Source organism: Ptiloglossa arizonensis, chromosome 3, assembly GCF_051014685.1.
Source record: "Ptiloglossa arizonensis isolate GNS036 chromosome 3, iyPtiAriz1_principal, whole genome shotgun sequence".
Classification (NCBI taxonomy): domain Eukaryota; kingdom Metazoa; phylum Arthropoda; class Insecta; order Hymenoptera; family Colletidae; genus Ptiloglossa; species Ptiloglossa arizonensis.
In genome coordinates this window covers 5,440,599-5,928,185 of record NC_135050.1, presented here as the reverse complement: position 1 = coordinate 5,928,185, position 487,587 = coordinate 5,440,599, and the positions used below count along the sequence as shown (strand labels likewise).

General features: G+C 31.8%; 3 protein-coding genes and 3 long non-coding RNA genes across 6 annotated transcripts; 4 read left to right on the top strand and 2 right to left on the bottom strand.

Annotated features, from left to right (window-relative positions):
• Positions 1-3,213: 3,213 nt before the first annotated feature.
• On the bottom strand, positions 3,214-295,164 carry LOC143144270 (neurotrimin). The gene is made up of 10 exons (XM_076306522.1): positions 295,039-295,164; positions 110,668-110,763; positions 43,439-43,646; positions 38,033-38,191; positions 25,233-25,361; positions 24,960-25,097; positions 12,126-12,275; positions 8,933-8,998; positions 8,143-8,244; positions 3,214-3,942 (listed from the first exon to the last, which is right to left on the bottom strand). The coding sequence occupies exons 1-10, from the start codon at positions 295,162-295,164 to the stop codon at positions 3,731-3,733; spliced, it is 1,386 nt and encodes a 461-aa protein (XP_076162637.1). The 3' UTR covers positions 3,214-3,730.
• On the top strand, positions 35,246-36,623 carry LOC143144271 (uncharacterized). The gene is made up of 3 exons (XR_012991387.1): positions 35,246-35,388; positions 35,792-36,147; positions 36,217-36,623. It is a non-coding gene; the product is annotated as an uncharacterized LOC143144271 (long non-coding RNA).
• On the top strand, positions 53,584-54,663 carry LOC143144526 (uncharacterized). The gene has a single exon (XM_076307031.1). It carries the CDS (start codon positions 53,584-53,586, stop codon positions 54,661-54,663), a length of 1,080 nt encoding a protein of 359 aa, XP_076163146.1.
• A 61,239-nt stretch (positions 295,165-356,403) lies between the features above and the next one.
• LOC143144808 (uncharacterized) lies at positions 356,404-359,939 on the top strand. Its single transcript, XR_012991523.1, has 4 exons — positions 356,404-356,471; positions 356,843-356,962; positions 359,625-359,681; positions 359,772-359,939. It is a non-coding gene; the product is annotated as an uncharacterized LOC143144808 (long non-coding RNA).
• A 6,680-nt stretch (positions 359,940-366,619) lies between these two features.
• Positions 366,620-370,073, bottom strand: LOC143144901 (uncharacterized). The gene is made up of 5 exons (XM_076307783.1): positions 369,984-370,073; positions 369,803-369,923; positions 368,582-368,733; positions 368,363-368,512; positions 366,620-367,693 (listed from the first exon to the last, which is right to left on the bottom strand). Exons 1-5 carry the CDS (start codon positions 370,071-370,073, stop codon positions 366,620-366,622), a joined length of 1,587 nt encoding a protein of 528 aa, XP_076163898.1.
• Positions 370,074-382,055: 11,982 nt separating this feature from the next.
• Positions 382,056-384,220, top strand: LOC143144032 (uncharacterized). Its single transcript, XR_012991326.1, has 3 exons — positions 382,056-382,186; positions 382,271-382,442; positions 384,174-384,220. It is a non-coding gene; the product is annotated as an uncharacterized LOC143144032 (long non-coding RNA).
• The last annotated feature ends 103,367 nt before the right edge of the window (positions 384,221-487,587 follow it).

Here is a 487,587-nt window from a genome sequence, read left to right as displayed (position 1 = left end):
CCAATGTGTGTAAAAAAGAATACAAATATAACCATTGTTTATTCTATGCACGAACGTAAGTCAGCATAATATATATGTACAAGTTTATTCTTATTAATTTAAATAATAGATAGATATTTCAATACCTTCGTGTTATCATATTGTTGTCATATTTACAGATATATGCAAATCTTTACTTTGGAAGAAAATTTACACGTAACGTTGTTTCTTCGATTTTATACATTATTTCCTACTCTTATGCTTTCACAGATTTCACTACTCGACGCATTTAAATCATTCGAACATTCAACATAAGTTATGTAAACATATATTTACTAACATAACGCATACACATCTGTATACATACACATGTACATCTTAATTATACAAAATCTTGTCAATAAAAACGCTTTACCGCGTTTCTACAGATAACAATATGTAAAGAATGCGTCATCGGTTTACATTATTCCTTTTCATTAGTCTAAATAATATGTTTCGTGTGATACATACACATATAGCACTCGCATATGGCGCTACAATAGTTCAATTACACATCGATTAGGCCGAATATGCATTAACTCGTCAAACTGTTCGCATAACCAGTAAGTGTATCAAGTATACGAGTCAGCATATATACACGTTTACTAGAGGTACAAAATGATATTTATTAATTAACGTGGGAGAGTTAAGGGTACCTATTAGCTAAAAACGAATTTGTATAATCTAAGTCGTTTTCGATTCACTTTTTTTTGTTAGATAAACGATATTACTGGAGAAGTAGGAATATGAAAAGATAAAACATAAAATGACGGGCGATCTTCAACTTTGATAAGAAACGTTCCATAAAACAATCGAACGAAAGTGTACCGGTAAAGAGTTCTATCATTTCCGCTTGTAGAACCGACGGAAATGAAAGGATCTCATTTGGATAACGACGCGTATGATTTCAGAGCTTTTCACCTGACGAACAAAGAAAGAAAAGAGAAAAATCGATAATATCGGGCAAAACGGATAAAAGGAACAACCGTTAAACTTCAATACTGAATGATATTGTAACATGAAATAATTAGGTGAGAAATGTTTGAAGCTGTCTTCGTCTAAAGCGGTGTTAATTATATTTCTTCTTTGTTAATTCATTCCCTTGAGTATCTTTAATGTCGATGCTATAACAAAGTAATGTATTGAGATCTTACTCTCAATAGCATTAAATTTTCTTGTGTTAAGGAATGAATATACATAATCAACAAGGTACAAGGAAATTGTTAATATAATTTACTAAGAAATTGATTTTAGTTTGTAGTTTCTCTTTCGTATTTTGTTGTTATGTACCGTGATATTAGTAAACACTAGGAAGACAAAACTTGGAATGTCATTTTTTATAAAAAATACGAACTTTAACTAAATGTTTACTGGTTAAAAATTTACATAATGTTGCATTATGAGTTTCAATTCAAATACACATAGAACTGAAAATTGTTGGAACAGAAAGTACGAAGTTTACATTGCAAATAATTTAAATATCTCCTGTATAATCTTATAATTGTCACTATCACAGTTGCAATTGAATAAACAAAATGAAAGGCAGATTGGAAAGAAATATTACCGAATACTGATCAAGAGTGATCAAAATTAGTTACATCAATGACATTTTACTGAAAATGATCTTGAATATTAATATTTCACATAAATAATAAACACTCAATAAATATTTCTATAATAAGTTAAGTTTGTGAAATAAATTATTGAATGCTACGTGCAAATTCAACGTCTATGTACACTTTGTAATACTAATTAATTATTGAATGCAAATGACTGTAAAATTAATTGCAGTTTTAATAATTGAGCGTTTTCATAAGAGAAATAAAATTTTCAAATAAATTATTTCGATAAATTATTTCGCCACTTAATTATGGTATATGAGTATACACAAATTGATTCTGCTATGTGCTTAATTTATATCCTCAAGTTTTCATAAACTTATGTATCGTACTAGAGGACTTTATAAACGATTCCAAATGTAGTACTTTCTACAGCTTAATTTAGCATAAATTTTGTTTATACTAAATTCGAACGAAACATCCATTAATAATAGGCGTAGAACTATGTGTTTATTCCATCGAGTGTATGCAACATATAGCATTCTATCGTTGAAAATACATTGTTATTACGATTTAAAGATACACGTTTTAAAATAATAAAATATCTGACACGAGGAAATACAAAAATATGTATCTCTGTTTAGTAATGGTTGTTTGGCCATTGAGAAGTCATACTTATGAATTTTATATTCTATGGCCAGAAAATATATTATTTCCGGCGATGTTTTGTGAAATATCCGTTTCCTTAACGCGTTTAACCCCGAATAAGAATTATCTAACATGTTAAATTTGTCTATGATACATAATTTTTCATACTATAAAACACTTCTCACAATTTATACAGGGTAATCCATACAAAGTGTTTCAGAAACTATTACAAAATTGTCGTTAAAATTCATCTTCTTATACTTTAGAGTTTATGTTGTGTACATTTGTTAAAATGATTTCTAACTTATAACATGTTTGTGTTGATTTGCATTATCCTATTTTGAAATTTGCTTAACAGCGTACAATACAACAACAAATGTTTATATATATTAAATTAAATGCAAAGCTAAATAGAATAATTAGGGCTCGTTCTCGAAGAAAATAATAAAACTGTCATAAAATAAACCATCCTTTGTAGGACTTCCCCGATAGTGGTATTTTATACTATATATTACGCAGAGATCCTCACAGAGCTCTAAAATATGTAAAAGAAAAGTTTTTCCTTTACCTTTGATAGTAATTTCTAAAAAAGCTTGTAACGCTTTAGATTGACCAATTTGTATAGTATGCTTTCCAATAAATTACAAAAACGTCGAAATGTGATCTCTAAAGAAGCGAAAAGAAACACACTCCAAAACATGGGATTACACGCATTAGTGACTTAAACAATTTATAAAAACGTTTATAAATAACCACTTTGAAACAATTAATTATTAATTATAATATTTAAATATAGTTCATAAATAATATGAACAATTGATAAATTTATGTCGAGAATATCGGTCGCCCATCAAACTGTAATAATTAAGGATAAGTATATAAATGTAAAATTATATTCTTTTGTTTAAATTTTTGTTCATCACACTTGAAGAATGAATTGTCATCTCCTTTAATATGAAATATGCACTGAAAGTGACTGTCTTTTATCTTTACCAGTTATATTATACACTTTAAAGAAAAGTTATTTTCATTGGCATATATAATTACACTTCGAAAATAGACCAAATTCTTAAAATACAAATAACATTACATAACAATATAAACTTCAGTTCAAATTGAATCGAGTGTTACTTGATTACAAAAAAAAAGTTAATAATTTAAAAGGAAGCACGATCGAGTAAATACACGTGTGACATTTTTCTCTAATTAAAAGGTATAATTACATCCTTGAATAAACGCCGAAACGTTTGATTCTGCCAATAAAGTTTGGCAAACCATTTAATTCGCCAACTGAAATAGAAAGTTCGTTAAAAGAAATTCAGCTTTGGTGATTTCAGGCACAACAGTCACAACGATAATGGTGTCAATAAATTTGCGCTGTCGATGCACACCTACTAATTGATCCCTTTCGTGGATGAGATAAATGATGATGAACAGGACGAATCTTGATACCCGAAGGATTTTTCTCGAATAATCATTCTTTTCGTTAGGAGAGACTGACGTGACTACGACAGGGTAAATAGCAGGATTATGTAAAAAGCTGCTCTGGATTGCACCAGAAAATTCGAGCTAGTACCCCTGGATGACATGGATTGCGCCGTGTTGTCGATTCTTCGTGGTCGGACTTCGTTGTCGATACTTTTTCGTCCCTTTATTGCTACATCGTTCCCAGCGTCGTTGTAGCCGTCGCTGCTTGCTCTGTCATGAAGTCGTACATCTAAGAACATGTAATTTATGTATTAGATACGATAATTCCAGATGTGAATAATTGTTTCACACCGAGAAAAAATTTGATCATTTGCACGAAATAATTTATCTAAAGTGTCATTTTGTCTAATATCAGCCTAGGTACACTCATTGTTTATTTAATTTAAGTATAACTACGTTACCAGAATATAAATTATTTTCTTCGGTCATTGTTTGTTTAATTTAAGTATAACTATGTTAACAGTATATAAATTATTTTCTTCAATCATTGTTGGTTTAATTTAAGTATAACTAGGTTATTAGTATATAAATTATTTCTGTGCCACTATCTAAGGAATTAGTATTTTTTTGTAGTCTGAAAAAATATTACACCGAAGCAATTTTCAGATTAATTTGATTGTTTCTGGCATGCCTTCCCTTTCTCTTGACGCACGATTGATTATATAAAATAGTTTATTATTTTTATTACGTGATCATTCGTGTGTTGTCTATGTCTCCTATATTGTTACATATCGTAAACAGAAATATTTCGTAGAAACGTATTATTTTTCTTTCATTAATTTTCTTTCTACATCTTGAATTTTAACTTAGGTGCATGGCCGCGGCCGGTTGTGATCTGGTTCTAAATCCCTCCCTATTATATTCATTGAATAAATAGAAAGATTACTAAAAGTAAACAGAATATTTTTTAAATACTTTTTGCTAACAGTTTTTTATTGAATAGTGAGAGAAAGCTAGAATCTGTAGGAGATTACTCAAGAAAGTGTTCTTAATAACATATGTCAAGGTCAAGGTCATCAAATAATTACCTCATTATTTATTACAATGTATAACACCGAAAATAATACTAGCGATAGAAGGAAAATAATTTAATTTTTGTTATCAGAAATATGAAAAAGATTAATATATTTCATAGAAGAACTATAAGACACGTATTCTAATTAGAATCATATCTAAAAACATCGATAACCTTGTAAACACCAAAAAGAAATTATCTTAGAAAGAAAATATTTTTTGCAATATGACTTTTTCAAATTTCATTATTTGTTTTTAAACGAGTATTACAACATAACTAATAATTTTTAAAGAAATCGCTTTTAACACCTTATGTAAACCACGCAATACATATAGACTTAACATATGCGAATGAGGGGGCTATGTTTTTGCTACAGTATTTTATTTTACATCAAATTAAATTTTATACTTTCATAACAAAAAAATTTGATAAAAAAGAAATGGTGTTTTCAAAACATCTATTTTAATATATTATAAGCTGAACTTGTATTTTCAATTTTAGTAACTAGAAAATTTTACTTCTACACACTTCTTTCTCGCAGGTAATACTGAACATGAAGAAAATGAGCTCAGCTATAAATGGCTTTCTTTCTGCTAAAATTAATCAAAGTTGTCACTGATAATTTACAAAGAACGTGACGTTTTCATTATTTTTGAGACGAAGAACTTCTGTGTACAATTACTGCGTCATGTTCGTTTATGTTGTTTGTTTACTGAAGAACACTCCAACCTTTAATTAGGATCTGGAAACATTGGAATTCTTTCTTGGTTATAGATAATAGTATTACAAATCCAGGTTAAAGCTTATGTATATACACAATTCTGTTATTACGTCTATTGGAAAAAAAACATAGATACCAACGCGAATTGCTTGACAAAGTTGACAAAAACTTTTCAATTTCATTCTGTATTATTTTACATTATTTAAGTGTGAAATTCTTGAAGAGAGTCGCACATCCTAGTGGTCGAAACGTCGATTAAACAAACAATTTATTTCCAATCCAATGTTATCTATTATTTCTAAAATAAGTTACACGAGAATAAAGATTTTTATTTTTTTAGAATAGCCTAATAACCCAATATTTTAAATAGAATAATGGGCAAAAATCTGTAACAGAAATTATGGCAGGACTAAATAAATGAAACATCCGATGTTAGGTATTGACTGTAATAATAATACGTTACTACAAAAATTAATCAAGTGTGTAATATACACATCTAATATTAGCTGTCACCCTGGATTTTACAAATTTACTCCAAACAATGATTGACAACTGAAAGGAATGTACAATGTCCAAAAAAAAGACAACTTAGCAAACGAAGGATTAAATTATTTTCCATAGTCGAAACGTTGAAGAAGTTCATAAACCGTATGGGATTTCATCAAAGTCCCGTTAAGAACATAGCATTTGTCAACTCAAAGAAGATCTATGTCGTAGTGCTACGTTGCTGAAAGTTCGCGGGTAAATTTCACGCCTTCTCTTAAACTTTCCCTTCAAAAAGTTTCTCACCCTGCTGTGCGTAAGTTCTCGCATTACGGCAGGGCGATGATTTAAAAGGAAGATCTTCAGAATTTCTGAGCGGGATAACGTATTTATGTTAAAATACGCCCCTCCGTTTCCACTTTTCATTCTCTGTAAAGTTTTTGATGAAATTCTATAATTAAATCCGATAAGTAGAACAGTTCGAATAGAAAGCGGTAATAGATTTTGTTGCCCGATTTATTTCGAATTTACCAACAATTTGGTATGCTCGAAGTGATTAAACAATACGAATGTAAAAAATTACAATGGCTGACACGCAATCTGAAAAAAGCGTTTGGTGAAACGGGATTGTCACTGCACCATCGTAACACTGCAAGTTTAATTCAATTTTTGTTTGGAAGGATCCATGACATGTAAGCCCGCGTACGCGCGTTTGAATATTCAAACTTGTTTCGACAACACTGCAACTGTTCCTAGAATACACAATTGCAGCGATGAAACAAAAACCGGAATTGTTGAAAATTATATCTGGAAACATTTAACGTGGAAATGAAACACAAGGCAGAAACCTAGCTCGTTTACCGGAACAGAGAATTTAAAACTTGTTGTACGAATGATAATTGCAATAAAACGTTTATTGTTTACTTCAACGGCTATTGTGGATTTGCTCAGATAACGTAGCATCACCAATTAAAATTTAGAAATCATGAAATTTTATATTGTAACTGTACAAATCGTATAGACGTATATTAGTTTAAAGATTTAATAAAATATCTACAATTGTTATTATTCAGTAATGTAATTTACTTTTAAATATTTTTATAAACATAATATTTCGGAAAGAGTAATGTGTATTATACAGTAGAACATCGATTATCTAAATATCGATTATCCAATGTATTAATTATTCCAATTTCGATTATTTTAACGACGGATTAGCCGACGTGGAATAAACAACGTATTTGAATAATGTATGTAAATATATAACAATGTTTGCATTTTGGGTTTAAAAACTGCAGTGTAATGTAGATTTAGAAATAGACGTAGATAAAAGTAATCTAGAATATATCATTATAAATAATGATGATATTATTTTAACCATTCTTAGCAAAAATGATATATACGAAACCATGGTAATATGTACTATACAAATACATTGTGAAGCTTAAGGTGCATTAGATATTGTATTACAATGAGCAAATAAACAAAAAGAAATAAGCGCTCTACAGATGTTCAGTTTAAGGAGTGTTCGAAATTTGGCGTTATCTAAATACGAATAATTATTATTTTTGTAATACAGCTCTTTTACCAGGCATGTACCCTTTTATGTGATAGTATTCATGTTTGAAAATTGTTATATTACCGGTCATTTTATGACATTTGCAAATTTGATTCTTCCAAACCTATTATCCAAATAGTTGTTCGATATGTTTTCCAATTAATTCGGATAATCCACGTTCGACGATAAACAAATTCTTTTATAATTTATAATAGCACCAAGTTGCAAACATTCAAGCACATTGCAACCGTTCTACAAGAAAAAAACAATACATATTACGTCTACTGATGTACAATTAATAGAATGTATATTAATCATCTACAGTGAAGAAATTAAAAGTATATTATCATTTACAGTAAAGAAAATGTTAAACACAAATGTAAAGATATTAGAAGTTTCTTTGGTCTCTTATAACATCTAGATACACAACACTTCTTCGCATTTACTAATGTCAAATGAGGTGATATTTTTCTTTATAAGAGTACTTATTAATTGCAACGAATCTAATTATCTAATTTCAGTTCTCCTGTTTAAAGAGTGTTATTATGTTATATATTGCATATTAGTTGTAACTTATTAAATTAGAAACATTGTTAATATTTTGCAACAATAACATTTAAGACAATATTTAATGATAAAAAAAGTTACGTACCATCGTTTCTAACAACATTGGGTAACGACGAATCCTTCAACCGATTGGGACTCGGTTCTGCACTAGGTAACGGTCTTTGTCGCGAGTTTTGAATATTTTCAACTAAAAATTAAATACAGATATCAACAATGTATTATACTAATTGTGTGTTATATTATAATTCGTTGTAATATAATAGATCGTGGTTTAACACGTTCACAGTCTGCGCTTATATACTTGAGTACCACTCAAATTTGCAAAAATATTCTAGTTTCCTTTTCTAAATGACACACATTATTTCTATGATATATCTACATTTTGTATTTTTAAAAAAGCTTGGAGTTTAAACTGACGGGTGATATTGGTTCGTGCTCTAACTTACATATTAGTCGGTGAATTGTGAACGTGTCATTTATGTTAATAAATTTATGTTATGCTTCCACGTCTTCAAACAACGGTCTTATTAATTTTATGATATTTTCTTCATAGTATGTATTATTCAAATTGAAATATAGTTGTGAATTCTTTTGCTTCGATAATCGTTACTCTTAACAAAAATGATTTAAGGAATATTTGTTCTCGTTAGTTCTATCAAAGACTATTAAAACAGACGAAATTTTAGTTTGTTGAAGAATCACCCGAACGTTGTTAAAAATCTAACAAATAGCATTGGCATTTATTTGGAAGAAAGTAAATAAAAAAAGTGTCGTTCAATGTATCAATATTTTAATTTTTATCGGTCTCGTTACTTTTCTGTCGCATTGGTAGTTACAAAAGCAACTTATTAAAATGTTTTTGTGCATAAATTTACCTTCTTGAATTGTAGGAATTGGAGTAGTGGTTGAGGTTCTCGATTCCGTTGTTGGGGTTGGAATATCTGCAAAACATGTAATTTTAGGTGAAAGCTTGCTTACTTTGTAAATCGTATTCATATAAAGGATATAATTACTGGAGAAATATTTTTTAAAGATCAACTATACAGACATATACATTTGATGAATTTTCTAACTTAAATTTGTGCAAAATGGACCCCCACGCGATAGAAACTTGTTTTTGTATACTTCTATCTTGCATATTCCAATTTATATCGTGTTTACATTTTACCTCATGCAAGAATTACCTACAAGAGGAGTACGCGAACTTGAAAATTCAAACAAATTTGAAACTTTCCAGAAATGTAATTCAAGTGATGCTAATAACATAACTAGTTTTTGTTTTAATAGTAAAACTATCCCAAGAATGAAAACACTTCCTCAAAGAAGTTGTGAATTTTCACATTATCGTGATCATCTTCGAAACTGTACAAAATATCGAAATTGTTTTGAATTAAACTGTTTCCAATATCTTTTATGGTTTCACAAATATTCATGATGAATATACTATATATATATTATAATATTCATGATCTCTTTGAGGGAGTCAAATTTCCCTCGTCAGTAATAACGACACAAAATCTTTAGCTTCCAGATTAAATTCTCACGACCATTGAAGTTGTTCTTATTTAATTCGCGAAATCCTCTTGCGTTCTAGTTACTTTTGACATATTATTTAGTAAAAGGTTTAAAATGCAAATGTGCGTTAAATCGCGCCCGTAGATGAACGACTGTTTAAGTGGTTTTCCAATAATCCATCGAATTGGAAACTGATTAAAGCACAAAGCCAAAGAGTTTTATCTACAAGCAAGTTAACACGAAACTAACAATTATACTCGGATAGATAGCCAGTGGCATCTTTTTATTGATGAACAGATGAACAGTCACGGTTATCGGCGATTCATGGCTAGTCTCCAGGAAATACGATTTTCAAGAAAATAGAAAGGTCCACTTTATCCGAACAATAAACTGCCTTTTAATATTTACCTTGGAATAATTGGCAAACATCCTTAAGGCTATCGAGTCTGTTAATAAACTTTCCATTGTACGTCACATGTACTGACTTAATTTTATGCGAGTAGTCATTTGTACATTATCGAGAAAAGTTCGTACGAGGTCATATTTGTTGGTAAAAGTGTAAAATACCGTTTTACGGAGACGTACTAACAATAAGACTAAGAAAAGGATAATCTTGGTGTCCGTAATTTTGCAAAATACTTTTGATACACTTTCGAAAACAAGAAAACACTTTGTTAATATACGAAAAACTATTTAAAATTTTGCAATAAATAGAAAATGGTTCTCTGAACTTATCATTTGACAGTTTAAAATTTCAAGTTAAATCAATGTTAGAATCTTTCACTTCTAATCTTTTCTTATTTCACTTTTAAAATATTTAAAGGCAATTAGGATTATGTTTCTATTTTACCTTTCATTATTTTGTGCATAAAGTTAATTGTCTTTTCAAACATTAACAATTTTCCTAAGAAAATAAACTCGATACGTAGTTTGCAGTTCAACAAACAATATTTCAAACTGCTATTCATGAATGGTAAGCAGGCAACACGTATGATGAATTCCAGGAATTTACCATCTTTATATTTCTAAGATTTTGCAACTTGTTAGCCTTAGAAAATACATTTACTTCAACCATTAAAGACAGTAGAAGAAATTCATAGCTACTAAAAGCATTTAAGGTTTTATATTTTGTTCAAAACACCGATAATTACACTTTAAATTTAAAGCAGTTGTTTTTACATCATGTTAACAATAGTTACATCCCACTTTTATACTTTAATAAAACCTATAAATAGGGTATTCTTCGAATTTTGATACAGTCCACCAAAATCTATATCTGCCATAAATTTAGTTACAAGTATTTAGACTATGGAATAAAAAATAAGAACCATTATCACTTTCAACTAATCAGAATTTGTTTATACAGTTAATAAGAAGACAAAATTATGATAATTATAAAACAAGCATTATAGTTACTTTTAGCAAAAGCATAAACTTGAACTATCTAGTTTCATATGTTTTTACACTGGAGAATTTTTAATCTATATCTTATGAAAAAATGATCTGCTCACTCGGTAATGTCTTTTTTTTTGGAATTGTAATAAACGTTGATATTGTAACAACTCCTTTTAATATATCTTTGTAAAAAGTTCGTAAAGACAACTGTGTTAATTAATTCCATTTTGTCGCAAAATTCGACAACAGACGACTATTTAATTAAAGTTGTATCTTAAGCATGAAAAGAACAGAAGAGAAAAATATTTTTCGTTTAATCTCAATTCTGAAACGTATATGTTGTACCTGTAGCGTTGTTGCAGGCACCAGGTGGCTCTGCATCAATTCTTTTATTAAAAACATGCCGTACACTTCGTACAATTCTTGGTCCTTTTATCGAAAGAATGGTATCGATTTCAATGATCATTTTGAACCTCCTAACTTGTACCTTTATTTCGATATTGTCACGTAGTTTTCTTTCTATCTAGTAATCCTATTAACATTTTTCGGGGAAGAATAATGTCTTTCCACTTTTTTAAAACAAATAGTAGCTATTTACAATTTTGATACGATAATATCGCTTTATTCTTTCAATAATATTGTTTTATTCATACTTCGAATCTTCGAAAGTAGTAATGTTTCAACGTGTTATGCGGAATTTAGTTTATTAAAAAATTTAGATCGATTATTTCTACTGGATGTAGTCATGTAAGATATTTTGTAAGGAAAAAGAGGTTTGGGTTTATCGATTTGCAATTTTAGATGGATTTTTTTTCGATTACTGTAGACTCAAGAGTCTTGCTTAGATATCGTAAAAACGTACAAAATTATAGTGATTAAGTATTTACTTCGTGTATAGTTTAATTTGAGGTCCTACCTTCCTAGATCAAATGACTTGAGAAAACTGTCAGTAATCGATATGCTCTAGAAAGCTTTCTGATCTTACAAATATTGTTTACAATTTTATCACAATATTGATATGAAAATGGTTCTAAATGCATACACTGCTTAATTTTGCTATAACTATATTTGAATTCCACTAATCAATGTACATAAGTAATAAGACGTGTATGTTATTTTATACTTTTTATAATTAATTATGGAGAAAAGCATACTTACGATACAGTTTAATGCTGCCATCCGTGTCTCCGAGAGAATTATTTGATATGCATTTGTAGATTCCGTAATCGGACATTTCCACCGAAAATATTGTAAGTTTCATATGTACTTTGTACGGACTCTCCGATTGTGACTGTTCATATTTCCCTCCTAAAAAAAAAAATCAAATCAATCAAGAACAGCTTCCATTCAACAGGTTCAATATAACAATAATAATTAGAAGTATTAATATCGTATCCGATAATTAAATGGAGAATTAATATTACAAATACATCTACATTTAATAGCGGTAATTTAATTAATACTTGAATGTACGATTTGTACGATTACGTGTAATTACATGACATTTAGATTATTAGTTACCAGAAGTGTAATAAAAGTAAAACACAATTGATTGAAAAACTTGTAAGCTGTAAAAATCTATTTTTTAATATAATTTAAGAAATGCTACTGAATTTACATATTAAATATACATTTATACATTACACAAATATTACATTTAGTACACATGAAGTGAACATTTTTTGTATTCTAACTGGAATAAATGTCTAAAGCATAGAAAAAATATTAGATGCGTAGTTTTTGTTTTATGACACTGGAAGTTGAGAAAGTGAAAGAGAAATAGGTAAGAAAAACGGAAGGAATACGATTTTGTCTTGGACCTGCTAAAGTCGCAGTCAAGTAGATTGTTCAGTTAAGGACACTTTCTTGCTGTTGAAGACTGTGCTTTTTTACTTCCTTTCTTTCGGTGTCTTATCGAGCTTCTTCGTCTATATTCTGCTGGTTTGTGCTCCCTTCTTAAGGAAACAAACTAACGAAGCGATTTAACAAAGAGAGGTCGCACCTATAGGATTGCGGATTTCATTCAAATTTGTTCAAGTAATTCTGGAGGTAAAAGTAAGCGGACACATATCCAACATTGTTTATCATTGCTTATTCTTTACAAAGATAAAAGACATTTAATTTTTGGAATTTCTTGATACATTTGATTTCATCGAAGAACTAGAATGACTATTCAGTGAAGGTAAATAGGTAGTAGATTCATGTCCTGAGGATATCTCGAGTTTGAATCCCTCAACGATAACATTTCTCCTATCTTTTCTTTCCGTTTCCTTTATTTTGATACATGTTTTTTCCTATATTTATTTGTTTCTTTATTTACTTCTAATTTTTTGTATTTTAAGTTGTCTAGCAATGCCTTAGATAGTATGCATCGTAAAAACATGTAGAGCATAAACATTTTCGCAATCTGCACACTTTATAAAAGCTAATGCATTACATAGACATTTAACTTTTTATATTATTTTTGGAACACAAACTTGATTAACATTAGACAAAAATGACTTCTCACATATTAATTTTATAGCGTACCACGGATCACGTATCATATCCTTAAAAATCGGTGCCAATAATTGATAATGAACTATGGAATGTATTTTTATAAGAAAAAAAGAAAAGAATTGATCGTTAAAAAATTTGTTCGTTACGAAATTTAAAACTTCAAATATCCTAAGGATATGAATCTTCTATCTATTCATCTTCACCGAACAGCCATTGCAATTCTTTGATAAAATTAAATATATCAAAAAATTCCCAAAACTAAGTGTCCACTTATTTTTATTTTTAGAATCACCGGAAAAAAATTTGAATGAATTCTGCGGTTCCATAAGTATGATGTCTCCTTCCTAGAGAATACTCTATCTAATAAAACACTCAAGTCATTTTTAACACGAAACGAACAGTGAATATTTCGGAATGTACTTTTGCACGTCATTCAATTTTTATCCGTTCAAACTGTATGGTCTACCTTACGCTCGATCAACTATAAAAGCAGGCATTAAGGTCGCTCGCATGAATACATATCCATCACGGAATCTGGTCTCTCTCCATTGGGTCGACAAATTGCTCTGTCTCGTTACTTTTTATTCCTCTATATATTTGTTGCCGATTAATTTAGCTAAAATGTATGTGTAATATTTCGCGCACATACACGTATGTAAGTAAATAAGGTTTTCATGATGTATAAACTTGATAATAATTATTATCGTAATTTGTTAATATTTCAATACATAGAAGTTACATTAAAAGACATTTATCAGTTAATTTGTCAATAAATCGGGAATGTAATGCTGGCAATTATAAATTTATTAGAAAGAATGTGAACTATTGTTCATCACTATGTTAAGAAATTGTACGATTTTTATTCATACTCTTAGGTGACAATGCTGAGTCACCAAAGACCCATTCTTCCGCACTGATTTATCTCAGAGTTGTGTCACTTACGTTGTATAGTTTAAAGCGCAGCACTCCCCTCTCCCATTGTCTCGTTATAAGTTCGTTTCTGCATCGAATGAATGTACATACGTTTATTCTATTAACATTTTATAAAACAGTATAAAAAGTCTCTAAATTAATGTTATAAAATTCGAATACCGGAATCATTAGTTTCCACACATCTTGAAAATGTAATTGAATCCACAAGACAAAAATAACTTTAGAATTTCGAAAACACATCAGATATTACACATGCATTGGGAATGATAAGAACTATCATTATTTACTCAATTTGGAGAAAAATATAATTTTAAATTTTTAACTATTTGAAGAAATAGTTCAGAAATTTAATATGAAAATCGTTTGCTCTCTGTGTATGATTTTTGAATGTTAAACGTGATTTAAAATTATATGAAAAATTTCCAAACGCAAATTTATCAACATCGAGAATCTCTCACAAGCACTGTAAATTTTGACCCGTTATTGACACGGTAATTTAACGATGGCTACGAATAGAAACAATCGTACATTTTCCCAGTAACTGCACGAGTCGTACGTTGCTTTCATTCCTTCACACGTGCTTGTGTGTTTCTGTAACCGTCACACCACCTTCCCTCTAACCACCTTCAACACACCCTACTCACACACTTTCTCACACCTTGAGTGGATTATGAAAATTATAACGGGCTCCTAGTTCAGCCCGGGTAGTCTGTGCTAATCGTTCAAAGTTTACACTCGTTAGGCTCGTTACGTTTGATATGCCTGATTCGCTTAATACGTTTGATGCACTGATAAGGAAATACATAGATTCCTTTTGTAACAAAAATATTTTCTCTGTAAACGTTGTTATTGAGGGAGTACAGGGTAGAAATTCTAAAAACCACTAACGTTGTTTACAGAATCAAATGTTTTAATTACAATTTCGTCTATGTGAATTAACCTAAATGGAGATTTACAACCAGAATAAATGAACACAAAATTAGTTCAAGTAAGTTACAAAACCCTGTCATTAAAAACCAATGTAAAAAGTACAACCATGTCATTAATTGCAACGAGACAACCATTTTTATTACAAAAGTTTTAAAAAAGCTTAATTTAAAAAATTCTCCATATCAAAGAATACGAAAATGTTGCTTTCAATTTATAAACTAACAGAAGTAACTTAAATTTTAACTATACAGAATTGTTCTCCCATAATTAAAATACAAATATTCAAAAAGGTAAGACTAATCTGGCAACTATAATTTGATCGAGTTGTTTCATTTTCTATTTTATTACATTGACTGCTGTTATTATAAAAAAGTAATGTTTGTCTAAATTCATTGTAATTGTTAATTATCGTAGTTTTCTAGTTAGGTCCTATAGATTAGTGCCTTTGTTATCGAATACACGATACTCACAAGAAGAAAACTTTATACCTCATGCTACTTGCAACAGAAGAAAAGGAGTTGTAGAACCATTACAGAATTTGATCACGCTATGTGCTCATTATTTCACCACTGGATGTCGAAACAAGATCCGTATATTACGCAAAATTATGGAACTATTATGAGATGATGAGCTTATAATCAGCAACATTGTCATAAATGTGGTAACATTAAAACAAGTATATTCTTGAACGATGGTGTTCCGTTTTGAACAAAAATTTGTACAAAATATTTTACCTCGTTTGGAATACGACTCGATAAAATATACTATTTTAAAAAAGTCCCCGCCTCTCTGTTTTCCATTTATGTATCAAGTTCGCCTAATTGTCGTTATTTTATCGAGCGTCGCATAGCGGCAAATTTAGCCGAAATTGTGGGCAAAAACAAAAACAATCTTTTTATTCCAAAAGTCTCTTTAATATATTTCATTTATGAATGGTGCGAGTATGACTTTTTATTAAAATTAATTTTTTTCTCTCAAAGATATACGAGTTAAAAGTTGTTAATTCTATAACATGAACTTCCTCATTCATATTATCTAATGTGTTTTAAATTGAATTGTATTTTAATTTCAATGTTTTATTTAATTTATCATTGAAGTTATCAGTTAACTTAGTTACTCTTTCGGTAACATCAGTTGGATGCGTTTTATGCAATCTCCACGGTATGGTTGTCTTTGTTAAAGTCATTTGTTAAAATATTTGGATGATAACCTAGTCTAATTTTGTATTTTCCTGAGTATTAGGAACAAATTGTAGCGGAAGATGGCATTAATTGAACGATAAAAGGACAAAAAATAACGGAATAAGAAAAAATAGTTTTCCGATTAACGATATGAAGACGCGGAAGAATCGTATCTGTGTGTGAAATCTGTAGGTATAATGACACACGATAAAGCAAAGAAGTGTTTTCTCAGTTGGTGGAAACTTTTTGGTAGATAGAGAAAGAGAATTAGGTAAGAGAAACAAAAAGCGACACGACCGTAGTACTATAGAATCCATTTATGTAGTCATTTCATCGACTATTCCAAACGAAAGAAAAACTACTCGTATTACTAGCTTTAAGTTTCGAAGAAAATTAAAAAGTTTAACGACGTTGAACTCAACGTCGAGTATTGCTGCACTAAACATTCGACGAATTTTATTTTTAGGAATAAAACTCTCTTTAACCGAAAAGTTATAATTACGGATATTTTCGTTTTTTGTTCCATTACACATTTCGATTGTATCTGACACGCGGCTATGAATTGTAAAATATATACATAAAAAATAAATCAAACAATATTAAATACAACATATAGCATTTAACTTCTTTTTAATATCCCTGTATTTTCAGTTTGAATCAGGTATTTCAAATAATATCGTTCCGTATTTTTAAACACAGCGCTAACAAATTCAGCATTTAAAATATGTTTATTTATCAACGTATACAAATAAAATTTATAACGAACTTGTATATTATTTTTAGCTGTCTTATCATTGTTTACAATGAACCGGTCCAAATTACGTAACAGGTTGAGGATCAAACTGGGAAGTTTTACAAAATAATTAATCACAGTAGCTCAATCTTACATATAGACTAGAATTTTAAAACAATGACATATTTTAACAAACGAGGCAAATTTTTCCTAAATCTCAAATTATAGTACTGGCTCACCTAAGTGACAGTGCAATTAAGGCAACTCTTCGTTACTAAGGTGGAACTCATAAAATTGATCGAGGTATTAAGGTTTGAATGTTTAGTAGCTGTAGAGTTTACAGAGGTTTATTACCACCTTTGTTTCTCTTTTCTCAGCTATCAGTACGTTTCTTGTTTGCAAAAAATATGAAAAGGACATTCATTTGAATAAAACATTTTCCCATAGATTGGGTACAGTAGATTAAGGGTAATTGCTACACTTGGGTCGATACATACATCATAACCGTAGGAGGAACTTTAAATGCCTTTTTCTCAAAACTTTATTCTTCAAATTGTAGGTACTGCTCTGTCATATAAGTACTGGATTGATCGATTGAACTTTTACTTACATAAACAATAAATGTCTCGCTCTAGACTGAATCAGGTTTATGTCGATATTTGTAATTTTCTTTTCACGTCTGGGTGAATTAGCAGAATTAATGCTGGTAATGAATTTTATAGTTTCAAAGGCCATAGATTCGTTCGGAAATGGTGTGTTACCGGACATAAAAAGACAATTTATTCTGAGCCGTTAACGATAGTGGAAAATATGGGTAAATCAATTGTTACAATGTGTGCTGCATTTACATTTGGAGCTATTCAACGTGCTTTATCTTCAACGAACAAATTGATTGCTGTATTCATGATTCTAAATATCATTCTAAGCATCAAGGTTAGATCGAATAAGTAATGAACGAAGAATGATTTTGTATTCGTGAATTATGAGGATTGGGACAGGAATTTAATCTTTATACTTCTTTCAAATTCTAGCATAAAAGGTTGCGTATGATCAAACGATAGAATATATTTCTTTTTCAACGTTCGATGTAATCCCGAATCTAGAAAAAGTAATTAGTATAATGTATGTCTCCTCAGAAGTATGAATCTTTTGTGTAAATTATTTTTTTATGCAACATATAGTGTTATTAAGTACTTCGTCTATAATATTATATCATGTGTGTAGTTGGCTATACAGTTTGAGAGAATTTTTTCATTGGTAAAATTTACCATATAAATTTATCCTAAGCAGAATATAGTATCCCTTAAATCTCTAAAATAATTATAAATTTGATTTCATTTAAAGAGAATTTTTACATAAAAAGATGTGAAAAAATATTAACTTTTCATTCAAAGTCATCTTCTCTACATATCATGTTACTAATTATAAGTTGATTCTGTACTAGTAAACAATGTTTCAAATTTCCTATTAAGCAAATCCTCGCTGTTTGTAGTTACTATATTATTATTTGAAAATTCATTTAAGAAACTCGATACATAAAATTGGAGTAACTTATCTTACTGTAGTTTTAAGATAGCACAATTCTTTGTACATTTCGAAGAGAAGCTAAATTGACAACTTCACAACTTCAATATGTTCAACTCGTTATTAATGCTAAGAAGATACCGATTTAAAAAGGTCTGGAACGTTCCATTGACGTAACAAGTATAAATCGTGTATATGAGGAGAAAGGTTAACACTTGGAATAGTAGGTCGACGAAAATGTTAAACGAGAGCAAGCTACGTTTAATTCAAACGTCGAGTGTGCCGATATTGAAATTATAAGAAAGACTCGATGTATGGGAAATCCAGATAAATTTGAGCGCACGCATCCTGGAAAAATTCGTTACCTTAAAGTTTCGTCCACGAATTAATAACAGAGTAGACATCGTTTTCCCTCGGTGAACCGCACGTTACGAATGAAAAGAACGGCGCAAAGAGCAGAAGTCATGACAATCACGAGTCATTAAAGTTGTACACATGGCCCGACGAACCCAGAAAACGTCTGGTTTGAAATGGTCGAGGAGGGTGCAAGTCGTTGTAATGCAGAGAGGACGGGTTAGAATAGTGCAATGGAAGAGAGGGGTGAAAGGACAGTAATGGCATTGGTAAGTAGCTTCAGGCACGCCACTCTTATACAGAGGTTGCTTGAGCACTGCGTTGCTTTCTTTTAATATTGTTGGCGCGATACTCTACGCTTTCCAATAACAATGAACTAAATCGTTCCTCGACAAAACGAAACTGCAACAAATAACGAGAAACAGTAGAAACGACGAACGATAATCCCCTTTTTTTTTACGAAACAATTACTACTACGTCTTTGTAAACTTTTTCTTCTTTCAATCGTTTAGTGTAGAGATGACATTTTTATCAGAATTGACAGTAAGTTAAAAGTACATAGGAAAGAGTGATCAAAATCTTTGTCTAAACATTTCTTCAATTTCTAATGTAGACAATCAATTAGGCACCTGAATAAAAATAAAATTTGACATAATATATTGGAAATAGTTTTTTATAGGTACAGGTGTGGAAAAGATTCTAAAAGATTTTCTTAAATAAAGTGTTAGTTTACTATGATAGAGTTCGGTAGAATAATGAAATTTGGGAGCAAACTATTTAACAAGTTCTTTAGAGGAAACTTTAAAGAATTTAGCATAACTGCTATATTCTTGTAATTGAATATTGTAATTTAATTTTTTAATCAGTTTTTGAAATCTTACAGAAAATCTCATTGTTTTGAACATACGGAATATGATAACCTCTTTAAAGATCCGCAACACCTTTTCATCTCGTGATATTATTGCTATGTTACATCATTTAGTCAGTCAATCTGAAATTAATAATTTCTGAAATATTTAACTTCTAGAACAACATTCAAACACTATTCACTCTTTATTTACATTCAAAATAATGAGATATCTTGAAGGGAAGAAAAAGATCAATTCTGGATTAAGGGGAATGTGGTAGCATGAATAAGTCGAATGTCGACAGACTCGAGTAGCTTTTGCTTAATCGCCAGCCTTTCAAAGGCTGACTAAAACGTTCGACCCAATAGGAACCGCAATTCATTCTAGATTGCATCTCTCTTTTTCTTTAAAATGCGTGTGATATAACACAATCTAATACTTAAGATTCTGTGTATTTTCATGAAGTTAAAAAACAACACGAGTGAAGTGACCTCTCGAGAAAAAAATGGGATTTACAAATGAATCTTACAATTTAATTTGGATTTTTGTTACTATTGCTAAAACGTGGTCTGAGGGTCGATTAACGGATGTCGCGATAAACATTTTCACTACCTTCGTTAGTTTTACCATTCTTGCATCTACGAAATTTTTACTAATAATGTTACACTTTTAAATCATTCTAATTCTCGAATCAGATTATTCAAACAAAATTCAATAGAAACAGGGATAGAGAACAATGTTTCCAAATGTAATTTTTGGGGGAACATCGAGGTCATCGATATTATTTAATATAGAATAATACTTTTCTTTCCAGCGACTTATGAAAAAGAAAGTGACAATTTGAATGACATTCACAATAAACCATTCAAGCTGCATAATCTTCGAATACAATAATACTCGTATTGAAGGAACAACTTTTACATCGGATTAAAGTAACGGAATCACCTTCTCGGCTTGTTTATGTTTATATAATGCGAGCAACAACTGAACAATTGACTGTGACAATCACCAATTGACACAACCATATGTGAGAGTGTCATGGTTTTACATATGGAGAGTGAATGAATTTTATTCCACTGTTATTACAATAAAAAGACTTATAATACTTCTGTATAAAATGACGATTTAATTCTGCTTGAAAATAAAATAAAAGTATTATTTATGATAATATTCGTTTCGATAATATTTATTTGGATAACATTCTTAATTAAGCGTTTGCCACATTAATGTAGCGATATTTAAATCGTTACCCTAGTGTGTTGCATAAAATGGTATACATTATTACAAACATAAATACGACGCTAAAATATTCTATAAATAATCTTTGTCCGCGATGAGTTTAGTAGCAAAGTCTCATTATTCGAAGTAATTATGGCTCCATGCATTTCCGTGTATCCGACTGCAACGCTGTTAGACCGTTCCAGTAATGTACGATACATATGTGTCGTATACTGTGTGTACACTCGTTAATAAAACAGCGTTAACTATGTTGGCCAGTACGGTTCAATCGCTCTTCACTGAATTAGCAGGCCGGGAACACATCCATTACAAACATGTAAATGTGCAAGTATGTTTGTGTCTATGTGTAAATTTCGTAATATGAGAACAACCTTTTACTAAATTTTATTAAATCAACACCACTTATGTAGAATGCAACACATTAGATTAACATAATCATAGTCACTGTAGTCACTGTAGAGTATGAATCAAGAGGATATAAAACTAAGAGATATATTTATTCGATAAATGTGGGGTCGGTTTATCAATAAATGCTATCAAGCTTAAAGATAAATCCTTTGACATTGAAAATTGAACGAACAAAGCTATATACGGTTTGAATACAATCTGAACGAAGAGATATTGTAACTGAAGTTTATTGCAGTTGACATGTAAATTATTACTAATTTGTCGAAAAAATAATATTTTGTGATTCTAACGATATCAAAGTTGTAGTAAACAATTAGTATCTATCTATAGTAAGTTTTTTTTATATCATACACTACAGGGCAAAAGCACAAATGCAACTTTTCTCATATTTATAATGTAAAGTAATTCTAATAATGATTTTTGTTACTTATGAAGAAACATCAATTTCTTGTTATCTTTGTTATATAAATACTGTATTTAGATCTCTTTCTCTGATAGAACAAAGCCAATTTACGAATGTTAATGGTAACGTAGGATCTTTTTCAAGATCAACTGTACATTTGAAAAGAAATTAAAAAATCCTTTGCTATTTTGTAATTGGAATCTTTTGTTTTTAAATATAAATAGCCAAAATGTATGAACTCGATATCCGAGGCGTAACTTAGTAACACATTTTTGCACTAGTCTTAATAATTCTTTACACACTCTAACCATTTTCTGTTTGGACTTGATGATTTAAAACGTATTTATTATGCAATCACATACAATACTCTAAATTTCAATCGTAATAGACCAAATCTTTTGTCATTTATATTTAAATAAAAAGATATACAGTCCCTGGCACATCGATCTAACGTAATATAAGTACACGGTACATGCAATATGAATCTGTAGTGAAAACAAGAGGAACTGTCTTGTAGAATTATTTCTATATCATGGTACTATTATCTCGAGTCTGAGGTATTTATATTGACTCGAATGAAGAGTTAGTAAAACAATTACATTAAATTACAAGCTCAATAAGAGTAACAAACTTCTAACATACAAATGTATAATAAAACCAATTTGGACTTATGGAATCCAGCTGTGGGGAATGGCAGAAAAAAATTAACATAATAAGAGTTGCATCAATAAAGTTATTGTAAACCGACCAAGATCTGGATTTATCTCTGAATTGTATATGTTGGATAGCATTTGATTATATTATATTAAGACGCGGTATTAAAATGGTTTTCTCTTTATATACTAAAAGTATATTAATTATTACAAAATTAAACTAATCGTCTTAGTGCCCTCGGCACGCGTCGTTACCGTCTTCGTCGCCTGCGTCTTTACAACTCTCTTCTACTGCCTCAAACACGTTTCTTTCGCACCCTATATTCTTACGCGCATTCATTCCCTTTCATTCTAATCCTCAACCTCTTTCACAGGCATCTGGTCACGTTCACCCATCTCAATTGCTCGTCTTTTTCAAACACTCTACATTTTCCTCGGACCACATGCATTTCCTTTCGCTCTCACGCATTTCTATGCTTGGTCGTCTTGCACGATTCTCGTAAAGGGTTGCTCGTGTCCTCGGAAAACCTGGCGACAGCTTGACGCCAAAGTGTTTATCCAAACGCAGGTCCGTTCGCACGCAATGCATCTTATTCTAGGCCTGCATTCGAAGCAGGCTCGAGTGGGAACGGAAAATTCCGATACCACATATATGAATTATATTTGAATAATGTGTAAGTCTAAATAAAATTCCATCAAAGTAATGTTTGACCGTATAATATTAGAAATACCAACAAAAATCAAGTCTGAAGGTTCTTTCAGATTTTCATTGTTTTTAAATACAGTTTGTTAGCAATTTTTTAAATGAAATATTACAACAAAATTGTTAAATTAATGACGAGTTTTGATCTAGTAAAATGATCGATCGCACGAACTACGTAGTCATTATAAATACAATTTAGTGCCACTGAATTTTATTTTATATTATCAAATTTGAACAAGCGTACACGGGTTAATTACAAATGACTATTTAGTACTAGTATTCCCTTGTCATAATATCGGTACATATTCAAAATCTTAAAATAACAATCAAGCTTCATGATAATTGTATCTATCAAATCAATTTTTGATCAATCTTTCTCCCCATTCCTTCTTATAATGTCTTCAATCGTTTATGTTATTAGATAAATCCAAAAATTTCAAGCATTAATTACTAAAAATGATAAATTGATGATAAATTAATTGGCAAAAAAGAAATAACTTTTAAGTGCGAAATTAACAAGCATGCATATAGAAAACATACACATTAATACTTGACCTTAATTAAACAAGCAACATTTTTTATGACATTTTCCAGTACGCTAATTTTGTTTTTGGATATTATTGTTGTTTATAAACATCAACCATTCTAGTTTACTATTTTTTAAGGGATCGTAATTCTTTGTTTAAGATGAAAATATTTGTGCATGCTTTACGAGATTTGGAAAATTTCCGGGTGTAAATTTCATCCGGGTGTATTACGATTTCCAATCCACCTTGTATAGATTTATTTCATAGAACAAAATTTTAATAATAAGAGTATGGAATACAAAATTAGTAAACATTGGTGCCTACTAATATCATAAATTGTACTATAGAACATACAGTCTACAAAATAAATGTTAATTGATTAATGATCATTTAACGTGTATAGTAAATTTTATTCGCGTTTGTAATTTCCACAGATATTTATTCATGTGTATGATATAAGACAAATAATGAATTACAGAACTAATGGTAGAAGTGAAACTAATATGCTAAATATATTGTTTTAAAAATAAAAAGTATTATTATATCATTTTTATTACTTTACACCAGCTGGCAACTCAGTTGTAAAGAGTGATGACATAGCTTTCATTACTTCACCTCTAGTATAGTAGTCTGCCACTCTTTAAAACTAAGTTTCAGCGACTTTTTCTAGCTACGTTGATCATGACAAGGAAAAATGTAAGTTTGCAAAAAAATTGGAGAAATACCAGTATTGTATAGTACTAAATCAATGAAAAGTCTCTTAAATAATCTACAAAAAATGTTTAGAACGAAAAAAAATATTTGTATGTAGCAATGTATCAGTTAATTTTGCTTTTATGTAAAATGTTTTAATTTGAGCTCAATAAACTCGTATATATTTCTCGATAACTACAAATATGTTCTTCTTACGGTTTCGAATTTTGCTTATTGTTATTAACTTGATAATATGTTCTTCTTAAACATTTTATTAAATTTGTACTACTTGTTTAAATAAGTCTTTGACTTTAAAAAATGAGTTCATTCTAACAAGAATTGCACGATATTTAATTTTAAATACCAGTTTGGATCACTTCGTTGTTTTCTTTTGTCCAATAATTAATTGATTTCGGGAACGCTTCTGAATTGCACTCCAGAGTCATATTCTGTCCTTCCCGTGTTCCTACTAACTGATTCTCTATAGAAATCGTTGGAGAAACTGCAAAGTCGCAGTAAACAAAACAAATTAAATTTAGCTTAGATTTAATTTATTTTAAATTAAATTGAATCGCATAAATGCTTACAAGTACCACATGAACAGTAGTACAGAACACTATAGAAAAGGGATACTTACAATGTACTATGAGCATTATTCTTTTACTGACAGTAGGCGGAACGCCATTAGAAGCGATGCACAGATATGCTCCCATCTGCAATCGATTTACTTTCATAATATGGAAGACCGATCCATTTACACTTCGCACTGTAACAGAATTGGATATTCATTAAAACCGCGATAAACAAAATTGATAAAAAGTGGCTTTAAAAATGATTGATCATCTAGATGAATTAAAATGATCGATTTATTCCATACAATATATCATATTCATTTTTTACACTTCTCAACGGGATAAACCCAAACGAAAGGTATTTAGAATATATGAAACTTATGTTTCTCGTACTAATGTTTGAAAAAGTATTAGAATAAAATATACGTTTTCTTTTTACTGAAGTATTATAGTAAAATTTTCTGATTTTTTATCGTATACTTAGAATCAGATATAAAACAAAAGAAACATATTTTACTTGAAAAAAATTAAAATTAAATACTTCATCAATCTTACTATGTCCTTTCTACTTTAATAATTCTTTATATATTATGCTAACATTGCTATGCATTATCATTTATGTAGAATATTGCACTTTTTCATACATCAATTGTTATCTTACGTTGCACATGTATAATAATATCATATCATACATAATTTCAAATTATTTATAGTATTTGACTTCAAATTACAGTATATGTATAGTATATCTCACAAAACTGAGTCATATTGTGTCAAACAGATTTTAAATATGACAAAAATAAAGTGCAAAATCAAGTAGATGGAAGTGTATAAAATATGCGAAGGTTAATTTTATTCATTTAAATAGAACCATACATTCTGTAATATATATCAACCAATGTAGCTCTTCATCTAGTATAAAAGAATACTGAATACTTACATACGTTAAGAAACTATGTTAGTTTAAATGATACTTCAATTTTTATTTAAACTAAGAACACGTTTTCCGAATATGTTATCAAGAGTTCTTGAAATATACTAAATTCAAAACTTCAAATGTTTACCGGTATAAAAAACTTAAAACGAAAGTATCTAATATTTTTTGTTAATGTTCTATTCTTTGTTTCATATTTCGAAGAATTCATTGTCAATACGTATAGCAATAAATTAAAATTATTATACGCAACTGGGACAATAACAAATCTTTTTCTTCATACGAATTCCAAGTGCAATATATATTTATATAAATGTATATGTATAGATAAATATAATGTATGTGTACAATTACATCGTGAGCAAATATATACTACGTATTTAAATATAAAGTAATCCTATAATAGTCCTAGTTGTAGACAAATTTAAAAATATGGACTGAAACTATATTGATTATTTATCAATTAAATTATCAATTAAAGTAAATTCATCAATCACATCAAACCTTCATAATTCTTTTAAATATCTGTAGCTATTATTAAGCAAGACTTTAATGAGAAATATTCTTTTCCATTTCTCAACATTCATGTATTTTATGTTTATAATGTTATTATTTATCAATAACAAAGAAATCCGTAAGGTCCAATTTAAGAGATCGATAGTTTCGGCAATTTCTTCTACCAATTGATTTATGTTTTCGTTACAATATTTATAAAATATCAATTACAAATAATTCGCATAAGGTCTTGTTGGGACCCATTTTATGAAGAAAAGCTTACCTATCCATTGGTAATTGTCTTATACAGAATCGATAAGAGGTACAAGCATTTTGGTTTCGATTATTTAGCGAATAAGATTCGACTTAGTGGGCATAGCGACACTTTTGGTTATCAATCACAGATAGTACGCGCACAAAGGTTACTTAGTAGCGAGTAAAAATGAGAAAGAAGTTGTGAGGATGAAAGGGAAAGGTAACTAGGTTTCATTAGTAATGAAAGAAACCATAAAGCTTAGACTAGACTCCTATAAGTCCAGATGCAACCGCTCGTCACAAATAAAGTCGTCGTGATACCGCAAAAGAGGAAATGAAGCAGGACGGTGTTAGACGATGGAAAGTTTCCTGACCAGCTACTATTCTTCACACCGAGTATAGTGAGTTTCGATGTTAATCAGGCGCGAGTTCGTCCACGCATTCTAATTTCACGCCCCTAGCAAGACCTCGAAAATTCTGACAACAATCTCTGGCTTTGCTGACGTTCAATCTTGGCTCGTAACAACCAGTTCCGCATTTCTTCTAATTACATTAAGTTGAGTTATTAAATATAATTTACAGCGAGCCTTAAGTGTTATTAAGTATAATTTAAGGTACCTATGTTATTAGAGTAAACAATTATGGGATCAAATGAGGCGGGCGGTAATTACAATTCTTCACGTGTTCTGCAACAATTAACGAAGTATTTTTAATACTGATATATGACGTGTGACATATGACTGAAATATGACTGACTGCGCGATGAAAATTCTTTTACAACAATTTTCAGTTGTATAAAAACTTTACTTTATTTTATTGAGAACAAATATTATAGTTAATAAAGTTATGGATATCATACTATATTATAACTCCTACTTTCTAAAGTTTAATGCTGCTTCAGTTTTATATAAAGAGTAGAAAATAATATATTTACCTATGTATTAGTGAATTATCAATAGTGTACTCATTAAAGTAGACAATTTTTGACAATTTTTTAAATTATTTGAAGCATATTTAAAATAAGTAAAATAAAATACTAAAAGAATATATGAATGAAAACGTTTTGGAACAATAAATTACTTGTTAGGACTGTTTCTACGTTAATAAAATTAATAGTCATTTGTAAAACAGTGGCGTTGATTTTAGATCATACAAAGTTTATTAATGCAAGTTTGAAAGTAACACACACAAACATATCAAACCGCTTGTTTGTATCTACGTCGTCGATACTGTAAACGTCCCTTGCTTCTTGTTACTCTGTTTAATCTGAGCAAGCACTTGATACTATGCACGCATTCCTAGAGAATTATATCGTGGACACTTGTCGTGGACTTCTTGTTCACGGTAGTTTACTAGGAGAACCTATAATTGTATTCTCTTATAGCGAATGTAGTCTGATTATATGTATTTCCAGGTAAAATTACACTGCGAAACACAAATATAAAGTGGAAGATGAATGAAAGGTATCAGGTTCCCTACACTTTTATTTCACTTTATTATAGTTATTGAATGAATTCTGTACACTTCGTTAAATAATGTACACTACCTGTAATCAGATTATTACGGGACTATATAGTTGGTCAAACCTCAAAATTAAAGCGTGCAGAAAATACTCATACTAGACAGGAAAAGTTCTCAGTGTACAAGAAGTATACAGTGTACATTTATTAAGCTGTTTCTGTGAGTATTTGTTTCTCATTATTTGAGGATCATTAAATATACTGTTTTTATTAACTTTATTTTAACTTTATTTCATCATAGGTTTTATTGCATATCTATGAAATGAAAAATTTAATATAAATATTGGAAGTTGATGAAACGAATTCATTTATCAGATATTTTTGTTTTCGTACACTTTTCAGAAACACAGAGAATAATCTACAAAGGGTAACGTATAAAAATTTTTATAAATTCAATTTGTACTTAGATTTAAACTCACTAATATATCAAATATGCGACTATATTTCAATTTTAAACAAAAGTTTAACGTTTCATTGACTGCACAATAAATCGCTTTATCGGTACATTTAAAAGATTAAAATATCAAATGGAATACACGAGATGTTCCAATAATCAAAGTACTACCGAGAAATATTTAATATACAATAATATGTTTTTGTTTTACTTTTTATCGTATCACGAAAAACAATTTTGAAAATCTATTGGACATGCGTACACATAACAATTTGTGTCTATACATAATTAGGATGGTTTCGCAAAAAAGCTTAAGATGTCACCTTTTAATGTAAGACTAATCAAATTAGAGAAATTATAAAAAATTCTGCCACTTTGCTGCATACACAGTTATTGATCACAATAAATGAAGATAAAAAGAATTGCATTTTATATTTTTATTTTTTTTTTTGTATCAAGAACCATCCCTTTCGTGTGTGTACTATGATTATTGAAACCCGTTGTATAATGCGCTGGAAATATTATATATGTTACAATATTATTACTTTAATTTGCACAACGCTTTTTATCTGTATTATTTAAATTATTCGAATATTATTTGATCTTACTTGAAAGTATAATTATTCGTCAATAAACGTAGTGACAAAATATTAAAAAGTGACATAGATTGAGGTAAAATAAAAGATAAAAATTAACTATACTAATGGTAAATTAAAATAGTCGTGTCTTTATTCTGAAATAATAAAATTGTACTATTCACTAGAAGATTTCACGTATTCCTAAATCAATTATACCAAGATTACAGTAATAATCACTCATAAAGCCAAACCACTCGGTAAATTTTGTAGTAGAAAACTAAAAGGAGGTTAGGGTGATTGTTCCTGGTTGAATGGTTAAATTTTCGATTCGTTGAGCATTGACATTGTCTACGTAAGCGCTTAATCTCTGCAGAAAGCAATTTATGTTATTGAAACGCCTGTCGACTCTACCCGTAATCACTTGCACACGAGATAGACTCTAAATCACTGACCAAATCACTCAATACAATCCATGTCCCCACTTTAATTAATTACTTTTAACCACCCCTACTTTGCGTCTCAATTCTTGATGGCCACGTTGCATCACACAGTCGGTAACCTTTCAACATGTAAATATATTTAAACAGCATGAATCTGGACTAATAACTTTTTTGATCGTAGATCAACTTTAACTAAACTAAAACAAAAATTTCTTCACAATATCCAATGAATAGGGCACTAGTACACCACCAGTGTTCTCTTTTAAAAATTTTGAAGATTAAATATCACGTGTTTCCAATTTAGTACATTTTAATTAAATCTGTTTTTAATGCAAGGAAGAGTAAAGTCGTTTATATTACATCATACTCTTAATGAATGAAACTATTGTAACACATTTTAGAGAAAGTTAAGCAAAATATTCTACTCGAGCATATAAACAAGCAGGCACAGGAATGTGCCAATTATTTATGCAACGCATATTATAATATTTTTATTCAAATATTTTGATAAATCTTTGCTTTTTTTCTGAATTCATTAATAAATCTGTAACGAAACGTTAATGAACAGTTTTGTACATGCTCCACGAAATAAAATTATTTTCCAAATTACATACAAAATATATTTTAAGAGGAACTCATTTCTAAGAATTTCATATTCCAGTCATTATGATAGTTATTGTTGAATTGTAAATAATATATTTAGATTTTCACGTATTTATCAAGGTCTATGTTATTGCTTTTGCTTCGATACATTTTTATCAAACGGTGTTCTCTAAGATCAGTTTTTTCAATTACAGATACACACGTTTAAGAACATTCATTAATATGCATGGGAATAATATAGAAATTGTTCGTGATAATATTTAATTATCGTAACAAAGTTTAGGAGTTGTTTAAAATCTATAAAACTGCGAACAAAGATAAGTGTGATAAATAAATTCTTTAATTCACAAGGAATATGAGATAAGAAAATTATATAATTAAAATTAATTAATTCGATTGCCCATTGAAAAAGTTACTACATATCACGTTTACTATTCACGTATAGTAGTGCTCGATTACAAGCGAAGTATTCAACGCTAACTTTTCTCTCTGAAAAGCCACAAATAAAATAAAAAGATCAACAAAAGCAACTCCTGCAATCAGGAAACTGTCGAAACATAGGTTACATGGACAAGGAGCGATTACAAGCAGGCACAGGAATGTGCCAACTATTTATACAACGCATTCTCTCTAGACTGGATCAACGATGGTAACTCAGGCAACCAAGCAAATGCAACTGAAGAAAATTACATAAATACGGACTTACAGGGTGAAAATTAATATATATTATACTTAACATAACTAGCAATGAAATTCTTCACATTATCGAAAACGTTAAAAATAGTAAATCATCCTATATTGATTTTATCGGTGGGATTCTTCGCGTGATTATACATAGAAATATACAGGTACTATGTTGAAGAAATTAATACTTTTCAAGATATTTAACCTATGCTTAACATTTACAATAAACATTCAAATGTTCTGCAATTATATTCTAAGTATTTCTTCATTCGATTTTTACAATTTTAATTCATTTTTCAGTTGGCGAGAACTCATCTTTAAATGGTTGTTTTCAATTTCCCTTTTATGTAAATGTGAAAATGTCATGTTACGTCACTATCGTGTTTATTATTACAGTTCAACATAATTCTCGTCTCGTTGCGTGTTGTTTATTTACACTTACGTATTTAATAGTTTTTTTACTACAATCGTATCGTAGTAAAAATTTACAGAAAACGAGAAAGTTGATATGTTTAGAATGTTGGAACATTTGAACATTTATTGTAGAAGTTAATAAAAAGTTAAATATCTCGTGAAGTATTCATTTCTTTGACATAGTACTTTAACATTTCTTTATGCAAAATCACATGAAAAGGTGAAATTATAAGGTTCCACATAAGCAATAAGTGGAATTACAACTGCACCCATGCACCTTTGAAAAAAGTCGCATTACACAATAATAGAACTTGATAAAAAATATGAAAATTTTTCTAAAACTTTTTTCTATCAATAAGAGCAAAGATACCAATTACTACATTCATCCCATACACACACATACACGCACACACTACAATAACTGTAGTCGGAATTTTACGTAAATTTATTTGTATCAGCTTTGGTTTTTTTCTAGGAACAATCATGGAAGTCTAACCGCAAAGCTTACGATGGTTGCATTCAAAATAATTTATACTGCAATCCTGTTACATAAAAAATAGATACATTTCGTTATTTTAAAAAAGAAAAATTATCCTCAAATCTCTGGAAACCTTTCCCTAAAAAGGTTTCGTTTGATCGAACTTATATTCTCTTTGAAACCATGTAACTTTATTTTAGTCCATTTTTCTTTCGAGATAAGAATATGAATGCAAATCACGGTGATATTTTCAAGTGTCTTTTCTTGTATGATAAGACATACGTCTCTGAATTTTAGAAAATTGAAGAAAATCTTTCAATTGCTCGTGTTTTAGTTCTATACATTCTATGGGCATCTTATCACACGATCTAACATTTATAAACAATCTTGCTGTATACAAACTCATTTTTCAAGTATTCTACCTTTGAGTAAAAAAGATTTCGTTTCAACCATTGCACATTTTCTTTGAAAGCATGCAACATCCATTTGATTTATTTTTTCCATAGAAATAACAATATCAATGTATATCGATGTGGTAATTTCGAATGTCTCGCGTTTTATGTGCAGAGATGTTCGATTTGCAAGATATATTTCTCTCGCCTGAGGCAAAGCAGTTTCCTATGGAAGAACACGGCACGAGTAACAATTGGACGCGCGTAGAAGACAAAAGAGTGATTAATCTTTATCGCGCCTTGGTGTATACGAATCAGGCCGTTGTCATTACTTGGTATTTCTATACAAAACGTGAAGCGTGTATTTCATTCTGACATCATCGGCATACCAACGATGTAGGTGCAACGACAGGTTCGCATGCTGTTACTGCAACACGTCTCGCACTCTTTAAGTAAGTTTGAAAGCCGCCGGTGATAAATTCTCTTTGCGCATCCATCGTGCATCATATATTTCTTAACTCTTTATTGAATTCGTGTAAACGTAAGTCGGAAACATTTTTTCAAACGTCCACGCGCCATAGACAACACCATTCGCAAAAAAATGATACATCGACCATGGAATTCAAGTTTCAGAATAACCAGCATTGATTTAAACCAATTGAGAACGTACAGGAACATTCTCGGTTTGGTCACAGTTTGTCTAAGGCTAAAAATTCAATGGAGAGGAAAGTTACAGCGCAAGAAGCCAAACATCAATAAATCCTATTATACAGGGTACATATTTCAGAGTTGAATAGCCAGACTTGGGATATGAATTTAAAATCATGAAACAATCAACTTTTCCTCTAGAAGTGTGCTTGCAAATGCACACGAGAGACATTGACTTTTACACTTATAAGACTTAGGAACGAGTAACATTGGAATAATGTAGGTTTATTGCATTCATTGCTAAAGAAAATGTTATTATTACATATTTTTTTTAAAAACACTGTCTCCAACTCGAAGAGAATGAACGTTTACTTAACGTACGTCTGCAATTTCTTTGCACGTGTATTATTCTCCGTTTTTATGTTTGAAAGTCATTAACAAACTATTTATACATATTTTCCTTCAGTGCTCCCCATAGAAAAGTTTCCAATGGAGTTGGTCCGGAGATGGCAGAGGCAAAGCTGTACTTAGTACGAATGAAAGGAGCTTTCGATAGAACTTACTAATAGAAACATACTAATAATTTTCGATCTTCAAAACAGAGATATTTCAATACTATTAATTCCTAAGTCTTATAACCTTAAAAGTCAATATCTCTTGAACGAAGCGTTTGCAAGTAAATTTTTAAAGAAAAAGTTTATTTTATGGTTCTAACTTCATATCTTACCCTATATACATATTCCTTTCACAATAGTATACAAATACTTTGAAACATCATCTTTTAATTACGCGGATTAAACTACTATTTGAGAATATGCAAATTGTAGACATATATTTATCGATGCCTCTAAAACCAAGAATCTTAAAGTTTAGAATTACCAATGTTTATAGAACACGAAAAACACAAAAATGTATTATTATTCAATCACTTCTTAAATACGTAACTGATAATTCAAAATATAAACAGAACAAAAAACTTAAAAATTCATTCAGAAATTATATATTAAATTGGAACATTTTTTGGTATCGGTATGATTGGGATATTTCATATTTCAATATAATAAAATGAGCAATCTTGTAACTTAAGCGTTTGCGATTAATATTTAAATTACTTTTGAATGAAAATTTTAGTACTTTTCAATAATTTTGTATAATTTATTTAAGTGAGACGATTTTGTTTCAATTAAGCTTTTACTTGCCGGTATTTTTAAATTTCAGTAAGATTCGAATGCATAAATTAAAAAATGTAACCCTGTAGTCTTCCTAAAGATAGTTAATCATCTGTTAATAAAAAGAAAATAAATATATGTAGAATTAAAAAGTTCAAGTTGAATACATTAAATTTGATGTATGCGATAAATTAAAGATTGGAAACAGCTATTCTTATTGAATCTACAGAGTGTTCCACAAAATATATACAATTGTATTGAGAGTACCAGGTTATTACTCTTCATGAAATAATACACTAAAAATGGAAAATAAAATTAATTTTTACATGGTTCGATTACAAGAAAATCAATTTTGAAATTTCCTCAGGTACATGTAAATATCTTGAATTAAGCCAGACTTGTACCATTTTTGCTCGTTCTAGTGTTTCTCCCTCTTTTTATCATTAGTAAAATTATGGTTAGCTAACGTCCTCAAGAAGAACGAGTCCTAAAGTAAACTATTTATAGTGAATTTGCTGTGACGCAAAATTAATTTAAAAAGAAACTTGAATACAAATTCCTCTTTCCCGATAGATTAAGTTAACTGAAATAACTCGATTACAGTATAATAAATATATAACAATGAATTTTAGAAGATGAAATGATAGTAGATCTAGTAAATTATAATAAAACTAGTAAAACGTTAATTTATATTTTGATAACGGTAATGTTAATAGATTGTAGATAAAATTAATTGTAGTTGGAAAATAGTAAACATGTGTTAATGAATGGAAAATTAAGAATGGATAAGGGAAATACGAGACTGGTTGGAGCTACTTCAAAGAGGTATGCCAAGGAGATGGTTTCAAGCACCTTACAGGTTCAGAAACTCGTCACTAGCGCAAGCTCCACTGAACACACAAGTTCCCTGCGCCTTCTCTTGATGGCTCTCTATTAATGTGGATTCGTGACTTCATGTTAGTGGTGGGGGAACCCTCGCGCTGTCGGTTCCAGTGGTGAGAGGTGGTTCGAGTTCCCTATAAATGTCTAAGTTTGCGCTTGGTAAGAATTTTTTTTTATTCGCAGGTACAGTAGTAGCTCGTTCTAAGATCGAAAATCGTGAGCTCCAATTTTCTTTAATCTGGGGTCGATAAAGTATATCTTCTCACAATTACTCGAACTCAATCGGAACGCTTAAAGAGAACAACGAATGGGATACGATATCGAGAATGAGAGAGGTACAGTAATAGTACAGTAAAGAGTAATCGAAATCGTATCGGTGTATCAACACTAATGCGACTTACAATTGTTTACATCCCTCATTCTACCTTCATAAGAGTAATATTAATCGATTCACGAGTTCTCTTCGATAAAAATCAATTTAAACAGGACCTTGCCCGGATTATTTTTAACTGTAACTTATTCGAAACATTTCTGTAAAATATTCAACTACGTGTAATTAAAAATAATGTGTTAAAGTTGTGCTCGGACTTATTGTCAACGAGAAAAGCTCACTATTGATAATATTGTGATCGACATACTATGGAAACTAGAACAGGTTCAGGTTGCATTGGTAGTTGCCACATTGATACACACGTAGCACCGCTTTGATGCTTGTATCACCGGTTTTTAAATTTACAGCTACCAGCCTTTCAAGTCGATGATCATTCTAGGTGCAGAAACATAGGTTTGGGGTGATTCCAAATCTTGAATCCCTAACGTAGACTTGATACAAAAGCGAGATATTACTATAGGGAGGTGGATAAGTATATAAATTTATAATGTCTAAAATACATCGAATAGTACGAAAGAATAGATAACAATAATTGTGATAATTATAGTAATACATATTATTAACAAACAGTTGAATAAAGTTGATCACAATATTACTTGACACACATTTGATCGTAAACTATTTCGAATAATTCGCTCAAAGCGATTAAAACGGTAACAGTCAAGTAAAAAGTAGGAAATTTCATCCCTGAAACATCTTCTAGGCAAGTCGATTCTTTCATTGATCTAAGCTTAATTATATATTTTCCTACTAAAAACTTCTTTTTGTAAAGTTAAAGGTGACAAATTGAACACGGTAGATTGGATTGTAACATCTGCCACAGAATGTAAACGAAGGAAGTACTTTCGTGTAACAAAGTATCGGTGTTCTTGAAAACTCTATAAAAATATATCTTGTTGAAAAATGTTTTCCACCGTGTCCCTACTGCAAAAACATTCAAATTATATTTAAACCATTTTCTCGTGATAAATAGAAATAATGAAGATCATTAGATGTTTCGATTCTAGCGGTATACCCTACACTGGGTAACACAATTGCAACCATATGATACTCAATCATTTTCACGTAGGCTAATAATTGAAATGTTGTAGCGTAGCGCAGTGTAGTGCTGCGTGACTAATTTCAAGGTGGAAAATTTGCGGTGTAAGCATCAATAAATTGTATCAGTTATCTACTTGACATCGTCGATTAAATACATGCTAATCCTCCATAAGTATCACTCCACAGTAGTTAGAAGGGAAGTGGTAGAGTAAGTATGTTAATTCGCATAATTTATCATGAATGTCTATTTGGACAAGCTATATGTAAATGAAATAGTTTCAAAGTATAATATTACAATATCACGAATCATACTTCAGCGTAAGTAACGTTCATATAACGAATTTATTCAATTTGAATTTTTGTATAAAAAAAACTCTAAAAATTCGTTGAAAAATGATATTCATATCCGTGCAGGATTTCTTTCTGCATGAATGATTCAGTTACGTTTTGATAGAAAAAGTCAAACTGGCACATATACATGTAAAAAAATAGCAGATATTTCTGTTTCGTTTGATTGATACTTGTAAATAAAAAATAATACTCTTTAGTCGAAAGTTTTGTACATTCTAATTAATTCAGTCACATAATTAGAAATTATAAAGTTGCTTTTTTTTATTCAAGTAAAAAATTACAAAAAGCTTGACACGTTACAAAATATATTTTGAAAAGTAAATATGGTAATGTTATATGGGCCAAATAACAAACATACTACTTATTTTAATTACTACTAAATATTACACAAAAGTAACAAAATTAATTAAGATTGACTTTCAAATTCTCCACACGACCTTTATATTATATTTAATTTCGTACGAAAGGTTAGTTAAGTGTATAGACCAAAAATCTAATATCTGATAATAATGTCAGAGATTAATATATTAACATTTGTATAGATTTAAAATCAATGACTGAAAAGCATATTGTAACAGTAGAACATATTCTTCTTATATTGATCATGATACTCTAGCAGCTGATTCGTCAGATAGAGTCATTAGCTTTGCAACATGTAAAAAGTGTAATATATTTTTAGACAAATTTTCTAGTAATTAATTCTGCATCTTTCTTATTCGTTTAACGCATTCTATCTTTCAATTAATGTAAATATATTACTTTCATGAAGAGATCCAAAGTTGCATCACGAAGTCTAAGGATGCACACTGTAATTTCTATAAGTCATTCAGTGTTTGTATCGTGAATATAATTTTTTAAAGACAAAAATAAATAATAATCTGGTGAAATAATACAGGAAAAGTAAGATCATGTATAATTACTCTGTTTTTATCAACTAAATGTGTACATTTAATGTAAAATAAGATTAGTGTCTCAATGCAATTGACAATTTATTTTGAGAAGTATCAAAAATAATATCCAACGATATAATACATTCACACTGATTTCACGAATCTAACAATATCAAAAATATTCAATATCAATATTACATCTATAATAAGAAAGTTTATTTTGTAAGCGTTAATTAAATTTGTAGTTGTACCTTTGGCAATTCTTTTTATCTTTATTAGATATAAATTTTAATCTGTATTCCTTACCTTCTTGTCCGTCTCCAAGAAGTATAGATTCTCCATCTTCTCGTCTCCATGTGATATTTGGTGTCGGCAATCCTGCAGCAGCGCAGCGTAATGTAACGTTACTACCTTCTCTAACCACCTTATCCGTGCTTGTGGAATAATCTAAAATATCGGGTGGAACTGGAAACAGTAAATCTACGAATTACTAATTGTTCAATCACGACGTTAACAGAAGGCATTGAAATACGGTAATTCCCGCTTTTTAGTGACAACTTTTACACTGGATTCAAGTAACAAGATCATCCATCACTGTTTACGTTTATACAGTATAAACAAACCAATAACTCACACTGCAAGTGACTGCAGGAAAGAAAGGTTCTTATTGACTACTTACTCTGCTTTGAAGTGAATTGACAATCTCAATTTTTACATTCGAAAACGAGATTACTGTATTATATACTAGGAATTTTTCAAACGAATCTGGACTGTATTATTTTTAATTTTCCTTAAGCATGACGATTCATCAACTTCAGTGATCTATGAGCAATGGTTTGATTAATTTAAAATGCGTAGGCAAACAAAATTTTTAACTTCGATGCATGAGTCCATACATTTTACATTATAATATTCTGATTATCTATCGACTGTATGAATTTTACTTCTCTAAGAAATGTTTTAAAAGTATAATGAGGTTTCAAATATAAAATAGCATGGCATCAACAGATTAATGTATTGTATAAATAAATATAGCACACTACATGTGTTTATACTGTGTGTATCGTAACATATGGAATTCACTTTAGCGATAGATTGAGGATGCAAAAATAATGAAAGAAGTTCATTTAAATATGTGCCCCATTTGACTTTGTCCTTAAGTTACAACTATTTTTGTACTGCGGTTATACTTAGTCACAAACTGAGTTAGAATAACTGATTCTACTAAACTGTTGATATATTTCCAATACTCGATAAGTCCTTGATATCTCTCAAATCTGATTGAGTATTCTATTTTATAAGACAAATTATTAATATTCAAATTCCATTTCGAGTATTTTCTGTAGAGGTAAGCAGCTGCACAACACTCGAGTGCAAAAATGGCTATACTGAACTTGTAAACGGTTAAGTAGGGTTTGCATGAACTTTTTTCATTTTCTTTTTGTTTCCCAGATTCATTGTTTATGTGGGTTCCATGTAAGGTAGTTCTACAAGTTAGGATACATCCTGCATATGGAAAGAGCACTTATACTTGTATAAAGTAAACCATAAAAATGAATTTACCGTTATATAAATGTATAAAGATTGAAGTAAAGGATTTTCCATCGTAGCTGTCCTTTAACGACCTTAAATGATTTTTAACCATAGATTACTTTACACGTTTTAAGACACTTTATTAGAAGGTAAGTGAGAGAAAAGAACATATTTCATTTTATAAAACAAAATGTACTAGCACAATTGCTCATATTTATTTAATGATATAGATGGAAAAGACCTGATTAAAAAACGTAACTCGATTCTACAAACTAGAGATAAATATTCTGCATTTGAGTATTTGCTCGTGTTTTACATCTACCTGTCACCTTACTGCACCCTTTCCTTTCTTGATTTTACTTGTTTTGTATAAACATTTCCTCTAACAGTTCCTAATAACGTCACGTTATATTATATACAGTCACGTTATATTACAAGTGAAAATAATTGCAGGCATGGTACTGCGCATGATCATGAGTCTACTTCATTTCTTATCCAATAGTGTGGACTTCTATCAAATTTCCAAAAATCAACTTACACTATTGCGATAGGTAATTCGAACGCCATTAGGCGATTGAAAACACCTAATAGCTTTCATTCAGTAGCAAATTTACATCGATGATCAATATCCAAGACCTTGGAAACCGACGCTGATTAATTCAGCAAAGAGAAGATTGGAGAAACTTCATGGGGAATATTAACCTTCTTTAACTTTCTGTGGATAGCGAATCCGTTACAGATTTGAAGACAAATCACATATTTACTGTTCCATAATGCCCATAACTCTTCAATAGTATTGTGAGATATACTCCATACTTGAATTCTGCTGTTCAATCAAAATTAATGAGAACAGAATTCAAGCAAATATTTAATTACCAAACATAGACATTCCATAATTCTAGTATTTGATTCTTCTATTGAATTCGATGTATCTATGTTGAACACAAGGATAGATCCACAGACAGATCGGCCACAATATTCAGGGCAGTCACAGAGGTCGCAGAGGATGCCACAAAGGTTGTCAAAACCGCTACAAAAGTCACAGACGTCGAAGTACGTGGAAGTCTTTTCCATAACCACACCACAGATAGCAAGGTTTTCTGAAACCACATTCTGTTAACCGCTTCAGAGCATAACAATCGGCTCTTGAGGTACATTACGTAAGGCAAATTGATGATCATATGACCATGGCAAAGCTTCAGATACGCAACTCATCTAAACTGCTAATTTGTGCAGAGTGCTATTGGGCACATGCAATAGCAAACTTCGTAACAGAGGCTAGACAAAGTTTCATCCCCATTGGAGTTTTCAACTAACTTTCAACATAACAGAGTCCCAATATCAATTCGATCGAAGTATAACGAAGTAGAAAAAGTATTTGAATTTTTAGTCATAATTAATTCTTAATCTTACGCAGATCGCGGTCTTCACAATTTCTTAAAAAATCGCGGCATGCAGTGGCATGTTTTGAGGCGGATATTTCGAATATTGTCTTTAATTCTTTATAAGTTGAAAAGTAACGTACGTAGGACATATATTCATATGACGTTTTTTGCCTATTTTAGTGTGTGGATTCACTTTCTAAAGTATCGACATGCATTTATGAATCAACCTGTATGTTTAGTAGTTTGTATATTTAATCAAGGATTTAATTCTATTTCTAGATATTTATAAATAATTGATATAATGTTTGACACAAATAAAATGCTAAAAGTGATCGTGTAAGTAAACAATTTGTTCAACAAGAGTTTTTCAAGAAAGAAGAGGGATCCACATATGGCTGTAACATTACTGATTGGTTAGTATAACAAAGTTTTATAAATGTTTTTGTGAAAACTCTATAGCAAACTTTAAACGCGTTTTTCTCGAAACTATGTTTCAGAAAGTAGCCTTCATTATATCTGCAAAAATAGTTGATCAATTATCAATATTTTCAGTTAAAATTTAAACGAATACCCACTTAAAAAAATGTATCTGCATTATAATTTTAAAACATTTATAGTAGTAACACGTATGTAAACATCAAGATTATACAAACTAAGCTTAAAAAAGTCGAAAGAATATAAAAAAAAGTTTCAAAACATAGATAACATAAGCACTCTAAAAGTATTCAAACAACTAAATAATAAGATATTTATTAAATAATTGAGGTTTAATTTTCTGTTAATCTATCATAAACACTTATCGTATCTTACAAATACTGCGTTGCTACATGATGTGTATCAATTTTTCAGTAACAGTTTCCTTCACAGTATTCAAAAAATCTATAATTTTTCCTTCTAGAGTTTCCTTCGAGTCAATAGGAAGTTATTCAATTTCCTGTCAATTTCTGCCCTTTAACGTTCAATTGGGTTAGATATCTGGACTTAGTGCTGGAGTTTCCAAAACTTGGGACGTGTTACGTAACATCCATTCTATCATATTACGTGTAATATGCTTCAGATTATCAGTTTGTTGAAAATGAAATTCGCATCGATAATCATGAAACTCCTAACGCCTCTTCAAGGTTGCGACTGTTTATTATAAATTATTAGCGACTTCTTCTGTTTATTATAAATAATAATTCATTAATATTTCCTTTTATTAATAATTAATAATTTAATTAATAATTTCTTTTCGAATAATCTGCTACTAACTTTTTCCGATAAATCATGATTGTTGAACTATCAATTAAATGAGAATCTTATGAATAATTTGTAACACAACTATTTCTTCGTAATCACATGATTTTCTATTGTCAAGATAGTTTGTGTGTCTACTCGAAATTGATCTTTGGTTCTTTGGTCTTGGGTGTTTGTGATAAATATGCAAGAATACTGAATGAAAAAGATTTTAGTTTAAAAAATATTTTCTTTAACCACTTCTTTTTTTACAATTGTTTTAAAAAACGATATTTTAATAGTAAAAATGTATCGAAAACATTTAAGAAAAAAGAGTTCAAGCTTACGTGTCTTCTTTACGGATAAATTAAAAAATGTAATGATAACGTAAAATTAGCCGTATAAAAATTACTTGAAATTAAAATCAACAATTTTCAAAATTGTCTAAAATCCTTTAAAATGAGTTTGAAGACATTAGATATTCAAATCGTAGTAAAATCCGAAATGTTGTTCCAAAAAATATTCGATTACGTGTTGACTAACTCGATAATATAAGAAATCATTAAAAAACAAGATCTATCATAATTAAAAAGAAACATGTGCACGCATGTAAATTGTTCTTGAAAGAATCAGTTTTCTCTACCATTGATCTTTATTTCATCAGTGTTGCTAATGATGCACCATTGGAAACAAGTTAATAACGTATTGCATGAACGTTTCCTTGCAAAATATGTGGTACAGAAAATTAGAGTGACAGAAATTCACAGAATACGAATTCCATTCTACGCGGCGTAATCTCGTAAGTTTCCTTTTACTTTTGCAGATAATCCCGAATAAAAGTTACGAGCTTGAAAAGAATAATGATTGTGGCATCAGATTTTATACGAACTGACGTAGAATAGTTTCTAGGAAGTTTTATTGCGATTTATAACTGCCGAGTTCCAAGGTGCATCACTTTCTGGTTTTATAATGTTATTCCTCATTCAAGAAGGAACATTGTACGCTACATTGTTCCCTTCAGTATGAAATACGTTTTCTTCTCTTACACGAAGAGCTTTTATTAACATCAGCCACTAATAAGATTCATCAGACGGTTCGTTATTTACAAACTGGATTATTTCAATTTCATAATTATAATGTTCATTATAATTATAAAAGTAAAAGACAAATCGAAGGAAAAATTAACGATATTACCAAAATTTCCAAATTTGCATCTCTCCCATCCTCGAGAGTTTTATGTGTACGTCTATAATGATGAGAAAATTTATCCACAATGAGAATATACGAATAAATAAAAATCTCTTGCTTTTCAATATTCGTAAACTGTACTCTCATGCGAAAACATTATGTTGGAATTATTAACTCCTCAATGACGGTGGCATTTTACGATTTTCTCTATGCTGTCTAATGTCACTGTTGATATTGTGTATTATAATGATTATATTTGTAAGCGCAAACAGATAAGTTTTCCGGTTCGGTACTTTAACGATGCGTTGTGTAACATGTAGAACTACCCGATTGGTCAGCAATGTGTTAATACATGATCGTTTTTTGCTTACACAGAATTTAGTGAACCAACCTACAACTTCCAAGTAACCAGTTTGACTCTTCATTGGGTCGGTGTTTATCTGGCACATATAAGCACCTCGATCGGTTTCGCGCACTTCGCGTATGTGCAGGTACCACGTTTTGTGCTCCGTATGTGTTACTCCAATTCTGTGATTCTTCGTAATCACATGATTTTCTATTGTCAAGATAGTTTGTGTGTCCACTCGCAGCCATGCTACCTGTAAGAAAGAGACACGACAACATTCAGTTTACTTTCAACAGTTTAGTAGTAATTGAATATCAGTTATGATTAATAATTTCCTCGTATAAATGTATATTAATTTTAATCATTCTTTTTATCATCTTGAAAAAGGAAATGACTTGTTTTATTGTCTGCACTCCTTAAGATATAAATCGTAATTTTTATAGAACTTTGGAGAACGTATTATTGAATATTAATTACTAGTACCTGCTACAAGCATGATTTATTTTTTTTATTTATAATACATACTTTACAAATGCACGTAGTTTTTATTACTTTCTTGCTGAAGATATCAGAAAACGTGTATAATAAAAGCAAATCAGTTGGTAAAATAAATTGTTCATCATATTCACTCTTCCAATAGGTTGTTCAATAAGTTTTATCGAACGATAAAACTTATCGAACAATCTAATATGTACATACGTTATATGTAAATAAAGAGTCTTCTACTCTGGAAGATCAAGGATGTCTTTTATTTACATTTTCTTTAAATTCCAGATATTGGCACAGGTAAACTTGGCAAAGCTACTCATAAACTTGGCAGAACGTTAATCAAATGTGCAGCTCAAACGTAACTGAGTTCATTTTTTAATACTTTTATTCTCATTTACAGCAGGATATAATATGATGAAAGTAATCACGAAGTTGAGTAACGAACTGTATTATAGTATACATAATTCCATGTGTGGATAGAACAGTCTCGTGTTGCGATGTTTAACTGTAATCCAGTTTTTCTTAGAACTATCTTTTCCCTAGTTACCGTTCTCACAAACTCCGACATTAACGAATCATCTTTATGATATATGACATATATAATATATGAAATAAATTTGTCTTAATCGTTGGGCCTAAGACTACAACATATTTCACTCATCTCTAATGCATTTAAATGTCCCTCCTTGAGTTAACAAAGTTTTTAAGCCACCTAAAGTGTAGTATCGAATTTTCCGCGTCCGCTTAGGCCTGCTTCGAGCGTAGGCCTAAACAAGATAGCGCGTGCGGTCGGACTTGAGTTAAGCTAAACATTTGGCGCCGATCGGTCCGCTAGCTTTCCTGGAAGGCACGAGTATCCTTTACAGGGGGTCTTGCGCGACGACCGAGCGTGAGAATGCATGGGGATGAAAGGGAATACATGTGGTTCGGAGAAAGTGAAGAGTGTTTGGAAAAGACGAACGATTGGGATGGCCGATCGTGACCGAATGTCTGAAGTGAGAGAGACTGAGGATTGAAATGAAAGAGAATGAATGGGCATGACTATATAGAGCGCGAGAAGAACGTTAAGGGACACACACAGTATGACACAGTATGACACAGTATGACACAGTATGTCCGGAGAGTGTGTCGTGGACAGTATGACTGAAAAGACAATAAGACAAGACAATTAAAAGACGCACCAAGCGAAACTAACCACCGACACTACGTCTAGGACTATTATCACTGTAACGTATAATATAAATATATATATATATATCCATAAACCACGCACGAGTACAACAGTTATTTGGGGGCTCGCACGGGGATCAATCACTCAAAGATCTCTTCTCAAGTGATTTGAAGAGAGAAAAACAACGAAAGGAATACTGCAAAGAGATACTACGTATCGTGTACAAGTGGAGATCAAATTAATTTTTCTAATTCTTGCTTATTAAATCAATATTTTAGAAATATGTACAAAGTCACGCGAAGGTAATTAACATAATTAAAAATCAGTATCGATTGGAATCCAGTGATTATCTGAATATATAGACAACATGCGTTTTGTCTGAGCAATGCTACTGTGCAGGCAATACCCAGAGAAATCAACTCGTACACTGACGCATATTGTACACTGTTGCCTATTCAAATTGTACCGTGAAGAGCAAGTTATTGTTCAGCATGCACAATTGGTAAATGCTTCTTTGTCTCATTGTATTCTGGTAGTGGAGTAGGCATAAGAGAAAGCTGTTTCTTGATGACATAATAACTTTAGTGACGAACATATGTCGGAATTTCGTTACTCCCTATAAAGTTTTGGATAAATATACATTTATTGAAAACATTTTCTATTTGAATAACTGGATATATAATTTCAAAATTTATTCAGTATTGAAACATCGGTAGGCTGAGAATCACAAATACTACAACGATGTGAAAATAACACGTTTGCCGAATTGACGCAATATTTTACCGTCAGTGAATTATGTAACCTTATTTTTATAATACGTGCTATGTGTATAATAAAATGAAACTAGCAACGAAAAAATTCAAGAAGAGAAAATAATATAGAAATATGTATGATTTCAGAATTCATATCTTGACAGTTTAACAGAGAGGAGTTTCTAGATTAATAAAATGTATAAATAACTCGATTCATTGAACATTATTCGTATAAATGCAGTATAATTTGAAACTGTTAACGAACTTGAATGAAATTGTTATTCAACTTACCATTACGTCACGAATTCGATTAATTCGAGAAACTCTATCAAAACTTTTGTAAACAATTTATACAACAATTAGTACTTCCTCTAGCTATTATTGTAGTATGTTTGTTTATAAATGGACAGCAAATTTTTAGAAGAGAATATTTTAAGTACTTTAAGTTCCCAGTAAGAAATATTTTGATAGCCTAGATCTTGCAATTATGTTTTAAAACGAAGCTTTAGGAATCCTCGTTTTTTAAATAACAGTTGGTAGGAAACTTGCATTCATATTCAAAGTCTTATTTCTCTGACCATGTCTATATATGTATATACGGAACATGTTCACAATAGTACACATACAAACACGTTTATAGCTTAAATTCTTCTTTGATGTGTTCCTGTTACTAGGCGTTATCATTAAACGTGTTATAGTTTCTGAATAGGTCTGTTACCAGTTGGGAAGCAAAGAGCAAGTTAAATGTACAGGAAGGGCCAGAAGCTCGTTTACAAGTATAACAGCAGTTACTATGAGGGATATTTACTTAATGATCATACATGTTGGAATAAATGTTTATGTAATGTATTTCATAATTTATGGGTAATATTACATCTCTTTTGTAGAAAATCATATAAACACGAAAATATTTAGAAATACAGCGTAATTTTATATTTCGTAACATCTTTCAAACTCCTTCATCCTTTTTACTTCACCCTGGCAACAGACGAATTCGTACAGCAAACACAAAGAAAGGACTACTGATAATACACTTTTCATCTTTCAAATTCCTTATATTACGTAATATCTTTTTGAGATAAGATATACACTCGAAAGATTTTGAAATGTAATATAAAAGTTTCTAGAATCAAGTTATTCAGGAAAACTGTTATACACGATACATCGCGAGGTAGAATTATTATATGTACATACGCATAACAGAACTTCAAAATCTGTGTAAAATAGGTACTATAACATATCAAATGATTCTAAAGTATAATTGTTATATGTTTAGAGAAAATTTGTATTTTTCAGAACAATATCGTTTTAGTGACCAAGATATGCAAATGGCAACATACAATATTTTTTATCGAATTGTCACATTTTCTGTCCAGTAGGTTGTCATTGCGTTATCCTCCTCACTTTCAGGAATCATTCTTACGCGAGTTTCTGTATTATCTACGTTCTACAATCGATGGTGACTCGCAAGAAAAATTAGAGAACTCTGAAATTCAGAAATTTGTAAAAATTTGTGTGCAAATAGAATATTTCGTCCATAATAGAGATTCAGTTTTCGTTGATACATTTTATTGTAAATGTTCACAATAGTACACATACAAACACGTTTATAGCTTAAATTATTTATAGCTTTAATTGATTGGTGATATTGTAACAAAATTTTATTCACTGTAGCAACAAAAGAAATTTGGAGATATGTATAGAAATCTTATATTCCCCTTCGATTACTTAATGTTTGCAACTTTTGGAACGACAATTCATAATTAAAAATGTTATGCCAAGTATAGTTGGTAATACAATACTGTATCAACCAATCTTATTTATTGATTGTCGTTATTCTCTAGTCAGAGTAATTACACTGCTACAAGAATTCATCTAACAAAACCTTTCCTTGCCAATTGAGGTGAATTCCCGCGTTTTTCTAGAAATCCGAGCTTTAATCATTCTTCCACGTAATCCTTTTCCCCTTCGACTTCTGTTCTTTTCTGTTTATTTGCCCATTATTTGTTCTCGCTTTCCCCGTTACTCATGCCTTCTATCGACTTAATTCGTCACAATTTATTTTCTAGGTCGCCATTAGTATACATATATACCATGTGTTCCAATTATTTACTATTGCTATTAAATTGAGTATACGAAGCAATATCACTTAACAATTGAGTACTCTGAACAGTTGTATCGCTCTGAATATATATGTATAATAATTACTAATCAAAGGAATACTTATTTAATGAGTTTATCGTTAATGATGTATTCGACACATATAATATTATTTTTAACAGGTTATACAAATTATATGTAGAATTAGATACAAATATTAATATATGAAAATGAATATTATTACATTAAATTGAACAGTATGTGTTCAATTTATTTGATCAAACGAAATAAATGACAATGTTGTTTGATCAAACATAAGAAAGAAAATATTCGTTTTTTATTTTATGATCGTTTTTTCTTAACGATTCGTCCCCTGTCCTGCAACTACTAAAGCAAATAAAAGACTTTTCATATTCATACTTGAAAGTTCTTAAAATATTATTCGAATAAATTGTAATTAAAAATTGTCCAGAAAAGGTTCTATTACTCTTAAAACGATACACTGAAAAATATAATAAATTTTAATTCGCATTATTGACAACTCCACATATGTTTGACGTCACTTTGAAGCTTCTATCAACGCGACACATTGTAACTCGTCGCCATGCATGTATCTACATATGTAATACCTATTTACATGCCGAACTCGGTTATTGTTGCTGTAGCTCGCTCATTCTCGGTGTTCTATCCCATTGACTGTCCTTTCCAAGGGGCGGTTTAAGTTCGACCAATTCTGAGAATAAATTTTTGACCATGCTTCGATTAAATTATCTACTGATCCCAGTTTTTAAATAATATATTACTCTCTCTTTGAGCATATAAATATGAATCCAAAAAACTCTACTGGCAAGTTCAAATTTAACGAACGATTGATTATCATCATCTCACGTCGTGTTGTTTCTCGATTATTTGCTTTAAAATTCTGGTTACGTATCGGATTATATTTAGAAAATTCCGTTCAAATATTATATATCATAACGTTAAGAAATCAACATTACATAATAGTTTCGAATTTCTTGTCAAGATTCTGACACCTTTATAAAAATCAGCGCGTTGCAAAAACTTACCGAGAACTAAGATTATATAATAGTTTCGAATTTCTGGTCAAGATTCTGACACCTTTATAAAAATCAGCGCGTTGCAAAAACTTACCGAGAACTAAGATTATATAATAGTTTCGAATTTCTGGTCAAGATTCTGACACCTTTATAAAAATCAGCGCGTTGCAAAAACTTACCGAGAACTAAGATTATATAATAGTTTCGAATTTCTGGTCAAGATTCTGACACCTTTATAAAAATCAGCGCGTAGCAAAAACTTACCGAGAACCAAGAAAAGATTGCTACAGTGATGGCAGAACAAAATATAAAACGTTTCGCTCCAATGTTCCGAAAGTAGATTGTGCCCGTTACAGCGCAGGATTGCTAGAAGGAGATCGTTTAACGGACGGTCTCCGGACTTTTATTATGGTCAACTCGTATCTTACGCGGATTATGACGGGTACGTGGAATGCAGCCCACATTACCAACGCGTAGAAATGTACTAAGAATACCGGTGAGCTACGATTATTCGGCAACCTATTACGATCTTATTCCATTTTCCTTCTTCCCCTTCCGTTTCTTTTTTGCTAGTGAAGTTTCTCTTACCGAGTATTAGATCATTTCATAAGCCAATGCATATTTAACTGTGCGAACTTTTTACTCGATGTGAACGCACATAAACAATAATCCTATTAGATCGAACCATAAGAAATTAATCAGTGTTTTATACATATTTGGTGTTCTAGCAGTCGTTAGAATAAGTTTCAGAAAAGCGTTTAACGTTACGATCCCTTCAAGACCAGTTTTTATAAATGAAACTTTTCCTACTATTTTAAAAAGAGAATATATTAAAGTACTTGGTCACTATGGAAACACACTTTATAACATATTATAGATTAATACTATGAAAATAGAAATCTTTCAGATGTTGGAATGTATGAATATGCTTCTCCTCTTTTCTTTTTCGATGGTTATTCATAATTTAACTGAAGATGGTTTAAATATATTGCAAAATTATATAAATTCGATATATTTTGATCACTTTTCAATATATTGAAATAATACACTACTGAAGAAATATATAATTTCACTTTGTATTTGATTAATTTGTAATATTATTCATAGTTAAATCTATTGCTTCTTTTTGTGAAATTATATAAAAAAAAAACGTGAAAAATAATGCTATAAAATCGGAATTTTTATTATAGTATTGAGTTCAATTTTGTGAAGATTCAAACTAAAAACTAACGGTTGAAAATTAAACAATCGAAAAAATAAAAAACTAAAAAAAATTGTTCCGTTATTCATTCATTATGTTCCTTTCTTAAAATTCATATCTCTTGTATTTTGCAATCACAAATACGAGAGTAGAGAACAAGAAAGTAGTTGGAAGTATTGACGTAATAAACAGACAGGTGTAAACCGTAACGCAGTTAGGTGTAAGAAATACAACTAAGCTCGAATTACGTAATGCTTCATAGCACACGAGTTCAGTCGGCACGATGTACTACGTTACATTTCGTAAATTCTCGTTCTCGTTTAATTAGAAGCATTTGTTCTTCGTAAAGTCCTTTTAACTGCACCGCTGTACCACTTTTTTCTCAACCATCTGACTCATTGGTCGGCACATTTGGTTCTTTTGAACGTTGCACGAAAATGTGCATAACACGAGGAAATTCAATTCTTCTCGAATATCTAAGACGAACTTTATTGGGATTTAGTTATTCATTCACTTACAGTAATACGGTCATTCATTTATGTGCTTATTCTCTGCCGTTCATTCATACCGTAAGATTTTCCAGAGATTACACGATTTCTATTATGCGATTTCTGCTTCGTATGCTTATTCTCCTTTGTAGTCAGAAACAAGAGAGCTTAATACTTTAAGCTTTGTTTCCCATTTTCATGTTTATAAGTGATTTCTAGATTTTTTATTAGAAATCAGAATAAATTGCTGATACGTAATGTTACTCTTTCGCGTGTTTAACTGTTATTGATTTCGAGTGTGTCGAACAAAGTCTCAGAACTTTCAAAATAAATTATGTAGAGGAAAATATATATGTATAGGAAAATATGTCTATTCCTCTGTTATAATAATATATTCCCTCTGCAAGGTTACGATGCATACAAAAGGAAAAGTCAAACCCGCTCGCACCATAGAACACACACACACACACACACACACACACACGTTTTCTCGAAAACTCTTTTTAACTTTTTCTCGATACCGGTCGACTCACGTCCGTATCGCTAGTTACATTACAAGTCATCTTTTGTCTATCGCAGCTGGGCTTCAATGAGCTATCGATTTACCGAAACAGTCACTCGCTCAATCGAAACTTCACGCGATTCGCTCGCGCAAAACTCGTCCCTACAATTATGAATGTAGAAAATTATAAATGTGAATGAATGACTTTTGTAACGTCCATTTTTCTACCTGGAATTACAAATCTTAGTTTATTGTTAAAAAAGAAAGTAACGAAAGAATCTCTAATTAGAATATGCCTAATTTAGAAAATCACTTAGCAAACAATAATCCATAACAAAGGACAATGTTTGTAAATGGTAATTTTGTTACTCGTCTGAAGAAAAAGTATTGTATATGACATTTTCGAGTTAATTGTCTAGGAAATCGTTCACTAAACCTGAAGGAATTTTAATAAAACTGTAAAGTCATAAAACTATTGTAGGATGTTACCGAATAGTATGTGTATGTCTGTGTGTGTGTATGAGAGAAAGAAAGCATGAGGGCCAGCGAACGGTCCGAGGTGCGATAATGTCAGGCACGTTTTTCGTAATGCGTGGGAATGAAAGGAAGTGCGTGTGGTCCGGAGCAAATGTGAAGTGTTTAGGATAAACGAGCAAGGGAAGTGTTTCTGAGGCGTGAAAGAAGAGCGTTTGAACTGAACGGTGGACTGTCCGAACTGAAGTGCGAAAGACGAGCAATTGAAATGATGCCAGACTGAGAAATTATGGGTGAACGTGACCAGATGCACGAAGTGAGAAATGTTAAGGATTAGAATGAATGCATGTAAGAATATAGGGTGCCAGAGAAGCGTTTTGAGATCACTTGTTATTGGAAATTAGGCGAAGCGTGTCCAGTCGAATCGAGAAAAGACTTGCGTAGTCAGCCTCGAACGTAGTCAGCGTAGTTATAGTTTGTGTGTTTTGTTATTGTTCTATTTCTATTATTTCATTCAATATATGTATATCCTAAAACTGAATTCACCTTTTGATAATTCCTCCAATAAATTCCTACAAAATTAGGGGCTCGTTCGGGATATAATTCCGCTACTATTGCTAGAGAGGAACAACAAGGGAAGCAATTGTAGTATCTGTTTACCAAACATGCATTCACGCACAATGACGGTAAACAATTAATCTCCTTCTGAAAACCTTTTCCGAAAACAATAGAATTGTTACTGCTCTGTTGTAGCAACAGTTTTACGATTTATCCGATTTGAGAGAATTTTCATGGACTTTCTAAACGATTTCTCTAATAATTACTTAAAAAGTAGACTGTCTACAGAAGTTGTTGGAACCTTTGGGTATTCCTTTGTGTGAGCGAGGACAGCGTTGTAGCCATTAAGGACTGTCGACCTACCTTCGAGACTCACTCATTTGGCGCCCATTCAGCTAGAAGGCTGCACTGCAAGGGACTTCTAGACTCAAGAGGATCAGCATGGTTTCATAACAGAGGAAGAAGTTATAAAGAAGTGAACGACTGCCAGGATCTTTCGCCAGGCCCTTGCTGGCCAAACAATGGGACGTGGCGGTCAAGTGCTGTGCAGATGACCAGCCAGGACTTTGGACAGGACAACAGCTGGTCGCACGCAGGCAACGCAACACAGCTGCAACCCACGCGGATTTGTTGCCTTTGTGGTGAGTAGCGACGCCAAGTACGCACGAAGGGGAAGGACGACTACTTTACCTCGGAGTCGCAACCAGACACAAGCTCCAGTCTTCAGATTCGACGCCAAGGAGCAAAGTCGACTGAGAAGAACACGAGCGAACTCCCGACTCAATCGAACACCGTCACATCTGTACAGATAACCTTTGCTTTCTTATATATCCATCATCTTATTTATAAATATTAATTTACTTAGTGTTTAAATACAGTAACTACACTTCAGTGTCTCGATCGACCAGTACAAAAGTCGTCGAGGCAAACATTGGTCCTTCGAGCTGGATACAAAATAAGAAAGCGATTGAAGTGAGCTTGAACTGTGAGTGAAACTGAACTGTGATAATCACGGACTCTGAATTATCAAAACAAGTGACTTAAACAGTGAACAGGAACTTTGGTGATCGGTGCAACATTGAAGCACATCATTGAACAGCATCATCTGTAATTGGACTTGGAAATTGATTTTGCGAAATTCAACTCCATACCACTTGGGCTTCGTAAGCAGGCTGCGAGGCACATCAAACGGACAACCTATTGAACAGTGTAGTCGCACGTTGTCACGGTCGACAGCAACTCAATTGCAGCAGTTCATACTTCTCTTTCAGTAGAAACGGTGAGTTCCCATTCACTCCTCTCCTATATTCAATCTGTACTGAACACTGTGTAAAATGGACAACTTAAGGAAAAGGAGAACAGTAATTAAAAGGGCTGTTATACGTTTCTCAAACTCAATGAAAGCATGCAACGCGGATTCCAATACCGAGGTAATTCGCATCCAGTTAGAAAAGGCAGAGCCTTTGTATAATAAATTCAACGAAATACAAATGGAAATTGAAATGTTGACATATGACGACCAAGAAGAGATCGCGAAAGAGAAACTTGAATATGAAGAATTTAACGAAACCTATTATCGCGCGGTTTCTACGGCAAGGCGACTGATAGCTCAGGCTTCGCGTACCTCTGCTGGTAATGCAAGTAGGCTTCCGTCGTTCAATGGAGCCTTCAGAGAATGGTTAAAATTCCGCGACAGTTTCTGTTCTTTAATACACGAGAACGCAGCGTTAACTAACATTCAAAAATTTCATTATCTGCAAGCGGCACTAATTGGTGACGCAGCACGTGTCATAGGACCACTCGGTTTTTCAGAGGTCAATTACGCGTCGGTATGGAAGAAGTTACAAGAGCGATACGAGGACGAATCAATCCATTATCATGTACAGGGACTGTTCGAATTACCTGTGCTTACTCGGGACTCCCATTCAGAATTTAGACAGCTAATTGACACCGTAAGCATTCATCTCTTATCCCTCCAAAGCTTAGGAGAAAATATCGATAGTTGGGACACAATGATAATCTATTTATTAGAATCAAAATTAAATGCAACTGCGAAACGTGAATGGGAAAGGGCCCTGACTCATTTGACTTCTAAGCCAACGTTAAAGGGCATGATCAAATTATTGGAAGAACACTCCAAGTATTTATTTGCAATGGACGTTAATAAGGCATCCAGCAATGAAATTAAGGAAATTAAGCCTACAGAAAAGTATAATTCAGCATCAGGGGGCCGCGTAAGATTATACACGGCAACGACCAAAAATTGTGATCTGTGCAAGGAAGGGCACGCATTGCATGCGTGCGAAGAGCTTAGGCGATTACCTGTTCCAGCCCGGGTACAGAAAGTGCGAGAATTGGGGATTTATTTCAATTGTCTGTTTAGCGGTCATCGTAACAAGGATTGCACCTTTGGCTCGTGTCGAAAATGCAGTAAGAAGCACAATACCCTTCTGCACTTGGACCCAACCATGCCGTGACCACAGACCTCAATACCGTGGGACTCCATAAAGATTGAAGGCGACTCCGCATTAAGGAAAAATGGGCCCGTTCCCGCACAAATTACGCAGGGTAATTACCTGGTCCCTCGCGCCTCCCGGTTTAACTCGGTTTACGTGCTACTGGGCACGGTCACTGTATACCTGCTCGACAGAAAGGGCAGGTAGCATGAATGCAGAGCACTCTTAAACTCATGCTCACAACCGCATCTAATGATGTACGATTTATGAAGACGTTTGGGCTTGGTACGTACAAAATCAAAAGTCACACTCACAGGCATTGAACAAGGATTGCAACCCGTTCTTTATTAAGCCAGAACACGGACGAACTCCCGATTCAACCTATCAACATTACAGTCTACAGATTGGACGCCAAGGAGCAAGGTCGACTAAAGAGAACGCGGGAGAACTCTCGATTCAACGAGCAACGTTATACAGTCTTCAGATTCGACGCCAAGGGGCAATGTCGACTGAGGAGAACACGAGCGAAGTCCTGACTCAACTGAACACCGTCACATCAGTACACTTAACCTTCGCTTTCTTATATATCCATCATCTTATTTATAAATATTAATTTGCTTAGTGTTTAAATTCAGTAATTACCATTCAGTGTCTTGACCGACCAGTACAAAAGTCATCGAGGCACAAACAGAAGTAAACGAGGAGAAAACACATTAATTGGGCAAGTTCCACTCGGTATGATATTCAAACTTTGAAATATGTTTCTTATTGTACGTTGATTAAATATTTATCATTCTCTCATCCCTTGGGATATATAGATGTATGTGAACATTTTTCTTTCGTCGAGCTTCAAAACTATCATTGCTATTTCGAATATAGTCTTTCAGGATTCATTTGGTAATGAACATTGTCCGAGCGTTTACAAGACATTAGTACTAATTTAACAAACGCTCGAAATATTGTCAATAAATACATTTCATTTCAGAGCCCGATTAATTACATAGGAATTCTTAGTTTGTACATTTGTAGTTCTAAATTACAGAAGAAGGTAAAGTGTAAATTGTCGGAACTCCAAGAAAGTTTAGCTCGTACTATTTAACTAGTAATTGAAACGTGAAGTCTTTGCATACATATGTTACAATTACAGACTGAAGAATTATGAAAAGCGACCGTCAACCTTTTAGTCCATTCCGAGTTTAACAGTGTCGTGAATTCAGGATACGTCAATCGTTACTTACAATTAGAAGCAGGACACCTCTTGGGAGTGCTTCAAGTTTTAATTATAATTGTGAGAGTTTCTGCGCATATATAATTAAATTGAAATCGTCCAGGCACAAGACTGTAAGAATCCGAAATCTCAAATATAGCGAAGAAGTCACGTTCGTATCGTAAACCCAGTCTATACTTTAAAACTTAACAAATACGAATCAAACAGGTTATGAATACCAAATACATTCAGCAAGACCTGCTGAAAAAGTAATAAAATTAACATTTAAAAATTTGTATGAACATATATACCGACATGTATTAATATTACCAAAATATCTTACGCTACTGTTGCTTCGTATTTTTAATAAATCGAAAAACATTTTGTAGATCAAGTGTAGACAAAAAAAATGATCCGAAATATTATTAAAAAATGTGGAGAAGAGAAACGATTTCGCAAAGCTGAAACAAAGTTTCATTGCTATGAAAAGGATAAGTTCATCCACGATTTGTGCAAAAACAAATTATGGAGACGTGGGTGTCAACAATACAGTGTCTTTTAATAAATATTAGCAAAGCGAGGAATTATTAAAATGCTGGAATATTAAAAAGTATTGAGTTCTTCGCATAGAATATGCATATGTATTATATATTGCTGGTGGAAAAAATGGATTTGTCCAAAATGTTGCATTAGTTAATTGCAATATTCATTTAATTTTGAAAAATGAATTACAAAGAAATTTTTATTCAACATTTCACCTAATAGCATAATTGTTATAAATAATTCTCTGTACCACATGACACAATTACATTAATTATCTTCTAAGTACCCAAAAAAAATGATTGGTTGGTTAATGGAAAATAAAAATTTATATCTGGACAATATGAATCAATATAAATTATTTTAGTTGGTAGAAAAATGCAAGAAAACAGAAAAAATGTTTAATAAAATTACTTGCAAATACTGTACTGCGATTGCCACCCTATACGTATGAATTTAATCCATCGAATTAGCTTGGGCTAAAATCAAACACTATCGAGCGAATCAACCCTCTCGGACGAGGAATTGGAGAAATCAATGTACGAAGCAATCTATGCAGTTACACAAGGTGATTGGAAAAAATTTGTTGAACACATAAAAAAACCGGAGCAAGATTTTTGAGAGAAAGACGATTTGTTACAAGATACTACGGAAAATATAGACAATTAAATCACTGATACAAATGATGTATCAATTGACAGCAGCAGTAATAATTTAGAAGATTTGTAATTGTTAAATTTCAAACGTAAATTAACAAAATAAGAAGAGCTAATTAAAAGCTATTAAAATTATGTTAGTCCCTTTGAGCATCAAGTAACATTCGTGAAAATGTTGCGGCAAATAAAATATGTAAAAATACACAAAATTCTCAAAATAAAATGCACATTACAATATTCAGAAGGCGATACAGATCTGTAAATAGATTCTATTTACTGTAGTTAACTTGCAGAAATTATGAACTGTAACTGTTTCAACAAGTGTATTGCAAGCAGTCAAGTTTGATGCAAATACCACAATGGTCTGCTGTAATGCGAGTATATAGATGCATAAGCGGCCGACAAACGAAATGGAATTTTTGTATTATTTGTTGAAGTAACTATGTATGTTTATACAACGTGCCATTACATCATGGTTTTTGGAAATAAAAATCCAATCTTCTTATTATATAAAAAATTGCTGTATTTGTTCAAATAAATATAACCGACTTATTTTTCTTAAACATTGTTGTTAACTCTGGTATTTTATTCTAATTCGCTAAAAACTATATAATTTTTGTCAAAAATAATACAAATTTAAACAAAAATTTATTAACTTAAAAAATTAGTTTTAAATTTATATTACCTCGAACCGTTTCCGAATTAGCTCTTTAAGTATTAAATTTAGGAATATGATTATATCTTTTGAACTTGAGTTACCGTAGATAAACAAAAAATACGTAGTTAGTACTTTTTTTTTCGTTTTTCAAGCTTATAAAATTTCATTGAAATCGTAACTGAGTCGTCGGCAATCCTTTCTTGTTAGACAGGGAATACTGTATTTATAGAATACAAACGAATCGATCACACTATAAATGCGCGGTTGTAGCCAGATACCTGATTTCATAAAAATTAATGGAAGAAGGCACCGTGCAAAGTCTCCCTTGCGGCGTAGTGTAGTAATGCATATTAAGTCTCGCCAATTCGAAGAATATTGAATTGTGTTTGGATAAAATCTCTCGGTGAACGTGTTTACTAAGACGACACACACACGCGCGCGCATACTACTGTATTTGATAAATTCGCGCGTCTCAACAGTCAGTTTCTTTCAGTATATATCCATTTCACATTTATGAGATCTCATAGTTCAAGCTTAGAAACAAAATGGATGAATATATGCACATATTGTTTTTCCTGTGATTTAGTAGAAAACATTTTTGTTATTCCTGTGACGAACTATTATACACACGTGCTAGATAATGGTATTGGAGTAGCATAGTTTTTAGGAGGCAAATATTTCTAAACGTTTTCCAGATTAATAAAGTGATTGACGCCAGAACAGAATACAGTAATTTCGTCGTTTCTTATGACAATCAAATGAGTTTCTTATGACAATCAATTCTAGATAAGAATTTTGTCTATTGCTGAATAAGGATACTATCGATAGTTACTTTTTATATTTTTCAATCATTTAAATAATGAATCAAGTATATTAACAGTAACAAAATGAGGCAATACCCGGAAATCCTTTTCACAGTACAGAGTGTTGTAGAACGATTTTAAAATTAATCGAATGTCAGGAATTCGATCTGAAACGGTCACCCTTGTAATTTATCAGTTAGTGAACACAGAAAAGTAAAAAATATAGGTAAGTAAAACTCAACATTAAATTTAACAAAGAGACAAAGAAATTAGTTCGAAAACACTATCATCCACATTCATTAAGAGTATTGCGAGGTGGCAGATAATCTTTTAAAAAATGAGAAAGTTCGCAGAACATTTTATAGCAAAATATGTTGAATTTCGAAAAAGGTATTATTTCTTTTTACGAACAAAAATTTAATACATTCAAATTATATGATAGGATTCTGGTCTGGAGAAAATTTACCTTGAACTGGATATACCATGTAATAACGTAACAACCTATAATAAAACACAGAGGTGATGGAGTAATGATACTGCATTCGTACAGTTTCTCCCGGATTCGGAAAATTCATATTTATTGGTTACATAACCGATAACATATATATTTGAATAAATTGTAACCGCACGACGCGGCGCGCGTTATTTCGACTACGCCGTGACATTATCGGATATATAAATTAGTGGACAAAGAATAAAAGGTCGTATCTCTTTAAAATCTCGAAAGCATCTCCATTTATTTACATACTCAGTAGAACATAATAAATCATTAACGTTACTTCCTTTCTTCTGAAAAACGGTCGTTACGACATGCTGATAACATTGGACTCGAAAGAACTCGAGATAAATAGACGCTGCTACCTAAAACAAAAATCTTTATAAACATATTCCCTCGTACATCCGCTCCATATATTTTACGCCTTGATGTTAATCCAATTGGACTTGAATCTTGGGATTTGAACACTTTTCTTTTAAAGCTTCCGCTTTGATATTCATTCACAGTGTTACGAGAAAACCAGGTAATAATTCTGAGCAAAGCTGCGATGTCTCGTATCTACCGATTTCGTGATTTCATTTTAAATCATCTTCTCTCGATTCTTCGTTGTCCATCTTATATACTTGTGTCTTCTGTACCATCCTGTTCTCACTCTGATCTCTCCTTATTCGACTTTGCACCATTCTTTAAACAATCTTTCCAAGATTTGTCTGTTTCAATATTCTCAATTATTGGCCTTGCCAGTCACTTCAAACTCACTGTATGACTAATAAGGATAGTCCCAAAAGTATCCAACCTGACGTATAGATGGCGGCAGTTTTTTGAAAAGAATGACTAAGGGAGAAAGTACCGAATTTATAAAGCTTAAGTTTGAAGGTTGATGACACTGCATTGTCTAGTGTTTGTTTGGCAGCTGTTAATAGTGAACGCTCTTAATAAAACGTGAAAAAAATTGGTTATCATTGTGTGATACAATACTTTCATTTGAAATGGGATCAAACCCATATGTGCTCTTATAAAATAGCATCCATTGACACATGCGAAGAACGAACTTTTGAAAGAATTGAAAAATATATTGAACCTGACTTTACTAAAATATTAGCTTACTTACAGCATAAAAGGTTAAAAGTAATTCTTATGAAAAAGGTACAGCGAATAAAATATTCAAAATAGAATTATGTAAAGGTATTTTAGTCGAATGTATAACTATTTTTGTTTGTCTACGTAATATTTAGAAAATGTATTCTTTTCATTACTTTTGTAAAAATTTATTTGTGTTACCCATCTTTATTTTATAATGACCTAGAATATGTAAAACAAAGGTTTATGGAAAAGTGTACGTTGAAGTTCGATTCTTTTCGTAGTTATAAGCATTTATTCGTATTCTAGGAACTATAATCTGTTAATATTTTCGTCCTAGTATCCCATTCACCTAGTATCCCCTAGTATCTCATTCATGAAACCCACGTAATTTATATCAAACGAACTTTCAAGTATTCATTCACTTCGAATCAATTCATTCCTACTTTTTTTTATTCATTTCTACCGCATTTCCGTTTCTCGTTTTATAAAGGTACACACACATAACAAATTTTGTAGAAGTTTCGACTTAAGTTAAGCCATAAACTAAGGATTCCACAAAGATAAATCTGTTTCGGTTCTAACGTTTATTTCCCCCCATAAAACCAACCTCGTCTGAAAAAAAAAGAGAACGAAACACGCGTAAACCTGTTGATATCGTACATTCATCTTTTTGACTTTTCATTTTCGAGACTTACACTTCTATATGGAATGAAGGCACAATGCGGTGGATGCGTTACTGTAAGTAAGAATGAATTGCCACGACGTAAAAGCACATCGTTGTACCATGGCGAGCAATGCGAAGAAAAAATTACCCCAGGACAAAAGTGGATGGTTTCGCCTCATAATGCGAAGCGAAAAAGAATTGTGCTTCGTCATGTTAGCGATTAATAAACGGAAAGAAGATTCCTCTTCTGATGTCCTCTCGCCGTTAATATTTTTAATTCTCTCGAGAAAAAACGGTCGGAAACACTGTACGATAACACTGTAAATATAATATATAATAATGATTTTATTGGTCTCGTAGCGATCGAAATGTTTATAATTCTTATTTACTCTACGGAAACAATTGTATAACACTTATATTCGATACATCAGAGTACAGTTGATGTTTTGGAACATTTAGCTTTGGAACAAAAAGCTTCGGTCGTTGAGTATTCGTGTATTCTATCTTTAAAGAGGAATAGTTTATTAAAACGGATATACACAATGTGGTGGCATCCCTCACACTTGTCACTAGAGGGAAACTCGACCACTGTCCGTTTCTCATAAATTCCCGTACCATCTCTGATCGGTATACACACGATCCTTAACTATTCAATGTCTCAGCCTATAAGGCAAAACTTGCTATGATACCTGCTCTTCCTTTTCCTATTTTCGCTCGCTCCCCCACTCCATCACACCCACACAAAATTACCACAATAATATTTACTCTATTTCGCTTGTATTTAATAACACGAAACGTGTCTTAGGACGATATTATTTATTTCGAAGATGAATGATACTATGGTAAGTAAAATATTTTCCTTTAACGTAAGTCACATTTATCGAGAGTTTAAGATCAATGGAATTTTTTAAAACGGGATGTCAAGTTTTCATTGCTGCAGTTATATTGCTGCAGAATTCTAGGTAACAAAGCAAATAATTCAACCATGTATCATAAGTTGATCTTTGGATAATCTTCATCGCAAAAACTTTTGTTTGAATCAATTTTGATATATTTTTCTAGCTGATGAAATTGTAACATTAAGAACCATGTATTTCCTCTATTATTTCAATTCATAAATGATGCTTAAATTGGCCATCAACCATTTCGATACATTTCTCGGGGCAAAAGCCTTACCTGATACCATCAAACGTACATTGAGAAGAGCAATTTCTTCCAGAATATCTTCCTGCGTATAATGCACATGCTCTTACTGCACTTCCCCATGGAATCATATTTCGTCTTTTTTGTATGGAGAATATTTTAAGTTTAACTGTATTGCCTATAAAGTCTGAACTAAATTTACACTTTGTCGTTAAATACGAATAACTACTCTGAATTATGCTTACAAATGAGAGACAATCTCAGGAACGTATAATTAATTGATGATATTGTAATGATTAATCGTCACTTTGAATTTTGCTGACGAAGATTACTTAAGGGTGTAAAACTGTTTGAAATTTAAAAAACGATAATTTCTTTTTATCTTAAATAGTAGTTTGAAGTCTTAAGAATAAAATGTGAAAACTCTGTCATTAAAAGAATTTATTTTTAGTGGTATGAAGAGCGTAACAGATTCGTATATATGCATATTGCAACGTTTTGGCTCATGCATAACTGACTATTTGGAAACTCTGAATTCGTTTTTCTGGAAACTATGTTTGCAAAAATGGGGTGTAAGATATCCGAAAATCCAGCTAACTGATTATTTTGAAATTTTACAGATATCTTTACTATAAAAGCATGCAGATATTTATTTTCATCGGTGAATAAACTTAGGTCTAAGTAGAAATTTCGAGCATATCCTGTAAATAAAGTATGAGTAACAGACAACACTATTCTTTCCCGGTTCAATCATTTCTTTTCCATTATTTTTTACTTCTTTGAGCAGACTTCTATTTTCAATTTGTATTTTTCTGTTCTGTTATAGCATCGAAACAAAAGTATAATGCTTCACTAAAAATTTTCTATCGTACTCTCAGATTCTGCGCGAAAAATGACAAAGGAAACCTTATTATACTTCTTTTGGTATTCCCTACCATTTAATATTTATTTCGAACGACACATTCTTGTAGATTCTCTGCATAACCGTTGTAGAACCGGTATTGGATCGTTACATAACCGTTATAGAATAATTATAGAACCGATACTAGAAACATAACTAGAAATGCTGTGTTCCCCCTTTTTGGTTCTTTATATCAGCTATTTCGAATAACGGTTCTTCATAACTATTTCTCCAAGAACTTTTACGATACGGTCTGAAACAGTTATTTCCATAAGAGTTTCAAATCCTGATAATAATATTCGATGTAAAAGTTCGACCATCACGTTTTGAGTTTCCTGTTACCCTACTTTACCTTTTACGCGAAAAGCATCCAAAAAGTAAAAACCGACCGTGCATAGCAGGTGCACAAATGACACTTGCTGTTTTTTGTGTTGGTGCATGCCGTTGGCAGGATTTATAGCACGAGCCCAAGACATTTGCTATTTTCGAGTTTAAAGGCTCTTTAGTTTATTCAGCGTTCGAGTAATTAACGCGTAGAATATTTTAACTGGGTCGGGTGAAAAGTTCCGGTCTCTTATTTAGAGTTCAGAATTCTTGTTTTTCGCTTTTTCTATAACAGACTGACGTGTCAAAAGCCTTTATATTATCGAATGACATAATTGAAATTAGTTTTTCGTGTCTCGAAGACCAACGTACGAACGTCAAGAAAATTTTACCGTGTTATCAATAAACACTGAAAGGAGAGTATGAAGCTACCGAGAGACTATTCTTTTTTAACTAGAAGACTCAAATAATACAAAATTCAGAAAATGTTAGTTATACTGGTATATTATAGACAATCTATTACCAAGTATTATACAAGGGTTGCATGGTTTAGTTGTTATGGTTAAATTGATATATTTTTAAATATACTTAAAATGTATACATTTGTTATAAAAATATACATTTTATCATCTTTGAAAAGTATAACATATCAAATGTGCTTTAAATTCTAGAAACTGAGACAAAATAAAGGAACCCTATGTAAGTTCTTTTATAGACCTGTTTTTTAAATGGAACTAAACATTTTCTCATATAAATATAAATTTGTTTCATTTCTCTGTTTATAAAAGTATTAGGTATAACCACTGAAAACGTAACACTTTATAAGATACTTCGTATGTTATGTTTGGAAACTATTTCATTTCAGCAGGTGTTCAAACATTCTACCATTAGAGTCATACATTTTCTTACTCGTTTCTTCAGACATTTCATTACATGGTTAAGCTATATATAAGTTATACTCGAGCAATTGGTTTTAGATTTAAGTTACTCGCCATGAATTGCATCCAAGGCTTTGGAAAACATTTCAAAGTTATTTGAAAGTCATTACAAAATAAAAGAAAATGGTAATATGTTGCTCCATTTAAAAAGTACAAAATAATTTTCAGAACTTTGAAAATGTTAACCTTGAACAATAAATTCTTTGTGCATCATATTTGCCTTTTAAAGTTATGCAAACTACGTTTGTAGGAGCTTCTCGTGTCTACAAAATTTAAAAAATTACTGAGGTAAACTTAGGTGAATCTAGTATAATTCAATAAATAAAAAATACTGAACGAATTACTTTTTGCAGAACTAGAATATCAAGAATAGAAATAAGTTTTCATCCCTAAGTTTTTGTCTGTTTCAATAGAAGATAGTGAAATCAATGAGTAAGAGATAATGGAATCAATGAACAACAATAAGAATATAAATGCAGTAGATCTTTTCGAGCAAACAGTACTGATAAAAAGAAATGCAAGGAAAAGGTTTATCTCAAAATGAAACTTTGAAGGACAAATTTTCATTACTTCCACAAGATTCGCGTTTGGCTGGCAAAACTCCAGAAAAATAATAACGTAACATTTCACTTCGAAACGATCGACTTTCCGATTTGTACGAGGATTCTTTGAAAGTTATCGCAACTGATATCGCAATAAACATTGAATCTTTTCAGGAAAGGCGTAAGTTTGAAATTCATTCGAATACAGTGAATAAGCAGATATAGGGTATTGAATAGAAAGGAACAATGTTGTGAAATGACTAGAACGTAAAAAAGGGATTTTATTTAATTAATCACGCGAAATATTTAATTAAAGTTTCGAAATGATCAAAAGAATTATATTATTAATTTCCATTTCTGGGTAAATAATATAATATATTGCATCATAATATACTGCATTATTATATATTGCTTTATAATATATTGCATTATAATATATTGCATTATAATATATTGCATTATAATATATTGCATTATAATATATTGCATTATAATGTATTGCCTTATAATATATTGCATTATAATATATTGCAGATAGTTTCTTTTCAACTAGCTGATATGTTCTCCCAGATGTTCAACATTAACGCAAAGGTTAACAGCGTTAAATTTATTACAGTTCACTGCACCTGCTCGATGCATTTATGTAAATGTCATGTCGATTACGCGTTACCACGCTCGAAGCACCGCAATATACAATACATATCAAAATAGTTTTAACGAAAAATTAAATTCTACTTGATATATCATACACGCATGGAAATTTAGGCAATAGAAAAAATAAAATCTGCAATAATTACGTATGATGTATTTAATGTAATGTATTATCTAATTATAACGTATTAATTAAAATCTAAATACTTAACCGTTTCTTTAATTGGTCAGTATTTAAGTTTCTAAACACCTTTCTCATATATGTCTTTTTGTTATATTTCTAAGTTATAGAATATTGCAAAGTATGTTTACATGTTACAATTTCGTTTCACTGCATTTGATTAACCGAAAGTGAATTGTTTTGTTAAACATTTCTTCGATCAAAGTTAAAGCATTCTTTATTGCTTTGTTGCATACAAACTATAAATAATATAAATGAATAGTGATAAACTAAATATACAATGATCAACGACAAACTAAAGGACTAAAATTCTACCGAAATAATTAAAGGATATATCTATGTAGGTTATTTCGTTGAAGTTTGTACGGTGGCTCTCGAAAGGAGTCTCTTACCGACGACTGCTATGATACTGGACATATCGGAAAGTCGGTACTGAAGCGTAACATCATTGCCATCTTGAACTCGAGCCAACGAGTACATTATGCTCTGCTCGGTTCACTGAATTATTTCGATCCATTATTTGCGCAAGTAGCAAAAATAATACGAATAATTAAGAAGTCAACGATAACGCGTCGAAACGGAACATCGAGGAAGATAAATTATTCCAATTTTAAATGTAATTGTTAAATGACGTATATATATATATATATATATATATATTTACAGACAGCGCGTTGTGCAAAAACAATCAGCAAAATGGACAAGCCGAAAGCAGTCTTCTCCATTATCGCAAATATACATACACATATTAGTTGTCGAGTTTGATGCACCGCATTGCATTTCATGTTCGCGCTGGCGTTATTTAATTTGTGAGAAGCGCTGTTGGGCATCGAGTTTTTGGGAAATTAATTCTCCTTGACTTTACACGACAATAACGACTGGACATCTCAAAATGATTTTTGTTGCCATCCTCCGTAACTGTTATAAACCACCAGGCCCTCTTTTCTCCTTTGAATAGATTCAGACGCTCTATTTTGTACAAGGCATTCGCAAAATGCGATTCATTTAATGATTAGAAAAAATTTATGGAACTGTTTCCCTGCTGCTGTTATTTTTTTGTTACTGTAAATTTCTGGTTTCTACCATTTGTAACAATAGAAAGCGAAAGAGATTAAAATACTATATGTACTATTCAAAAATAATCGTTATAACGATTTAACAGAGAAAATGCAAAACATGCAATTATATTTATTTTTGAAATTCATTTTAATTTCGAGTCAAGCTTTGTTACTAATATACTGATATAAATTTAAAAAAAAAACATGAATACTATTTAACATTGAGCAAATAATTACGTTTCGTTTAAAGTTCCTACATGTAATTGTGAAATCACTCTTTTTGTATCTAATTTTTATGTTAAATACAACCAGGCGATAAAATATTTTGTGCAGAAAATCTCTCGATTATTTTTCCACTTACAATTGGCTACAACTAACTGCTCTTGCTTTGTTTTCGTAGCATAATACTTTAATTACCGGAATGGATCTAAATTCACTTCAGGAGGGTGCATTTAAAGTATGACAATGGGCAGCACAGTATCGTAAACAAGTAGTACCGCCACCAATCTACTAATGGCGCAATGATACGTGGTTGTGTCTTCTTTCAGTTAAACGAAAAAGGAAACACGGTATTGCAACCGGTAACGTGGCAATGTAACTGCGGATGTACCAGCTAAATCCTAGTAGTGAGACAGTACACGACTATGGCTTGGAAATTTAACTACCCGTACACGCTGAAAGCGGAAACTAACAGCTTTGCTAGCAACATTTCTGGAACACAATATGTTCCATAATCTTTATACTAATATAATTGAAAAAATTTATACGTTCTATTACAAAAGTATATACACGCTTCGATTTATGAGTAAATAGTAGACTGGAGACGCAAATTCATTGACGATTATTCCTGTGCATTTATATAGCACCAATAACATTTCGAGACAGTGTACCTGTCTATAGGAATATAGACACCTGGAATATTAACTGTCTGGCTAATTACTAGTTTATAGCTAATAAAACTATAACGTCGATTGTGTTAAAATAGCCAAGAACTCACTGAAAAAGAGTTTTAGATCTAGCACAGCTCCATATACATCACTACTTTAATATTCTGATACTAATATTCTTAACTCTAAATATTCTGAAAGCAGATTTTCTAGCATACTGTCAGCTATTAATGTGTAGAAATCTATGGATGGATATACCGATCATTGGTAAAAAATTAAGGTCGAAAGTGATCGAATTTTCGGAATACAGAAATGGTTTTGAGAAAAATTAGAATTAAAATAGTCATTATTACAATAGTAACAAAAAAAGTAGTAGTGAAGATTATACAAATTTTTTAAAAATTCTTACATCGAAATGGTTAGCATTATTAGCAATTATAAAAGAAAAACTAAAGTACAATAGATGATATACAATAGAGAATAGTAATGATGTAAGATATAGAAGAAATAGGGTCCATCTTATATTTAGGAGTAGAGTAATTTGCATAAATATGATACTAACACGCGATGCAGTAATCGACACCAACGAACACCGAATCAGTAAACAAGAAACAGGTTGATGGACAGAAGAAAGGCGGACTATTGAATAATAAATATAGAATTGAGAGTGTCAATACAAAACCGGATTAGAAAAAGAAATTAGGCTTCCTAGAAAATTAATACATTAAATTCAAACTTAATTAATTGTCAAACTGAAAAATATGCAACTATATAATTAAATTTAATTTTACTCAGATATCAAAGCCTTGTATTCTGTTTTAATTAAATTTTCTTATTTTTGCTTGTTTTATTGTTATTAGTGTATTTTAAATATCATATTTTGTTACTTTATATTTGAAAAAGGAGATGTATCATCTACGTCTAAATGTATCACATGATATCAACGGTCTCCACCCGTCGAACGTCATGGAGACGAGTGACGACGGAAGTCGCAAACACGCAAGTCAAGTCATGCGAATAAAATCACATTATCAACGCCAATCTAGTATCTTCTAATTATAACACTATCCTACATAATCGAAGCATAAAACATTTACTCCTATGAAGGTAATCGGATACGAAATGACAGAACACAAAATTCCCTAAAACATACATTGATACATTGATACTGGGTTTTGGTCAAAGTGGGATTTTTTGAGTCTAGGGATTGATCTGGATTCGCAAAAAGAGGCCACAATAAGAAGGCGCGAGCAAGGGACGTGAGCGTGAGCGTAAGCGATGGGCGTGAGCATAAGCGATGGGCGTGAGCGCGAGCGATGAGCGTGAGCGCGAGCAATGGGCGTGAGCGCGAGTGATGGGCGTGAGCGCGAGCGATGGGCGTGAGCGCGAGCGATGGGCGTGAGCGTGAGTGAGGGGCGTGAGTGTGAGCGAGGGAGTGGGGGTAAAAATGAGGATGGTCAAGAATTTCGTACTCCTCAATCTCTCATCTCTTGTCCCCTGGTATAGCGAGGAAAAGTTGCTGGCAGCTCCCACCCCTCCCTCATGAGTGGGTGTGGCTGCACTGGTTGGCCAAGGGATGGCTTAAAATTGTCAAAATACATTTTCTCGAAATAACGCGTATAAGTTTCCTGAATTGTAATATCATTAGATAATAGATTATAATATAAGGAACGGCAAGCTCGGTCACAACTCTCATTATTCTCGTGAACGGTGAATTTCCTTTTTGAAGATATTATATAAGAATTTCTTTCTAATATTTCTAAGAAAATATATTTAAATGTACGAATGTGGGCAATATTCATCGCTGGTTCTTATGTTTTACCCAATTTCCTAACCACAAGTCTCATACGATTGTATGCGAAGGGGTTAAAATATTATTGGGATCGATTCTCACAGCCACTGGCATTTTGAAGGGTATTTTGACCGTCTTGTTCCCCGGTTTAAAATGACAGCCCCAGGCCAACTCCTTCCCAATTTTAGAATCTGAGCGATTGGATTCGCTGCTTTTATAAGTGTGTGGTCTATTCGGTCCCAAAAAGGAATAGGCCTCCTTCTGTATGGGACCCACGTTTGAGCGAGCAACCTAGCCGCCTTCCAGTGCAGCAGTATCATGATACGCCGGGTCCATAGGCAGACTTTAAGGATCGCCTGCGGTTATACGGTCGTGTTCTCTGGGGCAGAAACTGTTCTGTCAGGCTTTCCCCGGTGTATTTTCTCGCGGGCTCGCATGTGACTCATTACAACAGCCGTTGTGAGTCCCACGAGTGGGTGGAGGTCCTGGCAGGATGCGCGGTTGAAGCTCTCAAGCGTTAGTGGTAAATATGTAATGTCACAGAAGAAAACTGAGGATTAGGGATATGAACTCGCTGGTAGAGATCGCGTGAGGTTTCTCTAGTCAGTCTCCACATGCTCATGCCTTTTCCTTCTAAGATAGAAAAACTCAATAATAAGTCGTCTCTCTCCTTAAAAAAAGAAATGCGCCGATTATTTCAGGGTTGTTCTTTGACGCTGCGGGCTACTGTAAGATTGGAGCTCACAGCCATCCTTTCGACCCTCTGGAAAAAAGAGCGGTGAGGCAGTGTGACTCGACGGCCGTGATATGTTGAGAGGGAGTTACAAACATCCCTTTTCAACGAAGACACGGCACGTATAGGAACATCGGCTCCAGGGGGAGGGGGCACAGCGTTATGGTATTGCCAGTTCCAGGTGCCCCCAAAAATCGCATGAATATGGTCACCGTGAGGTTTTTAGTAGGTAGGTACTCAGCATTTCCGGGTGCGAGGAATTTCACACTACTCTTGACCCTATCTCAAGGGGTCGGGAGAGTCTTTCGAAGATTTCCTCACGTAAAAGGAAAGAAGACAGGAAGTTTCCAACCTTTAGTTTTTTTAGTGAATTTGCCTATAAATTTTTGTATTCCTGGATAGCTCTTATGAAAGTGAATCACATTTATTTGCAACATCTTGATTATACGAAGTGCCTGCAATCGTGGTACAACCGAACAAATGATTGTTCTCTGTGAAAGAATAAGTCGAAAGTGTAGAATAAAGTTTTTGCGTGCAGAATAAAATCTTCTCTTGTCAAGAAAAATGACATTGAAAATATATCACGTATACATATACTAATTCTAAGTTTCGAGTTGAAGGACCTCTGTTTCTAATCGTACTTGTATTTATAAACACGGACAGTGGCAGTCTCAACTTCCAGTAATTACTGAACTAGCAAGTTACTACTTTCATATCGTTGATCTGTAGATAGCAATAGTCTCTTTTATTTTGTATTTGATACTTCTACCATCTTTGCGCTAATCTGCTACTGTTATAATAGAATATCATGTTTTCTATAGATTCACCATTTTGATGCATACATATATATATACTTAACATGTTTATGATTCTCTGAGTCACGAATCAATTTATGGCGTTTTTGAATACATTGCATGTGTGGCGAATATACAATTAGTTGGTTAATATTATTCAATATTCTTCACAGATATGTGATACACCCAAAATAGGTGTTAGAAACGTGAGTGACAACGCGTGTAATAGGCAAAGTGTGGACCCCTTCCAGTGCGAATCTGTTCTGCAAGTATGACTTTCGGCACATTGCCAACATCCTAATTATTCTTGGTCCGTTAAGCTCGGTTAATATATCGATTTGGTAATTTCCGTTATTTTATGATCCATATAATTTATGTATATATATCGCAATACGTTTGCAATTACTTCTAGAAAACTACAAATTCGTACAAATATATACATTTTACGTGTTGCGTATACTAATTTACAACACATAAAATTAATGCAATTACAATTTACGATAAAGCTTTTATGTAGGATATATCTATTACTTCATCTAAAATTTGTAATATTCAAATTTCTATTCACAACTACAGTTATCTAATTGATGTCACTATACTAATTCATTAAAATGTGTCATTCAGAAGTGAAGCAATGTTTGAATTGAAATCAAAATGATCCTAATCTTCAGTTTCATCTGAAGTATAATCACAATTGTTATAAAATAAAAAGGTATTTCAGTGTATATCACTTTTGAAATTAACGCCATGAAATATAATACTTATGTGTATTATACAAAGTGGCCCGTTAAAAATTAGTGACGAAAGTTACAATAAAATTCTATAGAAAGAATTTATATCATAGGAAGATAAAGTCATAATATTTTCTAAATGTTACTAATCTTGGAAAAAATTTATCCGAACGTTTTATCAAATGAAATCACATATGCTTTTCTCTATATAGAATTATGTATTTCTGAAGATAAATTTACGAACCAATTTTATATACACGATTTAATGTTAAATTATATATACTCATTAATTACTTAGATTATAATATTGAAATAGAAATCCCTTTGTAGACATTTTGTATCTTCTGTTTTATGGGGTACCCATATATTTTAGGTCTGCCAGAGAGGCTGTAATGGTTACTGCGTGGGCTTGTCACCGGCAATTAGAAAATGTAATTTTGTCCAGTCCGAAGCACATGGTAGATACCGTCTTCTGCTGACTTGAAGTTTTGCGGAACGGAACAGAGGCAAAGAGGGGTTGGACCGCTCATCCCCACCTGAACCGCACGTTCCGAAACTTAACCACACCCTCTGTATATAAATATAAAGCTTGGAGACAATAAACTACTGAAATTTCGATTATGCTTATGTTTAATGCATAAAACGTCTGTTTCATCTTATGAGTTATTTAATACGAAAAAGAATATTATGTAATATTAATAGTTTTTCTATAGGTGGAGTAATGAAGATGATTTTGATATATCATTAAGTTTCCTTAGTGGAATCAAATATTTTGTATGACACGATTCGACTTAACTCTACTAATTTTCCACAGAAAAGTATTAAGCCATGATTTCCAAGAGAACAACGTTCCAAAGGTATTTAAATTTAACATTGCTATTACCGAACATAAGAAATACAGGACAAACAGAATAATGAAAATCAGAAAATTAAATTTTTCTCATAGCAGAAATTAAATAGAATTTGAATGTATTTAAGTAAAAGTCAAAATAAAAAATGTTATCTGCGACAATGTAATGAAATAAACTAAAGGTTACGAGTTTCTCTATTTTCAGAAAAAGAATGTTGTTTAGAGGCTTCTTTTTTTTTCAATGGAAAAATATATTATTGTACATATTTGTTATCTCTTCGATTAACTGCTTATAATGTATCGCATGAATACCTCTGTAAGTCAAGCTGATTCTTATTGAATTTCACTTGGAAAGTGATAGCTGAACATTACATTTATTATTAATGTTATTATTACTGTAATAGTTCGTAGATGATAACTACTAGGTTGTTCAATAAGTTTCGTTGTTTTTTCCATTGTAAAAAAATATTATGACATTTCAACTTTGAATAACTGTAAATATACGAATGAGTTGACAGATCTACATGAAACTTCACACATGTTCATCAAACAGTAGTACCATCCTTAGAAAAATAAAACGACGAACCTAATAGCGCCATTTCTTATCGAACGACAAAACTTATTGAGCAACCTATTACATATTACTTAGTTTGAATCGGTCCGAAATCCATAATGAAACGAATAAAGGACGTACGAGGAAAATATAGTTTCATCTAAAATTAATGACAATGAATTTTAAATTTAAGGAAAAATCTAATTTCACTAACAGATTTGTCTTTCCAAGGTAGATCATTTTAGTATAAAGTGTGTTCTAAATATATTGTGTTTTTAAATATTCCAAAATAATTAAAACATCTACTAAAATCTTAATTAAATTAAACTTCTGTGTGAAGTGTAGTAAAATTTCTATTACTACAGGTGCTATTACAACTTTATCATTGCAATTTTTTGCTAATATTTTGAAATAACGAATGTTCAATGTATAACTCATGGTCGATTCTGTTACACTTTCTTATTTGGTTAGTATGTAATAGGTCTGCAAGAACGATAAGTTGCCGAACGAATCACCGGGAATACAGCAAAAACTGTTCCTATTTCCACAGCTGAGGGTGGCAGGGATAACTTCCGCTCTAACTCCCAACCGCAGTGGAAAGGAGACGTATATTTCTTCGGGGGTGGAGAAGAGAGGGGGAGATAGATCAACCTACTATCAGATAATTAAATTCCTTGTGCACTGACACATTTTGAATATTTAATTCATCTGCGTCCGGTTATTTTTTATGAGTCATCAAGATAAATGCACCGTTTAATTAAAATACCGTAAAAATCGATAATTCGTTTTTAGTTAATGTCTTTTCATGTTTATGAAGTTTTCTAACTCGTTTTAAAGCTTTAAATAGAAACGTAGGTTCTATTTAATCAATTTTTAATCATTTTAAATCTGTTTAAAAGTGGTAGACTTCATTTAAGAAATTTAAACGATCTTAAAATTTCGAGAAGAATGACTTTGAGAAAAAAGTAACGTTTATATTGATATTTGCACTTTAATAAGTTTCCTTTTTCTGAAACATTGCTTCATATTACTAAAAAATCAAAAGTATTTTAAATTTCAGTGTTAAATAACTCTGACTGTACATGTGTATACTTGGTCGAAAAAAATTTGATCATACTACTATAAATGCAGAGTTGCCGCAAATTATGCGTATCTTTCCTCGTGCACAATGTACGTTTAAGAATTAAACCTTTTTTCATTAACCGCGACCATACATCTGATATAGTACGTCCAATTTTATTTTAACCAAGTGAATCTCCTTAATACCTACTACCTATCTAAGGATGTGGATCCCACATTAAACCCTTTATGTGGATAGTTATAGTACATTGTTGAAACATCGAAATAATTTTCTAGCAAGGCACATATTACATGCCGGAACTGTAGACCATACAAATTGCAAGAACTTAGGTTGTGAAAGTTTAATTTTATTTCTGCTTAATGCAATAAATACTTTAAAAGTTCATTATTTAATGTATGTATAATGAACGTTAGACTCAAGTGCTGCTAAAGGAAAGTTTCTTGGTAAGTAACAAACATTGAAGCGAAAATGTTCGCTAAACTCACAACTTCGTTTTGGCTATTAACATAATATTAACCAGTTCAATTTTTGAAAAGTCTCAAAATTTGTACGTTATCTTATAAGAACTCATTGTACTTTAGGGTTACTTTAACGAAACTAACGTGTAATAAACAAAGAACAGTTTATTTTTACGATGAGACAAAGTGTACGTTTTTAGTAAAGAGGTACAGAAGGGAAAGTTTTCTACAACTATACTCATAGCAAATGCGTTAAATCTAGGTTGAGTTTAAACGATCATTATAAAAGAAGGGTATTGAAGTATGCCTATTTTTGACATCGCCTGAAAATGAAAAATTCATACCGCATCTTTCACAGTGTCTCCCAAGGGACAAAAACATATCCTTATCACTTTCCTGAGAAACGATAGTAAACTTGTGAAAAATGCATTCAAATTATGAATATGAAGGTAATCGAACTTACGTATAGTTTACGTTTCGTCGTCTTCTTTGAATATCGAATAGTCTACAAAATAATTAACAAGAAACTCAGCGGACGGATGAAGCGAAACTTGAAATTAAGCAAATTCAAAGTACCATAAAATTCCTGCTACATTTAACTTGTTCGTCTTTATTAAATTATATCATATAAGTATCTAGCTTTGAGTATTCAATGTACGACCAATTTGTGAAAAGTAAATGTTATTCTTGTGGAATAATTTATTAATTATAAATAATTAATATTTCGACGGTAGCTACATAACAGTAAATAACGCGACTATGATGCAGCTCTATATAGTGCTTCACGATTCTCGACTCAACACTGCTTTTCCCACCGAAAAAGGAAAGGCCCTTATCCGCTTCCGCTCACTCTCGTCACACACTCTCTTGCACCCTCACTCGTGGCTCACCAAATTTCGCCAACGCATCGACGGGCCGCCCATCATCAACCGCCTTTTCGTTGGGTCTGGCTCCGACTTTTGCCGACTCCTGCTTTCCTTTTTATTGCCCTCTTCCGGACACGATCCTTAGAACTATGTTCTCTTTTCCTAAACCTACCATATCCTAAAATTACGATACTACACTGTTCTTAAAAGAACTACCCGAAAGTAATAAATGTACACATTATATAATTATGTAATATAATATAATATAAAAGGTTCCATTAATTACCTTTAAAAAAATAAGCAATAGTATTATATTAAGAGAACATTGGTAATATTTAAATGTTAATCTCACTTATCAACTTAAATTACCGGTGACATTAATTTAAATTATACCGGTCATGAACATTGAAGCTTAATAAATTGATGTAATTGTACATTTGATATTAATAAAATGAGATAATATCATAGTTGAGGTAAGTACTTCTGTCGAAACTGAATAGGCAGAGATTAATTCGTTCCCTACGATGTTATCTTGGAATATCTGAATCTGTGCACGCATTCACTAAGGGAATCTCATTAATTATTCACGAGCAAATAACCGTGACGTGAAAGCAATCACCTTGTCGTTCCTGTCGTTTAATGTGTAGCTACTAGTCTGTACAGGAAATCGACGGTAAATATTAGGTACTATTGATCACTTGTACCATGGTTTAATTATGTACGCTGTATTTTACAGTTCAACGATACACAAAACAGATTTTGCATTTATTATGAAAGGAGATTCACTCTTTACTTATGTAAACTACCGTTGGTTATTAATTCGGAGAAATAGCAGATCATAAGATTCAAGTTTGTGTTATCTTGAACTTTTTATTTCCTTAATTTATCTAACATTCTTTGCATAGATATTTGTCTCATACTCCGTAAACGTTATCATTATAATATTGATCGATTTCTTGTTTTCATAGCTGTTTATCATTATAAATAATTTAATATGTGAATAGTATACCGAAATTAACTACTACTTTTTAAATACACGAATTTTATATTTATTTACTGTATAAGTCTTTACGTTTCTATTATGATTACTTCGTTCAAATAAATTTGAGTTTCATCTGTTTTAAGTTTTCGATCAAGTTTCAACTCAACCATAATTCAGGGGCGGTGATCAAAAATGATTATGAAACTATATGAAATAATGCTTTGAAATTTTGAAAGTATTAAATATGGTTTCCTAGATTCTAATCAGGAAATTAACATTTTAAAGGTTTACCCAGATTAAACAGATTTGTATACTAAATAACAAAAATTTATGCCAACCTAGAGAAACATAGCTAGTGGACGCTCCTCTTCTCAGCACATGTCTTGATCTTGCATACGGAGGCATCTAGCGAATACGTGACGTACGTGTGCAGAATCATTATGCTACCGACCGCACAACAGAGTCATGTCATAACCCCACAGAGAGGTTAAAACGTTTTGAAACATTTAATAGCAATTAGTCCTACATTTATTTCCTAGATTTACTCGTAAGTTTGGTCGATCGTCTTTCTTATTGGTCTTTTACATGTAAAAGATGGTCAACCAAACCTGCAGGCACATCAACAGTATGCTAACATCATGTTTGGGATGCTTAACGCAAACAAAATTTATGGAAGGGACTACATTTTTCTCTTTTATCTTTTAATGTCTTCAGGGATACTGGCACATCCATGTATGTTTACTTTTATTTTATTCTAAATATTGTAAGATGGAGTTAAACACTAACATTGTAAAGAAAAATTCATAATTAATTTCCCCAATAATATAATATGACACTTTAGTGAGTCAAATATAATTCAAACAAAACAACTTATTTTTAAAGAGATGAACTTTATAGCAATACCGACGAGTTATCTAAATTAATGAAATAGACACTTGTTTAATTTTACTTAATGAACAAAGTATGTAGTGGTAATATTTGAATACGTATAAATTGTTGAATTAAACAATTTAAGATCAGAAAACAGTTTGAAGGCTTCTATGAGGTACATTGAAACTGTCGTTGAAGTTGCCAGCGGCAATTTAAAGTCTGTGTGAAATGTGCGACCGTGAAAGTGTTAACTCTCTTAATACCTAGTTACAGTTCACAAAGAACGACAGGAATATCCAAGTAATTTAAACACTTGTCGAGAGGAACAGGAACCCCTTTATACCTTTACAAATATATAAGATTTATGAATATTTGTTGTTGCATTCTTGTGAATACCTTTCAAACATAAATTTCGTATATAAGTTATGTAAACTTTGTTTTGATGAATACTTAGTTCAAAATTATTGGTTTATATTTGTAGTTTCCAAACTTTTTAGAAGGTGCCACCTTAAAAGAAAAGAAACTTTCTACACCCAATATAGATATATAGGTAAAAAGTTATTGCCATGTTTATTTTAAATAATTTGAAATTAAGTTGTTTTTATAGATCGTAATAATAAATTTTATTTATTGAATATAAAGAATTATCTAAAAAACTCTCGCATTAATGAATAAATAATATTCATTAAATGTGAATTATTACTATAAAATTCATGGTTCTAATTTGTAACTGCACTTTATGAATGATTTTAAAAGTACATCTGTTAAAAATAAATCACAGCGTAATATCCAAGTTTACTAACTATAATTATTGCTATACTTTTGGCACGGTTGTACTCTGTTAAAATAGCTGTATTATGAGTGAAATTGGTTTAATTTTCCAAAGTCGGTTCACGGTGAAGGAAAGACAGTCGGATATCGGCCAATGGTAGCTAACAGACTCTTGATTTCTATCTTTACGTTTCGTGCCAGAAACAATTATTTTTAACGAGTAAAATCCGGTACATATAGAAAATTTATTCCTTATTCGCCATCAGAGTACAGGTACATGTCTATCCTGTATCTATTTTCTTAATTTCTTCTGACTTTGTAATAGTACTTTGAAAATTGTATCTGTTCAGCTATTAGCATTCAAAGTAAGCGATGAAGTTGAAATGAGTCTATGATATTCAATCATGCAGAGTATACTCCTTATAACTGTTTAAAGAAGCATTCACTCAACATGTAAAATCATTAAATCACGTGTAATTTTGTAACGGATATATCTTTAATGTTATTTATGAGCACGTGGAAGAATATTGGTAGCATGACGTGATAATCTACTTTTGCACATTGAAAACAATTGTTCTTAAATTTGACTGTCTGCAATAAGAAATCTTTCTTATACTTTAACATTAGTACAAATGTACAAATTTCAATGTGAAACGGGGAATTCATTTTAAATAAAAAAAAGAAAATAAATGGTTTGCTTCTAAACGAAACGTCATTATCATATTATCCATTTCGCGGAAAATTAACTTTAAACGTGGTTGGTACAATCCTCACCTTCGTGGAAGGACTGGACGAGTCAGGAACACTGGAATTCGATCTCGTTTTACCGCCTTTTCGATTCCTATTATCTTAACGACCGAGAAAAAATAGAAGGACGAAAAAATTGCTCCGAGCTGCAGTAGCAATGAATTTCGATGGAGGTTAAACGTCAATCTACAAAACGGTTCAACGTAACGAAAAAGACATTCTCAGACATCATTGATGTTCATAACACAGCGGTTGTTTATAAAGATATAGTTAAAAGATAGTTTCTCATTGAAACTCTGATCTAATATGAAAAGGATTCACTATTTTGTATCCAAACAAAATACTTTTATCTTTCAAAAAAAATATAAAATTTACAATGTATCACACTATACTAAATGCGTTTTTAGTAAATAAAAACGAATTTGTGAATAATTTTTGTATGCAATACGTTTCTTGTAAGAATACGAAATACACTCTACGAGTGGGGTATAAAATAAAAATATAAGTAACTTTTATCAGAACACCAATGATTATCCATATATAGACTGTTAAAAAAGGCATACAGACTTTAAATGTATATTGTATGTATAGTATCACTAAACTAAGTGAAAGTCGTTTCGATTTTTTGGTTACCCAATAAGATTTGGTTTGATTCTTTAGCAGTAAAATAATATTCCAATATTATAAAATACAATTAATAATAATTATTGTAACAATTTTATAACATTAACATCTCTTCAATAGATAATTTCTTTCAGAACACCTGTTTCCCATTGTCTTATTTCATTGCAATTTGGGTACCGTAAATTAAAAAATTTCAATTATACCAATATTGAAAAAACAATACTTACTAATTAATCGGTCAAAATAATTTAAAGCTAACGTTCTTTTCGGTTCTAACAAAATTCTGACGATTTAAATTTACTTAAAATGTGTTAACAACACAGTGGGTGGTGGTGGTTGGATATATATATTATGTTATAATAATATTATTAATATTATAGATTGAACGTGGTATTAGTAATAGGTTTCTCTTTTCACTGAAGATAGATCGACTGTGTATAAAACTAAGCTAACCGTCTTAATGTCCTCGGCACGTGTCGTTATCGTCTTCGTCGCCTGCGTCTTTACAAGTCTCTCGTCTTACTGTGTCTTTCCAACTCTTCTCTTTTACTACGTCTTTACCAGTCTCTTTTCGTACTTTTATTTATACTACCCTTACCAGTCTCTTCTCGTACCCTTACTGTCCCAAACACACTCCTTTCGCACCCTATATCCTGACGCGTATTCATTCTCTTTCATTCTAATCCTCAATCCCTCCCACTTCAGACATCTGGTCACGTTCGCTCATCTCAATCGTTCGTCTTTTCCAAACACTCTTCATTTTCTCCAGACCACACGCATTTCCTTTCACTCTCACACATTCCCACGCTCGGTCGTCTTGCACGCCCCCCTGTAAAGGGTCGCTCGTGCCCTTTAAGAAACCTAGCGACAAATCGGCACCAAGTGTTTACCCTAACGCAGGTTCATTTGCACGCAATGTATCTTCTAGGTCTGCACACGAAGCAAGCCCAAGTGGGAATGGAAAATTCCGATACCACAAATGTAAAACATTCAAAAAATCGTAATAATTACAAGAAATAAATAAAGTAACATAAGTCAGTAACAGAAATAATACATGTTGAACGCAGTGCATCATCAATATGAAATATATTTTTTTCTTAAGAAGGTTACAGAAAATTGAACATTCGAATAATTGTGAATCTGTATATATGTGAACAGAGTACATCGGAGAAATGAAGTTTTATTACATTTGAGCGAAGGCAGACAGAAAGAAGATGGATGTTGCCATTGATTTATAAAGTGTAGACCTAACTGTTGAGATGTACATATGCATATTTGTGTGACGTGAATACACATACACACACACACATATTACAGAAGATGTGGAATGATAGATTAAGAATGATGTTTCCATCGACACCTTGATCGATTTGTGAATATAACCGTACGGACATGAAAATGCACTTTTGTCTCAGCACAATTATTACGGTTGTCAGTCATGGTAGCCATTAATTGTAGGTATGATTATCACGGTGTTGCATATGAAAAAAAGCATTTAAAATAAGTCACCCGAAGAACTTATTTATTTTTGACGGTAGAAGAAAAGTTTATCAGACCAATTTTGTTTATTTTCGAAAGGGATATAATCTTATGTAAATCATTTCAATTGTATGTGTATATACAGAGGAGATGGAAACTTTATCTTCGTTCTCTAAATGATATATTATCACTCTTTCTTTACTTATCTTCTAATCAAGCGTTTTAGGATGCACATAATGATCTACGTATTTGATTAAAGATCAATTAAGATTGTTGAGAGTCAACTATTGTGAGAAATAATTTATTTCAAAGAATGCGTTTGTACCGTGAATTTTTCCTCCTGGAGAAATATTCAACGCATTTGTACCACAAATTTGTCCTTCTCTAGAAACACTTTTCTTTATCTTAAAATGTAAACATTGACGAAAAGAACGTTCTGTAATATTCCATGCTTCCTTCGTGTCAGTCTTACTCTGTTTTATTTTATTGTATAATAAATTGTTCTTCGCAATAATTTTTTTAAACCGATCCTAAATTAAATTCATTCATCCTTTTGTTTAAAATTGTTTTCACCATCAATATCCTTTTATCGGCACTAAATTTAATCCAAATTCTCTCCAAATAGAAGACCGTTCAGACGATTAATTACGTCTAAGGTAGGATTTGCTACACAAGCCTTACTGAAGAATCCACTAGCAGATCTAGGATGAAACGCAGTAATCTGCTGTCAGATACCAAGAAAATGACATCTTATCTACTAATCTTTAGGATTAATAAAAGCAAATAAATTAAAATCAAAAATAGAATACATTTGTATTGCATTAGGTAGTGATACTTGGATTCGAATTATGATTGACAAACAGAGTATTGACAAACTTTCGAAAAATTTTCTAAACATTTCAATCGTTTCAAACTGTTAAGTGCTACCATGGGTTTGAATTTGTTGCATTTTAGGAGTGAAATCCAATTAATGATTCAAATTTATACTTGCGAAGCATAATGAAAGAATTTATATACAGCAGTTCCCACGAACTTGTTAGATTCGTGGAATCGTTTGCATTCTAGTTAAATTAGTGTAGCCATTCCATTACGCGCGATCAATGTTTTCATAGCCTCGTTCTTCTACGTGTAATTTTTTAAACTGCCAGTTACCAAGTCCTTGTCCATCATAATATTCTGGTAACAAGCTTCTACGATCTATGTCCGACATATATAAACTTATCCCAAAGTGATGGCTGGTAAGAAACTCAGAAGTAAGGGCGTTTGATTTTAAGAACACCATGAAAATGTTCCCCATTTGCAATGCTTTCTACCAGCACTTAAACTACTCTTCTCCTAAAGTCTGAAGGATTCAACTCTCCTTAATCATAAATACTATTAACAATAGTAAAAAGGAAATTTGTTCAAACCTCTTGTTACTTACGTTATTATTCATTAAGAAAATTTTAACGCGATTGATTCATACGATTTAAACTAAAGTTTGCTTATTATAATATTTTTCAATGATTTCTAATTTTTCGACCGAGTTGGTGTCTAAAAACAAACTCCCGACTCAACCGATCACCGTTATACTAGTACATCTAACCTTCGCTTTCTTATATCCATCATCTTATTTATAAATATTAATTTACTTAATCCTTAAATCAGTAACTACAATTCAGTGTCTCGATCGATCACTCCAAACGTCGTCGAGGCACAAACGAAATTAATTTCCCAATTCGTGAAAGAAAATAAAGGAATTTTGAAAAATATATGCCTGAGAACTATTTGTTTCGAATATACTGAATTTTCAATATGTAAATTTAAAGGATTGGTTACCTTCTGCGCACCCATTGACATTAGTTTGTGCCGCGTGAGGGGTTAATGGCTCAGATCATGCTACCTCTTCTCCTTCTCGGCACGCTTCGATATAGTTCTCACGTAGCTGAAATGTGTGCACAGAATCATTATGCCACCAATTACACTACAGAATAATTCAAATAACCTTATTTAAAATTGATGAACCTCTCCTTTGCATATTCGTATGTAATTCATATATTGTCAGTGTTCCCTTTAGTTTATATAAGGACTTCAGAATAAATATATTTTTCTGGATTAATTTTCTTTTCATTTTCGTTCGTTTGAATAAATTTTATAAATCGGAGTTACTTTCACGAAATATTATTCTTTGAGAAGAAAATATTTCACATGTGTGGAACTTTCTGTTACATAATATCTGTACTTTCTGTTACATAATATTATTTATATTTTCCTAAAAAATTAATCATTCCTTTCATAATTCTTCAGGCAGTTATAAAGTCAAAGCGTACAGTTATTATTTTTATTTCAAACTATAATACATTCATTTCGAAAAATTGTCATCATTATCTAGCATTGTTTGTTAATATTACGTTTATTAATATATACTGATAGCGTCGATAGCTGCCTAGGGACACCGAACAAAATGAGGAAATTAAAGTTCCATAAATCACATAAATTATTTAATTTTCTTATCATACGTTATATATTTCTATTCGCTACTAATAATTTTAATATTTAATTTTCTTTTTACGAGGGGAAGAAGCAATATATATTCCGCCGAAAATAAATACGACTGTGACAGTAAATGTAATAAAAAAAATAAAGAGAACGAACAAAATGATCGGTATGAAACAACTATAATGAGAGATAAAACTTTGCAACTAAAATGCAAAATTATGCAGTTCTGGAAAGTAAGCAACATTTTAACAAGTCACATTCTTTGAGAGGCCATTGGAAAGGAGCCAATTGTACATAAACTTAATGATATTTTCTAAAAACAGTAAATAAGTATCAATACTTTTACGAAGTATCAACTATCAACTGATAGTTTCTAAGAAATATCAAGTGTATCAATATGTTCGCAGAAGTACAGGCTGGTGTCGACAGTATTGATTTAATATGATTCCCATCACTAGTTCACAGCCTCTAATAGCGACCTTCATATAGTTTATACTCTTCAGTAAAGCAATCAATGAAAATTCAAGGCTTATTCTATTATACAAGTAACATATATGTATCTGAACATGGCTTTATTACACTATTTAACAAGTTTTGTAAGTTATTTAACAAGTTCAAGTAGTTACAATAATACGTTCAACAGAAATATTTTTTGCTGAAAATTAATGGAGATGTACCTACTGGAGCGACCCTGTTGTTTAATAAAGTACCTAACATTTTAAAAATCTCGACATGCTGTTAAGAATCTAATAAAATGTCAAGATCATACAGAATCTAAAAGCGCGACATCGGGTGTAATTTGTTTAAAAAAATTTCTACTTTTAATGTCAATGGTGTATTAATTCAGTGAATTTATTATTATGCCGCATCGGCATAAAACATAATTATCGTGTATCTTTTCATCTATCCATGGTAGGAAATAGCATTTCAAATAATGTTGTTTCTTTCTAAATGATCTGTTTTATACAAAAAAGAAAAATAACTGAAAATATACCGTTCCATTTAAAAAATGAAAGGAGACATTCCCCTGTCATTTTTTTTAGACTCATGTGTGCAGTTATAGTGCATTGTATGCCACCTAGAAAGTCTTCGAAAATTGTATAAAGCCAAAAGAGAATTTTGGAGCAATCCTTAATATTTCAAGAAGAAACAATTAGTAATGCTTGATGTATATCACCCTGTATATATGCTTTTGTATTCTTAATATTTTTACCAATATCATATACTATTCTTGTATTAGTTGTTCTAAAGTTTAAATTTGTTTTAACGAACTTAAATTATATTTATCACAATTTTTCGTGAAGCAGCGCTTCAACAGATATTGGTTTTTACTTTAATTGGTTTGGAGAGCTGTGAAGACAAGTCGTTCTCTCAATTCCTCCCATGTGTGTAAAACTTTCTCCTGTATCCTAGTTTCGACGAAAAGTTTGCGTATCAAGACGCGTTGTCGGGAATTCCCCAAGATTGCACGAAATAGTTTAACGACAGAAACAGAAGTCGAATCCAAGGCAGTGTAGTTTGATGCCAGGAATGACTGGAATGAAAGATTATCTTAATATCGCCAGTGATTATAAGAAATGAGAGAAAATTGAGTGCTTCTAAATTTATATATTAGATACTAACTGAATTACCGACATTGATCGGAATATGAAATATTTGAAAATGATAATATTATTTTATAACTTCTCATATGTTATAATATCTATTCTATTTAATAAATTCGAATTGGTTAAAATTGGAACTCTTTTTAGCTTTATATTGAAGCAAAAAAATTTGGCTAATATTGATCAATTTGATCGAAAATAGGTGAAAAATATAAATGTTTCTAAATTTAATTTGCAGCAAGTTTAATTATACGCTTTTTGTTGTATAAGTAATTTTATACAAGTTATACACGCGACTGTATATCGTACACAATCTTCACTCTCGACACGAATTTTGTGATATTATGAGATTTGTATTCTAAATTGAAATACCCTATGGTTTACACAAATTTTTAAGCAAGTTTAATCGCAGTTGCTCAGCTGTTATCTTGTAAAGCGGTAACAACATTTAGACAAAACAACGTTTTGCTTTCATCTTAATTATTATTGATTCTACTGAAAATTACTATAAAACAAAAATGTTTCTAAATTTAATTTTTTATAACTTTTGTTACGTACGGTTTTGTTGTAAAATCAGGGGTAAGAAAGATAGCGTATATAGTTGATCTTTTAACGCATTCATTGGCTATCTTTCTCTTAGTAAGAAATTTGTGAAATTACGTAACTCATATTTTAAGTTGGGTTTACATTAGGTTGAAATGTTGTCGCCATTTTTTTAAACCATTTTCTCGTAACGCGATAATACAAGTGAGCTTCTGCACATACATAGTTATTGCGTATTTGTGTTGCTAATCAGAATTTTGGCTAAATGTACGGTGTATTGAATGTTGACAATGCATTAACATCAATTTGACATTAACGTATGGGCAGGACTAATCATGTACTCGGTTGTTTATAGGCATATATGACGCCTCAAGTGATTCCATCAAACATTTCTTTACAAGAAAAGGTATTTGCGTGAACTACACAAACTCTATTTGTAACGAGAACGTTTACATGAATTTTTTCATTACTTTCTTGTGTAAAAATTACCTTTGCAAGTATACTAACATATTTTAATATAGGCTGTATATGTAACGGACGCATCGTAAATCAAAAGAGTATAATCAATTTTAGCGATTCGGACGTGGTTTTGTAATACCATTACGGTTTTTCTTTAGATACTTATAAATTATGTATACGAGAGAGCTACTCAAGCAAGATATTGTACTTTAATTATATTTTTCGGTACATTTCGAAATACATATATGTATAATGTTACGAATAAAACCAAAGTCTTGTTAAAAGAAAGATTTTTTGCTGTTAAAACAAGTGAAAAGTAAGATTCGTATGTTTAATGATTGTGAAGATAAAAATTCTTTTGTGGAAATAATTTTTGGAAAAATCGATGAAGGCTGTTAACTTTGAAGGTGTGTATTTTTTAAATAATTTAAGAAACAACAAAATAGTAACTCTAGCTTCTCTTGTCTTCATGCGCACTGCAAAGTATTTTAATTTGAACAAAATCGATTTGACGTGGAATGATCCACATAGTTTGTAACGTGTTGAAGTATTGAATTGAAAGTTAGAAAGTTTCATTCTAACTTTGAAATAACACACGATGTGACAGATGTCGAACGTTACTAAAAAAAATGATGCAAAATAAGTACAAACAGTCTACTAAGAGAATTTAAAAACAATTTAAATTGCAGCCGTACTAAGACCAACATGATAAAAAGTTTTGTTCCTTGTCTAACTCTAAAACAGTAAATTTTACGATCCACAATTTGAAAAAAACGTCGATGTCAATCCGTCAAGTTTGAAATTTTTACGTTTTAATACCATGTATTATAAAAGCAGTTAACTATTAGCCTTTACTATGCCAGAATATTGCTTTACATATAGTCGTACTCAAAAAATGCTTACCCCGATCGTAACTCCCCTTCGTAAGTATTGATTTTCCATAAAGTACCGGAACTGTAAAATTTGATTAAAATGAGACTTTCCAGAAAGGAGACTACTAGCTAAGACGGTATAATTTCCAAGAAAATGAGTAATTATATACTACCAGCTGATACATGTCAGTAAAATGATCAATTAATCTTTCCGCGAGTTCTGAAAATGATATCACACCCATGTTACCAATTTCTACAGAGTTGTAGTTTACGTAATGGCGATCTATGCGTTACAAACTCTAGACATGAACGGAGCACGCATGATGAAATACAAGTACAAAGTTAGTGATTAATATAAGCTGCATACTTATTAATAATCCGGTCGTGTACCGTAAAGCTGTGAGACAGTAACCGGTTTCAGTACGTTGTTACAATTACGCCGTTGTTGAATCGATATTTGCTGTAGGCTGAAGTGCAAATGGGGCAATAATCCCGGAAACAATATATAATTATGCCTTACGTGGCACGTTATTACAGATATAGGCTTGCACGCGACTCTTGCGCTCACGCCGGCGCAACCTGGCCATTCTCTCCAGAGGCTGTTATCTTCTCCTCTCGGTGCATGTGCTCGGCTACCGAGTAATGCGAACCTCATATGTAAATCCCATTCTGATTAACATCCACGCGTACCAACACAGAAAGCCCTTACATCACCATCGGTATCCTTCTTCGACCCTGCTTGCCCCTAAACCCTCTTAACTGACGCATTACATGAATGGCCCTTCCATGTATTATATAAGCTTGTTGCTGTCGCGTCTGCCAATATTAACTTCGCTGGCTTGATGATATTCGTACTTGTGTCGTGATACGCGAAAGTTTCTCAATGAAAAAGTACCAGATGGCATCCAGAACGTTTAAAGTTACGCGAATCGATGATATGACTAAACATTGCTGCTAATTCAATCGTTACATATGTAACAAAATATTTGTTAAAATTGAAAGACGTAGCGAAATTGAACATATGGTTTACAATATAAATTTCAGAACATTATCTACTTTGATGGTAAAATATTAATATTTTTGAACATTTACCGAAAGGAACCATAAATATGTAAAACTACTACTAATATATTACAATTGTTTGAAATAATTGCAAATAAAATAGTGCGAGAAAATTGTTTGAACTGAGAAAATTTAGTACAATTCTTCAAATAGCTGTAAAATTATCAATTTAAAAAATTTTGGAACATTCTTCGAAATACGTTTAAATATCATTAAAAAATATAGCATATTTAAATTTCAGTCACGTTTAAAATACTACTCCAAAAAGTATTCAATTTGTTATGAAATGACCCGTATGATAATTCATATTTACAAAAATTTTAATATTACAAATAGGATGCAAAACGATGCTATTTTGTTTATAACTGTATTCTAATAGTGTTAAAACCATATATTATTACAAACACATTTATCTACCTCTCACAAATTTATGCTTATTTGGCTTTTCTTGTACAACTGCCTTAAAACATGAAATAGTAGGACGTGTACATATTTATTTCAATAACAAAAAACAACAGTTATTATTCTAGAATTAAGAGATTTAGCATCGACAGGTATATAGAAAAATAAAGTCAATAATACTTTAAGTGCAAATTTTTTTAGGTGTACTAGTTACCGATTAACGCCCCTTAAAGTTTGTTATCATTTTAACGTTCCTTAGAAAGACTGTAGCAATCCCCATGATAAGAAAGGCTATTCTAGAGGAAAAACCTAAAGAACAAAATCATCTTCAAATTAGACGGGCAATTTATGTTTATTAGAATGATTAACGACAGTTTTCCTGTTTGTTTAAGAAATAATGTTTCGTATCATGTACAGTGTATCGCGTTGTACCTACTATACTATGTGATAATCCTTTAGTGATTATACCTACACGGTAATAAAGCGGAAAATGTCTGCATTAGAAAATTACTTCTAATCCAATTTCTGGCGCATATTTGATGTATATCTAGCTTCTGACGTGAATAGAATATCTAATACACAATTTGGGCAATGATAGACATGACTTCCCAATACTGTAATATGAGAAATTACTGATCCTTCTTCCTTCATAGAGCTTCATTTATAAATAAACATAAAATCTACATTGCAATGATATAATACATTATAGATTTTTATACAATAAACTGAATATTCTTTATAATGCAATTGTTTAGTATTTTGTGCTTCATACTTTAATAAAAGTATGTGAAGAACAATGAAAAAGGAGTTTTACGAAGCACAAAGGTGTCCATATTACATGTGCTACACATCGTAAGTTTCAGACCATCTTCTTCGACGTTATATATTTTGGAACGTAAAATTTAATAAACGTGCAGCTGCATATATAAGTAAGTGATTGATGCTTATCGTGTAACATAAAGTTTTAATTATCATTTTGTATATTTTGAACATTTTGATATTATTAAATTTATCATTTTACACAATTCACTTTGATTAAACGATGAAACAAAGAAATCGAAATAAGTATCAAATTTCATGGATATTCATAAACTGGTAGACTTTGAAACGTAACTAGACATTGCAATTTTAAGAAAGAAATTTAATAACAGTTCTCTAAAAGATGCGAATAAATACAAATAGAAATGATTATGGATATCATGGTGTTTTTTTTCTTCGAATTGTACGTGTTCAACTTGTGCTAAAACCGACTTTCGAGAAAGAAAAAGCATTGAAGCGAGCCATAGAAGAACACTTCGAAGTAATTGCATACGTGTCTGATAGACGATAGTTATCACTCTGATGTGTGAATAATTAAATTCTTATCATTTGTATTTCATTTCAATGAGATTAGATTTTTATTGGACAGACAAGATTTTGCTGGTCAATATGAGTATAAATACGAACTGAATCAGACTATAATGATACTCCTGAAGTTGTCAGTAGTTTGGGACCAAATAAAGAGAACCTGTAGTACAGTGTTACTTTTTCCCGATTCGTTCATTTTTGTATACATCGGAATGAGAAACAGATGACTACGTGACAACTTGAAGGACATTACTGTAAAGATTGTTATGTATACAGGGTAATACATTTTAAATCTATTCATGCAAATGAATGTATTAGTGACATTAAAGAATGTTGCGAGTAGAAATTTAATAGTTTCTAAGGATACATAATGTGTTAGAACCATCCAAATCTGGATTTATGATGTGGTCACCTAGCACATATCATTTTTGACGATCAACTGCCAAATGTATTGACGTTTCAGTCGCCAGTTATGCGAGAGATGAAAGCTTCAGAAGTTGCTTTATTGTCACATAGCGTCATAATATCTCGTTCTCTATAACGATTAACGCTGTATCGTAAACTAATTGCCCCACCAACTGTCTAACTCTGAGATGAAGTTGTAACGCCCTTTATATCTTGGCCTGACTACCCCTCCCATGCGAGAAGGTTCGTCTTGAGAGATTAACAAATCACTCGTACATACCTCAAATATATCGCTATATTTATTTAATGCGCTATATTTATTTAATGCGATCGATACATCGACATTTAACAATTGTTATTGATGCAAGAGATATTGCAATAGAATATTAATATGATAGAATGTTATTTTACGTCGACAAAATTACATTATTCACCGGCTTGTAAAGGGTCTGAAAATGAAAGTGTACTTTAAATATGCTTTTGTCTTTCTTTTTCAACAAATTTCACTTTCACACTATCAAAAATTCATATTAGCAAAAGAAATATATTAAAAAATGTAACTGAAGAGTTGTATATTAAAAAAATTAGAAAAATATTTGTTTAGCTACGTAAAAACACATTTCAGCAATTAAAAGAAACTTCTTTTTTAACGCGTATATGTACGCAAAAAGCGTTTGAATTATTGAATGAATATCAATAAAAATTTATATTTTTTTATATTCTAATTTTAAAACCAGATTCGATTTTATGCAAAATTGGTTTATGGATAATGATGGTTACCTCTCCTAATTTTTTTTTTTTTTAATATATATTGTTTATTTTCAAAATGTTTAAATAATGTTCCTAATAAAATTCAAGGAGAGTTAAATTTTACATAAAAAAGAGTACATAACGGTTAAATAACGTTTAACAATTATCGTGGCATTGCAGATGTTAAATCTCAAGAATCAAGAAGAGCCTAAACGGTGTATTCTACCATGCCCGAGAATCCTTTTGGGAATGTAGCTCATATTTTTCCAAATGAATTTCGCTTGTCACGGAAGAAATACGTTTCCTATTTCAAGCGGTTCGTGAACGAGGTTACCTTAGTTCGGCCGAGTGGAGAGCGGAATGGTGAGAAAATGTGCGAACATTCGGAGGACCGAAGAGGAAACGCGTTCACCGCGGACAGTAAAGTTTCGGCGTATGCTGTTCTTTAAAGCGTCGCAAATCTTCAGCAGATTTTCTCGCGTACTCCCGACCGTTTCTGAATACTTGTCGGAAATGAACTTATTGTATTGATACAGCCGCGCGATATTTAAACAATACGACGGGTGTTGATGAATCTACAGAAATTGTATACTTCAGAGAGTGAATAAAAATGTATTGTTGTACGATCAAAATTTATCGCGATACCGCTCCATAAAATTGAAATGCGCCCAAATTACAATTAATTCGTTATTCTTCAGTACGTAAGTATAAAATCTTTTGCACGCCATTTGTATTTCTAAATTAACTGTTCAAAGATTAAAAGATAAATCTATAATCAATACAATTGTTGTAAAATATTCGTTTAATTAAATTTTTAAAATTGTAACTCATTTCTTTATTATTTAGTACTTAATACAATTATTACAGATATTGTATAAAATTTACTAAGCCAATGGAAAAATTTGTTCATGTATTGTTTTTTTTATTATAATCTTCAGCTACTGAAGATGTTATAATTGATATGAAATTATGTGATTTTGTTCCATAATTGTTAAGCGATAAAAACGTTCAAAGAAAACCATTCTGCTTTAATGAAGAGCATTTAACGAGCACAATTTACAAAAACATGCTTATAATTTTCACACTAGATACCTACAGTTATTTAGCTAGAACCAAAGTAGATATTTTACTCATTTCCAAAACACATTTTACAGACTACAGCTTCTGCAAAATTCGAGGTTACAACATATATTCGACAAACCATGTCAATATGAATGGCCACGCAAGCTCTGCTTATTATTGTAAAGAATTCAATTACATATTACGAATTGCAATCCTTTAAGGAAGACTACATTCAAGTCACAAGCATTGTTATAGAGGATAGCTTCAGTTGGTTAACAGTTAACTACAACAGTGTACAAGCTCCTACGACTCTAAGAATCAGCAGAAACCTACAAAACCTTCTTTGAAACGCTCAGAAATAGATCATTTCATCGTAGGCAGCGACTACAACGCCAAACTCTCTTACTGACAATGAGTTTTAAAAACGACATATCCTCAGGACAAGTTTATATGAAATGAAATCAATACTTTATCAACAGCACTAGAATATTAAAAGCTTGTAATAAATTACTTATTTAATTATACTTTAATTTACTACTTCTTACTAAATACGTGTCATTATGTTGTAAGAAATAAAGTCCAAGTAGCAATTTTATAAAATGGTGTTCATAAATGCAGCATATTTAGGACAAAACTGTATTTAGATATTCAACCAAGCGTCTTAGCATGCGATACCATGACGTGGGCTGAAAAGGAAAAAATAATAACAAGTTGATCATATTTCTCTGATCTGGCATAAATTTTTGTAACCAGGTGTACTATTATCAAACTAGCATTAGAACCAATGGTTGCAGATAATACTATGCCATTGGCAATGTTTACAAACATCATAATATGCAGAAATAATGTGTAATTGGCATACAGTATTACTGGTTATAGTAGTCAGACATTGGTAAAATTATACTCAATAGCACACGTTCCAGTGTGCTAAATCGATGAATTTTCAATGTTAATTTTTTCGAATACGAAGTGTCGTGCTAAAAAATTCTATTTCACATTTTCAATTTATTTTTAAACATAGAATCATTACCAGATTGTACCACTTTACATGTTTTTCAAAATGACGTTTAAATACTTGAAAAATTACAGTAGTAAAAATTTATCCATGTTATGGATGTTCCTATAATATTTTATTCTACTTGTCTTTTTCGTAATAGATATCTTGTGTATGATGCATACCTACATAAACTCAATTAGGTGTTGATGAAACGCAAAATGGAACTAAATTAAAAAGAAAAGTTATCTATAAAAAGTACTTTTTATAAATATAACTCGTGAAAATGGAACACTAGAAAATAACTGTATTAGGAAGCCTAATTATATTTATAATCTAATTTTCAACTCACGAGTACCATGATTCCCCTTTACAATCTAAAGATAATATTAATAACAAATTACAGATGTATTTCATCTTTGAACGTACCTATACTTATTTTTACTTCTTCATATTATTTTCTTACTCAATATTTCATACCTTTTCGTAAACAATCCTGGTGCAATAAAGACGTATTTTGATTAATTCGTAAAGTGGATATTCAATTTTCCACAATTCCATCTTTGAAGAAAACGATGCAAATGTTATTTAAAATTTGACCGTGCTAGTAATAAATGAGCAAATAAAGTTAGTTCAAATATTGTTTCCAGTATTATCACGAAGCTGTAATGAATATTAAATTAAGAATTTTGATCTTATGATTGTTGCAAATAGAGAAGTTTTCGTATTGCATTTGGGACTTATGCAAATCAAATGCGATAATTGAGTAAGTGATTTATGTTTGGTGATGATAACGCTTTTTGTGAAGATTTAATCATACCAGGTGCATTCGTGTCGTTAAATATTTTATTCATAAATCAACGTTGTACGATACCTCTTATCATTCTTATAAATGCATTTAAAGTCAAACGTTGACTCGTTTATACGTGTTGGAGCTTAGCGGTTGAACTAAGCTTATTTGCGAGAACATTGATAAATCGTTCAGAATAGCTTCACAATGGTCGATTTTTTTCTCCCATTAACTGTGAATCTAATTTGCAAGTCTGTCATTTGATCTAATATTAACGAAAAACTAAACCGAGTACCTTTAAGTAGAATGTGTATGACTATTCTTAATAATAATATAAACAACGTTATGTAAAGCTTAAATTATTAGCTTCTTAACTTTTCAATCAAACGACAGTATAATTTCCAATGACAATAAATTGTAATCAATTTTAATGCTATCTTGAATTCAGAATTTTTATATAAATAGTGGCAACACTAGACTAATATATTATAATGGATAAAGTAGTTCCACTGCATAGAAGTAGTAATGACTTATGTGTATATTTAATTTCGGTGATATATCATTATTTTATAATTATTTCAAAAATAAATTTAAATTTCAATATTTCTAATGTTGATAAATGTTTGACAAATGACAGTTCTTCTAACTGTAAGTATTCTCGTCTTATTAATTTAATGCATACATACTCGTTGTATTTTAAACTAAAATTAAACATATTTATTAATAATAAAATAAGGAACTTTATATTTCATATACACATATAATAATTTGCTTAAATAACACTGATTTTTTACCATTTAGTACCTGATTTACTATACAATTAGTCTGTGTGAAATTGTACTTAAAGTAACAGACTGCAAACATCATATAATATACACCATTAGTCAATATATCATCATATAATATACAACAATCAGGTTGCTTAAACTTCGATCGACCTTAAAGCCTGAAATATTTGCACGCAAATGTGAATAATTTCCAGTCTATAATTTCCTACTAATATTATTTCTTCACAAAATTTTCACCATGCAAGGAACTATGCCCCAAGGCAGTCATTTTTAATTGAGCGTATTAGATTGTAATGTACAGTGTAAGAGACAAATAATTAAAAAGTTCAATATCAATTATATTATTTATTTATAAAACTCCACGCATATTGCTTACAACTTTAAGTTTGCTTTGCATAATTTTGAAACTTTAGAAATCCATCCACGAGTTATAAAGGCGTAGAATTGAAGTAGGAACGTTCGTGCTTAACAAGTAATACTTTTGTGAATGGTTTGATTAATCTCTTGGTTATGACGTAGTAGGAAACGAGAGCAATAGGATTCCAATTTAAGTGGAAAATGATGGAAATGTTCGTGTCAACAATATTCATAATATCGCTACAAAAGGCAGTAATAGGAATGATTGAATTGAAATGAAGAGAATTGCTGAAATTTATTTTCTCTGTCTTGTGCAGATAATAGAAAACCTGCTCATCAGTAATAATTAAAAATAAATAAGTTAAAAAAAGAGTGCGGAAAGAAAACGAGTCCCCTAGAAAATGTTAATTTCTTTGCTTTGGATGACCTTACTACTATTTTTTATTTCTAATGCTGCATTTATTCGAGTAATGTATTCTCCGACTGATTAAAGCAGTAGTCTTGGCATTCTAGTATTAGGTGGAGTGGGAAGGTGGAAACGCGATAGGAACAGTTTCCGTCCGCCAGGAGTCGTAATTGCGCAATATCCTTCCTTAATCTGACATAGTTAAGCTAAGTCCGCTTTAAGTCTGTCAAACAAACGAGTATTCAGATATGTGAATTTCATCCATGATTATTTTCGTTCCTTCTAGATTCGTTTTAAACTCTTAACAAGGTTGTACTGTTATCGAATTTTATACATGTATGAACTCTTACATATTGTAAAATTAATAAAACATAGAAATATCGCATTACAGAATATTCCACAAAGGGTGCAAATTGTTAGACTCAACACAGTGACCGTGGTTTTGCTAGTTTTCTCCAAAATTATGAGGAAATTGTGGTTAAAGATACCGTTCTCGCTTTTTAATTCATAATTTCGTGACGTGGAAGATAACTAATTGTGAAAAAATTTGTTTACTACTATTCAATGGAATTATTTGATATTCAATTATCGTCAAGTGATATTCCGATATTCAATTTCAACAACCGTGTAATTTTTCTAATCAATACGTTATTAACGAATTGTTACTTGCCTTTAGACAACTTGAATCTAATATTTCGCACACCTCTGTAGATATCCTTTCAATTTTTTGATAAAATTAAGTGAAAATCGTTTTCTAGTGAATACCTCAACTTCCGTTTCTTTATTTTTATACTATTTTAACCAGCTCTAAAGTACTAGATTGTTAATAAGTTCCTTTCAAATTGTTAGCAGAGTGTCAACTTATCTACACATACTTCATTTACATAAGAAAAATGTTTAATAAATAGTGTACATACAGTTTAGTTTCGTAATTGTTATTCACATATAGCATTGGCATAAAATTTTCTATGTTTGATAAATGATCAATAATGCGACTCATTGTATAATACGATAGCTAATATAAAAGATATGAAGTTCTGTTTGAAAATTGAGTACAATAAAGTCGTTTGACGATACCTCGAAAACTTCCTTGTTCACCTCTAATATTTCTTAATGATAATAATAATTTTAGCAAATGTCGTTGAGAAATTTATCCGGCAACAATTCACTCTTGAATGCAACGAGATATTTAAATAGAAAAGCAGATGAGGCAACATTTTCCTATTTTGTGTAAAATACCCTTGAATCACAAGAATATTTGAGGGTAGTATAAACCGGAGAGGAAATGTACAACGGTGACAGGAAGCGTCTTCGCTCGCTGCGAACCGTGACTTCGCTATACTCATGCTTAAACTGACGCATTTAAGTTAAGTCGACATTTGCTACTGGGCACATTTCAGGACAGCCCACATTCATTTTAACCCTTTACAACTTGACCCTCTGTCTTCCTCTTTTCTCACCACCGACTCGACACTCCTTTATTTACAACTAGTTTTTAAACTTACAATAATTAAACATACTTCTATATCTTCGATGTTTGCCTTGTATCCAATTATCCGTGAAATGCACAACTCGAAACAGTTTGGGACTCTCTCGTTTAAATAAATTTGAATTTATTTAAATAGAAATTATACCACACCACTGGCTGCTTTGGTAGATCGATTTTTTGTCTTTTTAGTTCCAGTTTTTATTTAAATTTTATACCAACCGTGTGTGTTTCAAGCGAATACGTGAATACTGTTAGATAAAAGTTCGTCCAATAAAATTGTTTAAAGAGTATTCGCATTGTAGCGAAGTTTTAGTAAAACATTATTTAAACTGAATTTATCTTGAAACCGGTGATGTTGCAACACACGTATACATATGCAAGATGAGTCTAGAAATTGGTTCTATGCTCTTTTCTAACTAAAGATACTCAAAATTGATGAAGAAAAAGTTATATACTGTAATGGAGACTGTTTATAGTATAATATCTTAGTATATACTACTATGTTTAGTTGAATATTTTGTGTAATGGTGACAGTAATATATTAGTAAAGAAAGAAAAAAATATTAATAACGAATAGTTGTTAAGATGAATAAAAGTCACTGTCATTGTCAATGTCAATGTCAATGTCAACGTCAACGTCAACGTCAATGTCAATATCAATGTTAATATCAAGATTAATATTATTCAATGTTAAGACTAATCTACAATATAAAGTCATTCAATAACTGGTGCGACTAAGATTATTTTATATCAACGACCCAATAAAGAGACAGCTAAATAATGTGCTACAACATCGTAATCTTCTAACTGTTCATTTTGTTCATTTATATAATAAAATGCTTGACACATGATCTACCTTTGTCAACCTGTGCTTCCTACATATACAATTGGTTGAGTGTTTTTAAATTCCTATACCTGCATTTTACAGTATCAAAAGATAACTTTCTCTTTCTTCCACTTTTCCAAAAATTAATTACGTCTTCCTTATATCGAAGACTAATGTTTTCATGATCCCCCTCTTGTGAGCCTTCTTCAAGTGGTGTGCTTGAAGATGAGTTTTTTGTAGTTGGAAACGATGATGAACGACTTGATTCCACTAACTCTTTATCTTCTATAGGAGAATCGATAAAACATGTTGATTCATCTATATCGTCAAGTACCAATCTTTGCTCTACTTTTATGCCTGCAAATCCAGCTAGTTTATAATTATCTATTAAATTACTAATATTTTATGCCAACTCAATTTCTTTAGCATTACTACTACTTTCGGCGCCAGTTTCATAATTATATGCTTCCATTTAAGTTTTAATTACATTAATTGTGTTAACTTCATTTTTCTATTAAACATACACCACTATATCACAGGACATGGACAATTTGCCACATAAACAACTTCAGCTTATACTCCCACAGTAATACAAAAGTATCGATAATCTCGTTCTGATGACGATTACTTGAAAATAGCTTAAAATTTCGAAAGATACGAAACAGTGAATTGTATAAAAAAAGGATAAAAATAGAAAATTTGTTAACATATTGTTTAAACAAATTGATATTTTGTAAAATTGTTTGGAAACTTAAATTCATTCTTTAAAAGTACGCAATTTTTGTTTAAGCAACTTTTCTCTAGGTCTTATCATTTTCGAAATATCAAGGAATGTGTTTTCTCTCCCAATTATGAGGGCTGATTTCACCCTCTAGATATGGAGGATGAAAAAAAGATATTTTTCAAAGAACTATATCATATGTAAATTTCATTAACATCGACAATTAACATATAAATGATATCCCTTATAAGTATGTATAGAACATTCCATCTAGTAAATTATATTATTATAAATTAAATACATTAAAAGAAGTATCTATGCAATACAGTATTATTTTTGAAAAATCTCTTTAATTTTTCCGCTATTTAAACCTATCCATTGCACAAGTATTATACGAGAATAAAACTAATCAACATATAGTAATGTAATAAGTCTCTAAATTTTCCATGAGTACTAATACAGAGTTGCGCGTGAATTCTCCGAGCAAAAATTTAGCGATACTTCTAATTTGTTTTGCACAAACGATTTTCCGCAGCAACAATTCGTGATTACTCAATCGTGAATTCACGAAATTTGCTTACGCTCCAGTTTTTCGTGCACAACATTCGTTGATTACTCATGCGAGAACCGTAGCGTTTTGTTCTTCAGACGTTGCTTCACAAGCTGAAGGTTATTAAATTGAATCAACTCTTACAAGAAAATTGATCAATATTCGGGTCACTTTTGGATAAATGTTATACACACTATATTCGTTGTTACTATTATTTATTAACAGTAGTTAATAAGTTGCATAAAATCCATTAATGTGATTATCAAAAGCAGCAACAACTATTGTGTTATTATTTCAATTAATTCTTTTAAAAATTTGAAACAAAAAGAATTTGGTAGATGTCTGATTTATACTAGTTATTGATATTTGAAAATATATTCAATGTTCAAAATTGAACGAACATAATCTCTTAAATGTGTTAATTCGTTAATTCTGACTTAACAATTGAAAATCATAAATTTGTCATGAAAATTAAAAAATTGTTTTCTGCCCCCAAAAATACCTATATTACCTATATTACCTGATTGATTTCCTACTTTAAGTAACTTGGGGAAGAAAGATTAATAATATTCAGCTAGAAAGCTCAAAGTGCCCCTTATTTATTTGAAGTACGTAATAATTCTGTATTATTACTATTTATTCAGTACAAAGTCGAACTCGTGTACCTAAATAAAATTACGTGACTACGACAGGGGCGTATTGGCCAGAGCAATTCCTTAAATAGATACAAATGGAATCGATTTTATTTAAATTCTTATTTCTCTTTACAAATGGTAATATTATTTAGTAATAATTATAAATAATTTGTAAATGTTATTTATTAATTCTTTCTTTTTTAATACCACGGATCAGTTTTTAATAAAATCATTTATTGCAAGTATCATTTATTATCGATTACAATTTTTCTTATGTGAAATGTAATTTTTTTAATGATTGTGAATTCTTGGAAATTATATAGGGAGAGGAAAGGCGTAAATTTGGCACAAATTTAATTACAGAAACAATTTGTCTCCATTGTGTTCTATCCTCTTAACTATTAACCTCGTAACATTAATTCTTTTGTTGTTGACAAAGTAAGTTTACGAAATTTATAATTGCTCGAATATTTCGGTAAAACATGGAGTTATTTATCATAGAAAAAGTGGTATCTCTAATAGACCACAAACAAGACAACATTTTTCTAGTATTTAACACGTTCACGCGATACGATAGGTTATACAACGTCCTTAGATACTTCGTAATTTTAGTTCAAATAATCCTATCGACCAAAATTGTATAACTTATTATACTGTAAATCGTTACGTCCGTAGTCTCTATGAACTACTATGAAACTCGTCGCTTTCCTTCGCCCAGTGACTTTACTAACAAGGGTAAACCAGAAATTCTGACCACTTGAAATTCTACTGTGTGAAGATGTAAACTTGCATCCTTCCAAATCTACCTCTATAAATGAGTAATTATCCGATTTACATAAATTGTTCGTCCCTTACCACATGCAGTTACATCACTATATGGAGGTTTTGCATTAGCCCTACTGTTACACCACACTGCTCTTCCATTTCATAATCTTTAATTCCATTTACTATTTCTTCAGCTACCTACTGCTTTCTATTCTTGTTTACCTTTATCGCTCACCATATTCTAACATTACATTATTTACAGTTACAGAATTGATACGTTCACGTCTGAAACACTTCTGTCATTATCATTTGTTTTACTTCTCATCTCATTATCAGTTCAATGTTCTTATACATAACGAAACTCCAGTGCGTCCAAATAGTGTGTGATAGTTTATTGTTCACAGACTTGGAACTAGGTCGACCCAGACCACAAGACTTGTATTCCTCGGCCTCAGTTTCACCGCACTTTCCAACGCAAACGCGCAAATTAGTTTATAGAGCTTGTACACCAGATGTGAAAAGAATGCAACCAATAGTTACAACAGCTGTATAATATATTAAGCATTCTGGTAATCAGATTTAAAAAATTTCCCACCACACATACTTGGAACGTAACCAAGAACTGTTCAAGTAGCCCCCCTCCCCCCCATTGAAGGTAAGATAAACACTTCTTCTTTCAACAGTAAACCAATCATCGTTACATTTATCTCTGATAAAACTATATTTCTTAGCACTTAATATTTATACTTTCCTAGTACGGTTTGTACTGGAACACGTTTTGTGTCTAGCACATTTCGTGTAGAGCAGTGTTCCTCGTTCTTAAAGTTAACCGAAAGCTTTAGAATTGCATTAACAAAACTAATGATAATCATTGGTAATATCTAATATTGATATATATATTTTAATATGCTTCATAATAAGTGCCTTACATATATAAGAATGTACATGAATAAGTTGATAATCAATACAATACTTCAAACAGCGGATAATCGGACATTGCCGGGTTTTTTAGATTTAATTGAATTTATCTGAATATCTCCCTATGATTCAGCTTAGCATAACTAAATCTTGTTGAAGTTTATTAATTGATGTGTCAATTGAACTAAAAATATAATATATTTCCAATACAACTGTAAAGTTGCGATTGGGATAAAATATATCTATGATCGAGGTACTTGCCTTAACTCTTTCCTCAGGATGCATAATATACCTTAAGATTATGAACATGGATTTATACTTCCGATATATTTAAAAAAAGATAAAAAACTAAAAGTTATACTCACGTGAAGCTTTACCAGTTTCGTAACTCTAAAAACGATCTGTTCGAAGAACTCACACATACAAAAGAATCGAATTCCGCATTTGAATCTCTTGTTATCCGATCAGTTGTACATAGTTGTTGACGTCAAATACATTTAGTTTTTTGTTACAAGTACACCGTGCGCAACAATTTATCACGCGCCTTTTTCCCGTTACCATTCAAATCTATTTCAATTCATTCTGTCGATATTGATTTATCGAACGAACAGCAGCAAAAATCTTGGAACAGTTTATTAATCAATCGTAAATTTCTTGTTACATCATGTACACTCTTTTTCTTCGATGATTTAGGTCATTTACTTCTAAAAGTAAATCACTTTAGCCATTTACTAGCCTAAAAAGGCCACTTGCGTTAAATCGGACATTTATTTTATTAAAATATTAAAAGTTTTTCTTGATAAAACTGTTTCCCTTTCCTCCCAACTGATTTCCGAACTTACTCGAATTGCTCATCCTCATACTCGATATACAATATTTAAATTAAAAAAACATAGACTTGCGAGTAGAACTGTGTACATTAAAACCTTGTCACAAACGAAACTCTACGTTTTTATTAGATTCACATTTTTTAAACTAGTGATCGCGATATCTCATGAAATAATTAATCGATTGATTTAAAATTTCGGTTACATATAAAATTAACATTCAATTTTCGTCTAAAATATAATTAATTCAATATGTTACAAACTTAGTTCGTAATGCAAAATTAAGGTAATACAAAAAATGGCTATATTTTTTTCAAAGAGCCACCATTTTGTCAATATTGAAGTTTTATTTAGGTTTATATTTCTCGTTTGTAGGTATTGGGTTAGACACAATAATAGTTACCGTTTGTAACGACACTTTAATAATTAACAACGCATGCCATTACCGATAGAAATTACATTAAAAATTGATATAATATCTTCATAAGTATATAAATTAGCATAACAATTTCAATAGTATCATTATTTCAATCGACAGTAATTTGGCTATTCACACATACATATTTAATGTCTGTAATATTAGTAATCATTTGTTAAACTATTCTCCAAATATCCTCAAATCACGATCATTATCATATTTTATTTTCTACTGTGAAAAAAGAAACATATCTATAATAGTTAAGAATTTAGTATTGCTGTTGCACGAAATGATTGGGAATCTACTTAATTGATCTATTCCAAATTTGCTGCTATAATTCTCTAATCGCATCCCTGTTCGATCAATTTGCATCAATTTGACTAATCGGTTATCAAAGTAAGCCACAACTTTGATTACAATTATTAAAGAAATATTATCGATGTTTCGTAATTAGGTTCCGTTCAGATTTAAAACATCCGATTCAATATTTGTATGGAGGTATTACAAGCAGGTTAGAAATCTGCTTCTACCAGCTGTGCTAAGAAATAGACATTTTTCAAAGGTTTCCCTTTGCATTATTCCTCCAAACAGTTTTGAAACTTCCTTGCTATTACTGACTTTCGTCGCTCGTGAATTATTCTCCGGTCTTTCTTCCATTAAGAACTACTTTATTGATTCTTTCCCACTTACTCCTTTTTGAACTTATCCATGCAAACATTCCTACATTGTCCGTTGTCTCTGATTTCACAGCTTTTACTTTTAAACACAAATCTAACCTTGTTCTGCTTTTCCTGAACTTATTCATATATACACTTTTACAATATTTATTATTTCCAATTTTACAGGTTTTAATTTTAAATCGGTTTTTCCTAGAAACCTTCCTCATATTTTTAAAAACGTCAAACTTAGTTCCTGATGTATTCATGATATCTTTAGTTTTACGGTTCTTTGGTACGTTTCTTATTATCTTGAGACTTTTGTTGAGAGTTGTGCAAATTTATGAAAACTGTATTCATATCTGTAATTTCTTGATGAATCGCGATCGTGTTGAGACTTTATACAATCGACGTTGCTGTAATGTTTGATTTTCGAATTTTACGAATGGTCATGTGAAATAATAGGCAGACTCTCCAAATCTTTACCTATTTTTTATATATTTATCAGGGGAAATAATTACTTTTAAGAAATGATTTGCAATGTTTAAGTATATTATGCACTGAAAAATATATAAAAATATTTCTCATTGAGTTTTGTTATTTATAAATAGCTGAATAATAAATTATATTAGTAAATACAATAAGCAGAATAAACTGTTACTACATAAGACTATAATTCTGTATCTGATTTGTCTGACATCAGACACGATTGGCAAAGTATTATGTTGGTTGAATACTTTTTACAGATATGGATTTTACATTTATAATAACAACTACAATTAAATGAAAACATCTAAATTACAAAGTAACATATAACATATAAAATGGTTAACCTCTATTTCCATACAAGTGATACTTAACGAAAATATCGAAACAGATATACTTACTTTTGATCTAGTTAGCGACATATATTGTTTTTTATGAATGTTCAGTTCAATTACGAATTATTTAAGAAATGACGAAACAAAAGTTTAAGTGTCATTTTGCAATACTTATTCATAGGCACATTTTTCAATTTTTTTTACTTATATTGATTGCGTATTTTTGTGTAAAAGAGCAAAATTTTTGGCACCTCCAAATCTTGATCCTTGCTTCATCCTTTTAAAACACTCATGGATTAATATAAAAAAATACGTCATTTTTATTTATCATGCTAATCCTTTTTTTCCACAATTAGATTCCTCTTTCGTAGTGTTTTTCAAGAATTCGTTCTTGGTTCTTTTTTAATAAAAATTTATCTATTCAATTTTCCACACAAATACAGCAACTAACATATCTTTCCCCTCGTTGGTGGCCGCTGGGTGATTGTGGTTCTCTTCTCAGTCGACGAACAAGGCATTATGGCTTTTCGGTTTGGAATCCGAATGGGACAGAGTGGAATCTACATTTTCCAGGATGACAGCCTGAGAGAAAAATCCTTAGAATGCAAAGGACTAGAGCGGCGATGCATAGTCTTTCGACCATTCTCAATGATTCGTAAGGATGAGAGGTTGATAAATAGCATATTCTGAACAAATTGTCTTTGTTCACGAGGGAGTTGAAGAATGGAGCCCGACCATTTGGTAAAGGTAGAAAAGCTGGTATAAGATTTAAATCTGAGGTACAGCATGTATTATAAATACCTCGTGTACCGTCCCTTCTTCTGAACTGACATAAAAATGCATCTATAAACTACACGTCTGACCCAACGAACACGACTTGAACTTCTTTCTAGGATCGATTCTACTTTTCTCTTGCAATACATACGGTATACAACGTGAGGTTACAAAATTAATTAAAGTTAAATAAATTCATGTGTATTGTGTTTTGGAAAGAAAGATTTGACAAGAGGAAACTTTATTTAATATTTACATGCATTGTTTGTTTCTATCTAGTGCTGTTTTTATAGCTCGACAATGTACCGAAGGGAGAAAGGAAGATAAATATATATTCATAATAATAAAATTTGCTTTCCATAAAGCTCTGTTGCAGTTGGAATTACTTCTAGACCGATTTCCAAGAGGAAACATTTGTTTTGTCGTTTACTTTTATAGTAATGTTACTACAACTGTGCTTCTATCTATTACTTTCATTTCTTGAACTCATCTCGTATAATATCACATCACATCACGTATAATATGTCACGTAGCAGCTGGGAAAAAATTATTATTCCGTGACGAATGAACTTTAATTTACTAAAGTTTGCAGCGTCACGGGAAGGATGTTCGTTATACCACAAAATCCATTTGGAAACGTTCAGAGTATGCAGCGTGCCAGCGAATGCATTCTGGACGATGGAGTTCACATTTACTTCAATCACTTCAAATTGTAAATGCGGATAAATCCTCGAACATATTAAGTTATGAAACGTGAATTTCATATCATTTGTTTTAACAGATTGTTGAGATAACAACTTGCAGAGATTTTTTCTTACTAATCTACCTGTTTACTTAATTTTACAAGACATTCTTAGAATTGTTATATATAATGTAGGAACTTTCGGGTTGATGTTAAACATATTTTAAGTCGGTTTACAATTCCTGTAATACGATCTGTAATTGCTAATAAATGAAAATAATGTTAATGGAATGTAGAAATTGTGTAGGATTTTTCAGATAATACGCCTAGTTGGCGCCAATGTGACTTTGAAATTGTTTTTAATAAAAAAATACAATAAAGTGGAAATTTGATGTATAACAATTTGTCTAAATGTAATACTTTGCTGCAATGTATTCGCAGTAATTGGAACATTACAACAGTACTCATTAAAATACAAAGTAATTAGGCATACATGGTGTCTCATTTGAAAGAGATTGGCATAATACTTTCTCTACTATAAATAATAGGGAGAAGTGTTGCTTAGAATAATTATGTGGGTTTTAGGAAGAATAATTGCTTACAATAATTGTCAGTAGTTTCCTTGTCAAAAGAGACAGAGGAAATTTGAAGATCCACTTCATTTTTGAATCTTACAATGGAACGTCGATGAAATTTTTACGACAGCATTCGATAGATCTGCTCTAAAGTTAAAAGTTTCCGAGACATTTAGCTTCCAATACAATAATAAATCGTTACTGTTTTTTCTTATTCAAGACAGTGAGACTGATATTTTAATACTAGTATTTTAATAAATATCTTTAATCCCAAAGTTCATTACTCTATTGATTCTTGTCATAAAGAAATGGAATCTTTTCTGCACTCTTGCCCACATTGAAACTATTGTCCTAGTATTACATACACCTCTAAACTAAACAACTTTTAATAAACAATATTTCTTTTATTTTTAAGTGGCGAAAATGCTACGGAGGTCCCTCTAGTGGAATACTTAGCATATAGAAAGAAAAATAAATGATATATAAATACTCTTGATAAAATTAAATTAGTTACACAACTTCGAAAGGTTGTTTAAACGATAAGAATGTGTAGCTAGAATTATATCTTACCTAGAAAGGACGTAAATATTATACTTGACAAATTACAGTAACAAAATTTACGTATTAAAATCAAACGAACTCGAAGAACCGTAACAAAAATTGGACATCATTATAAATAAAATTGAGTGTAAGTAGGTAATTATACATATATAACTGTATATTTAATTTAATAAGATTTTCAAAAATGTATTTTAGATTTCTCATTAAGGGTTTCTAAGCTGGTGGGATACCAGGGTAAGGAATTAGGTAGGAAATGATATTAAACGATACATATATAAAAAACACATACATGGACACACACACTTATTTTAAATTAAAATGGAACTGATAGGTCGATAATTGAGAATAAACATTCTGATGATTGTTTGAATATATTACAAACCATGGTATACATTTAATCGATTAAATATACCTAATAACAATTGCTCTTTCGATATAGAAAACAATTTTTAATTAACTAATCTACCCTGACGTATATCCCAGATCACCAGAACGTTTATTCTCAATTATCTGCCTGTCAGTTGCATTTTAATTTAAAATAAAAATAACGAGATATTTAAAATTCCCAAATATTATATAAAAATTCTTTGTCATTAGATCAGTAATTCACGTTTATTTTGTCAAAACTATAATGTACGGTTAATTTGTGTTTCGTTTCTCGCTATCAAGATTTTATACAAATTAGTTGAAGATATGTGAATTCAACATTCTGTGGAAACAGACAATCAAGAATGAGCCGTACACTCTGACTAATAAACAACAGGGCTGAATTTTTGTTAGGTACTAACAATATAAGTGCCACCTCTTGGTCATTACATTTTGTCAATAGTTTTATGTGTGAATAATCAATGTTTCACATTTCAGTGAAAATAGACGACTCGTACAAAAGTTAGTGACATTTTAATGGCAGTACTTTGGTGGAAAGAAAAACGGCTACCCAAAAGTTTAAAATGTTAAGGAACTTTAGGAAGCTAATTACGTTCCCGGTACGGTTCATTCTACATCAGATCGATCACTTTTATACTGAATATCAGAGGTCCAAATTGAAATATATTACAAACCATGAGAAAATAGAGGATGTTTAAGTTATCATTTTACTATTTTCGAAATTGTTTAAAAAATACACACTCTTAGAGATAGCAGTTTTCATAGATTTTTATGAAAATTGCCTTCGCAAAGGAATTTTTATCTCCACAACTATTAAATACACGAGTAGCTATTTCCTTTTGTTTTAATATTAAAGGATTATTCCCTTTATTTAACTTTTGTTTCATACGTTATGCGATAGACAAATATTGAAAGTATTTTTATTTCGAAAACTTGACTCTAAAAGTCAGGCCAGACAATCAGATAAATTGTAGAAAATACTTCCATAGTCTGCATTTTTTTCTGTTTTCATTGAGCTTTCTTTAATTTGCAGTAGCTCCATAATTTTGATCAGGCAGACTGATAATGGACAGTGTCAGCTGGTTGACCGCTAAGATGCAAAATACGTTCGTAAATTGTACAAAACAGTCTTTGATCAATGGTCAATATAAAACTAAGAACAATTTTATTAATTTCGTGCATCGTCATTCTTTTGCAACACGGTAATATAAGAGTCGTCGATTCGGTTCGTAAAAATTTGTGAAAACTGGTAACATTGAGGATCTGTATTGTTTAAATAATTTCGAAAACAGTAAAATGATGATTGAAATGATCGATTTGGCTTGGAATAACCTGTATCTAAGTATTTGAATGGTACGACCGAAATTGATGAACTTTTGTAGAAAATACACATGATGGCACAGGAATTTGTTAATGGTGTAAATTCACAGTTTTAATTGTGAATTTCACAGTATATCTCCGTATTTGATTTGTATCGCATTCATTAATCAATGACTATGAAAGAATTTGCGTGCAATTCTGGAAGAATAATGGTTAGTAAGAATAATTGGGTTATTTTCAGTTTCTGAAACTGAAAACAGCGACAAAAGGAACCCCTTCAAACGATGATATTGAAGCAATCAAAGTTGCAATATTAAGGATATTCTCAGAGATTTCGAAATTAAAGCTCCAAAAGTCGTACCATTGTTTGGTCCCCAAACACGTTAGATGTTCCATCAAGAACATCGTCACAGAGAGAATCTTTGAAGTTTTAAACTGGAACTGTTTACACAATTCGCGCTAAGTGAGTGAATTTCTATTGTACAATTAGGTCTTACATATACTACGAGTTTTTGCATTATCAGTGATTTAATAGAATATTTAATCAATACGAATAACATTGAAAAATGAAAAGAATATTGCCTTGACGTGCGGTGCGAAAATAATTCTTGCTTGTTTGCAGCTCGGTGATGGATACTTTCAGGTATCGCTCCGCTTCACAGATTCAAATTTTGCTGACAAGCAAAGTGAATGGAAATCATTGAAAGTGGGCGAAAGTACGCAATTACAGGTTAGACTTAATAGCAGTGTAGCTGAACCTTGCCTTCTATACTGCTCTGTTTATGTTTATGATATCTATCTTCATCCATAATGTAATAATGAATTTTTTATTAGCTCTATTATAAAGTACTAATAAATGAATGAGTGAATAGAAATTTTAATATTTCCTAGTATATTTTCCCACGAATATTATTAATTAATCGTTGAGATACTTCCAATGAAATTGATTCCAAACACGATCCTTTTTGGATTATAGTAAATCTTCTCCGAGAGTTACGAGTATAATAATTCCCCCAGTAAGGTTCGCGTGCTTATCCCTACCACCTCTCGGAACTGCTAGTTTGAGAAGAGCCTCGGTATTTTCTCCGACACGCTACCGACTACGTGTCAGATTAATTATGAGTTATCAGAATAGAAAACAAAACTTTTACATATTTTTTCATCATTAGAAAACTGCTTGAATTGGATCTATGAGGTTCTTACGATGAAAATGACACCAATGTCAATATATTTGAATAATTGTGAAGTAGATGAGAAATATGTATATAATAGCTTGTTCAGTGAGTTTCATCGAACAACAAAACTTATTGAGCAACCTAGTACTATACTGTTCAATAAGTTTTATCGAACGACAAAACTTATTGAACAACCTAGTATAATATGTAATTGGTGAAGTATCTATAAGGAAGGTGTCCGATAGTCAAATGTAATGTATTTCATTTACTTTAACTCTTTTCCACTCGCTCTGATCGTTTTTCATTGGCTCTTACTGTTTCAATGTAATGCTACTTTTTCTTACAGTTTTTCAGCCGTTATTTAATATTGCATACAAATATGTTATTTTTTATGTTTGATATAAGTTTCTATGAACTACTTGCCCTGGTATGATAATGTTCATTAGTATTTTTATTGTATTGTTTTTAAATTGTTGAATTGCAAGTAGAGATATAATCTCTAAAATGATCGAGTATCTACATTTAACGTTCTTGGACATTCCAACAGAGGACTTTACTATCTTGCGAAAGCTCGTTTAAATCGGAGAGGTAGAATATTAATAATAAATATTTTATTAATTAATTATATGTTATATGAATTATTTCTTCATAAATTTCGATTACCTTGCAAATCCAGTGATTATCAATAGAGATATGACAAAATACAGAATAGTAAGTATGAAAATTATAATTTTTAGTACTGAATGAAATTCGATTCCCTCGTGTATACATTTTAATCTTATCGCGCATGATTTTTCAGGTTTTAAAATAAAAATTAAATTCTTGGTATATAAGCATTAAATTATTTCGAATATTTTAACGTTCGGTCCAACTTCGTGCAATAACTTGTTTAGTAGCTTTGAATTGCTCTAACCTTTGTCGCATATTGTGAACAAACCATTGAAATGCCACTACATTGATATTCCTGAAATATGTATATTCGTTTTTCCAAACAAATATTAAATACTAAGGCATAAATAAAAGATATGTAATTCATAGGTAAGAAACAATTATTGATGTGGCTTATAGTTTAGAAGAAAACAATGTCTTCTTTGGTAAGCATAAATACACTTTTTACTATATAGAACAAATTTAGTCTTTGGCTTCACAATCTAATAATTCGCATGAATATAAATCTGCCTTTTTACAAATAATTTTCCCTCAATTTTTCGAAGTAATTCAATTACATCTCCAAAGATGGACATCTTCATACTTTTCATTTTATTTTACTTTCGACTATGCCACCATTTACTCCCGCACATTTGACAAGTTGTAGAACTCATTCTCTCAACATTCGTACTTCTAACTGAATTCTATATGTATAAAAATCATGCTTCTTTAATTGCACTGTAAATTCAATTACGCATCGACTCTGTATTTGCATTAAACATTTTCCAATTCAATCATAATCAATCTTGCGAAAGTCAATTAATATAATTTCATCGTGAAAAGGAAGTCGAGTACAAAGTGTAAGAGTAAAAGACATTATTAATGCAAAAATTACCTTGTAGGTAGAAAGATTCGCGACGACGCAAGCGAGCACGGCTTCTCTGCCCATTGGGATCGTCACATTTGTTATTGGCACAATGAAGCTCGGTCCCTCTGAAACACGAGGGTATTATCATCTTAATGGTTCAGTCCATTTCTTTGTAAAAACTGTGCGGAAATAGTATGCACCGATTAATATTATTTCCTGTTTTAAAATAATGTATAATATTTCTCGCATTACATGGAATGTGAACTTTTGATTATCTCCTCAGAAACGTTTGAGAAGTTTCGTTCTCAATCAAAATAACCGCTTTCTAATCTTACATCTTGAGTACAAAACATTGTTTGTTTGTCACGATAGCTTACTATTGTTTTGAACAGGAATAACACTTTAACGATTGAATTAATTAAATTTATACGAATGTTTTCAAGTTTTTTGCATTTGCAAAACAGTACTAGTTATATATATATTTGGGTATATTAAAACATTGAGAATAATGTAAGCCTAAGGAAGGTAGGCAAGCTATCCCATAAATTGAAAATACTTTCATATTTCGCGGGATAAAATAATCCGCTGTAAAAGTTTAAAAATTACACTACTATTAAACTACTAAAAAAATTGGAACGAACCCACCTGTCTTATAAATTTATACGTATATCATCTCCATCGTCAACCCTTCTATTTATGTATACAGCATGATATTTGTATTGCAATCGAATAAAATCTATCTCGTTCAATATGCATAATATTATAATCGTCGTTCATTTTAAAAAGTAAAATCACCTTCTGCGCGATTCTAACATACACATAAAAATTATCTCTTATATTAAAATTATAACGGGGAAAAAAACTAGTACGCATCGATTGATCTTATTTATAACTCTTCAATTATAATTTCGATGCTTGCTAATGTATTTTAGCTAGCCAAAGAAAAGGAAATTGAAACGCATTTCCAATTCTATCCATACTTATTCAAAAGTAACAGTTTTTAATTAAATTTCTCATCTTTTTATCTCCCAGTTTTTCAGCTCCAATTCCTTTCGCATATCGTTTTAATGAAAGAAGGAGTAAAAAGTTTCGAGTTTGACATATTTATTAGAACGATTGTATCGGTCGAGAATATTCAATAAAAGAACGCGTCTAACTGAATTACTGAACAAAGTTTCTACGGAACGTATCGTTTCCACTGCAAACGTGTGACACTTCACATTCCCCAAGTAATTCATTCTGTGCATACTGCTGCATCGATACAGTGTTGAGAATTTACTGACATGGAACAGTTTGGTTTTATACGACACATCGTACGCGACAGATGCCACACGCGTGCAATATAAGCACGTGCAACTTGAAATATGTATGTGTATACGTATGTTTGACTAAACGCAGTCCACGTGTATAGTAAATTATGTTACGTTTTCAGAATAGATTTTCATTCTTCTTAAGGCTATCACAAAATACTTTACTAACTTATTTATTATAATATTTTCATTAAGATGACTAAGAATTAGTAATTCTATTTATTATATTTGTTAATTTGTTTTCTATCGATGTTTACGTTCATGTGGAGACATGTTAGATTAATGCATACGAAATGGTTTTTCAAACAAATGTCGAAAATATGTACTCACGAAAGTGTTTGTATAAGAAATAAGAATACCAAAGAGTATATTTTTAATATAGCTTTAAGAACTTTAATTGCAATTACAAAGCGAACATACACTGCAATTACAATTTATTGTACGATTTGATTGTATATGTTTCTTTTTATAAAACAGGATAAGTTTGTAATTAAAAAGGCTGGTTAAGTACAATAATTTGTTAAATGTTTGTTTACATAAAGAATCACTAGATTTTGGTCATTAATATTATGTATCCCTTCAGATTATAATAAATGTTACTTTCATATTATAGTTCGAAACAATGAATTGAGATCCACACACAACCAATTATGTAAATTTATGTAATTTATTCCTCTATTTCACTGAATTGCAATTTGTAATTTATTTCTCTATTGAATTATTAGTGTAAACATAACGTAAAGTTTTTGTTCCGTAGGTGAAGACCACAAATATAAAAAACTGATTGGAGAAACAGACATGGCTGAAATTAAAATTACCTAAGAACAAGTAAACATCTGTCTTTTCCTTTCACTCTTTCTCCTTTCTTTCTAAGAATATATTTTGTTTAAAACAAACAAAAACTGAAACTGATATGTTGTTAATATTTATTTATTTAACATTATATCAATTTAGGAGTTATTAGCGATCACTGTGAATTGCATTTTTAATATTCGATATAAGTCATCTACAATCACATACAATTATATGTTTATATCACAGGTTATGTATAATGATATTTCAATTTTACATTTTCGAAATCGAAAGGTGTTCGTGTTGTTCTTTTATTGATATTACATCGAATATTTTTGCCCCTTTTAGATAAATCATTGGAAAATCTCATTTCAAATATTTATTCATAGTTTTAATGATCTGTATTAGAATATTTAAGATAATGTAAAAGTTAAAAGTAACCGTACGTGGCAATCCTTAGAGAGACTGAAATATGTCAAACATATGTTTCTTAAAATGAAGTTACTCTTTTAGTTGGATACCGACAGATTTAAAACGTTTCTTTAATAATATAGGTTGCTCAAGCAATTGAAATAAAATCACAGATGATTCATTTTAAAATGCAGAGGTTATATTTAATTCAACGCATTGTAGCTAATTAACAAGTCGCGGTTAAAATGTTTTGGAGTAGTTAAGTAGGTATGTACGAATTGCGTAAAGGCGATGAGAAAGCAAAATGGGAATGTTGGCAAGGGAGTTCAAACCCGGTGTGCGCCAACAGATAAGCACTGAGCCCAATTACACGTTGGGTAGACCGATGCTCAGGCTGAACGGATCATGGATTATTGACTTCATCTTGATTACTTGGCTCCCATCAATACAATTGAGAGATCGATACACCTTAAATTTCCTGTACTTGACCCATACACGTACTACGTTCGTTTATATTTATAACATGTTTACTATTTTCGTCCAAATTTTTTATACATAATTGGAATTCAAAAATAGTCTAAAATTTCACGTAAGTTATATTTTAAACCTTTTTTTCTTAAAGTCTCTGTTTCTTACCCTGTATATGTCAATATTGGGTTGTTCGGAAAGTCATTTCGTTTTCCAAAATGAAGAATATACAATTTAATCAAATGTTTACACACTCTAAAAAAATCATGTTTCATTTTCACCAAAAAAAAAAACGAAATGACTTTCCGAACAACCTAATATTTTATTGTTTTCTGTTTCTCTTCTATGAATAGCTTTAAATATATTTCATACGTGTCTTGTTTTTTGTTCGGAGTTTAAGGTCACGTCAATATACTAGGTTATTAGTGACCACATTTATTTGTCATTTCTTCGTGTGCAGTAGATATTATATTAGATTGTACAGTGACAGTAGTTGTGTCTGACAGTACTGTGTATATTACGTTGTACTTCAAATGAATTGCTACTCCTCCACTCACACTTGCAACAAGTATTCTATTTTTAGAAACAACATTAAGTCCTTTTACATTAATGGTTTTATTTTCTTTAAAGTTTGTCTCTTACAGACATACTGTGTTTGGCTGTTGATCGTGGAAAACTGTGAACAGAAATTCTAAGTGTGATTTGAAACTATTTATGTTCCATTGTAGAATTTTACGTGTCATTATGATGGCAAAAAATAAATATTGTAAAACGATAGGTTAGTAGTAAATCTCGTCGGAGGTAGACGTTGGGGAGCTTGTTATCGATTAATCTTCTTTTATTTGTTTTAAAAGTTTTTTCAACAATGAATATGTACATAATTTAACTACATACTTGAACTCTAAAAAATTATTTTTTCATCCATAATTTCTTTCATTTATTATTTGACTGTACCGGACATTTAAAGCGTTTAAGCACATACATATATATTAGCTATTATACACATCAATGACACAAGCACGATTCGAATGGGTAATCTGCGAATATTTGCGGAAGATTGCTGCTATTTATATCACCAACGCTCCGTTCAAAACGTGTATTAACCAATTAGAACTTTTAAGGAAAATTTGGTTAAAAAGTTACATTACTCGTTACACAGAGTTACGAATTTGAATTACATTTTACGATTCGGATATCCAGATACGATATTGTAGACCTATCAAGCCGTACATTGGAATCTACCGATTAAGGTTCTGAATTAATTCCACTATGCTTCAAGTTTTAAGTGAACGGGTCTCATGTTTGATGAAATCCAATTAGAGCAACGAGTTGAATTCTGAATTAGGATTTAATACAATTACATCATTCATAACATCGGAATAGAGTTAGTTTCAATGAATTAAAGCTCCTTGTTTGAGCTAATTCTAACTTCTGAACTGCATCGTAACATAAAAGCTGCATGTTAACTTTGAATTGATTACAGTATTTCATGCACAAACCAAATATTTAGTTCAGAAAGACAAGACTATGTAGTCTCCGTGTAACACTACAGAATAAACCACATAAAAAATTACAATTAAATATATCCAAAAATATTAATGATATTGAAAATAAGCTACTAGATAAGTAGTTACTAGATAGTCTCAATTGTGACTAATGGAAATTTTCCAAAAAAGGACCAAGTAATAATAATTGATTCAATAGGTATTGACACTTCGATTAATTATTACGCAAATGTATTTGGAAAAATTATCAATTTCGCTTCTATACGCTTTATTCCAAGAACACTAAAAGATTTCTCATTTTCATCTATTTTCAAAAGAACCCACCTCAATATGTAAACATTGCAATACAGCAATTACAACGCACCACCTAATTCTTGACTGCCCACTATCCTTCATCGTAAATACAAACTGAAACCTTAACTTAAAGAAAACCTCGCAGATAAGAAATTATAAGATTCATCAAAGAAACAAAGAATTAACAAAACATAACTAGAAATCACCCCACCAACCTCTCTAAGAATACAATTCAATAAATCACACCTTTTTTCTGTTTTGCAACATCCATTGGATGATTCTTATACTACTTATGGTCCTAAACACGAATCGGGAAGCAGAATTGCTCTATCACCTTCAGTTTTCGAAAAACACACATTTTGGTAAAAACCCAGAATTTTTCATAATAAATAAAATATATAACTGCTTTCTAAATACAAGTTGCCTGGTATAATGAACCAAATACTTGATAAAAGTAAATGGAAAATATTAATAAGAAACATATTTTTATTCATTTACATTAAACGTTCGCAGTAATTGTTTCTATATCGTTACATATTTGTCGAAGTGATTACATATAATACTTTATTCGTGTCTCTATCAAAAGAGAATCTGGAAAGATGGTAAAAATAATAATAGATCTAACTATTTCTTCTATTCGCTTCTATCTAAAAGACAAATCGTTACTTAATATCACGGTGATTATAAACAAATAACATTTACAAAAAATTAAAAAGCATATTTAACTGAAGAATTTATTGCGGTGAAAGTAAATTAAATTTTAACGAAGTTAAAACGAATAAATAAAAATGCTACATGTTAAGAAGGAAACTGTAATAAATTTGTATTTGATGTCAGGGGTAATGGTTTGGAAAATGAAGTGTTTTGGTCACAGAAAATGTCGTTACAAAGGAGCAGTTAGAATTTCTTTTAATTCACTAATTAATTTGTTTTCGATGTTTCAATTTGTAGATGAAATTTTATCGACTACTTTGATCTCTTTGTATAAAAAAAGGTGATAATTATATAATATTAAATTTGAAACGTACATTAAGTAATTTACTCATAAAAAGATGAGCTGCTACACTCAAATATTAACATGTTAGCTCTTTTAAACCGAAATATCCTCGCATAGAACAAATTTTAATTGGTAACAATATCAAAATAAATTCCAAACTAACGTTTTTAAGAACTGCGAGCCTAGATCTTCAGCCACATCATGAGTTGTAGGAAACAGGTGTATTGAAAACCGGAAGACGCATCAAGCATTTTGAAATCTTTTACAATATAACATATTAAAACACATAGTACCGGATATTCACGTCAACAACAAAAATTAACCATTCCCAAGGTGAAACAAAAACTGTGAAATCGATATCAAAGGATCTAAACAAGTATGTAACGACTATAAATAACATTAAACGACTTAAAATCTAATTAAATTTAAGAAACGTTGAGCAATAGCGAGGAAACTAATAAAACAAAACACAAGCTCGATAACATTCTTATTTAACGTACTAAACAGATCCACACCCACAAAAGTAGTTTAGAGAAAACTGCAAGCAATTCAAAGTAGTCACCATTAACATAACATCCCTGTCTTATTACAATATGGCAGGTCGGTTACCACAAACTGAATAAACAAAACCTTGACTTAAACTATAATAAGTTTCTTTTCTTCTCCAGAACAAGTTAGACCAAATAGATAATAATATATCTCGACACAAATACACATTGTGACCACGCATCGAGGACAATTTCGAAGATAAAAAGAGCCACGATTTGTTAAAGTTCATAAAAGAAACTTTACTGTTTACTAAAATATTATAAAAGAATACACGGAACGTATCTATCAAGACGTTGTTAATAACTCAACAGAACTCAGGGCTCAGATTACTTCTAACTAACTTTAAAAGATCAAAGACTTCTTTTAACTTTTTGGTTAAGAATTTACTTAACAATCCGTGGTCAACTATAAAAGGACTGGACACTCGTCGAGTCTGTATAAAAAAAAATAGGAGTCGACATGCGCGTTACTTCTACCAGTCTACAAACCATATGAATACCTACATGTACCTACATCGTGTCTGCCACAATATATGCTCGTGGAATGTATGTCACAACGAACAGGCAACACACGCAGTGGAACTGATGACAAATATAATTCCTTGTTATACTGTCAAGATAATGTTAGATATGGATACGCTAGCGATACCTGATACAGGCGGTGCCCTATTTTCTTTTACTAAGTGCATGTGTGATTTAATAAAAAAGTTCGGATAAGTGTACCAACACCACAAAAAAGATCATTCTATAGCCAGAAAATTCAAAAATTTCACGAACTTTTTAATCAAACCTCGTATAAACTTTTATACACAAAATGTACAATTTAAAGGTGTGTGTAAATATAAAATTATTAAATTCAGTGGACGATTAACTTTGTATTAAAAATATAAATACCATGCCAGACAATAAACTTCTCTCGATCTAGCGACACTGGATATTGTTAAACGTATCTTCAAATACAGTTCCAGGTGTTTTAATTCATTCTGAAATATTTCAGATTATTATTGAAATACGATATTAGGCATTGCATCTCTTAAAAACAAAAACTTTTATTTAGTTTAGACAATTCACTAATCCAATACTTTTCTTATTTAGTACAATATATCTGACAATAAGCAATCATTATAACGTACATACATAGTTTCAAAACTTCGATCACAGTTAAAATTACGATACGGGCGCCATTTCTTTTTTTAGTACTTTTTAGCGTAGGGGATTTACATAGTTATTAAAAAACTTGCATTTTATTTATTATATGCCAAGAGAATCGAAAATTTTAATTAAGACTTGGAAACTGAGTAATATAAAAGAAAAAGGAAGAGCTGAAAGGATTGTTGGATAGTAATTTAAACTCAAATCTTTTGCTCAACGGACAACTACTTAAATTAACAATAAGTACAGTATCCACTCTGTCAACGAATCCTTCTCTTCTAAAGTCATATAACTATAATTGCTATCATTTATAGGAATTTCTGTTAGTATTTCAATAGAAGTGCACATTTACATGTCTAATGATGCAAAGTGGATGGAGTAGATTATTATAATATTCAGGGAAATGCCTTAAACCTCACCTTAGAAATTAATTATTTCGTTTCGGTGTAGTACATATTTTATTTCATTAGGTCTAGAAACAAATAATTCAAAATTATTTACTCCATTAAAAATTAAATGGTTAAAAGTTTAAACAGATTTAATTCAATATCTAAATACATTAACACGTAGAAAATGTATATAATGCACACACTTAATACTTCAAAGTGAGTCGAATATATTACAACGTACAGAATAAAAGTTGAAAAATAAAAATAAATCGAAGTGTATGGAATAGACATTAAATGTAAAATTTCGCATTCAAATATATGTATATATTGAGATTTGACTTCATAGACATTGTGGAACTTGCTGTGCATAGTAAGTTAAGTACGTGTTATGAAAAATGACAATCATTTCGTTATTAGATGTATAATATGATATTCTATAATATGGATTCTGCGCTATATCGCTCAACCGTCTAATGCCTTGGTGCATCTCAATAGATATATGGAGAGAAGAAAAAGGGGCAGCTTGAACTAAACCATTTATCCTTTAGCTGACAAGATTATCCATATAACCGAGTATGTCAGTAGGAGTCACATGCACGGAAGAATATTAATAACATTTAACCAGATCCGTATCAGAAAGGAGCAGAATGTCCAAGTTCATGTTCATTGTGCAGATGTGAAAATGGTAACAAAAACCATTGTTGTCTCAAAAACTAGTGTACCGACATGCAGCAATCGGTGCATCATTTCTAACACTTTACATTGCTTTCGCGAAACCAATAAAGCCCAAAGTTTTCCTCAATCAATACAAGCAATATTTCGAACGTGTTCTGTATCGCGAAGATTACGTGTGTGTATCGATTTAAAACTCAGGTAAACCTAAGTGAAACCTAGATGACAACGTGTAAGATTTTACGAATAGGATAATCCGTAAAAGGAATGTTCTGAATGAAGTAAGTTTTTCGTTGAATCAATGAGCAATACGTATGGAAAAGATTGTTCACCAGAGTACTATCAAACTGTATTTACACGCATAAATGTAACATGAATATTCTTCTAAGAAAAATTAAGTGTAAAATGAAATCATGTATCATTTTTCGCGTACAGTCTTGTAGTTACTTTTGGGTATTATTAAGCAAATATAAAAACGAAATTTAAAACAACATTAACATCAAATTTATATGCTGAATATTATTTGAAGCTTAACTTCGTTATTGTTGTCACAATGCACGCTAAATGGTAAAAAAAAAACTACAGGATTGTATACATAAAAAGATGACCTTAAAAATTTACGAAAAAGATTAACGCACGAAAGAATTTCAATATTGTCACTCCGAAGAGTTACTTAAACCTTGCCAAATGCAATATAAAATTTTAACCGGTTCAGTAACATAAAAAGTAATATTATTATTATGTAACATAATAAGTTACATAGTTTCTCCTGTGTAGTTAAAATTATCATAAGATCACAACGGAGTAGAAGCACTAAGTCTACAAGAATACACGAGAACCAACAGCTGGTAGTGTTAAGACACATGCTCTGTTACACGCAACTTTCATTCAACTAAGCACACACAACACGGAGTTGTTCATATGAACAAGATCCACATTTACGAGTTTACAAACTCCCACAAACACTTTAACTTCCTTATTGCATGTAAAACTTAGGAAACACACGATGCCAAATATCGGAATTCTATAACCATGCGAATTGAATCTAATTGCTCACTAAACTGATTAAACCCTAAGTGCTTTAGATAACAACTGATCAAGAACGGCTAATCGTGACGGATAGAGTATACTCTGGATTATTAATTTAGAATTGAAGACTGACGAGCTATATATTGAATATGGAAGCCTGAGTGCTTCCTACGATACTGATTGAGAATCGAGTTCTTATAATCTACAAACTGACTTATGGAAGCCCGAATGCTTCCAAGACGTTTCGTGCTAGCTCACTGATGACTAACTAGAGGCTTGAATATGTTTACCGACTATTATTACGTTTATCGAATGATTGACTGCCACAGAAAAGAGTAGTGGTACTTGATCCATATTCGATACTGGATTGACCTTTGACAGCGATACTGAATTCATACCAAGTGTCATCATTTGTCTAGATTCCAAGCACCGTTGAAATCAGGAATCGAAAAAGCAGTTAATTTTTATTTTTTAATAATTCTATTTGGCTTTGTACATTTTTTCTTTTAAATATCTATTCTTGTATTACATTTCATGGGAAAACACTCTTTTCTTACAAACTTCTTTGAAAATTGTTTTTGTAGGACAGGTATTTCAGAATTCTTATAATAAAAGTTCAAGCAAACCTTATTTCAGAATTTCTATTAGATACAATTTTGTAAAATAAATAATATTCCAAATTTATGGTATATTTTAGATAAGAATTTTCTTCCACAATATGGTAAGTAACGCACCGTGTAATAACATTGCATCATATTTATATCAAATAAAAATATACATAATAAGAAACTAATAGCTCTGTTAAGAAATATGAACACAAAAGTGAACTTGTTAAAAATAATACCTAAATAACATTTTAAGTAATTAAGAGTTCGTTTATTACGGTTCCTATTAGAAACAATTTTTATTAGAACTTTATATACAGTTTATTCGAACCAGAACTTTCATTTTTAAGAACTTTTATTTATTATTTCTTATTGGGACCTATAATATGAAAACTTTTATTGTATAAATTCCATTTCAATTCTTCCAACACAACTTATTAAAAAAGTTCCATAACTCTTGATCCTTTGTTAAAATTAATTTCTCTCTTACTAGAAATACATGGATTTATAACGTACCTGTTTCCTGTAGAAAACAGAAATATAAAAAGGTATTTAATACAAAGGACAAATTCTACTTGTTTTTACTAAGACGATTTGAATTACTGATGAATAGATTTAGATTCTACTTATTAGAGAATTGCAGAAAATATTGAGCATTTGTCACTTTGCTTTCTATTATTATAACATCGTCTGTCGTCTGTGATGCTGATTTGATATTTTACATATATCTCCTTTGACTTATTGTAACATAATGGTAACAGATCTAACTAATAATCCTCCTCGCACAGGGTTCTTATGTAATAGATCAAGAAACTCTCAAACTTACCTTTCAGAGGCTTTTGGTAAAGTAAAAAGTACTCTTTTTTGTATTTGTATTATATAATAAATAATGTTTTGATACAAAGTGCAATATTACTGTGCTTCTTCCTGGATCTGTCAGTTGAACTCATCGGTAAGTCCAATTTAAAAAATTCTGCTTTATGCGTAACGGTGTTAGTCATTTGAATTTTTTCCAATTATTCGGTAATTTATTAATATATAATTTATTTAAACATAGTAAAACTGTGATTAATAGTGTTGCGTTTAAGATAGGGTTTTCTAAATATACCTTATAAGTTTAGAAACGCAGAATTATTATTCCCTGTAAATATTACTTACTATTTCTAAATCCTAAATTGATTTTAAAAAACAAATTTTCCAAATATCATTATTGTGTAAATCTGAAACCCCCATAGGTGTAAGAGCCAAGGTAAACGAATTTGAGCAAGATATCGACAATAATGCGCATGCTGTTTTTCTAGATTCTTAGACAAAATAAGAACTGTACTTTTATTTTGCGAAATAAAGTTGAAATTTTTTGGAAATGCAGGTTTGATTCCATATAGGTTTTACATCTATGTAATTATAGGGTCACTAGATCTGGGAAGAAATTTGGATATTTTGATGACACTTCAATTAGTTCAGTACCGAAGTTTCAACCAGCTGGTTCTGCGTTTCTCTTGAAGGTCGCCGGAAGCCCATATTACAAAGCTATTATTGAAGGAAATCTAGAAGTTGTTGAATCGTAGGGAGGAACTGATTAAAACTTGTAAGTCTACTAATTATTCGACAGATTGCAGAGACAGAAAACCGAACTTCAAGTGATAACGTAACTCGCGCACCGTGACAAAGTTTTCAAGTATTAGAGACATTAATCTAATTAAATTTCTACCAAAATAATATTTTGCTGAAACCTTTATTATAAAAGATTAAAATTCCAGCCTTCGTTGAATTTTAACTAGTTTAAATATTTTATATGAATTTAGATGAATTGGATTTACTTTTCATAAAAGATTTAAAAAATTAACAGCATTTAGAAATTTTTTGAGTTTCCATTTAAAATATTCTTCTTTTCAATTTAGTCACTTTCCGTTTTGCATTCGTAAAGTGAAGTTTATTCTTTCACACTCCGAGGAAAAAATAAAATTGATAAAATAATCCTTGAGGATTTGCACGATTTTAATAAAGTAATGTTGAAATGTTTAACAATAAGAAATAGTGCCATCGTTGCAATTATGTAATCATTTTTAAGGGTAGAATTGAAATAAAATTCAATTAAAAATTAGCCAAGTAATCTGAACAATAATTTACGATATTGTGATAACGTTCCGTGTAAAAATTATTTTTATTTACGCAATATTTAAAATTTCCGTCGTAATAGAACTTAAATCGACATATCTTTCAAATACTGAGGTTGAAAAAGGAAGGAAAAACATTGTAGGTTTCGTTTAAAAGTGATTGAGCCATACACGGTAATTCAATTGTCCATAAACAACGAATTCAATCACTCAGTTAGTTATACACAGTGAGAAAAGTTTTGCTGGTAAATCCGTAGGCATGTATGTTTTAATTAACGTTGGCAATTCTCAGTTGGATTAGTTTTATAAACCCGATAATACATGATAAATCAATTATTGAATTATCGGATTATTGCTCAGTGTCGGATATCGACGCTTTCCTCGTTTACATGAATGTTAATATCGCCAATGTTTGCGGACGCATAAATCGTTAATATCGTCAGAGAAATATTTGTCGCGAAACTTCTTCGGTATAGGTGTGTAATAACGAACCAATCACTTGCAACAATTTAGTGTTGTTAACTAACATTCGACAGAAATTTTTCCGCTTGCCGAGATAAATATTTTTGATACTGAAACGGAATAAATTAAAAGAAATGTTTAGACTTTTAACAATTTTGATACTGCAACGAAGAATTTGCTTCATATCAATTTTTTCATTTTATTTGTCTTTTTTCGCTTCCACTTAAAATGATTAAAATTTTGAATGTATTTTAGGTTTACATTAACTTCGTTTATAGCGAAGACGACCTAAATAGAGATTCAAATTTTAATAAAAATATGTTTGCTTGACTTACATCAAGAAAAAATTGTTACTGTTATGCTTTACAGTTATTAAGCTGATAGTTTGTAATTCTTTATGTTGGATTTTTAGTTTCATAAATTTGTACAATTTTTCGAGATTGGTATACAGTTTACATTTGACGCAATGAAGAATAAAAATGATTAAGGAAATATATATTTTAGTAAAACTCGAGTTATATTGAAGTTACTTAAATGACTGTCATTTTACTTCGGCGTGGAATTTATGAAAAGGAATAAGGCCTGTCAGCGACACGTGAGACAAAAGAATGGAATTATGCAAGTCATAATGTAGCACATTTGCAAGTACAAGTATGGCAGAAAATTCTAGTTACATCAAACTCTCCATATAATATTTCATTATATATATATATTATTTTATATAATTCCGTGATATAGTAGTCGTAGCTGTTACATCACCACGTGTATAATTATGTTCATTAAAATCTGTTAACTTGAAAGTAATCCAAACATCAATAATATAAATAATTGAACTTCAAGATATACTGATCTTTAATTCAAGTTTGAATACAGGATTTCAACTTGGTCAAGCCTTAATTACCTTAGTAATAAAACCTAGTAATTTAATTAAAATTAAATGAAAACGTGAAGAACGTATTAATGCTTATCAATGTTGTTATTTATATTCACGTACATTTAATTTGATTTGTTCATTCGGTCTAAAGAACGAATTGTGTTCTACTCACAAATTACATTTAATTATTATTACGTTAAATAAAGATGATTATACAACTGTATTAATGTATTAAATGGATGTATACTCAGGGTATTTGTTATATGTCAACGAATCTGAGAGGGCATAGAGTCCTCATATGTATCATACTGTCATCTACGTACATATATATACACATACTATCACTAAAGTCAGAATTACTGGTAGACACGCATGAGAAGATTGGGTTACGGTATACAACTGAATTAGGGTTAGAGACGAAGCATCCTGTATTATTTACACGGTATAATGTTAAAAGTGTTGCATGAAAATAAAGAGTAATCGATACTGTATTTTATTTAGAGATAGGCAAAACTTTATATCGAATAAAAGATGACTTACAGAACCAATGTACATATATGTATTTACCGCATTTACTTAATTACATAATTAAATTTTGATTTAATTATTGTGACATATTTCATACTATGATTCAGATTCTAATTTTTATTCAATGAATTTTGGTAATAAATTCAAATAATTTCTACTTGTTGCTAAACTGTGTTTCATTCCATACAAATTTATGTTCCATATAAATTTACAAAATTTAACATTACAAAAGACCACTTTCTGCGAAAAGGTCCGTAAGGTAGAGTAGGAACACCAATGTTTTATGTCAGAGATATGTAATCGCATCTTGTTTTCAGTTGAACTCTGTCGTGATATAATTCGTGAAATTATTATTTACGTATGTACGTGTACGTTTGTTTTCGTGTATACATTGCCTGTGGTTTACTTTATGCTACGATGCACATGGCACGTAAAATATTTTTGTGCGATGAGTATGATTGCTTTGGTAATATGTATAATAAGTAATTGTCTGTTGAATATGAGAAACTTAGTTGAAAAATTTTGTTGAATACGATGATTCACTTTCTATTCATTTAAAATGTAATAATAAAATAATATACATATTTATGTACGAATAAATAGAAAGTAAATAATGACAGTAAAGATTATTCTACATTATGTTCTCACTGAAATGTAATTAAATCCGTACTGTCTACATTTCCCTCATAATTGCTCATGTTAACTCACTACGTAGAACTGTCACTCTTTTTTTTATTTTGGAGAATAAATCTAATTGTGCCCATTTTACCTATTTTTCTTATATAATATATTTTATTAATGATCATATTGTATCCATACAAGACGTGTTCATGCACATTATGCGCAAACACAATGACCGTTAGCCTTTGTCAGTCGACTTCTGGTACACTGGTACGTAACAGTTAGAGCGTGCAAATTGTATGACACGCTCGGGAGACGGAGGTGTCCTGGGACGTCCTCTCTAGGTTGCGCTTATTATACCCAGGTGATATGCGTAAGATCCATGGCGAATGTTTTTTTTTTATTAACTTACGTTACTACCTTGTCACTATATTCGCATTTAAATATGTAAGAATTACTTTGTCTATTGATCAGTCATATACATTTACATGCAAATACTAGACGTATCCGCCTCACAGTCAATGATGTACAATTCGTGATTTAAGTTACTGTTACGAATAAATACCCATCGCGGTTTAAATTAGTGTTGCGAATGAGAACTGATCGTGATTGAAATTAGTTTTACAAATGGTAGGTGATTGCACTTTAAATCAGTTTTGAGAATAAAATCCTGGTTAAAATTAATATTATGAATTATGAGTACTAATCGCGTTTAGTTACAGGATAACGTTGTAAAAGACAAGTAAGTACAGTTCGTGATTGTTTTTAGTTAGCGTTGCGAAATTGATCTATTGCGTTATTTGGAATTAATGTCGTAACGTTAACTGATCGCGTCATTTTTAATATGCAAGTAATATAATGTAAACGTTACACATCGATTTTTACGAAATGTTCCTTCTTAATGAACATTCACCATTTTTTCAAATTACTAGAAAACGAGAAGAAGGAGATTTTTGTTAAAGGCGAGCGCAGCATACTATTACTGTTTCTTAATTGTTTCACACTTAGGAAGTAGGTTGCGCTTGATAAAATCTAAAGAAGTGAAACTAAAATGGCATTCTTTTCCTAGTTGTTTGAATTGTAACATAAAGTAAATATAATGGTCCATTGCCATTGTATAGTGTCATTGTCATTGCCTGTGCGGTTGCAATTACCCTTCATACTTTGCGTTTTGCCATTATGCAAGTTATGTTGCATTAGTTTAATGCATATAATTAATATATATATACACACATATATATATATGAGCCTTGAGAGGCACCTAAATACATTTATAAATTAGTAATAACAGAATACGTACGTCGTGAGTAAGATATAAATATTTTTGGAGGATTAAAGGTGTAGCAGATATTCGAGGAGTCCTACATTGAATAGAACCAAGCTCGAACACAAGTAGGTTTTGATCCAATCTGTGTCATTTACTTGATGTTGCCATTCCACAATGCTATATAAGCATTGTTCTTGTTAAATGAAGTTTTGAAGAGAGTTGAAATGAAGTTTCAACTCGGTTTACTTTGCCTTGTCCTTGTACTTTGCCACTATGCAATGTACGTTCCCCTGAGCCATTGTCCATCATTTCATTATTCATGGTAACATTAACTATGTGCAGTGTTGTGGACCAATACCATTGATAATAGGGATCGTTCCTATAAATATGAACCTATTATAATACACTGTTCTCTCACTAAAGAGGAGTTTACTTTTCTTTATGTCTCAGTAATTTACGAAAATTGGGAAGAATGTATGTTTGTGAGTTTCAGTTCGATGTTTTCTTCGACGAATTATCTACGTGAAAAACTACGTTGTACAGGAAATATTAATTAAAAAAGTGTAGTCAGTTTGTAAACTGCAGTTGGCATACAAGAAGATTGGTGTTACGAAATAGTGTGTATATTTTTTATAAATGCTTGGAATTCTTTGTGTCTATCTAAAGTTTGTTTCCGGTTGTTGTATAATTTAGTGAAAAATAAAAACTTGCACTGAAAAAGTACAAAAACTTTAATTCGATATTTTATATTAACAGTAAATTTGTAAATAGAGTCAACATTACCATGTAGTCGTTATTGTTTTCGAATGAAAATAATTTAGATTTTAACGCGGCAAAGTATCATTATTTCAATATTAATAATTGTAAGAACATTTTTAAATAACATTAATATGTAAAATGGAACTTATAAATTGCTCAATTTTGAAAATATTGTTTGTTATGTATAAGAACCTAAAATAAAGTAATTAAAATAATGAAAGTAAAATATATTAGTTATGCAACTGCATAAACCTTTTTAATTTATTCCTGTTTCACTTTTGCTTGTAACGACATTAATTTCTTGTTCTTGTAAATCTCTTGATAATTTCTTGTTCATAAAATGTAGATGAATCGATTAAAAGTACAATTTTATATTTTGTATCTCAGTGTTACTGTGTTTAATAAAAAGTAACCATCTAAATGTATAAACTACTTATGCATAATGTTTTATTCATAACTAGTAACACATCTTTACAACTTTGAAATATTTTTCCATATATTTATTAATGTATTGAGCAAGTTTTTAGTACAAAGTATATCTATATACATATTTCTGCTGAAGCCATAGGTTTATAGGAGTAATAATTTAAAAATTCAAAAGAATTGTAAACAGGTCTCAAAATACAGTCAAAACGAATCAGGTAAAATTTAAATAAATACTACAAAATTTAACTTTTACCAATGTGGTAATGCGAGAGAATGAAAGAGATTGCGTGTTCGGAGAGAATCCGAAGTGTTTGGAATAGACGAGCGATTGAGATAGCGCTATACTAGGAAATTTTCGGCGTACGTGACCAGACGCATTGAGTGAGAGAGATTGAGAATTAGAATGAAAGGGAATGAATGCATGTGAGGACATAAGGTGCAAAAGAAGAGCTTTTGGACAGTCTTCAGTGGTCACTGGCAATTATTGGCAATCAAGAGCAGTCGTTGGAAAATCATCGAAGTGCGTCGTGTAGTGAAAAAACAGCATAGTCAGCGTAGTTAGCGTTGTTATTAATTGTGTGTTTAGTTAATATTTTGTTATTACTACTACATCATTCAATACACGTATATCCTAGAATTTTATACACCCTTATTCTATAACCACCGCTACTTACTTAAATAAAATTCCTACATTGATACAAAATAAGATGGCATTCTTACAGAATGATAAATAAAATAAAATATAATGTACTGAAAAATTTGAAGGGAAAAGTATCTATTCATGTATGTTTATATTAGTTAAAATGCTTGGAAATGAATAAAATATAAAACATAAGGCGAATGATAAAACGAGTAAATGTGATGAGATCATCTGTTAATTAACAATAGTCTACCTCAGACACTTAAAATGAAAAGTGTTTCACTTTTGTCTAAAGGAGAAACTGTTGTAATATTGTGGAAAGATAGCAAACCTGAAAGAGAAATATTAAATAAAATGCAAAGGCCTCAAACTATTATACAATACAATCTGTAATATATTGAAAATGTTTGAAAAAGATAAAAGAATTATAAATAAGCCGCAACAAGAAGACCAAAACTACTGACAAATGGTCATGAAACTCCCATACTGAGAGCTGTCAAGCAAGGTTCTCATATTTCCATACCTGAAATAGAAGAAAAGGTACTACCTTTGTTAAAAAGACAGTAAATTTTGATACAATGCGATGTGTACTTCATACAGCCAATTTAAAAAATCAAGTTACCCGTAAGAAACCGTTGATTAATGGAGTAAATCAGAAGAAGAGATTGGAGTTTGCACGAAAGTATGTTTCTCAGTACCCGATTATAGTGGAGTGGCGAGGAGAGAGGTGAGTGGAAAGGAGAGCTATGAGGTTAGCAGAACAATGCGATACGTGTTTATAACGAAGTGAAGAAAAGCGGGAAACAAAATGTTACACGAAATTTTCTCAGTACTATATGTCCCAAAATGTTTTCGAGGGAGCAACGAAAACTCGTGCTTGTAGAAAATATTGCAATTTATCGTAATATCGCACATTTAACGTCATATCTCTCAAAAAACAAGATCAGAAAACGATTAATCCATCCCATTGATACAAATAGACAAAGAAAAGAAGAATTACCATCATTTATACCAAAAATCTAGAGAATATTCTGACACTTCGATCTTCAATTGAATGCTATTGAATGCGATCGAATGTTATTGAATGCATTCGAATGTTACCGAAAGCTTTGGTCTTCGATAGTAAGAACAAACAGTTTTGTTTCTAGCTGCACCGCTGTTATACGCCATTTTCCCTACAGCTCTCCTTGCCACTTGACTATAAACACTTCTATTACATTGTATTGATTTGATTTTGTCGCTCACCTCGGTGCTGTTCTCGTCCCTTGCGACTCTACTGTAATCGTACTTTAAGTCAGAGGATTTTTGGAAACGTTAAGTGGAAACTTTTTACAGATATGTTTCGATTATTCCACGTCTGGATTATTTTAAATTATATATTTTCCATTCATATTATTAACTATAGGATTTTGAGGTATTTATTAGGTAATGTCTCGCAAACTCAAAGGGATGCTTCGAGATGTAGCAAAATAAAATTAAATCGAAGAAATAAAACAATACTGTAGGTATATTTACCTCTCCTTTTATATGTTTGTAATTTCCGCAAATCTACCATATCATATTTTACTCTGTTATATTATACATATGTTACTCTATTAAATACGAATTTGATATTTAAAGCAATCCTGTACATATTATATAATCTGCTCGGGAAAGGATGATTGTAATGTAATCAGAAACACTATCAGCAATTATTACACTATTAGAAATTGCGATGCAAATTTCAATAATTAATATCAATTCTCACAAAGGACAATAAATCAGTGCCAAAATTAGTGAATAATTAACATTTAATTATATATTGATTGAACTTACACGAAGCGTTCGCAAACGCAGGAATTTTTTCAGTTCTCAGCTTACTTAATTTCAATTTTCTAAATTAAGAACAAGATGGAAATTTCCACTAAAAATATTTTCTGTTACTTTCTCAAATTATTTATTTTTGTTAATCTTACAGTATTTTCCGATTTTTCAAAATGATTTTCGAATTTAATTTTTTATTATAAAAAGTGAACGTTTGTTACTTTTCCTCGTATACTAGTTTCCTTGGATGTATAAAAAGTAAAGGACTAGATTCAGTTTTGTATAAGTGTGAATTATTATGATATCAAACTATTTCAGTATTATGAGAATACAAACTTTGATATAATGTCTTTCGATGGAAACGAATACTACACGCACATATACAAAGTCAATTGTAATCTGGTAGATTGATCAAGAATCTGTAAAATTGATTAAAAACATTGAATTAATATCAATATTAAGAGCAAAAATAGCAACGCTCGTAAATAACTTTAGTTATTATTGCCGGGTGTATCTAGAATAAATTTCTCTATCATTTAATATCGAATATTCATAAACAGATGCGCTATTCAAAGTAGTGAGTGCTACGCGTTCAATTCGATGCGTGGTATACAGTGTGAAACATCGGAGAATGAAGTAGGTATGCAAAGGAAAGTGCTCCCGTAAGGACATTGACATACAACAAATCGTCTGGCATTTCGACAGAAATCTAAAGGTAGATTTATTGCTTGGTGGTGTGAAGGCATTCGCAAAAGACGTTTATACATGCGTCACCAGATATTTCAGAATATTTAGCATTGCGTCGATTGCATTCGTTTCAGTATTCGAAGACGTTTGATCGTTGCTATAGAAGAAAATGTTATCGAAGTACATTCTATTACACGTAAGTTCTCATTTTCGATCGTTGCTATAGAAGAAAATGTTATCGAAGTACATTCTATTACACGTAAGTTCTCATAGTATAATAATCATTTATAGAATAAATAATACAGAACTACTATTATACAGATATTCTATACTGAACGATCCTTTATTTTATCTGTTACAACTCGATACAATTTTAATGTAAATTAGTTACAATTGTGGAAACATTTTCAATCAGTTTTATAACGTTACCTTTACAACTGTGTTGGTTAAGTAACACAATTTAATCTTCAGATTGATATCTCATATAAGTGCTACTAAAAGTTTAGTATTATTTGACAACTTTAATAAGATGCTCGAGGGAGTGGCCCGAGCAAGAAGACGGAGTTGAGATTATGCTCTAGACTCTAGGCGTATAGTCTAGCTATTGCATATCATCTGATACTGTTTAAAAGCAGTAAGATTATGAATAATGACAATGAAGCGTGATCATCTATTAGGAGTAGGGATTGAACCGGCGTTTTTCCAAGTTTTAATAGAAATGGAGTAGGAGAAGAGTAATTCCGACCATTGTTATTCTTCAAAACAGAAAACGCGTTACTTGATTTCTATGGTGTTGCTGCAATTAGCGATGGGATTTATTTATCTCATGTGTATATAAAACTTAGGTTTAAATTACGCTATAAGTGTTTATTTTCAAATATAACCTTCTAACAGTGGCTGATTTTTAAGTAAGGTAAGTTAGTACCTGGAACTTACACAAATTAAGTTCTGTTAAATACAGAAATATTTCTACTTTCAAATTCACATTTTATTGTTGGTGATATTAAAATTCAACTCAATGTATTACTTCAGAATGTTACAACTCATAATTATTATGTTACATTGATCAGGCTACCAAAAGGATATGGAACTCTTAAATATAAAAATAAATTTTCATTTCAGAAATATGATTGTTCTCTGATTTGAAAATTTCATTATCGAATATTTATGTTCCTATATTTGTTCAAATGTGGTGATTTTCTTTAATTGCCAAATAAAGTTTGGATACTAACTGTTGTGTTGAATACTGAGTTGGTATATTGATCGCATAATACTTCTTATAAGTTCAAGTATTTCTTTCTTCTTAGGGGCAGTTTTGATTAAAAAAATATTGCCTGTCCATATTTTTTGAAATCAGAAGCAAACAAGTCGTTGAAAATTCTTGGAAAAATAGATCATTCTTCTATGAATTTCAAAATACCCCAGCATAAATTTCGTTAGTGGAATACAAGTTGCATTCGACTTGCATTCTTACAATATTTTACGTTATATGTTAATTAAAGGAAGTTTCATATCGACATGAAAATAAAGTATTCGAATTTCGAAGAACTTAACTGACCACCGGGAAAAATCAGCATGCTTCTCAGCGACGGTCATTTCAATATTCTTCCCTAACTGATCTTCCTTCAGATCGTGTTCCAGATCTTCAGAATCGTTCTAGGAATGTTATTACTGCTCGTAATCCGCAACGCATGGAATATCAAGCTGAGTCAACGGCCCACTAAAGCCCCTGTAACCATCGTTCCTTCGGGACAACTGCTACTTTTCTATCCCTATGCGGTATCCATGGCGCACATAGTTCCTTGCACATCATTTCCTTTTTCGATTCACGTTTGAACGGCATATTTTCTTCCTCCGACAGAATCGCACTTAGCCTATGTAAATATTCAAAAATATCATAGACGTATTATAATTACAGTCATTCCCACTTTCGTGTGATAATTCTCAGATCGGATTCGTCTCTCTCACTGTATCTGTTTATGCAGGGGAGGGTGAGAAAATGTCAGTGATTTAAAAATTAAGAATTTTACTTTGTTTTGAACCATTTTGTTCGGTGCTTTACTTTACTTATAATTAAAAGAACAAGCGTGGGACAATTCACTATTGCACGTTGTCGCATTTAGTCGTTTCGAAAATATGAATTTACCTTGTTAATGTTAATAAAGTAAGATTGTTAGTAATAACAATTCCGTTATCATAATATTAAAAGAAATACAATTTTTTTTTTCCATTTTAAAAATACGTTAGGAAAATTGATCGCAATTCCCTAAAAGAAAAGGAAATACCAGATAAAGTGCAATTTTCACTTTTTCTAATATTGCTTTCAAATGGTTAGCTGTATAATATAATAACGTTGCATCTTTTTCCACGATAAAAAAATAGTTTACTTTCTATAGAAAAAGGAAAAAAAGTGGAAATATGTAACAACACAGACTTGGTTTGCGCAATTTTTCTGAAGTGATTGCAATGCCACCTTTTCCCCTTCTTCTTTAATGCGAGGGACCCACAGATTAACATAGTTGACGAAATTGTAATTTATCATTGAAAAAAAGAGAATGTATTCAAAAGTGACACAATGGGAATTGAAGATAGTTTTATATTTCATTATATATGTATATTCTAATTGTCCTAAAGTATCTCAATTCAAACATTCTTTCAAATATGTCTCATTGTTCATAAAATGTTATTAAAAAGGAAAATTACCTACCAAAATATTGGTAAATATAAATTTTTGTTTGGTTTGATGTAGTTAATAAACAAAAATATTTGGATGTTAAATTTTTATAACGTGATCAAATATTTTGTAATGCAAATATTAAACACCATTTCGCTTAGAATTTATTGTATGATAAAATATTTTGATTACAAAATAATTTTTCATGTTTATATCATAGATAATAAGTAATATGTAACGTAATTGTTTTGACAATTCGTGCAGACAAAGTTATAAGTACTGTAGTATTCGAATATTAAAGCGAATGATTATATTTATATACGAAGTACAAATACAAAAAAGAAAATATGAAGCAGAACATGATAAAACGAAGCAAAAAACAAAAAGGAATATATTATATATTACTATACCACAGTACAATACAAAATTGTGATGGTTGTTAATGAAAGCACGAAGCGAAACTCGTCTGAATTCACGCATCCAGTTTCAACAAAAATCGATAGGTGTAATCATATGTTTGACACAATTTAATTTATTGTACAATGTACGATGCGATTTCACAGTTTTACTCCAACCACAATACATTTTCATATTTTATCTCCACATCCTTCACAGCATTATATCGGTTTATTTTCCATAATTAAAGTACCTTGGTATAAGAGAAACACTTTGTTTTCGATGCAATCTTTTAATGCGGAAAAAGTATTGAAAAATTTGTTTTGAAATATACACATTTTTAAGGAATTTATTAAAATTTTTTTTAATATTTTAGGTATGTCAGGTTTATTTTTTTGGGTACATTTTTATTGTAACACAAAATTTTATTTTGTTCTTTTTCATTAATTTTCTATATATATCCAAATATACATAGTTTAAAGATATGATCGTGTGTTACTTGTATATATGTCTTTTTTAATGCTTCAAGATTAAAGTTTGTATCGTAATACATGGTTTGTTCGGAAATCTTTGTTCAATTTATTTGTATAAATTTTATTTCTATTTTATTTCTTACTGACCTACCTTTTACTTTTCTTTAATATCTCTTGATAGGTGCCACAATCCACTACGGAAATATCGAGATTATTGAACCATTAATAATTACTAATATCATTACTGTCCACTATTAATTATATTTCATTGGACAACAGAGTAATAATACTCAGATTTATTGAAATTATTAGAACTTCGATTGCAATAATATTCTTAAGACATTGACTGCTTTGCGATCTACCGGAAGGAAAGTTCTGTTAATAAAAATAATATTCTTTTTGAAATGTGTGTCCACGTATTGTATACTTGAAGAAATACGAAAGAACTAAAAAAAGACGTGAGAATAACATTTCGTTTCGCTTATGCTGCAATAATTCAAGCGATACTACAAGAGTTTCAAAATAACGTCGGTAAAAAATTAATGAATGTTTCCAGGTATGTGAATATCATTCTGAATACTTAATAAATGGTTTGCCACTCTTTTAAAATATTGATCGTAATGTGTTGTATTCCTATCTTAACGGTTAGATAGCACAATAAATTTTTAATAAAAATTCCTGAACTAAACAAAATAAAAGAGACTGTTTCAAATACAAGAAATGCATTTATTAAAATATCTAGAGGAGAAAATATTATTTACCATAAAATCGTAAATTATAATCACATTTTATGGTATATTTATGTAAACACACATTAGCGACTGATTAAGTGTACTATCATACAGATTATTTAATATATTTGTGAAAACACCAATTTTATTTACTTTCCATATATTCTGTAATAGGGCCATTGCGTGACAAATCGTACACTTTTTGAAGTAAAGTGTTATAGATTTTACAATATTTAAACATTAAGAAATTGTCGAAAAATATGAAAATTATTAACGTTACATCTGCTCGGTGAATAGTGTTAAACTTTCTTATAGAAATATTAACTGTTTAACTAGCTATCGAATGATAATAAGTTTTCGAATGCTTATACCGAAGATATAGGACTACCAAGTAGAAATTATTTCAATTTAAACAAAACTCTTAAATATTCTTACAATTGCTTACAAACGTAACAAAGAAGAATTTAAAAATATAAAAGAGTGGAGAATGCAGTTTTACTTAACCACGTTACGGACTAGTTTCAATAAATAATGGCACTTAAAAAAATTCCTATTCAAATTAAACGAAGTTGAACTTTTCGTCGAAGATTACTAATTCGCTTGTGCAGTACACATGTATATTATTCTCGGTATACAGAAAGAAGAATATTGCCTAGTCAAGTTATTGAGGGGTATAACTTGACCAAGCGAAGATGAAGTCTGAGAATAAACGCGCTTGGTTGGGTAGGTGGACATAGAAACTTTCATATAAAACTTGAAGATGGGCAACTGATGTCTTCGCAAACTAGAGCGTTCGTTTCAGCTTACGGGCAATTGACGGGCCAGAACTACATATGTGTCAATTGACGTCACAGTGAGAGTTGACTGGTGGGGAGCAACCGCAAGATTGTTATCTTGGGCACGCGAAAAGTTGGCCAGAATTCTTTAAGTTAAACAGAAATCAGAGAAAGGGGAATCGTTCACTCGCATCACTCTGCGCAGGCACATTGTCACTATTGGCTAAATTGGGCAAGCGTAGAACATGACAAAGTAAGATGCAAAACGTATCTGATTGTGAGATGTGTTTGCGTTTCATTTCACTTTGTCGCGTTTTGTTTCTTTTACACGTGTCCAACTTATGTAACCACTGGTAATAATGTATCTACGTAAGGGCATAACAGTCACGTCACAAGTGGTGCAAGTAGACGATTCTCCTTTCCCTTGGGAAAGAACTTACAAAACTCTGGTAATCAAGTAGATGGGCCGGTTAAAAATTTTAAGAGTTAAACCTTCCGTTTCTTTCTCTGCCGTTGAGAGTTCTCTGCTAGTCGAAAATTCGGCGGCCCATTGTCATACCTAAATCTAAATGCGCTCGACCGCGTCACAAAAGATACACACCACGACACTGGAAAGAAGGAGGTGAAACTTTACACATCATGGTTACGATTTTATATGGTTTACTGATTAATTGATTATAAATTTACTATTACCCGTCTTTTATTCATTATTATATATTTGTTATCGTTTACTGTGGAACAAGTTCGTTCGTTATGTCTGCTGTGAATAAGTTGGTTTTTTATGTACTTTAATATTTGAACGAAGATGGATCACCTAGTAGCGAGTTGCAACTCTTTGACCAAGTACGTAGTTTTTTTTCCTTGGAGCTTGCTGGAGAAGAGAAGTGGCCCTTGAAAGACATGTCGTTCGAACAGCACACACTCAATGAATGCCACTTTCCAGCTGGATACCAAAGGAAACTGTACTTTCAGTCTCAGCATTAGGTTTTTGATGCATCTAGCAAGCTCAAGATCTTTCAAAACTTCGACATTCGTGACGCTTTTAATACCGCAGTAACATCACGCTATCCTGCACAATTTGTTCCTTTCACAATGAATTTTACTTGTTCTGTAGTAGAATATATGTTTAGTATTTTTATACATAAAACGTTATATTACTCTTTATTAATAGATATGTATTTTTTCATTTATGGTAAACAGCTTTAATAAGAAACCAATATAATATTATTTAACATCTATATATTTTTCCATTAATTTGTTATTACTCTTTGTTGATTGCTGGATGTTAATATTTTATTTGTTTTAATTATTAAGATAAATGTAGAGTTTTGTAATAAAAAAAAACCTTCAGTATTGACAAAATGTAAAGATTAATATAACTAATCTGAATTTAACCAAATATTTTTTGATCGTATCATCCTAGAATGATTAATTAATATTTAAAAAAGTTGACAGTACAACAATTTTGTAATTTACCTCAAGAAACAACACAGCTAAATATTCACACATTAAATTACTGATTGTTCAAAGTAGTTTAATAATTCATAAATTGAAAGGTGAAACATACGATACTTGCTATTTCTTGTAGTATAGATAAGACTTTTAAAACTAGTACAAAGTGCATATAATTAATTATTTTTGTTTTATTACAGTATGAATTTTTAGAGTATATTTTTTTAAAAACGAGTCGATAACTGCATATATTTTTCTTACAGGTTGTATCCGATATTTACGATATATTCAAACTTATATTTACTATAGTGACTACAAACCACTAATGTCCATTTAGTGGTATAAGTCCACTATCAGAGGTATAAGACAATATAACTGAGAATTAAGAACTTTTGTTTTAACAAAAAGTAAATTTCAATTAAAGAGCGATGGAAATAAATTGCCTTTCTTGGATAGTAGAATTCAATTTCTTGTTTCTTCGCTAGTTAACTAATCGCAAATAACACGAATAAAATGTTTCCATCTTTGATGTGTATTTACATTCACCTTTAGCACCTACTGCTCCCGTTTTACGTCTTTAATTAACAACTCAAACCAGCTAATAGTCTGTGTGGAGGAAGTAACTTTACTTCGGGATTAAATTCTCTTACTTACACACTAGACGTATTTATATTAATTTCTTCGCCATTCCGAAAACTAAAAGTTGATTATTACATCAATTATAAATACAAATTAATTAATTTGAAATATTCTTAGAATATTGTGTATAAATAATAATTAATAATAGAATCGTTATCGTTTGACCATGAATTTTTAAAAGTGGCCACTATACCATTAAATGAACTTATACCATTAAATGAACATTAGTGGTTTGTAGACGCTATAATAAATATAAGTTTGAATATTTCGTACATATCAGATACGACCTGCAAGAAAAATATATGCAGTTATCGACTCGTTTTATAATTTCTGGTTCTTTTATCACTTAAAATGAAAATCAATGAAAACATGATGAAAAATCACAATTAGGCGATAAACAATGTATATGTACCTGAGAAGGTACTCTAAAATTTTAAAGTTAATAAATTTGTTACATTTCGAGAAATCTTGATAATTAATTTGGAAAGTATAGTTTTGTAGTAAATGCTTTATCTAACACACATACGAAAATGTCCTATAATTTCCTATATATTTTTAAATAATAAATCTTCTCTAAAATTTAAAGAGTTTTCGATCTTTTATATTCTACATTATATCTCTCCAACCCCCGGCCCCATTATATTTTCCTGCATATGTATTATACAACATATGCATAGCAAAATATAAACATTCTAATTAATATTATTATTTAACTTTTCAATCAAAGTTAACTTTTAATTCAATTCAGGATCTATTTTCCAAAGCACAAAAAACGTTTTTATCACTTTCCCAAAAAATAATAAAAAGGTTGTTAAAAATGAGTCGAAAATAGAAGTATAATGTGATCGAACTCACATGGTTGGATTGGAGCGGTTTGATTTTCTTCTTCGATTGTCATTCTTTTGTAACACAATAGTCCCTATAATCGAAAACCATTGTAGATTGTCTATCTTGCTTGCTCATACAGTATAAGAACAGAGGCTCACAAAAAAGAAAATCTGTTATGTATTTGAATAATACTTACTGATTTGTCTATCGCTATGGAACTCGCATCCGACAGACGAAAAGCTTCTTATCAGTACACTAGCTCAAAGTAGACTGAAACTTGCTGTTATGTAATGTAATTTCAAAATTTTGTCGCAATTTACCAATAATTGTAGAAAATTTTTATTCATTTCGTTATAGTAAATTTAATCGATGAATGGCGTGTATTGTGATTTAATTTGATTCAATGCCTTCGAAAATAAGTTTTGAATCTCTTGTGTTCGATATTTATATTTTCAACATAAGAATAGGAATTTAATGGAATATTATATGCGTCAAACAGTATGTTGGTAAAGTTAGACAGAAAGAATCTGCAGGTGAAATGGGTAGCTCAGTGGAATAAGTAGGTAGACTTTAAAAGAGTTTTAGGGATTTGAATTCCATTCCAGTAAACCGCATAGCTAATTATTTTTCTTCTTGCAAAGAAAACAGTAGTATAAATGCACGAATTTTAAAAATTTAAAATTTACCCGCGATGAATAAACAGTTTTATTAAAAAGTGCAATAAATCAGGTAGATAGACAGTAGTTGTAATTGTTCGAAAGCTAATTCACTTACTCTTGTTCAGTGCATATAAAATGTCAATTTTGTGAACACTTTTTGACATTTAAATAACATAAATATACAATAGATATTAGCATTGCTTAATAACATAATTGGAGAAAAATTACTTCAATTTTTTATCGAAAGAGTTTATCTTACTACTTACAATTCATTTATCTTACTATTTAATCGAAAGAGTTTCTGTTAGACTTTTTACACATTTTTTAACGATTTTTTTTATGTTTGAAAATTTGCTAGTCCTACTATACTAGTTTAATGAAAACTAAAAGTTTAGAATCTATCCTTCTTTTTATTAGAATTTTAAGCAATATATCTACAGGACTATATTATACAAAACGAACGTTAAAGACGTTTCACGTGACAAACCAATGCTGGAAGTATTCTTTCTATTGCTTTTGCAGTACCGAAGCATTTCTTAATCCGAACATCTTCAGATTCTTTGTTTTATTGGAATGATAAATTAGTTAATTGTAACGAATTGAAAATTTGTGTAAAAGTAAATGCACACACAAAACTTACACTTTAGAAAAGTAATATTTCACATGCAGCAGATATTCTAATATGAAAATCAATGAAAATTTCTAGTCTAAACACATGACCTAAAATATTCTTCATTTTCGTCCTCATAATTTACAATTATTCTTTAGATTGAAAAAGTTACAAATTCCTTTTAATTCCTAATCTTCCTTTAATTATAGAAAACAATTAGAATGCCTTGGAATTATCTTGCCATCGATATGTAAGTAATTCGTGATAGAGTTACTAGCGAAAAGTTCGTACAAAATCGTTCAGAGACTTCAGTGAGTTTGAAAGATGCAGCAGATGGACGGACATGGTCTCTTGTAATGCGTTCTACTTGTTTGACCCGTAAAGTACAATAAAACTAAGAGAATATACCAGTTACAGTGACTGACCAGTGCCACTACATATTCTGAGTTATGACTTCAAATACAAACTGAATTATTACTAATAAACATTATCACCAATAGACATTCCTAGTAAAACATAATTACTACTAATAAACACCAGTTCCGATAAAAATTCTATATCTATGCTTTGCATATTGATAATAATTGGAAATTTTGATTTTTTTTTGCAACAGAATTGATGAACTTCGCCAACATATTCAGAATATTATTCTAAATGAAAACATGTTATACACCATGAGTCAAGTTGCCTTCGTTTTCGATATTTAGAAGATGCAATGATATAAATCGTAAATAATTAGACGCATTCAAGATCCTTAATTTTTTTTAACAATTTATTTAAACCTGTATTAAAATACCATTTGATATTTTACTTACACTCGTATTTATACATACTGTTAAAAATAAGGACCTCGTGCTTCCATACATGAAATCAGATGTGCTTTCATGGACCATATAGCTCATCCATTCAATATCGACAAGGTTGTTGCTAATTACATCAATAGCATTTTGTATCTTGCATTATTCTTACGAGTCCTTGTCAGTTTCTGCATTTCCTAAACATTCAATCGTGTAACAGTTTTAATTTTGTTCTTGTGACTCTGATTTCTTCACTAATTAAAAGCGACAAAAGTTTAGTTCATAAGACTTCCGAACAGAATTTTGCTTGCCGAATATAGGACTTCGTTAAATTTTGGAACATGTTTCGGAGTATGACTATCTGTTATTTCTGGGTATTAGAACTTATAGTCGTTTGTGTAGGTGTAAGTCGTTTGGGTGGGATCTTCCCGTGAGTTGATGGAGATGGAGCAAAATTTCTGTAATAGTTGAAAGTCTCATCTGCTGAAAAGTGGTACTATGATAGTAATATTTGACTTGGTGTCAGGAAGCGGTAACGCGACAAGTTAGCGTCTAGTTGGGCAGTTGTGGAAACGAGGCACTTATTGTTAGTCATAAAACGTAGGGCACCAGCGTGAAGCGACCAGTACGCAAAGTTTACAAGAGTACAGAGTCGACTGACCTTTTAATCGCCTGCCCGAAACTGTTTCAGAACCCTATATTTAAGTGTTTGTTTAGACGATTAACTGTTGGATTCTAAATAACGATGGAACGTCGATATTCTTTCTTAAAAATTTTCAAGACCAAGAAGCAATATTCCGAGGTACATTGAGATTATTTTCAGACTAAACTATGTCTTGGTCTTAAATATTTAAAAACTTTGAAACATTTTAAGAGTCTTGAACACTTTGACAGCATTGAATGTTTTCAAAGTCTTAACAGACTTGAAAACATTTAAACTTTTGATGATCTATATAGTTCTAGTTGGTATTGTTATGATATTGAAGAATTTTTTCGTATTTCTCTTAATACAATTAGATTAAAAAAAACATTGATGCTAAAATTATGTTTTTACACGTTTTGTATATATTTCTTTTGTTGTCTGCTTTTTCGAGGGTTTCAATATATTATTTAATAAATTCCTGACCAAAACCTTTAAAACATTCAAAAAATTGAAAATATTCGAGACTTTCAAGCCTCCTAAGAAATTGTAAAGCTTTCAATTACCACAGTCTTGTACAAAAAAATGTGTTATGTAACTACAAAACAATTTGACGTAAAAAGTATTCAAAATAGTATTGATTTGCAATTGCGAAGTGCACTTGGAACAATATTAACTAAAGAGTGTAATCTATAGAGAATGGATATGATATACGAGTGGAAGTAATCGCTTCGAGTAATCGATATTGGTATAACGACCATTGTTCAAAGTTCGGTTAGGTTTTATTCCATATAGACGAAATGCATATGTGCGATCAATATACCTTTTTCTCAGTTTCTGTGTGCTTGACCAAAAGACGTGTGCAAAAATCCTCAGTCAGTATGTCAAATTTACTATCCATGGAACTTTATATCAAGAATTCTTCGAGTATTATACCATAGCTAGAACCCTTAAAGAAGCTTACAACAATATCCTTAGATCGGTGAATGGAGAGTTCTAGGATCATGTTAGAGACTTGTGCACCTACATACTAAAATGTTGAGACGGTTATTGGCAATTTAAGATGCATTAAGGGTCGCTATGGATTATTTTAATCCCCGAACCAACTTTTTCGAGAAAGAAAAGACCAAGCTGATATAATGTAAATGTAAGGGTTGGGTCAGTGAATAACCAGACAAGTGATCTTATCCAGCCAATGCATTTATTGTGTCCCTAATTTTAATACAGTTTATTGCTCTAACTGGGTTGTCTTTTGTATGCATAAAGTTACATAATATCTTAATTATGGTACTTGAGAACTATACCTGCACCGAATTAGAGACATTTAACCTCTCTGTCACGTATTCTCTGCCGAAACATTGGTCGACACATATTACTCTAATGTAACAAAGAATGAGAACAATCGAAGTTCATGTACTCTACAATTGTCTTCCCTCCGGTATTCGTAACATGTCCAATCCTTCTCTCAAACATGTAATCAGATCCTTTATCCTTCAATACTTTTTCTAAAGTCTGCTAATTATTTCACTTAACTTATATATATATATATAAATTAAATAACAGATTCTTTAAAAAGATAGCTGTATCGTCCATTTAGAAAAGATTAAGGACTTTCTGCTGAACTTAATAAAAAGCACTCTTGAATTTGAAAACCAATATATTACGTAATAAAATATCTATTCCTTATGACATAATAATTATGTTGGACTTATAGATTGAAATCGTTATCGAGTAAAATAATTTTTCTGGACAAATAAAAAAGAATTTCAAAAACATTCAGAAGTGCTTAATCATTGTATCCCGACATGTATATAATAGAACTTTAATTATTACAAAAAAATGGGGCTCAAATTTCTAGTGATGATCGAAATTCATGCGATATTCAACTTATTGCAATAATCGAAACAAGTCAATAAGAACTCTCTAACCTCGTTTATTTTTAACTGACTATGCATTCCAGTTATTAACAATGCAATGAACAGAAACTTTCATGAAATAATCAAGGTTCTACTATAATATGATTCTTCTAAAATTTCACGTGTGTGATAAATACTAGAAATATTTACTATCAGTAGCTAACTTAAACCCATCTATTTCATAATAAAAATTTCTATAGTCATGAACAAGCAATTTTCTTTATTTGTTGATACATAGTTTCCATGAAAATGTTTTCATGCCTACTGCAGGTCTTTTTCGGTGATGAAACTTAACAATTATCACAAAAATAATACATTCTGTCATAGCAATGTCAGTTATTGAGAAAGAAGTCAGATGAAAACACTGTTTAAAAGAATTGTTGACTAAATCTATAAACATATAAAGGTATGGTCACGCGTCCCTAGTGGTCAATGTGTAAAATGCCAAAGAATTTAACGCTTCAGAATTATTTCTCTTTAAACGATTCTTAAAATTGACGACAGTGTGTGTAGTGACACTTTTACAACAGGATATTTATAGCTCGGTTATATTTATGAATTTTAATAAAATTCATGATAAACATACGTTCTAAACCTTAAACTATTATATAAGAATATAGAAAAGAAGAATCGATTCTTCCAAAGTGTTAAGTTAAACATCCCCTTTAACGAATTATGCCAGCAAGCGTCACCTCAATGCAGAACATTACGAGCAGTACTTTTTAATCTACGTAAGTGCATCAATTCGAATCGCACTGATCAACGTGATACGACCAATAGAACACCTCCATGGAAAGAATACCCACGCTAATAGAAAACATCTGAACTGTATGGAATGGAAGGCGAGGTCATCGATGTAAAGCAGCGAAATTGAGATCCCGCGATGAAAAAACGTTAAAATGGACCGAAAGTGCTAGAAAATATCACAAGAAAATCAGAGGAGAAGAAAAAGTACGAGATGGATGGTTAAGAAAAAGACAGAGATTCGGAACTATTATTTCTCCGTAAAGTTTCAACGTGTCAAAAACAGCAGCATCGTATTGACTGCAGCAACATATTGGATGTACGATAGGGCTGGCGATATCAACAGTGAAGCCTGGAATAGGGTGCGCAGAATGGTCAAGCAAGGCTACAGAGAGAATAGAGAAGCAACGTCAGAAAACAGGTGTCATAAAGTGAGAACGTGTGTCCAGTCGAGGAAGGGTAACCGGGGTCAAAACCAAGACGTGACGACTTTAACGTTTCGTACGAGAAGTTTCTACGTTCAGTTGGCGACATGACCTGTGTGTTGTCATTGCTCAGGTTACAACCCTCTCATGTAGGAAAACTTCATCTGGACAATCTGTTCCGACATCGATTAAAAATTCGTTTCGTGTTTGGTGGTCATCGTATTTAAATTCTGCGATAAGAATTGGACCTTATTGGAAATTCTGTAAGAATTCTAACTTGATGAATGAAATCGAATAACTTCACTTACATTTTACAACCGAATATTCAGTATGAAATAATAGAAAAGGTAAATACGAGAACAGATGCCCGTGAATATTTCTTTTAATAATAACAAACAAATGCTACACGCGTGGTATTCTCTTTAAAATGTTGCGGATTATATTTTTAAGAACGTTTTGTTTAATTACTTTTAATTGTTTTTTTTATTTACTTTTTTAATTATCGCGATAAGAAATAGTGTATTGCTGTTTGGACAAAAATAAGTCATTATTATACAATAAGTGGAATATTTTAGGTTAAATTTTTATAAATGAAAAATTACAGTGAAAATTAATTCATACGTGTTTTGCGACATCTTTCGTACGTGAGAGAGTGAGTTTAAATGGGAAATATAATAATACGATGAAAATAAATTCTTTGCGGATGAAAACGTACAGAAGACTTGTAGGTTAACTTTGTTTTGTTTAAATGTAACGTATAACGGAATTTTAAGAATTGAAATATTAATTACACGTGTCTTTATAAACAATAGTTTTCAAAATATTCAATTACTAAGGTATCAGAACTTTAATATTTGAACTGCTATGCTAGACAATATTTTAACACTGCTTTTATTTTTCAATCTTGTAGTAGTTTTCCACACAATTTTTCTAAATTTAATCTATGAAACTGAAGCAATTCGAACATTTTTAGCGCAAATATAAAACAGACTTAAATATCCGAATTCATGTTTCACGCGCTTATCGTACGCAGTGACAAATGTATAGCTCGTGAATTACAAACGTTACACTTCTATGCTAATTCGCAGCGATAAACGTCAATAGAGATCTCTAGAATTCGTAGCCTCTGATTCCTAATGTTACCGGTGAATTATCCATCACCTACAATACCATCCAGCATCGAGTATAAGTCAAATACGATCTATCTGAACCGAAATATCGATCAGTCACCAAAAGTGATAACGAACGTCGCTTAACTACAGTGTAATTAAACCATAGTTGCGCTGTGTGAACGACGATAATTGTTTTAGACTGCACATTCATTTAATATGCATAATACACGTCTCGACGGTGAATTTCATTTATGAAACGTGCATAGTATCCAAGAAAGGGAAAAAAACTGAATATTCATTCAAACTTCTGATAAATTAATAGAAGAAATTTTTATTATGCAAAATCAATAATTATGTATGTAGTAGAACAGGCCAGGTTTCAATTAATTTACTTTTACTTGATGTCTTATTTAACGAACATAAAATAATATTGTAGGTTTTCTATTTAAAGATTTGAATGTATCAGAAATATTTATCCAACAAACACACGAGTAATAAATGACGGAAACTATATCCCGAGTAGACAAAATTTATACAAAAAGCAGACGAGTAATAAATAATAAAAACGATATCCCAAGTAGACAAAACTTCTCAAGGTACTTCGCAATTGACCCTACGATACGCTAGACTCAACATCCTGTCTCTAGAAACACACTATTCCAACAACAACCCTTCTTCAGGGCTACGATCTTTTTTGTACCCCAAAATTTGGAGCCTACGTGACTTATGTCACACGTCTTAGAGATGCCGAAGGCGTAGATTGGCCCTACTAGCTCGCTCAGGTGATTGTCAGACGACAATCAGACGATGGGCCTCTATTGTGTCCATGTAGCTGGAAATTTCACGGTCCCATCGGTTTACGACCAATTACGACCTTCGTTTACCGACCCCAGTTTATCTGTATCAATTGCTGTTTGCTTAGTTTAGAGAAGAGATTTCCCCCATTTCCTTGAATCACCCTTCTTACATTTTTTCATATATATAATTTATACGTATTTTGTTTATATATAAATAACTGTTCAATTTTGGAGTGTACTTATTTAGTGTGTGTGTATATTATATATATACATATCTTTTCTAATTTCTTTTCTAAGATCTGTGTGTGTGTGTGTGTGCGTAAAATAAATTTCAGTCATGTTTATATGTATTTACGAGTTTTTTTTCTACATATTATGTTAGTATTCCGTTTATATTAGAAATCGACACAGTTATTGAACTTTTTTAATAGGTTCCGTTGAAATGAGATTTATGCAATAAAAGTTCTTACATTATAAGTTCCAATGAGAAGAGATAAATGAAAGTTCTTGAAAACAAAAATTCTAACTGGAATAAAATTTATAAGAAATTATAATTAAATTTCTTGAATAATGGGAACAAATACTTCTCAATCACTTACACAATTATTTAGGTATTATTTTTAATAAATTTACTGTCCTATTCGATACTTCTTATGAAACTATTATTTCTTTCTTTGTTTCTTATTATTTCACATTTTCGATTTGAAAAAAAAATATAATAAAAGCATATGACATTATTAAAAAGTACCATTACCAAAATGTAATGTCAATTTGAAGTTTTATTTGTTTTATGAAACATTTTCTAATAAAAGGTCCTTAATGTACAGCAACTGTAATTATCGATGTGTTTATATAATTCGTTAACTATTTCTGTACATAACTCAGTGATTGTTTGACCTCGGTTCAATAGTTTGTAATGCATTTTACTTAGTTATTGATATATTTTATGAGATAAATAGCAATATTGTTTACATTCCGATTCTCGATAAAATATTTTCCTGCCAATTCATTTTGTCATTGATCTATGTATATATTTATTTCAATTAGTGAAATTGGACATTTTTTACAAATTGATATATCAAATTCTTAAAATTCCAGTATAATAGCAAACATAAGATTAAAGTAGGCTAACTGTATTAAGTAAAAGATACATTATATGTTCATGAATAAATCTTTCTTTGAAAGAAATATTTGAAAGCTTTGTATTCGAAGAAAAGCATATTTCAACAAACAATTTTATACAGAATAAATATATTTATTAAGTCAGGTCAAAATATCTAACAAAACAAGAATAGTATTTGTATCTATTAATTAATTGCCAAATAAAATGAAAGTAGTAAGTTTGTTGGATCAACCTCAGTGATTGTGAGAAGGTTGCCAGCATTTCCGAAGAAACGCCAAAATTATTGATAGAACACCTATTAAATTAATGGTTACTCAATATGTAACAAAAAAATCAATACTATATCTTACATTGATTAAAATCACGACTAGATAATTCGTTACTTTCCTCTAATTTAGGTGTCAAGACACTGCTTTCTTACTATAACGTATGAGTATTACATATTAAAAGAAACGATCTTATCGCTGGCATGTGTTGAATAGAAATGAGTAAATGCATCCGTAAATCCAGTGTGACTCGTCAATAATGTTAGTGAAACTTTCTCGACATTATACGCGGTATAACGTGTATTTCCTGCTTTTGGAACCGATAGGACGGTTTGTATGTATGTTCGGATGGCTTGGTCCTTGAGGAGGCGGATCAGACGACGTGCTATGTACTTTGCGCTTTCGATATTACACTCGTAGGTGGATGGTATGCTGGGAATGCGAATCGAGAAGGAATGGAACGTACGCATAGTATCCAGGTATTAGTTGCTTGCTATCGCCCAGAACCAATCCATCGTTATTTGCCACAAGGATTTGTGAGAGCGCGAAATATTGACTTCTCCGCTTCAACAGGCTCTATGGGACTTTATCGAGCGAATTCTGGATCTGGATTAGAGTGCTGTGATAGATAAGACAACAAATATATGTTCGTACTTGACAATCACACGAATTTTTCTGTTTTCATCATGCTTTTGCACATAGATTATTTTTCATTTTACATAAATTTGAATTTATGACGATGCCATAAATGGTTAAATTTACACGAAGTAAACAATTGTTTATTACGGATTTCACCCAAGAAGCAGACTTTCTTTATTTTAGCGTATCCTTATCAATTATGGGATTAATAGTTAAAAATGTATTGTGTACTTGCAGATAAACTCTATTTGGAATAAGATTTCTAACAGTTTCGGGTTAGTAGGTCGTATAGAATTGCTCTTATATACAAAACTTTCCTCTCATTTTTTTTTATAGTTTTTATGTACATCAAGAAGTACGGATTCATTCCCTTTGCGGAGAATATAGTATGTTAAAAGCAAAAACAAATCTAACCCCTTTTCCTTCACGGTATACATCTATCACAGTTAACTCGTGGTTGAAATCCTAAATCGTGATACTGTAGCAGTGCAACGTAAGTGCGCAGGATTACTATGTTACCAATTGAATGGAAGAACAGCGTAAACACTCTGAAACGCATAATTTAAACACGACTAATATATACGAGACTCTGCTAATAATTGATACCACTAATTCTGTTAGTGCATATATAACAGATAGAAATTAAAACCGATTATTAGTTCAATGGAGAAACATTATTCACTGAAAAAATATGTTATTGCATATTGAGATTGGATTCCGATACATGTAATCGACATTTTGTATTATTGTTAAGTTATACAATTGTATACGCAAATATATTACACGTATCTAGTATACCAAAATATATAGAATCTTGCATATATATAATGCGTATTTTTTCACATTTTGATGTGTTCCAACAATTATATTTTACATACTTTAATATATATGTATTAAATATGTGTAATATAATTGTGTATAAGTTATGTAAATCAAATTTGCAAATTATTGGTTACACACATTGTTATTCATTCTCGAAATACATACGTATTTGATAAATAACGTTATCTTCGTTAGATTAATAATCAATTTTAAGTAATTAATAGAACATTTTTACTGTGTAACGATTCATGCAACGCATACATAAATTAGTTGAATTTAAGTTAAATGCTTCGAAATATTTGCGACGCTCTGTTATGCAATCAGCAGTTTGCTAATTCTGGGCATAATTCAAATTAAAATTAATGAAAAATTTTTTGTGCTCAACTATAGAACCATAACAAATTCAATTAAATACGAATTTGAAAGGAAGATAAATTTTACTTTATTATTTAAATTTATTGATCGTTTTGCAAAAGTTAAAATTTAAATGTAGAGATTAAACATGTAAATACTCTTGATCTTCTGAGAATAAATCAATCGTCATGATGAAATTTCGTAAGTTTTATTTACTGATCAAAAAAACTGCAAAATTATCCGTTCGTTGAATTTCCCTTATTTTAAATTTGCTGAAGGCAGTAAAGTACTGTTAAAACATTTAATTCCAAATTGAATATATTTTTTGTATGTTTAAATTTGAAAATAGATACCAAAGGAAGAATGTACCCTGCGGATCAAATACTTTAAATATATCTCTGGCATTCATTTTTTTCTTTTTCTACATATACATTTTGTTTTTTAAGAACATGTAAATATGTTTAATTGAATGAGTTAGATAAGCGATGCGCATTTATTCCTGTCTCGTTCAACAATTGTTGGGACAGAATTAATTATCTCGCACAATTAAAAGCTAACAGTTAGCAAGTGACAATTGTTCTTTCATTACATTTGCGATCTGATGTTTCAATCATAATTGAAGTTAATTGGTATTAAAATCCAACTAACTTTTTAATCAATTCGTCAGTTGATTAAAGCGCACTTCCCATGCAAACTTAACAATATCATCAGATACCTGTATACCTTCAACAACATTTATTCTATCATACAAAGACACCTATATGAATCTGATTAAACAATTAACATAGTAATACAAATATTAACATCACGAAGACCACAGTTAGAAATTACAGAATTGTATCGAACGCTAACTGCATGAAATCGGATTCAAAATATGGAGGAAGATTGGTATAAACTAACCTTGAAATATTAATCGCAAACCCCTAACTATTTTTATGAAAAAAAAAATTAAACTTTACAATTTAGAAGTCGACAAAACGACTATTTCTTTTTTTCAAATAATGTAACTCAACAAAAAGAATGATAGAATTTTACATATTTTGCTCCAAAAGTTACTATCGGGCAAGTATAGCAATTGCCTCAGAATATTATAGAATTCTTGTTCTGTATCTTTACTTCTGTACCCGATAAACGTTAAATGAAAGACAATTATAGTATTTTATGCTAAGAAACTGAAGATAACATTAAAAATGTTTAAAACATCTAAGGGGACAGGGTGGGTTCATTTCTTGTCAGTTGAATAAAAATTGAATTGTTATTACCCCCGACAGTCGGCATAATAGTGCCTCCTGTTATTAAAATAAATTTATACAGAATTATCTGAACGATCTATTTCCAAATCGGTGAATCGGACATGAAAGTAACAGACTTTTGTTAACTAAAGTATCAAATTGATCAGTAGTCATGTCTAGCAGATGAAGATTGCGAATATGTAAAACTCAAGGAAACAAATAAAACCATAGACAACGTAACCTTAGAAACGTTCCACGATTCGTTTATAAATGCTACGGAGCATTTTTAACCGAACAGGTGTATTTATAGGTGAATTCTACTTTTAATTATTCAATAAAAGCCACCGCTTTATAATTTAATAAATGCTTTTAGTATAATTTCCCCGTTACTCATCAGAAGAGACGGGAACTTTATGAACTGTATTTTGTAAAACTTTCGTAGTAAAACACACGCCAATATTTCTATAAATCATCCGTTATGAGACACACTGATCGCGACACAAGCCGTAAAATAAGTCGTTACAGTTCATCATCAGATCCAATGCCTCACTCTGTGCCACATACGAGCATTAATGATAAGACACGAAGGGTTCCTTCTCTGCACGCCTTATTAAGGGAAACAAATGTACCCATGTGCAGTGAATTTGTAGAATCCGATGAAAGCGCAGATTCAGTGGTCCCACGAGTATAAATCATTTCCGGTCAAACCGGGGTCATCCCAGTAGATAGCTTTTCTCGATTTCTCCTCCTCTATCTTCTACGAACCAACCTATCTCACTCGCACCCTGACAGTGCTGTGTGGGAGTAATTTTCGCGCTCAAGTTTTAACGAGGAAAACACAAATTTGCTTCCACGAATGTATGGGTTGTTATATACTATCCTTTCACTGTCACTTCCTGAAAATGTTTAATCTATTAGTGTTTGCATATCACAAATTTTACTGTTGCAGGTGAAGGACGTTTTACCGTTACCACGGTAGAAACGTTATTTTAGAATTCAAGTTTGCTTAACAGATGTACGAATTCTTTAACTACTGTTATCGTTAAACTTGGTAACAACATATTTTTTAAAATTGTAAACTGAATGTTATACTACATTTTTCAACGAAGAGTGTAACATCTTTTTGAAGATAATCGAAGAAATTGCGATTGTGATTACCATCGTTGTGTATCAGGTATTAAATACAGTTCTAAATATATCGTGATGATCAAATTTATTCGATCATATGATACTGTATCGCTTATATTGTATCTGGTATTAAAAGTTTTTAAAAGTAGAGTTTCTGAATCGAATTCAAAAGTATGATTATAATATATTTGCTGGATTTCATTTGGATAAAAGATTTTACAAATTGATTGATTTCATATGTTAACAAGAGTTAATGCATTACAAGTACTAGATACGGCGTATACAATCAGTAACTGCAACGAATTCATATATTTTAAATTTAATTTTTTTCATCTTCGATGACTGCAAATGCAGGTCTAACATAGAAGATTCGCAAAACTATATGCGAATAATCTAAGTGTAAACACGTAGAATATTAAGCATGTTTCACGATTTTCAAGATTATGTGAATAAACAAAGAGATATGTCTTAAATTTAAACGAGGACCATTTTTATACATCTACATAATACAGTAATTTTAGTTATAAACAAGCTTAAAATTTTTCTTCCAAATAGAATATGTTGCATTTATTAATATATAGTGAAGTATTTGAATCAGGAAATATTTTAAAAGAAAGTTACAATCGCACTTATTTATATAAGAATGGGTAGTACTTTAACAAGGTGTTGAATCTTTCGTTCAGAATCTATATAAGTAACATGTAATGGTTTTGGTAAGTATTTTGTTATTAAATTCAACGATAACTACAGTTAGAAATTTCATATAGCCATGTTGGGCAATTTTAAATCCTGAAATACCATCGAAAGAAACGAGCTCATCGAGTTTTCTAAGAAATCAAACGAAATCGTTACGTACAGAATACACGTCGGAGCCGATCAATCTAGCTTGGACGAAATTCCGTGCCATTCGTATCAAAGTTTCAAGATGTAAGCAGCTGGAACCACTGGAACCATTTGAACGAAGGCAGAAGAAACTTGCATTGGGCACAAAGTACGAATCGATCAAGGAGAACGGGGGATCATTTGAGCCGTCTACCAAGACGACACGTCTCATCCAAGGCTATTAAATTCGAACAACGAGACCGAAAGGAAAGTATCTCCAACTCCCGTTGCTCTTCAACTCTTCTCACCTTTGGAAAAATAATTCAAATAGTTCCGTGGAGAACAGCAAACATTTGAATAGAGAACACAAGCCTCCTCGATCATAGCAAAATAACGATTCAACGTGTAAAAGTGATCAGCGAGTAGAGGCACGATTGTCCTCGTATCCATTCGGACTCCCTACGTTGGATGACTTTCCAATGGTTGGCTAGCAGCTCTGCCTTCGTAAATCTTCGTGAACTCGGAGAAATACGGTGGATCATTACAATTTGTTTTTATAGGGAATCGGGAGCTGTTGGAACTCACGAGGCGAGCCAGGAAGTACCTTGGGATATCTATGCGGAAATGCTGAAATTTTAGCGGCAGCGGATAGGAGCTACCATGCCAGGGGGTAGAGGTCAGTCTCACGTGATGGCTAACGAGCACGGTGATCGTTGAAAGAGAAGTGGAGTAAAAGGAAGAAACCTGGCTGGAAACCCCAACATTGCGGCTTCAACCCGCTAGGCATTTCACCTGAAACAATTTTACACGGGGCACTCCGTATGGTACATTACTGGACTGTCTGTTTGATGAACAGGTTTTATCTTCATTTTGTTTATGTAGATAGACTAGGCAAGTACCATTTGCCGTTTCTCAGCCTCGTACCTAAAAACACTTTCGCGTGAGATTTCGACAGAGAGAATATTAAAATACTAAGTGCTGATTGAAGTGTTGACACAGAAGAAACTGAATTTATCGGGACGAAAAATTGACTAATGAGTTTTACTAGCTGGAAATATTGCAGTGATGCGAGAGCATTGCAGAAACAGGTGTTAAACCTTTAATTATTAATTTAATGAAGCTCATTACATTAGTTTTAATTTAATGCACAGAATATTATTATATTTGTATGTACACTATGTTTCGTTTAATTTGAATAATTAATGGTGGAATATCTCACGAGAAATTGAGAAATTGAACTACTTAAGAATAGTTCTTACCAAAATTGTTTCATATAAAGAGAGATATTGTGTGATATAAATAAAATTTTATTTTTCTTCAGGTGGGGTAAATATTAACGGGTGAAATATCAGTCATATTGATTTTTTTAAATGGAACGTCATATTTTTTTTCTTCAAAATATGGTAGCATTTGTTGAGACGAATTAAATGATATCAAATGATATCATTCCGTGTACTAGAATATCATAAATTAAATCCGAGAGTCAGGTTAACGCAGATCGTGTTGCCGGTTAATTGAATCCTATTATATTTGACTTGCTATCTATTACCGGATCAATTTTTCCATGTTTGATTAAATGTCGCTAGTATGGAAGCGATGCTAGTATTGTAGTAGATATGCAGGAAATATCGATTATCGGAAATAGTAGGAAGGTAAGACATTTTTAATAAATGAAAAAACATTCAAAACGCAGATATAATTTACACTACCAAATACAATTACAATATCATATTAATGCACGTAGCTGTATCTATTAAAAAAAAAAAAATAAAATTTCTCAAAACTCAACATTTAAAAAGTAGGGGAGAAGGCTTTAGGTACTTTGTTTCTTTCGAGAATTTGCGTTAATCGACTTTCTATTATAATCAATTTCTAAACACTGTTACATATTTTCAAGCTTAAAGATTGAAAGAAGTTTTTTTGTATATAGTATATGAAAATTGATTACTTAGAACTAATTGAATTAAAATATTCTATGCTATAAATGTCCAAATCAAGAATTAAAGTAAATATTTATGACCACATATGAATGATAAAATATGTAAATATTATTTTATCAAATTTTCATGTTTTCAATACAGTGTGTTATATACTGAATTTATTTGTACCAATGAAGAAGAATTTTGCTTTTAAAGTTATAGACTATCTAGCAAATTTTGTAACTGATATACGTTACACTCATTTGCATTAAAATATAAATATCAAATTTCGGAGACATACGAATAATTAATATTGGCTAGTTATAGATTATAAATTTTGATTTCACGCAAAATCTTAATTAAAGGAAGACTAAATAAGGTAATTGGTAGAAAGAAAAAGGAAGGAATGTACAGAGTAAAGAATTTGTTAACGGAATGGTTGGATAATATTTCTAGGAAAAATAAAAATCTCAACTAATATTGCCAATTGAACAGATAGTATTTTCAAACACGGTTTCCTTGGTGATCTGTATCTCGTGTAATATTCGAAGTAATTATTTGAAACGTTGTTTACAATTAGTTGAAATACGAATAAATATCTGCACAAATTCTGAATAGGTTATATTAATTAACTTTTTATATTAAATTGGAAACGTCACATCGAAAATGACCGTTTTCGTCTGAATTTTCTAGACTAGTATACTCCTTTAAGTTTATTTTAAATTTTATACTGGTACATTAAGGAATATTGGATTCTATTCAATGAAGGAAAGAGGTTGAATAAAAGTTAGAATGAAATGACCGGCTAGAGATGCCTCGGAAAAGACGAATAACCGTAATTTTCACGGTAATAATGGGTGCTATTTTACGTGCTGCACGTGCATTGAATCTGGTTATAAAGTAAAAGTACATACATATGCAATAGTACCGGATTCATATAACAATTATTGCAACTATACCTCAAAACTACCTTCTTAAAAATGATTCAATATATTCTGGGCGCTTTACTTTTCTCTTCTTCTTTGTAAATTAAATTTACAAACAGTGTGCTTAAGTAATTTCTTATATGATCGACATTTTCCATAATACGTAATTAAAACTATTTCACTTATATTTTATATTCTACTTTGATTTCATTTAGTTTTACTTTCTTCTTTAAACTTTCATGAATCAATAAACATCCTTGTAACTGAACATCCTCCTCTCTGTTAATCTCCTTAAAAATTTGTTAAAAACAATAACAGTATAACCATTTGATGCATGTATAAGTTTCAAAAAATTGTATTCATATTTTTGTAGTTAAACGTCACACACAAAAGAAATCGAGGTTTCGATATTAGGAAAACGTAGATCATTTTTCGAATCGTATACAATTTATTTCAGCCTAGATATCAGAACGAATGTATACAGGTTTTGTCACCTATGAATAGCACAGAGGTTAAGTTAGGTTGTCAAAAACAAGCAAAAGAACGCTCAAAGCTTCGTAACAATCCCAAGAGACCACGGAGTAATTTTGATTTCTTATCGTACGTATGGCCAGCTTCGACTTCTACTTTCACGAGGACGAATTCTAGAAAGCACATGGAATCTGAGGCACGCAATACGAACAAACTGGGCAGTTCGACCTAGTGAAACTGGTTGGTTCCCGCAAGCAGTATCCCCTTTTATTCCCCGAGAGATTTTTGCGGGACCTCACTTCACCAACTGCACTCCATTCGGAAGACTCCTTTCTCATCCTCAAGATAAGGCATCTCAATTTCGACGATTCTCTCTCTCTCTCTCTCTCTCTTTCCTTCTTTCTTTCTTCCTTCTTCCTTCTGAGTCTCATCCCTTTCTCAGGATAAGACAAGAACCTCCTTACCTTCTTATATAACCGAACCGCGAAATATCGATTACTATGAATGTTTTTGTTTTCAGTGAAATGCATTTGTTGGTATATCGAGTAATTAGTCGGTTATTACAAATAAGATACTACTAGAAACGTGTTTGTGCGTGTTATATTTGTAAGAAGATTAATAATGGAAGTGTATGTAGTAAAAATTTCTGCCGTGAAGAACAATTTTCAGGTTATGTAATTGTTCCTAAGAATATAGTATTATAGATCTAAACATACCAAAGGTATCTATAAGTAAGATTATTTTTTCAAATTCCCAGTACTTCAATACGAATGAAGCTATTATAACCACTCATTGTCAGATCTTGCACACACATACTCAACATATCGTAATGACCTAATCTAACAGATTTTTAAAAACGATTTTTATGAAAAGTTTCAATCTGATATAAATATACTACTAAAACTAACTATATAATATTTGATCTAATTTTAGTAATCTAATTAAATCCTTTGGTGTGTACTTTTTATTATATGTAATAAATTGTATACATTCACAATAGTTTTAAGAGATGGGGACCAAAGGAGAGATGAAAAAGCAGTATGTTCAATGTTATTACATCTTCTGCGTGAAACATACATCGTTGAACCTTCGTTATTATACTAAGTGAATTTCTTTGCTACTTTTGTCAAAACTTTTACAGTGTAATTGGAAAGAGTCTGCTGCTATTTTCCTCGTATTGTCCGATATGAAGATTTAGTACGAAGTATGAATAATTAACTCATTCCGTTAAATATGAGAGTCTACGAAAAAATTCATCGTATAAAAGTTTTGCAATTCATGTATCTGAATATTTTGTTTTCATCATATTAACTTTAAAAATTGTAAAACGCACTTTTTCAAATATTTAATTTTGCATCCGGTCTTATAGATCCCTTTTAAGATTACGGCTGGTCGTAGCAGTTTGGAGCGTGCACTTATATACGCTCTTCGCATTTCCGGATTCCACAAACAAAAGAAGCTTGCTTCACGAAGTTATGACTCATGGACAGAGAAAACTGTGCACCAGTACGTTGGAAACTACCCGATCGGGTAACGAGTTAACCATTCCTGCATTAAACAGTTCACCGCTGGTACACGTCAGATCAAATATCATCCACTAATGAAATTTAATGTCTATAAACAATTCATATTTATAAACGTTTGATAAAAGTCTATATTTATAAATTCTTATTTTAGGAATTAATATTATTCATTTATGAGTTCCTGAAATACGAATTTTTAAATACAGAATTGTTATAATACGAATTGTTTATAAAAATTAAATGTCTAACCCTTAGACCTAATTAAATACATTCATTGCTCATTCATACGAATCTTTTAATTCAAGAAGGATAAATTTCAATGTTAGATTTTGGCAAAATCGACTGTACATAAAATACATTGCCTTATGAGGAATTCATGAAGAGTTACGCAAAGTTTGAATGCCCAAAGGTGCTTCGTATCTGTTTTAATAAATATTCTTCAAGGACGGTGCAAACTATGTACTTTATATCTTTACACTACAAGCAACTACAGAAATGCAAAAGATTTATAAATATATTTTCTTTACCCTTCTTCGATATATCTTATAATAAGCAAGCAATACTAAACATTTCATACTACTGTACTAAATTAACTGAATGTAGAAATCAACTTCCATGTAGTAGGAGTTTTCAAGCAGTTTTGAAAATCATACTGTTTCCTGAACAACAACATGCTCATTAAAGAAGTAAATTCCAATAACAAGAGACGATTGTAGAGGTAGGAGTGCACTTGATGGCGGCTGCCAAGTTTTGAGGGGTTCAAAAGAGTTTCGGGTAGAATAAGTTAGATTTTCTGTTAATTGCTAGTAAAGAGACAAGTTCGTTTCCCTCTTCAGAGCTCTTCATCAGATCAAAATAGAGAAATATGATCGAGAGAAAAATTTAAGAATAAAACAGTTCACCCGTGAAAGTAACGACTTTTTTGAGGAAATAAAATAGCTCAACTTTTCCACTTTTATAGAAAGCGAAAAGTATAATACTTCTCAAAACTTTTTTCCAATCGAGTCTAGTAAGGAGTAATTCTCACTCTCTTTACTGCTGTTCTCTCGATTTCTTTATCTCGTGATACCGTTGTTTGACGTTCGATTTGACCGTTGTTTTTTTTAAACGGTCAATACACGCAAATAATTATTGGAGGTTTACCCGTATTTCTCGTGAGAAAAACATTCGAATAAATCTGTGGGGAAATCTCTTGCAAATCTAGATCGTGAATAAGCCACCTTCAGAAGAAAGAGCACAATAGGGCGTCGCCCTTTTTCTATATATTAAAGCTGTAGTCGAAAGTGTATTCGTCATACTAATAGAATGTCTCAGAAAATATTACACGGTTTTAGTCATTCAATTTCTTATCTTAAGACCATTTAACGAGATGGAATTTATGTATTAACATATAGTTGGAAAACTTTCCTTGTTCTGATTTTGAAAATATCTTGCATTTATTTTTATTTTCATTATTCGTTTTGTTCATTTTTAATTTATTTTGAGGCTTTTGCATGATTGTTACAAATAAAACTATATTTCCGTAATTAAAACGGCAATTCATCCTGTGTATAGTTTAAACTTTATTTCTTCCAAAGTTTGCTAGGTTCAGAACAATGACGCAATTTCTAATTAAGAAGTGATTTAACAATCACAAAGAGGTCGAATGTGGATGCATATCATCGTTTTACATCGAAAGAACAAGCATAGTATTGTAAAGAAATACAATTATTCTCAAAATTATAGATTATATTGTTTGAAATAGTTTTCTGTCTTAGTTATTACTTAATAAATTAAACTTTTAATAATAAAATGTTATTATTACTGATCATAAACGTTAAAGTATTTGATTGTATTTTGAATTAATATGTTTTATATTTGAAATTATTTTAATAAAATTAGTTGTCCCTGTATTGATAAAATTCCAGGAATGTCTAGGGATATCACACATGTGTGGTGATTTTAAGATATATAACCTTTATAGATATATAACCAGCCGACATTTTTTCATCGATAACATTATAAGTGGTCAACGATGTTGGAAATTATTTAAATTTACGTTGACCTCTTTATTGGATGATGCTTCGCTTTAACTACAATGCAATTTAAATTACTTCCAAGGTAAGGCACCAGTTTATAACGCCCAGATAATGACACAATACATAATAGAAAGGTATTGAGGAAAGTGGTTTAACATTTATTAGTATAACATTCCACATCTTGGCCACCTTGTTCGCCCAACTTAAACTCAAACTTCCCGTGGAGTTTTTCAAACAATATAAGTCACAATCTTTGTTTCAATCGATAGCATGGAAACTAATTGTTCGAGTATAACTGTTACATTACTTAAAAATGTGACAAAAGATGTAAACAAACGAGTAAGAAAATGTTTAAAATTTTTAACGAACACACATTAATACTTTTCTATGCATAAGAACGAGAAAAATTGATATATCTAAAGAAATACACTTTTCTTAAAAAAAATATATTATAAAAAGGTAGAATACTTTCGTTTGTAGTTAACCTTTGATGACGTTGAATATCCTTCAATCATAGATCTTACATCTTAAACACTCTAATAAAAGGTAAATAAAAAAACGTGCTGATTCATTTAGAGAAACAAAGTTTATCACTGCACCTTCTTCTCAGATCCATTAACAAAAAAACTACCAAAATTCGATTATGTCTCTCTTGAAACCAAGGAAGATTTGTCGGAACCATTTTCTTTTAGTATCATTAATAAACATTTAAGTGACGAGTTTCAATTTTAAATAGCTTGTTCTAAATATTGCTAGGTCCGTAATTTAAATCACTTATAATTAATAATAATGTGTTGTTATTAGTCGCTTTCTATATTTACTATATTTTACTCTATATTTACCATAATTGTTATTATATTTACTACAACTGTATGTAGCTCATCGCTAAAAAAACTTGTAGGTATTTTTATTATACATTCTCATATATAGAAGAGAACGAAAATATAACATGATGATCGAAAAGTGTGAGATACACAAAGCTATGCTAATGTTGCCTAATTATAATACGTTTAATCATATTTTTGAACAAACCAGCGTTTTCACAATTCATTTTGAATTATGTATATTTCTAAAATCATCAAGTGCTCAAACGTTATGTATTGCACATAATCTATCGCCTGCTTGCCTGAATAGCAAGTCAAAATTGAGAGACTATTATTCGCAGCTTTCTTTTGTCAGGGACGATTCTCGCGTGCGTTAAACCGATAAGTCGAGGCATATGCCAATCTACAGTAGTGTCGTCCCAGGCACAATAGATACCTAGATTTTGCCTTCGTTTATCACGGGCACATTTTAAAAGCAAATATGGAATCACCTGCTTAAGTCCATAACCATCAAAAATGAGTTAACTCTTCACTTAAAAATCTCTCATAACTAAAGAAGATAACGTGACGAAAATTTTTAAATTTTGTCCGTCTTGAAAAATACTGTTGCAAGCTATAGTTACCAGAGTTTTGCTTATAAGCGGAAAGGAGTCGTTATTTTCCTTTTTACTTTTCTATCACCCCACATGTGTATTTTATTTGTAACTGTATTATGTAATCCTATATATCATTAAAAATAAATATAAAATAAATTTATTTCATTGTCAAATCCACAACAACTTCGACGAAATACATATATTTATTTACTCTTCATTCCTTTATAGATGCACTACATCTTCAAATGTATTTTTCTTTTCTATTGTTATCAAATTACAATTTCCTTACTAAATTTATATTTATTTATGTTTCCAGTTTGTTTTCTAATTACTGATTTTTATATTAATTCCAAAGATGATCCCAAATTGAGAATCAAAACGTTTAAATGGATGTTTGTTTAAGACGATAATAGTTGTCTTTCTTCATTCACACACGAACGTATCTATCAATAATTTTATATGAATATTTATGACTAATTTTTATTTAGATCCTATTTATATAATCTTATTTATCATCATTTTCTTATAAAAAATTCTTCGCTGTCATCCCCTATGAAAAATGAGTGGAATCGCAAAACTTCATTTATTTAATCGTAATATTCTTTGAACAAATTATTTATTTATTTATCGGTGAATCACTGTACTTTTAATGGTATCATCATATCTTTATTAGAAGTAACATTAAGACGCAACTATATTAACGTCACATGTGTAATGAAATTAAAGAAAAAGTATTCCTTTACATAAAATGATAGTTCGATACTTTTAAAGCTTTTTATAAGTTTTATTCGTAGCTAAAAAACTCTCTTTATCACTTTCTCTTGCGAGGTAAAATAATGTATAGCCAAGTAAGGCCTTTGATTGAATTCGTTAGGTATGTAGCGAAATCACTCTCAAAATTTTCGCTTATTTTAACAATACAAGTGTTGTGTTCTACCTGACATCGAGACGAATGTAACAGCGAATAAAAGCATCTTCTTTGTAAAACCTCGAATCTCAAAATTTGTATTGCCAAAACTGATGCTGGGTGAGAGATCTTGGATTTATTACAGGTAACAACGACCAATAAAACCCGGAAGGATATACAAAAACGATGATGACTAAAAATTTTTTTAAAAGCGTACAAGAATTTATAACATGTTTATAAAATTAATACAGTAATCCCTCGATAAAACGTGTGCTTTTAAAAATGCACAAACCTGTACAACGGGGAAAGTTTTACCTTCGAGATAAATGAAAATATACTAAAATTCTGATCAGGTGTCACGAAAATTTCGAGGCTAAGCGCAATTGAATTTCAGATTTCCAAAAAATTTAATTAAAAAAAGATACGAAAACCTTTTAGCGTCAATCGTGTTCGAAAAATAATATCAACGAGCATTTCTTAAAGGAAAGACGAAAGAAACTGGAATATTCCACTGACAGTGAACAAAGTTTCTAACGAGGAAGCATTCTCGTTTCCTTTCCAAGCTCCAGCTTCTATATGGTATGTTGGAAATATTTTGCTGACTTAGCGATTTCACAACCCAGGATGACATAATGCTTGTTTCATAGCTTGTTTCATATTCAATAGTACCTTACGTGGTTCACGACTTAAGCGAACACTGATCTAAGAAGCAACTGCAGCTCCATTTTTCGTTTACAAACAATGCTATTTAACATAGATTTTTTAATCATCAAATTGGGTATGTAACAGAAACTACTTAAAATTATTATGCATATGAAACTATTACGAATAATGCACCTTTCCATGTCAGTGGTATTCTTTGAAAAATTAGTTAACGCGAATGAATTTTGTCCATAAAAAAAAAATGTGCCACTCTTTATCTCGCCACACATGCGACACGTTATTGCTGGTGATATGAATGATTTCATGAATAACTCTCCAAATGTCGATAGTTTTTATTCCCTTCACAGCACAAATTAAACGCGTTCCACTTTTTTTCGCAGTATTTTTTTTTATTATGACACGATGTGGACTATAAACGCTCAAATACAAGTATGGACTGGATATACAGGCAACCTCCTGTATTTAACTAGAAACATGCGTTCCCGTCTAAAAAAATCAAACGTCACCATATAGAAAAAAATAATTTAATTGTGTAATACGCTTTCGACACAAACAAATTTTTAAAAACCAAAAATTGTATACCTCGTTTTAGAAACGTACACTAACATTTGAGGTAATAAAAACAAACGTGGACTAATCTACAAATTTTGTATATACAATTTAATGAAACGAAATTAATTTGAAGTTTAACATATTCTCAATTCTTTTATACTTTTATAATTAATATAAAATATTACTATATGAACCTAATTTTTAATGTAAATCTTTCAATTGATTAGTACAAAGAGTGAAGCTCTTCAAAAATCATAGTATTACTGAAAACAATGATTTGTGAAATTAGTCAACTGTAGCTCATGTTAGTTTTATATATTATATAAAGTATTACTTGAGCTCGAGAAACATTAGAAAAAGAAATAATAATTCAAACCTTATATTAATTTTTTTAATTGTTTCAGCGATTTAAAAGAAAGCTTTTAATAATGATTATATTAATTATTGAAGCAACAACTTAAATTGTTCGAGCTTTTATCTAGTACTTATTGTTCGTTAACATAACGTTTGAGACAAGTTAGGTGAAGAGAATGATTCCAAAAATGGAAAAGGAAAGTAATATAAACTATTTTGTTGGTATACCTGTAATATGTATTATACATTACAGAAAAGATTGTTCACGTACTGATTATGATTGTAGGTAGGTGAGTTTCTAATTCTTACAATTAGAAATTGTCACATCATTATTTTATTTCTCAATTATCATCTGTATATTAAAATAGTTAAAGTATTTATATTTTAGATTAAAAATTATGCTTACAATGGGTAATGTTTACATATTTACAAGTGGACATAAGTGCCAAGTTACATATCTAACAAATATATGTCTAAATTTGATTTAAGTGAAATTTAAAAAAAATCGTACATGCCATATTGATAAAGTCACATTTTCTGTGTCGGAGACCTTTCTCTTGTCTTCTCATTACCAAATGCAATAATTTGCATTAACACGTTGTAGACTAGATATAACTTATACAATGTGAACAGCGTGGGGTGGTTACTGACAGATGAATATTTCTCTCAGTGTGGTCGGAAGGCGCGGTCTGGCGTGAAACTTTCTCACTAAATAAAAACTCAAAATTCTGCCTCATAAGTTCAGGTCGGGAAACTCTGTTTACGGAAATTCTAACGCGGAAAATGCAAAGGGTGCTTTGTATGTCTACGTATAACGCGTTCTTCTCCAAGTCTAGCATTAAAATTAATGGCCCACCGCGTTATTTCAGCAGTGTGATTTTTAAGCACGTCGCCAGTATTTTCCGCCTGCTCCATTTTTCTTTAATGCCTAATTAATGTCACGATTAAAACGTGTATTTAGGTGATTCTTTGTCACGGTTTAAACGATATGCGTTCTCAGTACATTTTATATTTGATTAAAGCTGTATATTTTGATAAACATTTATACGTATTGTATACTAATTTCGAAACAATTTTATTGTTTACGAATATCAATATTGTATTACATATAAAATTTGTTCGAGCTATTTCTAAAGGAATACAAGAAATTATTAAATAAAATTAATTAAAATTATTAAATAAATTTCTTGCCTGTGGTAGAAATTATTTTCTTTCTTCTAAGCGCTGTATACTCCACCTGACAGGAATAAGTTCCAAGAAGGTCACATCACTTTATTTTCATGAAACTCTTTCTACTTCTAAAAAAGATTATAATTTATGGTACTTGAACGGTATATATTCCATTAATTTCAAGATTTATATTAATCTAAAATTATTTAAGAATTAATTGTTTTATTTTTCTTGAGGCTACAGTATCTTTAACATAATTTTGCGTTTTCCAATTAAAATTTCAACAGTAATTTATGATAATTTATGACATCTATAAACCTTGCGATGATACTGCCATGTCATATAATTGGAAAATTACATATTATGAATATTTATTCATAATTATAGTGATTAACTCCACAGTATTTACAGTAATTACGAAAATAAATAAAAGGACAAAGCATTTTCAAAAACACAAATTCTAAAAATAAGCGTTTATAAAAAATCCAGTATTCTATTTGAAAGACATTAAAGTAAAACACGTTAATTCTTGGTATGAATACATATATGATATTACTGAAAAATCATTTCGACGAATATAATTTTGCAGAAGGTGCTCTATATTATCATCGAAAGTTTTGTTAATTTATCAACAATACCAAGGCAACTGTAAGTCTACTCGATAGAATATTATATTTTGATTCAAAATTGCATTTTGGACAAACAAGTACAACAAAAGATATACTTTATTGAATTTTAAAATATTACATTTTATCTTTTCTACAATACATAGTATATTTCAGTACTTATACATTTTCAATTTTTTAACATTTATTTTGCCCGAAATGAGTTAAAAAAATAGGGCTGTAACATTGTACTAAATACATAATTTTTTAAATATTGTAAAATTTATTTTTACTCTAACATACCAGCAATAAAAGAACAACTTTCCACTATCTCATTTCATTTATTGAAACAAGAACAAAGAAGATCTTACTACTTCACATGTTTAAACAATTACGATAGTGAACTGCAGTTGCGATCAACCCATACGCACATAAACTAAAAAAGTTCCTACGTTGAAAGTTGAAGCTCATTTTTCAGTTTGTATCTATTTGTTGCTTAAAAGAAAGATATTTAAAGCGTCTTTGAGATTAAAGAAAGGACAAAATAAACTGGACTACTTTTGAATTTGATTGATGAAGAAACACAAGCAAATATTGATTAATGATACAAAAGTATATTATAATAAGAAACGTAATGTTGAAAAATTGATAAATGATGTAGCGCTGCAGTACTTTAAATACAAGTAATTCCTTTATATTACCCGACGTTATAATATATATTACTCTGTAAAATCTACATGAATGTACACTGTAAACAAATATATTTTAGTCGTAAATACTATACACCTGTCACTCATAAAGTGAGTACGTTTTGTAGAAAAATATTTTGCGACAATACTGAAAATTGTATATGTAATAAAAAGTTCGTAAATAACAAGCGACGTGCAACACAGTTACGTATCAAATGTTAATATTAAATACGTTTTGTAAGGGGAGAAATTTTACACTCGAAACTTTATTTTAAATATAATTTCTAACATATGTATTTCGGTTAAAATTATTGAGCAATCTTTTATCTGAAGTAATACATATGAAAGCACCGTGGAAAGTTTTTTATGCAAGAATATAAAGTTTAACCCACGTTACTTACATGGGACGTCGATATTGTATTTAAATATGTATTGGTAAAAACGTATTCTGAAAGAATGTTAAAAGTTGTTAAATATTACAAAATATTAAATCGTAGATGAAAATTATGAAATTGTAATATATATTTCAGAACAAAAAAATACAAAAAAAAGTATTGTTGATAGATTATAATACGTATGTAATGCAATGAACAATGTGTACTATAAATTAATGTAGCGAAGCTATATAAATCGTCTAAAGTTCTACCAAAAATAAAACGTATTTAAATTCAGAAAGAGTTACATTCAAATATTTTAATTACAAACATATTAAATGTTATGTTTGCAATTTGCTATTCCGATTTTCTCGAAAATTTGTTAATTCCAATTTATTGTTAGGCTGCCATAAACGTTCTGTATTATTGACGTTTCCATATAGAAAACCACTCAGCATTTCTCGATTTCTCTTTCGCCTTTCAAACGTATGCAGCTGCTTTCAATAACCGTGGAGAATGACTGCCATCTATTTTGTATACGCCATTCCGTGCACATGTATAAGATTTGCACGATTGTTATCCAATATCGTTTCATTTTAAATACGATCATTCGTTCCTTTCATACGTTCAAAACACATTTCATCCAATACTATTGAAATAGGAAAATCATTTTGGTCTTAAACTTTATATTAATTACATTCGTACGAAATTGTTTCTAATCTTACAGTGGACGTAAAGAATATTCGTGCAACAATTAATTTGAACAAACTCTATATATGAATCCATATAATTATAAATTCCCATAAAATGTACAATTTGTGCGTACTTCCATGATTATTTAGAATACATTTCATGGAAGGTCCTTCAAAATATTAATATGCCCTTAATTAAAATTTTTAAATTTGATTTTCATTCAAATTAAACGCACTTTATTTCTGAGAGGATCTGAATAGAGTTTTAAAAATCTATAACGGATCAAATTCATATTACTTTAGTATATTATACTAAATTTAGTGCTTATATTATAATCTTGTGCGTAATAAATTAAGAGCGTTGAAGAGTTTTTGAAAGAGTGAATTATGAATGAAGATGGACAGGATTGAAATATAAGTTTAACTGTATTTTGCATATTGTACGTACAAGGTCTTGTGATCACGATAGTATCAACTTGTTTCAGGATCTCTTGTGGGAGTCTAATGATAAAAAGTTACATTAGATTCTCTTGTGCGATAGTGATGTTACAAAGTTGTATAAGGCTCTGATCTCGCTCGAGCGGATACGCTTAGAGTGGAATCACGATTTGGTTTTTGTAAATTGGGCTATTATTGGACTCGACTTCACCCTGTTCTTTTCCGAAGACGTTACCTTTGTCACCAAGGAAAGAACAAATGAAGTCGATAGTCTGGGAAAACTCAACGCGGTGGGTGTCCGGCGCCAATTTGGGAACTCATAAATTAAGCTGCAGTCCCAGTCGCGGCGTTTGGATATTGGCGCACCTAAACGTGTGCAAGAAAACTATAAAGTGATGCAATTTGACACCGATCTATGGTCCCTAAGATCCGCTTGCATATTTCACGAGAATGGAATATTTAGTAAATACTATTTTTTAAATTTAATGTCTCTATTTCGGTATGTATTTGTAATGGAGTTATGTACATTTTCATCGATGTGATATTCAAATTTTATTATTTTAAATATTTTATTGTAATTTTGAGTTCTTCACAAGTTTCTAATTATTCTTAGACAATTCGTATGGCTTCAATACGTAATTTATAGTAGATACAGTTTATCGCATTACATACGTATTACAATCTTTCGACGATACTTTTCTTTTATTTTTTGGTTCTGAAGAAAACTCTAGATGAGAGTTACTAAAATACCTTCAAATCAAAATGTACCCTTAATCATTTGTCCAATAACCTGAGTTAATTTCATTTGTCACATAAATAACTGAGGTTATTTGAAATTTCAAATAACAAATGAAGTTAAAATAACACTATTTCATTTATATACCGTCTTTATTTACTAAAGAAAAAAAATATAAAAATATTCAAGTGTTGCAAATAACTGGTATCTTCAATTTGTTGTCTTATCTATAACTGTCTCGAAAGGCAGATATAATTATAGAGTTCAACAAAGTGCTGTGTGCCTAAAGTTAAAGATTCTTCGATAAAAGTCACAACATTAGCTACACCTGCAAACTTTTAATGGGTACGGCAAACGATTTTTTTTCGGAAATCGACATTTCTTATCTTGATTACATCTAACTTTAAAACGAGATGTCGATGTATTAACTTCTAGTGCATAATACAAATTTTTATATTTCTCCTTGCATCTTCATGGGACTATTGTCAAATGATTAATGAGGTGCTATTGGTAAAACTGAGTCAAAACAATATCTTATTCAAACTATTTTTAATTACGTGTTTCTCGAAACGTTTCTTAAAAATTTTCAGTTATGTATCCTTAAAAATAGTTTAAATAAAATCTTACTCAAACTTATTCTTATCAAGTAAACTTCACAAGTTTATTAATAATATTTGTATAAACCTAAGAATGAATGATTTTCGTATGAAATTTTTAACTGCAAGAGGCAACAAATCGCTTGCATTAAATAAAGATAAATAATTTTAGAAATAATTCCGAAACTTTTGTAGAAATTTAAATCTAAACTTTTCAAAAGCAACATTTATAATCAGTAATAATCGTTACAAGTTCTATTGAGTATTACTAATAATTTAGGAACAATTACCACGGTAATCCGTTAAAAAATCGGATCAATTTTGTGATTTAGTTTTGAGCTCGCTTACACAATTAAATTACATTATATTACTACATAAGCATCTCTCATTTATTCTTTTTTTTATGCTTATTACCGTTTAGTGCTTCTTGTTTGTCCCTGTAAAACTTGTTATTGCTTCTTTATTTCATACCAGATAAACTTTGTTATAACTCAGAAATAATAAAGGTAAAAGCAGCCTTGAACAAGCATATTTTATTACGTTTCAGTCCTGTGTATTAAAACCATCTTCAGGTTTTTAAAAACAAATCATATTGCATAGGTTAAATTTTGTACTTTACATTTGGCTTCGTTTTGAGTTTAAATTTGTATCATTCTTAACACTATTAGTATTTTTTACCTAAATCCATTTATATGATTGCTCTATAATTTTTATTCTCTTAATTCGTTTTTAAAAATATGAAGATGGCCCCAAAATAGAGGACTGAAACACTTTTAGCATTTATACAATTTATTTTTCATAAACTCTTATTTTTAAAAATACTTATAATTTTTTTAATAGGACTTACAATAAGGCCAAAACGATGAATGATTCACAAAATTTACATCTTTGCTTTAATATTTTCGTACTAATAAAAATTCAAGGTGTCAACGAAAGCACTGGCGCAAATGTATGTAATATAACAGACTTTAACAGTGTAACTGTCTGTTAACCGAAAAATAGGAATCTAGAGTATGGGTTTATAAGATGCTGATGCTATCTAGAACCAGAATTTATTCAAACAACGTAGGAAGCGCTGGGTCTTTGAATTTCCATAATCTTTGTCTAGGTTGTTGAAGGAGTTACTCTCGCAGGTGGTAAAAGTTAAAATATGACGTATGCGACGCACTAAAATATTGTAAATCGTATTTCTATTAAAATTTCCATTTTATGTACTTATCAAAGCTATAGCTTTAGATCCAAGAAATATAATTTATCGTTGTTGATTAATTTTCGAGAAAAAAGAGTAATTGTTCAAAATAACGTCCTTACGATCAAATCTAAAGTCATAGATGTCTTTTTTGTGAATTGCTACTGTTTAGCTTATATGAATATGTGGATATATATTCAAAATATCTAATACTAATAATTAAATACAACCATGTAATACTCTAACAAAAGTGTAACTAAAGTAAATGAAGTAATTTTATATTGTACGTAAAACTTATAAGCATAATTTGAAATTATTGTTTATTTTAATATTCATAATGGTACGATAGCCTCTGAAGTTTTTCAAGTATTTTAACAAAATTTTCCACAACAAATTTGATCCATCACTTTATATTTCATTATACAACGAATTAAAAATATATGATTTTGTAGGAAAGAGGAATTGTAGTTACCATTATAATATCAATATACGCATCTTAATCACGTTTAGAGTTTTGTATTTCATAATTTATATGAATTGTTTTGTTTATATTGATTAACTTTTGCACATAGCATATTCTTATTTTCCCACTACATAAAATGATTTCTCACAAATTATTTTTATTTCAAATTATTTATCACAAGTATTTGACGTAACCAAAATATTTAATTTTACTCGTATTATATATTTATTATAAAACAAAATTTCGAGTTTAAAATGAATTTGCAATGAAGCGTGACTAATCAAATTATTGATAATATATAACGTCTGTTGAAAAATCAATAGAAATAAAATATGAAATAAAGTTACAAAGAATATTATACAAAATGAAATTTATTATGCCTATATATGATATATTTCTAACTAAGTTTACAGTACTTTTTTCTACGATAATAATATGCAGTTTAATATAACTGTAAATATGTAACAATATGTAACAATAAATACAAAATTGAACATACATATATGTAGCCTTGTATCCTTACTTAGATGTATAAATTTCAGCAATTTTAATACTTATCGCGGTCAAAGAAGTCATGTCTGCCCCCTAGACTATTCAAGTTTAAACATACAGTCATGCGTACGAAATTAGTGAAAATGTATAAATTGGTATTCATACAACGTTTAACTAGAAAGTGTTTTCCGATACTTGAGGAACACAATGCATACGCGATTCGCGATTCACAGAAGCGCTGCTGCATATTGCAACGCGCATCGTCGTGTCATTCATTGTCGATGCATAACTCCGTGATAAGAAGTGAACCATATATCAATAAATCCATAGGAAACATAGAGAACTATTCTTTAGAACGGAGACAGATTGGTATACAGGTAATCATGATTCATTCATTTTCGTGTTTCTTCTCCAACCTTTTCTCTCATCGCCCTATTTCCTCCTTATTTTCGATAGGACTTTATTTAACAAGGTAAATGCAAATACCATTCACTCGACATAAATCTGAAATTTTTCGGTAGCCATGCAATCCGACGCATTTGTGTCATGTTTCCTGTTTATGTAAATATAGACGATAAATCCTATTCTCACATGAATTCGTTACTTCCGGCCGGTTGCCTTTGGTCTGTCGCGCTTTTCCTTCGCAGGAGCCAAATGTTGGAGGAAAAGTCACGCATCTTTTACAGATACGCTATTTCACGTTCTTACGTTCTTCATTTCTTCACGAATATGAAATTGGAAAGCTGCTGCTACGATTCAAATATCCACAATCCTCGAGCATTCTTTTGTTATGTAAATATGGCCATATATAATCCTAGATGGAACGATCAACGCGATTCAGAGATTTATTTTAAGCAAAGTGTCATAAGTATAACTTATGTATATAATAATTTATTTTCATATAGTTACATATTGTCCGCCTAATTTGAAAATTAAAAAAATTGATTTGTTTTTGTATTTTCGTAAGGGTTCCAGTCTTAACAATTTTAGAACAAGTACGATGAATTATAAAAAGTTGGTAATGTTAAAGGATGATGAATTCACTCCAAATCGAATTCTCTCTATTCCTCAAACCTCACACTCTTGCAGATTTATATAGTGAAATTAAATAATGGTTTTTGTAATATATTTTGAGACTATGTAAAAAACATGTTTTAACAATTTGAAGTCTATTTTAAATGGTTCCATATTTTTGAATTTAACTTGTTATGTATTGTATAATAAACTAATGCATAAAAATAAATATGAAAAAGATTAGTAGAATCCTATTGGTCTTCTTGAAAATTATTCAATTTTGTTCAATAATAAATTTGTTTTCCGATCAATAATATTACAAAATCCTTATCACCGGGTTTTCAAGTGAAATTATATCATTACAAACAAAAAATTCAATAAAATTTGTTATCCCCTGTTCCTTTTAACAGAACATAATAGTATTCATAAACCTGTATAAAAAATTGGATGAAACTAAATTTAATGAGATGAGTGTCGTTACTGTCCAGAAATTAAACGAGGTAGGTTTTTTTATGTTTTTAGTATGGGCAATGGACAAATTTCTAACGAGTGATTTTAATAAGAATAAAATTTGAGTACTACCTCTTCTAAGGGATTCGATTCTTTCAAACGTAGAAGTACAGTTTTCAATTCTGTAAATACTCATTTCGACTGATCATACACGCATTATTTGACGTTGAAAAAGTAAGGGTGTTTTGGGGGGAACTGTTTTCAATACTTTTTTACCAATACAAGAGTACAGAATTCGTTCATATTACCCACGACAAAACATTTCTTTCCATTTTGTGCATGTCCTGTGAACGTTGTTGTCGCTTAAGCATCGCGTTTCTTGAATGCTTGTGGAAATCAAGCTTCAGAATGTGCATGGAGCTTTTAATACGAGTACAATCAATCTTACTCTGAAAACCGAATACGTGCTTTCGGAGTCTTCGCGGGTTACAGTTCCATAACCGAACGTGTAATATCTTCAGGCAGCTACGACACTGCACGTTGAAGATTAATATTTTACTATAAAAATATGGAATACTGTGAATAAACTATGCATAAAGTTGGTAGAAATCATTGCTAGAAAAGTCTTAGTTAGCTTTGTATTATTATTTACTCTGAGACACTGACCCAAAATCACATGAACTCTTACTCACTGATTTTTCTGTCTTTATAGATATATAGAACATTGAAAAATATTGACCACGATTTAACAATCTACTTAGTTATTCCATTTACGAAACATTAAACAACAGAAATTATAATACGCCGACCGATTCGTTAAGTAGATAATTCTAATATTAAACCTATTTCAAGTGCAACAGTGGACATTTTCTTTAAACTTTTACAGAAAATAATTTTACACAGTCATTTCTTTGGAATTTAAACTGATCTCCCGAAAGAAAAACATGCAGCAAAATAATTATCGTACTGATTATATTTTTTTAAATTATCAATGCTCCACTACTTATCACATATACGAGTATGATTTGTAATACATTATTTTCTGCGATTCTTCATTATTAAATATAGAAACATTCCATCGACCACGAACATTTGACGTATACTGTATATATCAATTTATTTTTTCTTATAAAATTACCACTGAAATGATATCAGGAATTCTGCATTTATTAATTAGTAAGGATCTCGAAAGAAATATTTCTGCACGGAAAAGCAACAGCAAGTATTATAGTTTGCTCGATAACAAAACGTATATTTAAAATGATATCCTCTCTTCTTTGCCTTTTGTGTTCCTGAAGTCGTATTTTGCATGAACTCCGAAAAAGGTGAGTTCTAATTAGTCTTTTGCAAGCAGTTAAAGATGAAAGGGTAGATATAAAGCGTACGATATAAAGTGCGCAATGATAACAATGAAGCGCAAATAGCTGTCAACTGCTTCACACACTGATAATAAAGTTTGTTTGTTTTGGAGTTATATCTAGAGACTACCGTTAAAATATGCCACATAGTTAATAAAATGTCGTTCTACTAGTTTCTTGTCCACGTTTGAACAACGTACACTTGCTGGAAAAAGTATGTCAATAAGTCTGAGAAACGCATTTTTCTTTGCTAATAATTAGACTCTAATAAGAATAGGATTAGTGAATGGTGTTTATTAAATAATTAACAATATATAGTAACTTCGTAATCCCTATTCCAAACAGTTGAATCTCTACCATATTTTAATGTTTGCTTTATATTTTAGGTTTGAGACGTGTGCCTATCCTGTTTTTCAGTATCAGACTTATACAATTAATGATATTGAATTGATTTTTATTTTATTCGAAGATATTAGACGTTTACATTGGTCAACAATCTAAATCTTGCACTTTTTTGCACAATATAATGGACTTTCGCTGTTTTTCACCACATACATATATATTTTGAATATATTTTTAGGTCTTTAATTCTCTCATTAATGTCCATTCATTTATTGATTTTCCCCTGCATTGTTTAATATAATATATTTAGACGTAGGCATATTAGAAGTTTCTTCAATTTGAATAAATCGATCTGAAAGTTTTCTCCCTTATGCAGTCAATAATTTTGAACATCCAAACGATGTGGACTCGTTGAAACAATAGTTTGGGAAATTGTTTAAAAGTTTGCTTTCTTCACTGATTTCTATGGTCTTGAAATATGCTTCCAACGTGCTTATTTTAAACATTTTTTCTACATATGTTACAACCGCTTGACATTAGTTCCCAAGATATTTGCGAAAATCTATTGATAGTGTGATGTTAAAGGTAAATTTATAGAAAAGGTATTTTCAAAAGGTATTTCCTCGTCGATTTGGAGATACCGCATAATAGTTTATGTTAGAAACGTTTAAAACTTCAGCTCTACCCAACTTAATCTAATCTAACGTAATCTGTTCTTGAGTTAGAGGAATGTAGAACGATTAGGTTAGGTTGGATTCGATTTTATCAGGGAGGAGGCGCAGATAAGGGGCGTTGAGATTCTAAATTCCTCTCCGGTTAATTTAGTACTTAGAAATTTATTTTCTAAGTCTGTTAGTAGTTCGAAGAGAGCACGATAATGAAGGTACAGAAGTGTCCCGATTATCCGGCATACTCGGTACTCGTGACCATTGTAATAAGCATAATATGTTATGCACTACCCAACGTATTTCCGTATGTTACTTTGAAACTAAAACCAAATGGTGGTAACGTGTATAGAAAACAGTTATTCGGAACGAATACTTTGGCAACTTACTTCAAGGTCATCGGAATCGATGAAAAGAGCGAGTTTTTAAATAATTGTCACGTTTTGTTCAAACCTTTTGAACTACAAATTGACTAACAGTGTACTTATTTGCAATTTTCTTTGTATTCAATTCTGAATTAAGCTTCGAAATTATTCGGTTTTTCCCCTTTCTCGATGCCAATTGAATTTCCAAAGATATATATTTTATCTAAATAAACAATACTTTTCAAGAATGAATGGTAGATTAAAGATTCAGTACCTGGTTCGTAAACAACTACCTTAGACAGTGACGCAGAACCAATTAGAAGTATAAATAAACATTAATTGGCATTCGTAAATAGCCTATGAAATTGATATTCATATACAATCTAACTGCTTGTGATGTACACTTTTATGTTCATTGTCAAGGGAGCAATGTTCTGTTTTATGTTACGTAGTGTAAGTAATAATCCCATAGAGACTGGCTCACTAGAAATTGAATGTCTTTGAAGCAATTAACTTTGGATATATATTTTTTAAGACTCTATTCCACTTTTAATTCTGACTGTTGGGTTTTGGGGGAGTTCTCCTGAAAGAGTTCAGGGGTTTGTTAAGGAACGCTATCTGCTCCTGAAGGAAGCCGTTTGTCTCTTTGCACAGATCTCAGATAGGGTAGAAACTCAAAGCATGTATTCGGAAGAGCAAAGGTTGCTTATAAAGCCACTAATTTCCAGCAAAGTTATGACTTCCCGTCAAACCTTTTCAAAGTACTGTTTGCTTTTTCGGCAAGAAATATAAGGCACAGTAACGATCGCTGTTATACTATATCCAGAGTATGACATGTGTTGTGCGTGTAATACTTTAACAACTTTCTTTTTTATTTGACTTTTCTAGATGTACAACTGATCAGTATTCATCTAACAAATTTCTGGTAATACAGTAAAGCATGCTTGAAAGTAACAGTCGTTAATAGTCCTTTAGAGTTATGACTTGATTAGGTAATTGTTACATATATAAATTTGAAGACTTCGTTCCTTTTGCTAACTTCTCTTACATTATTGCTGGAAGTGCAAACTTTCGATGAATTCACGTACATACCTGATTTGAAGATCTTTGTGTATGTTTCCATTTCTAACATAACATGGAGCTACTAGTATTATTCTTAGAGCTTTGTTCTGAAATCGTTAGATAATGTCCGCATTAGATTTTTTGCTACAATCCAATAATTGGATTCTATAAGTCTAGATTAGTATAAATGCCATTTTATATAATAACAATTTTTTGTCTAGCAAAAGCTTTAGTCTTTGTCTAGAAAAAAATTTAGTCCAAGAATCCAATATAATTTCTTTACTTTGATGTGTTATTGTTTTTTTTATCTTTTAGGGAAGTTTTCTATGTGAGATCTTTATACATATAGGTACATGCGCAAATATTAGACTTTAACTTTGAAACCGATCTATGTAATTGATCAAGTATTAGTTCTTATTGTTAGTAAAGATAAGTAACGAATACAAAACATGTTTTATAAACACGTGCAAAAATTATTCCATAGAATAAATTAAAATATTGAAAGAAACAACTAATACCGATAAAATGCATTTTTATGTTATTTTAATGTTGTCGATATGTATCATTGAGAAATGTAACTATGTATTACGTGTATTGAAAAACGTGTGTTGAATGCGATGGTGCAAACAATTTTTTGTAACGAAAGTTACTCGTTTAGCAATGGTCCTTTTTTAAAATTATTTTACGTCGTGTTCTAATTACAAAAAGTTTGATATTATAGTATGATTTTAATCGAATACAACAACGCCCACGTCACCATGTTTAAGTTAAGTTGAAACCTAAATGTATATTTGTATACCAGTATATACATATGTATACCCTCTCTTATAGGAAAGAAAGTGTCGGCGCGTAACTGACATTATCTCGACGTTCAGGACACGGTGCAGCAGACACTGGTAGTGTGCCCCTTTTAGATGAGTGAGTGGTGTGTCCTAGTGGGGATAATTGAGGAGTACCTCCCGCTGCAGGGCGTAGTGAGAGCCATGAGAGAAAGTGCTTGGCGGTGGCCTCCTTTCGCGACATTACATGTTCGCAGGAGGCAGTGAAGCGGAGGTGCTAGCTCGCCGGAGGCATGGAGGTGCGAGAGGCCCCTCCAGGAGGGCGGTCGTCACACCCCCGCCCCCCTCTGGAGAACGAGAGCGGCCAAGAATAAGCCAACCGTCTCGCGTTGCAAACGCCACTCATTTCGAGAGGAAAGGCCCCCTTCCCCTAAGAATTTAAGATAAAGGTCACGCCTCACGTCGGAGGTATTGGATATTACGCTGTTTGCAGTTCCCAGTGTCCCTCTGAAAACGTATAAATATGGTCATCGTGCGGGGAATCCCACACTACCCTTGACCTCAACCCAAATGTTCAAGGGTGTCTCTGAAAGATTTCCCCCATGTAAAAATAAAAAAGATGTATGCCAGTATCCCTGAATAGTTTAAAAGCATGATATCTTCAGCAACCACTATGCATTAAATTAGAAATTTATATCTTCAATTTATAAAATTCATGAGTGTGTATACTCTTTGGAGTCACATATACCTATTTAGAAATATCGTTTGTTAGGAACTTTTAGAGTTACGTAGCCACTTATAACCAATTTCTTATTACACACGTTTGGTGTTTGTTTGCATATAAGTACTGCTGACATTCTTTTCAACTTTAGATGTTCACTATAAAAGACAATTAATGTTTACTTTGAATTACATGTATATTTTACCAGTTTACTTATTGCTATGTGTGCGATCAAATTTATACGCATTGTTATTTATATTTTATTTATATTGTATCTATGACTTTTATTTTTTAAATAAATTACAAGTTAGAGTATATCCATAAAAATTAGTATTGAGTTAATATAAATAAAGATTTCTTACTAAAATATAATATTGCTAAATTTTACATGTTTTTGAATGTGTACCCGATTTTGCCCTTAATCTTGGTGTAACAACAGATAACGTAATATTAAAATTTTTCAAAAAAATATATAAATACTTATAAATGTAATAGTTTAAAATATGGAAACATAACACAATGAGGTAATAACTTAATATAAGAAAAAATAACAATGTTCATTTCTGTAACACATACACACACACACAATAGTTACCAACTAAGTGAATTTGAATTAAATAATCTTATTGACAAATTACCGAAACCCTTTGTTGTCACCGGAGACTTATTGAAGGCTATTGAGCCATAATACATATCTTTATGACTACTGAGCCATAATACACTTTTGGGCTCAAAGAAAAATGACCCAAGAGCGAAAATTATTGAGGAGGTCTTATTAAACCACAGATGATTTAACCATTTTATACAAAGGAAAATATGCCAAAAGTACACAATATACAGTGCAAAACATACTAAAAAATGTACAGAGTAAGGCAACTAAAAATGGCTTTCGTTTCTCTGAAACAAAAACAAAATACATAATCTTCTCCAAACAACACACATCTACTAAAATAAAGATAACACTAGTAACACAAAGGATAACAATGGAAAAGAAACAAGTTATTACTATCAAAATCTTAGGGATGACATTCCACAACAAATTGACTTGGAAAACCCATATCCCTAACTTAAAAGATGAGTGCAGCAACCGCTTGAACATTCTAAAAATACTATCATCCAATACTTGAGAAGCCGAAATGAAAATTCTAATGAACACATATAAGACTATTATTAGAACCAAGTCAGATTATGGTGTTATCGCTTATGGTTCAACAAATAACTCCATCCTCAAAAAGCTAGACTCCATACACTGAAGCTTTCAAGACAAGCCCCATACTAAGTACCTTAAAAGAAGTAAAGGAACCCCGTTTAAAATTCAGGAGAAAACTTCTTAATAGGAGGCAAACGTTAAAAATTTCCATCACTCCAACCAAACCTATACTAATACCTTCTCAGATCGTTTTATACAAAATATAACAAACATAGCCGGATACCTAAACTCTTTTATTATAGAACATATAAGCTTGAACAAGAATTAAACACTAAATTCACCACCACCATTCCGCGGAAACAATCTGCGTTATTACCATGGATTATACACCCTATAGAAGTAGACACGGATCTAACTATATATATAGCAAGACTGATACCAACCTAGAGTTTTTCTGCAACTCAGTTGCAGAAGTTCTCGACCACCATAAAAATTATACTCATATTCATAGCGATGGATCCGAAACCGAAATGGAAACCGGATACGAGATCGTCACACCTAACTCTACCATCTCAATCAAACTAGCAGTTAACAAATGGATTTTTACAACAGACGCAATGGTCATTAACGATACTTTCAAAATCGCATATGGAAATTTATACACACACACACACCATTATGTTATCAGACTTTAAAAGTGTTATATCAATTTTAAGAAATATCCCATCGAACAAAAAAATCTTTCTCCAAATCTAGGTAATCCACCAACAAATTTTCAAAAAATAAAACGAAGTGAAACTTATATGGATTTCAGGAGGAAATGAAAAACCGACTAAACTGCAAAGAAGTCGTAAATTCACCAGCAAACTATCATAACAACTCTAGTAAAGATGATTTAATCAACATAATAAAAAAACAAATTAATGTCTCAATGGGAATTAGAGTGGAGAACAATAGCTCTTGTTCACATTAAAGAGTTAGACAATTCCTTTTTCCAAAAATACAATACAACATCTCAAACTAGGAAAGAAGAGGTTGCCATTACGCGTGTAAGAACAGGCCATTCCAAAATCTCTCACTCTTATCTCTTATCAAAGGAGCCTGCATCGATATGCGAAGACTGCAACACACCAACGACGACTGATCATTTAGTTTTGCACTACACAAGATACAACGCTCATCACCGCAAACACAATCTAAAATCTCAACTTAAGGACAATCTCAACTCCAACAAGATGCACAACTTACTTCGATACATGAAGGAAATAAAAATAATAGACAAAATGTAATAAAGAAATAATAGAACAACGTCGCTAATAACCATAGTAGTTGATGCGACATTAAGCCGGAATTAAAGAAGAAAGAAAACATTCATTTACATTTTCCATGTCGGACAATCAAATATTCATTGATTTATAGACCATAATATAAAAGTAAGGAAAACAATTTGGTAAAAAAAAACCACCTAGTTGCAGGAATTTGTTAATACCTCTAATTAAGCATTCGTTTAACTTTAAATTTTGGGATTACAAAAAATTTTTTGCACCAAATTGACCTGCACGTTCTGTAACTGACCCCTAACCGAATACTGGGTTATTAGGGTTTCGTGCAGTTTCAGCAAAATTTTCGTCCAAGTTTGAAATCGTGTAAGAGAGTCATACGAAAATTCCTTCATTTTTACTTAAAAATGGAAAAAAGTAAAATGTAAAATCTAAAAAAGTAAAATATTGTCAGTACATACTTAAAGTCTCAGGCTTTAAAATAATATTTAATATTCACTATTGTACAAACAATGATTTACTCCATATCAAGTTTTGCAATTTCATTATGAAAGAACCAAAATTTCTTTGGGGGCAATCTAATATATCAGGGATTGACAGTGTGGAAAATAAAATTTCTCTCTGTCACGAACTCATACATTTATTTCAAAGTCTGCCAATACAGTAGCATACAGTGATACGATGCACATCATGTTACATCAATTTCGTCAGAGACAGTTCAAAGGTATGACATCCAATATTGCGCTTCGACGAACTTATCGAAAAATGTGTTTACAAACGATTCATAAAAAATATTGAAATTTATCAATCGTGAACAAAAAGTGATTACTTTATGGTTCATGCAGATCATATCGATGAACTTCCTTTTTGACTGATGAATTTATTGAACAAAAAATTGAAGGGTTTATAATTCCAACGTTTCATTCCATCTCTATGCACTTCGTCAAAACTTCTTGTATAGTTTATTTATTCCTGAATTCAGGACTGGATATTTAATTCTATATTTCTCCCTTTTTTGCAGGAAATATATAATTTCCACAATAATGATGAAAAAACAAAATTTTTGTAGGTTCAAAATGATATTATATAATATAAATAGATAGTTACAAACAATATTATTAAAGATATGCTTCAAACAGAAATAACTAATTTTATATCTGGCAAAGAGACTATCACTACTTCTTTTGAAAAGTTTAGTAGCCATATTTTTTGTAGTAAAAAGAAAAACCATGGAATACGAACAGGAAACGTTGATTACAGTGTTCTTGAAAAATTATTTTATACAATATACCATCCATAATATTTTCCTATTCTCAAATCTAAAGGAAATATTCGAGTATTATATTTTTCGTGACGCATTGTATAGACTGTTTCATTCAGTGAACGAGATAAGTGTAGCTCGTATAAAATGTTACAAGCTGTTTTTTTCGAAATTGTTAAACACAGCGATAAAATTCTTTTTTTAATACTTAAAAACTTACGGGGATTCTTTATTTTGAGATTCCTCACTATCAGAGGGCGGGATGACGTACACTTCTTTATTATAATCAGTTTTTCCACGTTTAGATAGTTTTAGAATTTTTAAGAGTTAAGTAATTAACCTTAAGTATTCATACAAATTAGATTTAATCAAACACTAACAGATACATACTTCTCCGGTATTTCTAAGCTGAAGTTTTAAATAAAATTATTTGTTTGTACATATTTCTGTTTCATATCATTACACTTACTTAACATGGCAGTAAAGTAAATCGCCAAAGTAAAACCAACTGAACAACATTTTGTCGAATTCTCATTAAAATTCTTATGCAAATATGTTGTTTAGAATGAAAGTGATATGAAAATCAGGATTATGAACAGCTACTTAAGAACAATTGCCCGAATACAACGTTTTCAAAAATACATTCTCAAATTTAACAGGTTAAAAATATTAATATTCGATTTTATATTAATTTTTTCTTTATTATAATTGTGAAAATAGTATTGCTTTTTCTTTGTTGAATTATTTTAAATAGGTAATAGTGACAAAATGGTTGATGTGGAAATATTTATGTCTAAAATTAATTTCTTAATTTAATATTCAAACTGAAAACGATATAAATTATCCGTAGATTTATTAAACTTTCAGAAAAATTTTTATCTTTGTTTTTATCACTGAGAAATAGTAGTTTAAATGATATACTTTATACAATATACCTTCATCTTTTAACAAATATTACGCACTATGCAATTTACTTCTCAAAAGTAAATAAAATTTACTCACACTACACTTATTCATTAATAAAATATTCTTTTACTTACTGTGTTTAAAGAATTTCTGTATATTGTATACATTTCATTTAAAGTATGTCAGAACTAGTGGTACAACTAAATAATAATTAATTTATATTAATATCATTTTATTCGTAATAGTAATACATAACGATAGTTTTTAAACTTATTTAATATTACGAGTTGTGAATTTGAATTCAATTTGTCGGAGGGCGAAATTCTTTTACAGATCTGATATTTTTGCTACGGTAAGGGGGACTTCTGTATGAATAGCATCCAGAATCGTATACAGAATTGTATTCGAAAATTCAATCTCCTTTGAAATAAACGTTGAAATTGAATTCAAGTGATGTCGCAACATGTTACAAATTCATAAATGTGACTACTTCATCGTTCCATCACGACTACTTTTTTATTTATTTCTCGTTCAGTCAATAAAACGTAATTTCTGAATACATGTCCAGGAGACTCTCGTTTGATCCGCTATAAAATATCTGCCTGCTGGAAAAATATTAATGCAACAAAAAATGTGTATTGTATTTTTGATTACTTTTTCCATTTTCGCTTAAAATTATTTATCCCAGGGAATAAAGAGTTATCAGTATGGAGTAAGCTTATAGTATGTGATAATCGGTATCAATTTAAACAACAAATCTTGGTTTATTCCGCGAAACGTTTATAAAATCTCTGTGTAATTTCAGAATATTCATGTGACTGTGTCTCCACTATGGAAGTAATTTTTAAGCAAATTTAATTTGGTTCTCATAATCTTAAAAGTAATGTTGTAACTTAGAAAATAATATCCAATACTATGCACAAAGAATTATGAAACCTTATAAAGAACATAAATAATGAATACACATAAATAAAGAATTAGTGAACGTGTAGGAAATAAAAATTGTAACGGTATAAAATTACGAAATAATATGTGAATTGCATAACTCAGATTTTATTCGCCTGATTACTATCGAAAATAATTTGGTCGAAAGTCGTAAAAAATGTTTTACGATTAATCATGAAATTCTAAAAAATTTTCCTAACACATTATCTACGATACAAGGAATTACGAATATTTTCTAAAATTGTATTATTTAAATTTGCATGCACAAATCTATTTGATACATTTGAAAATATATGACGTAATACAAAGCATGCCGCTACAAATTCTATATTATTGGACTATTCAACGAATCTTTCGTTGGTTTTTGGTTTCTTACACAATACCTAATTTTTGGTATGTTAATTTAAACGGTGCAAATAACAAAGTATAAGACATCTGCAATAAAGCATGATTCCTTTAGATTAGACATACATAGTGCACGTAAAAGATGCATGGATACTTAAAAAATTTGGAATTTAGAAGTATTGTAGTTTAACTTTAGTAAAAATGTATAGAATTATGATGTTTTATATAGTATTCTTTTATTATTATTATCTGTTAAAGTAAACTAACATTTGATCCAAATATTGTAAAAGATATACATATTAATTCTTTCATGATAAGGTGCCTTCTAAAGAAAAAAACATACATTTCTTCAAATTGTTGACATCTAAGAAGGAGCAAAGAATCACAAATATATTAGTGAATATTGCACGTTTTGAATACTTTGATAGTCTCGGAAATCTGTGTTGACCATTGTCACGATATAATTTCCATTCACCTACTTGTATAACAATATGTATTGTGTACATTTTTTCATGCATGTACTTCTTTATAAATGTAATTACTATATTCGAAAGTTAATTGATAAATAAAGTCTTCTACAGCAGTGTTCAACGAAGAGAGAATAGAAACACGCCACATCCACTATTCGGTGGTCATAAACATTTGGTCTGTCTGTGAAATTTTATTTCATTATGTTGCAATACTGTGAAACAGTCAAGGTTAAACATAAACTCCGTATTTCGTACAGAGCAGTGTTCAATTAGTGAATTTCTACAGTTTGTCAGTTGCACGGCTCTCAAAATTTATGAATGTTGGCGAATCGTTTATGACAGTAGTTGATGAACGTAAAGAAAGTTCGGAATTGAGTTCGAACTGCAAACAGTCACGATAAAGATAAGATAAATATTTTTGATGACAATGACGAAGGCGGACAATTTTAGTAATAGAACGCATACACATTTCAATAAATTGTACGATTTATTCGATAAGAATGTTTGAACGAAAATTGTACCACGATTGGTAATTGTGTAATTATTTATCGTACACCAAATCATACCGAAAAGTAGTGACTCAATCGTCAAAAATAATAGTAGTGTAGTTGATTGCATGACCCAAATGGAGTCGGTGAGTCGGAATTAATTTTGTGTATTCCGACATAGGGTTTTGCGAACAATGACATTCGAGAGTCGTAATCACGGCGCCAAGTTTGGTTCTTACAACTAGAGCTCATCTGGGAATCTCAAGATGTTAAGGAAGGGAAAGTTAGCGTACTCTCCCTCTTTGTACATTTCACCAAAAACACGATACAATTCCGTGAAACTAAACCTCAATAATTTACAACCGTCTTCACATCATAGTACAATAGTGATGATTAAAGTTTATGTAAAACACAAATTTATATTGGTTAAAGCAGATACCAATTCCAGAAGAACACATCAGAACTCGGGCATTAAATAATGCGACTATTAATTATGGAGCGAGCTATTAATTTTTTGTATGATATATTACACGTTTTATGAATATTTTACTTTAATATACGAATTTTATGAGAATTATTTAATCAGTTGTTCAAAATTTAGTTGGCGTGTGACAAAAAGAAATGTGAGCCAATTTATATGTAAACGTACAATTTTGTTGCTAGATAAGCAACATAAAACTTTGTTTTCTCTTCTGTAACATTTTGAGTTATGATTTCAAACTCAGTTTTATTTAAAGACATTGAGAAAAGATAATTTAATACATATTACTATTTTCATACATACAAAAAGAAGAAATTTAAACATGTGCATCTAAAATATCAGTTAGCTCACAGTGAATTATTCCTCTGATATCATAATTTAATCTTTTGTTTAGTAAAAGTTACGTAATTCTAGTACAGAATTAATAGAGAATCCTCTTCCATGAATTTCAGTCACCGATTTCAAATTCACCTTCAAGTTTATAGATGGTTGAACAAGAAGAAGTGAAAGTGCTGTCCTGTGAAAATCAAAATTCAGTATATTTCAATACGTTTCCACGATATTAGTCCAATTGATAAAAAAATGCCAATTTCAATGCGAAAGAAATAATTATGAAATATTGTTTTCTGCACATATTTATCGTAAAGTATTTACCTGATGGGTAACATCCATCAGGTTGTAGTAATTTCGGTTCAACAGGTTGTCAAAAAGCATCTCCACCACATCCCCCACAGTCATTGTATCGAGTTAACGAGGAGTGAATGTTATGTTGTCAATTATCGAACCACCAAAGCAACAATAATATAATTTCTATATTACTTCATTACCATAATTTTACTTTAATTAAATCAACAAGGTTTTTAAAATATAAAATGATTCCAAACATGATTATACTTTAATGTCTTTGAGTTAGATGAGCAATATAAAACTAATGAATGATGGGTGGGGGTTGGGGGGAGGAAATGTAATAACGATGTAAACATTAGAGTTACACTTGGCCTTAGTAATTAATTTCAGGAAAAAAGGGGGGGGGGGTGGAGGAGATGTAATATCGATGAAAACATTAGAGTTACACTTAGCCTTAGTAATTAATTTCAGGAAAAAAGGATGAGAAGAATAATTGGACATGAGTCTTTATAAGAATTTTGTACCCACATTTCATGTTTCATAAAATGAAATTTCCAACATCAGCATTAAAGTCAAATGGTCAATCACAAATAATGAAGCCAGGCATTGTTGAGGTTGGAAGAATATTGTACACTATGAGTTGTTGCACCCTAAGGAAACAATTAAGACGCAGGTATTGTACTTAGGTGCATATTTTCTAGGTGTAAGGGAGTCATTTTTTATTATGACAACGCTTAATCTTACATTGCAATGACAATATGGAAAAAATTTTTAAAAATGTAATGGGAAATTCTACTATACCCACTTTTATTTAAAAAATTTTTTATTTAAGAATTTTAAAGTAGTATACAGGAACATACGTGTACTATTTTCACATCAATATATGTAGATGAAGACATTTTCTGATACATTTTTGTACAAAATGGAATTATAATAATTAAAAAATGACTGAAAATTTTAATTTAATTTATTCTGCAATCTTCTATTGCCTGTACGTGTTTAAAAACTTTGCAAATATAGATTATGGTTACCATATGAACTATCACTAGTCAGCTGTGAACAAAGGATATGTATGTGTAACTGGACCGTTTGTCTAAGCTGAAAAATGGACTGCTTTTGAACTAAAATGTTATAGAAGATGAAAAATGGATGTTATATAGTGTAGCAGAGAAAAAATTGATGGATCGGATTGCTGGTCCGGGATTCGAACAAAAATTTATCAATTACCGAACAACTGCTTTAAGTAATTACGTCATCCAATCTCTCGACGAATCCTTCTCTCCTAGGTCTCATAACCCAAAACTGTTACTACTTATAGTTCGGTCAGCCTGATACATATTGTTATCTTCGATCACGTACAACTCTTAATATTCCAAATTTTAAGCAAACCAAACACCAATCGAATAGTTTTATATATTTCAATTTGGATTATCTTTACACGGGTTCCAGTAAAGATTGCACCGTGTGTGTATGTAGCTAATAACTGATGCGAACAATAAATTAATAGCATTGGAGAGGATAATTTAATACGTATATGAAATATCGTAGTTTAGTAGGTGAATGGATATATCTTTTCGTTTTTCTATGTTTTTTCTGCCAATGGAAATTATTCAGTTATTACTGTGTAAAAATAACATTCACTATTTCAGTAAATAACATACGTTTATTTAGTTCAATATTTTGTATGAATATAGTAATTTCAGGAGTACAACAATTTCTAGAAAATAAGAAAATACAAAAGAACCTGCTTCTAGTTATCTTTTTGTAATCGAAGACATATCGATAATTTTCGCGAATGAATATCACTCCGTTATTTATGGACTGAAACAATACAGAGATACATTAAATAAAATACAAAGAAAACGCTGTAAAACAAAAATAAAAATCGAAATGAGAAAGTAGGATGTCACAAGCGTGAGTCGGGAGTTCACCCATGTTCTTCCTCAGTCGATCTTGCATTCTCGGATCAAATCTGAAGGCTGGTTGCTGACTGCTTGCACCTTGAAGGGAAAGTGTCGTCCTTTTTTTCCATTCTGAGTTTTTCTTTATAACCAACAGCAGTGATAAACCCACGTGGGTCGCAGCTGTGTTACGTTACTTAAGTGTGGCTGGCCAACGTCCTGCGATCATCTACGATTCATTTGGCCACTTCATCTCATTGCTCATCTTGGCAGACGACACTATAAATTTCCTATCTATTGGAGAATTTCAGCCGATATTGAAATTCTCGAAAATGGAAATTTTATATGCTTGGTAATATAACTTTCTAAACAGAGTGAATGACAAATGAGTAATTTTTGGAAGCAGCTGCATAGTCCTTAATGTTCACAGTTTCTGCTTCCCTCATTCCCACGAATGAATACCGCGTCAACAGACACAAGAGTTCCCAACAGTTAGGTTAAATATCCATATGGTATTGCGGGGCTAGTTTTTATCAGTATAATTTGACGCGTGATGGAATAGGTTAGTTCTGCCACGTGGAGAAATAGGTAAACTTTTTCACATAGTGTTGAATATTTTATTACCGCTACCCGTAAACACGTACGAGGAAAATAATTATACAGCGAACGCCGTACATTTCGCTAGAATTTTTCAAATAAAGCGTTTAATATATTTTTTGGTGTACAATTTAAAAACGCCACCGTTGCTTGCTCGTTACACATTCTCGTCTCTAATCACTCTTTAACGCGTCTGGTTCAATTCTTTTGTCACCTCTCGCTGATTACATCATAAAACAAAAAAATGTGCTTAATCTCTACTCGAACCTAGTTACCAGCACGATTTCGGTAACTAAATTATTACCGTTACAATGGTTTCAACTTGCAGACTTTATGGTCAAATCGCCAAAATTAATTTGAATAATTAACTGTGTTTTAGATGGAAAGATAAGAGTTTACATATTACGCAAAATAAACTTAAAATATGAGTGGGACACATTTAAAATCCATATTCTAAAAATAAATTCAAATTTTGAAAATTAAGTCTTATTGAGTTCTTCGATAATTTTCCAAATCTGATTGTAGAGACTTTTCTTTCGAAAGTCAGTTAATTATTATTATTAATTTTAACGATTTACAACATAAAGGATGGATATTTAACCCAATTTTTTTGTACCTTTATTTTTTTCCGGAAAAATAACTGAATAAACGTATCTTATTGTTCTCAAATAAAGAACGTTCTTTTGAACATTTATTATTTTTAAGTGCAAACAAATCTACATTTCTTAATACCCTACAAATCTCGTAACGGAATTCTTGAACATCTGTGCACCTTGTATGTACGATAAGTGCTCTAACCAATGGAATGTTTCAATAATTACTCTATAAGTCAACTTTCAAGAATCTCAGATCAATATAGGTGGATACATGAATGTTTCGAAGGGTACTACGATCTAAGGGTTCTTGATTTCGCCCGTATTTTGACTTAATCCAGTGACGTGTCTGTTTGAAATTGTGTTTCGCAGAGGAGTGAAAATAGGTGAGGGAAAATGGTACATTAACCAATCCGTGACGCTTTGTATAGATCTCATCCACTCGTATACGTTACAAAAGCGCGATAGCATCAAATATTCTGGTGAATAGGATCTGCTGAATAAAGTCCGCTTAAATAGAATAGATTTGTTGAAATTTCATTTTTATTTACTCATTGGAAAAAAGTAAAATATCTTCCCTTCTCTTCAAAATGCATAATTTATTCCGTTTAATCTAACACATATTTTCGACTGTTTCAGATTAAAAAATCTATCAATAGGGATTTACTAATATCATCAAAATCTTCAAGGAACAGACGGCACCTTTTGTGGAAAAATTAAAATTACTAGAAAATGACGCAAAGGCTGTTGTGAGCCATTGAATCTAGTCGAAGGATTCGAATTGCTAGTGAAAAATGCGAATAAATTTAAATATTGCTCGGACTGTAACACTCAATTGTGTATCATTATGCATACCAGATTTTGAAAAATGTTTCACTTAAATTACTCTTTTATTGTTAGCTTTGTCACAACAAAAATAATAAATCAGACCATTGATAAAAATGATCTTCAAAACTATTGGTTTTGTTTTTTTTATTCGTTAAAAGAATTAAGAATAATATACTTTATAAGGAATAAAGCACGCTTTATTGTTTTTATTTGTTTATAAATCCTTCATATTGAACTCATAACATCAATATACAAATTTACAAATGTTTTATTTAACGCAGTTGCAACTTGCTATTAATAATAATAGATTATTAGGAAAGCGTGAATATGTATATACTCTGCAAGCTGTAGATTGACACACCAGTAGATCATGTCGTCCCATGCGGGATTCATGCCAGCATAAACATGTTATGCATATTACATCTATGAACGTACCAATTATTCACAGATGTATCCACCATCTTTATGAAAAAACAACAATAGGAAAATACAAATGTTAACGTTAAGATTGCATGCAACACATTTCGAAAGTACATATTTAAATCCGGACCCAATCACATCGAATACACACTTTATATGTTACCAAAGTTCACAGTGCACCACTTGAGGAAGGGAACCCGTTTCGGGGTCAGTTTTTGAGGAATGTTGCATATATAATTACGATTTGTTTTATCCATAACAACATTCATTATTTACAAAAAATATGAATCAATGTATTTAGATTGTAAGAGATCCATAAGGAGTTCGAACGTATGCAATGGCTGCATTTAGCATTTAGTAACTTATCTATAATTCACAGTGGAAAGATGTCTATCTTCAATTTTAATTTAAATTCATTACTCACTTAAACAAGAGTTTAAAGCAATTTAATCTTCTTACTACTAAATTAATCACTAGGAGAAAAAGTCTCTGGTCTGATTTAATTTCACAATTTACTTTTCTATTAATTATAATTACAAATACATCTAATGATAAAATAGCAGAGTAATTAATTTTTCAAAATAATCTACAAAAGTTTAAAAGTTTATCTACTTAGTGTCTTCTTTAACTTAAGTATTTATTGCTTTGAACTTTGAAGTTCTTTCTCTGCCCACAGAATTGGTTCTTTAGTTCAAAGTGATGAGCCACTTGAAAACTTAAAAGTCACGAAAGGAAAGGCGACGTATTTGACGTGTCACATTCCCCTATACCACTTCATACTGATAACCTGCATATTATAACTTAGACAGCCAAACATTCCTTAATACGTAATATTTTATATAGCCTACGGTATATTTCGAATATAATCTGATATGTGATAATTCTTTATGAAAAAGTGAAATAATATTATCAGTTTTAAAAATTCATCGCGTACGCGGGCAATTGAATCGCGATAACGATCACGTTTATTCATTATTCATTATTTATTATTTTCACTTCTATCGATGCTTGCAAACATTGACTGTGAGTTATTATTTTCTGTTTTATTTGGATCTGATTAGGTAGAAGTTATTAATATCATTGTAAAACAGAGAATACTGTACCACCATTAATAGTTACGACTATCAATACCAGTGAAAATAATACGTTAACCACATTCCTTTCAATCGAGCGGGTATCTAAACTTTCACGATCGATTTTCTCGAAAATAAAAACTCATAAAAAAATTGACACCACCTTTTCTTTAAGAGTTAGGCACCTCTTATACTCGTCACCAGAGGGACATAGACCGCTGACCGTTTCCCGCATGTTCCCGTACCAGCTCTGATCGATATATACACGATCTCTTACCGATCTATCAATATCCCGGCGTGGTAGGATCTTTTACCGATGAGTCCACTAACAGGCTCTCAGAATAAAACGCGCGCCGCTCACCTTTGATTTTTCTTCATTCATCACATTTACCTAGCGCTAAAGAATCAAGAAAGTTTAACAAGAAAAGTAAAGTGTCTTCTTTAACAGTAAAAATATGATCAACAAGATTTGAAAGTAATCTTTCCGTGAGCAAAAAATATCTTAAAAATACTTATCAGTTTACAATAAACCTTCCTTCCTCGATAAATTGAAATTTACAAATATAATGTGAACCTGTTGAATATTGTAAACCTTTAAAATTATGGTCTAAATACATTTAAATGAAACATTTAACACTATCAATGTATCAATCGGCAATGGAAGATAATAGTTGAAACTAAAATTGAACCGGATACACCGACGATCAAATTTATTCTTGTTAGTGGTAGTAGCTCTGGTAACAATTTTTGCACGAATTTTATTAGCAAAATTGTAAACAAAAAATATCTATTCGAAAATAGCGCTGTGGTATCTTGTTTCTCGTGGCAGAGGAAAGTATTAACGAGCAACCTCTCGATTTTGCTTCACGGTTTACCTATGTGACATGGAAAAGCGACACGGTCCAATGCCGCATGTAAATCAAACTCCTAACTCGATGGTTGTACATATCGCGGGGCATTTCACGTGCTCACACACAAACCGACCTACCGATCGTGAACACTAGTGCGGTCAGCGCACTTGTTTAATGTGCAAAAGGTAGAATGCACCCGAGAGAAGTATTCCCATTATATCGGTTTGGTTGAACTGGCTCAGTTCTATCGCGGTTTTACTATACAATGCGGTCTAAATCGACAGGAAAAGCATGATATGTGTAAAGCATGGTCACGTGTACCGAGGACTTGAATACATACGATCAGGCGGACTACACGCAACAGCGATACGCCTCTTGTTTGTAGAGAGGTTAGTACTGGTGGAACAGAGCTGGCACAGGGTGGTTCGAGGATGCTGTTGAAGGGCTTGCTATATAAGCAAAGATGCGAGTCGGACGAAAATGAGAGGTTGAGGAGTCTGTAGACGATACAAGTAACACTGTGGCTTAGTTTAAAAGGCAGTTTCACCTCTGTTTATACATGTGCGGTGGCTAACAGTTACAGAAGTGGATCCTCACCGCGCGGTTCCTTTGTGCCGCTTCACCGTGCTATAAGCTGAGAACTCTGAAGTTTATCTCGACGCTCATACACATATTATTGCAAGAAAGCATAAAGATGATGGATATTGTGTAAAGTGTACTGAAGTACCAAAGCAGATTACTCTTTGGCTAAGAGAGCTGCGCAAGAAGTGTCGGAGAGTGTAGAATAACACAAATTTTAATCCAATATCAGGTGCTACAGCTCATATTTTATCTTCGTGTGAGAATAAACATGTAATATTATTAACCCAATATGTGTCAGTACCCTATTTGGAGGATACTCGGAAAAACATTTTTTTTTACTAAGATTTACAAAATTGAATTTCGTACGATTATTGAGACGTGAAACTGAGATCTGAATAGAGTGCACAGTAATTGTTTGGGAACCGTTTTTTATATTATGACCACAAAAACTTTATGTTTGGCAATAATGTATTTGATTTCTTCGATTTAGAATATTCCCAAATTCTTGTCGATACAATTGATTTTGTTTTACACTATTTTGATTTTATATTACAAAGAAAGGTTTCGTAGGTGTTTTCAGTTTCTTTGTTTATTTCTTTTTTCCACTGTATGTTGTGCAGATGTCTCAATTTATGAGTTACCTCGTAACTGTAAGTCTTTAGTGCTTTAAAGAATGAAATAACGAAATACCCTTGGAAATAATTAATATGTTGTGAACATGCAATATTTCGAAATTATTCAATGAATGATATTACAAGTCTACTTACACAATTAAAACAATGAGATGATAATGATTCAAAGAAAAAAAGAAATTAACGTAACAAATATACTTCATTGATATTCTGCATATCCATTGTACAACAAGTAAGGTTCATTGCTAAGTGTCGATCAATAATGAAACTGTTTATACAGTGAAATAAATGATAAACAATATTATAACTCAAGTTATTTCATTAAACATAAGTTATCTCTATATCATATGACTACAAAAAATTATTGTTTATTATGAAGACTATTCCCTGTCTGAAAATTCATTTGAAGCCAGTCAGTGATGTTACACGAATAATAGCAATAATATCTATAACAACAATACGTTAGTAATAATTCTGTATAATTGTTAAATTGCGAAAGTAATTATCCAAATTAGAATTTACGTGATAAAGGACAATTAGTCGTATAATCTGATTTAATTGTCGACATTAGCTTATCAAGTTAACCGAAAAAAATATTCATAACGCTGTTCCACGGTAAAGCGACAAAAAATAATCGAGTACTACGATCGATACCCTGTAGTAAAGAATCACAAGGGATGATGCTTGGAAGTTCAAGAGGTTTGTCCCACTGAGAATACGAACGAGAAAGCACTGCGACCAGGAAACGAGCCGTAACTTAAATAAACAAAATTTTGCACAAAAGGGGGAACAATTAAGAGGAGATTCTATGGAGCAAATTTCACAAGCAGATTGTGCAGCATTTTCGTTTTGAGTAGTTTGCTCGGAGATGTATAAGTTTCTACGACGAAATAATGAAACTTTCGCTGAATTAAACTTATTTCATTGAATATTATTATTCTCAAATTTTGATTTGACATACATTGAAGTGCACTCATACATTGATGTCCATGGTATAGCTTATTTTAATTATATTAAGTAATTTCGTCAAAGTCTCTGATGAAATCTTGATGAAAATACAAAGTGAGGAAATAAAAACTATTAATTATGCTTTCCGAATTTGAAACAGAAGATACAATACTACATAAGTTATTGTATCGTTTTAAATTGAATAAACTTTCCTTATTGTATATATAGTAATATTATTATTTCTATAATTTAGAATCTTGAAGAAGTTCAAAAAATATGGAGTTTATACATTTAATTAATCGTATAATTATGTTTGTGTAACCGATCAAGTTCTAACTGTTTTACGAAATCTCGTCGATGATCAAGGTATTCTAAACTTGTTAAGTTTCGTAGTTGCCCTTGTTTCGAAATTGTTTAGTAAATTGTTCCATAGAAATCGGAATATTTGATAGGTAAAGTGTGAATCTCTTTTTGAAATTATTTCCTAAAAATTTAATCGTTTCGAGGGACAAAGATACTTTCCATTCTGAAGCGTTTCCTAATAACGAATCTACACGTAACATTCGTAACTTTTACAAGAATCGTACACGTTATGATTTATCGTACGATTAGTCGTACGATGAATTGTAACAACAATCATATCGACTTGTCGTACGATTTAATCGTTGGATACGACCGCATCGTACGACTTATCATACAATCCCACGCACATTACGATTATCGTTCAAACAGTCGTATCAAACAAATCGTATGATTTATCGTGTATAGCCCCTACAATGCATCGCGAACAGTGTTGACAGAGAAATGATGATACGCGTAACAAACTGCAAATAACTCCTATCGAACCTAACCTTGTCCCGTCCCGTATATTTCGAACTAGAAAGTAAAGACACAAAAGTGATGGAAATTAATTAATTAGAATTAGCTATTATTTCGTCCGTGGACTATTCTAAAATACCAAATACACTATATGATACTCAATTTCCTGAACATTGGACTGGACGAAGGATTTGGAGTGGTCAGCTCGTTCTTCACATCTCATTCCACTGGATTTATATCTATGGAGAAAATTGAAAAATATTGTTTACCTTAACAAATCTACTACATCGAGGGATATGAGACAAAATATTATTACAGCATATACTTTAATTACGTTACAGAAGTTAGAAAATGTATCATTTATAACGAATTTAATTAAAGCATTAAAATTAATAGCTATCATTTCGAACACAACATCTAACTACGGATCATGTAAATAATCATGTACGATCGAGTGATTGGAACAGTATGGTTTATGTAATCTTTGGATTTGTTCTATTGTTGGATTTGTTCTATGCAATATTGTTGGATTTGTTGACTATTCTTTTCAGAATACTTATTATTTCCAACAAATGGAATTTCCAACAAGACGGCAGTCTTGTAAGAACTGAATCTAGTTTAAGTTATAGCTCTAGACCCTAGACCAAACCAGCAGGATTGTATGTAAACAACACATAACAACCTTTTATGTGATGACAAAATGATGACAAACAACTACGAATCTTGTGAACACTTTGATGTTTGCGATATGTTTGAAGTATAACACACACGAACGTTTTTATGCACAAGAAAGTTATGCAATGAGGTTACATTATACGCGTTTAGATTCTGCATAAAAATAGAAGTGTTTCGGTGCTTAAAATATATTTTACTTGTCGATAAGTGTGACCACGGTAAATAAAAATTGAAACGAGGAACAAGTTAGAAATCAGTTTACAAACTCTATCATAGCAGAACTTTTATTCTTCTTTGGAATAAGTCGAAAAGGATGACAGATACCACTCGTTATGAGAGAAGTCAGTGTTTCTCAAGTTCATGGACCCTTGGGAGTCTGCAATCGTTTTAGTTCGACTTTGGAGACTCTCAGAAGAAGAAGAGAAACATGTAGTACAATAAAAAAATGTTTTCCATGGTATTTCATTCTTATTAAAGACACCCATTATTTTCAGTCTTCATCACGGAAGTAAGTGGAAGCTAAAAAGTTTGAAAGTTAGGCACAACGGACATTTTTTATATAGTTTTATGAACATTAATTTGTACTTATAACATATTCATCACTTTTCATTCTGCTTTTGAAAGTAATATAAAGTAGTACATTTTATTTAATTCGTTTATGCACGGTAATTTTACCCACAATCCATATAATAATGACTTATAATATTCTTCGATAACAATACTTGTCGTTATTCGTAAACATTATTAAATAAATTTGAAATATTTTTTTGTTATTCTGCTATTTCTTTCATAATAATTTTGTGTATTATTTTGATAAACGTTATAAAGATTAAATAAAAATATAAAACTATTTAAATTACGATAAATTGAAATTTTTTCGAAATAAATACTTTTTGTAATAAAAAGGTTTCAAAATACATGTATTTGAAATATAATAATTTTATTCTACTCTGGGTGGTTCTTCAAAAGATTTTCTTATTTGAGAAGATTCGTAGGAAGCTTAAGTTTGAGAAACGCTGAGATAAGCCATGGTCTTCCTTCATCATTTTGCTCATCGGTCTTCTTTAAAGAAAACATTTAAACTTAAGAATAGATCAAGCCTTTGGTATACTGGATGAGCTTTTTCGACACGTTTCTATGTATCATAACAAAGATAGAATAATTCTAACTAATAGTCTGAGGTAAATGATTATCATGTTAATTGAGATGGATTACTCAGAAATCATTCTTAAGTACAATTTAATATAGTGGAGTACATTTTATTAGCGAATAGTTGTTTGTATTACGTATAATGCAGAATTATAATTACGATAGTCCAAAAAAGATAAGAAGTATTTATCACTCAAAATATAAAATGTTTCGCATTTATATAATTTACAAAATACCTTGCATTACATGATTTAGATTATTAGAAACAGATTAATCAATATTGCCAGTACGACATAAATTTCGAAACGAAATGTGTTTAATTGTTTATATCGTATAGAAAATTTGTTTGCTTGATTTTTATTCAAAATGCTTTTTATAGTTAGTTGAAGTATGAATACATATCTATACAAAACTTCAATGGTTTATTCAATAGTTTTATTCTTCTTGTTAACTTTTGAAAGATCGTCTCAAAACGTTCATTTAAACCAGAATAGAACATTAAATCAATTAACATAGATACATAAACATACTCGAATTAAAATATAATACCAGCACATATTTATTTAGCAGTGGGAGATTTTGTTCTGACGACGAAGTAACGAACTCCTGTATCTTTTTTACATTAGTTTTTATTTATGCACACACTATACGCGATCGTCGATCATTTTCAAAGCATTTTAGTCTCTATAATGTGCCCCTGGTTTAATGCATTTAATTACATCTCTTGCATTGATAAACACTTCGCTAAAGTATATACACGGATTATATAATGGACTGCTGATAGCTTCGAGCTACCTAGAGGGTGGACTATTCACTAAATTATAACAACTATTAATTTATGCCAACGATAGTAATACGTGGTAATCAAATGATCATTTCGATAATTATAATATATTAGATTACATGTGTACTCTATTTTCGACATTCTTGGGGTACAGTATATTGTTACTAACACAAATTGAGTGACTCGAAAATATAAAGTAATTTATTTAAGGAAGAGAGAATGTTCTTACGTTTAATGTATTCGATTGAATAATTTGTTCATTTGAATTTAAAAAAATGCACAGATTTTATCAATTTAAAATGTTACTAACGAGTTGCAACGAGAAGTACTTTACTGATACATTTTACAATGAAATTATGCAGTACAATATTTTTCGAATAACTGATCATTTCCAGGACCTCAGCATTTTAGATATTAGGAGTTGATCACGCTATAATTCCAAGAATTGACCTACGTGTTCAACTGAGATCCAACCAAGCGTGAAATTTTTAAAAAGAAAAATGAACCAAATACACTAAAAGTGAGCGCACTTCATATTAAGTGCCTGCATTTGGTAATGGAACTTCAAAACGATGCTACCAAACCACCAAACAAAGGCTTTTCTGATAAAAACTTTAAAAGAAATAAATACGAGTTTGTTGCAAAGACGAACATAAGATATGCAGATACACTAGTCCATACATATATAAGAACATAAAAATTCAAACATTCTCACAATTCAACTTTCCACTGGAAGTTGAACCGAACATAAGTCTTAATATATGTCTTGTTTTCAAAAATCTTGTCTGTTAATTACTCTAGATATTATAATTTATATTTTAATTCAGCGTTTCCCAACGGGGGCGTCAACGCACCTGGGGGCGGTATATTCTTTCACAGAGGCGTTAACTGGTACTTAAACCTAGAAAAACTTACACTTAAAGTACACCTGGCTCCACGGGATCCTGTTACAATTTTTATTTTTCATTTTTTCCTTTGGTGAATTACTCCACACGCAAGTTGGAAATAAAAATACATAGTTTTCATTTCATTCTTTAAGGAAGTTATACTATAAAGACCAAATCAGTACAATAAAGTTCACGATAAACGCAAAACCGTGTATAATAAATACCATCATTCGCTATTAATAATTCCATTTCTATGGTACGTTTTTCTGTAATTTAGCACAAAGTGAAAAGAAATGTAAATATAGGAAGGAGCAAGATATGAAGGAAAATATACTGCCAAGATTAAAAATCAAGAAGTTCGTTACTCTTCCGGCAAGGTTGACAATTATTTCGAAAAACGCGCGTTTAGAAAAATACACTTTAACTTCGTCATTTTTTAGAATTCTTGAATAAAACTTTAAAAATACTATTTCAAATAATACAAATTTTCAAGTAACACGGGAAAGAAATTTTCGATTTTTGTGTCCAGATACTGTGATTGTTCTTAATCTACACATGTATCTTCTACCGCAGGCCTGACCCTTTCCCCTCCTTACCTTCGCTAAGAAATTCTCATTGTTTAACACCATTATTATAACAAGGTCCATGGAGTAATACTATGCAGTGTTGGAAAGATAATTAGCAAGACCAGGCACAAAGACCAGAGGTATACCATAGATCATAACCCCCACTATCGCACCGCTTGCTTTGCACTATTTTGCATTGTTTCTACGCGTCCTATTCCTTCTCTTTGTCAAGTGACGCGATTGGTAGTAAATGAGAACCGTTTCAGCCAATAATACATTACAACTTGTAAGACCGTATGCCTGTACAAGTGTGGTTAATCTACTGCGACCAATCGTATTCGCATTCCATCCGGTTATCATTTTTTGAGCAACGCATAGTAGTTAGTGAACTTCAGTAGCAGGAGAATGGAATGATTAATGATGAGGGTATATGACTTGCGACGAAGTTAACTACATCTGTTCTACACACATAACGTCGATGGTTTTATAAATGTACGAGTATTCTTTATTTTGAACATGGTTCTATTTATTTACGATGAATGTTATAATCGTTTCATAAATTCCTCAACCGAGGATTCCGATTAATTTATGATAAATATTATTTAAATTGTTCATTTTTTTATTTTTTTTTTAAAGCGTAAACTTACTTCACTTTCTCACGCCACTTTGTCTAATATTTATGAATTAAAGGTAATAATTACAAATTGTATTCGTTTTAATAAAATGTAATACTTTTCTAATTTACTTATTTTAGTATTTATATAGTTCTTTGGTAACAATTAACAGTGCACAGATTTTGAACTAGTGTATTTTTGATAAACATTGCGACCGCATAAGCAATTCTTAGAACCGAATTCTAAAACCTGAGAGAAAAACGTTGGCTTAGAAAAGATTGAGGAACGCTTCTCGAAATTTATACACTTTTAATTTTTCATAAATGCTTTTCTCTTTTCACCGATAATTGAACCTCTGTAACTTTTGAACGAAACAGTTCGATATGTAACGTACAGTGGATATTATCTCTGCGCTCTGAATCGCAGAAGTTTTCGTACAGTAATTTTCGTAAAAATTGCAGTATAATCCTATTACCGGACAGATCACAAAAACATGATGTATTTTATATACACTTACCGACACACTCAATTATAATAGTGAAAATCTACCCAGAGGAACTATTCCTTCCGGTTTGAAAACCGCTGAACTTGCTCCTGGATATTACCAAAGTTTTGCTGCCCAACCCCTTTCGTGAGACAATAAAAATGGGTCCACCGAATAAATGCATTCTCCATTGTGAGAACCGCCCGAAATGGTGTGCAATGTTCTCCTCCCCACGACCACCAATGCCTCATCCCATGAAAATCCATTCTGATCCTATCTATCTCTCGCTATTTCTTCCATCCGCATAGAAATCTCGACGATTTCACTAGTTTATAAAACGACGCAAAGTAATGAATGCCGTCTATCCTGCAGTTCTTTCTTTAAGTTAAAAGAAAGTCAAAGAAAAAGAAATCTTCGATAATACAAGTTTGTTGCCTATAAAATATTGTTTCTATGAAACTCAATATTTACGGTATTTTGTTGCTAACTAGAACAAGGATATTAAATAAAAATAAGTTCGTTACAACATGTATATGTTAGCTTTTGAACAAGATTTACTGTTTCTTATTTAATATCTTACTGTCTGTATAGATAAGTAGGAAATGGAAGTAAAAAGGTTGAAGGGTCGTAACAAGTGCTTTTCTAATAGTTATGGCAAATCCGAAATATTTATCCCAACACATTAGAGCAAAATACGGTTACAGTACAATAAAATAACTAACATTTTCTTCATTATTATTAAAAAGAAAAGTCCTGTTTTAGTCTGAAACACTAAAGTTACTGGAAAAGTATAATTTACTCTTGGTTTTGATGGACTCTTATAGTTTTCGAAATTTGAAATTGATTATATACAATTGAAAGTTGAACAAGACGAAGAGCGAAGGATATTGTGAACAATAAAACTCTGACAAAAATTGTTGAATAATGTGTGAAAAAATGCACGAGTAACAGCCTTACAAATGAATACTATACATTTCACCATCGTTTGTCACTTGGTAAAGATTGGCAAAGTAAAGAAAATGAATAAGTGAGTTCCGCATCAGAAACTCGGGAACTTACGAAGCTTCTACCACTCGAGTTCCTTCTTACTATACAGGGTGTAACTGAAATAAGTGGCCAAACTTTAGAAGTATATTCTGCTCATCTTAAGGATGATAAAAGATCACATAAACGAGGGTCCAGAAATTCGTCCCTTACGAGACACATTTGGTTTACATTGTAGTTTAGTAAGTAGGTTCGTCAAGTATAGATAGTATAGTATAGATAGTATAGATATGTTCGTTTAGGGTCAGAAGCACTGTCCTATTGAAAGATAACAATAATAATACCTATGATTAATTAGATAAACTTTACATCAGAATCAAGGAACAGCAATAAATCAGAAAAGGCAATAAATGAAAATTGCTTACCTTTCGTATAAAATTGCAATATTTTAAAATCAAACGACTTCATTTATACGTATATACCTAGTACAAAAAGTGAGAATAATTTATCAATAAATGTAAATATTGTATATAAGATTTAATATTCTGTCGTATTTTGATATTCTCTTATAGTTAATAGTCTTAAACAGTACTTATAAAAAACCATGTTCATTAATTTTTCATACAAAGCACATAGATCATGTTCCATTTTTCTTTGATAATTTCAATATTATTTTTCCAGAAGTTAATAATTTAAGATACTTTTTACTTCGAAATTGGTTTGCTTTAATATAACATACTTTCCACCATTTTTAATTCATCGTAAATAACTTCTGACTTCTGTCTTACAACGTTTTTCTTTACTTCGGAAAACAAAATCATGAATAATTGTTTCTGATACAGCTAGTAAAAGATATTAACAATATTATGAGGTACTTACATTGATATTAGATATAAGATTCATATTGGACCCTGGTTATTTTGTAGGGTTAAGCACCACGAAACAGTGTAAATCAAATGCAGTAGGAATTCAGATACCGAGCTAAATGATATCATATTTCACTGGCGTTGCATAGCAAGAACTGGGTAAGTAATAATCGTAAACACACCTCGAAAGCTTCTAATATCATGGTAGTAATAAAAAGTTCTATCTACAGAGTGTAACACATTCAAAGTGTAGGCTGTAATATGATTTCATTTTACAAAGACATTGTCGTGTTCATAGTTCCGCTTAAAAAATCTCATAAAAAGTCATGTTTTGAAGACTTTTGAAGAATGTTCATAAGAAATTCAACTGATGAGAATGTTAATTTCGAGCTTAGAAATCAACAAGTTCAAATGTATATACAAAATTTAACGTTTTTGTGGCTCGTCTTTAACATACGATTTTATAACATTTTTCTTAATGTTTCGTGTATCTGAATTCCTTTGCCAAATTTTGACGCCATAGTATTTTTACATAGTTAGATTGTACTGTGAATTTTTCCTTAGATCCTTGACCTAAATTTTTCACTCTGTTCTTACCTGCACAAGAAAATTTGTAGAAGAAATTTTCCATTACATTGTATAAAAACCGAATACGAATATCTTAATTTATTGATTTTCATTATGTAACTTTTGTGGTTCTTCTTCCCTTAAAAGTTAATCTTTCAATACCAATAATGTGATATTCACATTTAATTCGACCTATCTTAATAACAGACTACTGATCAAATAATAAAAGAATATAATATTTGTCGAAGTTTGCTATTGCAACGATTCTACATGCTTTTTTGTATTCCTTAAGATATGTGCATAGAATAAAATTATATTTCTTAAAATGTAAAAAATAACTAATAAATAAATTGTTGAAAGTTAAATATTTCTTCAATACACTGAATAGTATTTTCTAATCTAATACGTTGCATGACGACGCCCATAGATAAGAGATATTCATTTAAGTATAGTGATCAACAGATTTTAATTTTATTGCGTCTCACATATTTTAAATAGATTGTTTTTTAAATAATTTCCATTGAAGAATTATTAACATGATAATATATATTTTGTGCGTTGTTCAATTGACTTTAGAAGTATCTGCTATTGCTTATATAAATAAAAGTTGATTCAAATCAGCAAATTACTTTTTCTTATAATCGTTAAAGAAGACGAAGCAAGTTTTACTATCAAACTGACAAAATATAACACTTGAAAAGTAAAATGTTATTTGCCTTCTTCAAAAGTGAAATGATGTCAACCAAAGAAAACCACTTTTAAAATTCTTTTTAATTATTGAAAGTCTACCAACATCGCTATAACGATAGACTTTCTTGAAGTTCACCTCGACGTATATTTACATAGAAGTTTAATTCACTTCTTTCAGTTTCTCAAAATATTTATGACGACCCACAGCTTAGAAAACGTCAGTTATTATTCAATTTGGTGTAAGTAGAAATAAAGTCCGATTTAAAATCCAAAGCTTGAGCGCTACTATTTATTATGAGCAATAGATGATTGAGTTATAAATCATATGAGATTTATAAACTTTAACAAAATTATTTTCAGCTTTAAATAATTGACTAGATGATTCTAGTTACCACATGTACATGAATGTTTTCTTCGAAATTTGCTGGAAATAGTAAGTTGAAGATAGAAAGTTTATTTTATTAAACAAAATATTTCTTAAAAATTATCTATCAGACATTAAAATAATGACTTGCAAAATATACGCGACATTTCAAAACTGTTATAGTAATTTACGGAATTACTAATTAAGGAAAAGAGATTTTGTAGATTATAAACTTTTTGTATTGCTGTTACTTACTACAAAGCTTAGAACAATTTTTAAAAAATTCTGAATCCAAAAATTGTCAAAAACCAGTTCCAAGTAACGTAACCAGATAATCTCATTGTTAATCCAAAGATGAACTCATGCACAGCCAATGATGCTGGAGAAATAAGACTGTAGGGCGTATACAATGTATACGATAGACCGAAAGCAGACAGTAGTATAGATACTTTACACCAAACAAATGGTCCCGTTCACCAATGTTCCAACTTTAAGCATCAATCTGTTAGTCAGAAAATGGCCAGGAAATGGCTGCGAACTTCGTTAGTCCCAGCACCAAACTTCATTTGTCTGCGACGTAACCTTCTGAATAATGTTAGTAAGAATCCATTTTTCTTTTTTCCTCATCAGAACTGCAGTCGAGACTATTTCGAATCTATCATCTTTTTAACCTTTTAGGATCATTCAACGCAAAATCGAACACTTTTTTGAGAAATATTTTCAATTTTTCTCAAATATTCGATGTGTTGTACTTTTTAATTAAATAATTCTCGAAAGATTTTTACAAATTTTAAGAGTATATGATTGTACAGATGTCTGAAAGATAGTACTAACTTTTTTCAATATATTATAACTGTTGAACTAGCAATCGTATAAGAACAAGTATCTAAATTATTTAAGACTGGAGAAATATATGATAGATATTGTAAAGTTTTATACCACGGTATAAACATGAGAATATTGTCTGGCGTGTAAAAGTATATGGAACAAATTTTTATCCTCGTGTATCACTTTCTGACAAATCTTTAGTATAAAGTCATCCAAATTGATGACTTTGACTTGTCTTAGAGTATTTCACCAGATTATCAACATTAAAAGGTATTGTAAAAACAACCTGTCAAGAAATCTACAGAGTATCCTCTTTATAAAAAAGAAATTGAAATATAATTAAATTCAAATTATTGATCACTTATATGAAAAAAAAAAACAAATCTTCCGAATCTGATTTATGTTAGAAAGCACGTCATACTGAAAAAAAAAACAAGGAAATTCTGGTGCTTTATTTTTCAATAAATAATACTATATAAATAAATATTTTTTGTCCCCATGATTTGGAACAATGTTGATTACAATAGAATCGCTTACGGTGATTCAAGTAACACCGACATTTTCAAAACATCGAGTATGTATAAAGTTTGTTAATTTTACCATGAATATTAATTTCTTTTTATTTAAACGGATGAATTCGAAAACCTTCAGACCTGTTAGGGCATGCCGTACACACTTATGCCAACGTGAGCCAAGATTCGAGCACGTGTGCCTTTGGTTGCCTTGGATCTTGAGTCCCTTTACACGAAGCGTGTTTTCATGCATGATTTCTAACAAGCCATCTATATAGCATTGTGTTCGTCGCGTTGTCCGCTGATAGGAGCTGGACTTGATCACTATTCATGTGAGACGCGCTGTTCAACCTGATTGGGGTAAGTACCGAGTCCTTCGCGTTCGGTATGCACGCTAACTTCGCAAAGAGGTTAACCGCATCACGTGATTATTTTGAGCATTCTGAGTGGTTCACGGATCTCAATATGCTCGAAAATATGCAGGAAATGTTACACAGGACCAATTACGAAAACTATGCAGGAGACAAGTATGTAGCTTTGTCCACTAGCTAGCTCTAAGCAGGCCGATAAGCATGCTCAGTATCGAGCTTACCAATCTTCTAGAATTGATCAAATGTATTCTGACCATTTAAGGAGGTTTCTGTTTTTGGGTCAAAAGAATCGATTTTAATGGAATCATTTTCTAATGAAATCATATATTTTTGAGTAAAGTAATCGGTGTAGATGATCATTCTCCATAAGAGGGTATTACGTCACATATGACTTAACCCAGACCACAGATGATAAAAAATCGTTAGTTCAAGAGATATTTTAAATTCAGTATTGTGAATCACGGTATTGCCGGTGTGTATCTAAGTAGAGTGTTAAGTAGTGTCTTAATCCCACAATCCTATATAGCTGTCATTAAATGTCGATTTTTTGTCGTATGTGCTCTAATACCTTTTTATAAGGAATGACCATTTGCATCGATTAACGCATTGAAAAAAACATCGGTAATTCTCGTATGTTCTTCATGCACCCATTGCTTTTGTAAGATTATGGAAAAGTGAATGGTTTACGAGATATTTTATATTTTGTAAACATTTTATCTAGTACATTTATACAAAGTATTATTCCATGTTATACGAAGAAAGATGCCATATTATTTATCCCGGTAAACTAAAACTGAAATAAAACATATAGAAATGTATAAAATATAATTACAAAATATAAAAACGCAATTAATTTATCTCTATCTTTACTTTATTCGAATCTCATTGAAAATTGTGGACACGATCAAATATGGATAAATTATTTTCATATTTTTCATTTCTTTGTTATCCTGGTGGAAGTTATCCTCTTGTATCGTCACAATAGTACTTTCCTTAATATGAGCATTGTATACTAGATGCCATTTGTTTCTAATGTCTAATTCCTGCAAGGAATTCTATTTCGGTTCAAAAATCTTCTAGGTATCTTCTAGGTATACTACCATGAAGATAATTTATTAAAGACCGCAGTATTATTGACATATAAATTTATCCGCGTTACTTGGGCCTTAATTACAGTCCGCTGCATCTTTTAGGCCTTCATTTGGCTAGAATTCTGGCCGGTTGCCATAATGAATGTTCTTAAGCGATAGCGTAAGAAAGAAAATTACGACAGGAAACTGATTCATTATGTACTTTACTAAAGCTGATCGAAGGTGGGACTACTGCCGCTTCGTTCGGAGTTGTAGGGTGATTTAAAGAATGGCTTCCACTCGTGTAACGTCGTAATGCAGGTATCGTCACTGTCTGTCGGTTACTGCGTCCGCTCGACTGCTTCGTAGCCCTGCTGTTCTTCCTAAATGATCCCACTGTTCCGTAGAACACTCCAACAATGAGTTCCTAGATGGCAGCTTGGTGGTCTTGAGGTTGTTTGTCCGAAGTCACTTCCTTGATCGTTCTGCCAGAAGAGCAACGAACAATTTTGACGGATCGTTGAATGTATCCGTGCGACCGTGCAAATTTGAAAAATTTCGGGAGATCCACGAAGTTGGATCTTATTTCAAAGCGCCAAAATGTTGCTTCCGAAACGTTGATTGATCTACAAAGCTGAATCCGGCTCGAAGGATCAAAGTGTTGCGACGCGTAGTCTTTGAAGTGATGTCTTAGCGTTCTCACACGCCTAATTGAATTTGCGTGAGTGTATTACTAAGATGGACTCGTATGTAACTGGTGTTTAGGGGAAGAGATTGGACTAATTGATTAGACGGTTACGGTTGAAGGTATCTTTGAATCTTTGCTGTTGGAAAACTCGGCACGGAATCTCTCTTCTTGTCTTGTTAATTAGTATTTTAAAACATTAACAGAGCTTAGCGATTCACGCATATAATTTCAAACGTAAATATTAGCTGCTTTTGCAAGCAATAATTTAGTGAATGATCGCGTAGCCTTTCAATGTCAAAAAAATTCTTTTTTCTTGTTTATAGTAAAAGCCGTGAATGTTTACAAGAAAGAGTGCGTTTATTTGCAGAGAGATTTCTGAATTACATTAGTTCCTCGTATCACACTGTTTCAAATATTATAAAACAATTTCAACATACTGGTAATGTACATGCCAAGAAACTCGATAGACAAAAAATTGTTACAAATGATAAAAATAATGTTGCTAAATTAGCAGCAGTTTCTCAAGATCTCCACGTGAACTGTCGGCAATTAGAGCGCATAACTGGCATTAGTCGAGTCAATATACTTAATGTGATTAAATTTCATCCGTATCGCTTAAGTTTACATCAATAACTACACAGGATGAAATTTGCACGTTTGAAAACGAACGTGTGAATCAGTGTGCTGTGCAAATGTTCAGAAAATTTTAATTATCTTTAGATGAAAATATCTAGACGTAAAATGATGAAACAGTATGATTATTAAGCAGGGTAAGTTTATTTTTTAATGTTTTACACGGATATAAAAAAAAAACGGGATTTCGTTTAAAAAAGAAATACTAAATAACTTTGACATCTCGTTAAAAAAATTACCTCAAGAAAAAGTTCTTTCAACTGTTATATATGCCCTTAAAAAATAACATACGTCTTGGATAGTTCTTTCATACAACAATAAATGAGACAAACGTTTAAATATGACACTGGATATATAAAAAGATGTATAAATGAATAAAATGGTAAGCAGTGTGTCCTGTCTGTACACAGTAGCACCTAAAAATATGTGGACGTATTTGAAGAAATAAATAAAGTTACGCATAGATATACACGCATTCGTGTTCATTCATGAGCGCACGGATATTACACATCAGAACAATAAATGAGCACGTACATTATCAAGCATTTCTCGAGGATTACTCGAGTTTCACTTCCAGTCCAAGATGCTCTGGAAGCTCACCAGCTAACTATTAACTGCATCTAATTACAAGGGTTGGTGCCACATAGATGTCTAATTAATGGCTCCTGGAATTACGTGTGGATGCACGTGAGAGTTAAGTCCGTTGTGCATAAGACGTCTCGATGATGAATGCCTTTCATATCGTTTCTGACTCTAGTCGACGTTGACTGAGTTTAAGTAAAGACCAACAAATCCTGGTTATTATCGCGGAACATTGTGCAATATTAGGGCAGACAACGTTATCTCGTAACATGTCTCAAAACTGCAAAACTGGCTTGAATGAACAAACTGCAACCGATTAAATAACCATCAAATTATTTAAATAGCGTTTCAATAGTTTAAATAATTATATGCCCTTATTGAAAAATACCAGTCGAATTCGCCAAATTTTATCAGTATGTACAAATTTAGTATAGTTAAATACCCTTGTCGTGGTTTTATTATCGCGATATATTATTCTTTGTTCAATTTTCGCACGTATACAATATTTATTTCTTTGTTAGAGGTATGCGCAAGTACAGTGGTATTCGAAATATTTTTCCTTATAGAAATCATTTTTTAAGAACTTATAATTACGTGTAATTAAAAATAGTCCAGATGAGGTCTCGTTTATCTATCTGTCTCATTTATTGTTGTGTGAAGAAGCTTTTTGGGGCATGTTATTTCTTAAGAGCATATGTAATAATTGAAAGAATCTTTTCTTGAGGTAATTTTTGGATTTACTTTTGATGGGGCAATATCTATTATTCATCAATAATGATCTCATGAAGATACGATGACTTACTTTGTATTAGTTACTGCTACGTCGATACGCCTGTTGTTTAATTCTGCAGGTACTAGTCATTTGACCGACGGTCGCTCGATTTGAAAAATATAAACAGTGGTGAGAATGATTCAATATGTTTTATAGAAAAAACATACAGTTTTAACAAATATTTACTGTACTGATTAAATTGAACAAATTCTAAAAGAACAAAAAGAAATGTCCGAGCCATATGTATTGTGTCCAAATATTACATTTTATCGATGTTTGAGAAAAATATATTCATTTACGTGAAATTTAACAATATTATAGATTTGTTCTGCTTTGATTGAAAATTCAAATGTTTTATACGATTGTATCCCTCGGTCAAAATGTAGTTATTGATGAACGGTTACCAACTTTTCACGATTGCTGTGAATTTTGACAATAGAATAACCGTTAAAAGCGAGTAAATGCGGTATAAAAATGTTTCGCATGGTCAATGCCAAATTATGTTACACTTTAAACATGAAGATATATGATGGGGAACTGACAGAGGGACCTTATGGCCAGAGTTGGCAAACTGTTATATTGAATAGGACTTGCCTTAATTTTATTTTCATTCTGTACAGCCAATACAGATTTTCCGAAATAATAGTTTGATTTTCAGACCACCAAAGTATCTACGCATCTGTACGTAAAATATACATAACGAAAATCATTTGGTTTTCATCAATTTAATTTTCCATAGATTTATTTATTCATTGTTAATTAATCATATCGTATAAAAGAATATTGTTAATTTCTTCCAAAACAATTTTACCCGAGTGTTGTTTAATAACTACTTCACGAAACAGGGTAAAATAAATAAATAATGGAGTCCATTAAGGGTTTCTGGTTAGTGGTACATCTTCTATACTGTTCATAAACGAGGTAACTGACATTGATAATCCACCGGTAAAAGAAATCACCATTTCATATCGGATAGAAATTTAATAACGTCGCAACACATTCGGAGAAAAACATTAAATTAAACATTTAGACATTTTGTTCTAATGTAAATTAGTTATGAAACTTTTAAAACTGTTCATTAGACACTGATCTCAAATTCCTAGAAATGAAAACGTCATTTATAATTCTATCAGAACCAATAAGAAGAAGAACTTAACACCTAGATCTCTTACCAATTCATTTACTATCAACAGTAGAATGGGTTAGAATTTTCGAACTTATCTTCAACAGCAAATCACAAGAATAACATGTCTAAAATTTGAAGACCAGCTTTTCAGGTTCCGATTAAAATGTATACAGCTCAAATTCGATCTAAAGTCGATCATGAGTCAGGGTTGTACAATTCTGTAAAACTCAACTTCTTAAGGATGCAACAACAAGATTGCATCAAGTCTTTTATACAAGTCCCATTTCAAGCTTACTTGGCAAAGCAAACTTATTCCTTGCTTGACTACCGAAGGAAGCAGCTTACATCCAACTGAATGAAATAGCTTACATACATACATCTCCATTAGAGCATCGCATACAAGTAGATAGAATTCTATCTAGCTTTCGAAGTTAGTCGATCATAGTTTACCTCACAAGCTAGATTTTACATTTTTCACACATAATTTTAAATTAGTTCTATTTGCGGCTATGGGATGTAAATAATTTATGTAAACAGAGAAATAGGAAACAATTGAATGTTTTCGTTCCACTTCTTATAATATTCCATCAATTGTAATATTCTTAAAGAGTTTTTCTTAATACAATTGACAAAGCGAATTATTGTATCGTTCATGGTAAATTTCTAAAAAACATTTAGAACATTTTCATTTTCTTTTCGTGTAAAATTATCATCAATTTGAAATTTTATCATTGTTAAATAATAATCGTAATTTGAAATTTTGTCAATGGTGAATAATAATCGTAAAAGTGATATACTATAATACAAAAATAATTCAGTTTTTCACAAAAACTTTGGAATAACAACTTTGTGAACATTTTTCATTTTCGAATATGCGAAACTATTTCCTTTCGAGTAATGTACTAAAATCTTCATGTTATTGGTACATCCACATACCTCGAAATACTTTATGTTATAAAATCCTGTTACTAAACAAAAGTCTATTTTATGACTAGAATCAAGCAATAACATCCTCAAATAGAATGTCAGTGTTTAAATTTTCAGCACATTTTTCAATCAGTAAGAATACCCAGTCTTTGAAACACTTTTAAAACACTAAAATTATAAAAGCATTTTATACAATTCTATGAAACTCGAGAAGGTAATAGAAACTGTATAATGGTAGAACTAATAATGGGCGCTTGTGCTCGTTTTCATTCTTGATTGTTTTGTAAAATATGTCGGAATGTTTGCATTAAAGAAAATGAGACTCATATTCCCGTTTCAACAATTCAATTACCTTTTTCTACATTTAGAGATATACCGCCAATATAATTTTCCTGGCCTTAAATACAACAACGGTGTCGTTCGCCTGAAATGAGATTTCACGTATAAGGGTATTTAAAGGAAACTTGGAGCATAAGAGCATTTCAGACAATGCTTTGAACGAAACAAAATTTTTATTTTTACACACTTTTCTATAGAAATATGAAACATTGATTGGCGGACACGATTTGCTGTGAATATATTCTTAAATTTTTGTTTTACAGATTTATGAAAGGAGTTTAGTATAAAAGAGTAGTAAAAACAAATTGAAATAAATATTCGTTGCAGATTACAATCAAAATATAATATTTTTAATAACGAAGAACTTAATTGTAATATATAAAATTTTGATAGTTTTAATTGGACAATTACGATTGTTAATATGTTACTATAGTGCGAATATAAAAAATATCCTCAGGTTTTCAAATATTGCTAGCGTGTTCTGTGACTACAAATAAATATAGGCTGATAACAGTATAATAAATATTCAGGAAACAAAAAGTATTTAACTTTTGATGTGATAAAAAGGAATAAGAATAAATAAATCATGTTTATGGTATCTATTTAATAAAATATCATGAGTGAATAAAATATATCCACACTCTGTGTTTTCCGAATAAAAATGAATACAAAAATGACTTACGTTACGACTCATTCAAAGATGTTAACTTTAATTAAAGCTTAATTTATTCTGAAAATCGAAGTTTCTTGGTGAAGAAAGGGCGAACTTAATGAAAATCATGGTTTCAGATGTAAAAATCCAATTATACAATTTTCTTTTGTAAAAATAGGTAAAAGCCAATGTCCAGCATCTTTTAATTCAATCCGAAACCGGCAAATTGATGACTTAAAGCCAATACAATTTCACGTAGACTACATCATATTTCAATTTTATCTGAATCTCTGACATCGGGTGCAAAAGGTGATTGATTTGACGTTCAATAACCTAGGTATGATCCACTTGAGAACAACAGCATACCATCTGCCGGCTAACGAGATAGTAGCACGATTTCATCGGTAATTGGAAACGGTTAATCGTTGCCTCTAAGCTAACTTATTGGACATATATTTGGTTTTATGCTATAACTTTGAAACAATAATAGTAAGAATAGTATACGGTAAAATACTACGCTTGCCTAACAAATTTTTGGTGCCTTTACCAAATGAGAATAATAACAATGTCATCTATTATGTAAAGAAATCATACCAATGTTCAGTTCATAGATCGTATCATGATGTAAGGTGAACTCTGTTGTTGAAGGATGACGTGAAGAGAAATTGTGTTTATTAAGGGCAACCATGTGACAGGTATCATTGACAGGCTAGAATTAATCTATACTATCATTGGCGACAATCAAACTCTCCGTTTGGTTCATTGGAAACAGAGAACTTGTTCAAAATATAAAATCTGCTTCTACTTCAGCACATAGGAATACGTCAACACGATATAATTCCTTTTTCGACAGACAAGATCGATTCCTCGACCAATTGCAAGGCTTTTCGCGACTGAATCAATCACTGTCGCAAGGGTGATGTGGCAGTTGCGGCACCAGTACCGCGTCCTAGCTTTTATCGGTTCTTCCTTCCCTTTCACTATATACCTAAACTTTTACTTTTCTAAACTTTCTTACCAGTCTATTTTTTGGAACTTGTTTAATGTTCGTGCATATTTAGCGGTCATTATCATCCATTAAACATCTTTCTTTGTATCATCTTCTTACTTTTCTACAACTCATTAAGAAGTAGTTGCAAACAGTTATAACCTCGAGCAGGTACATTATGTTCATGACATTTGCAATAGAAAAAAGAGGGTTCATGTTTAGAAAGTTCATAGCCTTATTTGTCACATTGGATTCAAGTATGTTTATGTAACGTAAACTATCTATTGACTTGGCCGTGGAAGGTGAAGAGACGCTTATTAACCTCAGTTTGTGATAAAAGTCGATATCTATACCTCATTTCAGTGAATTAATGTTCCTGATTTTGTCACTTGAAAGCGTGATTTACTACATTATGGGGTAGGTTTTTTTTTCAGATCAAGAAAAATCAATTCTTTCTCACATTTTCTATAAGTGGAAAATATAAACAATGTCTGTAAACACTGTCTTGGACAGAGACAACTGCGGCAGAAAAGTAGACGACAACTAAATCGTTCACAAAAATGAACAAACTTTAAAGCCGATTTCCTCGGAAACGGAGCCTTGGACAAACAAAAATGTGATGCTACATTTTTTCTTATTTTTCTACATAGAATCACTCTGCTTGTTAAAATTATGAATTCCGACCCGTCTTGTACAGAAATATTTTTTGAAATAGAATAAATAGAATCGGAGTTGAAATATATTAATATGTACACCGATACGTTGTACAGTAAGTTAAAGAAGAAACTAGTATATTTCAAAAAATTTGATTATAATTAATACGTTTCAACGTACTTCATTCGCTTAAATTCACCTTGTAGATATTTTAACAATATTGAGATATCGATAATGTTTCGATATTATCTATTAATAGTTACACCTCTGTGCTCTTCAAACCTTATTGATCCAATTATTATTAACACCCATTTTACCGACTTCCTTCCATCCACACATATATTTCTTAACATTGTTAGTAAATATTTACCTAAATCTAGTAATTAATATCACACATTTTCGTTCGTTCCTTTCAATGTATCTTACTCTTATGCTGAAGTTAACATATTAAGCCCACAACAGAATGTACAAAATATACAAAACTGATCTATTATCCATGATCAAAGCTTCAACATATTATTAGTTATGCATCCTGTTATTTCTATTTCTAACAATTCTACCATTATCTGTCCTATGAAAGTCCTGAGAAACTCTGGTTTTCGTCTCGATTGGACTTAGAACTTACAACACCATGTTGCTGAACTCCGATGTCCTTATACTTTGCTCGTTTCGTCACCTTTCATCCATTCCCCAGAGATTCCCCTGCTACACTTCCTCCGAATTTCCTTATTTGATCATTGTGTCGTAATATATATATACTTCCATGTCATCTCTCTCGTTTTTCCTCCTATATACCGCGTAACTACCCCAATCTCGTGTCTTTTATACCTTTAAAGTGTTTGTAAACATGATTATTATCTTTCTAAATTTCAAGTCTCGTTTTTTCACACATTCCCTCGTTACGTTATCCCTTCCTTTGGAAATTCGTAACATTCTAATTTACATTGCTTTTAAACCAACCATCGAAATATATCACGAAAGTATAACTCTTTCTAAATTTGTTTATAATATATATTTCATTTTGATATTTTAATTTTTATCTGCATTTAATTGTCCTTGTACTATCTTTAAAGGTAGGTTTAAACACAGACTACGTTCTATACATTGAATCTAAACTTTATTTATTTTCATGTTAAGTAGAACTTTCAAACGGAAAGGTAGAAGTACAACTGCAGGTAATGGAACATAACAATGTTTTATTGTGTAGACTTCGTTTATCTCCCTTAGTATTCCAGTCGAATCTCTACAACTAGGAAACATGTATATGACTACAATTTTATTTATTCCCTTTCGCTCCGCAGAGAAAACCTCTGTAAGTCGAAATAAAACTTACTTTATCTTGAATTCTTTCCCACATATTCCAATGCATTATTTTATTTCTGTATCGCGTGTTACCTCTTATCGTTGCTATCTCTACATTATAGCTACATATGGTGTCTCAAAAGGTTAGAAACCTATCATTCGACATTATTTCCGCATAACAAAAAATGGAAAACATAAGACGACACTGATTATACACCTATTTCCTTGTTTTTAATCATCTGCATATCCATAGAAGCTAATCGTCTTCTGTCAGTTGAAAAAACTTAAAATATTAATACTTTCTGAAAAATTGAACCTAATTGAAGCAGTGAAAAGTGGATACAAAATGAAAGAGAATATCGTTAAAAAATATAAAATTTATATGATCAGTCGATATTTTTAAAAAATGTAGTAAATTATGTAAAAAAGTATTTTGTTTGACAATTTTAATCATAAAAGTCATGTTGCTTTACAAGTTTAGATATAGTAAGAAAAAACGATACGTTAAAACATTTTGTAATACTTCGCCAAACCTGAAGCAAAAATCCTAAACTATGTCATAAATCGACATCGCAAGATATTCGAAATGCCAGATATATTCAATTTTTGGAAATTCCCAATTCCTGACAATTGACACTCCACTTTTAACAACTTTTCCTCATTCCGTACGTGAAATTAAAAAATGTATATATTTATACAATAAATAATTTAGGTTCAAAAATTAAATTGTTTCTTCTTTAAACCGTTACATTTGAAAAATTAATAACCTTAGTATTAACTCTCTATATATCGAATTTTTATTGGTTGAACTTCTTCTATTTGAAGCTTTGATAAGTCAAAACCTTTATGAAACAAAAATTTTGCAATAGCTCCCTTAAGTTTCGACTATACTATAGTTATTATGGGTTTAATAATGTTTCGACAAGTACAAAAATGAGGCAACAACATTGAAATGTGCGAAGTATTCGATTCATATTTAAAGTTTATTTTGTCTAAAACCAAAATTTCATACTGAATGAAAGTTTAACGTTATAATTATAGTTTCTGTAGAAGAATCGGGTTCCTTTTCATCGTATTGTCATTCTCCTAGTATTTTAAATAAATTGTAAAATCGCAGCCAATCGTCGTATTTGTCTTCTGCTCAATTAACCATTTGGCTATGGTCGCGTTAGTTTCACAGCTTTATCACTATGTGGGCTTAGTGGGTTCTGTGCAATACATAATTCATCGCACCTACCTCGATATAAAGCGACAAGTACTAAATCTATCGTATTTTCATTTACTGAAAATTTAAAATACAGTAAATTGAAAACAAATTGATACAATTGAATACAAGAACATCTCAATCGGTTCGTGGGAATCCATTACTGTGACGTTTCATTTTCAGCGATTATTTAACGAGAAGTCAATATAGCAGAACATATGCACGCTATTGTGCACGAGCTTGTAAAATGCTTCAGTTTCTAAAGTGATCGATTTACTTCGTTGACAAATATAAATTAATACAGACAACATTGTTTCACTACCGATCATTAATTGCATGCTACGAGTTTTCATATCAATTAAAAAATAAATTTCAATTTACAACTTTCACGGAGAAACACAAAGTCGCCGAATCATTGAATTAGGTTGTGTACAATTTGAAATATTTAAAATGATTTAGAATCCGTAATTTATGGTGGAAAATCCTTCAGACAGATGGCGAAAAGTGGCGAATTTATTGACAATTTTTTCAAGTGAATGAATCATGGAACTAGATGATTATTTTTTACATATTCGTGAAAATAAAGAAATTTAAGAAATTTCCTTTAAAATAATTCCTTTAAAATAATTTATATCCTGCAATGCGATAAAGGAAATGATCGAAATGTTTGTTTCTAGATTGCCATTTTATAGATTAATAAAATTTATGTCATTTTGTATGTAAGTAAAAATAAAAATTTGTTTGGAAATTACAATCTGTTTTTTACTATACGAGTGTCATTCCTGTAGTTATTTATGAATTTTTCATAGTATAGGCAAACTTTATATTAAAATGTAAAAGTTTAAGCAATACATATATTATATCATAAATGTTATAATTAGTATGGTCTTGCGTGGAGAAAATATGAAGTGTTTGTATTTATTAAAAATGTAGACTATTTTGTGTTGCGTAGTTCAGTTTCGTATATTACGAAAAGTTAAATTTGTGTATTTTGCATATACATCTATTAATATATTACTATGTAAGGAGAATCAATCGACTAGTTGATTACACGACAGCTTCGTTTTGTATATTATTCTTCGAAAAATCTATTAGTATATTAAACAGTTACAAAAATAAATGACATAAGTAAAAATTAAATTGCCAAAATGACTTTACTCTTCGATCCACCACTATATTACTGTCCTGAATTTGGTTTCCTACTATGTTTATTAGATCTTCTCCAAGTAAATGGACAGTTTCACACATTCACTATGACAAATTTCCTCCTCGATACAACCATACGACTTATTCATGGTAGTGTGTATCTCGCTGGCGACTCGTCAACTCGTTTGGTTAGCGTTTGAGTAAACAAACGCAAATCGATTGCCAAGCGACGAAAAATGAAATAAAAAATTGTTATACATCTTAATATGTATGAATTGTAGGAAGTTTCGAGTGAAAATAAGTGCATATACGACTTTATTCGAACTATTTTTTATTATACGCTATTCAAGGACATATAATTAAAGATAGTTGAATCGAGGTCGTGTGTAGCTTCATTTCCACTAGAACATTCTTACAAATCTACTGATGGTATTCTCAGGATAATATTATAAACTTGTACAAATTTTTACTTTCATTAATGTATAACTCACAATCAGTCGAAAATTCATATAAAAAATGTCAATTGCTAGAATAAAATTACTATCCTCTCTCGGTATACAAATGCATTTTGATTTTTCAACAGAATGTCAATTCATATAATGCTTACCTTACGAGAGCAAGATATTAATAATAAATGTTGTGTTTATTATGCAAACAACTATTTCATTTATCTTCCTTACCATTTGCATAACTTGTAAAAGAGTATTTGTTGACTATCGGGGGTCAATTTATACATTTAAATTGTTAGAGATTTATAAACAAACCTGCTGCAAGATCAATGCAAAGCATCGATTCATGATTGAGAGCAACCATTATTAACCCCTGCTCGAGATAAACATAGCTATCTACTTCGTGTTTATGTCAAATAGAGGTCCCGATTCTGTATCTTAAAAGCAAAAAGTATACATATTGTTATACATGTTAATGATTTATTGTGATCTACTAATGTTTCACTGAACATGCGAATAAATAGAGATGAGCAGCTGTTAGTTGTCAAAAAGACAACTTGTAGTTGCTCTCAAAATTTCGAAAGATACGATATTTTATTCCTTCTTCATTCATTTACGTATACGATAATATTGCACCGTATTCAAAAGAACACGAAATGCAGTTACAATATTTATAAAAACGTAAGTATATTCAGATTGAAATATGTTGCAGTTCATGTAAAAATATGAAGAGTTTAAGTTATTATTTTGTTGTTTTCAAAATTGTTTACAAAATATAGATCAGTTTAAAAAATTATCATCTTCGAAATATTTTTCTTTTTAACTAATTTATTGTGTTATTCATAAAACTATTCAGGTATTGTAAATATATTGTTACCTATAAAGCTAAATAGGCAGTATTAGTAGTAATATACATCATTAACAGCAGTTAATTAATGGATAGAATTTGGGTTAAGTGCAAATGTTAGTAATGCTTCTGCCGCAGTTAATTGTTACAAAGAACGATATTTCAATAGTCGACATTTCAAAGGGTATACTGTTCAAAGAGCAGAAGAATGAACGCGAAATATGACTTTAATCACCTCTTTGATATCGTCACTTTAGTTGAATCAATCGGAATCTGGAGGAAATAATTTCACAGGACGTGCACAACATTTCTGAAATAAGTTCAAGGAATCTTTTCTCGTAACACACTGTTAAATAGTGTACAAGAATAGTGTACCAGAATAGGCTACACCCTGCGACACCTGCATGTTAAATACATTTTAATCTGAGAAACAATTTGCACTTTACTACCATATCGCGGTCCACGGATGTACAATTACTTTACAACAGTTAAAAATATTGAAAAGACTATTTTCCAGTCACCAATATTCGTGACACTGTTAAACTACAAGCAAACATATGCAGAATTGAAAAGAACACAATAATTTCTACGCACCGAATGAGGCAGTTCCACTCGAGAGATTGAAGAGTATTGCGGTTATACGTATAGGGTGTCCCGCAAAGAGTGCAGCCGACGAGGAGGTGATTCTGTGTTCAAAAATAAATAAAAAATATAGAATAAAATTTCTTCATGCGGGGCTGCATTTTCGAGAAAATCGACTTAGAAACTGTTCAAATCGTGTGCACGATTTACTAAAATTACATTTTTGCAATCTGGTTAGAGATGTAAATAATGTTTGGAAAAGAATTTACAACCAGAAATACCATTTTTCCATCGTATATGCTTCATGTATAAATATAATAAGAAAGCACGCGCTTAGCTTCATACATTGTATATTCAAAATCGATTTTCACGAAAAGAAAGCTCGGTATAAAAAAATTTTATCCAACGTTTTCAATTTATTTTTGGATGTAGAAGCACTTTCCTTTCGATTATACCATTTACTCCGGAACATCTTATATTTTAAATAAACACATGTTTTGTTCATCTGTCAATCAGAAATTTAAACGACATTTAACAATAATGTAAATGGCACGATGCACCTCTGTAATTGTTCAAGTTTATAATTTGTTTTATATGTATGACCCTACATCATCGAAATCGTTTGATCCAAGATGAAACACTGCAATGCATTTTATTTTTTTTCTACTGTTAACTTTCATGAGATTTTTTTTCTCAATGTCATATTTAGCCAATATTCTATCCAAGCTAGCTTAAGCACTACTTTGTGGATAATATCCATTCCATTACGTGTAACAGAACCCTCTCTCGCTCACGAATCAGTGTTTCAAATGAGATTCGACTCGCTGTTCCACTTCAAGTGTGGATCCGACTTAAGCAGAGTATTCCCTAAAGCCAATACGTTTTCCTTCGCCTTCTGCGAATACTTGTCTACACGTTCTCTTTATTTGATTACACGAACTATGGTTGCCGTTCAGTTCCCTGTGCTTTATTCTCACCCTTTTGCCATTTACCGTGATTGCTCGATTTATTGTATTGCATCTGCATGAAACATATTGAGAACGAACAACTACAACTATCATTGAAGTTCCATTCGGCGAATTCTTTCATCAATCTATCAAGGAAGTCAACTCTCAATAGATTCACAGTAATGAAATAGGGACAATACAGATTGAAGTGTTAATAGAGTTAGTGATTAAAAATATGCTGTTCTATCTTCTTTTTTTAATCCGCATTGACGCTCTATCGCATGGCTTCTATTTCTTCATTCAAAAAAGAAATTACTTTTTGCTTATTTATACGTTCATTTTGAAGCGTTTCTTTTAAATTAATGCTCAAAGCAAATAATTAATGACTCAACCTTTCTCCATCAAGAAACATCATGCACAAGTCTCGAAAGGTATCTTCGACGAATTGAATTGCCTTTATTGAATTTCCAATCGAGCATCTAATACAGTGATTCGCAAACTTATATAGGCTGAGACTCACTTTCAAAAGCAGCAATTTTTCTGACCCACTGGCTTGTAAAGCATATTGTAAGAAGAAGGCGAAGTTTAATACAAAATATCATATTCCTACTTTTCAACAATTCTTATATTCCAATATTTAACGCAAACCACCACTGCATTGTGATCCATACTTTGGAAATCTATGCGTAAAAGGGTTCAATTAATAATTTTTTTAATAGGATCGAAATAAAAATATTTTAAACAAGAAAACAATTCAATTAACACATTTTGTTACTCTATATTTCTAATATACAAGATACAGAAAATTTATTTCTCAGGAAAGTGTACTTAGCAACGTTTGCTGAATTATTTAAAAAAGTTTCTCGCCCACCCCCCTCTAGCATTCCTACTAGGCAGAGATTTTAAGTTGCTAACGAATCAGATCAATTATCCCACCTCGAATTATAGGCATTTCCATTAGTAACTAAGAGTAATATTGTTGTATTATGTTCGTCACATACACAGGTCTATTGCATGACGAACGTTGTGAAGGAGAGGTATCGAAACAAAGTGAGATGAACCAATAACTGGTAAATTATACGTAATAACAATTATTATCAAGAACAAATATTACAATTAAATACAATTTTTTTGTTTGCACACCCTACACATTAATGAACTATGTTGGCTCACTTATCGTTCCATCTGCTTTTTTAATAACTTTTCCACCATATTTGTGGTAAATAATTGTTAGTTTACAAATTCTTGGAATCCGTAGAATGATGTCTTATTAATAGTTTTAGTGCTGGAACCACTTAAATTTTGATTATTTTAAAATATGCTTTTTTCTGTTTAGATCTGCACTAAGGATACCCTTAATTTTATAAATATCTATGTGAGGAACTTTGTTATGCAATAAGCTATTCGTATTCGGAGCTTCTGTATATATGGACATTCTACTTCTATGGGATGTAACTGTTTAGCTTCTAACTTTAAGGACATCTAGTGGGGATTGTGTGGAGCAAGGGCCTACTATCCTTATCTCTATACCGTTCAGTTTGTTGAGACTTGACAACTTGTGATATTTGTATAGCACCTACTTACGTTGTCAAAGAAACCATACGACACTCGAAAGATAACTATGAAAAGACAGGATCTTCGTCATAAGAAACTTCACAGACGCTATGCATAGAATGTGTATAGTATCGCATATTTATACCCCTCTACTTGGAATGATGTACCCTTCACAGGAACATATCTATTGCAAGGCATCACGTTTCAGCTGAAAATCACTTCAAGTGTTATAAAATGATAAAGCAACATAATTTTCATTTACTCGTGAAGTTCAATCATTGGTGGTGCGTCTCAAGATACAAATCTTGCCCCAAATAATTAAAACAGTTTATATATAAAGTTATAAGAACTTACAATAAAGATTCTTATACTGTGTATTACTTTTACGATGCAAGAAAGTCTGACTCTCATAAATGTTATAAACTTTGAAAGAAATGGACTCACATTTGTTCTATTATTAGGAATAATATTTTACAGGTATCTTTTCTCTGTTCGATACATTGCCTCAATAATCTTATCCTCAGAGGTTGCTCTAATCGATATATTATATTTAATGTTTGCTACAAGTAGCACATTTTTCAATCCTCTGTCAGACACCATTGATAATGATTAACAGTCAACGATAATCATTCGGTGAATGGTGTTTACCAACTCTTAAGCTCGGAATGAATCCTTTTTCAGCATTATTGTCTTTCTGACACGTTCTTCTTCTGTTGCATTTAATAAAGCGTTTTTATTTGACTCTAAACTACTGTTTACCACTTTCTTGCGCTACAGTTAATTATGTCTTCTTAAGTCTCTAATGGATCAACTTCTTGCTTTATTCTAGTATCATATATCATGCAGACGTTTTCTTCGTAGTTCGATGTTCCAAACTATCTTCAGACGACCCTAACATTTTTTCGGGTTCGATTATCCGTGTCTATAAGAGTTGAATTTTACAAATCCATATCGACACTAAATTTACTTTCCACTTTACTGTTTGAAGAATATTTGCTATGATCAAATGATTTTCAATAACTTACGAATAACGTTGTTAAAAATATGCTAACGAACATTAGACAAATTTAGCTGTTAAAAAAATTCCTTAAAAGATGCTACTGGCTATTCTGGAAGTTGAAAACATGAAACGGTGTCTCTAATTGGCTGACGGATTCTGCCGAAGTGGAAGTGGAACGTATTCGTCGACAAGGTTTCCTGAACATTGCATGACAAGGAGTTTATGACAGTACGCTTACTTTGCTGCTTAGTAGATGTACTTCTAAAATTTCCCTGTTATAATCTTACGCCGTAGATTGTCTGAACCCTAAGTTTGAAGGAAGAGAATATTGTTAATGAAAGATTAATAGAGAGGGCATATGCGACCAATAATCTCGTACCCAAGAGTTTTGTTTTTATAAACATTCATGTATTTTAGTATATTTTTAAAATTAAACATTTATTTGTTGAGATTATTTTATAATCTCCTTATACTTACTCAAAAATCATTGTCGCACCTCAGACTTCAATGGAAAAGATATTTGCTACTTTTATGGATAAAAGAAAATAAAAAACAAATTCTATCTACCAAGAGATAGAAATGAAAATTTACTTGAACATAAGGGAAAGAGACATGTCGAAACAAGTCCGACATTTTCATCTACTGTTTGTTTGTACAGTGAAACGTTTCAATGTTTAAATAAGTTTTCATAGTGCTACAAACAATCGTAAAATATAACTTATACGGTTAAATACTATACACTACACATACATTGTTACTTTGAATTATATTGTATATTTTTTTCTATAATTAATTATTTTTCCGTATTTCTCTCACACACACTTCGCATTTGCACGTTCTTTATGAACTATGCATCTATATTCTTTTTCATCCATTCTCTTTCTGAAATTAATTATTTGAACAATTTCTGAATTTACAATCTTGCTATTAATTGTTGTAACCTTTGATTTTAGACATAAATACTCATATATACAAGAAGGAAAAATGTTGACATACGAGAAAAAAGAAAGTATTTATATTCCGTAGAGTTTATTACAATTCTTTCACGTTACATTTCACAAACAGCGAAAATAATAGCTGCTTGTTTGCAAATCGATAAAAGATGCTTTCAAGTATCGTTCCATTTCACGTTGTGAAATTAATCGCAAGTGAATATTGAATCAAATCAGTTGAGTGTAAATACGAATCACTTTAATGTGAATATATTGACAAGTGAGGTTGAAAGGTTATATACAATAGATTGAACAGCCATTCTGGTCGATACGGTGGTTGATGGTCAAGTCTCCTGGTCTAAATTTACTTCCTCTTCATTTACAACAGTCTCTATCTCTATTTGTGTATCCTAAAATGATATAGAAAGTTCGTCTAATCTATCCTTGCGCGACCCTATATCGTTTATCACCCTATAGCTGATCCAAATCAGCAAAACTGTTAATAATTCGTGTTATGTTACCCATTACGGCAACACGAATTCGTAGTAGTGTTATGAAATCTCCTAACCTCGACATTTTGTCTTTTGTTTACTAGGCTTGATTTGGCAACTTCTTAGATAGAGGCAGAGGACTTGATTTTTAGGATAAAAGGAAGTTGGAGCTTAACTCACTCTTCACCGATCTGATGACCTTGTTTATTGATTGTGAAGCTGCTTGACGATTTCTTGTTTTGGCTACTGTTCAGATGGCTACTACATCCATTCGACAGCTTTGTGAATCCGCGTTGTAGATACGCTGTCAGTTTCCCGACAGTTGCTGTCTGCTACCGCATTGTCTGCTTCTTGAACTCTTATTGATTGACAGACTGTTACTCTATCGATGGCTATCACGTCCGTTCGGTTGCTGTTTGATATTTCGTTGCTAGACTGCTTTGTGAGCCCTTGTTGATTGACACACTGTCAATCTATCGATGGCTACTACGTCCTTTCGGTTACTATTCGAACTTACGTTGTATGAAGCAATTAAGATCCACGCTCGACGCGAACCCTTGTTGTAATGCTTGGTTGCCAGTGTTTCGACAACTGTTGTGTCCGTTTGGCTGTTTCGTGATCCATGTATCCAAACAAGATGTCATCTTGGATGCCACATGAATACACACCAATGATGCTATTAGTCAAATTACTAATGTCACGTACAAATAATGTATATAAACTCAACTGATTGAATGACTAGTCTACGTTGCTTAATCATCTAGCTCGAAGGACCACGTGTGTTTTTTCAAGGGAATGATCTCACGCTCTACGTGTATTTTTATCTAATTTATTTAATATCAAATAGACTAATATCACATCCCAATTATCCACAGGTTGGTGGTCTAGTGTCTTTAATTCCTTAACATTCACGAGTGCTTGTCTTCAAATTTAGTACGTTAGTTGGCGATTCCTTAATTAATTCGGAAAGATCCACTATTGCCTTAATGTGTTTTTATACTTGTCGTGGTTCATCATAACGTTGCTTCAATAAATCCCATGGTACCGTATAATATTCTTTCGATACGTACAATGACTCGTTTACTATGGTTACATTTCCACAAAGAGTCGATGTTCTTTTAGTACTTTGTTCACGCAATGTATCGCACATTGTGTAATGCAATCTTTAATATCATGAGCAACATTGTCCACGTGTTTGTTATCATTGGCCATTTCTATTCTGCACGTATCGACTATCACGAAAGTGCTCGTCGACATTTTCCAAGCTTTATGATGCCACGGACTTCAGTTTTATGGAGACCTTTCAATAGCAATGACATTACCGATTCAAATTGTGTTTTGCATTTACGGGCCATTTTCACGGGACGTTGTTTTACTGGTTTCCTATCATGTCCTCCCTGTTGTACCATACGAACTTGTTATATGGAAGAAACTACCATTCAGATGACGAGGAAACGATCTTAACCGTTTTTTCTGGTTAGGGTGGTCCTTTCTTTTCCAACGATCAACTTCTTTCGTGATTACAAAGCCTAAATTGTTTTTGTTCCCTGCGAAATAGGTCTCTAAACATGATCGCACTTCTTTTTAAACGCATACTATGTTGCTGTCGATCTTTCTGTCGACGATGTATAGGAAAGGTTTTGTACACCTCTTTCAAAAATCAAGTTTCATTGGAACAGTTTTACTGTTCAGAAATTTTCTTTTAATCGAGTAGAAATGCTATCTCACTATTTCGTATGTATAAGATTTTTCACGTAAGATGAAACAAATTTAAAAAGTCAAATTTCAAAATTTTGTTTTAATATAACAACAGTTTAAAGGAATAAATGATACTTATCCAAATGTAGTTTCGAACTGAAGAATATAGCACTGTAATATATAAAATTATGTGCAAGCGTGTAATGAATTAAATAAATATCTCTAAACTGATTAAACAACTGAAAATAGTTATTATAAAATGTTGTTTTCTAAATCACTTCATATAAGTAAGAATAACTCAGTTATTGACAAGGTTAAATACGGTAACATAATATACTTCACTATATCCTTCGTCACAATTTTTACTAATTTCAATAGTTCAAATATTATACGTAGCTGAAACATCAATGAACTCATTTTTAAACAGGTGGTTCAAATTTATACATATTTTTGGTTTCTTATCGCTTTATCTGAAGTCACGTAACTGACACAGATGAACAAAATGTTTATCTAAATAAAAGTTTCGAATAAAGAAGAAAAGATAAACAATTTTTTACCCGTTAATTGTTGAATAAAAATTAGAATCTGAGTTATAGAATGAAATATGTCACGATGAACAAATAAATATTTAAATATCCATTTGAAAAAATCTCTATTTGTTACTTTTATTCATTATCTTTCATTCGAATAAAATTTTACCTACTTCTTGTGATTAGACAGCAAGGGAATATATAAGATTGCCATTAGAATTTTTATGGCAGTGTTTGTATTGTTGCTGCCTCGCAAATCTATATCATAAATACTTCATTAGAATATTAATATCTATGATCTAAATCTCAAACTGTTAACATCTGATAGATTACATTGACATGACTATCACAAGTATGTAAAGTTTCTACCAACATCAGGAGTTTATTCGTATTGTGTGTTTGATAACTACAATACTATAGCTTCTGTACTCGAACATCAACTTTCAGATAGTGCAATTCAAATTTAAGCACACCTGTTAACACTTATACTATGTATAAACTGGAAATTGTATTTCCGGGCGTCGAGCAATAGCGAACCAATCTACTACACGCAGGAATATTCAGAATCAGCCGAAACTATCCAATGCATTATCTATATATAGTCTTAATAATCTTCTGCTTAAAGGTTTGGCTTCTAAGTCAACTTTGTGTACAAACATCCTGCAAAATAATAGAATTACATCTGATTGAACTTCATCTAATAATTTGGTACTGTTTGCAACCAATAAAGGTAATCAGTACTAATAACGAACATGAAATTAGACCAACGGGTTTGACTATTGTTTCGCGATTATAATATAAACATTATATAGTTCAAAATGGATCTGGAACCCACTGTACAAGCATTAACTGTTATAGCTTTTATACACAATTTGCTTTAAATTATCTTTAAGTATCGGTGTAATATACTGAGTATAAATTTTTCTTCAAACTATCATAAACCAGGCAAATTAGTTTATAGCTTCCGTATGTCAGATGTGAAGAGAATGCTGCCATCGTTGAGAATTCTTAGTTGCATCACCAGTACCTTGAACATTCTGGTAATAAGCATAAAGACATTTCTTCCCTAATGCCAAAAATCACTCAAAGATCCTTATCGAAGGTACTTTGTTCTGAGAATGGAAGATATCCTAAAACCCGAGCCTTGATGATAATTCTCCAACCAACAATATATTCAAAAAGAACGTGGAAGCTCAACTCCCATGAAGCTTCGTTAATTTTATTATTTTAAAAACAACGAACTCGTAGGTCAGAAGAACATCCAAACGAGTCTTTTATAATTCGGTTACAGTTACACAGCTGTTGATATCAATGATATATTTGATCATAAGTACACTTCTCATGACTTCGGCATATTGGACATTATTATTATTAATATCAACCTTGTGCCTATTGCTTTACTCTTCTGTTCAGAGCCAAACAAACTAATTATTATAAAGTCTAGACGTTTTATTTTTGTATGAGGTCCCTCATTAGGCATTTAGTTGAATGTATACTGTCTATATTCTCCAATACACTCTTGAGTTACTTAAAATACATCTATATTGTTTGACTTAATCTTAAGCAGTGATTTGGACAGTATTCTCTGGAACGTATTTTAACGTATTAACTTACTCTCTTTTGTTATATAAAGAACACATTTAATCAACAGTTTATTGTTTCCACACTAACTATAGTTAATTCTCTAATCATGCTTTTCATCGTTTCGCATTGTTTCAGTTAGTACGAATAACAAAGTCGTTGTTAAATTATGAATATCTTGTTGCTGTATCTCGTTTCTGTACCGAAAGTGTACTTAATTTTGTTTTTCTCAATGTATACTACAATATTATTTTTGTTTACTTTTTTTAATCTATACAATCTTGATACAATGAAGAAGTATTATTATTTTTACGACGAATACAGAAAATCAATTGACATAATTAATATAAATTGGATTAGAAATCTTATCACATTTACTAACTGTGATGAGAAACGAGCGTTCTTCCAGAATCTTTGTTTACGTTATTTCTCTGGACAGTTTTGCAACTTTCTTTCTATTGATGACTTTCATCACTTCTCGCAAGATTTCCCCATTCCTAAATTACTCCCTACTTTTTTCTTTAAGAACTACTTCAACGATTCTTTCTCACTTACGGCTGTTTTTTCCAAACTGATTCATACCTTCACTTCTGCATCGTCCATCTCTCTCGACTTCGCAACTTTTACTTTCAAACTGTTTTCTACCGGCAATGTTTTGTATTCTTTAAGAACGGTAAATTTACTTTCTCTAATTCTCGCGATATCTCTGGTTATACGAATCTTCCTCTCGTATTTTTCTCTCAGCGTAAAAATACACTACAGTTCAACTCATCCCCCAAACACCTAATGTTTCTTCCTTAAACTCCGTTCGTTTTATCGCCCACACTCTTTACCTTTGAAAAGTTCTGAAAATTCCGTTTATCGCATCTGCGAAGGTTTCTAAACCTAGGATAGTTTGGTGGGATTTGACACACCCTAGTCGACAAATATTGGACTAACATGCTAATTATTGTCCATCTTTCAACTATTACTCTATCTTATATATTCAATTTTTTATTTGTTACGAAACGTTTTGGTTTAAAGGGAACTTTATTCTGAAAAATCAATTTTTTAAAATGAAAACAAAAAACTGTAAACAATATTGTTATGTACAATTAATAGTTTTAGATAAAAACATTTATTTTTACAATTTGTTTTCGTGAAAAAAGAAGACAATTTTAACATTCTACATTTTTAAACATATTTGTAACTAGCACGATAATGATTTAATTCTTGGAGAATTTTGAGTTGACTACATTGCATTTCTACTTTAACAAAATTCTTGGCATCGAGTGAAAAGTGTTCGATTTGACGTGAAATGGCTTCTTTAATAATAAGAGAGATAATAAAAATTATCGATAAATTATATTCCTCGAGTAATGGTTATGGTGTCATTATAGGATATCAATTTCATTCCATTAGATGACTTTATCCAATATTCGACAAAGAAATGTTTTATACATTGTCAAAAATATTGAAAAATAAAAGTCTTTCACAAGTCGAATTTCGCAACAGAAAATACCCTTTGGTCTGCAGCTATATAGATAGTAGGGGATTGTAAGACACTCATGTAGCCTTCTGCGTTCACTTCAACTTACGTCATAAGAATCGACATAAACGTGGAAATCGATTCTGTATTATGGGAACTCACAATACCTTAGTAAATTGATATCGATGTTACAGGATAAGGATAAGTTGACACTGACATACTGAAACAAACGTTCTTTACAATTTTTGTCATGAATTCTTCTTGAAAATTTTCTTACTAAATTATAATTGCCGTCAAAGAAGGTGACTGGCAACTTTTTAAATAAAAATTTGTATCTTCTATACTACCGATCGTGTTGAACATTGGATCAGTGATACTGATCATAAAATATTTCTTATAAACAATCACCTAAGCATCAACTGAGATGACGACTACGTTCAGTCTCGTCAAAATAATTGTGATTATCAAACTTCTAAGGTTGCTTGGAAAATTTTAATGCGTGAAAACTTTCAGTCGTTAAGAGTTTTTCGTTAAAAGGTATGTTTATTTGATGTTACTCGATACAAGTATGTTAACTCATTAGTGCATCGGTTTATGCGTACGTTTTTGTTTATGTTCGTTTAACGAGAATTACATCGATTGCATTCGTTTTACGATATAAATACTATGTTCGATATAATTAAACATTCATAAGAGTTTATGACGAGTTGTTGATTTTCCAGAGGAACAGAAAAAAGGAACAACAGAGCGATGAAAAATCGAGAAGAAACGATTATATTTAACGGTTGTATTATATGACAATATAATGCAAATGTGTATTGCACATACACAAGAAAATAATTTCCAAATTCAAATTTGTTATATTATTACACATTTCACTTTCTTTGTAAATCCCATCAATTGTTTGGATGATAAATATGAATAGCCATTGAATTTGTCAGGTCTTCTACTTAATCCCCTGAAGAAAAGAATTAGAAAAAATACCATTGTAACACGTTTTCTTTTATGGTTACTAAACTGCGGCTCTTCATTGTACTATCAGAAATTTCTTTTTATTGTATTATTTGAAATGTACTATTTGGTTTTTCTTTGTGCTCTTTATCTTTAATTCAATGAACGTAGTATTTTTTTTCTATCTAAATGACTTTATTAATCTCTAAACCACCTAACTTCAACAATATTGATTGTGATAGACTGAATTTTGAATTGGTGAAATATAAAAAATTATTTAAAGAAAGCCTCTAGAAAAATTAAATACTTGCAAAACGCTTCCGCAACTAAAAACAATTTCTAGATTATATATTGAAAATAATGTATACAAAATAAAAAATAACGACATTCCAAATAATATATTTATAAAATTCTCCTCAACTAAAAGTTAGAAATGGGACTAATTATTAAAATATATTAATGGTACGTACAACCTCGTAAAGGTTACTATCACATATGTATATATTCAATTTTTAAATTATATTAAATAGTATAACATGGAGGCAATTAGTAAAATTGTGAGTAAATATTCATAATTAAATTTTCCAATGACGTAACATCGTAACATCGTCAAAAGATAGCTGTATTTCATGGATCAATATCAATTAAAAATAAATTATAGTTTACTTTATACGAAGCGTTTCCTCTCCGAAGAGATTAAAATAATACAAGAAAAATATATTCCTGCAGCTATTAAACTGTATTAACCGATGTGTCGATACAAATCAATGTTGAAATTGTTAGAATCACGGGGCTGAGTTTAAAATCTACCAATGAGAGCTGTGTCATTTTTCAGACCATCATTTGAATATTCACAGTCTACATTTTCACGGACCAGGTATGGTTGGAAAACATCAGCTAATTTTCTCTGGAAAAGAAGAGTCGTACCACTCTCAACATCACTTGACGCATCATAAATCAACATGCAGCGAACCAACTTATGGCAATATCATAGGACGGTTTTCACGATTTAAAGGCTTTCTATGCAATATCCATTCACAACCTTCTTACAGGACAATTGCATTATGTCTCGTAGACATTACATAAGGAATAAACCAATCCAAATGTCATTGATTTTAATATACTCCCACATGAAGACCTTTCATATTGTTCCTTTGTGAAAAGTGAGAGAAAGCTTGATCAGATTAAACTAAGTTTAATAGGAAAAAAACGTCCTAAGAGTTCAACTACGACACATTTGAATACTTTTAGACACTTAGAAATACTTCGTGAATACAATAAACTTTTAAATAGCGCGAACCACCAAACACTTCTATTACATACAGCAAACACAAGTAATTATATCAGTCACATTGCATTCCTAATTACGTAACATTTTCCTCTTGTTATTGAATAAATATTGTTCGTTTGCAAATGAAGTTTTATTTGTTCAGTAATCGTCTTCACAAACTTTATGGGAGCCAATATAAATTGTTCAAATTTTGTTATATTAAAAATTTCGTCTTGCACCCTCTGCTTTAGAAAATACTGTTCTAAATAGTAATTATGTGGATAAAGAAAAGCATATCCTTGAAGAACATGTTCAGATAACGGAGGTTACATTGTACCTTGACGTCTGTTCTAAAAATCAACCATTCGAGACGGAAATGTATCTACGAGAGAATAAATACCAAAAAATTCATCGTGAGACACAGAGTACAAGTCAGGAAGGGAATAAAATACGAGTGCTGGCAAGGGTGCGATGAACTGTGCGAGGATTTGCCCGTTGGAAGACCAAATTTACTGTGGCATACGTGAAAAGTGGTTTCAAGAGAGATGCAGGCGTTACCATAATCGTGAATCATTCGTGTATAATCCATAGACCTACTGTATTAGGTCAATGGAATATTTAAAATTTTACAGGTTACGGGGTATAATGCCATAAAAAAGATTGGTTAATGACAGTTTATATTTTACAACAGACGTTGTCGATAAAATGGTACCTTGTGAGTATATATTATACATGTTTAGCAAACTAAAATGTAATTTCTACCGAATTAAACTAAAATAAGAAAAGTCTTTTCCAAGTATTGATGTTAAAAAATAAATTTTCCATTACCAATAATGGGCATACCAATGTGTAATTTGATTTTTTAGATTTCATACATTTAATATCTGGTTTCTATTAGAGTGAAATATCTTACTAAGATATTTAGAGAAAAACATTTAATAGGCGATGCTAATGTTTTATTCAAATTGGATGTACATATATTCAAAACTTTCTATCTTTGTGTAGGTTGATATTTATGTAATAACAATTTAAAGTTGAACATGTAGAGACTTGCATTTACGAAACAATAATTCTGTGACTTCAAATGTTTTCTGCATAATTCGTTAAATGTTTCGAATTGTAATTGTAAATAGTATGGTATTTATTTAATTTTTAGCCTTAAGCAAACTATGCATATTGTATTATGTACACATTTTAACGAATATGAAACAGTTACCACCCAAGAAATAACAGTTAGCAAAAGCTTCTTAATTTTTTTTTCAAAGTATGCTGCTATTTTTCCAAAAGAAGAAATTTCTAATCTCTCAACAAATTTCGATTCCTTGGCAACATCGTCGTCTTTTTTCGAAAAGTTTCTATCCTGTATAGTTTTTAGATAAGCGTGTAATCCACAACCACCTATTTTAATACGACCTGCTTTCCACTCTCGACAAATTAACACATTCCTGTACCTTTATCACGTTCAAAGTATTTGCATAGAGACTGGTATTTGGAAATTTTTTCCTTCGTCCCACTCATTTTCACTGTGGTGTTGCAAACTAATTATCTTATATTTCAAAGAAGTTTCTTTTTTATTTTCAAACTTTATTTATTGTGAATCGATAGGAAATTACCCTCCTCATTTTGATATTTTCTTATAAAAACATTCATATTTTTAATAAAAGTGAAAATTTTCGTACTGTAAATAGAAATTCTTAACTTGCATTTTACAATCAATTTGAAAAATAGATTTATGCGATATTTACAAAACGGTCCGTTTATAATACAGAGATAAATCAGTGTGAAATCTACTTTGGGTATTACCAGTAATTAATCTTTGCATTACCGGTAATACGAATAATAGATTCTCTTCGATTTACCAATATTACCCATACTTAATGGAATTTCTAATTTCATCCTATTTGAATAAAATTAAGTATCACAATTTAATTTTCTTTTGCTCGATCAATTTTAAATTAATAATTATAAGAATATTAATAAATACTAAACAGAAAGATTAAAAAAAACTGTATCTAATCTCAAAATGTAAATGCGTCTGCTCGCTCTCAACTCTCATTACTGACCATAGTCTCGTTATACACGGTGTGACAGTACAGGTGGTACAGCCAATCAAAAGCTAATTCTAAAGGCAAAAACGAATAAAAAATGTACGATAAAATTATTTCCTATGAAGTTTGGTTTTCGGGAAAATTGATTTTGAAAATTCATCTGATGCGCATGTGTTACGAATGAATTGATAAATAAATAATGAATAAGCAGAATAGAAATCGAGGGACAAACACAATAAAATAAACGAAGCAAAGAAGACTAAATAAATAACCAACAACTCGATTAAATTGAACACAACCACCTCGGAATATTTAATACATATATATCAGAATAATGTCATATATATGACATAATTCATATCATAAATATATACATATTTACGCTTCTTTTGACAATGTGGAATTTTTAATATAAATGTTTCGTATAATGAAAATACATACTTTGAAGTTCCAAGTTTGAATAATATTTTTACAAATTTCCATACAAAAATGTTAATATATTTAAAAAATTTTAAGTTCTTATCTCACACTATTCGATATTTCCAGGGACATGGTGGAATTTTTACAAATTATACTGTTTCTATGAGTTTTTTAAACTATTTATGGCGACACCTCTCATACTCGCCACTAGAGGGAAACTCGATCGCTGACTCTTTCCTGCAAATCCCCGTACCAGTTCCGATCAGTATATAATAGCTTGTTGTATATAATAGTTTGGTCGTTCGATAAAACTTATTGAACAACCTTGTATACGATCCTTACCGATTTTCTGATATTCCGACGTATAAGGCAAGACCTAGTAGGATGTTTTACTGATAAGTTCACTCCGAATTGAAACACCCTTCTCACTTCCTTTCTCTAATTTTCACTCATTTATTAACTCTTCCTAACATGAAGAACCATGACTTGACTAACACGTCTGTATATTATTTATTATTTCTACTTGTTTCAACTTTGTAAACATAAGTAGTAAAAGTATGATGCTGTTTATTCTTCGGTATACTAGTTACAATTAATAATAACAGATTTTATTTTGCCACTGTCAGAGTTTACAAACAGTTATATAAGACACATTAGTAAATTCATATTCAATGGCATAAGTACCAGATAAATTTTGCAAATTGATTGTATTTAAAACGAAGTTTCGTACGAAAGCGTTTTACTTCGCAGTTTCGATTTATTTTTACACAATCGTTACTCATCTTTATTTTCTTCACTCACTCAAAGTCCACTTGCTTAATGTTTTAATACACAGTTTACTTGGATCCTAAATGTATTTTCATAATTTTCACGGGACTTTAATAATGGCGCATTTAGTGGGTAACAGTTATAAAATTCTACGTGTTGTATTTGTATCTTCTACTATGAGTAAACAGAAGGAAATTTTATTAGAATTGATAACTTGAACCCTGGAGCAGTCCTTCGAATATTATTGTACACAAGCAGAAGCACGTAGCACAATAACGTTATCTGCAACAGTAACTCTGAGAGAAATTCGATTTGCCAATGGCAAGACGATACCGAATCGTAACAGTGACGTAATTTAAATACTCCAGACTTATAGTATACTAACTATTACGTAATGTACACTCTGATGATGTTTAATGTTTAGTTATGTAAAACTAATGAACTCCAACATGTTACTTTATTAATGATCAAAATTCATTCTGTATAGCAGTACCGAGGAAAGAGATAAAATATTGAAATGAATATTTTTGTGTCAATTTTATAAAATAAATATTTTTTTATTTCTCAATCTTTGCAATCGATTCATTATATGAATTCATAATGACTCGTTTTCAACTCGAAAATAATTAAAAATATATTTCTCGTAGATACATGTATTCAGTAAATTACATTATTTCGGTAATAAGTGCGAAAAATTTGTAATATAAAAATGAATAATTATTATATTTGGTCATCCAAGTGCAATAATTGAGTCACAATTATCTTTTCTTAACTTCGCACTTATAACAAGCAAAGATGAACAGTTTAAAAGAAATCTCTTTAAAAAGAAATATTCCCTTCTACAGCAACCCTTAATAGCGATTATCATTTTTGATTGATAATTGGGATATTATCATTCTTCCATCGTATGATTGTGTACTTGATCATCTTAGTTGCGTATCTAGATTTTCAATGGGCCACTTTAAAGGCCCAATACGAATCCGATTGAAAATCTATAAGCTATTTGCCAGACACAACGTCAGTGAAATATAATACAAAACAGATTCATTAATCAGTCTTGAATTTTGTATCTGGAAACAGTACGATCGACACACTATTGAACTAAAAATTGTCAAGAACATAATATTTTATAAATCATTATTCCCAAAATTTCTCAGTAAATATTTATGTGTGATACTTCTCGGAAAATACATTACCTGTTAATTATGACGTTACTAAACGATAATGGTGAAACAATACAAAGTATAAATGTGTATACATAAAAGTAATGTAACGCAACAATATAAATATAATTATTCGTTATAGTAACCTAACTAGGCAGTTTGTTAAAACGATCCAATATTTTGAATCCTCTTTAATAAATAACAAAACGGTCAATCTAAATGAAATTTTAGAAATAAAGAAGAAAAACAGTTACAGAAAAACGTATTATTCTGAACTGCAACAAATATTCTGAATCTCGAACACCAATTGGAGTCTGAAGAAATGCTTGAACAATAATCAGAAAATTGATCAGAAAATATTACTTTTAAATGACGTAATGCTTTTCAATAGCATTTTATTCTTGTTAGCCTCGTTAAAAGTATTAATTCATCGCTAATAATCACCTAGATTAGACACCAAACGTATACACAAATAATAATTGCACTTTAAATACACTATAAGGTACGAGAATTACAAACTTTACATTTTCAAATAAACAGAACTAATCGTCGGTACATTATTAAATATTTGAATATTAAACTCTAGCATGTCGCTGTTTATATAGGAACAATATTTGTAATCGAGAAACTCATCGAATATTTCCCGTTCAGTCCAATAATTTTTTAACGATGTATTACCTCAGTTTTTACACGCGCCTAGTTTTTAACTGAATCGTCTATTGATTCAGGTACATGGCGAGAGAAGCAAAGTGTGACAGTGATTAATCGATGTTTCGCAACCTAACAGATTATATCTTGAATACACAGAACATTGTAGGTTTAATTTAATTACCTCTTCCAGGGTGATCGGAATTTGCCTCACGTAGCATCGGGTGCCAGCCAATAGCAGATGCTCATAGATCCCAACACACACGTGTGCACGCAATTCCCTCGATTTTACTTTTATTTTTACAGTCGAGCTGTTGCTGAAATATTCTCTCCCTGGCCAGCGACAAACCGACGGGAAAAAAAAATAAATCAAACGAATTCGGGCCACCGGATGAAAAGTTTCCAAATAACGAAGAGTGGGCACTTTAATTCTTCCATTACAATGACTGTCAATCCTGTAGACACGTTTTGATGTTACCGAATTTTTTATAGCGACGAGTAAGTCTCGTGCAATTTTTTGTGACACGCGTTTTTATCAACGTGTTACATCAGCGTCTGAAAATAAAAATGTATAACTGTACCGTCATGGATTAATAGATCTGCAGTGCGAACATTCCTCTGTGAAATTTCGCTTCCGCTCACTTAGTGAAAAGTTATAATGTTCGTTTTGCACACGTTTCCCTTGATACTCTGTACCCGTCGCGTTCAAATTCTCAATTAACACGCTTTTCGCGTATAAATTTTATCATCCGATCAACAATTTGAAAACGTTGCAAGCACTTCATTATGTTATATCATATTTGAAAAATAGATCAATATTGCGTTAATAAGTAACCAACTTTAAAAATTTATACAGTACTGTTGAAGAACTCTTTTTATTTTCTTAATTAATATGAGTCAACGATTGTTTGCTCTACTTAATATTACTATTTATTTCAGAAAATATTAAGATCTTCTCCATTTGATTATTACAAATTTAATGCTTCTTTAATACTTCAGATTTAAGACATTTTACACTGATGTAATGACTTTTTAAGGATGTTGTTGGACATTGTTCATAGTATGGCGACATAAAAGTTTATTTAGAGAAGAGATATACGGAATATGGAAAAAAATACACTTTTCAAGAAATGAAGCTGTCAGCAATGCTTGGTGTACGCAAATGCTTTATCAGGCATCTCTTTGCGTTAAAAATGGTTTTTATTACAGCTTAAAGCGTGACCCATAATACTGACTTTAAAGAGCTTTAATAAAATTGTTCGATTACCATACATAAACCATTAAAAAATTTACGTTACTGTACGTATCAAATGCACACAGATAAACTATTATCACTTATTATAAATAAAGTTTAATAATCAATTAAATTTTCTTTTTAAATACAATAAAGTTAAATCACATACAATGTATATGAATAGCAACCAGATTAAGAATTTACGAAGAACACCGTAATAGTAATTATGGCTTTACTCGTAGCCTAACAATGGTTTCACTAAATTTGTGTCATTTTATTGTACTATCCAATATAAGTGCTTTACAATGCAAAACAGTACAGTGCTCAAAGTACAGTTTCAGAATATACATACTAGACAAAGAATTCGAAAATTTGAATGCATTTTTCAATAGAGAAGATTATTAAATTGGGATATTACTGTTTTTCCAGATATTATCATTTACGTTTCATTGCAAGATTTCACATTTTAGTCTTCCACTTCGTATCACTGCTTATGTGTATTCAGTTTCAATAATAGTGTACAAATCATAGAAACGTTTGAATAAAAGTACGTAAATATTAAAAAGAGACTTACTTAAGTTCCAAATAATAATTCAGATATAAATTACTTGAACATTGCGTAAAAAATTAACAAATTACATTAGTTAAGGAAACGGAGCTAATTTAGCTTGTAGCTAACAGTTGAGTGAAGTTTCCTTATTTAACTGAATTTAGAAATCATTATTAACCATTACGATTACGAACTAAATTTTACACAGTTCATACACTTTCGTTTAAATGTGTCTTCTTTTATTTCTAACATACCAATAATGACAGCTCATGCGCTAGGTTCTAATAAATCTGGTTTTACACTTTCGTTCGTCTATTTCTTTCTATATGTACCTACATAAACTATTTATATTTATTATTATTTATAAATAAATGCTGATTATATCTCCTCCATTTCTAAAAATGCAGTTACTCCTGCCACACGAAGATTGAAAAAGTATAGAAAATACATTTGAAGAGATTTGATCTTAACTTAGTTTTCTTAATCATTATAGAAACTGCGTTTCTCAACATTCTCGAAGAATCCTCAGATGCGACTTACCATAAAGTTGAGGATTATCGTTGGCAAAATCTCTAAAATCGTAGAGCTTCAGATCTGATCCGTTCTCACTGTACGTAAGCCTGTTCTATCTCGATCCATTTTCCTGGTCTTTACCTATCTATCTCTAACTCTTGCTCGAACAAAGTCAGTTCGCTTCTATCCCGATCCATTTCCCCAATCTGCACATATCTAGAGTTAACTGTTACCTTAATGTCTCCATGGGATTCGTACAACTCAGAAAATCTAACGTAATGTTCAAAGTTCCTTTTTCATCAAACAGTATCGGTATGTGAAACATTTATTGATTCACGAAATCTGCAACACGATAATAAGAGCAAACGACTCGATAACGTTCTATGTATAATGATACCACACTTTCCACGAGCATTATCAGCTTCAAAGGTTATTCAACTACAATTTACCCTTACCTGTAGCTACCTGACACACCCTCCAGATTACTATTAAGGAGTTATCGATTTTTTTTCTGGTGAAAAAACCAATACCTTCTTAATAGGTTTTTATATTTTCTATAGGCATAAAGTGTCTAGCTTATGAATGTTAAATATTGAAATTTGTAATATGAACGAAATTGCAATTCTCGCGTAAAAAGAACAAGAAGGAGATAATGAAACTATATCGATCAAAAAATATGCTAAGTGTATAGAAAGAATGTCATTAGTATAAATCAATGTCATAGACGGTTTAAATAATACTTATCAGAGAAGTACGATCATAAAGATGAGTTCGCGTCATTGTACGAAATATTCTTAAGCAAAATCCAAGTTTAATCGTCGAAAAACTTCCTTCAAACTCCAGTACATTACGTGTAAGTCCATTTTAACAATTCATACACACAAATTCAATTTGGCGTGTGAGAACGCGCAGCGCTACTAAATTATTTTAAGAACTATGCGTTGCAACATTCTGTGTAACGAATTATTCCATTTAGTAAAAGAATTGTTCCGTCATTGAATTAAATGATTTACCAACATTTTCTAAGAAAGCTTACGTTCTGAAACATCCATTTACCACACTATTATTTCACTCATAGAAACAATCGATCGTCTAGATTTATAAGCCTGTTATTCTTATTGCCAGAAGGATATAGATTTCAGTCGCTTGCTACCCTCTGGTCCTGTCTCAGGGCCTGGCCAACGCCCTGAATGGAGATAATTTAAAAAATCATTCAATGAAACAAAAAGAAACAAATTCCCAAACTTCGTAACACCTCCAAAGAGTATACAAAAAGATGAGATTTTTAATCAGAACCTCCAACTTGATAATTTTCACCTTCAATCTTGCAATAAAACTCCCGGTTTACATTGTAAACAGAGAAATGGAAAATTGCGCAAAGTATATTCATAATTTGAGATTTTTAATCAGAACCTCCAACTTGATAATTTTCACCTTCAATCTCGCAATAAAACTCCCGGTTTACATTGTATATAAAGAAATGGAAAATTGCGCAAAGTATATTCATAATTTCATTTCTTATCAATACTGATATAGTACAAGAGTAGAAATTGTATTCACAGGTTGCGTCAATAATTCAGGATATCGTCCACACAAACAAAATATTCGTTAAACATTGTTATCAAGAACAATTCAGAGTATTAAGGGTAGTCATTTATTTCTTTCTTTCGACAAGCTTGGTTTCGGTACGATATCGTACTTATATCTATCTCAATGTATTATTTATTTATACTAGTATCTACAAGCAGCAATGTGTATGGCTTGGGACAACTTATCTTCTTGTTGCGTGGATACCTCCTTTTGCACATTTACGATGACTCCATTCCTTACGAACGATTACATCCCCATATTTTCTCTATAGCATACAGAAAAGCAGGAAACAGGAAAGGAATCGAATACCCGTGGTTTTTGTTCGAGTTATGTGAGCTGCAGTATACAGACTGTTTCGCATTGTATGCGCTATTATGTTCAATATTAAAAGATCGATGGTTTTGTAAAGTATGTGTAACGTTATATTTATTAGATATTATTTAACCTTGATTAATGGGAGTATTGTAACTTGCAACATCAGATGAACATCTTTCTGATGACCCTTTACTATTGTTGTCTAGTAACGAACTGCTTCCGAATAGTCGACAGAGTCTCTAGGGAATGGAGCGCACTCTACAGACAGATTGCGCTGACGACGGAAGTCTATAATTGGGACGAATGGTTTTTGGATGGAACCAAATGCAACATCTAGAGAACGGCAAATATAAACAAATTCTAGAATAATAACTGTCATGTTGAATCATTTGTATAATATGTAGATTTATAACCACTGTTTAAAATTTGAAAACTTACATGTATTAAAATAAAAGTGATTTTCAATGGCAGTCGAAAATAGTGGTGATCTAAACTGCAACCTAGACGCCGGTATTATTTGAATCTTGTCGGGAAGGTTACATTCTTCTTTTCATAACTTTGTTGTTTTTGCAGTATCCTGTCATTTTGCGTACTATACTTCATCAAATTTCATCATTTCCAATTTAATAAACACAATAAAAAATTATACATTATTACCAATGTTACGTTAGTTACAATATGTAAAATAAATAATAGTTAATATATTTAAAATTTTCGGTATACAATGAATGTATACGTTCACCGCACAGAACACTTTCAGCAAAACGTTACACCACATTTCCTATAGTCACAAGAACATGGATAACGATACATATTTTTATGATTTTAAATTTACATCGGTAACTCTATAGACGATGTTTCATGTAATTGGTTTTTCACAAATTACTTACATACAACATACCACGTAAATGCTCAATGTTACATACAAAGTAATGTTTGTTTAAAATCAAAATAATTAAAAAATTAAGAATAACTTTTCTCACAACTTATCCTATAATTTTAAAAATTGTATATTGCTAGATATCCTTAAGTTTTCTTACATTTTATCCTATTTCATTATGGAATAAAAACGAATGAAAAAGTTATCGATTTCTTGCTTTGACACGGTTTGATTTAAACGACAGACTTGTTTGCTCTTATTTGACCGCTCTACTATTTATCTTCGTGCAACTGCATGTAGTCTTTATTCTTCCATAATTGAAAATAGTATCCAATAAGAGTAGTTATTAATTAAATCGATAACTTTTATTTTAAATCACTATCGTATCGTAAATAATTAATAACTAAACATATCTGTTACATTAATAACTAATCTTGTATAATATATTCTACATATATTAATGTATAGCTTCCTGTGACAATGTTTAATACGCAAAATATGAAATATTCATGAATTTTACACTCTTCGTTAATGTGGCATGGCGATGTGTAATAGTAAATAAAAGCTAACTTTAATTCACAGTTTACAATCGATATTGTGTGTTAAAAATATTTGACGTGCTGGTAAATTTATATAATATTCTTCCTAATAAACTGTACTAAACTTTTCATGTCGCATGATTTATGTCCTTTTATTTGTTTTTTCGATGCATCTCTTATCATTGTTTTCTGTCTAAAGAAAGATACATGCTCGCAGGAAATGGTTCGCAGCTGCCAATCAGGGCTTTCACGTAGCACTGTGCCAAGAAAAACAATGAACAAATCGCGCCATTGTCAGTTTCCTAATTTCTTCTCTCTAACAGATTTTGTATAAGGAATCGCGCTTATTTTTCTTATTCCAGATATCTCTACTGATCAAGAAAAAGTTTGATTAGTACAGAACTACAATATTTAAAGATTTATATAATTAATAAAAATTATTTTAATTTTTCAAACTCCTTTACATATGAATCTTTGTCACCCTTACGATAAGTAATACACATACCTAAAGATAAGCTTATCATTGTTGTTGTTATCACAATACATTTCGTCAGTATCGTATAAATCGTGTAATATTATATTCATATAATAATAATGTGTATATAAATGTTTCAAGTCTCGATTTGGATCTTCTTCATCATATCAATTTACAGTAAGAAAAAACAAATTCATCTATATATTTTCATGCTCGGAAACAAGAAATATTTTTTTTTTACAGAAAAGAACCTTGTTTTTGACTTATCGTGTTGAAATCATTATGTACATATAAAAGTAAGAATTTTCTTAATTTTAAACTGCCATTGTTATACACAAACTATAAAACCTTTCTTACAATTTATTGTTATACCATTTAACTGTACATACATACTAATGTATAATATATACTTTATTCTTTGACCTTTTATTGTAACTTTTCATTTATTACATGAATATAATATACTTGTATTAACTCTTTGTATCCTTATTTTATTAAAGTACGTCTTTGATTTTATTAAAATATACGTTTGTATATTTATATTTACAAAGTTATCCCATATTTTGTTCAAAAATATTGCTTAAACTAACGTATTTTGGTAGGAAAAATTATGGCAATTGTTAAAAAAAAATGATATCCGAACACAAGTTGTAGGTAAAATCTAAAAACAAATGCTATCGTGTGTAATATATACATAAGTATACCTATATTCATGTAGTTTCAACTGTGAACAGTTTCATAAGAATTTATTATAATGCTATAACAGTAACCTTTATAATAGGAATCGCTACAAAATTTAAATGGCCGGACAAGTGATAACAGAAACAGTTATGGTATTTAAAGTAAGTTCTGTACATGTTGAATACAACAATTACCTACATTTTAATAATATTTCACTTTTAGGAAACACGACTGTTTGTAAACAGGATTCTCCCAAGTTTCCGCATAAACTTTATCAGCGTGTTCTGCGGCTAAAATTAAAACAGAAAATGTTGTATAAACGTAAACGTTTTATTAAGAAGTTATAACAGAAACAAAATATATAATTAAACGATAACGGTTTTTCTGTTAATGTGATAAAAATATGGTGTAAATAGGTACTGGTATATATGTTATATGTAGATAAAAGCTAAATATGTTTAATAATTTAAAAGAATTTTATACGGTTGCAAATTTGTTATTCAAAGTGATCACATGACAAATTGATCATATTTTGCGCTCGATGTCAAGAATTTGGATAAAATTCAAATATCATGTAGATGACGTACAATTAAGGGTTGGATGAAGGGGAGTTGAGTGCTGCCGAAGTTATTATTTCGCTAGTTTCTATATTAGATAAAAAATTGAGGATTTTAAATTTTGAATTTTTTCCTATTTGAAAGAAAAAAGACTACATAGTACAAATGAATTTTTATCTCTGAATTTATTAACTTTCCTGGTTATTTGTCTTTTTTTTTCTATAGATTAAGAATAAAGACATCTAGAACTTTCATTTAGCAAAGTTTTTTTCTATTTTGCAAATTTTTGCCCGAAGAAAAGCTTTGAAAAATACGAAATACAGTAATATATTAAACTGGTTTTATATTTTTGTGAATTTCGATAGTACATCATTCAATTTTTCTTTTACCCTCTGTTACATAGTATTCTTTTGAAAGGAAATAAAAAGGAAATAAAATATGAGATGCATTATAGTGGTCGGAATGGTAAGTTATTTTGCTAATTTTATCATATTCTTATTGTCACTCTTTTTCTTGCTTAGTGTTATTTAATTTATATAAATATTTACAAACAGTTATGCATTGATACTTTCGACCGACGCGAAGGTTAGACTTCATAATTAGTCAAAAGTTACAGATACATATGTTGTATGCCTTACAGTATATTTTGTCGCAACAGAGTTTGAAATTTTGCATTACATGCTTTGAACTATTTATCATGTACAAATACTAGTTGAATTACATAACATTGTCAAGGGTATAAAGTATTGTTTGTAAATATTAATTTAGAATTTCTGATATATAATGAGTTTTGTTTTATTTTGTAGATTTAAATCGATAAAATATATAATTTGTTATTCTATCCGGGTTACTAAACATAGGCAATAAATTTTGATTCCTTTTAAAGTCATATTAGAAGCGGAAAGGTTTGGGCTGATATTTCAATTACGTAGATTCAGTTTATCAGAGTTTGTACTAATCTAGAATAAATAGTCAAGCAAACAAAAATTTTGAACACCATTAGTTTAGTTTAAATACCCTATAAATTATTAGTACGTGTCCAAGTTAAAATTGTTAGAAATTTAAAATTATAAACAAAGTTACAACTTTATATACATAGAAGATTGAATAACCGTATAGGATTTAAACGTATAAGAATTATATTTTTTAATGAAGCACAATGGGCTTAATATCGTAAAAGCCCCGAGGCAGAGAAACTGGATATGTATTCCATCCTTAAAGCATTGTATACAATTAGTAGTAAAGTCTACTGTGGAAACATGTATAGAGTAATGTATACTTAGTCGGATTATTCTCACAGTTTTTATTTCAGAGAAAAAATTCGCAACAAATACAGTTACACATTAATAATATAAATGTAACGGGTATCTTTAAATATTACATTTTGCGAACAAAATATACAACAAACGTTCGACAGTGAGGAATGCAATTTTATAGACGACAAGGTGAATGTTTTAGATACTCTAAAAAAGATAACTGATATAAACAATAGAGAAAAGTATCCAAAAATCTATCAATATCTATTAATCTATTATTAGATTAATTTGACAAACGTTCTTGCAACAGAACGTGCGCAAAAGGTTATGTAATCATTGACATATCGAATTCTGGCGATTACATATCCTTTATATGGATTGCATTATGCCATGCATTAAAAGTAATTTTAATTATGGACCAATAATTAAATGAACTAGAACAATTACGAGTACGTACGTACGAGACCGTCTTTCATATTAAATAAATTCTTATAGACGTCGAGTTTATTTTCGGGAAAAATGTACCTATCCAAGGAAGACATAAAGAATAAATTTAATAGCATAATAAGGAAATCAGTCCTGACCCATAACGAAAAATTAGTTACCATAGTAGTGATCTATTAACAAATAAAATCTACCTTATTTGAGGATTTCTAAATCATTTTTATTGTATTAAATACCACAGCCCATTGAGTAGTTACGTCTACAAATGAACAATTTATTACTGATAAGATATTTTAAATATCTAACAAGAGTAGTCATCCATTCAATTTTACGATTATATTTTGAACGTATCAAAATTACTCCATTAAAACTTTTCCCTCGAAAGTGCTCATGACCTGTGTTTATGTAAATGCAGGACACATTAACTCGAACAAACTGCTGAATATTATACTCATCGGAAAATCGTTATTTTGAATTTCAAACTGCAACAACATTTTACCAATTATAGAAATCACCAAATTGAAGTTGATTCTCTGAACGCCCTATGAAACAATCCTTTTAAGAAACTTTGTCACATTATCAAAATCAACGAAAGTACTAAGGGTTAACGCAATAAATAGCATACCTTATAAATGTTGTCAAACAGCCCTATACCACAGTTTTCAACAACAGTTTCATTGTAAAATATCAAATTTGGATTTAATCAGATACATTATACTACAGTGTTCACATAATTCATGATTTTCGTGAAATACTCAAAATACTGATAAAATTAAATATATGCTCATCGGATTCATGAGTTTGATTGGTTCAGAATTCGAAAATTTAATGGAGTTCGAATAATTTGATTGGTTCCATTACAAAGTTTAAAGGTACGATAGTCGTAATTGAAACCATATCTGTTTGAAAGGCTGTTATTAGACGTTACAAAATTTTAGTTTCAATGTCTTTTTCCAAAATGGTTTAAGAAATTTGCAGTAAAAAAGGCACGAGAAAATGCTAGTGAGAATTTATTGGGTGATTTCCTACATTTTGCATACGCACTGTACAAGTTAACATATATGTACAATTATACAATACAGGCACATTATAAATGCCTTTAACACGTTGCTAACTTCGCATAAGCATGTGTGAGTTCGCCACAGTCGGATTAAACTAATTGGCTGCTCAAGGCCTCTGTCTGTGAAGCATGCCAAATATGACCCCTACTTTTTCATTTTGTCAGCTTAACATTATGATTATGAAACGGAACACATGTTTCCGAAAATGTCAAAGGGAAGTAATGAAGTAGTTGCATAGTACGGTTGTGTATAGTTTTTGGGGGCTTAGATGATTTCAATTCAATAGCAATTCGAATTTAATTTACTATCGCGTGCAAGTCTAACAATCAATCATATTTCACATTTACATAGATCTACATAACAGATCAGTATTTTTCAAACTGTTAACGTAGATTTTATCATTTTAAGAAATATATTTTTTTAAAGCATGTTTTTCAAAAGTTTTAGAAACCACAGTGTCAAATTATATATTCCAGTACAAGATTGCTTTCTGGACTTATCGTTTTTGCGATATCATATAATCCACTCTTCAAAATTATACTGTCTTGATTTGGTCAGTCTTTAATAACGAATCAATTTGATAAATTAAAATTTTCGAATCATCTGTATATTGTAACTGATGCTCTTATTTGTTTCCTTTACGTTCCACTACCTGGTGCTCATTCGTTTTTCCATATAATGTAAGCACTCATTTTTTTGAACAGTAATTTCTTCACCATATGGATGAATATCCAAAATGCCTTTGTATGTTTTACTATTTCCGTTTCCAATATAACTAATGTACTTGACATCATATAGTTCGTCTGATCTAATGAACATTTCCTTTACGGCATCAATCTCCATTTTGCCCGGACTACCAGCATGGTTTATAGTGCAGGTATCCTTGTGCTTTTCGTACCAGCTGTCATACTCGTTAACTGCTTCGTCTTTCCTTTCTGGATCTTTCTCTCTTCAAGTTAGATTTCACTACACTATTGATTACTTTTTTGCTGTAAAGACTAAGAAAATATCCTTTAAGAAAGTGCAAAAAAAAGAATTAAATTCTTTAGAGGTTTACAGGGAAAGACCCTGTTGAGGACTCTTGTGTATGTTGGTGCGGTATTCGTTCGTGTGAGCGATGGAAGCAGAAACTGTAAATATTAAAGACTGTGCAGCTGCTTCCAAAAATTATTCATTTGTCGCTCACTCCGTATAGAAAGTTATATTACTGAGGACATAAAACTGTCAATTTCAAGAAATTCAGCCGATGCTGGAATTCTCCAATAGACGGGAAGTTTATGGGCAAAAGGATCATCTGCCAGGATCCCTCGTCAGAGAAATCGGACACGCAGACCGAACAATAAGATGAAGGGACCAATTGGATCGCAGATGATCGACCAGGTGACGGCTAGGACGTCGGCGGCCATACGCAGGTAACGTAACACACCTGTGTCGTTACTGGTGGTTATAAGCACGCCAAGAAAAACTCAAGCGCAAAAGGACAACAGTTTTTCTGGTAGGTGCGAGCAATCAGTAACCAGTTTTCAAACTTGATACGAGAACGCAAAGTCGACTGAAAAAGAACTCATCGTTATATTAGTGTACCGTAAAGCTCGCTTTCTTGTATACCTTAACTTATTTCTAAATATTCATTCACTTTATTTAATAAAACAGTAACTACAATTCAGTGTCTCGATCAAATACATAAACAGGCATAAACAGAACCTCTTAAGACAGTATTTAACGTGCAGTTCAATATTGCCAGGGAACAGAAATTTGTGCTAAACAGACAATTGATTTTACTGACAAGCAATAAAAGTATACCTTAACTTAATTATAAATATTCATTCACGTGGACTGAAAAATAGAATTAATTATCTGACATTTCATTGTATCATTCATCAGGAAGTATTATGTGGAAAGATTTTGCTTCTTAGTTCAACTTCGAATGTTGTAAGAAATTTATCAATTTGACTAGAGAGAAAAACAGAAATCAGAAGATTCTTAAAAGAAATTAATACTATATGTGAAAATTTGCTGTCGCATAACGATGTAAATACGTTAGCTAAGCAGTGGAAAAAGTTTACAACGATTTTTGCTCTAAAGAACGCAATTCAAGAATTAAAAAACAATGAAGTTAAAGCAATTGTTTTTATGCAAACATAAAATTTTTAACAGATATCAGTTAACACCTTAACACTTTAAACTTGAAATTGCAAGAACTAAATCAAATAGTATCTGATTTAATTTGGTCAGATCAACAGTTTCCAAAATGAAGTAAAATTGTTTATCATAGAAGTAGGAGAAGATGAATTACACCACTTTCCATCATACAACGAAATTACGCAACAATATTGTAATATGTATCGGCACAAGTGCAAATTCAGGAAAAATTTGAAATAAGATTTAAGAATTTCGATATATTGAAAAAGTATATGGTCATTTTCAATAACGCTATGAGATGAAAAATTGAGGGACAGAATATTTTATACGAATAACAGTTGTGCAACATATAAGCAGATTTTTTTCTACTCAGAAATGAATATGACTTCGAATTTGTTTAATTATTATCTCAGAAAAGGATATTTCGAAATAGTGGATTTAGATTTGAGAATTTCTTCAACGTACAAATGTAAAAGTAGTTTTTCCGTTTGGAAAATGATTAAATCTAAATACCGTTCTTCATTAATTGACGGTTCACTGATTTCTTTGCTAAGAATATCAACTAACAAGATTTCAGTTAATATTTCGTCTTTCATCGGAAAAATGGCACAGCCACAATATTCGCTTTAAATATGTTTGAGTATATTCTTTTTTTTTTGTTAAGACAGAAACTTTAATTTAGCTACAGCAAATTCGTAGTAAAAGTCGGAGATCCAAAGTCCCCGATCTTAAGAGAGTATATGTAAACGCGTATGCAGCGTTACCAGAAAAAGTCGCTGAGACTCAGTTTTCAAGAATGGGGGAAGACAGTTGTGACGTAGCTTCTATTACTCCGCCTTTCGTGGAGCAGTCCGCTACACAAAAAGTGCTACGTTACCTTCCCCAATTCTTTAAAACTGAGTCTCAGCGACTTTTTCTGGCAACGTTGTATGTATTTAAAGTAGTGGTTAACATACTAATGGTGAGGGAAACCGTAGTCTAATAATGGGGGAACTACCAAAATAATGGTAGGTGTAATGCAGCGACAGTGGGGAAAAATGTTTCTCAGTCTTGATTTAAATCAAGTAAACGTGTGATGTATGCTTAGTTATTCAAACCAATCGAGCAAGAATATGCGTACGTAGATCTATTTCTTTTTCCTTGCACCGTAACTCTATCAAATTCACCTAACCCAACTTCAAAAGACCTTGCAGTACAAGTATTAAAGTTTTCTACCTTGTTGATTTTTACCCATGTTACCTATGTATGAGACGGTGTTACTTTAGAAGTACGACAAAAAATATAAGTATAGCTCATGAATGGTGGAGTACCAGCTAACTTTCAGTAGAAGTTGTAGTGAATATTTAAATTAAAATTACACGATTAACTGAATGGGCCAATAAGGACCAATACAAGAACCTACTCTTTGGATTTTAATTCCTTAACGGGAGACTATCTTTCAGGCCGAGAAAAGCGGATATTTGGGAATTTTTCGTACATACTTGGAAAAATATTTCTGTTAATTTTCATGAAAAAGTATTCACGTATATAGAAAGTGTAAACTCTTGAAATTTCCTAGTTTCACCGCGAGACAGATTCTTCTGATCTTAATAGTCACAATTGAATAAAATTAGAATTGTTAGAAACCCGATGAACGCTACTAACGTAAGAAAATACAAAAGCGAATTCTTTTCTCTAAATTGGAAAGGTGGTGTTTTCCTTTAAAATTTTCGATGCGGAGTTAATTAGTTTTCGCGATACAGAACGATCGATCCACACAACAAACTCACCGAAGTACATGGGTTTTTAATTGGTCAATGCGTTCACTATGGGCTCGGACGTTGATCGGCCACTAGGAGTAATTTCTGAATATCGACTTTGTACCTAAAAGTTAAATGGATGATACCTCGTGTGAATTTCTTCCACGGGAAGTAGATATTTTGAACATTTGTTATAAGCGATACAGTCATATTTTTGATAGTACGTGAAAACTTTTTAATAGTCGTAACGAAGCAAGTGCTATGAGTGAAACTGACTCTGCATATTCTACATTCGCCGAGTGCTGAGTGTTCCCCTACTTGTCAAACTGCTTGCAGAAAGCCAGGCACATGTGTACCCACGTGCGCCTATTCGTCGACCCTCGGTGTCGAGAAGTTAGTTGTCGGAAACCTTGAATGTTTGTGCAAACATGGATTCCGGAGTAACAAATATTTGGGATCCACAAATTGCTGCAGCTGCGTATACATACATACATACATTTATATATATATATATATATATATATATATATATATATATATAATACATACATACATACATACATACACATGTAGTATATGTATATAAATAGTTTTATAGTTATTTATCAATATGTTTCCAACCTCATTCCAGTTTTATGTAAATTATGAGACGCGTTTCAAATTGCAGATTTTTTCTTATATAAATTAAATCCTTCAAAAATTAAATTATTAAACAGCTTTGTTTGTTAAATATTTTTGATTGAATTTCTCAACAATTGATATTTAATTAAATGAGTGTTTTAAAAAGTTAAGTAAAGTCGAAACATGCTAATTCCTCATACAAAAAGAAATTAAAAAGACTTCGTATTTGAACATATAAGGGGTTATGTTCTAGGGACCAGGGTCCTCTTATTGTAAATCGAAGAATATTAGCAACTACCCTTGAAATATATTAATACGCCAATTCTTAACAAATTTCTTTTCCGGTTTGGGACACATTTGAAGTAAATTTTCTTGAATAATTGATCTTCGACAATTTTTCACATCTTCAATTATACACTAAATTATCGTGCACAGATACACCAATGGTATTGGGAAATACAAAATACAGTAATTTTCACATTTTCCTTTGCACCTCTACCAAGAAAACAACTACTGGAATGATATGTCCTACTTGTAACCGAGCAAAAGTAATTGCTAGCACTTTTTCTATCATCAAAGTCTGCCACCCTGTATATCACGATCTAATTTTTTGTTGCCGTTCGAGAAACATGATTATCGAACATCAACAGACGCAAAAAAAATTTACATTTAGTTTCTTTGTGCATATCGATTTTTACGATATTTATAATAATATTGAAATTCAGGTATAGATTAATCGAACTTTTTTATACGACAAAATCCTGTACAAGTCTATTATACAGAAAACATTGATTATCAGAAATAATATGCAGTTAAAACATTTCCGATAAACGTGTTTTCGTATAATATAATCAATGGATGGAGCTAAATGATGAAAAGTAAATTAACAAAGACGAGAGTTTACCTCACGTGTCCTGTCGAAAATGTATACTTCATTCTATTTTGTCTTTATCAGAGAAGATAGAGAAAAGGTTTATATAAAAATTGATCCTCCTTTTAAGCTGTATTAAAACTATTTTTTTCCAATTTTTACAAATAACGAATAGACATAAAAATAATTAAGCACATCATTATCCGTAAATCGACTTACTCAAAATTAAAACAGGTCTTGAATAGAGGATATATTAATAAATATATGCACGTACAGATGTATGTACGTATGTACATACAAAAAACGCTTTCTTTTACTAATAAATAACGTTGCTTATTGTTATTTCATAATAAATTGCAAACATACTTGTATTATAATAAGGAACAAGAGCCTCTAGTTGGCACTGTCGATCTATCAACCAAAAATGGATAGAAATTAAGATTAGAAATATTCAACACATCGAAAGGTAAAACACTTCCAACAGTCACCTAGGATTTTCTTAATCTTACTAATTATAATTCTTATGTTATAATTATTTAATTTACAAGTTTGCAAGAGACAGTTTATTCAACACACCTCAATCCTACGGCAAATTAGAGATGGGACAAAAACGGGCACTTCTAAAAAATTCCTTGTGACTGCAGATGTCTGCGTTCCTTTAGCTGGATGGGATTTAAATAGCGCACCCGAAAAGGTAAATACACCCGTAAACTCGAGTTGCTTATACATAGAGAATAATGACTTAGTTTGCAAAATGTTAAGCGACTTTTTAATTTATATTAACATAAAGAATTCGACAAAAGGAAATGGTATTGAAAAAATCCTATATTTTGGTTAACATTCTGTAGTTCAACTTCAGTAGTTACAGGAAAATAAACCTGAAGATTTCAATGAATGTTCAAATTTACTCGATTATCAAGAATAGTCAATTTAATCTCTCTTGTAGTCCTCAGTCTTTTAACAACGATCTGCTTTTGTTTTGAAATGTATACCATTTTCAGAACTTCCCAATTTTCAATTTTGTAGAAATTTAATCAATGAAATATCCTATATCCACCATTACGAAGTGGAAGTAATGCAAAATGCTTTTGGAACGATGCTTTACACTATTTCAGTGAATTTGAGCACTTTTCATGTTTTGGAACTTCAACAGTGATTACTGCTCTATTTATTAATGATGTTTTTTATATACCTTTTTGTGTTGTTTTATTTAAAAATGTATTTTGAATTGTTTTGTCTTCGTACTGAGTTTACAAAACGTGATTATCTGTAACTGATGTACCTTTTATCTTGTGTTTAAAACATACACAAAGTTCAGACTATTTTAAAAACTAGAAGCAAGAAGTACATTAATATTTATACTTGTTGCACTTGGTAACATTTTTTAAAATAATTACTTTATCCAGATACACAGTATACTGATTTTATAACCTGAAAGAGAAGTATAAATATGTATAACTGTAATATGAATGGTAAATTTATAAGATCGTATTGAATAAAATGTAACTCTTGCTTATAAATAAAGTAATAGTGAAATATCATGAACATTTATTTTTGTGTTATTTAAGTAATATCGACGTGTTTGAAATGCATATCAAATTAGAGGAAGTGATGTGAAGACAAAAAGTATGTACAATAGAATATAGATATGTTTTCTTCTTGTATCTATTGCAGTACACTAAAGTTATTCATTTTGATTTCCATTTACTTGAATTTATCACCTAGACCATCAAAGAATTGTCTTGAAAATATAGGATTATTTCCGAACTGCTATTCGACGGTAACGTTCATGAACAAATAAACTGAAGGAATTGGACCACGTGTGCCGGTTTCTTTGTCCAAGACCTTTCTTACGTAAGAGTCTCTTTCTATTTAAATTCGATGAAGTGTGCTGTATGATATGTTTTCTATCGATCTTAATAGAAAAACTAAATTGACCGATTTAACCAAAAATGTACAATCTCAAAGAAACAAACGTTTCTGCATATCCTTTACAATAAATCGTGAGTGAAATATATTTATTCTACACCTGAACTTCAATGCTATTACAAATATTATAAATAAAGAAATAATCATTTCTTTCGTACAATATCGTTAGCAGTTTAGAATATTTTATAAAGTCAGAATACATTGTATACAATGTGTAAAATTTTATTTATGTCACGAGATTAAAATAAATGTAATACGAGTATACAGCTTATATTACACGAAATATTAACTGGAATCTCTATGTAACTCTTAAACTTAACGAAATATATATATATATATATATACATATATATTTTAAGAGTCACTGTCCCTCAAAATCTCGGCAAACGCATCGACTTATACAAATAAAACTATTTTATACATTTTCATGTGTTACTGTATGAACACATTTTCAAAATTGGCTCTATGAAAGTCCTCTTTCATGCTCTTCAGCACAGTCTTCGCCTTTTCCTACACCTCCTCCATTGCGTTAAATCAACACTTCAAGCTTTGGCTTCATTTTAGAAATAATTAAAAGCCTACCTATTCTCTTGGTATGGTCATCTGTAACTTCTTCATTTTCTATAGAATGAAACATTTTAACATTGACAAAAGTGCTGGGATCGTTGCATCAACTCCTAAAGGGATTATTTGACGTAGAATGGTGGTTACTAAAACCTTAGGTTAGCCTGCCACTTCTTGTAGAGTCAGAACATAATGTACGAAAATTTTTGTAGAAAAATACAAAAAGTTTATAAACTACTATTTCTCGATGAAACACAAAGTATTAAGTTTCCTCTATTACAATGGGGAAAAGTTGTTTTGAACAAATCCAAAAGATTTTATTAATTAATCCGGATATGCGTTATTGAATGGTAATACTTTGAATTTCCGGCACCAACTGATAATGGGATATTCATGTCGGAAGTTTACTGGTAATGGCATATTCATGCCGGAAGGCAACGTATAATAAATATAAGATTAAAGTAGTAGGATGTTCGATAGCGCACGTGTATTGAAAAAGTATATTATATTTAATCTAAGTTAATATGTATAATTATAAATCTATATTTACAATTATTGAATATAAGATGTTACATTTATTTTTATAGTTAACCAACAATTATTAACACGATATGGCATGTATATAAAAAAGAATAGTTTAATCCTAGGATTTATAACTTATTGCAAATTTTAAATAGTGAATCGACACACAAAGAGCATTCTTCATCTTGCATATAGCACCCCATGAGATCCCTCGTATGTGGACTACTATTAAAAATCATTCTCAAACATAATACAATACAAATAATAGAAATTAAGAAACTTGTTTAACTGGTAATCCATTATAAACTTTCAATATTTCAATACTGTGGACAGAGCATCATTTTTGTACAGCGATTTATGCGTCAAACAAAAATAGATACCTTTTAGAAGATTTGACCCTTCGCCAGATGATTAAGTGCATAATTGTGCGTACCTATATCGTGCATTCACCAAGTACCTTAGCATGTAACACCGAAACGCGAGCAAAGAAGGACTAACTTGGTACAAACTTCTATAATTGTTTATACCACACAACAAACAGAGTGAGCAAAATATATGAAAAATGATCGATGATAATATAACAGCGATGAAGTTTTGGATTACTTGTGGTTAATGAACCACAATGGAAAGTGATAAACCAAGATTCTGGAGTAAGTTGTCAAGTATGGAAAACCTAAGTTTCTATACTTCTTATTATATCTTCACAAAATTATTACCAATGGATCGGTAAAGATTTTCTGGTAAAAATGTGTCCAAACCACATTCAGACTATTTTTAATACATAATACGTTACTTGAAGAATTTCTGAAAATTACGTATAATTAAAAATGTATGAAATGTATAAAAATGTTAGTTTCAATTAGTGACTAAAATCGATCTTATCTGCGTGTTTTATCAGTATCTTGCGATTGTCAACCGCATGATTCTGCGGGTAGTTTGCGCTGGGAAAACATAAACAGTGGCGAGGATAATTTCGTTCCAGTTATCCGAAGATTAATGTACTATTAGTTTCCAAACATTGTTTTTACCAGAAGTTTGATTGTTCAAACTAACTTGCTGTTGCGCTCATACCTGGTATACCTCTTTCACTCTCTTCGTTAGGTGGTTCATACGTAGCTGAGCCTTAGCTCGAGATAAGAAAAGTCGATTGCTGGAATAAATTCTCGACAAAACTCGACTATATGTGAATTTTTAGTCCCTATTCTATACATACAATTGAGCACTATTGTACTAGCATTTTTATAAAATCCTACTCAACCCATTCGTACTAATACGTCACATTCAGGAATCAACGTATTGCTATGATGTATTGTTCAAAGTTTGATTGACCATTATTAGAAAGTATCGATGCGCATATGCAAATTTAGTAATCTGTTTTCGCTTAATCAAAAAACATTTTTCTGTCCAACCAAATTTTTTAATAAAAACGTATCTGTTTTTAGGTCAACAATTAAGTAATCAAAGCTGTAATTATTCTATAATAGTAATCAAAATATATATCATAAAAAATGTACTGTATTGTGTCGTCCAACATTTCTGAAATCACAATGCAAACAAACAATCGCCATTTCATTGAGACTGCGTGTCTTCGAATTCTCGTTGTCTATAACTTATTCTTTCATTAAAACATAATAATTTTGCCTTCACGTTGTTCTAAAGTAATGAGAGCACATCTACTACTCTCAACAATTTTAGTGTAACTAGTGCGAGGAAAATGATGGAAAATATAGGGTCTATCGACGAGATCGATATGATAGCTTTGACACTTAAAGATACGATCTTCTGAATTGCATTTATAGCTCTCTTTAAAGCGTTTGATATACATTTATTACGTCTTCAAACGGAAGAACATTCACGAACTCTGCTTCCTGTTTATTCCAATGCAAGTTTACCCAGGAATACAGAAGAAAGAATTTCAGTATACAGTGTGTCAATAGAACCGAGTCATATACTTCTTATATTTGACAACAGAAAAGGTAATAATAAAAGTACGTAATATCTAACTTCTTTTGATATTAATTCTTCGTAAATACTGTTTCTAAAAATGGAATGAATGTTTTTTTTTTTTTGTAAATAAATTTATTTTCCGCGCTATATTATTATGCATATAAAAAGTATAGGATAAGAACTTTGGAAGATTGATAATTCACGAGGGATTTCAAATAAAATATTTATACAAACAAATAGCTCAGAAAATTATTACGGGGGCATTTATATGAGAGTGTTTAACATCGTTTTCAATAAATGGTATACATAATTGAATAATTTGAAATAACTTCTAATGTATTTTATATATTTTCCACCAAACCATTATTAAATATAAATTCCCTTCTTCTTATCAAATAATTCTTCTTTATCATAAAGATTATTATGTAATTAACATTAATGTTGTATTCATTCCCCAAATATTGGTTGTTTTTCGTTTAAATTCTCAATTATAATTCAACAATCTGACATATCTACCAGATTATCACATTGCACCCATTTCCCTTTTCTTCTTATATCTTTTTCATTTATTTCATCGTTTGGTTATCGCACACAAATGCTTCCTTGTTTATGCATTTCTGTTTATAATAATATTGTAACAATAAGTCTAGATATAGTAAAGTTTACACATATACATATATTTCTTTCAATTATTCCAACAATCAGAAAAACTACAAACGACTTTCCATACCTATTGCATACAGTTGCTTTAAATGAGCCATATTCGATTTTGTAGAGAAATGTGGAAAACGAACTGATGTACTCAAATTTATGAAACTTGAGCTACAATACTATTGCGTATATCTGTAACCTCCATCTCCAATAAATACATACATACATACTCAGAAGTGAAGCAATTTTAAACCAATTAAGCTCGAACAAATAATAAATAGTGTGACGTAACAAATTTATTCTATCTCGTACTTGAATCTACATAATTTCTACTTGCTGTGTGGATGTTTTAACGATGCAATCGATAAGTTTGTTACTATTTATAAATTGTGAATAATTGTTAGTAATATCTCTTAAACCGCAGACTAACGTTGTCTCTTACAAAATCTTTCAATACTTTACTACAAGTTTAACATTTTTAGTTTAGATTTCTCAAGTATCATTGATAGCCATTGTGTTTTCCTATTTCAGTCTGTTGTGCTTCTTTTTTAGTTGATTTTCCTTAAAGTTTCTGGCGCGTGTTTTCGCCTACTTATATTAAAACGTACCGTGAACCCTCGATACGATCCGTTCGAGTTTTCCCCTTCGAAACTTCTTTATACGTTTTCTTGCCCGAAAGTTCTTAACTGTGCCGATCTCAGTCCTTTCTGGTATACCGTAAGTTGCAATGTTACGACGTTTTTCCGCTGTACCTTCTTCCGGTATCGATCTCTGTCACGTATCTCTTCAAGTATTCTGAGAGACAATCAAGTGTTTCCTTAATATTTCACGTGAAATTGATGTTTGTCGTCTCCTGAAACATTGATATTTCTTCCTACCCATTTAGACAACTCTTCTCACTTTGTCGTGATGATTTGAAATTTTGTTGTCATTAATCATTACTAAATGCATTGTTATCTTTTTATTGAGCAAGAAACGAACATATATACTATAATACTATAATAATTTTGTAATTTATTTCGATGAGAGAGCTCTCTTTTTTTATACAAAATATGTGTCCGTATGCAATATCTTCTACGTGCAGTTCAATGTATTTACATATATATCCTGGTTTATTTGTAAGGCCAAATTTCTAATTAACAAATAATTCATTTCAAAGTTATGAATCAGTAGACCATGAATACAGACGAAAGCGAGGTAGAATTCAAAAAATTTCTATGTAGAAAACTGGCCATTTCATTATATCTTTTAACATAAAAGTATATTCCTAAAAGAGTCATACATGATTTTTAACGCTGCTATTGTTAAATATAAAATAGAAAGACTGTTTTCTTTGAAAAACATAAAAGTTCTAATTTCTACACTTGGGCTTTCTTCCAACCTGTATATTTAAAATATAAATAAATATGAAAGCTAATCTTTATTCGTCAATAATGAAAATCAATATAGAAACGAAAGATTAAAGAATTTTCCTAAAGTACAATTCGTTTTTACACTCATAATTTTTAAATAAACTAAGAGCATATCGAAATAACAATGAAACTGATTTCTTGTTATTACGTAGAAACTTTGTGCAAATATGTTTTTCATATTGTTTGTGTTTTGTCACAATGTTTGTGAATAATAGTCATAAGACACAATATTTCATATAAAATATCATACTTCTATATTTTGTAACTTTACTTCACTAGCAATTTAAAACTCCTTTATTCGGTGAATAACGTTAGAAGTGTAGTGAAACTTTTGACGTGACAATTTATTTATTTCGTACTTTTTGAGCAAGCATTTTCCACGCTACGAATCGTAAATAGATGTCCATTAAGGTAAAAATCTAAGCGAGTATGACGAAAAAAAGCAAACAGACTTAAAAAGAACAAATGAACACCGTGAAGTTTATTAGGAAAGAAATGAAATTTTCTGAGTTTAATGCCTGCTCTCAACGTTTACACCGCATAATTCTGCCTGAAGAACTTAAAGTTCACATGCACCTACAACCAGCGTACATTTCTTCTTACCGGAGGAGATTTTTTCTAGTTCTGGATTCAAGAACCTGTGCCGTTGTTTTTTCTCCTTTCTGCATCGTTAAAATTGAATTTTTTTTCTGGCTAAAGTAATTACAACTTTCTTCATAAACTACAATTAGAATTTATGAGTAGCATAATTAAAATCGTTATGAATGCTAAGTGAAATTGAATAAAATACTTGAAATTTATGGTTTCATTTCATTACGTATTAATTATTCAAATTTTCCTTGTTTATCTTAAAACCTTAGAAGAAAATCTATACAAATCAAGACAATTAATCAAGGCAATTAATTTTAAAATTATTTGATATTGTACAAATTTTTTCGTAAATTGTTTAGATATAATATAAAATTTCTTGATCGAGAGTTTGATTTCAATCGGTTATCTGTATACATATGAATATTATATAGGATATAGAATTATTAACAATAATTATCGACAACGTGCAGAACATCGCACGAACAGCATAGAGTATTTTGATTCCACAGAAATGTGTCCACTTGTTTCAAAAATCAATTTCATTTAATGGCCTTCGCTTGAATGACATTTTAAAATTTTTACCAAAAAAATTCAACTATGAACAGTTATGTTTCAGCACAGTACATAGAATTTCAATTAAGTTCTACCACTGATTGACGCACATGTCAGGATGTGTAAATATACAAAGATGCAATTAAACCGTTTATAGCGTATACTGCAAGTTCTTTACTTACACGGTTAATTTATTCCAAAGCTTTCTGCGCAATTCGAATACGGTGTAAGTTAAATTGTATAAATTCAATGTATTGTACGGAGAATTGATTAATTAATTGCTTAATATTTGTTTATTCAAAGGCCTTACAAAAGCCAACCAAACCGCCTAATCAAATGCGACTCACAATTTTTTCCAGAACTGATCTTTTCCTTTCTATAGAACATTTGATATACAATCTGAGCTTCAAAACTGTTTGTGAAAGTCGAACAGATCCACATATACTACTTTATAAGAAGAAAAATGAAACCATGGAAAATATCAAAATACTTATTTATACATAATTCTGCATTACTTTTTTCACAGTAATATCTTATGTCGTCTTTTTACTCTTTCTGGTGAACAATATTGCGAAGAATAGAATAATAACCAAAATAGTCGATACAATCACACTGTATCATGTATTATAAAAGGAACGTTATGACCCTGATTTTGAGTTGTCTTCCTCAGTGTATAAATTTAATCTAAAACGCAATACGAGGATTTTTTTCCTTTGAAAATAATTTTCCGGATGAAATGTATATCGTCTAACACTATTTTCGAAGACATTACATTTTGAAAAGACTTGTTCCAGCTATAATGGTATGTGTCATCGCTAGAAAAGATTGGAAAGGTACCAAGAGTTCGAGAATGGGTTGCACATAAACAGTCAGTGGCAATATGTACCTGACGCATAAACATACATACTACGTACACCCATTTCTGAACTGGTTTACTGCCAGTGATGAAATATGTGTTATATACAATAACCTTAAACCCAAAACAGCAGATAACACGAAGTAAAAGAGTTTCACAATGCCCAAGATCAGAACTTGGAACGAGAGAGGTATGATTCATTTTAAACTCTCTAAATCTCTTCTTGAGTCTCTTCCATAATGAAAACTTCAGACCATACATTACTGCCAAATATTGAAAGGTACAATTGGGAACTAACACTAAAACCAACACAATCTTCCAATCTCGCGTCTACTAATTATTCGTTACAATTGTTCCAACTTTGTTTGATTCATGAAAAGTTGAAAAATACCAATCGCTTAGAATTAACACTGAGTAAGCTATCGGACTCGGAAGGGCAGAACTTTCTTAACAAAGGATTCAAAAATTACCCGAGAGTTGGAACGTGACCATAAAAAGTACTCATTCGTGTATTAACAATTAAAAGTAAAGTATTAATTTTTGTACACTTAATATCAACTTTGAAAACGAGATTACTTACGGGCTGACCTGATACTAACTAATACGCTGCCCGGGTATAACGCTTTTATTTGCCTATTAAAAAGTTTTAACATAGCTGTATTATGCGTTTTCGATGAAGTAAAGAGCAGCGTGAAAGAGAAATAGCGTTTTCCGGCCACCGGCGACGGAAGTTTCGTCGCTAACCGCATAAAATTCTGCTTCGTGTCGCAATTCATAAATCTCTCCTTTTACAGCATTTATTATGTTACGCGCCTGTAACCTCTGTATTGTTTTACTACGCGCACACGTTGCCGTGTTTATTACCGTCTGCTTATGATTTCGTGAGACAACGAACGACTAAATATTCCAAGTTTAGAATTCGAGCGCTATACCGGAAATAGATGCTTGATTCTGTGCGAAAGATCAAACGTATCGGTAGCATTGATGTCTTAATTTTGTAGTACATTGCCTGATCAATTCGTTAAAATTTTCATATATTTTTCATTATAGAAGTACTTGTATTCGCATTGGTAATCAAACCAAGCCCTTGAATTTCACCAACTAGGAGATAAACATTAAATCGAGAAAGTCTTCGTAGAAGCATTTGCACGATTCATTCCGAATTTGGAACATCAAATGATATAAGTTGGAAAAATAAATTAGTGTTTCGTTCAGGTTGAGCTCTTAGATTCATCAATTTAATTCACTCATTTAACCTATTTCTTTTGATGTTTCAAATTCGGAAGGAATCAAGCGAATGCTCTTATAAAGCTTTTACCCACTTTAATTTTTAATGCATTAAGAGGTTGTTAATGGGTTATTATTTAGTAATGGATACATCAATTACCTAAAAATGTTGGGAAGGAGACAGAGCGTAATTTCTTTTCTTATAAATTTATATACTAGTTCTTCATAATGACGGTAAAATAAATAGTTGAATTATGCTGCTTGTTGGTAACAAAATTTGTAAGCATATCAAGATTTAATATGCTTACATTGAAAATTAAGTTAGCGCTGTCTAATATTTACGAACAACACGATATAAAAGCAAAACTAAGGTGAGTGCTTTCTTACAATTTTAAGAAGTGCACCGATTTTAACAACTTTGAGGTACGTTAAAGGGAAATGTTTCACTCAACGAAATGAAAAACCATGAGAATCTGAAATAACGAGTAAGGAAAAGCCTTCCAAGTTCTGAAAACGCTGCCAACAAGTGAATCAATCCTTCGTCGTGCAAAAATAGAAAATAATCAACAAATGTTCAAACGTTTAACCGTCAGAACCTGTACATATCTAATCAAATATAATTGTGGATTTTTTTCTTGATTAACATACCGTGACATAAAAAAAAAATCGTAGAACTTGAACTTAAATGCACAAGATTGCTGTCGTATGAATGGCATTACTTATACAGGTAAAAGCTTTAAAGGGTTATAAAACATTTTGAGCAGTGCAACAACGTCAAAGGACACCCCGTGGTTATACAATGGTAAACAGCATCCTAAAGTGGTGTAAGCGGTATATTGAAATAGAAGAAACGTAATCAATTTTGCTCGGTATACTACGGTAAACTCACTGGTAGATATTATAAAATGTTATGGAACTGAATAGACAGCGCGTGGAATACACAAGCGATACTATTAACTCGGATTGCAGCGCGTCATCCATAGCTACGTTATGTTATGCATAGTCTGCCAGCCTTACAAGATAACAACGATGGACTCCAGTAATTGTGCTAATCACAGTTAATCGCTGAGTCAACCTGTATGTATTACACCAAGTGATGACCGAGACCAATGTATACACTCTCCTGCATGAAGTATTTCTACGATTTGATCGCATATTTAAAAAAAAGTACAGCAGTTGTGTATTCATTTGCTTCGTGATAAAAAAGGTCGATGCAGTTATTTACGTTGTAACACGAACGTTTAACGCCATTGGTAGAAAAGATTATAAGTTAGTTTTCATTCTGAAATATGGAAAATTATGACTCGATACTGTGGTAATGCGAGAGGATGAAAGGAATTGCGTGTGATCCGGAGAGAATTCAAAGTGTTTGGAATAGACGAGCGAGTGAAGTGTGAAAGAAGAACAATTCAGATAACGCCGTACTGGGACATTTTGGACGTACGTGACCAGACGCATTGAGCGAAAGAGATTAAGAATTAGAATGAAAGGGAATGAATGTATGTGAGGATATAAGGTGCGAAAGAAGAGCGTTTAGAGCAGTTATTGGCAGTCAAGAGCACTCATTGTTGGAAAATCGTCGAAGTGTGTCGTAAATAGAACAGTTGCGAAAGAACAGTTAGTTATTGAGTAATTTTTTAATGTTTTGTTCCTACTACTACATTATTCGATACACGTGTATCCTAGAACTTTATTCACCCTTATTCTATAACAATCAACACTAACTAAATAAATTCCTACAATACGAAATCCATTTGGTGCAGTTAATACATCAACTGTAAATTTCCGTTGCAGAAAGAACAATTCATTACTTTGTCTACACATAGTATTTTAAAAATGAAATTTTCTGAAATAACGTTTCAGGAATTCCAGACTTGGACCAAACAGAATACTCAACTCTTTTCACAAGAGCATTAAACATATTGTTATAAATTTTAATAGCATATTATACAACAAGTAAATATAAAAATAAACGATTTGTCTTTTTCACGTTCGATACTTTTTGATACTGTTAATATTAAATATTATAACAATATTAAATATAGTACAGAATACAAAAATTACAATATAGTTCGCCATCTACTAATTTGTTCACAGGCGAATATTAAATAACGTCGCGACATAATATAATATTTATTATATTATTGCTATAAGCGAAAGTAAATAAGATCTAACTGAAATAAAACATTACAATGTACTGTATTAATATATTTGAATTAAATTACAGTTTCATAAAAGTTACTTAAAATTGGACGTACATCGCCTAGATTTTTACGAGTATATTAACTAATGTCAATTCAAAGAAGCATTGATTTATTTCATTTTGTGTATTGTTCCACACAGTATTTCCCTAATTTAACTATATCCTGCTAATTAAATCGGTTCTATCGGATTTCATTACTAATAAATTGTAACCATACTTGATTTGACACACTTCGGAATTTCACTCAAGCATAGTAAAGGTGATCCATTGTACAATCTCTATATACTGACCACCGCTTATTGTACCTGTTGCAAACTTCACAACCGATACCAAGAAGGGTATGCAATGAACGTTGCTTTAGCTCTACTGATCTGCTTAATGGATGTCTTCAATCAATTTCGAATTAACGGCTCCGACATTCACGATTTTGATATAAAAAAGGATGTCAGTATTCAGATATCATTTGTATAACATAAGCAGGAAAAAGTAACGTTTACGTTTGATATGATAATTCTCTTTTTAACATGTGTGCTGTCACAATACTTCAATCGCTTCAGAAAGTTTTCTCACTTCGTAGTAATTTTCAAGGACATTAAAAGAAGCAACGTGGAATTCGATGTATTTCGAATGTACAATCAAACGCTGATAATATTGTTAAATTTGAACTGTTTCAACTTATTAAGATAAACCGTTAAAATAAAGCAAATATTCAATATTGTTGTCTATTTGTTGGCGATGGTGGATTAGATTAGTATTATTACTGTTATTTTAGTATTATAGATTAGACGTGGTGTTAGTAATAGGTTTCTCTTTTCACTATAGATCGACTATGTATAAAACTAAGCTAATCGCTTAGTGCCCTCGGCACGCGTCGTTATCGTCTTCGTCGCCTGCGTCTTTACAAGTCCCATCTTACTGCGTCTTTCCAACTATCCTCTCTTACTGCGCCTTTACCAGTCTCTTCTCGTGCCCTTACCGTGTCTTTACAAGTCCTTTCTCGTGCCCTTACTGTCCCGAACACGCTCCTTTCGCACCCTATATCTTACGCGCATTCGTTCCCTTTCATTTTAATCCTCAATCCCTCTCACTTCAAACATCTGGTCACGTGCGCCCATCTCAATCGTTCGTCTTTTCCAAATACTCTTCATTTTCTCCAGACCACACGCATTTCCTTTCGCTCAAGCATTCTCAGGTTCGATCGTCTTGCACGACCCCCTGTAAAGGGTCGCTCGTGCCCTTCAAGAAACCTGGCGACAGATCGGCGCCAATGTGTTTACCCTAACGCGGGTCTATTCGCACGCAATTCATTCTTCTAGGCCTGCACTCGAAATAGGCCTAAGTGGGAACGGAAAATTCCGATACCACAATATATTTTGTAATTATTATAAGTATATCAGCAACGTTATTTAGTGTAAATAAAACCAGTTTAACGAAATATGTATCATATATTTGGCGTATATTTTATTAAGATTTATATTTTACATTTTACTGTATTTTATTTATATTTTGTTATATTATATTTAATTTTACAAATTAATTAGCAATATTGGAATAAATATCTTTGCTCGCGTTATTGTACTGATACACATTTATTTTACGTCGTTCAATGAAAATACACGTGCTTTATTTTACGCCGTTCAATAATAATCTAAAATTACTCAATAACTGATAATGCATCGTTTGAAATACAACGGTTAAAATATTCCATTATCCAATATATATTTTTGGATATAATAAAATATTTTAAAGTAATTTTAAAGTAATGATGCAACATTTTTTTATTTAAGCAGTGTTTAATAATACATTGAAAAAGTGTTTTTACCTGGAAGAATTGTAGTCAATAAAAATAAATTGCCCAATACTTCAGTAATCCCTTGTCAAATTATTAGACTGTCGCAGTACAACAAAAATTACATACTAATGAAAAATAAACTGAAAATTGAGTTCAATACTAAACTAATCCCACTTTTTAATTAACAGAATTCCGAAAATGTGACTGACTAAACTAACCAACAAAAAAAATACACGGACACAGTTTAATAAAACGATCTTCGTCTACTCATTTCACTGTAGATATTCTGAGTAACCCATATATCCATCTACTATGGTGGAACTATCTTTTCTTCAAACTGGAGAAAAAAGTCCGGATAGAATTCAAAATTAACATTGATCAGAATTTTTAAAAAAGATTATTTTACTTTTGGTTTAGTTTCTATATCTCATAAAGTAACGACCAATAGTATTGCAATCAGCCAATAGCAATTTTTGGGCGATTTCTCTCGTATTGTCAACATCACTTACGAGCATTTCTTATAGCTTTTCGCAATACTTCTACTTAGATAACTGTGACCGCGTTATCTGTATACATAGGTACTTGGATACACCAGGTAATATTCAATTACGGCGTTTGAGAAAAATACAATATGCTAAACGTAATCTTTCGGATACGTCGAAAGCTTCAATTCGCCTTCCCATACTATAACTCCACGATTTCTTGTATTATTTCGCGAGATACTATTTTGAAAACATTTTCCTACAATATTGTGTACGAATTCGATGAAATAATAAATCTGCCTAAATTGAAAGAAAACAGTGTTTGTGGTTTTTTAATTTGACAACTCAACTTCCTGAGGAAGAGTCGGTCCCGGTAAAAATAACCACTTAATTCGTTATCACGAATTACCTGTTTCAAATAGTACCTAAATCTGTACAATTTAATCTCAGGCTCGTCTGTCCTTGATCACTTGATAGATTGGGAAGGTACACTTGCTAGTTTCCATAAATAGAAGACACGCAATCTGACAGAGAATATGAATGTAGCCGACATTGCTCTGACACATTGAGCGTAATTTAGTATCAGATATTGTAGTTCAATATACGGCGGATGGAATTGACCTCACTAAGGGGATGAATTCTAATTAAATTGGATACTTCGATGATTCGTACAATAACTCGTATGGTAACTCTCAGACAAGCGATATTTCAATCGATTGGTTTCTTAATTATGTGTTCTGATTTACAAATGTTAAGAAATCAATTTTTTAATTTTTTTTTTTTTACATTTTCGTACGAGCTTCAAATCTTTCAAAATCATACTTCCAAAATATCAGATTGAATTTCAAAAGATTGTCATAGTTATGGGAATCGAACGGTAATCGGACGTACATACAAATGAGAGAGCTGGACATCCACGAAGCGCTTACTTCGATATCAATTCAGATAATATCTACTATTTATTCTAACAAATAATACTCTCTCTCGGTAAAACATGTTTCAAACATTTCTCTCGGTAATTTATATAATTATCATGAATCAAGCTACTAAATGGAAATAATAAGAAAAAAACAATAAAAATACGAGGACGCTCGGCTTCGAAAATGCAATTGTATTTCCAAAGACATTTTTACTGCAGAATTTTACCATTTACTTATTAATAATGTCCTCATAAATGTATGTAAAAAGTAAATAAAGAAATAAAAAGTTTTATATAATTGCCTATATAAACAAAAAAATGTACACCTAGCGTTTCTTTTGACTCGAGCATTTGGAATTTATTTGAAAGTTAAAAAGTTAAGAAAAGGCCAATTACAAAGAAGCCTTTGTTAGACGAAATTTCCTTCATACATATTGAAACAATTTTCCGCGAAGAAGTTTCTTTGTATCGAATGTAAATGTTATTCATCCTTATCGTAACGATTGCTTTTTATTATTTATAATAAATATCTTTAATTAATTGCGTTAGTGTTTATCATTTGTTCGCAAAATTAATATATTGCAGCAGTTTCTATAAATAGAGTTGCCTTTCAATTATTCGCTTACAATTTGTTACTCATTGCTGCCGAGCAATCGACTCAGGAACCACAACTCAACGTTAAACAATTTGCAATATGCTCGTACGTGAAAAATAAACCTTTTATCTCAAAGACTGAAAAAATTCCGAATAAAAGACTAATAGTAGCTAGATTAGAAGTCAAGCCTAATCAAAATCCCAGATGAAACCTGAAGTTCCTGAAACGTTTCAGGTACCCGAAACGATTCGAGAGCTTGAAACGTTTGGGATCCTGGGCAGTCAAATGCAGCAGAGACACTTCCGGGACCCGACCCAATCTCTCCAGACTCTCTGTGACCCTACCGAATCCCCAGATTTCGAACAACCGCGCACTTCTACTGCTATGCCAATTGCGCTACCCGCATTATCAATGAATTCTTTTTCCTCAAGTTTCATATGTAAAAATCGCTATAATTTTCACAACTGTTCTTCCAACGCATTAAAAAAAATTATAGGCAACTCCCATGTAACAGGATACTTCTAGAACACTGTTTTTCTTTAAAGAGTTTCTCACTTTTCCATCTGGAGAAACTGTTGCGAAGTGAAAAAATAAGAGTTATTCGATAAAAATATTAGATATTTCACTTAAATGTCGAATATTATTATTAATTTTATTAATTAATAGTATTGTCTCAAAATAACACGTAAGCATCGAGAGAGAATCGATGGTGTGTTCGGCCATTAAAATTTTGCATGAATCAATTTTTTCAGACTGATACTCAAGAGTTTTGAATTTTTTTAAATCGAAGACACTAAAGGTTGAGTCTTGTGCGATTTTATATAAGTAGAATGATCATAGCTATGGAATTTAACGTCGAAGGTATGCGTAAATAAAATTGCAAATAAGGTAAAATACGATACGTGACGACAAGCAGAAATTAATCATCACTAACAAAGAAGGTATATACAATTAGATTTATGAAACATACTCACTGTCACTTTGGTTTTTATCTCCAACCTGTTATCCACCCTTTTCCGCTCGGTTCATATGCAATACAATTTTCCCTGAGGGTCTGTAGTAACAGCAAACCGTCACGCTTCTTTCATGCGCCACACTTGAAAATTTCCACCATTTTAATACGAAAATACGAAGACCAATATGTAAATGTATCTGTACGGGATAATATTAGACTTCGTTTCATAAGTATATGTATAATACCAACTAATCGCTTTAAATGAAATATTGTAATAAAATTAATTTGTGTTCAGATTTCCTACGAATATTAAATATAAACGAATATTACGATACATTCAATATAATAAGCCTTATGTCCAGTGAAACCTTTTGAATTTGATTTTAAATTATCGAATAAGCACGTAACTGTATTAAAATATCCGCGGCGTCGCGTAAAGTGTTATAAGCTTTTTTCTCTCGAACTGTTGGAAATAGCGTCAAAATTCTTATCTACTTACATTCTAAATCTCATTGGGGTCCTTTGGGTGATGTACATAGGTGATATAATTGCCGGATAACCTCTCGGGATTAAGGTAACACCGCTTTCATTCCTTTTAAATGGAACAGCTTGTACACACATTTCTGCATTTTTAGATGTATCGTTTAAAAAATGAGTCATATTTACATTGAATTTATTATTCAGTGTTCTATATAGTTGAACTGTATGATGAAAAATATCTCTTATAATAAAAAATTTACAACGAAAATGTGATATCATGTGTATGAAATTGATAAACATATGTATCGAATTCTTTTTACACACATTACTTTGTACATACGATGAAATTGTTGCCACGTGTATAATTAGTTCTTGCATCTATGCGGTATTTATTCAGCAAATTACACAATTAAAAACGAGACTTTAACAAATTTAAATTACATAAAATTTGAATTAAGAATGTATGGGATACAAGTGAAATATTTTCGTTTTCCTGAGCATAACTTACACTAGAACATAGCGATTCGTACGAACAAGAAATTCTGGGGTTATTATGAATAACACCTCAAGCCTCATTTTCAGTCTGTGCCTAATGATACACCAAAAGAAGATTAATAGGAACAATTGAACATCTTGTACGCATAGTATAAGTCTTTGGTATCCTAAGAATTATTTGTCCAATATCTTGACAGATAAGTAACAAATTTTACCTACAACAATCTAAATTAATTCCGTATAGACATAGGGCAGCCATACTAACTTTCGAGCTTCAATAAAAACATTCTGAAAAACGAGTCAAACAATTGAGTCTTTTAATGAATGTAAGTTTCATTGTATAAATTTTCAATTGTTGAAAAATAGCTTGCTATTAAATTTATTTCCCTTTTGATACAATTATTGTTTCCTGTCGAAACACGTGGCTACATATTATCGAACATATACATTCCATATTAATATTTATTTGTTCTGTATGAGAAACCATTCTTTTGAATTGTCGATTGTAATCGTTTTTGCTATTTGGTATCGTAATTTCAAAACATTTAAACTTTATATATTGTACTATTTACATGTGAGTATACTACGCACCTTACCATGTATGTGTGTGCGTGTATGTGCATAATTTATAGAATTTTGACGTTAATTTAATCTAAAAAGAAACATTTTGGTATGTTCAGCAAGCTTTTAAAGTCTTTTAAATTAACATATCCATATTTTATGAATATTCAGAATAAATGTAAAACGAAGTATCTATGGACTTCGTGGAATTCATAGTAGCTTTGCTCGCAAAAATTAGCTTGCTTCTACTGGAACTCTTGGATATTATACATTAATTCATTTAACACGGTAGGTGAACATTGCACTTTAAGCAAACATTAATGACGAACACTGCTATTACGAATCCGCGATAATTTTGGCACAGGCAGGAATGTTTGCAAGAAAAAGCTTTGTAGCCAACAGAATCTCAGAAATCCAGCTATCTATCAACAGCAAATAGAGATAAGTTTCCTCCGAAAGCAATCCAGCGGACATTATATTTCACGGAATCAACCCATCGGCCTTACCTGCGGCTGAATTATAGTAGAACCATCATGGCTGGAAACGTTTCATTTTGTCCAATATCGGAAATCGCCACTGTAAAAGTTCTTACAGAATATTCACATGTTTATCATAACAATGTCAACGTACGACATATTTTGAAGGTATTCAATCTTTAAGAGACTACGAAAGCACACTGTTAGTTTCCACAAAGATCATTTAGCAACTAATGTAATATTCGAAAGGAATGGAAAAGTAATTGATCGATTGATATGAAATTTTTTATAGGTTCATCTTTTGAATTGATCCCATTATATTCGGTACATCGAATTGTCGGCTGTATCTACAGGTGGCGATAAAGAAAATTTAGAAAGAAACTTTAGGAAATTGAAAGAATAATAACCCGTATTTGTAGAAAAATATTTCTAGAAAAAGAAATGCAAGGTTGTACAATGCATTTATGTAATTCAATCGAGCATAAACATTCACTGGTGTTCGTAGGAAGCCAATAAGTTACACAGAAATTGACTTATATTATGTACAAGGAGTCAAGGCACGGAAGAAAAAATATTTTAGACAACCATATAATATCTATGGTGTTAGTCCAGTCCACCTACTTTCCAGCCCTAAAAATAGAGCGACGTTTGAGCTTTTGCTTTAAGACAGCTATTAACCATGTCAATTTCAAACTTTGTACGCAAATTCCTTTGTATTTTACCAAGCTATGCGAATTTATGGATTTTGAAATTAAATAATGGATTTTTAAATCAGTGGAATAAATCATTTTTTCTATTGCTCTTATTATTGTTGTTGGTACCGTGACACGAGAGTGTAATCACTTTTTTTGGTAATTATAGTAACAAGGTATCTTATTCTTTCCATCATGATCCACCACAATTATCTTTGATTACCGAATAAAAGTGATTACATTCTCATATAATAATAATAATCGATTTTGTTGAAATAATACATCGTTGTGCACGTATATAATTTAAGAAATTATACACACGGTTGAACAGCTCTTGCTCCAGTCGAATAAAGATACTATATGGAAGATGCATCAAGTTGATTATAGTTCGGACGATAGAGGAGCATTTACTTTATATGCGTATCAAATTTCAAGTTGAATCAGTCCATTAATTACCAAGATATGACGCCGAGCTTGAATAATGTCGTTTTAGGGTAAACAACTTTAGGGAGTGAAGTACAGTGTTAAATCGTTCGAAAAGTATCATTATAAAACCAACACATGTTTATGTAGATAATGTATATAGATAATGTTTCATTATTTTCGATTTATACACGGTGTACCTACTGTACAACGACACGAAAGATTTTTATGGTAGGAAACTCACATAGTGCTATAGCATCTCACCTTAATATGGGAAATTCGTAAAGCATTATAGTATTTCCATATTACTCTGCAAGAACACTTGGTATTTGCATTTGATGTGTTTCAACTTAATCTAGGTTCGACTAAGAGGATTATCGTGAAAACGTTTCAATTGCAGTTTTGGTCGACATTCCAAGACTGTCAAAATTAACTTTACTTGTAACATATCAACGATTAGAATTACAATTACATTAAGATCCTCTATATTCTGTTGGTCAGTTCCAAAAAGTAAATTAGGTATGTAATCTGTAAAACGATACATTAACGCAATAAAAATACTTGATGTTACAGGATTGACTTACCTCATTACCATGTATCTGTTTTTGTTCGAAAAGAATTATCTGAACACTTTCACCCAAAATTAAAGTGTTCGCACCTTATTATATCCAGCAATGCAACTTGTGCAAGAATTACTATCTTATATTTTAACAGAAAAGATATTTGTGGTAATAAATGGATTTAAACTATTATCTCTACGAATAAAGCGATGAAGCTCTTTTAAAGATATGAAGAATGAAAATTCAAGGGAGCAATAAAAGGAGTCTGTTACATTGTCAGCTATCGCAACCTTCATGAACGCTTTTCCAGTTCACTGACGCAAATACCTTCTCAATAGAAGCTTCTTACAACCAATACATTTACTTAAAGTAAGGAGTTCGAAGTAGATACTTTTATTTTTGTTTCACTCAGTAGTTAATGACACATTTTATCATTCTTAGGTCTCATTTATGATTAAATTGTATTTGTTTGCACATTAATCTTCGTAACAGATTTCTTTCCTTATTTCATTTTGATTTTTAAGTATTCTGTACATAATTTGTGTCTGTCTTTGGAAAACTGACACGAGTCTTTAAGTTTAGAAAAAGAATGTACCTAAATACAGTGACATGGTCCTAAATTCCCTTTTGTAATTATACAAATTTCTTTTGTATATTATTTTACTCCCTATCAATTACACTTCAAGACGCGTTGAGGAGGTATTCATTTTGGCCAGAGATATCTTTTCTAGTTAGCTAATATTGCTGTCGGAAAAGAAAAAATTGACCAATTGTATGTTGCAATTTATCTTCATGATATGACGTTAATCCAAGTCCGTATAAATATACGAGTTAAATAAGATCCCTAGGGTAGGAAAGATTGATTCGATTCCTTCTCTAACCTGATGTCCACATGGACTTAGTTTGATATAATAAGGACTTATCATACTTGTATAGTGGTATTTCTTTTAAATGGTATTAGATGTCACCTGATAGCTAGGCTACAGTTCTAGACGATAGTCTCATCGCCCAATCTCATTTCCACCACATACTCATACATGCTTAGGTTCGTCCATCAGGGATTTCATTAAACTGATGCTCTCATAATACCACAATACATATGTTCTCATTATTCAAGACTACAGCTTACAATATAGTACATGATTTAAAAATCTTAAGAATGTGTTGAACTAGCTCTTGGAAATCTTCACCTATGCCTGCTGATTTTATACATCATCATTTCAATCTTTTAAAAGTATTGTGCATCAGATAAACCTTGTAGACAATTCTCATAGTCAGTTGTTGATTTTACATTTTACCAACGTCAATACACTCATAGCTGAAAATGCTCTTGCATACGGAAAGTATCGTCCTGCATCGTATTTTTATATAAAATGCTGATATTGCATGTAGATTGTCAAGCCATGATTTTATTAACGCTAACTTCGCGTGCCCAAACAACTTTGAATTTGCCGATTATTCGATTACCACAAGCTACTTGAACGCTTGAAGATAATTGGAACTCTACAGTGAAGGACTTACATGTGAACGAGGTATTTGAAATTATGCTCAAGTATTGGATTCGCAAATCTTCCAATCGCAATGCACAGATTGACAACGTTCGTCGTACAAACGGAGAAATCTATACTAATTGTAAGTAAGCTATCCTTATTGTAAGTGTTGAATAGAGATACAAGTTCTTAATTAAATTTTATTGATTAGTTTACTTGCATATGATCAGAATGTGTTTTCTTCTTTTCACTTTTTCTCCGTGCTTATATATACGTATTTTATATATTTATTCTCTATTTTGAATCATCAGAATTCTAGAAACAAATAATTAAAGAAGTACAGATACACAAATTTACATTATATACTGTCTTTTATTTATCTGGTAATTAATTGTTCTTAGATTCTAGAGAATGTCTCAAAGGGAATGAAAATGTTAAAAAAACAAACGTTTGTTTGAGACTGTAATTTAATCTTGTTTTGTAAACAGTTTTGAAATTATCTTTGTTAACGGTTACGATTTTTGCATTACCATAGTTTCAGAAAGGTTAAAAACTGCGAAAGTATTATTCAACGAGACCAAATTTTATACGAGAAAATTTATCATACAATGATATATAACAATATAGTAGTAATATTGAAAGCATTTCACCATGTCATTCTACGTCAAATCGATCACTTTTACATTCAATGTCAAAGATTTCGATAACATTGAAATACGATGTAATTTACTTGAAATTATTGGAAATTTAAGTCATCAATTTACTGATATGGATTGTTTCAACCGTTAAACACCAAATGATCCAAAAACGTGTAATACGAATGCCAGCCCATTTTGACTCGTAATAAAAGTTCAGATACATTTATATATTTTAAAGGAATATGTATATGGTGGACTATTTAGATGAGCAACGACCTTATGAATCATACTGTTCTAATCATTCAATCTTGACAAATATAATATTCGTATACACATTTACATAATATATCATATACAATCTTTCCTGTACTTCTGCACACTCTGTACACGTAATATTGTTCTTTACTGTATAGGTTTCACAAATTATTCTAGGATATATAGTACTTCATATTTCGTATACGTCGATTCGTTATAGATTACTATATGTTAAAGTAATCGCACAACAGTCTGCAGTGTTAGATAATGAATGTACATTGAACCGCAGCCAAAATCGTACACTATAATACAGGTATATTGTAAACGTGTATTATATATTTATTGTATAGTAATATCAAAAGAAGTAAATCTTTCTAAATATAAAACAAATGAAGTTACTATAATTGAGTCTGGAGAACATTTCACAGCTAAAATCGTTAGTACATCGCCGGTAGAAAATTGTTTTGAAATTTATTTAACTTAAAAATTACTATTTTGTTTGGGAGCCTCGACTATATTCTACCGTATTTAACCTTTTTGTCATCGATTTTACTCGCTAGACAACTCAGTCAAGTGAGATTGAAGCCCGAGGGCAGACACGCTTGGTGGCGTAAGAGGAGACAGAAACTTTCACAAGCAATGGACGGGCCACAGCTATGGGCCTATTGACGTCACAGTGAGAGGTGACAGGTGGGGAGCAACCGCAGAAATTGTACTTACTTACACTCTAGCGCCTAACAATAAGTACAAAATAAAAAGTGGGGGAAGATGTATGTGACTACGCGCAGATCTTTTGTATTGGTTCACGCATACGTATTTAGAACCTTGCTCTCCCTTGGGCGAATGTTGGTTTACTGTAACAATGTTTTGAATGACATTTCCAAATTCTAGAAACATTGTAACGAAATAATTGATTTACAGGGAAAATAGTCATTACTATGACTCTTATTTCAAATTTTGAATTGTTGTTCATGAAATATAAATGCGTGCTCATTACTTCCTATCAATTTAACTGTATGCTTGTCCATTAATAAAATGAGGTACAAAAAGAAACAATCGATCTACAAGTAACAATTCTAAATTTTCGAATAAAATCCTCGCTCCTGAGAGTAGTAACATTCATTATTTTCCATAGAAATCAAACACTTCTTCACAACCTTCAAAAACTACATATTTCATACCAAAACATTGCACGGTAAAATGGTAGAATCTTTCATATATCGACATTTGACTCATTATTTACTGATTATGTTCGTATATAGCTGTAAGGTTTGCTCATTTACTAGCTTTTATTCCCTGTTGTTATTGCCCGTTGAGAATTTCACAACACGATCTGCATAACGGTCCGTAATGCATAGAATATTACAAGTAATTGCTTTCAATTTCTTTCACAATTAACATAAATATGAATAAATATTTGTATATACAAGAGCTTTATGGCCTGTGTTTAATAGTTTCCTTTATAATTAGCAAGTATCATCTTGAAAATGATCATTTAGAGTGGAATATCTTTCCGGGTCAATTTTGACCCATGAAATATTTGTGTCGTTAATCCGTTTTACCCTGAGAATGTATAAATCTAATAATGTAAAACTTCGATTAAAATCAACAGATTCAGATGTGAACCAATACAATGTAGGTTCAGCTCAGAATGGATCCAAAGCCTGACGTTCGGTTGTTTGAAGGTTGTAATTACTGAACGTTTAACAATCCTTTGTGAAGAAACGATTTCTTTGCGACCCATAGTTCCCTTTGAACGTTTTATCCTCTTATCAAGTAAAATACACAAGAATAGCAGCCAGTACCATAGTCAATGTCAGTTAGAGTAAAATATACAAATTTTACAATCCTTTTAAGTTTCCATGGTTACACATTTGGGCACAGCAATAAGAAAATATTTACATGTACAGAAAATCTTGCCATTGAATTTCTTATCAAATCCTAAAATTCTTCGACATCATTAAAATGATCGACGAAGGAGTGACGATTGTGCAGAAGTACAAATTACCCATTTGTTAAAACAATTCAAGCATCGTACGTTTAAAATACATACGACTGATAGATTATAAACATGATAATAAAATAATTATTTGCATGGAAATTTATATAAGTAACTATTCAATGAAATAGATTCTTGTTCGAATGATATTTGATTTATTAGTGACAAATAAATATAAATAATATAATTACAAATTTATTTATCTATATGTTCAACTAATTACAATTACAATATCATTTACATATTATTAGTATTCGATACCAGTATGTCAAGAGTTTCCATGACACTGTCAATTTGAACTCTCGTTAAATCAATATCATGTAATAGCAACGAGACGCTTGTTATTTCGCTATTGCTATTAGGTATACGTTGTATCTAACAATATGTATATATATTTTTTCTAACTAACCGTAAGTAGATGGTTTTTCATATAAAATTTGTTTTGATGAAATCGAAGATGTAAAATAAAATTTTTTCATACCAAGTTTCCTCAAAAATTCCTAAAATATGCATATATGTATTTAGCTACACCGAATGATTCTTTAGTCGGTTATTATATATTTACATGTATATTATCATGTTTATTTATACGTATACGACTTAACATGTGGTAAATGTCCGTAAAATACGACATAAATACTGTGAAAAATATCAGAGAAATTAAACGAAGAGTCTATGAAGCATTTCAAGAATTAAAGTTTAAAAGATATTAGCAATATGCAATTTATGCTTCAATAAAATGATGTGAATAGCAGTAGGTAGGTACATATGATAAAGGAATATTAATTTCAGATATTTCTCATTTAATAAATTAATTAGTTTTTAAGTATATTTCATGTTTAATTTAACTTCATCAATCGAAAAGTCCGGTAAACGTAAAAAACGCAATCGTATACATGCAAACAAATATAACAACTGTTTAAAATAGAGTTTTTCAAATTTTACCTTCCCGTAAAATCCACAATAGAACAAAACATTTGCAAAGCCCTTAAAATAGAATTAAATCATTTTTTTAATAGATTTAAATATTGTTTGTTAGAAATGGAGTTTATTTTTACAATTTTAATGTAACATAGGGGGGCAATAATTTTCAATTTAAACTTTTCCTACGGAGTTTAATAAAGTAATACACAAAAATATATATTAAACATAAATTATCTGATTCACCTAGATCTTTCTATAATAGATTTAGTGTTATTTAATAATAAAATAATTCTGTTATTTAGCGTACTATTAGAAAATCCTTATTACTTACATTTCTGCTAATCTTATCTTATTGTAAATCGAAATTTTCATAAAATTTATTATCTTTTATTATTTTTAATAGAAGCAGAATGAAGAATAATGAATATATTACAAGTGTAAAGCAATTTTAATAAAACTAGATAAACGATTTCAGTTGTTTTAAACTTTCAAAATGTAGAAGACTTTTTAATCGTTGTTTTTAATACAATTAACATACTATGGGAAGCATTTTTTTACTCCATCATATAATATACTTGTATATGTGTTTTCTTTTCTTCCATGGAACTCCTTCAACAGAACCTTTTCAGGAGACCGTGGTTCACAGTTTAAGAAACACGAATCTAAAGTGTCATTCAACAAATTGTGCATTGTGTACAATACTTTTTAAGTCTTGTATGAAAAAATTGTATTTTAAACTATTCATTTACATTTATACGAATAATCATTGTTTTTCAATTGCACCAACCATGGGTACAATTTTCATCAGAATAAAAGTTTTGAATAACGAAATATAAGTAACTTTTTATCCCCTATTCATTAAATACAAATTCGAATGTGAACTATAGAATTAAATACTTCACAATGAATAAATAAAAATTCAATTATCCAATGGAATAATCGTCATAAGTCAATTGCTATACATTTGTTTTATTCGAAAGAAAATTTGCCTGTTCCCGAGTTGCACTACAATTTCACTTGTTTTATATTATTTGCACCTCTTAAGTAGATATTTTTTCGAATTGCAGGAAGAATAGAAAGGAAACGAAAATTTGTAATGTTATGAGGTTACATATACGTGTCCATAATTGTACATATATGGCCAAGGCACAAATAAATTTCAATTTAGAGGTCATGAACGAGACACATTTCGCTCATCGGTAAATAGATGAATAATAGCACATGAACGTGTTAATATCGCGTAACCTTACTCTTCAAACAAACAGTTTCGCTCTGTTTGTTTAAATCAATTCTCGGTACTGAGCAAATTCGATAAACGTAGAACGCATATACGTTAGTATAAATTAGATTCCGATTGATAATACTCTATACCAACTTGAATTTGTGAAATTGTCGATAGCTGAATCAAACTGATGGGTTCTCTCATTTTGCATGCACGCTTCTGCTATACAGTGTGCACCGTTGCGCCGCAAATGGGTTTGTAGCATGCGAGGAATAACTACCAACCAAATAATTTCATTGTCATCCATTTAATAGTATCGCACAGCTCATATAGCCATTATAAAGTATTCCATAATAGTCACGCTGGTTAGGGTACATTAAGCTCGATTTTCTTTCACAAATTACGATTTATCTGGCACACGAAATTATATATGCAATAATGAAATGCTAAAATATCCGCGGGATCACGACATTATGATATTTATAACGATATTTATGCAATTTTATTATTTAAAATTTCGCTGAAACTTTTAATGTCTGACATTTGCAAACAAAGTCACAGATTGTGACATCGTGAAAGATTTCAGATGTTCTTTTTACATAATAAATTAAGAACTTAAAATTACAAAAAATTTTAATATTAGCTGCAACATTGACGGCATAAAGAGAAACGAAACAGATAAAACATTGTTACTAAAATCTAGGTATATGATTAGATTCTCCATTTATGAGTATCTAAAGTATTTTTGTTTTTTATTTGTAATTTGAACGATTTCTTCCTACACTTAATTCAGATCAATGAGATTTCACTATACATTAAGTTATTTCTAAATCTCCTTTCGTTTCAGTTGTTACATATGCATTACCTATAATAATCACTTTAAACTAGATTAAATTAATTTCTCTCTAAAAGTTTTTCAATTTCTGTTTCCATATTTTTGAAAGATTCTTAAGTACTAATTGTATGTAACTAACGTACTTAAACTATATGTTAAAAGTTTTAGTGGTACATGTTTGTGATTCGAGCAACTAATTTGTGAAGAACATTCGACGAAAATATACTTCGACTATTAATTTATAAAACTAAGTTCAAAGTCTTGACTGCTTTGCCTGAATAATACTCGTATAAGGCGTATGTATTCAAATTGAATAAATTAAATATTTGGTAAAATGGAAAAGGATTAAAGAATAGTACATTTTTAAACCTAGTAATATAACTGATAAAATATATGTGATACGGTAAACAAGAATTTCGTTAATTGAAGAAAAATGGTAACAAATTAATAACTGTAAATTCCTGCACACGCAGTGAAACTTCGATTACTGTAGACAAATGAAACTGAAAATTCCTGTAACAATCGATATTCATGTAACAATCAAGGTAACTAATCCAACAAAGAAAATCTTTAGTTACACAATATATCTCTACTATTTATAACAAAAAACGAGACTTTCATGCAATAATCTAGTTCCTTTCGTATCAAGATTTATGCAACGAATTATATACCATATACCTTCGTTATCTTCTATCTGTTCATTCTACCCTCAACGTTGTTTGGTGCTAAATGACTGAAAATGAATATAAAAATGTAAACAGGTAGGTCAATAAAAACCTATATCATACGTGCACGGAACAATGCATCGTGCAGTGCAACCTTCGGTTGAATAATTGAAGCCAGGGAAATCACGTGATCAGGGAAATAAATCTTAAATATGATGGAGTCAGAGCGATTTTTATGTGTACAAAGAAATTTAACACTAGAGGAAATAGAACAGTTATTGACTGAGGAAGAGACAGAGCTACTAAAGAGAGGGTTTGGAATATTATATAAATCAACTAGCGAGCAGTAAGACAAAAAGACCTACAAAACGACCACCAGTCACATAAAGAGGAATAATAGTAATAGCGGATGTTTCGTATGCGGGAGAAGCAAACATCAGACTAGACAACTTTATTTTAGACAAGATGGAAATCAGAATAACAGCAATACCGACAAGCGGAACGGGAAAAAGCATGAATATCCAGGAAAAGTAAACAAGTTTAAAAGAGAACAAACAAATGTAGCTTTGACAACAGAGCTGGAATATTCTTTTTCATCAATGGAAAAGAAAATAATACGAGACATAATAGGTTGTTCGATAAGTTTTATCGAACGATAAAACTTCTTGAACATTATTATGTGATTTTGTTAACGATAAAACTTATTGAGCAACCTAGAACTATACTGTTTAATAAGTTTTATCGAACGACAAAACTTATTGAACAACCTGGTATATGATCATTAAACTCAGGCTGTATGTTACACGTGACAGTGGATCTGGGATTGTTTTCTGATGAGGAACCATTGTGCATTGAGATACACCGAGCAGAAGAAATATTAGAATCGATAAAATACTAGACGTGCCGTTCTTACGCGGAAATTTGCTGTTGGTAAGCAAATTAATAAACTCAGGCAATAAAGTTATCTTCGACAGCAGGGGAGCTAAAACAATAGAAAAAGGAGACACTCTACTGGCTGATGCTGAGAAGAGAGATGGAATCTACACACTGCACGTCATGACATAATATGACGAGAAACTATTAAAGACTTAAATTTTTATATAAAAAAACTTAAGATATGCAAGATAAACGCTGTAGATAAGCTGCCACAACACTCGCATAAACGAGTGAAACTCGATAACTCGTCTGAATATAATACATATAGACAAATGGGAACGACTATCTACTAAATCCTTGAACAGTAGATACGTTCTTATAGATGTTTACAGTGTCTGCATACAGGTTTATTTGTATTTATTTATACATGAAAGATAAAAGAGAGATACACTAGTATGTAGTTGAACACTTAAAAAAATGTGAAAACACCTCTAGCAGGAAAGTACGAGTTATTTGGAGTGATAATGACGCCAAATTAGTTAATAGAGCGTATAGCTCACCAAAGGACAGAAGCCTACAACCCCCAGAGTAATGGGATCGTAGAAAGAGAAAACCGAAAGATTTTTACGAACGTAGAACATTGCTGATAAAGGCTCAACTACTACCCAAGTTCTGAGCTGAAACAGTTACTACAAAAGTTTATTTAAAAAATCTATGTATAAGCAAAGGGAGAGACAATAGAACGCCGCAGGAGTTTTGGACAGGACGAGTATCGACAGTATCACACCTTAAAATATTCAAACGTTTAATATCTTACTATGTCCCTAAACAAGAAATTACAGTCACCGGCGAAGAAAAGTATATTTCTCAGATACTCATTAGAGACGAGAGATTTTGTTAAGTGAAAATGTTTATTCGTTTTTTAAAGATGAGAATCAAGAAATCGAGAACAGCCACACCAAGGTGAAGGAAAAAGGAAAAGTTACCGACAGATCAAACCATCGAGTACGAATAGACTCAGAGGAAGAAAGGACAAAGCAAAAAATTAGAAAAAAACAGTGACTGAAAAGGATCTTAAGAGGGACACGGCGAGCAAACGAGAGAGGAAACTGGAGATAACCAAACGACAAAATACGAAATATGCGAGAAATCAACTAAATAAAAATGAGAAGAACAGCTATATGAATAAGGGGTGAGAAAATCGGAAAATAAAAATCAAGTGATCTTCACTCTGATATTTCACTCCTATGAGTTATGCAGCGGTCATGAAATCAAAACATACAAAGGAATGGGACACTATAAGTAATAAAGGCCATACGTAATAAATGGGCCTTCAGTTTAAAGAAAAAGCTAATAAATAATGCAGAGAGATTCAAAGCGTGACTAGTTATTGCAGGGAGCTCTCAAGTTAAGAGTGTAGACTATACTGATTTATTTTCACTTTTAATCAAAATGGAGACTTTCAGAACAATAATCGTATTAGCAAGCATGAAGAAACTACCCATTGGGCAGCATGATGTTAAGGCAATATATCTGCATGGAAATTTAGAAAAGTTCGTATACTTAGAATAGCCCGAAAGGTTTGTATCAAAGGAGAGTGAAAAGCTAGTATTCCGATAAGAAAGAATTTGTATGGGCTCTCGCAGTCTGGTAAATTTTGGTACGAGAAAATTCGATACGAGAATCTTTGACAAAATTCCTCGTGCATATTTATAAAATTCAAGGTATTTTTAACACAGGTCTAAAAAGAAATACAGCACACTAAAATATTAATAAGACAATTAATAAGCTGTATCATTCCACAGATTATAAGGAATTAGAAACCCAGAATTATTTACCGTAAATATGATAAGAAAGTTATTTAAAAAGAAACAGATAAAACGTCGATAAATGCACGATTGATTTCTACTTTATTAAAAATGCAGTATCGTTAAACACTGAATGCACAAGAGCGGTTCATCAGCGATGTGCAGATGAAGTTTAACTTTTCACGTGGTAAATTTAAGTAACATGAAATGTAAACCTTGAAAGCATGAAAGAAGAGAATCGAAAAGTAAATATAGTATTACATTGTTACCGATTTACCTTTAGTAATAAGAGAATAAAATAAATATTTGCTGTAAATCAGCTTATATTTTCTTTGATCATATTTAATGAAGACGGGCTTGTAATGGATGAATAAATTATGTGTACATATGACACTTCGACTAATGTTATATTCAACAAAGTGAATATATCATACATATTATGCGAAGAACTAGATACAGGTTAACGGACAACTTGACGAATAGTTAACACAAAGTAAAACAAAAAATGTACGATTAATATTAATAACGAAACCGGATACGTCTAAAACCTATCACCTAGATCCATACATTCGATGTCCGTCGAATGGCGAATATCCGTCTCTTCCCAAACTATTTGTCAAACTGTTTGCCGAATGATGAATAGATATCTGTGGTATTGAGTTAGGTTAGGTTACCGGGTAAATATACACATATCCTTTTCGTGCTTGAGGTTATGGCCCCTGACGAACAGAACCTACCATAACTCCAGACACAATCTCTTCACGCGCATACTACCCACGCATATGCTTACTCGTCGAAACAAACTTAACTGCCAAGAATGCAAATGTTTGTGAAAACATGAATCCCATAACGAATAATTAGGGTCCACAAATCGCTGCAACTGCATTTATAATTACGAGTAGTGCACACATGTTAAAAAAGAAAAAGTATTTCTTTTATTAAAAAAAAATAGTGGATGGTATCACTTAACCCCACAATGCATGAATTTGTATACTTTATCGAAGAAAAAAGTTTTGCGAAGGAGAATTATCTTCTAAAATCAGAAAAATAATAAAGAAAAGAAAGAATCAAAAATATAGAAGAAACAATAAAGCGTATGTAAGAGAATATTTAGCAGTTATTATTATAACAAGAGAATTATGTATCACCAATGATACACTATGAAGTGTAGGGTTAAGTGAATAAGAGAATGGTAAGCCATATCTCAGTGTTTGATAACAGACAGTGTCAGTGGCCATTTCGAAAAGATACTCCAAGTGACGTATCCTTGAGCGCAAACCTTAACATTGTTTTAAAACAACAGAATACATCATCCATTCAGAAATGTGTGTATCCGTCGAATGTTTTTGTGCTTTGATGTGTCATAGTTTACCAACAATGAACAGGAAATAACCGAAGCTGGGGAAATGCCGAGCATTTATCGTCAATCATCCATACATGCCACAGCCGGTGCAACCGGTTTTCTACATTATCGTAAAAATTGTTATCAGACACTGTTTCGTAAATATTAGTGAAGAAAATATTTTAAATAACAATATGCGATGGATTAAGATCAATATAGTGATAGTATGGTAACTAATACGTGGTAATAGAAATATAGAGCACAAATTATTATGTACCACAACAATAAAAGGAAAAAAGAGAAAGTAGTAATCAGTTGAAATTATTAAAGTAAACTGACTAAAGAAAGGCCCCAAGTGTACCACATCTATTTCAATGATCGTTTGTAAGACGATGAAGTACATATTGCTAAGTATGTCTACTAAATATTAGTCGTAGTTAACTGGTAGTTTTACCCCCCTGGATATACAATAATTATAGAGTCATGTATATCCATTGGAAAGCAACAATGGCGAAGCAATACTCGTATGTTGTATGAATTGTGAATCGGAAATTCCGCGATTTTCATTCTTTTTTCAACTTTCTTTTTTTACTACTATTTCACTACGGTGACATGGTGCACGATAGGTTCTTTAAAATTGTTATTTTGGTTAATCTACTCGACAAATTTCAGTAGATCTACTCGTCCCTTTTCCAGCGCTGTAAGTGATGAAAACCCGTAATGACTCCCACTATTCACTCCGTATGCCAGAGTCGAAAGAGCAATTAACATAATTTCTATTTATGGTGGGTAGAACTGTTCTTCTCGATTTATTGCTCATTAATTTGCAGAAGAAATGTAACAGATTGACACAACCTATTTACTAGTGAGTAACAACTTCTTAATTTAACTTCGATTGGCCCACTTTTTCTTTATTAGAACGTTTATTAACTCTGTGTTATGACTACCTCCGATAACTTATTTTGATAGAAAAGTCTGCGAAGAACGAACAAGCCACAGAAGTTTATAACTCAAGTTGTTAAGCTTGAATTTAACACTGAGAAAAATGGTAATTTATATCTTACAGTCTGACGAAATGAATTTAGACGTGTGTTCTTATGAACGAATCATGAGGTAAAGTGAGATTAAGTAAATCTTCGTAAAGACACACGTTTATACTCATATTGTTAGACTGTAACATAGAAGATACCACATATTTTCCGCATATATAATTCAAACTTAACCACAATCATGAAATTCTGTGACTCGTTTCTTCTTTTCATTCAATTACCTCCAAATATATTCTCACTTTGTATCGTTTTTGTAGCTATTTCTATCAGACTAGATTTCTAAAGATGATTTCAACATACAATCGAAAACGTTGTACTAAAGAAACATACGAGAATCGATGGTACCGAAGTTTTATTTTTCAAACACAAGAACGAACCGTCGTGATTTGTAATTAACCATGACGTTGATTTTCCTACAGCATACAACATTATTTGAAAGTTAATCCGATCAACCGATAACAAACCGCTGCTTTAATCAATTGTTTAGAGTTTCGTCAAGTTCCTACATCCCACTATTGGAATGCTAATGATCGTCTGTATTCAATTGCATTAGATAAATCAGCTTCGGATTGGTTGAATCAACAGGGTAGGGGCTCAGCAATGTGCCGGCACAGAAGTCGTTTATGGGGATGTATATTGCAGAGATATATGTAAATAGTATGTAAAATTCTCATCTGTGTATCTCATCGGTTCAAGAAGTTGATACTTGATACAACCCTCAGAATAATTTTGAAAACAGAGTATTTCCATTCTAGAATAATATCTCGCATATAATTTTCCTTAGAGAGCGTGGTTGGATTAGGAGGCTTTTGTCAGCTTTGAGAATTCGTGTGGTGTAAGATAAAAACATTCCATATTACTTCTTCCATGTCACTCCTCGTATGTATGATTTCTCACAGGTAGCTTTCGCTCGTATACACGGTAATTTATCAGAGTCTAAAGGAATGTGTACCTAGGTGGTTTAGGACTAGCATAACAGGGGATAAGGATATCTGAATTCAATCTGTAAAAGGATAGAAATATTGTGATGTTAGATAAAAATAGAACCGTAAAGTACAGAAATACGATTTTTAATCAAATGGAGCTTTATAAAAAAGACAACAGTTTTTTGCATAGTATAAATTCGTATTCTGAAAATATTATATTTACAATTCTTATATTGCTTCAAATAAAAAGAATCTATCACTATCGCTATTTTCTCCTAAATTTCCTTCTTTCTTTCCATTAACAATAACGTCGTTTTCTCCCTCTCTTAAGAGTCCTTAAGCGAATTTCAAATTTCTGTTTTTGAAATACATTCAACAGACGAATTACAATTTATACCGAAGTGTCTGTCTCATATATTTTTCGATCATTTGTTGGAAATATATTATTAATAAATTTTGATGTAAATAATGTAATATGTTTTAAAGTACTTACTTTACAAGTCATTTTGCAGTATGAACGGCACAAGATATGAGTATCTGTATTCGCATATCTTTACTTTTAAATACCCATTCTGTGTTAATCTAGCGCGAAATTGACTCCTCATTAAAGTCTTAAAAATTTATAAAAGAAATGGGGTAGCATATTACAGCAGCTAATTTTTCTATAGTATATACTAAGAACACTTGAGTTCTCACAATTTTTCTAGATAAAAACCAAATCTCGTAAAGCATCCTTAATTACTCAATTTCAATGCAAATTATATTATGAAAGTGAATTTTATATTTCAATTTATACCGATGTGTCGATTTTTCAAAACATTTTTAAATTTTCATCCTTTTTTCAAAAAAATTCTTGTATCTACCATTAAGTATGTTTCTGAAACATGTGTACAAAATTTTCAGTCAATGGATCATTTTTCAATTGTTTCGAAAAACATAAACGTAATCAACAATGAAGACCTCGATTGGAGGTCTTTAGGATCAAGAACACATCTCATACACACATAGGAACATAAAATATTATTTGTAGGTCAAAATTACTGCGTCGTAATTCCTATAATTACTGTAATTTCATTTATATTTTGAATTATCATATAATATCTAACACACCCATTTTAGACATTATATAAATATAGAAATTATATAAGTATATAAATATATTATCGTAAGATCGATTTTATATGCAAATAAAGTAAGAAACAACCTCGTGTTTAATTACTCAGATTTGATTAGTACAGTTAACACGTTAAACGCCACAGTGGTTCCTGGAGACCCACGCTCCAAAATTACGATTCTCTAAAGCGCTTGCAAGACACGAACTCTAATACCTGTAAACTTTTATGTAACATTACTCTCATTAGTAATACTATAAAATAATAAGTATATCGACAAATTATTGAATATTTCAATTTTTTACACTAAGCTTTGAACAAATATCAGGGACATTCTTAAATATAGAAAACTGACGTGGCGTTTAATGTGTAAATAACGAAAAAAAAATCCAAATTTCTACGAAGCATTTTACAGGTCATATTCTCTATCTCTGACTACAGTTTATAACCGTTCAAAAGTGCATTCAAATGTGCCTATCCCAGGACCGGTAATTGTTTGATGTGACGTGTTTGTTTCTTCATTTCTTAGGAAAAAAAAATTAACACGAGAGTCAAAGTATACCTAGAAGATGTACTAGAAAAAGTGGTAAGACCCTCGAATGCAGCTCTCCTCCAAATGCAAAAGTGAATTTTCCAACAAGATTCCGCTCCGGCGCACAAAGCAAAGTAACTCAAGAGTAGCTACGAAACAGCATGCCAGAATTCCTTTCGAGTTGTATACTGACTTCTATAGTAGTACAGATATGAATCTGCTTGATTATAAATTATTTTATATCCAAAGGTGAAGAACATGGCCTAAAGATGCCTCGTTAAAAATTTGAACAAGCTAATGAATATTCTAACAAAAGTAACTGTCCTTGGTAACTCTAAATTAAAACTAGAGGCGGTCATTTTAAATCAAACCACTACGGTAGTGTCTCGCATAATGTTCGAAATTCGGAATCACCAATTATATTGTCAATATGTGAAGTATAGGTAAAAAATTTTATACCGGAACTAGTCAAGCTCGAACAGGTTTCTAAAAGAGAATCATAAACGGGATAAAATGGGACAAAGTTCGATTAGAAGGGTTTTAGTTTTGTACATAGATATATAGATTCTTGGAAATAGAAGTTGCTCGAGGTTTACCTTGAGCCATAGTATATTCGAGTGCAGAAAGGAATATAACTCAAAATGCTCAAGTTAAAGGAAATATCAGATATATATATTTCTTGATTTGTGGACAACTTCGTAAGAATTTTTATTCTTTTATTTAATTTTTATATGTATTAATATTAAACAATAGTATATAATAGAGTACACGATAAAGTATACAATAAAGTATACAATAAAGTATACAATAAAGTATAAACTAAAGTACACAATAAAGTATATAGTAAAGTGTAATTATTCAAGAATAATTATTAAAAAATAAATTATGCAATTAATTCAGCAGAAAGACTTTTCCTTCCACTAATTAATTCAACTGTAAAGAAATTTATGTAACATAGACAATGGTGAGAATAACTCCTGATCGTGTATCCAAGCAACAAATTTTATTAATATACTAAATATTACTATATTATGCTCTTATTATTACATGTTCGAATTAAATCTCACTGTTAATTGGGGTAATACTTCCTGTTTCTCTTTACCATGACTGTATTTACGAGAGAATTTCTAACACGATTATCTTTATTGTTGAAACAGATAACAACAAATATTTGTTTGTGAAATGCGTCTGCAGTAACCTGACTTAGTATTGAGTTCAGAGTGGCAATGTCATAGAATGGCACATGCCTTTACATATTGGTTTAAGGAAGAAGAAAATCGTCGCTAGGAGACAACTCTGCAGGTCAGATAAAGGACGCTAGTAACGTTACACTTATGGAACACAAGCGTCCCTCTATCTCGTTTGCAAAATGTTCATACCCTCGTTAAAAAAATAAAAACGATAAAGCAGGAATGTGGCTTTAGATGTCTCAGCTAGTCGCTTGACTCGAGTCTGAAAACATCATAAAATGTTTCCCTGAAGAAGTCGATAAACACGGTAACGATGGCACATATTTAGTTAACGACAATATTGTTATGAAATAGCCAAGTAGTTGTATGAAAATGTCGAGAAAATACCTTTAAACTTTAAAGTAGTCATTGAAAAAATGCTTAGGTGGTTTGAGGCATTCAAAAAATCGAATACCACACGAATTTGCAACGTCAAAGAAAGAAGCAATTTGGCAGTTCGAAAAATATGGTAACTGCACATTTTTTAAAAAATTTTGTCATTATGTATAGAATATTATTCGTACATACTTCTTTATATGTATTATAGTGTTATGTTTATTATTTAAATTAATATTACTTTTCTTAAACATGGAATGATCAACATCAAAGAAATAGAAGTTCTATTATTCGAATATTCTTTTATCCGAATCATTATGTCTCATCCTTGCATGGTTAAAATAGTGGAAATTGCACTGTATTGTTCTATCATAATCAACGGCATAAAGAAAGTTGTAAGGTAAAAATGAAATTCTTCAATGATAAATACTTTGCAACAATATTACTATTTTCACAGATACAACAACGCACTTACAAACGGTGATTACAATTCTTCTTAAGAAGTCGAATTCTCCGTAATATTCTACGAACGAAAATATTGAAGTAAAGTGTTTGTAAAGTAGAGAGTTGGAAAAATCTGTCCCGAGTTATGGAGAATGTGGTATTATGAATGAGGGAAGTGTGGGAAGTATCGTGTAACTGAACGTCTATCGCGTATTTGAACGTCTGATTTACTATGATTCGCAATTCTTTCCTGGACTAATCTTTTTTTCTTTTTACATAATTCATTTCACTCGCAATATGGATTTCAAAAGATAACGAAAGTCAAAGAGATTCATACGTACTTCTTTATGGAGAGAACAATTGAAGAAAATAGAATCTATTATTTAATATCTAAATACATACACATGTATAAAATATGAATGTATAAAGATATAAGAAGGAACACAACCGCATGCTGCGAATCCACTACATACAATTGTGTTTGTATGTAACTGTTATAAATTTGGAAATTGGTACGACAGATATGCATACGAAATAGAGAAAAGTTTCTTCGTATCAGACGCTTCTATAAGTTGTTTGCACAGCTTTGAAAAAATCTAAATCCTAAAGTTAATTTTTATCATGAAATTTTGCAATTCATATTATGTATCAAATGTATTATAAAAAAAAAACAGGATTAGTCCTGAAAGGAATTACGTGTCATAATAGGCTAGATGTTTTAGTTAGCTTTCATAAGGCTTTCCAATACACGAGAATTACTCGATACTATCCACATTTCTCTCACTCGTGCTATCAGAATGTGATACAACATTCTTCTTAATCCACGACTGATTTTTGTTGCTCCCTACAATACAGCATATCCGTACAATTAGTATTTACTACGGAATACTGACTGAAACGTAGAATTCGTTAAAGTAACCGATAAGCGTTTTATAGTACTGTGATGTAATTACTGTTATATTTGTATTAAATATTGTAACAATTTATTTTCACCGCAACAGAAGAACGTTTTAATAAAAAAACGATTAGATTATAAGCTCATACTCTGCTCGGATAATAGAATATTTGAATAGGGCAACTGGCCATTCCGAGAACAGACATTCAATAAAGATTCTACTGTACTTATGGAAATCTCACTCGGGACAAGTTACCAGAAAAGTGCACGTATCTAAAATAACGAAGACTTAACCAAAGCTTTAACACAAGTTTATAAATTTCCATAACAATAGGATTGAAAGTTGAACTAGAATTAAAAAATTAGTAGAGGGGTGATCATTCGACAAATTGAAGAAGACCTCTGTAATAGTCAGAAAAGGAATCATTTGAAAATACAACAATATATTATGGCTATTCAATATGTTATAGCTATTCAAAACTTTAAACGTGTCCTTTTCAAAACTTACGCTGTTGCACATATCTAATGTAAATACTTTGCCACCGTTTCAATCGAGATTATGTCGATACTTGCAGTTTTCCTGTACGTTTGGCAAAAGTTACACAACTAGCACTAAAAATCGAATTTTACACTTTGTCATTCCGTTAGAAGTTCTCGTATACTATGTATTTAGACAATAATTACATTCGAATAAATCAAAAGAAATCCTGGATCAATTGATTCAGATAACTAGTAAGGGCCCAATCAATGTCGCTGGGTGAACGCAAATCTCGAAATATGATCCGCGGAGGGGTCTCTAATTTGTTGAATATTCAAGATAATTATTACAACTTTTGATTACAGTTATTTGAAATAAGAATAAACATCAATATAAAGTCTCAATGGTATGCGTTTAATAGTGTATTTTTAATACATAGAAAAAATGATCATCAATTTCAAAAGAAATTTCAAAATTAAGTTTTTGTCACATTATAATGTTATTTTTATAATGGCTCAAAAGTCATTTAATTATTAAGGAATGAATGATTAAATTAATTATCTATTAAAACATCACATCTTAAATTTATTATTATTCTCATTATGCTCATAATTCATTTCTATATACAATGTAAATTAAATTGCCAAGAGGAAACATCAGACGATAAAATTAAACAAAGTGCTAAAGTGCTACGAGCAAGTAAGACAATTGAAAAGAACAGCAATATCTAATATCAAATTTATAGAAAAAAGTTGTGTATGCAACAGTAAGTTTGCAGAAACTTGCAATAAAAAGTCTTATAAACACAACGCATTAAATAATGTTGAAAACATGGCATAAATATTTTGAGTGGGATTTAAATTGTTCTTGATCAAAATATATTACAAAACATATGATATATATAAACTTTATTTATTCCAAGCTGTATCTAAGTCACGTTAAAAATTGAAACATTGAATTTGGAACAATGGCTTAGATATATAAACGATAGATGAACGAATCTATAAATGATACAAAATGAAAACATAAATAATCATAAAGGACTGAATACCAAACAACCATTTATGAAGTAAATGACACAATCTGTTGTACAAAAAAAGGATATTTGCGGAAACAGATTCTAGCGTACTATACGCGATTTCTACTATACATATTGGCACACACAATCCTAACCGATGATTGAAAACGCACGTGATTGCATTTATCGATAACAACGTGAAACTGTATTTCTACCTACACATCATATCACGAAATAGATACACGAAACAATTTTGGGCAGTAATGATGACGGCTACAGAATTGAAATTGAATATTGATACCTAGTATGCGTCATTAATAAAAATTTAGTCTTGCTTTTCGGTAAATAAAACTCTGCGAACGTTTTTAACGAAAATTCATCCCTGTTAAGGAACGAATAATATACTACAAAAATACGACTATTCTGTTACAAATGCTTACACTCATTAATAGAATTATTATTTGTTTAAGATGTTAGTTCATCAACCGTGAAAGAGTTCTAAAAACGTTTGATTATAATCGTATACTCCTTTTTTCATTTAACACTTGTTCACGATTTGATAAATTCGTTAATTTATCATTAATTTATGGTGAAAATAATGGAAGCGAATGTAAATTCATTCTTTCGAATAATACTAAAGTTATTGACATTCGTTTTTATAAACTATTTCAATCTTGAAATTAAGCATAACGTGTATTAAATATTTCCTTTTCTTTGCCGAAATGTTATTTTGTGTGAAAATAAAAAGATTAGCAAACAGTTTCCGAATACGTTATTAGTTTCTCATAAATGTAAATTCTTTTCCAGAATATCTGGTAACTACATTTTATGGAAACAACAAATAGTTTCTAAAGTGCACACTCTAATATCACACCATATTCTTTAAAAGCATAAAATCACTTTAGATTTTAAACATCCGTTACGCATTAAGAATTCAAAGTTCAAACTTCCTTTCGTATTTAGCAACTACAGAAGCCGTCCCGAAGAGTTTTATTATTCACAATACCGTAACTTCATAAGCATAAAATATTGTTGCCCCGCGATGTTCCCCGTCATAATTTTTTAATATTTCACCCATAGAGATACTTCTCGATAAACGAGAACAGTATTCGAACTTGAACATAGACGATAAACACTCGTAAGAATGACATATCCTTACGACACTTTCTTTAGCAATGTAAACACACAGTCCACAGTCCTCGACGCACCAACAAGGAACATCGAACGATCCATTGGAACGATAAATTAAGAAATATGGAAATATGAAACATACAAGTCACATTTTAATAGATGTCACTGAAAGTCCATTCGGCTGGGTTTACATTTGCTTTTACCTCGTACCGACGCAATCACCGTAAAACGCAATCCCCTTTTAAAAAGCGACGGCGCGTCGATGCATTGGCACGTAAAATGGCAAATCTGACATTTCTATATCGGAATGCCAGAACACCGTACGAAACAGCTCCAGTATGTCATCGTGGGTGGTGACAGGCATTGAAATTCGTTAAACTTTGACGCGTGTCTAGCACATGTGTACACGTTGTAATACAGCTGGAGAATTCCGTTCAAGGTGGACATTGTTTCCGTGTTTGCCGCCACCAGGACGGTAGTCGAACGCGCCCAGCCGTAATTAATAAATACGCACTCACCGGTGGAGTTGTCGGTCCAAGCACTTGCTGCAACCGTCGAGAGTAGGAAAACCGTCATCAGGAACCGCGAACGGTCCTCGATGGTCCCTAGAACACACTTCACAGGTTCACTAATCATCACGGTACCAAATGGACGAGAGGATACGCGACCGGCATCCCGACTGAGGGATCGCGCTTCGCGAACCCCAAGAGCGTGTTTCTCTTTCCCTTCTCCCCTCCATGCTTGCTTTCTCATCACACCGTTCTCCCTACCACATTTCCTTTCCCGCCACGCGCAGACGCTTCAACATTCAGGGGTTCCTAACTCTTGAGCTTACCAGTTTCCCCACTCAGCCACCCTTTTAATCCCACTCACTTATCTCTTATCAATAGGTGACGATTAATTATCGCTATACCTTCCTGAGTCTGAACCAACACTTTGCTTGCTTGTTAACCGATGGAAGCACCTGTAGAACGTTCTTTAGAGTATCTTTGCTATCGTGTCTCGAATTTCAAAACATCGAAGGTATACGATGCCGCGATGAATACGTGTCCATCCCCAACGTCGAAAATTTGGACGAAGAATTTATCGATTTACTCAATTTCGATGTAAAAGGTATCACTCTATTTTATAAAAGAGTAGAAAGTATTTACTTTTTCTTTAACGAAGCGTCATAAATGTTTCAACTTTTTCAAATCTAATGCATTTGGTCGTGGTGATTCTAAATTTTTTACAATTTATCAAATAATCAACTAGTTCCTTAAGTTTGCTACAGTGTCATAGATATCTATTTTTGTATGAATAATGGTTTGAATGTATAATGAAATGAAAATTCGTCGGAAGACGATCAGGGACACAGAAAGAACTATATATTATAAAATTTATTAGTTCGAGTGACCAATGTTTTCTATAATGATCGCTCATGAATTAGGTTTGAGTTATCTTAAAATCTTTTCCGTTTTTTGGGTTCAAAAAATCAGTAGGACATCGATATTTGAAGATCAAGAATTTAGAAACATGTTTCGATATTTTTCAATTTAAATTTGATAAATGAACATAGTTATGGAACTTACGTACGCATGCTGCATTTGGTGGTTCAGGACGCGTAAACTTTCTACTTAACTTACTACTAATATTTATAATTGATTATAATTTGATTTATTATTGGAATTATTATTCTTAAATAAAAACTGGATAGTAGACAACAGAACTGAATAGCAGATTTGATTTAACTAACGGTTAGTACCCAACATTCTTTTTTTAATACACCAAATACTTTAAAGAAGTATTTCTCAAAATCAAGTGTTTTAAAGTTGTTTGACAAAATGTCTTAGACGTTATTTGTCCATTCACATTTTACTTTTATGTAATTGAAAAACTACTTTTTATTGCAAAATTCAGTGTCAGAGAACGCGGACATTTCTAATTTCATTCATTTTCTCTCAAATATTATATTTCTAATTCAAATATTACTATTTAGTCAGATCCTAGTTTTAAAGTAAGTAATATATGTATAATAAAAATATTGGACGTTTTTTCTATTCAAACGCGTACGAGTTTTCGTGTGGTGCTATGACACAGCGAAAAATAACTAAAGTGTACATAATTATTACCATTGACTTACAAATTTCTTATTTCATGCTGAAACTCTACAATAAAGCTGTTCCGAATATTTATATGACGTGACTTTATTTGTGTGTCGTATAACAAAGATCAGTCTTTGCTTATTGATGAATACACTTTATTTTGTTTTTCGCTAACTTTAAATGTATTTGTAATGTGATGCATATTTAGGGTTTTAAAAGATTATAACAAATGAGTCTAGCGTATCTTCATCAAACAGTAACTAGTATATTTTTCAAATTTGCCATTTTTTTTTATCCAGCTGCAGTCCTTATCATTTCCAATTATTACATGAAATCGAATTTTCATCAAAAGTGACCACTTGTTTCGAACTGGATTTTGTTTACTTCTTACAATATATATATTTGAGTCACAATGAGTGTAATTAATCAATTATTAATTGTATTTACGTCATTGCATGAAAATTTACTCAATGTAAATCAAATTTAATTTGCCTATACTGCAAGAATACCTTACATTATCATGCTGACACACAGTTCAGAAAGTAACACAAATTTATCAATAGTCTGCTGATTACTATAATTTAATTAAAAGTGCATGTATGAATGTACATTTTGACTAACTGCAATTAATTTTAGACGCTCCAATTAAAATATAAATTTATATAACATATGTGTGCATGCACACGTATTTATAGAGGATGTAAATAAAAATTGTTTACAAACTTTGAGGACAAATAGCGCCTAACTAAATCGAGTAAAAAACAAACAAAACTTTCCTTAAGTACCAGAATAAAAGAACATATTTATAAATATAATAACATTGTCTTTCTTAATTATTATCATATATTCGATTTCGAGAATCACAAAATTCTAAATCAGAAAAATTCTTTTAAAAGGCCTGTAAGTGAAACATAACTAAAATTATAGTTTCAATATGATCGTGAACAATATGAAAAAGCATTTTGTTAATAAGATAAATAAACTGAAAGATGAAAATAACAAAATCAAGTAAGCATATTCCATCATTTTTTTTTTTATTAGATTATGTATATATATATATATCTGCATTTATGCATATTTATGTAAGCTATTCATACATTCAAATTTAAATATTACACTTACATTGTAACACATATAATTTATTACGTTTCTTCCATTTAATATGATATATATGTTCCTATATATATACTGTGCGTCTTCCCAGTATCATAGTCAATCTTTTGACCAAGGTCTACGTTTACGTTATCACTCAAAAGTATTTGACCACTTATCATGCGTTGGTTTGATAGAACAAAGAATACAGTAGAATACAATAATGTAAATATATTGAATATATTTAATTTTTTCTTGTTTATATCGAATTAGCACATTTTTCTTTACTATATTACCATATTCTTACAGTATTATAATATTAGTAATATTGCATTTTATGGTTGTCTGTATCACTGATAATTATTTTATCATTATGGTTGCGTTTCAAATATCGAGTATTTGTATTGTTGAAAGACAGATGCTACATGTGTAAATATAAATTTTATCTGCGAAGTTCAATGAAATAAATGATCGAAGAAAACATAAAATTATTTATACGACAAATGTATAAATAAGGAGGGATTCTCAAATTGCAGCAAAGTTAAATGTTAACTTTCCTTCTAATATGAAACTTGCTTGAATTCGAGAATAGATGTATCTAAACATAGTCGAATCCGAATAACAGTGAGGATAGGATAGTATTGATTTGTACACATTGTCGATAGTACAGCACAGCTGTCGTAATTCATTCCGAACGTTTTCTCTAACGTAATACTTTAAAAAGTTAAAGCTTGGAAGAAATCAATTGAAGAATCAAAGAAAAAAACGGTAATGTCTATTTTTAGTAATTTTACAGTGTAAATAGCATTAAATCTTTAATGTATTAGTTGAAAATTGATTAAAAACGGAAAATTAAAATAATATAATAATTCTTTCTTTTCTCATTCATTTTTCTGATACACAATTAGAGTTTATTTCTTCAGTGATGGATTAATGTGTCTAAATTGATTTTTCAATGAAATTGTTCTGTAACATTACTTATTTCTTTCGTTTACTCTACATTTGAGGATCTACGTTTGTTATCATTTAATGCGCTGAAAATGATTGATCAAAACGGTATATGGTTATAAAAGATATTTTCATATTTATATCATCTTTTTCATTAGTCTGAAAGTACTTACAACTAGTCATCACATTAATTATTGTACGATTATTGAAGAATAAATATGAAATAATTTTTTCGAAATGCCTTACAAAATACAATCGTTCTGTGCAGAAATAATGCACAGAATATGACATATGTATAAAGCGTTACTAGCTGTTTTCCCATGAACAAAATAATAGGGAGAGCGATAAAATTATTTTTTTGTGTACAATGCAGCCTTTAACGTAACGTGTGCTATACTGTCAGACCGTCCTGAGGGAATACAGGTGACAACCACCTCACTTTTTAAATGGAATGGCATATAACATTTTATATTTTTGTATAGTTCTTTTGAAAATAAATAACTTTTATTGACAATATTCCTTCGCATTTTACAAAATATTTATTGTGTACTATTTAAAATACACTATTGTGCATTTTACGTAATGATAAGAATGTTATTATTTCTTACAAAATACGACAAAATGTTTAAAATTTGAGAAATTTATTTTCAAGATACCTAGTCAGAAATGTAAAAATGAAAGTCTTTTGTCAAAGCAGTATAAATATAGACTCTCAAATGATTTATTATGAAATGATAATGGATTGGTGTTGTGTTCACACAGCGTACGAAAACATTATCCGCATCTAAACTAACTAGAACTAAATTAAACAATATCTATTCGTGTTTTCATAAGCACATTCTACAAACAAAGTTAGAAAATACAAAATAACAATGAACTGCTTTCTCGATGGATTGATAATTTATACAGCATCTACAACAAATAGAATCTATTGTATTTTCAATTTCTTCTTCATCTTGTTTAATTTTAGTAGGTACTTTGTTCTTCATAAACTTTTGCTTTCACATTTTCACAACATTTTGATACGAAATCGTGCAGTATGCTAAATATTATCAATTTCTGCAAAAATCAACGATAAAATCAATGATTTCATTAAGTGAACATCAGACATAACACATAAACACAAATAGATATCAATGTTACTTATGCTGCGTCGATAAAACACCAGTTCGTTATCGTTTCGTAATTTTGTTATAACTTCTCAATAAGTTGTTTATTACTTTAGTTTGTAGAGCGTGTGTACAAAATTTTTCGGAAAGAAACTAGGACACTCTGTGTTTAATATATGTATATACATACTGTGTGTTGTGTGTATATAAACCCAATTATATTTCTTATCGCATAAAGTGTTTATTTTATCCACAAAATATGATTTTAATCATTTTTCCTCTGGCCTCGATAATGTGGTGGGCCTTAATTTATCAGGCCTGCTTTATTTCATATTACGCTGGGAAGGCCTACTATATTTTTAATTAAACGTTAATCGAATTATGAATAAAAATCCTCAAATTGTCTACAATTAATCTTTTATGTGGCTTCTGTTTCATGTCAAAACTATCAACTGAGACTATTGTGCTTCATTCTTTCGTTTAACTATTGATCGCATTACGTTGTACCAAAGAATAACTCTTGTAAAACAGTCAAATAGTTTAATTTATTCAAAACAAAAGCCTACGCATATTTTTACAAAATATAACGCATTAAAAATGAATCTATCGTGGCACTCGATAAATATGATTAATATTGCATCGATTGATAATGTTCGAACACGCGTATAATGAAAAATGTAAAGACTTAAATTTTCATTGGTGTGACGTATCTCGCGTACGTTCCCTATAGCTCTCAGCTGTCGGCTACCAAAAACAAGTAATCCGAGGCTTGCTCCTAGTTGGTCTGTCTCGTTCACTCTCTCGATTTCACCCGTTCATTCTCTTTGTCAGACGGTGCATGCAAACCTCGGTCGAATCCAGGTGTAACAAAGATCGATACCTATAAAAACAGTGTCCTTTCTTCGAATGTGTGTAAAGGAGCAGACACGTTCAATGACATAATAGCGAGGATTATAATATTGACCAAAATGATATTGTAGCTACAATAGACCGGAAGTACTATTGTAGTGAAATACTATTAACTCTTGTCATCCCAATATATGTTTTTTCAATGACACGCTGTAACTGTTGGAAATATGAATCTTGCAATCTTTTTGTATATTTTATTACTGATCTCGATTGGTAAGGCCCCAAGAAAAGGAAGACATCGACCAAAATGATGTTTGCAAGAAAATTAAAAACCTACAGAAAAATCTGTACGATCTTTGTATATTATGTTTTAGCATGTCAATTTCTTTTCTTTTACTTTTCTCAGCAGTTACTGAGTTGCATCAGTAATGAGTTGAAGGAAATTAGATAGGAGAATTAAATACGTTCTGGTTACCGCGTGTTGTACCACTTATGCACTACATAATGCTGCCTATGTTTGTCGAAGATAGCGTTTAGTGTTTATCAAAGAAGAAGCATACAAAGAGTACATTCCATACATTACACGTTTGAAACAAAATATTATTGAAAAATTCAAAAGATTAAAAAGCGACAACACATTTTTAGTAATACTTGTAAATTATCGATAAATAAAAGGCGAATAATAAGTAGAAATATTTTGTATTACTTCAACCACGTTATCATCGATCGACACTTTTTTGAACAGACACAACGGGTAGTAGAATACACGATAATCAGATCGTATTTAATCGTTCGCGTGGTTGAACAAACTTCAAAATCGATTTTCTCGATAACAAAACACCGGATGAGAAAATGATATACCAAATTTGTTTCTTATTTTATTTTGTAGAATCATCCCCCGCCCGGATGTACTAAAATTTCCGATACACGCTGTATATTTGTGTGTGAATAGCATGTGCGTATTTTTCCAATGCTTCATGCTGTTCGTTCCACACGTTAAATCAATAGGATGTTTTTCATTAATCTTCTCAGGATAGATTGATTGTAAAGATTGTTAGCCAGGATGGTAAAATGATTAACCGAACTTTGTTGTTATTTTTTAACGTACTATAGGTTTAGTACAATCATGATTTAAATTACTTTGAGACACTTAAATACCCACTAACTCGTTAACATACATTTTATTTGTACGATTGCTCAGAAGCAACTGAGTCTCTATTTAGACTATAAAATTCATTATCGTATTGACTTTGACAAAGTGAAATGTGGAAGAGCTGAAATTCGTACGAAAAAATTAATTTTAAAACGCTTCGTCAACAAATACAATCCTCTCATTTGAACTGTCATATTTATACTGTTGTGTTGCATTTTCTTCATTAATTACCTCCTCCCGTCGTACTCGTTTTATATTTTCTCTAGGCTTCTACACTTTTACAAAGTTTTAATTCTATTTGAACTTTACGACACTCACCATAAATGGTCAGCTTCTCCATTGTCTTCTTTTTTGAAGAAAGCATAGTATAAATTTTAGTAACTTCACGAAGAAAGAACAGCTGTGTTGGCATCGACTATTTCATACTACTTCTAAGAAATAACTGAATGTTTCTTTACATTTTACTATAGATTTTCGGTATATCATTCTATTTAGGAGTGTTTCAATCGTATTAATTTTTGTAGTCTCTTTAAAACCTTTTGTTAGAAAATAAATAAAAAATATAGTATCTTAATTTAAAAAATGGCGATATTAGTTTCCCCATTATTCCGCATAGAATTCAAAAAATGGCAGCATTCTCTTTTTCGAGTACAAAAAATTAGGACCTGAAACACTTTTGACCATCTATAAAAACAAAGAAGTCAGATAGATAGCCTTCCTTGTCCTGTATGTGAAAGTAAAATTAACGTGAAAACCTTGGCAAGTTACTGTAAATTAATATTCTTCAGGCCATAAGTATTAATTACAGTTCTAAATTGAACACCTTTATTGTTGCTTCATTCCTCTCCTTCGCTTACTCTGATTCTCTCTTTATTCAGATTTTCTCTTAACTCTTTAAGTTTAAAGCAGATGGTAAATAAATTGAGAAAGCATTTCAGGATAACAATTAAATTTATTGCTGCTGTAGCTTAAATTTTACCAAAGGACACTCAGTATTGAACTATTTCCTCATTGTTAAATAATTTTATTCTAGATGATCTTTACGTTGATATCTTCCATTAGCGATTATTTATTTTGTTGTTAATAATTCTCTTTATTATTTGTACTTATTTACAATAATAATTGCAAATAATCATATTATGGCTAACAACATTCCATAAAATGAAACGATAAGCACTACAGAACAATCACTTACGAGAAAAATTTTAATTTGGTTGTTTTTCTACTCATAATTTTAAATTAAAATTTAAATACGCAATGCAATTGAATTTTATTAAATCAAGGTTCATTAATAATTTTCATTGTTCTCTTTTCGTATTCATAATAATGAGTCAAAATTTAAGTATATAATGCAACAAAATTGATAAACCGAAACTGATTAAATTTGCGTTTAAAATACTTCATGCATTGTTCCGAATATGCATTACTCGACAAGGAATGTTGATTATTCAATCAACGGGAACCACGGTACACTTAATAACTAAGATTAGGGATCATCGAAGCTTCGTCTATTGTGATTACGCTGGGCCGTTAAGCGATATCAATCATCTACCAGCTGAACTGAATAGACCTATAAACATAAAGCAATTGAAATTATGTACAGGGTGTTCCAGAAATAGGTCGCCAAAGTTTAAAAGCATTTCCTACTCACTAAACATGAGAAAAAATCATATGAGCACGAGTGTGGAAACACCTCTTCTTCCATTAAAAAAACTTTTTATTTATAATAAAGTTTATTTTTATTTGATCTCACATATTAAATGAATTGATGTCCAACACGTACAACAATTCCTGAAATATTTTAAATTTTGTTAAACGATGCAAAAATGCAATCCAGAGTACTTCCATGGTAGCAACAGGAGTGTCATAAACGATATTTGAGGTATTTCCATAAACAAAAATCTATTTATTTCAATTCTAAAAATAAGTTTTACAAGTATTTCTCAAGTTCTATCGCAAAAGAAATGTGCTTGTGAATGCATGTGAATGTTAATTACAATTCCAAAACGACGACTCTTTAGGTGATTTTCTATTTTCGAAAAAAGAAGAAGTCACATGGGCTTCACCTAGGGAATATGGACATTGCAAGGCCACAGGAATGCCCTTTTTCGCTGAAGATTCATTTACGAACAATATAATATGAGAAAACATTCTAAACCAAAATATCGTAAACAATTTGATTTAATTCACTCCAAACCATTCTATCAAGTCACGATCAGATCCAATAAGTTTTTACTTTCTCAACACTTTCTTCAGTTTCTGAGGTACATAGTCCTCCAGAACAAGCTTTGTTTTTAACAATTGCACGGTCATTCAAAAGTTCTTTGTACTATCCAAAAACTTGTGCTCTGGATAAAACTTGATCATCGTAAGTCAATTTTAATTTATTAAATATTTCTGTTGCGCTGCCTTTAAGTTCAGCATAAAATTGAATCGCATAACACTGCTCGATATGCTGCTGTTACATTTTTGCAATGCACTATAACGTAATTTCATTACCTTAATCGACTTGAAACTTATACTATAATTAGAATAAGGCTACACGTTTGAAGTAGCAAAGTGGCATTCATACAGTATTGCCAGATATTGAGAAGAAACATCAGTCTCGTTAGTTTTTAAACAAACATTGCATATTCAAATTTATCATCTATTTAGATGGCTACTGGATTGTTTCTTATTTTAATGTTTCCAGCATTGACTGGTACGTAGCAAATTTTTTATTATTAATGTAAATTTATTTTGCGAATTTTTTACAACACGCGAGTTAAAATTCTAAGACTACCATCTCAGCTTATATTCTCAAATAGGCTGAAAAGCATCCAGGTAAGGGTGGATGGTGGATTGAAGTACTTTAAATATAATGCAACTTCTAGCGTACTCGCTGACTCAAAGTGGAACTTATTTCTGTTTCTTCCTCTTTTGGGTTGTGATGAGGCCAATCTCTACCCATGCATAGCTCGATCAACCTACTCTAGCGAAGCTCGAAAACACCTAAATTTAGCATTCACGACCTATCCACAGAGTGACCCATTTTAATGTATAAATGCATATATTTCGAAAAATACATTAAATTGAAAGAAACTTATGCCGGACTAATTACAAAAGCAACTATCAATGAAATAAATTTATCATTCAGAGACAGAGTAAACCAATCCATTAATGCCGAAGATCACTCTGTCAAATATAAAACATAAAGAATATTTTCTTGGCCTTCAGTAAAGGAAAACTTTAAATGATCATAAATGACCATATATCATACGTCAATAAATGCATCTGAAAATCAGTTAGATATATAGACCAACGAAAATATATAGTTACACTTTGAAGGAAATTTCAGACATTCTGCAAACAAAGTAAATAAAAGTTCTGAAAAGGATGAAAAATGTAGCAACTCGTTTAAAAAGATACAGAAACCATCAAATGATCAAAAATTTAGTAAAAATTGTTTACTTCGTATTAGTATAGTCTAGGTAAAACACTATAAAAAATATGTTTAACACTTTTTTCATAGAATCCATCGTTTAGCAGATATTTCAAACGATACTTATCGATGGACAGCCAACAGTATTTTTCATAAATGAAGAGTTTTTAATTTTCAAATTTTTTATCACACAACTTTTACAATTGAAAATGCAACTAAGTTTATAGAAGATGGAGAAGTCTTTATGCTTCGAATCCCTTTTGGTACAATTATTAATGCGTGACATTAAACTTTCTTCTAACGGCAATTTTAAGGAACTCCATTAGTAATGAAATAACTTTATTTACTAGTCTTCTTTTTCAATATTGGTAGCTTTTTAACCAATGAAGAAATAAAAACCAGTAAATCACCGATCGGTATTAATTGAAAATTTTACTGAATTACCGGTTACACTGAAAGCGGTTGGAAAGTCTATTGACTTACCATTGACTCGAGCCTATTGACTCAAGTCTATTGACTCGAATGCATTCATCTTCCGAAGAGATACTAAAAGATCGGCTATATAGCAGTAAATAAGGAAAGAACTGAAACAGGTGGCTGAATAACCATTCTCGAAACTTGTGAAACACATCCTCCCTAATCAAACTCATATTGCACAAAATTTTTGTACGTATTAGAAACTTTCCGTGTAATAAGACTAAAATAATTCGCAAAAACATATCGACCATTCCTATAGCTAAGAATCACTCAAATGTATGTAATTTATCTTCCTCCAAACACTATTTAACTATAATCGAAACACGCAGAAACGTTAATGTGTATGCAGTTAAGAAACTTATTAATCGTCTAGTGTATACAATACTTGAAAGTAACGTGTAAATACACTTGTAATCTCTGTTTTCACGTCTACGCACGAGAAAATCTTCGAGAATGAATAATGATCCTTCAGAGGTGCGGATTACAGAATCGTGGCATATGGAAGAACGTCGTGTGGAGGATAAGTTCTTGCAGATGCTCGTGCTAGAAGGCGTGTCTGGAAGACTCTAAGGCGCCAGAAGACACACTGCCATTGTAGCTTCCAACTTCTGAAGATGCCGGTCCTCTTTTCTTCTTCCCTTTCACTTCCTCCTCTTCGTACCTCCTGCAGCCAACACGACTTCAGCTTTCCTCTCCTCTTTCGCTCTCGCGCACCCCTTGCTGCACGACTATCGTCTGCCAGTATCACGCTAGCCCTTGAATTCTCGAGTACGAGCGAAAATTCCCCTCCCTTTTTCCTTTCGTCGATTCTGAAGCCAATCGACCGTACCCAGCTACGGCTTATTCTTCCTCCCTCAATATTTTGTATTCCCTCATGAAACTTTCAATCGACCCTCCTTCTTTAACTATTACGAATGTAGAATGTGTTTACGTTTCCTTTCAAGCTAAATGTTCATAGAAAAGGAATTAAATAACTAGAACGATAAGTAAGAATTATCGATAACAATAATAAATTTATTAATGAGACAATCCAATTAGAAATATTGTTTTTGTAATATTTCACCGTATCGTTTACATCGATTAAATATTTTGAAATGTTATCAGAGTTTAATTTTAGTTGCATTGCCGAGGGAATAACAAAAATAATTATGAATAACATTGCATGTATTATTTACAAAATGAAAGGAAGAAACGATTGTAAATTGGTAAAACGTTTAATAAAGCTTAGGAAAAGGTAACATAGTAATCTTCGACTGTCTGTACCCTACTTAGGCAGTGGCGATTTAGATTATTTTAGTGAATCGATGAAAATAGGGAGATAAAATGGTATAGAAACAAACTAATAACGATGTGGACATTAATTGTCCTATAAAAATCTAATTTTCTTGACAAAAAGAAGTTTTAAAACATATAGTTGAAAAATTTCGTTTTCCTCTAATTTTCGTTCATAAACGAGTACATATGGATCGTTTTGACTTGAATTAACCTTTGAAGTTTAAATTATATGTCAAACGTATTAAATGAAGAAAATTTTGAATCGTAATCAATCTTCTTAAGGCCTGCAAGTGAAGAAAAATTAACCGCGTAAGTCGAGAGTTTACTGCATTCAATAAAATGTATGAAAGAAAAAAAACAAAAATAACTTCATAAATGCAATTGCGTAGAAAAAATAGAGCAACGCGATAATGTCACTATCAGATAAATAATTAATAATATCGTTTCCATAGTAGCTAAAACACTTTTGAAAACTATAAGCACGCATCTTTGTGTTAATAAACAGGGATGGAAAGGACATGTCGCTTGGCTACTTCGAAAGCAGGAGCCGATGCTACTGAGGATGTACCGGCAGATGCACTACCAATGTATTTAGGAACACGGCACAAGGCACCCTTGCTTCTATGTGCCTGCATGACCACAAAGTTACATCTCGTAAATTGCCTTTGTCAACAACGGCTAATTGCCTCTGGAAATGTTACTCAACTATGAAGAGCCTCATAATTAGAGCGATGGGACATCAGAGAATTCAATTATTTGCTGTGCATAAACACAAAAAACCGGAATGGAATTATTATTGATTTAGAAAGTAACAGCTTTACGAACATGCTTCTTTTGCTTGATTGAAATATTTTAAGCATTGTGCTCAGATTTAAGTGAATTGTAACAGAAGACACGGTTCAACACGCCATTCCTTGCAGCGCCAACTAATTCAGCTATCCGTAGAACGTACATAAGTGCACTGAAACTGAGAAACATTTTGGATATTGCCTTTAGTATAAGTAATTTGGTAAGACTTATCATACGATATTCTTCTTCGTTGTAATATTTCCTTCGAATAAACAAAAATATTGTACTGTATTGGTAGAATTCAATTCTTTTTGTATCAAAAGTGGACAATAATAACAATAATAACTGTTGCAATGCGTAGTCCTTGAAGTGATGTCTTAGCGCTACGCGTCCTCACAGGCTTAATTGAATTTGTGTTAGTATTTTACTAAGGTGCACTCGTATGTAATGTACTGGTGTTTATAGGATGAAGCTGGACTAAATGATTAGATGGTTACATTTATACATTATTCAAGTAATTATTACATTCTTTATTTTCTCGCATTATATTCCTCGTGTCAACATCCATTATGGTATACTTTTTGTTCATAACTATATCACTTGTTCGTTTAAAAACTCTAATTTATTCTGAACGCCGTTTCAAAACAAAAACAGACAGCGTTATTCTCTCAACAAAATAATTTACAAACAAATTGTTTGTCAAGGACTTAAAAATCATTTATCTTAAAATAAAGTTTTTTACAAAATTTAGTTTTTAAATTGATTAAACTACTGTAATATACTGTCCGCTTTAATATACAATGTAGTTACAGATAAATATAATATAGTAAAATAATCTACATCTTCTCTGTTTTGCAAATATTATAAAATACATTTACTTCTGTCCTTCTACATGGAAAACAATTAAACATTGTAGTAAAAGACAATTTGTAGTCTTACTAATGGTCAATCAGTTCCACTTGAAAATTAGAAATATTTAGTTGTAAAGAGTCCTCTTTAATGCTTTAAAAATAAACTCTTTCATTTTAAGCGTTAATTTATCTCTGTTTACCCACTTCACTTGTATTAATACGAGCTGTAGATGAACATTTATAAAAATGTTCCTGAAATCAATTTAAATTTAACAGTTTACATAGATATTAAACTTTACTTCAATACTGAAACTTAAGCGTTTGATTGCTTCATTATATTCTAATAAAGATACACATCAGTAATATTCCTGATTTTACAATTCTATCGTTAAAATTATCATGGAATTTAAGCGTAGGATTTTCCTAGTACTACTGTCTTTAATAAGATTACTATGGTCTTTCAAATCGCGACAATGTGTTCATTAGTGATATAAATTCATTTCCGTCTCCACTGTTCACTGGTCTCTGGACGATTCGATTCTGAATATATCGAACTATTACACTTTTGAACATTGTGTATCTAGAACAAATGATTTGCAGTACATGATGTTCCACATAAATGTCACAATAAAATTTCCAGACCTTCTTTTAATAAATAAATTTAAGATCTTCTTTATAAACAAATAATTCGAATAAAAATGGGATCACTTTTCATTTGGCATAGTTTCTAAAATACAAAACACTTTCATCGCTATTTATTCCATAAATATAGAGGCTACTTCTAACTTTTTGAATGGAGTTATAACATCCTATTTATAAATTTTATTACTACGATTCTTAACATATTCAAAAACTATGTAAGAAGGTAAGAAGAAAATTTAATTTTTGTAGTTGCTTTTTTTAATTTTTATCGTTATTCTTCATATAGGGAGTATAGTTTACAATCAATATCTTAAAATTTGTAACTGTACTGAGGATGTGAATCACTTATTAATCCTAATCGAGATTTTTTGATAATGTCGTAAATATTTTTCATAATTGCTGTTTCGGCAGATTTATCTGTATTTTCGTTTTTAATTTTATACAAATCGATTATCATATATAAATCTATTATTTATATTTGTGAAAATAAAGATATATATTTAACAATGTAAATGTCTACTTCGAATAGGCAATAACAAGAACTACAACTGTATATCAGGAGAAATTAAATCATATAATAAAAAGTAATTAAGTTAGTAACTTTGACCGAATTGTATAATTTACAGACATCGATACTAAACTTTAATCAAAACTGAATAGTTTTTAGTTTAATATAAAAATATTCAATCTTTCATTTTGAACTAAAGTAGGTAACAAACTTTCGATATTTAATTTTAAATTAATAATAACAAAGTTGATTGATAAGACGCTTACAAGTTCAGTTTCATCTGATATTTTTAAAGTCAATATGATTAACCAAACTAATAACTACAAGGCAATATAATGCTTTTAGTTATATTCTATACAATTTACTGCACTGTTCAATATGCAAATAGCTATTTTCCTTTCTGCGCACATCTTTTAAACATTACTCAGTATCCGATTAAATTAAATGTATTTAATAAATAATTCATGATAGCTAAAACTCAAAATCGAGACAAAAGTTAAAATTAAAAATCACGATTTCATTACGATAAATAACGGTTTCTTTTATTAAAATAATTCTATTTCATAAAGTGTGTCCTACGATTTTCTGATCAAATTGTGTCAATATATAGTACGACTAGAAATAAAAAAAGCACATTGGATGAACATAGACTGAAAATAAATGTACAATTAAAAGTTTAAAACAAGAACATAAGATGTCAAAGAAAGGGTAACGAATTGTTTATCATTATTAGTACAATACAAGGTTATAACTAAATTAACGATAATTATATAATTTTCTACAGTTACGATCAATAAATCTTTTTAAACTGAAAGTCGTTTTTACCAATGCAAGACTATGAATGCAAATATACCTGCATAACGTGTTTGTAATTACTTAGATTATGCACGTAGCCAAATTTTCTACGACAATGTTTCTCAAGATCACGAAACGTTCTACGTAGTTATTCTTGGCCCAAATTCCCAATCTATCAAATAGTTCCTAAATGTAATACGTGTCGTGAAGAGTGGTACTGTGCATCAAACAGTAAATAATCCTGTAACTATTTACCTATACACACGAAAGTGGTAATCCTGATTCCGGAAAGGCACCTCCTCCATAGTATATGCGCGATCTAGCGGTTAAGTCGAGTGGGTGACATAACGAGGTTAGCAAGGAATGCAAGAACAGGCTTTCAACAGAATACTGCCTATACCGGGTGCTACCAACCTCATCCTTCTTCTCTTCCTCCTCCATCTACACGTCACTGCCTCCGTCCCACTTGACTCGTGCTCCTTCTAATCCTCTATTTCCATCAGTACTTCCTCGTTTTAGTTCCAGCTACAACCGCGTACAAACCTACTCTTGTTATACGATAACCTGACCCACAACACTATACATCAATGCTACAATTATACTCGACAACCAGAGAAAATTCCTCAATTTTGATTGCTTGGGATTACATATCGTATAAACCAAGACTAGTAACATTACTGCCATAAAAATGTATTTTATTAGTAAAAAGACGTAATTCTCTCATATCGTTAACATCATTGGGAGACATTCTACATAACTCCTTGCAGTACCGGAAAATCATGTACATACACGCGTACGTTGCTCGTTTCAGTTTCAGTAAATTCATATATAGTACAACCATAAATGGGTGCTCAAGTCACTACCAATCAGTTTGTGTATTCAATCTCATTCTACCGATGGAAAATCGGGGAAAATTTACAGATTTAGTAAATACAAGTATTACTTTTGAATCTAATGTGTGTAGGTTATATTCTATATCACGAATTGATTGAATGATCTGCAACAAAATAATGGCACACCTTGAAATTCTTATACAATCATCTCTTTTAATGCAGTAAATTTTATGTTTTTAGGGATATCGATAAAATTTAATATGTTAAATAAAATTATACTATGGTTCTTCGAATCGGTGGAAGTAATATCTCCGAAAGTAATTAAGATACTAATCACAAATTTCAAAAACTTACGAAAAACATGTTTTCCCAGATTTGATATTAGAATCGACTAAAAATATGGAATACTTTTTTTTAATAAAAAAAATGTGTATTGATTTTCATACTAAATTTGATTTCTTACATTTAAAAGAATGTAATTTTGAAAATGTTGAACTAAGAATATTTATTGAAATGCTTAATTTTGTGTCAGTTAGGTTACCTCAACGATGTAAAAATGGTACTGAAAAATTATATTTAAAAAGTTTTTAATGCACGAAATATATAATACTCTTAATCGTGTCGCTTATTATTGTGTTGAATATCATACTTTCTTGTCAGGATTTAGAAATTTATAATACATTACTTCTTTTGGTAAAATCTCCTTCATTTTTTATAGGTTGTTGTACATTTACCAATATCTTTTCTTCGTAATGGTTTGCCCAAGCATCAAATGATTCACAACGCTTTCAATGAAATTAAGTTTGTTGTGCTGCGTGTTTTTTCCAAAAGAATTGAAAATCAAATAAAATCTGAGTTTTCGAAAGATGTACACTAGTACGCTGTTAAACAAATTTATCTTGGATAAAGTCGAGTTATCCAAATTTATCTTGGATAAGACGAGCCGATGTATGTAAATTATTATCATCGTGATACTCTCGAAACCGAGATTGTTTTTCCGATAATCTTCAAACATTTCGCAAACTAATCCTGTTATTTAAACGCAAACTGTATTTCCATCTCGTTGCATATTACTATAGTTAAAAATCTGTTTACGAACATTATAAAATTAATTACCTGTAACACATTATTCTGGAGCAATTGTTCAACGGTGGTTAAGGGGAGCCAGGCGCTACCCCTAAAACGAGGGTGTCTTACCTTTTAATTCAAGGGAACCACGAAAGAAAATATATAAAGTTGAAAATATTGATTAATTTAAATACATACATATCTATTTTTATTAACACATCGATCGTTTCAGTTTAAGAATTATTGAAGTATATTGTTTTCGTGTCTTGGCTCAGAAAATTTAATTTTCCTTTTAGGAAGAAACATTGAAGAAGAACGGAAACCATCATTTCAAAGCACACATCAAATAAACACCTACTCTCGTTTTTTTGATATTGGCGGCAACGTATTTCAACGAAGCGACGAGAAACTATAACGTTATTCCGAATACATCCGAAATCGGTACGATTTGATAAATTCCAGTTAGTTTTATTTCATCGATTCGTCTTCTTCCCTTTTTTTCCACGGGTAGGTGGGTGGAAAACAAACGCGTTCACCCTTCGAAAATGTTTACTCGGATAGCTGATAGCAAACACATAAAATAATATGACGCAACCGAAAACGCCGCAAATGCGATGCATAGCTACGTTCCGACGCTGCTACCGAAGTTTTGTTTATTTCATTTTGTTTGCTCAACAACAAGGTACCCCCAATTTCCAGGACCAATATCATCGTTAATATTGATTTCCAGTACCGAGTAAAATGAAACGGCGCTGCTCGGCATCGCCGGTACCGGTACAATTACACACAGGATGACTCCTCGCGCACACAGTTGATGCGTATATGCGCGAACAAACAGACGTTAATCTTCATAGGTACATAAATCTATACATGATGCACGACGCGACCAGGAATAGAATTATTATTATGTGTAGGTATTAGAGCGATAGAAATGCGTAATAAGATTTATCGCACGGATTACAATACGTGTTTGATTCAGATCATCGGATGTCATTGTTTGTTCTTTGTTTGGGCAAATTGTCAGTTCAGACTTCGGAACAATTGCATTGAGAAATATACGGTTAATGTTATAATAAAGTTGGACGATTACACCGATTTTATGTAATGTATCTCCATAAGACGCAATTACGTTGCTTATCATATATTGGCAAGGTACTTTACTTTAAATGTTCGTATATAGGCATTGTATATGTTTACGCATATAAACATAATGGTGTACATGTATAGAGATTTATGTACCGAGTCAATACAAGTGTACATACGCTATTTCCAACGTTCTAACCCAATTTGAAAATATTAACCTCGGCAAAAACTATACTGACCTTTTGAAAAATGTGTTTTACACATTTACAAACAAACAAACAACAATAAAATATTAGGCTTGTAGTATATTCTCTGATCTTGGTTGATATTATCTTTGTAATAATTAAGATTTCATAGTCTAATGCATGATTTACTTTAAAATGTGTTGTTTTTAGTACACTTTTAAGTGTAATTAAATTTACGTTTGAATCCATAAACTCGTATGTATCATTATAAAACTACTCGCACATGATGCATATGTTCTCCGTATGTTTTTCGTTAAAGTAAGATTATATTTTATAATACACTTTTTTTTATGCATATTATACATGTATTTTTAACGACATAGATCCTCATTTTTTTTTTTTTTTGGAATAATATTCCGAGTTTGTAGAACAATTATATCTTTGAAAATGACTCATACTTGGGGTTGATGCATTAGAAATAGTATAATATGTATGCTTGCATTAACTTTATATGTGTTTCTATTTATTTATTAACAAACAGATTTGAATTCTAAAAGTGGTGTATAGATAGATGTTTTTAATAGAGCACGAATAAAAAGCTTACACCTATCTGTGTTTGAATACATAAATGTATCATAAAATATATTATAATTTTTTGCAATTTGTATAATAGTAATCCTACCCATATTTTATACGAGTTCTTCTATATTTATATTCTAGTGTACATTTTTAATATAAAAATTTTGGAATACAGAAGAAATCATTTTAAACTATTTGGTGACGAAACATTAAGCATTCGATACATTCCGTTAAATGCCATTTAGAAAACATTAACATCGGTATCATGGATCGAATAAAAAAGAAACTAAACATTACAGTAAAAAGTATTATATAATAAAAGGTAGAAATAGTAGTCATCATTAAATATGTTCTTTTGATACAGACGTATATATATTTTAGATGAACTTGGCTTCTATATTAAAAATGAATCATTTACTTCTTTTTTTATTTACTCATATTTTCCTTAAAAATCTTCTCAGTTTTATACCGTAAGACTTTAGATATATTACGTACATTCGTACTGCGCCACGATATACTTACATACGTTACATACGAGTACATTACGTTATTCCATTTCATACGTTAACGTCTAAACCATGTTTCACATGTACACGGTTCCATGAAGACGTCTGGAATTTTATCAAAGCGACAAAAATAATCTACATAATTTGGTTGTAGTTTATCTTAACATAATAATATTAGACAGGATTTAAGTCATTATTTTACAAATTTAATATTTGCTTAACAGATGTAAAACGTTAATTTTAACCAATTTTTGCTTATTTAAACGAAAACAAACCCTACAAATGAATTTTATCTCTGAAACTATCAAGTTGCTACTATGTTTATTTAAAGAAACTATTTGTTTTTTAAATGTACATGCATATATTACAAATATTATATGTAAATTATATATGATTAGTCGTTATATATAAGAAATACATCTCTTATTATGAGTGAGCACTACATTTATTTAAATATTACAATATTTTTCCAATGTGAATCAATTTGACCTGAGCAGCTCCAGTATGATAATTGATTCAATTGTGCACAAATCTTAAAGCGACTTTCTAAAAATATTTACTGGTCTTTAGGTTCTTCTATAATAAAAAAATTAAAAATGATATTATTAATATTATCGAGAGATAAGTCAAATTCCTTCGTGGTCGAAGCTTGCTTTTAAAGCAACGAGAATAATTTGTAAAATCTGTAAATGTGCATTGTAAGAAGTTTACGATGAAAAATAATGGTTACGAAAAAGAAAAGATCCACTAAACGTAGACTCGATGAAATGTACAGATTTATAGAAAGCAAGAAACGAAAAACGAAACATACAAACGACTAGGAGGAAAGAAAACTTAGTGACACGTTTGAAAATGGCTATTTTTTTTCAATGATGTGGGAACTAACGACCACGAGGTTCACGGTCACAAGGATAATGATGTTGAATATGGTGATGCAGGAAACGAAAATTTGGACGAAAAAGAAAATGAAGTTTTCGACGAAAACGAGAGAACGAAGCGCCGCAATCATAGGGGAAGAAATGTTACACGCTCGGAATACATAACGATGTTCAAGGATGTGGAAGAATCACGTGATCGAGGAATTCCAAGACAGCGTTAAATTATACAATTGGATGTACGGGTGGAAGATTATTTACGCTAAGCAACTGTGGCTCGACAAAATATTCATAAATTTTCAAGAATACAATAGATCGTGGAAATTTCTTAAAAATGCAACGACTCGAATTGTTGAGAGAAAATGAATAATCGCATCGATCTTGACACGATGGAAACAAAAAGAAACGGAACTACGAATCTTATGAAAAGTATCTGCACGCGATGTTGGCGTTAGCGTCAGAAATGAGTATGAATACCAGTGTTACTATTCAATGCATCATTGATTGATATCAAATGATTTTATACAGTGCAACGTCCATTAAGGAACTCAAAATAAATCGCGTGCGTATTGCAGCGTTGCAAGTACGGAAGGACAAGATTACTATTGTTCCTCATAAATGTGGGAACTTTTGTTTTTGAAGACCTAGGGAGCAGCCGACTGCGGAACAAGGCAGGCAACAGTGTGCTCCCCTGCGATGCACGTCGCATAAACGATTTATTACGTAGAACTGTATACAACCACCACCGAAAACTCGCATAATTTCAGACTGACGAATCCGGTGAGAATATCCGCCCTCGACACCTCCGCTGACTTATTACTACCAATCATAGACAAATGTTCAAGACGAACGAACATTTAACGACGAGACAGACGCGAGATTAGTGAGTTACGACAAAACCACCGAACCGTGTTAAACTCTCCTCTTTCCGCCTTGTAAATAAACCGAAGCTCAGCAGCAAATACCTCGTTCTAATTCTCCAACTTTTTCAACGCGATTACACTCCGTTAATTCGAAATGCGATCGCTAGAGCGACGTTAAACTTAACAAGAGAAAAAGAGAGATCCAATTGCAAAGCTAGTCAGTGTGTGTCCAGAAAATAGACGCACGTATTGAAAGTTGTAAACTAATTTCGGCAATAAATACAGCGAGTATCTAACGGGTCTGAGAATAAATTTCCACGGTATACGTTAATTGTGACAAGAATGCAACGTTTAGGAAATACAACGGTGAAAGTAAGTATCGATAGAAATACAATTTGATTGAATTTTGAAAATAATATTAGATTTGTCGATGAGAATGAGAATTAATTGTCAAGGATGATTTTCTACGACATTCGAATTTTTATTCGAAGGAGATAACGTAAATATCTCGAGCAAATTATCAGAATTATTCAAAATCTATATTTTTGAGCAACCGGAGTGTCGCGTATCTCGCATCGATAATTCGCAATTACGCGATTTGGTTAAGACTATTATCGATGGTTACAAACCGAATAAAGCTCGCGAGACGAATATTAAAATGCGAATTACTCTGAAAGATGAACAAGAATTTGTTGATGAAAGAGACACAAATAAATCAGCAGGGTATTATATCGAAGAGAAGAATAAATTATGAATGATCGAGAATTATGAAAAGGAGAAAAGAAAATCTAAAATAGATATTAATCGAACAGAAATAAATGAAGAACATTATTCATCTTATTTGCTTTTTTCAAATTTTTTTAAAACGTAAAAAACAAAATAAATGTATGTCTCAAATAAATTTACGAGACGATACGGAAAAATTACTAAAAGAGTCTCAGTTAATATTTACTAAAAAGATGCATAAACTTGATACATCAGTGGAATTTAGTATTACTTATAATACTCGCATTAAATAATGAATATAAAGTATTTAAAAAAAGAAGAATTGAAGGAAAGTGTACAAGAGTTAAAATATGGTAAAGAATTTTGAAAATCAATCAAGCACAGATAAATAATGAACAGAGTAGAAGAATAAATTTGTTTGAAAAAATATATGTAAATGATGAAGAAGCAAACATTGGAGCCACTCAGGAAGTGTATATCTCGTTAAGAAAAATACTGCTTAAACTAACTAACGATGTATTAGAAAATAATCGACAAAATAAATGGTAAAAGTGAAAAAAAACTAGAGTTGTAAAAACTTTGCCGTATTTGATGAAAACAATTTTAAACAAACTAAGGATTCAAAAATTATGAAAAAAAATAAAACAGGCATCACTTCCGCTATTTGTATCGATGAAAATGATAAAGTGGGAGTTCTCTCCGATGAGAAAACGCAGAAACGGATGAAGAAAATGGCAATACGTGTTATCGTCGAAGAAATTCTAAAAGAAGATACATACGAAGTATCAACTTTAGTCAAACGAAAGCAAACAACACAAAATATTTTAATAAAAAGAGCAAGGAGACAAACCGCTACAGGAAAGCAACGCTACTTGTATTTAAGCGACAACATGGTCGAAGATTGAAATTACATACAAGATAGTTGAGTTCGTAAAATATTACGAAATGACCAATTAGTTAAAATAGTAAGAGAACACGAAGGTCCGTATAGTATTATATTTCTACCTTGGCAGAATATCTGAAACCCTGGATCAAAGTTTTGAAACAATATGTATAAATTATGAGAATGTATTATACCTGGAAAGAGATGTTTGAATTGTCGGATATCCGAATGTTTATGTATGTATTTGTGCACTACTTTCAATATGTATGTGTGCATTACTTTGTCTTCCGTCTCATGTGATCCAACAATTGTTTTTCACAATTGAACATGTACTGAAGCCAAGGAGATGAGAATTTGGATTGTACATTTAACTAACGTATATCTTTTTTCTTACAAAATAAATAGGCTTCATTATCATTTAATCCCACGATACTAAAGTATAATAGTTCCTCTAAATTTAATGGTTATTAACTACGACAGAGAAGACCACGTTTATTAACCATTTTACAGAAAGGCCATATTGTCGAAACTAGGTGACTATGGTAGTGTTAAATTTGTATTGGATTTTAATGTATGGATGATAGTGAAAATATAGATAAGTAGTAAATTCGCAAATCGCCTCGAATTTACGAAACATACCTATATACATGTATACAATCCGAGACGAAAAGATACCACATTTCATATTTTTTCGTATTTGGGATTAGTAATAATATTTTAATATTTCAACATTTTTGGGAATAATCTGTATGTAAATATGTATAATGTAACGAATATCATACTCAATATTTATTTCAATACAATCCGATGAAAGTAAACATAAATATTGAAGTTTTCAAACGAGAATAAACGATAAAACAAGCAGTCTAAATGAATTTAAGCTTCTCAATTCTTTCTAACAATACGTTACTCAACAGCAAATATTCATTGCAAAGTATAATTAATATAGTGTCGAGAACATTAATAATACACGCACACACACTAACACAAAATGTATGTGTATTTATACATTTCATTATTCGTCAAATTGGAGTCTTTAACACTAATTATACAATTTTCTTTTCGTCGTACAAACATGTGCTAGATTTTTTATAGGTCATTGTTACAAGCATATTTAAAAATACTTTTGTTCATATTTATTACTTAAAATAGAATCGTATTAAAGTCCAAAATAGGCCATAAAAAGACAATAAATGAATATAAAATACATATGATATTAAAATTTAAGAACGAAAAATATACAGTTAACATAAATATCAAAAGTTGTAAACAATGATCGTAAAGTTATTATAAATTTATTAACAATCCTCAAAAATGATGGAAAGAAGATTTAAGAATCTACAAAGTTTGTCTACTCACGATAAACAAGCAATATCGCAAGCAGCGTCGTTTTCTTTTATTCTTTCTTAAATTAAATACCTTTTTATATAATACAACAATTGCTGTGCTCGGTCGTTAACGTGTTAATTAATAAATGAATTAAATAATATATAATTAACCATATATTATTGTATATTGACATCATGCTGTTTATATAGTAATTAGTTGCTGCAAAAGCTGGTAAAAAATTTATTCTAGCAAAGGCTAGAAGAACTTCTTTAAAATTTTAATGTGCGATTATGAAATATGTACATACATATACTTGGTGTCGTAGGATGAAGATATCGATCAATATGGTCTAAAATATGAAAGAATTATGCTTAAATAAAGGGAATCGTATAGACAGATATGGATTCACTGGCAATGGCGTAATTCATCTATTCGAACCGCCATTCAACGAATGATAAACAAAAGGGACTATCAAAAGCTTGAAGCTCGGTGAAAGAATTTCGTTCATGGCGTTTTCAAGCTTCAGCCGTGATCCGGTACAGGCGATTATTTCTTTCACGTGTAAAAATAATGCGCGCGACTGTATGAATATATTGCATCCATATCTGCCGGCTCTGTATTGTTGAGGGCGGCAAGAGTCGCTAGAGACGAGTAAACGTTTCTTTTGTTTCCTTTGATTGATTTTTATCGGATGCATACAATACTTCCACTGAGAGTAATAATTTTTATACGTTCTCGTAGCAACACGAGGTATTTTACAATTCGAGTTCTAGTTTTCTGTATTCCTAATATAAATTTTTAAATAAAATTATGTGTTTGTCGTTAATAACGAATTTATTTCTTCTTCTTAACAAATGTTATTAGAATATACGTATAAAAGTTAAGGCAAGGCATTGCTTTTGTAAACAATTTTAATAATTCTGCTAGTACTATTAGATTCGATATTAATTAATCACTGATTTAGTTGAAAAATATTGTGAATAAAGTATTTACGAAGAATGACTGAAATAAATATTACCACTTCTATTTTTGTAATTATGTAATGTATTCTTTTTTTGTCCAATTACTATAGAAATTAAATTCATACCTAAATTTCATAAATTTCCCTAGATGTACTTTTGTGTAACAAGACTTTTTGGAATATAAATGGTTAATGTGATTTGTCTCTATGACTCTAAAAATGGTTATAAATTTTATAAACAAAATTCAATATATAAGTATTAAATTTTAAATGACAACTATCAACAATTAATATAGTTAAAAGTTCATTCATATATTTTAAATGAAAGAGTACTAAAGATCGAACGTGTGAATGGATAACTAATTAAACGTAATAACTACTTGGACCACAATAATTACTTCGTTAGCACTTAATAAACGTTTTACTCGCGCTATTATCCAAACTATATGAGAATATTAAAACGAAGTTAATGGTAAAGAATTATTTTGATACGTAATAAATTATCTATCACACAATAACGTACAGGAAAAGTGTTGAAAATTATGCCACAATACGAAAGTTATTGTAGTATAATTGCATATACTTACTTAAATTATTCGTTTCGTCCGAGAACAAGACGCCTTTTTTATGTATCCAACATATGAAAAGTATTCCTCATTTTTTCTTCAATATGCAAATATATATCGAATAATACAAAATTTATGAAAGAAAATACAATTATATATCTCCTAAAGAAAAGATAAATTTTATATGTAATTTATGTACATATAAATAGTTAGCAACTTTCTTGAAGACTAAATGATATTTGGCTAGGCAGCGTTTGTGAAACACACGCGAATATGTAAAATATATTCAAAAGTTATCCATCGATATACAATATATGTATACATAGAAAATCCATAACACATATGCAAGACAAAGTAAAACACAGTATTCAAATATATGCAATAGCACTTAAAAACTGCCTAAACGAAAATACAAGAAATATGAAACAAAATTAATAAAAGTGTACGCAAATACGTTCAAACATCAAAATATATAGAATATATGTAAACGTATACAATAACTACCAAATGAGAAAATTCAAAAAATCAAGAAAGGAACTTTAGGGAGTGGTAGAGGGAGTAATTAGAAAAGCACTAATTTTTCAACAAATTTAATTACAGTCTTGTAAATATCAAAAGAATATGCAACTTTATTTAAACATTTTTCAATATTTTCTCAAAATGGTAATATTTTTAATATATTTGACGAGAAATATAGTTTTGCATTTTTTTTCAAGGGATAATTTCAACACCTAAGAGTGAATTATGACACGGAAAATAGGTGTATGCTATGGATAATCTGTTCTACTTATATACAAAGTTCCATAATCTTTTGAAGTTCTGGAGGTTCCCAAACTTACCAAACTTCTCAGATGTTTCGTATCTATATATTTATATATGTACACACATAATGATGCATCTACATTTGAGCTGAACTACGAAACAGGAGCCAAGACGAACTATGTACCTAAAATTACATTCCCACTTGTTGGAGTTAGTAGTTTTACACGTGCGGAAGTTTATTGGAGGTTTACCCGTGGGTTTGACCGATGGTCTTTCTTGTTGGTCTTGATGTCGAGAATAACTTCTAGCGTAGTGATTCTTAACCTTTCAAATTCGCCGCACATACTAGAAGAAGATTCCTAATATTTCTTGGCTGACGATATATTTTAGTGAAATATTTTTCCACAGTTCTCAACCATGAATAATTATAATAATACATTATTATAGAATAAAATCATTCCATGCATTAATATATCAACCATTTCATTCTGCCTCTCACGAAAAAAAAAATAAAATATGAAATTAATATAATAAAATATAGAAAGTTATGAATTACAGATAGTAATATTAAGTCAAAATTTAAAATAAAAGCTAATAAAAATTGACAAGAAGCTGATAACTGTATACATGTAGTAAAAAACATTTGTAACTAGGCTAAATTTGTCTTACGATAACTGTAATAGTCATAAAAATATTGTAAACAATAAAAATTCATTTCCATCCTAAAGATTCAATTTTTAAAAGCATTATCGTGTAAAGATTTTAGTAAAATTCGAAAAATTGGTAATGATGTAAAACATTGAACTAAACTCTTTATAAATTTCAACACTGTAAACCGAAATGGCATTTTTCAGTATAATGAGCATGATATTCCAAAATTTACTTGAACGATCAACTTCAAATTTATATGTTTTAACAAAAACCTTCAACTCGATCAAAAAGAAATCTAACTACACTACTATAGACTCACCGTCGTTAACAGAGTAGTGATCCTTTTCTAAACATACATGATGCACAAGGAGAAATTCGCATAAAACTACTCTGTCACCGACTTCTCGCTGATGCGGATTACGACAATTCTAGTTTATGTTGATTATGTCATTTTTAACTCTTAACTAGAACGAACACCCACTTTTTGACACTAATACGAGCAGAGTCTACTAGTCTCTGACGAAAATATCTTTATTAAATATTCATAAAATTAATGTAACATTAATTGTTACATAAGAATGAGACATTGCATGTATTATCAATTTTTATTAGAAAATATTTCACAGTTACGTTAAAACAGATAAAATACTTTAAAGGAAAAGAAACATGTCTTCGTTTCAAGTTTTAAAACACTTGTTATGTAGACAAAGTAACATAATATTTCTATAAAAACTATTGGGTTGTTCGAAAAGTCATTTCGTTTTCCAAAATGGGGAATATATAATTTAATAAAATGTTTATACACTCGTAAAAAAATCGTGTTTCATTTTCACCAAAAAAAACGAAATGGCTTTCCGAACAACCTAATATTTTAGTGGCAACACTTTTTTTAAAGGTAATACAGCGAGCATAAAGATATAATAAATTAAAAGAACGTAAACTGATTTCTAAAATTTCGAAATAGCAGAATCTGCATATGGAATATAAGTGCAGAAAATTTTAGCCTTTTTTCTAGACAGACCAACAGTTTACGCACTATTTGTAGGAACATTAAAAGCATAATGGCTTTTTGAATTCAACATTTCATCCACGTAAGCTGTGGTATAAACCTTGTACGAACTTTTAGCATTTTGTTTCCTATGATGTGTTGGTATATGAAAGTCGTAGGTCGTTGATATTCGTCAAAACTGCTTCTATCGATAATGGTTCATGATTTAGTTTTCATACATTCTAAAGTGATTTTGTCCACGCAAGTTACACTCTTCTTTTCACGTCACTTCTAAACCATTTACTGAACCTAAAGGTATAGGAAGGTTCGAGTGCATAGAACTAAAACGTTATAGGCACAGCACTTCATAGACACAAATTAGTTCTGCGCACACTAAACACACCAAACACTTACAATTAATTTTTTGAGAAATGTTTCAAACGGTTGGTGCACAGTTATCTACGATGTTTTCTTTTCTGTCTGGTACCTAGTAAGTTAGACTATAAGAGATTAACAGACTGTAATTGAGTTTTTGAAGAATTTTTAACGAGAAGCTATATACCCACCATGTTCTTTTACTTATTTTAACTTCGAGAATTTTATTTTATCTAACGAGAAACTATATTACCACCATGTTCTTTTACTTATTTTATCTTCGTAAACTGTTTATTTTCAATTTTGAATCTTTCATTTGTTCCAAAGTAAATTAGTTTTATTCGTATCATATCTATGATCAGAGACCCATATAGTTTAAAAAAATAAAAAATAAACAATATTTTTTCTGCTTTACATTAATTATATTTCACAAAAAAATTGTCTATTTTCAACTTTGAATCTTTCATTTCTTATTTTTCTTTTTTGGGGAGATGAAATCGCATTTTTCATTCCATTTTGTGTAACATTTATAAGACTTTAAATTAAATTGTCGTTTCAAACGCGCTTTATTATTTATCCTTAGAAGGATCTTTACTTTCGATTCACTTGGAGGATTTCTATGGGTACGATACACGATTATAAGGAAGAATAGTTAATCCGCAAAGAAGGACTAAATAGAGGCACATAACCATCTGTGCCAAGAGTCGCACATGATGGCGGAATGTAAATGGGGAATTCGGTGAGATCTTTCTTCGCAATGAACATGGTTATACTAGAAGCTGCTGGGTGGTGTGGTACTTTACCTTGTGCATTTTACGGTGTTCTCACGTTAATACGATAAGAGAGAGTAGTCTTGGTTAGGCATGCCTATAATTTAAATTGTCCGCCTTCTCCTCGCGTGCTAATGGGAGGCGATACTTAAAGTAGAACAATTGTACCGTGGCAATAACTTTCATTCTAACTTCGGTTTGACTTTAAAGTATGTATTTTTCGTATCGTACGCATTTTTATTATTACAGCGAAACACAACACTGTTAAGGAGTATCTGTTTCCTTTTGGGTCGAAAGTAAGTAGTAATTGTATGATTTATTTTTCGAAGAAACTACTGCTAAGTTGTCCGTCCAAACGAAGGCCTTATATAGTGTTAAGTTTTCAAAAAATAGTGTACTATTACATATTGATAATGTCCTTACCAATTTCAATATCCTTGGAAAATAAACATAGAATATATATAAAGACATTTTAACACATAAACTTATAAGACAACTTTGAATATTAGAAACTTAATAATTTAAACGTTAGAAATTATGCGTCTCATACACGTACTTCTTCGATTATTTGAAAAATAATTTTTTTCTATGGAGAATCGACGTATTTGGATTAATAAATAATTTTAGTCGCACAATGTTTTACTCTCTACGACCAAATAAAATACACCCAGTGTTGAACAAGATTACCAAGAGAATAAACTTTAAGAACTTTTAATAACGATATAATTAATATTACAATTTGAAAATATCTTTTAAACGAAAGGTCAATGAATATTCTCAATCCACGATTAAAAGCGGTTCGACCATAGTTTTGAAGTTATAATTATATGGAAATTCAAGGACAATAATAGGTGATTACAATTTATTTTTAAACTGGAGTTATTTGTTGTTATTATTGTCTTGAACCTCACACTGACGCATATTTAACGTAGATCGTTACTTTTCGCTCTGAAACACTCATGGTTCCCGTTGATTTTCCCATGAATGTTTCCCGTTTTCCACACTTGAGAGCCACTAAAATAGGCGAAGAAATTACTAATGTAAATACAGTAATTTTCGCTTTCAAGTAACAAAATCACGATCACTTAGTTTACTTGAAAGCGGAGTAAATACGATTTTTATCTTAAACCGAAAACTAGCTTTGCGTATACCGTCCGACGAGGAAGGTATTTGAGGTTCCTTGGAGAGCGAACAAAATGGACTTACAGCGAATGAAACTTGCATTGTGTGCCCTCGCTGACAAAAATTGTTCAGCAATGCTTTATGCTTATCTCCGTGTCAACTACTAATGCAAACTAAATATTGTTGTGATATTTTTATTGTCAATAAACTGGGAAGATCTTTTCGATGAAAATAGATCCAACGACGACATTGTTCGAACTCTTTTGAATTATATGTTATTTAAATCACTTCTGAAAAACTTGTAATAGAATATAATTAACAAAAATTGAAACAAGGTCATGTTTGAACTCCGATAAATTGATATTACAGTCGTGAACGTCTAATGAACTAAATCAAAGTTTTAATGTTCATAGTGGCCAAATTTCGATCAGGTGCCTGTACTCGTTGATTTCGTAAAACAATGGATCATATCCATTACATACAAAAACACAGTGAGGAGGATGGTAGAGAAACGAAGTGATTGCGTTACTCGAATCCGAAATAAAAATTATTATTTGAAAGAGTGAACCACATAATTGTTATAATATTTTTCACCCATAAGGTTTTTTTCCGTAACATATTTCAAAATTACTGAAATCGGTAAGAATTTGATTAATCTATGTAATTACGAAAGACTTCTTTCATCTCATAACAAAATTTCGATAAAAGAAAAATGTTTCATAATATATTGAAAATACCAAATTCGAACAAATTATCTTAAGGATTATCATGATTTCGTGAAGATTTATAGTAATAATATTACGCATATGAATTTTTACCGGTATGTATTTTCATTTAAATTATTTTAACCGTACTATTATATATTCTAAGATATAATTAACTATAGGTCGAATTAACTACCAAAATTCAAACGTTGATCTTTCGCTATTGGACAACCGTTTTAACCAGTACGAAAAATGACAGCTGCATGTGGTTTTCAATAAAAACCTCTTTTCTCGTTATTAAATCCCGTTTATTCTACCCGTCAAAATTTTGTAAATGAATTTAATTACACGAATGAAATAATACCGTTGAAAATACATTATTTACAAAAACCATGTTGTCTTGTAACATGCACAACGTAACCAAAGTGCGACGCAATATGCAGATAAAATTCTGTAGTGAATTTTATCATCGTTAGATATGCATGCCATAGTAGAATCGATCGGTCGTTACCAGTACATGAATTACACTGATGACTCTCAAATAAATTCGTTTCCAATTGTACCGAAATATATTGTTTTATCAACGATTGCTGGGCGCGAAGTGTATTATTGGAGTGCATACAATTGTGGAAATCTTTGAATACCCCTAGTCAATGGTGTCGGTCGTTTATAGTCGACCACTTCTAAGCAATCTCTTTCTCTAGCAGGAAAAGTGAGACGCCGGAGTGACTTTAACGAGCCAACGAAATGGAGAATTCGGGATCAGGAAAATACCTTGGCTCCCTAGCCAGATACTATCCAGCTTTTCCGTATCAGCGAGTAAACGACCTCGAACCAACCGTCCTCTATTTCATGTCCAAGGAAAAGTTCTGTTCCGTAGCAGTCGTAGCCGCAGTCGATACCTTTGGCTGTGGTGTGAAATCTTTTTGATACCAATAGATATATATTCTATTTGGAAAAATCCTTCGAAATTTTCGACGAATCGTGCGTACTTTTTCCTTTCTATTTCAACAAATTTTAACGAATGGATTTCTACAGGGAAAATACCTCACATAATAGTTTCGTTTCAATGAATTGAAAATATCTTCCAAGAATATATTCTACAATATAACATTTTTTTAGAGACGTTTATTTAACAGATTTGTTCGTTACGAAATATTTGAATATTTATATTTTTTATGATCAACGTAACCCTAGAAAATCTCTTGCAACAATATTTTCATTTACAATAGTTGGCATAATTAGCAACGATTGTAAATAATAATCTCGAGGCACTTGAACGAAAGGTGTGAACACCAATCAGACAAAATGGTAATACTCCGCGCATATAAAAATTGTTTTAAAGTCTAGAAAGAATACTATACGATAGTTTTATATTTCTTTTAGGGACAGAAGGATCAATTTCTTTTTTCACAGTTTCTATCAGCATTAGTGTTTAGAATATGCGTGTTAAACATTGTACCAAATTTCGAAATATAAACCGAATTAGAGTTCCTTAACTCACAGATATTCGTAGAGTTCCTCTAGTCGTTTCGTAAGTTAATTCTGTCTTATATTTGTCGTAGTAGGGTATGAATATCATTTTATGTTCCTATGTATGAAATTGTGCGTTTCTCATCCTAAATTGGGAATCCTCGTATGAAACTAGTATTGCTAATTAGATTAAGTAAGAATTTTTCATAAGTATTACTGCAGAAACTGTAGGAACAGCTTTAAAGCACATTTCTGATAACTATGTTTTAAAAATGGCCTCCGTGATATCTGAAAGTAAATAATCGATTGACTTGAAATTTCTTACAGATGTTCGACAAATATCCCTTTCCAAAGACTATGAGAATTATAGACATATCTGCCATAGTTTCTTTACAATAACATAAATTCGAACCAAATATTCAAAATACAGACTGACAGTGTAAGGCTAATATTTTACGCAATAGAAACATTACATGTTTCTACATTTATATTTAGATGAAATATGATAATATATAGAGTATCTTAATTCCCAAACCCCTTACTATTTTTATATTTTACGTCCTACCAAATTCTTTGTTAGTAACAAGTTGTGAAGATAAATTACATAGCTTTGTACGGTTATAAAACAAAAATCCATTTGAATACTTTAAATCTATTAAATCTTATTGTAGCTTAATTTCTTCGTCAGTAGATCATTTCAATCCGTTCCTACCGCAAATAACTAAACAAAACCGAAATTACAAATCAATGCGTACTATGAAACCCTTTTGTCTCGTAAAATTGAAAAAGGTCTATTTGGGGACAAAATGGTTATTATGAATCGCACTGTTGATCCCATTGTAACGATATAGTAACAATAAGTCATTTCAACTATTCGACGCAGTCACTTATACTACAATAGATCAATTGTGCAGCTCTCCTGATGCATTTCGCTTTTTCACATCATCGAGTGGCATTTCGGCAACTGCCGAGGTTCTACAAACGAGTGACTTCTTTGTCTGCAGATCAGATAACGCTAATTACACCAGTACATTACACGAGTGGGAGCTCTGAAATAATGAGTGCGCTCCGCCATTCTATGTGCGCCCGTTCACATTTTCCTCTGAAAATGCCTATCGCGTAGGTAGACGTGGTTGTCCTACTTACCTACGGCCCGACGAAACGCCTTCTTGCTTGCATGTAAACATCTTCATTACCACTCAACTGCTTTGTAAAATATTCCCAACCCCCTACCTACTCTTACTACAAATAACTATCCGCTATAGATACTGACTCAATCCGTAGAATTCTCTAATTACAATTTTTTCAATATAACATGCTTTACTCGATATTGGAAATTTATCGTTGTACTTTCTCTGATCGAATATGTACACTAATTATTGTAAATGAACTGAAGGAATCATTTTTCGAGTTACAATGATACTTTTTACTGTTCACTGAAACTATGTTTATCGATTAGCAATTTCTGTTTCAGTATCGATAGAATCATTCTATGCCAAGTCAAATCATTTTGGAGTAATATTTCGTACGTTGATACTATACTTCGATGATAATAAACTTTCGTACGTTGTAAACTCTGGAGATTTTTAAACGTATGTGCAATGATTTGTCAATATTTTGAAACTTGTTTATTTTATAAATTTGTGAAAAGTAGTTGTGAAAAATAATATATTTGTTCAATATATTATAACTGTACCATTGTCGTTATGAATTAATTACAGTTAATACTGTATCAAAACTTGCTAATTTTGCCAAATGAAATTTTGTCGATTGAACAATGATATATTTTCTAACAAACCAGATAAATTATCAAGTAAAAAACACAAATACGATGCCCTTGTTAAATCATCCGGAAGAAAATACGGTTAGATATACCGACTATACCAATAATAACGCAAAGATTGTTTACTAACCATGAATGCGTGTTGTATACGTTAAAGACTCCATCTCTCGTAAATTTCGATTCATCGAACCACGAAGTATTTAATGTAAACTGTTGATCAGCATCAGTTTATTGAAGCAATTAATGGCAGAAAGTCATTCATGGAATAGAGTCACGTTTCATGATTTGTTGAACTTGTCTAACGTGAAATGGATATGTTACGTAAAATGGTATGAACAGTGTAGAAACTACCACTATATTGACGACTAAAATTGCGAATGCTAATTCTATGATTGTTATAAAACTTCAGAAATACTAGGAGTTCTGATAGCCAATGTTTGACCGAAATAACAGCAGGCAAATTATGGGTTGGACTGGACAAACGGAGCAGGCTCTAAATGCACGCGTACCTAATGAATTTTCAACTCAATTTTATGCGAGAAATCACCTCATTTCCGGTTGTACCACGATTTTGCAAACACTCTGCATACTTCAAAGGCTCTGTAATTTCATTCATATTTCAAATTTCGGTATATTATCGCCTATATTCTAGACACTGTATACTTTAACTATCCTTTACATCAAAGTCACTCATGTTATTTACATATTATATATATATAGAAGTCTTTCGTAATTTAATAGTTATACTTGTATAATTCTTTTATAATTTAAGAGTTATGCAGACATAAAATGGATGGCTTTGACGTAAGACTGATCTTTCCTTAAAGTTATAAAGTAGCAGTAACAAAATAGTTCATAATTCTTAGGTTAGACCAATACAATATAATATTCGTGAAATGTTTCATGAAAATGAGCATTTTATATTTTGCGATGCTTCCTCGTAAATAGTAAACTCATAAAATCAACAAAAATAACAATACCCCTTACATTTTAGCACCATTGATTTTAAACTAGTATTCAATGTGTACCCTAAAGAGTAGGTTCGAAACATGTTTAAAAATTCTAAACCCTCAATTATTCATCCTTAAACTTTACAACATTGTTTCTTTTTTATTGTTGCCAAAAATTGTATTTGCTTTGAAGAAAACAATTATTTAATTTATACTGTATGTCAGGTTAATATACAACATTCAAAAATGATTATTATTACGTATAATTAAAAATTATCTCATTTTTATTAAAAAAAAAAGCTCATTTAATTATTAGTAATATACCCATAAAGATATACTGAAAAGTATCAAAATTTAATTGTCTTTTGTTTAGAAAGTTTCGATGCTTGAAAGGCTTGAATGCCTCGAAATTGTCAAAAAAATTTAAAAACTTTTGTTAAAGAGTCTAAAAGTCCAGAGTTTACTGAGAATATTATTTATCATTTTTCTTATATAATACATAACTACATAATACTTAGTAAACTTAAAACGTGTGAAGGAATCACAAATGACATAAAGCATTTAGACCTTTTGGTATTTTCACTCTACAATTATTTTATAAACGAAAACCATTGCAAGGCTCGCACATTTTTATTTTAGAAAATATGTTACGTATACTCCGTTAAATAAAAAAAGTAGAAAAGAAATTAACCATGTTAATATCTTCGAGATGGTTTACATGTATAGTTGAAAGTAAAAAATATATAAACTTAATATCTTTTGTTTTCAAAATGCAGTAGATATATTTGCTTAGAAAAGAAATAATAACTTGGAATTTCTTACTAATTTAAGGTCACAGATGTTAATTTTTAATGTTTTCAAACATATCATTTTTAAATTATAGTTCACTTTGGAAATTAATTACCGATGTATTCAGCGATTTTAAAAATATGAGGCAAATTACTGTAAACTATAAATAGCCTTGGAACTTGAAGAACGTTGCTTAACGAGAAGGCTGTTCATGTGCACGCAACGAATTCCCAAGGAGCAATTCTGAGATTGCAAAAATGTGTTTTATTAATCGATTTAATTTTCTAAAATTAGGCATTTTTTCATAATGTATCGAAAGAACTATTTTGAATTAAAAACATTAAAACATTTTATCTCTTAAAAACAAAGGAAAAATGTTTAAATTGACAGAATAAATTAAAATGAAAATAATGAAAAAATGTACAATATAAATAATTAAATGTTAAAGAAAACCTTTGCACGAACAATAGTAAAAATTTCAACTATAACTTGCGTAAAAATTAATTAAAATTATGAAACGAATCATTAATCAAGTATATTATATTAATTTTTATGGTTATTTTAATACGATTATATTTCGTTGATTACAAAAATATTTATTAGTTATTGTATTATATGCCGTTTAAATTCTGTCAATGCTATCTGTCATTAATTATGAAATTAATCTAGAAACCATGAACCATAAAAATTTCTAGCAAGATTGATCTTTATGTTTTCCTAAAATAAAAATCAAGCAAGTAAAAGTAACACATTATTTAATATATAAATAGATATACGCATACAAAATGTATATGTGCAATACAGTAAGTGGAAACATAATCATGTATCTACAAATCCGGGTAATTCGAGGCCTTGTTGTAATAAAACAACAATTTATAAATGAATTTATAAATCCAATACATAAAAAAAATTAAATATAATTAAATCTAATAAAAAGATTAACGAAATAAAAAATTCATTCATTTATATTGACTGATGGCTTGTTCTTAAATAAAATTATATAAGTTAATTTAAAAGTGTTTCTTTTATATTTTATCTGTACATTTCATAACTTGTGCAACAATTTCAAGATTTCTGTCAGCAATGTACAACTATACAATGTATATCTATACTGAATGAGATTCTGCATAATAAATGTTGTTTTATATATTAGTTGAAACTCAATAACTGAAACACAATACTTTTTTTATAATTTAAATGAGTACTAAGTGACTTCTTGCAAGTGGATTTGTTGATCAAGACGATAGAATAGGATAGTGGTGATATGCGGGAAAATTCATGAGACGGAGTTAATCAGTTTGTAGAAGATAACGAGGGAGGGATTGAAAGTTTGAAAACTTGGTGCAGTGAAATCGCTAATTTATGAATAGACACTCAGAATGCGGTCTGATTTGAGGAATGAAATATTAGAATTAGAGCGGTAAGGGGGGGGGGGGGGACAACAATGTTTCATTTGTGGATTCTTCTCATTATTGTACAGAAGAAAAAATATAGGATCATATATAATATTAACCTATTTAAGTAGCAAATTTTTTTTTTCAAAATTGTTGTATATTTTCTATAAACATTATGTCATAGTTAAATCAATTTTAATACCGATAAAAAATAGGGCAATAATATATAATCGGTTCAGTGAAAGTAAAGTAATTCCTGTAATTATTAGCTGCAAAAAGGCATACTATGAATTCTAGTACATTGCAATAGTTTTTATCATTTTTGCACTCTTAATAATTGCGTAGATGATATTTCTTTTTCCATCTCTAATTTAACCGCACAAGATCGTACAGTATAATATTCTCCCTTGACAATTCAATGCATAAACAACGTCACTGAGCGTAATTGGCTTTCCGTCCTTTTCGTGCGTTTAAGGTGTGAAACAGTATCTAGAATACTTTTGAAAAAGATTCTTAAGATTTTACATCCATTTCTTGCTGATCCCTTGTTTTAAGAACACCTATTTTTACAATCTATTCATATTTTAAGAATATATCTTTGCCTATTCTTTGAATAGGTAATTATTTATTACGATGCAGTACTTTTATATACATAGGTATATAATGTATACAATGTATAATACAAGATAAATATTATACCGAAATTCAAAATAGAAACGATAGTTCCGCTACTCAACGTACTTCAGGTCCATTTTAACTCATGTAATGTTTATGTTATTAAGCGTTACGCTTGTTATAGCCATTGAAATAAATAAATAAAGAATTTATAAATCCAATAACATAAAACTTAAATCAAAACCTACATATTCAAATGCGATTTAATCAAATTTAGGTTTCGGTCAAAATGGACATAAAACCCATCATTCGATTCTCGAATATGAATTTAATTATTCGCAGACAAATGAATAAATATAGATATAAAAATAACCACAAGAAAATACTTAAAAATAAATTAAATACTGCTTTCCCCGAACACAACGAAATATTCGCAAATTGCTCGGGGACCATACATATATATGGTACTTTAGATATCCACTTCTTTATCACGAATGTTTAGATGTTTAGATCTCAACTAGAAAATCTGATTATGTATAAACATTTATAATTTTATAATACTGTTCCTATAGTATAAATTAACGTCATAATTGCAATGCATGCGTGACAATGAAATGCTAAATAAAATTTTCCAAGAAAACAATAATTCTGAAACTTTTTAAAGAAAACAAATTTTCGAGTTTGAAAGCGTATCACTTTTTCAAGACAATGTAATGTAATTCCTGTGAAACCTCTGTAGGTTTCGATACAATTTAACACTTAATGAATGTGTTTGCAAATATGAAGAATGAAAAATATTATTTGCAAGAATTTAAACTTCAATTTTCATTCAAACATTAGATAAGTCCTTCTGAATCTATAATCATACATACAACTGTACATTTTGATAAGTTATAAAATTCTACAAATTGTTTGCAACACATGCGTACGTTGTAAGTGATACAGAAAATATATATTTTTATCCGACATGATTACATTTATCCGAGTAAATATGTAAAAGTCAATACATATATACGTGCAAGAATGTAAAGGCAAACCTGGCAAAGGAGCACCGTGTTTTTGTTTTTTTTTTCTTTTTAGCGATCGGCAGAACCAACTCTAAGTCTGCAGTACCTCTCTTCATTCACTCCCCTTGTGACCCTCCACCCTCACGATTGAACGTGAACCCAACATCAGAATAAAACTACGACGAACACTACCCCCATCACGTTAAGGTCTCTCTTCCATCTTCTATCGCGGAGACCATTTATTTCGATCTTAACCAATGTCTTTTCAGACTTCTCTTCAAATTGCAACGAAACGATTTGGACGTTTAATAAAAATTGCGATAGCGCCAACGTTATGGTACATTGCGAAACAGGTACGTACGTGAAATGATAAAAACGGCATCTATACGTTTTGAAATAACTGATTGATAATATGTGGAATTATGAAAATTTATCAGAAGAACATCATAATCCGAGTTACGATTCAGGAACTAAACCATATTATTAAAAACTTTGCAAATAGTTCTAATATAAATAAAAGAATTATAAATTAAATAGGGCGGTACATAATCTCATACGTTCTTTTGCATATCATAGATGTCATTCTTTCAAAATAATGTTCATAAATAGTAATACAGAGTTTGCATTTTATATTAAGAAATTTCTGTTTTATATTTTATATTGTGTTAGGAAATTTTAATAAATTAAATTTGTCAAATTTAATATCACGATCATTAGTCGATATAATACTTAAACATCATTAGTATTTAGTTCAATTTTAAATCTTGTTTGGTATATTTAAGCGCTATTTACATGTTGTTCACTGTTTTTAATTTGCTGTGACACTTTCTCATTCATTTTGACTGTTTTCTACTACTCTCTTTGACTATATCTCAGTCACTCTTACTGTTTTTCGCACTCTCTTCCTCAGTGTAAACATAATTGAGTGATCCTCACTTCGAGAGGAGATACACGCGATCAAATTTCGTCTTCTTACCTTTTAAGGTGCAGGCTCCGAGTCCCGATCTTACTGCAACTTGACAGGTAACACTGTAATTGATACGGATATTTAGAACATGACATAAGTTGAACGAATAGAAATGTCTCTTTATATTATAGTAAATATGTAATGCTTGCGAATCTATAATATATTAGTTTATGGATATGTGAGAAAAGGTGTATTTTTTTATATGAAATTTCATATCAAAATCGAATTTTACTACCATTAAAAGTTAAAATGTTTCATGAGATAACATAATAAATGTGTTTGGAATTATACTATACAAAGTGTATGAGGAATCATTGAAATCAGTGTAACAATAGATAATTCACTGAAATATATTCAGAGTAATATTGTCGGTGATATAACTTGTGTGAATTGTATCGACGTACGATTCTGGCATGTGAGTGCATTTTCTGGTGGTACCATCATTTAAGGTTGATCTCACATCTGTATCTTGTTATCATATCAAAGTTAATACGTACAATTCGGAAAAATGTGTTATGCACTCATAAAAGTGCCATAGAACGAAGTGACAGACGATGTCGAAACAATTCTTTTACAACTAAGATCCATTAAATCCTTTGAGAAAATGCAACTATTTAGTATAAAATGTCAAAAATATGGTCAGTTTCTTGCAACTATGCACACAGGTTCCGTATCAGGAAACAATCGCTACAAATACACGATTTCTGTTTCATTTCTGTCTGCACTTTTCTTTAACACCCTTTCTCTCACATTCGTGTTAAAATACTTCTATTGTATTTTTATTTCTCCTTTCAAATAATGGAACAATTTTCATTTGCAAAAATGTTCAAAGCGCAGAATTACTCGAAAGAATTCCTTCCACAGAGAACTGTGTACGTGCATGGAATACAATTGTGCATTTTGAACACTTGTTGGTGGCGAAAGGTATATTTTGAATATTATTTTTAAAAGTGTGTGGCTATCCGTGTGGTTATTAGGTGAACTGATGCGTAATATTTAATAGCGATTGTTCTCCTACGTGCTTTCCTAATGAGAGTTTTGGAAAATATAAAAAAGCGTATTCTTAAAACATTAAGCATTATTAAGTATTGTGTGTGTAAATCTGTTTTATTGTTTAAACGTGTAGAATCGATTCACCAAAAATATTCAAGAGTTTTGTTAATATATTGTATGCAGTTTCAATAATTACGAAAGACGTATGCCCTCTCGTTCATAAGTATCCAAATACTTCATAAATTAAAGTAAATTGCATGTTAACGTTACTGTAACGTAAGTATTTTCCAATACAAATAATATCAGTTAAAAATTAAATCATATAAAATTGTGTTACAAAACATTATAAAAGCTTCATCCTCTAATGATGTAAAAAATTGAATATTCTTCTTCCTTTACATATCTACCTCTCAATGAAATAATGGATTGTGTTACTCACGAAAATCTAATAATGAGTTTTTTGATCATGGCCGAATGCCTTTCTCAAATTTTACATTTATTAACCGTTCTGTTTAATTCGTTCCACCGTTGTTCAGTCGAGTTAAAATTAAGCGATTGTAGAGAACATTGCATCATTTTTAATTCGTAATTGTCATTCAACTCTGTCCATTAACTTTTTCACATACTGCACAATGTTTTGGAGCGTTGTCTTGTGTAAAAATAAAGTTATCGTTACTAAATCGTTTTCTCAATGAGATTAGATGCTCTTTTAGAACGTTCACATATTGTTCTTTTCTCAATATACCTTTCACTTTTACTAAATTTTCAACTAACTGGTCTATTTACTCCAGAACTCCCACTCAGTAGCATTGATCCACTTTTATGTTTAACAGCGGGAGTAATACAATCCGGAAATAATTCTTTAATCAGTTTCAAATAAACGAAAGTAGAATGTTTGTATACAAACATTTCAAATGTAGAATCGCTCTATCCAATGAACCTTTTCCCAATCTAAAATTGTCCAATTCAAACGCTTCCTTGAAAATTAAATTCCTTCCTTTCATTCTGTGGCTTTCCTCGCTACCACACATTCTAGCAGAACTGCTTTTTCAAGAACATTCAAGCGTACAATAACAGTTACTTATGGATGGCAGTATATATACAATCTCAAAAAGAAATGTTTTGGTACAATTTCTTTCGACATTTAATTTTATGACTTTATGATAGTTCAAATTGTTATTTGGCTACCATTATATCAACAAAATAACGCATAGAGATTGATAAATTCGATAAATTGAAATTTTAATAGAAATATTTTATCATTTACATTTTCAATAATTGTTAAGGAATCATGATTCATGAAAGTATCGTGTTTACAACACTTATTTTCTAAAGTATGTATTAATATATTGATAAATTATATTCAGTCTACTACTTAATGTTTTTACTTATAGTACGTTGATTAATATGACGATATGTCAGCAATACATATAATGTAACATTGCCCAAAGCATTTGAATATCGCAACAATTTTTGCATTACTTGTGCAGCCTCATCTTCTTGCTGCACAGAACGAGCGCTCTTATTTACGCACATATCGCAACGAATGGGTTAAGAGGGCTAGTTCACCATCGCTGCAGTCTAGTACGCTAAATTTTATAACTCGGACCCCTGAACGTTCCTTAATTACTTTCGTTTCTTCCAGTACTTTCAAAAAATCAACTTACCAAGGATCTCTACTCGTCTACATAGTCTTCTGTTCCCCGCAAACAATTTAGATTGCTTTAATCAGTCGTGTAAAAAAATATTTCAAATTGCAACCGAGACGTTTGCATCAAACCCCAAGACTTGTTCTTGTACAAACTGCAAGTTATTGACAGTTTTTTATGTATATGTACATATATATAGAAGTTGTATTTAAGGAGCCTGTTTTAGATCCTTGTACAATAATCTATTTATTATGACCCAAGTAAACAGTATGAAAAGCACACATTTACGTCATATTCAATTGGTAACTTAGATTCATTTCTATAACTATTGATTTAGCGCATAAAACAAGTATAATAGTCCAGCAAAATGGTAATAGAATAACCTCTCGATGATCAGCCGTATTTTCCCTGTATAAATGCCCTTGAATCATACCCATCATAAATTTAATGTAAAATCGAAAGTGGAATAAACTGAAGCCGAAATTATTGCTTCGCTATAAATGTGCTGAATATTTTATTTTCAATGTAATTACGTAATGAAGCAATATTCATCTACTTTGAACAAAAAACATTGATAGCTTTAAACTCTTATAAAATTTAACTTTGGACAAGATATTTTAACTATGAGATAAATTGGTTTCTCTAAATGAACAATTTTCCACTTTAGTTTTCTTTTGTATCAATAAAAGAAACATAAATACCGTAGACACTTAAGTTTGAGAAAATACCTGGTATATGTATTTCTTCGTTACATCTACATGTATTCAACACAGCTAGAGTAAGTTCTTTCATAACAATGGAAGGGTCGAAGGGTCAAATTTCGCCAGAACCGATTCAATTTCGATCCGAGTTTTAATGCTGAAATTAATGCATGCCCGTAAAATTTCGTTCATTTCGTTCTCTTAAACATTTCCAAGGGAATCATCATTTCCTTTTATAGTAATACCTGACAGGTGATTCTAGATCGCAACTAAGGCTCCTCGACATTTTTGTTTAACCACTTTTTTTTTATGACAAGCATTCAACTTTTACGATTAATGAAAATTTTTGCGTGCAAACGAACACATTCGTGACGTTCGTTGATTTTGCATTTTTGACGTTTCGCAAAATATTTTTCCTTTTCCTTTCGTGCAAGGTAACAGCGTTACATTGTCACGAAAACGCACATTGGGTGTGGAAATGTCTTTGTCTCGATAAGGATCGACGAGTGACATCAGGAAAGGGGCCTCGGATATAGCTGCGAGTAAGACAGCAGTCGAAACGACCATAGCTATAGCCAGGCTGAAAGTGGCAGGCAGGCAGGCGGCAAGCAGGCAAAGGGGTTGAGCGGTTCCCTTGAGAGCTTGCTCGGCTCCCGCGTTACACCGTCTCCATGGTACGATCTATCGCCCCATTGACCGCTACTCCATTATCAGGATAGTAATGTTGTAACCCCGTATCCATAACCCTGCCCTCGTGTCACTCCCATTCCTTATTTTCACGGCCACCGAGCCTCTTTTTTTGATTTATCAACAGAACTCTTTATTACTAGTGACTGGCACTGTTGGAGTATATTCTTTGAAAAAAGTGACTTATCGCTCTGGAACGGCTTTCTCTAGTGTATTATTTTCGATCGACGATCGAATGTTATTTTGCTACTCACAATCAAGGAAATTTAAAGGATCACATGTGAAGTAAATGATATTTCAGTCCTTTTATTTTCGTTAGAAGTATGGGCTGATTCAATTGCAAGTTAACCATTTGTTTCTTTGCTGTTAACTCAGCAGAGAATATTTATAATTAAAACAATACATTGCTGTCATCTATATTTTCATATCTTTGCACATATTGGTTTCTTTTAGTTTTATATAAATGATGCTAGTATGTACTTTAAGCTTTATATTATATTATCGTTATTTGAAATCGCAAAAATTTCAGCCAGAATATTACAAAAATTTTCTTTTCTTTTTATACAATTATCAAAATTGTACTACCTTCGGAACAGAAAATCCACTAAATCGCCAATTTAATTCTTCATGAGTCCCTTAACGTGGAATGTTTTCTCTGGTTCTCCATCAAATACAAAAGGTGATTAAACGTGTCCCTTAAAACAGTGCAACTTTGTCCTGAGAAACTTTTTTATACAAAAATTAATAAGAGAGATATTTAAGTGTTCTCATTTAGCTAGACCACCCTGTATATTACACATATATGTAAAAGTGTTGTAGGTATAATTCGTAATTGAAAAAGAAATCGCACTTGTAGTGTTGGCTGCTGCTAAAGGAATTCCATGAAATATTTTTTTTTTATCGTAGGTACATCAGATAAAACTTCGAATGCAGTACAAAAGCGGTCACAGTACCGTTAACATAACTCTGACACGACATAATCATATTGGAACGATCGAATATTCGAAATTTAGCTAGGATTATTACCTCGATTCCAAACACTCCCACCATAACCTTCCAGAGTTTATGTGAAATTTCTGCACAGCAGCGACGCAACCGGAATTTTTACCAGCAATATTATCATATCGGAATCGTTCTTTATGCGAGTTTATGCAGCATACACCACCTTCGGATGATTCTTTATCGATTTATCGAACGCTATAAAAGAATCACAGGCCATTCGTAAAATTCATTAGAAACAAATGTGCCGGTCTGGCATGAACGAAGTTATGTTGCTTATTTTAGAGCTAATTCGTTTTATCGTCTCTTTCGATGCTCGTAAATATTAAGAGCAATAAATAATGAAAATTTTACTCATGTAAACGCATAAATCATACAGGTCCTTGGCCAATTACCAAGAAAGACATATTTTTGCCAAGAAACGGGAGTCAAAGCCAAAGAAATACAATGCTCTTTGTATGATTTAAGTATCGTTATTGATAAAGAATGGAATCTTGGCTACTACTGTAACAGAATGAAAAATGTTTAGCTCAAATTAGCTAATGGAATGAAAAAAGTTTAGCTAAAATTAATCGTTATTTATAAGCGACGGAAAAAGTATATCTGCGGGTTAAAAAAAATCAAAAGGCTCGAAACCTTCCGCGTGTTCGTTGGGAAGCATCAATAAATTGCTCGCGATATTTCACAAATTTTTATTCGACTCGTGGTCACCATATTGCACTATATGGAAAATCTGATAAATACCAAATTTACGAAGAGGAACCAGTTATTGGTTCAGTTTTTATTAATGGTAGCTAAGCGATATTGACTAGTATACCTATAAATAATTGGAACCACGACAAATCAGGCAAACAAAATGTCCAATAGTGAATATTATAAGGTATACGCGAGTTTTCATCATAAAGATACGTTTATACACGTTCGTATTATAATTCAATATTCATATTAATCATAGATATTTTCTTAAGCAATGTATTCCTGCTGTTGTTATAATATATAGAATCATTGTAATCTATACAGGCTTTGTACATAATTGTAAAACTTTAAGGCGATTTTGATTGTTAAACGAATTATTTAAAGGGTAAATATCTATCTCGCTTCTCCTTGTTTTTACATCAGAAACGTAGATTGATGAAAAAAATTGTTGCAAATTAAATTTGGAAATTTCTTTGTTCTGTACAAAGTGACTACATGAAATAGTATATCTGATTTTTAAATGAAAAAAGGTTTTATTAAGTGCATTTTTCAATAAATGAATCGTTTATAAGGAAAAACAGTGAAATTAAAACATAAAATGACAATAAAAAATGTCTAGCTTTTTAGCGTTAGAAATTACTTAAGATGTTACCAAAGTGAAAGGTTTAATTATCGCTATATTTCATCAATAATAACACACCTGTGTATTATTACTTGACTATAAATTACTAAACAATTCGTTAAATACATATATGAATTCAGCAAAGTTATACAAATAGCAAAATATTTTACTATTACACAGTTTCTAGCAGAAAAAAACAAAAATATTATTTCTTAGGAACTTAACTCTTAAATGTTATTAATATTCCAACTCCCACAACTTTGTGTCATAATGTTATTCGACAAAATTATACATACCACCCTTCACCACTGGTAAGTACAATAAGAAGATAAACTATAGAATACAATACTTCGATAATTGATGTATGGAAACAGATATTTTAGATCTGAATAAATTTTGCTTCACCCTAATTTTTAAAGAATCCAAGAAGAATATGTTCATCTCTTACATGTGTAATGAAACTATTCAGATTTCTCTAATTATATATGCACATTCGGAGAAATGGTATTTTTCAAAAACATATCTAGAACATGTTTGTGAAGCAATTATCTTGAATCTTTTACTATACAAATATTACTATATTGCTACTAAAAAAACTTCCATATTTTCGATAATTACTAGCATATGTAATTTTAATAATGGTGCAATCTTTGAGTTTGATTATTTATGCAATCCTCTAAAAGGTGCAATGTAGAAGGACTGTCCGACGATAAATATTTCAATTCCTAATGCGCCATGCTATGTCACTGTCTGTTTAATACGATTTAGTATTTACCAAGTTGAGTGCCGTGGCATATACCGGTGTCCGCTATTATACATCCCCAAGTAATTATTAAATAGTAATAGTAAACAATATCTACTTTACATTTCGGCTTAAATAATCATTTTAATATTAGTAACCCGTTTAGTTAAATAAATAGGAATTGTAGTGGTTTGATAGGAGTAAATCAAATATTGTACGTATAATGTACATAATAGGTTGTTCAATGAGTTTTGTCATTCGATAAAATTTATTAAGCAACCTAGTACTATACTATTCAATAAGTTTTATCGAACGACAAAACTTACAAGTATTTCTTTGGCACATTTCAACCCAATCTACGGTCCAACTTCAGAAATTCATTTTATTAAAGTTGCAAAGATAATTTTTAAGATTGCTACAAATTAAATGTATTTTTAATCGTAGTATAGTGTGAAAAGAAAAACTTCTTTATATTTATGTATGTGGACACATTTAGAATGATTACATTGAGTGGATGAACTTATTATCTATAATTAGTGTATATATACATTGTTTGAATTTTATTTTACTGAATTATTTTAGTTTAGTTTATTTAAATACCGCATATATATACTTTTTAATTTATTGCATACCACCCTATTTCAATTTGTTAGATACAATTTTTAGGGAATTTCCATACCTAGTAAATTTTGAGGTACTTTTATTAAGAAATTTGTTGAACATTTCCAAATTTGTATTTCAATTATCTCTTGCTATGGTATGTATACAATGTAACAAATCGCTTGCTGGAAAATTCAACACCTCTTTTGATACCGACGTGTCTGCATTTATTACTCTATTTGCATATATTTTTATATAAATTCCGCTCATAAATTTCTTTTACAAATAACATCAATAAATTTATACCGTATTTATGAATTTTTTGGGACAAATACTGTTCCATTGCCTGTTTACCATGGAACGGGATGACAGACTTATGAATGCATAGAAATTCACCGGGAGTATAAATACCTTTTAATTATTTCAGCAAAATATGTACTAACGGTTCAATTTTGTAAAGTCAGCTAGACAAACTTCATTAGCTAAAAGATAAAAGATTTTAAGAACAATTGAAATCGATTTCATTTCATATCTTGAGATATTAAGATGTTTTTATACAAAATGAGTTTTTATACTGATATCTGAATAATTACATTCAATCGTAGAAAAATATGAATCGGACCAATCTTGCTTAGATGTAAGGGTAATATAATCTCGTTTCAACAATTTCTTCGTAGATGGAATTGAGGAGACGCAAAAATCAATTCCGTATTTTTAAATGGAATGATGCCAAAAAGAAATTATTGAATACAAACATATTTATTCGTGCTTCAAGTAATTATTAAAAAAATTAAAATAATCATCTGCAATATTCCATGAGATAGAGATTATCACGCACATCGTATTTTGAAAGAGTCTTATTAAAAAGTGACGAATCCCCCCTTTTTCATTTCTACGCATATGCTTTCAATTTTGTACATTCATAGATGAATGAATGAAAATGAAAACTATGCACTGTAAGCCAAAAGCAGTGATTGAAATAATGTCAAAGAAATTCTACGGTTCGAAATAATACGAAAATATAGAATAAAAAAATTGCATTGGAGGCTTCGTTTACTTACTTTGTATTTACTTGGAACAAATGCGAAAAACGTGAAAGCAACTCAGGCACAGTAGAACCAAGTTATATACGTATTCGTATTCGATAATTAAGTGTGAAATATATTTCAACATTTGTATTGTTTTTGAGCGCCTATTAATTAGTAAAATACTTTCATCAGAACTACCTATTTTATAACTTTCGAATCACAAGAAACAGGAAAATATATCATATGAAAGTTGTACTGTTTCTGGAACTATGTGAATTACTAGAATATTTTTTACTACTTTACAAGCATCCAGGAATGGTAACAATTTTTATTCGAAACTTGTTTCAATATCTTTCGTAATTTAAAATTAATAAAACGAGTAGTTCTGATATATGGGATTCTGTCTTAAACTTAAAAAGTAGTAATAACGTAATACGATATAGTTTTTAGGTTGGATCAATAAATATTTACGAGATATTGCAACAAAATTAGCATCGGGCAGTTTTTTGTCTTTCCTTGTTAGCGTTTCAAACACTATTTCGTACTATATGACTGGTAACATATTGTAACATACAACAATTTGTATGTTTGTGTTTTTATGATAACACGTAAACGGCAAACCCAAATGAAATGGACATAAATAAGTAGTATGCGTTATGAATACTGTAAAGATAGTAGACAATATTTCTTCGAGGTTTGTGGGTGTTGGCCTATGTTACGAGCTATTCACAGAGGATGCCGTGAGCTTGCAGCCACAAGGATGCTCAAATTAATTACAGACTTGCTTCTGTTTCTGGAGCAAAGTAGATTCTGATGCAAGTGTAATTAAATTATACATGGTTACTACACTCGTTAGAAAGTTAATAAAAAAAATCTTTGTTAACAGGGAGAATTAACGTGCCAAATGCACGCTGCTATTATATTTAATAATTATTCCTACCATTGCTACATTGTTCGAATATTAATTAACTTTATAGATTTCGCTGTAAGTTTCTATAATACGCGTTGTTCTTTTTTGATTATCGTTTAAGCTTTCTAACGTATTATCAGACAATTGTTTTCAACTTGTAATATTATTTTACATTTGAGGGTCTTTCGTAATTGATACATTAGTTTGAATATGATCTTAGATATTTTGCAATAAGTAGTTCGTAATGATCAGATTAAGATTGTTTCGATATCATTTACGTTTGAAGTTGACTTTTGCATCAAATCTAATATCTATCTGAAGAATACATTCCAACGATCAGAGATGCGTTGATCACATACGAGTATTGAAACGATACCTATTAATTATTGTACATCAATATTGCTGGCTATTCAATTGTATTTACTGTTTATTGGAAATAACTGAAGCGGTAGTAACTCGGCCATCAATCTGGGTATAATTAAAACCTTTTGAAATTAGAATCTGATAAATTGTCCGCAGTTAATCGTGCTAAATCTTTCAAATTTAAAAAAAGGAAACAAGCAAATAGTATATGAAAGAATTAAATTGTGAAAGCAAAAGTATTGTGGTATTTCGTTCAAGATGTGCTAGAAGATACTTCGATGAGGCTTTTTAATAGTGAGGACTTTTAAAAACTTGCTCATTGTTCTGTAAATAAATAAACCATATAAAACAATAAGTTTCAAACATTATTTTTGTTTTTCATTCGTCAAAATATCTTGATCTTTTATAAAAGTTATAAGATCAAAGGCATTACTTTCTATTTCATCCTTTCACCTAGGATAAACTTGCTGGCCTCAAGTCTGACCAAAGTAGTAGTCTTTTCTAGCAATAAATTACTTGTTTTTGCCTCTCGCCGACTTTTCTAATGGTCGGCCGAGACAAAGAGTTGAAGTTAGAAAGTTGTAGTTAAAAAACAATATATTATTTATAATTAATACAATGGATACGCATGTAAGAAAGCGATGGTTGTATATTTGATCTGCTCGTGATCGTGAAGTCGAGAACGCGCTCGTGTTATGCTTAGTCGACCCGCTTGTCGGCGTCGATGCTAAGACCGTAGCTTTTGACTCGGAAGTTCACACTCGTGGCGTTAATTGTTCGACCTGCTCCTTCAGGTCGATCGTGAAAGACTGTCGATTTCTTCCGGCCACATCCTGGAGGAAAAGAAGTCGTCCTTGCCCCTCCATGCAGGCTTGGTGTCGTGTGCCTCGTGTCGCGTGCAAATCCCAACGGGTAGTCCACGTGGACTGCAGCTGCGTTGCGTCAGTTGTTGTCCTCTCGAATTCTGGGAAGGCTATCTTCCAAAGACCTAGCTGCTCGATGAGTGATCCTTGCTGTATCCCGCGTTGTTTTGGTGACTGCAGCTGTCCCTGTCCTTGTTCATTGAAAGGGAGCCGCAAAGTCTCAACATTACTTGTTACTCTGGAAATGAGAATTCAAGATTTGAAGTCTCAAGTTGCTACTATATACAAGATGTCAGAAGGCATCAGTCAAAAAACGGTAAGTTTCTATGAATTATTTAAACAATATTAATTATTCGTTCGACATATAATATTCTTTATATTTGGAGACCTGGGAACAATAAGGCGCACAAATGTTACGAGTAGAGGGCAGTATCTGAACGTGGCAACGTGGCCTGTAATATAATACTGATGAGAACGATGTCAAATTGGTTTGCGTATATCGGTATAATACCGAAAAATTTGTCGCTTGTGCATGTATGCTTTCTGCTTGTTACCTGCAACGTCTACTTTGCCTCGTCACAACCGGATCTTTAGAGTTTCAGCACCCAAAAAGAATCCCTCCAGACCGACTCTGTATTCTTAGCACTCTGCAATCAACTGTCCAAAGTTAACCCCCGGGAATCAAACGTGTATAGGACTGCGTTCAAAAGGTATCAGAACTTTTTAAATAAAACAGAAATAGTTTACTCATAAATAATTATTGTATCGCTGTCAAAGTAATTTTACATATGCCAGCACTTATACCAATGTTTCTTACAATTTTCGAAACACCACTTGCACCGAATTTTTCATATTGCCTGCAAAACACATAATATATTTTTTTTTTGTTACCTTCTCTATTAAGTTGAAACGATGACATCGAAGTAGCAATTTTAGTTTCGGGAACAAAACAAAATTACATAATGTATCATCAAATAAATATAGAGCTTATGGAATTGTGATTGACTTTTGGTTAAAACTTGTATCAAAGTATGAACAAAAGCATTATTGTAATGGAAAATTCATGAATTGTTTTGCTAAAAGACATAAATAATAGTCCTTATTAACTGTTTGATCAGTTGTAAACAACTCGACACACAATACCACGATAGTTGAAAAAAAAACAAACAGCATGACATTGATTTTTGTCAGAACATCATAACAGATACATTGTCCTTCAACAACTTCTCTGCTTTTGTTAAACATCTTGGGCCCCTCTTTAACAGAATAAGCATTGGTTACTAAGCTTTTTGCAATATTTTATACATGTATTTATCCACAAAATTCGATGTAAACTTCGCTAGTACTTAGTAAAAGGCGTACACAAAATCAGCATTTACTTGTCAACTATTTGACATGATGACATAAACATGAGCACAGATGTTAATAACAGCTGTATTAATCTGTGTGTAATTATACAAAATTTTCTCAACAATCTTTTGGCATGTCTTTTAAGATGAAAGAGTTCCATTACTCTTTTGAATGAAGTAGAATATGAAACAAAAATTTTTAATCGTTACTTCTGAGAGACAATTTATAAATAAACTTTAGAAGGATAAGAAAATATTCGTAAGAAATGATAGTTGCTGGCTTGTAGTTAGCGACGCGAGCGTCTCGATATATTATATAATAAATACATTGAACGTGGTGACTGTTAACTGCTATCACTAGTGCGTCATGGTTGCCTCGTTAGCATCGCGCGATTTGAGACCATCATTAGAAGGCAATTCGACCATACGCAAGAGCAGCAATTTCCAATAGTAATGATATTTGGAATACTGATTCTATTTTACAGAGTAGAAATATAACTGTAGATTAACATCTGAAATTATGGTGCAGAAGAGATTGTATATCCGCGTAGTATTGACAGACAGCTGTTTCAAATTAGGCAAACAATCCCTAATTTCAGTAGCTTATCTGGTACAGTGCTGAGTACTGAAAAATATTTCGTATTCGTACAATTTATTCTGTTTTTTCCGCATTTTTAATCGCTGAAACTTTTCCACATGTGTTTTAAAATACAGTGGTGACTCTCGAGTTGTTAACTGGGAAACGAGGCGCGAAACTTGGAAGAACAAATAGGTTTCTGAAAAATTGATCGCTGTAATCTTCGGTACACTCATATATTTGATTAAATTAGTAATAAAAGTTAGCAGAACTGGTGGGCATACTTATGCGACAGTTAGGACGATAGAAACTACTACGATTGAAAAAAAACACGAATAATGAATTTTATTAATTGCATTTTGAGGGATAGAGATTGAGGTTTCTCATCAAATTGATGTATAAACGGGAAATGTTTCATTTATTTTGTCGTTCACTTGTTTCATTCCACTCCAGTAATTACTCCATACTATTATATAAAAGCAAAAGAGAGGTTAAAAGCGGGGCAGAGATTGGAAAAGGACGGTTACATTGAACCATGGTCCGTGGATTTCAATTTGTTGTGCAATTTTTTAGAAATATATAGGAAGAACGGACAGTACATACTTGTTTGCCAACGGATTACAATTGCGAACGATTTAATCGTGTTCGTATACACAAATGTTAATGCTACAAATTATGCTGTATCGAATTCCAAACAACGATGAAAGCGTAGAGGAAAAAAAACGCTTCGCCTGAAATAACGATGAATTACGTTTGACATTGGTTCGTAACAGAGATTTTTAACAGGGAAACATGATAACGCTATTCTGTGAAAATAAATCTTTTGAAAAAGTTTTGGTGTATTTTTAATAGAGCTTAAATTTATGTGTAATCCTTCTTTACAAATTACAAATACACGTATACATTTTTATGTATAATGATTAAACGAATGTATGTACATAGACTGTTTATATATATATATATAAGTAACAGAAATATTATTTGTTTATACACTGGTCTGTATATATACCATTTCGTATCGATTTACTGGTATTATATTAGTAGCACGTAGGACAACACTTGTTCTATAAAAAAAAATGTTTAGTTCAAATTATTTTCGACTAGAGCCACGGGTCAAATTTCGTTAGAATTATTTGTGAAGACTGCGTAAATAAGCACAGTAGATTACATACCTAACTGGATATTTATTGATGACGATCTATAACGCGTCGTATACACGGACACCAAATTTTACATGAAATAATTTATGTAAAATCGTATTACTTTAATCCACGTGATTATTATATACCTGATGATGTAACATAGGATGGTAAAAGTTGAAAAATTTGAATGCAATGGGGTTCTCATGCAGCTCATTGCAAAACTCGCTGACAACGCGTCCCTCCCTTGCAATAGAGTTGTACAGTCGGAGATTCGGAGAACGAAAAGGTGTATTCCCATCTGGACTGCTCAGCTGTTGTGGAAGTCCATACCTCGTTTCTATCTGTTGAGATTTCCTCAGTTACGTGATCGACCTGTTAACTGTGCTTCGTATACGAAATGTCTGGACCTATTTTCTGATGTGCAGTTATCTAGGATCAAATGTACTCTGCAGTATCATAAATTGACCATCGTGTCTTGAATTTTTTTCCAATTAATATAATCGATTAAGAAATCAACCGAATGTGCAATATGCAGGTGTAGTTAATTTATGATGGTCGTTGACTAAAAGCATTCATTCTAATTTAATCGTTGATCCAGCTGTTGTTAGCTTTTAATTGTGTTCCGTAAATTCTAATAATCTACACATCATTCATCAACTTAATTTCGTCCGACTAATGTGCGATAAAAGTATTTACCGAGATGAAATTCAATTGAAAATGAGTGTTAAATAACGTAATTTCTACCGACTTGAAATACTCAAGAAGGGGAAATATCACGATCGTCCTGGAACGAGAGAATAAGATACGCGTAACATTTTGTTACAACTTGCATTGGTTAACCGTCGAAATTAATTTGGCCGCCACTGAATATTCAAGTGTTTGTACAAGTAGAAAATGTAGCGTAACTGGTAGTATGTAAAGCTGTAATCCTATTTACCCAAATGTCGCAACCGCAAGTCACGCTTTCTGACAGTATATACTCTTTTTGCGGTATATATGGTTAGAAATATTATTAAAAGATCGGAAAAAATTCAGGAACGATCAATAGATGCTATCGATACGTCCACGAAATCTCAAGTACGACATAACAAATTAAAACACAGTTTAATATGTATAAAATGAACAATTAAAGTTACACCTCTGACACAGGCTTATGTCATGCAGCTCATTGCAAAACATAGCAACTTTTTCACCCCATTGTATTCAAATTTTTAAACTTTTACTATGGAATAATTATAGCAGTTAAAAACAATGAAATAAGTTCGTGTAAAACTTAACTTGCTTTCCAAGTTATAACAAATTTTATATTACAGTAATTATTTCGAAAAATTAGACTAATATGTATGATATTCAACTGTTTATAAATAAATTCTCAATATTTTACTTACGACCTTCTTGGCTGTTCTGTAAACACCATCTGTTTTATTTGATTGTTCTTATTTTCAGCATTCTTTCAGCAGACTTTGTAAACAGTGGAATGAAAGAAGTCAATACAACACAAAACTGAAAATCAAATAGAATATACTTTCTTGAGAACTTATTTTATTGTTTTTGACAATTATTTACAATACTCGTAGTAACGACCTCACTGATTTTAACAATTTTGAAGAACATTAAAAGAAAAATGTCACCGAGTATGTTCAACTTATGATTAATAGTTGCTCACTCATATTTTTAAATATAGCAGTACATATATGTTTGCAGTTCTCGGAGGATGCAATTTCGGTACAATGAATTACACCGAATTTATCTTTAAATTTTTTTATGAAGCATTATTAAAGAAAAAATAATACCTACGATTGTCGTTTTACGATTCTCGTTCAAAGTTGAACAAAACGCGCAGAAAAGAATAAATAAATATTTAGGAATAAATAGACCACACTTTAGGCATTTAAAAAACTAAAAATTAACCGTAGAAAGCGTAAAGAAGTATTTATCGTTGTATCTTTTAAACAACGCGGTAGGGAGAAACATTTCAAATAAATGTTTCTGTTTTTAGGCGTACTATCCACGAATGCAAAGATTTATGTGCCATTCCGTTAAAAAAGAATAAAAGATGATAGCTCCCTGTCTCCCTGGAATGGTCCAGTTGGATTGCTTCAGATATCAAATAAAGTGGCCCCGAAAACTTTACAAAACCATTTTGTGAATTTTGAATGTCTTACCTTTATTTTAATTTAACGGATAAACAAATTCATACATAGAAAAATTCTACTTATATTTTTTTGCTACAACTGATAAACAGCGTATATTAATCCAACTGTCAAAATTCTAATACAAACAAGTACATCGATCGATCACCAGCCAAAACGTTTACAACTATGTTATCAAAATGAAGGTGAATTTGGAATAACATGAACATATATCTACAATGGAAACTTTTTCGTCTATATCTACTTTTTATGTATAGTATATATATCGAATGTATTATATTGCAATGTTTATTTCATATATCTAAACATTCGAAGTTCATACTCACAGAATTTATAGTGAGACTGTTTATACAAAGTATTCCATTTTCATCGACACGTGAGAACATCGTCAAAATTATTTGCAATGGTTTCAAGAGGAACATTATATTTTGAACGTGACTTCTTTATAGCTAGAGATGTTGCAGATACGCATATGAATATAATTGCAGGAAAAAGAAGAATACAGCAAACATGTATCAATAATTTCACGTATTATATTTCACGTGTATTATTTCATAGATAATAACATTCACGAAACGACTGACCACTGAATCAATTATTTAATTATTGCCAATGATAATAATATTGTAAAAGGATATATATATATAAACAAGTTAATTTCAAAATAATCTTGAAAACGCCCACACGTAATGCCATTATATCATCTTTCAAAATCGTAAAAGACATGTTCCATTTTTTTCTTTCATTAATCGTCTACGAGATATTTCGTTGTGTCAACTTAAATGGGACACTCTATATAGAGAATGCTCTTAGGTTTTAGCGAAGGGAGATGGGGTTGATGATTCGATTACAAGGGCTAACGCTTCGAAACGACCGTTACCTTGACGTGACGCAGAAAAGGAAGCGTTTGGAACGATGAGAAAAACAACTGAATTAAAGTAAGTACATAGTCAAACAACAAATATTGTAGGAATTTATTTAGTTAGTGCTGATGGTTATAAAATAAGGGTGAATAAAGTTCTAGGATATACGTGTATTGAATGAGGTAATAGTAGTAGGAACAAAACACACAATTAATAATTACGCTAACTACGCTGACTACACTGACTACGCTGACTGTGCTGACTACGCTATTCTTTCTTTACGCGACATGACACGCTTCAACAATTTTCCAACAATGACTACCCTTGACTGTCAATGACTGCTCATGACATGCTTTTACTGTCCTAAACGCTCTTTTTATACACCTTATATCCTCACACGCATTCATTCCCATTCATTCTAATTCTTAATCTCTCTCACTCAATGCATCTGGTCACGTACGCCGAAAATTTCCCAGTACGGCGCTATCTCGATCGCTCTTCTTTCACACTTCATTCGCTCGTCTATTCCAAACACTTCGGATTCTCTCCGGACAACACGCAATCTCTTTCATTCTCACGCATTACCACAATATTAAAATGTAATTACAATATACAATAATTAGTTCATTGCATTAATAACTTACTTTAATCGTTAAATATCGCGGATATACTAGAACCTATTTCACATCTATAACACTGATCAAACGAATATGAAACCCATATGAAAATCTGTAACCTGAATCTATATGTTCACATTTTTTGGTTTTCTGTAACAGTTTCTTCTGTTTTAATGATCAGAATCGATGTTGTAACTATTTTCGATCCTTGATTTAAATACGCGTCATAAGAAATTTGTATGAAAACGTATGAAAAATTAAACTAAAGTTTTCAACTTATTAATATATTTAAAGTAAAAGAAAGTTCTGAAAATTGTATTGACAATGTATGGATGAAAATCAGACAGTGCATGATTTATTTGACCAAGTGAAAATGAAGTTCGAAATGCATAAATTGACGGGTATAATTAGCGCGGAGTCGTACATATCTTGACTTTGCATTCTGTGTCTTAGCAGCTGGATTACACTCACCAATTTATGCATGCGCATTTGTAATCCCCTGTCACACTGTGATGTCACTTGGCCCTAGATGTGACCCAGCGATTGCTCGTAAGTTGGATCGAGCGCTCTGGCTCGCAAAGACATCACTTACCCATCAACAGGTCAAGTGAAAGTTTCTGTCCCCAACTACCCCTCCAAGCGAATCGACCCTCAAATCTCACTTTCGTTTGGTCGAGCTGTACATAGCAATTTTCAAGTAAGCTTACTGTAACGCTCGTATCCTATTCTCTTGTTAGGATTCATTTAGTACTTACGTACAGTTCAAGTGATAAATTATTTATTCTTATGAATTAGAATGTGTATACTATTTAACGTGTAATATTAAGAGAGATAAAAGTACTTACAGAAAATAATATAAATAAGTGTAATATGAAAATCTAAGTTTATGTTTTAAGTTAATACTAGAAACACTATATTTGATTCGTAATATAATACTTGATTGTGTCTAAAAGCTGCTTAATTCTCGCTACGCAAAACGTTATAGTCATTATCAAGATAATTCGTTGAAGCACAATACCGCAGAACACTAGTACATTAAAAAAGCCTAAACTTTTATTTCGAAAGAGGTGCTAATTACTAGCGATCAAAATAAAACACTATAAATACTAGCGATATCGATCTGTAAATTATAATCTTGTATCAAACAATATTAAATAAAATTTAAAAAAAAAGAGGCAACCCTTGTTCGTCCAATAATTTATTAGTCATAAAGTGGGCAGATAAAAAAGAAGTGTACATGCTTTCTATCATGCATACGACAGAATTTGAAAAGGTAGTCAGGCACGGAGAAAGAAGAATTATGCAAAAACTTATATGCACATTGGACTATAATAACTCAATAGATACATCATCCACTGAGACTAAAAGAAAGACTTTTTTTGTCCGTTTATTTATCGGTAGGGAAAAACCGAAGTAGAAGGTGCGTCGTTTGCAGTGCAAACGACAAAAGACGTGAATTTAGGTATGAATGTAAAAACTGTAATGTGGGTTTGTGTGTCGATCCTTGTTCTAAAATGTATCATTCTGAATTAAATTACTGAGAGTTTTAATTTGATATATCAATTACCTTAAATTGTATTTTTATTTATAATAATTGCAAACTCTCCAAATATGTTGTTATGTAACACTTGAAGAAGTGTACATACCAGAGAATGACAAGCGTTGAAAGACGTAAGTACGAGCACTAATCTATCGATGTGCAATATGCACGTTTAACGCGGTGCCTCGTTTAGTGGCGTTATTCAGACGAAGAGAATTGCCGTAACGAAAGGGTTAAAGAAGTAATAATTTTATACGAATTCGTTTGGTCTCTATTGCAATGGGAGAATTTGGTAAAATAAGTTTACAAAAAAAACTAGTAAAATAAATTTTGGAAACTAAACGCATTGCGTATTACCTCTCACCATATTTAGTTCCTATTTCTAACGCTAAAAGCGCTGAATTCTTCTTTCGTTCTAAATCGATAACATTGGGCGTGATATAAAAATGGTAATGAAGCTTTAAAGATCCCTCATGGGACAAAAAGACCCTAAACGAGCAGTCTATTATATGTCTACGGACAAGATATAAACTTCGACTAAGACTTCGTGAAATATCAGTAGTTTCGAAGCGACCTTTTCGTTCGAGAACGGTGATTCCAGGAACCATATTCAACTAAACGATCGATGTTAATAAAAGTACTAAATTCAAAATACTCAACCAGAACATCGTTTGTGGTTTTATGAAACCTACCAATTTCAAAAAATGTTCTTACTTGATGTGACAGTTTTTTCTAATCCCAGTTACAATATCTCCTTTTGTAATTCATAATTTAACTAACTGAAAGTTACATTCATATTGTTGCAGACAATTAAACGGCTAATCATATTTAAACTACCACTAAATATTCATTATCAAACCCGTGACATGGTCGTCGCAAAAACTTTGATAGGAAGCTATGATACATTCTATTTTCGATCGTTATAAAGAAGAGGAAATAGTCTATTGAGAATAAAAATGGAATTATCTAAGTAATTTCACTTCAATGAACTTCTTTGCCTTTCTTAGCTTGATATTTCGTTGAACAAAGATGATCAAGAATAATCGATAAAATTATCATTATCAACGGCTTATACAATTAGATATATTTGCATACATACATGTATGTTTATTTTATATTATCACAAAGACGTAGAGCAATGATGAATCCGCCATAAGATTTTTTTTTAAGCTTAGAAAGGACAATTAGATATGATCAATGATAGATGCACACTTTGATGAAACGCTGCACAATAGTTCATTAGTTAAACTAAAAACTTTGCCCTATTTGATTCGTACTTCTTTTGTACTTTAAAAGAGAAACCACCCCTTTTATTCGAATGATCCTTTTATACAGGATATATGTACACAGTTACTGATAATGAGTGCGTTAAGTATTGATTGATTTTCATATGTTTCACTTATGTTTGCGCTTGCTTTCACGGATTCAGCACATTTATGACGATAGAGGGAAGGTCAAGATCAAGATGGCTCCTCTACCGCCTTTTCGTTCTCGTTGTAAGTGTTGCCTGAACTGGAATGGTGAAAGGTAACAGGTGTCTTTTACAGAACTGTATTCTCATGTAAGATGGGTAAAACCAGGTATACCCAGCCATCTGCCGCCCATCGTAATACAAAAGTATACCCGTTATTTTTCTCCATCTCGTCACAGGCTATCTGAGTTAGGCGCATTCTCGGCAGGAAGCGAGAGCGGAGAGACGGAAGGGAAGTAAAAGCCAACAGAATACGAAGAGAAAGGAAGCGTAAAGATTTTACCTAGCTACTCTGACCAGGATTCCTCTCTTCTACCCACACTCTTTTCCCAACAATCAACCATTCCGATTTTCATGTTGAAAACTATGATCATTTTAACTGTACAAATAAAGGGATGATTATTTTGCATTAGCTTTACCAATTTCAATGGTTCAGTTGAATATACTTCTCTGAATCACCGTTCATAAACGCAGAGGTCGCTCCAATACCATTGGTACTTTACAAGATTGGCAATTCAGCCATGTGACACCATTCCTGTAAAATGAAACGTCTATGGTAAAAGCACAGGCTGTCTAAGGTTTGTTTCTGTTTTAAAAGTAGTAACACACACACACACACACACATGATGACCAAGCATAGATTAGGTATATAGATACTGTATTGAAGGTACATTTAATTATCGCAAAATAAATTATGCAACTATCCCAGCGTTTATGGCGTGTCAGTAGCCATCTTGAAGTATTTAGAGTTTCAAACTGTATAAATAGTGATTCGTGTTAATACAAAAATCAATTTATCAGTCAAATAGATAGGGAGAACATTTGTTATTTGTTTAAGTGAAAGTTGTATTATTGTTTGGTGTAATGTTTCGTAATTTTTCTGTGACATAAATTAGAAATAATGATATCGGTAGAATTATTTTCGTAACATATATTTACTTTTTTGCAGGAAGTGTGACGCCTATAAAATGTCACGTTATGAATTGCAGTTTGAAAAGCAAGATGTCCAAAGAATTTTCCAACATTAAAACAGGGAAGGAACTTTTCCTAAAATGGATAACGGTATGCGGTAGGTAGTATCACTGTTTCTTTGTCTATATCATAATGCGTTAATCTCTCAAGCTCAGCGCTGATAGTGAGTACCGACTCATGTGTTTTCAGTAGCGGCTGGAACCCGTACGACGTATAGTGGTAGTCGGAAAAATTCTAATTTTTTCACTGCTAAGGAAGAAATTTTTTTTAATATAATTTCATAGTAAGATAATTGACGTATCAAAACCCATCAAAATTTTCGAAAAATATCTTAAACTTGTACAAAAAATATAATGTTGAAATTGAAATATAGAATAGATGCTACTTTTAGCAGGAGAAATAATATTAAAATTACCAGTAAATGACAAAATTTATTATTAAGATAAAGTTGTAATAATTTGTTTATACACATATAAAGGAAATATGTAACTTACACTAAATCAACAATCTTATTATTGTTTTCAATAGGACACAAATTTAACAAAAGTGAATTTTGAATTAACTTTAGTTAAGCGTAACTTTTTTGCAATAGCAAGTGTCAATGTCAGATTTCATTCTAATTATTCAATGAACCTTAAAGAACATAACTGACAAGGTTCCAGCTGCGTAAACTTGCAGGTTTGGTGATAGGATTCTTTTTTCTAACATTTGTCACAGTTAACGCTTTAATAGTACAGATGATGAGCTATACCGTTATACATTTATTCTAACTGTAGTAACTTTCTAACTGTAGTTTCTAAATGAAATTAGTAAAATTATAAACAAAGTAGAAGCATAGTTCAATATGTAATAAAACAATATAAAGAAGAGGACAGCATATTAAATAAACAAAAACATAGAGGTCTAATAAAAATGTAATGAGAGAGATGAACCATGGATTATTAGAAAAATCCGAGATGGTCCAAAACTTAGGGCTCCTAAATTGGCATTAGACATTCAAATATATTCAAATAAAAAAGTGTGTGATTCAACTATTAGAAGGATATTAAGAAAACAATTACCATGCTAGAAGTGTACAAATTAGAAGGAAAAGGTGTGAATTCACCAAAAAATATATAAAAGAACATTTTACTAATGTAATCTTTACAGACAAATCAAACTTTAATATCTTTAGTTCAGATAAAAAACAAATTGTGTGATATCCAGAAAATAGGAAAGCAAATACAACTATGGATATTAAAAATTTCCAACCAGCAAACTTAATGCTCAATCCTAAATGATGTGGAGCTGTATGTCATTATCAGATGTGAGATATTTAGTATTCATTGATGATATTATGGACAAATGTTTCTAGTTAAATATACTGAAGAAGAATCTTAAAATGAGTGCTGAAAAAATGGGTAACTTAAATACATTTAAATTTTATCCAGACAACCATTCAAAATAATGTTTATATTACAAAACATTGGTTATGGTATAACTGCCCTAAAATTCTCCAAATATTTCTCTAATCTCTAGAGATTAATATAATATAGCATGTTTGAAACCAATTGAAAGAAAACATAGGATTACATAATATTACAAATAAGGAAAGTCTTAAAAAAGCTCTACCAGAAGAATGGACAAAAATAATATTCAAATTTTGTCAAAACTTGCTAACATCCATGTCATAGAAGTTAGTATATATTTAAATTCTTCAGGATTTCCTACAAAATATTAATTTAATAATAGAGATTGAGAAGGAGTTGGCAATGTATGAGGTGTGTTAAAAACAATTGGCAGACAATATAAGCAGTATGTTTTGGGTCATGATCCTGCTAGAAGTAGTCATTTTCTCAGGGATTTAATTTCTGCACACTTTTCTTCCTATTTTACTTAAAAATATTTAGATATATGCATTGTCCATTATATTGTCTATAAAAACAAATTCTCCAAGTCCAGAGAAACTCAAGCATCTCCATACTAATGTATTACCATTCCCATGTTTAACAGTTGGTTCAGCGTTAGTTAGATTCAACTTACTATTACATTTTTTTTACACTTTTCTTTGGTTTTGGATACAAAAATAATTGAATTAAGAAATATTGTATTTAGTTTTCGCTCAAGAAAAGTATAAGCCTTATAACAATCTATGACAAATGAATATTAAATTGAATTTCAGAACCTCTCTGATTGTAACAGTTATGATAACATTGTAAATATTTACATGAGTGTTCCATAGAAACATTAAATTTGTAAGTATGCCAATACTTTTGTTTGGCACTGTTTATGGGAACTGATGCAGGAATATAAACTTAACCTGATACAGTTCCAAATGGAGGTTCTTCTTAACAGATATTTACAATAAAAGTTTTTCATAACCATTTCAAGAATTTAAACATATATTTTAATTATTTTCAAGCTCTACATTAAATTGATCGAGTGCTCAACAGACTACTTCAAAAATTATTTGAGAGATACATATATGTTATTTTCAGAAATGTATTTTTTCTACTAATAGATTCTTAAAAGCCTTACAAAAACTATTAATTTCAATGCATGATATGTTGAAATGTGCTATTACATATGATATTAAAGAAAAGTGTTATAAAAATTATTTGTTATTATATTATATATAGATTTTAAGAGTCTTTGAGTAAATGAAATTTATTTTTTTTGTGCAAAACTACTTCAATTGCTTGCAAACTTAGAATTTTTAGAATGTATATTGACAATATACTTTTCAGGATTGTAATATAAATAATTTTAATATTTTTCAGATTTCCAAATTTCATGTTAGCTGTTTAAAGCAGTAATTTAAGAAACAGGACTAGCAAGTATGTATATGTTCCATGTCTGTATATGTTAATAAGAAGCACATATTAAATTATATTCATATGTTGGCTAATTTAAATGATTTTTTGCAGATTTTACTGATGTTAGTTGTATGAAGCATTAACACTCCAAGCAACAGCACTCCAAGAAGCAGAAAAAGTTGAAATAATATAAATTTACATTAGTTAATTATTTTTGATATATAAATATTAAGTAATTGCAGAAACATGGAATAATTAAAAGAAAATAAAAACGTGTTACTTAAATATAGTAGATTTCTATTTATAATTTATAATTTTATTCTGTAAAATTTAATTTTTGCAGTAGCAAACATCCAAAGTAACAAAAGCATTAAATACATATACATACATACGCCAGTTCACACATCTAGTTATCACAAAGTAGATAAACATAAAATTGAGTCACCTAGTTTTTTGACAACAGTCGTGATATGATTATTTGTTATCATTTTCTGCAGGCTTTAACAATAGAATGAGTGAAGGATATTAGTGTTTTTAAATATTTTATTTTTGAATTATTACTTTATTATTATTATTATTAGTAGTAGTAGTAGTATACTATTTATTATTAGTATTTATTACTGCTATAATGTTTATTATACAGGATTTTAAAGTGAACTTCAAAAATGGTAAACCTAAAACATTAGAACGTACGTGTAATGACGTACTGTAATGTACTGTGCTGACTTAATAACTGATAAATAATGTTACTAAGAAATAACGAAAAAGAACTGTTTAAAAAGTACGTGTATATATATAAAGAGTGCATCTAGATTATTTTATGGAATATGGCAAAATTGAAAAACCATTTAATAAAACATTATAATGTAATTCGTACTCAATATTAAAACAATCAGGTATGGTAAAATAAGAATATAAATCCCTAATGTTTTCAGGGTTAAGTCAGGTATACCTCTTGAATTCATTCAACCATTCAACCTCTTTCTTTCCTGGCAATTTTAATCTATTTTTGCAGGATAGTAGATTAAAAGTCTTTATTACTATGTATAAAATATTGAATGAAATAACTGCATAATTTTAGAAACTTAACTAATTAAATTTATATATCTAATATAGCTAATATTTTATATTTAGCAACAAGAATTTATAATCTGGCATCTTGTAAAAATCATAATTTATCCACAGTAATAGTTAAAAGTTGTCATGTTATCCACCGTCATTTTGTTACATTTCATCTTTTAATAATTTTAGTACCTGTTATAAAGACAACTTCATAGATTAAAAATAATTTTTAATTATTTATTTCTGACCAATTAAATAGGTGTTATGGCAGCTATGAGCAAATGATTCAACGAAGCTGAATGTAAAAAAGAGAAATCGAAAGACATAAGAGAAAATATGTGACAATTTTCGTAAGTCCAAACACGACTACATATGGACTAGATATATTTAACTATACATAATTCGAATTACAGAGAATTACAATTCAAAATTCGAATGAGGTCGAGTTTAGTCACGTTTCCGTCGAGAAAATCTCAATAATCCATTGGTAATACTAATTTGAAAGACTGTTTTATTAATGGATGACATCCCGCGCAAGTAAATGCCTTATCGCTGTCGGCTACCGGCCGTAGGTAGATCGATGGTCACTCAATATAGTAAATTCTCGTTATATGATCGTCACTCGAGACCAATTCGATTGCTTTTATATTTTGCCAATAGCGGTAATTGGCAATTGAAGAAAAAGGACAACGAGTGAAAGCGAACAGAAAAGAATAAACAGCAATCGAAAAAAAGGATATCGTTTGATAAGAAGTGAAAATAAATGAGAAAGGAAAAAGAGTGAATTCAAAAAATAAGAAGAGTGAGATTGAATGAAATTATTAATTTTTTAATTATTCCATAGCATTTAAATCCCCTTTTATCCTTAATGGTTTATTACAAAATTAATTTGAAAAACTTTATTTCTCGAAAAGAGCTTCCATATGGACTAGATAATATTTCAATTTCGTTAAAATCTCTGGCATCAAAAGAAAAAGTTAATGATTTCGCATCGAATAAGTCTTATGTGTTAGAATTTGTATTATTTGGAGGAGCACACGTTCCAATTTGCTGGATTTAGATATTATTGCTTGCTAGTTAATGTTTCCATAATCGAAAAATAAGAATCGATCACAAAATTAAAAATTTTTAAATTTTATTTTTGATTAAATTTGTCTCTAAATTCCATTCAAATAATCCTTAAAACTTGGCAATCATATAACGACAATTTACTGTCTTGTTTTATTTTGTTCATTTTTTATGTATTTCAATCACTCTCCTAGATATAAGACTCGGTTTACGTGCGAGATAATTTGTAACATTTCCTGCAGTGAAATAAATTTATCTAAAGCATACAAAAAATTTTAATTTAAATAATTTTGCTAGAAATAAATAATTTAAAATATTTTGTCCGCTAGATACTTATAGAAAATATAAATGAAATGAATTTTTTCGAACGAAAAGAACGAATACCTCCCTAAATCAGCATATGTCTATCTTTATTTATTTGCTGATGTTAATCCTTACTAAAAAAAATTTGTAGAAATCTATGAAATGCATCGTTAAATAACAAATTGAGAAAAAAGTGCAGTTTCCTCTATTTCCTTTTTCCAATGTGTTTATTTTGGCGCAAGAATTGTAATTTATAAAAGAATGTTATACGAAAAGTGTTAAAAAGCTTAGCATCCAACTTGTACTTACAAAGTAGTAACAATTTGTAATATTTTTCTGAGCAATCTTACCTATATTTGCCATGTTTTGACACAAAATATTGCAGTGTATCTTTATAATTATATTTTATAAGAGATATATGTAGTATACTCTTCATAAATCATTTTTTTCGACAAATAATTACTTCAGCCCTTCTTTAATTATAAATTATTTAAACAAAATTATTTTTTTTGTTTTATATCATATATACTCTACAGGTTTCCCTTTCTTCTTGTTAATAATAACTTTTATAGTCTTATAACTATTGTAATACATATTTTACAAATTACGTGAAATTTGTGTTATATTCAACGCTTTGAATTTAATAATGACAGAAGCAATAGTCATACTATTTTTGTTGGTGCTATAAGTTCATTAAACCAAATTTTTATACTTCAATAAGCATCTAAAATAAGCTGCTGTTAAAATGTATCCATTTAACGGATATGTTTAAAGTAGCAACTTATAACAGAATAAGTTTAAAAGAAGAATAGTAAAATAAACTTCAAGAAATTAGGATTTCGATTGTTTTCGAAGTATATAATAAACACATGCCATATTTATTTTTCATTCCTAATACTGAAAGTGTTATACCCTTATTTTATACAAAATCGATAACGTTAGTTGTGATAACGAAGTTTCGCTAAATATCTGATCTATTCTATAGTATATCTCGCTTGTGATAATAGTTACATTTTGCCAGTAAGGATAATAGAGTTAGAAATAATGCATAGAAATATGAAAAGAAAATTGAAATAGAATTCAAATTTCCCTCTATATATACTGTTTACCAACTTTAATACCAATAGATATCTTCTTATACGAGCTATGGTACTGTAAAGGGCTACACTAAAAATGAGAAATAACTAATTCTCTAAAACACATTGTATTATCTATGAACACAGATAGGGATTGTCTAAATAAGAAATGGAATAAAACTTATTCGATTCGTTTGAATAACCCGACTTATCTTTATTCAATAAATATTCTGTATATAATACAATATAAAATTTTTTATATTTTTCATTATACCTTCATGAGAAATATTCAGTTTGCAACTCATTTTCCAATGAAAACGAGTGCGATTCAAACTTCATTCAGACTATTTCTAATTATACAAATTAAGAATAATATGTACGTAATAATTATACAAATCACTCCTGAATTATATAGATTAAAATATTACGCAGAGAAAGAATCTGTTTATTACAATATAATATAATAACCAAATACTGCTTTACATTCGATAATGACAAAATACAATGAAGTTTCTTAGAAAATAGCTGTTAAAGGAATGCGTATTGCTTTTATTGCGGAAGTGATGATCAGCTAGCAGTACACGTTCGATAAAGAATACGACCGAGAGAATGGAAATAGAAACTTTATTAGGTTTTAGAGTAACAATTACATTATGTTTGTGTGTATTCGTACGAATCTTGTAACGCCTGCACTTGTATTTTAATAAATGTCGGTTGAGTTTGTGACCACGAATCCAGGGCTTTAAACATTTTCTTTATTTCCATTTGGTTCAGGGGCGGTCGTTGCTTGAGGGACACTTCCTCGATATCCGGCTGGTCAAGATCTTCCAAATCCGAATTACCCTCTTCTTCATTGCAGCAAGTGAGCCATTTCTCTATCGCCTGTTGAGGAACCATCTCCGCCGCAATTTTGCTTACCGTTTCCGTAATAGCGTTAATGGACGACTCGTTGGAAGGATTCATTTCTTGATCTGTTTGTGCATCTTGTTCCATCGTTGGTTCTTTTGCCAATACTTTGTTCCATGACTGACAGACATCAATCTGCGTCACGTCCATCCAGGCTGCATCGAGTATATTGATGCAATCCTTTATATCGTAGCTCTTGTAAAATTCTTTCACACCGCCAGGATATTCCAAGACCTTCCTTAACATACGATGGCGGAATGATCGCTTCATTTTCTCAATAATTCCTTGGCCCATTGGCTGCAAAATGGACGTCACGTTTATTGGGAAGAATACCAAATCGATATTCTCGTCCAGTTTTTGTTTCTCTTGTGGAAGTACATGAGCTTTACAAATATCTAGCAGCAACAGTATTTTCCCGCAAGAATTCTTGTTGAGTTGCTGCTGTCTTTTAACGGCTGGTTTGAAGTGGTTCTCAAACCAATCGACGAACACCTTTCGATCCATTGATGCACTCTGCTGAGCCTTAAAAATGATAGACAGTCGACCTCTGCAATGTTTTAGGGCTTTCGACCTCTCATATTTGTGGATGAAGAGTGGCGGAAGCTTGTGCGTCCCAGTTGCATTCGCACAAAGTCCTACCGTGACTCGTTCGCTTTTCATATTTTTAGGAAATCGTTTTTCTTCGAAGTGAATCAATGCCTCTTGGGGAATAGCCCTCCACATTAGACCAGTTTCATCCATATTGTAAACATTCTCTAAGTCTATGTTTTCCTCTTTCAGTCTACGTATAAAGCTCCGGGTGAATTCCTCTATTGTACTGGCGCATACACTTTCGCCGCGCAGCTGGAGCAAACGGATACCATGGCGACGTTTAAAGCTCCATATCCAACCTTTGGAGGCCGAGAACGATGACGGGCCACCCAATTCTGTATTTATCGCTGTCGCTTTCTCTTGCAACAATAGATCACTGATGGGTTCGTTTATTTCTTGTCGTTCCAAGAACCACGAGTATAAACGAGTATCCAAACCAATCAGTATGGGTGTCTGCAACCTTTTCAAACCTTGAATTTCCGGTCTCTCTGATTGTTGCCGTATCCGGGCCGCGTTCAACTCGATGCGGCGAAGGGTTGAATCATTGATATTATATTTCTTTACCAATAGATATCGCGGTGCACCTTCCTCCAGTTTCTGTAAGATGTCGCGACGTTGCTGTATCGTCAAGTAAACGGGCGTCTTGCTGCGCCTGACCTTCATCGTATATCGTACAATGATGCGAGAAAAATTGCTACCTATTCCAACTTTTCGGCGACCGTCGATCTCTTTCACACGACTTTATACAAACGAATCAGGGCAACTAGCCGTGACTATTCGACGTCGAAATACGATACTACTTCCAAACAAGTATTCGAGAGACTGCTGGCCATAGCACGCAATGCTGGCGCTACGCTTCCCCCCGAGTTGCAAGCAACTCATACAGGCACACGATTCTATGACGTCACTCAGCTAAGCCCGCGCGATTCAAATTTGCTATTACGAAGCGAACCTCTTTTGACAATATTAATTTTCGTATTCAATGTAATTCAATGGTGAAGTTGTTACGGGTCATTCAATTCGTTTCGATGGCAGTTAAAGCAATATATACAAATAATATATAGTTCCGTTAATATAAACATCGATAAGTTCAAAATCTTGAAATGTTTGAAATTGAAAAATATGATCCGTCTACTAAAATATTAACGACTTCAAGTTACATAATTTCTTCCTGGAATGAGTTATTATAATTTAAAGTCATTACAAACATTTTAAGGTTTTCACCTTTTCATTTTAGTTCTATCCTTGAAAAATTTATAATAAATGATGAATGTAAGAAAGTAATATTGTATAACATAAAGAGGAATGTTCAAGAAAGTGAATATGTTATACAAATGTGTGTAACAGATAAATTATTTATCTATCCTGAATAAGATTAGTTATGCGAATAAGCAACAAATGATTTAGCATCGTGGCAAAATTAATTCATTCATTGCAAATTTATACAGAGTCATGTGTGAACTATTCTCCTTGTACGTACAATTGATATTCTATATTGTTAAAATTGCTGCAAAATTGCATTAACTATACTTTTGTTTTTCTTTTATCGTACTTTAATAATTCGATTTGATTTTCAGAGTTGAAAAAGAAATTATCAATTATATATAGTCATTAATTTATAACAATATTTAATAATTACTTCAGTTTTTCATTTAGGTACTCGCAACTAATTTTTATTCACTTTTATATTTTAATATGCATATATGCATCTTAATTTTTTGATATAACATTATTGACTTGGAATATATCCATTTATTCTTTATTTGTCGAATAAAGGTAGTCGAATAAATTGTTCTAATACATAAAAATTGCAAGACTTTTTTTGCCAAAAACTTTATACTTGTGCATAGAAAATTCCCATAATTTCGAAATAACAGATCAAAATAATAGATCGAATTTGCCTTTTGTAATCCATGTCGATTCACGTCAGCAGGTCCAGCAACAGTGACCGTTTTATCGGTAAGAATTCGTGAAATCCAAGAAATGTTGATAGCCCATTTTGTCGATCATTTTATAAGTTGAACATTTTTCCTCGACATTGTTATTTTTTCTCGGCGAAAGATATGTATCGTAAAGTCCATATCTTTCAAAAATATCCTGTTTATTCTCTGGTATGACCATTTTGTATTCACTTTTATTCGACTTCGTTGATTTCTTTGTTTTCACTTTTGGTACTTTCACGTTCTTGGAAGTAGCATACATACCAGAAACTTTAATCCTATTGACGGACTCCATCGATTTGGCAGTCAAAGGTTCAGATTTCTCAGACAACCGATCAAGGGATGTCCTGATGCACCCGCTTTTCAATGTTCTCGGAGGCTCCACAACTCTTCGATATTCTCCTTGCACTTTTCCATCACTGACACACAATTTCAGTTTATCGAGACTACCAAAGTCTCCTACCGAAGAATGGTCGGCAAGTAGGGCTGTATTCGTGTTTAAAATCGACGATTTACTCTGGCCAATCCTCGTTTTGCTTTTCGTTTTTGATTTACTTTGGTCCACTACCGAATTCGGTCCAGTTTTCTCGTTTCTGGAAGCTTTTGATAGCGTTAAACTTTTCGATTTAACAGAATTGGGTTGTTTCTCTTTCGACGTTTTGATGCTCGTGTTGCTAATTTTTACATCTGTTCTACGAATTCTGTTCTGCAAATTTTGATCCTTGTTCGATTTCCCCTCGGTAGCTTTACCGATCAAAGATTGTCTGTTTTCCATCTGGTGTTTCGATTCATTTTTCGCGTGGACTTTTGTTTGATCTTTCATCTCTTTCATTGATTTCATTCCAACCATTTGAAGCGACTCAATGATTGGACGTCTCTCATAGATCGCTAATCTATCTAGATGAACATCTGACGACTTTTTCGAAACGGGATTCTGAATGGTTCTCTTACGAGTGTCCTTTGATAATTTGTTCGATGATTGTGTTATGGATGGAACGACTTGCATCGTTCCCCTGGAATTTGCGTTGTAATTTTTCGAAATGTCTTCAAACTTTGGATTCGTTGACCCACGAGCTCGAGGAGGTACCTATAAGTATGGTTGTAAATAATAACGAATGTATTCTATTTGTAACATTTATTATTAGGGTGACTGTATTGAGGAGTAACAACGCAAATCAAGAGTTCTTACAAATTTATTAAATATCGACATGGCAAACAGTTCCCTAAGACTCTTGTATATTTTCAAAAAATTCCAATTTTATTCAATTCGAATCATTATAACTAGAGAAATTCATCCCACCATGCAATTAGGAAATTAGGATAACGTGGAACGAAGACGATTAAATTTTCTATACACATTAACATTTTGTTGTAAAAATTGATAGAAATGTTATTCAAAGTATGTATTTTTAACATATGTATGAAACATTTATACTATAAATTACGTATTGTCAGAAAACAATGTTCAAATATCAGTATTTGTGTCTACGAAATTCAAAGTTACGAACTTTCTGTTCATTTTTATTGAAATGTATAGCAATCGAGGCACGCTCCTTTCGATTAAAATACTATAGAAGCAGGACACTGCACTTTAAAATCAAAAAGTAATGATTTTAGTGCAAGGTAGTGTTTCTCTTTAAGAAATATACAAGGGTCTTAGGGAACCGTTTGCCTTGTCGATATTTAATAAATTTGTAAGAACTGTTGATTTGCGTTGTTACTTTTCAATACAGCCACCCTAATAGAAAACCAATACCTTTTGTTCCTTCATCACTCCTTCAATTTGCGCCTGTTGGAACAGCTGTTTCCAGTCGTAGGTCGTAGCATATAATTTCTCGTACTTGTTGTTCGTTAATGGCTTGTATTTCTTGTACAGTATTTCCCATACACAATTGTCATTGAAGATCTAGAAGTTTGAGGTACGAAGTAAATAAGAAGATACACGGTAACCATTGTTTTATTCGATTTGTGTTACCTCTTTAGCCACATGTGATAATGATGTCAATTTTACGATATCATTCACTGTCAAATACCTAACCAATCTATCGATCAGATTTTTTGGCAACGTTAGAAGGGTGTTTCTTTGTCCGGACGCTATGTTTCTTACATGCCCCAGTAAGTGTTTACCTGTGAATTTTATAACAATTTAAGATTAGGTATACATGTAACAATATGAATAATTAACTTTTATATTTTTCCTTTTGTCTTCACCAGAGTTGTCAATGAATTTGCGAGATTCTCACGATAAAAATAAAATAAAATACTACTATATTCGAACCATTTTCAATTATACGTAGTTAAAAGTTCTTCAGAAATGATTCGTATGTAAAAATATTGTTTGAATCATAAATAATCCGTTTTCTTCCCTTTTCGTTCTTTATTCTCTGACACACTTTAACGTTCATATTTATTTGTACAGGGTATTTGTTTCATTTGGAAATTTGGGATATCTCATAAACGACGAAAGATATTGAAACAATGTTTTAAGAAAAAAGAAAAAGGGCATAATGTAACAGAAAGTTTTCTCTTTTCTTCTAGTTTTGTCAGAGAAAAATGGTGGAGATTTCAATATCAAATTAGATCTTTTTAAGCGGAATGTTATATGTTTGTATACACAACATTATAGTACAAGTTAATTCAAATGCAATAAGCTATTATCGAAGTCATTTCGATGAGTATAAACGTGGAAAATTGCGCAATCGAGCCATCGTGTGCCAGCAATAAACATTCAGACAGTTATTCGGAGTGTAGCTGATCGAAAGTCTATAGCACATGATGCGTCTACATCAATTATGTAGTTGAACAACGCCTTTGCGATTAACAAACACTTTTTCTTATATATGTTGCAGTTACTGAATCTCTGCAGGAAGTGTTTCGTTGCAATTTAAAAATTCCGAGTGTATGGTTCCTTAGCGATCATGGGACGAATAAAAATTTGTGGAAAAAATATTAACCGTATATAATTTGATTTTAGCAAACAATTCATATAACGAATATTGGTAGAAAATATTGTAATACTTTGGGACGAAATAATTGTAATATTCCTGCGTGTGAAATGTTTGCGATATTAATACATATCAATTTTTGATATAAAAACTGAATATAAGAACTGTATTTTGACGAAGAAACTGAATTTTAAACATGCGCGATATTGTTTGAGGAGAGGTTAATCTAAGGGTTCGATGTTTCTCGTTACCAAAAGCCCGTCGAATTTCGTCTTGTAGTAATTTATTATGCTCGAAGTCCCCGAAACTGGAGGATCGTACAATCGGTGTTTTGTGCGGACCATGCGAAATTTTCCAAAGATACAGTATCACCTGGAATAAGTGGTAAAGTTACGAGGCAGAATTCCGAAAATGCGATCTATTCGTCAGCACCTGATCACGGAGTACTTTGAGCCCGTAGTAATCTCTGCTGGGTGAAGGTGCTATCGAATACTTTTCCAGGTACTCGATCTTACCGCTCATACTCGTGGCATCCGAATTGAAAAGATGAGTTTGCGCTTGAAACTTTTTCGTTATTGACGCAACGACGTGAATAGCGCCACGATCATGAATATAGTCGAAATAAAAGCAGGGGGTAATAAAGAACGATATCTACAAGCTGCGAAAGAATCTTTCTCATCTGAACGATGATTAACAAAATGCATACTGTTTCACGATCTTTATCTTCTCCACTTTATTCCTCTGATGAGGAACTCGTGGGCGGCGTTATTTGGGTCAGTTCTGACCCGTACAAATATTTTACACTCGCACTGTGTAAACAGTGTTCGCGTATTATCATTCTACCCAATTATATAAACAATTTGATCTTTTTTCAAATAAATGTTACAATTCCACAGGGTAAAAGGCAATGAATTCCACTTGCAAATGTTCTTAAAAAATGTGTATATTTATCATCGCATAGACGAAATTCTATTTTTCTTCGTCATATGTATATTACAAATCTGTTGTTACCAATTGTTGCGTACATTGCTATATTCCTTATTATTTCCTACACAAATAAAACATCTGAACCCTGTTTTCTTTGTTTTTAGTGTTCCTCCACTTACTTCAATTGTATTCTTATGAGAAGTAGTTCTGTTATTTTCGAATTGAATCGCATCTTTTAATATTTTTAATAACCAATCTTTTCCCTAATTCTTCCAAAACTGCTTCTCTCTTGTCGTTCAAAGGAAACTCTTGTTCCCATGCAGGATTTCTTGTAATTCGTTTCATTATATCAACGTAATTAAAGCAAGCCAGAAGGGCCAACGACATCTACGTCGTCTACACGAGTATCACAAGCTTATCTAAAGCACCGCTCTCTAAGCAAGACCTCGTGAGACTTCTGGGATTCTCTCACTCCCATCTGAACTCGACGCAAACACATTAGTTACTTCCATTTCAGACAATCTACGAAGTATTGTACTAAAGTCGTTAAATGTATATACCGTTAAAGGTGTGGCGATACCAATTGTTTTTGATTCGAATGCAAAGTCTTTTCTCTCTCAATATTTTTTTATATAGCGTGATTGTAAACCACGTCTACTGCCTTGTAAACATTTCATGTTACATCCACACATTTTGCAAATTATAAACGAAGCAATCACAGTAAAAACGTAAAAATATTTAATAAGAGTGAGATCTGGGTTCCGATTCGCTTATAATTAACGGAGTCGTTCGAGATACAAACTTTCACTAAATCTGGAGATGTGCAATAATTGTTTTCGTCGGCCAAAGCGCTTGTTTCAATTTATAAGCATTCGGAAGACCACAATCTATGGGCCAATAGACGTCACAATGATAGGTGACGATGGAGAACAATTAGAGGAATGGTAAATATTTGCATTTCAGTGTCTAACACAGAATGGGAAGTGGAAGGAGATGAAACTTTGCACCGACCACACCCGATTTACTCCACTTTAACCGATTTATACCTGTTTGGGATACTTATAGACAAAGCTATCGAAGCAATTGCAGTTACAACACTTCGTATAATTAAAATTAAACTATCTCCCAAAATAATAACTTATCGATATAAATAGTTAAATATTTTTGTGTATGAGAGACTAGTTGGATCGACTAAAGTGATCTGAAATGTATAATTCAATGTAGAAAAAGAAATTTAACCTTTAAATCTTTTTTACACGAGAAAGGTAATTTGATCGAATTATGTTTTTCTTGAAACTATGCGACATTCAATTGAACCAATCTCCGCTAAAGTCATTGGAATGAAATTTCTTAGGGCATGGTAGTGAAAGTTGATTATTTAGGTATTGGAATTAAATAAAAAGTGAAACGCGGAGGGAGGTCCCACTTTTTAATGTAGCGAGTACGCTTAGTTTCACAATTCCTTTTCTTACGGTGTTTACCAGTTAGTTGGCGTTTGAAGAGAGGGGAAAGAGTAGTTTAGGTTTGCCTCACCCTTCAGTGAGTAATAAAACGAGGCAAGTGCGTTTCACATTTTCGTATCCTACTCAGGTCGTCTTTAAAGTGGCAAAGAGATAGTGAAGTGGGTTAAGCATGCTTCATACATTCGTTTCTTTCACGTACACTCTGTTCAGTGACGGGTTATCCATTTTCAATTTGTGTTTTGTCACGCGATAAATGCACTGACATTAAATAAATATTCATTCATTTATTTCTTTGGTTGTATATATATATATATTTACTTAAATTATCGTTTGTATGTTTGTTTATCGTTGACACATTGAGTCAAATATTGATTACACGACGTTCATAAAAATATATATAGTAAATGTATAATCCCATCAAACAGTGGTGGGATTTGCAAGAACTATTCAAAATGACTTTAGTAAAGTTTATTTATCCCGTGATACGTTGTAATCGTTATTATGTCATTCTGTATTTAACCCTTAACTACAGTTACCCAATTTCTTGACACTAGTACGGACAAGAAATTTGTTCGACACGTATGAAAACATCGTCATTAAATATTTATAAAATTGATACGACATTAATTGTTATGTAGAAATTATTTTCATATAGATTCTAAAAGTTTCACTTCTGATACGCGTGGCGACCATACACCCTCTTTTTTACTTATGGCGTTATCGAAGTGGAACCATTTACGTACCTCACTCTATATTTCCAGAGAGATATTGTATTTTATTGTTAGTATCAAATCTCATTCTAAAGAATTTACAGGTATATAAACACACAGGCATTTTTTAGCGTTTGTTAACACATTTTAGAATAGGTTTTCGATTACAGTCCTGAAATTATCAGTCGGTAATACAGTATCGATGTGGACACGAAATCCCGTATGTTCGGTTGATTTTATACCTCGTTTGAGGTGAAACTTTTAATCTGAAACTGGTCTGTGTTAATACTAAAAATTTAAATACTTTTTACTTTATCATTAATTATTATGAAGCATTAGCACGATATAATATTAAGTATAATAAAACTCGTAACTATTATTCGATATTTGATCAATTGCATCAACGTGATTTAAATATAATACAAACGTAAATAAAACGACTAGTGATTACTAAACGTATTTCTAAAGCATAATAATCACATTATGTATATTAAACTTTAGTAAAATTTCTACTTTTTTTTAGATCGTGACGTTATGATATTCTAGAGATACACATTTGTATCGATTAATAAGGTCATTAACAACGTCAATGGTAACGACAGTAATGACATTAGCAGGAATTTGCATATTTATAAGATTCTAATAATCTCGTTGACAAGTTAATAATGGCTTATAACTCTATTACATAGAAGAAAATGATTGCGGCATTAATATAAATAAAGTTAAGCCTATATCCACGATGTATTTATTTTCTGTCATTCGGAATAAATTAAGAAATCGTTTTGTACGAAGAACATAATAGATTATTCTGGACACTTTTCTTATTACAATTCTTGAAATATTTATTCGAAGGATAATAGGACTTTCGATATTAGAAATACGAAACTGTGTTTGATAATTGAATGCGCTCTCAATAGATACGGTTTTAGATTTATTACTATTGAACAATCTATTCTGCTCTATTCTGTTCTCATTTAGTGTATAGTACCTTGCAGTTAAATGTTCTTCTTTAATTGTAATTATTTAATTTCCAATACTAGTGGACAATGGGTTAAATTTCTCAAAATACGATCAAAATTCAAACACTCGATATTCATATTTAATATTCTAAAACGAACAATAAATTATGCGAAATTTATTTCTTCTTTTTCGCTACTTATTTCTTCAGCTTGATTAGAAGATATTTTTGCTTATTTTTCATATTGCGCGGAGGAGGACGTAAATTTGTAATTGCTCTTATAGTTTTTCGAGAGAAATTCCAGCTAGAAACTTTTGAGATGCCTTTGTTTCTAATTTCTTAAACTTTCTTATATATTTGTTTAATAATATTTTGGTTATTAATGTATATACTGCGATAGGGATCGAATACTTTACGATAAATTGTACGATTAACAATCGACCAAGTATCATTTTCCATTACTATTCTAATAAAGTCTTATTAGAATAGTAAAAAATAGTAAAATCTATCTGTGCTACTGCTAGCTTCAGATACTTGTTTTACCATTTTTTAGGCCTCGATAAAAAATAAGTTAATATTGTTTTTCGATGCTCTGTAACATATCTGTACGTAAAAATAAAGAAAATCGGCGAAATACACTGAAATGGTGTTCTTTATTAGTAAAGCTAATAAAAATATGTCGAAAAGAGCAAGGCGTCATAATATGATATGATACATATATCTACTATGAAAAGAATATTAATCTAGAATACTCTATGAGTGTGTTGTTTCGGTATCGAAGAATTTCTACAATCGGTACAAGATTACATTAAAATTACGTTGAAATAATACAAAGAATTTCTTACCAGTCCCTAAACAACCATATACGGTTCAATCAATCCGTTTGAAAAAGCCACAAACGATATCCAATAAATCCAGAATTTATTGTACGATAAATAGTAACGTGTGTAGCTAATTTAGTATGTAGCTACATTGGTCGTATCAACCTGTTGTACAACTTGTACAATTCATCGTACGATTTATCACAAATATAAATTTTAACTTGTATGAACCGTTTAGGAGCTGGAAAAAATGCAGCTACATTTTTTAGGATTTTTAAATTACTCTATAAGACAATTTTCTGTTTCAACAATTATCTGATAACGAATGTTGCTACCAATAAAATCGAAACCTTTACCACACAGTCTTAAATATTTAATATCATTACTGATTTAACCAAATATTATTATGGATTGAATACGGTACGCTATTTTGCATAGATTGAATTGGTCTTTTTTAAATGAAATTCACGCTTATTTTGCTCCATTCGTGTCTCACGTTATTTAAATAAACCGTATATAATTTCTGAGTTGTGTGCATCCAAGTATGTTAACCAAAGCTTATATTAAAGTAAATTAGAATTGGTAATTCTAAGTTTAAAACTGATTAAATACGTAAAATACGTTATATGTATGAAGTGCGCAGATACTTTCGTAAGTAATTGCATATATCTAACCTGGATTCGGAGATTGTAAGATTTTGCAAATTAAACAAACAGGATACATTTCGAGGTCTAAACATCGATGTAAACTGTGAATCGAATGAGATGAAAATACAATTGGCTGTTAGTTGTCACGTATTTCAGGTGACTGCATTATAAATGAGAATTAACGAGGACTCGAATATCTAAATTTTTATCATCGGTTATAATCGGGTTTATTTTAAGAATTTTATGATACACATTTTGGCTAAGTTTCGAGGATTTTGTTCCGCTGTACAGGGCTGTAATTTTCTTCTCACTGTCAGCCATAATCTAACATTTAATATTTAAGTCTTCAATTTTAGATAAGGCACAAATATCCTCTTTTTGCTTTCGGTATTAAAATACAGTAGAAAATAATGTGAAATATTACACCGCGGACGCAGTATCTGCTTAAATAATTGAAAGTCATCGTCGGTTAATACGATACATTTATGGCGTACGTTTTCAAAGACAGAAGATAATAAAAGCGATCAATCTTTTCTAGAATAGCAATTTATAATTAACCCAAATTTATGCATGTAATATTTGACGTGCATAAATTTTCACAATAAAGTATATCGTTCGTCTTTGATTTCGGTCTCCGTAAAAGGTCACATTTGTATCAACCATTCGACGCACGAAATTTGAGAATGAATTATTCGTTTTACGGTATTCGTTAACTTTTGGAGACAAAAATATGCAACGTTTTCGGTTTCACATCGAGGAACAAAGTATTGAACTTTGTCGACTTCGTCCGATGAAAAAGCTGCAGGTTCATCGTTCAATACGATTACTTCGCGATACTTGCACGATGCTCGTTGGTTGCATTTTCTTCCATTTAGGACCTCTTGCGAAATGTGTACCCCAGGGAACCGTACGAAAGAGCTGTGAACATACATATTTTCGAACGATTTCTCAAGAATTCAATTTACATTAGCTTCGTCTGTGCAAATCTAAAGATAAAATTTATTGGAGAAAGTTTCGTGAAATGCGCGCTGCCTGCGGATAGAGTTCTTTTTTTTTTTTTCCTTTTTTTTTTTCCACCGCGAGTACACGACGCCGAATATTTATAACTGGCAATCAATCAAAGTGTATCGAGTATTTCGTTGACCGCGATACTTCTCCACGCTCGGCAAGGTGATTGTCCAACACACGAAAGGCACATTTTATCGGTTCGCTCTTGTCGCTCTTACTTTTCTTCCTCTTTCGGTCATTTATTTTCTCTCTCTCTCTCTCTCTCCCCCCTACCCCGAGTTTCTTTCCCCCCGCCGCACCGTCCGCTCACCAACGAATCCCGCAGCTACGAACATAGGCGGAGATACGTAATGCGTTTGCATTGAATTTAATGATAGCATATCGAGGTGAGCGCTCGCTTGATCACCGGTCGCACTTACATGCTTGTGCATCACATAAATTACCGAGGACATCCGTGCCATTTACAAAGCCGAGCCTTGATGAGTCAAATCGCCTGATTACCATATGTTTACCGTGCGCCGAGTTCTATAGCAGCGGACCGCAATAATGTGGGATAAATTATAGGCTCGTAACTCATTCCGTCCCTCTTAGGAGAAGGAAACGCTTATGAAGTTTTCACCCGGCCGTCGGTTGTTAGCGGTACGCCTTCTGACTTATTTTAACGAACCGATGTGTTAATTTCCACACTAGCGCGGTCACTAAGCCGCTACGTACGCGAACGATTCCACGCGATATAATCGAGAACTGCGCCCTACCTGCTGCACGGTCTAAACCTCGGCGATGTTTAGTCGTGCGCGCGACTCGCAAGAATGAAAACACCCGTACAATTATGATATTTATTAGACGATAAAATGTATGCCGGCGGATAAAATGCAAGATCGTAAAGTATTACATCTTATTGCGACGCGGTTGCTTTAACGATATCGCGTAATGATATTCGCGTATCGTAAAATTAAACAGTGCGTAACGAACTGTTACATCCCTAAGAGGCGTGCGTACGGGATGTACGTATAAATGAAAGAAGAAGAAAAAAGTAAAAAGAGAAAAAGAAACGAACGAGATTACGACGCGTCATTGCAAATAATATACATACACGTGTCTCGTGTGCTCCGGCGAAAGGAAACGATACCTACGATTTATAAATTTTCACCCAGTTGTTTACTATATTTATGAGGAAGTACTGGAAAGCAGTTTCCGTCATTTATTAGCACGAACATATCTCCAACTGTTCGACTCGTTCGTTTCGATTGGAAACGTCGGACACGCCGGCTCGATATAAATTACGATTCCTATCTCTCTCCTAGTCACCATCCATACTACTCAGATGCCCGTTCGAAATCCTGCTAATCCCGAGAGCGACTATCGATAATCTGGTTATATTTTGCATGTCGGCTCGTAGTTTCCTTTCGGATCTCATTCATCGGTCATTGCGAAACAATGGCACGTGGATAAGTCCTAACGAAAACCACCTAAATTCATGGCCCATGTTCGTACGTACGGGGGAGGGGTGACATTTCTTCGAAAATATTGACAAACGTGGATCCAACAATTGCTCGAGTATTGTTTTCATTTTTATTCGGAGTACTCTTTAAATATTATACGCGTTTTTTTTTTTTGTATCGAACTAATAACATTTACCAAGAACGAGTTGCGTTATTTATCGACCGTTTACACAATTTTTGCACCGATACATGTTTATGTAGATATATATATATATATATATATATTTTTCTTCCTTTATGTATGTTTTAAGTCGTATCGACCACTTATTGCGTTATCAGCGTCTCGTTCTGTTCGTTAAAGCATATTTAATAGATTTGTCTTCGAGGTATTTAACGTCTCTTTTTTTATCGTTCCTCGGTACGGTTAGTGATTTCTTCGTGATTGCTCCGAAAATTATTCTGCGTTTCTCGAACTCCTATTTAATAAGTGCATGTTCGACCGTGAGTCGGATATCGCATGTTTCACACAGGTGAGTTAATTTCTTTTCTACGAGGTAGTTGTGTACTAATGTATTGTGTACTAACGTGATCTATCCAAGTTTTGCCAATATCGAATGTTTCCTTTTCTATACATTTTAGAGCTTCTGGAATGGCGTACGAGTCTGTTGTAAAATTTCATAGAATATTGGAAAATGCGAGAGTTTATCTTTTTGTTTGTTATTTCTTCGAACTGCTGCGAGCCCTATGGCTGTTACAGTTTTGGAAGCATCTGCGAATACGTGGATTTAATTTTCACATTTTTCAAAGAACAGTGTTCAGTGTTCAGTTCAATTTCTGCCTTACAAAGTTTGTCGAAATTTCGAAGAATTTAGTATATTCGTTTAGTTCACTTCTGGAAACTTTAGTTTTCAAGATAGCGTTTCAGCATATTTACGTACAAATGTTCTTCGATATGATTATTAATTTTTTTTAGAAAACGATATTGTTTTGGGAGTTTGATTTGGTTCTTGGTGAAAAAGGTTTTTAACGCTTGAAAATCTATCGCGCGTGCACGGCAGGGGAATAACTATGATTTGAATGAAAGTTTCATTCCTTACCACGAAAGAGATAAAGATTGCGATAAAGATATATTCCGTATAAATTTTCTCTAATTACAATGTAGGTAATTGGAATAAAAGTTATCAGTTTGCAAGCCAAATGGGAAAGCTCATTCCGCTTGAACCGCGAAGAATGCTATAAAACGTTTTGTTAGCAACTGTGCGAAATAAAAACCAAAAATAGATAAATTTTTGTAAACTCGTAATTTTGTAACATCGATTCCGTATAATGCAATCCATTCGGAAAGGATTTAGAGCAACGCCGTTTATTAGCTCTTCCTTATCTATTGCTGTTCATTCATTTAGATTGGAAATGCTGAATACGCGAGCTGAGTATAAATTACGATCGCTATCTGCTGCCTTGTCACTATACATACTACTCGGAGACCCACTCAGAACTTTGCTACCCCAGCTGCAAACTGTATCACGTGAGAATTTGTTATATGGCGACAGATTTACATACTAAAACCTTCATCCTTCTAATCTTGGACCCGCTACTTGAGAATTCATTTTTCTCATATTAAATGGCGATTCTGCATAAAAGGGTACATCTCATCGATTTTTATCAAATTTAAATATGTTGTAGAACTTAACACTCTGAACAACTTTTTCCTGTACATATAACTACCATTTAATCTTAGTTGGCAAAATATTTGCGAAAAACTGGCGCTACTACTACAGTCGATTCTGCCAATATTTACACGTTAATGACAATGTGCACAAGCATAGGAGCGCTACTTATTTACAGTTTCTATAAACATATCGTGGCAGCCAATAATTAAGACGTATAACGGGTGAACTTTTGCTCAACCCTGAACAACATGCATCTCGTATGCATGGAAAAAGATGCATTTGCCAAAAGTCAAAACCCTTTGGCCTGCAACTCAGTCTTTGAGAAAGAATTTAATTTTGTAACATTTGTAGGATATATCGTTAAATAATAAAGAGTTTATTTCTAGTGTATTCTACTTTAATGAAAGGAAAAACTTTATTAGAGTATATGAAAATAAACACTCGAGTACACGGATATACTGGGTTGTTCAATAATTATTGAACAGTATAGTACTATACTGTTCAATAAGTTTAATCTAGTACTATACTGTTCAATAAGTTTAATCTAGTACTATACTGTTCAATAAGTTTAATCTAGTACTATACTGTTCAATAAGTTTAATCTAGTACTATACTGTTCAATAAGTTTAATCTAGTACTATACTGTTCAATAAATTTAATCTAGTACTATACTGTTCAATAAGTTTAATCTAGTACTATACTGTTCAATAAGTTTTGAACAACATAGTATAGGCAGTTCATCTCTGTAACTCAAAGTTTTATCTTCGCTGCCTTCTATGATTTGAATTATTATGTCTCTGTGCTGTATAAGGAAATTGATCAACTTCTGTCATTCTCCCCCTACCCCCCTCCCCCTTCACACGTAAACTAATTGCTATTTGTTAATCGTGTTTGAACGTGCTTCGTTGCATATTACATATTATGTGAAAAGTACCATATAGTACAATAACTGTTTAAAAAATCTGTCAACACCTTAACATTAACCGATAAACTGAAAATTATTGATGAAAGGAAAAAGATATCGCTAATAAGTTCGGCATTTCTTATAGTATAGTTTCAACAGGTTTAAAGAACAAAAACGAAATTATGCAGGAAAAAATCTCGGGAAGTAATTTAAATGTTAAGAGAAAGAGAACGCCTGAATTTCCTGCTGTCGAGAAGTGTTGAATAAAATGGTTCGATTAATGCAGGGAGGAAAGTGCAATGTGTACATTTTGTAGATAACGAGACATGCAATGAATGGAGAAGAAATTTAAAATACGTAGTGAATGCATACGAACCACAAAATATTTTTAACACGAATAAGACAGCGTTGTTTTATGAATGTTTTCCTGATGAAACAATGGCGTTTCTAAAATAAAAAATGCCACGAGGAAAACCATAAGGAAGGAAAGAGTAACAATTCTTTTAGCCACAAATGTAACGGAAGTCATATTTACTTATTAGAGAAGTAATAGTTTGTGATCGTTAAAGTGTCACAAGTATTATATTTTTGAACGCCAATTTAATCACACTTCGTATTTTTGTTATAACATTTTAATAGAGAATTTATGGACCTATATTTATATGAGATTTATCAAGTTTTACTATAATTTGTTTAGGATAATACTCTTATTAAGGCTTGGTAGAGAAAAGAAGTCATATTTTTCTATCTTGAAACTCATCAAACCCCTTAAGCGGATAGTCAAGCCTTAAAATCTTAAAAAAATCATTTGAAGGGTTTTGGCTACAATTTTTCTAAGTTTATTGAAAAATTCAAAAACTTAACAAAACGACACCCGAATCTTGCAAAAAATGTACATATATGGAGCAACTTCTTTAAAAAGGAATTATTGAAATTAAAAAGGTGAAATGATTTTGATTTTTCATAATAAAATAAAGGCAAAATTTTGTTATTCTATTTTCCTTCCGACAGATAGATGATATAGGTACTTTTCTAAATTATAAATCCGTTGACAAATTTTTTTTCAGCTTTACTATAAATCTGGAACCATGTTCACAGTAAAAGATTCTTTCATACAAATCAATGTAACACCCGTGATTATCAATACTTTTTAATGTGTTTTTGAAAAACGATTCACCGAATAACGAACAATATACTGAATCGATTTCAAACGATTACAGTTATTAACTTCGTAGAAAAGTAAGATTAAAGAAAAAATCGATTTGTTAAATTCTGTGGAATGCAACGATATTGAATACTAACGGAATTGATTTCTTTTCGTAATAATAATTAAGCCTTTGAGGTAATTAAAAACTCGATAAGGAACGTAACGAAGGGACGAAATAAATTGTGTAAACACTCGAAAGATTGATTTCATTGGCTACGTTAACGTAACGACTATTCCAGCAACCCGTGCGAAACATCTTCGTGTCGAGTTTTAGCGCCATCTTTTTTGCCCATAATTAATGTGAGACATTAATAACAATAATGTACGGCAACGACAGGAACTATCCAGCAAATTTAATTTTTTGCATCGCACCGCGCGGTCCTACCGACATCGCCGACCTGAATAATTTATAAAATGAGCGCGGGGTTCTTCGGCTTGCTTCGGAAGTTGAAACGACGCCGCTTCGAGCCTCAAGGGCTTCAGCCTTTATAATTAGGCAACGAAACGAATTGTGTCTGACGTCCATATCGACTACCTAACTCAAACCTGACTAACGAGCTTTCGTTCCCTTTCTACACATGTAGATGCGCGTACACAGTTGACTGCTAATAAATCTTTCGCCTGTATCTTCGTCATTATCGGCGAACGTTTAACTCGAGTGGGATCACGTGGTTGCTGCTTTCGTCCTGCCGTGTCCACAAATAAAAGGAGTTCCTCTTTTTGAAACTTGCTCAGTTATTGAACGAACGATAAGCTTGTTTGCTATTTCGCTTGTTGCACTTTTATTCAACACACACGTATCAATTACAAATGTTTCGCGGTGTTACGATTTTATTTGGTCAATATCCCGCGATACAACTCGCTACTATCGCTGATCGGTAAGAGGAACCGAAGGTCAAGGAATGATTTACGAGGGAATCGAACGACAAAGATTAAATGGTCGGAACTTATGCATATTTCAGGGAGTGCTAAATTTTCTTATTTCGAACAACTGCTGATGTAGGATATTCTCAAGGTTTCTCCCGCAAAACTGCATGTTATACAAGTGGGAATAAAGAAGGAATGTTACACGAAGATTGGATTACGAATACTGATGCAAAGTTATCAGCAAGTTTTGAAGGGAACACGGAATAGGTAACAATGAATTTTTCCACTGCAAAATGTTTGGTTTATAATTAATATTGTCGGTAGCAATATCGTAAGAAACAATTGCTTACTGTACGTAATTTGTTATATCAAAATGTTGTCCTGCCACGTCAATAGAAACATTACATTAGTAGGGTGTGAAATTTATTACACTACGAATTTTGCCAAATCTAAGCTATTGAGTTAATAAGTCTTTGAATTAATTCTTTGCACGAAGTCACTTCTATACTAACTCTTGTTTTAAACTCCTCCATAGACACGAACGAATACTATAGACGTTAAACTCATTGATAACTGTTCGAAAGTTGTGTTAAATGTTAAAAACTAATGGTTTGATAAAATATGTTTCAAATAAAAGTTGTGCATATTTTTATGTAAAATAGGATTATGGAATGGAAAGTATGGGTTTATGACAAAAAGAACAAGTTGACCTCAAAATAATCTATGAAAGATATATTCCATGTTTTTTCTTTGTAATCAATTGCCTATAAGATTTTTCGTTGTGTCAATGTAAATGGAACACGCTATACACTATACTCTCTACTATGAATACCATACAAATCATCGAGATGCTTATGGCATAGAGTGTATAAGCGGATGGCTCATGCACTCGAGGTCGCAGATTTGTGTTCCAGTTACGAGTTTTATATATTCTTTTATTTTCATTGTCTTAACAAATATATTTACAATTGCATTAACAATATATGTATGTGTATATGTATGTATGGTGACATAAAAACACGCGACACCACGAATTCGCAACGAATGCTTTCTTATGGCAATCACACTTTTCACTTGTCACTTCTTTCGAGAAAACAACATGATTTACGTTACATAATATTTCTTCGGATATAATTAATTTTGCAACACTATAATGTAAAAGTTGAGACTTAAAAGAAAGTGAAGCATAAAGCAATGACGTGTGTTAAAATGCATCAACAGTAAAAATAGTGAAATATTTGCATGTACAATCAGATCTGTTGAATTATTAGAGAAGCAAACAGTAGAGTCTATAAGAAACATTGAGCCATATAATATTATTAACATCGATCAGACCTGCTGCCAAATACCAAATAATAAAGTAAAATACTCGTTGAATTTGATCGAACTAAGGTGTGTGTGCATTTATATGCATCGCGACGGTCTCATTCGTGAGTGTCAATTCTACATTTTGGAAATTAAATACAAATGGAATTGTTATTCAATCTTCAAGTATTCCTAAGTAAAGAAATATAAACTAGAGTTCGCAGACGAATGAAATTTACGTGTCTGACGCCGTTTACATCGAACAATAACATAAGCTTAGCGTCAGACTATATTCTCAACCGAAGCGATTAAAGAAAATAAATATCGATCACCGTTTTTCGTTTTTTATTAAACCAGAGATGTACAAAACGTACGCACAACGTAAATATATCTAGAACGAAATAAAATTTGATCAAACTATGTTTTTTCGATGGATTCCTAGTTTTGAATCCTCTTGTCTACTGAAATATGACTAAATACGAATTTAATAGTTTATTAGGCCAATGACTAAATTTTAGTTATATATTTATACATTGTATTTATTTGTATTTGACATTATATACTGAAGAAAATAAATATTTTTATATGACAGCAGTTTTCTACGTAACTGTATCCATAATGTACTAAATATCATTCACAAAATTTATTTTAAGAGACTTCTAAGAATGTAAATGTAAATATTGTGATTTTTAGGTGGAACAAAATGGTGGAACAAGCAGCCGATTTGCGCTTCTCAGTTGCATATAAATTACTAAACAGCATATTCATTGTAAACTGTAATTAATAAAGTGTAAACTACCTTTTTCTTGTTCATTACTTAAAAATGAATGTAATAAAATGTTAAAAACCATATTAAAACTATGTAAATAAATGTGAAAAACCATATTAAAACCATGTAAATAAATGTGGAAAACCATATTAAAGCTATGTAAATAAATGTGAAAAACCATATTAAAGCTAAAAGAAGAAAAGTATACAGTTACATAATATCAAAAATTGTAAACAGAAATTGTAAATTATTATAAATTTATTAAAAAATCCTAAAAATTACGGAAAGAAGAAGAGATATTAGCGTCCACAAAGTTTAACTTCTCGCGATAAACGTGCAATATTGAGAGCAGTGTCAAATTTGAGAATGACTGAAGAACAAATTGCAAAAAGTGCAAATATGGAGTATAAAGGCTTACAATTCACTGAAAAGTATATAATTAAAGGAATAAAATGGCAAAGGATCATATTTACAGATGCAAAAGGATTTAATTTGAGTGGACCTAATGGCCTTAATTATTATTATCATAATTCAAGTAAAAATAGACTTAAACCAAAAAAGCTACAAAATATTAAGTATTGTATATTGCGTTAAAAGTACTATTATTTTGTGCCTCTAAATTTCCTGAATAATTTTATTTCTTTAAATAAAAATGGATAGGTTGATATAGTGTCATTTCATTCATATACCTATGTCAAGAAAGACACTGAAAATATTTGTGTAAAAAAATTCAACTTGTAATGCTTAAGGAATAGAAATTATTATACTAATTTCGAAGTGTTTTATACTACTTTTTGTTCCTCAATGTATCTACCCCTATGGAATTTGACCATCAATCTTCGAGTTTAGTCGCAGATTGTAATCGGCAGAAAATCGATAAAACAGTCTGCTTTTTAAAATATAGTTGTAGTTTTAGTTTAATTTTAGTTATACAGTAACCTCTCGTTAAAATATACATTGTCGAGTCCATTCGAAAAGGTTAGATTCCGTATTTGGTCTTGAAATTGATTTTCGTATCTTCTTGAGTTAAAACTCAATCGTGTGCGAACCATTCATCATAATACTCTCTTAAAGATACAAACAGAAATATAAATATTGTTTATTTGCATTAGTGGTTGACACACAAATACGAATGTGGCACTGCTCTGAAGTTAGGCGAAGACAGTTTTTAAATTCATAGTTACTTTAAATTTATAGGGTGTTCGAACTGAAGAACGTAAGGAATGGTAGGGATGATTCGGTACGTTTTATTGAAGCACAAACGCAACGTTTTAACGAGGGATTACTCTAGTTGTAATTTTAATTTTAGTTATAAATGAAATATAATAATATATTAGTTATATATGTAGTTTTATTTATCTCTATGTTCTTTTTGTGAATATTATACATAAGTAGACACTTGTGGTGTACGAACACAAGAACATTGTCTCGCAGTGCATGTGTGTGTTTCATTCGTTAGTGTAGTGTATGTCTGTGAGAATTTTTTATTGGACAATTGCGGATGGGACAATTGCAATGCATGCAATATCTTTACATTGATGATGAATGACAATGCATGTGTAGGTTTCAGTGGATACACGTGGACAGCACAATCGTGGTGCTCCAATACACTATGGGTGACGTTTAAGGAGAAAATGTTGAAAGTGACATTTACTCTACCGCCTACTTGAAAATATCGTTGGACGGGTTTGTATATGCTGTTCTGAATTTGCACGAATAAATAGATTCAATTTTGTACAACGTAATGTATGTGGGTTTGTTTTACAAATTATAGTAAGAATACAATGCTTTTTAATGTGGATAAGTATGAGTTCTACGTGGTAAATTCATTGTATGTTTGCTGTCTCATGCCTACCAATAGTTCGTGGATTGCTGAGTGTCGAGAATAAATAACCGAATATTTAATTGCTTATAATTTTAAAACCAAGTCTCTATTCACTTTTCGTCACTTTTCATTTTCATCTTAATTCGACTTGTACAATCACCTCTCTAAAGGAATGCCCACCTATAGCTAAGCACTTTGTACATAATGACTTTGAAGAATTTTAGAAGTAGTGGAAAGTATAATGGAACAGAGCAAGATTAGGAAATTTCATGATGGAGACTAGGATAATGCAAAGTTCGTAAGACACGAAAGACACATTGTTTGTGACTGAGAAATCGCGCATAAATTAAACGGATGCATTATAATTGAAATTATTCATACATTTTGTAAAAGTTGAACCCAATGAAAATTTCACAATTCTCTAAATCACACATTTGAACACAGTTTATTAAAATAAACATGCTCTGAAAAAATTGCAGAAGCAGTTTTTAGGGATTAATTGAAGATACACACAGGTTGCATTACGTTGCTGAATTTTTGGGTACAACTGTTTGTTTAATATTCGGAGCTGTACGAAGGTATGAAATACATAGAAGTTACTTCAGTAAACGTGAATCAAGTCTGAGAAGGCTAACTTTTATAAGAGACGACTAGTTTTTGAGTTTTCATATTATGCAAGATAGTCGTACCATCGACTTTGATAAGTACAAGGGAAGAAAGTTAGCGAGAGAATTGTTAGAAGAAGCTTTCAAGGAAACAATCGTGTTAACAGGAGAACTATCACTGGCCCCCAATTAACGTGATAACATCAGATAGCGTCTATTTAGCGTCTACCCCTCATTTGCTCCGTTGTATCAGGAATAAATTGCAAAACACTGAAAGAATTTTATTTTTGGATGAATCTCGCTTGATTTAACTTTTGCAAGCAAGAGAACGTAAACGAGAGTAATGGAGTTTGTTCAAAGGAGCTGACACTAGAAAAGTCAGTTGTTAACAACATTTGTAGTTAACGATCGACAGTTCTTCTTTAGTCTAATTGAAACGATTGTGTTTCGAATTATTAGTTGCATAAATGTTTTTTCCTCTATTATATATCGTACACGTTGTATATAAATTCTAAACAATCCTACAATATTCACAGTGTTCATTTTCTGTGAGAATAGCGTTTCGAAGAGAATTTGTAATGGCGTTGGTAGCCATAAGCCTGATAAGACGGGTCTAGTCTTTATAAAAAGCCTACAATTGCCTATAGAAAATCCTTAGGGATCGTGTTATACTTTTTTGCTATTTTTCTTGCGTACAGTTTCAACTTCAAAACGATGTGAGTACATTTCCATGTATCCAGATGTACTTTACAGTATCTGAACCTGAACGAGGTGGTAATCCAACTGTTAGAGTGGTCGATTGACAATTCAAATATGAACTAGTATCTATTCTCTTCTTCCTAACTATTTGTTTATTTTTTATCGCAATGGACATTTTGCGAAAATTTATATCATTGTTCATCATTTCTAATATTAATAAAATTCACGAATTCGAGATGCCATTTAATCGATATTCTACGACATTTCAATATTTCAATTTCAGCAGTGAAATGGCACGCACTTTCAATCAGAATTATTTATTCTAATTATTGTTGTTTCTACATTGCGTTATGGGTTGTTAAAATGTGATTGTTCGCGTTAGCTACGTAACTTGAAGAACTAACAAAATTGCGGTATCCCTCTACTGTCCACAAGTTTTTATTACCACGTCCATAAATAACGAAAACTGTTTCTAGTTATCGTGTTTGAATTAGTAACAGAACTGACGAAAAACAACTTATCGAGGAATCAGACCTTAAGAATTATTGTCCGCGTCAGTAACCAGATACAGATATGTTCAAAATAAAATGATTAACACTGCATTCTCGAACAGAAATTATGACCGGAATAAAATACACACAATTCGAATTCGTTTGCTTAACCGAATTGTCAGAACACTCGTAATCTTGTAATTACAACACCGTAATACCGGCGAAATAAGTTAAAAATAAGTACCGTACAATTTCAAAACGTGTAGTTTTTTAAAATACACGCAACTAACGACACTCGTATTAATGCGTACACGATCGGAACGGTGTGTACATATTTTATTGCTTTCAGCTTATAATAAATCGCACCACGTTCTTAGCACTTTCGCGTTTACGTAATGCATCGCGGGTATACTAATCAAAACGGTTATTACATATCTCGAGAGGCATTACACTTTGTCTGCAGGTTGCGTAACGCAAACATTTTACTTTCTAATCTTATTGTCAGCTCGGTAAAAATAGACAAGATGGAGTAATTAATCGATGTTCGCGAGTGTCGATTCCGAGTTGCATTGCAGTAACAGCGGCGGTGGCTCATTGGTTGCTAGTTATTATCGATATAGCTCTGGACTCAAAAATATACGTCGATATACGAATTGACAGGTTTTTGATACGTGTATCAATTGCGAGGTGCGCAACGAGGAAGGAAAAACCATGTGATTGCTATTTGCAAAAGATATATAAAACGGTGATAAGCGGCAATGCGGGAGAGTTGTTACTGACAGCAAACATGGCCGCCACCGCGGGGGCCTCGGGCTAGCTTAACAACTTCTCTCTTACCGGCGATGCAGCACCTTTTTGTGAATCGCTCGAGCATTATTAATCGCTTGATGTGGATTTCAAACTTATTACGCCGGCTGACATGACAGACACGGCCCGGGGCTCCTTATCTTTCTGTTCTTCACCCACGAGCACATCGTGAACCTGCCTTCTCCTGCTTCTACTATTTCATTTGATGTCCAGGCCAGGTGCTTGTACAATTGTACGCTGGCTCGTTTGCTTATTCCGCTTCGAACTCGCAGCAAGTTATTTCGTTCGGCAATGCCGCAGCCGCACCGTAACTTTTTGTGAAAATTACCGCTTTGACCGAGGGAAATAACGTCGGCTGTTTCCAGAAGGCCACGTGAACGTGTAGGGGAACACCTGCGAGGTGCGAGTAAAACACGTTTCCGTGCCGTAAATGCTATCATGGTAATTAATCGCAATTGATACTCTCGTATGAGTGTTGATTATACGCTATAACGTGAAATTAATGTTCACACATTGTATGCATCCGTTTGTAGAATGCGCGCAGCTATGTCGACTGAACATGTAGGTCGCTGTTTCCTCGTACAGTCTCGTGATCAGAATCCGTTGATTACGTTTACGTTCAAAGAATTATATTGAAAATTATACGTACAGCGATGGATAAACGTTTGCTGTCCAACGTTAAGATTTTCGTGTGTATACGATAAAAGAGTTAGGTTTCTCGCGCTTACCGACGATGTCGTAGAAACTTCGATCTTTCTACGGCAGATGGCGGTACACGCAAAACGAATAAGCCTTGCGAGAAGAATAATATTATAAAATAACAAATACAGAAACTGCCACGACTGTTCTATTACTGTTACGTAAATAATAAAACTGGTGTACGCAATTGGATTTTTTTCGTACAGTTTCTAACAAAGAATTCAAATTGTTGATGCACTTACGAAGGGAAAACTGCCGTTACGAAGGGAAAAGAAAAATGCCTTTCTGATAATACCGCTTTGAAAACTTTGTTTATCTCTTCGGTAATAGTAAATTTTAAATACGATTACACTTTTTTTTTATATTAATAGAAAAGGTCTAGAAGCTTCGATTACCTAATTATTTTTCTTAAAGCTTTTAATGCGTCTAGACTGAACAACCATGTGCATAGAGTAAATAAGAGATTCAATTAATTTTCAAGATATAAAAATAAATAATTTTCTGAATTCAAAAAATTACCTGCATTGTACGATAAAGACTACATTGAAAAATAATAAGACTGCTGGCGGTTTGGATTTTTAAACACCGTTGGCGCCATAACCGAGGCTGCTGCGGGCATTTCGGGCACGTCGCGGATGAAATCATCGCCATTTTGTTCGCTCGTGGCTGATGCACGCGTCAAGTTTCATTTTAAAACTTTCTGTATATTTTATTAGTGGTAAAAATTTCATTTCGATCGTGCAAATACTATTGGTGTAAAGAATTCGTAAGAGATACTCTTCTTTTCGTGGTCATCGTGGTGGCGTGACTCCTTAAGGGCATCGTCATCGATCGATCGTAAGATGTCTGGGTTTGGGTCGGGAAGTTCTTTATAGTTGAGGAAAATTGGGGAAAAAATCATTAGACCAAATCGAGCTGCCAAGACAAAGTAGAAGTCACACGGCTAACTGGAGCTGCCACGACCCGACAGGACAAAGCAGGATACAGGAGTAGAAGAGTAGGGGACGCCCCAAGAGACGTGTTCGTAGCAAACGCCCACGAACGGTGACAGCCAGCGAAGATTTATGACGCTATAAAATATCATTTGTATTTGATGTCAGAGCGAGGGCTTGATTAATGCACTGCCGGGCGCACAATGAATAACTGACGTGTTGTTATAGTAACATCAATCTGAAAGAAGCGCGGGGTGAGCCGGTACCCCGTTGATAAATTGTGTAGATTGGAGTTGCTGTTGCTGAGATACAATCAGCAAGCCTTCTACGATTCAATCATTAATGCTCTTTCCCTTGATAGAATCGTCGTACATTTACTAAATTATTCCCCTAACGGTGATTGTTATTGAGTTAACTAGAATTATTAAATACCAGGTAACGATCGTAAAGCTCCACATTAAACAGTTGTTCAGAATTTCAAACAAAACGGCGTCACCATTACACGATTATTCCAGGGTATAACGAAACACTCATAGGGTTGCGTAAAAAGCAACAAATTCGAGAAACATTACGTTCGTTTTCTTGACTTCGTTACGTAACATTATTTTGTAAGTCGAACTTTTAATGTTACCTGCGACGATTTTCAAAGCGACACAGATATTTTCTTCACGAGTGCGGAGAATATCAATTTCGATAGGTAGAATGAAGTTTTCAATTGGATAAAAACACAATTGTGCGTCGAGAGGCGCCTTTTGCTCGCAACATTTTCAAACGATAACGATAAAGTAGTATATGTTGTATTTCTGTTTGCTAATTTAGTAACGCGTCGTAAGAACCGGCAGCTCGACAAAATTCAGATTACCATACGATTTAACTCCGAATGTATCGATCACGGGAGCAGCACAAAAGTGTTGCGAAGTTTACAACATCGTCGAGATAGGGAGTTACGTTCAGTTCACCCCTTATAACACAATCATTAATCACTTACCAACAATGATTTTATTCGCGGCGAGCGATCCGGGTGTAACGTACCGTGACGCACCCCGAACACTGGGGACGATACATCACCGCGATATGTAATATTGCCCTCAGCCCCACAAAGAAAGAGAACAGAAGAGAGCTGTCCTGGTCCGACACATAGCCATCGACCGATCGCCCTATCGCCCAGAGCGGTGTCAATCGATCTTCCCGCGCGCGCCACTTTCAAACCGTGAAAACGCTTTTGCCACGGAACGCCAACAAGAAACCACGAACCGTGAAGGAAGATTGATTCTTTGTGCGCATTGTATTGCCATGATTTATACATTTCCCATCCGTGCAATGTTGCCACGTATATACAGTGCCGATAGTAATATTTTAGGGAAATAGAAAGCAGGATATTACGGAGAAGAAGTAAAAATGGTACGTTTGTAAGAATAATTCGCTCGCGATGCCGCGAAGAACCCGAACACTGTGAAACGATCATTTTCTATTCAATTGATAAGTATCGAGATGTTTATTCAAGAATTTTACCAACAAATTTATCTTCATCGACGCGTCGTACATGTAAAATGCGAAACAGTTCAGAGCCGCGTTGTAACAAACCAACGAATCCGTTAATTATTTATTACCACTGTGTATCGTTCGGGAGAAACAAACGTTGACATTTTACACAGATAGTTCTTTGATACGAGTATAACCGTCAATGAAAACGATCGGATAAACGATAATTTCGGTATCGCGTTTCATCTCGCAATGATACGAGAACACGAGAAGCGAATAACGCGAAAGATTTCCCGTATTCGAAACATGAAAACAGTAAAAGGTCGCTGTCACGCGAAAAGCATAAAGCATCCATGATGAGGCGCAAGTAGTTTGCGAGGAGGGGGTAGGGGTGTAGGGTGGGGAGGGTTACTTTATTGTATATGGGCTGATTATACACGTAAATATTTCACCGGGGATGATTCCCGAAGCGGGGTGAACGAGGTTACGTGCAGGGGCCAAGTAAGAGGGGTACGAGCTGGAAGGGAAAATGGCGGTAGGGAGAGGACGGGGATTTACGCGTGCAAGCCTGAACGCCCTTTATACGTCGTCGACGCCGTAATATATGACACCTATAGATCACAATTACGTGTAATGGCGCTCACTCTTGTATTCATGGCGATATTATTTCTGGTTGCCTTTCAAGGTCGTCGTCGACTCTACCTCTCTCCCCATCTTGTTCGTGCGAGACTTCGGTCCGTATGCTAAGCAGCCGGTAATTCTAGTTTGATTTACTTCCCCGTCCACCCCGAAACTTTGCGGCGAACGGCCGCTCCGTACTTCCAACCCCGCCGGGAAAGTGATTACGGTGGATCGGGCAATAAGTCTTTTATGATCTTTGTTCTTTGTGGATCGCACGGTAGGGTAACTTATACACTCGGAAATATCTACGCGACGATTGCATTATCAAGGATTATTTGTCTCTGCAGTTGCGCTTTTAAACGCACGCGCCGAAAGCGGCACAACCGTTGTCGGTGTAACAAATTCTACCTGGTTCGAATTCATGAAACATAACCTACGAAGAAACGAATCGATCGCGATTAACCTACGGGCGTAGATTATCTTGCAGAATGTACAACTTGTTTCTAACATATCGTGCCTTAATGGTATTAGTTATAAGGCATCAAGTTAGAAACTTTTTTCATAAATATTTTGACAAATTGGAGTGTCTTTGGATCTCAGGTTACGAAAGGTTTAATTTTTGTGCGCGCAATTCACTCTTATCAAAGTCTGCTATCCACTTGCAACTCTAAGAAATTTTTAAATTTACACGCCGAAGAGAGTACCTGCGGAATCATATTATTCGGTTATCTTAATTATTTTAAAATTATAATTACCTCTAACCTGTCATGTTTTAAAGTTAATGCGCAAGAAATACGCAAAAAATTAGAGTCACACTAGGTATACAAAATTTCCAATTCTTATTGCGTATAGTTGACCGTTAATAAATGATTAAACAAGTCAACGTTTATTAAACAATTGATTAGTTTCAGGTAGGTTTCTTGAAAGCGGTAATATTTTTTTTATACATCAATGTTCTTCTGTGATTGAATAATATATCAATCGAACGTGTAATTTTAGGCAATTTAATGTTACGAAAATGGATGAAAACTTGTCAATTATTAGCAGAATCGATTTTGATGTATCATTGCAAATAAAAAGTTTATTCGTAATTTCTTCCAAGTTGTATATAACGTAGAATATTTATAATTTGTAACGATCTTTGACACGTTTCTGTAGCAAAAAGTAATTTCTACACATGAAATTCGTTGTTTCTCATGTAAGAGTAATAGCAGTATCCATACCGGATGTAAAATTACACCGCATGCTGTGTAAATACTCCATTCGCATCGAAGTTATGTAAACGTATACACTTGCTTCGGAATATAGAATAAATATTTTACCAGGTACATCTGACGTGTGGAATTAAAAGAACAGATAATAGCAAACTTTACGCGGTTATCATTTTCTATGTAATCTTGAACGTAACTTAAATATCAAGTAGAATCATCGAGCAATTAGTTGAAGCAGTCAGCGGAATCATAAGATACGATCAAACTCGAAGAACCCGATTATTTGTTACCGACCGTTAGCATCGCGCGAAAAAAATATTATATAGCGAATAGTCACTCGAAACCCACTGAACGTAGTTAACGTAACTGCGAATGCGTTAGCGCAACGACACGTCATTAAAGACCATTATTCCATGCATGCAACGGATGTTCACCAAGCATTATGACAACCAATGAATATTCTCTTCGTCCGTGCAATCTACAATGGTAAGTACACGTATATCGCGATGTTGAAATAAAAGTTCGTATCCCGGTTACTCGTCAATCAGAAATCGCGTAAAATGTTCCACACGACTCATTTTCGTTTCGTTAAACGAATCAACGAATTACTCGCTGCAACCCAATACAGACACGAAAGCAACATTGAACAGTAAGAAACCTTAATCCGATTGCACCGAGGTTACAGTATCCCCGTTATTCTTCCCTCTATCCGAAGTCTGCGTTTGCTATCTCGAACAATTGCTTCCCATTTCGGAAGTGTGCTCGCACGTAACGATGTTGGATCAATCGCGTACGTTACGCGGTCAATATTTATATCAGCGGTTCGAGTAATTACACCCGTTGTAATTACTACCGAGTTAATTGGTAAGATAAATGAGACATAAACGCAGCGCATTAAAAATCCTATTTAAAGGCCAGCGACGAGCGAACGCACACGCGTGTAACACATTCTAAGCCATCGCGGAAGACGAGGGTTTCGCTCGTGAATCACTGCGCGAGTACATTAAGCGGCACGGTAATTGAGTGAAGCGCCGTGCGTCGCGGCACTTCCGCAACGGCTACTCGAAACTCGCGTTTACGGGGCTGCGTTTCAGACAGCACCAATGGCGCTACTTGTCGCCGTCGGCGGTGACACGTGTGCGCGTGCGAATAATAACCACGTACACGTTTATATAGCCCGGAGATAGCTATTGTCCCAGTCCCGGGGAGTAATGCACCATTGTGAATTGGTCACAGTGATGCATCGCCTGTCGTCAGGAAAGCGACGGTTAGTTTATTTCATTTCAAACACCCGTTCGTTCTATCCGTACCGACGACCACTACTCGATAAAAAGATCGAAATTAAACGAGACCCACGGTAATTCTCTATCGAAGTTAGCGTAACACGAGAAACGCTATACAGGGTGTCCCGTTTAACTTGACACGACGAAACATCTTCTGAACGATTAATCAAACAAGAGAAAGCGAAACACGATCTTTTACGATTCTGAGAAAGGATTCAAATGGCAATATCATTTGGTTTCTCAATGCGTGGGTGTTTTTAATGTTACTTGGAGTTCGATTTGCTTTTTTACCGTCACGAACTTAACATTTTTATTTAGCAATCCTATTCGACGTAAAAATATGCAGAACTTTTGTTCGAGACGTGTTTCTGTAAATTCTTTACTTTTTAAGATATTTAGAGAAGCAGCTATAAAATTTCTCTTATAATGTTTCTCTTCGTTTAATTTTCATCTGTGGCTTGAATTGCGGCATTGTTTTCATTTTACAAGAAACCATTCACTTGTATCTGATCAAAGAGCCACGGATCGAAACGGAAGTAGTCTAGAATATATTGTAGGTATTGTTAGCCACACTTACACGGTTATTATCTACTTTATTGCGAGTTAAATGTAGAATAAATTTGCAGGCAAAATTTACATGATTTTTATTTATCACGAATCAAGACGAAATATTAACGAGGCTGTTAATTTGTACGTTTTACTTTTAAGAAGACGTTCATCACGTTATCGTGTCGTTGAGTAATTTTTCTCAAGATGGTAGTGTACAACCAGAAATATACATACAATGAAAAACAGCTACAGGAAAAAATAATGAAATTCGTGTATTAGGTGCATTCGTTCATAAAGTATCTCGAATGAATATTCAACGAATTTTAAAGCAATCATAAATTCCACCGATGCAAAGTGTCTGTTGTTTTGTACTGCATTGAATAATAGAAAATATTTAAGGTTAGACGCACTAAAGTTCTAATACGGCTTAATTTTATTGATGATGAAATAAAGTTTGAACTTACGAAAAATATTGCATTTCGTGTCTTTCGTATATTGTCTAAAATGAATTTCGTTTCTAATTTAAACAAAACCTCTTGGGTTAATATAATCCAAAATCATACATACGATAACAATGATTACGAGATACTGGAATTTGACTATATAAATTCAACTAATAACATTCAAACAAGTAATACAACACAAATTCTATTAATTTAATCAAAAGTGTATTTTTCGTTCACTTTGCATAATGTAAATTTTGCATGGATTTCAGTATGGTTTTTACATTATTTAGTTGGACTTGGTTCTGCGCGTTTGACATTTTTACATTGGTTACATTAATTATAGTTAAAATACTTCTACGTGGGACCATACTTTTGACACTAGAATGAATAAAACGATTCACCTTTCCTATTATTAAGAAAAATTCTAATTTATTCTTCGGTTCAGTAATGGTAGAAAATGTTCAATATGTTTGTACTTGTGGAGCGTCACGAATCTCCTTATATAAATGCACGCGGAAAAATGGTACTTTTAGATGTTTACAATGGGAACGGTCCTAATTGTTACATCGGGAGGCGCAATCTGGTGAACGGCCGACCGCGAGAAAAACCGTGTAACTGGCGTGGATGTGTGCGTTATGCACGTCTAGCTGTACGTGCGGGCGCACAAACGAATCACTCACGTTTCCTGTAAATTGCGGATTCATGGTATATCGGCGCAGGGCCGAAACGTTTTACTGCCCGGCGATGCGCGATAACACCGTGCTGACAGCGAAATGTCCCAGCCAAAATGAATCCAGCGAATACACGCGAGACGCATATGCGGGAAACGTATTCTCCTGTGTTTTGTTTTTCGCGGGCGTGCTTGGAATATCGGATACAGCCAGTGGCGTAAAGCGAACGAAGATCAGAGTATTCGCAGAAACAGGAAGGCGTCTCTACTGACAGTGTACCGCTGTTACTATCGTGACATTCCTACTAATGTAACAATGCACCTTACGACGTATGAAGATGTGTATACATTTTGTGTTAAATATTCATTCTGACGATACCCTATTGCAATATATCATAAGATAACATCTTGACTCTTTGTGCAATATTACGAAGACACGTCAGATGGTTATTTCACATTAATTAAACGTAATGGTTTCAATTTTTACTCATCGTTGCACTATCTTCGAAGGGGATATTTATTTTGACATTAAAAGATTACATCTTGTTAACGATTAATACAATTGGTAAAAAAAATATCTTTATATGGATGTTATATGTTAACATTTACACGTTTTATCGAACGTTTGCTTAATTTTACCGATGTTCATGTAACTTTTATTTAAACACATGGTCGGCTTAGAATGTGTAGCTAAATTTGACAAGTGTATTCTAATCTCATTTTACATACTACTGAAAATGTAACGTGTTAGTATTAGGTCTGTAGTAATGGAACCGAGATGCAATTGTATGGCATGGTTGATCTTGTATCGAAAAATTCTAAGAAATGTTTTTAAAGGGTTTAGAATTTATTCAGATACGCGACTATCGTATCAGCACCTATTAATTACATCGAGTTTGATACTTGTTTAATTACAACAGTTTCCTGTAACTTTTGTTCCGATGACGGACATAATGTTTGATAGTGTTTGTTGAATTCGTCTCCGTACCTATTTGTTAAAAGGTAAACGCGAAAAAATAATTTTGTTTAGCAAACCGGAGCTGTCCATGAAAACTATGAAAATAAAGAACTCAGAACAATCTTTCGTAATCAGCTGATAGAATTTTTAAGCAAATCTATCGAGGACGACAAAAAATTAAATTGATTTCATAACACTGGTAATAATCATGATCGAGTTATATGGTTTATCCTAAATTAAAGAATACGATAAAGTTTTCGAGAGACGTTCACATATATATGAACGTCTTTCGTGGTTTAGTGCCACTTATGTTCCAAGCATTGACACTTTCAAAATTTCATTTTTTGGTAATGGGTGACTCATCTTAGTTATACAGTGAATTCTTTTAGAGTGTCAATTTTTCTTTCTCTATACCACCAAATCATCTCCATCACTTTCTGCAACTGCTAATTCGGAACAACCTTCTACGTTTTCTTTGACACACGATTTGTTGTGTCTCAGGTTACTAATCATCGAATCGGACGAGCAAAATTTGTATATGTTTTATTTTATCGTTGTAAAATTATTGTAATCGAATTTATGAAGTTATTACGAAGAAAACAATTCCAAATACGACCGTATTTGAACGACTTTAAGTTACGCGAGGAATATGTAATTGACAAAGAGCAAAGAAGATATTCAACGATCAAATGTAACTATACCTCACTCGTTCTCACTGTTTTCTACACGCTTTGATCGTTTCTCACTCACTTTTCATACCTGTTTCATACTCGTTTCGATCGTTTATAAACCATTGTCATCGGATCGGACGAGGTTCTTTCAACGCAAATTATATCAAACACAATTACATTTAAACGATTTTCAGTTAGATGAGCAACACGTATGAAATACATACGACGATCTAATATTAACTCTATCTGACACGCTTTCATTGTTCCCCAGTCGCTCTTATTGTTCCCACTCTTGTTCCCAATTTATACAAAAGCAAGCGAGCCTCGCGACAAGGGAAGATAAGAGCTGTCAAATTTCGTGTACTTCTCTCTGTTTGTGTCACAATTCGGTCCCGAGTCAGTGACAAAAAACATTCAAAAAATTCATTGTATTTTACAGCTTTCAAACGTCAACCGCGGAGCGCAAACAGTCAAAGTGGTCGCCTCGCTCCAAGTCATTTTCTAAAGTGGTGGAGATGGTAGTAAGCAACGAATTACCAGCATTTCTATCATTTGAGAGCAATATGCCTCCCTTGATGGTGCCCTACTCTTTCTCGACATCAATTCGGGTAACATTTTATTCGAATAAAAGGTGATGAATAAAAACAATGTACACCAATGTTTGTTCCATTGAATAGTTTGATACATTTTCGCTCGTTCAACGTGAGCTGTAAAATCATTCTGTAATTCGAATTCTAACTTTTATTCAATCAGTAACGAATACAAAAATTGTTTACCTTTTATTGTTACCGAGATTTTTATCTAGACGAAAATTTTGCACATGTTTGAAGTAAAATCGTTATGCCATTGGGCTAACCTAGACACAATAAACTCATAATGATTTAAGAAGTCAAATCTCTGTCGATATTTCAGTGTTTGGTCGAAATTCGAAGCAGTCTTACTTTGTTGGTACAAACAGATTCTTAGTCATGCTGCGATTGAAACACACTCTTTTAAAGAAACGAGGTCGACAGTTTAAAAAGTATTAGGAAACCGATAAACAGTTATAGATCTCGATTTTTGGATTTACATAAAAGAAATAACGTGTTTAACTTCTTTGTCGTTAGAGTTGTAACTTCTTTTAAACGAGATGTTATGTTTGTACAGATCGCCTACATTATTCCTGTACTATAGTGAAGGAAATAAAGTGGAGAAACCGCCCTAAAATCCCGGGTTTATGTTGGACAGCGTCGCCTTAACAACTTTAATAATAAGGGACACAGGAATTAATGTTGGTGTTATACAATATGTGTAGGTGTACCGCCATGCTTGTTCATACTATATGGATGAACCTTTGATATGACAAACAGAAACCGACATTGGACTGATCCAGTCGAAGTAACTTGGGATAAACAAACATATTACCATTTTAATTACTGCAAGGTCCTTTTAAAAGTGTCATATTATAGCTGAATTCTCGTTTCGGGTAGCTCAAAATAGTATTTTGCAATCGATTTTGAATTTCGTTTGTATTAACGAAGATTTGTAAGAATGCTCCAAATGTGCATCTCTGACAAGTTAGAAGTGTGTTTTTAAATATTTGATTTCGACAATTGGTTCAAGTCTAGATGACCACACAATGAATCTTTCCTGTTTTCAGGCTTAGGATTTAAATAATATTTAGACCTTTTGGAAGATAAAACCTTATCAACCTAATTGATGATCATTCTGCACTCAGAGTAAGTTTGTTAAAATTTCTACTTAAAATACAAGTTTTGATAAGTCAACAGTAATAAGTACAATATAGTAGTTATTCCACAATAAAGTGTTCGTTTTGTTTTCAAGTTAAAATTCGTTCATTGCATCTCAAACAAAAAAAAAAGAATTTAAAAAATCATAAAAGTTCCTATTCTATACAAGTTCTGCTTGTAATAAAATTAGAATAATGGCGAATTATTTTTTAAAAATTGCGGGAGAAAAAGTGAAAATTTTCACTCATTGATCTTTACGAATATTTATATTATATCCATTCCATATTTCAAACCAATCTAACAAATAATTTACAAGACATGGTAACAAGCAACATTAAAAATATAATTTCGTGAAAAACGGCTTTACAATTTTCAGTGTAATTTGAAAAAAGATTTCGGATAGTTATTTAAACCTAATAAACTATTCTAAGTCCATAAAGCGATTCCTTCCTTTCCTCAAAGAAAAATAATTCCAATAACGAGGCAAGTAGTTGTAATAAATTATAGATAATAACCGTAAATTGAATAAAAAGTTTTCGCGTTCTGAATCATCATCTACGACACACTTGCGTTAAAGTCTCATAATTCTGTTCAGTGTTCGAATTCAACTTGAAATTTTAAAAGTATACATCTTAAGTTTTAAACATGTACAAAATATAAGAAAGAAAAATTTATTGTTTTGACTCGAAAAACAGAAAGAATCTTCAACGTTTGCCCTTCAAAATAAACGAATTAGTTTAATTTATTAAAAATATGCGATGCGATATAACAGTTACTTACTTGTAATTACTCGAATAAGATAGCTATAGCTTAACCTTTTACTTAACTCTCTAAATTAGAAACCATATTTTTGAAGAAGAAAAACAGTTCAAGTAATTGGTTTGGGAAGATGGGTGTTATATTTCAAGAGCGTTTTATCATACCATCTTGGAACGTTGATCTCAAAATGCGGGTTATTAATTATTTACCGGTAATAATTATGAAAATTTATTGATTCAAATATACATACAGTAACGCATTCCCCCGTATTTTATTAAATGAGTGAAACATCGCATACTCGAACGAAAGAGCAGTCTTGTGAAACCAGTAGAACTTCTCTTGATAATTGCACGACTCAATATTTCACGTTGGTTACTTTGTTCGTTGCTCGATGACGAATTTACAATTAAGTTAACGTTTATTCCTCTTAATTGCATCGTTGTTTTTAACTCGACTTTCTGGTATTAAAATTATCCAGAAGATAGTTATTAAAGTTGATGGTATTAATAAATACGATGAAAATGGAACATTTAAATGTTCATTTGTAATTAATGTACGCGTATTAGTTTATGCACATTTTATGATTCACGCATCGATGCAACATTAAAAATATACGCTCATTTATCAAGAAATATACTGCCGTCTGGCAAAGCATAAATAATGATTTCCCTTTTAACAGGTTATATTGTTTTGTTTAATTCGCGCGTAGCAGTCATTAATATAATATCCAATTAAGCGTGTATTGGTTTTATTAAATGGGTAACGTGTCCCATTACGTATAATCATCCGATATTTATTCGAACGATACTGACGAATGTTTACGAATTTAGAAAGTGTACGAGTGGAATTAAAGAGGCCTGTCGTTGCTCGTACTAATTTTGTTTTCGTACGTGTCCGTGTCATTTAAACATTTTTCTACCAACAACTTACAATCTACCCAAATCCGTTTTAAAGTATTCTACGATAAAATACTACGAATGGTGAATACGGAAGAATTTTATTTAAGAAAAGCACAAGTATTGAAAAAAGTATTCGCAAATAATGTTGATCGAGTGTTGTATTATTACGGTAAAATGTTTTACAACCTTCCGACTGAAATCGTAAAATTTTTATTATCCGGTAAAAAAGTCTAAATGTTATTTGCCGATCGTATTAAAATTCAACGGCGTAGACATCTCGCATTAACGAACGCTAATAAACCATCGGTTTCTCAATAATCGTTCGATAAATCAACGGTGAAAAATGATTGCACCTCCGTGACAAAGCAAAAACCAAGCAAGCGACCGTCTCTAATCATCGGTGATAATTGCATTGTCGTATTAATACACATCTAACATTATGCAGTTTCGAATCGGAAGATAAACGATCCAATCTGTTAAAAGTGTGCCACCCCTTGACGCGCGCGCTTTCACGTTACAGTTATATATTTTCCGAGGTCAAAATTTATTATGTACTAAAACACCAGTATTGTTGCAAGAAAACGGCTGTTGACTAGAAAAAGCTGCTGTTATTAATTCACATTAGCTTAATAGGTACAAGAGAGAAAGGAACAAATGAGAAGGAGGGGAGCAGATAGAGAGAAAGAACGAAAGGGGGATGGAGGAGGAGACCGTAGAGGGAGGGGGGAATAAGGTCACGCCAGAAAGTGAGTAATGAAGGCGGTTTATCTCCGAGGAGTAACTAGCGGTGTTCGTGTAATGGGGGCATTCATCAACGCGATCTCACATCGCCTTTCCGTTCGCGTTTCAGAGTCTCATGACGATTTGCACTACGAACGGACGGTGAGAAACGGAGCTGAAACGATTTCTTTTTGCGCGCGTCTTGGAAAACCCGTTGCCACTTTGCCACGTAAGATTAATGTCGTCGAAGTGAAGTTTTCGGCGCCATTAATTTTTCTGGCACATTTATTAATTTTCCTTACTCGGCAGTCGTTCAGGGCAGAGTTTAAGATCTTGACGTTAAGCTGACGGTAATCGTCTTTCTCCTTCCAATTTCCGCCTGCATCCTTCTCGTAACATTTTCTATGCTAATACGCGTACGTTGGAAAAATATGGTATTATACATTTTCCGGACAAATCGCCCGATATTCAATCTTCGTGTCTAATACGTGTATAATTCGTATCAACGCGTATCCGGATCGAATCCCTCGCATTTACCAACGAAGAAGAAAACGTAATTAGATATTTTCTTCTTTAAACGGTTTCTCACGGATGCTCGCCGTCGGTTATATTTAGTGTCATGTATACTTTACGAAACGTTCAAGAATATTTTATCGATTGCGGAGAATCTGTGAAATTTCACGTTGGGTGTTTAATCGGAGAACCGACATCAATATCCCCGATGCAACGCGTCACTGTCAGTATGTGCCACCAACAGGATAACAGCAACATTAATAATAACAACAACTACAACAGCCGAGCATCAACGGCCAACACGATATACACGCGCGGAACACGCAACGAGCACAGCGGGCAGCCATATTATTACCGTCTTTTCGCAGTCCGCGCCTCTGTAATTATGATTTTATTTTTATGGACATAAATTATACAGGCTGCCTAGCTGTGTCATTATATGGCATTTTAATTCAAGGTTGTAGACATGATGGTAACCCGCGCCACGGACTCGCTGCTCACCTGCCCGCTAAGAGGGAGGAAAGGGGCACGCCAGGGGAAAAGTGTAGAGACCGTCGCGTCGTTCCACTGGTGGGGAGGTGCTCGCTTTGCCTCTTCTTACTCGTACGCTCCTGCGTTTATTCTGTTGCTTCCTTCGCACTATTTTCCCTCGCTTTTCAACTCGACGATCAATCTGCACAACGCTCGGTGTTTCTTGCCATTTGAATTATTGCCCTAGAATACCTCCTATGAATTGAAATAAAACCCGAGACACAGTTCGTGTGTTCATTTACGCTAAATACGATCAGACCTCATCGGGAATAACGACACGTGACAGCGGTTCACGATGAAAATCGTTCACCGACTTTACCTTTCTTCCGCTGTTCATAAAATCTAACATAATGGAACCTTGGTTACACGAACCAAAACGATGACACGACTGTTCGAGCAAGGATAGGTTTAATAATGGAGTGTTGAATGTTGATGATAGAATGTCCTTAAAATAATGAAAATAATAAGAACAGAAATGAGAAAGTAATACGACCAAACGATTTTTTTCATAATTTACGAATCGAACATCTTTGTCGTTAGCACGTCGTACCAGCTTTTTTAACGTGCCTCCGTGGAATTGGAATCCTTTTCTACCTACAAGATTTTAAGCTCCTTTTCTACTGCCATGAATATTTAAAAGTTTGTTAATAAAGATATTTTTAATACCAGTAATCCTAGTAATATATTCTTCAATATATTAATTGTCCTTAAATTTTACATTAATGGAAAAATGTTTCTCATACAGGAAATTCAATATGTCAAATCCATTAGCAATAATTTTAGAGCAGTGGAGCAAAGTAGAATAAATTCAACTAAATATTAAATTTAGATTTTCTTCAAGTTAATGTTCAAGTTTCTAAAATAAACATAGATTATGATTTTTATTGCAAGGTACTTTTACGTATGTACATATTTACATATTTATAAAGCTGTGCTTTAATAATTATTTCACAAAATGTATTTTTGGATAATATTGTGCATTAATGGCGACATAATCTTTGTATATTTATTATAAACAAATTTTATTTGTACGCAGTGGTTTAGACTAGCTAATACGTAGTCGAGAATGTTGGACGACTTTCAGTCTAAAAGATTGTCTATGTACGTTTAGTATATAAGTTACTTTAAATACTGAATTACAAAAGTAAGCATTAGATTTATAAAAAAATTAAATTCATAATTAAATTTCCAAATAACAATATCACTTGTTACTTTTAAGGAAAGTAAGTTGTTTCTAAAGAGTAATATTTTGCAATGAAAGTAAAAATGTCTATTTGTAGTAAGAGCATTCATAGGTGTAAATATAATACTTACAATTTTAATGAAAATTCCAATACAAAACGATATAATAATTCAATATAAAAACTGTACTTTTCCTTTCTAAAGGCACAGGTTTAGCTCGGATAAATTTTCTTCCTTTCGTTTATATTACGAGTTGTTCGATCAAATCTTCATAAATATTAAATACGAAACAACTACTTTTCTTTATAATGCTTTTAATTAAGCTAAACGTACCACTAGTTAACAGAATGAAAGGATGAACATAAGTGACTCAGAGGTCATATTTGTAATGCAAAAGTATCATTGGGGAGCCACGGTATCAGCAATCCTTATCACGCTATTGTTTTAAAATAATTACAAATTGTGTAATAACGGGCAATGTTCATAATGAAACAGGTAAGTGCCATTTTTAATTTCATCATTTTTATACGCAAAATTATTTCAATAAAGGAATAATTCACTATGTTATAGTACTTAATATTAACAGAATTATCTTTACGTATTATCTCATAACATACCGTTAATGTATCTCTCATTAGCTCTTAAATAAATGTATATTTACATTTAATGGAAATAAAAGGAGAAGTGGATAAATGACTGTATCACTTCTTGCACCCAACATACTTATTCTTAGAATTTGTGAGTTTCTTGTACTTCCGTTTCCTTGCTACTTTAACAAGCGCGATCACAGACTGATTAAATCGTGTGACGTTTAGCCTGAATGTAATTATATAAGTTTACAAGCGTTCATTAAGACTGACCTTGATTAATTATTTCCAGTCTCGTCACTATGGAAACTTCCGCTAAAAACCATTAAAAAATGTTTACATATTTTTATTTCATTAAAATTATAATAATATTCTTTTTTCATTTAATTAGCATCCATGGATTTTATAATTACAATTATACGTATATCGAAACATTGTAATTTAATCTCACGATGGATAAATTGTTCTTTAAAAAGAAATGCGTAGTACGTCGTTCAGTATATTCGTGTACATATTGAGAATTTTATAAAAAAATAGTCAGCACCCAATAAAGTGTGATTACTTGGTACTTCCAAAATATAATTTGAGATGAGAATTGTAACTCTCTTTGGAATTAACCAATTTCTTGAAATAAATAAAAATTTGTTCATATAAACTGTTATTTCATAACGGAAGATCGCCATCATTTATCAACCAACTACTTGGAGTTAAACCAATCATTATAGATAAATTAGAGTAGATAGATAGAGGAAACGTGTATATGACAAAAATGAATCTCAGTACTTGGTGTTTCTTCGAGAATGAGTAATTTATAAACTTGCCGTGTTTTTCTAATGAATAAAATTTTCAATGAAATACGTTACGCATAAGAAAATGATTTAGCTCTGTGTTTAAGGGTGCTCCAAAATTTTGAGCGGCAGTGTATATATAAAGCTCTACGTAAACAATAAAGAACTTGTAACAAAGTACAAAATATAGTAATTTTGGCTTGCTCAAAAGTTGTTCATCTTTTGCACTTAACTTGTAAATGTGCAGAACGTAATACCTTTTTATCAATATCTTAAACGTCTGTTCATGTCTGAGAGTGCATTTAACACCATACACGTGACTGATATTCGTCAAATGCAGTATCACTGTAATTTAAGCGCAATTTTAAAAGGTAGTACAGCGCTCCGCAGTCTTGGTGATTACGCTGAATAATTATGTACCGACCCGTTGTTACGTTGTTACGGCCGTCGGAATTATAGATAATTTGTAGTCATAAGTATACCTTACGTTGGTTTACTTTTGACAGTAGTTCATACATTCTTGGAACCACCACACCTATTCTGAACAATGACGCCTCGACAGGATTTCAATAATTCATTTTCTATTATACGAACTTAAAGACTGCGTCAAGAAATTATATCGTCTACAGCATACATTACGCTGCCTTCACAATTGAAATTTCGAGCCCAGTCTTTTTCTTACGACTTTAACCATTTTTGAAATAAAAATTGATAAATAATGTTGACATATTCTTCAAATCGATTAAAGAATTGTTGAAAATTCATAGTCTAAATACAATTCTGCACCAACTGGCTACAATATAATTGCGAAGATTTGTAAATTAGTAAATGGTTTTAGTAAATGATAAAAGTGTTAGGGATATATCTTCTCAACAATGATAAAATTAATGAAAGGAATTATTAATTGAACTTTCTCGAACAAACGAAGTTATACAATCAATTAAACAAATCAGCTCAACGTTTTGTCCATATCTTTTTATTTTTTTTTATTACTTTTTATATACGTACAAAGTGTTTTTCATGAACTTTGTCCACCCGAATATCTTCATTATTTAAAATAATACATGAAAATGTTACAAAAATTGGAAGGTTTAAGGAAATAAATAATAGAATAATAATGGTTTTCTTGCAAGTGGAGGAGATTCAAAGGTTAAGTTTATTTCTTTGAATGGAACGACCTTATAAATTTTGTAAGTCATTTTTCACGTATTTGAAATAGTTCGTGAGACTCACTGTATGTATAGAATCAGTTAATAAAAACTATTATTTAAAATATTTCATTACTTTTATTAAAGAATATTTCAATAGAACGTGACTAATGGATAATAAGATTTTAAATAACAGTTTTAATTGATTCACTGAGTTAACTATATAAGAAAGAGAAATTACTTAATTTAAGTATAAAGTATCCCGTGTTTCAGTGAAAGAATACTTTGTAATATTAGTGTATAAGAGAATGTTTCGTTAGCAGTCTTTAAATTGTCAAAATTGTAGCAATATATGTGCATTTGTTATTGTTACAATTAAGGTACAAAAAACATTTTTCACTTTATTTATTTCATTCTAAGTAAGTTCTTCTTTTGTCTTTCTTCTTGTGTGTTCACTTATATTCCTTGTACTTGTACTTTTATCGATGCTCATTACTTCGATTCTCTTCAACACAGAAGAATGCATCCGCGCACTATAATTCGTATTATATTCTCACTACGGTTATAAAGTAGGCAAGTTAAAATTTAACCAAACACTTCATAAAAATATTCGTTATGCGAGAATGCACAGTAATACGAAAAATAACGCAGTTGCTAAGAAATGGACTGCGTACGAGGGTAATGGTAAAGAACTTATGGTAATGGTAATGGACAAGCATAAATAAAAAGTATCTTCTTCTAGAAAAATAAGAAAAACCCTCTAGAAGAATAAAAGAATGATTTCACCGGCGTCAACTATGATTAATATAATTTGAATGACAGAATTAAAGAGTAACGATTTTTGATTTTTCGAACACGATCATCGATCCTGTCGGCTGAAATAGAACAAAATCGGGGGTTCGTTCACTTTTTTGTCGATGAATGGGACAAGGTTCAACACGTACGGTAGCCGGTAATTCTCGATGTTGCGAACGCTCAGCAGAGTGGCAAGCTGTCAGCCCGTCGCCGTGCTGTCAGTTTCCTGTCTGGTTGCTGTCTATCCGTCATTCACTCACTCAACCCACTCATTCGGGCAACCCATCTCCCGGACTTTTTTGGCACTCTCCCACCTCTTTTTTTTTAATCCCTCTTTTTCGTGACTGATGTTCAAACTCGTTGGCCCCGTTACAACGCCGCTCGTACGCATCTGCCTGCGAAAATATTTTTTCGGCTCGTGCTGAGCCAATCCATGAACGATATTCAGCCGTGATGTCCTGCGAAAAATTCATTCCAGATGTGCATCGCGCCGACGGTGGTCCAAAATCGGTTTTCCTTTCCAAGCCGACGAATAAACGTGTTAACTTAATTAAGCTAATGCTGAACATTTTTGGATAGTTTGGATGAAAACCTATGAGAACTTAAGAGAACTTATACAAATTTCAAAGCTCAATGTATGAATTTGTCACGTAGACAGTAGCTCCTTAAGCTTGTGTCTTATTTTACTTTGTACACAAACATTTACTTTGATTTGTGATTATCGCGTAGAAAAATTCGAGACCTTTTTCAAGGTAACGTTGGTTTTCTTTCTTAATATAAATTACTATCAATGTTAACCTTTGAAATCGAAGCAACGGTTTCTTTAGTTTGCTCGAGTAATAGGATAAATAGATAAAGAGAGGATTTTTTTACTATCAGAGCAATACGGAGAGATTTATGTGCATCTTGACGTTTCGACCTTATGTGCAGGCATTCTTTAGGAGAATACACTTGTTACATTTCAACTAAAAATACAAAAATATTGTGTAAACTTATAGAATGATAATATAAATTAAAATGTAAAGGATACAGGCACAAGGAATATGTGCAAATAAAAGAAAAATACATCAAGGAAAGGTATACTTACTTTGAATCGGCTAAATAGAATGAGAAGCACGTAATACGCGAAAAATTGTTAGCTAATATCTACCTCCTCTTTTTCTGTCATTGATGCATATATTCCTTGTACTTGTACTTTCGTACTTATAATTTTAATTTATATCATTATTATAATAATTTTCACTTTTCGTTGAAAATTTACTAAGAAATATACCTTCAGTATTGCCCCAATACCGAAAAAGTCGTTCTTTTAGTCATCAAGATTACAAATTTGTATGAGAAATGAGAAATGATCAAAATGAAAATCAATAATGGTATCCATCGGTCGTAAACGTTTTACATATTTTTATATTATTGACACGAAGGGTGTGGTTTGCTTTTAAATTACTCAACTAATTGCAAGATCAAGCTGACCACTTTTTTTTTCACAGAATGAAAATTGCACAGAAAAGAATCGATTCATTCATAAATACTGTATAATTCCATCTTTAATATTTATTGTTCGAGCAATCTTCCATGTCGTGCGTTATCATCGATTACGTAAATTAAATGCAAAACGGAACTGGCTTTTGTCTAGCGAAAAGAAATATGAAAATCCTGCGACGCAGTCCAACGATGCATAGAATCTCGACCCCTTCGCACTCTTACAGACGGTTGGGGTATAAATCACATGGATTTACGATCCCAGTTAAAAAGGGTAACGCAATATTTATAGTCATCTCGTGCAGTTACATATAACAAATTGAACTTTTATATAAACGCGCTCACGCCCGAAGGGCATACTGGCTGGTACAGATTTTAATTATCGATATCGATTTATTGCCAATACATATTAATGCAGGAGCCAGCTATCTCACGTACCGGTGTTTATTCATATTGATGGAACCAGATTGAAACATAAACCGGATATGCAAACAACTGCAGGTTTAATCGTTCGACGGTACCCAATAAAAAAAGCAATTTTACATACGAACCGACGTAAAAATTGTTATTTCGTCTTTTTCGCTCTTCGTTTATTGTGTAGCTATTGCAAACAGTATATATGATTCGGAATCACACAATCGTACTGGTACGGGTACGTGAAAAATATTGTCAATTGCGTTTTCGACTAAACTCTGAATTATTTTTAAATCCGTTTAATTGAAGGCATTTGTTTTCTGTAAAAAAAATTAATAATTATCGTTTTATTAAAGTAATGATCGTATAAAATTACTAGTGCTGGTACAGTAGCTGGGGGACATTGCCGATTCTATTATGTTTTTCTTTTATATAATTTCTTTTATATTTAATTTTAAAGTAGACGATTAAGTGAAAGAGAAATGCATTCAATATAAATGTATCTGTGCAAATAAACGTAGGTGCGTAAAAATAGTTATGAAAGTGGTCGATTTACAAAAACGAGAATGAAAGTTACAGTGCTTCTGTGAATTAAATATACAGCGACGAGAATGAGTTTATCAATTAAACACAGAAGTGGGAAATCTGATGAAATTTACTATTAATGATGACAAATTTGAAAGAAACAACTGTACAAATACGTGTGTAACGGTGTAAACGAAGAAATTGAATTAGAATTACAAGCACCTTTAAATTGTCCGTAAAATACTTCTTTCAACAAAAAAAAACATTGATTCTATTAATTCCTCGATTTCTAAAACTATTCACGAATAACTATCAACATTGTTAGAACGTTACAAGTAATTTTCAAGAACCATTCGTACTGTACGAAAGGCAATGAATTTTAGTTTTATATCTTACAAATTAGCAATTGTATAAAGCAGGAAATCCCAATCGCGATAATTAATCTCTTGTTTAATTAACGGACGCGGATGGACGTATGCAACAATGAAAGCAGTAAGTCATTTCAACACGAGGAAACCCATGTAGCGAAACTGAATTATACTGAATTACACACGCGAAAGAGTCATTAAGACATGATCCAGATGTTGATTGCGTACAGCCACAAACCGAATATATAACAAATTGAGCCGTGCCGGTAGACATTGACGAAGATGTCGTGATATCTGTCGACAAATGTTGCAGAAAAAAAGACGAGGAACCGGAACTTGCATCGACTAATGATACCATACATTTCCTTTTAGATCTCGCATGACGTTACAAAGGATACACCATTCCCATCACCCTCTGAATCTTTAACACACATTCACGTAGTAAAAGTGTCTTTCCACTTCGTGACACTTTCTTCCTTTTCTGTGTATGTTGTATGTGTTCGTATGTGTTTGTATACGCGTTGACTTTCGTGGCAACAAATGATATCCGAGAAAAGTGGTACGTATGGAATCTAAGGTTTTTTTATGTCGAGAAACTAATGAGCTGTCAGGTTCCAAAGAGTTATTATCACTCCGTTACTGGGGTCCCACTTAAAGGGTTATTAGTCATTATCACTTTGTCATTGACATTGGATTCTTCTGTAGTGATGGAACCAATCTAATGATATACTCACTAATACCGATTCGTATAAATTCTTGAACATTATGCTCAGGTAGTGGATAAGTATCGAAATAAATTAAATTTGTAGCTTGATTTTTACTTGAAATTCACATTCGCTGTGTCGATATAAAATGTATGAGAAATTAAATTTTATTGCATGGGATAATGGCCATTCGTTTAACCGAACGAAGTGAACAAATTTTCAATATACATACATGAAAATATAAAAAGATGAAAGAAGAAATACATATTTGCTTAAGATTGGTGGGTCGTTGGTGGGTCATTAAGTAGTATAAAATGCGATGAAAAAGAAAGATGTAATATATCATTATGTACAAAATATTTGGATAAATAGCTGTAAGATTTCAAAGATTCTGTTATTCGTGGCTAAAGTTATAACAAATTAAAATTTGTTTACTGGTGCTCAGTAATGCCTTTATCTGGATTAAAGATGTAGAACACTAAAGTAGTAGAATAACTATTACGCTACGTAAGAGTCTTTTCAATTTATAAGTTTACCTTTCGCAATTAAAACAATACCAGCCATTTGACGACCAGAGATGGACAATACTTTGACGAAACTGAAAAGTATCTATATTTATACTGATGACATTCTTTTGTCGATTTACACTCGAATATCGGTACAAATAAATCCTCCGTCACTTCAGAATTAAAGAATGAAAATTCAGACTCGAAAAATGTATTACACTTTCGAAATAGAAATAATCAAATGTTTCATATGCGATTGTCAATAAGGATGAAATCTCATTGTCTCAGTAGATCTCACAGCCACGCGGACTGTAATCATTCTTGGAGATGAACGTGCATTATTGTAAAGTAGATCAAACGAGCCGTTTATTATATTTCTCAACCAGATTTATTATATCCCCAATCAGAAAACATGAAAAAGTTAAGATATACAACAGTTGCATGTATAAAAAAATGAGAAACAATCTCATGGAAAATAACAAATTGGACTATAACTTTGGTACCTAGTTCATTTGCACACACAATTTTGGGTAAGTGGATGCCTTGTTACGACTGATAGATGACTGCAGACAGGATGACGAAGAAGAACTGTAAGTAGGTCCAGTAGCCCCTTTATAAGATATACACTTTCAAGTTTGCGAGGAATATTTTAAACAGGGACTGTAACAAATTCGTTTCTGAAATTGACTTTTTGCATCTCAAATTGATAATGAGACTGGGCCCACGTGCGAACCGTACAACAAAGAGAATGAATGAGATATAGCAAACGTGGCTCGCATACAGTAGTACACTAGGCTGTTCAATAAGTTTTGTTGTTTCTTTCATTGTAAAAAAAAAAAACACGACACTTCAACTTTGAACAACTGTAAATATACGAATTAGTCGACAGAAGAGCTGGTAAGAAGGCTTGAAAATTGTCCTACAAAAGTAGATTCAAGCTATCACAGGCGCTGCATGAAATCACTGAGAGACTTCCTATCTTTTCCTGACATTTTTAAACACTATAAAGCGTCGTGAGACCCAGAGAATCGTTAATGATAACTTACTCTTATAAAACAGGATGGTAAATTCAGAACGTATGTGAACGAAAATGTTAGTATCTTTGTTAGTATCACAACCTGAAATTAGAAAGACTCTAAGAAAATATATGATACTGTGTAAATATTTTTTGCAACTCTATTTTTTGCACTATCCGTATTCGTAAACACTGTGTCATCTTGATTTTGTCTCACGCATACTCGTCGAAACTTGTTTTCATTAATACCTCATGTATATATGGGCATGTATTAATAATGTGTGTATATATCCATATCCTTATTATATGCATATATGTATTAACAATGAAAAATGATTTTCTAAAAAGTGGAATAGAAAATAGACCCACTGTGTAACGAAATAGTGTAGTGCATCTGAGAATGCTGGTCTGTCAAACTCCTGAAATTGCTGGTCAAGATGTCCTCCACAATTCTAGGAACTGCTTGGAGCGACAGACCGTTCACATACTTAGGTTAGGCGTATACTGAGTTATATAGTTTATACTAAGCGGTTAATACGCCTACCAAGTACTTGATTCGTATCAAACGCTCGGTATAAATGATAGCGTGTCAAATTAGACGAAAATAGGTACGAATATTAAACGCCTTTGCAGCGCTATAAACACTCGTATAATTTAAAAACAGCTGAAGTGAAATTAGGTTTATTTATTTGTGTTCCATAGCTGTTTAGATATGTACAGTTTACTAAAATATAAATCATGATTTTATGTTGTGCAAAAAAGTGTGGGAAGTTGGGAAGTATTATGCCAAACATAAAGTACATTGTGTACTTGAATACTTTATTATTGTTGTTATTGTTCAGTTAAAATTTACTCCAATTAAACGCTTAGTGCACAGTTTTGATTAGCCTGGCGAAAATTAGTGAAGTGTAAACCAAAGATTGCCAATCTTCTTCCTGACGAGGGCCACATTCATCTTTAATGAATAAATGAAAGTAGCGATAATGAACAAGCTCTTATATATTTATTGTCATAACGAGCCCTTCCTGAAACTCAAAAATCTTATACAGATTTGTAAATCAATCAAAAAACTAATAAGAGCAACAAATTTCTCGATACTTCTAAATGGTAAATGTTCTTTTTTGTATCTGTCTTATATACATATTTCAACATTTTTTACCTTATTGACATTTAGATATGTATAGTTATATGTAATAAATCGATGAAATTTATTAAAAACAAGCTTGAAATGAACACTTCAATTATTTTTTAAAACTAAGACTTAACTTTAAAACCAAAATAAGTTATTGTTGACCTTTTATCATCAATTGTAGACTGTTTTATCTACTAAATTTTCGTTCCATATAAAGTCGATAGTATATACCTAATCTAACAATAAGGTATGCGCACAAAGTGAGTCATTTATTAACAAAAATATTAATTTTTATATTTTTCATTTTAATTGTAGAAGACTATTAGGCAAATATTTTCGCTCATCAATGATTTGGTGAAGTATTCTAAGCGAAAATGTATGTAAACTTGATTTTATTAGGATTGGAACACGTATTTGTAAAGTACAAAAATACTCTCTCTCTCTCTCTCTCTCTCTCTCTCTCTCTCTCTCTCTCTCTCTCTCTCTCTTTTTCTCTCTCTGCCTCCGCTAAGGAGGTTCAGCTAAAACTCAGGATAAAGAAAGGCGATTCCTGTAATATATTTAAACTGAACATCTCAAACTGCTTATTGATTTTGAGTCGTGCTGTATTTACCCATAACAAAACATATAAAATGATGAATAGAAATTTGACTTGAAGAAGAATGAAGTTGAAGTTTGTGAAAGATTGCATACTTATCGTGTCAAGTGAATAGAAAGATCCTAGACAGGAGCAAGAAGGATAACAGGAGAAATTGCTCGTATGCTTTAATATTACAAGAAAAAGTGTTTAAATTTAAAACAAAAAATATATGAATGAATTTTAAAATCAATAAAGAAAAATATGTGAAAGATGATATAAACGTGGAAAATTAATATAACATTTTCAACAAATTTGGTCTCATTTCTATCAGAAAAATCTCTGTAAAAAGAAGGAAATATGCGTGATGTATACTTTTCCAGGCATAAAAAGGAAAACAATACATCGTTTGTACTTACAAAATTGCTTTTGAGGTTAGCCAGACCCCACCAGACCAAGTGCGTTTTATCCGGACTACTCTAGGATCAAGTATCTAATGCGCACTGTACATTTTAAGAGTTTCATTTACGATCAAACATTGAATACTTTCGCAAGCAAATACCAGCATGAAATTATACATGTTTGATGATTCGGTGTATTCCTCGCGGTGTATTCCTTCGAAGTGGTCGATTCCTCGATTGTTGGGTGGGTAGACGGACTCGGGCGAGTAAATCGCGGCGTATCATCGTCTCTGCAACAGGGCGTGAAAGGGGCATTACTGAATCTCTGGCAACATTCCCGGAAAAGTCTCAAGGAAAAAGGTTCGCGGAAGGACGCAGAGACGAGTGAAGCGAACGAACAAAAGTAAAGGAAGGAAGATGACTACTCGGTTGAGTAATGGATCAATTTATTTACTGGCTGTAGGTACCTACCGGGGGTAGTAGATACGTATATAGGCGGCGTATAACAGGGCAGAGAAATGGCTACGTTGGATCCCCTGAGTGTCGGGTAGAAAGATGTGCTGCGGGATACGGGCCGCTAGGAGACGATTTCGCTATCCCTCTCTGACCTGCCATCCTCGGCATTCTCCTCTCTCGGTCCAACCATTGGCATTCCTTCGTCTTACCCTTCGTCGACGTGTTCCTCCTCTTCGTCTTCTTTCTCTAACACGTTCCTCGGCAGCCTCTTTCGCGAAGAAGATCGTATTTATTTCCACGGTGGTGAGAATGGATAGCGTGCCGGTGATCTATGTCCCAGTGCAGACACATCTCATTTACTCTGCGAAGCATAATTCCTTAACACTTTTTTGGGGAAAAGTGCTCGTATATCTTGGTTACGCCACAAAGTCGCGCGAACTCCAACGCTGGGCACGCTCGTACGAACAATTTTGACTCCTAGGGTATCTTTCACCGATATTTTATATGCCCCGTTTTTCTTTACTGGTTTTTCTTTGGTTTGATTCTCGCTGTACTCAGTTCCGCTTTAAAATCACCGTATCTTTTCGATCGACTTCACCGTATGTTACAGCTCGGCGGGTCTTTCACCGTCGAGAACAACGATGGAGATTATTTTTAAAAATCGTAGAATGTTTCATTATGGAACTTATTCATCGAAACATTTCTCAATTTGTCTTTTCGATAACTATCGTAAATTGCACCTTCGTAATTTTTAATTTCGATATTTCTTGTTTCTTACAACGATCTTAATGATACCCACTTTCTACAAACTATTTGAAATAGGACACCTTCGAGTTATTTATTGCTGTTTCGCAGATAAAATGACACGGACAAATACATTACGTTTATGAACACGATTTCATGTTTATTTCTTTAATTTCCTTTTTCGATGTGCCGAGATAAATAAGTGGTTCTATTATCAGTATATAACTTGCGTAAGCAGGAAGCTGACATACGATATTTGCGTGAAAACTTGTATAACTTGTTGACATAAATCCTCGCTTCGTGACAAGTTATTCGATAAAAATTTAAGGAGTCACTCGTCATACAAGAAATATAGGAAATATAGGAATAAAATTTTATACGCAAATACACGTACCAGAACTCCATTTTAACCATGTGCAGCAAACTTTCCTTTCTTAACGACGACTACTACTTTTTCAACCGTGAGCACCACACTTTATCTGCTAATTTAAAAGAATTTTAACTGTTTTATTTTTTTATTAGATCTTCATGAAAGCATACCATTGAATTGGCTATGCTTTTTTCAACAAAAATGTCTTTAAACAGGATTTCGGATTAGTTTTAAATATACCTTGTAAAAATTACTTTTAAGAAACTTCCAACTACGTATAATTCTTTTCTAGATAATAAAATTATATATATAAATAACATTTATATATATATATATATATATATATATATATATATATCACATTCATTATCTACCCAAAAATTTCTATTTGTGAAAAATTTGCATTTACAACATTCCAAACAGATGTAACGTACGATACAAAGGTATTAAAAAATGTTATAATTGCTACATTTTAATAGAAACTTTGGAGTATTTGTGATAATCATTAATTGTAGCTTAATAGAAGAAAGTAGTATTAAACAATTGGTTATATATATAATGGGTAGATAATGAATGTGATATTGTAGATGAGAATGTCTGATTTGACAAATTACTTTAGTCTTTCAAAAATTGAAATCGCATAAAAATTATATTTACTTTAGTAATTGAATTTCGCTTTTTACTGGTTATAGAACCATACTCAAAATCAAATATATCACAAGTCAAAAAATTAACAGTCATTTGAATATTTGCTTAAACTTAAGTACAAAAAAAAAATATGATAAAAGTATTTTGTACGATTCTCTTCAAGCGGAGCATATATCTCTCGAAATACTCAGCCCTGGCATCAAACGATAAGAAGTTATTTCAGACAGTAGTTTCCAGTAGTTAACACTGTATATAATTCATCTACTAAATTATTAAGAAAAGTAACTCGAACTTTGACAAAGACATCTTCAAACCAATTCGGCAATCGTATGATTTATTGCACTTACAAATGTAGTAATTTTAAGATTCTGAGCTTAATTCAATAGTTGCAATACACACCAAATTTAAGCACATTCCTCGATCCGTTACGATGTTGCAGTTAATAATTTAAAAGCAATTAATAACATCTATGTATGATCGTTCAAAATGAATAAAATATGTACAATTATATAATTGCACATACTAATTAAAATACAACTATAAATATATTATTGAAAGTGGAGGATCATGCTTCCAGTTTATAAAAGTAATATTTTGTAAATACAATAAACAAAAGATTATTCGGTGGTATAATTTTGCACACTATTATCTCTCAACCATACCAAAACTGATTTTATTTGCATTTATATGTTCTATGTGTTGTAGTTCTGTTTCAAATGTGTATATTACTAATAGATCGTTCGTACAGTGCGTGTACTACGAAAGCAAGCAATTTTGACATTATCTTTGTGAAAATATACGTGCAAACACAACGTGCAATCATTAATCCAAACCGGTTGATAATATTCGTTTTAAGGCTCGAAATAATATCAGGGACGATGCGTACATAAATTGTCCGATACGGAGCGGCAATCGGACGTCGAATTAGAAGGTTGTCGATTGGCCGACGCCGCAGGTGGGTATTTATGTAGCATCAGAAGTACCCGTATCGCAATCATTAATAAATAACGGCATTATGCAAATGCACAATTTGTCTCTGGGTGGCAGGACCGCACGAGCCCTCTCCAATGTAGTTATTTTAAATATAAAACGAAAGTACAAACGTAACACATGGCAATTTATTTCGGCCTACTGTCACGGCGCGGTAGAGCGGTGGCTCACATTTATAATGAGAAGACAAATGATGCGTTACGATGTGTCTGCATACCTGTACAAGCGTGTATGAATGCAATGATGACCAGCCATTAATTTATTGCACGACACGACAAGATGAAACTAGAGCCCCGTCAACGAGTTTTTCGTGTCGATGTCATTTTCGTTGTACTCCCTCGTTGTACGTGTTTTATTACGCGTAAATGAAGATACAGAATCTTCATCTTTTTCCTTTGGTGACAGTCTAGAAGGGACTGACATATCCACAACATTTTTATTTCTTCTTTCTCACTTTATAACGGATATTCATTTTTACACGTTTTTAATCAATTTTAAATTTGGATTTGTACGCTTTACTAGCGGTAAGTGTTTCTTATTCATTGAATCTGAGAATTATTATATTTGTAAGTACAATAAATCGCACGATTGTCGAATTGTTTTCACGATATCTTTGTCAAAGTCGGAGTTGCTTTTCCTTAGTGCAAATATTGCACTTGTGTAAAATGTACATTCTTAGCGAATGCGTAACAGAGGAAACAGTAGAACAGATATGTGAACACAGGATAAAATTCGGTGATAAATACAACGTTGTTGCATCGTACGCGTTGTAGCGTAATTTAGACACGATCGTAGAATGTTCTTTGCTTATTTCTTGTATTGGTCGTTTGATCGGATGACAACATGGCGTAAATCGGTTCGTATATCGCCTCTTATTACAGTAGAATCTCTCTTATTCTGAATTCTCGTTACCACTGTCCAAATACACTGTTATCCTAGCGATACATTATCTGAACATTGTATATTTATGCACAATTCAATGTATAAGTCTAACAATGCAACTCTTCATATGTCATCCTACATAGATGATATGTTGACATATTTCAACATCTTGAAGCATTTGAGACTGTAGAGAAAAGTTTGTCAATCAGATGATACAAAGCACAAAAAGAATATACCTTTATCGAATTAAATTTTTTAAATCAATTGCATAATTTAGATTCAAAAAATATTTATCATCCATAAATCTTTAACCAAATGATATTTAATTTTATTGTTTCGTGTTTATATGATGATATTTGTGTACTCGTGTTTTGGCGTCAGTCATCTGCTGACTAATGTTGTTGGATCAAGTATAAGTATTTATTACGGGTAGTACTATATTAACTAACTATTACAATTGATAACGCTGAAACATACGACTAGTGTATTTGTAATATTTTAAAATTAATATTGAAAAATAACTATTGTTTAAAGTTAAGAACTAAAGAAAGGATTAAGAAAAATACTATTGCCTTCTTTAGAAAAAGTATTTTTCAGAGTATCCAAACATCGTTTTGGGTAATCCTAAATCTAATCTCTACTTGATCGGCCATTTTTGTTCCATAACATTATAAATATCCCAATAATTTGAAAAAAAAGAGAACATAAAGTTTTATACTATTTCTCTTATTAAAATTTACCTTATGTTACATTTAACCACCTGTGAAAATTATTTTTGGAACAAAATATTTTACATATTTGAAACCTAACATTCTGTTTAAGAAAAACTATTTAAAAACGTTAAATTTCTAAAATATCAGTATAGTAAACCAATAAATATTTTACAACGTCGATAAAAATGCGAAGAACAAACGACCCCAAAGAAAATGTAAGAAAATTTCAATATTTAGTTTTTATCAAAAAGTATTCACATACTTATGTAGCTATAGATTTATAAACATATTTAATAAATGTTGTTAAGTAATATGTCAACTATAGTTACACAAACTTTTTACTTGCAATGAATAAACAAAATATCATATGCAATCTCATGTAGTAATTGAATAATTAAATTGTTGTATATGCATATATTATCACTTCATTTTCAATTCCAAAAATTCAACTACAGTGATAGAATGTGGTTCACCTTTGTAAAATTCAAACGAAAAATTCTACAATTCAAACGAAAGTAAGTAACTATGCAATGAAATAAAATATTGATGCAAATAATATTTGAAAATTAATTTTGCGGAGTAACATTTTCGTTGTGCATGCACAACAGCCCAATTAAAGTTGCACGTGTATTTGTTTTGCGAAGTATGCTGCATACAGGTCTCAGCATGCATATTATCTCAGACTGTAGATTAGTTGTTACTCAGAGTTTAGCATTAACTTCATGTGTGCGATAATCTCCAGCTTATACTGCAAACCACGTACGATAGTGTGTTATATCGTGTTTACCGAAAGATACTAAGACTATTTGACTTACAAATCCTTCTTCCCTGGAACGTATTATCCAAAGCTTTTAATAACCTAAAATAGTATAAATGAATAGATTTACAAACTAAATATCAAATAAAAATAACTCCTTCGTTATGAGCATTGTTGTTCAATATAGATATATAAAATATTCTACATTGACCCTTCATTTAATATATTTCAAATCGCTGAATTCACAGTTATAGCAATCGATAAGATTAATTTCTAGCAACGTTGTTAAACAACTTTCTATAATTATATTACGTGAACCATTCGTATTATAAGTAGTTATCGATTTTTTCAAATTTGAACATTTCAATTTAAACAGTTTTCTAAACAATAAATGTTATAGATTTAATCTAAATTAGATGAAATGGATCGATCCACATTCTCGATATTACACTTTACTTCACGTCATTAACCAATAAATATTTGTAGTTATCTTGAAGTTCGTAAAATTTCGATTTTTTTGTTTTAAATAGTAGTTTTGAAGCTTTTGTTTGAAGTCTTAAAAATGAAGTTTATTTGAAGTCTTTAAAACAAATTATTTTATGGAAGTAAGAAGCTTCTCTGCGTGCATTGTGGTCCTACATAAACCAACTGTTTACAGAAAATTAAATTGACGTGTGAAATACATATTAAAGTATATATTGTTTACAATGACTATACTCCATATGTTTTTTTTATTGATGCGCGTACGATTCAAGTTATTTATTAACATATAGAAATTTCATAAAATTTAACATGTAAAATACACAATGTAATAAATATATTCTACAAATTATAATGTGACTTAATTTTCTAAAGCTTACGCGATGCCCTTTATTCCTTTGTTAGATCGTTACATTCCTAATCAGAAAAAATGCTATTCGCGTGCAATGGATGATTATCTATAAATAATCAAGCAAATATTAATTTATTAGTAATATAATAAAGTATACTTAAGATAAAACGACAAATTCTATGCGAAGTATGCGAAATATAGGTATATAATAATTTAAATTAAAACAATTAACGCGATGCAATATATTTATCGATATGTATTTTACTGTTAAGTATATTGCTTATGTAATCATGTTCGTATGAACGAATCAACGTTGCGGAAGCCTGTGATTAATAGTACTTAATAACTGGTTATCTCGAAATTTATTCATGACTCCTGTCACGATTGGCAACATAAATGTATGATGAGCTATTTATTCATAGTTCCCGTGCAAGGAGGAACTGGCATACTTAATGAAGATTTTCCGGAGAGAAAAGAGCAAACGTGAAAATGAATTACTGGTTTTAGAACATATCGAACGGATATGTATATCATTATGAGCCATGTAATACAAGACAAGGTATCTTGTCTATGTTTAAAAATTAATAAGGTGTAAAATATGATGTGTACCGTTCGAAATGTTTTACAATAAAGAAAAATTATAATAACAGATTAGAGATATTGACAATAGTGTGCATAAGAGAGAAGAAGGATTTGCAAAATTGATATATCAGTTGTTATCATTTTACGCAATAGACTATACAGGAAGTCCCGTTTAAATTGATACAATGGAATGTTTCGTACACAATTAATTAAAGAAAGAAAGGTGAACATGTCTCTCACGATCTTGAAAGAAAATTTAAATGACATTACTAGTTTTTTAACACGTGGGAGTTTTCAAGGTTATTTCGAGATCAACTTATTTGTTTTTATCGTAAGCCTATATTTTTTATTCCAAAATCTTATTCAATCTAAAATGTAAAACCTTTATTTTTTTATATCTAAAGAAACATCTACAAAATAATTATAAATGTTAGAATCCAAGAAGTTTCGATACTTCTCTCCATCTAATGTACAGCATTTGTTATAATTTCGTGAAAACCTATTCACTTGTATGTAAGTTACTGTTTTATTTTGTCGTTCTTGGACCAAAAAGTTACATTAATTTGTTATTAATGTAATAAATGTAAATAATTAATGTAACACAGTAACAATTTTCTAACTGTTTTGTTTTAAATAATATATCTTAAATGATATAGGCTTTACAAGAAAGTATTTTAAACAAAAGTTATGCATATTTTATTTAGAATTAAAAAAAGAACAAGGTGATCTCAAAATGGCTTTGAATATATTTCATTGTGTTAACTTAAATGAGACACCCTGTATACTACTAGTTTGATTTGTAACAAACTCTGTAATTGTTAATGTAAATAAGTTTTCCACATTTACCAATCAAATAGTATTTGTTGACTCTCACAATGTCAATTTAAGTTTCTCGTTCTTATCACTTTCATTTATACTTTTGTGACTTTTAGTTTTTTATATAAATTTATTTCTTTTCGGGAGAGTCTATCTTCCTCTAATTGGAACATCGAAAAATCGTTTATTATCGTAATTAGTAAAGATTGCTTATGCAATAACACTTTCTTGGTCCTTCTTGTCTAGTGATACCTACAAGAAAAGTAGTAAATCATTTCATAGTTCTGACATTTGTTAATGTTTATTTTTCATGTATTCTGGGAATATAGATTGTATGTATGTATTCATTGATTAGCATATGTACAAGTACCGCATAAAAATTTTGTTTAAATTCCAAGAAAAACGATACGCAAAAAGTAAACACTCGAACAGGAAAACCTATTTGCATCAATTACGCTGATTTCCGTGTATTTCATTTATCGCCATTAGACAGTACTTTAGTTGATTTAATAATATCCTACATGCACCCAATTATTCCTTCGTAACGGCTCTATGCACGCTATAACGATACCGTAATGCGTTCAATCTGTGCATGAAGGAGCGAACATAATTTATTTTTATCATAATGGAGTGAATACACCGTTAATTATGAAGAAATCGTTGTAATTGTTACTTCGTTAAAATTTGCGAGACATTATAGCGAGGTATAGAACAGTCCCTTAAGTGAATCATTTTAACAAATTTAACAATAGAAGCACACATCTCAAGTATATATTCTAAATAATTCATATAGTATATTCGAACAAAACTGTACTCGAATACTGTACCCTTATTCGTTAACATAAACGTTAACAAAGAATAATGCATTTTTGTATATATACATACTTTTAGAAACTCTCAATTTTTGTTAATGCTTTGTTTGAATCCGCATAAAATAATTTTCTTTCATTTCCTATCGACGAATCGTTATTTCTTTTACAAAAGTATCATAAAGCAGCTAATATTTTTCTATAAATAAGTAACCATTGTTTGTTGAGTAGATTCGAATAAAACGACAGATTTACTTGAAATAGAAATATGGAAATTACAGGTGGTAATAAAATCGAACTTGTATCCATAAAAACGTTTCAACCAATGCCGGTATAGAAGTTTGAGAATAAACATGCCACTTCAGTTTACCGTAAAACTACCTAGGAAGTTACACAGGCCTCGGTTCAAAGTTATTGGTGCTGCGTGATGCGTACAAATCAATTGTGAATGATTCATACGAGTTTTTTTTTTTGCACGAAACATTTATTCCTTGTGTGTCCGGCATAATAATTAATTGCTCCAATCGAAGCACATTTAGACACTGTGGTATCGTACCGTTCATTAAGCATGCATCTTTCCGACGTTTCCCTCTAAGGAAATATGGACCTTCGGCCGCTCGCTAACGGTTGCCAACGCTGCAGAACTGCTGGATTGCATGTACTGAAAGGTTACCGGCAATAAAATACTCCGTGTCTAAAGGCTATTAATGTCTCGGTGCAACGCCAAGCATCGTTTCCTTCGACACTTTATTTCCATGCGTACTCACGTCAAAGAACTGAGGCCTTTCTACTACGGTTTCGTAGCATTATAGTCTGATCAGAATCAACTGGTCGCTCAAGGCCACTGACGAACTCCGCCATACTCTTTCGTTCTTCTATTTACTTTACCCGTAGTTTTTTTATTAACGAACCTGTAATGATAATTGGGAGTTGAAAAGACGATTTCCGGGTTAATAGGAATCTAGTACCTAAGGAACGTAAGGATAACATGGACGGTGTTGCGTTATTTTTTATTAATTGCAGATTACTTTCGAGGGCTGTCTAAAACGTCTGATGCGATATAACTCGCAATAATTTTCCAGACGTTAACTTCACAGCCCTGCATAACACCTCGTGGAACTGAGAGTTGGTCTGTAAAAAGAACCGGAAATAGGGAGACTTCTTATTCCCATTGTCTTTTGATTAAATGATCTCTGTATACACGTGGTATACAGTTACGTATCAAAATTGAACAGGGTTGTACTTTATATATTTGACTTATACTCGTTAATTTACTTTACATCTTCTTCAATTTATGTTCATTTTTCCTTTATTTTATTTCATCTATCTACTAATATTTTATGTACGAAATGTTATTTTCATTTCACTCATCAACATCGTCTTCTACATATTTTACGACTTAATAATTAGATTTTTATTTAGAAAAATCTAAATAATTAGATTTTTTTTAAGTTTTCAAAATGTTCATTTAAAATTAGTCCTTAAGTTACACCAATTAAACGTTTCAAACATGACATTCGTGTGACATCACTGCTGCAGATGCATCGCCTTCAGAAATGTTGAAAAGAGAGTAAATAATGTAGATTCGTTGAATTTTTCGTGTTGCAAACATTTCTGTTTGAATCTTTTCTATAAAAAGAGAAAGAAAAATGAACTTGTATTTCAATATTATCAAAATCTCTGATATTGACTGCAAAATGTGGTCGATTTGTCATGGGCTAAGAAAACTCTTTCATCCGGTATAGGTAAGAGGTTGCGATAGACAAGATGGTGCATTGACCAATAGACGTTGCTTTCTATACTAACTACTGGAAGCCGCATTCTTTCTAGAGATCAATTTCAAAGCTACATGCGGCCTCTATTTCTCAAACAGATAGTCGAATCGACACATTTTCTAACGTGATTCACAGTCAGGGAATCTATCTTTGAGTGACCGATTGATTTTGTTTCGACTGTAGGACGCATTACATAACAGTGCTTAAAATCAAACGCACAAACAACATCTTTTATTAATGCAACAATTAGGTATTAATAGAAGTTCCAAAAGTTAAGTGATGTATTCACAGCAACAGTATCTGACAATGAGAATACCAATTCTAGATTGTTCGATAAGTTTTATCGAACGACAAAACTATTAACAATTATGATACTTTATTTGTTTCGTTCACGTGCTCAGGCAGAAAGTATTATTACACCTGTTCCCCAGTATCAAAAACAAATAAAGTATTAAAATTGTTAATAGTGAATGGTATTTGGTTTTCGTATTATAATAGTATTATAATGGTTTTTGATTTCGTTGGTGCGTACGGAATAAAATGTACATTTTAGAATCTATATTTTTTTGTATACATTTCGTTTTCTCACAAAGCACACTTTATAAGCGAATCAATATAATCGTCGCTATTGGGTTGAGCATAATTTGACCGGTACCCACCTGTTCCACATTAACGGTTCTTCAACGTGTGGTGTGGTAATACCAATATATCGTCGGATCGTTTTTTATGATACACTCACTGGAGATAAAAACGAGGATTTTATTCGAAATAAACTTTCGTTGATTCTGGAAGGTGTCGATCTAGCAACTACATAACGATTAAGGTTTCAACACGATGCACAGTAGGACTGAACGTGTCCGTAGCTCCATGAAAATAAATTACCGATGTTGCTAAAGACTACGCGTTACAAAATATTCGATACTAACTTTTTTTATGCTTTTGTATGGAACACGATTGTTTTTATTTTCCTTGTACTAAAAATTGTCTCAGTGAAAAAATAAAAACTAAAAATATTTCAGTTCTGCTTACTGTTTCATTTCTTTATGACATCGCTGTTTTTGAAACACGAAAATTGGAGATGTTCTTTTAATTATGAATTTATCACTATGAACGATAGTTTCGAAGAGATTTGCGTGAATCCATTTAAATGGAACATCCTGTATCTATGATAGAGAAAGGAGTGGCATACGTGTATCTATACATATAAGGGCGACGATATTCTTACGAGGGAATGCTTCGCCAAAAAGATTCAAATGCTAACGGCAAGTATGGTATTTGGGCATACACGTGTTTGAACAATATCTGATAAACAACGCATATTATATCTACTGCAAGAAATAGAATATTATTGGAGCTTCCATTTACCTATATTGTTGCTTCGAATACTGGGTTGTTCAATAAGTTTTGTCGTTTTTTTCCATTGTAAAGAAATACTACGACACTTCAACTTTGAACAACTGTAAATATACGAACGAACTGACAGATGTACATGAAATTTTACACATGTTTATCAAACAGTAGTACCATCTTTAGAAAAATAAAACGACGAAGCTAATAGCTCCATTTTTTATAGAACGACAAAACTTATTGAGCAAACTATTATACCATGTATTATACATACATATGTTTGTTACAATACAAGATGATTAACAGAAGTGTAACATATTACGGTATATATTAGTAACATTTGTCGATACTGTGATCCAGTTAGTTCTAAATCACGATAACTGCCATAACAAAAGTAGTTTAACCGATTATAAATAATTTTATTTGAACCGATCACCCCCGAATATCTAAGTAATCTATTTAAAAAGTAAAACTATTTTTAAATAGTTAAATAGAAACAAATATTTTCTCAAGCTATTCTTCTCGAGATTTCAATGTTCTGCAACACGTATAAGGAGAATATAATCATAAAATTAATTCTTGACAAAATATTTTTAAATTAAAGGGGTAAAGAAACGGTTCGGTAAACGCTTCAAAGACATGATTGTATTTAAGAATTTAGGTTATTAACTGCATACACGTATAACAGTACCTCGTCTTTGTACCGTAACATATACTTATTTTCACTTTCATACGTTATTTTCTCTCCCCTCGTATCTTTTACACTATATTATATAAAGGCTCGTAACGAATTAATTTGACTTCGACACAAGATTGAACCTAGAATTACAAGCATCTTAAAGATCAAATACAATGTTCAATATCAATTCGTATTCAAATTAGTACCAAGTTGTAAATATCAAATAAAACATTTCAAGATAAACGATTCTCGCGACTCTTCATTAACGGCGATTATTGCGAGAATTTACCAATAGTTCCAACGAACGAATCCCGAGAATGAAAGAAATAAACGTTTAAAATGATGCCCGCCATCAAAGTGGGAATAAATCATATACATTGTCGTGTTTCGAAACCAGGTGCTGGTGACGAGCAAACACCTTTCCGTGATCGTGCTAAGCTTTACATGTCGTATAAAGTTCGCCGAGCGATTCATAAAGCGAAATGGACTCCGTTGTGGAGAAAAACAATTTCCGGCAAAACAGGGAATTAAGTACTTATCTTTACGAGCGGCTGTGCAATTTTCTGAAAGAAGATACGCCGGCCACCCTCGACGTGGCGTACTATACAGAAAAATTTATCGTGGCCTCGATACCGCATTTCGAGCGCATAACGCGTTCGCAGTTTGTTGACTGAAGTTATTCTTAACGCTGGCATACAGGCACAGAGAAAACCGGTGGCGCGATAACGTTCAGAGGAAGAAGCATTACCGCTTCGAAGATGTCGTGTCTTACTATCGAACAGGTACATTTAGATTGCACAGTAACGTCAAACGGCGAGAAACGAACCCTTGTGACAAGTGAACATCGATTTACGTGGTTAATTGTAATGCTTTGTCAATGTGATTAATAGCACTTATACGTTTCATTTATTGATACCAAAATCGTTTTCGCTTATACGGGATGTACCACGTAATGTAGTCCAACGAGTAGGGATGATTTCTCGTAATAGGGTAGATTGTGGAATGAAATTCTTTTACACAAGGCACAGGGATGGGTACATTCGAGTCATTTTTTATTCGGAACACACCTGACAGATCTAGAATGTTAAATATATGAATGGAGATTTTATACTCTGCGATGATGGGGACAGAAGGATGGAAAATTATAATTTTACACAAGAACACGTAAACGAAAAGATGTTGGAATACTCGACTTATGTCATCTGAAGGAACATTGATCGAGGTATAATTGAGATACGCTTTATCAAAGTCGGTTGGTTATATTTTTGACTATAACAATTAATGTGCTCTATTTTTGGTTAAGAGAATTTAAAAATTTTAAAAAGTATATAATCATATGGAATAATAATAATTCGTACAAATTGTACATCATCTGAAAGCAATGAGCTTCTACTATTTTTTGTGGAAGTCTCATTAAGATACATTTAATTTAATTGTTACGAACAAAGTTTAACCAGTATAAGTAGTTTCCATAGCCCAATACGCTGACAATTCACCAAAGTACGTTGGAGTTTCATACTTTCGAGTTATTGTTCACGGTAGACGAGTCCCTACGTCGTAAATTTATTTAAGATCACCTCCTTAACATCTCAAAAGAATTTGATAAAAATATAAATATTAGGAGGACAGTATTCAGGTTCTTCTTGTCAAACGTTTGAACATTTAATGATCGGTCGACAATTTTATACCAGAGATAAAAAAAACTCTTATGTATGTAAACATGTCGAATAACGAGTTTGATTTTCACCGAACGACACCTTTATCGCCCTCCCCCTCCTTCATCTCGTCCATCATAGACACAAAGAATAATTAACAAGGAAAATTGACAATGATCACGTACACGTAAATCTATTTACGAATATGCACTATCCGAAGCAAATCCATAAAAGAAGGAGCTATCTACTACCTTGAGAGATGGACTGATGTAACTAATGTAAACAAATTTTGTTTACGTTTTGATCTTGGCAATGGTATGAACATAAATCTGTGAAACACTTTAAACTTATTACTAGAATTGCAAACGTGCGAATACTTTCTATATTTTTTCATGTCATTTTCTTATCACACGTTGTGAAGAATTCTAAAAGGATATAGACTAAAGGATGTATTATTTCTCTATATAAATTTATTATACGAATATTCGGATGTGTAAATACTCACTTGACTTATCATAGATATACACACTTTTTGAAACTAACACGCACACTAATTTGATTAAAGTGCCAGTTAATTATGAATAACCTATACATTAACCCATACACTGCATCATAAATAATTTTAACTTATTTTAAACCTTGTCCTTAATGACTTACATAAAGCTGGTATCGTGTAGACGTAATTATAATTATATAACGTTTCACTTTGTTCATCGACATATACAAGTGATACTTTATTGTACCTATAATTCCACGTCAATGCATTACCCAGTCAGTAAGTCACATGTCAGCAGATGCAGTGGCCATTATATCTTATTAATAGGCCATTACATAGACACACTTGGATTTCATGAATGTGATTAATGGAGAGAAATGAACGCACGGCTAACCGTACATCGATCCTTGCATGTAATATTGCACTAACACATGTCTGTTATTTATTGTGTTCTCTAATAAGGTAACCGTTAGAAATGTGTAATTCATATTAATACATATGCCATACAAATTTCATCATATATCTGTATCATTACGACTCGGTAAGTAGAGTTTTCTCGAAAAGAGTCATAACATCTCTTAATTTCTCTGCATCTTAAACGATCTAATTTCATTCTTGTAATTTTGAATTATTTTTAAGTACCTATAATTTGAACAGAGATGAATTTTATTCGGATAAACTTCGTGGTATGATACAAATAATTTACTCGTTATCCATATGATTTTATGTTTCCTATCTCAAAAGTTATTAATATAAAATAACACCATATTATACTAAAAAATGAATAAATAATTAAATTTAACATGGAGCATATTAAATTACTTCACATGTTATTTCAACGGTACCCTGATATTGTTGACCTCCCTAACAAGATCACGTCCCTAACATCTCAAAAGAATTTGATAAAAATATTAGGAGGGCAGTATTCAGGTTCTTCTTGTCAAACGTCTGAACATTTGGATTCTGACGTATTATTCGTTAAGAATTCATCATATGCACTTTATTTCTCTATGAAGTCCTGCCCAACGTGAACAATTCAAAAATGAAAATAAGAAAGGTAATTTCACCAGATAAAATCGATAACAATCACAACAACAATAGTAAATCCCCTGTGGGTCCGGAGGTAAGAATAGACCCAATGTATTCTCTATGTGTCGTACAAGGCGACTAAAAGGGAACACCCGCGCAAATGGAGAGAAGCAAAAGAAGATGTCTCGGAAGAAGACTGTTGCCTGATGTACGTCAAGGCACCCTTGGAGTCATAGCTGGGGGTAGAAGCATTCAGGCCGATGATGACAGATCGCTGAGCAGGCGGTCATATGTCGGGTTACCCAAAAACGGTACAGCCGAAAATACCACAATAAGAAGAACTCGAACGCTGTACCCAACTGAAGGTGTTTCGACGAAAGAACAATCTACCATCAAAACTGGTTTACCATGACAACACATGCCATGGACTCAAGAAATGAACAAAACCGTCACACGATGCTATTACAAATCTGAGAACAGAAAGAACAGATTACAAGCACAAACTATACGAGTTTTTCATAGAACACTAGCCACAATTAAAACACAATAATAACTTAATAATATTACAATACATCACAATAATATGATATTTTAATACAATAAAAACATATAGACCAAAAAAGAGTCATCGCCAGAAACAATGGGCTCATCCCGCATGGAATACAAACAATAAAAGAAGAGATAGCGCAAGAACTCAACACAGACTATATTGACAACCTACATTGTGTAATGCAACATAAGGATACAAACAATATCATACGAACATCGTCGTAAAACCGAAACTCAACACTCGTAATTGTATCTACCACACAGGATTCAGCGACCAGCATCACCAAACACACAATCACAATCAACCAGGAACGTATAGGAAGGTATAGACCTTGAAATAAAAACAAACATCATTAAGTGACAAGGAATAAACCCAGCAAACAGAACACCACTTCCAAAACTAAAATACATAAACACAATATATATACTTGAAGACATATGTACACCTACTGATCTACGTTGTCGCCACAACCGCAATAAAACGAAATAAACAGAAAATAACAGACCGTGAAACACTGAACAGAAATAATATCAAATCCAAACCCAAGAGGCAAACCAAACTAGAAAAGAAGGTTGATTACATAAGAAAACAAATAGGAAAATCCATAGAGATTAAAAGTAGAATTTCAGAGAAGAATGCAAGCAATATTCAAAACATCGTTGAACTGGAAAAACACCACAAAAGTAATTAATACTCTATAGTAATACAAATGGAACATGAGACTATTTTTATGCTAAACGAACACAATCCAAACTCATAAAAACAGTAGTCCAATGTGACAAAAATTACACACCACTAAATCTAACTAGCACCAATAAACAAATTAACATAATCAGAAATGAGCAAAAGCTAACACAGTGAGAAAAGAAAACGCTGCAAAGACAATACCCCAACCATATAGACACAGAACATATAAACAAAGAACTTATTTGTATTATATATGGTTCAACAGGGACTCTTATTTCTGGAAACAGAGATTTTCATAATCGCCATTTAAGACCATTTAATATAATGTTTCCTCGAGCATATAATTAAAATTTAATTTAACCCCAGTATATAAACAAATAAATGCAGGCGATGTAACACATAATCTGAAATTATTAAACATATAATTACAGGATGCCCAACCCTAACACAAACCAAATACAAAATCAGGCATAACGAAATAGTAAAAATCATTCACGAGCAGTTAGCAGCAAACAGTGCTAAAAATTATACATACTTGCCCACAAAAGCGAAAAAATTATCGTATCTGATGTTTTCTGTAACTTGAACATCTGTGAATGACATCACTGTCCGCTTGAAAGATTGAAATATAATTTAAAATTTAAAATTTTCTAATTTGAGTATGCATACATAGAGTGTTTTCATTGTGTCCTTAGTTATAATAGTTCTTAGTTTCTTTCACCCGGTAGTACTTGCAATTGTTACCCACTTTTTGACAAAGCACCTGGATTTCTGTTTATCAAACAAGTTCAAACCGAAACAGGGGTAATGGGACACAATGCCAGAAACAATTCATTCGATACGCAACCGGCTTTTATACGGTGCATAAACCTGAAACCGTTTGAGAATAAAAACCAGAGACGTATGTTAGCAGCGACTAAAGCGGATCCCTGATGCGCGTTGCACGAACCAGTTGGCCGGAATAAACGTAGTGACCATAGGTTGGCGGATCGCCAGATCACCTATCCACGTAAGCATTCGTCTTTTCATCGCGACGCGCCTCGACTGAACCGAACAGATTAATGTACGGCTTAAAACACGCCAGCGAATCATCTGGATGATTTGAATGCCCATAATGTGCAACATGATTGAAATTTTCACGACACAAATCGCTGCCAAACGGCTGCCAGTTGTTTCGATCGTTGTGTTATTGTCGAGTGATACGCGCGGACAAAAATAATACTTCAACGGTTCGCGGCTCGTAGTGAATTATTATGCATATTACCTATTGAGTAGAGTGTACATTGCGCGAAAGAAGCATCAAAACTTCGAATAACATGTTCGCGTAAAATTGTTAAATCAATATTTGCGTAAATCAAATAGAAGATTATCTTTTCCCAACACTCGTGTAACAATAAAACTGATCAGTTGAGAAATCACGATACAGTATTTTCTCGATAAATGTGAAAGCCTTGGGATAAAAATTCACATTTACAAAGGACCATCCATGAAATTTTACACCTCTGTCGGTATTTTCTCGACAACGATGAAAAAGGTCGTGAAAAAGGACAGAAAGTTTAAAGGCCACTTGATCGTTTACATTGATATTACACAATCACATTTAAAAAATTTTTGATTTTCCACTCGTAAAATCTTTATCAATATATTCGTAATATCTTTCTGACTAAAATGAGACCAAACGCGACATAATTTGAATAATATTTACTCATTTAGCAAGTGACATCAACTGAATATTTCTCAGTTATTACATAAGTCTCTTTTCTATTCTATACTCTTATTGTAGTTATACAATGCGATCAAACGTAGCTCGAAATCGGCAAAACCGATATGACAAATATAACAATAACATTTTCATTAACAAAAAAAAAGTCATCTTTGCATTAATGTTGTTTCACCAACACAAACAGTTATCTTATCAGCTAGTGTTACATTATATTCAACTGACAAACATCGTGAAATATCACATTAAACGCTTGACTGGTTTCAAAGGAGATCCCCTAATGGTAGGAATAAACTTTTCACATTTATCGTGGACCTCAGTTTTACATTTATCGCGACAACACTATTCTACAGAATATTATACTCGTACTTCGAAATATACGTATTCGAACTCTATTCTCTATAATTTTATGAAGTTGACACGAGTCATTGAAATTAATTACATTTTGTAAATGTAACGTTGACGGTTTTTTCAATTTCGTTATATTGCTCCAATTTTCTGTAGAAGCGACCAATAAATTTTCCGACGTAGAATATTTTTATGCTCCTGATGAAAACACGGAACATAAAAACCAAGATAAACAGATTCCCCGGGTAACTAAAGTGACCCCGTCAAAGCATTTTCAGGCACCCTATAAATTCTAATTTAAAATCAGTGTCGCAACAAAAGATCCTCAAAACCGACGCACCATTTCTCAGAGTGTTCCTTGCATAGCCCATTCGTTTTATCGTCTTGAACGGCACGAGCGTCACTCTGACACCATGATAAACAGTCTCTTCTGTCGTAAGTCAAGTCACCGTAAAATCTTGGACACTACTTGTCGTGGTGTTTACTAAGTCAGGATGACTTGACAAGGTGAATATAGTTAGCGCTAGATCTCCACCGTTGTGCCGCTTATTTGGCATCCAGTAGCATTTATCATCGCTGCAAGATGTCGTTTAAAAGATTGAATAATTGCGACATTTATACATAGGACTTAACAAATGTTGCAAACGTAGAACGATTCTTCTCGTGCAACAAAATAAACTGTAATGTCACAGACAGCGTTCATTGTAAAGTGTAGTACTACCTATTTTTAGTATTTTAAATAATTTTGTCCAGTATAAAATGTTCTCATCTTACATAAAAAAAATAGGAAATACCGTGAACTTATCATCACCTATCTAAATAAAAGTTAGCAGTATACGTAATAATACGTTATTACGTTGCTAGTTCATAAAAGTACAAAAAATTTGAAATTTCAAAATAAATTACCATTACTTCTATTCTATTTTTGTAGGCGATCATTAATGTTGCGATGATAAGAGTTACTAAAGTAACACAGAACATTGAATACAAATTGTAGAGTATGGCGGTACATGTAAATACATACGTACGTATATAAATCTATAACATTATTAATTTATAACGCGTGTGTTTTCCTTTGAACAACCGTTTCATCGCCAGTTCCGCACCGTACAAACGAATTTGCGTTAACCCGTCCATAAATATTCGTCGTCCCATAGATAAGACGCGAAGACGTATCCATTCGCACGAAACATTCCAGAGGTCGAACAGTCAGGTTTTAACAACGCTGTGATGGCATCAAATACAGAAAATGCATAGCTTCGATGAAATCACGGCGTTCACGTATGTAACCCTCGGGTAAGGTTAATCCGGCGGTAACGTCGCGACGCCCAAGCTAATGGTACGCGCGACGTCGCAGACATTTTCAGCCAACCAGTCGTCGGGCATTCGTTGTATCTAACGAGAAGAAGAAGAGAAGGCGCAGCGCTGCTATCGCGGGTAGCTTGAGTGATGAAGTGAGTGCAGAGTGAGGCCTATTTTTGTACTCACCGACAACCAACCTCGTAGATCTCGTGACACATCGTTAGAACGCCACGAAAATACCCTTCACGCCGACGAAAAGTGCCGCGGGATATCCAGACACTGGCTACTACGTTTATTCTAAGAAATTACAGGCTATTTCTCCTCGCGCGTTTAGAAATAATACTCCGCCCCTTTTGTTATTTGTCGAGCGATTCTAACGTTTCAAATCGATGAAAATGTTTGAAATTGGTAAAATATATGTATAATTGTAGAAACACACGATTTGCTGTAATCCCTTTGGAAAAGTAACAAAATTTCGACAATAATGGAAATATGGTTTTTTTCGTATATTGTTGTGATAATTGAAAAATTAATTAAGTCACAATATTCTTTTAAAATAAGTCCCATCCTGTTTATGAATATAATTTTTAATTCAAAACATGCAAACTCTGCATTTTTGTTACATGTGTTTTATAAATTTTATTTTATCCTGTATCGAAGACTAGGATGAAATAATCTATTGACCAATCAGAGACCTTTAATTTTGTAATTCAAACATTGAATGCAGAATTGTGTGTTATAAATGAAGGGAATAGTCAAATCTTTGAATTTAAAAAAATGGAGCTTTCTTTACTCTTACATTTTTAGAAAATTAATAACTGTAATCTGATACAGTTTATTGTTAGTTAGTCGATATTTCATACAACTGCGTCAATGTGTAGCTTTTTGATAATAAATACGATTCCAGATTTACAAAAAACCTACAATAAATTTGTCGACAGATTTATAATTTAAAAAAATATACCTATCGTGTAAGAAAACTAAAATTTAAATTTTCTCATTTTGTTGGTTTTTTCTTTACGATTCTTTTTGTTAAAATTCGACTTCCAACACTTCTTAGACAATTTTTTTGAGTGTACGTATACCAATTTGAAAAAAAATCGGAAACTTTATCGATATTTTATGCTCAACGTTTTTAAAAACATAGCTTTAAGAGAACGGCGTTTGCGTTTAAGGTTACACATTTTTCTCAAACTAATCTTTTAATTAAATTCTTATTTCATTTGGTGGAATCACAGCACATTTTGGCGCAGTTGTCCGTAAACGTCCGGTTAAAAGGCGTCAAGATAAAAATAATAAAATATCAAAAAATATGACCACATCCATGTATATGAATGCTGTTCGAAATTCAAGTGGCACTTCGTTAATCTTCAAAATTTTTATAAATTGAAACATTTAGAAATCTCAAAAACGTTCTCTTTTTTTTAAGATTTGGAACTTGGGTACTACCTTAATTTACTATGTGCATTATCTTACGTTCTTATTTTTTCAAACTGTAAAACAGTCTTCGTCTTTCATTATTGAATTCTTGTGATACCTTCAAAGTTCACTATTTCTTTAACAGATCGGATAAATGAAAATCGAGCAGCGATGTCTAATGACAGAAAAGAAGCCTTGACATTGCTACAGCTTACGCAAACTGTCACGAATAGAAATGATAGGTCATGAAGAGATCTATCAAGATGAATAAGTTCGCACATGCTCGACAGAATTGTAACATCGTATTTCTTGAAACAAATTGTACGTAATATCTTTATTTTATAACTTTGACTTTGTTTGTAAAGATATATTTTCTTTCCGATTGTATCACGATTACCAAATATTCCTGTACACGTGAAACTCCAATCTGGACACTACACCTCGTGTTTAAAATTGCACTTGGAAAATATTATAAATTTCAAACTTAATTAATAAAATTGTAATTAGAGTACGTAGCCTGGAAACTGTCTTCCGTGCATGTGATTGAGGTTCGATAATGTACAAATAGTATATAACATAACACCATTTATATTATATATGTATAAATTCATTGTAATTTACCATCGCCATTGAAGAAAACGAAGAAGACAATTAAATTTTACTACCTGGATGTTTTGATACCAACTGAATACTGGATTCTAGCTCTAACCATCAACTAGTCACGCATCGTTACATACAGCGAATAAAATTAAGCTGACGATGTACTTCATCGTAAATTCTCTGGGTTATTAACCTTAAGTTGCCGTATATTATATTGTGGAATTTATTTAGTACTGTAAATACACCAGGAGGTTACGTATCAACGAAGATGAAAAGAGAAAAAAAATCTGACATAAAGTATATTAAAGATTAGAAGTATATGCAACATAAAACAAATACGATTTGTTATTTTCAAACACATGTACGTAAGAACTATCATTAATCTCGATAAATATTTTTAAAAAACAAATTTGTATGTGGAGAGTTGTAACAAATCATTCGATAATGTAGGTCGTTTCGGTACCTCCATCATCTTTACGTATATGTATATGCAATGTTAAAAGTCAATAAATTACTTCATTTTAAAACATGATTCAGCATAAGCATTCAACATAAACATATTAGTACCTTATAAACGAATATTTTCGCGACAGCTTTAGTTTTAAAATCTATATGCCTAGGGATTTGAAGTAAAGATTTGAATTATTAATATTTGTTCTTGATTCTTAAAATCAATATAAACGATACGTATACGTAAATAACGCTTTAGAACGTTATAAAAATTGGGAGAAATTTTCTGAACAAATCGGAGCAGCCATACCTCCTATATCAGGCTTTCCATCGTCTCCCCTTCTGACAGTTATTACAACGTTTGAAGATACTTATTCGAAGAAGTTATGGTGAGCAGCTGCGCGCTTTTTTCGATCATTTGGTTTTCAGTCTGAAAATTATTATGTACCATGCAGACTTTATACACACGATGTAGGCATAACCTGCCGTCAGAGGAAGCCTTATATATATTTTCCAGGGCTAAGTGGCGGGGAACTAATGATAAACACGACTCTTCGTGGCTATAAGGGGAAATTAATGTTCCGGACGTAACGGTAAATGGAGTAGAAAGAAGACAAGAAACTGTGAGATAAATGGCGCTCGGTTTGCCGTAGGATAGCACTTTTTACGAAAGACTGCCGAACCAGGATTACTGAAATATCTAAAATTACTGTTTAACCACTTCCCAAGAACGATTTTAGTTTCCTTTGTTTCAAAGAATAGCCCACATTGTAATACCTGTTCATTGTTATTAAACGATTCAAATGTTTGCTTCGAGATTTATATCCCGTCTATTTATTGTTTCTAAATTCTCAGAAAAGTACAAGTCTATTCATTAAAAACCACTCAGGAAAGAAGGTCGAAAACGTTATACATTAAATAGCTTAATTTAACTAACGATTTATTAATGTATTTTAACACTCGTCACGATTACAATAGTTGATGTTCATAACATTCATAAAATATTATAATTTCTAAATAAAACGACTTTTGTAGATTATATAAAGCAAATCTCGATTTACCGATTTTCGGTTTGTAACAGATTATAAAATTGACCTGAACGAAAACATAGAAATTGTGAGGTTTTAATTGTAAATAAGATCTTTCTAAAATCGCTCTAAATATAAACAACAAGACATTACAAATAAAAATAACGGAAACAATGGAAGTGTTTTGTAATATTTAACCTTGTAGAGTAAGAAATGTATTAAGAATAAATCACAGATTTTTGAGCACAAATTACTTTGATGAAAGGCCATGTAAAAATAAGAGAATCCCTTTTTATTTATATCAGTAACTTAAGATGAAATCAATGTGTCATTGTAATATATATTATTTTTGTGAGAATAATTTATTTAAAAAAAAGAAACAGAGTAATAAACAATATTTCATAATTCTACGTCCTTTTAGATCTAAGATATTTAAAATGTAGGTTTTGCAAAGGCTAATAAAAAGTTACATAAAATATTATATTTTAATATTAATATTTAATATAATTAAATTGGTTGTTTTGTAGTAGGTATATTCATTCGGAGATAATTATTAGTATCAACATGTTTTATAAGCATCTTTCATATACATCATATATTTAAGAAAGATGAATATCAAAGTTATTATCAAAGTAAACGTTTTTGTCCGAAATACTGTATCCCATAAATGAAAATAAAATTCATCGTCTGTAAAATACAAAATACGTATTTAATCAGTACTGTATGCAGCAATTACTACGTTGATCTTGAAATAGAATGAGTTCAATTTATTAAAGTCGATGCAATTTATTCACATTTCCGATGAAATGGCAATAATGGAATTATTTATTACAAACCTTAAAAATATTTAATCATTAGACAGGTCCATAAAAACGTGAAATGTGAAAACCATTTTACGGATGATATTTAAGTAGCACATTACTCGTTACAGGAAATAATACGCGATAGCAATAGCAATGTGGAGAACATTTTATGTTAATCGATGCATTGACCCACTGCGTTATAATTTTCTGCAGAGGCGTTACAAGCATACTTCAGATTTTATCAGCCGCATAAGCTGGCGTAAACAGATCTTATCTAATGTCTCCTAATATATTTTAGTTCAAATCACTATGTATAGAACCGATAAAATTAATGCAATTCGTCCTATTATGTAAATCTTTTTCTTAACCTATGAGTAACGTAAATGCCTCAGACAGATTCTATAAATGTTTGTCGTGTACATACAACGAATATTTAAGTAAGTACTAACTAGTTTATACTAGTTTGTATGAGTATTATTCTATTTGAAATCGGAATACTCAAATATAATTACATTTTGCTTTTGATAAATAACTACAAATAAAACAAAATATGAACGAATTAAATTGAAATCCAGCCAGTTACGATATCATAAATATTGGAATTGTCATTTCCGAAAGTAGCAAACGATAATCTGAAACTTTACAAGCGCGATAAACTTGAAGGAGATCTGAATTTTCCATTATTAATACAATTTGTTACCTCATTGCTCGTCTTTATTGTTAATAATTTTTAAAACACGGAATCGCCATTATTTGTATTTGAAATACGTGTGAAGAGTAAATGGTAAAAATTTATTTTATAATATCTTATATACGTAACATGTTCCGTGCCATATGGATTATTGGTAACCGACGTATATGACGATACACACACACACATACACACACACACACACACACACACACACACACACACACACACACACACACACACACACACACACACAGAGATATATAGGTCTATCATGTTGCCAAATTTCATTGCAATCGGTGAGAATTACTTCTAAGACTCCCCTTGTGAGAAGCTAGCATAGCTCGGTTCCGAATAGGCGGTAATTTCGCAAAGTTTATGATATCAGGGTTGAGAAGGGAGAAAGTGAGAGTAGGTGAGATACAATTAACACGATGTGGAAAATTCCAAGTAACAAGGAGGGATAACTTCGTGACAACTCCTTAGTCAGGAATAATGACAAATTTTTGGACAAAAAACCTTGACAGCTTCTAAAACATTATTGCATTGCCGCAATATTTTCATCGACCATCCAATACAACACATTGGATAAAAAATTAAAAGAAAATATATAATACCGTTAAACCTAGATTGTCGAGTCTACTCGGAATGTTTTAAGAAGGGACATGAAATCTTTTATATTTCTCATTGCATCTGTATGAGAGTATTATAAACGCATCGGCGGGTTTCTCCCGATGAAAGTAACACCAAATACGATCGTAGTCGGATTATTTTTTTCTCGTGTAGTTTACAAATTATTCTTGATAAACTTTTAATTGCATACGACCGAAAATAGTTTGAATATGAACGTGTTTGGATATATTTTTAAGGGGACACACTTGCTAATTCATTGATAACACTCTCATGAAGGTGCAATAAGAAGTATAAAAACTGCTTATTTGCATTAGTAGCTATCATACCAACACGCATACGGTACCGGTTTAAAGTTTGGCCCGCTGGTGTTTAAATTTACAGCGCCAATTACTGCACCTAAAGAATATAAAGTGCGGTGTGGATGATTCGGTACGTTTTATCGAGGGACAAACGCCACGTTTTAACAAGGAGATACTGCATTACGATAAGAACACAAACAGTTTGTGTTTCGTTTTTCTTAACTATTTCAGGAAAAACTTTTATAATACAATACACGAATCGCATTTCACGCAAGATATATGTACATCAAACACGCTACATATCACACATACGAGGCACTATAGAACACAGATGTATGACACATACCACACACACAATTCAATATATTGACATACGATATGTCATAAATCGTATTCTGTTGGGAATTAATGTTGGAACTGTTACAAAACCGATGTAAAATGTTATAAGCTGATTCAGAATCGTTATAGAATCCACAATGAAACCGTAATTAGCATCGACATATTCACTATATAATTCTTAATTATAATTATTATATTCCGATTGATTCTTAATTATTATTATTAGATATAATTATTTTTTTATCGTTTTCATTTCGAACAAAACAGTTCGTTCCTGAGACGTTTAAAACTGCTTCGAGAACTGAAATCAATATTATAATTATTTTAGATTCCTACTTTGAAGTTTAAGGCGTGAAACAGAGCCTTTAAGGTTTAACGTTACCAAACAATACCTTTAAAGTTGAATATGAAATATTGAATACCAACTACTATAGAACAACGTGAACATTTTTAAATAAATTTTTAAAAGTTTCCTAATGATCTAGCATTTAAGAAGAGCGACGAGAAAATTAAAAATAGAGGCAACTTCGAAGATGTGCAGTGGAACGAAATTTGGATTGATCGCAGGTCCTCGCCGAGAGTAAACGCGCAAGGAAGTGATTGCGAATGATGGACGATCGGGTGCCGAGGGATGATAAAGTAGTAGCGTGTGGTGGAGAATATCGACGGGAAGCACCCCCATCTATCAGCCCCTTCCTACTTCACGGATAATCACCGGCTGCCAACCAAAATCAGACTACAAGTAAGATCTTATGGGATGATTTACCTCTACACCGTTCGATTTAAAAAGATTACCTCGAATTACATCGAAGGTGTTGCCCTATAACGAGACAATAGTATTCCTTTTATTTTGACTTTTTCAACTGACACGCTAGTTAAAGAATAACAACTTCCACTCGTATGCCAGAAACAACGTGAAACTCTTTTCTCTCGCTAAGATTTCTTTTATTGTATCGAAACATATGAAATGAATACTCTTAAGTAGTTATCTAACGTATATATCACATTACCAATTCTTATGCTTTCTTTGGCACGGAAACAACTAGCATGGCTAATAGAAATGCCTTTATTCTTCTTCGTGCTCGCTGTTCAGCCACATGTCTCGCATTTCATAGTAGAAAAGTTGAGTGACCTTAAGTACAAAATTTTGTATGTTCCCTATATATAGTACCAATGACGACTTGCTTTTTTGTCACTTAAATAATGTTACGAAGAAGATTCTCCTTCCGAAATAAAATTGTACAGAAGGCATTTAGAATTCGTGAAATTTAAAAGCCGAAGATACAACGAATATAGTTTCGTAGCTCGTTTACAAAAATGATTTTCTTACGAAAACGTATGTATCGTAACCAAATAGTTCGCGCATTGAAAGAACTATAAAGTTTTTTATAAATATCAGACACCTTTATACACTCAAGATATTGCAATGTTTTAATACGCTGTGTATTTAAAAAAGTACACATAATTTGCTCGAGGACGAATTAACATTACATGGACAGATGTCACGATATAGCCGATAAAATATTTTTATTGTTTTGCTTATAAAATGAAAAAAGAGTTTATACATTGGATAAAGTAATTTTCAGATATACGATAATTTCCTGCCATCTGCTTCAAAACCGCCTGGTGTAACGTTCATGCTTCAAAATGTTCGTCCGGAAAGGGTTAATACGTAGAAGTGATTGAATTGCGGCTGCACCCAGATGCGCTGTCATCCATCACTCTTGAAAGAGTGTATTCGCTTGTGTGTATACAGGGTGTCCCATTTAAGTTAACGCAACGAAATATCTTATAGACTACTAATTAAAAAAGAAACTTTAACATTTCACTCATGATTTTGGAAAAGGAGACAAATGACATTATTCAATGTTTAATGCGTAGTCAGCTTCAAAGTTATTTAGAGGTCAACTTATTATTTTTATCATAAATCTATATTTTTTATTTCAGAATCTTGTTCCACATGTACATATGCATAATTCCTATCTGAAATATTTCTTTGTAAAAATTCTATTTTTCAAGATATTTAGAGAAACAACTACACAATGGTTACAATATTCCATTAATTTTGTATATTGTATTTAATAAATGGTAAACTTCATCTTCCAAACACTTACTAATGCGTCTAATAAATAATTGATACACAGATGATAAAGTTTCCCTCTTGATACATATTTTCTAGTGAATCATCATATATCTTTTCTGTAAGGTAACTGAATAAGAAATAATCCTATGATGTTAGGTAAAGAACGAGAGAGAAAAATCTTCATTGATCTGTTTTAGATGTTAAACCCACTCTCAAAATGTCACTCGACTTTGAAACTCATTTCTATGAAGTTGTCGGTGTAAGGACACTTTAAACGGGACGGAACGTCTAGATTGTAAGTACCTTTTCATTTATACATTATCATCTTGCGAAAACTGTTTTACGACACGATAAAATGAACGACGTGATGGAAATTTTCTTCCAGGATACCGTAAGGTGTACAAATTAATAGCCTCGTCAATATTTCGTCTTGATTCACCATAAATAAAAATCATTTCATTTATTTCTACAACTGTTAAATATTACATATTTAATTCGCAATAGAATAATAATTGCATAAATATGGTTAACGATATAATATTTCCTGGACTACTTTTGTTTTGATCTGTAGTTCTTCGATCGGATACAAACTGTTAATAACTGTGTTTATATACAAGTGAATAGGCTTCCGCGAAATCAAAACAAAATGACATAGACGAACGTTAGATGGAGAGAAATATCGAAACTTTTTAGATTCCAACGGATAATCATTTATCTTAGAAAATAAATGTTTTAGAAAAACATGTTTCAGTATATTCAGTATACATGTTTTTCTGTATATTTTCAAATAGAATAGAATTTCCGGCATAAAATATATATTCTAACAAAAAATAAGTTAAAATCTTAAAATCACTTTGAAAATTCCCACGTATTCAAAAATTAATAATACCATTTGAATCTTCTCTCAAAATCACGAAAGATGTCTTTCACTCATTTTTAAATTAATTGTTCACGAAATATTTCATTGTGTTAACATAAATGGGACACCCTGTATATACTATATAATCACACTCACCGAATGGATCATGCATACCGTAAAGTACATGAAATTCAAGTTTTTAACTTCGTGGCAACTCGCAGTCATCAGTCAGCCCGTCTTCGGCGGTAAGAGCTCGAAAATGTTCACGCTTGACGCTACTGCAATATCAAATTTTATATTCCGTTAGACAAAACTTTTACGCGGTGCAATTTATGTAGGTACACTGATCTTCTATTTCGATTAACTTACGTATCTACAGTTGGTTCATATGATTGTGTTCATATTACTGCAGGTGCACAGAAGGCGCGAGATTTCCTATTGATAGGATGAGATTGATGACGTACGTGATTCCGATCAAGAGTATGGACAGACTCGTTTGTATCGAGTGTACGTACAAACTCGCACAAATTATATTGTCTGCTCTAGGTCATTATGCAATTATCTCCACCATTTTCGTCTTTTCCTTTCGCATTCTTTTTGTTTGGTACGTTTGCAGAAAAAGTTGAAAATCAAAGGATGTACGACCTTGTCTTCCTCTAATGTATACTCGGTGAGACGAATTCTTGGTACTCGAGGATTCAATGGCTGGGGTCATACTTCTCTTTCTCCTTCGCGGTACGCTTCTGGCTGTTGCGAGGTTGAAACGGTAGATGGCGTTACTATTGCATAACGGTGTGACGTAGGAGCACAAAAGATAATCTATGATACATTTAATTGTTTAGGATAGGTTAATATATTTTTGGTTGTAATGTAAACTATTAATCTTACTTTATTGTGTACCTTTCATAAAGACTGACTACACTAAGTTGTTGCTAGCTCATAGTAACACTAGTACCAGGAATGACATAGTTTCTATTTTATTTCACTTTCAACTGTGTGGTATACGAAACAAGACTGACACGTGTACTTTTCTTTTTATATAGAGTGCGATGCTAGCATTTTGCAAATAATATTTTTTCGAAACAATTATAAAAATTACCCCGATATTATAAAATAGAATAGCTTGCACTTTTATTTAAGGAAATAAAATTTGGAAATTCTTGTTAGATTGGCTCTGTCTGTGTTGTCACTTTAAACATTACGAATCACCTATGATATATACAGCAAACAAAAGTAACAAACAATATTCTCGTGGTACCGTTGAATGAGGTCCATGCAATCGTAAATGCGTTAAATATGTGTAATATATTTGTGTATGCGTTATTTAAATAAAATGTGCAAGATGATCATTACACGTATTGAAATTCATTCGCAAAATGCAACGATACATATTTAATAAAGAGCACTGTGTGCTCTTTTTAAGTAATTAATAAATTACTTAAATATTTAACTATCGTGGAGTTATCGACAAAACGTTGCTCTTATATTATAGGCACTCGTTGTACATATATATAATAGTTTTTTGTCAACAATTATGTGACGTTGAAAGTTTATAATAGGTTACCAATCCAATGAACAAATGATTGTTTATAAAATAGGTATCATTGCATTTTAAGAACGAATTTTAATAATGATTAATGCAATTCGACACACATAGAATAGTTGCAACGAGGTCAAATGTTTTAGATGCTTTTGATTGCCTGTTACACGCCGTTATAGTAAAGCCATCTAGCGTTTCATTCGTGCAATAACTTAAAATGTATCACGAAGGGGAAGGGGTAGCATGAACTGACAACGAGCCATTTGCCCCTCAGACGGCACGAATCTGTGTCACCGGGTGTATGTACCCACTTCAACCTACGCGTGCAAACATTGCATCACTCACTCTCGTAAATATTGTGTCACCCGTACCCTACGAACCTTGCGTCATTCTAAATAGCCTTCGTATCCTCTACGAAACTTCCTAAACCATGGCCTATCTTGTTACTTCCTCTACTACTTCCAGAATCCTTAGAAGCCATTGCATTTCCTTAATCCATAGCAAAGTATTAGACAGGAGGTCCAAATGCAGATAACTGTGTTGAAGCTACGTTCACTACCTGCAACGTTGTACAGTGCGCTCGTATATATAGTATCGACATCCACATACCTAAATGAAACGTACCACTGACAATGAGTATCACTCTAAATAGTTTGGTGTTGGTAAGGCGTTAGTAGTCACTATTTTTGCTTGCGAAGGTAGAATTCTTACAACGTGATGTGTATAATATTATATCTCGCACTTTAAAGTGAAACGAGTCTACTGATATTTAAGTGATCCCATTTGGTTGAAACGCTCTATATATAGATTACTTCACTAGAAATAATTTAAATATTTTCCAGATTTCATCGATATCAGCTGCTCGAAGCAGAAAGCAATTGAAGTAGCAAAGACAGAACGTGTGCATGTGTATGTGCACGTGTACATGTACATATATCTATATGTATATGTATATATACATGTATACGTATATGTATATGTATATTATAAAACCGAAATAACACATTTGCACATTCAGTATCCGAAACATTGAAAAATGGCGTTACAAACTTGGCTTCATGGGTGTATCTTCTTCGATTACCGTATAATTACTTTCATCCAGTTTGAGTTCTGCCAAATTGGTCACCGTATATTTGCGCAAACCGTGTCAATCTCTCGTAATATAAATTTTGGTAGAAATCCATCCTACGCGTACAACAACTGTTAGTTTCAGACGTACGTATGTATGTGGAGCCAAGGAGAACGAATTCAGCGTGTTCGATGTGTAATTGCGGTCTGCCACCTTCCGTGGAAATTCTTTCCACGATGTGTCAAATGTTCTGTAAAAAGTCGCGCGATAGAAATAAACCTTTGGAATGCAGACATCCGGAGATATAAATTTCTTAATGTAATTCGGACGATCGGATTAAATACTTATGTATTTCTCGGGTGGCAGGGACTGAATTTACTGAACTTCTGTAAGTTTGAATTCTTAGCGACTAGTTATGCCGACTGTACGCGTATACACGTAAGTACGTGCAGAAACGTACCCGCGTATGTACGGTGCAGCGGCGTTGGTACGTAGAAACGGAGATCAGCATACGTCGCGTATTATTTACAATTGGCGGCGATTTATGTCTCTCTGCCGGATGAGGGCAGGCAAGCAGGCATGGGGAATGCAGAGAGAGAAAGAAAGAGAGAAGGAAAGAAAGAACAGAGGGAGAGAGTACGCGCAGAAGGAGAGAGAACGCTGCCGCCTTGCCAGCCAATTCCCGGCGGCCCGCTATATTTACGAGGCCCATAAAGTAGCGGGCACGGCCGCGTATATTGCCGCGTAAATATCAGCTTATGGAAATATAGAGCTCAATATCTGCCTGCCTGCCTGCCTGCCTACCTGCCTACCCAACGCGTTCCGCAGCTTTCCTTCCCTTTCCATTCAAGGACCATCCTGTGTCGGTGTCGGTGTCGGTGTCGGTGCCAGAGCCGGGGCCGGGGTAGTTTTCGTTCAGCTCGTTGATAATCGCATATCTTGCCTGGAAAAATTATTTTTAGTTCCTTCACGTACCTCATTGCGAACCAAATGTAACGCGTTACGAAATTTTCTTCCCTATCCATTCCGCATAACGAAAGACATCGTTTTTGCGTCCTCGACCCTCGGACTGCGAACTGCGCGATACTGGCGCCCATAGCGGATATCGGGTCAAATATGACCCGTGTTATAATTCAGGTAAACGCACGTTTATCCTCGTACGAAACATCGTAAGACGTCGGCGTGTAATATACCATACCTGCGACCGTTTGAATTACTTGTTTATAGACAGACGGTAGTTATAGTGACTCGTGAATTTCAGTTAAAAATCCGATCGTTAAATGGGAAGTAATTACATGGATGTATAATACGGAACACTGATGTTTTATATTAACATTGTATAGTATTGTATTATACTTTTATTGTTATAGGTATGTTATATTATTATGTTGTAATACGTTATACGGTTTTACGTTATTATTTTTGTTACTGTTTATACAAATGGAATTTGTAGAATCGAAAATCAAAAGAAATTCCTGCGATAAACAAAGTATAATAGATATGATACTGTTTAAAAAAGAAATTTATGATATTTGTTTATTTGTCTTTTTCATTTAAAGAAATATACATTTTTGAAAATAAAGTGTTACAAAACACATTTAATCTTTCATATATTTGTCTATATATATAAATATCTATCAATTTCGACGTGTTTTGACAGTGAAAACATCCATTTCTTTAGTTTCTCAGGATTTTAAATCGATTTAGCTCAGTTCCAATTGAAACAAAAATTATACTTTGCACATTTGCATTACATTTGTAATATTGAAGAACTAAATTTTTGTTCATTGTGTTATTATATACATAATAGTGAATGATGATTAGAGTTGAAGATCGTGGAAAACACATAAATAATAAATCCGTAAATCATAAAGAATAATTTCAGTAAACCGAGAAAATTGATTTGTCTCAACGTTTCGGAACATTAGTTTTGGCCCCGTTCGGGAGAATAATAATTTTTAAATACAAGCAAACATGTTCAGAACAATATAATGGATTGAATTCTATTTATAGGAAAGGAACTTACAAAATTTGAAATAATAATAATAACTAAAAACTTATTTCACATGTTTTAAGTTTGTCCCGTATAATTAATGTAAGGTACGTTTTGTTTATAAAGTTATGTTAGAATTCAGTGTGTAATATTATCCTAAAATGCTTGTTTCCTTCATGAAAATTATTATTCCCCTATGGAGGACCAAAATTAAGGATCAAAACCACGATATAAACAAAAATATTTTCTCGCTTTACAAAAGTTGTTGTATATGACCAATAAACACAAAGTTCAGGATTTAAAAGTCACTAAGATAATTGGAGCAGAAGAAACAAATTTTTTCTTTATGTAACTGAAGAAAATATAGCGAGTGTAATTTTTCTTTGCGATAAGAGCAATAAAGCGGAACAATTTTTCATTTAGTATGAATATTGAATTTTATTGATTTTCTGCAGAATGCGTTACGTTTGTTACATAAAAGAATCTTATGTTACATCATGACTTTTGGTTTATGTCCAATATGCAATATTGAGCGTTGAAATATAAACGTATAGTATACAAATATTTATTTAATGTACGATTGGTCAAGAACAACTTAAAGCAAAGCGTTATGGACATGAAACGAAATCATGTCAAACTTTTAACATTCACCAATCCATGTTCTGGAATTTTTACATTGTAAAATATATGGTTGAAAGAACAAACCAATTTCATAATCGTGCACATTGAACAAAATATATTTTCAAAATACACGTGAATAATACTTTGTGGCGACACCTCCCATACTCGCCACTAGAGGGAAACTCAAACGCTGACCGTTTCCCGCAAGTTCCCGTATCATCTCCGATCGGTAGATATACGATCCTTGACCGACTACTTAATGTCCTGGTACATAAGACAGGGCCTGCTATGGATACCTTACTGACGAGTCCACTAGCAGGCCCAGGATAAAACGCTCTTGCTTTTTTATCTCGCTCATTCCCTTTTCCTTCTTCACACACAAGAAGCCGACTATAATTTATTTCATTGATATACAATCTATTAGAAATTAACAAAATACTTATCCAGATAAACCTTTCAAACAACGAATGAAACATAAACAATTTTCGATGCGTTATTTGTCCAATAAAACTTATAATCTGATTTACACAATCAAATGAAATTTTACATTGAACGAATAAATGCTTATCTGAATATACGTTGAAAATAAATAATTATACAGAATTTTGTCGTTGTGTATTATTTGTACGAAATTTTTCCTATCTTCGCAATGCACCCGTGTATAATAATATTTTTACAAATTTCTGTATGTACACATTACAATAATGTTCCAAATAATGATTGCACGTGCTGCTAAATTTCTCCATGTATATAATATTTCTCACGGTGTACATAGTTTATGTATACTTTGATTATTATTATTAGTTTTGTATATTCATTTCACAGAATTTACAACATATATTTAGAAATAGTGGGCTTTTTTATCGAATCTTTTCTGATTTTTGTTGTGGTGTAAATTGACCACAGTATGTAGTCAATTATGTGGTCAATAACATGACCACATTCTAGCGACGGATACTTAAATTTTCTTTAAATAAATATGAAAAAATAATAAATATATTTTATTTTGCTGCGTTTATAACAAGTTTATATTATCTAAAATTAGAATATAACAACAAAATAATCAACATTATTGTTACAGTTAAATTAAGCATATTTCTTTGGTTTGTTGTCGCATTGAACAAAAAGTGGCACACAATACCGGACACAGTGACAAAACGTAATATAACACGACACGGTCTTAAAAAAGTTTGCGATAATCACATACATAATTGTCTAAACATTCAGAAACATCGGTACAAGCTTCATGAGTCCATTGCTGACGCATAAAACACTGAATCCAATCTTCATTCGTGCTTACTAAGCAGACTACGTAGATGGTTTTACTGTTGCTGCTTCTTGATGTCAATTCTGTTTTTCTTTGCTTCTTTATCAGTTTTCTTCTTTCTCCTTTACTCTTATCTGCTTCTTTATTTGCTTTTCTCTCTCCAAATTGTAGATCTGTCTACTTTACGTTATTTTTCACTTTCTTTCCGTTTAACGCGTGACTTGTAGAGAAACGAAGTCAGAATTTAACTTCTTTCTGCTTTTCTCTTCCTGTATTCGGATCTCTTTTTCGTAACATCTGGTAAAGGAGATAATTCAAGAAGTGCTTGATAAACATCCGCAGCAGAGCTAGTGGACGGCTGGTGCGTGTTTATTATTTCTCGGTCCATCTCACTAATCGCAACTGTAGTTTCTGCATCATTAGGTGCTAAAGAAGATCGTTGATTCGCTTAAACTTTCTTCACTCTGTTGTGTTGGAATATCCGTCATCTGAGATGGTAAATAATGAATAGCTGAGAAAGATATTTTTATCCAAAGGATAAATATCTGTATATTTGAATCCAGATTCAGCCATGTCTATTCGAGCAACTTTGATGAAAGTTTCACGAACAAAACCAACAATTTCATAGTTCGTGATACGTGCTCCTGCGTTTGACCTCATCCAGGTATCACATCGCTCTTGAAAAGCATTTTTAAATGCCTTCATGAATGTCCTGTCCAGTGACTCTAATTTTTGGAATGTGTCCGGTGGTAGACTGATTAAACGAATGTTATTATTCTTTCAAAAGGTTATTACACCTAATGTTTTGTGACTACTATGTCCATCGAGAATTTCTAGCACAAGAGATCCTTGTGTCAGGTAGACAAATTTTTTTTAATGCTGAAACCACTGGGAAAAGAAGTCTGTTTATTCAACCCTTTGGTTGAGAGACTTCTTCAATGTGTACAGAAACATTTAACATTAGCCTTTGTCAGGAAAAAATGAAAAAAGGCGTTCTACAAAATCTCCATTGACACTCGTAAAAAAAAATAGTTATATCTTTACTCGTTTCAAACAAGGTAAACTTTTTTACTTGACGAATTGATTTTATACACAAGATTTTCTGATATTCGTGGACACGACCAGTTTTATCACAGTTACAGATATTGGAAGAAGTAACATTATATTTTCCCATAAGCTCTTCACCGTTAGTGAAAATTTAATGTAATTGTAGCATATTGAAGCCTACATCTTGCATTAGAATTATAGGTTTTGTCTTTCTTAAAGATATTTCGGAATGTTGAACTAGAAATTATAGTAAAAATGTTTTCTAGCTGTTTCTTTCTCTGTGTTAGATCGATGGGGAAGCTTTAGTCGAGTTGCTAAATCGTATAATTTAAAAAATTGTTTTTCTCTTAGAGGTAAACAACGCTTAGTTAGTGTGGTTAAAATGATTGAAACTAATAACGAAAGTTTACAATCGTGGTTATATGGCCTTTAACCTTCATCTTTCCATTTTAATGCCCATTGTTAATTTTTTCACACGATTATTGTGCATTGTACTAAAGAAAATTTATATGCGAAGTAAACGTATTTAGTAATTGCAATTACGCATTCATATATTAGAAGAATTTTTCATATCTTAATCTTAAAACTGTAATTTGAATAGATGTTTCACGCAACTTTTGACTTTCTGTTCTCAAATACTCTATAGTAAACAATTATAGAGCTACTAAAGAGTATGTTTGTCGATATAATAAATAAATGACGACTAATTATCAGTTTTAAAGAACCTAATTGTGCTTTAATTGTGTTTCATTATTAATTATCTATAAATTTGTAATTAAAATTATAATTATGAATATTTGACAGAAATAATGGGAGCAATAAACAAATAATATTAAAGGAGGACAAAAATTAGAATAGTAAAAATAATTTAACAGTAATTTAAACAGATGGATTAATTATTACTTGAAAACGAAATAAAATTAAAATTGTGTGCTATATTCACATTATACTTATTATTTTTCCTCTGCTTATAATTGTGATTTCGATTCCATATTTGTATGTTATTTATAATTGAATTTGTTCTGAAGATGACTCGAGTCGACATTTACCCTGAAGGCAATCTTTATTTCCTTTCGTGGATATTAATCGTCGTTTAATGACACATTTTAGTATCGTGTAAGTATCTTTACGAAATAAAAGTGCTTGCTATTTCGGTGCGTGTACCTGCTGCTTGTTTATGACGGTATTACATTTGTGCGGGACAAATTAACTTATTATTAAATTATTATTTTCAGTTGTAACATTATTCACTTGCCACAAGATAACATGTAATTAATCAATGAAATCTCCAATCTAGCATTCATTAACATTAATTACCACTAACTGCTGTCTATGCTATTGAATAAGTCCAGTTTGTGGATAACATGATCACCAACCGTTAAACCAGACCTTCTTGTCGACAAATTTTACATAATTTAAAAAGGTGCAGACTTTGTAGTGTTAAATTTATGCGTACACAAAATGGAATAATTACCCGTACTTATTTGGAAGCTGCTTGAACATGTACTGAACAAAATTGAATAAGCCGACAATCGAAACCAAACAAAATATGTCGAGAAGTTAATTTTCATTCGACTGTTGCTTCATTATGTGAATTAACGTCGTACGTTCAAAACGATCGAACAATCTTCCAGCCTAATTAACCTTGATGCGTTCCTCGGATTCTTTTCGATTCATCCTATCCTCGTAATAAATCGTTTTTCTATAATTGAAGCTATTGTAATAGATGCGACTGAATGGTTCGGCATTTCTTTAGTTCTCTCGTTGTATCGTGAAGTTAAAAGCTTGCGTTCTATACGGAACACTTTTGACCCAAAGACCTTGAATGTACTGTCGAACGGACGAACGCATTAAGGTTAACAGTATTCTCAAAGTATGCTTACGGAGCAATCGAAGTTGCACGCTACGGCGTAGCGTGGCAAGTGATTATTCGTAATTATTAATCCATGATAGCTTCTAATCCCACGAAAAGTGGAACGGATTTGCAATATAAGTACGGTTTCAATCTAGCGAAACAGGCAGTCAGAAGTCTATAGTCAACGGAGGAGAACGCGACGAGAACGCCTGACGTTGGCTGACACCATTAGCGCGGCCATCCGTCACCATTAACACAGATGTCCGTGTGTTTCCGCGAACATCGCATTAATCACACCTATCCACATAAATTTCCGCCAGTCCGAGGCGAGCAACGAAACCCGAGCGCGTCCTGACACCTTAATGGATGATAAATCAGGAATTCATTAAGGGAGGCGACAGATGCGACGTATTTATTAAATCGAATTCGACGCCAGCAAATAGCTGTATTTTAATCTGTCCGGCGTCACGAATGTTCGTCAGCTAAGGCCTTTGTCACGACGCCGAGACTAAGTTTTCCGTTTCGATTAAAAATCGACAGTCATTCCGCAGATCGTTGCTTTCGAACGAAAGAGGGTACGGTTAATATCGTCGAAGAATTATCGAATTTCTTTAATTCGAGGATTGAAGTTCTTGCTCGTGTGTTTATATTTTCACGAACCACGTACTTGCAACAATTTGAAATATCAACGGTGTATAAACGGGACAATTTTTGAATAACATTTTTGTGAAACATAAATTTCGAATAAGAATTTTATAAACCAGTTTTAAATGTCGTTTGCATTTACATAAACACGGAGTGTTGTTAAAAGCGAGCAATAGATCTTCATTATACGTTGACAGTTGAAACGATATCAAAACGACCTCCAAGGTTTTTATTTAAATTACTTTAAACGCTTCTTTTTTCTTAATCGGACTGAATCTCGCAGTGACACACCTTTGATATGTCTTCTAAACGGTGTGTATAACAACCGATTTATTTATGAGACTCGCTGTTGTGGAAAAAAAATTCATCGCCTTAATTATTTCAAGCAAAAACGAAATATCTGATTCAAGTATTCAATCAGCCAATGTTTCTTCTCCCTGTAATTATTAAACGGAAAATCTGACGTATGTTGAACGTTTAATTAAAAACTACCGTTTGACGTATTGTTAAGCAGATAAAATATTCAAAAACTCCTCGCAATACGACTAGGATTTAATTTTTGCTTAAAATTATCGTTTCAATTTGAAAACTATTGGTTCACTCATTTATTGAAAAATTTTAGATAAAATTTTAATGGAAATTATTATAGTATCGTTCACATACGTTATTATTGAAAATTATACAAACGTAGCAGAGTATAAAACTTAAAGTTAATTATTTACATTAGGGGCAACCTCGCCAATTTTTACGACCTTGAAATATGTTGTCCTTGATAACATTGTTTCGTTACAAGCAACTGTAACATGTTTCGTTACAAAAACGGCACGATTTATTGACAAGAAAACTAATTTTGAATATATTATTTTGTATCCTCGCATTTTTAAATTAAAGCATAAGGGACATTAAAAATTAAAAAATTTATTTCATCGAGAAATTCTATGTAATTAAATTTATCTTAAGTAAAATTCTAATAACACCTCAATCCTTGACACAAATTAATAAATTGATCGCCATGACTATATTCGGTGTTACAGAAGGTTGTCTGGAAGTCGTTTTTATAAAAATTATTGATGATTCTCAGTTTTTTAAGCGAAACCCTATATTCTTCGCTTATCTGTCATTAGACACACAGACACATTCAGGAAGCACAATAAAATATGTTTCTTACTATCAGAATTAATGATATCATGGGAAAAATTATTCAACAAAAATACTATGATGCTATTCACTCTTCAACGTTCCATTTAGCAGTGTGCATTTTATATTATAGCAATTGCGATTTTCAAGTAACGGAATTACTCCCTCTACTACTTGTGTCTTAGATTATAAAAAAAAATTGTTCAATCATCATTACGGAATTTGAGGGAACAAAAATTAAATCTCAGGTTCTCGAAACTAGAATGTCTTAATATTTATGTCTTAGATTTCACCATCTTCATAAAGAGTAATCGATAAAATAGCTATACGCAAAATATTGTCGCTATAATAGTTACAGCTAACATTGGTAAATCTTGAGAAATATTTATTAAGATATCTATAAACGTGGTGGAAAGTATATTTAGTTTCAGACAAATTGTCACACGGACAAAGTGCTTTTCGTTTGCAGTAAATTTTATCAAAAGTCTTTAACCATTCCTTTTTATGTATTTTTTATAATCTGTTGAGAATTACTTATAACTTATGGTACACTTTTTCACGCCATTTCAAATGCTGATGTTAACACAGAAGGTTCGATCTAATAATTATAGCCAATTTCTATTGTATGAATACTATAAACTTTTTATGGGACAGCTGCTGAGCGTTTATCGTTTTTTCTTTGTCTTTGTCGGAGAAAAAACCTGCATCTGTAGAATAGTATTTTTTTCTATAGAAAAGATTTTAATTCGATCGATATCGCCAACTTGTTTGCTACCAAGTGCATAAAACTGATTGATCACAACATCGATTTAACCACACTTTATGGAAATATGAAAAGCTATTGAGGCAGCAGACGGCGACATCGGGAAATCCTTGGGATTACAGCTCTGATTGAAACTCGGGCATATATTTCCCAAGTGTGTTGTCGCATATACCGTTTTGACCACTTGTTTGTAGAGAATGTAACGAGCAACCTCCCTTCGCGGCAATCAAGCTTTACCTAAAATTAAACCTCGTTGAACTTGAAAGCCCAGAAGTTATTATCACACTGTTGCCTTTGTAAACTTCCGACATAAGTCTGGTTCACACAATTTTCTATTGTCATTCATATTATCTGCACTCCGTTTAATCAATCGTAAACGTATTTTGTATATACATTTCACTGTTTTTAATTACTGAATCTTAATTTTTTTAAATATCATTCTCACAATGAAATATTATCTCTTTCAAGAAAAAGAACAAGTGACTCTATTGCAGGAAGATTCTAATTTACTTTTTCCTTTACGTCGTGCCAAACATAAAAAAATTATATGGACAAATAATCACAAAATTTTCGCTTTCAAATGATAAAATGGAGATTTTTATTTCGGGATAAGATGATGCGTCGTGTCAACTGAAAGAAGGAAAGTGAATAGAATGTCCGGAGAGTGAGAGAGATAGAGCAATAACGAGCGAGTCTCTCATTATGTGTGCTTGATGACTGAAATTCTAAATTGTTGTCGCACACGAATTCGTATGCCAATCGCTAATGTTATATAACAGTTTTTTAAATTTCAATAAATTGAAAAAGTTCTCTCGATGAAAATAAACTCAAACACGACCTTATTTAAAAGAACACATACACGTATACAAACAATTTGTAAGTGTTTATGCTCATTTTCATCGTGAAAATCTCAACCTAGTAATAATACTACCATGAAGGTGTATTGACAAATACACAAATTTTAATTTTAATTCTTGTCTTTTGTTTAGATAGCTGCCAGTCACGAAAATAGATGAATTGTTTGTATTGAAAAAATGAATAGTTGTGGAAATAATTCCGTCACTTGAATTCGGTTTAAACAATTGTTACTTAGAAGCGAGAATTACTGTAATACCAAATGATATGAACAATACTTGAAGAGGATAATCAGAATATCGGTTTGGAAAGTAAAGTCACTTTTATAATCTTATAATATTTATCTTCGAGTTCGGTAATTATTTTTTCATTTTAACTTATAAACATACTAAAAATCATTCTTCGGACAGTCAAATAAAAAAAGAAATGATACAAAAATAATCATTTCATCTAAAATTATTAATAAGTAAAATTAATCGGTCACAAAAAATGTCTTGCGAACCATTTACAAAATATAATTTTTGTAACATACTAATCTATAGTATCGTTACTGATCGTTCTATTGTCCTTTTTGTAAAATAATAATTTATAACACAATAACTGAAATTTAAAATTAAAATTTTCACCTATCATGTAAAATTTCTCAGTTATTTCAACACGAAATGGAAACAAATGAATAACTGAGCAAAAACCACGATCGGACTATAAACAGTACATCTGAAAATATGATGTCTACATTTGAAGTAAATATGTTCAATATATTTTCACAAATTTTAACAACCAGCCCGGAAAACACAGTTTTTACGCTTTTAAAAATATATTACAATTCTGTCATTTTGTTCAATCTCATAATAAAACTTTAGAAACATATTTTCAACATTCACATTGGTATTATTGCTGTTTGTAAAATGTAAAAATATGAAAAATAAATGTAAATGTGAATATAGTTACAATTACCAAATGTGAAAGAATCGACGAAGTTTGTTTATATATATAAAAATTCTGAATAGAATTGATAATTATTTTCAATATTGCATTCGTCATTGTGACGATAGACGCAGAGTAACGAGGTTTACGCCCCCTTTAAAGATTTCAACGCGCCCCTTTCATTTCAAGGGCTTTTGCACCCCTAAAAGTTGCCACTTTCACGAACGCTCCGCCCAACAATTATAATTGTCAGTTAATGAATCGTCTAAGAACAGTCGATTTCTCTTAATTATCGTCTCCTTACCTATAGATAATTTATTGAGACGTATTAATTACTGAAATGGAAATTGCGAAATAATTACAAAACGCGCCAAGCTTTAGATTTGTAGTAATAAGAACGAAAAAAGAGAGAAATCCAGTAATCAAATTAGATGATTTACAAGTAACGATATTAATTTTAGGATTTTTCCAACTGAAAAAAAAAACGAAAGCTTCCATATAGTCTCTAATATTAGACAAAAGTATAGTTATTACTCCATTACAAAATTCGCTTACTATCATAATTTAGTCTTGCTTCAAAATTAATTTTGAATTCATTTATATCATTTAAGGAATGGGCAAAATATTTGATGTTTATATTGACCGTAATTATAATTATTATACGTAAGTGGTAACAATTTGTTGATGGTGTTTCGAGTAAATAATAAAAAACAGTACATGTTTCGAACTTTACTGAATATTCTTCTAATCACCGAAACTTTTTATTTAATAAATTATTATTTTATGATTTTAAAATAAGATACATTGAAATATGATTATGAGATTGTAAAGTAACAAATAGTAAACAGTAATTAAAAACCACAATATTTTACAAAATACCTCGTGTCTCCTTATTGACGAAATATACCAAATATACGAGACGTAGCAAAAAAGACAAACGAGTTTGAAGTTTCTATTACGCATGTATAGTCCCCAAAGTCAATAAAGATTTCTAACAAAGTGATTTTAGTGTAATGAAACGAATGGTAGAAATCAGATCGATTGATGAGATGCGTAATTGAGTACCGTTTGATACTGTTTGAAAGAAGTAAATTTATGAAAGGGACTTTTACGTTTATTATTTCTAAAATAGTTTTAACTAATATTTTGCAGCGTTTAATTTTTTAATATCACCAACAGATATTATAAATTAGGAAAAATAAAAATATGAATTTGTATGATTCAAATTAGAATGGCCACCGTCAAGTAAACGAAGGGAAAATTGAATCTATAGAAACTCCTAGTGGGAGAAAACCATGGTTTTTCCAACCGCAGAGATCATTTTTAAATTGTCGAACTATACACATAGTGATTTCTACTGAACACGTATTACATTTACCATGTATTGTTATTATGATTTACCAAATACTTTTATCAGACAAATTGAAAACAATTAGCCTACGAAAGTTATATCCATAAACATAATGGATATAACCTCTTGAAAGGTATTTATAGTTTCTATAGAGACAATTTTTCAGATAGATAAGTGATATTTAATCGTTGTCATCTCACTGGTTTGATTGGTTTTGCATACATTACAGACAAATTACAAACAATTTTTCATGAAATTGTGCACTGAATTGACTACAGAACGTTGAATGAGCTCGAGTAAAATGCTCGAATGATACCTAAACCTACGAATAATATTTAAGTACAAAACTAGAGTTTTCTCCATATATGATGGAAAATATATTGTGCCTCACAAGACATTTTCTGAAATGTCATCTCACCATGTCTTAAAACAGCGATCTACATGATTTAATCGCTCGCTAGAAACTGTACCCTTTTATTTTCTGTAGGATTATTTAATGTCGAAGTTTTGTTCTATCTCACTCATTCTCGGTGTATACTTGTTTACTCTCATCGGACGATACATGCGAGTCTTGGCCTCGGCCCAAGATAAGAAAGTGGTACCATTTTCACGCGTGACACGAATTAAGACATACTTGAGATCTCAGATAACTGATATTCACCCAGGTGACAAATTAAAGTTACGGTCAACGATGTTGGAACCAAATATATAATGAAACGAAAGACACCAATTGGTTCGTTGCTTAATTACCGTGAATGTCACCAATTGATTCGTTGCTTAAGTTTATTATCGTAAACTTGTAAAGTAAATGAATATTTGAATTTCGAGACATTCAACATACGGCCTAATATGATCTCGATTAAATAAATCGTTGCCTTTACATATGAAAAGGTAAGGTTTCCTCTACGTGTACTAAATCTACCAACAAGGAACATTCTATTTACAGAAGCCTATAAAAAAAAAGTTGTATTGATGTAGACCGATTGTTCATTAATAAAATAGTTACCAATTTAATATTATTAAACAAAGTTGTATATTTTATACTTATTTCCTAGGCATATGTGTATATGTTGAAGAGGAGCCCTATATAGATGACTGCATAGGGGTGCTGTTCTACTTACATATACATACGTATTTATACTTATTTAGATATACATACGTATTTAGGTTGTTCAATAAGTTTTGTCAATTTTTCCTATTGTACAAAAAATACTATGACACTTCAACTTTGAGAACTGTAAATATACGAATGAGTCGATAGATCTACATGAAACTTTGCACATGTTCATCAAACAGTAGTACCATCTTTAGAAAACTAAAACAACGAACCTGATAGCTCCATTTCTTATAAAACGACAAAACTTATTAAGCAATCTATTAGAGTCAACCTTGCCTGCCAAAATTAACAAGAAACTTTTAGTCATATAATTATAAGAACTGAAAAACAAATTTATTTACTACAAAGAGCAGTAGGTAAGGTTTATAAATTCTTCAAACTGTTTCATAATAAATTTTTCGTTCAGATAATATATGATCATTATTTTATAATACATTGTTGAATTCGTTTCGGTGGTCGTTTTCAGATTATATAAAATTATCGTAGCTTTTCATTACATAAAATTAATGTCGTCTTAACTCTACATTTATTGCAATAAATTAGTGAAAATTTTCTTATTCTCTTGTATCGATAAAGGCGTTGTATAAAAACTTGTAGAAGAGTGATGATCAACATCTTCGAACTTTATATAGCTTTACTTAACATATTGTATTTCTATGATATATTTTATCTTACTACATTGTATATATGCAATAGTAAATATTTCTTTTGTCCTTGTTACGATGGACAAGATTTTTAAATCAATTTTTTTAAATAGAATTCTACACAATTGTTTGTGTGTATGTTGTCGCGATACTTACATATAATTGAGATAATAATAGGATGATATACGTAAGTAATTACACGAACGAAGATTCATCTTGAATAAAGTATAAATGTTACGATTCCATAAACACAGGTACTGATTTCCCAATTCATACTCCGTTTGCTGCCAAGAATCAGCATTCAACTAAATCACACGAAGTCTGTTCAAAAACTAACAAACGTAGCGGAACAACATGGGAATGCCAGAATTGCCTTATACACAGAGGCGTTGTCTTTTAACCTCAGGTATCTTGGAATGTTTTAAACGATTCCACAATATTTTCAACTATTAATAGATTCCTACTAAATGCATAGAAATTTACTCGACTCTTACCATACTTCCATTCTACAAGTAAGAAAATAATAGTACAGTAAAGATAACAAATAAAATTCTCGATGTGTAAAAAATAAATACAATCTCGTAAGTGTAAATACATCTCTCATACACGAATTAAATTCCTGAAAAGCAGTACCTACAAGTTTTTCTATAGGTACGGATATTACTGAACAAACTTAAAGATAACCAACTTCTGATACGTTATATGTTCGATGAAACTTCCAATTTGAATTACAAAATCGAATAATATTTTACGTTAAACGAATAAAAGTTCCTTCGAACGACGTTTTTTATTTATCGTTCATCATTCGTGCCAAATTCTGCCAGATCTTCGTTACCAAGTGAATCCTCGTAGTACTGTAAAAAATCTTCGTACGTTGCTTCAGGTTCGAGGAAATGATAAAAACGCAGAGGTGCGCTATCATTTTGTCGGGGAGTGTAGGTTTGAACATAAATACGTTTACGCGGCGTAGGTGCCGACTGATTATAAAGGTTTAATATTGCTCCTCGAGCATTTGCGGTGAAGTAATGCAAGCCGCCGCGCAAGACGTACGAGCTTGAGTATGAGAAAGGGAAGGATACGCGGCGTGCAAACGGCCGAGAGAGAACGAGAAAGAATAAGAGGGAAAAAAGAAAGGAGCACGACCAGGTGAGGCGGACAACCGGTGGTAATGGAGCCGAGAGCCGACTGTAAATAATGCGGCTTATTGTTAAATCGCCGCGGTCCCAGCATCATTAACTCTATCGCAGATCTCCCTGGCGCAGCGGGTGTCGCGGTAACTCTTACCTCGAGTGGGTATGCGTGTTGCGAGTACAATGCCGGCTAATGATGCCTCGACGCCGGTATGTGGAGCGAGTGAGCGTGCACAGAAGGGGTTGGATGGAACCGCAAAAAGAGACCGAGCCACTGCGGACGAAGACGGATGATACACCGAATCAAACAGATCGACGAACCAACGAGGAAACCGAATCAAGACAACGTGTCGCGGCATAACACGAAGACAAAACATGCAAGATCAAACTGAATGGACACGCAAAAAAGAAGGCACTGCGCTGCATTAACCGCGCCAACGAAAGAATAGCTTAATACAAACCGACGCGAAGGTATCGCAAAAATCAGTGAAGATTAAATGAACCCAACACTGAAAACACGTTGGGCGATTCAAAGAGAGAGAGAGGTTAAGTATTTCTTAAACTGTCGATCAAACGTGAAATACGTCGGTGTTGCTTCGTTACGGCGAATGTGATCGAGAGGGATGACGAATTTTATAACGTAACGTACATAGAATTTCGACGAGAATAAACATTTTCACTTTTCACGCGATAAATCATTTTTACGCGTAGTCGTAAGAGATTGTGTCCCACTGTTGCTCGAGCAGATGTTTGCACCATTCGTCTAATGTAAGTTTTAGTAGTAATTTTAACCTGTAACTGTGAACCATGTCGAAGCTAACTGGAATGACACCATTCGTCTATTGCATACATTTCGAGGGCTATATACTCGATAGTGACTAATGTAAGGATAATTTTGAAGACTAGAAGGAAAACCACAGTGTTGGTTGTTGGTTTGGAGACGATGACAACGATACGAACAGTACATATGATTGTGTTGGAAGCGTGTTGTCTATCCTCGTTAACTGCACAAAGGATGTTGTAAATTTGAAAACATGTGTGATTATTGTGGAAGAAACGGAACAATCAATAAATGTCCAGTAATTATAATAAAAGTAATAGCAATTATAGTAATAATCTTTAGATGTTCAATAAACTAATTTTTTCGACGACAATAATTGTTATCGATCAATTTATCGAAAAAATAAAAAATATGACATTTATCAAAGCAATGATAACCTGAAATTTTGTTTCCTCTGTCCTTAACTATTCATAAAGATATTGCGTTACCATAATTACACGTTCTAGAAAAGATAGTTCACCACACAAACGTATAAATATAATATTTAGTATTTCTAAAATATTCGGTTTCAAAATGTTTTTAAAAACATAAATTAAACTTTCTCGGAATTATCCTACACAAGAACATAAATAGGATATTTGCATGTTAGGAAACTCGAAAAACATATTTTTCATTTCCAAACCTTGATGCATAGCAATAAAGAGGTTAATAACTAAAACGCATATCGAATAGTAGCTTACAATGAGTCACATAATTTACAAAATTAACACAGAACGATCGATGAATTACTAAATAATAAATAACTGTTACTACCCGTCTGCGGAAAGTAAGTTGACAAATTGTAAATTAACTAATTATATTAAACATACATTTATAAACATGACGTTGAATATCCTTGTTTGTGTATTATCACCTCGAATCAATGTGGCGTACTTTCTATAAGTTTGATAGCAATGATCCTATCCATTTATCCCTCAATGTTACGAGAAATTCTCATGATCAGCTATGTTTCCATCTAAATGATCCCATAAATGTTCAATTGGATTAAGGTGGTGATTATGGTAGTAACTCAATATTATTTTTACTGAAAAATTCTATTGCAATTTTGCATAGATGCTTAGCTATTTTCTTATAATATAAAAGAGTTTTGTATACTTGTTCTTTCAGATACTAGTAGATTTTGTTGTATAATATTTATATGTCCTTCTTTCAGCAATATGCTTTGAATGAAGTGTAAATTGTCTGCGCCAGATATCGAAAAATAACCCCAAACTAATATAGACTCCCCATCGTGCTTGACAGTTGAAACGTTCATGGTGGGTTTAAAACTTTCACCCTGTTGTTTCCCCCTGTATTTTCTCCTGTTCCATGAAAGAAATTCAAATTTTGAAGTGTCACTGAATCTGACATTTTTTAAAAGTTTTATGATTTATTTGTGCACTCTGCTGCAACTACGGAACGTTTTTGTGAATTAATATTCCTAATATATGGCTATATTTTATCTAGCTGACCATGAAATCCTGCTGCTTTTATTCTCATCTGATTTTAAGTTTCCTAAATCGAAAATAACAAATCTAATTTTAATTATTTCGAGGTAATGAAACGATTTTCTACACATCCAATTATCTCTAGTAGAATCACTAATACGATAACGTGTAATCTGTTGCATACATATCTATTAATAAAATCTGATGATTATCCATTTGGCCAGAAAGTTCATTTAACAAATGACAAGTACTTTTGGAAAAATTTATTACCTTAGCCTATGTTACATACACATACTTTGTTTTAAATGAAAAGAATCTACATATACTTAATTTCAACTGCTGTTCTGACTATGACCAGTTCTAACTAGAAAGTATCGAATTAATTTTACCGATTAAACAACTCGTTTATTCAAAAACGATATCAAAATACATATTTGAATAACCAATAATATTTTGAAGGAAATCATTTTGTTATTTTATCGTAAATATAAAGTGAAAACTAACCGTTCTATTATGTGAAAATTCCCTGAACCAAACAGTTGGACAAAAGCTGTTGTATTTTACTATCGCACATAGCTTACTCTCTTTTCTCAACAGAACAATTTAACAAGTATTGAATTCAGAAAGCCAGGTTAACCAGCATTTACATTAAATGAAACTGAAGAGGTGAAAGTATGAATGAACAAACTGCGAAAGAATAGCAAAGAGGGTCGTATTAAGCACGAGTGAACCTACACAGATTTCATCTGATTCTACGTAAGATCCAACAAGCTTGGATATCATATGGTTACGTGATACTCTATGCATCATCCAGTATAGTGGCATAGGTCACGGGTGCAGAAGAGACCGCCGCAGGGGACAACCCTTCATCATCCGTCAATGATGATTCTCTTTTTCTTACTTCTCTTGAACACACGTAACGCCATCGTGCATAGTAACTCACGCTGAGAGTGTACCCCGCTGCTAATGAACGTCTCAATATTCACGCTGAGCACCTCTGTTTTTCGAACTGCAGACCCTGTGAGAGTCAATCTAGTTTAGTACCGCGTAGCATGTAATGATTAATCATTTCTAGATGCTGTCATCGGTTCCATTTCTTCCTGTTCCTTTTAGAATTCCCTTCCGCTCGACGATTAAATGTTAACGATTATCGATATAAATATCTTTTCTTTGCTGTCGTGATCCCTATTTGAGATATGGGTTGTATACTTTCCTACGAATTAATGACACTGTTCAGGAATAATATTGGACGAAAGTTTGAACATCATTTTTAAGGTATAAGTATAACTATGGAATGAATTGAATTACACAATTGATTTATCGATAAATCTTTAGTTTATATGTCATACCTACACGATAGAAAGTAGTGCGTACTATAAAGTGAGATGAACATAATAACAAAAATAAGCTTTCTAACCAAGTTTTGAGCAGACAATTGTATACGCACAATCAAATAGTAATAACTTTACATAATTGAATATTTTGTTGTTAATCTTACTCTCTTAAGCATGTCTTCTAACCTTTTAGACACATTATGTAAGCTATCTATTCGATGAATTTCTTTCTCATGAAAATACATTCTTAATTCGATTCCCTAGTTAATTTTAAACATTCTTTATTCTATTCATGTTCAAGCTTTGTAGTGGTATTTCCAAAGTGTAGACAATGTAACCAAACAAATAAAAATTATGTATTTACACAATTTATTACAGAACAAAACATATTATTTATTTCGAGTCATTATCCTATTGAAAAAGAATTACTTAAAAAGTTTAATTTTTTAAGAATTTTCTTTTAACAAATCGAAGTAAACGAGTCTTGCGTTACACATTTATACTTTGTTGTCGAAACTTCGAAGCGATGATTTTCCCCAAAAAAATGAGTTCAAACTGAACACTTATTTTCAACAAAATAACTTTATCAGTCTATTAAAATTACAGGGCCATGAAGATACGAAGAAAAATATAAATACAAAGCAATGTCGTTAAAATTTTCAATTGGGTCAGTTGGGTTTAAAATTTGAGAATATTGTTTTTTATACTATCAGTATTACAGATTTAATAACACTTAGAAAGAAGAAGGTAAAAAAATTGTTGTTCTTACAAGCTCAAACCCTACAGTACATCTCAAGGGTGCGTTTCTATTGCGATACCACGTCTAGCAGCGTACATGGCGTTTATTGGCCGCATTTGTTACAAAAGCGCCTTCGAGGATTGAAAGTTTTTCGATTTCGTTCGTACATACCATCATAGACGATATTGCTTCCTAATTCAACACTTCAAGGTACATGTGTGAAATTTTTTGAAGATAAATAAATTGCAAAAGAAAATCGGAAAGGAAGAAATTTAAAAAACTTGCGCTTCCACTTGCAAATTCGGACCTAACAAGAATTATACAGGACTATGTTCAGGAGAAAGGACTATTCATCGAACAACTATTATACAAAGCAGGTAATTTCTTGTGCAAGAAATGAGCAAAATATCGAATGAAATTTTGTCACGCTAAGTTTTGTTCCAGATAAAATTAAATTTAAAAATTCATTAGATACTCAAACACTAAATTACATTTTTAACTGATTTAACTTTCTATAGCATCTTACTTTTGTGTATCATTTGATACAATTATAATAACGATGCAATATTTACAATTCATGCAATAATAAAATTGTAACAAATCTCAGTTTTAAAGAAACAAATTATAAAATTATATTTTATGAATTCAACATTTACAAACACAAACACACTTAATATATTGCAAATAGAATGTTGCATCAGTCAAGATAGATTTTTAGTAAAATGTATGATCACTGATACTTGACGAACTTTCAAATTTTACTTTGGAAACGTAGCACCGTATGAACAAATTTTATTTTCCATTTCTGACTTACTTCTACACGATCAATCACTTTGTTTTCGGTTGTATTACGATGAGTAATTATAAAAAGTATTCACACTTCATCGTGTCGGTTTTAACATTCATAGTAATAGAAATATAAAGTATTGTAGCCCTACAAACTTTTTATATTGAAAATAATTAATGTCTATCTCTATATACTAGAAAAAAATTAAACAAAAATATCCGGGTAACTACCTTTGTATAATAATTGGAATCTAATTTGCTTTGTTGGTAATAGTAACCAAGAAACTTGTTACAACTGCGTTAATGCCAAATATTGCAAAGTTTGGATTTAGGATTCAATATGTACATAATTCTTCAAGCTCAAGAAACCAATAGAAGACACCATGCTTTAGTGACTCTTCGAATTTTAAATAAATTTGATATTATTTTAAATCGAAATACATCGTTTTAGCCCGGTCCTCGATTGCGGACGAGTTTATGTATCATTGCTAGATAGCAATGTAATGCATATGGTTATGTAATTCCGAAGTAATTTAGGAATCAATAACACGAAATCTCTGAATAGCTTTCAAAGATTTCGCAAAATGTGACTTCATGCAGATTATAAAACATAGGAGAATGACGTAACTTACAGCTCGATCCGAGAACGGAGAGAAGATTATAAATATAACCATAGACCAAAACGTTTCTTATAACAACGGCAGACCTACTGGAAGGATAATTAATTTTAGTTAGACAAGTCTTGACGCCGGGTAAAAGGCAATATGTATTGAACGTATCTCCCGCAACGACGACGGCATGTTGGAATCCGGCACAGCTGGAAAGACGAATGGATTTATATAGTGCGTGTATTACGAGTTATCTCCCAGAAAGAAACAAATATTTATGTTTCGTTGCGCATAATCCTGACTCTGCCATAAATAACGCTGTTTCATCTCGTCTTCTTGCTTATCTTGTGTCTCTTTCTGCCACGTCATGCAGAAAAGAAGCGCACCATTCTTTTTACGCCTTAACTTAAACGAAGAGATTATTTGCCATATATTATAATTTGTTATGATTTATCTTTAAAAAAATAGTTAATCATTAATTACACATGGATGATATAAAAATGAATTATTTTTTTATTTGAAAGAACAAGAACAGCAAGAATGACAAAGATCCCTTAAATGGAAACAGGATGTAATAATGCTACGAATAATAATTTAAGGATAAATAATTTTTAAAATATTCAATTGTAAAGAAACGTGTTGTTTAAAGTAATACTATTAAATCATATTTGCAATTGTAATAAAATTTGTGCCTTTACAGTGCATAACTGTCTACAAATATTTTAAATTAATTATTACACGCTTCAGCAGAGTTATTTATTTTTGCAATATTCAGTGTTATAAAGGAACAGAAAAATATTAAAAATATTGTAGACTTAACGTAATTGTAAATATTAGCGGTCAAAGAATTTATATTAAAATGAAGATTGAAAGAATCGTAAACTAATATCAGTTGCGAATGTAAAACAGGCGAAAAAAATAATGTAAGAAAAAAACTTGATTTAAAAGTTGCAACTCTTATTAGATAAATACATGTTCTACTCGTATTCTTTTACAGTACGTACCAAAATTATCAACATATCTATTTTTTAATTACAAATTAAAACCGAAAATTGTCCTAAAAAATCGATATTTAATAATGTAAATGTAAACATGACTTATGAACCGCCTTATAATTTTTTAAATAGTAACTTCTTCCTATATAAAAATTTCTATAGCTTCTTCAAATATGAATAAATATGTTAGCAAAAAAAAAAAATAGATTAAAGTAATTTGTAGTTTCTTCAAAAAGAAAATTACTATTCTTATCAATTTTTGATCTGAAAAAAAAACAATATATCTTTAAATATTTAAATAATTCAACATTACCTAAACTTTATAGCGAAGACATTGCAACCTTTAATAGCTAAATACATACATAATAGCAAATATAAATATTTATGAAATATAAGATAGTAAGCAATAATTCCTGATATCAAATTTATCTAACGTTAAACAACACAAAGATAATTTTAAAGTAAAAAAAATTTATATTTACAAAAATATAGCCGTTGTAATATAAAATAAAGTTGTTGTATGATTCAATTTTAACTACTGCCTTTTTGTGTTACACCTTGGTATTATATTTTTCACATATTCTGTCTTTTATATATGTGCTTGTAAAATTTTTTGCCTGATGACTTTATTGCAGTCTATCAATCATGCTTGTCTTAATATTATTATCCATTGGCATAAACTGCTTTGAGATAAAAACATTCTCAAGTCATTGTGACTCGTGTTAAATCATCTTGACTGCTTTAGTCCAACAATATCTTTCGACAATAAATACTCCTGAAGTAGAAACTTTGGTCCAGTGGAATATTTCTTTGCTTCATCTCCAATAATAATACAGTCACTATTATTTAAACGTTCCACTATAAATTTGGTATCAGTATTTTCGCAAATATTAAATTCTGTATCTATCACAAAATAAATAAACGTTCTATTTGATAACGACTTGAAATTAATTAATCTTTCCATAAACTATGATAATTGGTTAGTCCAACCGTCGATACTTTTATTACGTAAAGCTTTGGCAACAACTGTTCTATTTAAAAATTATTAAGTCTATAATGTAACAAATAAGAAAGAATAGGTGCTACGAGCAATTATAATACTTTATCTGAAGGATTTGGACTGGTTTACGGTATTACAAGACGCCTTAACATTTCGACACTAGAATAAGAGATTTAAAAATGAATAACGGGAATAAAGTAAATGACATTTCTCTAAGTTTAATTAACAAAACAAAATAAGATACAGTGGAATTACAATAATTCTTGCTTTGAAGTGACAAATTGTATACTGGATTCAAATAAAAGAATCATCTCCACAGTACACGTGACGCTTAACTTTCGCTCGAGATAAAAGTCGCTACCTAATCCTGTTTCAAGTAAACTGGCGGTCCTGGTTTCGTCCCTTGAAAGTAGAAATTATAATACTTTAATAAGGTGATATCCAGAGTGCAGGGAAAATTTGTGATATAATCGGTGAGAGGATGATTCTTCATGAAAAATAAATAAAAAATGAGATATAATATTTCTTCCATGCAAGATTTGATTTTGAAGAAAATCGATTCTAAAAATTTCTTAGATATACGTGCAATTGAGTACGATTCAGCTAACATATTCCATTATTCATTATCCCTGTATGTATTAGTATTTATAAACATTGATCATTCAATATAATCATATTTTATCACAAATGAAGCTTTGTACGAAATATTACATTACACATTTTCAATTTATTTTTGAGAAGTCACCCTCTTTCCGGTTTTATTATCCGAATTTGATCAGAGTGTATATGATGGAAATAATAACATAGTACATAATAGAAATTACAAAGTTATATATACCACCTAAATAAATATTTGAAACAGTATCGTAGCCATTCCTGATTTCTTTTTTATTCAACATGAGCGATTGTTAAAATTAAACTAATTAAAATTTAAACAGTTTTATTCCTAAAATTAGCATTCCATATAAAATAAATTTGACTTTCAAATTTCCTTACCTTTCTACTTATAAATTAATGCGAGGTACTTTCCCTCTAAATTAAAATTCTGTATATTAATATTTCTTCGCTATATCCTAAAACATTAGAGATACTTACATCTTTCATTTTATATTAATCACCTTGTATATAATACAGAGTATTATACGATAAATTTAGTTAGAATATATTTTTACATATAATATGTTAATGATTTATGATGCTCTACAAATATTTCACTGAGCATGCCATTGAATAAAAATAGGACAGCTGTTCGCTGCTGGCAAGCCAATTAACGAAGTGTTTGTAGATTACTCTCGAAATTTCAAAGGAACAGTATTTTATACCTTGTCCATTAATTTATATATCTGATAATGTCGTGTCGTAGTCGAAGTAAGACGTGCCGTATCGTTATGATTGATGTCAGAAGTGGGATTGTTTCGAGCGAGAGAAACACAAACCATAGACATCAGAAAATTTAGAAAATCTGACAGTTGGAGACGAGGTTATGAGCAACTAAAATGCGGTAGCTGTTGAAAGGATAGACGTAGAAGATTTCTGGTACTATTCTCCTCTTTAAAGACGTTATTCATTTGTTTTCACAATTTTTAACATTACCAACTTATTCGAAAATTAAATCTATCTGCTTTAGTTAAGAAACCTCAAGATAAAAAGAAGTGGTTAAATCTTAGAAATTGCTGGAGTTGCAGAAAGACAAGACATTTCAGGCGAGAGTATTCGAAGTCCAAAAAGGACAACAAAGGTGTTCACGGGTTGTTATAAGGAGAGAGCCCCACTATAGAATTGACGAAATTGTAACGCTTTGCGTTGAAAGTTAACTCTGTACGTGAATGGGTTTTCAAGAAGAGTAATTCGGTGGATTCTATTGGTTGATAAAAGTGCGGAGGCGTAGAGCACTTTCGTCTGGACTGCTAATAGGACTGTAGTGGTAAGAGGTCTCAGTTGGGGTCGGCAATGTTGGAAGGCGACCTTTGAGGAAAGTTACGCGGAATGAGATCCCGCGACAAGACTAGGGACTTACACCGGACGGAATCAAGATGGTCATTGATCTATGTGGCATCGGTCACACGCTTGACCTGGAGTGACTCTTGGCAAGTCCGGCAATTAGGAGCAGTCCGCGTTAGGCAAATCTCGAAGGAACGTTCCACGAACGAACAGGGGCAGGCAAGTTCTGGAGGGATCGTTTAAAGGACAGTTCAGAGTCGAGCAAGAAGGGGTCGCATCGACGACAAGATTGCAGGAATACCGAAGATGAAAGTGTACGATGTTAAGTTGGTTTTTACCCTATTTTACTAGGTCTACCTGGTAACTTGATATGCACTAGGCAATGGAGTTTCTGAAGAAAATCACCTAGATGACTAGTGATCGATTCCACGGCAGTTTGTGGTTTGCATAATCCTTTAGCATCATCGACTCGCGTTGAGGAAGTGCGAGCATTTGTCGTCACACTTCATCACATTCGAGATAGTCGAATTTTTTTTGTGTGGAATTTAAGGTTCGCTTCCAAAGAGTTAGCCCCAAGTAAATGCCTTGAACACCATACGAACGACATATAAATGTACTTGGATCATCTGGATGGCAAGTCGTGGAGGAGGAATTGGATTCAGGGTACGTGAGATATTCCAAAGCAGAGTCTCCAAGAAGAGAATGATGAAAGGATGGTGCAGAGTTGAGGAAGAATGGCCCGAAGTGAGAATAAAATGCAGAAGAAACAAGTACATAAGGTGAATGATGTACAATCGAGAGGACCAGGTTATGTTACGTTAAATATCTTTTATCAGGCGGAAGTAATTAGAGAGTTGGAATTAGGCAGCGAGTTTTTGCGAAAATTGCTTACCAGCCTTCTCTCGAAAAGTGCACGTGTCGTCGCAGAAGACGAGGACATGTTTCTGCTTAAAAAAACTTTAAAAAGGAAGCGAAGTGAAGAAATTTCAAGAATCAAGGGAAGGAGCTATATGTTTTCTATGCAATCTAAAAACTGTATATTATTGCAATAACGGCTTAATTTTGCGTAAAAGATTTTTAAATTTCGTAATACTTAAGCACAATACGATAATTTGATTCTTCTTTTTGGAATCGCTAAGATCCCTCTCACTTTGCCATAATCCGAATGTTGGATAGAAACTATAATTTTAGTTTTGCGTATAAAATACAGTTTTTGCGACGTTAAATTGTAAGTAAAGTACACGAAAACAATTCCTGAAAAATTTATATTTGCCGAAAACTTTTCATAGAATGAAAAAAAAATTTACTCTTACTAATATTACATCACATGATTTAAAAGGTACAACATTCAAAGCGTGTCAACTGTTATTGTTAGATCGAAACTGTATGTACGTGTACAGTCTACATATTTTTAGTATTCAAAATTACGTACATTGAGTAAGATTCAAAAATAGCAAATACTTATAAAAGTTAAACACTTGGAAACGTTTATAAAGACGGTCATAAAATTCAATACTGCAACAAGTTTTAACGTAAATCGTATTGCAACCCGGTAAGATAACGGTAACAACAATATCCAAAAGTAACCATAAAGTAACATCACTGGCACCTCGTTTAAATGCTGTCAGATTTTTCGAAGACGGAGTAGCTTAAAGTGCCAAAAGTTTGCGATACCAGAATAAAATCGTTATGCCAACCAAGTAGACCGAAGTAAGTGACGGACACTGGTTTATTTTCACAACATTGTAGGCAATCTGTCGTAATAACAGTTATATAAACGATGAAAAATGATAACCGATTAAGACGACTCGATTCTCCAAATAAAGGATTCGAAATGTTACACGTTACAAAATTGAAAAATTCACAAAGGAATGTTGTCACGAACGAAATATCATTCGATGGAATATTAGGGAACATTGGTCTCGAAACGGATCGTTCGCACATCGTTCAACGATTCCAATCGTACAAAGTACAAGAAAATTTCGTAGCGTAACAGTCATTGAATCTTGCCGCGTACGTGGTACGTTATTAATATTTCGCCCGGAAAACGTCCGCTCAGTCGTTCCAAGAAATTAAACGGATGGCATCATTTGGCAAAAGTTGCACCGTTATGTTTGGCCAGCGTGTGCAAGGTAGTCTGGTGATATTACGTCGAGCTATCCGCGCTCCTTCTCCGCTCTACCACCAACTGGCGCCCTCTTTTCGCCAGACGACGTCCTCCATACACTCCAACACCCTCGAAGAAAAGTGCTTTTACTCCACGTTAGGAAAAGAAAAGGCGAAGGTGCGGACCATAGACGATGTAAAGAGGACACGAAGAGAAAGAGCAACCACAATTTCCTCGCACAATCGTGTCTCTGCGGAAGAAGAGGAGGCGGGGACGTTCCAAAGGAGGGGAGGGGAAGGAGTTTTTGCGAGGTCAAAGCTGACCGCAGCGCTGGACACAGCAATACCGAGTTCCCAGTTTGGCATTTTACGAAGCCATTCGAACAAGATGGTGCGTGATAATGGCGCCTTATAGGGGAAAAGCAATTTCTGCCTGCAGATCCGTACTGTACTCGCTCGCCTCGTGGCTCGTACTCGATGTACGTTACGACATGCCGCAGATACGTCGATTCTCACCTCGTAACGGAACGTCTAATATTCCTGGCACTTGGTCTTTCTCAAATTTTGCGGCCACTCGCTGTCTTGAGAAAAGTCTTTGGAATAGATGTGTACGCTGGTTGTACGCGGTGCGTTGTACGGCAATTAACGTTACTTTCGAATAGGGGGCATTTCGTTGCTTGAAATTCAATTAACATCGATGTCGCTGAAAATGTGTCTTAACGGCGTTGAAACGTAAAATAAGTCGGACATCCTTGAACAGGGAAAGAAGGACGCAGAAGGACGACGGAGGCTTTTAGCGTGAGTCTAGTTTACGACTGTCGGACACGAGCATTTGTTATGCGACAGCTCTCGGCCGTCGTCGCAAGGAAAGAGCAATGCGTAATATTTCTCATGTAGTCGACGGAACGACGCCTACGTTTCGGCTCGAGTCATAAATCCCCCGTTTATATCGTGCAGATAATGTGTTTATCTTTTATCGGCGATATAAATATTCGGATCTCGCAAATGAAGCTTGCATCATCGCCTCTGAAAGTAATAGAAGTCTTCCGTTCGCGTCGGTATCCAAACACGCGGATACATTCGGTCAGCAAACTTTAGCACCGTTACGTAGAACGCATTTGCACGGAGAAATAAATCTCAACGGAGAAGGAAATAAATGTCCATCGTCTATGTATACAGTAAGTTGGAATAATTTATGCGAACTTTCGCCAAAATAAAACTGTTTCTTCGACAAGTTTATTTCGAGCGACGAGTATCTCCCTCAAACCCCCCTCCCACCCAACCCTTCCACGCCCCTCTAAAAGATAGACGACATTAATTTGTCGTTTCCATTACCCAACTGGTGCGAAGTCGATTTGAAAATAGACGATTCGAAAATAGAGAAATAAAACGACGAGTGTGGAAAGATTTTGGACGTGGCCGAACAAATCGGTGTACTCGAGTAGGTAACATCGTCGCTTCGGTTCGCCACGAACACGTGAACGCCACTTCATATCCGATCGTATAAAGCGAAACGCGGACGTAACCTCCGGTTTCACTACTATAAGGTCCCTCACGAAAACTTTGCCCGACCTCCCCAGCGAGTTGCCTCCACGTTTATAACCTTTTCCACTCTGCACGATATGTCTCGTAGCCTCCTAGCCAGCTCGATCTCTACGTCTCGCGCTTGGGTTCGACGAATGGGACGAAGAAGGTGGTAGCCCGGCAGGGGTAAAGATAGAAGGGGGGCAGGCGGTGGGAGGGGACGGGTTATGGGTGGGGGAGCAAGGGGGAGGGGGGGAAGGCTACCAGATATAAATTTCCTGATATTCGACCGTTCGTGTCGTTTGAAATGGGGCAGTTTTCTCGGGACCTAATGGTTATTGCCTTTCTCGGCGGACATATTGCGTTCCATCCAGTGCAATGTGTGCGGCCGATATATTAGAGCTCTTCGCTCTCTTGGGTCGAGCTCTCTCGGATAAGGGTGGCTGTTCGGCGAAGGGGAGTGGATGCGGAGACGAGGGAGGAAGGAAGAAACTAGTGGACAGAGAGGAATAGATCCGGAGACAGGGAGGAAGAGAGAAGCGCGAGGAGGGGAACATAGGAAGAGAGGAGGAGAGATGTCGACCGCGCAGTTACCGGAAACCCCTCCGCAACGGAGCAGCAGTCCGCTCGGTGGTCGTGCCCTGCCAGACTGCAGACGGGAAGTGGCCGAGGTGTGGCCGCGGAGTTGAATTATTACAAGCTGCCCCGACATTCATACAGGATGCATGCCCCAGCCCGTGCCCGTAAATCTTCACCGCTACGTCAGCCCTTGACTTTGCACGCCGCCTGCTGCCGGCTGATGTTATTATCGTTGGCTTAAGCGTGAATTGAATAACGCGCGTTCGCCTCGCATTGACGAGGGGTTAAGTGATTTTCACCCCATTAGTCGAACTACGTTGCCTTATCCCGTGGACTGAAATCGTAGCGCGATAACCATCTTAAGTGTTATCTACCAATCCCGCGACAACTACTTTCTAAATGAACTGCCGCAATAGATCTGTCCGCGCTAACCACGTATCCATTATTTATTTCGGAAGCTATTAACTATTTTATATATATATATTATATATATACATATATGTATGTATTTATGTATGTATGTATGTATGTGTATATATATACACACATAGGTGTATATAATCGGGAGAAACTGCAGCTTTGACTATTTTTAATCAGTATTATCGATTATCGAAGCCGATAGTGTCACGAAGTAATAACAGTAACTCAACCGCGCTGTCGTTATCCGTGGCTCAAGCAGGAATTGTATATCGTACAGTTAAGATACACCAACGAGGGGTTCAGTGATTTTCACCCCATTAACTGGAGCGTGTTACTCAGCCTTCCAGACGGATCTCCGTAAATGTCTTACGCCGCTAGTGTTGAGCACATTTTCATCCAGATAACGGATAACGTATAAATGACATTCTATTTGCCAGTCACGAATAAACGTTTATCTAGGTAAAAGTTCCTTCGTATAAAAATTTATTCGAATAGGATATACTGTAACAGATACAAACTACATTTAACGCGCGCACGAGCGAGTGCTTATATTATATGTATTTGCGCGATAACGTATACGTGTTGTGTATGAAATGTATATAACGTGTATGTGGTATTCTTGTTGTATGTAGCACTTGTGGCCGCACGGATCACATAAATACTATACGTGTACGGGAGTGGGTCTTTTTTACCCAAAAAGAAAAAGATTCTAACGTATCAGGATAGAAGCGGTTTAACAGTATCAACTTCCACATTATATTGCACTTATATATACACCACGAATACACTAACGCGGAATTTAAAAAATAGTTTCAACGTTTACGTAACGAAGAAACATTTATCCCAGTAATGTTTGATCTGGATAAATCTTTACTCGTTTCTAGGTACAGATTTATTCAAAACCTTGCTCTCCCTACGCATCGTGGTATCGTTACAATGACACAAAGTGTTTCTTCAATATAATTCCAACATAATATTATCTGCAAACATAATTTTTTTCTTGTAAATTAATAATTCGCTGTAAACAGACAAAAATAGTGTATCTAAGTTTTCATAGAAGAACGGCACGTACACTATTGTTAAATAGTAATGACCATCTAATCATAAAAGAACTAGGAATCAAAACTTTCGGAACAAATAGTACTCGCCAAATGGAGAAACGAAGCTCTAATAATTATAGGTATGAAAATTAATATTTGCGGAATTATAAACAATTTTGTGTGTCTATTGTGTTTTTATGATACAAAAACAATGGACTATCCTACTATTTCTTTTGTTGACGTTTACAAAAGCTTTTCCACGTGTCCTTTTATTTCCACACACGCTTCGCACCTTCGTGTAAGAGATTTGCGAACCTTTTTAAAAATTTCTGGCTTTGTTAGTACCACTTGACATGTATTTTCTATTCGCTCGGGTAATTCGCCTGTGTTATTTACCGGCGAAGAGTAAACCATATTTTACGGAATCCCCCAAAGAAATAAATTGAGAGGATTTAAATCGAGCGATCAAGAAGGCCATGGGACTAGTCCACCACGTCGAATCGAACGCTGAGCACAAAGTGAGCTAGAGTACTAGATACATCTAGTCTATCACCAAGAGGCATGTTGTCCAAAATCTCTGGCAGCGTATTCGTTAAGAAATTTTAATGCGTTGCACTTGGTAAACGATTCGATGAAATAACAAACCTAGTTTATCACCAAGAAACACATTGTCCAAAAACTTTGGCAGTATGTTTGTTAAGAAATTTTAATGCGTTGCGCCTAATAAACAATTTGATAAAATAACAGATCCTAGTATCTGACCGTCTACGACACCCATCCATATGTATTTTCAAAGAAAATTGATGTTGACGATTTGTTCAAATAATTGCGCAAGGATCTTCTTCGGTACACATGTGGTTTGTATGAAGTATTTGTAATAACGTCTCTTAAAAGAAGCAGCTTCACCGGTGAATAAAATATGTGAAATAAACCGTGGATTTAGTACACGCTTTACGAGAATCCACTGCGAAAACACTGTCCCTGCTGAATAATCTGGAGGAGTAAGTGCCTGTACTCATTGAACATGGTACGGGTACAGCAACTGCTTGTGAAGAATTCTCCGCGCAAGAGAATGCGTCGTTTCTGCTATTGCTGAAATTCTCTCCACACTTATTTCAGGCTTCAACCGTTCCTGAGACGCGAATCTCCTTATCAGGAATCGAAACAGACTCGGATCTGCCCAAATCTCTATGCCGCGTTATAAACGAAGTGGTCTCGAAAACCAGTTGTTGAAGTTTCTTAAGCAATATAGAAGGTAATATTTTGCGACACAGATATTTTTTTATATAAAGTTTTTGTGCGATTGAAATATTTCCACTAGCAAGGGCCATACGAAAAATCCATTTTTGCCATTTTTTTATTAGAATAATACTACGTCATAGCTAACTCTGAAAACTGTATGATAGTTCTGTGTAACTAAATATGTAACGGAACTGTTTTTACGAAAGTGTGATAATAAGCTGATTCTTTGTTACGAAACATGTGTGCAAGTGGAAAACGAAGTGTTCACTTCCGTAGTGTTTACTTCTGTAAATATCAACGGAAGAAACATTTATTTAGTAAGACAAATCCATTTTTATCGAAACATTTTTCCTTCGTTCAGTGAACACTACCTACCTTGAAAATCCTAAATGCTTTCTTTTTAACTTTTTTACATAGTACCAGATACAGTTAATTGTGTGCTACGTACAATATTAATTTTACTTATGAAATTATGTCCCATTTTCTTATTGACTACTCTAAGCTGATTTAACGCATCGCGCTTTTTCACAACGATGTTCCTCTATATTTTCATTTTCATTCATTCAGTGTGTATCGTTTTTCGTTTAAAAACATTATTCACGCTAGTATTTTATCTCGAATTGTGAATTCAATCCCTGACATTTAAAAATTTCTGATTATCATGATTGCGATAAATTGCAAAGTGAGTATACGACAAACAATTAAAGAAATCAACTAATCTTACTCAATTTCGTAGAGTTATTACAAAGTTTATTAATACGGACGTAGAACTGCAAGAACTTCATAAATTTATTAATTCTGCTAATAAATTGTTTACTAATGATCCAACATATATTATTATCGTTTAAATTAGATTAAATTTTTCTTTCGTGTTATTTATTAATTTAGTATTCAACAAATCGTCAAAAATATTAAACGACGATAAAGATATCTTATACTCGTACGTTGACTAATAGTAATTTCCATTCCATCGGATATAATAATTATATTACATAATATATAAAGAAAACAAATGACTAAATAATATTATATTTTATATTGATTTGAAGCGCTAATTGAGAGATTGAGTCACGAGAAAGATAAGATTACCATTAATTAACTTTAACGAGCGTCCACAAACTATTTTTTCACATAATTGTTTTCTTATTGTACAGTACTTAAAGGAATTAAGTATCGAATTGTTTCCACACCAATAATATTCGCAATATCGTATCGTATTGAATTGGATACAAATTATTCGTCTTAATCTCTTATTTCCACTTTGCTCGTAGCCTAGAATTAATTGCCCTGTCTACATGTTACGTCGCATTGAATTACTGACTTCTATTATGAGATAAGTCGTATATCTTACTACCGATCTATTATACTTAGGAATATTACGTATCAAGGTAATTAGTGGACGCACAATGTTGACCGCTTAAATTTTGTAACTCTTCGTTGGCAACCATTTGTTTCTATAAAATGACATTTGAGTTAAGTATAACTCTAGTTGTTGAACAGCTCACAATGCGAGTTGATATACGTTCAACTGAGGCCAACTTCGCTCGAATTTTGGAAAGCGTGCCATTCTAAGTGACAAATCGAAGGGTAACAATTAGGAGGCATGTACGGAACGATTCGAGTTCAGTCGATCGGCCATTACAACTAAACAATTACGTCGACGAGGTTGCGCATGCGCAGACCGCTTCAAGAAACTCATCAGGCAACGATCAGTCGCATTACCGTTGCTATGCGTTTGTTTTGCGATGAGTGAAAATGATTTAAAATGAGCACGTTGATGGACAATCATATACATATACATCCGCACAAATAATCATGATGTTGCTGAAATTCATCGTCGGTTGCACGAAATTTACGGTCTGTCCATCACGAGTAGAAGCAAGGTTAGATAATGGTGCGTGACATTCGAAGAATTCGTAGGTAACTTTTGCCTGTGAAACGTTTTTTTCAAAGTCTATTAGTGTTGTTTCAATGGCCGATCGACCCTTCTTTTCTAACACGTTTTGCACTATCTGAAAACCGAAATTGGACGGAGAACGTTAATCTTTATTTACCGGACAATAAACGGGGAAATATCGATAAACATCGGGAATCAGAAAAGGATTTTAAAAGCAGGTGCTGAAGGAACAAATCGAGTTAGGCAGATTCCCGTAATCCAATAGAAAATACCATACAATTTCGTGTTCTACCAGGGAATAGGGCGGAAGAGTTGAATCAGGATGCCAAGCACGTATCGACAACCTGGTCACCAACACGCTCAATGGAAATCCCAAATAAAAAGAAAGGAGGAAGACATTGCCTTCTTCGTAACCACGGCCCACCGCCTCTACATTTTTTCTCTTTTACTCAGCCCCGTACGAGTGCTTTTACAACAGTCAGCGCTCTCTGACGCCTGAACAAATCTCACCGACAACTTCTTGCATGCAGTCCAATTTAACTAAATCCTTTCCGCTTTTTCTCGAGAAAGTAGGGAGAGCGAAAGGTAAGGGTGCCGAACAGAAAAGACCAGGGAGGGAGAAGCCATACGTGAAGATAAGATTGGAAAAGTTGTATGAGGGGCAACTTTAACAGCTATATAACCATTACGGTGCCGATAAAGTGGAATCTAGTGTCTTAACGGTCTGGAACGAAATTCCGGATATAGCATCGTATATTCCAATAGAGTTAAACACGACGTTCAGATACTCGTTTTCTACTTGCCGCCATGAAGAGTTTACATACATTTATTGTCCAATAGATCGAAGCAATCGCAGTTCCTACGCGAATATTTCACAACAAAAGATATACATTCAATGATTCGCGCGTTTCCCGCTAGTAGTTCATAGCGACCCTTTATTTTTGTTTAAGCAATTGCCTTACGATTTCTGTAATGGTTGGATTGGCTCAACTATTTCATTACTTAAGCGCCGTAACAGATGAAAAACGTCCACCGATTCATTAAACTTATTTTTGTTTAAGCAATTGCCTTACGATTTCTGTAATGGTTGGATTGGCTCAACTATTTCATTACTTAAGCGCCGTAACAGATGAAAAACGTCCACCGATTCATTAAACTTATTTTTCGTTGCAAAATAATTCCAAAGAAACATGACGTGAAGAAATACTTATAATACAATACAATGATGTATTATTTCAAATTTTTGATTTTTGAAATGGAGCACTCTGAAACCTGAAAAAGTATTAAAGTATAAAAATATTTATGTACTTGATTAAGTTTGATACACTCTTTGCAAATTCTTGATAAACTTTATTTTTCTTTAGGGAAGCAAATCTGCAACAGAGAGGTTGGAAACACTTGAATAAAAATGAAACTTGCGAGACTATCTATACTGCAACCGCACAGAGCGCATTACTTCGACCATAACGCGACATTATCGAATATAAATTAGTGAACAAGCCGTCGTCTACTTCCTATCCTCTGGAAAAAGTCGTCCTGTCGCGTGAATAACACAGGACTCAAGACAATTTGAAGAAAATATATACTGCTATCTGAAAAAGTCTCCAAACACATATTCCCTTGTTACACCTACTACAAATATTGTACGCCTTAATATTCTTCCAATTAAAGTTGGCCAACTTCTCACGATGTTGGTCTCTCCTCTCTGCAAATTCCACAGACTTGTCCATCAATTCCAATTCTGCAAGAAAATTCTTTTATAGCTCTTTACAACAACCCATGAACGTCTTCTCTGCTGACCCTTTTTAGCTTCGAATATTCTCACTTAAAGTGTCTTGTCTTTCTACTATTCCAGCAATTTCTGGGATTTGATCACTTCTTCTCGTGAGGTACCTTGAATGAAGTGGACGGATTTAATCTTCGAATAAGTTGGTAATCTTACGCAATTTTGAAAAAAAAAGAATGACTTTAAAGAGGAGAATAGCACCAGAAATCTTCTACCAGTCGAGTATGGCAGTTTCCCTCACAAATGTGGCTGAACCCCAACTATCAGATTTTTTTAATTCTCTGATGTCCATAGCTTGTTGTACTCTCACTCAAAGCAATCCCACTTTTGACACCAACCATAACTGTAGAGGAACAAGGAAGAAAACATATTGTTTCTTTGAAATCTCAAAAGCAATCACCAAACAGCTTGTTAATTGTCTTGTTGGTAACTGTCACCTGTCTATCTCCATTCATTGGTATACTCGAGATACAGTGAAGCATTCAAAACATTCAAAACAGTATCTGGATTTCCAGGTACAGTGAAATATCAATAGAGGATAATAAATTATTAACACATATAACAACATATGGTTAACCCGAATAAGATTCATACTTGGACTCACTTGGACTCATTTTATCGTTAGATTATAATGACAAATACAAACATTACTTTTCATCAGTGAAGAAAATTCTAAGCTGTATAAGTATCTTGTTATTACCTAAGACGAACAGTACAATTTTGTTGCATTTATTCTGAAACTATCACATCAACTATTAGTTTACTATATATTATAATAAAAAGAATAGTAGTGTCGTATAATTATTTAAATAAATTCATCACTGTACTTTAAACCTACCAGACATTATTTTACCGACAGATTCTACAAAATAATTACTAGATAAAGTATTATCAATTTCGTTATTCGATTCATTCGAATGCAGTGTGTATGTAAATACACTATATAAACCTTATTTTTCACAAAAGACTTTATTTTTTCCTAAAATAACATATAAAATAGAAAATCATAAAAGAAATTCGAATTCAATAATTTATATTTTTGCCTATTGTACGTACAAACGTTACGTATGTTACTGTAGTGTAGACATGGAGTATTGACTATGGTAAAAACAAATAATATCCTGTTATGTGCAACTCGTGTTTGTCACAATTGTGCCATTATTTCCAGTACTCTACACATAACAACAGACTAATTTACCATGTACCTAGGTATTTTATAGCGAGCAATGAAATGTCAACATATATTATGGCAGATAGTTTATGAATGAAATATTCAAACCAGGAAGAAATTTAAAAAGTAACACAGTCACAAATATTTTAGAACCTATTATGAAACTTGTAAAATATGTAAATCGTATTTTAAGTACAAGTCCTAAAAATTACAGTTAAAGTTTAAATTGATTAAACACCAAAATTTGGTCATTTCAAACATTTCTTAATACCTAATTTCCTCTTTTATTAAGAATTTCATTGAAATTGTACAAAAATGTGAACAATCTTCCATTCAGTTACACTTTAATACGTGCTGTATAGAAAAATAATACAAATCTTAAATAATATAGAAAACTAAAATAAGAAAGAAAAACAAAAGTAAACTCAAAAATTTGTATCCCACGAAGGACCAATAATTGATATAGTTGAAACGTTTATAAAATAAAATTCAATATGAATACTGAATGAAGAATTATTCTATTTGATTGCTCTTGTCGTCAAATCAAGAGAACAAAATCACACAAAAAAGTTTTATTTTATTTTTACCGTGAGCAAAAATTTCTCGATAATATTATACGAACGTTAGTTACTGTAAGTGCTAGTCCCACGATTCTCTTCAACGTAATGGAGGATTCGTTCTTCTTCGTTAACAGATCGAGTAAGAATCTTACCACAGTCTGAAACTCTTTTCCGGAAAGAACCGGTCTGTCGTAGGCGTTGATGTACCCTTTGAAAACTTTTCCTGTTTCGTAAACGTCGAGTAGGAAAATACTTTGTATATAAGCGTCTCGCTTTAAGTGCATTGCCTCTGGCAAACCTATACATAAAATAAATATCAACCAATTCAAAATTAGAATAACTTTTCATTCTTGTACCAAATACATTTGTATATGGCATAACGTAATACTTTAACGTGTATTATTCTTATCGAAAAAATTAACTGAACTGATTCATAGAACTTTATAAGAGAATTTACAGAATAGTGAAATGGTCGAATGAAAGGCATCAGACATTATTTGTAAACAATTGATCAGAATGTGTAACACCAGCTCTGTTTATTGGAAAACTGTTTACGATAGAAAACTTGCTACATCTAGTAAACAAAGTCAAATAGAATATATGTCGACATGAATTTTTTGCATTGTTTTTAGATACCGAATTTATCTCTAAAATAGGGCCCAGTTATTACAAAACAGTTATATATCAGTATGTATAAAAAGTCACATGAAATGATAATTGTATTTTATTTTTTGGTAAATGATAAGAAATGAGATCATAATATTTCTTTATAAATAGAGTTATTAGTAAATAGAAAGTATGTGATATTTCGATCGTAATTTTTATATTCAAGTGACTATTTTTTTCTTGGATTCAAATAACTTCTCGCGAATCGGATCGTATTTCATCAACTATTCAAAATTATGTTCACTCGAAGCGATTCACTTACGAATTCGGAAAATAAAAATAAAAAGAAAATAATACTTTACTCTAAGTACTACATTTTTGGAAATTAAAATTTTAGAGTTCAGTGTAGTCAAATCTGTCTATGAAATGTATTTATAATTGAATAAACGCAATGTAGATAATATGAATAGAAGTAGGAAATTATTTGGAGCACGTATATTTGAAAATTCAATTATCTCCGCAATCCTGTTCCATATATTAAGTACTATATTAGAATTATTGATTTCTTGAAGGGAATTGAAATTGATTTATACCACACGGATTCCTAGATTTTAAATTAAATCAATACGAGTCTATACGAAATCAAAAATCTACAGTATTTTTATTTTTTAGTGTATCCTCGCATCGAGACAACTGTTCAACATTTATCACATTTAGTTAATTCCAAGTAATCTCGTTGAAATATCAAGTTGCCTTGAATAAAGTGCAATGATAAGAATAATATCATTACCGACGAATGGTTTCTACACTTTTGGGGCATTGCTCTTAGAAGACTCGTTTTATTTATGAATGTAAACATTATACCGTTAAATACAGTTACTCCGTTATCCATAGAACAACACTACCGTTTTTAAACACTTGCTCAATATAGATAAACAAAATATTCAGATACATATTTTTGCATAGTCATCAGATACTGTGGTCTACGTCTCTCATAAATAATTGAATTTCAATAACGCGGTCGACGCAAAATTTCATAAAAAATTTAGAGAAACTAAATCGACATGCATCAAAGACAAAAACTGCTAATTTCACGTTATAACGAGTGCTGTTGGCATAAATATAAAGAACGCTGGTACACGGTAATACGTGTTTGTGCTGCAGGCTACGTTTGCTATAACTCACCTATGGGACTGACAGCTTGCATAATACCCGCGAAATTGGTTTTATAAGACGACGCCAAGCACTGCTTCACAACAATGCCATAAACGCTCCGGATAAATTACGACCCAGTGGCGTAACAACGTTAGGAGAAAAGAACGTTCACTTAAATTCGATTTGGTTGACTTAAAAGCATTTATACTTCAAATATTGAAACAGTATTAAAAGAGCTGAACATATGTTATTCACTGAAAATGCCTCGATTGTAGGTACTAATATTATTTTCCATTATTTAATGATCACAGTCGTGAAAGATATTAAAAGAAATTCAAAAATGCAAGAATATTTCACATGAACTCACATTGGACTACACATTTCTCTAAATTTAATTATCACTGTATCTGCAAACGTTAAAAAAAAAAAATGCTTCCCAATATCATGGCGATTTTTGAAATCAAACCAAATAAAACAAAAACAGATGTAACACGAGCTCAACATTAGTCAACGATCTTTATGTAGTAAAATGTCGAAAGTTTGGAAATGCGACTGCATTGTTACACACGTATCGTTTACCGTACAAACGTCTGATATAATATTGCATGCGACACAGGAAATTGAATACCCTTCATATGGACAGCCATCATTTATGCATGTATGAACTTCGTAACAATATCTGTTATTGATCCCACATTTAGCTTCACGTATTCACACATGATTACCATTGAACGTCAATGAAAGAAGTAGTTTCAGATAAAAGATGTACGATAAAGCTACCTCGGGAAGCTAAAAAAAAAAAACATGCAACGAATTATCGGAAAAGTTAATATACTCGGTACAAGTATTTAAAACATTAAAAATTAATTGTTATTCAAAAGAATGTATTATTCTATTCAAATTTATGTTTATTTAGATAATTGTACAATACATGGAGTATATGTATATGTGATATTTTAATGATGTATGTACGATGACAGTTTCCTGTGATTTTTAATCAACTGAATGATTTTCTCTGAAGTAGAAAATACTGTTCGAAAGAATAAAGTTATTTAGCGCTTACAATACAGTCACATTAAACACACTTATCTACATTGTCGCAAAAAATGTCCAATTGATAGAACAAGAATGAACAATTAAGTAACGATTATTTTAACACATTTACAGTACGGACAAGTTTTTCAAAAGCCAATATACTAAATGTGAGTGGGTTTGGACAGATATCTCAATTATTATCAACATTATCGAAAATAAATATAGAATGAAAAAGTTTCCAAATTTAATTCTTAAAAACTTTTGTTATGTAATCTTTCACTGTAAAAGCAACGATAAGCGAGATATCGTTCATAGGTCCTTTTGTGGAGCATCAAGAACGATTTTTCTGGCAAGACTTTTGCGATATTATGTAGCTTATATCTTATGTTGGATTACCCTGAATAAGTTGCAAATCTCATCGCAATTTCTCCAGCAATTTCTCCGTGGCCCGATACCAAATAGACAGAAC

Bases quoted from the DNA above. Each gene is read 5' to 3' on its own strand.
- LOC143144901 (XM_076307783.1), bottom strand. From the start codon at position 370,073: ATGAGCGGTAAGATCGAGTACCTGGAAAAGTATTCGATAGCACCTTCA. The intron at 368,734-369,802 runs GTAACGAGAAAC...TAAAATTCACAG, and splicing joins CGAAATTCGACGGGCTTTTG to GTAAACACTTACTGGGGCAT. The intron at 368,513-368,581 runs GTAACACAAATC...TCAAACTTCTAG, and splicing joins TATCACATGTGGCTAAAGAG to ATCTTCAATGACAATTGTGT.
- LOC143144526 (XM_076307031.1), top strand. From the start codon at position 53,584: ATGAAAGCATGCAACGCGGATTCCAATACCGAGGTAATTCGCATCCAG.
- LOC143144270 (XM_076306522.1), bottom strand. From the start codon at position 295,164: ATGATTAGTGAACCTGTGAAGTGTGTTCTAGGGACCATCGAGGACCGT. The intron at 8,245-8,932 runs GTAAATTTATGC...TTTAATTTTTAG, and splicing joins AATTCCTACAATTCAAGAAG to TTGAAAATATTCAAAACTCG. The intron at 3,943-8,142 runs GTACGTAACTTT...ACATGTTCTTAG, and splicing joins CAATGTTGTTAGAAACGATG to ATGTACGACTTCATGACAGA.